At 43.4% G+C, this 509310-nt stretch overlaps 1 protein-coding gene, 1 long non-coding RNA gene and 2 pseudogenes across 3 annotated transcripts; 2 read left to right on the forward strand and 2 right to left on the reverse strand.

Moving 5' to 3' along the window:
* The first annotated feature begins 37843 nt into the window (after positions 1-37843).
* On the forward strand, positions 37844-40797 carry LOC148161654 (histo-blood group ABO system transferase 2-like; annotated as a pseudogene).
* A 122647-nt stretch (positions 40798-163444) lies between these two features.
* On the reverse strand, positions 163445-469440 carry LOC148161655 (uncharacterized). Of its 2 annotated transcripts, none has more exons than XR_015767432.1 (6): positions 469387-469440; positions 352405-352597; positions 201355-201487; positions 199628-199708; positions 183945-184020; positions 163445-163487 (listed from the first exon to the last, which is right to left on the reverse strand). It is a non-coding gene; the product is annotated as an uncharacterized LOC148161655 (long non-coding RNA). The 2 variants fall into 2 exon arrangements; XR_015767433.1 differs by lacking the exon at positions 163445-163487 and adding an exon at positions 178055-178117.
* On the reverse strand, positions 322248-325949 carry LOC148161656 (putative phospholipid-transporting ATPase IIB). The gene is made up of 2 exons (XM_088020670.1): positions 325841-325949; positions 322248-322677 (listed from the first exon to the last, which is right to left on the reverse strand). Exons 1-2 carry the CDS (start codon positions 325931-325933, stop codon positions 322351-322353), a joined length of 420 nt encoding a protein of 139 aa, XP_087876796.1. The 5' UTR covers positions 325934-325949; the 3' UTR covers positions 322248-322350.
* LOC148161657 (uncharacterized) lies at positions 429670-458255 on the forward strand (annotated as a pseudogene).
* Positions 469441-509310: the final 39870 nt, after the last annotated feature.

A 509310-nucleotide genomic window follows, 5' to 3' on the forward strand; every position in this document is an offset into this window, starting at 1 on the left:
TTATTAAATTGTCTAAGGGCCATATATGTACAATTCCAGAACTGGTACTAAAACCTAGGGTCACTTTTAACCACCCCAAAGTGGTTGTGATCTTCACACGTCAACACTGTGGAGTGTACTGGGGCCGCCCAAGGGGATGAGGTGGCCGAGGACAAGTGAGGCTGGAGCAGAGAAGAGGGCTACACGGCCTGCTGCGGGGGGAGGAAGCGGAGGGGACTGCTGAGCAGGTCGTGCCAGAAGGCAGGGGAGCAAGAGAAGTGTGGTTTTCTGGGAGCCAGAAGACAGAGTTTCTAGAAGAATGGAATGTAAAATACTGTGTTAAAGAGGGCTGGAAAGAACATCAAGAAGAAGTGAGAGCATAGGAGACACTTGAGAAAGCGATTTCTGTATAATTTTAGAGCCAAAGCTTTTGATGGATATTCATTCATTCAACAGAGTTTTACTAAGCACCTACTAGAAAGTAATTATTATGCTACTGTAGGACCTTGCTGGGGACAGAAATGAAGTCAGGGCTTCTGCCTCCCAGGGGTAGGCGGAAGGAGAAAGAAGAGTCTGCCAGGACGCAGTGTGATGGACTTTCACACCGCTGCGGTGGGGGGCACTGCGGAGTGAAGAGCTTGATTTGCCTAGGGAATTGGGGGAAGGCATGGGTTCTGACTGGGTTGCGGGAATGGCTGACCCTTAGCTACAGAACGGAGAATTGGTGAGAGATCAGGGTGCGTGGAATCTTGCTGAGGTCACATCCTGGAGGCCTTGAATCCTCTGCCAGTTAGTTTGGATTTTGTGCTCCATTATCTATGGATAATGGAGTTGGCAACAGAATTTTGAAAAAGATTTTTGCATCTACTGTTTTATTTGAGTATGGAGATAAATGCACATGTCAGAGTTTAAACATATGTCACTAAGGGAAGGAGTACATGTGGAGACACCACCATACTGAATGGGTCACGCACCTTGTCCTGCTAAACAGCGTTGCAGCATAGGTCCCCAACATTGTTGTGCTGATGTTTGCGTTAAATATGCAGATTGTTCTTTTGTCCTATCTCTGCCTTGTGTGTAATCTTGCCAAGTACAAAAACAATTGGTAAAGCTCAGTGTTAAGTGTAATTTCATATTTGGTAGTATACGCTTCTCTACCTAATTTATACTCTTTATAAAATTCTAGTTTTTAGTTAAATAGGTTATTTTAAAAAACAGTGTGTAATGTGGACAGACCTCTTGTCTCCAAATTGTCTTCCTCCCTTGTTGTGAACTAACCAACTAGAAGAGGGACTTGGCTACATTTACTGGAGTAGAATTACCATCTCTAGAATAAAAAAAAAACTGACAAAAACCCCAGTGACATGTCACTGTTCTCTTGTTCCCCCTTGTAGACTAAGGTCCAAGGGGAGAAGCAGCTTGAGGAAGGACACAAGAAGGTACTTGAAGATATTTCATACCTACCACTGTAGAGCATTCTTTCCTCTAAGTTTTTTACATCTAGTCTCTCTATACGCACTTAAAAGACTATTCTTTTCTAAGCACATCTTTGTTAGTCTCCTCAGAATCCCTCAACATCACCAGCCCCATTTCGTGATCTCAGAGGGGACTGATGTGCTGGATGACTGTAGGGTACAGTCGACATGACCAGTCCAGGTGATTCCCCAGCTCAGCGAAGGATCTAAAGGAGGGCAAGGAGACAGAGCTCAGGATGGTTGGTTACCATTTGTCCAACTTCCATCTCTGGACAATGATTGGGCGTTGTAGGAACCAAATGAAAGAACTTGGTCTTTAAAACTATTAGAGGAGGGAAGGGAAAATGGGGCTGTAGCCTGGAGGCAGAAGAGGCAGAATGATTCTGCTCTTTTTGCACTGAGGGGCCTGTGGCAGAGAGATGGAGGGTGAGGGTGCTAAGGTGAGGAAATCTGCCCTTTGAGTCTCACAGCCTGGGCCAGTTTTTCATCTGGACCTCACGTTCTCTTTCTGTAAAATGAGTATAGTAATGATTGTTACCTTACTGTATTATTTAAGGATTAAACGAGAGGAGATTATTCATGTAGAACACACAGCCCAGGGTATGGCAGCTATTAGTGCTGTCATTCTAGAGCTTAATGCATTTCACCAGTAAGTGTTCTATGGGGCCATCAGAAAGCAACGGAGTACAGTACAGTCAGTTCTTAATTATTCACATATTATCTTGGGCAATTTTAAGGTTACAAATTATTTTTCCCATTTTGAAATGACATGGACTGAAGCAAAATCAAACCTGCTTGAAGATAAAGTGCATTCTAGACCCTATTAGAATTGTTTGGAAAGCTTTAAAATTGAGGTAATTGTGACATATTATTTTAAATATTCATATTTTTCAGTTTTAAAATCAATTACGTGACAGTTGCAGGGGTTATTAGCATTGCATGGTTAAGTCTTAAATGTGTAAACTATGTTTGAGCCTTTCATTGTTAGGCCTTTCTCTAATACACGATCCTAGGAGTTGACTTGTGCAGGTTTTACATCGTGTTTGTTAAGATCTGTAGTTCTTTACACGGTGTGGTAGACTGTATCCCAGACTTGTACTGCTGCCTCACTGAAGCGAATGTATCACAGACATTGACTTTTAACACAGCTGGCTAGCAAGGATATTCCTTTGTGTATATCCTTTAAAGCTTTTTGCTCATTGGCATTAGACACATCTAGTCTGAAGGGATATTGAAGAGGGCTTAGAAAACACTTCTAATTGGTAGATTCCGCACAATGATTTGAGTAATGACAAACTTGAAATATGGTTAAGTTAAATTTCTTTTTTATTCCTTTGGCCACCCTCCTGGTGCTGTTTTACTATGTCTAAGTCTGGTGGAGTCCCTAAATGGCATATGGCTCCACCATACTCCCATTGATTCCCCTGGGCAATCGATTTTAAAACAGCCCCTTGCATATTGTGCCGAGACGCGGAAATTGGCCACTGGCCACGGGCGGATGCAGAGCTTGAATTGAAAATCAAATTAAGCAGAATTCTCTACTTAGTTTTTAATTAAACCACTATGTTAATTCAAACAGGACATTTTAGGCCTGGGGGGTTGACCATGCCCTTTTAAGGGCCGTAAATGAGCCTTTCTTCTCTCTCCTTACCATGGTGCATGTTTCTATTTTATTAGGACCATCTCCTCACTATTCCCATTCTTTATATTCTCAAGGGTAGGAGAATGTAAATGGTTTGGATAAAGCAAAACATTTTTTTAGTAAGAAGGTAACTTTTATCTTAGAACTCTAACTTATTATTAGCACTTAAATGTTTATCAAATTTATATTATTAGTCACCTTTATGTATTGTGTCAAGCATTGTATTTGTTCATGTGTGTTTGAACCTGATCCTATGCTTGCATCTTAATGTTTGTTTCAGTTCTGATAAAAACGGTTGCATCTGCTGGGTGTTGTGTGTTGTGGTGGAGATCCTTTCTCTGCAGTTTTTGTCTTGGTCACTCAGTCATATACCAGAGTACAAGGGTATTGGGGCCGACAGCACTGCTGTTCCTGTCACACCTCAGATCAGCTGTGTGGTTTTCTCTTCCCATTCTGCCTCGGGGAGGCCTCTGGATTCTGTGGGATGATGTCAGAAGATGTTTGCTGATTGCATCGTGAACTCTGAGGGTCTAACCTCTGGCCAGGGTTGAAATAAGGGTTAGGAATATATTTATTTCATATTATATTTTAACATCTTACTTTGAGTTCAGATGTTACGAAGTAAAAATTCAACAATTTAATGAAAGTGAAAAAAATATAATCAGTGACAGATTAATTCGCAAACCAAAGATGTTTCTGGGAGTAACTTTATATTGTGCCTCACCTTAGTGCCTATCTTTGATTTGAAGCCTTGGCATAAAATTTAACATAAGCGACAGCAACATCCTGACCAATTATCCAGCTATATCCAGACATCCCCAAATGTCCAGAACATAGCACACGGTCTGTAGGATTAAGAGGTTAACTCCTATAACTTCAAACGAAGTGCTTGATAATAAAAGCAAAAAGTACAGAATTTGAGGTAACTTCCTTTCTTAATTAATTAGACTGACCAGGTGGAAGCGAAGAGCCCGGTGCCGGTGCCGGGAAGGCCTATAAAGCTGAGCACTGTGACAGCACAATGGAGGAGGAACAGAGATTGTTTGAATGTGTTTCTATCCTGTGTCACAGTGTGAAATTGTCCTGGTTTATGTCCCTTTTGGCAAACTTACATAAAAGTGACCTTGTACTGTATTTTATGACCAGATGACTTTTTCCCCCAGTGGCTAATTTGTATCAGGCCTCCATGTGAAAGAGACACAGAAATGAGTAGGAAGTCCAGCTTGGTCTCAGGGAGCTTTCATGGCATTCTTTCATTATTTTTGCTCGTTTTTGCCACTGATCATCCATAAATTGTTGGACATGAGTGAATAAGGAAGTGCTGCTTAGTGTTAGCGGCACATGCGCGTATTTGGCCTGGTTTTTGTGGGTGAGAGGAAATCGCATACAAAAAGGAAAACTCCTGCTGGGGAACTTGCAAGGAAATTTACCTTGGGTGCGTTTTGATCTTGGTGTTTATTACAGAAAATGGAGTCATATCTCACTAACTATTGTTATGTGTTAATTTGATTTTCCCAACACCTTCAAGAAAAAAAAAATCATTCGGTAATTTATTAATAGAATTCCTCTGCCCTCCCCCACTTGGGAGCACTCCCTGTTTTCCATAGAAACAACATGGATAAAGATGATTATTTTTAAAACGTTTGATTCTGGTAGTGTTGTTATGCTCAGGGTTCTTTTCGGAATTGTTAATCTACTGTAAAAGGCGTGGTTATAATGATTTATTGAAGCTTGGCATATGGGATCTCAGAGAAAGATGTATAAAAGTACTACTTTGAGGAAAAGAATACATTTGTTTCATTTAAAATTATTTGAGTTTATAAAGATTTTGAACTAAAAATCATTTACTTCATGAAATGATCTTAATTTTGTCACTGTTCTTAGTATAACGGCATATTGGAGGGAACTAAATTATAATTTCAGTAACAGTAACTGTTACTGTTAAATAGCAGCTGTGTTTCTAAAATTTATCACTGGTATACCCATATACTTTGAGATGGTATGAGTGTTGAATTGGACCAATATATAGCACTTTCATCTTTCTGTCCTATCAGAAAATGAGAGATTTCTACTCTAAGGCCAAATTTTCTCTTTATTTGCATAATAGTATAGTGGACAAATTGTGAGCTTTGGCATTTAGACTGACTTAAATCCTGACTCTTCTCCTTACTGACGTGGGACTTCAGGCATGTTTCTTAGTGTCTGCATCTGTAAAATGGGCTGGCAGTACTTATCTCGGTATGGAGTTGCTGAGGGTCTTGTTTGTCTCACCTACCATATGAGATGCAGTAAGAGCAGCCACTCTTAGTAGGTGCTTAAATGTATTGGCTGTGTGGAAGTTGATATGAAACATCAGGAAGATTTGTGTAGGATTATTTTTTACATATGATAGCAAAGCTACATATAAGATACTATTGTGGTGTCAACATAGCTTTATTTATTTACTTTTTGAAATAGGAACTGCCTTATCTTGTAACAGTATAAGTTCTAAAAATATAGGTATTATGTTTAATAGGTAACTAGACTTCAAACTTTATTTTATATGATGATTAAAGTATTAACTAAAAGTCTCACAATTTTGGGCTCCTTGTTGAATGAAGAGTTTTAGTATGGAGGAAATAAAAAATAGGTTCAGATTTTAAAGTAATTATACTCGTAATTAAATTGGCCCTACTACTTCCAACATTCATGAAACAATATTATGGAAATAATCATTGTCGATTAGAGTCTCTTTTCCAAAACTTTTCTTGGGGGGGGACTTGAAAACTATCTACCCTTGGCTGGAATAAACTTTATTTGAAAGTAAAATTAATGTCTAATTTCATGCTGACTAGAGAGCTGCTTACCTGGTTATGGCACGTTATGGCACATGCCCACAGGTCCACAGGACGGCTGGAGTTTGGGCTGTTAAAATCTGTTTGGCATTTAAACATATTTATTTGTCTATAAAATAATTTATTCAGCATGGTACAGTGTTAATCTTCTGATCTCTATGAAATGTTTGCCAGTGTATAGTTGAAACTTGGTATATTACTTTACCAACCCATTTATTTGGCCCATTTGTATGGGAAATAAATGTTGCGTAAGCAGATAAATCAAAGGCGATTGGATTGTTTGATAGTTTTTTTTTTTAAAGATTTTATTTATTTGACAGAGAGAGAGAGACAGCGAGAGCAGGAACACAAGCAGGGGGAGTGGGAGAGGGAGAGGAAGAAGGAGGCTTCCCAGTGAGCAGGGAGCCCGATGCGGGGCTCGATCCCAGGACCCTGGGATCGTGATCTGAGCCGAAGGCAGACGCTTAACGACTGAGCCACCTAGGCGCCCCTGATAGTTTTGACATTAGGGAATATTTTAGGTTGTGATATACCTACTTTTTTTAAAAACTGAAGTTATTAGCAGTTTCATTACTTACAAAGTTACTGGTTTGCACATCTGGTAAGCAAAGGAAGTTCTTATCTAAAAAAGACAAGTTCTTACTGTTCTAGAATGATTGAATTTTAAAGCACTGAATTGTCAGAAGTATATGTATGAATGTATGTTCTTTTAGTTATTAAAAATAAGATTAGCAGGCAAAAACTGAAAAAATAAGGCTATATCAACAGAAGAAAAAGTTAGAATTAAGTACTGAAATGACCAGTTCTTAGAAAACATTTCCTGTTATCTTTTTTTTAGAACACAAAGAAGAAATTTGAAGTTGTTCAGAATGCTAGATTTAAATACTTGTATACTTTCATATTTTAGTTGGGATTACTTGATATTTAATGTTTCTCTTTACACATTAATTAATGAGTATTAATTTTTATTATAAGCGTGGGATTTTTTTTTTTTAAAACAGGCGTGGGAAGGGCTTAAAATTTTTTAAAGCTTTTTTGAGTTATCATAAAGATTTGTCTGATCTCATGATGACTTTTGTTTCCTTCTTAAATGCCCAGAATTAAATTATACTTCTGATTTATTCTTTTTAGAAGAGATGTAATAAAGTACCTTACCTTGTAATAAGAACTTAGTGCATTAGATAGCTTAAAAGTACTGGATTCACTACTATGAATAACTTCTGAATAAGTGTTCTGAATGTTCCTCTTTTCTTTTTGCTGTTACCTTAGTTCAGGCTTCATCATTTTTTGCTTGGATTTATTTAAACCACTGTCCTACTGTTTTTTCTGCTTCCAGTTTCCTTCCTATACAATGTACTCTCCACACTGCCTTCCAGCATTGTTTTCTTAATGATATTGTGTAACTTACCTCCATAAAATCTTTTGATAGTTTTTAACTGCCAACAAAATGAAGTCTAAAATCTGTAACGTTATATCTACAACTCTGGAAATTTGGCTTCCGTCTGTCATTTCGGCCACATTTTTCAGGAGGCTCCCCTATTCCCCAAGCTGTATCCCCCTGAGCTCCTCACCTTGCCCAGGACTTTCCAGGTGCTTTCATGGCCTCCTGTCTTCATGTGCTGTTCTGCCAGGAAGCCCTCTACTCACTTCCCAGTGGAATCTGTCTTTTAGTGCTACCTCCTGGTGCTCCTTAAGTCTTTCCGGTGGGCCTCCTTTGTGGTGACCTGCTTCCTCCCCCTGCAGTTAGGGATTGTAATTCTATTGTGATTGTTTGTAGGTGTGTCTTTTTCTCTTATTTACCATGGTATTCCCAAATATATATACTTAGCCTACTGCAGACAAAGCTTTTGTACAGGAAAAATAAAGCATAAAAGCTGAGTAGGTCTTAGGTTCCATTGGTTTGTCAGAGGAAGGATCTAAAAATGCATCAATGCTCCCCTTTCTGGAGGGGGCTGGTTATGGGTTCCTGCATGGTTATCTTTCAGGGTGTGTTATTTTTAGAATCATTTTAGAACCTCAACACAAATGAAGACATGAGAGTTTGCATTGTTTTAGTACAGCTTAGGCTTTTAGTCCAGAACCTCCAGGTTAAATTATAATGAGGCTCTTCACTAATGAAGTGAGTCTTTACAGGATCTTTACCATCCTTGGCTTGGTTTACAAAACCGTATCTCCCCCACCCCATCCTGGTTCTTTAGCTGGCTGTTAGGAATGAGCCCCACAGTCACCACCGTGTTTGCCTGTTGGGTGAGACTGGTAGTTCTAGCTCTCTTGTTGTGCTAGAGCTCAGCCTGACTGTAGCCTGCCTGGCAGGATGTTGACCACCTGCCAGGGTGTGAGGTCTTCCTTCTCCTGGCCATGCCCTTCAAGGGCCACGTGTTCAGCAGTGGAGCTTTCCTCTGTCCATAGTGCTCCATTCCCAGTTTCCTTCTCTGCCTGGCCTGTCAGTGGAGGACTAGCATGCCTCCTGGGTTGGAGTGCCTGAGAGGCAGGAAGACAGGTGCTAGTGTTTACTTGTGATAGAAATTGATGAAAAGTTAAACTTTGAAAATAGTGTTAATATTGTTAACCTAATGTCTTCTATGCCAAATCTGATTCTCACATAGAATAGGCACTAGCCTCTTTTTTCCCTGCAGCCAGGTATTATTGAAGTTTCATGCCTGCTTCGTATTTTATTGTTTTTAAACTGCTTTCATATATTTCATTTGATTTGTTAAATATCTGAGAAGTAACCAAGGCAAGTTATAGTGCACATTTCTTATAGATAATGTCTTGAAGCCCAGGTTTCTTGGGAAACTTCCAGGACATGGTCCATGGCAAAGCTCGTAATAGACTCCGAAGAGTGTGTTTTCCCTGTGTTAGTATTTACTAATCAAATAGTTCTCAAACCTTCTCAAGATTAGAGAAGGGTTCCTGCAGTGCAATTCTAAAAAGAGATCTCATACTATTTCTATTTTTAAAAAATCAATAAATGTATACTTTTTCCTTAAAAGAAAATATCTTGAGAGCTTGTGAATGTGTATTTGGTGAGATTGCCAGGTTTTAGTGGAGATTCAGGGAGCATGCTCATGGTTGCAGTACTCCACTGATTGATCACTCAGGTGAACCCCACAAGCCACAGTAGTGGTTTTGAGCATTGTGTGTTTTCTTTTTTAAAAATTCTTAGTCATTTAGTGCTACAATGAATGATTGTTTAAATACCATGAATCTAAGGGGCACTGAGGTTTAAGTGCAATGTGGATAGAGAACATGCAACTAATAATGAGGCAAATCATGATTCTGCAGACCCACCCAGTAAATCCTCACCGGGTTGTGGTGAAGGTATTTGCCTCATTAAAAATTCTGTACTGCACATTAAGATGGCCCTGGAGCTTCAAAATTAATGCTAACCAGAGAAAATTGAATAATAATTTTATCTAATTTGGCTTTTTATGTATTAAAAATAGACAACTTGGGCCTGGAGTGTTATTTATTGAGGAACATTTGCAAATAACTGCTTGAAATCTTCTCTTACTTCAATATGTAGAAATAAAATATGAAGGTTATAAGAAATAGTTTTAAAAGTTTGAGACGTTAGAGTTTAAAAAAATACTGTAAGATGTAATACATAGAGAAAATTTAGTCTATATATTTTATACATAAGGCTTTGTTTAGGTCTGCTTATATGATGTTTGATGCCAACTCATGAATTTTTTTTTAAAGATTTTACTTATTTGTTTGACAGAGAGACACAGTGAGAGAGGGAACACAAACAGGGGGAGTGGGAGAGGGAGAAGCCGGCTTTCCGCTGAGCAGGGAGCCCGATGCGGGGCTCGATCCCAGAACCCTGCGATCATGACCTGAGCCGAAGGCAGATGCTTAACGACTGAGCCACCCAGGCGCCCCAACTCATGAGTTTTCTTACATAGTTAGTTTAAAGGAAGTTAAATAGCATCTATCATTGTTAAATAGAACCAAGTCAAAAATTTAATTGTATAACCAAATCCCTGTATGATTAAATGCATAGATAAGTTCCAGGAAAGCAAGAAGATCTCCAAAGACAAAACTGAAAAGGCACCAAAAACATGAATAGTGAGTAGGTGATGCCCTGGCTGCGTTGGTCAGGACAGCGAGGTGGTTATATGGTGACAGAGGATCATAGGCGCATAGAGGCAAGGAGATGGAACTGAGGCCCCTCTGAAAACCTTCAGCAAAAGGGCCTCCTTGTTTAACACAGACACACAGACACATACACACACACTCACACCCTTTGCCCACTGATAGGGGAAGACTGTACTGTCAGCCTTAGTTCTGGGTAGAGAGTTACTGCACAGGCCTTTACCTCCTAGGAGTTGGGGTTCAGTATTTAACAACTGCTGGGAAATCCCAAGACAAGAAATTAGCATAAAAGTTGTTTCAAAGCATTATGCATCATTTTGTCATTTTAACCTCGTGTGTAATACTTTTAAGTAAATTTTAGTTAAAAATGGTTTATATAAATATATAATTAAAGTTGGTTTTAGAAAGTTCATTTACTATAATTCAAGATTCATAATCCATATATGTTTTTGACCTGGTCCTATTTAACTATGACATGTGTTGTTTAATTGCCTTTAAATTAATTGTGTGAGAAAACTCAGGCCTGACAATAAATGTTACATAAGCAGGCCTAAATAAAACCTGGTTTCATTTTATCCTAGCTTTTGTACACTTTAAACTTATACTCTTTCTTAGTAATTTGATATTGGTTTAGTTTGTTAAGTGTTATCATCCCTCAAAGTCAAGAATGAATAATGTAGTCTCTTTTATTTTAGCTACCCTTTTCTGTGAGTTTTTACAAAGATCTAGTATTTTAATCTATGTAGTTAATTTTGTGAGGTGATTAAAAAGAATGAATCTAAATTATTTTTCTCTGTATTATTCAATTCTAAGGCAATTTATATAAGAATATTACTCTTATCTATTATCTTAAATATTTTATTGTGTTCTGATCTTTTCTATATTTATCTATAATTTTTGGATTTTTTGACTAGAAGCTTATAGCTCTTAGAATCACTGCTCTTTTCTTATTTCCCCCTTTTTTTTAAGACTATAATTTCTCTATAGATTTGATCCCATCTACTTTCTATCATTTAGGGATTTCTTAACATTATTAGTCTACTGATGGCAGTCTTGTCTTCTAGCATAGTTCATTCAGTTAATTCCTGTTGGCCATTTATTGTATGCTTGGTATTATTACAGCTGCTAGGGATGGTGCGGATTAATTGATTGATTGATTATTATATATTTTTCCTGTCTTCTATGATAATCCATCATCTTGAACCAATCTCCCTGATTCCTCTTTTCTCTCTACCTGTTAACTTTACTGGCCCTTTATCTGGAATACAGTGTTAATTTGCTAATTGTTAATTTGGGGACATTCTTGGGTCTTTTTCCAGATTGGGAGATTTTGTGGTCTCTGTTTGAATTGTCTCTGATTTTGTCAGCAAATATGGGGGTCCAGTCTTTTCTTTTGGCCTCTCCTCTTTAGCTTTGTAAACTGTTTTGGCCTCTCATGGCCTTACTGTTCAAAGAAGATCTTTTTCAATCTAATGTTCAGAAATCCTCAAGATTCCAAGATGGTTTCTACAAATGTACAAATCCTTCCTGAATGCATCTGTATTGTAGGATCCTTAATGTTTACTTTTCCTATGTCATATTGGGCTTGCATGAAGCATACTTATGAGGCTGATGATTTTGTTTGATTGTCCTATGTATCTTGACTTCTGTTGCTTTTTCATTAATATTTTAATTTTAGACAATTTCATAGAAAGCCAATTAATCTGTCATTATACTTTATATCATTCCAGATTACCTGTCAGTATTTGTGTTTGGAGTATTGTGTAATTATAATTAGTGTGTACATATAGTTTATATCCTTTTTATTTTAATAATTTATTTTGCATACATAAATTTTCTGGTGCCAGGAAGAGTTGTCCAAGACTTGGAAATGGGCAGAGGAGATCCCGGGTGTTCTGTCAGTGGAGTCCTAGGCATTGTGTAGTAGACCGTGGTGGTCATCCGATTTTGTAGGGGTGTGTATCTTTGGCTGACTTTCTATTGACTTGACTATTTTACATCTCTTTAGGATTAGAGTTAACTTGTAGGAAAGTAAGAGCAATGAAAATGATTCTGTCTGATAGAATTGATTCCTTTTCTATACAAAAGATAACCCCAAACATTTTATTATGTTGTCCCATAGGATACTATCCAGTTTTGCATCTATTAGCAAATTGATTTTAGCATTTCCAGTTACCTAAGTATATCTGTGTTTTTCACATTTTTTTAAAAGATTTTATTTTATTATTTATTTGAGAGAGAGAGAATGAGAGATAGAGAGCACGAGAGGGAAGAGGGTCAGAGGGAGAAGCAGACTCCCCGCAGAGCAGGGAGCCTGATGTGGGACTCGATCCCGGGACTCCAGGATCATGACCTGAGCTGAAGGCAGTTGCTTAACCAACTGAGCCACCCAGGCGCCCTGTTTTTCACATTTTTGTTTGACCTGGTCTTAACAAAAATTAAAACCATCTGGCTCTGCTGGTAAAGGATGTGAGGAACAGAAAGGATCAGGGTACTCAGAGGGGAGCTGCAGTTAGCAAGCAGCAGTAATACTGTAGACGACATAGAAAATGGGGGTTCTGGTGGTAGAGCGTCTGGTAAATACTCAAAAGTGTCCACCAGGATACAAGCTACCAAGACACGTCACTCAGAATCAGATCCTGCCTATCTAGATCTATTTTCTAGATTCACTTACTAGTTCTACCGTCACCAGAGTCAGGAGGTGATAAAGAGAACTGGGAGGGACAAAAACTCTTAAATATAAGGATGAGTAGGGACTCAGAAGATGACCTGACATTGGGAAAAGCCAACACTGTGAGAGGTACCGAACTCAATGTATTGCTCAGAATAAATAGACAAAGAGAAGATTTCAGGGAGATTTAAAAATATTTGATCTAGCATTTTAGACATTTTTTGGCGGAGGGAATTGAGGATATCTTATTCTCAATATTGCCAGAAATGAAAGTTCTATAGTCATTAGATTTAAAAAAAATCAAGTCCAGACAGTTTGCAAGATATTTTTACCAGACTTCAAAGAATAGGTGACTTCAGTTTCTTTTTTTTTTTTTAAGATTTTTAAATTTATTTTTTGACAGAGAGAGAGACAGCGAGAGAGGGAACACAAGCAGGGGGAGTGGGAGAGGGAGAAGCAGGCTTCCCGCTGAGCAGGGAGCCCGATGTGGTGCTCGATCCCAGGACCCTGGGATCATGACCTGAGCTGAAGGCAGATGCTTAACGACTGAGCCACTCAGGCGCCCCTAGATGACTTCAGTTTCATACAAATTTGTTCAGAGATTTGAAGATGGAACGAACACTCACAGTTTTATGGGACTAATATAATCTCGATACTGAAAGTAGACAAGGACAGTATAAGAAAGGATCATTATAGGCCATTCTTATTTGCGAATACTTGTGAATCAGAAAATATTAAGCTGAATTCAGCCATGTATGCAAAAAATCATCATCAAGGAAAATTTTATTTCAGGTATGTAAGATTGGTTTCACATTAGAAAATCAATGGCTGTAATTCATATTAGGAAAGTAAATGAGGAAAAAAAAAGTCAAGCGAGCACCTCCAAAGAGACACAAAACACATTTAGCAAAATCAGTAACCATTCATGATTAAAAAGCAAACTAAGAACTTGAGTGAGCTTTCTTAACTTGATAATGGATATCTACTCTAAGTCTGTAACTGACATTGTACTTAATGGTAAAAATGTAAATAGTATTTACTTTAAAATTGGGATGCCGTCTTAAATCCTTTATTTCTAATAACACTGTAATGGAGTTACTAGTAGTACAATTTAGACAAGAAAAGGAACACTTGAAAGGAACAAATAAAATAGTCATTATTTTATTTGTTAGATGATATTGTCTATTGAAAAATCCCATAGAATCTAAAGATAAATTATTCAAGTAAAAAAAAATTTAGCAAGGAACCTGGATATAAGATAAACATAGAAAGGGTGCCTGGGTGGCTCAGTTGGTTGAGCGACTGCCTTCGGCTCAGGTCATGATCCTGGAGTCCCGGGATCGAGTCCCGCATCGGGCTCCCTGCTCAGCAGTGAGTCTGCTTCTCCCTCGGACCCTCCCCCCTCTCATGGTCTCTCTCTCTCTATCTCATTCTCTCTCTCAAATAAATAAATAAAATCTTTAAAAAAAAAGATTAACATAGAAAAAATTAATATAGATTAAAATAGAAAATTAATATAGAAAAATCAAATAACAACAAAGAAAATCTAATTAAAAATATTTTTATAGTAGCAAGATAGCCTTAAGGTATTTTGAAATAAATTAGACAAATGATATGCAGAATCTTTATGGAAATAATATATGGAAACAAAAAATCTCATTGAAGGATGTTACAGGAGACTTAAACAAATGGATAGGTTATTCTGTGTTTATGACTTTCTTTATATGGTAAAAATAACAGTTCTCAAATTATTTTTTAGAGTTTGTGCAATTCTAAAAAGAGTTCCAGCAAATTATCTTAAAGAATGTAATAAGCAGATAGTAAAATTCTTATGGAGGAACAGAGAGCCAAGAATAGCCAAAGCAATTTTGAAGAACATGGTGATGGTACCTGTTCTATCAAATAAAAAAGGAACAGAGGACTGGAATAGACATGTCTCCAAAGAAAACATACGTGTGACCAATAAGCACATGAAAGACCTCAGCAGCACTAGTCTTTGGGGAAACGTAAATCAAAACCGCAGTGAGGTACTTCTTCACACCCACTAGGATGGCTGCTAACAACTGCCAAAACCCCGAAAACAATAACAAGTCATGGTGAGGATGTAGAGAGAACGGGACTCTTGTACACTGTTGGTGGGCATGTAAGATTGTGTGGATGCTGCGGAAAACAGCATGGTGGTTGCTCAAAAAATTAACATAGAACTACTATATATGATCCAGCAATTCCACTTCTGGGTATATACACAAAAGAATTGAAAGCAAGAACTCCACAGATATTCCTTTATTTATTTATGAAAGTTTTTATTCAAATTCCAGTTAACATACAGAGTAATGTTAGTTTCAGGTGTACAACAGTGAAGCACTTGCATATACCTCCTGGTGCTCATCGCAAGTGCACTCCTTCACCCCCATCACCTATTTCCCCCGTCCTCTCGCCCACCTGCCCTCTGGTAACCAGTGAGCCTAGGGTCCTCCTTCTCCACCGCCGTCTTCCTCTCTTTCCTTCACAGACCTTTCTATGCTTATTTTCCTGGCAGCATTATTTATAATGGCCAAAAGGTGAAAACAACCTAAGTATCCACCAATGGATTAATAGATAAACAAAATGTAGTTTGCATCTACAATGGAATATTATTTCACCTTAAAAAGTAAAGAAATCTTCTGACACATGCTGCAACATGGGTGAGCCTTGAGAGCATTATGCTGAGTGAGGTAAGGCTGACACAACAAGGTAAATACTGTGATGCCACTTATATGAGGTCCCTAGAATGGTCAAATTCATTGAGACAGAAATAGGATGGTAAGTGCTAGGGGCTGGGGGTAGGAGCAGGAAGGAATGAGGAGTCATTGTTATAATGGGTGCAGAGTTTCAGTTGGAGAATGTGAAAAAGTTCTGGGGATGGATGGTGATGGTGATGGCAGAACAATGTGAATGAATGTATTTAATGCTCTAGAACTGTACATTTAAAAATGTTCAAAATGGTAAACTTTATGTTCTGTGTATGTTACCACAATCAAAAATAAAAGTAAATAAATGACAAAGATGGCAGTTCAAATTAGTGGTTACATTTGGCCACTTTGGTATGGAAGTTTGGTGCAGTTGGGAGGGCCACATGGGTGCCGCAGTGGTTGTGATGATGTTCCTTTAAGTTGGGTGGTAAATCCACAAGTATTTAATAGACATACAGAGCTAAACAGTATCCTGTCATTATTTAAAAATAGGAAGGAACGAAAGGGTATTTATTTCTTGGTGATGGGCTCACATTACCCAAATTGAAGCTGATAGGTAAAACTAAACTGCCAATTTATTGGTTTTCAGTGGAAAACTGTAAAATACACATGCGTGCACACCTATCCACCCAAAGCAGCTTTTATTGAGAGCTGGAGGGAATGTGGAAATCAGGGAGAGATGGGCCCAACTCAGATAATGGAGTGAGGGCAGATAGCCCTAAGGTTTATGTAGTATTTTGGAATTCCTAGTGCTTTTTGTGTGAATGTACTGTTTGCCATATAAGCGATGTGACGCTACATCTAAATCATGTGGCAGTATTTTCTATTATATTCTACACTTTAGTATTTTGTACATTTTGCTCTAGTAATGTGATAAAAACCCTAATCTCTGTTTTGTTGTGTCTTTATTGGAGTTTATGCTTGGGTGTTTTATGAAACCAATAGTAAGGTATTGACTTCTTTTGTATTAAGTGTCTTACGGGACTACTGAGGATTTGACCTCAGCATGAGTTTGCTCTTATGGGATTGAAAATTAATGTTCTAGTAAAAGAAGCTTTTATGTATTTTGCTTTATTTCTTTTACTAAATTAGAGGTTTGTCTTAAATATGTTTTAAGCATTCTCCCCCACCTCCCTATTTCCATGTCAGTTTGTCTTTGGTGTCTTATTTCTGTTGTGTGAGGAGGTGGAAAGCACAGGCTTTGAAAGCTGACAGACCTGTGTTTACTGTGAGTGCAGGCAAACCTTGAACAGGGTGACTGTAGGCAGATTATTTAACTTTTTGGGGTGTGAGCTTTCTCATTTATAATACAACTTACCTTCTAATTTATCATGAAGGTTCAGTGAGCACATATAAAACAACTGGTAGGAGCTTGGCAAATGTCATTTCCCATCTCTTTTCTGTGAAATTGATAACTAAAGATTATTGGAAAAGAAGTAGAAGGAAAGGTCTTTACTGGCTGTCCATTAAGTTATTTTGATATGATGTAGTATACCGAGAAATACTTTTTTTCCAAATTTAGAATTCCGTTTTAAAATTTTAATATAAATTCTTTGCAATCTTTTTATGGTTCAGTTCTTTTATTTACTTGTTTCATTTACTTGCTGTATTTATTTACTTGCAATCTTGAGGATTTTTGTTTGTCTAACATCATGGGAAGTTTCTTATAAATTTGAATACAGTGAACATCTTAGTTAAATAAACTGGCAATCATAGTGTTTTTATTTTATCTTATCCTAAAATATATTCTCTCTGTCAAATTTTAATAGCTTGAACATCTTATAGTTTTAATCTTTCCATCTTAAATAGATTAAATGCAGAAAATATTAATATTAAAAATATTTCACTGTAGCTTAACAAAGCTTTCTGTAAAGCTGTTTTCTTTGCCCTGGGACCAAAACTTTTTTTTGTCCAAATTCTTAATGATTACCTTGGGAGCAAAGGGGGGAAATGTGTGACACTCTACTGATGCTTGTTTGTAGCTATTTTCATGGTTTAAAATAATTAATACCTGCCTTTATTTTCTGTTCCTTATTAGTGTTTCTGTCAGTCTTCCCCAGATGACAGCATATATGTTTGGTGCAGTCTTTTTTTTTTTTAATTAATTTATTATTTTTTAAAGATTTTATTTATGTATTTGACAGAGAGAGAAACAGCGAGAGAGGGAACACAAGCAGGAGGAGTGGGAGAGGGAGAAGCAGGCTTCTTGACAAGCAGGGATCCCGATGTGGGGCTCAATCCCAGGACCCTGGGATCATGACCTGAGCCGAAGGCAGACACCTAACGACTGAGCCTGTTTGGTGCAGTCTTGATGGCATGCTGAGCAAACCGTATCTTAGTGTTACTAAGAGACTCTTTTTGTTAAATGAACAGTGGCTTGATACATATTTTAAATGTTCTATAATTGTAGAAATTTTTACCAGGCTTTCCTGATGGGTGGAGCCATAGTATATAATATGGTGTTTACATACCTTCTGAGAGGTCAAGATGTCCAGGCAAAATCTTGTTTAAATGTTCATCACCACAGAAACATGTCAGCTTATTGTTAGAGCTTTTGTGTATACGTTGTAATTGTCACTTCATTGATCTTCAGCACAAAGCAATTAAATGTGTAATTGACCAGCACGAAAAGTTCAAAAAGCAATAACTATTTTAATGTTTTAGACTTTTACCCATTCAGTGCTTATTTAAATGTAAAAAGAAATCTCTGTTTACATGTATTTCGTCTTTATTAGCCTACTTAATTTAACCTGTTACTATGTTGTGATGGTTGTAATTTTTCAAAATGATATTGATATGAAACTAGTGTAATTATGTAGCTTGCTTTTCTTAAAAACAAGGTAGTGTTTCAGAAAGTGTTAGCAGAAAGAAGTACTTAGTTTCGATGCTGTTTTTAACTAGTACATTGAGTGCTTATTGAACTATGATTTTAATAAAAGGGGTGGAGTTTCATTAAAGTAACTTAGGTTCATGGTTTTTGGGAGGGATTATCCCAGTATTTATACTGGGGATAAAAATATTATGGAGTTCTTGAAATCTTAGTAATATATGATAGAGGATAAGCATTCAAAAGTACTTGAAAGAAGTACAACTGTTTAAGTTCAAGTTCTTATAGTTTGTGATCTTATTATATTCAGGAGACTTTCCTTACTTTTTAAGATAAACATGGAAACCTTTTCCCCTCTGACAATGTTTTGCCACTTTGTTATTTGCAGGGTATTTCAGTCAGTTATTCTGACATCTGGCACATCTTTCAGCTCAGCATATGCGAGAATAGAGTTGATAGGAACCTTCCCCTTGGGGATCCTAGCTCCTCATTCTGACTCTTAATGGAAAAATGAGCAGTAGGCATATTTTTTGCTTATATGCTGTCCTGCTGGTGATTAGTGGTAGCGATAAAAGCTCTCTCAATGCTTTCATTACTTTTGCAGGCAGAATCACGTACAAAAGTTTAAAAATCTCACATATTCCATGCCACAAAGCCTGTACTTTTTAGGCTTTGTCATACTTTTATGGTCTCAAGAAAGGTAGTAACCATAGTTTATGTATTTTTGGCACTTGTAGGAGCCAGTCAATTCTGAATTAACAGATGAAGTCTCTGGTTATTTACAGCCCCATTACCCCTCTTCTCTCTGTCCTAAAGTTGTTGAGGATAAAAAAAAGCTGCCACGTTGCATTTAATGAAAAAATTTATATTTTTCTATTGGTGTTGCTAAAGCTCATAAATGTGACACTTCACTGATTTCAAGTTGGGCTGATTTTTGTCTCGTTTAATTAAAAAAAAAAAGAATACAATTAAAAGAAAAACATAACTGTCCTGGCCTCCTAGTGGACTGAGTCAGAATAACGGTTATTTCTTCCTACAGCAGTTATCAGTATTTCATAACAGGCATAATCCTATCCAACAGTTTTGATGACCTGCTCTGTGGCAGCCTTTTCTGTACATGTAATATTGCTAATTCACTCTTTTGTGCTTAGATTGATAACTGAAAATGAGCAGATTTCTTTTTGTGTTATTTACTATTTTTTTTAAAAGATTTTATTTATTTATTTGACAGAGAGAGACACAGCGAGAGAGGGAACACAAGCAGGGGGAGTGGGAGAGGGAGAAGCAGGCTTCCCACGCAGCAGGGGGCCCGATGCGGGACTCGATCCCAGCATCCCGGGATCATGACCTGAGCCGAAGGCAGACGCTTGACGACTGAGGCACCCAGGCGCCCTATTTAGTATTTTTCAAAAGAAATATTGATAGTAAATTTTGAACCATTTATATGATTTGACTACAGAGGTCTTTTTTTGCTAAATGATTTTTATATGACTGCTTAAGCATGTGAGTATACATTTTAGACATTTCTTCTTGATATTATTCATATATCTGTAATAGAAAAAAGCATCTTCTTGGAATTACATAGCTTGTTTCTTTTTAGAAAAACTGTTCACATATAATTTATTTTTTTTTAACACAAAGAGATTTATTTAAGGACTTGGTTTGTCAGTGTATGGGAATAAGTGTGTGGGTCCTGAACCTTAGTATCAGTGTTAGATGGGTCATATGTAGGCTGCACTTTAAAAACTTTTTCTTAATGAGAGAATGTAATTTTTCTTAATATAAACAGAAGGGGGCAGTTTTTGAATTACAAGTAGATTACCTCTTTTTGACATAAATGCTAATGAAAATACTAAGTAGAGCAATAGCATGTTAAATGAGGTTACTTTAACCAAGCTGTTTTTCAAATAATTTTATATCAAGGTTAAATTTAGAAAAATAACCAGAAGGTAGGGGTGCCTGGGTGGCTCAGTTGGTTAAGCAACTGCCTTCGGCTCAGGTCATGATCCTGGAGTCCCCGGGATCGAGTCCCACATCGGGCTCCCTGCTCAGCAGGGAGTCTGCTTCTCCCTCTGACCCTCTTCCCTCTTGTGCTGTCTCTTTCTCTCTCTCTCAAATAAATAAATAAAATCTTAAAAAAAAAACAGAATAACAAATGGATTAAAAAAAAATAACCAGAAAGTACTTGAGAGTACAGAGAGTACTTATATCAGATTTTATTAGCAACAGGCTGTTAATAATCTTCTCTGATCAATATGGTAACCATTAGCCATGTGTGGCTATATAAATTTAAAAGAACTAAAATTACATAAAATTAAAAATCAGCTCTTCATTCATAGTAACGACATTCTAAGTGCTTGATAAACACGTATGGCTAGTTGCTATCTTCTTATTGGATAACACAGAACATTTCCATCATCACAGAAGGGTCTTTTGGACAGCACTTTTGTATGCTATTAAATCATAAATAATTTGTTTCATCTATATTTGTTTTGTCTTTAATTATTTTGTCTACCATCTAAATAGCAGAAGACAGAGTAAGACCCAGCTTTAAGGATCTATGTGTATAGCACCTCATTTTCTTAGAAGTGATGCTAATGAGATTTGATGTTTATGTGTTGTTGCATTAATGCACCTGTTTCCCTGTTGCTGGCCTGTACTTCTGTTAGCAAGTTCTGACTAAGAGTGACACGATCAGAGTTGTGTTTTGCAAAGATTGCATTCCCACTGCAATGTAGGCAACAGGTCAGGCAGAAAGAGTTAAGAGTTGCATTTTGGACTACTAGCTAGCAAAGTAGGGAGTTGTCCAGGTGAGTTGGATGTAGTGGCAGAAAGAGAAGTGGATGGATTTAGTTGTAATGACACAGTAGAATCAGAAGGACTTGGTGTTTGAATAGATCAGAGTCCAAGGTGTGTGTGTGAGAGAGAGCGAGAGAGCGAGAGAGAGAGAGAGAGGGTGCAGCAGCAAGGGGGATGATAAGGATGTTTGCAGCATCTGGAAAAAACAGTGGGTAATGGTGCCATTAATTGGGGTATGTAACACTGAAGGAGCTTGTTTAGGGGATAAAGTGATGAGTTTGACTTTAGAATTGTTTATGTACTTGTGAGATACTTGAGGGGAGGTGGCCGTTTAGATGTATGGATCTTGGTCTCAGTGGTGAGATTTGGACTAAAGATGGAAACTTTAGAGCCGTTGGTTACGTGAGGAGCCGAGATCACCCAGGGGAAGAACAGAGCAGTCTATCTGGTGTCTTCATCACATGAACTGGCTTCGTCAGAATTGACTGAAGTGTCTTTGGGCTGGTTCTCAGGGATTGGCAAGCCCCTTGGTAATGCTGACATATGCTGAAGTTTGAGAAGCACTAATCCGGCATGTTGAAAGGATGAACATCTAAGCCTGAGCCATGGAAAAAAGGGATCTGAGGCATTTTCCTTTATATAAAGAATGAAAGAAAGAATGGAGACAGAGAAACCAGAGATAGGGGAAGGAAGCTGAGGGATGTGCAGTCTCCCCAGTTATGTCCTACTAAGGAAGAGGTAAGGGCAGCTGCAATTTGCTAGAAAGCAGGGGATGAGATTTAGGGTCAAGGAGAATGGAAAACATTTAAAAAATCATTGAGGGAATCGTTAGCCAGAGATCAGCATAAGTATTGCCAGGTAACAGCAAAGACCCACTTTGGAATGTAGTAGCACATGTTTCTCAAGATTTTGTAAATTTCTTTCACAGGACTGAGAATTCAAAGGAATGAGCCACCAGTGGAATTAAGGTAGTCTGGTGGAAATCAAAGGGATCAGGAATATTAGAATATTATTGGTACTGGATTATCATTAAAATACACAGTTCAACATAGGGTTTAAGCAAGTGAAAACAAGACTGATTGGAGGAGTTGGGTGGATTGAGGGAGTGGAGGTTATAATGATGAAGACACAGTGTAGGTTAGAGGACTGGAGGTATCAGAGAAATATGGAGCAGTCTCACAGTCTGAGATCTTAGGATGGGTCTGAGAGACGAGGGAGTCAGGCTAGTGGATGTGCTGTCTTACAGGTCTGTGAATGATAGGTGACAGATGGAAAGAAGTTGATAAGCTGGCATTAGGAGAAATAAATTTAATCCAGAAACACAAATGATAGGTGAACTACAAAGCCTTGGAAAATTTAAAAACAAAGGCAGTAATTTGAGCCGTTACAGTTAACCCTTATACTGTGCTTACTAAACACCTAGCCTAATGCTAAGCATGTTACTTATTTTAACTTATTTGATCCTTATAATGACCCCATAAGGTAGGGATAAACCTATTTTATGAAGAAATAAACTGATGCACAGAGAGGTTTAGAAATTTGCACAGTGTTACACAGTTGGTCAGTGATGGGACCAGGCTTTGGACCCAAGCAGTCTGTTGCTGGAGTTGGGGTCCTGAACTAGCTCGCTATACTGTCTCATAAACTGAAGTTGGATATTTTAAAAATTATTTTTCTGAGTGTCAATCTCTTGGAAGTTAGTTCTTTTAAGAAAAAAATTAAAAATTCAAAACAACATTAATTTGTTCTCCTATTACTTAAAGCCCTGCACATTCACTCTATGAAATTTGGAAAATACAGAAAAGGACAAAGTATACAAGAAAAACAGTTCCTTGTAATCATAGTCTTTTTAGTTGGCCTTGTAGGGCTTGGTGTTACACGAACATGATAACACCCCTACTCTCTGGGAGAAGGGGCTTATGACCAAGCTCCACCTGTAGCTCAGCCTCTGACAGGCATTAGCACGTCAGGTCCTTGGGGGACTCATACTTCTCCCACTTGCCTACTGCTTGGGTAAGAGCATTCCCTGCTAGATCTTGGGAGTTTTCTCATTGCCCCTAACCCAACCTTGTGGGCCCTTATTTGTTCTTCTCTAGAAAGCCATGTTAGCTGCCTACCCTTGTCACCCAAAGCTGCAAGAATTGTGGAGGGTCTGAGATTTTACTGTACTTGCAAGCTGACAGTCTGCTAGATTCCTGCATGGTAGTTGTAGACATGAGACTCCTGGATCAGAGACAAAGGACTTCGTTACTCAGAACAGGCAAGCCATGAGTTTCCTGTTCTCCAGGACAACACCCCCACCCACCAGCTTCATGGGGGCAGTGTGGCTCAGGTGGAGGCTGTTCCTCCAGTGGGCTCAAGTCATAGCTGAGGAATCTCAGGGGAACCCACAAATGGGCTTCAAGCAAACTTGTCTGTGCTTTGCTCTGTATGAAACAGACCTGCTTCAGAGAGACAGCGTCTCTATTTTCCAAGGCTGTTTGCTATCCAGACATCCTTAATAAGATAGTCCAGGGGCTCCTGGGTGGCTCAGTTGGTTAAGCATCCAATTTGATTTCGGCTCAGGTCATGATCTCAGGGTCATGGGATTGAGCCACTTGTTGGGCTCCACTTTCAGTGGTTTGTCAGCTTGGGATTCTCTTTCCCTCACCCTCTCCCCCTCCCCCCTGCATGCATGCATGCTCTCTCTCCAAAATAAATAAATCTTAAAAAAAAAAAAGTCCAGAACAAGGTCTATCCCTGCCTCTGAGATGCACAGAAATGAGAGAGGCCCATGGAGCATTAGCTCCCGAAGCAGAATAACATATTTGAAGAAAAATACATTTAATTGCCAACAGATATTTCTTACCAAAATAACAGAGGAAATGTGTAAATCTTATGGTAGATTGATTCCCCAACACTTAATATCATCGTAATGGTTATATACTTATTACGTTATTACAATTGTTTAATAATTATATTATTAAAACACTTTTTTGGGACAGTGGGTCTCAGATGGTTCCAAGGATCACTACTGTTTTGTATCAAACATGGTTGCAGTGTTTAGCTCATATGTCATAACACTTAAGACACATGTGTTAGGTGTTTTGGGAGCCCGTAGTATTCCTAAGTTCTGGTTGGAGGCAGGCAGGATTTGGGCTCCAGTCAGAGATAGGAGGAGACAAGCTGAAAGGGTGTTACACATTCTCATCAAAGCACCTGTTCTTTTTATCTGTTACAAGCTTTCCACGTAATATTTGATGTGTAATAAGAAGATTCTTGCTTACAAAAAAAGACTATTGCTCAGAAAGAGAGAAGGAAGGAAAAAGAAATTACCATGAAAAGGTGGCTGTCTGGGCCACCTGGCTGGCTCACTTGGTAGAGCCTGTGACTCTTCATCTCAGGGTTGTGAGTTCAAGCCCCACACTGGGCGTGGAGCCTACTTAAAAAAGAAAAAAGGGGGGTGGTGGTCATGTTTTGGTATCCTAAGTGGTTTGAAAGTTGTGAAGTGCGGGTTTGGAGAGTTCTTTCGGAAAGCTGGAGTGTGTTTTTTAGTAGTATGTTTGGGGACTGTTCATATTTCATCTTACTTGAGTCATAACTACTGTTAGATCTGATGCGTTAAATAAAATACAAGCGTCATTTACTCTGGTCCACCGACCTCCCTACTGGAAACACTTAAGGTGTGCTGACTCCACACCTGGGGACATCTTTTAAGCGGCCGAGGGCAGTCCTGTGTAAGACTGGGCTATAAGAGCAGGCCCCTCCAACTCTTTTATCGAGAGACATGGATTTACTTCTAATTTTGTTTGTTGTATTCCATGTACATTATAGTATAAAACAACAATGTGAATCTTTGAATTTAGGTATGGATTCAATCATTTGGTGACTTTTCAGGAACATAAGAAAGTTGTTTTTATTCGTTTGTTTGTTTGGCTTGTCCAATAGGTTTCAAGTTTAGAAGCCCGGCCTCTGGTTTGGCCCTGAGGTCAGAATTTGTTTTATATTTAAAACAAAATTGTGCAGAAAGATGGTTTATTATATTCCAGGCACATGAAGTAATGGCGGTTTTATCTAATGTGAAGAAAGAAGTGTAGTACATAATCGATAACCGTGCACTGCGCCTGGCCTTGGTTTCTGCTGCGGGCTTTGCTCAGGGAGTCCCTGGGCTGCTGGCGGGAGCAGGGGGGACACGGGCTTCGGGAGCCGGAGGTGGTCGCTGGCAGAAGTCGGGGAGGGGGCACTGGCCGCTGCAGGGCGGGGGGGAGAGCGGAGGGGGGCGCTGGCGGGAGCGGGGGAGGGGGCGCTGGCAGCTGCAGGGCCTGGGGGAAGGGGGTGGGTACACTGGCGGCTGCGGGAGCGGTGCAGGTGGCTGGCGCCCGGGGACTGGGGGCTGTGTGTGCTCGCGGGGTCTGTCGCTCCCATGGCTGCTTGGCCCCGGACCGTGGTCGTCCTCGAGGCCCTTGCTTAGAGCCACAGACAAAAATTCATCAATCTGTGTTTTAAAACACGTTTTTGTTTTTTCTTTTAAGATTTTATTTATCTGAGAGAGAGAGAGGCGGTGACAGAGATAGCAAGAGAGAGTACAAGCGGGAGGGAGAGGGAGAAGCAGGTCCCCACTGAGCAGGGAGCCCCGCGTGGGGCTGGATCCATGACCTGAGCGGCAGGCAGGCACTTGACGGGCTGAGCCTCCCAGGCGCCCCTTAAAACACTGCTCTGAAAAATGCTTTCATGAGGAATTTTTTTGGTTTTTTAAAGCTTGATGGTATTCTACATAATTTGGTAAAACAAAGGTAGTCTAAACATGACACTGTAAAGCTAGTGTTTTCTGTCTTCCTTATAAATAGAAATTTCTTCCCTTTCCAAAGAATTTTTGTGCTTTCATACAGATAGAAGCCTAATTAATCATGAGATGAAATGAAATACAGTTAGATCTCCATTATCTTTTTCAGGGAATCCGAGCCCGAATTTTAGAAACTCTGGTCATGCTTGTCCTGCTTGCGCTCCTCATCCTGGGGATGGTGTGGGTGGCCTCCGCGCTCGTTGACAAGGACGCCGCGAGCATGGAGTCTTTGTACGGTCAGTCGGCTTCTCTCCGGGACCTCGAACCCGCCTATGACTACACGTTCGCTGTCGTGAACGTTGTAGTGATTCTTTGTGTGGTCAGCCCTTGTTGTTAATTTACAGAGTTAACAAGTCTTTAGACAGGTTTAAGAACATAAATGAGTGTTCCTGTGTTTGCTGTATTCAGAACGAGCAAGCAGCTTTTTAAGATTTTTCTTTGTTTCTTAGTTGGTTTCTGTTCTTAAAATTCCATGGAGACTTTTTTTCTCCCTCCAAACAGGTTTTGCAAAAGGGGTATTTCCTTTTCTGTTTTAGATCTTTTTATTGTACAATTTAGAAATTATATGGTTTAGTAGACTCAAATAGACAATTATGATGTTTATCAAACATTATAGTCAACCTATATCTTAATGTACAATATTTTGGATTTACTAAAATATATTTGTGTTTCTTTACAGATCTCTGGGAGTTCTACCTACCCTATTTATATTCCTGTATATCTCGGACGGGATGTTTGTTACTTCTCTGTAAGTATTTTTCTGGCTTAATGTTGATGGGAAAATGGAGTTCTTTGTTCTAGAAAATTATACTAAGGTTTCCTGATGAAATTACTTAACAGCTTGGAGATGTTTTTAAAATTGGCCCTTAACTTTTTTTATGTTAAGATAAATTTTGATAAACTGAAGCCATGAAATAATACTCATGTGTTGTTCTTTAAGGAAAGCCTCTCTTGTGGAGAGACACACACACAGGCCCACACTCACTGAAGCATTAGATTCTACTTTTGAGTGGTAACATAGACCCTGTGTGGTGAATTTGTGGTTTAATTTAGTTAAAATGTACTCAGTTTTACCTGAGGCATTACAGCATAGGTCAGGGATATTATAAGCAGATAAATGTAGTTAAAAGCAGTTAAGATAATAGTTGTTTGGTTCTCAACTCCATCAGTACTTGAAATTTTAATCTGTTCTTTAGTTTTTTTTTTTAATTTTTTAAGTGAAAATACTATTATTCAACTGCTAGAGTCTTGCACGTGCTAAGCCTTCTTCAGTCTTTGGGTATCTTTCATCTTTCACCTGTCATCCTCTCTAGCTTCTTTATTGATGAAGACTCCTCTGATAAAACACTGAGAGAATCTAAATTTGAGGCAAGACTTTTCTTACAACGATCGTCTTGGAGTCTGTTCTGTATTTTGCACTAGCCATTTATCAGCCTCCTCTCTGTGACCTCTCCTGCAGTCTGTACCCCTGTTGGCCTTTCCCGCATGTTCACAGTGATGGGTCAGTTGCTGGTGAAGCCAACAGTAAGTGTGTCATCTTGTTTGTTAAATGTGTTTACATTTGAACATGTTTTAGGTTGTGAATTAGCAATCAGAAACATTAGTGTATTTCTGTGGCCTTGTGACCTCCTTGTTATTGTTGCTTTTATTTTAATCTTTTTCATCTTTGGAAACAAATTTGTTTTTGCTTTTAAAATACTAACTATAGACACTCAGGTAGAAATTCTAGCAAATTTTAAGACAAAATTTACAAATACTTACAGGTATTTTAGGTGTCTGTTGTATCAGTAGTAACTCTGTTATGTTTCAAAATTTACCACATATATTCCTTGATTTACAGAGCAGTTATGTCTCTGAGAAGTTGTCTGCATGTTACATTTTGATTATACTTTTCACTTGAATCTCAGAGTTGCCATATATTCATTTTTGATTTTCAGTTGGTAGTAATTCTTAGCTGCATTTAAGGAACTTGCCATTTACATTCTTTTCATGGGTCCTCACTGCCTACAGACTCAGGTCTGAATGACTCACAGCCTCTTCCCTCGTCCGCTGACCTCCAGCCTGTGCTCCTGCCCCCGCGGCTCGGACTGCACGGTCGCTGCTAATGGGCTGTGCTCCCAACGGGCCGCGTGCTTTCACTTAGCAGGCGTGTCCGGGGCTTTCTCCTATCAGTGCCCCCTGCCTGCTCCAGCCGCCTGACCGCCTCCTCAAGGCCGGGCTCTGATGTTGCTGCACCCACTGCCTACTCTTGAACCTTGCCTCACCTCTTCTTTAAGTTGAGATAATCAAGCTCCTTTCTCTGCACTTTTCATATTCCCCTTTTTTAGTACCTATTAAATTATTTTGGTTATATGTTTGTCTTTCCTATTGAGGTGATTAATCAGAAAAAATTTGAGGAAATATTGTAGTAGACATTCCTTTAGTAATGCTTGCTTAATTTTGAAAGATTTAAAAAAATAAGTGACAAATAATTTTTTCCTGTCTTTTAAAAAAATAAAATTGGATTATTTAACTTGCTACATAAATGTATACACACTCAAAACATGCTATCAAATCTTGAAATTCACTTCCCTCTTGAAGAGGTTTCATGACACTGCATTCTTAATTTTTTCCTGATTCTCTGGCAGAGCTTTTCTTTTTGTTTTTTGGTCTCCTTTTCCGTTTTTATTTCCTAGCCCCCTAAGATAGGCAGATGTTCCAAGTTCTGTCCTTGGTTTAAAGTTGCTCTGCTCTGTTCTCCTTACCACCTCTGCCACTTTCATGACACTTCTAAATGTGTAGCTCTAGGGAGCAAAAGGCACCGAAAACAAACTACACCACATTGTAAATGCTATACCCGAATACTCAACAGAGCTGAAAGCTCAGCTTATAGAAAACCAAACTACTTACTTAGTGCCCTTCCCAAAGCTGATTTTTGTCCTAAACTTGTCTCTTTATTAACATTATTCTCGAAACTTTAATTATCTTCACCTCTTTTCTTGTTCCTAACATCCAATATTAATGATACTCAATTCAGTGTAGGCTCTATGTTTGTGATAAGTACTATATTTTACACACATTTCATTTAATTGTGTTAACAAACCCATAAGTTAGGTGGTGGTCTTATTTTATGGCTGAATTAACTGTAGTTCAGGGAGATTAAGTCACTTGTACGAGATTACAGATCAGTCATGATGGGGTGGGATTTGAACCCAGAGACTGGTTACAGACCCTGGGCTCTGGACCACTGTTTTGTTCTGCCATAAGCTCCAGAATACTCGAACCGCTTTATTGCTGAGTGTACTTCATACCTCTTCATCTCTGTGTTTTGCTTACAGTGTTTTCTGATCCAAATGCCTTTGCCCTTTTTAGTAAGCTAAGCTATCAGCTAAGAGGCTACTATTATGAAAAACACTCGCCAAAACTTTTTTCTTCCCACCTAGAATTTGGGGGTCTTTCTTCCTCTGAACTTTTGTAACATTTTATTTTTGCTTCAGTTATGACAGTTATTTTCACCCTATAATTATTTTTTTGAGTTCATTCTGTTTTTCCTGGACACTAGAACGTAAGCTGTTTGAGGTCAGGGACTGTGTTTGACTCATATTTAGGTCCCCATCAGCTCAGAGTGTTTAAGAGTATAGGCTTTAAAAGGAAGATAACTTTTCTTTGCCAAACCCTTGTTTCTTGGCATAGTATAAGATGGGGGTGATAACAGTCTGTTTTACATTGGATTGTTGTAGAATCAAGGGGATGAGGCACACAAGCATTTAACACAAATATCGGTGTGCCATTCATTGTCACTCACTCACATGAAGACAGACCCATGGTGGTAAGTCACTGATGGATAGTTTGCATCGTAAGAGGAAATCTTTTTGTATGGGCTAGACCTTAAGAAAAGTAAAAACTGGATTGTGATCCAAATGGTAGAAATGGTGAGAATATTGATGGGAAAGAAGCTTGATATCATGACCCACAAAGATAGGGCCCCTGCCTACTGTAGGCTCAGAGCCTGTCTTGGATTAATTTAGCCCAGTCCGCTGCCTGTACCGGTGCTGTCCATCTGCCCAGTCTTTCCCATTTAGGACTCAAGGGTCATCTCCTGGGGGAGGCCCTCAGTGGTGGCCTGCTGAAGTGGGTCACCCCACCCTTTTCTCCTAGGTCGGTCAGCTTTTGTACTCATGTATTTGTGTGTTGGTATTTATTCTTATTTTACTATTTTATTTTGCTGTGCGTGTTAAACCTGTTGATAATAAGGGATTATCAATATTTGTTGAAATACTGGGAATTATTGGATTGCTCTAAATAAATTTTATAGAAATTAGGCAGATTTGATACCTGATAGGAGTTACATGCTTTGAGACTGCTTTTTATGAATGTACCTCATCAGGGAGCTGAAAGGATATACATATATAGGGTTTCTACCCTTTTGCTTTGTCCATCAACTTCTCACAATTGATTGTTTTGTTGGGAATAAGTAGTTTGGGTTTGAATGACATTAAATATATCAGCTCTGGGCTTCTTTCAGATTTTCCCCAGAGCTAGGAAGATATTTAGGATCATTTCAAGAAGGATACCTATGTTAACAAAGCTAGAATTAAACATATTTTAGCCTTTATCAGTTGTGAAGATAGTGCAGATCATATCCTTTGTAATTGGTGATTGATTAGTGGTTCTTGTTTTTTACTAGTGTTGTACGGTATGGTAGTGGGTGGGGTATATACAAGCATAATATTTCTCTCGGGTTCTGTCTACAGAATGATTTTGATAATACCAGTATTATCGGGTCGGAGCTGGACGGGCTCTAGTCTGTGGGGGCACTGGCTCAGGCTCTCGAGCTGCTTCCACGGCTGGCTCGAGTCAGCACTGGGGCAGGTTCTAGTGCGTCAGATGGTTCTAGATCTTAGCTGCCACCAGGGCGGGCCCAGCCCCATGCCTCCTGCAAGGTCTGGTGCTAGAGATGCTCTAGGTCTGTTATCGCCCCCTTGCGGACTGTAGGTGAGATGCTGACCTACTGGTTGGGCTGGGAGCTCCGAGGGCAGGGAGGGTGTCTGGGGGTCCCCTCTGAATTCCAGCAAACAGACACAGGTGGGGATGCCGCACGAGTGGATGAAAGAGTGAACACAAGTCTGTGGCCCAGATCTCTCTTCTGTAAGCAACATCCCCCACATCAAGGGGCTGCTGGGGGATCCCTGTGATTCACTACAATGTGAACTGATACCACTACCAGGCACTGTTCTGGGGTTGGGGACCCAGCGGTGAGGAAGCACGGTCCCTGCTCACGTGGGGCTGGCCGGAGCAGAGGTCAAACGAGGACTTCACGTCCCTGGCGAGAGTCTCTGATCAGGTGGGATCAGGTGCCGGGAGCAGCGGTTCAGGCCCTTCCCCCTTTCGGGCAGCTCAGGACCGACCTGTATGAGGCACGAGGTGAAGGTCATGCAGGATCCTTGGGCTGAATCCCCCTGTAGCCATGACCCCCAGGTAGCCGGTCCCGTCACCGCCCCGAGTTTTGTCATCCATGAAATGGGCAGGGGAGGAAAGCCGTTCGTGGGTTCAAGAGCCTTATCCAAGTGCGGAACCGGATCTAGATCATCTCTGGAGGGGGATTCAGCTCTAGTACCTGCCCCAGAGCTTGAGCCAGGTCCAACAGCGATGCGAGCCGCAGCTCCCGAGACTGGGGCAGCTGCAGCTTCAGCTCTTGCGCCAGCTCTGGGATCAGAGCCCGGTGTGCAGCCTGAGCAGCTCCGACACCAGCTACGGAACTCGCCAGCCAAGGGCCAGCACCTTCGTCATCACACCCTCGCCATCGTGCACGAGGTCAGGAGAGGGGCTGGGGACCGAGAGGGTCCCTCCTGGGCAGGTCACCCCGTGTGCTTTGGTCACTCCATTCAGAGCTCCCCGTCCCCACCCCTCCCACAGGTCACAGCCCCGGGCGTCCCCACCCCTGCTTCCCAAACAAGGCTCAAGGTGGACAAGCAGACCATGGATGTTGGAATTCGAGACTTGTACCTTAAACACTGTATACGTGTTGAACCACAAACTCCCCTTTATGGATTCTGTTGCAAATAGGGGATTATGGACACGGGTCTTCCCTCCACAAGCTGGGATTGAGCTGCTCACAGTAGGTGATGGGTGCACCTGCAGGCTGGGATGGGTGCTGCGCACTGTCCTCCCAGACAGGGGTGCCGTCACCCTTTCCTCCAGGGGACCTCCGCTTCCTCACGTTCTCCCCAGGGCTGCTGGTCCCCAGACCAGACACCTGCCGGTCTGAGGGTGACCAGCGCTGCCTCCATAGAGTTTTTTTTTTTTGCCAGAGTCCTTCCCTGGTAGCTCCGCTTCTCTGACTCCCCCCGTGCCTGTCCGCACTTGGACTTGCATGCGTGTGGTCTCTCCCTGTGGAACCCAGTGACTTGGAGCGTGGTTTGGACCAGAGTCCGCTGAAACCTTTCTCTGGCCTGGGGTTGTGAGCAATGCATTGCCCTTTGGGGTGTGTCTTCCAGCTTTCTGCATTTCCCTGGTTTCTGTGTGGGCCACAGGAGGAACCAGCCCTGTCCTGTCTGGGGTCAGGCTGAGGTGTCCCAGCAGGAACAGGGGTCTCGGCCCCAAGATTGTGCCCATAATTCCTAAAGTGGCCTCTCTGATTACGTCTGATCTGTAACCCCCAGGCATTTCAATATCGAATAAGGGAAATTCTGTGTCCAATAAATACAGAAGGAAACGAGTTCCCTTTGAAAATAGGGGGGCAGACGCAAAAGCCCCTATTGCGTGATTCCACGTACAGGAAACACCCAGGAAAGGAACAGAGAGAGAAAGCAGCTTAGGGGTCGCCAGGGCCTGGGCTCGGGGAGAAATGGGCAGGGAGGCCTTCTGGTTCAGGGTGTCCTTTGCGGAAGCAGATATTGTGCAGCAATGTTCTGGGGTGCGGTGGCACAGCATTGGGAATATAATTAATGCTCCAGACTTGTCCAACAGAAAACAATTAATTTTATTTAAAATAAATAATAAACAGCGTAGAGGATAAGGAAAGATAATATAACAGTTAATATGTACCAGAGAGAAAGAACACAGGGGGAGGGGATGAAACAATCTGGCGGGGCATCAGGGTCGGGTGATGGAAATAAGGGTAATTGTACAAGCGGCTCTCCCCACGAGGATGTGGGCTCTGGCTGTGGTTCTGGGAGCCCTGCAGGAACAGGAGGAGGGGCAGGGCCAGATGCAAGAGCAGAGCCAGATGCAAGAGCAGGGACAGGGGCCGGATGCACAGTAGGAGCTGGGTCATGGGCAAGTACAGGAGCACAGGCAGGGCCAAGGGAAGGGCCCGCGGCCCTGGAAAGCAGGGGAAGGGGCATCGGCTCTGGCAGGGGCAGGGGCAGGAGCAGGGACCCAGGCAGGGGAAAGGGCATTGGCTCTGGCAGGGGCACGGACAGGGACACAGGTAGAGGAACGGACAGGTGCAGGGGCAGGAGGCGGGTCATGGGCAGGAATGGGTGCACATGCAGGGGCAGGGAAACGGGTAGGGAAAGGGGAAGGAGCTGGGTCAGAGGCAAGCACCGGAGCACAGGGAGGGGCAGGGCAATGGACAGTTGCAGGGGCAGAAGCCGGGACAGGGGCAAGAACAGGAATACAGGCAGGGGCAGGGGAAGGGGCAGGATCCAGGGCAGGAGCTGGGTCAGGGGCAAGAACAGTTGCACACGTCGGGGAAGGGGCAGGTGCAGGGGCAGAACCCGGGTCAGGGGCAAGAATCGGAGCACAGGCAGGGGCAAGGGAAGGGGCAGGCTCCAGGCCAGGGGCTGGGTCAGGATCCGGAGCAGGGGCAAGAACAGGTGCACAGGCAGGTGCTGGGGAAGTGGCAGCTGCAGGGGCACGGGCAGGGGCAGGGACATGAGTGGGGGCAAGATTTGGGTCAGAGGCGAAAACAGGGACACAGGCATGGGCAGGGGAAGGGGCAGGACTTGGGTCAGGGGCCAGAACGGGAGCACAAGCAGGGGAAGGGGTAGGGGCAGGTGCAAGGGGAGGGACAGGGTCTGCAGCAATGGCACATACAGGAACCAAGGCAGTATCTGGGTCAGGGGCAGGGACAGGGGCACTGGCAGGGGTAGGGACGGGTCAGGATCCAGGGCAGGAGCGGGGTCTGGGCAAGGAGCAGGGCCACAGTTCGGGGCAGGCACAGGGGCCCTGGCTCCGGCAGGAACAGTGGCAGGAACAGGGGCAGGCTCTCCGGGCACAGGTTCTCGAGCAGGCCCTTCCTGGTCGGCGTCAGGCTCTCCGTGGGCAGGTGCCGGGTCAACTGCCGGCTCCTGGGCTCCTGCTGAAGTCTCTGCAGGCACCACCCCTCCCTGGAGAGCTGCTGATGGAGTTGGAGCCGGCTCTAGTTCCTTAGGTCGTGGAACATCTGTGAGAGGAGAATAGCTCACCCCCGTGCCTGCTCTCCGTGGGTATTTGCAAGACAGAGCCCAGCCCAGAGCCTCCCAGAGAAGCCGCAGCCAGGAAGGAGCCCTCCCCGGGACGTCTCCCCGACTGCAGTCCACCCGCTGGGTGCTCTGCACACAGTCTTTGCTCCTGGCCCCACACCAGCCTCTCGGGGCTCCTCCCTGTGGGGCCTGCCACGACCCGTCCCCACACACCCAAAGGCACCCCGCCCCAGGCTTCTCAGCCTCGAGCTCGGTCTCCGTGGGCTCCATTCCTGGAGCACAATCCAGTCAATGACCACCAGGGACAGTGGTCTGGGTGGTGTCGGAGGCCTTCCCCCGCAATCCCCAGCACCTGCTCCTGGGGACCCCTGTGGGGTCACGCCCCACGTCCCGGAAATATCACGGCTGTCTGCCAGCCTCCTCCCGATTTCATCCGTGGTCTGCAAAGACAGGGACGGGTAGCCGGCCCAGAGGCATCACAGCCCTGCCCAGCCAGCCTCCCTGTCCCCCTGCCCTGTCCCCCTCCTGCTCCCAGATCAGACACATCTCTGCGTGCCCAGCCCTGCACGCGGTACGGTGACCCCCGCTCCAGGGCAATTGGGATAAACCCAGGGCAGAAGCTCGCATCCGCGCACACCCCGTCCCACCCAGCCACCCTTGACATTGAACAAGACCTGCCCACTGGGTATCTGACCCCTCGTCAGCCTGCTCTTGAATGGGGTTGGCCCACCCTACATGACCCCTCTTCACACACACACACACACACACACACACACACACACACACACACACACACACACACGGGTGGGGACCTGGGGCTGCACAGGTGGATTAGACCCTGTGGGGCTGGGTGGCCGGCTCTGGGACTCCTGGTGTCACCTTGTGGTCTTTCCGACCAAACGGCCAGAGGCGGTGGGGAGCCCTGAAAGGACATCTTGAGACAGCATTTGCTGGGCGCGCTTTCTTCCGTCGGCAACCTCCGGATCTGGGAACACAGCACGTGAACATCTTGGTTTCACTATGTCCAATGTAATGAGCTGGGCCGGGGGCTGTCTCTGGAATGTGGGTTCCTGGTTACCTGGGTTCCAAATTCTGATGGGCTCTGTTGTCAGGGAAGTGAGGTCACCATGGCCGGGGTCCCCTCACCCAACTTCCTCCTCAGACAAGTGCCCCAGCCGTGAGGGCCCCTCCCCCAGCTGTTCAATGCTGACCCCCCCCATGCCCCATCTATACAGTGACACCCTCACACCCCACCCCACCCACAGCCCACGGAAGGCCTGGGTGCAGCCCTTGTGTGAGGACACAGAGCTGGGTTCAGCCTGGGCTCCTGCACGTGCCCAGGGCTGTGACCCTCGACAGACTCTGTGCAGGCCCTTCTGCACTTGGGGTTTGGCCCCTTGACATGCTTCACTTAGTCGCTGAGGCAGAAATGCAGTCCTGTGCTGAGCCCTTCCTCCCAGCCTGCTGTGGCCTCGCCTGCTGTGGCCTCGGCGTGGCCGTGAGACGAGCAGGACGTGGCCGCCCTCGGTGGGAGGGGGACAATGGCAGCAGAGCCGGCACGAACCAGTCACGGACAGTCACCCCCCAAGGCGGGCGCAAGCTGCGGAGACCCCCGCCGCCCAGCAGGGCCGGCCTGCACCACCTGACCCCATGCTGCCCAGACGGGAAAGCTAAGTACATTCATGTCGGTTCATAGCACAGAGATCCTGTGGGTGGTCCTTACGTGGTAGTAGCTGACTGATGCCATTCTACTGTGTTCTCCTCGGGTGGCCCTAACCGCACCAGCGAATTGCATCGCCAACTACGTACTGGTGACTCCACGTGTCCGGCTCCCACATCTCTCTGTCCTCTGAACTCCAGCCCCCCACGTGGCATCTCCGTTTGGGGGTCCTGGGCTCCAAGCTCAGCCCCCGAGCCTGCCCGGGGCTCCCTGTCCTCGGACTGAACCTCCCTCCACGGCCTGTGCTCTCCCCCCCCTCACCCTTCCCTCCGCTTCCACCACTCTGGGGTTTTTCACAAGTGGTCTCCTCTTCCGCGGAAGCCCACCCAACTTCCCTAACTACCTCTGTGCCTCAGCTCTCTTCCGAATGTCCCTTCCTCCGAGAAGCCCTCCCTGACCCCTCCTGCTCCACCCGGCGTGAGTCAGACCTGCCGTTGTTTTGCACTCTCTCCAGACACTTTTCCCCGAGTCTGCGGTCGTGTGAAGGGCGGCTGCGCTGGTGCGAGCCTGTCCTGGCATCAGATCTCTGAAACTGAATTTGCCAGTTTGCCTCTCTCCGGCAGCTAGCACGTGCCTGGCCTGTCACGGGTGCTTGGAAATGTTGGGCAAATAAGTGGAAGACTTCCTGAGGAAGTGTAGGACGTCAGGGCCCACGGGGACTGGTGGCAGACGCGCTGTGGGACGCATACAGAAGGACGACATTGGTCCAATAGCCGTGGTCTACTTCCCAGCAGAGAAGTGTGGCAGACTCTTTCCCCCACGTAATCTGGAGGGCGTGGGCAGAATGGGTCCGGTCGGGCATCCTCCTGCCTGGCCAACACCTGCCCTCCTACCGCCTTCCTATCCCCATCTCTCCAAGATCATAAAGGCGCAGCGACCTCCCTGCAAACTCACATCACGTTGTGTGATTTTTCAGGATGCTTTATCCCCAGCCAAGGTGCTAACACCCCCGGGAATACATTCACTGAAATTTCCCCCCCTCCCCTTCCCTCTCTTCCCCTCCCTTTCTCAAACTTAGGGAAATTTAAGGTAGGCAAGGAAGGGCGGGCTGATTGAAAACTCAGCGGGTGCACGATTGCCAGATTCTTTTCCTCTCCCTGTTTCAGAGATCTCGATTTGGAGCCCACAGATTATTCTCTGTCCCTTTCTCTCTCTGTGCCTTGCATTTCCTGCTTTCTATCCCTTGCCCACCAAAGAATGTGTGAGGGGGGCTTGTTCCCTCCCGGGGGAGGGCCCCCTGGCTTTGCTGGGAAATCCCTGCTCCCACTCTGAGGTCTGGCAGGGACCAGGTTTGCTTAGAGCTGGAAGGGATTTGCATAGGTTTGAGTCTGGGTTTCTTGCAAGTGTGAAGTCCTTCTGGAAGGAGGGTGCACCTGGTGGGCCCCTGAAGGCATGGGGCGGGGGATGGTGAGGTTCCAGGTGGGGGTGGTGAGCACCAGGGCCCTTGGTGCGCTCACCCTCCTCCCAGCTCGCACATCGCCATGCTGTTCTCTTGTGTTCCCGGAGGAACGATGTCCTTGCCCTCACCCCTTGCCTGGCCCCCATCTTCTGGGAAGGGACCTGCAACACTGACGTCCTGGACGAGCAGTTCTAGCTGCAGAACGTCACCATGGGACTGTCGGTGTGTTGAGCACAGAGTGGGAGGACCCCGTCCTGGGGATTAATGCGAAAGTGCATGCATTCAGCAGTCTTACTGGGCTCTCGTGGGCCCGGTGAGGGGACAGCACCTGGCTCCCTCTCAGGAGGCTGCCCGTCACAGTGGGTGACAGCCCCCGCCTGCTGCCACTCCCCTCAGACAGACACAGCCCTGACCCCAGGCCGCTATCCTGCTGAGTCAAGGGGCAGAGCACCGCAACAATGGGGCTTCCGGGGAGCCCACCACCAGAGAAGTGGAAGGGGGTCACGTGTGCCCTGTGCATTGGTAGCGAGGAGATGCTTGTCGGGCTGGCCCCTCCTGTGTGTCTCTTAGAGGATGAGGCTCAGGAGGGCACAGCCTCAGACAGCACTCGGGTCAGACAGCACTCGGTGCCAGAGCCCAGTCCCCTGAAAGGGAGCTGAGCAGTGAGGCCCTGGGACCCCAGCGGACCCAGGAGCGCGCTGGGCATGGCTGCCGGCAAGTGGCCTGGCCCCTGGGAGCCTCTGGAAGCCGGGGCTGGCCACAGCATCGGCAGTCAGAGCTTCCTTCCTCCACAGAGCTCGCCGAGGCCCGCAGGATGGCCTGAGGCCCGTGCAACCCTTTTCCCAGGCCATCGCAAGGGAGGCCTTCAGCCCCATGTGCGGGGGGCACTAGGAAGGGCCCAGGTCGCCTCAGAGTCGTCCTCCAGGTCCTGGAGAGCAGGGACTGAAATCACCAACCAGACCCTCACGGCCCAGGGTCCGCGGCCAGAGCCAGTGGCCCTGTCCCAACGCTGCCCGCACAGGCGGGCCTCATGCGTCCCCCTCTGGGCCGGGAGCGCAGCCCCGGGGCGAGGGCAGGTGCCGGGCTTGCATGAGGGAGCCCTTGCCGGCAGCGTCCTTGAGGGAAGGGGCCGTGAAACCACACTCACAACGACTGGGCCTGGCCTTTCCCCTGCTGACCTGATCCGGGCCTGTGGGTTGTGTGCCTGTCCCCTGTTTCAAGGCAGTGGCCGCCTTCCCCGTGTGAGCCCTTGACTAAGCTGCCAGGGGTGGGGCAGGCCCAGGGAAGTAGCCTCAGTGCCTGCTCCAAAAAACCAGACTCAGAGGGCTCACCACACTTGCCTGACGTTGGGGGAGCTGCTGTCCCCACGGTGCGGAGCAGGTAGACCCCTCACAGGGGGACCAGCCATGTGAGGGCTTTGGACTGAGGGAGGGGCATATGTCGACCTGGATCCAGAAGCTTACCCCCTTGGATTCAAGGCTGGGGTCTTAGCAACCCCCCTCAACTCCCAGGGTCCTCTTTCCCCTTCCCTGTCCCCGGGCTGCACCTGATTCCCGGTCTGGGGGAGTTCAGGGTGACCCCTCCTAGGAATACCAGTGGTAGATTGAGGACCTTGTCAGCAAGAGGCCCCGTAGCCTTCACGGGGGGACCCTCCAGGGAGTGCAGCCAGCTGTGGGGACCAGCGACAGCCCACCCAAAGCAAGAGGGGCAGGTGGCTGGCCCTGCTTCTTCTAGCCGGTCTGTTGGGCCAAGGAACGAGGGCTGTGCCCAAAGGAGCTCCAGTCCTGGCAGGTGGGGAGGGGACCCGCAGGGGGGCGGCCAGGGGAGGGCACCTGCAGGGTTTGCCCGGGAGCTCAGCACGGGGCAGTGTCCCTGGCTCCAGCATGCTGACTGTGTGGCTGCATGGGTTTCCAGCCTCCCAAGCCTCGGGCTCCCGTTTGTAAGATGGGGTGCTGAGGGCCCCCATCTCTGGGAGCAGAAGGGAGGGAGGGCCCGCCGGCGGACTCTCTCAGGACAGGCCAGGAGGGTGGCTGTGGCTTAACGCAGCCCGGGGCGTGTCCCAGTGACGAAGGTGAACACGTGCACGGCCCCGAGCTCTGGGGTCCTGCCACCAGCCTCTGGTAGTGACTCTCCTCCCACCCTATCCCCCGTCCCTGTAGCTACGTGGTCTTCCTGGAGCCGTTCCTGCAGCCGGCGGAGAAGCAGTTCACAGCGGGACACAGGGTCACCTACTATGTCTTCACCGACGGGCCGGCTGCTGGGCCCGAGTGCTGCTCCCGTAGGACCAGAGAGTGCTGGTTCCAGGTCCCCGGGGCTCCCTGCTGGCAGGATGTGCCCATGCACCGCATGGAGATCAGCAACTTCTCGCATTCGCTCTTCCTTCGCAAGGTGGACTACCTGGTGTCCGTTTAGTGGACATGAAGTTGAGCGACCACGTGGGCGTGGAGAGCCTGTTCCTCCTCTTAGGCACCCTGCACCCCGGTTTCTCCAGGGTGACCTTCTAGGACTTCAGCTACGAGCGCGGACAAGGTCCCAGGGGCACACCCCAGGGACCCGGGTGACTTTTACTACGCAGGAGGCTTTTCTGGGGGTTCGGTGCCGGAGGTTCCCCGACTGACCTCAGCCTGTCACCAGGCGATGGTGGTCGACTGGGCCAATGGGATCGAGGCCCTGTGGCATGACGAGAGCCACCTGAACAGGTATCTTCTCTACCACAAGCCCACCAAGGTCTGTCCCCAGAGTACCTGTGGGACCTGCAGCTGCTGGGCTGGCCCGGGGTCATGAAGAAGCTGAGGTTTGTGGCCGTGCGCAAGAGTCACCGGGACATCCGCAACTCGTATGGGGCTGACCCCGACTCTGTCAGGTGGTGCCACGCCGAGCGGAGCTATCAGAGCAGATTCCGACCTCTGTCCCCTCAAGGGAGTCTCTGGAGCCCGGCACTGCCCACATGGCCATGTTCAGAGCCCCTAGCGCCCCCGCTCTCAGGAGGTCTGCTTGGGGGCCCAAGTTCCTCTCTTTGTGGTCGGTGTGTTTGGATCACTTCTGGGTCATTTGTAGCTGTGAAGGGGTCCAACGTGTATGTCGGATGTTTTCGGTGTCAATGCTGCAAATAACTGGAACTGCACCACAGAAACCCACATTTCAATTTATATTTGAACACCTGCAGAGATGGAGACTCCCCTTCCTTGTACTTTTCTCATATTTATATTTCAGGGCTCCCTTCTGCTGTCTGTCCGTGTTGGCCCCATCCATCAACTTCGCTGACACCCTACTACTGATCGATGCAGCTCAGCACCAGAACGGCTCTGGTGGACGGCTGACTGCATGCGCGGTCATTTACCAGCGCTCACGCTATGACAGTTATCGGCCGACTACACCTCCTCTCCACTTCAGCAGCTCATTTCATCAATAACTTATCTCATGGCCTTTTCCCTTTTATCCAGAAGACAGCAAAACAGAAACATTAAATAAAACGTTTTCACAATATTTTAAACTACTTATTTATTAGTATTGATGGCGTAACTTTCAGTGTCCTGGGTGAAAGGGGTTTTAACTTTAAAGGAAGATACAGAAATCGTAAGGTGACTGGTAGAGGGAAAGAGGTGAACAGCCTTACAAAAAAGCCCATGACTGCTCACAGGCTGTAGTCACCCAGTAAAGAGAGGGCCTAAAACTTCCACTGTGGTGGCTTCTAAGTTGCTTAGATTCAGAAGACAGAAGCAGAAGATGCTGGCTGAGTTTTCTGATATCTAATAGAACCTGTTAAAAATCACTTATCCAGGGGGGCCCGGGTGGCTCAGTAAGTGAAGCGTCCAACTCTCGATTTCAGCCTGGGTCACGATCTCAGGGTCATGACACTGAGTCCACGCTTGGCGTCTGCTTAGGATTCTCTCTCCCTCTGCGTCCCGCCCACCTTTTCTCTTCCTCTCTCTCCCTCCAAAACAAAACAATCACTTGTCCAAAAAGCAGCTGAAATGATATGGTTATTTAACCGTGACATTGTTCAAGTAATTTCAAATGGTTAAAATAAACTATTAGATATTTATAATTAAAACAACAAAAATAAAACTGGATAGTGATGGGGAGGTTGTACATACTGACAAATGTTTGAAAGAGATTTACTGATAGCTTCAAAAATGGAAATACAGACTTGAAGATTTGGCAGCAAACCAGCAGACACGGCCAACTTGTACCCCAGCTCACGGGGCGCGGCCGCACCCTTCCTCACCACGGGCTCACACACAGCTTCTCTTCCGGGTGCACTCCAAATCCACACAACACCTACGACACTGAGAACATTCTTCCAGGGACCCCTGACCTCAGTAAGTGTTTCGTCTAATGATCAGAGAAGCAAATGAGCAAAATCCGAAGGAGTAAAACAAGTTCTGGGAGACACATGTGGGACAGGGCTGACAAGTAACCCAGACTCAAGATTCTAAAACAGAACCCACACTCGATCCCTTGGGGCACACCCAATGTCCTACTCTAGAAATGAGATGGAGCGGTTTCTGTGAAGGTGAGAGGGACGGGGATTCAGCTGGAAATGAAAAGCAGGTACCACCTGCAGTTCAGGGAAAGAAGACCCGTAGCATCCAGAAAAGTCTCCTTTACAAAGCAGTATACTAGCTCTGTGAGTGTAATTGTCTTCTCTGCCACGACGGGGATCCCTCTGAACCTCAAGGACCAAAGGACCACAATTACAGAGACCCCTGGGGGGTGGGCAGGAGGAGGGACAACGTGCCAGGGAGAGGAATTCGGGGACATGGGATTTAATACAAGTCTACTTCTCTGGGGCCTGGCTCCTTTAGAAAATACCTTCCAAAGATCGTTATGGGGAGAAACTAACAGAACACTCCAAACTAAGAGGAAATAAATAGGGTATCTACTTTCTTGATTAGAAACTGTTCCACACTCCTCACAAAATATACAGAGACATACATGCATAATAAAAAGTCATTTCTCTCTGAACAAGAAAGTTACTAATATATACTGAGCATCTACTAAGTGCCAGTCCTGGCCTATATATATTTGAGGTCCTGTTGGACCGTCGGTAGGGAACAGGCCCCTATTTCAAGCTTAGAGGTGCACTGCCCTGAGGTCTCACCGGGACAGGCAGGATGAACGGCACAATGCCATCAGGAGGCCCATCTGACTTCAAACCCCTCTGCTGTACAATCACATAAAATTCACCAGAGTTGATGAGTGAACACTCTGAACTGTTACACAAACATCAAACATGTTGAGTGCTGGTTGTTGTTCAGACATGTTTCTTTTTTGTGACTTGGCTGACCTAATTCTGTGAAGTCCAATTACCCTGTAGCATGCACCACCCCTCTCCTGTCCCTGACCAGATTTGTATTCCTGGCTTTCTACGGGCTGCTCCTGGCCCCACACCAACTTCCTCTTGGTCAAAAGTGGTGTCTGAACTCACTGAGTCAGATTTTCACCCTTTACCACTGGATACATGTGGCTTAGAGGCTATTCTCCCCAACTGGGAAGTTGGTTCTTGATTCTGCCCCTAGTTCAGTCAGGAATGGACCAGCACCTTGCAGGTGGTCTCTGTCCACGCTCCTGGGCCCACAGCCATGGTTCCGGCACACGTACAATCTTCTAGACCAACGGGGAGGCATGCGATTCTATTTCTAAGCTCAGCTTCACAGGAACTACCACTAGCCGCGCGCAGTACACCCAGAGACTGTGTTCAGGGCCCCTGAGACAAGCAAGGCTTTGGCTTTGCTGATGGATGTGTGTCCTGGAGGCCTTTTCAAGACCGTCTCGCTCTGACCACTCCTGAGCAGAGCAGACTAGCACATGCACGCAGTGTAGAGTGTGATTCTGTGGGACTCCTTTAGGCTGAATCTTTCCCTGGTTCTGGCAATAAAGTTTCTCACTGGGCTGCTCTGTCCTTTGTTGGTACGTATCATGGATCCTCCCTTTGAACGACGGACCACCAAGCTCTCCGCTGTTTTCACCACCTCCCGTAGGCATGAACTGGAGCAAGGTCTGCAAAGGTCTGGGCGAAGACACGGGGAATGGAAGAGGACAGCACCCAGCCTTATCTGGAGGGGCCCCTGCTTGCTTCTAAGTGGGCGCTGGGTTAGGGGAGGAGTTGTGGCAGCCCTTCCGGCCCTACAAGCTAGCCGGTGGGGCTGACAAGCTGGGGCTCCATTACTCCCAGACTGTCAAAACGGGGCAGAGCTCCTGCCTCTGAGTGGAAGCTGGTGAGCAGAAGGGAGGCCCAGTCCACCAGGCCTGGGGAAGTGGGCAGCTAATGGACACCCCTGCAGGGGGACGCCCTGGCCTTAGCCTGGCAGCAGCAGGGACATGGAGCCAGCCCCTGAATTCTTGGCTGCACTGGCAGGAGCAGAAGCTTCTTCCCCACGGAGGCAAATACCACAGAATCAGTTTGTTCTTACTGAGAGCATCTCTGAAGAATATTAATTAGTCTCAAAAGATACATAACTGAACACTTAGGGATTCTCTTCAATGAAAAGAAAAAAGTCCTCCAGTGCTTTTCAACTAGGGGTGATTTCCCCCCTGGGGGGGCACTTGGAAACTTGTGGAGACCCTGTTTGTTTTCAAACCCGCTGCTGGTATCTTGTGACCTGGGGCAGGAGTGCTGCTCAGCAGCCTACGGCAGGTAAGACCAACGGCCCCAGTGAAGAGCAACGTGGCCCAGAGTGTCAGCCGCGCTCTAGGAGAGGCTCCTGTTCCTGGGGCACAGCAGGAAGGGCCAGTCTTGGGCTGAACACCAGCTCTGCACCTCACTCACCGATGCTCCCTGCCAGTTACCTCGCCCCACTAAAGCTTCCATCTGCACGGGGGGAGAAAATCGCACTGACTTCAGACTTGCGTTGTAAAATTTAGAGGAAAATCTACTGAAGTATGCCAGTGAGAGCCGTACGCCTGGAACTCATTTAGCGACCTCTTTCTCAAGTCTGGGGGACTAGTGAAGGTAGAACGTATCTTCACCGAGCCCAGTCCAGGACACCTCTCACATAACGTCCTAACACTAAAATGGGTCTGTGCAAACCCACATCCGTGCTAGACGCATTTTCCCTTGAGCGCTCTGTTAGAAACTGTAGTCCTGCACATACCACGAGCGTTTTCTTGCTCTTCCTACTTTTCTCTGCCAGCCAATGCACCTTCAACTAATCACAGTTCAGGATCTGGAATGTGCCCCACGCAAACCCTTCACCAATGACACTTCCAACCCTTGGAGCGGCTCTCTGCCGTGGTGCTGCCAGCAGGATTCTAGGCGCCTCCACAGAAACCAAGTCACTTTCCCAAGGCTCCAAAAGACGGAGCGCTATGAAATGACTTCTGAATCATCTACTGTATCAAGAGAAGACTTACCCAGGAGACCTTTGTCTGATTACATGTACTTTGAAAGATATATCTAAATACATAAATAAATTTTGTTATGCATTACTTGCCAAAGGACCTACCACAAGGAGAATATTTTACAAACTGGTTTCAACTAAAAAGGAGAATAGGGAAATTTGTAGTGGATGTTATTTTACAGTTAAACAGTTTTTCAAACTTGATTTTTTTTCCTCTTAAAATATATGCATGTTTATACATGTGTGTGTATGCGCTTATGTGTGTTCTGATTCAAAAGTAACCGCATACGGATCGGATTCTAGATTCTCTCGGACACATACTTTGAGATGTCAGTGCCAACAGCTCTGCTCTAGGTTTGCTTTCTAACATAGAAAATAAGAAGGGAGAATCTCTAGAGACTCTTATATTTCAAACATTCTGTTTCTAAAAGTGAAAGTAATACCTAGGTTCTGTAAACTTATTAAACACTGGAAGCAATACAGTTGTCTTTCTTTAAAGAAAAAAGGACATCTTCATGTTAAATAATTATATGCTGCTTTAAAAATTTAGGGGCAGGGCGCCTGGGTGGCTCAGTTGGTTGGGCGACTGCCTTCGGCTCAGGTCATGATCCTGGAGTCCCGGGATCGAGTCCCACATCGGCCTCCCTGCTCGGCGGGGAGTCTGCTTCTCCTTCTGACCCTCTTCCCTCTCGTGCTCTCTGTCTCTCATTCTCTCTCTCTCAAATAAATAAATAAAATCTTAAAAAAAAAATTCTTTAAAAAATTTAGGGGCAATAGACATATTACTTATTTTCGAGTACAGTTCACATTACTAACTTCGCAGTAACTGACAGAATTTAAAAAGAGAGAATGAACTGTAGCAAAATCAGAAGTATGGCCAACTTGCCATGTCTTACACACACCATATCTAATCATGTTTAACAGCAAACACTAGCTACAACTGAGGCCAGTGAAGGCTCAGCAAAAATGAATTATTAAATTGGTCTGCTTATATCCCGTTACAGACTTCTTATGAATACTTGATTTTATTTTGTATAACTGACAAGAGCTGACAGGAAAGGACAGGTTTAATGACAATCAAATGAAGATCAACTAGACTAGGTGTCCCACAGGAGAGCTGCCTCAAGTGGTGATAAAGTAACTGATGGGACACGACGAGACTGAGCACCGTAGTCTGTCATATACGGTGGTAAGTTATCCTGTAATATTAGTAGATTGTCTGCAACAGCTCATGAATCCAGTAGCTCTGAAAGAGATGGGTACAGTATATGCCCAACAAAAGAAAAATAGACATTGACTTCGCATATTTAATACCAGATCGTTTGCCATTAAACTTAATTTCTAAATCATTTATATGACTCAATGACGGCATGAAATTTTTAAGCTGGTGGGAAGATGAATAGCACCAGAGAGAGAATGTGGATGAGTACAGTGTCATTTACCTACCCCTGCCCCACTAACAGGTGAGGCCGAGCTATTGTAGTAGGTCCCAAACACTTAAACTATAAGGTCATCACTGAGGAGACAAGTGAAAAAGATATTGGCATTTATAAGAGATTGGTGAAAATTAGTTCTAAAGCATTAATTTCTCTTAATAGACTAAAAGAACTGTGTGCATTCAGGAGATATTTGATCTGAATTAAGAAACTGATGAAGCAACTGATTAATTGGAATTTAAGCCATCAGTCCCCAGATCCATCAACAGCTTCATCTGCATTCTAAACAATTAGATGCCGGCCCCACAGAAAGCCCTGTGTTAATACACAGTCAATAGGACACCACAAAGAGACTCCCTGAGCTGCAACTGTCCAAGCTCCGACACACCACACAGATTTAAGACTTTTATACTGGCTAGGGTTTGAAGATTTTTATTTTAGTAGACAATGCACTATCAGAGTCTTCTGAACTGAAACTGAAAAGTAATAATAGCAAGAGTATTGATACACAAAAAATTCTGAGTATGTGTAGTTTTGAAAATGAGACAATTAAAAAACGTAATCACTTAAAGTCACAGAAACAGAATTTCCAAAGCTAAGAATTACTGACTTAAAGCAGTATCATGACACACATTTTATCCAGCTGTGAAGCTATTTGGTCCATTTCAGAAGAAAAACAGCATGAAATAGCAATCTCACATTTTAATACCTGTATATCTACAATCAGTGAATTTTAACCATTTAAATTTAATAGAAAAAAATAAAGAAACCGAGAACTGTAAGCTTAGGGGGTGCCTGGGTGGCTCAGTCAGTTAAGCGTCTGCCTTCGGCTCAGGTCATGATCCCACCATCCTGGGATCGAGTCCTGAGTCAGGCTCCCTGCTCGGCGGGGAAGCCTGCTTCTCCCTCTCTCTAAGATGCTCCCAACTGCTTGTGCTCTGTCAAGTAAATAAAAATCTTTCAAAAAAATTAAAAAAAAAAGATTCTCAAAGAGATCCAGGACCTACAAAATATTAAGTATCATTATACTACAACATGTCCCTATAACATGAAACCCAAGGGAAAACTAGAGGGAAAGAAAATGTTTTTAAAACGTCATCAGTTTAGGGCACCTGGGTGGCTCAGTTAGTTAAGCGTCTGCGTTCAGCTCAGGTCGTGATCCCGGGGTCCCGGGATCGAGCTCCACATCAGGCTCCCCCTGCACGGTGGGGAGCCTGCTTCTCCATCCCCCTCTGCCCGCCACTCCCCCTGCTTATGCTTGCTCTCTCTCTCTCTCTCCATCAAATAAATACATAAAATCTCTTAAAAAACAAGCCATCAGTTTAGATATGTTATTTATCCAAAGCTAACATAATATAGAGTATCTCATTTGCCTAATGCTCTAATATTCTATCTATGTTTTACTGGCTATAAGTCATTCAGAGGCTGAAGAACTAAAACTGCTGTTAGTCACACGATCTTCAACAAGGCATTCATATTGTTCAGCCCTCAGACTCCTCCTCTAGAAAATGGACAGTTCTCATCATCTTCCAGTTTTAAAGTGCTGGATTTCCTTCATCTTTTATCCCCTAATGAAACCTGTATTTCCTTTAATTTTAATTATCTAAAAAACATTTCCATATTTAGGATAATGTTCTTAATCTCAGATATATTTCTACCACAATCATTAGAAGGGCCATTAATATGAAAGAATTTCTTAAATGCAAAGGTTTTTCTATTCATGATATTGAATACATTTAGAAACAAAGACAAACATCATAAACAATAGGTGATGTAAACAGGGATGGCAATGTGAAAATCTCTGAAAATCCATTTCTCCAGAACTATAATGAAAACAACAGTAAAAATCATCCAAAGCAACTTTTTCAAACTCTGCAGAATAATCCAAGCCTTGCAACAACCCCAGGTGCATTGACTCGAGACACGTGGCTACATGGAGCTACAGAAGAGGTGAAGACCAGGCCTGGAAGCGGCCAGCTAGCCTCCTTTGGCCAGCCCTCAGAGCAAAGCCCCATCTCACTGGACAGGAAAGGGAGTCCAGCTGTATTTCTGAGAAGAAAGGGAATGGACTGGAAGAGAGGAGCTCTCTAGTCTGCTCCACAGGAAGAACAAAACCTCCCGTTGAGTAACACACAATAAAGTAAATGTATCAAGTGTACCTGATTATTAGGTGTAGCTGAACTCTTCTGTTAATGGCAGCCTTGTCTTACAATGCAAATAACCATAACTACAGTTGAAAAAACATTCCCCCCCCCCTCAGAATACCCCTTTAAAAAAATGCTGTTTACATATGGAGAAAAAACTAAATTAACAACTCTAGCGCCTGGCTGACTCAGCTGGAAGACCATGCAACTCTTGATTTCAGGGTCATGAGTTTGAGCCCCATATTGGGTGTAGAGAATATTTAAAAATTTTTTTAAAAAAATTAATTAATTAACAACTCTACAATTTAACTTTGTCCTTTCTAGAGTTTTCACCACACTACCAATAATACATATGCTGAGCTTCCAAAAAAATAAATAAATAATATGCTGAGCTTCCTATAAAAATACTGTCCATTCGGCAGGGATGTCCACTATCACCACTGCTATTCAACACAGTATTAGAAGTCCTAGCCACAGCAATCAGACAACAAAAAGAAATCAAAGGCATCCAAACTGGCAAAGAAGAAGTCAAACTCTCACTGTTTGCAGACGATAAGATACTTTATGTAGAAAACCCAAAAGACTCCACCCCAAAACTGCTAGAACTCATACAGGAATTCAGTAAAGTCGCAGGATATAAAATCAATGCACAGAGATCAGTGGCATTCCTATACACCAACAACAAGACAGAAGAGAGAGAAATTAAGGAGTCGATCCCATTTACATTGCCCCCAAAACCATAAGATGCCTAGGAATAAATCTAACCAAAGAGGCAAAGGATCTGTATTCAGAAAACTATAAAATACTCATGAAAGAAATTGAAGAAGACACAAAGAAATGGAAAAACGTTCCATGCTCATGGATTGGAAAAACAAATATTGTGAAGATGTCAATGCTACCTAGAGCAACCTACACATGCAATGCAATCCCCATCAAAATACCATCCACTTTTTTCAAAGAAATGGAACAAATAATCCTAAAATTTGTATGGAACCAGAAGAGACCCCGAATAGCCAGAGGAATGCTGAAAAAGAAAAGCAAAGCTGGCAGCATCACAATTCCGGACTTCCAGCTCTATTACAAAGCTGTCATCATCAAGACAGTAGGGTACTGGCACAAAAACAGACACATAGATCAATGGAACAGAATCGAGAGTCCAGAAATGGACCCTCAACTCTGTGGTCAGCTAATCTTTGACGAAGCAGGAAAGAATGTCCAATGGAAAAAAGACAGTCTCTTCAACAAATGGTGTTGGGAAAATTGGACAGCCACATGCAGAAGAATGAAACTGGACCATTTCCTTACACCACACACAAAAACAGACTCCAAATGGCTGAAAGACCTAAATGGGAGACAGGAGTCTATCAAAATCCTAAAGGAGAACACAGGCAGCAACCTCTTCGACCTCAGCCGCAGCAACTTCTTCCTAGAAACATCGCCAAAGGCAAGGGAAGCAAGGGCAAAAATGAACTATTGGGATTTCATCAAGATAAAAAGCTTTCGCACAGCAAAAGAAACAGTCCATAAAACCAAAAGACAACCGACAGAATGGGAGAAGATATTTGCAAATGACATATCAGATAAAGGGCTAGTATCCAAAATCTATAAAGAACAGATCAAACTCAATACCCAAAGAACAAATAATCCACTCAAGAAATGGGCAGAAGACATGAACAGACATTTTTCCAAAGAAGACATCCAAATGGCCAACAGACACATGAAAAAGTGCTCAACATCGCTTGGCATCAGGGAAATGCAAATCAAAACCTCAATGAGATACCACCTCACACCAGTCAGAATAGCTAAAATTAACAAGTCAGGAAATGACAGATGTTGGCGGGGATGCGGAGAAAGGGGAACCCTCCTACACCGTTGGTGGGAATGTAAGCTGGTGCAACCCCTCTGGAAAACAGTGTGGAGGTTCCTCAAACAGTTGAAAATAGAGCTACCATACGATCCAGCAATTGCACTACTGGGTATTTATCACAAAGATACAAATGTAGGTATCCGAAGGGGTATGTGCACCCCAACGTTTATAGCAGCAATGTCCACAATAGCCAAACTGTGGAAAGAGCCAAGATGTCCATCGACAGATGAATGGATAAAGAAGATGTGGTTCATATATACAATGGAATATTATGCAGCCATCAAAAGGAATGAGATCTTGCCATCTGCAATGACGTGGATGGAACTGGAGGGTGTTATGCTGAGCAAAATAAGTCAATCAGAGAAAGACAGGTATCATATGACCTCACTGATACGAGGAATTCTTTATCTCAGGAAACAAACTGAGGGTTGCTGGAGGGGGGTTGGGGTGGGAGGGATGGGGTGGCTGGGTGATGGACATTGGGGAGGGTATGTGCTATGGTGAGCGCTGTGAATTGTGCAAGACTGTTGAATCACAGAACTGTACTTCTGAAACAAATAATGCAATATATGTTAAGAAAAAAAAAAAAGAAGGAGATAGCAGGAGGGAAAGAATGAAGGGGGCGAACTGGAGGGGGAGACGAACCATGAGAGACGATGGACTCTGAAAAACAAACTGAGGGTTCTAGAGGGGAGGGCGGTGGGGGGATGGGTCAGCCTGGTGATGGGTATTAAAGAGGGCACATTCTGCGTGGAGCACTGGGTGTTATGCACAAACAATGAATCATGGAATACTACATCAAAAACTAATGATGTAATGTATGGTGATTAACAGAACAATAAAAAAATTTAAAGAGAAAAAAATACTATTTATTTAACAGTCAGAAATGCAAGGCAGAAGGAACTTGGGTATTACCTGTTAAACCTCTCATCATTTTAGACATTAAGAAAATGGGTGACCATGTGTCTAAGTCATATAATTAAAAATTGGCCAAAGCAGACTAGATTTTGGGTTTCCTGACTTCCAACACACAGTTCTTCTCCTTGACCACATGAGGCTTCCATCTCATTTCCCCTTTTCCACCTTCCCCTCACTGGTGAGAGCTCAGGTCATATAAATATCATGTATCCTGCGAAGCCCACTTCAACTCACCTACACAAACTGTCTGCTTCCTCTTCTGTTCCCTGACCCATCTTATCCCCCTTTGTATCCCAAGAGACAAGTAGTGCCTGGCACATAGTAGGTGGTAAATAAACGTTTGCTGAATTAATAAAACTGCAAATACAGAATAGCAATCAAATTTCAAGCAACATCATCTAATTACTTCACTATCAATATAGCTTTGAACAAAAGCACTCATTTGATATAAAGGTTGTGATAGGATTATATTTTTTAAAACAAACATATACACTAAAGATTTTCATTTTAAATATCAACAGTTAAATGTGATTTAGAATTAATGAATTCAATGTATTATCATTCGAAGAAAACTTTTTATAAGAATAAATTTAACTTTTACCTTTCAAAATGAAAATTAAACTGCTAAAATACTAAATGATCAGCCATTTAAATACAAATATAAATACCTGCTTTTTCTGAAGTCCTAAGAAATACCATGTCCGATGGAGTTCTTTGATTCTGCAGAGAGTAATATAAAACACTAATTATCTATATGCAAGTTTATAAAGTAATACCATTCTATTACAAAGTAGAAATAGCTAGTAAAAACAACTAAAAAAAAGTTATAATTAAAATTTATACTGAAGCAATTAACATTAATAATTTGTTTTAACAATTTGTATAATTTATATTTAAATTCATCTTGTAGTTGGACATTTTAACGATTCTTTCCCGTTAACAAACCATGAAAACAGCATTTATGATGACTTGAAAACGTCTCCATTTCTGAAAAATGTTAAATATTGCCTTTTCTGTGGCCTCTTTGTTAACTGAACTCATACATACAATATAGCAGTTTTTGCCCTATAATAAATTATGTCCTCCCTAGTAGACTAACCCTCGAGAGTGAGAATAGGATTCTTCCAAAGCCTAACACAAAACAAACCACATCATAAATAAAACACTTACTGAATGTTGAATAAATGAATAAATGAATAAATGTACAACTGAGCAGACAAAAAAGTCAACCCTATAAATTTGAGAGATATTCTTTTATAAAGCAGAAAAGGACAAAAACTCAAAGGGACTTACAGCATATAAACTTAGACAAGTATTTGCTATTCGTGCATTTATTTAATCATTACTAATAATTTTGTCAATTGGAAAAGCTGTATCAAACTAAAGGAAAAATATATAATAAGGACACAATTTCATGAAGTACTTATATTTTTTGAGACCTAGGTAAAGATTTACCCACACATGAAAAAGAAATGGATTACCTGTCAGTAAGCAAGCAATAAAAACAAATATAAGTCGTTAAAGGTGAAAACGATATGTTCTGGGATAAAGCTACCTTTTTCTAACATGAATAAAGAAAGGTCAATTATTAAGATCTAAAGAACTCTTAGGTCAAAAAAGAAATCACAACGGAAATTAGAAAATATTTTTAACTGAACCATTCTGCCAGAGCCAAAAGAAAATGTTAAGAGGAAAATATTCACAATTCAATGCATACAATATATAAAGGAAGCTAAAAATACAAGCTAAATATCCACTTGAAAGCAGGGGCAGGGGGAGCCAATGAACCCCAAAGAAAGTACAAGGATGTAAGCAAATATAAACACAGAAATTAATGACCTAGAAAACAAGTATATAAATAGAAGTAATGACAAGCAAGAAAGTATTTTTTAAATACGCCCATTTCAGCAATAAGAAAAACTAAGGTGAGACTATAACTAACAAAAGGCAAGTTCTCTAAACGAAAACTATCAAACATTATTGAAAGAAGTTAAATAAAACCTAAACACACAGAATACATCATTCTCCAAAATCAGAATCTAAAGATGTCATGTGCCCATCAACTGGTAATATGTATTTAACATAAACCCAATCAAAATCGTAACATGTTTTTTGAGAGGAATTGACAAGGTATTCCTAATATGTAGAGGGAAATGCCAAGGCCAAGAATGAACAAGACAAATGTGAGAAACGTGGAAGGTGGATTCCACAGTATAACAAAAGTAAAATATTAAAGTAGAGCAATGAAGACAAGATGGTATTCCTCTAGGATAGATAATTCTACCAATGGGAACATAGTGACTCCAGAAGGGAGGCCCACATAAGAATGGACACTAGATTAATGAGAAAGGCGCTCCTGCAGACCAACGAGGACACTGTGGTCTTCTCAATAAACAGTACTGAGAAACTAATTTATTAGATATCTATAGGAGATGACAGGAGCTAATAAATACTAAAGCTCTGTATCAATCAAAACATAAGAATATATTCCAAATGATTTCTGCTTCTAAATGTCAAAGTCAAAACTATAAAGCCCTAAAAGATATTACAGATATTTTCACAACTTTTTGGCAGACAGTAATTTCTTCCCCACCAACCCTAACAAGATTCCTCCTTCTCCACAAACAAAAATTTAAAAAACAAAACAAAAATCCCCAACTAACTCCAAATGAAAAGATTAATAAAGTGGACTTAATCCACTTTAATTTCCTAAAAATTAGGAACATCTCTTCAACAAAGCACACCAGGGAGGAAAAAATAATTGCAACATATAACTAATAAGAAACTCCCAGCCAGAATACACAATGGCCCATAAACAGTTAAGAAAAGAAGGGATAACTTAGAAGAAAAATGGCAAGGGATTTTAACAGGCTCTTCCCAAATAAGAAAGATTCCCCAAATCCTATGAAAAGGTGTCCAACTTATTTTTCAAGAAAATGCACGTTAAAACCACAACTACTACATAAATATTGGAAATGCTAAGTTAAAAAGGCTGACAATGCCAAGTGTCAGCAAACATGTGAAGCAACAGGAAGTCTTCCACACGCTCATTACAGTATAATTGGATACATTACCTTGCAAAATCATTTGCAGTATCTACTGAAGTGGAACATCGCACAATCCAAAACCCAACAATTCCACTCTTTAGGTATATAAACACGAGCAATGTGTGCCAACTGAGTCAAGTATGACATGGAATTATCATTTCTAATAGGCAAGACTGATAAGCTACCCAAATATCCAGCAACAGTAGAATGGATAAAAGACATACTACGTAACAACAAAATGAATGAATTACGGCTACCCACAACAAAATGGGAGAATCTCACCAACAGTACCGGGTCCAAAAAAAAAAAAAAAGAGCACTCACCTAAATATACCCCTCTACCCTATGGAGTTTTCTAGGCACCCATGTTGAAAAGCAATTAACCACAAATTTAAGGCTTTGTTTCTGAACTTTCAATTCTGAATTTTTGCGAGTTCTATGCTGTCTAAATTATTCTAACGTTGAATAAAGTTTTGAAATGGAAAAGTGTGAATACTAAAATTCTATTCATCTTTTTCAAAACCGTTTTTCACTATTCTGGGTCCCTTGTGTTTCCGTATAATTTTAAAATCAGCCTGTCAATTTCTGCAAAAAAGTCACCTGGGATGTTGAGAGGGATAGCACAGAATATGTAGATCAATTTGGGGAGTACTGCCATTTTAACAATATTAATACTTCTAATCCATGATATCTAGGATGTCTTTCCATTTACTTAGGTCTCCTTTAGTATATTTTGACACTGCTTTGGAGTTTTCAAAGTACAAGTGTTGCACTTTTGTTGCTCGTTCTTAACAATTATTTTATTTATAATTATTTTATTCTTTTTAATGTTATCATAATGGAATTTTTTTCTTAAAAAAATCACTTGAGCCTTTGGGAGTGTCTATTTCTGGGTTCTCCACACCATTCCACTGATCTTTATTTCTTCTTACACACTGTGTTGGTAAATAAAGCTAGGTAGTATGCCTTAACATCAGGAAGTGACCCTTCTCACTCTATTCTCCTTATGAAGGCCGTTTTTGCCATTTTAGCCTTGACAAATTAGTTTTAGAATAAGCTTATTGTGTCTAAAAAAGTAAAAACAAAAAACAAAACTTCGGGGCACCTGGGTGGCTCAGTTGTTAAGCATCTGCCTTCGGCTCAGGTCATGCTCTCAGGGTCCTGGGATCGAGCCCCGCGTCAGGCTCCCTGCTCCATGGGGAGCCTGCTTCTCCCTCTCCCACTCCCCCTGCTTGTGTTCCCTCTCTCGCTGTCTCTCTCTCTGTCAAATAAATAAATAAAATCTCTTAAAAAAAAAAAAACCTCGCTGAGATTTTAATGGGAACTGTATTAAACCTATATTCAATTTTAGGAAAACTGGAATTTTATAGTGTCTTTGATTACTTTCATGAACACAGTTATTTTCAGCATACCTAAGATTTTGTTTTCATTAGTACTGCCTATAAGAGTACTTCATTTTTAATTTCAGTTTCCACATGTTGGAAATGGGATTGGTATTTGAGTGGTGATCTTATAATTGGCCACTTTGCTGAACCTATTCATTATCATTAGTTCCAGGTTTTTCATCAGTTCCTTGGGATTGTCTATATACACAATCATGTCGTCTGCAAATGGGGACATTTTTGTTTCTTCCTTTCCAATCTGAATTCCTTTATTTTCCTTTACTTGCCTTATTCTATGTAGCTAGAAATGTCAGTTAAATAACAGTGGTTAAGAACAATCATCCTTGACTTACTCCCAGTCTGAAAGGAGAGGCATTCAGAATTTCACTGTTAAGTATGATGTTGGCTCTATGTTTTTACAGATGTCCTTTAAATATAATTAAGGTAATTACCATCTAATCCAAGCTGTGGAGAGTTTTTATCATGAATGGGTGTTGGATGTAGTCACATGTTGATATGATCATATAATTTTCTTTTAACCTGTTCATAGAGTGGATTACACTGGGTGATTTTAGAATGTCGGAATGGGCCTTAAGTACCTGGAATAACCTCCACATCATCATGATGTCGAATTTTCTATATATACTGCGGATATCAACAGGCAATTATTTTCTTAAAGAATTTTTTTTGTGTCTCTATTCACAAGGGATATTTGTTTTCTCTTGTTGTGCTGTCTTTCTCTTGTGCTGACAGGAGGATAGTAACTGGACTCCTAACACGAGCCTGAGCAGTGTTCCATCCTCAACTATATTCTGGAAACTACTCTGTAAAAATGACACTAGTCTTCTTTAAGAGTCTCAAGGAATTCTTCATTGAAAACATCTGGACCTAGATATTTCCTTCCTGGAGATTTTAAATTGCTAACTCCATTTCCTTACTGTTTGTAGAACCATTCATACGATCTGTTTAATTCTGACCGAGTTCGGATAGTCTGTGGTTTGGGAAGAATCGGTCCATCTCATCTAAGCTGGGGTACAGCTGTCGGTGGCGTATTCCGCAATGACCCTTTCAATGGCTTGGGACCAGCGGTAATGTCCCCTCTGTCATCCCTGAGATTGGTGAATACTTTTGCTTTCACTGATTTACTATCTTGTCTTCCTATTCTCTGTTTCACTGATCTGCTCTGATATTTATTTCCTTTCTTCTGCATGCATTGGTTTAATTCTGCTCTTCTTCTTCTAGTTTCCTGAGCGAGGAACTTGGATTATTAATTTGAGATCTTGAGTCGGCACTGACTGCTATGAAATTCCCTCTCAGCACTGCTTCTCCCTCTCCCTCTGCCCCTCCCCACCTCAGGCTCACTCTTTCGCTCTCAAATAAATGGATAAAATCTTTAAAAAAAAAAAAAAAAAAGAAAGATGCAACCACTGGGGGGAACTGGGTGAAGGATAAGCAGGACCCCTCTATACTAAGTTTGCAATTTCCTGTAAAGCTATAATTATTTCAAAAGACAAGGTTTTTTTTTTTAAGATTTTATTTACTGAGAGAGAAGGGGGAGTGAGAGAGCATGAGCAGGGGAGAGGGGCACGGGTAGAGAGAGAAGCAGGCTCCTGATGTGGGACTGGATCCCAGAACCCTGGGATCATGACATGAGCTGAAAGCAGATGCTTAACCAACCGAGCCACCCAGGCGCCCCCAGAAAAGTTTTTTTTTTAAATAAAACAAAGTAAAAGGATGAAAATTGTATACCATGCAAATACTAATCAAAGAAAGCTGGGAGAGAGAGAGAGAGCAAAAGAGAGAGACAAACCAAGAAACAAGTGTTAATAACAGAGGACAGACTGACGCTCACCAGAGGGAGGTGGGTGGGGGAGGGAAACAGGTGAAGGGGATGAAGGAGGGCACTTGTGTTAAGCACAGGGTGACGTATGGAAACCTGAAGCTGATATAACGCCGCATGTCAACTAACTGGAATTAAAATAAAGAAATAAAAATAAAGAAAGCTGGTATCATTTTATTGAAGATAGACATTATGAGCCCACAGAGAAGAAATATTATCAGATAAAGATCAATCCAACAGTAAGTTAGTAACCCTACACTCGCATCATCTAATAACATACTCTAAAATATATAAAGCAAAACTGACATAATTTAAAGCAGTAGACACATCCTCAAAGATGTTGAGACTCACACAAGTTTCTCAGTAACTGATAAGTAAACTTCGAATATGAATACAGAAGATTCAAACAAGACTATTAACAAATTAATCAAATAAATTGATTTGAATTTAATTAAAAGAGAACATGATTTCAGAATAAAGCTTATCCCTGCTAATTTTGAAAATTAATCTGATTTATTCCCACTTGGATTTCTAATGCTTCTGAAACAAATCTTTCAGAAAATGAATAGTGTATGGTTCCTTTTCAGTGACCTAACTACAGGAAATGATTGAGTGGCTTTCACAAATAATTCTTCATTTAATGCTACATGTTTATTTGCATGCTTTTTCTTATAAATATTATTCAAATAACAGGTTAAATCCCACTCCCAGGAGTAGGCCAGGAGCTAAGCAAGACAGACATCACTGTAAGAAGAACTGAGTGTGCAGCCTGAGAGGAACTGAGCCTCCTCACTTGTATTGATAAAGGCTGCTGACTCGGGAGCTTGGGCATTAGAACTGGTTATGAAGATAAATTGTAGCATCCCAGTTCCCTGGGATCTTCAAAACACACACGCGCGCACACACACACACACACACACACAGACATCCAGAGGCAGCAGGCTGGGTAAGTTTTGAGATCCCAGACTTTAACTTTTTTTTTTTCAATGTGATCAGTATAACTTTTCTTTCTTTCTTTCTTTTTTTTAATTAACATATAATGTATTATTTGTTTCAGAGGTATAGGTCTGTGATTCAACAGTCTTGCACAATTCACAGCGCTCACCATAGCACATACCTCCCTCCCCAATGTCCATCACCCAGCCACCCCATCCCTCCCACTCCCACCACTCCAGCAACAGCTCCGTTTGTTTCCTGAGGTTAAGAGTCTCTTACGGTTTGTCTCCCTCTCTGGTTTCGTCTTGTTTCATTTTTCCCTCCCTTCCCCTATGATTCTCTGCCAGACTTTAACTTTTAAAACAACCAAATGAACAAATCAATCCTCATATTCTTTTTAAAGATTGATTTATTTATTTGAGAGAGCGAGTAGGGGGAGGGGCAGAGGGAGAGAGAGAGGGAGAACCTCAAGCAGACTCCCCACTGAGCATGGAGCCCGACATGGGGCTCCATCCCACCACCCTGAGATCATGACCTGAGCCAAAATCAGGAGGAGTCAGACACTTAACCGACTGAGCCACCCAGGAGCCCCATCAAACCCCATATTGTAACGATACAGTGACAGGACAGAAAGTGAAGAGAGTACCAACTGCCTTGTGAATGTAGACAGTGTGGACGGTATGTATCATTTAGCCCAAACACTTACTCTGTCCTCAGTCCACACGAAATTGTTATTTTTTGCATTGCAACCGTGCCTCTATGGTCTCTGGATGATGTAAGACAATATACCATGGGCAGCGTAATGCAACACAACACTGCACAGCACATGAAGCAACATGAAGTCACACGACACTAAACAGGACAGTGTCTCCAGCCAGACCTCTGCTTCTGTGCTCCCCAAGCTCCCCCCGGACAGACAGCCCAGGCGCGGGTACAGCCGGACATTGCACATCGAGGCTTCCACCGATGCTGCTTTATGTTGGAAAAATCACAATAATGAAACAACCTTAGGCTGCATAATAGAGATGTACAATTTTGATAATGTGAGTAATAAACATTAGAGGCAGGCAAACAAATGAGTACAAAAATGTTTTTCCAGATCAGCAGTTTTCAGTGCCCACAATAAACATTTATCAAGACAGCCAATGAAAATGAAAACACCTACATCTCCTTAGAATACCAAAGCATATTCCAGGAGCATCTGAATTCATAAATTGTGGGATGAATGTTTTCAACAGGCTGGCCTAATATAATTCACAGAGATATTATTTCTTGCCCTAAGAGCACTCTCTTGCACTGTGCATTATAGGAATGTCAGGTTGGATTTATATGAAGGAGGATTTCTCTTGGAGGCATTATTGATGGCAAATGGAAGATTCACCAGACATTGGAAATCGGAAGTATTTCTGAAAAACCCCTTTTTCATTTGAAAGGGCTATAAATCTAAAAATAATTTTGAATTCACAAGCAATCCTTTTATGTAATAAGTTGATAGCAAATATATTACTGAAGAGACACATAATTACCTTAAAATCTACCATGGTTAGAAATGTATTGAAGCTCTTAAATTATAATTTAATTTTATAATAGTAAAACATAAAACAAATATTTTTACAGTTTTTTTTTGAGTTTCCCTTCTATCCTTGCATATATAAAGACAAAGTAGAATTATTTATAAACTACCCTCCCACGCTGTCCCAGGAAGCTCCAAAATTTTCCAACTACATAGAATGTTGATTTTGATGAACAAGAGAGAGGGAAATTTTATCATGCCTTTGAGTCTATGGAACCAGCATCCTGCACTCCCTGGCATGGCGTCCCTTCAGCAAGGAGTTCTGTGGACTGAAGGAAGCCAGGAGCTACAGTCTCTAGACCCAGGCTTTCTAGTTGCATCTCAGAATTTTAATTTGGGGGGCACCTGGGTGGCTCAGTCAGTTAAGCGTCTGCTTTTGGCTCAGGTCATGATCCCAGGGTCCCGGGATCGAGTCCTGCATCGGGCTCCCTGCTCAGCGGGGAGCTTGCTTCTCCCTCTCCCTCTGCCTCTCCCCCTGCTTGTGCTCTCTCTCTCTAGCTTTCTCTGTCAAATAAATAAAATTAAAAAAAAAAGAATTTTAATTTGGCCAGCTCCAAGGAGCACTTTGTATCTGTCTCTATCTTTGTCAATGTCTATCTATGACCATATATTTACCTCTGCATCCATAACCATCGGATCGACAGTCACAGTGTATCAATGATGGTAACTATGTTTATGGTCTCTAGATCCATAGCTACATCTGTCTCTGCTGCAGCCGCTTCTATATCCACAGGTCTATGCTCCCCTGTCCCATCCCCCGTTCGCTCCCTTTCTCCTGGACTGGCCGTGGGGCACTTCACAGAGAGCTCTGGGCTTGGGACAGAGGTCAGGAATTCAGAGCTGCCTCTGCTGCTCATTCTCTGTGCCAGCCTGGGTGCGCTAATCACCATATATTTCAGACTCCTCATCTGTTGAAAAGGGGTGATAACATAGTTTATCTTGGCGGGTTACTGTGAATTTAAATAATGAGTAAAGTACCACATACCAGCAGAATGTTCTTAGTGATAGGCTGTTCAGGCCCCGCTGGGGAGGCCATCCCACTTCAAGGCCTATTCCCCAGGGAAGCGTGCAGTTGGTTCGGCTGGGCTCCCAGGGGGAGAGCCTGCGGGCAGCAAGGAGGACGGAGGAGCGGGCCGCCCGGCCTGTGCTGGGACAAGACCACGCAGAGGACCATATGCTGAGCACGGACCCCTCCCAGCCTCAGCTTCCTTCTGTGTAACATCGTCCCTCGGTTCCGTTATAAGACGTCGCCCTAAGATCTGGGCTAAGTCCACGAGGAAGGAAAAATGAAGTGTAAAGATAAGCAGGATAAATAGTGTCATCTTTGGTCCAAAAGATGTCCGTACTCTGACTTGTGATGGGCTCCTGAGCTCAAAGCCTGGGAGCCCTGGGGACAGGGGACCGAGAGCCGACTCTGGAGGCCACAAGTCCCCAGCCGCCTGAGCGGCTCACGTAGCACGACTGCCCCCTAGCTCCGCCAGGGCTCCCAGGGACGCCGACGGCCTCCTTCAGGGCCCCTCTGCCAAGAGGATGGGGTGCAGGCTGGTGGGACCCGGCTGGTGGAGCCAGGGGGAGGTGGGGGAGCCGAGGCTGCAGCCCAGGTACCAGCCTTTGTCGGGGATGGATCCCAACCTCCCGTTAATGTTTCCAACACCGCAAGCCCAGGCGTGCAGCACCCCCATCACACAAACGGCAAGCTATGCCTCTCTACCGGCAGCATCTTCCGAACCAGGGCTTGTGTGTGTGGTTCTTGTGTTGAATTTCTAAGTGTCCAGCTCGGAGGGCATTTTGCCTCAGTTGAAGATTTCTTGATGAGGTGAGCAAGCAAGGCATTTCGAGGCGTCTGTGATGGTCTGTGACCTCCGAGTCGTTGTCTACGGCAAGCCTTTCCTGCGCAGCCCAGGGAGAACCGAAGCAACACCGGGAGAGAAATTACAGGGGCCGCGCCCTGCCCTTAGAGGGCTGATACTAACGGAGACAAGACGCGCTCGCAGATACATAAACAACGACAGGAGAACTTCGGCTGTGCCATACATCACATTAGAACAGAGCCGCGCAGGGTCTCGGGCTAATGTTTTGTTTGTGTGCTCGTCTTGATGTTTTATGGTCAAAGAAACCTTCCCAGAAGGCAAACGCACGAATGAGCAGGACCTGCGCCGATGGCGTAATGCTTCTGTGTCCTCTCAGATCGCAGTTTCTCATGAAACCTAACGTGTCCCCAGCGACAGCCGAGCGGTTCCTCTGTTCCGTTCCCCGGTGTGGATCCTCATGTCCCGCTGAGCTGCCGGTAACTTCCCGAAGGAGCACATTGTGAGAGCACATCAGGGTGTCCCAACAGCATTCTGTATCTTGCTGTCCAAGTTTATGTCGTGGAGATTACGGCGCTGACTTCCTGGATAGAGTGATTTTTATGACGCTCACTTGAAAATTGGGTTAGAAAGACGATAAAAGAGGAACATAAGCAGCAGGATGTTTAGGCATGCCACAGCTCAGGAGTGCAAAAGGTAACCAAGATATTTTTGTCAGTGTTACAAGCTATATGTTATAAGCCTTTCTAGTTCCTTAAGTAACAGTGGGCGAGATGCCTGCCTCATGCCCTTGAGGTTACAGCCGACAGCTGGAGGCTGGTCCTTGTTCAGTGACTGCTCGTTATGACAGTGAACCTGGACTGTGCCCCTCCTGCCACCGCCCCTCCTGCCACCATCCCTCCCTCCCGGGCCCAGTTCTCAAGCATGGAGCCTGGGCGCTCAGGGGCTAAATTAGTGTTTTCTTTTCTTTTCTTTTCTTTTTTTTAAGATTGTGTTTATTTATTTGACAGAGAGAGACACAGCGAGAGAGGGAACACAAGCAGGGGGAGTGGGAGAGGGAGAAGCAGGCTTCCCGCTGAGCAGGGAGCCTTATACTAGGCTCGATCCCCGAACCCTGGGATCATAACCTGAGCCGAAGGCAGACGCTTAATGACTGAGCCACCCAGGTGCCCCGAAATTAGTGTTTTCTAAAGCCGCTAGAATAGGCAAGAGAGAGTCCCGGCTGACCCCTCCCTTCTGGCATTGCTGACTTCATTTACCCACAGTGGGCCTGTCCCGGGGGCGGCAGCTCTGGGGGAGGCCTGGGTGAGGTCTGCGTGAGTTCCCCAAGGTCTCTGAGGGCAGTCTCCCTCCCCAGGCCCAGTGGCCAGGGAAGACTTCAAATGTGACCCAGTCCCTTCCCAGCCAGGTTTGGCTCGGTTCCCCCAGGCGCCCCGGGAGCCCTCTGCCGTGATGGACCTGGGCCCCGTGCAGCCTTTGCCAAAAGCACCTGGGCTGCCTTGGCTTCATCTGGAGCAAACCGGAGGAGATTCTCTCCAGTGGCCCACTCGCCCCCAAGACTCCTACAGGCGTGCAAAAATATATGTACAAAGGATATACAGTATAGCACTGTTCTGATAAGACTAGAAAATAAAAAACCGCACAATCTAAATGTCTATGCACATAAGACTAGATCAATAAATGTAAAAAGTCCTAGTCAATGGAGTACTGATGAAGCGGTGGGAAGCATGAAACAGAGTTGTACATAGTGATGTGGTACCGTAGCTGAGATACGTTGTCAAATAAAAGTATCAAGTGGCAAAATAGCTCTGGCCTGGGTGACAAATACTTCTTTGTGTGTAGGAATGGGCAGAGGCCCTCACCCCTGGCTTTTCCAGAGAGCAGGTCTGAGGGAGAGGGGAGAAGGGCTCACTTCTTCAATATATGTTCCTCAGCATTTCTTTCATTTTCCTTAGACAGAAGAGTTAACAAGCTATCATAAAAAGGGGAAGGAAGGTCAGCCTCCTTTGCCTGAGCACTTAACTCCTTCTAGAGCCGTCTCCGAGCTGGCTCTGCCAGCCAAGGATGTTTTCTCAGAGAGTTTCTGTACCTTGGCTTCAGGCCCCAGCAGGCTTTGCTGAGCCGCAGGGAGATATTCAGGCCGGCACGTCGTCATGACAAAACCATGGCTGTGGTGAGTCCAAGAACACGCCTTGTTCTCCTGATTCATCCCCGACCAGCCTCGGCGTGTCCCGTCTCCTCCTGGTCCTCCTGCTTTGTTGGCCCAGGCCGCCATCCCTACTGCTGTTCTGCTCCCTGCCACCGGACGTACACCTTGGTGAGAAAGTGCGCCTCCTCTAGTTGATCTGAGTCAGAGATCAGGCCATTTTGTGTGGATACTGCAAGGGGAAAACCTTTAAAGATGTCTACAGGTGTCTTCTCTTGGAATTTAGCGGGTCCCCCTTTCTTGTGGCATCTGATACATTATTGTGGAAAGGGTGATGCGCGCCACAGTGAGGTGATGGCACACTAGGTGAATAAGACCAAATTCTCCCCACACGTGAATTCCTCATGTCCCTCTCCTTTCCTCTGCAAGCGACCTTGATCATCTCTTTATTCCTGCTTCAGTGACAGTTAGCAGGGCAGGTGAAAACCACGTGACTCACCTAAGACAGAATCTTGTCCAAATCAGAAGCTGACACCAAAGTTGAAGGGCAAGTCGAGGAGGGGATGCCCTTTCTATCTGTGGACTTATATTTCCCATGATTCCCTGTAATCACACCCACCCCTGCCAACGCCAGGTCCACATCCCTTCATTTCCTTTGGTTGGTCCTTCTAAGTCCCAACTCTTGGATACCCACAGCCACGCAGTATCTTGGCAAATTGAAGCTCCGCTCTTCCACTGTAAGCATTGTCTTTCATCCCCTGTGTAGGAGTTACAAGTTTGCCATGAATTTCCTTGAAATTTGTGACTATTTCGTGGGTACATAACCCAATAGGTAAATGTCAGCCCAGTCCATGCTGAGGTCCTGGTTTTTCAGATGACGATGGTGATGACAGCTAAATTTCGGGTGCCTTTGCACTTCGTGGATATGGCATTTCACCACAATGACCAATGCCAGTGAAGCCTCTTCATTATTTCCAGCTGATTTACAGATGAGAAAACAGGGGCACAAAGCAGATCAGTGACTTGCCCCGAACCATCCAACCAAGAAGTGGTAAAGCTGGTATTCCAATCCAGTACTCGGATGTCTGACACTGTTCATAAACACCATCCCCTCTAGGTTTCAAAGTCGCAGTTCATCTATTAATGTTAACAAACGCTGGTCAGCACCGAGCACAGTAACTGGAGAGCAGGGCCCAGGGTGCTACTGGGCAGAGGGGGCAGTTAGATGCTGGGATCTGGTGCCAAGCTGGAGCTTAGTGCTGCCGGGAAATGATGTGCCTTTCCTCATCCATCCTGCTCGCCCCTGGGGGCTCTGTCCACCCCTGCCCACTCCCCTACTGTGTCTACTCCTGCCCACCCTCTAGTGACTCCGCCCACCCCTGTCTGTCCCTTGGTGACTCTGCCCACTACCTCCCACTCTCTGGTGACTCTGTCCACCCCTGCCCGCACCCTATGACTCTGTCTACTCCTGCCTGCCCTCTAGTGACCGTGTCCACCCCTGCCCGCCCCCTGGGGGCTCTGTCCACCCCCGCCCACCCCGACTGTGTCTGCCCCTGCTAGTATCCTATGACTGTGTCTACTCCTGCCTGCCCCTTGGTGACTATGTCATACCTCTTCTCTCCCAGGACCTCAACCACTACATTCTTCCCTCTGGAGGACGATCTTGCTGTTTATTTCCCTCAGAAAAGCAGACAGTCAGAAGAGAACTTAAACATGCTCCCTATTGGGCTGAATTGTATCCCTCTAAATTCACATGTGGACATCCTGATCCCAGGACCTCAGAATGCGGCTCTAATTGGGATGGGGTCTTCAAAGAGGTGATTCAGTTGGGGCACGTGGGTGGCTCAGTTGGTTTAGCTTCCGACTCTTGATTTTGGTTCAGGTTGTGATCTTAGGGTTGTAAGATCTAGCCTTGTCTTTGGCTCCACGTTGGGCATGGAGGCTGCTTGGGATTCGCTGCTCTCTCTCCCTCTCTTACCACCCCCTACCCGTGCTCTCTCTCTCTCTCTCTCTAAAAAAAAAAAACCCCATCAAAACAAAACAAAACGAAAAACACAAAGAGGTGATTAAGTTAAATGAGGTCATGTGGGAGGGCCCTAGTTCAATGTGTCTGGTGTCCCTGTAAGAAGAGATGAGACAGACACACAGACGGATGACACACAAAGACAGCCATCCACACGCCAAGGAGAGAGCCTCAGGACAGCTAGCCCCGCTGTTGCCTTCAAGTCAGGCTTCCAGCCTCCAGAGCTTGGAGAAATTAAGATTCTGTTAATCTGCTCGGTCTGGGGCACACTGTGGTGGCGTCTCCGGGGGACTGATACCCTCCCACGAGGTCTATCTCCTCTCTGCACCTGGACCTGCTTGCTGCTTCTCCCGTGACAGGGAACAGTGATTTCATCTTGGCCCTTTAGAAAACCAACAAATACACAAACCACTGGTGAGTTGTGATCAATGTGAAACCTAGTTGTACTCTCATGGGGTTAGAACTGTTTTCCTGAGAAAATCCTATTTTCCCTGTAGGAGCCCTCTACCTCTCCAGACACCTGGGACGATCAGCCACGAGTGTCTCATTCCCCTCAATTTCCCTCCAAGGACACCAACTTTGATCAGCTGGTTGTTTGACATTAGCTCCCAATATGGAAAATCTTCACTTAGGTGATTTCCAAAACTTTGGCAGCTTCCATGGTATGCTATAAATAAAAATTGCTCTACAAGGGGGAGGAAAAAGGGCCCTGATTTGTATCATTTGCTGATTTCCATGGCGTAGATGCTCCCACCATGGCTGATTCCAGCTGCCAAAGTGAGGTCACTGAAAGAAGAGTAACACATTGCTGTAGACTGAAGTAACTTTAGGAGCACAGCGGAGAGTGAAGTATAAGATAATTAAGACATGATGGCTTTTGAATATTTGCTACCTTTTAAAAATATAAATTTTAAAAAAGAGTTTATTTATCAGAGAGAGAGAGAGAGAGAGAGCGAGCACAAGCAAGGAGAGAAGCAAGCTCCGTGCTGAGCAAGGAGCCCAAGGCAGGACTCGATCCCAGCACTCTGGGATCATGACCTGAGCCGAAGGCAGACGATTAACCGACTGAGCCACCCAGGCGTCCCTTAAAAATATAATTTGAATGTAAGTTTATATAACTTAGCTTGAAATAATGGTTATGTTTAACAATTGGCTCACAAAATTCCTAAAAATTAACAACTGCTGTTTGAGAGCTGGTCTCCAGCACAGCGCTGGCTGGTTATCACTTAACAAAACCCTAAAGTCCATCTGTTTCTCTAGAGAGTCTAAATTTTATACTTTGGTTATGCTGGGGCACCAGAGAACTTTGTATTTGGACCAAATAATTCCTTTAGGCTGAATCATATCCGAAGCCCCTTTCCATGTTATGAGAATCCCATATCCTGTGAGGCAGGGACTCCATCCCAAAAAAGAAGCCAAAAATATCCCATACTCACTTCCTTTGCAACTCGGGTGTAGCCACGTGACCCAGGCTCCTCCAGTTAGAGAGACCCGGTGCAGTGACGTGAGGGGGATCCCCTGTGGGGGATCCATTACGCAAGTGGCAACAGCCCCATCCAGGGTCCAGATGCAAGTCTTAGCAATGAGCACAGTCACCTCTGCGGCCCCCTGAGCACCTCCCGCTGTTCTCGGCCCTGACCTTCCTTCCTGGAAGTTTATCCTTGCCCCTCTTTCTCTATAATTCTACTACATGTTTGTATCCCTCAGTAATACCTTGTTTTGTTTTGCACGGTTTGGGACTTCACACAGACGGAATCATACAGTAGGCATTGTTTGGCCTTTTGCTCAACACTGTTTCAGAGATTTGTCCATATTGTTGCTTGCAGCTGTAGCTCATTGATTTTTTTACCCCAGGGGATTATTCCATTGCATGAACACATCACAGTTTATTTACCCGTTCCACTGCAGAGGGATAGCTGGGCTGTTTCTGGACTTTTTCTTGTTCATCTCTCTTGCTGTATTTGGCTAAGGGAAAAAGACAGAGCTCCTCTCTGACAGAGCCTGGAAGGAATACAGGGTACATCTCAGTACTGCTTGGCTTGGTTTTGTATAGGGCATAAAGAGGTTAAAAAAAATGGTCTCTGTCACCTTATATCTCAAAACTTTGATTTCATCATGACCAAGAAAATCAAAGCAAGGCCTAGTGAAGCGAGGGGAATTACCTGGAATTGTAGCAGTTTCAAAGACATGACATGGCAGTGAAGCCAGAGGACACAGTGACAAGCATGGCCTTTCATCACGGATGTCCGTGAACGGTAAGTTTGGAAGCACCAGCAAGGCCCAGGCAATTATTTACATCCATATAGAAATTTGAAGACATACTGAAATGTGAAGAAGTCTGGGAAATTTCTCAGGGCAACCAGCCTACTGACCAAGAAATATTTGTTAGGTGTCTACTTTGTGCAAGGCATTCTATCAGGTATTGCAGGAAGTACACAGATGTTTACAAGATGCAAGAAAAGATATTCTAGACCTTAAAGAGCTTATATGTTGACTGTCACTAGACACAGATACAAGGGCATGTGTGCTAAGGGCCAAATGAATGGCTAGGAACATAACCTCTGTAAGCTTTCTGCTTTACCCTTGGATTGTGACCTCTGTGAGAGCAGGGACTGAAGCAGTTTTCTTTTCTTCTCTTCCTTCTTTCCTTTCTTTCTCCCTTTCTCTCTCTCTCTTTTTTTTAAGACTTTATTAACTTGAGAAAGAGAGAGAGAGAGGGAGCACAAGCAGGGGAGAGGGACGGAGGGAAAGGGAGAAGCAGACTCCCCATTGACAGGGGAGCCTGATGCGGGACTTGATCCCAGGACTCTGGGATCATGGCCTGAGCCGAAGTCAGATGCTTAACCCACTGAGCCACCCAGGAACCCCAGCAGTCTTTCCATCGTGTCCCCACAGTTTGGGATGAATGTGTGAATGAAGTGTCTGGAATCATCAGGAAAGACTTTGTGGAGAAGACAGGTCTTTTTAATTTATTTATTTAATTTAAATTAAATCAAATAACACATAATGTATTATTAGTTTCTGGGGTAGGGGTCATTGATTCGTCATTTGGATATAACACCCAGTGCTCATTTCATCACATGTCCTCCTTAATGCCTATCACCCGGTTACCCCATCCCCCAGCCACTGCTCCTCCAGCAACCCTCAGTTTGGTCCCTAGAGTTAAGAGTCTGATGGTTTGTCTCTTCTCTGATTTCATCTTATTTTATTTTTCCCCTGCCTTCTGCTATGATCATCTTTTTTTCCTTCTTAAATTCCACATGAGTGAAATCATATGATAGTTGTCTTTCTCTGATTGACTTATTTCGCTCAGCATAATACCCTCTAGTTCCATCCATGTTGTTGCAAATGGTAAGATTTCATTCTTTTTGATGCTGAGTAATATTCCATTGTATATATGAACCACATCTTCCTTATCCATTCATCTGTTGATGGACATCTGGGCTCTTTCCACAGTTTGGCTATTGTGGACATTGCTGCTATAGACATTGGGGTGCAGGTGCCCCTTTGGATCACTACGTTTGTATCCTTTGGGTAAATACCTAGTAGTGCAATTGCTGGGTCGTAGGGTAGATCTATTTTCAGTTTTTGAGGAAACTCCATACTGTTTTCCAGAGTGGCTATACCAGCTTGCATTCCCACCAGCAGCGTAAGAGGGTTCCCTTTTTGGAGAAGGAAGGTCTTGGTGGGAACGCTGAAGGGAAGCACTGACTCTGAATAGTAGGAAAGAGGATATGGAGTAAGTAAAGGGGCTGGCCCTTGGAATTGGGGATTGGAGAGGGAAGGAAGCCAGGCTGTAGCCAAGAGCTCTTCAGGGAATGAAGTGGGGGGATGTCTGGAAGGGTGGGGTGGGGCCCCAAAGTCCAGCTCCTGAATGCCAAGTTAAGGAGTTTAATTTAATTCTACAGTTAGTGAGAATAACTGCATTGCAGTACATTTAGCAGGGGAGAAAAACTGTTTTGGGAAGATTTATGTTTTAGAGGGATGCAAAAAAGAGTGTGTTAGATAGGTGCCAGAGAAAACTGGGATCCCTATCTCTAGCTTGGTTGGGGCTTACTTGCACAGTAGCGGTTGGAGGATGCCCAGGGGTGGTAAGAAGGGACCAGCCCTGATGCACAAGCACTTTTCAAAGTAGCTTCATAGCTTCTGCTGTCCTTCTGGCCAAAGCAAGTCACCTGTTCAGGCCCAGATTCAAGGGGGTGGAAAATAAACACCATTTCTCCTCTCCCTTCCCTTCTTCCCTTCCATTTCCTTCCCTTTCTTTCTTTCTTTCTTTTTTCTTTCTTTCTTTCCTTCCTTCCTTCCTCCCTCCCTCCCTTCCTTTTAAAAAGATTTTATTTATTTGACAGAGAGAGACAGCTAGAGAGGGAACACAAGCGGGGGGAATGGAAGAGGGAGAAGCAAGCTTTCTGCTGATGCAGGGCTCTATCTCAGGACCCTGGGATCATGACCTGAGCCGAACGCAGATGCTCAATGACTGAGCCACCCAGGCGCCCCAACACCACTTCTTGATGGAAGGAGGGGCAACACGGCAAGGCAAACAGGAGGCGTATAGGGAGGGGTGAGGTTCTGGCCATTTTTGAAGCCTCCTACCCTGGGCTAAGGGATGAAGAAAACATAAAGTTCTACATGCTTGGAGGTTGGGTTAGAAAGAGCAGAAATACATGCACCCACTTTGTGGAATGCGCCTAAATACCTTACATCTTAAAATCTGATCTGCTTACCCTCTGATCTGGAGAGATTAACCCAGAAGTTATGCAGAGCATTTTGGACAAGTATTTAACCCAGCTCTCACAATCCGGGTGTCTCGAAAAACAGACTCAGATACTTTGTCTTTCCCTGGTTCTTTTGGATTCTGAGACATTTTAAAAATAAAAGTGAACACTGCATTTAAGCAGTTGGAAGCATTCCTGGTTTCTAATCAGCCTATGGCTGCAGGGGCACTCCCTCAGAACAAACCTCATGTTCTGAGTCCTCCCACTACCAACAGTTTACAGCCTACTGCATCATAAGCACAGTATATGGGGTTGACAGGATTTTTGGAGACCTTAAAAACATTTTTTTTGAGTCATGAAAACATTTTTAATTCAAAATTGCAAAAGATACTGAAAAATCTAAATGCACATATATCATTAAAATAATTTGAAGGCAATTTCTAGGTATTTTTACTTCCTTAGAATTTTCGATTAGAGATGCCCCCCAAAATCACACAGCCAATAGCAATTTAAATGACTTCTTTATAGTCAAATAAATCCAAAAGTAAAATGATAAATATTCCTTCAAACTTTTTTCATGGCAAGAATCCAAAAAATCCAAAAAAGATACTGAACGTACCATGGGGATGAATGACTGTGTTCGGTAGGTCTGGAGGTCCCTAATATAAACATCTGCTGAGGGTCTCCGGGGGGTCGTAAAACACCCCGGGGGCAGGGAGGCGACTCTACCGAGTTGGCAAGGGCCTCACATTCAGGGCTATCTACGCTTCCCGAGCGGGCAAACCCGTTAGCAGAGCCACAGAAGCCAGGGTTCCAGGGGTCCGCCCAAAACGTGTCCGAAGCCAGTCCTTCCTGGCCTTTGACCTGCTTTGGCGGAGCCCAAGTTTTCGTGGGAGACCGGCTTGACCCTGCGCAGTGCTCTGCCGGCGGGGCCGGGCGCCGGGCCACGATGATTCCCTTCTGCCGGGAACAACTGCACCGAGACTGTGGCCGGCCGCCCACCTGCCACTGCGACAGAGGGAAGAACCCGTTCCAGCAAACCGACCCGCGCCCCGTCCCCACCGGGCCGGGTACTGCTCCTGACAGCCTGGCTCCGGCCTCCACTTCCTGGGGGCGTGGCCCCGCCTCCTCTCCCCAGTAGGCCACGCCCCTCGGCGGCTCCCGTTCGCAGACGTCACGGCGCGCTTCTCTGACGCCAAAGCGCCTTCCTCTGACGTCAGGTCCCGCCCCAGCCCCGCCCCGCGCCCGCCCTCCGCAGCTAGAGCGGCTTCGCCTGAGGCGGCGGCTGGGGCGGCAACTGAGGCGGCTGAGGCGGCTGAGGCGGTCGAGGGGGCCGAGGCGGCGGCGGCGGGGGTCGCGGTAGCCGACCCTGCGGACGGCGGCCCGCTGTCAGTCCGCTCCCGTCCCGGACCGGCGGGCGATGGTGCGGCGGAGCGCGCGGATGCGGGCGGCGCGGCGGCGGGCATGAGGGAGGATGGAGGAGCAGGACGAGGTGTCGGCGCGGGAACAGCACTTCCAGAGCCAAGTGCCGGAGACCACGGTGAGTCGGCCCGGGCCCGTCGCCCCTCCCGCCCCTCCCCCCGCCGCGCCCGGCGCCCCCCGCCCTCGGCCACGCCCCCCGCCCCTCCCGCCCCTCCCCCCGCCGCGCCCGGCGCCCCCGCCCTCGGTGCGGGGTGCCCCCTGCCCCTGAGCCCCCGCCTCCTCCACGGGCCCCCCGCGCCGGAGCTCCGGGGGGCGCAGCGCCGTGCCGTCGGGCGGGCGGACCTCCCGGCGGGGAGCACCTGCGTGGTGCCCTCGGCGCCCTTCTCGGAGCGCGCGTCGGGACCCGGGGGCGGCCCCGGCCCGGCCGCGGCGCGGGCTGTGCGGACTGCCGAGCGCCGTTGGCTCAGCCCTGCGGGTTTGCGTGGGGAGCCCGGCGGCGCGGGCGGCGGCGCGGGGGCTCCCTGTTCCGTCGCTGCGGCGCCGCCGGGACGTCCGCTGTGGTTGCCTTCCGCCGCGCGGCGCGGAGTGTGCTCGGCTCTGTGTCTCGTACCGGCCCGGGGCCCGTTGTACGTGTTCGCGTCCCCTCGCCCAGCGGCCGGCCCGCCCGTCAGCCCCGCGCTCGGCCGCGGCCCTCGCTGCGGCTGGGAAAGTTCTGCCGTGGCGTTGCCTCCTTCGGGCCCTTCTGGACCCTGCAGCCGGGGGACCGCCGCAGTCGTAGCTTGCGGTAGAGAGCGCTCTGAGCGAGTGGCCGTGTGGCTGTAGCCGCTCTCCGCCCTCGCGACGGGCGCTCCGGCAGTCCCCGGCCTGGGCTGCAGCGCGTCGTGTTTTCTGGTGCCCGGCCGTGTGCGCCTCTGGTCGGGGCTGTGCCTCGGAGAGGGACCCCTGCCTGCCGGTTCCCGGGTGCGCGGCCGCGGTGCCCTCCCGCAGCTCCGCGCCGGGCCCGCTGGCTGCTCTTTACCGACGCTCAGCACGTTCTTCTAATGTAAGCCATTGCAGTAAGCGTCTCGTATTTATTGCACAAAAACTGTGTTCGCACTTCCCTGACGATTAATGAATTTGAGTACCTTTTCATATACTTACGGTCATTTGCCACTCTTGTGAAGCATCTTCAAGTCTTGTCCCCATTTTTAAATTAGTCCTTTAATCTCTTAAATATTGATTTGCAACTTTTATGTTTTCCGAATAGGATAGTTTGGTCGAATATACGTATTGCAATTTTTTTTCCATTTTGTGGATGCTTTAACACTCAGTGATATATCTTCTGATGAGAAATTCTTAATTTTCATATAGTTCACTTTAACAGACATTGTTTTCTGGTGAGTTCTTTCTGTGTCTTGTTTAAGAAATCTTTGCCTATTCCAAAATTATGAAGGTATTCTCTGTGTTTTCTTTAAATGCTTTATTGATCCTCTCCACCCATTCAGATCTGCAGTTCATCTGGAATTTATTTTTTGTGTATGTTTTGAGGTAGGAGTCTTTTTTTCCGCCCCACCTGGATGTCCAGTCGCTTTAGCACCATTTAGGACCTTTGTCATGACTTAGGTAACTATAATCGTGGGGTTTAATTTTGTAATCCATGCTGTTCCATTGAGCTATTTGTTTTCGGCTTTACTTTTTAATTAATTAGATATTCTGTCATTTGGATTGAGAAAAAGACTCATGTTATAGTAGCCAGGAGCTTTATTACCTTTGCCACTCTGAAAACGACTTAGTTTTGGCACTGATTTTAAAGTTCCTTAGTTCTGCCCCTTGTCACCCCAGCTTCCTCTGAGCCAGCACCTCTGGGTGGTGAACGTACTCCACCCTCTACAGAAGCTGTGCAGAAGTGAGCACGTTCACTGGGTTTCCCGTCTTTGGCATTCTTTTCTCAAATTATTCATATTTAGAGTGAACATAGATACTTGAGTTTTTTCTAGGACATGCTGCCAATTCTTAGTTAACTCTTTTTTGGTTTTGCCATGTAATGCTGTAAGTTTTACCTTTCTGATACAGTATACATCGCATGTGGTTAACATTTTTAAGTGTACAATTCAGTGGCATTAAGTACAGTCACATCTTGTGCAACCGTCACCACTGCACATCTCTAGAACTTTGCTGTTATTCCAAGCTGAAACTGTCCCCATGAGTCATTAACTTACCATTCCTTTCTTCTTCCGGCTTTTGGTAACCACCATTCTACTTATGTCTCTATGAATCTGACTATTCCAGTTATCATATAAGTGGACTCGTACAGTATTTGTCCTCTCATGTCTGGCTTATTTCAATCAGCATAAGGTTTTCAGGTTTCATGCATCTCGTAGCATGTGTCCGAATTTTTTTCCTTTTTGACATTGGATGATATTCACTTGTATGGACATAACCCTATTTTGTTTACCCATTCATTCATCACTGGACATTTGGGTTGTTTCCTGGCCTTTGTAAATAGTGCTGCTATGAACACAGGTGTACAAATACAAATACCTCTTGGAAATCTTGCTTTCAGTTCTTTTAGGTATGTGTATACCGAGAAGTGGAATTGTGGCATCATATAAAAAAATTCTACGTTTAATTTTTTTGTGAAAAATTGCTGCAGTGGCTGTACCATTTCACAGTCCCACCAGCAGCGCTCCAGGATTCCAGTTTCTCCACTAACACGTGTTGTTTTAAAATATAATTGTTATCCTAACGGGTGTGCAGTGGTATCTCATTGTGGCTTTTATTTGCATTTCCCTGATGGTTAGTGATGTTGAGCACTGTTTTATGTTCTTCCTGGCCATTTGTATATCTTCTTTGGAGAAATATCTCTTTGAATCCTTTGCCCGTTTTGAATTGGGTTGTTTTGTTGTTGACTTTCAGGAGTTCTTTATATATTCTGGATATTAATCCCTTATTAAATATCAATTTGCAAATATTTTCTCCCATTCTGTGGGTTGCCTTTTACTCTATTGATGATGTTCTTTGATGCACCGCAGTTGTTAATTTTGATGAAGTTCATTTTATACATCTTTTTTTTCTTTTTTTGCCTGTGTTTTTGGTGTTATATTAAAGAAATCATCACCAAATCTAATGTCATAAAGATTTCTATCTATGTTTTCTTCTTAAGAGTTTTAACTCTTACATTTGGGGTCTTTGATCCATTTTGAGTTAATTTTTGTATATTGTGTAGTGTTTAACTTATAAATACTCATGTAATAATCCTTTTTTGTCTTTAGTATTATGAATATCTGAGTTCTCTTGTCAATTACTTCAATGATTACGTAGCTAAAATCTATTAACCAGGTGGCAATGATCTATTTTCTTTCTTCCTGTTGCTGGCTTTTTTTTTTCCTTTTTATTTTGAACTTCAGGTGCACAGAATTGGATTAATTATAATCCTTGGTTCATACACAAATTTTTCATTGGTTCATGTGTGACCTGCTTTTGATTAACCTATTTTTAAATAGTATGCACACATGAACTGTTACCCAGGATACTAAACCACTGACTCGAGCTTGTTAAGTATCCAGCAGGAGAACTGAAATATGGACAGTAATTTATATGTTCCTGTTCTTTATACCTGCCATAGTTGCACAGCATCACTTGTCTTTTGGTCCATCTCTTCTTTAAGTAGGCTCCACACCTAGCATGGAGCCCAGCAGGGGGCTTGAACTCACAACCCTGCGATCAAAACCTGAGCTGAGATCAAGAGCTGGTCGCTTAACTGACTGAGCCTCCCAGGCACCCCAGTACTCTATTCTTCAAGTGCATTTACTTAGATGGTACGTTCCAAATGGTTTTCTTATGTTGCCACTTTCACTGATATAGCTGTTACTTTAAAATGGTCACAGATTAATACATAACAGTACCAAAATAGCCTCATAATCCCTTTATTAAATTAATAATAAATAACATTTATTGAGTGCTTACTAGGTATCTCATTTGAGTTTCACAACAAGCATATGAAGTAGGTATTTCGCAGCATGTAGCCAAGGCGGCATAGTCAGTGTGTGATGGAACGAGAGTTTGAATCCAGGCAGGCTGATTTCATAGCCTGTACTATATTTACAGTCTTAGAAAGTTTAAATCTCCGCCATAACAGGGTTATGTCGGATCCAGCTAGATTGGTTACATAAAATGCTTGTTGTAAGGCTAATGAAAGGACCAAGGAGAACTGGTGAAACTAGCTGGCAGGGAATTTTGGGGTCTAGCTGCACAATTTAAATTCTTCCTTATTCTGGCTATGGTTTAAGCTCCCTAACTTGGTGTAGTATTTTTGGTGCAGTTCTGGGGTTCACTAGGACTTTTACAACAGGGGAGACTTTAGGACCCTCTAATTTTCTTGGCTTCCTTTTGGCCACATAGAGTGAGGATATACTGGAGATGCCAGGAATCATGCTCTCTCTACTGCTTCCCTAGGTCAGTTTACCTGCCTTTTTCTACCAGGGTCTTGCCTTCATCTCCATGGCTCACTCCATGTACTGCAGATAAAAACTTTAGCCCTTCCCTCTTGAGAATAGAGGTCGGGCAGAAGATGGGAGCCAATCATCAGTCTTGTATCTAAATTTGAAATGCAGGTGTCTGGAGGTCTGTAAGTTTTTTCTGAGCTTTGTCACTGCTCTCCAGCCAAAGACCACCAGGAATATACCGGTAGTTGGACAAGTTGGGTTGATTGCATGTTGCAGTAAGGGAAAATGCACACCATTGGGAATTGTGGGGTGTTTCAATAAGAGAGCATTTGAAAGGAACTTTTAAAAATAGGATTTGGGCTTGTGTGGGGTGATTTGGAAAGAGTTCAAAGAAATGGGGCTTTGATTTGTATTGGATGCTGTTAGGAAGCAGAGATAATTCTATGATTGAGTATCTTAATCTTATATAGAAGGAAAGAAGACTGGGTGGGTTGAACTTAAAACTTATTGTTAATAAGAAGCAAGTCCTTCATGTAAGCCATGGTGGGGAGATATTTAGTCATTTTTATGATTTGGATGGTATTCATGTTTTTGGCTTTGTTCAGGCATGATTACAGAGTGATGTTTATTCTTTGTCCATTATGGTCACAGAGTGCCCTTCTCTGATGTTGATGTTCTCTGAAGTTGTTTATTTTCAAGAGGAGAATCCTCAAGACCTAGCTGTGAGTGCCTCACTCTGAGCTGCTAGCCAGTTTGTAGCAACAAGGCCTAGCTGATAGTAGCAGGGCTTCCAGATGTCAGGGGCTGCTTTTCTCTTTCTCAGTGTGTTCCGTAAAGTCTTACAGTTGAACGGCATAGTAGATACAAATCCAATAGCTAACATATATTGACTTTATAACATAGGTGAGCAAAAAGGAACGGGATAGAGGTATAGAGGATTCTTTGTATTTGATTTTGCTAAACTGGATTAAATGAACTTCTGGGAGGTGGCACAGTAGCCCATGAAGATGTTCGTGTGGGAATCTCTGGAACCTGTATGTTATCATAAATGGCAGAAGGGCTTTGCAGCTGTGATTGTGTTAAGGGCGAGATGGTCCTAGGTTATCTGGGTGAATGCAGTGTAATCGCAAGGGTCCTTTAAGAGGGAGGTGGGAGAGTCAGAGTCAGAGAAGGAGATGTGACAACAAGCGGAGGGTGGAGTGAAGCACTCTGCAGGTAAGGAAATTGAATAGCCTCTAGAAGCTGGAAAAGTCAAGAAAATGGATTCTCCCTAGAGTCCACATCACGGAAGGAACTAGCCTTGCTGACATCTTGATTTTAGCCAGCGATACCCATGCTGGATTTGTGACCTTTAGAACTATGAGGTAATAAATTTATGTTAGGTGCTCAGTTGCCGTAGTTGGTTACAGCAGCCACTCAGAATCCTTTATCAGGAGGCTTTGACCTTCACCGCTCTCCTTGTGAGTATACTTCACTTCTCTCTAGTTTTTTACTTGGGGTTGAAGGAGACTGAGGCATTTCTGATTGCATGTAAGATTTTTTTTTTCTTTTTATTCTTTCCATCTTAAGTGATAGTTGGAAGTACATTTCCTGAGAGGTATAGGCATCCAAAGAATGCCGTATCATTTCAGGACGATTTCTAGTGTTAGTTTTCCTTTTGTTTCCAAGCTAATTTTATACAGTAGGATAGAATATACTCTGAGAGCTGTATGCTCTTGTTTTATTCTGCACTGTATTTGTAGAAGGTAATTGTAGATATTTACTCATGATGTGGTTTTGAAGATTATATACAAATATAGTAATATAGGTTAATTTTCTGAAAACCTTGGTGGTAAGATAATTCAAAGAACTTAAGACATCATAAGAAAAAACACACATGAGGTGATAAAGTTCAGAATTTATCTTTGAAAGCCCTTGTAAATGTTTTAACACTTAAGATGAAACAGTTCAAAAAGGGTACACAATAAAGACAATAAATTCTAATTTTACAGTTAATATCTGTTATCTGTTGTATGTTAGAATTTTCAGAATCCCCTTCCCTAGAATTTCAGTGGGATCCTTGTGATGCATTTTGGATTGTTTTGAATAATATGCATTATGAGAAGTATTTCCTTATGTCTGTTCTTTCATCCAGATGTCTTTCTGATTTTTGGCTCAGAGTTGTTGACTCCTGGGACCCAACTCCTCACTATCATTCCACTGGCACAGAAGAACTTGTGTGCTGGAGGTGGGGGATGCTTTGGGTGACTTTTCCCGATTGCTGCGTGGAGAACCCTAGCTCTGTGTCAGAGCACTTGTTATCTTTTATGTTCCTGTTTTTCTCCTGCCCCCACAGATGGTAGTGCGGTCCCTCTGCAGCTCGGATTTGCCTTCCCGAGGTGACATTGTAAAAACTACTTCTCTGTCATCCCACTTTACTTGTCTTTCCATTGCTGACCCATCGCCACCAGGAGTGACTTGAAATTTGGTGGTGCCAGAAATTTTTTTTTTTTAAAAAGCTTTGTATAATTAAATTTGCATGGACTTCAAATTGTGTGAGGGGAACTTGAAGTTGGAGAGGGAATAAAATATCATTTTCTTTTCTTTGTGGGTCTTTTTGTGGCAGTACTCATAATAAAACTTGTGTTTCAGTTGTGTAGGCCATAGATTCTCTAGATAGAATTGTTAAAGTATTCTGATACTTAATATCAGTTTTTCACATGTCTTCGGGGCTTAGGCTTCAGGAACATTCCACATATCCTTTAATAAATTAATTTTTTTTAGAGAGAGAAGGAGAGAGTGGGGGGGGAGGGGCAGAGGCAGAGGGAAAGAATCTTAAGCAGGCTCCCAGCACAGAGCCTGATACAGGGCTTGATCTCATGACCCTGATATCATGACCTTACCCGAAACCAAGAGTCAGATGCTTAACCGATTGAGCCACCTAGGTGCCACCTGCCCCACATAGTCTTTAAAGTACAGTTTTTGGCCTTTAGAAGTCATTCATCTAACAGTATTTTAATTTTTCTCAAATCTGTGTATTTTTCAAAGAGCACCATAACTAAATATGGAATTTGACAAAAAGCTGGCCATCCAGGACTGCAAGCAGGATTGTTTCACTAGCATGCTAATTCATGATTCTGTAGTGATTCTATGGGATTCATGGATGAGTTTATTGATGTTGTATATTTGAATATCAGATATATTATTGAGGCCTATACCATTGTTATTCATAGTGTAATACTTTCTTTCAAAACTCCAAATTTTAACTTATTGAGAGCCTGAGCTTCTCTTTATTGCACAACAGTGCTGAAAGCTGAACAAGGAGGTAGATTTGTTGGGTTTGGATTGGGGCAGTGTAGGTTCCAGTCATATATTTGCTATTTACTAGCTGTGTGCTACTGGGTGAGTTCCTTAATCTCTTGGAACCTTAATGTTTCTTTTCTTGTCTGTGAAAATAGGAATTATAACACCTACCTTAGGGATGCCTGGGTGGCTCAGTTGGTTAAGCATCTGCTGTTGGCTCAGATCATGATCCCAGGGTCCTGGGATCGAGTCCTGCATTGGGCTCCCTGCTCAGCGGGGAGCCTGCTGCTCCCCCTGCTTGTGTGCTCTCTCTCTTTCTGACAAATAAATAAAATCTTTTTTTTGATTTTTTAAAATTAATTCAGAGTGATAGAAACATTGCAAAAATAGCACGGTGAATCCTCATATACTCTTTTTTTTTATCATGTTAATCACCATACATCACATCATTAGCTTTTGATGTAGTGTTCCATGACTCATTGTTTGTGCATAACACCCAGTGCTCCACGCAGAACGTGCCCTCTTTAATACCCATCACCAGGCTAACCATCCCCCCACCCCCCTCCCCTCTAGAACCCTTAGTTTCTTTCTCAGAGTCCATAGTTTCTAGTGGTTTGTCTCCCCCTCCAATTCCCCCCCTTCATTTTTCCCTTCCTGCTATCTTCTTTTTTTTAACATATAATGTATTATATGTATAATATAATGTATTATTTGTTTCAGAGGTACAGGTCTGTGATTCAACAGTCTTAGACAATTCACAGCATTCACCATAGCACGTACCCTCCCCCACTGTCTTTCACCCAGCCACCCCATCCCTCCCACCCCCCACCACTCCAGCAACACTCAGTTTGTTTCCTGAGATTAAGAATTCCTCATATCAGTGAGGTCATATGATACATGTCTTTCTCTGATTGACTTATTTCGCTCAACATAATACTCTCCAGTTCCATCCACGTTGTTGCAAATGGCAAGATTTCATTCCTTTTGATGGCTGTATAATATTCCATTGTGTATATACACCATATCTTCTTTATCCATTCATCTGTCAGTGGACATCTTGGCTCTTTCCATAGTTTGGCTATTGTGGACATTGCTGCTATAAATATCGGGGTGCACATACACCTTCGGATCCCTCCATTTGTATCTTTGGGGTAAATACCCAGTAGTGCAATTGCTGGGTCGTAGGGTAGCTCTATTTTCAACTTTTTGAGGAACCTCTATACTGTTTTCCAGAGTGGTTGCACCAGCTTGCATTCCCACCAACAGTGTAGGAGGGTTCTCCTTTCTCCACATCCCGCCAACATCAGTTGTTTCCTGAATTCTTAATTTTAGCCATTCTATGAGGTGTGAGGTGGTATCTCATTGAGGTTTTGATTTGGATTTCCCTGATGCCGAGCGATGTTGAGCACTTTTTCTTGTGTCTGTTGGTCATTTGGATGTCTTCTTTGGAAAAATGTCTGTTCATGTCTTCTGCCCATTTCTTGATTGAATCATTGTTCTTTGTGTGTTGAGTTTGGTAAGTTCTTTATAGATTTTGGATACTAGCCCTTTATCTGATATGTCATTTGCAAATATCTTCTCCCATTCTGTCGGTTGTCTTTTGGTTTTGTTGACTCTTTCTTTTGCCGTGCAGAAGCTTTTTATCTTGATGAAGTCCCAATAGTTCATTTTTGCCCTTGCTTCCCTTGCCTTTGGCGATGTTTCTAGGAAGAAGTTGCTGCAGCTGAGGTCGAAGAGGTTGCTGCCTGTGTTCTCCTTTAGGATTTTGATGGAATCCTGTCTCACATTTGGGTCTTTCAGCCATTTGGAGTATTACTCATGTAATAATCCTTTTTTGTCTTTAGTATTATGAATATCTGAGCTGAAGGCAGTCGCCTAACCAACTGAGCCCCCCAGGCGCCCATTACTTAAATATTTTTTAAAAAGAACAGGAAGGGGCACCTGGGTGGCTCAGTTGGTTGAGCAACTGCCTTCGGCTCAGGTCATGATCCTGGAGTCCCGGGATCGAGTCCCACATCGGACTCCCAGCTCAGCGGGGAGTCTGCTTCTCCCTCTGACCCTCTTCCCTCTCGTGCTTTCTATCTCTCATTCTCTCTCTCTCAAATAAATAAAATCTTAAAAAAAAAAACAGGAAGGATTATACTAAATCTGGAATTTCATATTTTTACTTTCTTCCTTATACTTCTTTGAATACATTAGATTTTTTAAAAAAATTTTATTTTTAGGTAATCTCCATACCCACTGTGGGGCTTGAACTTACAACCCTGAGATGAAGAGTTGCGTGTTCTACCCACTGAGCCAGCCAAGTGCCCCTGAATTGATTGAATTTTTAATAAGGATTTTTATTTATGTAATTGGGAAAAAAATAACACTATTTTCAATATGAACAAAATAAAATGGATTCTAATAACCATGCTGGAAAGCAATATGATGGAGTATTTATACACTATGATTCAATAACCTTATTCCTGGGAATTTATATTGCATTTATGTAAAAATGTGACTTGTATGCATTAAAATTTTCTTTGTCTCATTATCTTAAACCATGAAAAACTAAAGAGAACCATTCATCTATTGTTAGATAATTAGTTTTTTTTTTTTTTTTACTACTTATGATGTTAATAATCACAATAATGTAATAGCAGCTACTAGAGAATTTAGGAGCAGGAAGACATCTGTCAGCTACACCTTTGGGAATAAACTGGTAAGACAAGAAGTAAAGATTTAAATCCTTAGCGGGTTACCCAAGAGAATAACAAAGAGTAATAATATAATAAATGCCAGAGGAGGAAGTGGAAGACAGGTAGTAGTGGTAATAGTCATTGATTGGCGTAAATCCTCAGTATCAGAAAGCTAATCGGTAAATTCTGAACTTCTGTATTGGGTAGTCAGTATATATTGTTAATGTCAGTAAACTGAAACATTTCCTAGTATTACGGAAATGGCTTAGGAAAACAACAGATTGCCTATGGAGGAGAGTTGGATGGAAGTTTTTTTTTTTTAATACTTTTTTTCCTGAGAGAGAGTTTGTGTGAGCAGGGGGAGGGGCAGAGGGAGAGTGAGAGAGAGGATCTCAAGTAGACTCCACGCTGAATGCGGAGCCTGATGTGGGGCTTGATCTCACAACCCCAAGATGATGACCTGAGCAGAAACGAAGAGTCGGCCACTTAACCAACCGAGGCACCGAGGCGCCCCTGGCAGTCTTTCCTTGAGGTCTGTATATCACATGCTTGTATATCTCTGACACAACAATTTATATATATATATATATATATATATATATATATATGTATATATGTATATATATATGTTATTGTTATGTTAATCACCATACATTACATCATTAGTTCTTGATGTAGGGTTCCATGATTCATTGTTTGTGCATAACACCCAGTGCTCCATGCAGAACGTGCCCTCCTTAATACCCATCACCAGGCTAACCCATCCCCCCACCCCCCTCCCCTCTAGAACCCTCGGTTTGTTTTTCAGAGTCCATCGTCTCTCATGGTACGTCTCCCCCTCCGACTTACTCCCCTTCATTCTTCCCCTCCTGCTATCTTCTTCTTTTTCTTTTTTCTTAACATATCTTGCATTATTTGTTTCAGAAGTACAGATCTGTGATTCAACAGTCTTGCACAATGACACAACAATTTTTAAGTCATTCCTTAGAGATTTAGCTTCCATTCCTTCACTTGAAAATTTACATTATTTGAAAAAATTAAAACCAAGTAATATAATTTTTACATTATTTCTTTTTTCCACATTTAGCATTCATTTCTTAGACCACTGGTTCTCAACTGGGTCCCCTCCCCACCCCCCCAGAAAACATGTAGTAGTGTAACAACTTGAGGGGTGGATTATGTGTTGGCATCTAGCGGGTAGAGGACCAAGATGATACTACACTCCTACATTGCAAGGACCCTCACAGCAACAAGGAATTATTTGGCCTAAAATGTTAAGAGTGCCAGGGTGGAGGAACTCTCTTTTAGACTAACTGCCAAAAAATACATAAGCACAGAAATAATTACATAATCAACACAATTTGAATAGCCTCTTACAAGTAATGCTTGTTTTCTATTATAAGTTGCCTTAGTAGGGAATGCTTATATTAATTTAATTGGAACATTGTAATAACTGAATTCCTTTCTCTTTAAAAAAAAATAGGCACATTAAGAGATTAAAGGATAGATCATTCCAAACTACTTAGTATTAAAATGGGGGAGAAAGCACTTTCCATTATGATCTTACACCTTGTGTTTTTTTAAAAAATGATTAAAATAATGTTTACTCTGTCAACCAGAAACTTATATTTAAAATTAAAAGTAAAACAGAATAAGTTAGAAAGAAGCCCTGGCATAACTCATCTGGATTAAGTCTATGCAGAGACTGCATATCAGAGGAAGATCCCAAGCAGCTGCCAAATGATGAATCCAAGAGAGTTCTCCAAGAGAATAAGTATTTTTAAAACAGTATTTTACATCATATACACCATACACAAAAAATAATTTCCAAGTAAATCAAAGAACTAAAGCTAAGAGCTAAAACAATAAAACATATAGGTGACTTCTGGTTTCCAGTCCAATTTGAAAAGAGCTTGGAGTCATCATTCCCAAACTCCCAATAGTGAGAAAAGCTGAAGAACTGGAAAATCAGCAGCTCTTCTTAGATTCGTCAGAGAATTGAGATCATAGGGCACATTGCTGCCTTGAAAACTGGAAAGAGAGGTGGGTACCTAGAATCATAGCTTACCCAAAACAAAAGCCTATATAGCAGAAGCCTGCTAAGTAGCTAGTACTGGTAGGAACACTTAAGCTGTAATTAATTAATTGATGGAGGTTTAGTGTGGACTAACCAGAGTTTGAACCTCCAGAGGTCTAGTCTTCATAGGGGGTGCTTCTACACTTTAATGAGTTTTACTTCTAAGAGCTCTGTTGGGTTCTCAGGTAAAAAAAAAAAAAAAAAGTCCCCTAGTGCTTCTGGCAGGGGGGAGGGAAAGTAACCATTCTGGAAAATAACCAGAACATTTTGTTCACCTTGACAAAAGGCCAGCTCTCGAGGGAAATTGTTTTTACCAGAACCACCCCTTTCTACCATATCAGTCAGGCTTCTGTATAATAACAGGGGATTACAGCTAAAAGAACTGCAAGGCTCAGACTCTCTTTAAGAGGAAGTCTATAGAAAACCAGAGGCAACAGGTGAGACAAAACCAAGCACCCTAGAGGACATTCTAGCCTCTGGCTCCTACAGCTTCATCAAACAGTAAACAGCCCAGCTCACAGCCAGATAAACATAAACCTCACTGAAGACCTATTTACCCTAGTTCCTCTTACCCTCTATATAATGTCTTTTTTTTCTTTAAATTTTGTTATGTTAATCACCATACATTACATCATTAGTTTTGTTATGTTAATCACCATACATTACATCATTAGTTTTTGATGTAGTGTTCCATGATTCATTGTTTGCATATAACACCCAGTGCTCCACACAGAATGTGCCCTCTTTAATACCCATCACCAGGCTAACCCATTCCCCCACCTCCCTCCCCTCTAGAACCCCCAATTTGTTTTTCAGAGTCCATCATCTCTCATGGTTCGTCTCCCCCGATTTACTCCCCTTCATTCTTCCCCTCCTGCTATCTTCTTTTTTTTTCTTAACATATATTGCATTATTTGTTTCAGAGGTACAGATCTGTGATTCAACAGTCTTGCACAATTCACAGCGCTCACCATAGAACGTACCCTCCCCAATGCCTATCACCCAGCCACCCCACCCCTCCCACCCCCCACCACTCCAGCAACCCTCAGTTTGTTTCCTGAGATTAAGAATTCCTCATATCAGTGAGGTCATATGATACATGTCTTTCTCTGATTGACTTATTTCACTCAGCATAACAACCTCCGGTTCCATCCACGTCGTTGCAAATGGCAAGATCTCATTCTTTTGATGGCTGCATAATATTCCATCGTGTATATATACCACATCTTCTTTATCCATTCATCTGTCGATGGACATCTTGGCTCTTTCCACAGTTTGGCTATTGTGGACATTGCTGCTATACACATCGAGGTGCACGTACCCCTTCGGATCCCTCCATTTGTAGCCTTGGGGTAAATACCCAGTAGTGCAATTGCTGGATCGTATGGTAGCTCCATTTTCAACATTTTTAGGAACCTCCACACTGTTTTCCAGGGTGGTTGCCCCAGCTTGCATTCCCACCAACAGTGTAGGAGTGTTCCCCTTTCTCCGCATCCCCTCCAACATCTGTCGTTTCCTGACTTGTTAATTTTAGCCATTCTGACTGGTGTGAGGTGGTATCTCATTGAGGTTTTGATTTGGATTTCCCTGATGCTGAGCGATGTTGAGCACTTTTTCATGTGTCTGTTGGCCATTTGGATGTCTTCTTTGGAAAAATGTCTGTTCATGTCTTCTGCCCATTTCTTGATTGGATTATTTGTTCTTTGGGTGTTGAGTTTGATGAGTTCTTTATAGATTTTGGATACTAGCCCTTTATCTGATATGTCATTTGCAAATATTTTCTCCCATTCTGTCGGTTGTCTTTTGGTTTTGTGGACTGTTTCTTTTGCTGTGCAAAAGCTTTTTATTTTGATGAAATGCCAATAGTTCATTTTTGCCCTTGCTTCCCTTGCCTTTGGCGATGTTGCTAGGAAGAAGCTGAGGTCGAAGAGGTTGCTACCTGTGTTCTCCTTTAGGATATTGATGGACTCCTGTCTCACATTTAGGTCTTTCAACCATTTGGAGTCTATTTTTGTGTGTGGTGTAAGGAAATGGTCCAGTTTCATTCTTCTGCATGCAGCTGTCCAATTTTCCCAACACCATTTGTTGAAGAGACTGTCTTTTTTCCATTGGACATTCTTTCCTGCTTTGTCCAAGATGAGTTGACCATAGAGTTGAGGGTCCATTTCTGGGCTCTCGATTCTGTTCCATTGATCTATGTGTCTGTTTTTGTGCCAGGACCATACTGTCTTGATGATGACAGCTTTGTAATAGAGCTGGAAGTCCGGAATGGTGATGCCGCCAGCTTTGCTTTTCTTTTTCAATATTCCTCTGGCTGTTCGGGGTCTCTTCTGGTTCCATACAAATTTTAGGATTATTTGTTCCATTTCTTTGAAAAAAGTGGATGGTATTTTGATGGGGATTGCATTGAATGTGTAGATTGCTCTAGGTAGCATTGACATCTTCACAACATTTGTTCTTCCAATCCATGAGCGTGGAACGTTTTTCCATTTCTTTGTGTCTTCTTCAATTTCTTTCATGAGTATTTTATAGTTTTCTGAGTACAGATCCTTTGCCTCTTTGGTTAAATTTATTCCTGGGTATCTTATGGTTTTGGGTGCAATTGTAAATGGGATCAACTCCTTGATTTGTCTCTCTTCTGTCTTGTTGGTGTATAGGAATGCCACTGATTTCTGTGCATTGATTTTATATCCTGCCACTTTACTGAATTCCTGTATGAGTTCTAGCAGTGTTGGGGTGGAGTCTTTTGGGTTTTCCACATACAGTATCATATCATCTGCAAAGAGTGAGAGTTTGACTTCCTCTTTGCTGTTTTGGATGCCTTTGATTTTGTTGTCTGATTGCCGTGTTTAGGACTTCTAGTAATATGTTGAAAAGCAGTGGTGATAGTGGACATCCCTGCCACGTTCCTGACCTTAGGGGGAAAGCTCTCAGTTTTTCCCCATTGAGAATGATATTCTCTGTAGGTTTTTCATAGATGGCTTTTATGATATTGAGGTATGTACCCTTTATCCCTATACTCTGAAGAGTTTTGATCGAGAAGGGATGCTGTACTTTGTGAAATACTTTCTCTGCATCTATTGAGAGGATCAAATGATTCTTGTTCTTTCTTTTGTTAATATGTTATATCACATTGATTGGTTTGTGGATGTTGAACCAGCCTTGCAGCCCAGGGATAAATCCCTCTTGGTCATGGTGAATAATCCTTTTAATGTACTGTTGGATCCTATTGGCTAGTATTTTGGTGAGAATTTTTGCATCTGTGTTCATCAAGGATATTGGTCTGTAATTCTCCTTTTTGATGGGGTCTTTGGTTTTGGGATCAAGGTAATGGTGGTCACATAAAATGGGTTTGGAAGTTTTCCTTCCATTTCTATTTTTTGGAACAGTTTCAGGAGAATAGGTATTAATTCTTCTTTAAATGTTTGGTAAATTCCCCTGGGAAGCCATCTGGCCCTGGGCTTTTGTTTCTTGGGAGATATTTGATGACTACTTCAATTTCTGTAGTGGTTATAGGTCTGTTCAGGTTTTCTATTTCTTCCTGGTTCAGTTTTGGTAGTTGATACATCTCTAGGAATGCATCCATTTCTTCCAGGTTATCTAATTTGCTGTCGTATAGTTGCTCATAATATGTTCTTATAATTGTTTGTATTTCTTTGGTGTTGGTTGTGATCTCTCCTCTTTCATTCATGATTTTGTTGATTTGGGTCATTTCTCTTTTCTTTTGGATAAGTCTGGCCTGGGGTTTATCAATCTTGTTAATTCTTTCAAAGAACCAGCTCCTAGTTTCGTTGATGTGTTCTACTGTTCTTTTGGTTTCTATTTCATTGATTTCTGCTCTGATCTTTATTATTTCTCTTCTCCTGCTGGGTTTAGGCTTTATTTGCTGTTTTTTCCCTAGCTCCTCTAGTATAATGTCTTTTTTAAAAAATAGTTTATTTATTTATTTGGCAGTTAGAGAAAGTACAAGCAGGGGGAGCACCAGAGGGAGAGGGAGAAGCAGGCTCCCCGCTGAGCTGGTAGCCCGATGTGGGGCTCGATCCCAGAACTCTGGGATCTTACCTGAGCCAAAGGCACATGCTTAACTGACTGAGTCACCCAGGTGCCCCTATAATGCCTTGACTTTTAATGAAAAAATTTAAGAACCAAAAGGCAAAATATACAGTTGAAAGATACAAAGCAAGCATCAGAAGCAGATTTAGATATGACAGAGACTTGGGGTTTATAAAGCCCGAATTTGAAATAACTAATTAATATGCCAAGGGTGGTAATGGAAATAGTGTACAATATGCAAGAACAGATGGATAATGTAAGCAAAGAGATGGAAACTTTAAGAACGAAGGAATGGTAGAAATCAAATAAAGTGTAATAGAATGAGAAACAGATAATCTGAGTAGGCCTGTATCTTTTAAAGAAATTGAATCAGCAATTGACCTTCCAAACAGTCCTAGATGGTTTCACCAGTGAATTCTACCAAATGGTTAAGGAAGATGTGATACCAATTCTCTGTAATCTCGAACAGAAAATAGAAGCAGAGCGAACACTTCTAGCTCATTCTAGGATGCCAGCATTACCTTAATACTAAAATTGGACAAAAACATTGCAATAAAGGAAAACTACAGACCAGTATCTGTTGTGAGCATAAATGCACAGTTCTGCAAGAAAATATTAGCAAACTAAATCCAGTAGCATATCGAAAGAATTATTATACACCACGACCAAGTGGGATGTATTCCAAGTATGCAAGGCTGGTTCTACATTCAGAAATCACTTGGTGTAATCCATCACATCAACAGACTCAAGAAGAAATAGCATATAATCCTATTAATATCCTATGGGAGAGAGCATTTGACAAAATCCAATACCCATTTATGATAAAAGCTCTCAATGAACCAAGAATAGAGGGGAACTTCCTCAACTTGATAAAGAACATCCACAAAATATCTACAGCTAATATCACAGTAATGAAGAAACCAAAAGCTTTCCAACTAAGATCCGAAACAAGGCAAGGATGTCCCCTTTTATCACTGCTTTTTTGTGGAAGTCCTAGCTAATGCAGTGAGAAAAGGAAAGGAACTGATAGGTTTACAAATTGGGGAGAGAAAAAGCAAACTGTCTTCATTCAGAGATGACATGATAGTCTAGGTAGACAATCCCAGAAAGTTAATAACAACAATAGAACTCCTGGGACTAATAGATTATAGCAAGACATTAAGATACAACGTTAATACACAAAAGTCCGTTGCTGTCCTGTATACCGGGATGAAAAATTGGAATTTGAAATTAAAAATACACCATTAACATTAGCATGAAGAAAAAAGTGCTTAGGTATAAAGCTAACAAAACATGTACCTGATCTATATGAGGAAAACTACTCTGATTTAAAAAAATCAAAGAAGATAATTAGTGGAGAGCTGTTCCTCTCCTGGAAGGAAGACTTAGTATCGGTTCGGAGGTCGTACTTAACTGGTTATTGTGTGGGTAAACTTGGTAGGAAATAGTTGTAAAGCAGTTTCATTTTCTCCCACTGCTGCTTGCAAGGATCCTTTGTTGGATCTCTGTTCCCTACCTTTGGTGACAACTTTGGCTCATCTAATAGTTTTATGGTCACTCTCACATATTGAAAAATCAAGTCCAGTCGATTTTAAACTTCTGTCTTTCATCCTATTCAAAGTGTCTCCCCTTTGCCGTGACTGGGCCTCATGGAGGTTAAGGAACCAGAAGTGGGAAGGATTGTAATTTACTCTGTTTATTTTAAAATTATTTATCTAGGCACTCAGGAAGATTCAAGAGATGTATAAGGTAGTTCCTGTTTGTATTAGTACCTTTAATGTGCCTAAACTATATATAATAAGAATTTTAGGAGACACATTTTATTTACATGAAACATTTAATGGAAATCAGTGGTTGTGCTGAAATACTGTGAACTAGGAGTATTGTGAGGGTTCAGAAGGGGGGGCTTTGTGGGTAGAATAGCTGTGCTTGGGATGTAGAACACGAAGGACAAAGTGAGTGACAGCTGGCTCTGGTGGCAGCTTCTCTCAGGTAAAGCTGTCTTTCGTTTACGTTTTGCTGGAGTCTGGGTCTCAGAAGCTTTTATCATAAATGGGTATTGGATTTTGTCAAATGCTCTGGGTCTCTAAAAGTTCTTTTAGAGAACTTTTGGCTGGTGACATACAATGTAAGATTAGACAGAATCTGAAAAATCTCAATAAGTAATAAGGTGTAATATTGTAGATGACATTACTGAATTTGACATTTACTGTGATAATCTTGAAAAACAGAATATTTACTCCTTGTTAAAGGTCTCTATTAGATGTTTATGAGGAAATACTGTTTTACCTTTACTGAAGCACAAGTTGATGGACACAGGGCAATTTATTATGATGGTGCCGATAACAGAAAAGTGGATATCCGCTTGTGTTTCAAAGTCATGTTAATTGTTTGGGAGATAGAATATTGCTAATTTTGTTTTCTTATCTCTTTAAAAGGTGGTTTGTTGCAGTTCTAAACAATGAACATATGCAAATGTATCTGAAAGGAATGCTTGCAGCTGCTAGCAACAAAATATTCACTGTGTTTTTAATTACATAGTGTTTTATTTTTCTTGTAAAAAGTCTGGAAGAACGATGTATTGGTACATGCTATAGCATGGATGAACCTTGAAAACATTATGCTAAGGGAAAGAAGACAGACACAAAAAGGCGCATATTATGTTTTCATTTATATGAAATATCCGGAATAGGCAAATCCATAGAAACAGAAAACAGTAGTTGTGAGGGGCTAGGATATTGGGGTGGCAGGACATGGATTTATAGGTATATACCATTGAGTATGATAAAGCCATTTATTTACTGGAGCAATATTATTACTTTAAAAAAATTCATTTTTATTATTATGTATTTGGTTTGCATTTGCTTTTTCTTTGATGGTGAGTTGAAGACTCCCAACTAAAGTAGTGGTTTACATTTTCCCTTTCATACTCAGTTTTGAAAAATTATCTTGGTGTTTTTGGTACATGAGGATTCTTTCTTCATTGTGGGCGATACTGTTGTTCATAAAGTACCCTATTTTGTCTTCACACCTTATTAAAAAAAAAAAAACGACAGCTTCTTTGTTAGCATCTGCCTGGTTTGTCTCTGTTTATCCTTTTGTTTTCAATCTTTTTGAGTCACTTTATTTTATTTCATTTTTTTAAAAGATTTTTTGAGAGGAAGAGTGAGAGCGAGAGCAAGGAAGAGAGGGAGAAGCAGGCTTCCCGCGGAGCAGGGAGCCCGGTGCGGGGCTCCACCCCAGAAGTCTGGGGTCAGGGACCTGAGCTGAAGGCAGGCGCTCAACCAGCTGAGCCACCCAAGTGCATGAGTCACTTTATTTTAGATATGTCTGTATCTGTGAGAGTTTTCTTTTAATCATTTGTCTCATTTACAATTTTGGTTTTAGTGTTTCATCTTTAATCTGTTGTATTATTATTTTCATAATGTTGGTGTCTTCCTGTCTTTTACTACATAGTCTGGATTTTTCTTTGTTTTATTGTTGTTTTCCTGGCTCTTAGGGTAACTTGAAGAATTTTAATTTTATTTTAGTGGTTAGCTTGTAATGTTAAAGGATACTTAACATCTCTATTTTTGATTTAGTGACCTTAAAATAAAGCAGTGTCTATTGGCTCTCAGCTGTGGTATGAGATTATTGGCTCAATTATAGTTTCCTCATTTCTCTGCCAAGATTTTGTCAGAAATGAGTTCACGGTAACAGTCCTTGAGCGTCTTTGCACCCATGACTCTTTTATGATACTCATTCCTTCTGGTTACCCTAAAATAGTTGAAGCCTATCGGCCTTGAATGAAAAGCTACTAGGTAGTACCATTTGATTATAATGTACCAGTTTGAATATAGGTTCAAATCTTATACCTGGAATTTAAGAATTTTAGCTTTTAACATTGTATTTTGAAAGCATTATTAGATTATTTGTGACCGGGTAATTCAGTTCCCAAATGCCTAGCCCTTTTTTTAATTAAAAAATTAAAATTTAAGTATAGTTAACATACAATGTTATATTAGTTTTAGGTGTACAACCTATTGATTCAACAATTTTGTACATTACCCAGTGCTCACGACAATAAATGTAGTCACCATTTGTCACCATATAACATTTTTACAATATTATTGACTATATTTCCTATGCTGTACTTTTCATCTCAGTGACTGACTTACTTTATAACTGGAAGTTTGTACCTCTTAATGCCCTTTATCTGTTTCACCCATCCTCCTACCCACCTTCCCTCTGGCAACCACCAGTTTATTTTCTGTATTTAAGAGTCCATTTTGTTTGGTTGTTTGCTTTTCATTTTTTTTAGATTCCACATGTAAGTGAAATCATACGGTATTTTGTCTTTCTTTGTCTGACTTATTTCACTCAGCATAATACCCTTAGGTCCATCCATGTTGTTGCAAATGGCAAGATATCATTCTCTTTTATGGCTGAGTAATACTCTATTTTATTTATATATATGTGCCACATATTCTTTACTCATTCATCTATTGGTAGACACTTGGGTTGTCTCTGTATCTTGGCTGTTGTAGAAAATGCTGCAATACACATGAGTATATACATCTTTTCAAATTAATGTTTTTGTTTTCTTTGGGTAAATACCCCGTAGTGCAAATATTGGATCATATGGTATTTCTTTTTTTAATTTTTTGAGGATCGTCTATACTGTTTCACAGAGTGGCTGCACTGATTTGCATTCCCACTAACAGTGCACAAGGGGTCCTCTTTCTCCACATCTTCACCAACACTTGTTATTTTTTGTCTTTTTGATACTAACCATTCTGACTGGTGTGAGGTCGTATTTGTTTGTTTGTTTGTTTTTGGTGTAAGGTGGTTCTGATTTGCATTTCCCTGATGTTGCGCATCTTTTCACATAGGCTTATCTGTATGTGTTTTTTGGAAAAATGTCCATTCAGGTCCTCTGCCCATTTTTAAATTGGAGTGTTTGTTTTTTTGGTATTGAGTTGTGTAAGTTCTTTATGTATTTTGGATATTTGCTCCAAATATCTTCTCCCAGTCATTAAGTTGACTGTTTGTTTTGTGGATGGTTTTCTTTGCTGTGCAAAAAGCTTTTTGTTTCGGTGTAGTCCCAATGGTTTATTTTTACTTTTGTATCTCTTGCTTCAGGAGACATATCCACAACTATGTTGCTAAGGTGATTTCCAAGAGGTTGCTAGCTCTGTTTGCTTCTGGAGTTTTATGATTTCAGGTCTCATATTTAGGTCTTTGATCTGTTTTGAATTTATTTTGGGGTATGTTGTAAGAAAATGGTCCAGTTTCATTCTTGTGCATGTAGCTGTCCAGTTTTCCCAGCACCATTTATTGAGAAGACTGTCTTTTCCCCATTGTATATGCTTGCCTCCTTTGTTGTAGATTAATTAACCATATAGATATGGGTTTGTTTCTGGTCTCTCTGTCCTGTTCTGTTGACCCGTGTTTCTTGTTTTTGTGCCAGTACTGTACTATTTTGATTACTTTAGCTTTGTAGTATATTTTTAAATCTGGGATTGTGATACCTCCAGTTTTGTTCTTCTTTTTCAAGATTGCTTTGGTTATTCAAGGTCTTTTGTGGTTCTCTACAAATTTTAGGATTATTTGTTCTAGTTCTGGGAAAAATGCTATTGGTATTTTGGTAGGGATTGCAGTGCATCTGTAGATAGCTTTAGTATGGACATTTTAATAATATTCTTCCAGTCCATGAGCATGGTGTATCTTTCTGTTTGTTTGTGTCATCTTTATTTCATGAATGTCTTATAGTTTTCAGAATATGGGTGCTTTACCTTTTTGATGAGTTTATTCCTAGGTATTTTATTATTTTTGGTACAATCGTAAATGGGATTGATACTTTCATTTCTCTTTCTGCTACTTTGTTACCAGTGTATAGAAATGCAAGTTTTCTGAATATTAATTTTGTGTCCTGCAACTTTACTGAATTCAGTATCAGTTCTAATAGTTTTTTGGTGGAGTCTCTAGTGTTTTCTGTATATTGTGTCATGTCATCTGCAAACAGTAGTAGTTTTACTTCTTCCTTAGCAATTTTTTTTTTTTTTAAATGTAGGCTCCATGCCTAGCATGGAGTCCAATGTGGGGCTTGAACTCACGACCCTGAGATCAAGACCTGATCTGAGATCAAGAGCTGGACACTTATCGAGTGAGCCACCCAGGCACCCCACTTCCTCAGCAATATATGTCTTTTATTTCTTTTTCTTGCCTGATTGCTGCAGCTAGGACTTCTAGTACTTTGTTGAATAAAAGTGGTGAGAGTGAACATCCTTGCCTTGTTCCTGATCATAGAGAAAAAGCTTTCAGTTTTACATCATTGAGTATGATGTTAACTGTAGATTTTTCATATATGACCTTTATTATGTTGAGGTATTACTCCCTCTAAACTCACTTTGTTGAGTGTTTTTATCATGAATGGATGTTGTCAGTTGCTTTTTCTGCATCTACGAAATGATCATATGGTTTTTATCCTGCCTCTTGTTAGTATGATGTATCACATTGATTGGTTTGTGACTATTGAACCATGTTTGAATCCCTGGAATAAATCCCACTTGATTGTGGTGAATGATTTTTTTCATGTATTGTTGGATTGGGTTTGCTAGTATTTTGTTGAAGAGTTTTTGCCTCTGTGTTCAGCAGAGATATCAGCTTGTTTTTTTTTCCCCTCAGGTTTTTGTCTGGTTTTGGTATCAGGGTAATGCTGGTCTTATAAGATGAATTTGGAAGTTTTTCTCCATCCTCTATCTTTTTGGAATAGTTTGAGAAGAATAGGTATTAACCATTCTTTAAATGTTTGGTAGATTCACCTGTGAAGCCATCAGGTCCTGGACTTTTGTTTGTTGGTGGTTTTTCGTTACCCATTCAGTTTTATTACTAGAAATCGGTCTGTTCAAATTTTCTATTTCTTCTTGTTTCAGTTTTGGAAGAGTGTATGTTTCTAGGATAGCCATCCTTGATCATCATCAGGACTAAAGCCATGTGGCCCCCGAGAGGGCTGAATTTTCTGCTGTCTAGTTTAGCTGGCATAGAAGACATGCAACTGGTATTGTTTCTGCTTGAGTTTCAGTAACCTTGCTCTTCCTCCCTGACCAGGAGGGAAGAGCTCAGTCTTCTTAGAGAACCATGAGAGCCTGTTCCTCTCCCTTTTTATCAGCTGTATCTTACTCACTGTTAATGGCGAGGAGCTGTAATGACTTTCTTCTTCTTTATTTTTTTTAAGATTTTATTTATTTATTAGAGAGAGAGAGAGCATAAGCAGGGGGAGTGGCAGAGGGAGAGGGAGAAGCTGACTCCCCACTGAGCAGGGAGCCCCATGCGGGGCTAGATCCCAGGACCCTGGGATCATGACCTGAGCCAAAGGCAGGTGCGGAACCAGCTAAGCCACCCAGGGTGCCCCGCCTTTCTCCTTTTTTTAGGAATTTCCTTTTGTTCCCACCAGATATAGGGACAATAAAAGGCATCACGACAGCTTGCTTTCATTTCACTCATCTCTGGGTTGCTTTCTGTTGAAGATGCACTCATTTAGGGGAGGCATTTGCTCCTAGTCTCACTTTTGGAACTAGAAAAATAGTCTAACCCATTCTGTGAGTTTTCTAATCCGTTATAGTTGTATTTTTATTTTCCTAATGCGTGGCTTTTATATTTAAATTAGTAATACTTATATTTGTTTTTATAATTGTTAGCCTTATTTCCGTTCTTAAATGAATCGCTTTCCATTAGTCTTTTCATTTTATGCCATGCATTTTGGTTTCTTAATTTCATTTTGTTCATTACCTCTCATGCCTTCTCATCTTCTGCTTCTGCATGAACTTTCTGGAATTCCTGACACTTTTGTTCTCTAAATTCAAATACTAAGTTTAAAAATCTATAAACATTCTTTAATCATAACCTTTTCTTCTTCCACGTTCCTTGGTCTCCTGCAGTTCTACTGGGAGCCTCAGTTGATAGACATCTTCACTTATCCATCACTCTGTACTTGGTTTCTTTTTTTCCTCCCCAATCTACTTAGGATTTATGGCCATTCATTTCACTCTTTTTTTTTTTTTAAAGATTTTATTTATGTTTTAGAGAGAGCGTGCGAGAGAGCGAGCACAAGCTGTGTGGGGGAGGGGCAGAGGGAGAGGGAGAAGCAGACTCCCTTATGAATAGGGAGCCTGATGCAGGGATCAATCCCAGCGTATTGCAGCCTGAGCCTAAGGGAAACACCCAACCGATTGAGCCACCCAGGTGCCCTTTACTTACTTTTGCTAATACCCTAATCCAGTGGTTTTCACACTGTTGTCCAGGGATTTCTGGGGTTGATGGTTAAAACCCTGGGAGCAGATTAGGTTACCTGTGAAGAGTTTGTGGATTGAGAACAGATTTCTGGCTCAGCCCTGAAATCATGGAGAAGAAAAATAGTGTGCTGTGTTTTGTTTTGTTTGTTTTAGAAGAATAATGTTTAAAGACTGGCAGGAAAAGGGAAGCTAATGATGGAAAATGGGTGAATAATCAGAGAAGGAGGATGATTGCTGAAATAGGAGGGGCTGCTCAGAGATCAGGTGAAATTGTGAGAGTGGAATTTGGATGCTGGGTCTTGACTGACCACTGCCAGAGCACTTGGAGTTGGTCAGCGGGCATGAAGTCAGATCTGTGACTGGAGGAGTGAGTGAGCGGTACCTAGCACAAGTCTGCCAGTGTAGGCTGTACAGGGGAGGAGAGAATAGGGTCGTTGTTAGAATCCTCAAAGCTCTGCTTGGTGTACCTGCAGCTTCCCCAGCACCTAAGAGCTAGGCCGTCGTGTTGTAGAGCAGCAGTAGGCCTCCTGCCTGGCTCGGAGGTTCAGCTTGGGCTTGCCTGGAGCTGTGAAGTCCATTTCATCTTGCCGTGGCTCTCAGGATTCCCTCATATTCTCTACTCCATTTACGGTGTCCTCCTCCTGTGTGCATTCTGTCTCCATGTGTAACTCTTATTTGAGGAACTTGGCTTCTATTTTACTAAGAAAATAGAAACCATCTAAAGGGAATGTTTTTGTGCTTTTACCCCGCATCTGTTGACCTAGCTGCAGTGGAACTCAAATGTTCTGTCCTCTGCTCCTCCTCCTTCTGACTAGGGATACATTTATTTCTAGCTCCTCACCTTGAATGCATTGCTTTAGCACTTCTCCTTTTTCTTTCTTGCATCAATAATTTTTCTCTCTACCTGATTATTATTGCAATGTGTAACTTTTCTCATCTTAAAAAAAAAAAAGCCCTCTTCATAGTTCCCATCCCATTTCTTTTGCTTCCCTTTACCTTAAAATTCCTGGAAAGAACTGTCTATGTACATTTTATTTTCAGTGCTTCTTCTGTCTTAATTTACTTCAGTCAGGGTTTTACGTTCACTGCTTCAGAAAAACAGCTCTGGTCAAGGTCACCGATGACCTCCATGTTGCTAAATCCAGTTGTCAATTCTCAGTGCTCGTCTAACTTGGCCTGTCAGCAGCATTTGACACAGCTGATAATTCCCTTTTCCTACATGAACTTTCTTCATTTGACTTTTGGGACATCACAGTCTGTTGTTTGCCTCCTACCTGCTGACTGCTGCTTCTCAGTTAGCTCTTCCTGGTTCCTTCTGTCAAGTTGACTTCTAAATATTTGAGAGCTCCGGGGCTTGGTTCTCCGACTTCTCTGGTTGTACTCACTCCCTGGGGTGGAAATCTCATCTGGTCTCAGGGCTTTAGCTATCTATCTGGTTATGTACCCCCTGCTCCTCAGCTTAAAAGAAAATTCTAGCCAGGCTCCTTTCCTTGGACTGTACAGATTTTTATATCCAACAGCTCATCCACCCTCTCCACCTGAGTGAATAATAAGTATTTCACACTCTCTCTTTCCAGTTTCTTCGGCCAAGCCTTAATGCCTGCAAGCCCTCTCAAGTCTGTTTTCAAAACATACCTAGAACTTAATAATTTTTGATATTTCTACTACACAGGTCCAAGTGACCTGTCTTCTGGATGATTGCAGGGCACTCCTAACTGGTCTCTCTGCTTCTGACCTGTCCCTTCTAAGTTACTTTCCACATTGTACCTAGAGTGAGCCTTTTGCCCTCTGTCAGATCCTGTCGCCCTTCTGCTCAGAGTCTCGTCGCACGGATTCCTGTCTCACTCAGGGTAAAAACCAACTCTTCACTGTTTGTGAGAACTGACGCTTAGTACGAACTCCTGTATGACCTCATCTCTTACTTCTCTCTTGCTGTTTGAACACACCAGAGCTTTTCCTGTCTCAGACCCTTGGTGTGACTGTTCTCTGTCCCTTGAGAACAGAATACCCTCCCTCCAGATTTCTGCATGTCTTGCTCTCTCTTCTCCCATAAGTCCTTCCTCAGATGTCACCTTATTAGTGAAGCGTGCCCCCTCACCTGAGCTCGCACTCCCTGTTCCCGTAATCCTGCACCAATTGTCATTTGCCCCGTTGCCTGTTTATTGATGGGCTGTTTTCTTAGTGGAGTGTAAGCTCAGTGAGGGTGGGAGTTTTGTTTTGTTCACTGCTGTGTTCTCAGTTCTGAAAAGAATGCCTGGTGTACAGTAAGCTCATGACAAGTAATTGTTGAATGAATTGAATTTCATTTAGCTTCTGTAATAAATATTAATTGCCTTGGTCATCCGATCCCTCTGACTTTAACCTTGTAAGTCACGGAGTTTCTGCCCAGTTACCCTGTTTCTAGTGCTCTTGCAGCCCTACTCAGACTTCACCATTCCATTATAAACAGTCTCCCCCGACACTCAACATCTTTTTTTTTTTTTTTAAAGATTTATTTATTTATTTTGAGAGAGTGAGAATGAGAGAGAGAGAGAGAGTACATGAAATGGGGGAGGGTTAGAGGGAGAAGCAGGCTCCTCGCTGAGCAGGGAGCCCAATGTGGGACTTGATCCCGGGACTCCAGGATCATGACCTGAGCCGAAGGCAGTCACTTAACCGACTGAGCCACCCAGGTGCCCTCAACATCTTCTTAGGAGACCCCCTCCGTTTACATTTCTTCACCAATAACTGGTTTCCTTTTTTGACCCATTTTCCCTACTCATAGGATTTTGGGAGGAAGTAGTGATGGTGCTAACATTCTCTTATCCATCTGGAGTTCTTAGTGGGCTCCCAGCAGTAGGCCAGTTTGATGCTTTTGACTCTTGGCTCCTTTTTGGTCACTGTCATTATGGTCCATTGTCACTTTCCCACTCCACTGGTATTGGAAGAACATGAGGCTCGTGGTCTTCCTGTCCACTCTTAGTTTGTCATTTCCTAGATGACATTTCACAGTGGCTGTTCACACCTAGATCTAAGGTCCTTTTTAGTCATGTGGCCAACAGTCCTTCAGAAATCTATGCATAGGGGTGCTCCCTAGACTATCGTCACTTTGAATTGTTTCATTTGAGAGTCTTCACATTATTTTTACCCTGGTTCATAGCTCTAGTGAGACTGTATTTCTGCACACTTGGTCTTTGACAGGGACGAGGTCTCCCGTTCTTTGACCCACCCTCTTTTACCTATCGTTCCCATGAAATTAAATGGAATTTAATTTGAATTTAATATTTAAGAAGTTTCTCATTCAACTGCTGTTTATTTTGATATGTGGTTTATTTATTGAATGATTATTCCCCCCACATTGATTTGTGATGCTTTCTATATGTAGAACCAAATTATATAAATTTTGTGTAGTAGATGTTTCATTTGTCTGTCAAGTTTTGGTGCCATCACACTCTTTAAATGTTACTGAAGCTTTATAGTGTGTTTGATATTTGGAAAGGATAGTAGCGTCTCATTGACTTTGGTTTTCAGAATTGTTGGTGTTGGTCTTGCTCTTTACACTTCCATATGATTTTGAAAACAATTCGGTTAAGTTATGAAAAGAAAGATCTTCCTTGGGCTTTTTCTTCTGCAATGATATTAAACACTGGGCTATTTGAGTTATTAGTTCATATAAGTTAGTATTTTATCAAAACTTTATATTAGCAAAATACCTAAAAATTTTTACTTTTTTAATAGATCAAATCCTTCTTGCATATAAATACCAAAGATGTATCTTCTATAATTTATTAAAAAAATATGCCACAAATGTAAATGAACTGTTAATTTTTTTTCCAGATATGTTTCCTTCTTTTTGCCATTCTCTACATTGTTTCCTACTTCATCATCACAAGATACAAGAGAAAATCAGGCAAGTAGAAACATTGTAGTTAAAACTTAGATCATCATGTCCGCTGGTCTGTGGTATTTGGGCTGTATACTGTGCCTGTCAGTGTGGGAGTATATATATTCAGTATGGCCATGATTGAAGGACACGATAGCCTGGTAGTAAGAGTAAACAGTAACCTTCAGGGAATCTGACTGCTTGCAGGGTCGTCATTCTCAGACCTGAGCCCTCGTTTACTACCGTTCTTATGTCCAACCAAGAACAGTGTGGGGCCGCTCAGTATCTGGGAAATTCTAGAGTTTATAAGGATATATGAGTTCTTGTGACTGGCTCTGAGTTTGAACATGCATACCCTATCCCATCTTTTCTCTGACTACTGGACTATCTTTTCTTTCTCTAAAGTAATACAGAATGTAGAGTCTCCATGATACCATTTAGTATCAATTTAGGATTCAATCGTATATTATTCTTTTTATTATTTCATATATATCGTGTCTACCAGAGGGACCACTAAATCTTTGTTCTTTTTTTATTTAAAAAATTATTTTTATTTTTTATTCATATTTTTTATTATTATGTTATGTTAATCACCATACATTACATCATCAGTTTTTGATGTAGTGTTCCGTGATTCATTGTGTGCGTTTAACACCCAGTGCTCCATGCAGAACGTGCCCTCTTTAGTACCCATCACCAGGCTGACCCATCCCCCCACCGCCCTCCCCTCTAGAACCTCAGTTTGTTTCTCAGAGTCCATCGTCTCTCATGGTTCGTCTCCCCCTCTGAATCCCCCCCTTCATTTTTCCCTTCCTATGATCTTTTTTTTTTTTTTTTAACATATATTGCATTATTTGTTTCAGAGGTACAGGTCTGTGATTCAACAGTCTTGCACAATTCACAGTGCTCACCGTAGCACATACCCTCCCCAATGTCCATCACCCAGCCACCCCATCCCTCCCACCCCCCACCACTCCAGCATTGTTATTATTATTTTTAAAGATTTTATATTTTTGAGAGAGAGAGGGAGCGAATGTGCATGTGCACGAGCAGGGGGAGGAGCAGAGGGACAGGGAGGGGGACAAGCAGACTTCCTGCTGAGCAGGGAGCCTGGTGTGGGGCTCGATCCCAGGACCCTGAGATCATGACCTGAGCTGAAGGCAGACACTTAACTGACTGAGCCACCCAGGCACCTGTTCTTTTTTTTTTTTTAAGATTTTATTTATTTGTAGAGAGAGGGAGAGAGAGTGAATCCCACTGAGCAGGGAGCCTGATGTGAGACTTGATCCCAGGACCCTGGGATTGTGATCTGAGCTGAAGGCACGTTCTTAACTGACTGAGCCACTCATGCATCCCATCCCCTATTCTTTTTTTAAAAATGAACTTTGTGCTAATTCATTCACAGATTTTTGTGCCAGGGTTTGTAAGGACCTAAACAGTTGCCTTACTGCCTTCTGTTAAATCTCAGCTATTTTCTATAAATCACAGGATTTTCTACCTGTGATGCTGGGCTAATAGTAGGTACCATATGAATACTTAAGGATTCCATATAATAGGGACTCTTTATGTCATAATATTAAACTTGTTAGACTTTTGAAAGCAGTCAGTAAATGCTTGCTCTCTAGTGTTTTAGTTTGGCTCTATGATTACACTAAAATACTTCCTAGAATCTATAATCTCTCAAAAATTTGAAGACCTGCAGATTCAACACAGCATGTTAGCTATTTTTAAACTTGTTTTGGCATCAGGTTTTAATGATTATGGACATAGAAGGTGGGGGGAGAATTAATGAATATAAATGCATCATTTTAGGGGAAATTAGGGGATGACGAGCAGGAAAATTAGAGATTTATTAGATGATTTAGATGATTTTTAAGTATTTATTTATTTTGAGAGAGAGTGAGCCGGGGTGGGGGGCAGAGACAGAGGAAGAGAGAGAGCCCCAAGCAGACTCCCCTGACCCCTTCAGTCAGCCCGGAGCCTGACGCAGGGCCTGATCCATGATCCCGAGACATGACCCCAGTGGAAATCAAGACCTGGATACTCAACTGACTGAGCCACCTGGGCACCCTTATCAGATGATTTTTAAAGTAATGGCAGGGAGAGGTGATGAATACCCTGGACTTTAGTAGAGTGTAGGGAGAAGAATTGAAATTTATATGAAGCTATTAAAACGTTCTTCAGTAGTGGATGGTTAATTGGGGGTGTGTACAACAGTATAAAAATTGTGACTGTTATTTTATGGTCCTTTTGGTTGTAAAGCTATTTTGGGCAGCCCATAATTAAGAATGGAGATTGGAGTAAGAGAATGGCTCAAATAAACCATTGACACGGAAGCAGGTGGACACTCATAATTACAGAGACTTAGAGAGAGAGCCTTTGAGGACAACCCCAGTTAGGTATTGAGGAGAAGGAGGGGCCAGGGGGTGCTGTGCAATATTCTTGTAATTGGATCAGACTTTCTTTAGCTGGTAAATTTATGTGGGAGGACAGAGAGAAGGCGAGCAGCCATGAGGGAGAGGTAGAGGAGGTGAGCGAGCATTGGGGCAGAGGGTATCTGCTACTTGTAAGAGATACAGAACTTGATACTTTCCACTCTATAACTTGCACAATAATTATGAAGTATTGAGGCAGTGGTATCTAAATGGTTTAGACTGGTCGAAGAGAATCTTCCTTAGTACCATTAATAATGACAAACTCAAATCATAGAAAACTACATGAGTTTTAAGATTCTGACTTCTAATTTTATAGTAAAGATTTTTGTTGGATACTATCAACGAAAACATTTCATTCATTAGCAATTATAATTTTACTTATATCGTATGACAGTAAACTTGATAGTGGTCCTAAGGTTCTACTGAGTTTTATTTTCTTGAGCAATAAATATTTGGAAAATTTCAATTTACATATGGTAGTTTTGTTAATCAGGATTTTGGTTAATCACAACACTCTTACCTAACTACATTCTATCTTACGTGATTTAATGAGATTTAAATTTGGATCCATGTTGAAATAAATACAGTGCATTTTGAAAATCAGTTCTTTTCAAAATAATTAAGTTTCTATTTTTGTTTAATTTCCTAATAAATTAATGAAACATTTTATTGAAGATAAAAAAATTAATACCTTAACCATTTTTACAGATGAACAAGAAGACGAAGATGCCATAGTCAACAGGATTTCGTATGTATTTTAAAATTCATTTGTTCTGTTTCAAATTTTGATGTCATAAATTCTTCAAATTTAATTCACACCTTTGGGCATAAATGTGGAAAAAATTCACCTGAAGTATTACAATGCTTTTATCGATATTAACCCTATCCTTAGAAACACATAGAAACAGATACCCAGTTGACTCTTGAACACCGTGGGGGTGAGGGACGCTGGCCCTGTGCAGTTGGAAATTGTGTATAATTTTTGACTTATCCAAAACTTAACTACTAATAGCTTACTATTGACTGGAAGTCTTACTGATGACATAAACAGCTGATTAACACATATTTTATATGTTATATGTATTATATACTGTATTCTCCCAATAAAGTAGCTAGAGAAAAGAAAACTATTAAGAAAATCATAAGGGAGAGAAAATACATTTATATTACTGTACTATATTTATTAAAAAAATTCACTTGTAAGTGGGCCTGTGCATTTCTAAGCCATATTGTTCAAGGATCAACTGTACATGGAAAAATGAGGATTGATTGTCTCCTGTTAAAATTTGCTTGTTTGAGGAGCTGACAATTTTACCTTCAGAGGTTTTAACCAGGAAGTGGGCTTATGGTTGGGGAAGTTGCTGGGCCATAAGAAAGAAAACTCTTGGCTGTTTAATGGTCCGCTGAGAAGGCTGTGACAGTCTTGGAATAGGGAACAGACATCTCTTCTAGTTAATCGAACATCTACCTGCTGTGAGCAGGGAGACGGACTCAGATGGTTCTTTAGGTTCCTGACAGCTCTTTTTCTGCTTATATATGCTGATATATGATTGATGTACCCTTTAATTTTTTTTTTGAGGTATCAAACCAGATGGGAAGCAGTGAGTTTCTTTCTATCATATTTTGCTTGACTAAAATTTGAAATCACACAGATGTAACTACATTGGAGAGATTATTATTCCAGGATTCTTTTGATTCTTGAAAAATTTTTGGCGTAGTCCTGAATTTAGACAAAAGTTAGAAATATAACAAAAAAGAGCCTTTTTGCCCCAGAACTGTTTGAGAAGTTGCTGACCTGGTTCTCCATTTCCTCAGGATACTTTTGTATATAATGCCTGTAAACAGTGCATTCTCCTGTGTAGCTACCATACAAACATCAAGATAATGAAACTGATGCTGTACCACTCCTGCCCCATTCAGATTTACCAGTTGTCCCGTTCATGTCCTTTGTTGCAAAAAGATCCCACTCAGAATCACACACTGCTTGTAGTTGTCATGCCCCTTTAGTTGCCTTCAGACTGAAACCCTTCAGGATTTTCTTGACTTCCCTTACCTTGATACTTCTGAAGATGACAGGCCAGTTATTTGGATTTGTTTCTTTGCGATTAGTATCAGATTATTCATCTTTTGCCTGGGGTGGGGAGGAGGTGAGGGAAAGGGAGAAAGGCTGCCCGCACTTACGCACACATTCACGGATACTCTCGTGTCCCCGGGGATATTATTCAGCCATAAAAAGGAATAAGGTACTGACACATACTACAGCATGTAGGAACCTTGAAAACATCATGCTAAGTGAAAGAAGCCAGACATGAAAGGCCATGTAGTGTAGGATTCCATTTATGAGAAATATCCAGAATAGGTAAACCCATCAGTGTCATATTGATGGTTACCAGGGACTGAGGGGAGGGCAAAATGGGGAGCAGCTGCTTAATGAATACAAGGTTTTATTTTGGGGTGATGGAATGTTCTGGAACTAGAAAGTGGTGGTGTTTGCACAACAGACCAGAACACATCACTTAGACTTTACCTTGCAGTGTATTCTGTGAAACGGTGGCTGTGCCTCGTTTCCTTGTGAAGAGGCTCAGGAGCCCTGACCTCCCCTTCTGCTTTCATCAGTTCTGCTGCCATCGCTGTTGTGGCGGGTCTGAGGGTTCTCCTGGCAGGTGGCTCCTGCATCACGTGCCTGGAGCTGGCATCCCTTTCCTGCAGGCCGACGGGTGTACTTACAATAAAGACAGGAGAGGGCGCGGGGCGGCGGGGGGAGGCACCTGAGAGAATCAGGGCTGCTCCGTTCCCCCCCCGTTGCCCAGTAATCCTTTTGGCTTTCACCGCCTGTTTTCCCCCTTGTGTGATAGAATGAGTGAGAATGGAAGAGGAAGGTAGATCTGGGTTCAAATTCCGAACTCAAGATTAACTTAAGATCAGAAGAGATTGAGAAAGATTTGTTTTCTCCGTGTGTGAAGGAGAGCTGCCACTTACTCTGTCATGCTGTTGTGTGGATTCAATCACATCTGCAAAACAATCCAGGGTTGGTGCTCGTGCACAGTATGTGGGAATTTGGGGTTGCCTCCCTTCTCTCCACCGTCTTTCCTTGCCTTGCCCCCTCCACCAAAAAGGAGGAAATGGAAGGAGAGTCCTGCTGAACAAAGAGAAAAAAGGGGAAGAGCTCCGATAAGTTTTTTTTTTTTTTAAGATTTTATTTATCCATTTGAGAGAGAGAGAGAATGAGAGAGAGCATGAGAGGGAAGCGGGTCAGAGGGAGAAGCAGACTCCCCGCCAAGCAGGGAGCCCGATGCGGGACTCGATCCCAGGACTCCAGGATCATGACCCGAGCCGAAGGCAGCTGCCCAACACACTGAGCCACCCAGGCGCCCTCAGACAAGTTTTTAAGTGTAATGATTGGCAGCACTACCTGGCCACTTGAAACAGGGATCTCTGTAGCTGGTTCAGCACCCATGTCAAAATGGAAAGCCTGTCCATTGGCCGTTCTCACCTCCCATTAGACCCACATTTGCTTTCTCCTTTGCTCCTTTGTTCTGTTCTCTGTTTGTATCTACTTGTGCCCCCAAATTAACTTTGCAACCAAAAACTACATTTTATGAGAGCTACTGTTAGCTAGTTAGTTGATTTGATTTGGATTTAAGTTATTGATATAAAAATGGAATGCCTAACTGGTGAAACTTTTGGGAGCCCTTGCAGGTGAGAGGAGAGTCTCCATTGCAGGAAGTAGGCCTGGCATGAGGTATCAGAGCCCGGGGGTGACCCGGTGTGGGCTCTCAGGGTCCAGGAGCAGGGAGGGAATTTTCCCTGCAGAGGGAAATCCTTGGTGGAGTGTCAGCTTGAGCGGTGACGAGGGGCACTCGCGTGTATTCAGGGGTGCTCTGTTACAGGGAGTCAGAGGTTGAGGAGGGCATCCAGGCAGGATGACAGAGCCCAAGCAGGCTGAGGAGGGTGTCCCCAGAGGGATGGCCTGGCCTAGGCATCAGAGGTCCGTGGGGAGGGAGGTGGGACGGTCCAGAATGGGGCGTCACCTGAGCAGGAGGGCGCCTCCGCAGGGGGCGGGGTGTCAGATCATTTCCAGGGGGTTGGTCCATTAAAGGTGAGGGGAACCATTCTATAGTTAAGGGAATGGGAGAAAAATGAAAATGAACAGGGTTGTTGCATTGCAGTTGGACTTGCAAGTGAACTATCAGTGTGGACTCACGGTTTTCAATACAGAGTTGTTGCACCAGATCTAGATGTGAAGGTGGGTGCATGTTAGTGTGTATATGTACATGTAGGCGTAGTGCATACTTGCATTCCTTGCCTGTCCATTGGGAGCATGACACCCCAGGAGCAGTGAATATACTTAGCACTAGATCTGTGCTTCTAAATACAACTTTCCACTGATAGGAACCAGGGCTCCTTGGGGAAGAAGCTGACTGCAGGGGTAGGAGAGGGGAAGTTCCAGGCTCATTTTGTATGTATGGTACTGCCAGAATGCAAGGAAGTGCTCCAAGAACGATGGGGTGCATGTCTAAAAGACCCAAGAGCCTTGAAGGGCTTTCACATCAATCAGGGACAATCTGAGTGTCCGGAGAACGATTGTAATGGATCCTGCACAGAATAAAATAGAACAATCTTGAGTCCATCCTGATAGGCATCAGTAAATGAATAAACTTTTTGGCAAGGAACAGGGTATTTTTCCTAGTTTCAAACTTAGCTTCCCACAAAATACTTACTAATTAAAAGTGGAAGAGTGATGTTAGAGTCAGAGAGCCCTGGCAGACACCGTCCTGCCCAGTGGTCAGTCAGAACGTAGCCAGCAATGGGGCAGACAGAAGTTCTAGGCCACCTGGTAGCCTGCGGAGAGATGTGAAGCGTGGCCTCCGTGATGCTCCTGCCTTGTGGACATGACAGACGAGGCCGGGCCAAAGCTGAGTCCCGTGTTTCCCCGCCGGCCCGCTCCAGCTGTGGCCTTCTCCGTCACGGGCGATACCAGCTCTACCCTTCCCGTTCTCAGGCTGAAGGCTCAGCGTCAGCCTTGAGCCCTGGCTGCCCCGACCCCAGGAAGTCCTGTGGGTGCTGTCCTCAGAATCTGCTCTGCTTCGGAAGGTGACTTTTGTGAAACGGCACTTTAATCTGAAGGGCACTTCAGGAGGTCTGCAAGCTATGACCACTACTGCTCTTTTTCGATCTGGCCTTCCCTTGGGGACCCCTTGCCAGCATTGACCTGACCTGCATCGGCCTTTTCTGAGTAGCTTTCATGCTAGGTGCTCACAGGCAGGGTGAGAGGGTGGCAGCGGCGCTCTGTATCCAGAGCCCAGGCACAGTACCTGAGATGCAGTAGATTCTGCAAGTGTTTGTTTATAGTTAGGCTTTTCTGGATCGTTTATGATTTCAAATACTTTACCTATTCGCCCTCATAAGCTTAGTTTTTTGTCAGATTACGGGTCCCGGTTTTTGATTTGGAAACTCTGGTTGGTCTTGCTGGTTATGTGGTCAGTGTCCTGTGAGCAGAGAGGAGAAGCATTGACTGTTGAGAGGAGTGTGGAGAGTGGTGCTGAGGCTGCTTCGCAGGGCAGATGACATAAAGCGACCCTAGGGGCAGAGCTGACTGTGCCCCAGAGCACAGAACCGTGAGACGCATTGAGGTTTGGTGTGTGAGCAGGTGGGTACATCACACTGTATGTGGGAGTCTGTCGTGGCAAGAGGAGCCTGGCACACATACTGGAATAGCTGTTCAGGACCTGGAATGGTGACCTTGTGGGTTTGATCCTATTTTTGGCATTGGAAGGAAGCAATGGGAGCGATTGGGATAACTTCCTCCCTTGACTTGCAAGGACAAAACCAGAGAAGCACACTTCAGGCCACTGGCTGGTAGTTGCCAGAGTTGGCAGTGGACCTGGCTGGACATTTTTCCTAGTGCGTTTCCCAGGAAACATGCCCACTCAGCAAAACAGCTTCTAAGCCTTCTTCTGTGTCTGATTTGAGCTGTAGTTTTGGTATGTATGATATGGTCTACATTTAAACATTATCGATGATTTACTGAACAGAGGTTTCGTGGTTGTTTTGGCTTTTAAGTAGGAAAACACTTCTGTTGGTTGCCACAAGATGGCATTGGTCTCAAAGTTACTCTAGTGGATGTGTAGTTCAAGCGTTTATTACGTGTTTTTTTTTCTTATGTGTTACATTTATTTTCACGTTCTTCCTATATTGACTTTAATGGGATGGATATTAAATTAAGATTCCATCTCTAATGTTGGTGAGGTTTTCTTTTCCTTTGCCTTTTAAGTCTTAAAAAAATCTTTTAAAAATTAGATAAAAAATTTTAAACATTTCAGACATATATATAACTGAGAAAGTGAAAGCCCTTTAGAATTCCACTCTCCTGTGGGATTGTTATATATTGTGCTAGGTTTTTGTGTGTGTGTGTGTGTGTGTGTGTGTGTGTGTGTACCTCTATTTTCCTGTGTGTATAAATGCATTTTTTTTGGGGGGGAGCATGTTTTCTATTTATTGTCCGTGCCTTTTCAGTTTTTTTAACTTAATTTATCTTAGACATTTCTCTGTATCAGTATTTATTAGCAATATCTTATTTTTAAAAATGACAAATACTGTTTTAAATACTGTTTAATAGTAGAATATTGTTTAATAGTTCTCTACGGTTTCTTAGTATAATTTATTTTGCCTTTACCCATTTTAAGAGGTAGCTGACCAATGGCTTTAAGTTTTTTTCTCTTGAAATAACCATTTTGAATTGATTTGTTTTTCATACTGTTTTCACAAGTTTTTGTTTTTTTTTCATCTGAAATCAGCTTTTGCATTGCTGTTAGGATGTATTTGCCAATGTAGTTAATTAAATGCAATTGTGAAATAAATATTTAAACTTAAAAGAGGAAAGAGACTATGGCTTATTCTTTGGAAAATGTGCAAAGTACTCTGTCTTCTATATGTGATTCTTCTAGGGCCTGCTCGTTCAACAAGTTAATGACCCTTTTCACAGAGTGAGTAGTTTTAGAGTATACCTAATTGAACTTCTAGTATCATATATATATCATTGGTCTCCCAACTACACATATTTAATGAAAATCTGATGTAACTTTTTGGATTAAAAGATTTAAGAGTTTTTATCCTTTTTAAATTCCTACCGTATTCCTTGCTTTTTTCAATTGCTGGTGACAATGATCTCTTCTCTTCCAGGTTGTTTTTGAGCACGTTCACTCTGGCAGTTTCAGCTGGGGCTGTTTTGCTTTTACCCTTTTCAATAATCAGCAATGAAATCCTGCTTTCTTTTCCTCAGAACTACTATATTCAATGGCTAAATGGCTCCCTGATTCATGGTTAGTATATATTGCTTAATATCACAATGAATGTTTTCATTTTTTACTGCACTGTATTTTTAGATTTGCCTTTTCTTAATTTCCTTCATAATTTGCATCTTCCTCCAATAAACCAGGAGTCCTTCATAAAATCAGAAAACCAGATTTTTACTTACTATTCCTATTCTTAGTTGTGAAAGGCTTTTCTGTTTTACTTAATCAAGAAGCAGTCTTTATACTTAATGATTTGGTAAGTTCTCATTTAAATATTTAGCAAGAGAATTTTGGTTTATCTGGATATGTCAAAAGAACGCAGCCTCCATTTAAGACCTAAGAATACTAGCCATAGTTTTCTACTTAATTTATTTTCTGTTACTTTTGTTATTTAAGAATGTATAATTGAAGGGGGAAAAACTCTTTTGTCAAGTACAAACTTTAAAATTAATGTGGTTAAAAAAGTGACTTACTTACTGTGGGCAACATGGTATATTGCTTGGAGGCCAATTAGACCTGCATTCCAATCTTGACTCTGCCATTTCCTGGAAATTTTTAGTGAGGTGTATGACATTTTAATTTTAATTTATAAAATATATTACAAGATCTAATACATAGATCTTTTTTATATGTTTCATTGTCCTTCCCCCTTTTATTCTTTTTGAATTGTGATATCTTTATATGGAAAGCACATCAGCTTTTTATTAGATTTTTGTAAATATGTTCTAGTTATTTTTCTTTTTAACTTTACTTGCTTTTTATTGACAGAATTTTTAACATTTGTATATTGTCCAGGGTCCAGTCTTTTTTCTTCCTTTGGTTTCTCTAATTGTTTTGTGTTTAGAAGATCCTTTCCCTTCCTGATGTGTGACAAATACTCTCTTTTTCCCCCTCATTTTCTAAAGGTGACTTTTTTTGTGCATAACTGTCTAATTCGTCTGGAATTTATACAGACAACTACCATTTCTCTCACTCCTTTGTGTTTAAAAAAAATGCTTCGTTTGCTGGAGAATATTTGGAAAACAATATATGGTGAAGAAAATTGTTACCCACAATCCTACAACCCACAGAGCTATTGTGAATACTGTGGTCTGTAATCTTCAGTAAGGTGTCTTCCTGTGAATACATAACCAGATGGCAACCTTCATGGACTCACTGATGATTTATGTTTTCCTAAATCAACATGTAAGTGGGAGGTTTCCATGCCATTAACTACTTTTCTGTGCAATTTATAGTAGTGCCTGGAGCTGTTATAAGCATGGATTGTTCCCAATTTTTTTTAACTAAAAGAGCTCCAGTGTACATCTTTACAAATATTTGTCCTTAGGATAAATTTCTGCAATTCACTTTCTAGGTAAGCACACTTTAAAAGTTTTGAGAAGATGTTTCCTGATTCCGAAAAGCTGTGTGAATTCCACTAGTGGTTTCACTTTCACTGAGGGGCTCCTCTTCCCAGAATGTATCTTCATCAACTGTGGGTGGTACTTAAAACCTGCCAATTCAAGGAGTGCTTGGGTGTCACAGTTGGTTAAGTGTCCAACTCATGGTTTCTGCTCAGGGTCATGAGATTGAGTCCTGCATCAGGTTCCATGCTCAGTGCAGTCTACTTGAATTCTCTCTCTCTGCCCACCCCCCACCCCCTGCAATAAATCTTGAAAAAAAAAAAGTTCCAGGTCAGAAATATGAAACGTTTCCCCTCTTAAATGTACATTTCTTTAATTACTAGTAAGGATAGACAATTACAAAACATACTCAGAGGTCATTCATAGTTATTTTTTAGTAAATTGCCTACCTATGTTTCCTTTGCCCATTTTTACAGTGTTTTCCCCTCCTTTTTTTTTTAATTAAAATTTTAATTCCTGTTAGTTAACATACAGTGTAATATTAGCTTCAGGTGTAAGTGCAGTCCTTCAGCACTCCATACACTGCCCCGTGCTCATCCCAAGTGCTCTCCTTAATCGCTATCACCTATTTCATTCATCCCCCCAACGACTCCCTCCCCTCTGGTAACCATCGGTTTGTTCTCTATAGTGAAGAGTCTGTTTCCTGGCTTGCCCCCCCCCCTTTGGTCCGTTTGCTCATTTGTTTTGTTTCTTAAATTCCCCATATGAGTGAAATCATAGGGTATTTGTCTTTCTCTGACTGACTTATTTCTCCTGCATTATACTCTCACTCTATCCATGTTGTTGCAAATGGCAAGATTTCATTCCTTTTTACACTTGGCAGTTTTTTTTTAAGTAATTAGTTGTCTCTCAGAGGTTAATTGCAAACATTTTCCTCCCATTTGTCCTTTAATACTGCTTAAACTGTTTTTTAACATGAAAAATTTTAACATTTTAGTTTAATCATATATTTGAATCTGGCCTTTGTGGTTTCTGTCATGCTTGAAAGTAGAAACAAATGGAGTCATGGTGCTCTGAAGACCAAATGAATTCAGTAAAATTAGGACTAATTATTAACTGAATAAAAATAAATTACTCCATTTTTTTGCTTAGCAATTGAAAAAAACTGAATAAGCAAACTGAAATTGATACAAAAAATAAATCCTCTACTGAAAAGTCAGCTATTATTATGAAAGGCAGGAGGCAACCTGGAAAGTAATGGCTGTGAATGTTTTGGTGAGTTTTTTTTAGATGACATGTTTTTTGTTATTAAAAATACTTGGATAATATATAATTTAGAAAATGGTTTTTATATGTATTGTCTAAAATGTTTGAGGAAGACTGTTTGGCATGGTTCCCCTTGGCCCTAGCTTTCTGTAAAGCTATAGGTACTATAGCACATACATTTTTCAGGATTGGGCTCCAGGTGTTCTTACCAGCAGTGCAGGTGGTCTCAAGCTGGGCTAACCAGTATGACAGGTGAACTGGCCTTTGTTTCCAGTTTTACTGAGTAGAAATTGCATGCTATACTTAGTGACCTTCACATACTCTAAATCAAGGCTATTTCTTTTATTCTGTTTATGGACTGTAAGTAAGAGCTACTAACACATGACATGCCATATATTTGGAGGCCTTAACTCTGGAAGTAAATGTATTTGTTTTATTGGTAGTCTTTCTCATTATAATGTAAGGTGTGTAAGCTCAAATATTTTGTTTATAAATTAGGGCTTAGAACAATGATTCCCACATAGTGATTGCCTAATAAACCTATTGAATGAATATGTGATAGACAATAATTTTGAACTCCAATAAACCACATCATCTGAAAGTTGGGGAACTAGAGGAAGAACCTTCTAAATGATGTCACTGCTTCTAAATGTACCCTTAGGAATAGGTTTCAGGAGGCCTGGGATGTAAGCCCTGGAAATTTTCCTTGAGGGTTTTATGACCCCTGGCTTTGTTTCTGCTAAATCTTTGGTAGGTCTGTATCCTTTGCTGCATGTAGTGAATTACGCAAATCTCTTAAATTCATCTTTCTCTTCTAAATTCATAGCTTTCTTTAACCTTGTCGATGACATTCAAGGGAGTGCTTATTATTAGTCCCTTAGATTGTCTTGGGGTTGAAGATTTGTCAACCTTAGACATACTTGCTTCTTGGCTTTTAAAAAATCATTAATGGGGCCAAATTATGGTAATACTAAGACATGCCCTGAGGCGTGTTCTGTGTTCTAGACACGCTCTTCCTCACTTCTATTGTGGAGGAGGCGTCCAGGTTCCCCCTGGGGGTCAGAACTCCCTTCCTTGCTGGTTGATTGAGAGGCATGAGGACCGCAAAGTGCTGGACAGTAGTCTGAACTTCCATTTCAGTGGAATCATTGTTGTGTCTCCTGGTGGAAACGTTCCTCCCTTTGGAGCTAGAACTCTAGTCTAGCAGCACTGGTTCCTAAGGTTACAGGAACAGGAGACAGAAAGTTTGCTAGTGGGTCATTACGGATAATGGTGAGTGCTACCACTCCCAATTCTACTCCTCGATTCTACCTGTGAACCCCGGCGATGGGAGAAGTACCACCATATATTGAATACAGATTCAGGGCGAATACAACCTCCTAGAGTACCTTTCTTCAGCCCTGCGAGGTATGGCCACCTAGCGGGCACCGTAACAGTCTTCAGAAGGACATTCCACCATTCTGTCGAACCAGCTGCTTCAGGATCGTGGGAAACATGCATGACCAGTGAATTCCGAGGGCATGGGCCCATTGTTGTTCTTCTGCTGTGAAGTATTTCCTAGATCAGAAGCACTGCTGTGATGATGGTGGGCAAGGCATTCTGAAAGTCCACAGATAGTAGTTTTGGCAGCAGCTTTGCGCGAAGTTCAAGGCATATCTGTACCCAGAGTAAGTGTCTGTTCCAATAAGGACAAATTGCTGCCCTCTCCATGATGGGAGTGGCCCATTTCAGGGAACCCACCACCAGGTAGCTGGCTAATCTCCCCTGGGTGTGGTGCCATATTGAGGTCTCAGTGTTGGTTTTTGCTGCTGGTGATTAGGCATGCAGTTGGTAGCCATAGCCAGGTGAGTGTGATGAGTAGACGTGCACACTGCTGAGCCCGTGCCTAATCTCTACCCTGCCATCGTGGCCACTTTGCTTCTGAGCCCATTGGATCATGACGGGTGGCGGGGAAAGAGGCTGACTGGTATCTGCAGAACAGGGAGTCCCATCCACTTGATTATTAAACTCCTCCTTTGCCAGGGTCCCCTTTTGATGAGCAGTCACATGGGACATGAATATCTTCATGTTTTTTTTCCCCATTCGGAGAGCACTGTCTGTACTACCTCTGCCCCAAATTTCAATTTCCTTGTTACCAGTTTTCTAGTCATGTTTCTTCCTGACCTTCTAGCCAGATCACTGGACACAACCCATGAATTTATAATTACGTGTCTGGTCATTTCTCCTCCCAAGCAAAGTGAACAACCAGGGGCATCGGGAGGATTTCCCTTCACTGCTGTCTCAGAGGGCTCTGGTGCTGCAGCTGTCCACTCTGGGTGGTGTCGTGCAGAACCATCTGTAAACCAGGCCTGAGTCTTTTCTTCCCTCTGTCAGCTGATTGTAGGGAACTCCCTATGAGGCCCTAGGCGCAAGTTGGGGAAGAGAAGTAGTAGAGCAGGAGTGGAGACCATGGGCATTTGGGCCACTTGTTCATGTAACTTACTTGTACCTTCAGGGCCTGCTTGGGCCTGATCTTATGTATACCGCTTCTGTTTGATGATGGAGTATTGCTGTTGCATGTCTGATGTTACAGGTCGGTGGGTCAGATAACAAACACCCTGTTCATCATGGGCAGCTCCAGTCACATGGTAACTTGGTGGCTCATGGTCAAGTGTTCAGTCTCTTCTAAGGCCCGGTAACAGGCCAAGATTTACTGTGTTAATTAAATTAAATTACAAGTGTTACTTAAACGAGAATGGTTATCTGTGCAGGGCTGTCCTTCAGGTATATCCCAGAGGGGCTGTAGTGCTGTAGGGCTTTGCTCTAAAGTCCTACGGGCCTGTGCTGTGATCCATCTATAGCGCCTGCCAAAGGCTCCACGCAGCATTCCTGCCTGCCGTGGACACTTCAGGCGTCGCTGGGTTTGCGGATCAGATGGCCTACATAAGAGAGCAACTTGTACAGCGGCCTATACTTGTTGCAGAACCTTCTCTTGTTCTGGACCCCACTGTAAACTGGCAGCTCTGGGCGTCACTTGGTAAGTGAGCTGCAGTAACACACCCAGAGGAGGAATAGGGGGCATATATTACCTTCAAAATCCCAAGAAGCCCATGGACTTTGTGCCTTTCTTGGTTGTAGGAAGAGCCAGATTCAACAACTCATCCTTCGCCTGAGAACAGAGATCCCCACGTCCACACACCACTAGACCCCTAGAAATTTCAATGACATAGAAGGCCCCTGAATTATTTTTGGATGTATTCTCCACCTTCTGACATGAAAATGTCTTACCAATAAGTCTAGAGTACTTGCTACTTCTCGCTCACTACATCCAGTCGGCACAGTGTCATCATTAGTATGGGCCACTGTGACATTTGGTGGAAGAGAAAGGCAATCAAAATTCCTGCAAATTAAATTGTAACAGGGCTGAGGAGTTGGGGTGTCCCTGAGGTAAGACAGTGAGGGTGCTTTGCTGGCCTTGCAGCTGAAAGTAAACTTCCTCTGGTCGGTCTTATGGACAGAGATGGAGACAGAGGCCTCTGTCACATCAGGAGTCATACACCAGGTACCACGGTATGTGTTAATTTACTTAAGCAGTGAAACCACATCTGGAACAGCAGCTACAGTGGGAGCCACCACCTAGTGAGGCTTACAGTAATCCACTGTCATTGTCCTAAGGTCTGTCTGTTTTGGGGATGTGGGAGTCACTACTTCTGCGTCTTTCAAACCCTTGATGGTGGCATTAATCTCTGCATTTCCTTTGGGGATGTGGCATGACTTGGTTTACTGTTTTCCTAGTTAGAGGCAATTCTGGGGGCTTCCACTTGGCGTTTCCCATTGTAATAGCCCTTACTACACAGGTCAGGGGACCAGAGTAGGGGTTCTGTTAGCTGTGAAGTATATCTATTCCTTATGCATTCTGGCACTGGGGATATGACCACAGACCTGGTTTGCAGACCCACTGTGACACATGTGAGACCTGAGCTAACACTCAGTTGACCAGCTGACCTCCATAAGCCTTTGCTCTGACTGGTGGGCTGCAGTGATGTGTTGGGTCTCCAAAAGCAGTCCCTGAAAAGTCTGATGATTTCCTTTACCCCACTGCAGTTATATCATCCATATTCATTTGTCAATCATTTACCATCTTGTAACACTTAACGAGATTTTCTTAAGTTGTTACTTGTCTTTTTGTGTTAAGCTTTTGTGAATTTATGCCAAATTCTTTGAGGTCTCAGAATATGTCTGAAATTCTCTTAATCTCCCACGGATCACTGCTCCAGTACTTCCACACTGAAATTGTCCAATAAAGATTCATCGTTGAGTGAATAAAAGTTATTTATTGTGTCATTAGGAATACCTTGGTAAAAAGGAACTTAATTTGAAAACAAATGTAATGGCTTATCCTGTAAAATTGTCAGTATGGATGGTTTTGATCACTTGTGCCTTTAGTGTGTAAATCATATGGATTAGGCCACTGTATGTGTTGATAATGCTTTAGTATGTATAAAAATATTTAGTTTGAATTAAATATAGTGTCTGGATTTGGGCCACTTGGGTTTGAGATGTTACATGTTAACCAGATTACGTCAGAATGCCACTTCACTTCTGTGGGCCAGAATTTAATAACATAAATAAATAAAATATTACCCTTAGTTTTAAATCTGTATCGTGTAGCAAGATGTATCTCTGTCTACAAGGGGAAAATGATTAAAATAGCTTGGAAAATGTGATATACAAAAATGATATTGGAGCTAGAATGGGGCAGAATGGTAATCTGGTCATTGGCAGTTTTAGCCAAGGTCTTTTTTGCTTGTCAGCTGGATGTTGTGAGGTGTGTCCCATCATTCACTTAGTGTGGGTATGACATGCCGGCAACTATAGTTATAGGATGGTACAAAGAGAGCAGAGATGACAAAATGGTAGCTAAAATTTGTATTGTCACTTTTATTGTTAAAATTGAAAAAGGGTAAAAAATGGACAGAAAAAGAAAGCATCTATTTGTATTCACTTTCTTTGTATCTTGTTAAAAACTTAGCAGAAAACTACGAAACTTTTCAGTTCCATAAATTGAAAAACTGATGCAAATGCTTAATGGGTTTTCCTTTCGGGGTGATAGACATGTTTTGGGGTGAGATGGTGGTAGTGGTAGCATGATTTGTGAATGCACTAAATGCATTGAATTACTTCCTTATTTAAATGGTAATTTTATGTAATGTGAGATTAAAGTTAAAAAATAAACAGGAATAAATCTTTGGAAGGTAGGAGAATGATGGAGTTAAGTTGTAGCCTTAAATAAAGTCAGGAAATAATTCTTCAGTTTTTTGAGGTATCCCCCACTGGGGGCCAATTTTTGCTAAGCCGTTCATACTTATTTATGAAAGAGACAGAGACACACGTTTATAACATGATTGCCTAGTTGACATTTAGGTCTGTTAAAAGATAACCACCATGAACCTGACTAGTCTTTTCAAGGTATGGGTGTTTTATTTTGATTTTTCAACAGGAATAGACAATATGCTATTGTGGATATCATGAAGGAACTATGCAAAATCCATCTTTAATTTAGCCATTTTCAAGTCCCACAGAAGATTAAAAAAATCAGACTTCTAGATTATAAGCAATTAAACTTAAAAATAAGTATTACATCTACTTATGTATAGATATTAAATCAAAGTCAGTCCTTCATAAAGTTTAATATACCATTATTAGTTAAATGTTACTAGTAGTTTCTAATTAATTGGTCTTAATAGTCATTTGTCATAGTATGCATCACCGTAGTTACTGGATAGTAATGGAGGTATTGTTTATAAAAATTTTAAAAATGAAACCATCTAAGTGTCAAAGTAAGAAATTTGCTTAATTGAATTTTGGTAAATCCTAACAGTGGAGTGCTTTCTTGGCCATTATAGATGATGATGTAGAAGAGTATTTGTTGATAGAGAAAGATGTTGAAAAACATGTTTTTCCCTGGGTGGTAGGATTAATTACAGGATATAGACATTTTTTTGGTGCTTGTATTGTATAATATTTCTGCAATGGACATGTATTGCTTTTTTGTTACAAGAAAAAGTTATATTAAGGTAAAAAGTTTCACAACTCATTGCTAACGTTGTTTTTTAATTTTTGTTTTTCTTCTAATAGACGGAAGCTGTTCTGATTCTGAGGTTCACACAATAGTTACTGTTCAAAAGCAAACTTGTCTTTCTCTAAGGCTTCTGCTTTCTTGGTAGAATTTTTTTATTATATAACTCACTTTTTGACAATAGCGTTAGATCCTCAATTCCACTGCAATACTGATTTTAACTTAGATTTGTCATTTTAGAAATTATTGAATATGGCTGAACTCTGATTAATTTTCTGTTTTAAATTCATGAAGTGTTTGGTCTATATGATAAATTGTAGATCATTTGTTTCATAGTATTTTATGTCAGATTTTGGAATATTTTGTGACTCCAGCAGATGGAGCTAGAAGTTAATGCATCCTACGGTGATCTGGCAATTCAGTTTGGTTTGGTTTGAAATGAAGTATTCTAGGATTAGTAAATAACCTTTGTTTAAGTTCAGATACATCTTTGGGAGATAGGCATAGGACATCTTTCAGAAAGGTTGTCACTGATACTGATTTAGACAAACTACAAGGTTTTTGAATTTTTGGGGTTATATTGAAGGATTTTAGCTATATGAAGTAATTTTAGCCTTTGGAAGTAGAGAAATTTGATTATTTTTATTTTATAAATTAATATGTAGTCATATAAATAAGTTATATTATAAATATTAGTCCTAATTTAAAATTAAGAAAGTTTCATCAAAATTACAGAATAATTCTTAAGGGATATTTACGTATATATGTCTGATGTATGTTTGTAAACTGTTGGAAACTAATTAAGTCTTAATTGTCAAGAATATAATTACTACTTAGGAATGTATGTTAGATATATTTCTCTATATTAGATGTTTTTCTCATAGTAACTTTAACTTATATGTTGTAGATTTAATAATTAAATTAGCATAAGCTAAGCCTGAAACTTTCACATTTACTTACTCTGGTAAATACACTTAATTCTTTGCATTTAATTATTTAGACTTTGAATAAAAACTGGTTATTTGTGTAGATGATTATTCTGTTAAGATAAGACCTCAGCTCTCAAATTCTTTGTGTTAAGTGAATATTTCTTGCAAAAATAAATACAGTGGAGGTTCTGTATCACATATCCCTTTCTACAATTGTGGTTGTCAAAACCATTAGTAGTAATGTTGAGTCTCCTGGAAAAGGGGCAATTGGGGGAAAATAAAAAAAAAATTTAAATGATATATGTATATATATACACACACTTAAGTATTATATATGCACACATATATAGCATATACATATGTACACACATATATTACTTAAATATAAAGTTCAGTATGTAAAAATGTAGGCATCTAATTTCCTGTCAAACTAAATGAGTTGGTATTCAGAATCTTTGTGATCATACTCATCATTTTCTCCACTTGTTCTGCAGACATTGCTGCTTGTTGATATCTGTTGATACAGATTTCTTTATTTAGCTTTTCTTAATTATCTTCATTTTAAGTGTGTAGGTTAGTCAGAGCAGATACTTTTTCTGATTTGTGAGCTTTTGCCCAAGGCAGAGTTTTATTTCTTTTTTCTTTTTGTCAAGATTTTATTTATTTATTTGACAGAGAGAGACACAGCGAGAGAGGGAACACAAGCAGGGGGAGTGGGAGAGGGAGAAGCAGGCTTCCCGCGGAGCAGGGAGCCCGATGCGGGGCTTGATCCCAGGACCCTGGGATCATGACCTGAGCCGAAGGCAGATACTCAACGACTGAGCCACCCAGGCGCCCCCAGCGTTTTATTTCTTAACTTTTGATTTTCAGAGAACAATTTGTAGTTTTCCCTGCATGAAAGGAGACATATATGATCAGAAGGATGAATTCTGGGAGTACGTGTATTTATAGTTCAATAACAATAAAAAAGTTCCTTTCTGTGCTACGAATGTTGTTTCAAATTACAAAAACTAATAAAGTTTTACCCCTTATTATAAAAGTATAGTGGATTTTAAGCATTCAGGGGTTTATATTCATGGTGGCAACTATTTGAGAGCAAGCTTTGAGCTTCCTCCTAAGTGGTAATCTGTGACTTGGCTGAAGCTTGGATTTGAACTGTGTTGTCAGTGAGGCTGGTAAATAGAGTGAATGGCATGGCTGACGGGAAGCCCAGCATTTTGTTGGGAGATTACCTAACAGGGATTTGGAGAATTGTGAGTTTCACAACAAGGTTTAAATATATTTCATTTTTTTAAGGGTCTTTATTTGCTCCTTATAGAAAACTAATAATATGTAGAAAAGTAGGACGCAAATATCCATAATTTTAGTACATTCACATTGTTAGTAATTTGGTGTATTTCTTTGCAGCTTATTTTCTGTTTCTGTTTTTGGTCGTTGTTTATATATATATATATATATATGTTTATATATATATATTTTTAAAGATTTTATTTATATATGTGATGAAGAGAGAGCGAAAGAGGGAAGACAAGCAGGGGGAGTGTGAGAGGGGAAGCAGACTCCCCGCTGAGCAGGGAGCCCGATGCGGGGCTCGATCCCGGGACCTTGGGATCATGACCTGAGCCGAAGGCAGACACTTAACGACTGAGCCACCCAGGCGCCCCTGTTTTTATATATTTTTAATGTGTGTATACAGGTTTTTGTTTTGTAAGCTTTTTGGGGTATAATTAATGAGAATCATGCTTTTTAAAAAAATTTTTAAAAGATTTTATTTGAGAGAGCAAGTGTGAGAGACCATGAGCTGGGGAATTGGCAGAGAGAGAGGGAGAAGCAGACTCCCTGCTGAGCAGGGAGCCCGAAGAGACTCGAAGAGACTCGGGGCTCCATCTCAGGACCCCAGGATCATGACCAGAGCTGAAGGCAGATGCTTAACTGACTGAGCCACCCAGGAAGCCCCTAATGAGAATAATTCCTTAGGGAAAGGTTGAGAGCTGATTTTAGCTGTAAATCACTGTCTTGTCTTTATCAGGTCAAAGCTGGTGTGCATTAGAATTTTTCAGTTGTTTGGAACATTTACATTATTTTGAGATGGCTGGCGGGAGGCACTGACATTGGTTTAGTATTTGGTATGTTATTTCTCTTCTTTATGAGAGCCCTATGAGTTAAGTTGTAGCCTATTTTATGAGGACACAGAGTTGAAGTTCCTTTTCCAGCTCATGTATAGCTGATAGATGCAATCTTAGGCTAGTCAGACATAAAGTGCCACTTACTCAGACATCTGGCCTCAGGACTTTTAGGCTTTTTAAATCATGAATAGTGTGAATGCCTTGTTTTGTTAGAGGACATTATAGCACACAGAGTACATATAGTACAGTCAGTGTTTTATCAGAGTTGGATTTGTTAAAACCTTTCTGTATTTGATGTTTTCAGAGGCTTGGGTGTACATGTGCTCACATATAATGTAGAAGTGCTACATGTAGAAGTGCTGAATTCTGTTTCAGTGTCTTTCAAACTAGTGCTGAATTCTGTTTCAGTGTCTTTCAAACTGATCAGAAGCTCCACTAATTTTGTTTTACACCGATGGATAGAATTAATAAGCTGTCATAGTCTCAGTTTAAACATTTCCTTTAGTAAAATCTTATTAAACTGATTGCTTTTTTCAGCAGATAATATTAACAAAATTCAAAATATTGTGCTTTTTTCATCCAGAATGGTAAGTGTGAGATCCATACAGTAGTGTAGAAAGAGCAAGAGATCTTGGATCTAATCCTTTGTCCATTATTTGTAAGTTTTGGAATTTGTGTGGCATTTATTTAACCACTTTTAAAAATTTTTAAAAAAGAATTTGGTTTCTGAGTGAATTAAACAAGGGATCTCAAAGTTCTTTTCTGCTCCAAAATTCTGTGTTTACTTGTTATTCTTGGTGCATTAAAAGTACACTTTTGCTTATTTTGAATAAATCTTAATTTCAGAATCTTACAAATGTATGTCTACCCTGCTTAAGTATTTTGTTAAAGAGATCTTTATTTAGACCAGTAGAAACAGGAAGAGAGAGAGGTCCTTTTAATTTAACACAATTCTTTGAGAAGATATAAAACTGGTACTTTTTTTCCTAAGTGATTTTTTTTTTTCCTTTCAGAGTGTAAATTGAAAGTAGCAGGTATTGAATAGTATAATAGGAGCTTAACAAAGTGAGGCTTTGCAATGATTTCATTATGTTTAATATGTTTTTAGGACACTATGTTTTTTTAAAAAAGATTTTATTTATTTATTGACAGCGAGAGAGAGAGAGAGAGAGAGAGAAAGAGAGAGACAAGCAGGGGGAGTGGCAGGCAGAGGGAGAAGCAGACTCCCTGCTGAGCAGAGAGCCCGATGCGATGCGGGACTCGATCCCAGGACCCTGGGATCATGACCTGAGCTGAAGGCAGATGCTTACTGACTGAGCCACCCAGGCGCCCCTAAGATACTATCCTATTTGATTAGAGTGCACTTTCTAAATGTATCAAAGAATATAATGGGCAGGGTATAGAAAAGGGAGAAAAAAGAATAAGCATGATGGTTTTGTGAACTATCCTAGAGGCCCACTATAGAATGTGTACTGGAGCAGTTATATTTTAGGAATTTAGGGCAAGAGAGTAAAGAGAATGGATATTTTACAATAGGGTAATAGGGAACAATTTTGTCTAAGACGTAGGAGTTGAGGCTTAGGCTTTATTGAGTTGTGTGTTGAAACAATTTAAAAAAGGGTCAAGGACCTCAGTAAGTATTTGGGAAGTCCACTTCAAACAGTGGGTAACTACCCGTTAAAAACAGCTTTTTAAAGATTAACAAATCCATGAGGACAGTGAGTAAAGAATGAGTGATCTGCTATGGTATTTTATGCCCAGAGCATTCCCTGTGTTTATTGTTTTATCAAAAACTAAGGCTGAGGTATGAAGTAAGAAAAATTAAAATGAGCATTCAAGTTTAAAAGCTACATATAGTCTGGCCAAGATGAAGTAAGAGAGACTGTATATACCCTGTCACCTAAAACAACTAAGTTTTCGAGAAAACCTAGGCACTGAAGAATAGCAATTCAGCATATAAATAAATACATTCAACTGCTGGAGGGTGCTGCCGAGAGAATGGGGGTGCAGGCTATAGTTGGGGGGCAGGTGGCTGGAGGTTCTGGGCAGAGTACTAGACAGGTGAGAGTTGCACAGAGAAACATCTTGTTTTACAGATGAATAGAATTAAGGGACTATCATAATCTCAGTTTAAACATTTCTCTTTGTAAGATCTTATGAAATGGATGTTCTTTTGTGGGGGGAAGCTGAAATGAAGGTTTTCGTGAGGTTGCATTCCTTATTGGAGGCTCTGGGGAAGAATTTGCTTCCGGGCTCATTCAGGTTATTGGCTGAATTTGGTTCTTTGTGGTTGTAAGACTGAAGTCCTCCATTTCCTTGCCAGGTGCTGGTCTTTGCCCTAGAGGCTGCCCACCTCTTATGTTTTTCATGTGACCCCCTCCAGAAAAAGTGGCTTGAGTTCCTCCCTGATTTACCCTTCTACTGCTTCTCTCTGACTTCAGCTGGAGAAAGTTCTCTGCTTTTAAAGGTTCATTGGGTAGGTTTCACCCACCTGGCTAATCTAAGATGATCTGTCTCCCTATATTAAGGTCTATAGCCTTAATAATTATATCTGCAGTCTTTTTGGCATGTATACTGGATTGAATAATGGTCCTCTTTCCTGCCCACCCTTCTTTCCCCCACCAGGTCCACCTCGAACCTCAGAATGTGGCCTTATTTGGAAATAATGTCTTTGAAGTTGTAATTAGTTAAGATAAGGTCACACTGGGTGAGGGTGGGCCCTAATTTAATTACTAGTATCCTTATAAGAAGATAAAACAGAGACACAGACACACCTGAAAAAGGCCATGTGAAGACAGGTAGATTTGGAGAGATACTTCTATAAGAACTAGGAATGCAGCTACCTTGTCTCTACCAGAGATAAGGAAGGATTCTTGTCTAGAGCCTTCAGAAGGGACATGGCCCTACTGATACCTTGATTTTGGACTTACAGCCTCCAGAACTGTGAAAGAACAAATTTCTGTTGTTGGAAGCCATCCAGTTTGTGGTACTGTGTTAGAGCAGCCCTAGAAAACTAATATACCATGTAATGTAACATATTCACAGATTCCAGGGATTAAGATATGGACATCTTTGGAGGTTCACTCTGCCTACCTTGAGTCTACAACTGAGTACAAAGCAGGAAAGGAAAACTCATAACAAAGAGAAAAATAAGTCAAAACTGACTTACAATTGACACAGATTCAGAATTGGTAGACAACGTTTTCATGAGGTTGCATTCCTTATTGAAGGCTCTTGGTAAGAATTTGCTTCCAGGCTCATTCAGGTTATTGGCTGAATTTTGTGGCAAAATATAAAAGTTTTTATTATATGTCTTTTAAAAAGACAATTGGGGGCACCTGGGTGGTTCAGTTGGTTAGCGTCTGAAAAACCCTACAGATAACATCATGCTTAATAAAGACTGAATATGCTCTTTTCCCTGCGAATAGAAATAAGGCAGGGATGTCCCCTCTCACCACTTCTATTCAACATTGTTCTGGTGATTTTTAGAAAATAAAGGACATTGAGGTTGGAAAGGAAAAAGTGAAACTGTTTCTATTAACAGATGATATGGTTGTCTATATAGAAATTGTGATGGAATCTGTTATTAAAAAGCTATTAGAACCAATAAATGAATTTGCAGGGTTGCAGGATACACGGTAAATATACAAAACTCAATTGCATTTCTATATTCTCGCAATGAATAATTGGATATTGATTAAAAAAAACAAGCCCACTTGTGTACAGTAGCATCAGAAACCTGATATACTTAGGGATGTGTGGGACCTGTATACCATAAACTATAAAACACTGCTGACAAAAATTAAAGAATGCCACAATAAATGGAGAGATATACCATGTTCATGGATAAGAAGACAATGTTAAGATGTCAGTTTTCCCCAGATGGGTCTCCCAATTAAATGCAACCTCATTCAAAATCCCAGCAGGCTTTTTTTTTTTTTTTGTAGAAATTTAAAAGCTGATCTGAAATTCAGATAGGACTTCAAAGGACTTAGAATAGTCAAAACAACTTTGAGAGAGAACAAAATTGGAGGACTTACTACCCAACTCGAAGACTATATTCAGGCCATAGTAATCATTGATGGTGTGGTATTGGCATAAAGATAAATAGATCGACTCGATGGAATAGAGGATCCAGGAATATATCTACACATATATTGTCAATTTACTTTCAAAGAAGGTGCAAAGGCAATTTGGTGGAAAAAGGGTATTCTTTTCTACAAATGGTGTTGGAGCAATTGGATAATCATAGGGAAAAAAATGAACTTCAGTCCATACCTGGCACCATATACAAAAGTGACTCAGAGGGATCATAGATCTAAATGTAAATCTTAAAACTGTAACCCTTGTAGAAGGAACCATAGGAGAAAGTCTCAGTGTTACTGGGCTAGACCATATAATTTCTTGGGTAAGATGGTCTGTAAAAGAAAAAATTGGTAAATTGGACTTTGTCAAAATGAAGAAATTTTGTTCTTTGAAAGATACTTGTTAAAAAAATGAAAAGACAATCTACAGATGGGGAGAAAATATCTGCAAATTATATACCTGATAAAGGACTTGTATTCAGCATATATAAAGAACTTGGCAGACTCAACAATAAGTAAACAATCTAATGAAACAATGGGCAACAGACTTGAAGAGACTTCACCAAAGAAGATATACATGGGTGGCAGATAAGTTAATGAAGATGTTCATGTTATTCTTTATTGATTAGGGAAATGTAAATTAAAACAGTAAGGAGATACCACTTTATACTTGTTAGAATGGCTAAAACTGAAAGGATTCCTCATACCATATTTTGGTGAAAACAAAGGTTTTGTGTTTTGTTTGTTCCTGTGTCTCCTGTGCTTGGAACGGTGCCTTCTAAATAAGGGTGTTGAAAGAACGTTGGTTTCCCATTTTCCAAAGCACTGAGTGATAAGTGCATGTGATAGATTGAATTTATGCTTAGCATAATTTTATCTTTAACTTTTGATTTTATAAGTATTATAGGCATTATTTTGGCACGCCTGGGTGGCTCAGTTGGTTAAGCGACTGCCTTCAGCTCAGGTCATGGTCCTGGAGTCCTGGGATTGAGTCCCACGTTGGGCTCCCTGCTCAGTGGGAAGTGTACTTCTCCCTCTGATCCTCCCCCCTCTCATGTTCTCTCTCTCTCTCTCTCTCTCATTCTCTCTCAAATAAATAAAAATCTAAAAAAAAGTAGGCATTATTTTGAAAATTGTTTTAAATTTGAGTGTTATACCTATAAAAGGTATAAGATGTTTGGCCAAACATAATCCCAAAGACAGACTTAGTCTTCTTTTTCTAAATCTATTTTTATTGTCATCTTAGTACTTTTTATTGTGGTTTGACAAGAGTACAGAATGTGTCAAAAAGGGAAAAGGTAATATGAATTTGCCTGCCTCTCTTACATTTTCCTTCCCACTTAGAATTGCTTACTTAAACTTCTATGATATAGTGGTTTTTAAAAATCCCAGGAGTTAGTTCTGCCACTGGCTCTGCAACCTTGGCTAAGTTATATAACCAGCCTGTTCCTCTGTCTTGTTGGGGGATTCCTATGAAGAGTATGTGAGTTTGTATAATATTGGTAAATCACTCAGAATAGTGCTTGGCACAGAAGGGCTCAATAGATGCTAATTATTACCTTTAGTGTTTTTACTAAGCTTAAGTTAAATGATATTATGCATGTACAATGTCTAGTAGAGTATCTGGCATTTATTAAGTGCTCAGTAAATGCTAGTGGATCTAATTTAAATATTCAGTTGCCAGTATGTCTAAAGAGACTGTGTCTTTGGATCTCTGCATTTGTCATATCTTTAGTGAATTTGTTTTAGGACATGAGGAAAAATATTTCTAGTTTCTATATTGGCTTTTCCTAATAGGTTACAAGTTACAAAGTTACAGAAATTTGGATGTGTAATTATTTTCTCATTTCTAAGTTTAGGTGATTCGTTAGTCCACTGTCCTCAAGTTTATGTTTATTTTTATTAGTAAAAAGTATAGATCTTCGACTAATACCATAATTTAGCATAGTAATTTTTTTTACAAGGCCTGTCTCTAATCTTTATTCTTTTTTTTGCTATCTCCTTATAGGCTTGTGGAATCTTGCTTCTCTCTTTTCCAACCTTTGTTTATTTGTGTTGATGCCCTTTGCCTTTTTCTTTCTGGAATCAGAAGGTTTTGCTGGCCTGAAAAAGGTAAGGAATCATATTTTGGAATTAAACTTGTCAAATTAAGAAGTATACGTCATTCATGTTGAACTAGTAAAAGCAGGCTTGAGCCACCATTTGAAATACAAAAGTTTAATTAGTAATAATAACATCTTATTAATATTAATCATGTTAATACTATTAACATATAGTGCATATTGAATGATTTTGTGTGCCCACAGGGAGGAAGTCATCTTTTGGCCTTTGAATGTTTACTTGGTGGAATGTTTGTAGAGAATAAAGCTGATAAAATAGCCATTCTTCCTTTCCTAGGCTCTCTCGCATTTAGTTTAAAGCATGACATGAAATTCTCAAAATAGTAAAACATATCTTGATGTAAAAGTTATTTTATATCTAGTATTTTCAGAAGAGTAGCATTTTATAAAATCAAACATGCCCTGGAGATAGTCAAATTCTCAAGATACTGTGAGTTACTGATCTTAGTGAATGTGGGAGGTTAGAAGTGAGCAAAACAGGAGACTTTGCAAGGGCATCTTAAACAATCAGTCCAGACTGTATCAGTGGTAATAACTTCATCTGTCTTTGAATATAACATTTTAAAGTAAAATGAACAATGTTTCTGTTTATAGCTTGTGGAGGTCTTTGCTATAAACATTTGGAATATAATGCAAAGATTTAAGTAGTTAATACTTTTTGGCAAAAATGAGTTCTAGGTTACAGTTTATTTATAGACACATTACACCTTTTTAGTTGTTAGTTCTATTCATATTGTGATACATGAAGTGAAAGTATGCCTATGTATGTTATTGTTGAATAATACTATAATGCCAGTTCCATAAATTTGGCAAGGGAAGCCATAAACTGTGAATTTATATGACTTTTTATTTCATATAACTTTTTGTAGGTACTTAGGAATGAAATTGTTTAGTTTCACATTTTGATAAGTCTTTTGATTTTAAACCTTAAGTGCAGCACTTTTTAGGTCTGTGTGTTGAAGGATGCTGAGAAAGAGTCACAGAGGTGATAAAGTATTGTTTTAGTGGATGCACCTTTTTGCTTTCTAGATATTATTCCATACTTGAATAGTTTGAAGCTGAAAAACTCAGCCTTGATTTCATATATAGTAAATGTACTGAGATCAGAATGGATGGTTGTATTTGGTAGTCAACCCTGACATTGAGAAAACTGGCTTTGGTATATTGGAATTGTTTTTTATCATGATGTATTTGAATTATTTAAGTCATCTGTATAATGTGAAAGAATTGTGTAGTTTCAGTTTAAAAAGCTCTTTGAGTGTTTATGACTTCTTGAAGAAATTATAGGAGTTTTGCTGAATGGGATTTAATACAAACCTTCCTTTTGTAAGGAGAAAACTGAGGTCCAAATATATTAAATATTATTAAATTGTCTAAGGGCCTTGTATGTACAATTCCAGAACTGGTACTAAAACCTAGGGTCACTTTTAACCACCCAAAGTGGTTGTGATCCAAAGCACTGAGTGATAAGTGATAAGTGCATGTGATAGATTGAATTTATGCTTAGCATAATTTTATCTTTAACTTTTGATTTTATAAGTATTATAGGCATTATTTTGGCACGCCTGGGTGGCTCAGTTGGTTAAGCGACTGCCTTCGGCTCAGGTCATGATCCTGGAGTCCCGCATCGGGCTCCGCTTCTCCCTCTGACCCTCTCCCCTCTCATGCTGTCTCTGTATCTCATTCTCTCTCTCAAATAAATAAATAAAATCTTTAAAAAAATAAATAAATAAATAAATAAATTGGCCCTACTACTTCCAACATTCATGAAACAATTTTATGGAAATAATCATTGTCGATTAGAGTCTCTTTTCCAAAACTTTTCTTGGGGGGGGGACTTGAAAACTATCTACCCTTGGCTGGAATAAACTTTATTTGAAAGTAAAATTAATGTCTAATTTCATGCTGACTAGAGAGCTACTTACCTGGTTATGGCACGTTATGGCACATGCCCACAGGTCCACAGGACGGCTGGAGTTTGGGCTGTTAAAATCTGTTTGGCATTTAAACATATTTATTTGTGTATAAAATAATTTATTCAGCATGGTACAGTGTTAATCTTCTGATCTCTATGAAATGTTTGCCAGTGTATAGTTGAAACTTGGTATATTACTTTACCAACCCATTTATTTGGCCCATTTGTATGGGAAATAAATGTTGCATGAGCAGATAAATCAAAGGCAATTGGATTGTTTGATAGGTTTTTTTTTTTTAAAGATTTTATTTATTTGACAGAGAGAGAGAGACAGCGAGAGCAGGAACACAAGCAGGGGGAGAGGGAGAGGAAGAAGCAGGCTTCCCAGTGAGCAGGGAGCCCGATGCGGGCTCGATCCCAGGACCCTGGGATCGTGATCTGAGCCGAAGACAGACGCTTCACGACTGAGCCACCTAGGCGCCCCTGATAGTTTTGACATTAGGGAATATTTTAGGTTGTGATATACCTACTTTTTTTAAAAACTGAAGTTATTAGCAGTTTCATTACTTACAAATTTACTGGTTTGCACATCTGGTAAGCAAAGGAAGTTCTTATCTAAAAAAGACAAGTTCTTACTGTTCTAGAATGATTGAATTTTAAAGCACTGAATTGTCAGAAGTATATATATGAATGTATGTTCTTTTAGTTATTAAAAATAAGATTAGCAGGCAAAAACTGAAAAAATAAGGCTATATCAACAGAAGAAAAAGTTAGAATTAAGTACTGAAATGACCAGTTCTTAGAAAACATTTCCTGTTATCTTTTTTTTAGAACACAAAGAAGAAATTTGAAGTTGTTCAGAATGCTAGATTTAAATACTTGTATACTTTCATATTTTAGTTGGGATTACTTGATATTTAATGTTTCTCTTTACACATTAATTAATGAGTATTAATTTTTATTATAAGCGTGGGATTTTTTTTTTTAAACAGGCGTGGGAAGGGCTTAAAATGTTTTAAAGCTTTTTTGAGTTATCATAAAGATTTGTCTGATCTCATGATGACTTTTGTTTCCTTCTTAAATGCCCAGAATTAAATTATACTTCTGATTTATTTTTTTTAGAAGAGATGTAATAAAGTACCTTACCTTGTAATAAGAACTTAGTGCATTAGATAGCTTAAAAGTACTGGATTCACTACTATGAATAACTTCTGAATAAGTGTTCTGAATGTTCCTCTTTTCTTTTTGCCGTTACCTTAGTTCAGGCTTCATCATTTTTTGCTTGGATTTATTTAAACCACTGTCCTACTGTTTTTTCTGCTTCCAGTTTCCTTCCTATACAATGTACTCTCCACACTGCTTTCCAGCATTGTTTTCTTAATGATATTGTGTAACTAACCTCCATAAAATCTTTTGATAGTTTTTAACTGCCAACAAAATGAAGTCTAAAATCTGTAACGTTATATCTACAACTCTGGAAATTTGGCTTCCGTCTGTCATTTCGGCCACATTTTTCAGGAGGCTCCCCTATTCCCCAAGCTGTATCCCCCTGAGCTCCTCACCTTGCCCAGGACTTTCCAGGTGCTTTCATGGCCTCCTGTCTTCATGTGCTGTTCTGCCAGGAAGCCCTCTACTCACTTCCCAGTGGAATCTGTCTTTTAGTGCTACCTCCTGGTGCTCCTTAAGTCTTTCCGGTGGGCCTCCTTTGTGGTGACCTGCTTCCTCCCCCTGCAGTTAGGGATTGTAATTCTATTGTGATTGTTTGTAGGTGTGTCTTTTTCTCTTATTTACCATGGTATTCCCAAATATATATACTTAGCCTACTGCAGACAAAGCTTTTGTACAGGAAAAATAAAGCATAAAAGCTGAGTAGGTCTTAGGTTCCATTGGTTTGTCAGAGGAAGGATCTAAAAATGCATCAATGCTCCCCTTTCTGGAGGGGGCTGGTTATGGGTTCCTGCATGGTTATCTTTCAGGGTGTGTTATTTTTAGAATCATTTTAGAACCTCAACACAAATGAAGACATGAGAGTTTGCATTGTTTTAGTACAGCTTAGGCTTTTAGTCCAGAACCTCCAGGTTAAATTATAATGAGGCTCTTCACTAATGAAGTGAGTCTTTACAGGATCTTTACCATCCTTGGCTTGGTTTACAAAACCGTATCTCCCCCACCCCATCCTGGTTCTTTAGCTGGCTGTTAGGAATGAGCCCCACAGTCACCACCGTGTTTGCCTGTTGGGTGAGACTGGTAGTTCTAGCTCTCTTGTTGTGCTAGAGCTCAGCCTGACTGTAGCCTGCCTGGCAGGATGTTGACCACCTGCCAGGGTGTGAGGTCTTCCTTCTCCTGGCCATGCCCTTCAAGGGCCACGTGTTCAGCAGTGGAGCTTTCCTCTGTCCATAGTGCTCCATTCCCAGTTTCCTTCTCTGCCTGGCCTGTCAGTGGAGGACTAGCATGCCTCCTGGGTTGGAGTGCCTGAGAGGCAGGAAGACAGGTGCTAGTGTTTACTTGTGATAGAAATTGATGAAAAGTTAAACTTTGAAAATAGCGTTAATATTGTTAACCTAATGTCTTCTATGCCAAATCTGATTCTCACATAGAATAGGCACTAGCCTCTTTTTTCCCTGCAGCCAGGTATTATTGAAGGTTCATGCCTGCTTTGTATTTTATTGTTTTTAAACTGCTTTCATATATTTCATTTGATTTGTTAAATATCTGAGAAGTAACCAAGGCAAGTTATATTGCACATTTCTTATAGATAATGTCTTGAAGCCCAGGTTTCTTGGGAAACTTCCAGGACATGGTCCATGGCAAAGCTCGTAATAGACTCCGAAGAGTGTGTTTTCCCTGTGTTAGTATTTACTAATCAAATAGTTCTCAAACCTTCTCAAGATTAGAGAAGGGTTACTGCAGTGCAATTCTAAAAAGAGATCTCATACTATTTCTATTTTTAAAAAATCAATAAATGTATATTTTTTCCTTAAAAGAAAATATCTTGAGAGCTTGTGAATGTGTATTTGGTGAGATTGCCAGGTTTTAGTGGAGATTCAGGGAGCATGCTCATGGTTGCAGTACTCCACTGATTGATCACTCAGGTGAACCCCACAAGCCACAGTAGTGGTTTTGAGCATTGTGTGTTTTCTTTTTTAAAAATTCTTAGTCATTTAGTGCTACAATGAATGATTGTTTAAATACCATGAATCTAAGGGGCACTGAGGTTTAAGTGCAATGTGGATAGAGAACATGCAACTAATAATGAGACAAATCATGATTCTGCAGACCCACCCAGTAACTCCTCACCGGGTTGTGGTGAAGGTATTTGCCTCATTAAAAATTCTGTACTGCACATTAAGATGGCCCTGGAGCTTCAAAATTAATGCTAACCAGAGAAAATTGAATAATAATTTTATCTAATTTGGCTTTTTATGTATTAAAAATAGACAACTTGGGCCTGGAGTGTTATTTATTGAGGAACATTTGCAAATAACTGCTTGAAATCTTCTCTTACTTCAATATGTAGAAATAAAATATGAAGGTTATAAGAAATAGTTTTTTAAAAGTTTGAGACGTTAGAGTTTAAAAAAATACTGTAAGATGTAATACATAGAGAAAATTTAGTCTATATATTTTATACATAAGGCTTTGTTTAGGTCTGCTTATATGATGTTTGATGCCAACTCATGAATTTTTTTTTAAAGATTTTACTTACTTGTTTGACAGAGAGACACAGTGAGAGAGGGAACACAAACAGGGGGAGTGGGAGAGGGAGAAGCAGGCTTTCCGCTGAGCAGGGAGCCCGATGCGGGGCTCAATCCCAGAACCCTGCGATCATGACCTGAGCCGAAGGCAGATGCTTAACGACTGAGCCACCCAGGCGCCCCCAACTCATGAGTTTTCTTACATAGTTAGTTTAAAGGAAGTTAAATAGCATCTATCATTGTTAAAGAGAACCAAGTCAAAAATTTAATTGTATAACCAAATCCCTGTATGATTAAATGCATAGATAAGTTCCAGGAAAGCAAGAAGATCTCCACAAAGACTAAACTGAAAAGGCACCAAAAACATGAATAGTGAGTAGGTGATGCCCTGGCTGCATTGGTCAGGACAGCGAGGTGGTTATATGGTGACAGAGGATCATAGGCGCATAGAGGCAAGGAGATGGAACTGAGGCCCCTCTGAAAACCTTCAGCAAAAGGGCCTCCTTGTTTAACACAGACACACAGACACATACACACACACTCACACCCTTTGCCCACTGATAGGGGAAGACTGTACTGTCAGCCTTAGTTCTGGGTAGAGAGTTACTGCACAGGCCTTTACCTCCTAGGAGTTGGGGTTCAGTATTTAACAACTGCTGGGAAATCCCAAGACAAGAAATTAGCATAAAAGTTGTTTCAAAGCATTATGCATCATTTTGTCATTTTAACCTAGTGTGTAATACTTTTAAGTAAAATTTAGTTAAAAATGGTTTATATAAATATATAATTAAAGTTGGTTTTAGAAAGTTCATTTACTATAATTCAAGATTCATAATCCATATATGTTTTTGACCTGGTCCTATTTAACTATGACATGTGTTGTTTAATTGCCTTTAAATTAATTGTGTGAGAAAACTCAGGCCTGACAATAAATGTTACATAAGCAGGCCTAAATAAAACCTGGTTTCATTTTATCCTAGATTTTGTACACTTTAAACTTATACTCTTTCTTAGTAATTTGATACTGGTTTAGTTTGTTAAGTGTTATCATCCCTCAAAGTCAAGAATGAATAACGTAGTCTCTTTTATTTTAGCTACCCTTTTCTGTGAGTTTTTACAAAGATCTAGTATTTTAATCTATGTAGTTAATTTTGTGAGGTGATTAAAAAGAATGAATCTAAATTATTTTTCTCTGTATTATTCAATTCTAAGGCAATTTATATAAGAATATTACTCTTATCTGTTATTTTAAATATTTTATTGTGTTCTGATCTTTTCTATATTTATCTATAATTTTTGGATTTTTTGACTAGAAGCTTATAGCTCTTAGAATCACTGCTCTTTTCTTATTTCCCCCTTTTTTTTAAGACTATAATTTCTCTATAGATTTGATCCCATCTACTTTCTATCATTTAGGGATTTCTTAACATTATTAGTCTACTGATGGCAGTCTTGTCTTCTAGCATAGTTCATTCAGTTAATTCCTGTTGGCCATTTATTGTATGCTTGGTATTATTACAGCTGCTAGGGATGGTGCGGATTAATTGATTGATTATTATATATTTTTCCTGTCTTCTATGATAATTCATCATCTTGAACCAATCTCCCTGATTGCTCTTTTCTCTCTACCTGTTAACTTTACTGGCCCTTTATCTGGAATACAGTGTTAATTTGCTAATTGTTAATTTGGGGACATTCTTGGGTCTTTTTCCAGATTGGGAGATTTTGTGGTCTCTGTTTGAATTGTCTCTGATTTTGTCAGCAAATATGGGGGTCCAGTCTTTCCTTTTGGCCTCTCCTCTTTAGCTTTGTAAACTGTTTTGGCCTCTCATGGCCTTACTGTTCAAAGAAGATCTTTTTCAATCTAATGTTCAGAAATCCTCAAGATTCCAAGATGGTTTCTACAAATGTACACATCCTTCCTGAATGCATCTGTATTGTAGGATCCTTAATGTTTACTTTTCCTATGTCATATTGGGCTTGCATGAAGCATACTTATGAGGCTGATGATTTTGTTTGATTGTCCTATGTATCTTGACTTCTGTTGCTTTTTCATTAATATTTTAATTTTAGACAATTTCATAGAAAGCCAATTAATCTGTCATTATACTTTATATCATTCAGATTACCTGTCAATATTTGTGTTTGGAGTATTGTGTAATTATAATTAGTGTGTACATATAGTTTATATCCTTTTTATTTTAATAATTTATTTTGCATACATAAATTTTCTGGTGCCAGGAAGAGTTGTCCAAGACTTGGAAATGGGCAGAGGAGATCCTGGGTGTTCTGTCAGTGGAGTCCTAGGCATTGTGTAGTAGACCGTGGTGGTCATCCGATTTTGTAGGGGTGTGTATCTTTGGCTGACTTTCTATTGACTTGACTATTTTACATCTCTTTAGGATTAGAGTTAACTTGTAGGAAAGTAAGAGCAATGAAAATGATTCTGTCTGATAGAATTGATTCCTTTTCTATACAAAAGATAACCCCAAACATTTTATTATGTTGTCCCATAGGATACTATCCAGTTTTGCATCTATTAGCAAATTGATTTTAGCATTTCCAGTTACCTAAGTATATCTGTGTTTTTCACATTTTTTTAAAAGATTTTATTTTATTATTTATTTGAGAGAGAGAGAATGAGAGATAGAGAGCACGAGAGGGAAGAGGGTCAGAGGGAGAAGCAGACTCCCCGCAGAGCAGGGAGCCTGATGTGGGACTCGATCCCGGGACTCCAGGATCATGACCTGAGCTGAAGGCAGTTGCTTAACCAACTGAGCCACCCAGGCGCCCTGTTTTTCACATTTTTGTTTGACCTGGTCTTAACAAAAATTAAAACCATCTGGCTCTGCTGGTAAAGGATGTGAGGAACAGAAAGGATCAGGGTACTCAGAGGGGAGCTGCAGTTAGCAAGCAGCAGTAATACTGTAGACGACATAGAAAATGGGGGTTCTGGTGGTAGAGCGTCTGGTAAATACTCAAAAGTGTCCACCAGGATACAAGCTACCAAGACACGTCACTCAGAATCAGATCCTGCCTATCTAGATCTATTTTCTAGATTCACTTACTAGTTCTACCGTCACCAGAGTCAGGAGGTGATAAAGAGAACTGGGAGGGACAAAAACTCTTAAATATAAGGATGAGTAGGGACTCAGAAGATGACCTGACATTGGGAAAAGCCAACACTGTGAGAGGTACCGAACTCAATGTATTGCTCAGAATAAATAGACAAAGAGAAGATTTCAGGGAGATTTAAAAATATTTGATCTAGCATTTTAGACATTTTTTGGCGGAGGGAATTAAGGATATCTTCTTCTCAATATTGCCAGAAATGAAAGTTCTATAGTCATTAGATTTTAAAAAAATCAAGTCCAGACAGTTTGCAAGATATTTTTACCAGACTTCAAAGAATAGGTGACTTCAGTTTCTTTCTTTTTTTTTTTTAAGATTTTTAAATTTATTTTTTGACAGAGAGAGAGACAGCGAGAGAGGGAACACAAGCAGGGGGAGTGGGAGAGGGAGAAGCAGGCTTCCCGCTGAGCAGGGAGCCCGATGTGGTGCTCGATCCCAGGACCCTGGGATCATGACCGGAGCTGAAGGCAGATGCTTAACGACTGAGCCACCCAGGCGCCCCTAGATGACTTCAGTTTCATACAGATTTGTTCAGAGATTTGAAGATGGAACGAACACTCAGAGTTTTATGGGACTAATATAATCTCGATACTGAAAGTAGACAAGGACAGTATAAGAAAGGATCATTATAGGCCATTCTTATTTGCGAATACTTGTGAATCAGAAAATATTAAGCTGAATTCAGCCATGTATGCAAAAAATCATCATCAAGGAAAATTTTATTTCAGGTATGTAAGATTGGTTTCACATTAGAAAATCAATGGCTGTAATTCATATTAGGAAAGTAAATGAGGAAAAAAAAAAGTCAAGCGAGCACCTCCAAAGAGACACAAAACACATTTAGCAAAATCAGTAACCATTCATGATTAAAAAGCAAACTAAGAACTTGAGTGAACTTTCTTACCTTGATAATGGATATCTACTCTAAGTCTGTAACTGACATTGTACTTAATGGTAAAAATGTAAATAGTATTTACTTTAAAATTGGGATGCCGTCTTAAATCCTTTATTTCTAATAATAACACTGTAATGGAGTTACTAGTAGTACAATTTAGACAAGAAAAGGAAAACTTGAAAGGAACAAATAAAATAGTCATTATTTTATTTGTTAGATGATATTGTCTATTGAAAAATCCCGTAGAATCTAAAGATAAATTATTCAAGTAAAAAAAAATTTAGCAAGGAACCTGGATATAAGATTAACATAGAAAGGGCGCCTGGGTGGCTCAGTTGGTTGAGCGACTGCCTTCAGCTCAGGTCATGATCCTGGAGTCCCGGGATCGAGTCCCGCATCGGGCTCCCTGCTCAGCAGTGAGTCTGCTTCTCCCTCGGACCCTCCCCCCTCTCATGGTCTCTCTCTCTCTATCTCATTCTCTCTCTCAAATAAATAAATAAAATCTTTAAAAAAAAAAAGATTAACATAGAAAAAATTAATATAGATTAAAATAGAAAATTAATATAGAAAAATCAAATAACAAAGAAAATCTAATTAAAAATATTTTTATAGTAGCAAGATAGCCTTAAGGTATTTTGAAATAAATTAGACAAATGATATGCAGAATCTTTATGGAAATAATATATGGAAACAAAAAATCTCATTGAAGGATGTTACAGGAGACTTAAACAAATGGATAGGTTATTCTGTGTTTATGACTTTCTTTATATGGTAAAAATAACAGTTCTCAAATTATTTTTTAGAGTTTATGCAATTCTAAAAAGAGTTCCAGCAAATTATCTTAAAGAATGTAATAAGCGGATAGTAAAATTCTTATGGAGGAACAGAGAGCCAAGAATAGCCAAAGCAATTTTGAAGAACATGGTGATGGTACCTGTTCTATCAAATAAAAAAGGAACAGAGGACTGGAATAGACATGTCTCCAAAGAAAACATACGTGTGACCAATAAGCACATGAAAGACCTCAGCAGCACTAGTCTTTGGGGAAACGTAAATCAAAACCGCAGTGAGGTACTTCTTCATACCCACTAGGATGGCTGCTAACAACTGCCAAAACCCCCAAAACAATAACAAGTCATGGTGAGGATGTAGAGAGAACGGGACTATTGTACACTGTTGGTGGGCATGTAAGATTGTGTGGATGCTGCGGAAAACAGCATGGTGGTTGCTCAAAAATTTAACATAGAACTATTATATATGATCCAGCAATTCCACTTCTGGGTATATACACAAAAGAATTGAAAGCAAGAACTCCACAGATATTCCTTTATTTATTTATGAAAGTTTTTATTCAAATTCCAGTTAACATACAGAGTAATGTTAGTTTCACGTGTACAACACAGTGAAGCACTTGCATATACCTCCTGGTGCTCATCGCAAGTGCACTCCTTCACCCCCATCACCTATTTCCCCCGTCCTCTCGCCCACCTGCCCTCTGGTCACCAGTGAGCCTAGGGTCCTCCTTCTCCACCGCCGTCTTCCTCTCTTTCCTTCACAGACCTTTCTATGCTTATTTTCCTGGCAGCATTATTTATAATGGCCAAAAGGTGAAAACAACCTAAGTATCCACCAATGGATTAATAGATAAACAAAATGTAGTTTGCATCTACAATGGAATATTATTTCACCTTAAAAAGTAAAGAAATCTTCTGACACATGCTGCAACATGGGTGAGCCTTGAGAGCATTATGCTGAGTGAGGTAAGGCTGACACAACAAGGTAAATACTGTGATGCCACTTATATGAGGTCCCTAGAATGGTCAAATTCATTGAGACAGAAATAGGATGGTAAGTGCTAGGGGCTGGGGGTAGGAGCAGGAAGGAATGAGGAGTCATTGTTATAATGGGTGCAGAGTTTCAGCTGGAGAATGTGAAAAAGTTCTGGGGATGGATGGTGATGGTGATGGCAGAACAATGTGAATGAACGTATTTAATGCTCTAGAACTGTACATTTAAAAATGTTCAAAATGGTAAACTTTATGTTCTGTGTATGTTACCACAATCAAAAATAAAAGTAAATAAATGACAAAGATGGCAGTTCAAATTAGTGGTTCCATTTGGCCACTTTGGTATGGAAGTTTGGTGCAGTTGGGAGGGCCACATGGGTGCCGCAGTGGTTGTGATGATGTTCCTTTAAGTTGGGTGGTAAATCCACAAGTATTTAATAGACATACAGAGCTAAACAGTATCCTGTCATTATTTAAAAATAGGAAGGAACAAAAGGCTGTTTATTTCTTGGTGATGGGCTCACATTACCCAAATTGAAGCTGATAGGTAAAACTAAAATGCCAATTTATTGGTTTTCAGTGGAAAACTGTAAAATACACATGCGTGCACACCTATCCACCCAAAGCAGCTTTTATTGAGAGCTGGAGGGAATGTGGAAATCAGGGAGAGATGGGCCCAACTCAGATAATGGAGTGAGGGCAGATAGCCCTAAGGTTTATGTAGTATTTTGGAATTCCTAGTGCTTTTTGTGTGAATGTACTGTTTGCCATATAAGCGATGTGACGCTACATCTAAATCATGGGGCAGTATTTTCTATTATATTCTACACTTTAGTATTTTGTACATTTTGCTCTAGTAATGTGATAAAAACCCTAATCTCTGTTTTGTTGTGTCTTTATTGGAGTTTATGCTTGGGTGTTTTATGAAACCAATAGTAAGGTATTGACTTCTTTTGTATTAAGTGTCTTACGGGACTGAGGATTTGACCTCAGCATGAGTTTGCTATTATGGGATTGAAAATTAATGTTCTAGTAAAAGAAGCTTTTATGTATTTTGCTTTATTTCTTTTACTAAATTAGAGGTCTGTCTTAAATATGTTTTAAGCATTCTCCCCCACGTCCCTATTTCCATGTCAGTTTGTCTTTGGTGTCTTATTTCTGTTGTGTGAGGAGGTGGAAAGCACAGGCTTTGAAAGCTGACAGACCTGTGTTTACTGTGAGTGCAGGCAAACCTTGAACAGGGTGACTGTAGGCAGATTATTTAACTTTTTGGGGTGTGAGCTTTCTCATTTATAATACAACTTACCTTCTAATTTATCATGAAGGTTCAGTGAGCACATATAAAACAACTGGTAGGAGCTTGGCAAATGTCATTTCCCATCTCTTTTCTGTGAAATTGATAACTAAAGATTATTGGAAAAGAAGTAGAAGGAAAGGTCTTTACTGGCTGTCCATTAAGTTATTTTGATATGATGTAGTATACCGAGAAATACTTTTTTTCCAAATTTAGAATTCCGTTTTAAAATTTTAATATAAATTCTTTGCAATCTTTTTATGGTTCAGTTCTTTTATTTACTTGTTTCATTTACTTGCCGTATTAATTTATTTACTTGCAATCTTGAGGATTTTTGTTTGTCTAACATCATGGGAAGTTTCTTATAAATTTGAATACAGTGAACATCTTAGTTAAATAAACTGGCAATCATAGTGTTTTTATTTTATCTTATCCTAAAATATATTCTCTCTGTCAAATTTTAATAGCTTGAACATCTTATAGTTTTAATCTTTCCATCTTAAATAGATTAAATGCAGAAAATATTAATATTAAAAATATTTCACTGTAGCTTAACAAAGCTTTCTGTAAAGCTGTTTTCTTTGCCCTGGGACCAAAACTTTTTTTTGTCTAAATTCTTAATGATTACCTTGGGAGCAAAGGGGGGAAATGTGTGACACTCTACTGATGCTTGTTTGTAGCTATTTTCATGGTTTAAAATAATTAATACCTGCCTTTATTTTCTGTTCCTTATTAGTGTTTCTGTCAATCTTCCCCAGATGACAGCATATATGTTTGGTGCAGTCTTTTTTTTTTTTTTAATTAATTTATTATTTTTTAAAGATTTTATTTATGTATTTGACAGAGAGAGAAACAGCGAGAGAGGGAACACAAGCAGGAGGAGTGGGAGAGGGAGAAGCAGGCTTCTTGACAAGCAGGGATCCCGATGTGGGGCTCGATCCCAGGACCCTGGGATCATGACCTGAGCCAAAGGCAGACACCTAACGACTGAGCCTGTTTGGTGCAGTCTTGATGGCATGCTGAGCAAACCGTATCTTAGTGTTACTAAGAGACTCTTTTTGTTAAATGAACAGTGGCTTGATACATATTTTAAATGTTCTATAATTGTAGAAATTTTTACCAGGCTTTCCTGATGGGTGGAGCCATAGTATATAATATGGTGTTTACATACCTTCTGAGAGGTCAAGATGTCCAGGCAAAATCTTGTTTAAATGTTCATCACCACAGAAACATGTCAGCTTATTGTTAGAGCTTTTGTGTATACGTTGTAATTGTCACTTCATTGATCTTTAGCACAAAGCAATTAAATGTGTAATTGACCAGCACGAAAAGTTCAAAAAGCAATAACTATTTTAATGTTTTAGACTTTTACCCATTCAGTGCTTATTTAAATGTAAAAAGAAATCTCTGTTTACATGTATTTCATCTTTATTAGCCTACTTAATTTAACCTGTTACTATGTTGTGATGGTTGTAATTTTTCAAAATAATATTGATATGAAACTAGTGTAATTATGTAGCTTGCTTTTCTTAAAAACAATGTAGTGTTTCAGAAAGTGTTACCAGAAAGAAGTACTTAGTTTCGATGCTGTTTTTAACTAGTACATTGAGTGCTTATTGAACTATGATTTTAATAAAAGGGGTGGAGTTTCATTAAAGTAACTTAGGTTCATGGTTTTGGGGAGGGATTATCCCAGTATTTATACTGGGGATAAAAATATTATGGAGTTCTTGAAATCTTAGTAATATATGATAGAGGATAAGCATTCAAAAGTACTTGAAAGAAGTACAACTGTTTAAGTTCAAGTTCTTATAGTTTGTGATCTTATTATATTCAGGAGACTTTCCTTACTTTTTAAGATAAACATGGAAACCTTTTCCCCTCGACAATGTTTTGCCACTTTGTTATTTGCAGGGTATTTCAGTCAGTTATTCTGACATCTGGCACATCTTTCAGCTCAGCATATGCGAGAATAGAGTTGATAGGAACCTTCCCCTTGGGGATCCTAGCTCCTCATTCTGACTCTTAATGGAAAAATGAGCAGTAGGCATATTTTTTGCTTATATGCTGTCCTGCTGGTGATTAGTGGTAGCGATAAAAGCTCTCTCAATGCTTTCATTACTTTTGCAGGCAGAATCACGTACAAAAGTTTAAAAATCTCACATATTCCATGCCACAAAGCCTGTACTTTTTAGGCTTTGTCATACTTTTATGGTCTCAAGAAAGGTAGTAACCATAGTTTATGTATTTTTGGCACTTGTAGGAGCCAGTCAATTCTGAATTAACAGATGAAGTCTCTGGTTATTTACAGCCCCATTACCCCTCTTCTCTCTGTCCTAAAGTTGTTGAGGATAAAAAAAAGCTGCCACGTTGCATTTAATGAAAAAATTTATATTTTTCTATTGGTGTTGCTAAAGCTCATAAATGTGACACTTCACTGATTTCAAGTTGGGCTGATTTTTGTCTCGTTTAATTAAAAAAAAAAAAAGAATACAATTAAAAGAAAAACATAACTGTCCTGGCCTCCTAGTGGACTGAGTCAGAATAACGGTTATTTCTTCCTACAGCAGTTATCAGTATTTCATAACACGCATAATCCTATCCAACAGTTTTGATGACCTGCTCTGTGGCAGCCTTTTCTGTACATGTAATATTGCTAATTCACTCTTTTGTGCTTAGATTGATAACTGAAAATGAGCAGATTTCTTTTTGTGTTATTTACTATTTTTTTTAAAAGATTTTATTTATTTATTTGACAGAGAGAGACACAGCGAGAGAGGGAACACAGGCAGGGGGAGTGGGAGAGGGAGAAGCAGGCTTCCCACGGAGCAGGGGGCCCGATGCGGGACTCGATCCCAGCATCCCGGGATCATGACCTGAGCCGAAGGCAGACGCTTGACGACTGAGCCACCCAGGCGCCCTATTTAGTACTTTTCAAAAGAAATATTGATAGTAAATTTTGAACCACTTATATGATTTGACTACAGAGGTCTTTTTTTGCTAAATGATTTTTATATGACTGCTTAAGCATGTGAGTATACATTTTAGACATTTCTTCTTGATATTATTCATATATCTGTAATAGAAAAAAGCATCTTCTTGGAATCACACAGCTTGTTTCTTTTTAGAAAAACTGTTCACATATAATTTATTTTTTTTTTAACACAAAGAGATTTATTTAAGGACTTGGTTTGTCAGTGTATGGGAATAAGTGTGTGGGTCTTGAACCTTAGTATCAGTGTTAGATGGGTCATATGTAGGCTGCGTTTTAAAAACTTTTTCTTAATGAGAGAATGTAATTTTTCTTAATATAAACAGAAGGGGGCAGTTTTTGAATTAAAAGTAGATAACCTCTTTTTGACATAAATGCTAATGAAAATACTAAGTAGAGCAATAGCATGTTAAATGAGGTTACTTTAACCAAGCTGTTTTTCAAATAATTTTATATCAAGGTTAAATTTAGAAAAATAACCAGAAGGTAGGGGCGCCTGGGTGGCTCAGTTGGTTAAGCAACTGCCTTCGGCTCAGGTCATGATCCTGGAGTCCCGGGATCGAGTCCCACATCGGGCTCCCTGCTCAGCAGGGAGTCTGCTTCTCCCTCTGACCCTCTTCCCTCTTGTGCTGTCTCTTTCTCTCTCTCTCAAATAAATAAATAAAATCTTAAAAAAAACCAGAATAACAAATGGATTAAAAAAAAATAACCAGAAAGTACTTGAGAGTACAGAGAGTACTTATATCAGATTTTATTAGCAACAGGCTGTTAATAATCTTCTCTGATCAATATGGTAACCATTAGCCATGTGTGGCTATATAAATTTAAAAGAACTAAAATTACATAAAATTAAAAATCAGCTCTTCGTTCATAGTAACGACATTCTAAGTGCTTGATAAACACGTATGGCTAGTTGCTATCTTATTGGATAACACAGAACATTTCCATCATCACAGAAGGGTCTTTTGGACAGCACTTTTGTATGCTATTAAATCATAAATAATTTGTTTCATCTATATTTGTTTTGTCTTTAATTATTTTGTCTACCATCTAAACAGCAGAAGACAGAGTAAGACCCAGCTTTAAGGATCTATGTGTATAGCACCTCATTTTCTTAGAAGTGATGCTAATGAGATTTGATGTTTATGTGTTGTTGCATTAATGCACCTGTTTCCCTGTTGCTGGCCTGTACTTCTGTTAGCAAGTTCTGACTAAGAGTGACACGATCAGAGTTGTGTTTTGCAAAGATTGCATTCCCACTGCAATGTAGGCAACAGGTCAGGCAGAAAGAGTTAAGAGTTGCATTTTGGACTACTAGCTAGCAAAGTAGGGAGTTGTCCAGGTGAGTTGGATGTAGTGGCAGAAAGAGAAGTGGATGGATTTAGTTGTAATGACACAGTAGAATCAGAAGGACTTGGTGTTTGAATAGATCAGAGTCCAAGGTGTGTGTGTGTGTGTGAGAGAGAGAGAGAGAGCGAGAGAGAGAGAGAGAGGGTGCAGCAGCAAGGGGGATGATAAGGATGTTTGCAGCATCTGGAAAAAACAGTGGGTAATGGTGCCATTAATTGGGGTATGTAACACTGAAGGAGCTTGTTTAGGGGATAAAGTGATGAGTTTGACTTTAGAATTGTTTATGTACTTGTGAGATACTTGAGGGGAGGTGGCAGTTTAGATGTATGGATCTTGGTCTCAGTGGTGAGATTTGGACTAAAGATAGAAACTTTAGAGCCGTTGGTTATGTGAGGAGCCGAGATCACCCAGGGGAAGAACAGAGCAGTCTATCTGGTGTCTTCATCACATGAACTGGCTTCGTCAGAATTGACTGAAGTGTCTTTGGGCTGGTTCTCAGGGATTGGCAAGCCCCTTGGTAATGCTGACATACGCTGAAGTTTGAGAAGCACTAATCTGGCATGTTGAAAGGATGAACATCTAAGCCTGAGCCATGGAAAAAAGGGATCTGAGGCATTTTCCTTTATATAAAGAATGAAAGAAAGAATGGAGACAGAGAAACCAGAGATAGGGGAAGGAAGCTGAGGGATGTGCAGTCTCCCCAGTTATGTCCTACTAAGGAAGAGGTAAGGGCAGCTGCAATTTGCTAGAAAGCAGGGGATGAGATTTAGGGTCAAGGAGAATGGAAAACATTTAAAAAATCATTGAGGGAATCCTTAGCCAGAGATCAGCATAAGTATTGCCAGGTAACAGCAAAGACCCACTTTGGAATGTAGTAGCACATGTTTCTCAAGATTTTGTAAATTTCTTTCACAGGACTGAGAATTCAAAGGAATGAGCCGCCAGTGGAATTAAGGTAGTCTGGTGGAAATCAAAGGGACCAGGAATATTAGAATATTATTGGTACTGGATTTTCATTAAAATACACAGTTCAACATAGGGTTTAAGCAAGTGAAAACAAGACTGATTGGAGGAGTTGGGTGGATTGAGGGAGTGGAGGTTATAATGATGAAGACACAGTGTAGGTTAGAGGACTGGACGTATCAGAGAAATATGGAGCAGTCTCACAGTCTGAGATCTTAGGATGGGTCTGAGAGACAAGGGAGTCAGGCTAGTGGATGTGCTGTCTTACAGGTCTGTGAATGATAGGTGACAGATGGAAAGAAGTTGATAAGCTGGCATTAGGAGAAATAAATTTAATCCAGAAACACAAATGATAGGTGAACTACAAAGCCTTGGAAAATTTAAAAACAAAGGCAGTAATTTGAGCCGTTACAGTTAACCCTTATATTGTGCTTACTAAACACCTAGCCTAATGCTAAGCATGTTACTTATTTTAACTTATTTGATCCTTATAATGACCCCATAAGGTAGGGATAAACCTATTTTATGAAGAAATAAACTGATGCACAGAGAGGTTTAGAAATTTGCACAGTGTTACACAGTTGGTCAGTGATGGGACCAGGCTTTGAACCCAAGCAGTCTGTTGCTGGAGTTGGGGTCCTGAACTAGCTCGCTATACTGTCTCATAAACTGAAGTTGGATATTTTAAAAATTATTTTTCTGAGTGTCAATCTCTTGGAAGTTAGTTCTTTTAAGAAAAAAATTAAAAATTAAAAACAACATTAATTTGTTCTCATATTACTTAAAGCCCTGCACATTCACTCTATGAAATTTGGAAAATACAGAAAAGGACAAAGTATACAAGAAAAATAGTTCCTTGTAATCATAGTCTTTTTAGTTGGCCTTGTAGGGCTTGGTGTTACACGAACATGATAACACCCCTACTCTCTGGGAGAAGGGGCTATGACCAAGCTCCACCTGTAGCTCAGCCTCTGACAGGCATTAGCACGTCAGGTCCTTGGGGGACTCATACTTCTCCCACTTGCCTACTGCTTGGGTAAGAGCATTCCCTGCTAGATCTTGGGAGTTTTCTCATTGCCCCTAACCCAACCTTGTGGGCCCTTATTTGTTCTTCTCTAGAAAGCCATGTTAGCTGCCTACCCTTGTCACCCAAAGCTGCAAGAATTGTGGAGGGTCTGAGATTTTACTGTACTTGCAAGCTGACAGTCTGCTAGATTCCTGCATGGTAGTTGTAGACATGAGACTCCTGGATCAGAGACAAAGGACTTCATTACTCAGAACAGGCAAGCCATGAGTTTCCTGTTCTCCAGGACAACACCCCCACCCACCAGCTTCATGGGGGCAGTGTGGCTCAGGTGGAGGCTGTTCCTCCAGTGGGCTCAAGTCATAGCTGAGGAATCTCAGGGGAACCCACAAATGGGCTTCAAGCAAACTTGTCTGTGCTTTGCTCTGTATGAAACAGACCTGCTTCAGAGAGACAGCGTCTCTATTTTCCAAGGCTGTTTGCTATCCAGACATCCTTAATAAGATAGTCCAGGGGCTCCTGGGTGGCTCAGTTGGTTAAGCATCCAATTTGATTTCGGCTCAGGTCATGATCTCAGGGTCATGGGATTGAGCCACTTGTTGGGCTCCACTTTCAGTGGTTTGTCAGCTTGGGATTCTCTTTCCCTCACCCTCTCCCCCTCCCCCCTGCATGCATGCATGCTCTCTCTCCAAAATAAATAAATCTTAAAAAAAAAAAGTCCAGAACAAGGTCTATCCCTGCCTCTGAGATGCACAGAAATGAGAGAGGCCCATGGAGCATTAGCTCCCGAAGCAGAATAACATATTTGAAGAAAAATACGTTTAATTGCCAACAGATATTTCTTACCAAAATAACAGAGGAAGTGTGTAAATCTTATGGTAGGTTGATTCCCCAACACTTAATATCATCGTAATGGTTATATACTTATTACGTTATTACAATTGTTTAATAATTATATTATTAAAACACTTTTTGGGGACAGTGGGTCTCAGATGGTTCCAAGGATCACTACTGTTTTGTATCAAACATGGTTGCAGTGTTTAGCTCATATGTCATAACACTTAAGACACATGTGTTAGGTGTTTTGGGAGCCCTTAGTATTCCTAAGTTCTGGTTGGAGGCAGGCAGGATTTGGGCTCCAGTCAGAGATAGGAGGAGACAAGCTGAAAGGGTGTTACACATTCTCATCAAAGCACCTGTTCTTTTTATCTGTTACAAGCTTTCCACGTAATATTTGATGTGTAATAAGAAGATTCTTGCTTACAAAAAAAGACTATTGCTCAGAAAGAGAGAAGGAAGGAAAAAGAAATTACCATTAAAAGGTGGCTGTCTGGGCCACCTGGCTGGCTCACTTGGTAGAGCCTGTGACTCTTCATCTCAGGGTTGTGAGTTCAAGCCCCACACTGGGCGTGGAGCCTACTTAAAAAAGAAAAAAGGGGGGTGGTGGTCATGTTTTGGTATCCTAAGTGGTTTGAAAGTTGTGAAGTGCGGGTTTGGAGAGTTCTTTCGGAAAGCTGGAGTGTGTTTTTTAGTAGTATGTTTGGGGACTGTTCATATTTCATCTTACTTGAGTCATAACTACTGTTAGATCTGATGCGTTAAATAAAATACAAGCGTCATTTACTCTGGTCCACCGACCTCCCTACTGGAAACACTTAAGGTGTGCTGACTCCACACCTGGGGACATCTTTTAACCGGCCGAGGGCAGTCCTGTGTAAGACTGGGCTATAAGAGCAGGCCCCTCCAACTCTTTTATCGAGAGACATGGATTTACTTCTAATTTTGTTTGTTGTATTCCATGTACATTATAGTATAAAACAACAATGTGAATCTTTGAATTTAGGTATGGATTCAATCATTTGGTGACTTTTCAGGAATATAAGAAAGTTGTTTTTATTCGTTTGTTTGTTTGGCTTGTCCAATAGGTTTCAAGTTTAGGAGCCTGGCCTCTGGTTTGGCCCTGAGGTCAGAATTTGTTTTATATTTAAAACAAAATTGTGCAGAAAGATGGTTTATTATATTCCAGGCACATGAAGTAATGGCGGTTTTATCTAATGTGAAGAAAGAAGTGTAGTACATAATCGATAACCGTGCACTGCGCCTGGCCTTGGTTTCTGCTGCGGGCTTTGCTCAGGGACTCCCTGGGCTGCTGGCGGGAGCAGGGGGGACACGGGCTTCGGGAGCCGGAGGTGGTAGCTGGCAGAAGTCGGGGAGGGGGCACTTGCCGCTGCAGGGCGGGGGGAGAGGGGAGGGGGGCGCTGGCGGGAGCGGGGGAGGGGGCGCTGGCCCTGTGGGCGTGGGGGAAGGGGGTGGGGACACTGGGGGCTGCACCCGCGGCTCTGGGAGCGGTGCAGGTGGCTGGCGCCTGGGAACTGGGGGCTGTGTGTGCTCGTGGGGTCCGTCGCTCCCATGGCTGCTTGGCCCCGGACCGTGGTCGTCCTTGAGGCCCTTGCTTAGAGCCACAGACAAAAATTCATCAATCTGTGTTTTAAAACCCGTTTTTGTTTTTTCTTTAAGATTTTATTTATCTGGGAGAGAGAGAGGCGGTGACAGAGATAGCAAGAGAGAGTACAAGCGGGAGGGAGAGGGAGAAGCAGGTCCCCACTGAGCAGGGAGCCCCGCGTGGGGCTGGATCCATGACCTGAGCGGCAGGCAGGCACTCGACGGGCTGAGCCTCCCAGGCGCCCCTTAAAACACTGCTCTGAAAAATGTTTTCGTGACGAATTTTTTTGGTTTTTTAAAGCTTGATGGTATTCTACATAATTTGGTAAAACCAAGGTAGTCTAAACATGACACTGTAAAGCTAGTGTTTTCTGTCTTCCTTATAAATAGAAATTTCTTCCCTTTCCAAAGAATTTTTGTGCTTTCTTACAGATAGAAGCCTAATTAATCATGAGATGAAATGAAATACAGTTAGATCTCCATTATCTTTTTCAGGGAATCCGAGCCCGAATTTTAGAAACTCTGGTCATGCTTGTCCTGCTTGCGCTCCTCATCTTGGGGATGGTGTGGGTGGCCTCTGCGCTCGTTGACAAGGACGCCGCGAGCATGGAGTCTGTACGGTCAGTCGGCTTCTCTCCGGGACCTTGAACCGGCCTATGACTACACGTTCGCTGTCGTGAACGTTGTAGTGATTCTTTGTGTGGTCAGCCCTTGTTGTTAATTTACAGAGTTAACAAGTCTTTAGACAGGTTTAAGAAAATAAATGAGTGTTCCTGTGTTTGCTGTATTCAGAACGAGCAAGCAGCTTTTAAGATTTTTCTTTGTTTCTTAGTTGGTTTCTGTTCTTAAAATTCCATGGAGACTTTTTTTCTCCCTCCAAACAGGTTTTGCAAAAGGGGTATTTCCTTTTCTGTTTTAGATCTTTTTATTGTACAATTTAGAAATTATATGGTTTAGTAGACTCAAATAGACAATTATGATGTTTATCAAACATTATAGTCAACCTATATCTTAATGTACAATATTTTGGATTTACTAAAATATATTTGTGTTTCTTTACAGATCTCTGGGAGTTCTACCTACCCTATTTATATTCCTGTATATCTCGGACGGGATGTTTGTTACTTCTCTGTAAGTATTTTTCTGGCTTATTGTTGATGGGAAAATGGAGTTCTTTGTTCTAGAAAATTATACTAAGGTTTCCTGATGAAATTACTTAACAGCTTGGAGATGTTTTTAAAATTGGCCCTTAACTTTTTTTATGTTAAGATAAATTTTGATAAACTGAAGCCATGAAATAATACTCATGTGTTGTTCTTTAAGGAAAGCCTCTCTTGTGGAGACACACACACACAGGCCCACACTCACTGAAGCATTAGATTCTACTTTTGAGTGGTAACATAGACCCTGTGTGGTGAATTTGTGGTTTAATTTAGTTAAAATGTACTCAGTTTTACCTGAGGCATTACAGCATATCTCAGGGATATTATAAGCAGATAAATGTAGTTAAAAGGAGTTAAGATAATAGTTGTTTGGTTCTCAACTCCATCAGTACTTGAAATTTTAATCTGTTCTTTAGTTTTTTTTTTTAATTTTTTAAGTGAAAATACTATTATTCAACTGCTAGAGTCTTGCACGTGCTAAGCCTTCTTCAGTCTTTGGGTATCTTTCATCTTTCACCTGTCATCCTCTCTAGCTTCTTTATTGATGAAGGCTCCTCTGATAAAACACTGAGAGAATCTAAATTTGAGGCAAGACTTTTCTTACAACGATCGTCTTGGAGTCTGTTCTGTATTTTGCACTAGCCATTTATCAGCCTCCTCTCTGTGACCTCTCCTGCAGTGTGTACCCCTGTTGGCCTTTCCCGCATGTTCACAGTGATGGGTCAGTTGCTGGTGAAGCCAACAGTAAGTGTGTCATCTTGTTTGTTAAATGTGTTTACATTTGAACATCTTTTAGGTTGTGAATTAGCAATCAGAAACATTAGTGTATTTCTGTGGGCTTGTGACCTCCTTGTTATTGTTGCTTTTATTTTAATCTTTTTCATCTTTGGAAACAAATTTGTTTTTGCTTTTAAAATACTAACTATAGACACTCAGGTAGAAATTCTTCTGGCAAATTTTAAGACAAAATTTACAAATACTTACAGGTATTTTAGGTGTCTGTTGTATCAGTAGTAACTCTGTTATGTTTCAAAATTTACCACATATATTCCTTGATTTACAGAGCAGTTATGTCTCTGAGAAGTTGTCTGCATGTTACATTTTGATTATACTTTTCACTTGAATCTCAGAGTTGCCATATATTCATTTTTGATTTTCAGTTGGTAGTAATTCTTAGCTGCATTTAAGGAACTTGGCATTTACATTCTTTTCATGGGTCCTCACTGCCTACGGACTCAGGTCTGAATGACTCACAGCCTCTTCCCTCGTCCGCTGACCTCCAGCCTGTGCTCCTGCCCCCGCGGCTCGGACTGCACGGTCGCTGCTAATGGGCTGTGCTCCCAACGGGCCGCGTGCTTTCACTTAGCAGGCGTGTCCGGGGCTTTCTCCTATCAGTGCCCCCTGCCTGCTCCAGCCGCCTGACTACCTCCTCAAGGCCTGGCTCTGATGTTGCTGCACCCACTGCCTACTCTTGAACCTTGCCTCACCTCTTCTTTAAGTTGAAATAATCAAGCTCCTTTCTCTGCACTTTTCATATTCCCCTTTGTTAGTACCTATTAAATTATTTTGGTTATATGTTTGTCTTTCCTATTGAGGTGATTAATCAGAAAAAATTTGAGGAAATATTGTAGTAGACATTCCTTTAGTAATGCTTGCTTAATTTTGAAAGATTTAAAAAAATAAGTGACAAATAATTTTTTCCTGTCTTTTAAAAAAATAAAATTGGATTATTTAACTTGCTACATAAATGTATACACACTCAAAACATGCTATCAAATCTTGAAATTCACTTCCCTCTTGAAGAGGTTTCATGACACTGCATTCTTAATTTTTTCCTGATTCTCTGGCAGAGCTTTTCTTTTTGTTTTTTGGTCTCCTTTTCCGTTTTTATTTCCTAGCCCCCTAAGATAGGCAAATGTTCCAAGTTCTGTCCTTGGTCTAAAGTTGCTCTGCTCTGTTCTCCTTACCACCTCTGCCACTTTCATGACACTTCTAAATGTGTAGCTAGCTCTAGGGAGCAAAAGGCACCGAAAACAAACTACACCACATTGTAAATGCTATACCCGAATACTCAACGGAGCTGAAAGCTCAGCTTATAGAAAACCAAACTACTTACTTAGTGCCCTTCCCAAAGCTGATTTTTGTCCTAAACTTGTCTCTTTGTTAACATTATTCTCAAAACTTTAATTATCTTCACCTCTTTTCTTGTTCCTAACATCCAATATTAATGATACTCAATTCAGTGTAGGCTCTATGTTTGTGATAAGTACTATATTTTACACACATTTCATTTAATTGTGTTAACAAACCCATAAGTTAGGTGGTGGTCTTATTTTATGGCTGAATTAACTGTAGTTCAGGGAGATTAAGTCACTTGTACGAGATTACAGATCAGTCATGATGGGGTGGGATTTGAACCCAGAGACTGGTTACAGACCCTGGGCTCTGGACCACTGTTTTGTTCTGCCATAAGCTCCAGAATACTCGAACCGCTTTATTGCTGAGTGTACTTCATACCTCTTCATCTCTGTGTTTTGCTTACAGTGTTTTCTGATCCAAATGCCTTTCCCCTTTTTAGTAAGCTAAGCTATCAGCTAAGAGGCTACTATTATGAAAAACACTCGCCAAAACTTTTTTCTTCCCACCTAGAATTTGGGGGTCTTTCTTCCTCTGAACTTTTGTAACATTTTATTTTTGCTTCAGTTATGACAGTTATTTTCACCCTATAATTATTTTTTTGAGTTCATTCTGTTTTTCCTGGACACTAGAACATAAGCTGTTTGAGGTCAGGGACTGTGTTTGACTCATATTTAGGTCCCCATCAGCTCAGAGTGTTTAAGAGTATAGGCTTTAAAAGGAAGATAACTTTTCTTTGCCAAACCCTTGTTTCTTGGCATAGTATAAGATGGGGGTGATAACAGTCTGTTTTACATTGGATTGTTGTAGAATCAAGGGGATGAGGCACACAAGCATTTAACACAAATATCGGTGTGCCATTCATTGTCACTCACTCACATGAAGACAGACCCATGGTGGTAAGTCACTGATGGATAGTTTGCATCGTAAGAGGAAATCTTTTTGTATGGGCTAGACCTTAGGAAAAGTAAAAACTGGATTGTGATCCAAATGGTAGAAATGGTGAGAATATTGGTGGGAAAGAAGCTTGATATCATGACCCACAAAGATAGGGCCCCTGCCTACCGTAGGCTCAGAGCCTGTCTTGGATTAATTTAGCCCAGTCCGCTGCCTGTACCGGTGCTGTCCATCTGCCCAGTCTTTCCCATTTAGGACTCAAGGGTCATCTCCTGGGGGAGGCCCTCAGTGGTGGCCTGCTGAAGTGGGTCACCCCACCCTTTTCTCCTAGGTCGGTCAGCTTTTGTACTTATTTATTTGTGTGTTGGTATTTATTCTTATTTTACTATTTTATTTTGCTGTGCGTGTTAAACCTGTTGATAATAAGGGATTATCAATATTTGTTGAAATACTGGGAATTATTGGATTGCTGTAAATAAATTTTATAGAAATTAGGCAGATTTGATACCTGATAGGAGTTACATGCTTTGAGACTGCTTTTTATGAATGTACCTCATCAGGGAGCTGAAAGGATATACATATATAGGGTTTCTACCCTTTTGCTTTGTCCATCAACTTCTCACAATTGATTGTTTTGTTGGGAATAAGTAGTTTGGGTTTGAATGACATTAAATATATCAGCTCTGGGCTTCTTTCAGATTTTCCCCAGAGCTAGGAAGATATTTAGGATCATTTCAAGAAGGATACCTATGTTAACAAAGCTAGAATTAAACATATTTTAGCCTTTATCAGTTGTGAAGATAGTGCAGATCATATCCTATGTAATTGGTGATTGATTAGTGGTTCTTGTTTTTTACTAGTGTTGTACGGTATGGTAGTGGGTGGGGTATATACAAGCATAATATTTCTCTCGGGTTCTGTCTACAGAATGATTTTGATAATACCAGTATTATCGGGTCGGAGCTGGACGGGCTCTAGTCTGTGGGGGCACTGGCTCAGGCTCTCGAGCTGCTTCCACGGCTGGCTCGAGTCAGCACTGGGGCAGGTTCTAGTGCGTCAGACGGTTCTAGATCTTAGCTGCCACCAGGGCGGGCCCAGCCCCATGCCTCCTGCAAGGTCTGGTGCTAGAGATGCTCTAGCTCTGTATCGCCCCCTTGCGGACTGTAGGTGAGATGCTGACCTACGGGTTGGGCTGGGAGCTCCGAGGGCAGGGAGGGTGTCTGGGGGTCCCCTCTGAATTCCAGCAAACAGACACAGGTGGGGATGCTGCACGAGTGGATGAAAGAGTGAACACAAGTCTGTGGCCCAGATCTCTCTTCTGTAAGCAACATCCCCCACATCAAGGGGCTGCTGGGGGATCCCTGTGATTCACTACAATGTGAACTGATACCACTACCAGGCACTGTTCTGGGGTTGGGGACCCAGCGGTGAGGAAGCACGGTCCCTGCTCACGTGGGGCTGGCCGGAGCAGAGGTCAAACGAGGACTTCACGTCCCTGGCGAGAGTCTCTGATCAGGTGGGATCAGGTGCCGGGAGCAGCGGTTCAGGCCCTTCCCCCTTTCGGGCAGCTCAGGACCGACCTGTATGAGGCACGAGGTGAAGGTCATGCAGGATCCTTGGGCTGAATCCCCCCGTAGCCATGACCCCCAGGTAGCCGGTCCCGTCACCGCCCCGAGTTTTGTCATCCATGAAATGGGCAGGGGAGGAAAGCCGTTCGTGGGTTCAAGAGCCTTATCCAAGTGCAGAACCGGATCTAGATCATCTCTGGAGGGGGATTCAGCTCTAGCAGCTGCCCCAGAGCTCGAGGCAGGTCCAACAGCGATGCGAGCCGCAGCTCCCGAGACTGGGGCAGCTGCAGCTTCAGCTCTCGCGCCAGCTCTGGGATCAGAGCCCGGTGTGCAGCCTGAGCAGCTCCGACACCAGCTACGGAACTCGCCAGCCAAGGGCCAGCACCTTCATCATCACATCCTCGCCATCGTGCGCGAGGTCAGGAGAGGGGCTGGGGACCGAGAGGGTCCCTCCTGGGCAGGTCACCCCGTGTGCTTTGGTCACTCCATTCAGAGCTCGCCCTCCCCACCCCTCCCACAGGTCACAGCCCCGGGCGTCCCCACCCCTGCTTCCCAAACAAGGCTCAAGGTGGACAAGCAGACCATGGATGTTGGAATTCGAGACTTGTACCTTAAACACTGTATACGTGTTGACCCACAAACTCCCCTTTATGGATTCTGTTGCAAATAGGGGATTATGGACACGGGTCTTCCCTCCACAAGCTGGGATTGAGCCGCCCACAGTAGGTGATGGGTGCACCTGCAGGCTGGGATGGGTGCTGCGCACTGTCCTCCCAGACAGGGGTGCCGTCACCCTTTCCTCCAGGGGACCTCCGCTTCCTCACGTTCTCCCCAGGGCTGCTGGTCTCCAGACCAGACACCTGCCGGTCTGAGGGTGACCAGCGCTGCCTCCATAGAGTTTTTTTTTTGGCCAGAGTCCTTACCTGGTAGCTCCGCTTCTCTGATTCCCCCCGTGCCTGTCCCCACTTGGACTTGCATGCGTGTGGTCTCTCCCTGTGGAACCCAGTGACTTGGAGCATGGTTTGGACCAGAGTCCGCTGAAACCTTTCTCTGGCCTGGGGTTGTGAGCAATGCATTGCCCTTTGGGGTGTGTCTTCCAGCTTTCTGCATTTCCCTGGTTTCTGTGTGGGCCACAGGAGGAACCAGCCCTGTCCTGTCTGGGGTCAGGCTGAGGTGTCCCAGCAGGAACAGGGGTCTCGGCCCCAAGATTGTGCCCATAATTCCTAAAGTGGCCTCTCTGATTACGTCTGATCTGTAACCCCCAGGCATTTCAATATCGAATAAGGGAAATTCTCTGTCCAATAAATACAGAAGGAAACGAGTTCCCTTTGAAAATAGGGGGGCAGACGCAAAAGCCCCTATTGCGTGATTCCACGTATAGGAAACACCCAGGAAAGGAACAGAGAGAGAAAGCAGCTTAGGGGTCGCCAGGGGCTGGGCTCAGGGAGAAATGGGCAGGGAGGCCTTCTGGTTCAGGGTGTCCTTTGCGGAAGCAGATATTGTGCAGCAATGTTCTGTGGTGCGGTGGCACAGCATTGGGAATATAATTAATGCTGCAGACTTGTCCAACAGAAAACAATTAATTTTATTTAAAATAAATAATAAACAGCGTAGAGGATAAGGAAAGATAATATAACAGTTAATATGTACCAGAGAGAAAGAACACAGGGGGAGGGGATGAAACAATCTGGCGGGGCATCAGGGTCGGGTGATGGAAACAAGGGTAATTGTACAAGCGGCTCTCCCCGCGAGGATGTGGGCTCTGGCTGTGGTTCTGGGAGCCCTGCAGGAACAGGAGGATGGGCAGGGTCAGATGCAAGAGCAGGGACAGGGGCCGGATGCACAGTAGGAGCTGGGTCATGGGCAAGTACAGGAGCACAGGCAGGGCCAAGGGAAGGGCCCGCGGCCCTGGAAAGCAGGGGAAGGGGCATCGGCTCTGGCAGGGGCAGGGGCAGGAACAGGGACCCAGGCAGGGGAAAGGGCATTGGCTCTGGCAGGGGCACGGACAGGGACACAGGTAGAGGAACGGACAGGTGCAGGGGCAGGAGGTGGGTCATGGGCAGGAATGGGTGCACATGCAGGGGCAGGGAAACGGGTAGGGAAAGGGGAAGGAGCTGGGTCAGAGGCAAGCACCGGAGCAGAGGGAGGGGCAGGGCAATGGACAGTTGCAGGGGCAGGAGCTGGGTCAGGGGCAAGAACAGTTGCACACGTCGGGGAAGGGGCAGGTGCAGGGGCAGAAGCCGGGACAGGGGCAAGAACAGGAATAGAGCCAGGGGCAGGGGAAGGGGCAGGATCCAGGCCAGGGGCTGGGTCAGGATCCGGAGCAGGGGCAAGAACAGGTGCACAGGCAGGTGCTGGGGAAGTGGCAGCTGCAGGGGCACGGGCAGGGGCAGGGACATGAGTGGGAGCAAGATTTGGGTCAGAGGTGAAAACAGGGACACAGGCATGGGCAGGGGAAGGGGCAGGACTTGGGTCAGGGGCCAGAACAGGAGCACAAGCAGGGGAAGGGGAAGGGGCAGGTGCAAGGAGAGGGACAGGGTCTGCAGCAATGGCACATAGAGGAACCAAGGCAGTATCTGGGTCAGGGGCAGGGACAGGGGCACTGGCAGGGGTAGGGACGGGTCAGGATCCAGGGCAGGAGCGGGGTCTGGGCAAGGAGCAGGGCCACAGTTCGGGGCAGGCACAGGGGCCCTGGCTCCGGCAGGAAGAGTGGCAGGAACAGGGGCAGGCTCTCCGGGCACAGGTTCTCGAGGAGGCCCTTCCTGGTCGGCGTCAGGCTCTCCGTGGGCAGGTGCCGGGTCAACTGCCGGCTCCTGGTCTCCTGCTGAAGTCTCTGCAGGCACCACCCCTCCCTGTAGAGCTGCTGATGGAGTTGGAGCCGGCTCTAGCTCCTTAGGTCGTGGAACATCTGTGAGAGGAGGAAAGCTCACCCCCGTGCCTGCTCTCCGTGGGTATTTGCAAGACAGAGCCCAGCCCAGAGCCTCCCAGAGAAGCCGCAGCCAGGAAGGAGCCCTCCCCGGGACGTCTCCCCGACTGCAGTCCACCCGCTGGGTGCTCTGCACACAGTCTTTGCTCCTGGCCCCACACCAGCCTCTCGGGGCTCCTCCCTGTGGGGCCTGCCCCGACCCGTCCCCACACACCCACAGGCACCCCGCCCCAGGCTTCTCAGCCTCGAGCTCGGTCTCCGTGGGCTCCATTCCTCGAGCACAATCCAGTCAATGACCACCAGGGACAGTGGTCTGGGTGGTGTCGGAGGCCTTCCCCCGCAATCCCCAGCACCTGCTCCTGGGGACCCCTGTGGGGTCACGCCCCAGGTCGCGGAAACGTCACGGCTGTCCGCCAGCCTCCTCCCGATTTCATCCGTGGTCTGCAAAGACAGGGACGGGTAGCCGGCCCAGAGGCATCACAGCCCTGCCCAGCCAGCCTCCCTGTCTCCCTGTCCTGTCCCCCTCCTGCTCCCAGATCAGACACACCTGTGCGTGCCCAGCCCTGCACGCGGTACAGTGACCCCCGCTCCAGGGCAATTGGGATAAACCCAGGGCAGAAGCTCGCATCCGCACACACCCCGTCCCACCCAGCCACCCTTGACTTTGAACAAGACCTGCCCACTGGGTATCTGACCCCTCATCAGCCTGCTCTTGAATGGGGTTGGCCCACCCTACATGACCCCTCTTCACACACAGACACACACACACACAGACACACACACACACACACACACACACACACACACACACACACACGGGTGGGGACCTGGGGCTGCACAGGTGGATTAGACCCTGTGGGGCTGGGTGGCCGGCTCTGGGGCTCCTGGTGTCACCTTGTGGTCTTTCCGACCAAACGGCCAGAGGCGGTGGGGAGCCCTGAACGGACATCTTGAGACAGCATTTGCTGGGCGCGCTTTCTTCCGTCGGCAACCTCCGGATCTGGGAACACAGCATGCGAACATGTTGGTTTGACTATCTCTAAAGTAATGAGCTGGGCCGGGGGCTGTCTCTGGAATGTGGGTTCCTGGTTACCTGGGTTCCAAATTCTGATGGGCTCTGTTGTCAGGGAAGTGAGGTCACCATGGCCGGGGTCCCCTCACCCAACTTCCTCCTCAGACAAGAGCCCCACCCGCGAGGGCCCCTCCCCCAGCTGTTCAATGCTGACCCCCCCCATGCCCCATCTATACAGTGACACCCTCCCACCCCACCCCACCCACACCCCACGCAAGGCCTGGGTGCAGCCCTTGTGTGAGGACACAGAGCTGTGTTCAGCCTGGGCTCCTGCGCGTGCCCAGGGCTGTGACCCTCGACAGACCCTGTGCAGGCCCTTCTGCACTTGGGGTTTGGCCCCTTGACATGCTTCACTTAGCCGCTGAGGCAGAAATGCAGTCCTGTGCTGAGCCCTTCCTCCCAGCCTGCTGTGGCCTCGCCTGCTGTGGCCTCGGCGTGGCCGTGAGACGAGCAGGACGTGGCCGCCCTCGGTGGGAGGGGGACAATGGCAGCAGAGCCGGCACGAACCAGTCACGGACAGCCACCCCCCAAGGCGGGCGCAAGCTGCGGAGACCCCCGCCGCCCAGCAGGGCCGGCCTGCGCCACCTGACCCCGTGCTGCCCAGACAGGAAAGCTAAGTACATTCATGTCGGTTCATAGCACAGAGATCCTGTGGGTGGTCCTTACGTGGCAGTAGCTGACTGATGCCATTCTACTGTGTTCTCCTCGGGTGGCCCTAACCGCACCAGCGAATTGCATCACCAACTACATACTGGTGACTCCACGTGTCCGGCTCCCACATCTCTCTGTCCTCTGAACTCCAGCCCCTCACGTGGCATTTCCGTTTGGGGGTCCTGGGCTCCAGGCTCAGGCCCCGAGCCTGCCCGGGGCTCTCTGTCCTCGGACTGAACCTCCCTCCACGGCCTGTGCTCTCCCCCCCTCACCCTTCCCTCTGCTTCCACCACTCTGGGGTTTTTCACAAGTGGTCTCCTCTTCCGCGGAAGCCCACCCAACTTCCCTAACTACCTCTGTGCTTCAGCTCTCTTCCGAATGTCCCTTCCTCCGAGAAGCCCTCCCTGACCCCTCCTGCTCCACCCGGCGTGAGTCAGACCTGCCGTCGTTTTGCACTCTCTCCAGACACTCTTCCCCGATCTTGTGTGTTGTGTTCTGGGATCTCTCACCTGCTCAGGAAGGGCCAGACGGGCACACAGGGAGGATGGCCTGCAGAGATGGGGGCAGTTTTGGGGGACGCACCAGCCCTCGAGGAGCACCCATGGCCACCAGCGAACCACCAGGTGCTGGGGCAGAGGAAGCGGCAGTCTCCATCCCAGCCTCAGAAGAACCAGCCCTGGCTCGTGAGCCTTCGGGTGGACGGGAGCGGCACTCCTGTGGCCTCCTCCGGCAGCCACTGGGCACCGCTGTTCAGCTCAGCACAATTCTGATGAAAACTCCATTGTTTATTCCTCGTGCAATGAGACTTTGGGGTCTTTGTTTCCAGGTCTGGGATCACTCTTGGGTGTCGTCCAGATATTTTAGCGTCTCGTCTAGGATCCCTCATTGTAGTGGACTCTTCTTAAATCCTCGTCGGAGACACGGGTGCGGAATGTCCTTTAATTCCCTCTGATGTGTCCACGCTGAGCGAGCTCTTCAGCAGTCTTCTCGAGCCTGGGCTGGTGTGTGCAAGGCGGCCATCCGTCTTGGAGCACAGTGTCCTCAGCTTCTGCTTGCCACCACACCCTCCAGATGACCAGCGAGCCTGTCCCACTGCGTCTGAGTCATGTTGGTGGTGTCCCAGCTTCCCCCGTGAGCCAGCGCTGGAGGGCTGCATTTGTATTTCCCCTTCTCACCTCGGAGCCTGGGAAGGTGGGGTGGGGCTGAGGACACAGCGCAGATCAGCTGAGGCTGTGTGCAGGTGTCTCTACAGAATCTGAGCGCTTTAGAGATGTGCCACCCTGAGGTCAGCGGGGCCAAAGCCAGGGGAAATGTCATCATCTGCCTGGAGACGGGAAGGGGTGAGGGGCTGATGGAGGACCCTAAGAGTGAGCAAGAGGAGCATCGAGCCGAGGATACTGGGCTTCTGGGGGACACTGCTCCCTGATGGAGCGGAGGGGAGGTGACATTCTGAGCGGAAAGAACCTGGGTGAACTGAGTGGGGGGGGGGGGGGAGTAAGGAATAGGAATTCCAGGACTGAGCGAGGCAGGAGGGCAGGTGAGTCCACCCTCAGGGGTGCTTCCCTCCCTGAGTCTCGGCTTCCTCACCCGTGGAAGGAGGAGCACCCTAGCACCTACGGCAGGTGCCCTGCTGACTAGAAAGAAACCTCTGCCACGTGGCCGGCCATGTACTAGCTGGAGAGGAGGGGGCGATCGCGGGCATCCCGCCGGCCCTCAGAATGTCCCTTCCAGCCCCCCTGGCGGGGACACAGTGTGGCGGCCCAGCCATCCTAGGGCAAAGCCCTGGTGGCACCAAGGAGCGCTCAGCCAGCTTCCAGCAGGGGGCGAAGGGGCCCCAGGGTCAAGGCGGTGAATGAGGTGCTCCACCTTGGGCGGGATGGCCAGGCTGCCAGGGCCTCCTGCTGCTCCGGGCGGGGCGCGCGGATCTGTCCGGGCCCGGGTTCCGTCCGGACGTTGGGCTGGCCAAGCAGGGGACCCGGCGTGGGGCGCGGGACTGGGGACCCAGGCTGGTGCTCACGGGCAGGTCCTGGAAACCCCGTCTCTCCACCCGGCGGGGTCCTCAGGCACCCAGAGATTTCCTCTCCGGACCCTGGTTCTCGCTCCCCTCGCTCAGTCGGGCGTTGGGGAGTCGGGTTCCCCGGAGCCGTCCCAGTCCGACCCCGGGAAGCTGGGGCGCAAGGTCGCAAGGTCGCAAGGTCGCGGAGGGGCTGGGGTGCAGGCAGCGCCAAGGGTACGGGAGGAGGTCTCCGCGGGACCTGGGGCCATGGCTGAACTGCCCCAGAGTCAGGCCGCTGACGGGAGGTCCCCGGGTCCCCTGGCAGGAGGGGCCGCGGCAGGGACGACGAACAGCGCGCCCGAGGGCCTGCAGGGGGCGCCCCCATCCGCAGGGTGCAACGGGAGGTCTGGAGCTTCCTGGGACCGGTGTGCTGGGAGCCAGGAGACCGGGAAGCCGCGGGCGCCCCTGGGGTCTGCGGTCCTGGTCCCGCGGAGTTCCCCGGTCCTGCCAACGCCCCCTGTGCACCCGCTTCGGGCTCTCTCTGCACTGGGGTGCTCGGGGCTGGGCGAAGGGCTGTGCGGCCTGGCCTGGGGTGGGGAGCCGGCGAGCGGGCGCAGTGGGGGCCGCCCCCAGGACTCAACCCTGGGCGCAGAACACGGGAGAACGCGGGCTCAGGTGGGGACAGCCCTCCTGTGGCCCAGGCGCAGGGGCCCCGGGGCTCGCGGTGCGCTAACTTCCAGACTGTGTGCACCTGCGTCCTAGGGCAGGCAAGTGTTTGGGGGGTTAAGGTAGAACAGAGGCGTCACCGAGGTTGGGGGAGGAGGCCGCGGCCTGGAGTCTCTGGAAAGAGCTGTTGTGGGATGTGTGCTCAGGCTCGCTGTCCCCCAAATCACTCCCGAGTCGTCCCTGCTTACTGTCAGCCCGGGCTCTGCTCCTGTCACTGACCTTCAGGAAAGCCGGGTGGTGAGTGTGCTTCTCGTTTCACTGGTGCAAAACTGGCTTAGGGAGATCAGGGTCGCCCTCCCGGGTCATAAGGCAGGAAGGGCCAGACCGGAGCCTGGGATCCAGGTCTCTTCAGCAGCAGCCCGTCCTTCCTGGTTCTGCTCTCAGCCTCCTTTATCATAGTTTGTTCCTTTTTTCCTTGAAAAATTCTTTCACAGCATTGATACAATAAACCACACACGAAGCGTGCAGCTTAGTAAGTTGTGACCCAAGTAGACACCTGCGGATCCGGCGCTCCTGTCAAGACAATGCACGTGTCCCCCCACGGGCTGTCCCTCAGGCCTCTGGTACTTGCTGTGGAACACAAAGGCAAAAGAAATAGAGAAAAGAAAAATCAAACTTCCTTACAGTTCACAGCCCATCGACAAGTCCTTGAGACAGGCAGCGTGACCTTCCCCTGGGAGTTTAACTGCCCCAATGTTCACACTTGCTGGAGGCAGAAGACAGCCTTAGTTTGACATTAGCCTGACCTCCAGGATCCTGTAAAAATCCCCTTGGAAACTTCCTTTATCTCTGCGCCCCCACAATATGTGTTAGCCATCATCCCCCAAGCATATGACCGTTGATACACCTCTGGAGGGTCTCACGACTAAGGTTTTACTGGGCGGGAGTAAGTGACGTTTTCCTAACCGCAGCTAGCCCCTCGGAGTCCTGGAAACCTTCCTTCCAACTTCCTTGGAGACTTAGCAGTATCCATTACACCCCCTAACTTGAAAGTATAGGATCAGTGTCTCCTCATGACCCCAGTGCAGCTCTTTCTACCCTCGGGTCCTACCCCCGTGCTTTAATAAAACTACCCTTTTTGAGCTAAACACATCTCAAGAATTCTTTCTTGATCGTTTTCTCCCGGACCCCATTTCCCACCGTACTGTGCTGTCTAGGTTGACCTCAGCCTACAGGGACCAGTGCTCTACCTGCTCTGGGACTCTTGGGGAGCAGGGGCTCTGTCGTTGGTCTCCATACACTGTGCTTCCAGCAACATCTAGCCCATGACTGACCCCATGCAGAACTGAACATAGAGTTCAGGGCTTTTGAGAAACCTGGCAAACAGTCCCCATTCTCAGATTCCCTACATCCCTTCATCTGTTTATTTATTCATTCCACCGATATTTTTAAAGATTTGATAAGTACCAGGAGGCCTGGTGCTGGGTGGACACCAGGTGAGGAGGTGACCTGAGAGATATGAATGGGGAGCTACATTAGTTTTTCTTTTATTGTTTGTGCTTTTGGTATCCTATGTAAGAAATCAGGTTCACTCAACAGGTTCTCACTCTGGATGAGGGCTGTTTATGGCTGAAGCCGGGAACAGCCATGGCCGAGTGGGTCTGCACTGAAAGCTCCTCGGCACCTCAGCTGCTCCCGGAGAACACACGGCACGGATCACAAAGAGGGTACGGGGTTGCGGCTCCTTGGCGATCTGAGAAGAGTCTCAGAATCTCAGAGGTCGTCGTCTATCAAGCCTTGGTGCTCAAAAATATGACACAGCACCCAGGCCAGATGTGAGGAGACAAGGGGCAGTATGATTTCCGAGAGGCCGTGCATTTTGACTGGGGGACGGACCCACCGTGAGCTAGTTCAATACTGGAGTCCGTCAGGCTACATTCTACATGAAAAAAGATGCAGGCAAAAGTGCTCCAGGCAAACAAAACATAAATGCATAAGTAACTGATTTACTTTAACAAGAGTAATTCCACACTAATAATTAACATAAAAGAGTTTTCATTTCTGGTCTGATTAATTTCAGACCTCTGATGACCTTAGCCATTTCCCACCCAACGGCCTTCCCCAAGGGCTGCTGCGTGATTCCCGTTGGTGGATCTTCCTAACTCCATCAGAGGTCAGCACTTGTGGCTGACCTCCCGGGAGCTTCGGTCTCCTCCTCCAGTCTGGCCTCCTGGGCCAGACACAGCCCAGCTGTGGATGCTCCCTGGGACTACTCATCCCCATAATCAGATCTCTGGTAGCACTTCCCTTTAACTACACATACTTCCACAAGGTCCATAAAATAAAGACTGGTCAAATTTTGCTTATCAAAATGTTTTTCTCCACTGTTTTTATCTAAATGTGCTAAAACTTACTGACATGGCACCAACTACTTTGGGGAAAGCAGAACAGACTAAATCAAACGACTGACCAAAACCAACAACCAAGAAAGTAAACAGTCAACAAAGGCAAGTCTTTTATCCAGCAAAGTCATCAAAGGACAAATAACCCCACGGTACCTGCCTGTTCTACCTCAAGCCTTCCTTCCCACACTCTTAAGTGGGTTCCACCGAGTTCCAAGCAGGGACGGGGCGGTGTGTGTGGAGCCCTGAGGTTCTGGGTCGGGCAGGAAGGTGTCCTCGAAGAGCCAGGGTGGGGGCACGTGGAAATGCAGTCCTGAAGGACTCCCAGAGATGCACTCTACACTCCTCTGTGTCCTTCAGCATCTCTCAGAGCCTTGATACTTGACGGATGATTAACTGTCCTTACAAAACAATGCTCTCAAGAAAACAGCAAGGTGAGACACATATTCCTCCCAAAGGATAATCCTATAACTTACATGAAGAGCATTTTAAACTATAGAAGAAGCTGCTGTGAATTGCCTGAAGTGAGTGTTGGTCATCAGATTTCTCTTAAACAATGATCCACCGCAGGTAAGCTAATTTTTCTTCAATTTCCTTTCAAAATAAGTATGGCATGATGGTAGGAAATGGCACCATAATGACTAGAATTTAAACGAATTAATTCTTCCCAGACTATTTTTAAGTACCTATAATCCACGGCGGCACAGCCCATCTTCCCACCTGCCTGTCACGACAACAGGCCTCAGGCAGGCTTTAGCTCACGTGTCTTCCCAGAGCTCAGGGGCTCACGCTTCATCCTGGGGCCCCACTCCACGAGAATGGTCCACGTGCACAGGGCTGCGTGCACAACGTCCGCGTGAAGTGCCACGATGTCATCTGGCCTGTGTGCAAATTCGCCATCTTTGTTTCCTCTCTAGATGCACAACTAGTGACGGACTGTGGGCAGGAGAGACACACGGAGTACTGGCGGGCACGCGGGCAGAGCCTCGCCTCTCAGCCAGGCCAACTCAGCACCGCCAGGCCGCTGGCCCCACGCACCGCCCAGTGTGGCCCTTGGAAGCTCTTTCAAGGCGAGATGCATCTGGGCCCGCTGGGGTCTCTGGCTGAAAGGCACCCTCTCCACGGTGAGCCCTCTGCATGAACGACTCAGGCTGCCGGCCTGGGATGCGGCCCTGGAACCTCTGCAGTCTGGCCCACAGCTGGAACAGGAGAACCGCTCACGGCAGCCAACCACCATCATTCTTGTTCTCATGTCATGATGAAGTATCTACTTCTCATTTGGTCTCATTTCTTTCAATCCAAGCAAAAACACTGTTACAGAATAGCTCACTTGGAGGCTGCAGATCTTTCCCCCTTTTGAAATCCAATCATTGGAATAGCTTTCTCCAACAGGAGGTCATGTCGGCTCCGGCCCCTCAGCCACTGGTCACACACATCACCATCTCAACAGCAGAGGAAGAAGACAGAAGTGAATTTCACAGCCTGTCCACACAGAGCTCGTGAGTGGGGTAGGGGCAGAAGAGTGACTCAGGACCGGTCAGGACGGTCAGGGGCAGGCTGCGCCCACAACTACTAAGGAGCTGGCTCTGGCCTGGCCGATTCCATGAGTGAAAAGTAAGATCTGGACTTTGGCAAGCATCTTCAAAGCGACACCCCATTGCTCCGAACACACATGGGAGTGTACGGAGTTGGAAAAAAATGGCGGGACCGACGTATTCAGGGTCATCCTGCACTATGGTCTTGCACATCAGCAGCCCAAACTGACAAGTCACTGTGCTTTCTCTTCCAGTGTTTCTGTGAGCCTCTGCACCTACACATCAGGGACCCACCATCTGCCTCCCTCACACAGACAGGAAATAGCTTCCCCAGGGCCCTGAGGCGGCCTCAGCACCTGACCAACAGCAGTGAAGTCTTGTGCTACAAGTCACCAAGTTTCTCATTTAAGAAACTATCAGCTGGCCAAACAGGGTAAATATTTTTTCTTAGAGGGGTGGGGCAGAGAGAGAGAATGTTAAACGGGACAACCTGAGATCATGACCTGAGCCAAAATCAAGAGGCGGTCGCTTGACTGACTGAGCCCCCCAGGCGCCCCAAGACAGGGTAAATTCTTGAGATGACAGTGCTCAACATCTGACTGGGATCTGTAATTAAAATGCAAAGTATGCATTTAATATTTTTAATGGGAAACCAATTTGGGAATAAAAGGCTTCACTGCAACTATATTTTTATATGGCAATAAATAGAAAATGAAATTTTAAGAGGTAACAAATGAAACAGCATCAACAAAATCTAACTACCTAAAAATAAACCATACAAAAGGTGTACAAAACTCTACAGAGAACTACTGGGTATTTATCACAAAGATACAAATGTAGGGATCCGAAGGGGTACGTGCACCCCAATGTTTATAGCAGCAATGTCCACAACAGCCAAACTGTGGAAAGAGCCAAGACGTCCATCGACAGATGAATGGATAAAGAAGATGTGGTATATATACACAATGGAATATTATGCAGCCATCAAAAGGAATGAGATCTTGCCATTTGCAATGACGTGGATGGAACTGGAGGATGTTATGCTGAGTGAACTAAGGCAATCAGAGAGGGTGCCTGGGTGGCTCAGTTGGTTAAGCGACTGCCTTCGGCTCAGGTCATGATCCTGGAGGCCTGGGATCAAGTCCTGCGTCGGGCTCCCTGCTCAGCAGGGAGTCTGCTTCTCCCTCTGACCCTCTTCCCTCTCGTGCTATCTCTCATTCTCTCTCTCTCAAATAAATAAATAAAATCTTTAAAAAAAAAAAAGAAAAGAAACTTATAAGTCAATCAGAGAAAGACGTGTATCATAGGACCTCACTGATATGAGGAATTCTTAATCTCAGGAAACAAACTGAGGGTCGCTGGAGTGGTGGGGGGTGGGAGGGATGGGGTGGCTGCGTGATGGACATTGGGGAGGGTATGTGCTATGGTGAGCACTGTGAATTGTGTAAGACTGATGAATCACAGACCTGTGTCCCTGAAACAAATAATACATTATATGCTAATAAAAAGAAAAAAGAAAAAGAAATAGGGACCCCAGGAATGGCTCTGGGCAGGAAACTAACCTCAACCAATCTGCACTTTGTGAGCATGTGTGATGCCAAGAGAACAGGACTGCAGCTGTCTGAGCTGTGCAGGTGAGGGAATGGCAGCACTGCCTGGATGGGGTGCCATCCCAGAAGTATGGGAAACCCTGATGGGCGGAGGGGCGCCCCAGACGGGAGTGGGTGCTGGTAACCATGGGGGGATGGGGGAGGCTAGCCGCATGGGAAGGGATGGGGAGGCTGGAGGGCGCAGGTGCAAGGGAAGACGACGATGAGAGCCTGGCGCTCCAGCCACCAGCCCACAGGTACGCCACCCTCTCACACAGCGCGCACATCTTCAATTCACCGGAGTTTTTACGACCCCGTCTCCTGCCAGAGGAGCCGCTGCGGAAACAGTGATTTGCAGCTTAGGCAGTAACTGTATTTTCAAAGTTAATACCCACACTGCTGTGCATCTGTATAAAATAGATCATTTTAAATCCCTAAATTATCAGCGTGAAAACTTGTACAAACTTTGCATTCCAAACAATTCTCCTCTCTTCTGAAAGTAATTTTTGTGAACTAGATGTGCTTCAAAAAATAAGATTCATAATCAGAATGTAATGTTATAGTTCTGTCTATAATAATGTCTTGGTTGTTTACAAATTTAGAAGTTTTAATGGAGTAAAAGAGCCAATTAACACAGGTGCCCAGGCTGACACGAAGCCCCCGGGCGGCACCGTCGGCACCTCGGGGTCACTGTGGGTCTGCCTGTCATTTGCCAGCGGCCCTCCTTCTTCAGGGTGAGAGTAACACAAGACAGTGCTCTTCTGAAGGGCCCTCTCAATCTCGGCCTCATTTCAGCACAAATTCAAATCAACCAACCAAACAGCTCACTCAGCCAGCCCACTGCACGAACTAACCCGGCCTCAGTTATTAACTAACCTGCATCAGGACCAAGCTCACATGATCACTAGGATGGGGGTTTTTACACTACGTGAAACACCCAGCGGGCCCCGCGCATCCCTGTCCTCTGTGACCTCAGGACCACCATCCTTCTGAGCCAACCCCCCCAGCCCCGCGCAGCGCTCCTCCCACCAGAATTTAAAAACATCAAACAGTAAGTATTTCACTGATCTTTGCTAAAGCTTTGCCACTGGAGGCTCTGTTCACTGGAGGAAGGAACTAATTAACCTTTAACCAGTATGTTTTGGGCTCGCTCAAAACTTTTCCTATTGCCTCTAGAAAATACTATGAAGAAATACCCTGGCATGTTGATTTCAATTTATACTGAAACCAAAAAAAAAAAAAGGACTGTCTGATGTGTAACTTATCCCACAGAAGTTTCTGTGTCCTCACTGTGTTCAAAAATGTCATTGTGACTCAAGGCCTCAAAAAAGTTTTGATTTTGATGGTATTACACAGTTTAAAAACAAGACTCAGAGATGCTTGCTGTGGATGACTGGCCCTCAGAAAGAAATCCCAGGCAATCAACAGTTCATCACAGTGGGAAAGCTCACACACACACAGACACACACACGATATATTTTAAAGTTTTACAAAAGGTAATTATTAGCTGACACCGCTAATTACATAGGAGAAGAGAAAGCTATTTAATTTCACGTTAAATTTATCATACACACGTTTTAGTTAATGCAGTTTTAAAAAAGAAACTTTGGTACAGTTGCTACTCTAACGACAACTCAAATTTTTTAAAAAACGGTAGCATTCAGAATATATTTTCAGAAGTATGAGAAGACAATTAAGTTGAAACCAGATGTTTTAAGATTTGTTTCTGAGGAATATTTTTAAAACAATTGTCGCTTAGAAAAAATTAACTATGGAGGGGAAAAAAGACAATCAGCTCCTTAGTAAAACTATCTAATCATTCAGCACACGTGCTGGGCGCTATGCCAGAGGTCTGACACGGTCATGGTGGCCAGCGTGGGGCCAGCTCTCCGGGGGACAGGCTTGGGGCCCGGGCAGCAAGCTGGAGGCGCCCTGCACAAGGAGCCAGCGGGCCTCCAAACCCACCGAGACCTCAGCCCCCAGGACAAGCACCCTGCACGGCCTGCCAAGTGCTGGCTAGTCCATGTCCCCACCGAGGACCAACTTCTCTCTCTAACGAGGAGGAGCCAACGCAGGGGCCGAACACGCTGCACAGTAGGCCTTCCCAGGACACAGTAAGGAGCCCATGTGGCCTTCCCTTCTAGCTGGCCTGGCTTGGAATTTACCCCCAGGAAAGTCTGCTTCTGAACCCACACCGTGCACACAACCTGTTCCTGATCCTGAGGAAGACCCCCCGTGTGCACAGTTGCACTGTGGGTCTGTACCACTCAGACCCACCACAGCCCTCTTGGGAAGAAGACATGACTCTGGGAATCTCAAAGCAACAGGAAAACCTCATTACCCCCCTTCCCAGTCTCCACTCATACCATCGTCACCCACACTCCACCTTCCTTCAGTTCCTGTCCCAAGTTTTAAAACTGGTCTTACTCCTTACTCTCGGTTCTACTAGATATTCCAGATCCCATTTCTCACCTGTCCAAAATGGCTTCCACCAAAAAAGGCTTCAGGATTATCTGATGATGGTAAGTACTCAGTTTTGTGAGCTCATAAAAGATGGAAACATTGTGATCGAAAGGCATCACAACTTCCACAAATTTCTAAGTTTTTATAGGCTCGGAGTAAGGAAACAAGGATTTCAAAAAACAAAGACAATTATGAAAACATTTGCTTCTTGAATAAACTATACTTCTTTCGTTTTTTAAGATTTATTTACTTATTTAGAGAGACAGAGGGAGCGGGCACTAGGTGGAGGAGCTGAGGGAGAAGGAGAGAGAGGATCCTAAGCAGACTCCCTGCTGAGCGTGGAGCCCTCCTCGGGGCTGGATCCCAGGACTCTGAGATCACCACCTGAGCCGAAATCAAGAGTCAGACGCTGAACCAACTGAGCCACCCAGGTGCCCCTGTACTTCTTTGTTAAGACTTTGGTTATAAAGAATTTAACTATACTGCTCAGAAATGATAAAATACCCTATCGAGTAGTTTTCGACAAATGATTAGTAAGCCCTCCTCATTCAGAACTTTATGTAAAACTAAGGCTTTTTAGTGATACAAAGTATTTAAATAACAAATACGCTCGTGTTCCTATTTAGAACACCTGCTTTATAATCAAATTCATACTTAAAAGGAACTTAGGGACTAAATCCCGGTTTTCTGGTGTAGATATTTGCTGCATACTCTGACAGAGCATTATGTCCCAGATGTTATCATTAGGATTGCTTTTTAACCCTTTAGCATTTTGCCTCTTTATTGCTTTCCTGAAATTGTAAGTTTATTTACATTCACAATGCTGATGAAGAAACACAACTTTTCATGGTGAGCAGCTGCAATATGAAAGTGTGCAGTCACACAAGTGCAGCAAAGGCAGGGTATGTGGGGCCATAACCCCTAGAGCCACCCTGGGTCCTGTCGGCATGCCGCTGAACCACGTTATTGTAGGCTTGTTTCTCTTGTTGATCTTTTCCTGATGAGGCTTTCAAACACTATGATTTGTTAATATTAGTAACAGTTATCCAAATACAGCATTCCTGAAGTCTCGTTATTTACAGTTGCCGTATTCTACAGCACACAGCACGTGCGCGAGGCACACGATCACGTTTCTAAACAGATATTTAAACCCAGGGATATTTTATTACTCAAGAAGACAACTATTAGAAAAATTAAGGGGTACTATGATTGCACACAAGAAACCACAAGAAAAAAGAGAAGGAAGTTATTCTATGGTAACATCTTAATACAAGTCAATACAACTTTTAAAATATTAATAAACTGTCCTTTTTAAAATAAGAAAGCTATTCTCCAACACAGCCTTGATATTTCAACCTACAAAGTACAGCATAAATGATTCTATTTTGTTCTATCTGAAAATGCCTTTACGATAATTCAGAGAACAAGAAGTAGCTCTAATTCACATAATGGCACATATCACCTGTCTGTCAGTGAGACATCTGAAAGCATCTTTTTATTAGAAACACAAATCAATATGCCCAAGGGATTACAATAACTGCCTGAAGCAATCTGTATTACCATTTCATCCCTGATGCTCTTGCTCTGAGCAACTTATTATTATGAATGGCATGAAAATGGCAGCCTGTCACAACTGATTTTTCTTCACCACCTGTAAGAATTTTCCCTCTTAAATGTAATCAAGTATCATCTTATTAAATATATCTCAAGCTAGGCTTTATACAACAGTCCATTACTCAAGTTGTATTCCTTATAATTTAAACTTTCACCAAATATTATTATAAAAGTAACTCCTTAGTAATAAAAACTTTTGGTTTGTTTGAAGTTTTAAGATAACAATTTCAGACTGGGTAGACCCCATGTCCCTGCCTTGCGCCTGTTGGGAGTCCTGGAGCCATGCATTTTTGTCCTGAAAAAGAGCCTCGAGAACTGGTCTATATCTCAGAACTCTCCTCCATCGAACAACATCATAGACTTTGGTATTAATCGACACAACTAGATAAAACGTGCTACATTTTAAAGAGTACTCCGATAAACCCTTGTAATAAGCTTAAAGCTGTATATTCTGATTCTATAAAAGGATCAACTTGGATTCCAAGGACCACTCTGAAAGGGTGAACTAACATGGCTCATCTGTCAGTGATGAATCTGACTGCAGCTTAGTTCACCTGCCTACGAATTCTCTTTCCATCTCAGATTGTCGTGGCCACTGAGGAGGCGGTGGCTCTCAGTTATCAGTATGGGTCCCAGCCCTCAGGGCTGGCTGCACCCCCAATTTCCAATTCAGGAGGTCTAGGAGAGACACCCCGGGGCAGTCTCCGCGCAGGCAGAGGTAACACTGATGTCACCAGCCCAGGGCCACTCAGCTGGGCCACGAGACAAGGCCGTGTGGATAGGGAGGTGCCGCAGAGTAAGACAAGTGGCTAAGGCAGCAGGTAGAGAAACTGCCTTCTCTGTTTCTTAAAATGCATGCCTGGGGTAGAGTGCAGGCATCTGTGGCCACAGCAGAAGATGAGGCAAGTGATCACATTTTTCTCCTCATTTTTCTGTTGGATGTTTTCTTTCTGACAAGCAGCTAGAGAAGAACGGAACAGACAAAATGAAGACAAAAGGAGAAAGGCCCAAATTAAGGCTTGGGAAATGGGATGGGCAGAAGGACAAGTTTAAAAACAGGTTTTATGAAGCAACGAGCAACACTGGTTCAATGGCGAACATCCCTCTCCTCAGCTCTGGGAGGGTATTCTGAAAGGGACAAATGCTGGTGCATGAGCACCTCCGGCCTCCACAGGGAAGTCACACGCACATCCCCTGACCCGTGGGGACGGCTGGCGCTTTTCCCAGGGGGAGACAGGGCTCTGTGCAACAGTCCTCACCAACGACTCCACCAAGGGGAACGGGGGCCCTACGAGCGGGCCATGATGTTGAGTACCGCCAACTGTGTGCACCTGCGACTGTGCAAGTTCCCCGACTCGCCTGCCCCACCACCTGTCACTCTGGACCGGCCATTTCTCTGCCCATGTCTCTGCTTCTGCTCTGGGGCTCTTGAACATCGGCCTGAGAAAGCCACACACTCCTTACTGGCTCCATTACAAACTTAAGAATCCCAGCAGCTGTTGGGTCCTTCCATCACTCAAGAACTGATGAGGCTGAATCGTTTGGCGAATCCTCTCCAACTCCGGCCGTGCTGTGCATCCCTCTCCCCACCTGAATGACTGTTATCACTGGCTTCTCCCCCACCTGTCAGCACTGCTCTCTTCCCGCAGTGCCTCCATCCCAGAAGCGCACAGACGTTTCACAAATGAGCAGGTCCCTCCTCCGCACGCTACGGGAAGGCAGGGAATAAAGGCACTACAGAGCGATAGCAAGGACACACCGGCTGACGGACTGAGGACCGTCCACATGTGTCCAGAGCCATGGAGCCACGCCCTACTGCACACAGCAGCTCTTCCCCCAGTGACCACAGAATCTTCTCTTCGGTGATCTGAAGTGACTGCGGGATGACCGTGGAACGCGTTCTTCCATAGACGGCAGCTTCTCCTTTATAAACTAGGGCCCTCTCTTCTTTTATGGAAAGCATGAATAATTTTACAATTTTCTCAACCAGAAACAAACAAAATCAATAAAGCCCTCTGCCCGCATCCCTGCTGCTGTCCTGGTGCTTCGGGCTCCCTCCCAACCCTCGGCCCCGCTGTCCTTCCCCTCATCCCCGACCTTCCTGCTGCCTTTGCATCTGATTCCCCCGGAACAAATCAAAGACAATGATTCTCCTGTTGCTAAATCTACTCGTCTCTTTTCATTTTTCTCCCCAACGACCTCCAGAGCGCCGGCACGCTGTGGACCTCCACCCACTGCTACGAGTGCCTTCCTCCTTCAGCCTCTTCCTCCCTGGCCGCTCTTCTGCCACTTCAACCCTTCACTGCCAGCACTAGGAGGTTTGACGAGGTTCCTGTCTCGTTCTGGCTCTTACTGTACATAAAAGGCCTGGGAGCGCTCCTCTAGGACCACGCTGGGGTAGCCAGTGGTCCTAAGTTATTAAGTAGTCCCCCTTTCTCTCCTTCTGCACTGGGGGTTGGCCTCTACCCCCGTGACCCACTCACCTTCTGTGAGGGCCATTCCTTGCTCTGGCCAAGGAAAGGTGACCTGAGCCACTTGGTATGTAACCCGCCCCGTCTGTGTCTTCGTCCCCAGTGGTCCTGGAAGCACGTGTCCAGGAGGGCTCCCCGAGGGACCACGATGAGCAGAGCACCTGCCAACGTGTCAGACCCATACTGAGGAGGAAAGCGGTCTTTGCTGTAGTAAGCCACTGTGGTTTTCAGGGCCATGTGTGTCACAGCATGACTCAGAGACAGGACTCTTTCATAAGTACGTATTTCCAGCCCCAATTACTCTGCTGTCGTGAGCACCACAGCGAAATCTCACCGGAGCACTGTGTCTGTCACTGCCCTGCGTGCACACAGAACGGAGTCTGAGGAACAGTGCGCTTCCCTAAAGAAGAGAAACTCGGAAATGGTCTGACTTCCGTCTGAGATGTTTCCTTTGTGTTTCGGGTGGCCTTCTCTGAAGGCCAAACGTTGGCTGGTTTAGTAAGCCACTGCAAGAACACTGAGAGGTCATCTTTACATGATGTCTTCCTTTCTCTCTTTAGGGATCTGAATAGATCACATCATCTTTTCATTCAACATGTATCAGTCCTTCCCCTAGATAAGTTACATCCGTTACTTTTTGCCCACTGTAGCATGCTCATGTTTCCTGAATTTTTTTCTTATAAATCTGGCATTTGACACTTAGAAATATTTAATAACATACGCAAATTTAGAGATTTTATTCTTCTCCTAGGAGCATTCCTTAATTTACAAAAGCGCTTCCTCTCAAGCTGACGCATTCTGACCCGCAGCGCTTTCAGGGAGAAGCACCACGGTGACTGCACCACAACGTCCCCGCTCCAAAACCAGCTGCCACCATTTCCTCCGAGGGTGGTCACGCAGATTCACGACGTTACGTACCGGGTGCTTCAAACAGCACCTGCCATGTGTTGGCGCTCTGCCTGGGCCTCAGCCATCACAGGTACAAAGACTTCCACCTGGAGCTGATGGAGCACCAGGAAGGTGCCGGCCATGGAAGAGCACGTTTGCTCCACCTGTGAGGCTGACACGTGGCAGAGCAGGGTTCTGAATCCAGTTCTGCAAAAAGTCAGAGATGCCCTTCCTATTAGAGGTGTGCTGTGTTAGCACCAAGGACATTTAGAGGTTTTGTTTGGTTTTAAAGCAGGGACGGAGGAAGAGGAGTGGAGCGGAAGGACGGCTGCCGACATGGGCAAGGAGCAGGTCTCCGGGCCCCCTGGCGGGACAGTGTGGGGTGGGGTGCCCGCACAGCTAGGGGCGCACTGAGTATTTCTGGGCACTCATTCCCAATGCACACTTCCCTGTCGAGGAAGACAGTCATGGTGGGTAATGTGTACTGAGCGGTAAGACACAGAATTAAGCCATCTGCCCAGGGTCACAGAGCTGGCTAGTGGCAATGCCCAGACGCTGACCGGGCAGCAAAGCCCCAGGCCGGAGTTCTTCACCTCCGGTATACACCTGGGAAAGGTCACCCGACGGCTTCTGTGTCCACGCCCAAGGGGAAGAGCATGGAGCCAAAACCAAAGGTGTGTGCAGAGCAGTGAGGTGAGGACAGACAACAGGAGGGAACAGAAAAGAAGCCACCCCAAAGAGTAAGCTGGGAGGAAACAGGAGTTGGATTCCATGACAGGATCACTTTTCAGATTTTAAAGCTTACTATTGAAAATAAAATTGACCCTCAAAGTCATCCTAAAAGTAAAACGATTAGAAATGATTAAGAAACAAAACATACCCTAGAACTTGTATATGCACAGGTAGAACATTCTAGTTTTGCTTACTAAAGAAAAAAAAATATTGCTATACTTCACAGAAAACATACACAAATATGCATGTAATCTGTCAATAATTTAATAATTTATTTTTAAATAGATTTAACTCTACTGAAAAAATAAGGACTTGAAGTATATTCAATTTCCTCAAATGAGCGCAAGTTTTGTAACAGACATCAACAGGGATAATTTTCCATGTTATCACAATCAGAATTTAAACTAATATGAATGTGTCACACACAGACATTTGGAGTCCTAATGAACACTACTTCATCGAGCTCCCTGGGATGACCCGTGTGGCCCGGCGGGGGCGAGGACACTTGCCAGCCAGCAAACGTGTCAGAACCACTCTGAAGCACTGCAAATAGGCACGGACATTCAAAGGGTAAGGAACGCTTTCCTAATGTTGGAAGGGTTATTTTTTAAAACAATATTTAGCTGAAAAAATGGAATACATCTTGTCCTTAAAAATATCTTTTCAAAGAATTATTTCATTTCTATTGCTTTGCAATAAAAATTCCTACAAAAGACAACCTTTTCTATTGATTACTCAGAAAGCAAGGTATGAATCCACGACAGCACTTTTTTTGTTCTACTCAGATACACCTCAGATTATATTTCAAATAAAAAGGAGTAAAATGCACAGTTAAAAAGAGCTTCTCATAAAGTGGACATCGGCAAATTCTGTGACTTGACCATACAAAATGTATTAACCAAATAATAGCAACTGAGATATCAAACTAACTTTTTTTTGGTTCCTATGTAACTTGCATACACATGCTGCCTACCTAAACAATTTCAGAAGTATAACAGAAAGATGATCAATTTAGGAATATAATCAAGCAGTCTTTAAAACTAAAACCTGTTTTCAACATGCTATGAAATGAAAATAACTTAAATGAGTTCAACAGTGTCGCACTATCAAATACTGTAACATACTAATGTAGATTCTATTTTAAAAATGAGCCATCGACATAAAAAAAAGAACGCAAACTGTAAAATAAACTGAAAAGAAGAGACCACAACTCACTATTTATGGGCAAATTGTATATCCAACAAAGAAAACTTAAGAGACACGGAAACTTTGATTAACCAAGAAAAGATACTTTTGGAAGTTCTTCAGTCTGAGCATGCTGTTACATAAATACAGAGAATTCACATCTGAAAACACCAACATTTTTGAAAGTCTGTTTTTAGGTTATTTATATTAACCTAAAATGAACAAGCTCTTCAGGACTGCATGTACTTTCTTACTGAAAGGGAAAATCAAGTCATTAAAGCAGCTGCTCCTTAATCTAGCCTACCTTATTTTTTGGATTGGATGTGTTCATTACACTTCGAGTCTCTTTTCCAGTATAAATGACAACACCTATTACAGTACCTGCAAAAACACGAAAGTGGTCCTTACAGAGAGATGCCTCAAAGGGGAAGCACAGAGAGAACACTTTCTAATCAATTGTCTTGATGGAAAATATTATTCACTGCTTAATTTTATATAAATTTATCTAACAGCACATTTGAGTTGGCTAGGTCAAGAGAGTCTAATCTCAACTTTCAAAATAAGCTTTGAGGAACTCAACTGATTTTTTAAGCTATACACATTTACCTATATACAACATCACTCGGTTCACGTGTGCAAACACCACAGGTAAGTGAAGAGAGGCTGTGTTCTCAAGTGGTCAGATGCATCATGGGACCTTCAAACCAAGACCGCACCAGCCGAACCACCTTCCCTGAGCGAGACTTGAGTACTACTAGGTATAAGAGCCTCCGCTGACATTTTAGCACCTATACAATTAAAACAGTAAGAGACAATTACATAAATAACATTTGATGTTGAATTTAGATGTTATTAGCCTTTTTTACTCATGTCTCCTGAAAGTTTGGTTTTCTAAGTGTGTATGCCTATCAAACTTAAGGTAAAAGAATACTAAAATACCCCTAGAACAACCATTGGATTACAAAGGCTCAGAGGCACTCACCTCTGTAATATTAAATTAAAAACCACAGAACAGGTCTGTTTCTAAACTGCAGCTATGCATAATCTATATTCCTAGTTTTCATAAATTCTGAGGATGAGAAATGATTAAAGAAAGAAAATCACGTCCATAAATACTCACTGAGACCAACACCACTGCAGAATTCACTATAATAATTGTACAAAAACTCTTTGATGTCACATTAATGTAACGTGTGAAATTTAGTGCGTTGTAAGTCAGGACCCAGGGAATAAATGTGATCCTAGTGATCTCTTGGATTTATATGAACACATAGCTGCAAATTAGACGCATTAGATAATGAACGGTTTCCTCCATGGAATGTTCAGGAAGACAGGGAGGTGCTAGAGGGCTGCTCAGTGGTCACATCTGCAGAGGTTACACGTTTCTTTCAAAATAAGCATTTCCTTTCTTCCCCCTGTTTTAATTGTGAGCCGCTTGCAGAGCTGTGTGGTTGAATTTCCTGAGCCCCTTGAAAGCAGAGCAGCCCCTCCAGCACAGAGGGCAGCCCAAACTGCACAGATGCGGCCTCTGTAGAGCAGTGCCCAGCAGAGCTGCAGATGGTGGGTCTGCACTTAGTGCTCAGGAAAGCACAGATTACGTAATGAGCCAGTGCCGTAGAGGACCCCACCCCAAACACACACAGCTCTTGTGTCAAACAGTACATTCAATCCGACTGCGTCAGTAGTTTCTTCCTATTTTGCCAATTAAACTTAAAATATAGGAGTGTCTCATGTGAAATGAGCTCACTAATGTTAAAAAAGTACAAAAACGGAAGACAAACTGCAAAATTATTTTTAATATTAGCAGAACAAAAAGTCTCAGAAAAGACTTAAAAATTAATTAGGCTAGAAAACACTGTCCTAAAATCCAGACAAACTATTAGTAATGTTGATTCTAGGCTGGTATTGCAGTTACAAGTATCCAAAATGCAATCTGAGAAATGACAAGACTAAGAAAACGTAATGCATTCAGATACACATAGATAGCATATTTAATCAGTACTGCAGGTTAAATACAACGTACATAAAGAGTATTTAACAGAATTCCTCCCATGGTTTTCCTTGTATAATCTACTGAAGTCTGGTAAAGGCTCTCCCATGCATTATCTCATCCCATTCTCACTGAAAAGGAATTAGAATAATGCATTTTTTTCCAAGTCGGTCATGCTTTTTAACTACTAAAATTAGTGAAGTCAGTATGGCGTATTTGCAGTACTCTCCATTCTTTTTGACAAAGGGCACCTACTTATGGACTAGTACAGGCTGAAAGGTTGACCAAACCCTGTTATGTACGGCAAATCTATCTATAGATACATATATATAGATACATATGGCAAAGTGGTCACCTGTTCATTTTGGAAACAAGACCAGAGAGGGAACACAACAGAGCACATTCATCAGAAAGTCTGACAGAGAGAACGTGTCAGAGACAGACAGACACATGGACAGACCTCGAGAATGCTCAACCATCCGAAGTAGTTCCTGACTGTCACTTAGGCACCTGCTGGCTCCCATGCAGAAGTGCTTTCCTCGTGCCAGTCTCAACAAAACCCCGAGCGTGGGCGGCCCACCCACTGCAGAGTTTTCGTGTGCCTGCAACAGATGGGGAGCACAAAGGCGGCCAGCAAAGACTACGGATTTGCCTCAGGAGAGCAACACGGCGAGACTGAGCCAGGGACACAGGCGGACACTGCGACCTGCACCAGGTCTGGGCCCCGCCCGGTGAGCGTGCCATGCGTCCGGGGACAGCAGGGCAGCCGCACCCACTTCCCAGCGGCCAGGACTGCCCAGTCCCGAGACCCGAGGTGCAAGCAGCAGCAGCGTGCGGCGCCGCTGTGTCCTCCATGACCCCCGCTGCCCTCCTGCACCACAGCTCGCGGGTTGTGTCCCTCAGGGGACTGCAGTGGGGCAGCTTTTCCTGCTTTCCCGAGGCCCATCAGGCAACCGCTCTGCCGCAGGAGCCTCACACACCATGCCCACTAAAGGGACAGTGTGATTTTAAGTTTCTAATCTGGCACGAGGACTAGTCTCATAAAATATCATGCCAAAAATTACCAAGAGAAATGAAACCACACAAAAACCAAAAAGAATATATATGTTCCAATTTTTTCAACCTAAATTATTTCATCAAACTGCTATAGAAGTATCCAAGTGTTTACTCTCATTTTCTGTATTTATCACAATCAGTACCAGCCCTGGACCCCTGTCTACGTACAGGCCCCCCTCTAGAGGGAGGGGTCACCCTAGACCCCCGTCGGCACAGCAGGCCCCACAGCAGCCCTGCTCTGGGGGGGTCACCGCCGTCGGCACACAGGCCCCCGCTCTAGAGGGGTCAGCCTAGACCCCTGTCGGCACACACGCCCAGCAGCCCTGCTCTGGGGGGGTCACCGCCGTCGGCACACAAGCCCCCGCTCTAGAGGGGTCACCCTGGACCCCCGTTGGCACACACGCCCAGCAGCCCTGCTCTAGGGCACATCCCTGCTTCCAGGCTCTTGGCAGTTTAATTTCAGAACACTCTCTTGTCCACTTATCACTTGCAACGTGGCAGCTCTCTGGGACACTGACTCTGCTCTGGGAATGGCGTTCACTAACAGACAAGGGGAAGAAGATGGAGGGCACCACAAGCAGTTGTGTTTGTCCCTTTTCAGGGACCCTTGGCCCTCGGATCCTCTGTGGTGTTAACGTGAGCCCTCATTCCCATGCACTCAGAACCCCAGGATGACGGAGGAAGGCCCAAGTTCACTTCACCTAGGAGGCAACCTGAATTCAGTGGACACGTATTTAAAAGTAAGATTTAAAACAATTCTTTCTCAACTTATAATCAAGTATAAAGAAGATATGAGCCCTTAAATTACTCCTGGAAACCCAAGGTCTTTCAAACATTGCTCAGGATACAGCAGTTTCATAATATACAGAGTCTAGTAATTGCTCACATTATTAAGGTTTTTAAATAAAGGTAAGTATGTGTTAAAATATTTAAAATTAATGAAAAGAGCTTGCATTTTTAAAATGTCCAAACACAAATGAATCTTAAGAGGCGTCTTAAGACTTAAGTTTTTTTGAACGGATGGTTTTTGAGCAGCATAAATACTTTCCTGGAAGATAAAAAGCCCGGGTGCACTGAATTCAACCCATGAGAGAATGAGAAACAGTCCTCAATGTGGCAAGCATATGTGACGCCTAGATTTGTGTCTGTTCTGCCCACGTGTGCAACCAAGAGCTTCCACGTGCCAAGGTCGCCTGGAGAGGAAACGTTTGTACGGGGGTTACCGGGCGCATCACATAGGCCTTCTGCTCGGGGGCTTCTGCCTCTGTGAGAAGAAAGGCCACAGATCGATAGCACTAGGGTCAGTAGCAACATTCTAATACACAGGGAACAAAAGAGCAAATAAAACGTATTTTTTTTTTTAAAAAAGCATCTTCAATATGATGGAAACAAAACAGAATACAGCTCTAGACATGGGGAAAATGTGAAATCAGTGACCAAGTATCAGCTCATATGTGCTATGTTTTAAATATTTTCCTATCAGCTATTAAACGCTAAAGGCTGAAGGGTGACAGCTGTCGAGGATGGATTCCAATCCCGACCCTGGGACAGCCTGGCTGTGTGACCGAGCGAACAATGGGGGCCGGCGCGATGAGGCTGTGCAGCACCACACCGAGCCAGGGCGCAGCTGTCAGCAAGGTCAGCAAAGATCGGCAGCGTGGAGGACGCGTGAGCTCAAGATTCGGGGACTCCTCCTGGCCGCAGTGCCCTCTCCAGTGACCCCCCGGGCACAGCCAGTCTCCCCATCCTGGGGTCTACACAGCCCGAGACCTGGCCTGCTCCCCACCCCTCCTTGGTGTGCTATCCTGACTTCTCTTTCTCTTTAGTTTGAGAAATTTAAAAGATCATCAGTACAAAAATCATGAAAGACCTCAATTTCTATTAAAATTGTCCTAGTTGCCCTCAGATTTTTATTAAACATAGGAAACATTAGTATACACCTAAGGCCCCTCTCCTCCTCTATTCCCTAGAAGGTGCACACGTGGACCCCTACAGGAGCCTGACTGACACACTGCTGTGCACACAGGCCCCCACGGCACACGCGCACAGAACTGCCCGGCCTTTCCCCGAGCCCCAGACACCAGGCCCCGGCACCATCCTCGTCAGCCTGCAGCTCAAGAGGCCCTCACGTAGCTGCTGGTGCGCTCACGAATCCTCCCCACACCTTTCCACCCCTTGACCTCACGCACCTGTTTGCTCTTCCTTCAAACTCTGATCAGGTAAGGATTTTGGCTTCTTTGTTTTGGGGGCACCCTATACTTCCCTGTGGTACTCAGCAGAGCGTAAAGCACCCGCCTCGCTTTATTAAAGTAGTCCTCGCCCATGCGCGCTCCCGAGGACAGTGCATTCAACAGCGCCTGGTCTCTGCAGAGGGATTCTTACAAAACCACCAGAAGAGCAACCAGGCTCTATGGGCGCTGGGCCACAGATTAAGAAGACAGACAGCCCTACTCTGAACATCCCCTACCCTTCCTACCCCCACCAGCAGCCTTCACGCTCCCTGCTGCTAAGATTCACTCCTGTTTACCATTAGCAAGTCAACTACTTTCTGAAAAGCTGACCAGCATTTAGATTTCAATACCTCCCAGAGAAATTTACTTCCCAAAATGTATATTTAGGTGACCTCCCTGTTCAGCCACTAGAAATACTCCAACATCCTCCAATTTCACTCAGAAGAAAATTAAGACGCTTTACTCTGGTCCCCAAAGGCTGAACAGGAAATATCTCCCCAGGCCCCCTATCTCATCTAATACTTTTCTCCCTGACAGACAAACCCACCACAGTGATCTCTTCCAAATTCTACTGGGTGACTGAGGAGTGGGAAAACCCCCAAATACCACCCCTTCCTTCCCCGGTTGCGCTAGGCCACCTCCCAGTAAGGGACATTGACAAGTCTGGCGAGAAGAGGGATCAGAACCCACGAAATGCCGCTGCCCTGCTCCACGGAGGCCTTGCTCCTTGCAGCGCACAGTCCACAGCCAGCGCTTGCTTAGCACTCAGCCCCTCAGGTCCTGCCCCACACCCGCCAACTACAGGGAATGATCCGTAAGGTCCCTGGGTGGTACAAGGTGGTTATTTTCAGAGATACTGCACAGAGTCACTCCAGCACAAAAGCACCACCAAATGTGAGAGCTGACACTAACAAGAGAACTTGTTTCATACCTGATGCAACAATGGTGCTCGCCCGCAGTGTATTTTCTAGGCTGAGACTCTCATGAATGGGTGGGTGGCAGTCTTCCTGTTCACAGAGAAGGGGAAAAATGGCAAGTTAGCAACTTTTTTTACTTCAGATATCTGCAGTGATAAAACAAACATACAAGCTGGATTCAGTGAATGAGCAGTGAAATGGCACTGCAGAATAAAGGTGAAAAATGGGAATTTAGACAGAGGCTCCTGGGAAGAGGGCAGAGCAGGGAGCACCAGGAATCTCTGCCCACCGGGCAATGACCACATGGCAGAATCTGTCTGATGGGACTATTTGGGGACTGTGGAGTCGGCTGAAGGCTTGCAGCTGTCCAGGGGAAGTAGTCAGTTTTGGTCTCTTCTAACTCCCAGCACAGAGCAGCTACCCAGCCGTGCGGCAGGCAGCTGTGCACGTGTTTCTGGGGCAGCCTGCAGACGCCAGGTGGGCAAGAAGCACCCCGTCCTCCAAAGAGCAGGAGTCTAAGCTCTGACCACTGCCGGCTGCTTCTGATCACACAGGTGCAGACACAGAGCCTGGCGGCCCTCGCTGGCGGCCCTCCAGCTCCAGTGACTCCAAGGGCATTGGAAGGGCGAGGGCCCCATTGTCCCCCTTCTGGGAGCCAGACATTAAACACTAGAACATTCTAAAACAACTGCATATATGGAAAAAAACACAAAGTGACTGTGGGTGCCCAAGAAAAAGCTCAGAAAAGACCTGAAAAGACATTAAATGTACACCTCAGACTGATAACCCGGCACAGAGACAGTCTATAATCATAAAAAATAAGTAAATCAACAAATAAATATAATGACTAAAACCCCAGCAAGCCCGGAAGAAGGGCGAGAATGGACTTCCAGAGGTACATCATTACACTAAAAACAAAGTGTTCAATAACAAGGCATTAAAAACAAAACAACAACAAAAAAAGTATGGCCCATTTATTTTTTTTTTTAAGATTTTATTTATTTGAGAGAGTGAGAAAGAGCATGAGAGAAGAGAGGGTCAGAGGGAGAAGCAGACTCCCCACTGAGCAGGGAGCCACATGTGGGACTCGATCCAGGGACTCTGGGATCATGACCTGAGCTGAAGGCAGTCGCTTAACCAACTGGGCCACCCAGGCGCCTAGTATGGCCCATTTAAAGGAACATTGTAAATCAACAGAAACAACCCCTGAAAAAGACCTGATGTCAGATATACGAGACAAAGACTTTAAAAGGAAAGTATTAAGGATGTTTAAAGAAATGAAGATGTGGAGAATGCCAAGAAAACAATGTGTGAACGAAACGTAAATATGAAGAGACAGAAAACCTCAACAGAAAGCAGAAGAAAGTCAAGAGCTGAAAAGTACGATGACTGAAATGAAAATTCCCCTAAAGAGATTTAAGGCAGATCTAACCACGCAGAAGAATCAGCAAACCTGAACACGGAACAACGGAAATGACCAAGTCTGGGAAACAGAATGAAAACAGGTGGAGGAAAATTAAAAAGGTCTGAGGGAGTGCAGGACACCAAGGTACAAACCAATATAGGTATTGTGGGAGTCCCAGAAGTGGAAGACAGAATGAAAAAGGCAGAGAGAATATGTGAAGAAGTAATGGATGAAAACACCCCAAATCTGATGAAAGACATGCATGTAAACAGTGAAGAAGCTCAAGCAAATCCAAGGAAGATGAACTCAAAGAGACCCACATAGAGACACATTATCATAAAAGTTTTAAAAGACAAAGACAAGGGCGCCCAGGTGGCTCAGTCATTAGGTGTCTGACTTTTGTTTCGGCTTAGGTCATGACCTCAGGGTTGTGAGACTGACCCCCACACTGGACTCCACGATCGGTGCAGAGTCTGCTTGAGACTCTCATTCTCCCTCCGTCCCTCCCCGCCACGTATTCTCTATCTCTTTCTCGAAAATAAATAAATAGGTCAGCACTATTTTTAATTTTTTGAGGCACCTCCACACTGTTTTCCAAACTGGCTGTACCAACTTGCATTCCCACCCACAGTGTAAGAGGGTTCCCTGTCTCCACAACCTCTCCAACATTTGTTGTTTCTTGCCTTGTCCATGTTTGCCATTCTAACTGGTGTAAGGTGGTATCTCAATGTGGTTTTGACTTGAATTTCCCTGATGGCTAATGATGATGACCATTTTTTCATGGGTCTGTTAGCCATTTGTATGTCTTCTTCAGAGAAGTGTCTGTTCATGTCTATTGCCCATTTTTTTGACTTATTTGTTTTTTGGGTGTCAAGTTTGAGAAGTTCTTTATAGATCTTGGAAATCAGCGCTTTGTCTGTAGTGTCATTTGCAAATATCTTCTCCCATTCTGTGGGTTGCCTCTTTGTTTTGTTGACTGTTTCCTTTGCTGTGCAGAAGCTTTTTATCTTGATGAAGTCCCAATAGTTCATTTTTGCTTCTGTTTCACTAGCCTTTGGAGATGTATCTTGAAAGAAGTTGCGTGGCCAATGGCAAAGAGGTTACTGCCTATGTTCTCCTCTAGGATTTTGATGGATTCCCATCTCACATTAGCTACCCTATGACCCAGCAATTGCACTTCTGGGTATTTACCCCAAAGACACAGATGTAGTGAAAAGAAGGGCCATATGCACCCCAATGTTCATAGCAGCAATGTCCACAATAGCCAAACTGTGGAAAGAGCTGAGATGCCCTTCAACAGATCAATGGATAAAGAAGATGTGGTCCTTATATACAATGGAATATTACTCAGCCATCAGAAAGGATGAATACCGAACTTTTACATCAACTTGGATGGGACTGGAGGAGATTATGCTATGTGAAATAAGTCAAGCAGAGAAAGTCAATTATCATATGGTCTCACTTATTTGTGAAACGTAAGGAATAGCAGGGAGGACGTTAGGAGAAGGAAGGGAAGAATGAAGGGGGGGAATCAGAGGGAGAGACGAACCATGAGAGACGATGGACTCTGAGAAACAAACTGAGGTTCTAGAGGGGAGGGGGGTGGGGGGATGGGTTAGCCCGGTGATGGGTATTAAGGAGGGCACGTACTGCATGGAGCACTGGGTGTTATACGAAAACAATGAATCGTGGATCACTACCTCAAAAACTAATGATGTACTGCATGGTGACTAACATAACATAATAAAATAAAATAAAATTTTAAAAAATTAAATAAATAAATCTTTAAAAAAAAAAAGACAAAAAGAGAATCTTGAAAGCAGTATGAAAGAAGCAAACCATCACATACAAGGAATTCCCAATAAGGTTCTATGCAGATTTTTCATTAGAAATAGTGGAGACCAGAAGGCAGTGTGGTGATACAAAGTGCTCAAACAAACACACACCCATGTCAGCCAAGAATCCCATATCCAGCAAACTGTCCTTCAAAAATATGGGTAAAATCAAGATATTCCCAGACAAACAAAAGCTTAGAGAGTATGTGTCCCACTAGACCTTTCCTGCAAGAACTGTTCAAGGGAGTCCTGCAGGTAAAAGAAGAGGGTACAATAACTCGAAACTACATGGGGAAATAAAGATCTCAAGAACGGTGAGAATACAGGCAATTATAAAGGCAAATATTATTGTAGCAATGGTTTGTAACTGCACTTTTTGTTCTCTACATGACTTAAAAGAATAATACATAAAACCTAGTATTGTTGTAATTTTGGTTTGTAACTCCAAATCTTGTTTTCTACATGAAGAGGCTGGGTGCATTTAAAAGAACTATTCGTTTACATTTTTAGTCACAGACCGTATAAAGATGTAATTGTGTGAAATCAGCAAACATAAGGGGTGGGCACAGAGCTATAAAGGAGCACAGCCTTTGTATGTTATTGAACTTAAGTTGGTATAAATTCAAATTAGAGTGTTATATCTTCAGAATGTTAAATGTAATTCCCATGGTAACCACAAAGAAAACAGCTATAGAATATGCACAAAAGGAAACGAGAAATTTAAACATTTCCCTACAAACACCAACTAAACACAATAGAAGACAGTAATGTAGGAAATGAGGGACAAAAAATATATATATATAAGGCACACAAAAAATTGAACAATGACAGAAGTTAAGTCCCTTCTTTTCAGTAATTACTTCAAGTATCAATGGATTAAACTCAACCATCAAAAGACAGATTGGCACAATGGATAAAAATACATGATCCAACTATATACTGTCTACATGCTGAGACTCACTTTAGATCCAAAGACACAAAGAAGTTGCAAGTGAAAAGAGCTATTCCATGAGAATAGTAAGCAAAAGTGAGCAGGTGTGGCTACACTAATATCAGCAAATTAAATGTGAAACCAAAAAAGGTTATAAGAGACATTATATATTAATTAAACGTTCAATAAGGCAGGAAGATACGATTATAAACAACTGTGCATCTAATGAAAACCTGTAAAAATATATGAAGCAAAAACTGATAGAACTTAAGGGAGAAATAGCTCAAGAGTAATAGAGACCTTAATATTCCACTCACAATTATGGCTAGAACAACCAGACAGAAGTAAGTAAAGAGAAAACTTGGCAAAATAAGCCAACTAGATCTAACAGACATGCAGAACATTCCACCCAAAAACAGCATACACATTCTTCTCAAGTGCACACGGGACATTTCCCAGGACAGACCTTATGTTACAAATGAAGCTCCAACAGATCATCATACAAAGTATCTACTCCAACCACAATGAGATAAAGAGAGAAATCAATAACAGAAAATTCACAGAACTGTGGAAATTCAACAACTTTTAAACAACCAATGGATTACAAAGAAATCACAAAGGAAATTAAAAGATACTTAGAGACAAATGATAAAAAACTTGGGAGGTGCAACATAAGTGGTGCTAAGGGGGAAATTTAAAGCTATAATATATGCTTATATTAAAAAAGAGGAAAGATCTCAAATCGATGACGTAACTTTACAACTATGGAACTAGAAAAAGAAGACTAAACTAAACCTAAAGCCAGCTGAAGGAAGGAAAAAATAAAGATTAGAGCAAAGATAAATGAAATAAAGAACAGAAAAACAATTTTAAAAGTGAATGAAAGCAAAAGTTCATTCTTTGAAAACATCAACAAAACTGGCAAACCTGTAGCTAGTTGGACTGAGAAAAAAACAAAAAAGAAGACTCAAACTACTAAATTCAGAAACCAAAGTGGGAAAATATTACACTTCAACGGAAATAAAAAGGATTAAAAGAGAATACATTAGTACCCATGTGGCAAGAAATTGGATGAATGGATGAATTTCTAGAAACACAAAACCTACTAAGAGTAATCATGAAGAAATAGAAAATCTGAATAGACCTATATATCTAGTTAAGAGACTGAATCAATAATAAAAAATCTGACAGAGAAAAGCCCTGGGTCCAGTGACTTCACTGGTGAAATCTACCAAAAATGCAAAGAAAGACTAACATCAATCCTTCTCAAACTTTCAAAAAATTAGAGAAGGGACATCTCCTAACTCACTCTATAAACCCAGCACAACCCTGATACCAAAGCCAGACACAGACATGACAAGAAAAATAAAGATCAACATTCTTGATGATCACTGATGCAAACAAAAATCTTGTAATACTAGTGAATAGAATTTAGCAAAACATTAAAAGGATTATACACGATGACCAAGCAAAATGCAAGGTTGGTTCAACATGTAAGCCAATCAATGTAATACATTATATTAACAGAATGAAGAAAAAAATCCACATGATCATCTCAACTGATGCAGAAAATGCAAATATTCAATACGCTTTTGTGATTGAGGGAAAAAAAGCAAAAGCATTCAATGAAACTAGGAAAAGAAGGGAACTACAGGGGGGTCTGGGTGGCTCAGTAGGTTAAGCGCCTGCCTTCAGCTCAGGTCATGATCCCAGGGTCCTGGGATCGAGTCCTACATTGGGCTCCCTGCTCAGCGGGGAGCCTGCTGCTCCCTCTCCCACTGCCCCTCCCCCTGCTTATGCTCGCTCTGTCAAATAATTCAAATAAAACCTTAAAAACAAAACTGGGGGGGGGGGGAACTACATCAACATAATACAAGCCATACATGAAAAGCCCACAGTGAGCACCATACCAGATGGTGAAAGACTGAAACCTTTTTTTTTGGTCAGGATGTCCACTTTCACTATGTCTATTCAGCTTAGAACATAGTACTGGAAGTTCTAGCTACAGCAATTATGAAAGAAAAAGAAATAAAAGCCACGTTATTGGGAAGGAATAAGTAATATTACTTGTTTGCAGATATGATCTTGTATATAAAAAACACTGAAGATTCCACAAGAAGATTGACCTAACAAATGAATTCAGCAAAGCAGCAGGCCACACAGTCAACATACAAATAGCTGCATTTCAGGGGCGCCTAGGCGGGGTAGTTAAGCATCAGTTAAGTGTCCAACTCTTGGTTTCAGCTCAGGTCATGATCTCAGGGTAGTGGGATCAAGCCCTGTGTCTGGCCCTGGGCTCAGGGTGGAGTCTGCTTGAGACTCTCTCGCCCCCTCCTTCTGCACCCCCCCCCCAAAATAAATGAATAAATCTTAAAAAAAAAAATCAGTTGCATTTCTACACACTACCAATGAACAATCTGAAAAGGAAATTATAAGAACAATTCCACCTACCTTCAAAAATAATAAAATATTTAGGAATTAACTTGAAAGACTTGTACAATAAAAACTGCAAAACTGATGAAAGTAAAGAAGACATAAATAAATGGAAACACATCCCATATTCATGGATTGGAAGACTTAATATTGTTACAATGTCAAGAATACCCAGAGTGACCTACAGATTCAATGCAATCCTTTATCAAAATCCCAATGACATTTTCTGCAGAAATAGAAAAACCCTCTTAAAATTCATATGGAATTGCAAGGGATCCCAACATCTAAAACAATCTTGGAGGAACAAAAGAACAAAACTGGAAGAATCATACTTGATTTTGGGCGCCTGGGTGGCTCAGTTGGTTGGGCGACTGCCTTCGACTCAGGGCATGATCCTGGAGTCCCGGGATCGAGTCCCGTATGGGGCTCCCCGCTCAGCGGGGAGTCTGCTTCTCCCTCTGACCCTCCCCCCTCTCCTGCTCTATCTCATTCTCTCTCTCAAATAAATAAAATCTTAAAAAAAAAAAAGAATCATACTTGATTTTAAAATTTACTACAAATCTACAGTAATCAGAATGGTGTGGTGCTGGCATAAAGACAAACATACAGACCAGTGGAATAAAATGAAGAGCCCAGAAACAAACACTTGCATAGATGGTTAAAATAATTTTTGATGAGGGTGCCAAGACCTTCCACCGGAGAAAAGAGTCTTTCAATAAATTCAATAAATAAATGATACCAGTGCAAAACTGGTATCCACATGCAAAACAATAAAGTTACCCTTCCCTAATACCACATATAAAAATAACTAAAAATGTACCAAAAACCTAAATGTAAGTCTTACGACAACAAAACCCTTAGAAGAAAACATCGGACAAAAGCTTCATGAAACTGAATTTGGTAGTGATTTCTTGGATGTGACACCAAAGGCAGAGGCAGCAAGAGAAAGAACAGACAAATCGAACTTCATGAAATTTTTAAATTGTGTGCATCAAAAGACACTATCCAGAGTAAAAAGACAACCCAAAGAATGGGAGAAAATATCTGCAAATCATAGATCTGACAAGGGATTAACATCCAGAATATAAAGAGAACCCCTGAAACTCATCACCACCACCAAAAAAACATTCAAAAATGGGAAAATGACTCAAATAGACATTTCTCCAAAGATATATAAATGGCCAAAAAGACATGAAAAGATGCTCAAGATCACTAATCATTGGGGAACAGCAAATCAAAAGCCCAATGAGGTCCCACTTCACACCACACACTCATGAGGATGGCAATGCTCAGAAAAGGAGGAAACAGAGGATGTGGAGAAATGGGACCCCTGTGCGCTACTGGTGGGAAGGTAAAATGGGGCAGCCGCTGTGGGAAACGGTACGGTGGGTCCCCCAAAAGTTGAAAACGGAATTACGATTTGATCCAGAAATTCCACTTGTGGGTATAGACCCCCCCAAAATGGAAAGGAGGGTCTCGAAGAGATATTTGTACCTCCAAGTTCGTAGCAGAATTATCCCCAATAGCGACCACGTGGAAGCAACCCAATGTCCGTGGATGGTTGGATGGATGGATGGATGGAGGCAGAATGTGGCCTATCCATCTAATGGAATATTACCGAGTCTACTGCACCTGCTACAACACAAATCATCCTCGAGGGCCTGGTGCCGAGTAAAACAAGCCAATCCCAGTAAGACAAAGACTGCATGATTCTAGTTACATGAGGTACTTAGCCAAAAAAATCTCAGAGACAGAAAGGAGAATGGTGCGTGCCAAGGGCTGCAGGGAGCAGGTAGGGGGAGTGAGTCTTTCATCGGGACAGAGTTTCAGTTTTATGATGTGAATGGTGGTGATTCCTGCACAACATAATGAACATATTTACGGCCACTGCACTATACACTTAAAAAGGTTTACGATGGTAAATTTTATGTTACGTGTATTTTGCCATAACAAAATGAAAAAAATTACAAAACATACGGGAATACTTAAAGAAATGAAATTATAAGTGGAAAGAATGCCTTTAATCAATTCATTTTTAAGATATTTAACTTTAATATAAATAATTTCAAATTTGCATTAAACCACTACATGTTCTATTTCTTTCAGGCAGCAAACTAAAATTTTATCTTCCAACATGTAACTTAATAACAACCACAGCCCTCCTGGAAAAGTATAAAATATTATCACAGATAAATTATAAATTAACCCATCAACCTCTACTTAGTGGCTATTGTAGAATATGGCGTCCTCGCCTTTTGCTAAGGAGAAGGGTTATGTTTTTCAAATACATATATTCACGGGAGAAAAAAGTCTATCTGTGAACATTTTAAAACGAATACATATCTGTATCTATCTCTATAAAGGCAACATTTGTATTTTATTTTTCTTTAAAATTATTATTATACTAGACATTTTTCATTTAAAAAAAGCTCAGAGGTAAGCTGTATGTTAGGAACTACTGTGTACAGATCTCAAGCACGGCCATAAGTCATTATCACAATAACAATAACGCACACTCCGGTTTTATCTTTACATTATAATGCGTATGTTTAAACACAAAAATATTTCAAATCTGGGAACTTTTCGCCCTGATCTGAAGACATGGTCTATACAGCATTCTTGCAATTTTGATTATGGAGTGTTTCTAGAATAGAGAATTACAAAAGCCCAGAGCCCTGCCCCTGGAAGTATCCCAGGAAAGATTTCAAGCGTGGTGGCATATTGCCTTTATGTGTCTGAGGTACCAAACCTTCACTGTCCCGAGTGGCATGAGTCTCTCTTCTATAATGCCCCCTCCATGGAGAATTGTATTTTAAGATCAGAGAAGTAAAAGTAACTTGGGAAGGAGGAAACAAACTGAAATTTTCAAACATGCGTGTAAGAAACAGAGGTTTGTGCTACTGGTGTTTTCTTTCCGTTCACTCATCAAACCATTTTTTTTTAAGCTTTTATTTATTTGAGAGAGAGAGAGAGAGAGAGACCACAAGCAGGGTAAAGGACAGAGGGAGAAGCAGGTTCCCCGCTGAGCAGGGAGCCTGATGTGGGACTCGATCCTGGGACTCTGGGACCATGACCTGAGCCGAAGGCCGACCCCCTTAACCGACTGAGCCACCCAGGCGACCCTCATCCAGTCGTTTTCAATGATATAAATTCTGGCCGTTTTGCTAATTACTTGGAAGGCACTTACTAGATATTTGGTTCTCTGATTTATTTGTGAGGTACAACATCTAAACCAATCCTGACAAGTTTCCAAAATATTTCCCCTAGTATTGCAAATATTGATCAGGTGAAACACTGTAATTTAAATTGAATTCAAGGGAAGGGCTTGGCACACAGCGGCCTCGTGGACATGGGACAGCAGGACCAGCCGCTGCTCAGCCTCTTGCATTCCAAGCACTGGACAGTCAGCAGTTAACTCCTCAGACCACAGCCATCTAGAGCCCTCGCGAGGCCGTCAGAGAGCCCTAAAAAGAAAGCTACCACTCGACAGATAAGACAGGCTTCGTCATTTGACTGCGATGCCATTCAGTGTTCAAAACACAGGTGGGTGGTGTCTCTTGAAAATCAACCCATTTTAAGAATAGAGAGGGGTATATAATGTCAATGTGCCTAGGGTACATCCTGTGGGAAGAGGAGAGTTCATTCTACTCTTTCCAGTATGCACTCGGTTCCTAGGCAGAGCCCACAGCCCGTGTTAGAGGCTGGGGCCAGGAGGAGAGCTGAGCGCGCCTTTCACCGCAGTTGTCCCTGGTCTAGTGCAAGAGCCAAAAAGGGACACACGCAGTGACACAGTGCGCCACCGGCGCACGCACGGACGGGCAGGAGCGCAACGGTAGCAAAGAACAGAACAGAAAAGGAAGTCTTCTGAGTATCAGTTCTTAAACTGGGTCTAAGATCCAGGAGCTCCGCAGACGGCCCTTGATGAAAGGGATCTGTGGACCACGGCCCCCGTGTATGGCCAAAGCTCTGCTTCTGGAGACACACTCACTTTCTTTCTCATCTTACAGTCACTGTGAAGTGACTTCTTCAAATATAGTTTGTCAAGTAAAATCTGTTCTACACTTTGCTGCATTTAGTAGGTGTAGCTGGAAAAACCTATTAATAATTACATAACGGCATCAATATACAAAATACTATGGAAAAGTATTTTTTAAGAAAAAAAAACATCAGGCTTCCACGATCCCACTAAAAATGTGTTTCTGAGAAACAACTTGGAAGAGTCAGAAGAGTCACACTAGTGTTTACGTCAGAAGGAGAAAGACTGTCACACTTCGGAGCACTTGTAACCACTTCAGTTTATACAGCTTCTCAGCAATGGTGACCACAGCCTTACAAATGTTCAAACACAGCCGGCCTCTGACGGAGCTCCCGCACAGCAGCCCGCGTACCGTCGTGAGCGTCTTTACCACACGGGACGGTATTCAAGTACTGTGCTTGTGCGCTCGATTCTTCCACAGGAAAATGCCAGGGAAGGGAGTTGCCACTTGGTCCCTCTGTTTAGAACCAAAGCAGCTGTTCAAAGCAGAGGTAACAATCACCTGAGAAATAAATCCTCCAAGAAAACGGAGTTCCCCTTTGACTTTTATGATTTTACAGAACAAAGCATCAACATTCAAAAGAGGAGTATGTGGCCTCTCTGCATCAACTGTTTTGTACTTGAATTTATTTATAGCTGAACTAAAATGTGTAACTTCTGATCCATTGAGAGATGGTCTTAGAATCCAACCCTGAAAGACACTGATGGATAGAGAACAACGCTCACTCCTATTTCCCAAATATGGTCCACATGGCTTATCTTTCAATTATATGTTAATCTAGGAGTTACAGCCACAACCTAGCAAATGGAGTATATAATTTGGATAAAACCTGCCAGTTGTTGACTCACACACTTATCATTTAAAGTATGAAACAGGGGCGCCTGGGTGGCTCAGTCGGTTAAGCGGCTGCCTTCGGCTCAGGTCATGATCCCAGGGTCCTGGGATCGAGCCCCACATCGGGCTCCCTGCTCAGCGGTGAGCCTGCTTCTCCCTCTCCCACTCCCCCTGCTTGTGTTCCTGCTCTCGCTCTCTCTCTGTAAATAAATAAATAAAATCTTTAAAAAAAATAAAAAAAAAGTATGAAACAAATAAAATGATTCTCTAATGTGAACTCTGAATTATCTTCATGTATCGTGGCAATTTCCATGCTTCTCTCCCCCCGACCCAGACTGTGAGCTATGTAACTATGGTGTTGACCTAGATCTTCTGAGCACCAAGCGCAGAGCAGGCACCCATATTTGCCCAGTAATTGAAGAAATCAAACAGTAGAAACACGTGGAGCCCCCCTCTACTCTCCAGCACCCCTTATCTTTGCACGCCGTGGGAAGCCAGCAGTCGGCTGTTATTCTAAGCTGTCCTAATCCGTGGCATGCCTTAGAAGCACTCCTTTGAGGCACAACCTGCCTGTAGCTGCCCATCATCAAGTGACCACCAAAGTACAAATGAGTACACTTTTATGAGTTTGAAACTCTTCCTAGGGGTCCTTACATATGGACATCTAAACATTACCTATGCACACAGATCCTTTAGTACAACATTTTCCCACTGTGTCAAACTCCAAGAAAATAAGGCATTAAAAAATAGACATGGGGCAGCTGGATGGTCCAGTCGATTAAGCATCCAACTCTTGATTTCAGCTCAGGTCATGATCTCAGGGCCGTGAGATCAAGCCCCGTGTCAGGCTCTGCACTCAGCAGGGAGTCTGCTTGAGATTCTTTCCCTCTCCTTCTGCTCTTCCCCCCACCACCCCACTTGTGCTCTCTCTCTCTCGCTCATTCTGTAAAATAAATAAAATCTTTTAAAATACGTAAATTTTGTCAGTCTTTCTATTATTATAAGGCTTTCTAAACTGCAAATAAAAGGTTCAATACAATTTCATTTTAGAAACTTAAGTTGGTTCTCCCATTACTTTTCTACAACTATTTAATCATGTGAATTCATTTTTTCTAGCACAATTATGTACTGAAGAACACACAATATCTATGCAGTTTCTTTTCAATTCTGTAATAACAATGATGGACTTTAAACATTAAACTTTTTCTAATACTAAGAAAATTATTGTAAAAGATAGCTCCTTACCAATCTCATAGAATACAGAATAAAGATTGGGAAGATGGGAAAGAAATTATCTCTGAGTCACTTTGTCTCTCGGTTTCCTTCTCCTTAATGTTACACGGTTTGCAAAGATGAAATTTGCTCTGGGGAGGGAGAAAGCAAAATGTCACCACGTGAAGCTGTTTTCACAATAGTGCACCCCTCTTAACAAACAACAGAGATCTGCTTTTTAGAAAGGATAGAGTATTTTGATTGGAAAAGACCTGAACAATGATGAGTGTGCTATGGTTTGCAGAAGAAATGACAGCAGAAAGTACATATAAAGAACATTAAATGGGAAGGCGATGTTAAAGGCCTAGGAACACTGATAATATTTCAAACTGGCTACAGTTTTAAACTCTAAACTTCAGGGAGAATTGCTAGGTCCTGAACAATAAGCAAATCAATTCTATCAATAATAACATGGATCATTTCTATCACTCGGGATGTCATGCAGTGAGCAGCTGGGGTTACCCTGACATTATAGGGTAAGCAGCGGACAGTATTCACAATGTGCATAATTAGATGCTGCTCAGGCAACAGAATACATAATACGTGAATTGCCACAGGACACCTGAATTAATTCGCTCTGATTCTTATTTAATTACTTAGGCTGATATACACTATGTTTTCTCTCCCTTGTAGTTCATACTCTAGAAAAGGAATATATGCAGATGTCACTTCTTTAAACGCTCACTTAATACTGGTGATTTCCACTTTCCAGTTAGAAAGCCAGTTATTTAGCATGGTTTTTCCTTTCTTCCTTTCTGAAAGATGTACACAAAAAATAAAGCTTTTTCTCCTAAAATAATCCGGAATTCACTATGAATGTATTTAAAAGGAGTGAAATAAAATCTTGTCAGAAACACTAAATGGAGGCCACGAAAGGCCAGGACTGTTCCCATCAAGAACATGCGGTAACTCACATGAGCTAAATAGAAGTTCAGAGAACTACAAAGCCGCCATCAGATCCAAATCCTGAGAGAAAATCCTTGTGCCCTCTCCTGGCTCTGGAGGTGACTGTGCCATGTGGGGTACTTTTCCTCACTACAGAAACTGGAGCTCACAGTGTTTTCTTTCTCCCCTGTGTGCTGCGTGCACGAGCTACAGGCAGCCCGAGCTACCTGCACCTGACCCGTACGGTTTGGGGACGCAGTGGGATGGGAGCAAATTCAGGTGACTGCCTTCATCCCAAGCAAACCGGAAGTCTAGAGGACTCTTTTACATACACCAATATTACAATCTCTCTTCTAAGCTGAAAATGCTTAAATGGCTTCTTCCTTCTTCTGACAAGACCTTCAGGAAGGAGCCTGGCTACCCTTCCCCCACATCTGCACGCTCACTCACATACAGTCTCACACGCTCGGCCATGCACACAGGTCACGCACCGTCCCATGCTCAGTCACGCACTGTGTGAACTGCGCTTTGCAGCCTGGCTGTGTTCAGCCAAACTCTTGCTCCCTCGCACTGATTTCAGGGGGATTCCACACATTGTCTAGCAGACATTTCCAACTCTTAGCAAGTGATAAGCAATATAAATCTGTGAAACAGAAAGGAAGTAAGCAAATATTATTCCAAAATATTAATAGTGGCTAAGTTAATAACTTTTTTTTTTAATTTTATCCATTTTTTTGACACAAGAAAGATTTGAAAGCGCACAAGCAGGGGGAGTGGCAGAGGCAGAAGGAGAAGCTGAGCAGGGAGCCTGATGTGAGGCTCAATCCCAGGACCCTGGGATCATGGCCTGAGCCAAAAGCAGACACTCAACTGACTGAGCCACCCAGGCGCCCCCTAAGTTAATAACTCTTATCGTACTAAGGAAGCCCTTTGGAAAGGCTTTTTCTCAAATAATGCTACATTGTCTTTAATTAGAAGATGCTTTCTTCATAAATATTTTTACAAAAACACATAAAGATCTCGGTATTCTCTCCAGACCTCATTATGCACTGCCTCGTCTCCCTCATCTGTTTCCATGAACACCTTGAACATACTGTTACTGAAGCACTCGTAAAAATAAAGTTACAAAGCAATGGCCAATGACTATCTCCTCCACAGGCATCCTCATTTTTACATCCCCATAATGTCCTCATTATCTGGCATTAGCAAGTGCTTTCTCAAATGATGACAACTGCTCACTAATCCTGGCACGTGAACAAGAGGGAAACGAAGCAGACTATACCAACAGAAATCTGCAGCAATTAAGAGTAAACTATAGACATATACTAAAACCCCTTAAGGATTATATATATATTTTTAAAAGATTTTATTTATTTATTTGACAGAGAGAGACACAGCGAGAGAGGGAACATAAGCAGGGGGAGTGGGAGAGGGAGAAGCAGGCCTCCTGCTGAGCGGGGAGCCCGATGTGGGGCTCGATCCCAGGACCCTGGGACCGTGACCTGAGCCGAAGGCAGACGCTTAACGACTGAGCCATCCAGGTGCCCCCACAAACCCCTTAAGTATTATGAAGCATTTATAATATCAGCTGTTAAAATCAAAAGTTACTGAGTCCTCCAAATCTGATTGGGGAGTCACTGGGGAGAAGGGACTTCAAGCTATAGCAAAACACCATGATCGTGCAAAGAATCCAATGAAGCACACACGTGTACATGAGCAGATGCACAGCCATCCAGTCAATACAAACCAGAAAACAATGTGGGTATCACAGTCTATTAAATCCTATCCAAACTCACACTGAACTAGTGAAAGTACTTCATCTTACTGGCTCGTAATATTTTCAGGGAGAAGGACTTTCTCCAGAGTAAATATGCTAAACAAAAACACTGGACTGAGTATATCCCACAGAGACTGGATGTGGGAAAATTTAAGAACTTGAAACATTCTCTAGGCTTTCCCTTTTCAGTTCAAAGCTTCTGTTCTCATTTATTCAAATTTAAGGTTTGCTGTTTTTAACTTATATACACAATGAATATATTTGTATTTAACACAAGATTTAACTTACCCTGGTAAATGTGCCTTCAAAACTATGAATATCCAGTTGTGGCTTCTGGGCATACACATAAGCACTGACTGAAAAAAGGTCCTGGAATACAGAATATCTGAATTCATTACATTATAATTAGACAAAATTACTTGGAAATTTTTCATTCACCAACTAATATTTTTCATATGTTATGTACCAAAAGTGATGGTCGGTTTTCCTATACTTTGTGTGCCAACACTAGGTTAGGATGGAGGATAACTAAGGGAAATAATTTTTAAGCTCAACAGAGGTGTGGCAATTTCTCTTGGTTCTAAAAGACTACTACTTAATGATAGGTGTATGTCGAGCACTTGGGAGTTGCTCAAAAGCTCCATGTCGCCTGGGGCTGTCCCAGATTCCAAGTTTAAAGGTGGAAATATACTTCGTGGAGTTCTGTCATACTGTGTATGAGTACTCAGGAGTTACATGGGTACCCAAGAATTTAGTGGGATTTAAATAATCCTCACAATTCTGCATAAGTTCTATAAAACAATTTAGCAAATTCCTAAATTTACTTGCATGTTTTTCTAACAGCTACTGCATTTGCCATAAACAGGTGACTTCCTTGAAGCTATGAACATACTGCATTTCTCCCATGTGCCTGAAGCACATCCCCACGATCTATATTTATAAAATTGTATGGGAAGGCTTTAACTATTCACACATCACAGCAACTTTCCCAGAACTAGCTCTGAAGTAGAAAAAAGTCGTTTAGATTACCCGACTCACAGGCAACAGGTAAATGCTTAAACAGTAAGTCTCTGGACATGACACTGAAGCACCTTATTTTAAGGCAATTTATAAAAGTACATCTGTTGATTTATAAATTTTAGTTTTTAAAACTCTATATAATTTTATTAAAATAATGTTATAATAGGTGAAAATGTATTGATAACAAATTTTACTTTTTTAATGGTGCATGATTATGTTTACCAGGAGATCACAAAGAATTTATAGTACCAAAAAGTTCCTTGCCTGTATGGACTTTAACCACCAACACCCACACAGGATTCTGACTGTACTGCCTACTAGACAGCCCAAGGGCGAGTGACTTCCCATTTCTTCTGTGTGGTGATCCCACACATCCTAACGTGACCGGCGTGTAACTGACATTAGGAGACAAAACTCCAAAGCACACAGGTAGGAAGCATACCTGAGTTCACAGAGGGAGGATGCAAATGATCATGTGGATGTAGAGTGACCTACTGAATTTGTTATAATCTAAATATGCTCCTGTATTTTTCAAACTGATTCATGTGGACACAAGTAATATTCTTAGTGGGTGAGTTACATCCACCAATGGAGATGATACTGGAGCCTTTCAGAGTAAACTATCAGAAGTCTTTGAGTTCTTGGGATTTCAGTTGTTTTAAAATATATATATCTATTCTTAATTGGCTATCAGAAAGCTGGACAAGTACAATGCTATACGGAAGTTTCAGAAATCTGTCCTTATTACAGGCCTGAAATTTAAACAAGACCCACATCAGCTAGGAGGGAAAGAACCCCAGCCCGCTGTGTCCCCATGCTCCTCGCCACGGCTGCTGCCTGCCCGCCCTCAGGACCCTGAAGCCACAGTGCCCTGGCCCATTCGCTGCCCGCATTTCCAGTCTCCCTGCTGCCCTCTGAAGGAAGACTAGGATTCCTTTTCCGTTTCGTTAATAATCTACGCGTTAACAACGGGCATCACGTACACCTGAAGATACCTGAAGGCATTTGGGGTCTGTTGAGTCCAGGGTTCCAGATGATGGGACTTCCAGGCCATGCTGTGAGAGCTGTGCTAAGACGCAGCATCAGCCCTGCTCCAAGGAGGGCTTCAAGATACCTGAAGGTACTCAACTGGAAAATGAAAAGAGACTTCTAAGTTTAAGGTAAATTCTGTAATACAAATGCAGGTTTGATACAACAATCTAGCGACTACTGAAAAAACTAATGGAAAAAGAGAAAACGAGCCACTCACACAAGAACTCGTCAGACTCAAGCTCACTGCACAGCAAGGTAAAAGCTGTGGATGGAGGGCCGAGCTGGTGTCTGAACAGGGTGGGCTTCCCAATGTGTCCTGAGAACGAGGCACCCCCCTCCCCCATCTCCACCGTCCCCTCAAGCCCTCCTTGGAGCAGGGCTGATGCTGCGTCTTAGCACAGCTCTCCCAGCATGGCCTGGAAGTCCCATCATCTGGAACCCTGGACTCAACAGACCCCAAATGCCTGCACTTGACTCTAAGCTGGACCCTACGTGGTCTGCCAGGGCCGTTTCAAGCATGGCACGATCAGCGCCAAGCTGAATCGAGGAACAGGCTCGCAATCAGAGCTGGGACCTGCAACAGGTGTAAGAATTCACAAGCCCTGAAGGGAAATTAACCATTAAAACAAGCCGGATGCTAGCTGGGCCATCTGGTTTCCCTGAGCTGCCCACGATCAAGGGCCCATGCTCTGATGGGCCATCTGAAATCAAGATGCTAGGGGCACCAACTTGTGACCCCTGCCCAAAGCTGCAAGAGGGAGGTCCATCCCATGCTGGTGACCCTCCACAGCCCCATCTGTCTCGGGAGTGTCTGGCTGCTGTTAACTTGTGCTTGGCATTCCAGATCAGCTGCAGTTTGCAACAGTGGACCACGAGCCTGAACCCACTTCCCTCACCTCCCCCTGTATGCACCTGAGAGTAAGGTAGTTTGATTAGTAAGTGCCGCTGCCCCAGAAAGTACATGATGTCTGTGGGCCATTCCCCAGATAAATGATGGGGACAAAAGCGGTGGTGGGGTATGTAAAGCCATTTTGAAATGGTCTGAAGATTCAGATTTCCTCTTGACCAATTCCTAAACATGATGTGTCTTCAGGATTAAGTTGTATGAAAGTATTTTCCTGTATGGGGAACCTGGGTGGCTCAGTCTCTTAAGAGTCTGACTCTTGATTTTGGCTCAGGTCATGATCTCAGGGTCATGAGCCTGCTTAAGATTCTCTCTCCTTCTCCCTCTGCCCCTCTGCCTCCACCCCCCCCACACTATCTCTCTTTCTCTAAAGAAAAAAATAATTTCATGTAAAAAATGCTTTGTGCTTCTTCTTCTTTTTGTTTTTTAAGATTTATTTGAGAGAGAGCAGGAGAAAGAGCGAGCGGGGGTGGGGGGAGAGGCAGAGAAAGAATCTCAAGTGGACTCACCGCCAAGCACGGAGCCTCAATCTCATGACCCTGAGGTCCCTCAATCCCTCAATCTCATGACGTGAGCCAAAACCAAGAGTCAGACACTCAACAAAATGAGCCACCCAGGCTCCCCAAATGTTTTGTGCTTCTTGCATAAAACCCTTTCAGCTGAAAGTCTGGGAAGACAACATGAAGACGCCTGGTGGCACAACACTGGGGAGGAGCAGAGGAAAGAGGGCACTTTTGCTTCTCACAACTGTCGGCAGGCTCTCCAGTCCAGCAGGAAACCCTCCTGCTGCCAGTGATTGGCATCTGAGATTCAAAGGGGCTGCCAGGCCTACAGCACGTCTGGCAGCTGGGATTTCTCACTTGCACATGGTGGTAAAAGGTGAACGGTACTGTTTTAACGGGCTCTGGCCAGGGCCTATACGAGGCTGACCTGGCAGCAGGCATGCAGACTGGTCTCACCCGGCTGCGTGAGGTCCCAGAACAATACTGCTAGCACTTCTCCTGTGAAGACACCTTGGCTGAGGCAGTAGGCTGTGCAGAAAAAGGAACGCAGACTTGAGAAAGGCCTGCTCACAAGCAAGGCTGGCCCTTGGGTGAGGTCTAGAGATGTGGATTTCAGGAGCATTCCCACCATTCCCAGATAAGAAAGACTCCCTGTGCCTGAATGATTTATTCAAGCAGCGTGGTTTATACCGAACATAGGCTTCCTTCTGGGAGTCTGGCACCTTGACAAGTGCCAGACAGAGGAATGCCTCCATGAGTCTCTCCTGTGTTTCCTTGGTAGGCACCATCTCACTTGTGTTCTCGTAACGAGCTGCCGGGGGTGTGCAGCGCGTCCTGTGAGGGTCCACTGGGAGGCGCTCCGGAACCGTGCACCATGCTTCCTCCAGATTCACCCCAGGGCCTTTCACTCGGCTGTCTGTGCCCTGGGTCCCGTTGCTAAAATCAATCATGGTCATGAGGAGGACTATGTGCTGAGTCCTGGGGGATTCTCCCAGGTAATCATTAAAACTGGGGGTGGTCTTGAAGGTCCCCCAAAACAGAGAGTTGACCATTTTTATAGTTCTCATTTTCATTTTTTGTTATTTGTTATATTTTGGGTTTGCCTCAGAATAAATGTTTTAGCGTGGCTTCCGCACTTAGAAAAATCACAGACTTGAAGGCATGAAGACTCAGAGGCCAAAGATGGGGGTAACCACAGCGGCTGAGGAGCGACGGGGGACGTGGAGACCTGAGGTGGGAGAGTGCCTCGGAGGGGCCCTAACTCTGGCATCCTCTCACCCCGACCCCACATGACCCACATGCGGGGCGGCTTTCCAGCAGTCCAGCTGAAAGAAGTGAACAAAGACCCCCAATTGCAGGGAAGCTAGAGCTCAGAGTTCGACTTCAGCCCAGTGAACTACCAAGTAGAACAAAACCAAATTCAAAAAACAGTACCCTTTAGAAGACCATAAGGCAATCCAGAGTGTCTATAATGTATCATTAGAAATGCTGAAGACACCATCCAAACAAACTTCTAGACGTATGAAGACATAAGAACACAAGATCCATATTCAGGAAAGAATTCCATCAATAAAGACGAATTCTGAGATGAGCAGATATCAGAATTAAGAGATGAGATTTTCAAAGCAATTTCAACATCTCAAAGAATTAAAGGAAAATCTTCTCCTAAAGCAATGGGAAACCACAGTACAGAAAAAAATATATATTTAAGGAAAAGAACCAAATGGAAATTCTAGCGTTAAAAAAATACAATATCTGAAGTAAACTTATTGGACGAACTTAACAGGAGATTGGAGATGAAAGAACGTTTGTATCCTTTGGGTAAATACCTAGTAGTGCAATTGCTGGATCGTAGGGTAGATCTATTTTCAGTTTTTGAGGAAACTCCATACAGTTTTCCAGAGTGGCTATACCAGCTTGCATTCCCACCAGCAGTGTAAGAGGGTTCCCTTTTTGGAGAAGGAAGGTCTTGGTGGGAACGCTGAAGGGAAGCACTGACTCTGAATAGTAGGAAAGAGGATATGGAGTAAGTAAAGGGGCTGGCCCTTGGAATTGGGGATTGGAGAGGGGAGGAAACCCAGGCTGTAGCCAAGAGCTCTTCAGGGAATGAAGTGGGGGGATGTCTGGAAGGGTGGGGTGGGGCCCCAAAGTCCAGCTCCTGAATGCCAAGTTAAGGAGTTTAATTTAATTCTACAGTTAGTGAGAATAACTGCATTGCAGTACATTTAGCAGGGGAGAAAAACTGTTTTGGGAAGATTTATGTTTTAGAGGGATGCAAAAAAGAGTGTGTTAGATAGGTGCCAGAGAAAACTGGGATCCCTATCTCTAGCTTGGTTGGGGCTTATTTGCACAGTAGTGGTTGGAGGATGCCCAGGGGTGGTAAGAAGGGACCAGCCCTGATGCACAAGCACTTTTCAAAGTAGCTTCATAGCTTCTGCTGTCCTTCTGCCCAAAGCAAGTCACCTGTTCAGGCCCAGATTCAAGGGGGTGGAAAATAAACACCATTTCTCCTCTCCCTTCCCTTCTTCCCTTCCATTTCCTTCCCTTTCTTTCTTTCTTTTTTCTTTCTTTCCTTCCTTCCTTCCTTCCTTCCTCCCTCCCTTCCTTTTAAAAAGATTTTATTTATTGGACAGAGAGAGACAGCTAGAGAGGGAACACAAGCGGGGGGAATGGAAGAGGGAGAAGCAGGCTTTCTGCTGATGCAGGGCTCTATCTCAGGACCCTGGGATCATGACCTGAGCCGAACGCAGATGCTCAATGACTGAGCCACCCAGGCACCCCAACACCACTTCTTGATGGAAGGAGGGGCAACACGGCAAGGCAAACAGGAGGCGTATAGGGAGGGGTGAGGTTCTGGCCATTTTTGAAGCCTCCTACCCTGGGCTAAGGGATGAAGAAAACATAAAGTTCTACATGCTTGGAGGTTGGGTTAGAAAGAGCAGAAATACATGCACCCACTTTGTGGAATGCGCCTAAATACCTTACATCTTAAAATCTGATCTGCTTACCCTCTGATCTGGAGAGATTAACCCAGAAGTTATGCAGAGCATTTTGGACAAGTATTTAACCCAGCTCTCAGAATCCGGGTGTCTCGAAAAACAGACTCAGATACTTTGTCTTTCCCTGGTTCTTTTGGATTCTGAGACATTTTAAAAATAAAAGTGAACACTGCATTTAAGCAGTTGGAAGCATTCCTGGTTTCTAATCAGCCTATGGCTGCAGGGGCACTCCCTCAGAACAAACCTCATGTTCTGAGTCCTCCCACTACCAACAGTTTACAGCCTACTGCATCATAAGCACAGTATATGGGGTTGACACGATTTTTGGAGACCTTAAAAACATTTTTTTTTGAGTCATGAAAACATTTTTAATTCAAAATTGCAAAAGATACTGAAAAATCTAAATGCACATATATCATTAAAATAATTTGAAGGCAATTTCTAGGTATTTTTACTTCCTTAGAATTTTCGATTAGAGATGGCCCCCAAAATCACACAGCCAATAGCAATTTAAATGACTTCTTTATAGTCAAATAAATCCAAAAGGAAAATGATAAATATTCCTTCAAACTTTTTTCATAGCAAGAATCCAAAAAATCCAAAAAAGATACTGAACGTACCATGGGGATGAATGACTGTGTTCGGTAGGTCTGGAGGTCCCTAATATCAACGTCTGCTGAGGGTCTCCGGGGGGTCGTAAAACACCCCGGGGGCAGGGAGGCGACTCTACCGAGTTGGCAAGGGCCTCACATTCAGGGCTATGTACGCTTCCCGAGCGGGCAAACCCGTTAGCAGAGCCACAGAAGCCAGGGTTCCAGGGGTCCGCCCAAAACGTGTCCGAAGCCAGTCCTTCCTGGCCTTTGACCTGCTTTGGCCGAGCCCAGGTTTTCGTGGGAGACCGGCTTGACCCTGCGCAGTGCTCTGCCGGCGGGGCCGGGCGCCGGGCCACGATGATTCCCTTCTGCCGGGAACAACTGCACCGAGACTGTGGCCGGCCGCCCACCTGCCACTGCGACAGAGGGAAGAACCCGTTCCAGCAAACCGACCCGCGCCCCGTCCCCACCGGGCCGGGTACTGGTCCTGACAGCCTGGCTCCGGCCTCCACTTCCTGGGGGCGTGGCCCCGCCTCCTCTCCCCAGTAGGCCACGCCCCTCGGCGGCTCCCGTTCGCAGACGTCACGGCGCGCTTCTCTGACGCAAAAGCGCCTTCCTCTGACGTCAGGTCCCGCCCCAGCCCCGCCCCGCGCCCGCCCTCCGCAGCTAGAGCTGCTTCGCCTGAGGCGGCGGCTGGGGCGGCGGCTGAGGCGGCTGAGGCGGTCGAGGGGGCCGAGGCGGCGGCGGCGGGGGTCGCGGTAGCCGACCCTGCGGACGGCGGCCCGCTGTCAGTCCGCTCCCGTCCCGGACCGGCGGGCGATGGTGCGGCGGAGCGCGCGGATGCGGGCGGCGCGGCGGCGGGCATGAGGGAGGATGGAGGGGCAGGACGAGGTGTCGGCGCGGGAACAGCACTTCCAGAGCCAAGTGCGGGAGACCACGGTGAGTCGGCCCGGGCCCCCCGCCCCCTCCCGCCCCTCCCCCCGCCGCGCCCGGCGCCCCCGCCCTCGGTGCGGGGTGCCCCCTGCCCCTGAGCCCCCGCCTCCTCCACGGGCCCCCCGCGCCGGAGCTCCGGGGGGCGCAGCGCCGTGCCGTCGGGCGGGCGGACCTCCCGGCGGGGAGCACCTGCGTGGTCCCCTCGGCGCCCTTCTCGGAGCGCGCGTCGGGACCCGGGGGCGGCCCCGGCCCGGCCGCGGCGCGGGCTGTGCGGACGGCCGAGCGCCGTTGGCTCAGCCCTGCGGGTTTGCGTGGGGAGCCCGGCGGCGCGGGCGGCGGCGCGGGGGCTCCCTGTTCCGTCGCTGCGGCGCCGCCGGGACGTCCGCTGTGGTTGCCTTCCGCCGCGCGGCGCGGAGTGTGCTCGGCTCTGTGTCTCGTACCGGCCCGGGGCCCGTTGTACGTGTTCGCGTCCCCTCGCCCAGCGGCCGGCCCGCCCGTCAGCCCCGCGCTCGGCCGTCAGCCCCGAGGGCCGCGGCTGGGAAAGTTCTGCCGTGGCGTTGCCTCCTTCGGGCCCTTCTGGACCCTGCAGCCGGGGGACCGCCGCAGTCGTAGCTTGCGGTAGAGAGCGCTCTGAGCGAGTGGCCGTGTGGCTGTAGCCGCTCTCCGCCCTCGCGACGGGCGCTCCGGCAGTCCCCGGCCTGGGCTGCAGCGCGTCGTGTTTTCTGGTGCCCGGCCGTGTGCGCCTCTGGTCGGGGCTGTGCCTCGGAGAGGGACCCCTGCCTGCCGGTTCCCGGGTGCGCGGCCGCGGTGCCCTCCCGCAGCTCCGCGCCGGGCCCGCTGGCTGCTCTTTACCGACGCTCAGCATGTTCTTCTAATGTAAGCCATTGCAGTAAGCGTCTCGCATTTACTGCACAAAAACTGTGTTCGCACTTCCCTGACGATTAACGAATTTGAGTACCTTTTCATATACTTACGGTCATTTGCCACTCTTGTGAAGCATCTTCAAGTCTTGTCCCCATTTTTAAATTAGTCCTTTAATCTCTTGATTATTGATTTGCAACTTTTATGTTTTCCGAATAGGATAGTTTGGTCGAATATATGTATTGCAATTTTTTTTCCATTTTGTGGATGCTTTAACACTCAGTGATATATCTTCTGAGGAGAAATTCTTAATTTTCATATAGTTCACTTTAACAGAAATTGTTTTATGGTCAGTTCTTTCTGTGTCTTGTTTAAGAAATCTTTGCCTATTCCAAAATTATGAAGGTATTCTCTGTGTTTTCTTTAAATGCTTTATTGATCTTCTCCACCCATTTAGATCTGCAGTTCATCTGGAATTTATTTTTTGTGTATGTTTTGAGGTAGGAGTCTTTTTTTCCCCCCCCACCTGGATGTCCAGTCGCTTTAGCACCATTTAGGACCTTTGTCATGACTTAGGTAACTATAATCGTGGGGTTTAATTTTGTAATCCATGCTGTTCCATTGAGCTATTTGTTTTTGGCTTTACTTTTTAATTAATTAGATATTCTGTCATTTGGATTGAGAAAAAGACTCATGTTATAGTAGCCAGGAGCTTTATTACCTTTGCCACTCTGAAAACGACTTAGTTTTGGCACTGATTTTAAAGTTCCTTAGTTCTGCCCCTTGTCACCCCAGCTTCCTCTGAGCCAGCACCTCTGGGTGGTGAACGTACTCCACCCTCTACAGAAGCTGTGCAGAAGTGAGCACGTTCACTGGGTTTCCCGTCTTTGGCATTCTTTTCTCAAATGATTCATATTTAGAGTGAACATAGATACTTGAGTTTTTTCTAGGACATGCTGCCAATTCTTAGTTAACTCTTTTTTGGTTTTGCCATGTAATGCTGTAAGTTTTACCTTTCTGATACAGTATACATCGCATGTGGTTAACATTTTTAAGTGTACAATTCAGTGGCATTAAGTACAGTCACATCTTGTGCAACCGTCACCACTGCACATCTCTAGAACTTTGCTGTTATTCCAAGCTGAAACTGTCCCCATGAGTCATTAACTTACCATTCCTTTCTTCTTCCGGCTTTTGGTAACCACCATTCTACTTATGTCTCTATGAATCTGACTATTCCAGTTATCATATAAGTGGACTCGTACAGTATTTGTCCTCTCATGTCTGGCTTATTTCAATCAGCATAAGGTTTTCAGGTTTCATGCATCTCGTAGCATGTGTCCGAATTTTTTTCCTTTTTGACATTGGATGATATTCACTTGTATGGACATAACCCTATTTTGTTTACCCATTCATTCATCACTGGACATTTGGGTTGTTTCCTGGCCTTTGTAAATAGTGCTGCTATGAACACAGGTGTACAAATACAAATACCTCTTGGAAATCTTGCTTTCAGTTCTTTTAGGTATGTGTATACCGAGAAGTGGAATTGTGGCATCATATAAAAAAATTCTACGTTTAATTTTTTTGGGAAAAATTGCTGCAGTGGCTGTACCATTTCACAGTCCCACCAGCAGCGCTCCAGGATTCCAGTTTCTCCACTAACACGTGCTGTTTTAAAATATAATTGTTATCCTAACGGGTGTGCAGTGGTATCTCATTGTGGCTTTTATTTGCATTTCCCTGATGGTTTGTGATGTTGAGCACTGTTTTATGTTCTTCCTGGCCATTTGTATATCTTCTTTGGAGAAATATCTATTTGAATCCTTTTCCCGTTTTGAATTGGGTTGTTTTGTTGTTGACTTTCAGGAGTTCTTTATATATTCTGGATATTAATCCCTTATTAAATATCAAATTTGCAAATATTTTCTCCCATTCTGTGGGTTGCCTTTTTACTCTATTGATGATGTTCTTTGATGCACAGCAGTTGTTAATTTTGATGAAGTTCATTTTATACATCTTTTTTTCTTTTTTTGCCTGTGTTTTTGGTGTTATATTAAAGAAATCATCACCAAATCTAATGTCATTAAGATTTCTATCTATGTTTTCTTCTTAAGAGTTTTAACTCTTACATTTGGGGTCTTTGATCCATTTTGAGTTAATTTTTGTATATTGTGTAGTGTTTAACTTATAAATACTCATGTAATAATCCTTTTTTGTCTTTAGTATTATGAATATCTGAGTTCTCTTGTCAATTACTTCAATGATTACATAGCTAAAACCTATTAACCAGGTGGCAATGATCTATTTTCTTTCTTCCTGTTGCTGGCTTTTTTTTTTCCTTTTTATTTTGAACTTCAGGTGCACAGAATTGGATTAATTATAATCCTTGGTTCATACACAAATTTTTCATTGGTTCATGTGTGACCTGCTTTTGATTAACCTATTTTTAAATAGTATGCACACATGAACTGTTACCCAGGATACTAAACCACTGACTCGAGCTTGTTAAGGATCCAGCAGGAGAACTGAAATATGGACAGTAATTTATATGTTCCTGTTCTTTATACCTGCCATAGTTGCACAGCATCACTTGTCTTTTGGTCCGTCTCTTCTTTAAGTAGGCTCCACACCTAGCATGGAGCCCAGCAGGGGGCTTGAACTCACAACCCTGCGATCAAAACCTGAGCTGAGATCAAGAGCTGGTCGCTTAACTGACTGAGCCTCCCAGGCACCCCAGTACTCTATTCTTCAAGTGCATTTACTTAGATGGTACGTTCCAAATGGTTTTCTTATGTTGCCACTTTCACTGATATAGCTGTTACTTTAAAATGGTCACAGAGTAATACATAACAGTACCAAAATAGCCTCATAATCCCTTCATTAAATTAATAATAAATAACATTTATTGAGTGCTTACTAGGTATCTCATTTGAGTTTCACAACAAGCATATGAAGTAGGTATTTCGCAGCATGTAGCCAAGGTGGCATAGTCAGTGTGTGATGGAACGAGAGTTTGAATCCAGGCAGGCTGATTTCATAGCCTGTACTATATTTACAGTCTTATAAAGTTTAAACCTCCCCCATAACAGGGTTATGTCGGATCCAGCGAGATTGGTTACATAAAATGCTTGTTGTAAGGCTAATGAAAGGACCAAGGAGAACTGGTGAAACTAGCTGGCAGGGAATTTTGGGGTCTAGCTGCACAATTTAAATTCTTCCTTATTCTGGCTATGGTTTAAGCTCCCTAATTTGGCTGTAGTATTTTTGGTGCAGTTCTGGGGTTCACTAGGACTTTTACAACAGGGGAGATTTTAGGACCCTCTAATTTTCTTGGCTTCCTTTTGGCCACATAGAGTGGGGATATAATGGAGATGCCAGGAATCATGCTCTCTCTACTGCTTCCCTAGGTCAGTTTACCTGCCTTTTTCTACCAGGGTCTTGCCTTCATCTCCATGGCTCACTCCATGTACTGCAGATAAAAACTTTAGCCCTTCCCTCTTGAGAATAGAGGTTGGGCAGAAGATGGGAGCCAATCATCAGTCTTGTATCTAAATTTGAAATGCAGGTGTCTGGAGGTCTGTAAGTTTTTTCTGAGCTTTGTCACTGCTCTCCAGCCAAAGACCACCAGGAATATGCCTGTAGTTGGACAAGTTGGGTTGATTGCATGTTGCAGTAAGGGAAAATGCACACCATTGGGAATTGTGGGGTGTTTCAATAAGAGAGCATTTGAAAGGAACTTTTAAAAATAGGATTTGGGCTTGTGTGGGGTGATTTGGAAAGAGTTCAAAGAAATGGGGCTTTGATTTGTATTGGATGCTGTTAGGAAGCAGAGATAATTCTATGATTGAGTATCTTAATCTTATATAGAAGGAAAGAAGACTGGGTGGGTTGAACTTAAAACTTATTGTTAATAAGAAGCAAGTCATTCATGTAAGCCATGGTGGGGAGATATTTAGTCATTTTTATGATTTGGATGGTATTCATGTTTTTGGCTTTGTTCAGGCATGATTACAGAGTGATGTTTATTCTTTGTCCATTATGGTCACAGAGTGCCCTTCTCTGATGTTGATGTTCTCTGAAGTTGTTTATTTTCAAGAGGAGAATCATCAAGACCTAGCTGTGAGTGCCTCACTCTGAGCTGCTAGCCAGTTTGTAGCAACAAGGCCTAGCTGATAGTAGCAGGGCTTCCAGATGTCAGGGGCTGCTTTTCTCTTTCTCAGTGTGTTCCGTAAAGTCTTACAGTTGAACGGCATAGTAGATACAAATCCAATAGCTGACATATATGGACTTTATAACATAGGTGAGCAAAAAGGAACGGGATAGAGGTATAGAGGATTCTTTGTATTTGATTTTGCTAAACTGGATTAAATGAACTTCTGGGAGGTGGCACAGTAGCCCATGAAGATGTTCGTGTGGGAATCTCTGGAACCTGTATGTTATCATAAATGGCAGAAGGGCTTTGCAGCTGTGATTGTGTTAAGGGAGAGATGGTCCTAGGTTATCTGGGTGAATGCAGTGTAATCGCAAGGGTCCTTTAAGAGGGAGGTGGGAGAGTCAGAGTCAGAGAAGGAGATGTGACAACAAGCGGAGGGTGGAGTGAAGCACTCTGAAGGTAAGGAGATTGAATAGCCTCTAGAAGCTGGAAAAGTCAAGAAAATGGATTCTCCCTAGTGTCCACATCACGGAAGGAACTAGCCTTGCTGACATCTTGATTTTAGCCAGTGATACCCATGCTGGATTTGTGACCTTTAGAACTATGAGGTAATAAATTTATGTTAGGTGCTCAGTTGCGGTAGTTGGTTACAGCAGCCACTCAGAATCCTTTATCAGGAGGCTTTGACCTTCACCGCTCTCCTTGTGAGTATACTTCACTTCTCTCTAGTTTTTTACTTGGGGTTGAAGGAGACTGAGGCATTTCTGATTGCATGTAAGATTTTTTTTTTCTTTTTATTCTTTCCATCTTAAGTGATAGTTGGAAGTACATTTCCTGAGAGGTATAGGCATCCAAAGAATGCCGTATCATTTCAGGACGATTTCTAGTGTTAGTTTTCCTTTTGTTTCCAAGCTAATTTTATACAGTAGGATAGAATATACTCTGAGAGCTGTATGCTTTTGTTTTATTCTGCACTGTATTTGTAGAAGGTAATTGTAGATATTTACTCATGATATGGTTTTGAAGATTATATACAAATATAGTAATATAGGTTAATTTTCTGAAAACCTTGGTGGTAAGATAATTCAAAGAACTTAAGACATCATAAGAAAAAACACACATGAGGTGATAAAGTTCAGAATTTATCTTTGAAAGCCCTTGTAAATGTTTTAACACTTAAGATGAAACAGTTCAAAAAGGGTACACAATAAAGACAATAAATTCTAATTTTACAGTTAATATCTGTTATCTGTTGTATGTTAGAATTTTCAGAATCCCCTTCCCTAGAATTTCAGTGGGATCCTTGTGATGCATTTTGGATTGTTTTGAATAATATGCATTATGAGAAGTATTTCCTTATGTCTGTTCTTTCATCCAGATGTCTTTCTGATTTTTGGCCCAGAGTTGTTGACTCCTGGGACCCAACTCCTCACTATCATTCCACTGGCACAGAAGAACTTGTGTGCTGGAGGTGGGGGATGCTTTGGGTGACTTTTCCCGATTGCTGCGTGGAGAACCCTAGCTCTGTGTCAGAGCACTTGTTATCTTTTATGTTCCTGTTTTTCTCCTGCCCCCACAGATGGTAGTGGGGTCCCTTCTGCAGCTTGGATTTGCCTTCCCGAGGTGACATTGTAAAAACTACTTCTCTGTCATCCCACTTTACTTGTCTTTCCATTGCTGACCCATCGCCACCAGGAGTGACTTGAAATTTGGTGGTGCCAGAAATTTTTTTTTTTTTAAAAGCTTTGTATAATTAAATTTGCATGGACTTCAAATTGTGTGAGGGGAACTTGAAGTTGGAGAGGGAATAAAATATCATTTTCTTTTCTTTGTGGGTCTTTTTGTGGCAGTACTCATAATAAAACTTGTGTTTCAGTTGCGTAGGCCATAGATTCTCTAGATAGAATTGTTAAAGTATTCTGATACTTAATATCAGTTTTTCACATGTCTTCGGGGCTTAGGCTTCAGGAACATTCCACATATCCTTTAATAAATTAATTTTTTTTAGAGAGAGAAGGAGAGAGTGGGGGGGGAGGGGCAGAGGCAGAGGGAAAGAATCTTAAGCAGGCTCCCAGCACAGAGCCTGATACAGGGCTTGATCTCATGACCCTGATATCATGACCTTACCCGAAACCAAGAGTCAGATGCTTAACCGATTGAGCCGCCTAGGTGCCACCTGCCCCACATAGTCTTTAAAGTACAGTTTTGGGCCTTTAGAAGTCATTCATCTAACAGTATTTTAATTTTTCTCAAATCTGTGTATTTTTCAAAGAGCACCATAACTAAATATGGAATTTGACAAAAAGCTGGCCATCCAGGACTGCAAGCAGGATTGTTTCACTAGCATGCTAATTCATGATTCTATAGTGATTCTATGGGATTCATGGATGAGTTTATTGATGTTGTATATTTGAATATCAGATGTATTATTGAGGGCTATACTGTTGTTATTCATAGTGTAATACTTTCTTTCAAAACTCCAAATTTTAACTATTTTATTGAGAGCCTGAGCTTCTCTTTATTGCACAACAGTGCAGAAAGCTGAACAAGGAGGTAGATTTGTTGGGTTTGGATTGGGGCAGTGTAGGTTCCAGTCATATATTTGCTATTTACTAGCTGTGTGCTACTGGGTGAGTTCCTTAATCTCTTGGAACCTTAATGTTTCTTTTCTTGTCTGTGAAAATAGGAATTATAACACCTACCTTAGGGATGCCTGGGTGGCTCAGTTGGTTAAGCATCTGCTGTTGGCTCAGATCATGATCCCAGGGTCCTGGGATCGAGTCCTGCATTGGGCTCCCTGCTCAGCGGGGAGCCTGCTGCTCCCCCTGCTTGTGTGCTCTCTCTCTTTCTGACAAATAAATAAAATCTTTTTTTTTGATTTTTTAAATTTAATTCAGAGTGATAGATACATTGCAAAAATAGCATGGTGAATCCTCATATACTCTTTTTTTTTTATCATGTTAATCACCATACATCACATCATTAGCTTTTGATGTAGTGTTCCATGACTCATTGTTTGTGCATAACACCCAGTGCTCCACGCAGAACGTGCCCTCTTTAGTACCCATCACCAGGCTAACCCATCCCCCCACCCCCCTCCCCTCTAGAACCCTCAGTTTCTTTCTCAGAGTCCATAGTTTCTCATGGTTTGTCTCCCCCTCCAATTCCCCCCCTTCATTTTTCCCTTCCTGCTATCTTCTTTTTTTTTAACGTATAATGTATTATATGTATAATATAATGTATTATTTGTTTCAGAGGTACAGGTCTGTGATTCAACAGTCTTAGACAATTCACAGCATTCACCATAGCACGTACCCTCCCCCACTGTCTTTCACCCAGCCACCCCATCCCTCCCACTCCCCACCACTCCAGCAACACTCAGTTTGTTTCCTGAGATTAAGAATTCCTCATATCAGTGAGGTCATATGATACATGTCTTTCTCTGATTGCCTTACTTCGCTCAGCATAATACCCTCCAGTTCCATCCACGTTGTTGCAAATGGCAAGATTTCATTCCTTTTTATGGCTGTATAATATTCCATTGTGTATATACACCATATCTTCTTTATCCATTCATCTGTCAGTGGACATCTTGGCTCTTTCCGTAGTTTGGCTATTGTGGACATTGCTGCTATAAATATCAGGGTGCACATACACCTTCGGATCTCTCCATTTGTATCTTTGGGGTAAATACCCAGTAGTGCAATTGCTGGGTCGTAGGGTAGCTCTATTTTCAACTTTTTGAGGAACCTCTATACTGTTTTCCAGAGTGGTTGCACCAGCTTGCATTCCCACCAACAGTGTAGGAGGGTTCTCCTTTCTCCACATCCCGCGAACATCAGTTGTTTCCTGAATTGTTAATTTTAGCCATTCTGTGAGGTGTGAGGTGGTATCTCATTGAGGTTTTGATTTGGATTTCCCTGATGCCGAGCGATGTTGAGCACTTTTTCTTGTGTCTGTTGGCCATTTGGATGTCTTCTTTGGAAAAATGTCTATTCATGTCTTCTGCCCATTTCTTGATTGAATCATTGTTCTTTGTGTGTTGAGTTTGGTAAGTTCTTTATAGATTTTGGATACTAGCCCTTTATCTGATATGTCATTTGCAAATATCTTCTCCCATTCTGTCGGTTGTCTTTTGGTTTTGTTGACTCTTTCTTTTGCCGTGCAGAAGCTTTTTATCTTGATGAAGTCCCAATAGTTCATTTTTGTCCTTGCTTCCCTTGCCTTTGGCGATGTTTCTGGGAAGAAGTTACTGCAGCTGAGGTCGAAGAGGTTGCTGCCTGTGTTCTCCTTTAGGATTTTGTTGGAATCCTCACATTTGGGTCTTTCAGCCATTTGGAGTCTATTTTTGTGTGTGATGTAAGGAAATGGTCCAGTTTCCTTCTTCTGCATATGGCTGTCCAGTTTTCCCAACACCATTTGTTGAAGAGACTGTCTTTTCTCCATTGGACAGTCTTTCCTGCTTTGTCAAAGATGAGTTGACCATAGAGTTTAGGGTCCATTTCTGGGCTCTCGATTCTGTTCCATTGATCTATGTGTCTGTTTTTGTGCCAGTACCATACTATCTTGATGATAACAGCTTCGTAATAGAGCTGGAAGTCCGGAATTGTGATGCCACCAGCTTTGCTTTTCTTTTTCAACATTCCTCTGGCTATTTAGGGTCTTTTCTGGTTCCATACAAATTTTAGGATTATTTGCTCCATTTCTTTGAAAAAAGTGGATGGTATTTTGATAGGGATTGCATTGAATGTGTAGATTGCTCTAGGTAGCATTGACATCTTCACAGTATTTGTTCTTCCAATCCATGAGCATGGAACGTTTTTCTATTTCTTTGTGTCTTCCTCAATTTCTTTTATGAGTATTTTATAGTTTTCTGAGTACAGATTCTTTGCCTCTTTGGTTAGATTTATTCCTAGGTATCTTATGGTTTTGGGTGCAATTGTAAATGAGATCGACTCCTTAATTTCTCTCTCTTCTGTCTTGTTGTTGGTGTATAGGAATGCCACTGATTTCTGTGCATTGATTTTATATCCTGCCACTTTCCTGAATTCCTGTATGAGTTCTAGCAGTGTTGGGGTGGAGTCTTTTGGGTTTTCCACATACCGTATCATATCATCTGCAAAGAGTGAGAGTTTGAGTTCTTCTTTGCTGGTTCGGATGCCTTTTATTTCTTTTTGTTGTGTGATTGCCGTGGCTAGGACTTCTAGTACTATGTTGAATAGCAGTGGTGATAGTGGACATCCCTGCCACGTTCCTGACCTTAGGGGGAAAGCTCCCAGTTTTTCCCCATTGAGAATGATACTCGCTGTAGGTTTTTCATAGATGGCTTTTATGATATTGAGGTATGTACCCTTTATCCCTATACTCTGAAGAGTTTTGATCAAGAAAGGATGCTGTACTTTGTCAAATGCTTTCTCTGCATCTATTGAGAGGATCATATGGTTCTTGTTCTTTCTTTTATCAATGTATTGCATCACATTGATTGATTCGCGGATGTTGAAGCAACCTTGCAGCCCAGGGATAAATCCCACTTGGTCGTGGTGAATAATCCTTTTAATGTACTGTTGGATCCTATTGGCTAGTATTCTGGTGGGAATTTTTGTATCCATGTTTATCAAGGATATTGGTCTGTAATTCTCCTTTTTGATGAGGTCTTTGTCTGGTTTTGGGATCAAGGTAATGGTGGCCTCATAAAACAAGTTTGGAAGTTTTCCTTCCATTTCTATTTTTTGGAACAGTTTCAGAAGAGTAGGTATTAATTCTTCTTTAAATGTTCGGTAGAATTTCCGTGGGAAGCCATCTGGCCCTGGGCTCTTGCTTATTGGGAGATTTTTGATGACTGCTTCAATTTCTGTAGTGGTTATAGGTCTGTTCAGGCTTTCTATTTCTTCCTGGTTCAGTTTTGGTAGTTGATACATCTCTAGGAATGCATCCATTTCTTCCAGATTATCTAATTTGCTGGCGTATAGTTGCTCATAATATGTTTTTTTTTTTTAAGATTTTATTTATTTATTTGAGAGAGAGAGAATGAGAGATAGAGAGCACGAGAGGGAAGAGGGTCAGAGGGAGAAGCAGACTCCCTGCTGAGCAGGGAGCCCGATGTGGGACTTGATCCTGGGACTCCGGGATCATGACCTGAGCCGAAGGCAGTCGCTTAACCAATTGAGCCAACTCAGGCGCCCCATAGTATGTTCTTATAATTGTTTGTATTTCTTTGGTGTTAGATGTGATCTCTCTTCTTTCATTCATGATTTTATTTATTTGGGTCATTTCTCTTTTCTTTTTGATAAGTCTGGCTAGGGGTTTATCAATCTTGTTAATTCTTTCAGAGAACCAGCTCCTAGTTTCCTTGATCTGTTCTACTGTTCTTTTGGTTTCTATTTCATTGCTTTCTGCCCTGATCTTTATTATTTCTCTTCTCCTGCTGGGTTTAGGCTTTATTTGCTGTTCTTTCTCCAGCTCCTTTAGTTGTAGGGTCAGGTTGTGTATTTGAGACCTTTCTTGTTTCTTGAGAAAGGCTTGTATTGCTATATACTTTCCTCTCAGGACTGCCTTTGCTGCATCCCAAAGATTTTGAACATGTGTTTTCATTTTCATTGGTTTCCATGAATTTTTTTATTTAAAAAAATTTGAAGTTTTGTTTTTTTAAAGATTTTATTTATTTATTTGACAGAGACAGAGATTGCAACAGCAGGAATACAAGCAGTGGGAGTGGGAGAGGGAGAAGCAGGCTTCCCCCCGAGGAGGGAGCCCGATGTGGGACTTGATCCCAAGACCCTGGGATCATGACCTGAGCTGAAGGCAGACGCTTAATGCCTGAGCCACCCAGGCGCCCTCTATGAATTTTTTTAATTCTTCTTTAATTTCCTGGTTGACCCATTCATTATTTAGTAGGATGCTTTTTAGCCTCCATGTATTTGAGTTCTTTCTGACTTTCCTCTTGTGATTGAGTTCTAGTTTCAAAGCATTGTGGTCTGAAAATATGCAGGGAATGATCCCAATCTTTTGGTACCGGTTGATCCCTGATTTGTGACCTAGGATGTGATCAATTCTGGAGAATGTTCCATGGGCACTAGAGAAGAATGTGTATTCTGTTGCTTTGGGATGGAATGTTCTGAATATGTCTGTAAAGTCCATTTGGTCCAGTGTGTCATTTAAAGTCTTTATTTCCTTGTTGATGTTTTGCTTAGAGGATCTGTCCATTTCAGTCAGGGGGGTGTTAAACCCCCCACTATTATTGTATTGTTGTTGATGTGTTTCTTTGCTTTTGTTATTAATTGGCTTATATAATTGGCTGCTCCCATGTTCGGGGCATAGATATTTACAATTGTTAGATCTTCTTGTTGGATAGTCCCTTTAAATATGATATAGTGTCCTTGCTCCTCTCTTATTATAGTCTTTGGTTTAAAATGTAATTTGTCTGATATAAGGATTGCCACCCCAGCTTTCTTTTGGTGTCCATTAGCGTGGCAAATGGTTTTTCACCACCTCACTTTCAATCTGGGAGTGTCTTTGGGTCCAAAATGAGTCTCTTGCAGACAGCATATCGATGGGTCTTGTTTTTTAATCCAATCTGATAGCCTGTGTCTTTTGATTGGGGCATTTAGCCCATTTACATTCAGGGTAACTATTGAAAGATAGGAATTTAGTGCCATTGTATTGCCAGTAAGGTGACTGTTACTGTATATTGTCTGTTCCTTTCTGGTCTATGTTACTTTGAGGCTCTCTCTTTGCTTAGGGGACCCCTTTCAATATTTCTTGTAGGGCTGGTTTCGTGTTTGCAAATTCCTTTAGTTTTTGTTTGTCCTGGAAGCTTTTTATCTCTCCTTCTATTTTCAATGACAGCCTAGCTGGATATAGGATTCTTGGCTGCATATTTTTCTCATTTAGTGCTCTGAATATATCTTGCCAGTCCTTTCTGGCCTGCCAGGTCTCTGTGGATAGGTCTGTTGCCAATCTAATGTTTCTACCATTGTAGGTTACATATCTCTTCTCCCGAGCTGCTTTCAGGATTTTCTCTTTGTCTCTGAGACTCATAAGTTTTCCTATTAGTTGTTGGGGTGTTGACCTATTTTTATTGATTTTGAGGGGGTTTTTCTGTGCCTCTTGGATTTTGATGCCTGTTTCCTTCCTGAAATTAGGGAAGTTCTCTGCTTTAATTTGCTCCAATATACCTTCTGCCCCTCTCTCTCTTTCTTTTTCTTCTGGGATCCCAATTATTCTAATATTGTTTCATCTTACGGTATCACTTATCTCTTGAATTCTGCCCCCGTGATCCAGTAGTTGTTTATCTCTCTTTTTTTCTCAGCTTCTTTATTTTCCATCATTTGGTCTTCTATATCGCTGATTCTTTCTGCCTCATTTATCCTAGCAGTTAGAGCCTCCATTTTTGATTGCACCTCATTAATAGCCTTTTTGATTTCGACTTGGTTAGATTTTAGTTATTTTATTTCTCTAGAAAGGGTTTCTCTAATATCTTCCATGCGTTTTTTAGGCCCAGCTAGTATCTTTAAAATCATCATTCTGAACTCTAGTTCCGACATCTTACTAATGTCCATATTGATTAGGTCCCTGACAGTTGGTACTGCCTCTTGTTCTTTTTTTTGAGGTGATTTGTTCCATCTTGTCATTTTGTCCAGAGGAGAATAGATGAATGAGAGAACAAAATGCTAACAGGGTAACAACAACCCCAGAAAAATATACACTAAACAAATCAGAAGAGACCTGAAACGGGGGGGCGGGGGGGGGGAAGAAAGGGAAAGAAAAAGATAAAAACAAACAAACCAAAGAACAGATTATGATCAAATATGATCAGGCTGGTGCATAGATCAGTGCCACACACTAGATTTTGGGCATATTTTGGTCTGTTAGAAGAAAGTGTCTCCCAAAATATTAAAGAAAAACTTACATATGTACAAAAATAAGGGTAAATACGATGAAGGGAGGGAATATGACTAGAGGTGAAAATTATAAAAGATTTTATAAAAGGAATTGATAAGAAGTTGGTTGAAAAAAGAAAGGAGAGGATTAAAAAAAAGGGAGAGAATGTGATCAGGCAGGAGACTAGAACAAAGCCATACACTAGTGATTTAGGGTATTTTTTGGTCTGTTAGAAGAAACTGTATCCCAAAATTTTAAAGAGAGAACAACTTATATATATATACCAAAAATAAGGTTAACTACTCTGAAAGGTTAGAATATGACTCTAAAAATGAAATATAAAAAAGATTTTTTAAAAAAAGGGATTGATAAGATGTTGAAAAAGGGAAAAAGAAAAATTCAAAAAAAGAAAAAAAGAGAAAGTTAAAAAAAATTAACTTTGAACGACTAAAGAATCATGGGAAAAAAGCCATGAATTCTATGTGCAGTATTCCCCTAGCGCTGGAGTTCTCCCGTTCTCCTTGATCGGTAAACTTGGTCTTGGCTGGCTGTTCGTGCTGATCTTCTGGGGGTGGGGCCTGTTGCCGTGGTTCCTAAATGTCTTTGCCGGAGGCCGAATTGCCCCACCCTTGCCAGGTCAGGCTAAGTAATCTGCTCGGGTTTGCTCTCGGGAGCTTTTGTTCCCTGCAAGCTTTCCGTGCAGCTTTGGAGGATGGAAGTGAAAATGGCAGCCTCCCAATCTCTGCCCCTGAGGAGCCGAGAACTCGGGGCCCCGCTCCTCAGTGCGCCCCCAGAGAAAAGCAGTCAGTCACTCCCGTCTCCCCGGTCTCCTGCCGCACTCTGTGCTCACCTGGCCTGTGACCAAGGGTTTCTATCTCTGGCTCAGGACCCCGTGTGGTGTCTCCAAACCCAGCAGATCCCTGCGGTGCGCTCCCGCGCCGCTCCTCCCGGGGGAGGAAGGGGAGTCTCCCCGGATCTGCCGCTTGTTGGGTCCCTGCTGGAGGAGCAGTGGCCCGACTGGGCCGCGGATCACAGTTTATGGCCACCCGGAGCTGAGAGCCCACTCCTTGGCTCTGTCTCTGCAGCCGGCTTCCCCACTCCGATACCTGGGAGCTCTGCCGCACTCAGGCACCCCCGGTGTTTCTGTGACCCCGAGGGTCCTGAGACCACACTGTCCCAGTGAGGGTTCCACCCCCCCCCACCGGCTTAGCCACTGGAGCGACGTCCCTCAGCAGAGCCGACTTCTAAAATTTCTGATTTTGTGCTCTGCTGCTCTATCACTTGCCAGTGACGATGGACGGAGGCCCCCTCCCCCGCCATCTATCTTCCCGAATGTTGCCTCGGGTTCACTTCTCGCATGTCCTGCCTTCCAGAAAGTGGTTGCTTTTCTGTTCAGAGAGTTGCTGCTATTCTTTTCTTCGATCTCCTGGTGAGTTCGTAGGTGTTCAGAATGGTTTGATCCCTATTCAGCTGAATTCATGGGACCAGACGAAATTTAGGTCTCCTCCTCCTCTGCTCTCTTGCTCCTCCCCCCCAATAAATAAAATCTTAAAAAAAAAATAACACCTACCTTAAAGGTGTGACAATTAAGTGAGATAATGCTAGGAGAGTGCTTGGTATGGTACTGGAAACATGACCATTACTTAGTACCTTGGGATTTATTATTTCTGTTGACTTTGCTGTATTCAATTAAGCTTCTTTAAGAATAGATGATTTTTGAATGTGTTTCAGAGTTCTAGTTATCAAGAGCACTTGATGTAACTTTGTTAACTTGAGGGACATCTAGATAATGAAAGCAAGGTGATGGGAAATTTTTCTTCATGTTCATGCTTTTGTACTTACTCTCTAGGAAGTTACATGCAGTAACTTTTAAATATGTTCCGGGGCTGGCTTCATAATTTTTTGGGTCCAGTTCAAAGTGAAAATATGGATGCTTTTTTCAAAAAGCAGGGAAAGAAGTGCTGTTAGAGGTACTAAAATATAAAGCTTTTCCTTTTATTATGTGGTTTTTTTTTTTCTAAATCGCCATGGTGTTTTTTTGTTTGATATCCAATGTTCTAAATAAAAATTTTTTACTTTTAATTCCAGTGTAGTTAACATACTGTGTTATTATATTAGTTTCGGGTATCCAATACAGTAATTCACCAGTTCCATGTATTACTCAGTACTCATCAAGTTAAGTGTACTCTTCTTAATCCCCTTCACCTATTTGGCCCATCTCCCCACCAACCTCCCCCCTAGTAACCATCCCTGCTTGTTCTCTGTAGTTGAGTCTGTTTCTTGGTTTGTTTCTTTTTTCCCCCTTCCTCTGTTTCTTTTGTTTCTTAAATTCCACACATGAGTGAACTCATGGTATTTGTTTTGTTTGACTTAATTTTGCTTTGCATTATAATCTCTAGATACATACATGTTGCCATGGCAAGATTTCATTCTTTTTTATGGCTGAGTAATATTCCGTTGTATATACATACCACATCTTCTTTCTCCATTCGTCAGTTCCTGGACACTTGGGCTGCTTCCATATTTTGGCTATTGTAAACAATGCTGTAATAAACATAGGGGTGCATATATCCTTTTGAATTAGCGTTTTTATTTTTATTTTTTAAGATTTTATTTATTTGACAGAGAGACAGCAAGAGAGGGAACACAAGCAGGGGGAGTGGGAGAGGGAGAAGCAGGCTTCCTGCTGAGCAGGGAGCCCGATGCGGGGCTCGATCCCAGGACCCTGGGATCATGACCCGAGCTGAAGGCAGACGCTTAATGACTGAGCCACCCAGGCACCCCTAGTGTTTTTATATTCTTTGGGTAAATATCTAGTAGTGTGATTACTGGATCATAGGGTAGTTCTATTTTTAATTATTTGAGGAACCTCAGTACAGTTTTCCACAATGGCTGCACCAGTTTGTGTTCCCACCAACAGTGCCCAAGGGTTTTTTTCCTCCACATCCTCTCCAACACTTGTTGTTTCTTGTGTTTTTGATTTTAGCCATTCTGACAGGTGTGAGGTGATATCTTACTGTGATTTTGATTTATATTTCCTTGTGATGAGTGATGTTGAGCATCTTTTCATATGTCTGTTGGCCATCTTGATGTCTTTTTTGGAGAAATGTTTGTTAATGTCTTCTACCCATTTTTTAATTGGGTTTTTGGTTTTTGGGTGTTGCATAAATTTTTTTAAAATATATTTTGGATACTCACCCTTTATTGGATATGCCATTTGCAAATATCTTCTCCCTATCATAGGTTTTCTTTTAGTTTTGTTGATTGTTTCCTTTGCTGTGCAGAAACTTTTTATTTTGGTGTAGCCCCAGTAGTTTATTCTGCTTCCCTTGCCTTAGGAGACATCTAGAAAAATGTTGTTATGGCTCGTGTCAGAGAAATTACTGCTTGTGATCTCTTCTAGGCTTTTAATGGTTTTGGGTCTCACATTTAGGTCCTTAATCCATTTTGAGTTTATTTTTATGTGTGGTGAAGAAAGTGGTGTGATTTCATTCTTGTACATGTAGCTGTCCAGTTTTACCAAGATCATTTGTTGAAGAGACTGTTTTTCCCATTGTATATTCCTGCGTCCTTTGTTGAACATTAGTTAACCATATAATTCGGTGTTTATTTCTGGGTTTTCTATTCAGTTCCCTGGGTCTGTATATCTGTTTTTGTGCCAGTACCATACTGTTCTGATTACTACAGCTTAATAGTGGAACCTGTACATGAATGTTCACTTGAAACCTGGAATTGTGATACCTCTAGTTTTGTTTTTCTTTTTCAGGATTACTTTGTTTATTCAGGGTTTTTTGTGGTTTCATACAAATTTTGGGATTGCTCATTTTAGTTCTGTGAAAAATGCTGTTGGTATTTTGATATGGATTACATTATATCTGTAGATTGCTTTAGTAGTATAGACATTTTAAGAATATTTGGTCTAATCGATGAGCATAGAACATCTTTCCATTTGTGTCATTTTCAGTTTCTTTCATCATTGATTTATAGTCTTCAGAGTACAGGTCTTTCGACTCCTTGGTTAAGCTTATTCCTAGGTATTTTATTATTTTTGGTGCAATTATAAATTGAATTGTTTTCTTAATTTCTTTTTGCTGCTTCATTATTAGTGTATAGAAATAATGCAGTATTAGTTTTAAATGCAAATGTAAGAGCATTGAACTCGTTCAAACACTGAAATTACGCAATTTATATTTAACAGTTAATATATGTGTATGTGTTTTCTTCTCACCAGAACAGTGGAAATGCTGCACAAAAACAAACTCAACTTTTTTTTTAAGTTTTATTGAGATGTGATTCACCTACCATATAATTCACCCAATTTAGTGGTTTTTAGTATATTCAAGAGTTGTGTAACCATCACCACCATTTAATCCTAGAATATCTTTATTTATCTGCTGGTTATGGGTCTGTTCAGGCTTTCAATTTCTCCCTGTTTCAGTTTTGGTAGTTTACATGTCTCTAGGAATGCATCCATTTCTTCCAGATTGCCTAGTTTGTTGGCATATAGTTGCTCATAATATGTTCTTATAATTGTTTATATTTCTTCGGTGTTGGTTGTGATCTCTCCTCTTTCATTCATGATTTTATTTATTTGTGTCCTTTCTCTTTTCTTTTTGATAAGTCTGGCCAGGAGTTTATCAGTCTTATTAATTTTTTAAAAGACCCAGCTTCTAGTTTCATTGATCTGTTCTATTCTTTTGGCTTCTCGTTCACTGATTGCTGCTCTAGTCTTTATTATTTCTCTTCTGCTTGGTTTAGGCTTCATTTGCTATTCTTTCTCCAGCTCTTTTAGGTGTGAGATTAGCTTGTGTATTTGAGACTTTTCTAAATTTTTTAAAAAGATTTTATTTATTTATTTGACAGAGAGAGACACAGTGAGAGAGGGAACACAAGCAAGGGGAGTGGGAGAGGGAGAAGAAGGCTTCCCGCCGAGCAGGGATCCCAATGCGGGGCTCAATCCCAGGACCCTGGGATCATGACCTGAGCCAAAGGCAGACACTTAATGACTGAGCCACCCGGGCACCCCAAGACTTTTCTAATTTTTTGAGAAAGGCTTGTATTGTTATGTACTTCCCTCTTACGACCGCCTTTGCTGTATCCGAAAGTTTTTGAATAGTTGTGTTTTCCTTTTCATTTGTTTCCATGAATTTAAAATTCTTTAATTTCCTGTTTGACCCATTCATTCTTTAGTAGGATGCGCTTTAACCTCCATGTATTTCAGTTCTTTCCAAATTTCCTCTTGTGATTGAGTTCAAGTTTCATAACATTGTGGTCTGAAAATATGCAGGGGATAATCCCAATCTTTTTGTACCGGTTGAGACCTGATTTGTGACCCAGTATGTGATCTGTTATGGAGAATGTTCCATGTGCACTTGAGAAGAATGTGTTCTGTTGCTTTAGGATGGAATGTTCTGTATATATCTGTGAAGTCCATCTGGTCTAGTGTGTCATTCAAAGCCCTTGTTTCCATGTTGATCCTCTGCTTAGATGATCTGTGCATTACTGTGAGTGGGGTTGAAGTCCCCTACTATTACTGTATTATTATCAAAGTGTTTCTTTAATTTGGTTATTTATTGGTTTATATAATTGGCTACTCCCAAATTAGGCAATAAATATTTATAATCATTAGATCTTCTTGTTGGATAGACCCTTTAAGTATGATAATAGGGTCCCTCTTCATCCCTTACTATGGTCTTTAGTTTAATTTGTCTAATGTGAAGATTGCTACCCTAGCTTTCTTTTGATATCCATTGGCATGATAAATGGTTCTCCACCCCCTCACCTTCAATGTGGAGGTGTCTTTAGGTCTAAAATGTGTCTCTTGTAGACAGCATATGCATGGGTCTTGCTTTTTTTAAATCCAATCTGACACCCTATGTCTTTTGATTGGAGCACTTAGCCCATTTACAGTCAGTAATTATTGAAAGATATGAATTTAGTGCCACTGTATTACCTGTAAAGTCTCTGTTTCTGTAGATTGTTTCTGTCTGGTCTGTGTTACTTTTGGGCTCTGTCTTTGCTTAGAGAATCCCCTTTAATATTTCTTGCAGGGCTGGTTTAGTGGTCACCAATTCTTTTATTTTCTGTTTGTCCTGGAAGCTCTTTATCTCTCCTTCCATTCTGAATGACAGCCTTGCTGGATGAAGAATTCTTGGCTGCATGTTTTTCTCATTTAGTACCCGGAATATATCATGCCAGCCCTTTCTGGCCTGCCGGCTCTCTGTGGATAGGTCTGCTGCCAGCCTGATGTTTCTACCCCTGTAGGTTAAGAACCTCTTGTCTTGAGCTGCTTTCTTTGTTTTTTTTCCTTTAAATTTTTTATTGTTATGTTAATTACCATACATTACATCATTAGTTTTTGATGTAGTGTTCCATGATTCGTTGTTTGTGCATGACACCCAGTGCTCCACGCAGAACGTGCCCTCTTTAATACCCATCACCAGGCTAACCCATCCCCCCCCCTCCCCTCTAGAACCCTCAGTTTGTTTTTCAGAGTCCATCGTTTGAGCTGCTTTCAAGATTTTCTCTGTATTTCTGAAATTTGCTAGCTTCACTTTTAGGTTGGGTTGTTGATCTTTTTTTTTTGATTTTGAGAGTGGTCCTCTCTACCTCTTGGACTTGAATGTCTGTGTCCTTCCCCAGATTAGGGAAGTTCTCAGGTATGATTTGCTCAAATATACCTTCTGTTCCTCTCTTTTTCTTCTTCTTCAGGGACCCCAGTAATTCTAATATTGTTTCACTTCATGGTATCGCTGATTTCTTGAAGCCTCCTCTCATGGTCCATTAGTGGTTTTTTTTCGTTTCTAGCTTCACTATTATGTTGGGTTGTTGATCTTTTTTTTTGATTTTGAGAGTGGTCCTCTCTACCTCTTGGACTTGAATGTCTGTGTCCTTCCCCAGATTAGGGAAGTTCTCAGGTATGATTTGGTCAAATATACCTTCTGTCCCTCTCTCTTTCTTCTTCTTCAGGGACCCCAGTAATTCTAATATTGTTTCACTTTATGGTATCGCTGATTTCTCGAAGCCTCCTCTCATGGTCCATTAGTGTTTTTTTTTCTCATTTCCTCAGCTTCCTTCCTTTCCATCAGCTTTCTTCTATGTTACTTATTCTGTCCTCTGCCTCATTTACCTTAGCTGTTAGGGCATCCAACTTAGACTGCATCTCAGTTAAAGCATTTTTAATTTCGGCCCGATTAGATTTTATTTCTGCACCAAGAGATTCTCTAGTGTCTTTTATGCCTTTTCAAGCCCAGCCAGTAACATTATAATCGTTATCCTGAATTCCAGCTCTAACATTTTACTTAAATCCATATCGATTAGATCTCTGGCAGAGAGTATTACCTCTGGTTCTTTCTTTGGTTGTGAATTCCTCCTCCTAGTAATTTTGCCCAGAGAAGAATAGATGAATGAGAGAACAAAAAAAATGGCTCAGTCGGTTAAGCATCTGTCTTTGGCTCAGGTCATGATCTCAGGGTCTTGGGATCGAGCCCTGTGTTGGGCTCCCTGCTGGATGGGGAGTCTGCTTCTCCTTCTGCCCCTCCCCCACTGGTGCTTGCTCTCGCTCTCAAATAAATAAAATCTTTAAAAAATATATTAACCACAACCCAAGTGAAATACACACTAGAGAAATCCGAAGAGGTTGGAAACCAAAAAAGAAAAGAAAAAAAAATGGGAAAAAGGGAGAATATAATCTCCCAGGTGGACAAAACAGGGTGATCCACTTGGTCCTGGGTGTATCTGGTTTGTTTGTTAGAAGGCACTAAATCCCCAAATTGTAAAGAAAGCAAAACTTATGTCTATAGAAAAATAAAGTTGAGTACAGTGAAAGGAAGCGAAAAATGAATGTATCTGTAAAATGTAAATGTAAAAATGAAAGTTAAAGACTTAACAGAGTTGATAAAATAAGAAACTAGTTGAAAAGGAAAAAAAGAAAAAAAAGGAAAATTTTAAACTGAAAGATAAAAGAATCATGAAAAAAAAACCCTTGAATTGTATATACTATTTTCCCCTAGTGCTGGAGTTTTGCAGTTCTGTGAGCTCAGTAAACTTGGTATTCACCTGATGTTCCAGCTGGTCTTCTGGGGGAGGGGCCTGCTGCACTGATTCTTAGGTGTCTTTGGGTGGAGTTGAACTGCCCCTTGCCAGGGGGCTGGGCTCAGTGTAAGCTGCTTGGGGTTGTTCTATGTGGCTTTTATTCCCTGGAGGCTTTGCGTGCTGCTTTAGAGGATGAAAATAAAAATGACTATGCCCTGATCTCCAGCCCCAGAGCTGAGAGACCATGGCCCCTCTCTTCAGTAAACCCTCAAGGAAGAGCAGTCTTCACTTTTGTGTGTGCTAAACTCTGCAGACTCCCGCAGTGCCCACCCGCGCCCCTCCTCCCCGGGGGAGGGGGGAGGGAGAAGTTTGCTGCATTTCTGCCCTTTGCAGGGCCCCTGCACAGAGAGTGGTCGCCAAATGGTACCGTGGTTTGCAGTTCATGGCAAACCGAGCTGAGAGCCTGGGCTCACTGACTGTAACTGGTTTCCCTGCTCCAGTGCTTGGGAACTCTGCTGGCTCAGGCAGCCCTGTTCTTTCTGTGACCTGGGGCAGCCTGAGACCACACTGTCCCACCTAGGATTCTGCCTTGCTTTGCCACCTGAGCACCTTTCAGGCAGGGACGTCTCTCACTGGAGCAGACTGCTAAAAGTTCAGATTTTGCAGTCCACTGCTATATCACTTTCCTGTAGTTGGCTCCCTCCCTCCTGCTGTTTATCTTCCGATGTATCCCCTCAGATTCACTTCTCTGTACCTCCTACCTTGCAAAATGTGGTCGCTTTTCTATTTGTAGAATTGCAGCAATTCTTTTCTTATATCTCAGGTTGAATTCATAGGTGTTCAGAATGATTTCATAGTTATTTAGCTAAATTCAAGGGACCAGATGAAACGAGGTCCCCTACTCTTCTGCCCATCTTGCCTCCCTCCTAGATTCATTTTCTTTAACCAAGGTAAAATCTAAAAACTTGAGTTAGTTATATATCATAGAAGACATTGGAGATGTGTTTAATACTCTGTATCACATAAAATATTGGGACCTGATGACTTCATAGCCGAATTCTGTATCACCCTTCAAGATAATAATGATTATTATTATTTGATGTAACTCACACAAAAAGGAGGAAAGCTCCCAATTTCATTTTATGAAGTTACCATAACCTCAAAATCTGAATAAAAAAGAATTATAAAAAAATTTAAATATAGTACAATATAATAATGTATGAAAGGATTAATACACAGTAAATAAAATGGATTTATTCCAGGGGAATGGGTCAGTATCAGGATGGCTTAGGACCATGAAACATACTAACATAATTTATCATCTCAAGAATTTATTTATTGATTTATTTTTCAAGAGAGGGAGGGGTTACGGGCAGAGAGAGAGGCAGAGAGAGAATCTTAAGCAGGCTCTACATGAGGCTTGATTTCACAATCCTGAGATCATGACCTGAGCTGAAATCAGGAGTTGGATGCTTAATCAACTGAGCCACTCAGGCGCCTCTATCATCTCAAGAATTTAAAAGAAAAATTGATTATTCCAGTAAATGTTGATAAAATTAAGCAACCATTCCTAACAAAAGTGCCAAATAAGATGGAAATTAATGACAATTACTTAAATATTTTTTTAAAGATTTTATTTATTTGAGGGAGAGAGAGAACGAGAGATAGAAAGCACGCGAGGGAAGAGGGTCAGAGGGAGAAGCAGACTCCCTGCTGAGCAGGAAGCCCGATGTGGGACTCGATCCCGGGACTCCAGGATCATGACCTGAGCCGAAGGCAGTCGCCTAACCAACTGAGCCACCCAGGCGCCCATTACTTAAATATTTTTTAAAAAGAACAGGAAGGGGCACCTGGGTGGCTCAGTTGGTTAGGCAACTGCCTTCGGCTCAGGTCATGATCCTGGAGTCCCGGGATCGAGTCCCACATCGGGCTCCCAGCTCAGCGGGGAGTCTGCTTCTCCCTCTGACCCTCTTCCCTCGCGTGCTTTCTATCTCTCATTCTCTCTCTCTCAAATAAATAAAATCTTAAAAAAAAAAGCAGGAAGGATTATACTAAATGTGGAATTTCATATTTTTACTTTCTTCCTTATACTTCTTTGAATACATTAGATTTTTAAAAAAAATTTTATTTTTAGGTAATCTCCATACCCACTGTGGGGCTTGAACTTACAACCCTGAGATGAAGAGTTGCGTGTTCTACCCACTGAGCCAGCCAAGTGCCCCGAATTGATTGAATTTTTAATAAGGATTTTTATTTATGTAATTGGGAAAAAAATAACACTATTTTCAATATGAACAAAATAAAATGGATTCTAATAACCATGCTGGAAAGCAATATGATGGAGTATTTATACACTATGTTTCAATAACCTTATTCCTGGGAATTTATATTGCATTTATGTAAAAATGTGGGTTGTATGCATTAAAATTTTCTTTGTCTCATTATCTTAAACCATGAAAAACTAAAGAGAACCATTCATGTATTGTTAGATAATTAGTTTTTTGGTTTTTTTTTTACTACTTAGGATGATGTTAATAATCACAATAATGTAATAGCAGCTACTAGAGAATTTAGGAGCAGGAAGACATCTGTCAGCTACACCTTTGGGAATAAACTGGTAAGACAAGAAGTAAAGATTTAAATCCTTAGCGGGTTACCCAAGAGAATAACAAAGAGTAATAATATAATAAATGCCAGAGGAGGAAGTGGAAGACAGGTAGTAGTGGTAATAGTCATTGATTGGCGTAAATCCTCAGTATCAGAAAGCTAATCGGTAAATTCTGAACTTCTGTATTGGGTAGTCAGTATATATTGTTAATGTCAGTAAACTGAAACATTTCCTAGTATTACGGAAATGGCTTAGGAAAACAACAGATTGCCTATGGAGGAGAGTTGGATGGAAGTCTTTTTTTTTTTTTTAATACTTTTTTTCCTGAGAGAGAGTTTGTGTGAGCAGGGGGAGGGGCAGAGGGAGAGTGAGAGAGAGGATCTCAAGTAGACTCCACGCTGAATGCGGAGCCTGATGTGGGGCTTGATCTCACAACCCCAAGATCATGACCTGAGCAGAAACGAAGAGTCGGCCACTTAACCAACCGAGGCACCGAGGCGCCCCTGGCAGTCTTTTCTTGAGGTCTGTATATCACATGCATGTATATCTCTGACACAACAATTTATATATATATATATATATATATATATATATATATATATTATTGTTATGTTAATCACCATACATTACATCATTAGTTCTTGATGTAGGGTTCCATGATTCACTGTTTGTGCCTAACACCCAGTGTTCCACGCAGAACATACCCTCTTTAATACCCATCACCAGGCTAACCCATCCCCCCACCCCCCTCCCCTCTAGAACCCTCGGTTTGTTTTTCAGAGTCCATCGTCTCTCATGGTTCGTCTCCCCCTCCGACTTACTCCCCTTCATTCTTCCCCTCCTGCTATCTTCTTCTTTTTCTTTTTTCTTAACATATCTTGCATTATTTGTTTCAGAAGTACAGATCTGTGATTCAACAGTCTTGCACAATGACACAATTTTTAAGTCATTCCTTAGAGATTTAGCTTCCATTCCTTCACTTGAAAATTTACATTATTTGAAAAAATTAAAACCAAGTAATATAATTTTTACATTATTTCTTTTTTCCACATTTAGCATTCATTTCTTAGACCACTGGTTCTCAACTGGGTCCCCTCCCCACCCCCCCAGAAAACATGTAGTAGTGTAACAACTTGAGGGGTGGATTATGTGTTGGCATCTAGTGGGTAGAGGACCAAGATGATACTAAACTCCTACATTGCAAGGACCCTCACAGCAACAAGGAATTATTTGGCCTAAAATGTTAAGAGTGCCAGGGTGGAGGAACTCTCTTTTAGACTAACTGCCAAAAAATACATAAGCACAGAAATAATTACATAACACAATTTGAATAGCCTCTTACAAGTAATGCTTGTTTTCTATTATAAGTTGCCTTAGTAGGGAATGCTTATATTAATTTAATTGGAACATTGTAATAACTGAATTCCTTTCTCTTTAAAAAAAAATAGGCACATTAAGAGATTAAAGGATAGATCATTCCAAACTACTTAGTATTAAAATGGGGGAGAAAGCACTTTCCATTATGATCTTACACCTTGTGTTTTTTTAAAAAATGATTAAAATAATGTTTACTCTGCCAACCAGAAACTTATATTTAAAATTAAAAGTAAAACAGAATAAGTTAGAAAGAAGCCCTGGCATAACTCATCTGGATTAAGTCTATGCAGAGACTGCATATCAGAGGAAGATCCCAAGCAGCTGCCAAATGATGAATCCAAGAGAGTTCTCCAAGAGAATAAGTATTTTTAAAACAGTATTTTACATCATATACACCATACACAAAAAATAATTTCCAAGTAAATCAAAGACCTAAAGCTAAGAGCTAAAACAATAAAACATATAGGTGACTTTTGGTTTCCAGTCCAATTTGAAAAGAGCTTGGAGTCATCATTCCCAAACTCCCAATAGTGAGAAAAGCTGAAGAACTGGAAAATCAGCAGCTCTTCTTAGATTCGTCAGAGAATTGAGATCATAGGGCACATTGCTGCCTTGAAAACTGGAAAGAGAGGTGGGTACCTAGAATCATAGCTTACCCAGAACAAAAGCCTATATAGCAGAAGCCTGCTAAGTAGCTAGTACTGGTAGGAACACTTAAGCTGTAATTAATTAATTGATGGAGGTTTAGTGTGGACTAACCAGAGTTTGAACCTCCAGAGGTCTAGTCTTCATAGGGGGTGCTTCTACACTTTAATGAGTTTTACTTCTAAGAGCTCTATTGGGTTCTCAGGTAAAAAAAAAAAAAAAAAAAAAAAAAGTCCCCTAGTGCTTCTGGCAGGGGGGAGGGAAAGTAACCATTCTGGAAAATAACCAGAACATTTTGTTCACCTTGACAAAAGGCCTGCTCTGGAGGGAAATTGTTTTTACCAGAACCACCCATTTCTACCATATCAGTCAGGCTTCTGTATAATAACAGGGGATTACAGCTAAAAGAACTGCAAGGCTCAGACTCTCTTTAAGAGGAAGTCTCTATAGAAAACCAGAGGCAACAGGGGAGACAAAACCAAGCACCCTAGAGGACATTCTAGCCTCTGGCTCCTACAGCTTCATCAAACAGTAAACAGCCCAGCTCACAGCCAGATAAACATAAACCTCACTGAAGACCTATTTACCCTAGTTCCTCTTACCCTCTATATAATGTCTTTTTTTTCTTTAAATTTTGTTATGTTAATCACCATACATTACATCATTAGTTTTGTTATGTTAATCACCATATATTACATCATTAGTTTTTGATGTAGTGTTCCATGATTCATTGTTTGCATATAACACCCAGTGCTCCACACAGAATGTGCCCTCTTTAATACCCATCACCAGGCTAACCCATTCCCCCACCTCCCTCCCCTCTAGAACCCCCAATTTGTTTTTCAGAGTCCATCATCTCTCATGGTTTGTCTCCCCCGATTTACTCCCCTTCATTCTTCCCCTCCTGCTATCTTCTTTTTTTTTTCTTAACATATATTGCATTATTTGTTTCAGAGGTACAGATCTGTGATTCAACAGTCTTGCACAATTCACAGCGCTCACCATAGAACGTACCCTCCCCAATGCCTATCACCCAGCCACCCCACCCCTCCCACCCCCCACCACTCCAGCAACCCTCAGTTTGTTTCCTAAGATTAAGAATTCCTCATATCAGGGCGCCTGGGTGGCTCAGGTGGGTAAGCGTCTGCCTTCGGCTCAGGTCATGATCCCAGGGTCCTGGGATCGAGTCCCGCATCAGGCTCCCTGCTCCTTGGGAGCCTGCTTCTCCCTCTGCCTCTCTCTCTCTCTCTCTGTCTCTCATGAATAAATAAATAAAAAGTTTTAATAAAAAAAAAAAGAATTCCTCATATCAGTGAGGTCATATGATACATGTCTTTCTCTGATTGACTTATTTCACTCAGCATAACAACCTCCGGTTCCATCCACGTCGTTGCAAATGGCAAGATCTCATTCCTTTTGATGGCTGCATAATATTCCATCGTGTATATATACCACATCTTCTTTATCCATTCATCTGTCGATGGACATCTTGGCTCTTTCCACAGTTTGGCTATTGTGGACATTGCTGCTATACACATCGGGGTGCACGTACCCCTTCGGATCCCTCCATTTGTAGCCTTGGGGTAAATACCCAGTAGTGCAATTGCTGGATCGTATGGTAGCTCCATTTTCAACTTTTTTAGGAACCTCCACACTGTTTTCCAGGGTGGTTGCACCAGCTTGCATTCCCACCAACAGTGTAGGAGGGTTCCCCTTTCTCCGCATCCCCTCCAACATCTGTCGTTTCCTGACTTGTTAATTTTAGCCATTCTGACTGGTGTGAGGTGGTATCTCATTGAGGTTTTGATTTGGATTTCCCTGATGCTGAGCGATGTTGAGCACTTTTTCATGTGTCTGTTGGCCATTTGGATGTCTTCTTTGGAAAAATGTCTGTTCATGTCTTCTGCTCATTTCTTGATTGGGTTATTTGTTCTTTGGGTGTTGAGTTTGATGAGTTCTTTATAGATTTTGGATACTAGCCCTTTATCTGATATGTCATTTGCAAATATTTTCTCCCATTCTGTCGGTTGTCTTTTGGTTTTGTGGACTGTTTCTTTTGCTGTGCAAAAGCTTTTTATCTTGATGAAATCCCAATAGTTCATTTTTGCCCTTGCTTCCCTTGCCTTTGGCGATGTTGCTAGGAAGAAGCTGAGGTCGAAGAGGTTGCTACCTGTGTTCTCCTTTAGGATATTGATGGACTCCTGTCTCACATTTAGGTCTTTCAACCATTTGGAGTCTATTTTTGTGTGTGGTGTAAGGAAATGGTCCAGTTTCATTCTTCTGCATGCAGCTGTCCAATTTTCCCAACACCATTTGTTGAAGAGACTGTCTTTTTTCCATTGGACAGTCTTTCCTGCTTTGTCCAAGATGAGTTGACCATACAGTTGAGGGTCCATTTCTGGGCTCTCGATTCTGTTCCATTGATCTATGTGTCTGTTTTTGTGCCAGGACCATACTGTCTTGATGATGGCAGCTTTGTAATAGAGCTGGAAGTCTGGAATTGTGATGCCGCCAGCTTTGCTTTTCTTTTTCAATATTCCTCTGGCTCTTCGGGGTCTCTTCTGGTTCCATACAAATTTTAGGATTATTTGTTCCATTTCTTTGAAAAAAGTGGATGGTATTTTGATGGGGATTGCATTGAATGTGTAGATTGCTCTAGGTAGCATTGACATCTTCACAACATTTGTTCTTCCAATCCATGAGCATGGAACATTTTTCCATTTCTTTGTGTCTTCTTCAATTTCTTTCATGAGTATTTTATAGTTTTCTGAGTACAGATCCTTTGCCTCTTTGGTTAAATTTATTCCTGGGCATCTTATGGTTTTGGGTGCAATTGTAAATGGGATCGACCCCTTGATTTGTCTCTCTTCTGTCTTGTTGGTGTATAGGAATGCCACTGATTTCTGTGCATTGATTTTATATCCTGCCACTTTCCTGAATTCCTGTATGAGTTCTAGCAGTGTTGGGGTGGAGTCTTTTGGGTTTTCCACATACAGTATCATATCATCTGCAAAGAGTGAGAGTTTGACTTCCTCTTTGCTGTTTTGGATGCCTTTGATTTTGTTGTCTGATTGCCGTGTTTAGGACTTCTAGTAATATGTTGAAAAGCAGTGGTGATAGTGGACATCCCTGCCACGTTCCTGACCTTAGGGGGAAAGCTCTCAGTTTTTCCCCATTGAGAATGATATTCGCTGTAGATTTTTCATAGATGGCTTTTATGATATTGAGGTATGTACCCTTTATCCCTATACTCTGAAGAGTTTTGATCGAGAAGGGATGCTGTACTTTGTGAAATACTTTCTCTGCATCTATTGAGAGGATCAAATGATTCTTGTTCTTTCTTTTGTTAATATGTTATATCACATTGATTGGTTTGTGGATGTTGAACCAACCTTGCAGCCCAGGGATAAATCCCTCTTGGTCATGGTGAATAATCCTTTTAATGTACTGTTGGATCCTATTGGCTAGTATTTTGGTGAGAATTTTTGCATCTGTGTTCATCAAGGATATTGGTCTGTAATTCTCCTTTTTGATGGGGTCTTTGGTTTTGGGATCAAGGTAATGGTGGTCACATAAAATGGGTTTGGAAGTTTTCCTTCCATTTCTATTTTTTGGAACAGTTTCAGGAGAATAGGTATTAATTCTTCTTTAAATGTTTGGTAAATTCCCCTGGGAAGCCATCTGGCCCTGGGCTTTTGTTTGTTGGGAGATATTTGATGACTACTTCAATTTCTGTAGTGGTTATAGGTCTGTTCAGGTTTTCTATTTCTTCCTGGTTCAGTTTTGGTAGTTGATACATCTCTAGGAATGCATCCATTTCTTCCAGGTTATCTAATTTGCTGTCGTATAGTTGCTCATAATATGTTCTTATAATTGTTTGTATTTCTTTGGTGTTGGTTGTGATCTCTTCTCTTTCATTCATGATTTTGTTGATTTGGGTCATTTCTCTTTTCTTTTGGATAAGTCTGGCCTGGGGTTTATCAATCTTGTTAATTCTTTCAAAGAACCAGCTCCTAGTTTCGTTGATGTGTTCTACTGTTCTTTTGGTTTTTATTTCATTGATTTCTGCTCTGATCTTTATTATTTCTCTTCTCCTGCTGGGTTTAGGCTTTATTTGCTGTTTTTTCCCTAGCTCCTCTAGTATAATGTCTTTTTTAAAAAAGAGTTTATTTATTTATTTGGCAGTTAGAGAAAGTACAAGCAGGGGGAGCACCAGAGGGAGAGGGAGAAGCAGGCTCCCCGCTGAGCTGGTAGCCCGATGTGGGGCTCGATCCCAGAACCCTGGGATCTTACCTGAGCCAAAGGCACATGCTTAACTGACTGAGTCACCCAGGTGCCCCTATAATGCCTTGACTTTTAATGAAAAAATTTAAAAACCAAAAGGCAAAATGTACAGTTGAAAGATACAAAGCAAGCATCAGAAGCAGATTTAGATATGACAGAGACTTGGGGTTTATAAAGCCCGAATTTGAAATAACTAATTAATATGCCAAGGGTGGTAATGGAAATAGTGCACAATATGCAAGAACAGATGGATAATGTAAGCAAAGAGATGGAAACTTTAAGAACGAAGGAATGGTAGAAATCAAATAAAGTGTAATAGAATGAGAAACAGATAATCTGAGTAGGCCTGTATCTTTTAAAGAAATTGAATCAGCAATTGACCTTCCAAACAGTCCTAGATGGTTTCACCGGTGAATTCTACCAAATGGTTAAGGAAGATGTATTACCAATTCTCTGTAATCTCGAACAGAAACTAGAAGCAGAGCGAACACTTCTAGCTCATTCTAGGACGCCAGCATTACCTTAATACTAAAATTGGACAAAAACATTGCAATAAAGGAAAACTACAGACCAGTATCTGTTGTGAGCATAAATGCACAGTTCTGCAAGAAAATATTAGCAAAGTAAATCCAGTAGCATATCAAAAGAATTATTATACACCATGACCAAGTGGGATGTATTCCAAGTATGCAAGGCTGGTTCTACATTCAGAAATCACTTGGTGTAATCCATCACATCAACAGACTCAAGAAGAAATAGCATATAATCCTATTAATATCCGATCGGAGAGAGCATTTGACAAAATCCAATACCCATTTATGATAAAAGCTCTCAATAAACCAAGAATAGAGAGGAACTTCCTCAGCTTGATAAAGAACATCCACAAAATATCTACAGCTAATATCACACTAATGAAGAAACCAAAAGCTTTCCAACTAAGATCCGAAACAAGGCAAGGATGTCCCCTTTTATCACTGCTTTTTTGTGGAAGTCCTAGCTAATGCAGTGAGAAAAGGAAAGGAACTGATAGGTTTACAAATTGGGGAGAGAAAAAGCAAATTGTCTTCATTCAGAGATGACATGATAGTCTAGGTAGACAATCCCAGAAAGTTAATAACAACAATAGAACTCCTGGGACTAATAGATTATAGCAAGACATTAAGATACAACGTTAATACACAAAAGTCCGTTGCTGTCCTGTATACCGGGATGAAAAATTGGAATTTGAAATTAAAAATACACCATTAACATTAGCATGAAGAAAAAAGTGCTTAGGTATAAAGCTAACAAAACATGTACCTGATCTATATGAGGAAAACTACTCTGATTTAAAGAAATCAAAGAAGATAATTAGTGGAGAGCTGTTCCTCTCCTGGAAGGAAGACTTAGTATCGTTCAGAGGTCATACTTAACTGGTTATTGTGTGGGTAAACTTGGTAGGAAATAGTTGTAAAGCAGTTTCATTTTTTCCCACTGCCGCTTGCAAGGATCCTTTGTTGGATCTCTGTTCCCTTCCTTTGGTGACAACTTTGGCTCATCTAATAGTTTTATGGTCACTCTCACATATTGAAAAATCAAGTCCAGTCGATTTTAAACTTCTGTCTTTCATCCTATTCAAAGTGTCTCCCCTTCGCCGTGACTGGGCCTCATGGAGGTTAAGGAACCAGAAGTGGGAAGGATTGTAATTTACTCTGTTTATTTTAAAATTATTTATCTAGGCACTCAGGAAGATTCAAGAGATGTATAAGGTAGTTCCTGTTTGTATTAGTACCTTTAATGTGCCTAAACGATATATAATAAGAATTTTAGGAGACACATTTTATTTACATGAAACATTTAATGGAAATCAGTGGTTGTGCTGAAATACTGTGAACTAGGAGTATTGTGAGGGTTCAGAAGGGGGGGGCTTTGTGGGTAGAATAGCTGTGCTTGGGATGTAGAACACGAAGGACAAAGTGAGTGACAGCTGGCTCTGGTGGCAGCTTCTCTCAGGTAAAGCTGTCTTTCGTTTACGTTTTGCTGGAGTCTGGGTCTCAGAAGCTTTTATCATAAATGGGTATTGGATTTTGTCAAATGCTCTGGGTCTCTAAAAGTTCTTTTAGAGAACTTTTGGCTGGTGACATACAATGTAAGATTAGACAGAATCTGAAAAATCTCAATAAGTAATAAAGTGTAATATTGTAGATGACATTACTGAATTTGACATTTACTGTGATAATCTTGAAAAACAGAATATTTACTCCTTGTTAAAGGTCTCTGTTAGATGTTTATGAGGAAATACTGTTTTACCTTTATTGAAGCACAAGTTGATGGACACAGGGCAATTTATTATGATGGTGCCGATAACAGAAAAGTGGATATCAGCTTGTGTTTCAAAGTCATGTTAATTGTTTGGGAGATAGAATATTGCTAATTTTGTTTTCTTATCTCTTTAAAAGGTGGTTTGTTGCAGTTATAAACAATGAACATATGCAAATGTATCTGAAAGGAATGCTTGCAGCTGCTAGCAACAAAATATTCACTGTGTTTTTAATTACATAGTGTTTTATTTTTCTTGTAAAAAGTCTGGAAGAACGATGTATTGGTACATGCTATAGCATGGATGAACCTTGAAAACATTATGCTAAGGAAAGAAGACAGACACAAAAAGGCGCATATTATGTTTTCATTTATATGAAATATCCGGAATAGGCAAATCCATAGAAACAGAAAGCAGTAGTTGTGAGGGGCTAGGACATTGGGGTGGCAGGACATGGATTTATAGGTATATACCATTGAGTATGATAAAGCCATGTATTTACTGGAGCAATATTATTACTGTAAAAAATTTCATATTTATTATTATGTATTTGGTTTGCATTTGCTTTTTCTTTGATGGTGAGTTGAAGACTCCCAACTAAAGTAGTGGTTTACATTTTCCCTTTCATACTCAGTTTTGAAAAATTATCTTGGTGTTTTTGGTACATGAGGATTCTTTCTTCATTGTGGGCGATACTGTTGTTCATAAAGTACCCTATTTTGTCTTCACACCTTATTAAAAAAAAAAAACGACAGCTTCTTTGTTAGCATCTGCCTGGTTTGTCTCTGTTTATCCTTTTGTTTTCAATCTTTTTGAGTCACTTTATTTTATTTCATTTTTTTAAAAGATTTTTTGAGAGGAAGAGTGAGAGCGAGAGCAAGGAAGAGAGGGAGAAGCAGGCTTCCCGCGGAGCAGGGAGCCCGGTGCGGGGCTCCACCCCAGAAGTCTGGGGTCAGGGACCTGAGCCGGAGGCAGGCGCTCAACCAGCTGAGCCACCCAAGCGCATGAGTCACTTTATTGTAGATATGTCTGTATCTGTGAGCGTTTTCTTTTAATCATTTGTCTCACTTACAATTTTGGTTTTAGTGTTTCATCTTTAATCTGTTGTATTATTATTTTCATAATGTTGGTGTCTTCCTGTCTTTTACTACATAGTCTGGATTTGTCTTTGTTTTATTGTTTTCCTGGCTCTTAGGGTAACTTGAAGAATTTTAATTTTATTTTAGTGGTTAGCTTGTAATGTTAAAGGATACTTAACATCTCTATTTTTTGATTTAGTGACCTTAAAATAAAGCAGTGTCTATTGGCTCTCAGCTGTGGTATGAGATTATTGGCTCAATTATAGTTTCCTCATTTCTCTGCCAAGATTTTGTCAGAAATGTGTTCACGGTAACAGTCCTTGAGCGTCTTTGCACCCATGACTCTTTTATGATACTCATTCCTTCTGGTTACCCTAAAATAGTTGAAGCCTATCGGCCTTGAATGAAAAGCTACTAGGTAGTACCATTTTATTATAATGTACCAGTTTGAATTTAGGTTCAAATCTTATACCTGGAATTTAAGAATTTTAGCTTTTAACATTGTATTTTGAAAGCATTATTAGATTATTTGTGACCGGGTAATTCAGTTCCCAAATGCCTAGCCCTTTTTTTAATTAAAAAATTATAATTTAAGTATAGTTAACATACAATGTTATATTAGTTTTAGGTGTACAACCTATTGATTCAACAATTTTGTACATTACCCAGTGCTCACGACAATAAATGTAGTCACCATTTGTCACCATATAACATTTTTACAATATTATTGACTATATTTCCTATGCTGTACTTTTCATCTCAGTGACTGACTTACTTTATAACTGGAAGTTTGTACCTCTTAATGCCCTTTATCTGTTTCACCCATCCTCCTACCCACCTTCCCTCTGGCAACCACCAGTTTATTTTCTGTATTTAAGAGTCCATTTTGTTTGGTTGTTTGCTTTTCATTTTTTTTAGATTCCACATGGAAGTGAAATCATACGATATTTTGTCTTTCTTTGTCTGACTTATTTCACTCAGCATAATACCCTTAGGTCCATCCATGTTGTTGCAAATGGCAAGATATCGTTCTCTTTTATGGCTAAGTAATACTCTATTTTATTTATATATATGTGCCACATATTCTTTACTCATTCATCTATTGGTAGACACTTGGGTTGTCTCTGTATCTTGGCTGTTGTAGAAAATGCTGCAATACACATGAGTATATACATCTTTTCAAATTAATGTTTTTGTTGTCTTTGGGTAAATACCCCGTAGTGCAAATATTGGATCATATGGTATTTCTTTTTTTAATGTTTTGAGGATCGTCTATACTGTTTCACAGAGTGGCTGCACTGATTTGCATTCCCACTAACAGTGCACAAGGGGTCCTCTTTCTCCACATCTTCACCAACACTTGTTATTTTTTGTCTTTTTGATACTAACCATTCTGACTGGTGTGAGGTCGTATTTATTTGTTTGTTTGTTTTTGGTGTAAGGTGGTTCTGATTTGCATTTCTCTGATGTTGCACATCTTTTCACATAGGCTTATCTGTATGTGTTTTTTGGAAAAATGTCTATTCAGGTCCTCTGCCCATTTTTAAATTGGAGTGTTTGTTTTTTTGGTATTGAGTTGTGTAAGTTCTTTATGTATTTTGGATATTTGCTCCAAATATCTTCTCCCAGTCATTAAGTTGACTGTTTGTTTTGTGGATGGTTTTCTTTGCTGTGCAAAAAGCTTTTTGTTTCGGTGTAGTCCCAATGGTTTATTTTTACTTTTGTATCTCTTGCTTCAGGAGACATATCCACAACTATGTTGCTAAGGTGATTTCCAAGAGGTTACTAGCTCTGTTTGCTTCTGGAGTTTTATGATTTCAGGTCTCATATTTAGGTCTTTGATCTGTTTTGAATTTATTTTGGGGTATGTTGTAAGAAAATGGTCCAGTTTCATTCTTGTGCATGTAGCTGTCCAGTTTTCTCAGCACCATTTATTGAGAAGACTGTCTTTTCCCCATTGTATATTCTTGCCTCCTTTGTTGTAGATTAATTAACCATATAGATATGGGTTTGTTTCTGGTCTCTCTGTCCTGTTCTGTTGACCCGTGTTTCTTGTTTTTGTGCCAGTACTGTACTATTTTGATTACTTTAGCTTTGTAGTATATTTTTAAATCTGGGATTGTGATACCTCCAGTTTTGTTCTTCTTTCTCAAGATTGCTTTGGTTATTCAAGGTCTTTTGTGGTTCTCTACAAATTTTAGGATTATTTGTTCTAGTTCTGGGAAAAATGCTATTGGTATTTTGGTAGGGATTGCAGTGCATCTGTAGATAGCTTTAGTATGGACATTTTAATAATATTCTTCCAGTCCATGAGCATGGTGTATCTTTCTGTTTGTTTGTGTCATCTTTATTTCATGAATGTCTTATAGTTTTCAGAATATGGGTGTTTTACCTTCTTGATGAGTTTATTCCTAGGTATTTTATTATTTTTGGTACAATCATAAATGGGATTGATACTTTCATTTCTCTTTCTGCTACTTTGTTATCAGTGTATAGAAATGCAAGTTTTCTGAATATTAATTTTGTGTCCTGCAACTTTACTGAATTCAGTATCAGTTCTAATAGTTTTTTGGTGGAGTCTCTAGTGTTTTCTGTATATTGTGTCATGTCATCTGCAAACAGTAGTAGTTTTACTTCTTCTTTAGCAATTTTTTTTTTTTTTAAATGTAGGCTCCATGCCTAGCATGGAGTCCAGTGTGGGGCTTGAACTCACGACCCTGAGATCAAGACCTGATCTGAGATCAAGAGCTGGACACTTATCGAGTGAGCCACCCAGGCACCCCACTTCCTCAGCAACATATGTCTTTTATTTCTTTTTCTTGCCTGATTGCTGCAGCTAGGACTTCTAGTACTTTGTTGAATAAAAGTGGTGAGAGTGAACATCCTTGCCTTGTTCCTGATCATAGAGAAAAAGCTTTCAGTTTTACATCATTGAGTATGATGTTAACTGTAGATTTTTCATATATGACCTTTATTATGTTGAGGTATTACTCCCTCTAAACTCACTTTGTTGAGTGTTTTTATCATGAATGGATGTTGTCAGTTGCTTTTTCTGCATCTACGAAATGATCATATGGTTTTTATCCTGCCTCTTGTTAGTATGATGTATCACATTGATTGGTTTGTGACTATTGAACCATGTTTGAATCCCTGGAATAAATCCCACTTGATTGTGGTGAATGATTTTTTTCATGTATTGTTGGATTGGGTTTGCTAGTATTTTGTTGAAGAGTTTTTGCCTCTGTGTTCAGCAGAGATATCAGCTTGTTTTTTTTCCCCTCAGGTTTTTGTCTGGTTTTGGTATCAGGGTAATGCTGGTCTTATAAGATGAATTTGGAAGCTTTTCTCCATCTTCTATCTTTTTGGAATAGTTTGAGAAGAATAGGTATTAACCATTCTTTAAATGTTTGGTAGATTCACCCGTGAAGCCATCAGGTCCTGGACTTTTGTTTGTTGGTGGTTTTTCATTACCCATTCAATTTTATTACTAGAAATCGGTCTGTTCAAATTTTCTATTTCTTCTTGTTTCAGTTTTGGAAGAGTGTATGTTTCTAGGATAGCCATCCTTGATCATCATCAGGACTAAAGCCATGTGGCCCCCGAGAGGGCTGAATTTTCTGCTGTCTAGTTTAGCTGGCATAGAAGACATGCAACTGGTATTGTTTCTGCTTGAGTTTCAGTAACCTTGCTCTTCCTCCCTGACCAGGAGGGAAGAGCTCAGTCTTCTTAGAGAACCATGAGAGCCTGTTCCTCTCCCTTTTTATCAGCTGTATCTTACTCACTGTTAATGGCGAGGAGCTGTAATGACTTTCTTCTTCTTTTTTTTTTTTTAAGATTTTATTTATTTATTAGAGAGAGAGAGAGCATAAGCAGGGGGAGTGGCAGAGGGAGAGGGAGAAGCAGACTCCCCACTGAGCAGGGAGCCCCATGCGGGGCTAGATCCCAGGACCCTGGGATCATGACCTGAGCCAAAGGCAGGTGCGGAACCAGCTAAGCCACCCAGGGTGCCCCCACCTTTCTCCTTTTTTGGTTAGGAATTTCCTTTTGTTCCCACCAGATATAGGGACAATAAAAGGCATACGACAGCTTGCTTTCATTTCACTCATCTCTGGGTTGCTTTCTGTTGAAGATGCACTCATTTAGGGGAGGCATTTGCTCCTAGTCTCACTTTTGGAACTAGAAAAATAGTCTAAACCATTCTGTGAGTTTTCTAATCCGTTATAGTTGTATTTTTATTTTCTTAATGTGTGCCTTTTATATTTAAATTAGTAATACTTATATTTGTTTTTATAATTGTTAGCCTTATTTCCGTTCTTAAATGAATCGCTTTCCATTAGTCTTTTCATTTTATGCCATGCATTTTGGTTTCTTAATTTCATTTTGTTCATTACCTCTCATGCCTTCTCATCTTCTGCTTCTGCATGAACTTTCTGGAATTCCTGACACTTTTGTTCTCTAAATTCAAATACTAAGTTTAAAAATCTATAAACATTCTTTAATCATAACCTTTTCTTCTTCCACGTTCCTTGGTCTCCTGCAGTTCTACTGGAAGCCTCAGTTGATAGACATCTCCACTTATCCATCACTCTGTACTTGGTTTCTTTTTCTCCTCCCCAATCTACTTAGGATTTATGGCCATTTATTTCACTCTTTTTTTTTTCAAAGATTTTATTTATGTTTTAGAGAGAGCGTGCGAGAGAGCGAGCACAAGCTGTGTGGGGGAGGGGCAGAGGGAGAGGGAGAAGCAGACTCCCTTATGAACAGGGAGCCTGACGCAGGGATCAATCCCAGCGTATTGCAACCTAAGCCTAAGGGAAACACCCAACCGACTGAGCCACCCAGGTGCCCTTTACTTACTTTTGCTAATACCCTAATCCAGTGGTTTTCACACTGTTGTCCAGGGATTTCTGGGGTTGATGGTTAAAACCCTGGGAGCAGATTAGGTTACCTGTGAAGAGTTTGTGGATTGAGAACAGATTTCTGGCTCAGCCCTGAAATCATGGAGAAGAAAAATAGTGTGCTGTGTTTTGTTTTGTTTGTTTTAGAAGAATAATGTTTAAAGACTGGCAGGAAAAGGGAAGCTAGTGATGGAAAATGGGTGAATAATCAGAGAAGGAGGATGATTGCTGAAATAGGAGGGGCTGCTCAGAGATCAGGTGAAATTGTGAGAGTGGAATTCGGATGCTGGGTCTTGACTGACCACTGCCAGAGCACTTGGAGTTGGTCAGTGGACATGAAGTCAGATCTGTGACTGGAGGAGTGAGTGAGCGGTACCTAGCACAAGTCTGCCAGTGTAGGCTGTACAGGGGAGGAGAGAATAGGGTCGTTGTTAGAATCCTCAAAGCTCTGCTTGGTGTACCTGCAGCTTCCCCAGCACCTAAGAGCTAGGCCGTCGTGTTGTAGAGCAGCAGTAGGCCTCCTGCCTGGCTCGGAGGTTCAGCTTGGGCTTGCCTGGAGCTGTGAAGTCCATTTCATCTTGCCGTGGCTCTCAGGATTCCCTCATATTCTCTACTCCATTTACGGTGTCCTCCTCCTGTGTGCATTCTGTCTCCATGTGTAACTCTTATTTGAGGAACTTGGCTTCTATTTTACTAAGAAAATAGAAACCATCTAAAGGGAATGTTTTTGTGCTTTTACCCCGCATCTGTTGACCTAGCTGCAGTGGAACTCAAATGTTCTGTCCTCTGCTCCTCCTCCTTCTGACTAGGGATACATTTATTTCTAGCTCCTCACCTTGAATGCATTGCTTTAGCACTTCTCCTTTTTCTTTCTTGCATCAATAATTTTTCTCTCTACCTGATTATTATTGCAATGTGTAACTTTTCTCATCTTAAAAAAAAAAAAGCCCTCTTCATAGTTCCCATCCCATTTCTTTTGCTTCCCTTTACCTTAAAATTCCTGGAAAGAACTGTCTATGTACATTTTATTTTCAGTGCTTCTTCTGTCTTAATTTACTTCAGTCAGGGTTTTACGTTCACTGCTTCAGAAAAACAGCTCTGGTCAAGGTCACCGATGACCTCCATGTTGCTAAATCCAGTTGTCAATTCTCAGTGCTCGTCTAACTTGGCCTGTCAGCAGCATTTGACACAGCTGATAATTCCCTTTTCCTACATGAACTGTCTTCATTTGACTTTTGGGACATCACAGTCTGTTGTTTGCCTCCTACCTGCTGACTGCTGCTTCTCAGTTAGCTCTTCCTGGTTCCTTCTGTCAAGTTGACTTCTAAATATTTGAGAGCTCCGGGGCTTGGTTCTCCGACTTCTCTGGTTGTACTCACTCCCTGGGGTGGAAATCTCATCTGGTCTCAGGGCTTTAGCTATCTATCTGCTTATGTCCCCCCTGCTCCTCAGCTTAGAAAAAAATTCTAGCCAGGCTCCTTTCCTTGGACTGTACAGATTTGTATATCCAACAGCTCATCCACCCTCTCCACCTGAGTGAATAATAAGTATTTCACATTCATCAGTGTAAACTGTACTTTTTATTTCCAGCACAAATTAACTTTACTCATAATCTTTCCTGACTCAGGAAATGGCCACTCTCTCTTTCCAGTTTCTTCGGCCAAGCCTTAATGCCTGCAAGCCCTCTCAAGTCTGTTTTCAAAACATACCTAGAACTTAATAATTTTTGATATTTCTACTACACAGGTCCAAGTGACCTGTCTTCTGGATGATTGCAGGGCACTCCTAACTGGTCTCTCTGCTTCTGACCTGTCCCTTCTAAGTTACTTTCCACATTGTACCTAGAGTGAGCCTTTTGCCCTCTGTCAGATCCTGTCACCCTTCTGCTCAGAGTCTCGTCGCACGGATTCCTGTCTCACTCAGGGTAAAAACCAACTCTTCACTGTTTGTGAGAACTGACGCTTAGTACGAACTCCTGTATGACCTCATCTCTTACTTCTCTCTTGCTGTTTGAACACACCAGAGCTTTTCCTGTCTCAGACCCTTGGTGTGACTGTTCTCTGTCCCTTGAGAACAGAATACCCTCCCTCCAGATTTCTGCATGTCTTGCTCTCTCTTCTCCCATAAGTCCTTCCTCAGATGTCACCTTATTAGTGAAGTGTGCCCCCTCACCTGAGCTCGCACTCCCTGTTCCCGTAATCCTGCACCAATTGTCATTTGCCCCGTTGCCTGTTTATTGATGGGCTGTTTTCTTAGTGGAGTGTAAGCTCAGTGAGGGTGGGAGTTTTGTTTTGTTCACTGCTGTGTTCTCAGTTCTGAAAAGAATGCCTGGTGTACAGTAAGCTCATGACAAGTAATTGTTGAATGAATTGAATTTCATTTAGCTTCTGTAATAAATATTAATTGCCTTGGTCATTCGATCCCTCTGACTTTAACCTTGTAAGTCACGGAGTTTCTGCCCAGTTACCCTGTTTCTAGTGCTCCTGCAGCCCTACTCAGACTTCACTATTCCATTATAAACAGTCTCCCCCGACGCTCAACATCTTCTTTTTTTTTTTTTAAAGATTTATTTATTTATTTTGAGAGAGTGAGAATGAGAGAGAGAGAGAGAGTACATGAAATGGGGGAGGGTTAGAGGGAGAAGCAGGCTCCTCGCTGAGCAGGGAGCCCAATGTGGGACTCGATCCCGGGACTCCAGGATCATGACCTGAGCCGAAGGCAGTCACTTAACCGACTGAGCCACCCAGGCGCCCTCAACATCTTCTTAGGAGACCCCCTCCGTTTACATTTCTTCACCAATAACTGGTTTCCTTTTTTGACCCATTTCCCCTACTCATAGGATTTTGGGAGGAAGTAGTGATGGTGCTAACATTCTCTTATCCATCTGGAGTTCTTAGTGGGCTCCCAGCAGTAGGCCAGTTTGATGCTTTTGACTCTTGGCTCCTTTTTGGTCACTGTCATTATGGTCCATTGTCACTTTCCCACTCCACTGGTATTGGAAGAACATGAGGCTCATGGTCTTCCTGTCCACTCTTAGTTTGTCATTTCCTAGATGACATTTCACAGTGGCTGTTCACACCTAGATCTAAGGTCCTTTTTAGTCATGTGGCCAACAGTCCTTCAGAAATCTATGCATAGGGGTGCTCCCTAGACTATCGTCACTTTGAATTGTTTCATTTGAGAGTCTTCAAATTATTTTTACCCTGGTTCATAGCTCTAGTGAGACTGTATTTCTGCACACTTGGTCTTTGACAGGGACGAGGTCTCCCGTTCTTTGACACACCCTCTTTTACCTATCGTTCCCATGAAATTAAATGGAATTTAATTTGAATTTAATATTTAAGAAGTTTCTCATGCAACTGCTGTTTATTTTGATATGTGGTTTATTTATTGAATGATTATTCCCCCCACATTGATTTGTGATGCTTTCTATATGTAGAACCAAATTATATAAATTTTGTGTAGTAGATGTTTCATTTGTCTGTCAAGTTTTGGTGCCATCACACTCTTTAAATGTTACTGAAGCTTTATAGTGTGTTTGATATTTGGAAGGGATAGTAGCGTCTCATTGACTTTGGTTTTCAGAATTGTTGGTGTTGGTCTTGCTCTTTACACTTCCATATGATTTTGAAAACAATTCGGTTAAGTTATGAAAAGAAAGATCTTCCTTGGGCTTTTTCTTCTGCAATGATATTAAACACTGGGCTATTTGAGTTATTAGTTCATATAAGTTAGTATTTTATCAAAACTTTATATTAGCAAAATATCTAAAACTTTTTACTTTTTTAATAGATCAAATCCTTCTTGCATATAAATACCAAAGATGTATCTTCTATAATTTATTAAAAAAATATGCCACAAATGTAAATGAACTGTTAATCTTTTTTTTCCCAGATATGTTTCCTTCTTTTTGCCATTCTCTACATTGTTTCCTACTTCATCATCACAAGATACAAGAGAAAATCAGGCAAGTAGAAACATTGTAGTTAAAACTGAGATCATCATGTCCGCTGGTCTGTGGTATTTGGGCTGTATACTGTGCCTGTCAGTGTGGTAGTATATATATTCAGTATGGCCATGATTGAAGGACACGATAGCCTGGTAGTAAGAGTAAACAGTAACCTTCAGAGAATCTGACTGCTTGCAGGGTCGTCATTCTCAGACCTGAGCCCTCGTTTACTACCGTTCTTATGTCCAACCAAGAACAGTGTGGGGCTGCTCAGTATCTGGGAAATTCTAGAGTTTATAAGGATATATGAGTTCTTGTGACTGGCTCTGAGTTTGAACATGCATACCCTATCCCATCTTTTCTCTGACTACTAGACTATCTTTTCTTTCTCTAAAGTAATACAGAATGTAGAGTCTCCATGATACCATTTAGTATCAATTTAGGATTCAATCGTATATTATTCTTTTTATTATTTCATATATATCGTGTCTACCAGAGGGACCACTAAATATTTGTTCTTTTTTTATTTAAAAAATTATTTTTATTTTTTATTCATATTTTTTATTATTATGTTATGTTAATCACCATCCATTACATCATCAGTTTTTGATCTAGTGTTCCGTGATTCATTGTGTGCGTTTAACACCCAGTGCTCCATGCAGAACGTGCCCTCTTTAATACCCATCTCCAGGCTCACCTGTCCCCCCACCCCCTCCCCTCTAGAACCCTCAGTTTGTTTCTCAGAGTTCATCGTCTCTCATGGTTCGTCTCCCCCTCTGAATCCCCCCCTTCATTTTTCCCTTCCTATGATCTTCTTTTTTTTTTTTAACATATATTGCATTATTTGTTTCAGAGGTACAGGTCTGTGATTCAACAGTCTTACACAATTCACAGCGCTCACCATAGAACGTACCCTCCCCAATGTCCATCACCCAGCCACCCCATACCTCCCACCCCCCACCACTCCAGCATTGTTATTATTATTTTTAAAGATTTTATATTTTTGAGAGAGAGAGGGAGCGAATGTGCATGTGCACGAGCAGGGGGAGGAGCAGAGGGACAGGGAGGGGGACAAGCAGACTTCCTGCTGAGCAGGGAGCCTGGTGTGGGGCTTGATCCCAGGACCCTGAGATCATGACCTGAGCTGAAGGCAGACGCTTAACTGACTGAGCCACCCAGGCACCTGTTCTTTTTTTTTTTTTAAGATTTTATTTATTTGTAGAGAGAGGGAGAGAGAGTGAGTCCAAGCAGGGGGAGCGGCAGGCAGAGGGAGAAGCAGGCTCCACACTGAGCAGGGAGCCTGATGTGAGACTTGATCCTAGGACCCTGGGATCGTGATCTGAGCTGAAGGCGCATTCTTAACTGACTGAGCCGCCCATGCATCCCATCCCCTATTCTTTTTTTAAAAATGAACTTTGTGCTAATTCATTCACAGATTTTTGTGCCAGGGTTTTGTAAGGACCTAAACAGTTGCCTTACTGCCTTCTGTTAAATCTCAGCTATTTTCTATAAATCACAGGATTTTCTACCTGTGATGCTGGGCTAATAGTAGGTACCATATGAATACTTAAGGATTCCATATAATAGGGACTCTTTATGTTATAATATTAAACTTGTTAGACTTTTGAAAGCAATCAGTAAATGCTTGCTCTCTAGTGTTTTAGTTTGGCTCTATGATTACACTAAAATACTTCCTAGAATCTATAATCTCAAAAATTTGAAGACCTGCAGATTCAACACAGTATCTTAGCTATTTTTAAAGTTGTTTTGGCATCAGGTTTTAATGATTATGGACATAGAAGGTGGGGGGAGAATTAACGAATATAAATGCATCATTTTAGGGGAAATTAGGGGATGATGAGCAGGAAAATTTGAGATTTATTAGATTATTTAGATGATTTTTAAGTATTTATTTATTTTGAGAGAGAGTGAGCAGGGGTGGGGGGCAGAGACAGAGGAGGAGAGAAAGCCCCAAGCAGACTCCCCTGACCCCTTCAGTCAGCCCGGAGCCTGACGCAGGGCCTGATCCATGATCCCGAGACATGACCCCAGTGGAAATCAAGACCTGGATACTCAACTGACTGAGCCACCTGGGCACCCTTATCAGATGATTTTTAAAGTAATGGCAGGGAGAGGTGATGAATACCCTGGACTTTAGTAGAGTGTAGGGAGAAGAATTGAAATTTATATGAAGCTATTAAAACGTTCTTCAGTAGTGGATGGTTAATTGGGGGTGTGTACAACAGTATAAAAATTGTGACTGTTATTTTATGGTCCTTTTGGTTGTAAAGCTATTTTGGGCAGCCCATAATTAAGAATGGAGATTGGAGTAAGAGAATGGCTCAAATAAACCATTGACACGGAAGCAGGTGGACACTCATAATTACAGAGACTTAGAGAGAGAGCCTTTGAGGACAACCCCAGTTAGGTATTGAGGAGAAGGAGGGGCCAGGGGGTGCTGTGCAGTATTCTTGTAATTGGATCAAACTTTCTTTAGCTGGTAAATTTATGTGGGAGGACAGAGAGAAGGCGAGCAGCCATGAGGGAGAGGTAGAGGAGGTGAGCGAGCATTGGGGCAGAGGGTATCTGCTACTTGTAAGAGATACAGAACTTGATACTTTCCACTCTATAACTTGCACAATAATTATGAAGTATTGAGGCAGTGGTATCTAAATGGTTTAGACTGGTCGAAGAGAATCTTCCTTATTACCATTAATAATGACAAACTCAAATCATAGAAAACTACATGAGTTTTAAGATTCTGACTTCTAATTTTATAGTAAAGATTTTTGTTGGATACTATCAACGAAAACATTTCATTCATTAGCAATTATAATTTTACTTATATCGTATGACAGTAAACTTGATAGTGGTCCTAAGGTTCTACTAACTTTTATTTTCTTGAGCAATAAATATTTGGAAAATTTCAATTTACATATGGTAGTTTTGTTAATCAGGATTTTGGTTAATCACAACACTCTTACCTAACTACATTCTATCTTACGTGATTTAATGAGATTTAAATTTGGATCCATGTTGAAATAAATACAGTGCATTTTGAAAATCAGTTCTTTTCAAAATAATTAAGTTTCTATTTTTGTTTAATTTCCTAATAAAGTAATGAAACATTTTATTGAAGATAAAAAAATTAATACCTTAACCATTTTTACAGATGAACAAGAAGACGAAGATGCCATAGTCAACAGGATTTCGTATGTATTTTAAAATTCATTTGTTCTGTTTCAAATTTTGATGTCATAAATTCTTCAAATTTAATTCACACCTTTGGGCATAAATGTGGAAAAAAATTCACCTGAAGTATTACAATGCTTTTATCGATATTAACCCTATCCTTAGAAACACATAGAAACAGATACCCAGTTGACTCTTGAACACCGTGGGGGTGAGGGACGCTGGCCCTGTGCAGTTGGAAATTGTGTATAATTTTTGACTTATCCAGAACTTAACTACTAATAGCTTACTATTGACTGGAAGTCTTACTGATGACATAAACAGCTGATTAACACATATTTTATATGTTATATGTATTATATACTGTATTCTCCCAATAAAGTAGCTAGAGAAAAGAAAACTATTAAGAAAATCATAAGGGAGAGAAAATACATTTATATTACTGTACTATATTTATTAAAAAAATTCACTTGTAAGTGGACCTGTGCATTTCTAAGCCATATTGTTCAAGGATCAACTGTACATGGAAAAATGAGGATTGATTGTCTCCTGTTAAAATTTGCTTGTTTGAGGAGCTGACAATTTTACCTTCAGAGGTTTTAACCAGGAAGTGGGCTTATGGTTGGGGAAGTTGCTGGGCCATAAGAAAGAAAACTCTTGGCTGTTTAATGGTCTGCTGAGAAGGCTGTGACAGGCTTGGAATAGGGAACAGACATCTCTTCTAGTTAATTGAACATCTACCTGCTGTGAGCAGGGAGACGGACGCAGATGGTTCTTTAGGTTCCCGATAGCTCTTTTTCTGCTTATATATGCTGATATATGATTGATGTACCCTTTAATTTTTTTTTTTGAGGTATCAAACCAGATGGGAAGCAGTGAGTTTCTTTCTATCATATTTTGCTTGACTAAAATTTGAAATCACACAGATGTAACTACATTGGAGAGATTATTATTCCAGGATTCTTTTGATTCTTGAAAAATTTTTGGCGTAGTCCTGAATTTAGACAAAAGTTAGAAATATAACAAAAAAGAGCCTTTTTGCCCCAGAACTGTTTGAGAAGTTGCTGACCTGGTTCTCCATTTCCTCAGGATACTTTTGTATATAATGCCTATAAACAGTGCATTCTCCTGTGTAGCTACCATACAAACATCAAGGTAATGAAACTGATGCTGTACCACTCCTGCCCCATTCAGATTTACCAGTTGTCCCGTTCATGTCCTTTGTTGCAAAAAGATCCCACTCAGAATCACACATTGCTTGTAGTTGTCATGCCCCTTTAGTTGCCTTCAGACTGAAACCCTTCAGTATTTTCTTGACTTCCCTTACCTTGATACTTCTGAAGATGACAGGCCAGTTACTTGGATTTGTTTCTTCGCGATTAGTATCAGATTATTCACCTTTTGCCTGGGGTGGGGAGGAGGTGAGGGAAAGGGAGAAAGGCTGCCCGCACTTACGCACACATTCACGGATACTCTCATGTCCCCGGGGATATTATTCAGCCATAAAAAGCAATAAGGTACTGACACATACTACAGCATGTAGGAACCTTGAAAACATCATGCTAAGTAAAAGAAGCCAGACATGAAAGGCCATGTAGTGTAGGATTCCATTTATGAGAAATACCCAGAATAGGTAAACCCATCAGTGTCATATTGATGGTTACCAGGGACTGAGGGGAGGGCAAAATGGGGAGCAACTGCTTAATGAACACAAGGTTTTATTTTGGGGTGATGGAATGTTCTGGAACTAGAAAGTGGTGGTGTTTGCACAACAGACCAGAACACATCACTTAGACTTTACCTTGCAGTGTATTCTGTGAAACGGTGGCTGTGCCTCGTTTCCTTGTGAGGAGGCTCAGGAGCCCTGACCTCCCCTTCTGCTTTCATCAGTTCTGCTGCCATCGCTGTTGTGGCGGGTCTGAGGGTTCTCCTGGCAGGTGGCTCCTGCATCACGTGCCTGGAGCTGGCATCCCTTTCCTGCAGGCCGACGGGTGTACTTACAATAAAGACAGGAGAGGGCGCGGGGCGGCGGGGGGGGGCACCTGAGAGAATCAGGGCTGCTCCATTCCCCCCCCCCTTGCCCAGTAATCCTTTTGGCTTTCACCGCCTGTTTTCCCCCTTGTGTGACAGAATGAGTGAGAATGGAAGAAGAAGGTAGATCTGGGTTCAAATTCCGAACTCAAGATTAACTTAAGATCAGAAGAGATTGAGAAAGATTTGTTTTCTCCGTGTGTGAAGGAGAGCTGCCACTTACTCTGTCATGCTGTTGTGTGGATTCAATCACATCTGCAAAACAATCCAGGGTTGGTGCTCGTGCACAGTCTGTGGGAATTTGGGGTTGCCTCCCTTCTCTCCACCGTCTTTCCTTGCCTTGCCCCCTCCACCAAAAAGGAGGACATGGAAGGAGAGTCCTGCTGAACAAAGAGAAAAAAGGGGAAGAGCTCTGACAAGTTTTTTTTTTTTTAAGATTTTATTTATCCATTTGAGAGAGAGAGAGAATGAGAGAGAGAGAGCACGAGAGGGAAGAGGGTCAGAGGGAGAAGCAGACTCCCCGCCGAGCAGGGAGCCCAATGCGGGACTCGATCCCAGGACTCCAGGATCATGACCCGAGCCGAAGGCAGCCGCCCAACACACTGAGCCACCCAGGTGCCCTCAGACAAGTTTTTAAGTGTAATGATTGGCAGCACTACCTGGCCACTTGAAACAGGGATCTCTGCAGCTGGTTCAGCACCCATGTCAAAATGGAAAGCCTGTCCCTTGGCCGTTCTCACCTCCCGTTAGACCCACGTTTGCTTTCTCCTTTGCTCCTTTGTTCTGTTCTCTGTTTGTATCTACTTGTGCCCCCAAATTAACTTTGCAACCAAAAACTGCATTTTATGAGAGCTACTGTTGGCTAGTTAGTTGATTTGATTTGGATTTAAGTTATTGATATAAAAATGGAATGCCTAACTGGTGAAACTTTTGGGAGCCCTTGCAGGTGAGAGGAGAGTCTCCATTGCAGGAAGTAGGCCTGGCATGAGGTATCAGAGCCCGGGGGTGACCTGGTGTGGGCTCTCAGGGTCCAGGAGCAAGGTGGGAATTTTCCCTGCAGAGGGAAATCCTTGGTGGAGTGTCAGCTTGAGCGGTGATGAGGGGCACTCGTGTGTGTTCAGGGGTGCTCTGTTACAGGGAGTCAGAGGTTGGGGAGGGCATCCAGGCAGGATGACAGAGCCCAAGCAGGCTGAGGAGGGTGTCCCCAGAGGGATGGCCTGGCCTAGGCATCAGAGGTCCGTGGGGAGGGAGGTGGGACGGTCCAGAATGGGGCGTCACCTGAGCAGGAGGGCGCCTCCGCAGGGGGCGGGGTGTCAGATCATTTCCAGGGGGTTGGTCCATTAAAGGTGAGGGGAACCATTCTGTAGTTAAGGGAAAGGGAGAAAAATGAAAATGAACAGGGTTGTTGCATTGCAGTTGGACTTGCAAGTGAACTATCAGTGTGGACTCACGGTTTTCAATACAGAGTTGTTGCACCAGATCTAGATGTGAAGGTGGGTGCATGTTAGTGTGTATATGTACATGTAGGCGTAGTGCATACTTGCATTCCTTGCCTGTCCATTGGGAGCATGACACCCCAGGAGCAGTGAATATACTTAGCCCTAGATCTGTGCTTCTAAATACAACTTTCCACTGATAGGAACCAGGGCTCCTTGGGGAAGAAGCTGACTGCAGGGGTAGGAGAGGGGAAGTTCCAGGCTCATTTTGTACGTATGGTACTGCCAGAATGCAAGGAAGTGCTCCAAGAACGATGGGGTGCATGTCTAAAAGATCCAAGAGCCTTGAAGGGCTTTCATATCAATCAGGGACAATCTGAGTGTCCGGAGAACGATTGTAATGGATCCTGCACAGAATAAAATAGAACAATCTTGAGTCCATCCTGATAGGCATCAGTAAATGAATAAACTTTTTGGCAAGGAACAGGGTATTTTTCCTATTTTCAAACTTAGCTTCCCACAAAATACTTACTAATTAAAAGTGGAAGAGTGATGTTAGAGTCAGAGAGCCCTGGCAGACACCGTCCTGCCCAGTGGTCAGTCAGAACGCAACCAGCAATGGGGCAGACAGAAGTTCTAGGCCACCTGGTAGCCTGCGGAGAGGTGTGAAGCGTGGCCTCCGTGATGCTCCTGCCTTGTGGACATGACAGACGAGGCCGGGCCAAAGCTGAGTCCCGTGTTTCCCCGCCGGCCCGCTCCAGCTGGGGCCTTCTCCGTCACGGGCGATACCAGCTCTACCCTTCCCGTTCTCAGGCTGAAGGCTCAGCGTCAGCCTTGAGCCCTGGCTGCCCCGACCCCAGGAAGTCCTGTGGGTGCTGTCCTCAGAATCTGCTCCGCTTCGGAAGGTGACTTCTGTGAAACGGCACTTTAATCTGAAGGGCACTTCAGGAGGTCTGCAAGCTATGACCACTACTGCTCTTTTTCGATCTGGCCTTCCCTTGGGGACCCCTTGCCAGCATTGACCTGACCTGCATCGGCCTTTTCTGAGTAGCTTTCATGCTAGGTGCTCACAGGCAGGGTGAGAGGGTGGCGGCGGCGCTCTGTATCCAGAGCCCAGGCACAGTACCTGAGATGCAGTAGATTCTGCAAGTGTTTGTTTATAGTTAGGCTTTTCTGGATCATTTATGATTTCAAATACTTTACCTATTCGCCCTCATAAGCTTAGTTTTTTTTCAGATTACTGGTCCCGGTTTTTGATTTGGAAACTCTGGTTGGTCTTGCTGGTTATGTGGTCAGTGTCGTGTGAGCTGAGAGGAGAAGCATTGACTGTTGAGAGGAGTGTGGAGAGTGGTGCTGAGGCTGCTTCGCAGGGCAGATGACATAAAGCGACCCTAGGGGCAGAGCTGACTGTGCCCCAGAGCACAGAACCGTGAGACACATTGAGGTTTGGTGTGTGAGCAGGTGGGTACATCACACTGTATGTGGGAGTCTGTCGTGGCAAGAGGAGCCTGGCACACATACTGGAATAGCTGTTCAGGACCTGGAATGGTGACCTTGTGGGTTTGATCCTATTTTTGGCATTGGAAGGAAGCAATGGGAGCGATTGGGATAACTTCCTCCCTTGACTTGCAAGGACAAAACCAGAGAAGCACGCTTCAGGCCACTGGCTGGTAGTTGCCCGAGTTGGCAGTGGACCTGGCTGGACATTTTTCCTAGTGCGTTTCCCAGGAAACATGCCCACTCAGCAAAACAGCTTCTAAGCCTTCTTCTGTGTCTGATTTGAGCTGCATTTTTGGTATGTATGATATGGTCTACATTTAAACATTATCGATGATTTACTGAACAGAGGTTTCGTGGTTGTTTTGGCTTTTAAGTAGGAAAACACTTCTGTTGGTTGCCACAAGATGGCATTGGTCTCAAAGTTACTCTAGTGGATGTGTATTTCAAGCGTTTATTACGTGTTTTTTTTTTTTCTTATGTGTTACATTTATTTTCACGTTCTTCCTATATTGACTTTAATGGGATGGATATTAAATTAAGATTCCATCTCTAATGTGGGTGAGGTTTTCTTTTCCTTTGCCTTTTAAGTCTTAAAAAAATCTTTTAAAAATTAGATAAAAAATTTTAAACATTTCAGACATATATATAACTGAGAAAGTGAAAGCCCTTTAGAATTCCACTCTCCTGTGGGATTGTTATATATTGTGCTAGGTTTTTGTGTGTGTGTGTGTGTGTGTGTGTGTGTGTACCTCTATTTTCCTGTGTGTATAAATGCATTTTTTGGGGGGGGGAGCATGTTTTCTATTTATTGTCCGTGCCTTTTCAGTTTTTTTAACTTAATTTATCTTAGACATTTCTCTGTATCAGTATTTATGAGCAATATCTTATTTTTAAAAATGACAAATAGTGTTTTAAATACTGTTTAATAGTAGAACATTGTTTAATAGTTCTCTACGGTTTCTTAGTATAATTTATTTTGCCTTTACCCATTTTAAGAGGTAGCTGACCAATGGCTTTGTTAAGTTTTTTTCTCTTGAAATAACCATTTTGAATTGATTTGTTTTTCATACTGTTTTCACAAGTTTTTGGTTTTTTTTCATCTGAAATCAGCTTTTGCATTGCTGTTAGGATGTATTTGCCAATGTAGTTAATTAAATGCAATTGTGAAATAAATATTTAAACTTAAAAGAGGAAAGAGACTTATTCTTTGTAAAATGGCTTATTCTTTGTAAAATGTGCAAAGTACTCTGTCTTCTGTATGTGATTCTTCTAGGGCCTGCTCGTTCAACAAGTTAATGACCCTTTTCACAGAGTGAGTAGTTTTAGAGTATACCTAATTGAACTTCTAGTATCATATATATATCATTTGTCTCCCAACTACACATATTTAATGAAAATCTTATGTAACTTTTTGGATTAAAAGATTTAAGAGTTTTTATCCTTTTTAAATTCCTACCGTATTCCTTGCTTTTTTCAATAGCTGGTGACAATGATCTCTTGTCTTCCAGGTTGTTTTTGAGCACGTTCACTCTGGCAGTTTCAGCTGGGGCTGTTTTGCTTTTACCCTTTTCAATAATCAGCAATGAAATCCTGCTTTCTTTTCCTCAGAACTACTATATTCAATGGCTAAATGGCTCCCTGATTCATGGTTAGTATATATTGCTTAATATCACAATGAATGTTTTCATTTTTTACTGCACTGTATTTTTAGATTTGCCTTTTCTTAATTTCCTTCATAATTTGCATCTTCCTCCAATAAACCAGGAGTCCTTCATAAAATCAGAAAACCAGATTTTTACTTACTATTCCTATTCTTAGTTGTGAAAGGCTTTTCTGTTTTACTTAATCAAGAAGCAGTCTTTATACTTAATGATTTGGTAAGTTCTCATTTAAATATTTAGCAAGAGAATTTTGGTTTATCTGGATATGTCAAAAGAACTCAGCCTCCATTTAAGACCTAAGAATAGTAGCCATAGTTTTCTACTTAATTTATTTTCTGTTACTTTTGTTATTTAAGAATGTATAATTGAAGGGGGAAAAACTCTTTTGTCTAGTACAAACTTTAAAATTAATGTGGTTAAAAAAGTGACTTACTTACTGTGGGCAACATGGTATATTGCTTGGAGGCCAATTAGACCTGCATTCCAATCTTGATTCTGCCATTTCCTGGAAATTTTTAGTGAGGTGTATGACATTTTAATTTTAATTTATAAAATATATTACAAGATCTAATACATAGATCTTTTTTATATGTTTCATTGTCCTTCCCCCTTTTATTCTTTTTGAATTGTGATATCTTTATATGGAAAGCACATCAGCTTTTTATTAGATTTTTGTAAATATGTTCTAGTTATTTTTCTTTTTAACTTTACTTGCTTTTTACTGACAGAATTTTTAACATTTGTATATTGTCCAGGGTCCAGTCTTTTTTCTTCCTTTGGTTTCTCTAATTGTTTTGTGTTTAGAAGATCCTTTCCCTTCCTGATATGTGACAAATACTCTCTTTTTCCCCCTCATTTTCTAAAGATGACCTTTTTTGTGCATAACTGTTTAATTCGTCTGGAATTTATACAGACAACTACCATTTCTCTCACTCCTTTGTGTTTAAAAAAAATGCTTCGTTTGCTGGAGAATATTTGGAAAACAATATATGGTGAAGAAAATTAATGTTACCCACAATCCTACAACCCACAGAGCTATTGTGAATACTGTGGTCTGTAATCTTCAGTAAGGTGTCTTCCTGTGAATACATAACCAGATGGCAACCTTCATGGACTCACTGATGATTTATGTTTTCCTAAATCAACATGTAAGTGGGAGGTTTCCATGCCATTAACTACTTTTCTGTGCAATTTATAGTAGTGCCTGGAGCTGTTATAAGCATAGATTGTTCCCAATTTTTTTTAACTAAAAGAGCTCCAGTGTACATCTTTACAAATATTTGTCCTTAGGATAAATTTCTGCAATTCACTTTCTAGGTAAGCACACTTTAAAAGTTTTGAGATGTTTCCTGATTCCGAAAAGCTGTGTGAATTCCACTAGTGGTTTCACTTTCACTGAGGAGCTCCTCTTCCCAGAATGTATCTTCATCAACTGTGGGTGGTACTTAAAACCTGCCAATTCAAGGAGTGCTTGGGTGTCACATTGGTTAAGTGTCCAACTCCTGGTTTCTGCTCAGGGTCATGAGATTGAGTCCTGCATCAGGTTCCATGCTCAGTGCAGTCTACTTGAATTCTCTCTCTCTGCCCACCCCCCGCCCCCTGCAATAAATCTTGAAAAAAAAAAAAGTTCCAGGTCAGAAATATGAAACATTTCCCCTCTTAAATGTACATTTCTTTAATTACTAGTAAGGATAGACATTTACAAAACATACTCAGAGGTCATTCATAGTTATTTTTTAGTAAATTGCCTACCTATGTTTCCTTTGCCCATTTTTACAGTGTTTTCCCCTCCTTTTTTTTTATTTAAAATTTTAATTCCTGTTAGTTAACATACAGTGTAATATCAGTTTCAGGTGTACAGTGCAGTCCTTCAGCACTCCATACACTGCCCCGTGCTCATCCCAAGTGCTCTCCTTAATCGCTATCACCTATTTCATTCATCCCCCCACGACTCCCTCCCCTCTGGTAACCATCGGTTTGTTCTTTATAGTGAAGAGTCTGTTTCCTGGCTTGCCCCCCCTCTCTCTTTTGTCCGTTTGCTCATTTGTTTTGTTTCTTTTTTTTTTTTTTTTTTTAAGATTTTATTTATTTATTTGAGAGAGAGAGAATGAGAGAGAGAGAGCACATTAGAGGGGATAGGGTCAGAGGGAGAAGCGGACTCCCCGCCGAGCAGGGAGCCCGATGCGGGACTCGATCCTGGGACTCCAGGATCATGACCTGAGCCGAAGGCAGTCGCTTAACCAACTGAGCCACCCAGGCGCCCTCATTTGTTTTGTTTCTTAAATTCCCCATATGAGTGAAATCATAGGGTATTTGTCTTTCTCTGACTGACTTATTTCTCCTGCATTATACTCTCACTCTATCCATGTTGTTGCAAATGGCAAGATTTCATTCCTTTTTACACTTGCAGTTTTTTTTAAGTAATTAGTTGTCTCTCAGAGGTTAATTGCAAACATTTTCCTCCCATTTGTCCTTTAATACTGCTTAAACTGTTTTTTAACATGAAAAATTTTAACATTTTAGTTTAATCATATATTTGAATCTGGCCTTTGTGGTTTCTGTCATGCTTGAAAGTAGAAACAAATGGAGTCATGATGCTCTGAAGACCAAATGAATTCAGTAAAATGAGGACTAATTATTAACTGAATAAAAAGAAATTACTCCATTTTTTTGCTTAGCAATTGAAAAAAACTGAATAAGCAAACTGAAATTGATACAAAACATAAATCCTCTACTGAAAAGTCAGCTATTATTATGAAAGGCAGGAGGCAACCTGGAAAGTAATGGCTATGAATGTTTTGGTGAGTTTTTTTTAGATGACATGTTTTTTGTTATTAAAAATACTTGGATAATATATAATTTAGAAAATGGTTTTTATATGTATTGTCTAAAATGTTTGAGGAAGACTGTTTGGCATGGTTCCCCTTGGCCCTAGCTTTCTGTAAAGCTATAGGTACTATAGCACATACATTTTTCAGGATTGGGCTCCAGGTGTTCTTACCAGCAGTGCAGGTGGTCTCAAGCTGGGCTAACCAGTATGACAGGTGAACTGGCCTTTGTTTCCAGTTTTACTGAGTAGAAATTGCATGCTATACTTAGTGACCTTCACATACTCTAAATCAAGGCTATTTCTTTTATTCTGTTTATGGACTGTAAGTAAGAGCTACTAACACATGACATGCCATATATTTGGAGGCCTTAACTCTGGAAGTAAATATATTTGTTTTATTGGTAGTCTTTCTCATTATAATGTAAGGTGTGTAAGCTCAAATATTTTGTTTATAAATTAGGGCTTAGAACAATGATTCCCACATACTGATTGCCTAATAAACCTATTGAATGAATATGTGATAGACAATAATTTTGAACTCCAATAAACCACATCATCTGAAAGTTGGGGAACTAGAGGAAGAACCTTCTAAATGATGTCACTGCTTCTAAGTGTACCCTTAGGAATAGGTTTCAGGAGGCCTGGGATGTAAGCCCTGGAAATTTTCCTTGAGGGTTTTATGACCCCTGGCTTTGTTTCTGCTAAATCTTTGGTAGGTCTGTATCCTTTGCTGCATGTAGTGAATTTCGTAAATCTTTTAAATTCATCTTTCTCTTCTAAATTCATAGCTTTCTTTAACCTTGTCGATGACATTCAAGGGAGTGCTTATTATTAGTCCCTTAGATTGTCTTGGGGTTGAAGATTTGTCAACCTTAGACATACTTGCTTCTTGGCTTTTAAAAAATCATTAATGGGGCCAAATTATGGTAATACTAAGACATGCCCTGAGGCGTGTTCTGTGTTCAAGACACGCTCTTCCTCACTTCTATTGTGGAGGAGGCGTCCAGGTTCCCCCTGGGGGTCAGAACTCCCTTCCTTGCTGGTTGATTGAGAGGCATGAGGACCGCAAAGTGCTGGACAGTAGTCTGAACTTCCATTTCAGTGGAATCATTGTTGTGTCTCCTGGTGGAAACGTTCCTCCCTTTGGAGCTAGAACTCTAGTCTAGCAGCACTGGTTCCTAAGGTTACAGGAACAGGAGACAGAAAGTTTGCTAGTGGGTCATTACGGATAATGGTGAGTGCTACCACTCCCGATTCTACTCCTCGATTCTACCTGTGAACCCCGGCGATGGGAGAAGTACCACCATATATTGAATACAGATTCAGGGCGAATACAACCTCCTAGAGTACCTTTCTTCAGCCCTGCGAGGTATGGCCACCTAGCAGGCACCGTAACAGTCTTCAGAAGGACATTCCACCATTCTGTCGAACCAGCTGCTTCAGGATCCTGGGAAACATGCATGACCAGTGAATTCCGAGGGCATGGGCCCATTGTTGTTCTTCTGCTGTGAAGTATTTCCTAGATCAGAAGCACTGCTGTGATGATGGTGGGCAAGGCATTCTGAAAGTCCACAGATAGTAGTTTTGGCAGCAGCTTTGCGCGAAGTTCAAGGCAAATCTGTACCCAGAGTAAGTGTCTGTTCCAATAAGGACAAATTGCTGCCCTCTCCATGATGGGAGTGGCCCATTTCAGTGAACCCACCACCAGGTAGCTGGCTAATCTCCCCTGGGTGTGGTGCCATATTGAGGTCTCAGTGTTGGTTTTTGCTGCTGGTGATTAGGCATGCAGTTGGTAGCCATAGCCAGGTGAGTGTGATGAGTAGACGTGCACACTGCTGAGCCCGTGCCTAATCTCTACCCTGCCATCGTGGCCACTTTGCTTCTGAGCCCATTGGATCATGACGCGTGGCGGGGAAAGAGGCTGACTGGTATCTGCAGAACAGGGAGTCCCATCCACTTGATTATTAAACTCCTCCTTTGCCAGGGTCCCCTTTTGATGAGCAGTCACATGGGACATGAATATCTTCATGTTTTTTTTCCCCATTCAGAGAGCACTGTCTGTACTACCTCTGCCCCAAATTTCAATTTCCTTGTTACCAGTTTTCTAGTCATGTTTCTTGCTGACCTTCTAGCCAGATCACTGGACACAACCCATGAATTTATAATTACGTGTCTGGTCATTTCTCCTCCCAAGCAAAGTGAACAACCAGGGGCATCGGGAGGATTTCCCTTCACTGCTGTCTCAGAGGGCTCTGGTGCTGCAGCTGTCCACTCTGGGTGGTGTCGTGCAGAACCATCTGTAAACCAGGCCTGAGTCTTTTCTTCCCTCTGTCAGCTGATTGTAGGGAACTCCCTATGAGGCCCTAGGCGCAAGTTGGGGAAGAGAAGTAGTAGAGCAGGAGTGGAGACCATGGCCATTTGGGCCACTTGTTCACGTAACTTACTTGTACCTTCAGGGCCTGCTTGGGCCTGATCTTATGTATACCACTTCTGTTTGATGATGGAGTATTGCTGTTGCATGTCTGATGTTACAGGTCGGTGGGTCAGATAACAAACACCCTGTTCATCATGGGCAGCTCCAGTCACATGGTAACTTGGTGGCTCATGGTCAAGTGTTCAGTCTCTTCTAAGGCCCGGTAACAGGCCAAGATTTACTGTGTTAATTAAATTAAATTACAAGTGTTACTTAAACGAGAATGGTTATCTGTGCAGGGCTGTCCTTCAGGTATATCCCAGAGGGGCTGTAGTGCTGTAGGGCTTTGCTCTAAAGTCCTACGGGCCTGTGCTGTGATCCATCTATAGCGCCTGCCAAAGGCTCCACGCAGCATTCCTGCCTGCCGTGGACACTTCAGGCATTGCTGGGTTTGCGGATCAGATGGCCTACATAACAGAGCAACTTGTACAGCGGCCTATACTTGTTGCAGAACCTTCTCTTATTCCGGACCCCACTGTAAACTGGCAGCTCTGGGCGTCACTCGGTAAGTGAGCTGTAGTAACACACCCAGAGGAGGAATAGGGGGCATATATTACCTTCAAAATCCCAAGAAGCCCATGGACTTTGTGCCTTTCTTGGTTGTAGGAAGAGCCAGATTCAACAACTCATCCTTCGCCTGAGAACAGAGATCCCCACGTCCACACACCACTAGACCCCTAGAAATTTCACTGACATAGAAGGCCCCTGAATTATTTTTGGATGTATTCTCCACCTTCTGACATGAAAATGTCTTACCAATAAGTCTAGAGTACTTGCTACTTCTCGCTCACTACATCCAGTCGGCACAGTGTCATCATTAGTATGGGCCACTGTGACATTTGGTGGAAGGGAAAGGCGATCAAAATTCCTGCAAATTAAATTGTAACAGGGCTGAGGAGTTGGGGTGTCCCTGAGGTAAGACAGTGAGGGTGCTTTGCTGGCCTTGCAGCTGAAAGTAAACTTCCCCTGGTGGGTCTTATGGACAGAGATGGAGACAGAGGCCTCTGTCACATCAGGAGTCATACACCAGGTACCACGGTATGTGTTAATTTACTTAAGCAGTGAAACCACATCTGGAACAGCAGCTACAGTGGGAGCCACCACCTAGTGAGGCTTACAGTAATCCACTGTCATTGTCCTAAGGTCTGTCTGTTTTGGGGATGTGGGAGTCACTACTTCTGCGTCTTTCAAACCCTTGATGGTGGCATTAATCTCTGCATTTCCTTTGGGGATGTGGCATGACTTTTGGTTTACTGTTTTCCTAGTTAGAGGCAATTCTGGGGGCTTCCACTTGGCGTTTCCCATTGTAATAGCCCTTACTACACAGGTCAGGGGACCAGAGTAGGGGTTCTGTTAGCTGTGAAGTATATCTATTCCTTATGCATTCTGGCACTGGGGATATGACCACAGACCTGGTTTGCAGACCCACTGTGACACATGTGAGACCTGAGCTAACACTCAGTTGACCAGCTGACCTCCATAAGCCTTTGCTCTGACTGGTGGGCCGCAGTGATGTGTTGGGTCTCCAAAAGCAGTCCCTGAAAAGTCTGATGATTTCGTTTACCCCAGTGCAGTTATATCATCCATATTCATTTGTCAATCATTTACCATCTTGTAACACTTAACGAGATTTTCTTAAGTTGTTACTTGTCTTTTTGTGTTAAGCTTTTGTGAATTTATGCCAAATTCTTTGAGGTCTCAGAATATGTCTGAAATTCTCTTAATCTCCCAGGGATCACTGCTCCAGTACTTCCACACTGAAATTGTCCAATAAAGATTCATCGTTGAGTGAATAAAAGTTATTTATTGTGTCATTAGGAATACCTTGGTAAAAAGGAACTTAATTTGAAAACAAATGTAATGGCTTATCCTGTAAAATTGTCAGTATGGATGGTTTTGATCACTTGTGCCTTTAGTGTGTAAATCATATGGATTAGGCCACTGTATGTGTTGATAATGCTTTAGTATGTATAAAAATATTTAGTTTGAATTAAATATAGTGTCTGGATTTGGGCCACTTGGGTTTGAGATGTTACATGTTAACCAGATTACGTTAGAATGCCACTTCACTTCTGTGGGCCAGAATTTAATAACAGAAATAAATAAAATATTACCCTTAGTTTTAAATCTGTATCGTGTAGCAAGATGTATCTCTGTCTACAAGGGGAAAATGAATAAAATAGCTTGGAAAATGTGATATACAAAAATGATATTGGAGCTAGAATGGGGCAGAATGGTAATCTGGTCATTGGCAGTTTTAGCCCAAGGTCTTTTTTGCTTGTCAGCTGGATGTTGTGAGGTGTGTCCCATCATTCACTTAGTGTGGGTATGACATGCCGGCAACTATAGTTATAGGATGGTACAAAGAGAGCAGAGATGACAAAATGGTAGCTAAAATTTGTATTGTCACTTTTATTGTTAAAATTGAAAAAGGGTAAAAAATGGACAGAAAAAGAAAGCATCTATTTGTATTCACTTTCTTTGTATCTTGTTAAAAACTTAGCAGAAAACTACGAAACTTTTCAGTTCCATAAATTGAAAAACTGATACAAATGCTTAATGGGTTTTCCTTTTGGGGTGATAGACATGTTTTGGGGTGAGATGGTGGTAGTGGTAGCATGATTTGTGAATGCACTAAATGCATTGAATTACTTCCTTATTTAAATGGTAATTTTATGTAATGTGAGATTAAAGTTAAAAAATAAACAGGAATAAATCTTTGGAAGGTAGGAGAATGATGGAGTTAAGTTGTAGCCTTAAATAAAGTCAGGAAATAATTCTTCAATTTTTTGAGGTATCCCCCGCTGGGGGCCAATTTTTGCTAAGCCGTTCATACTTATTTATGAAAGAGACAGAGACACACGTTTATAACATGATTGCCTAGTTGACATTTAGGTCTGTTAAAAGATAACCACCATGAACCTGACTAGTCTTTTCAAGGTATGGGTGTTTTATTTTGATTTTTCAACAGGAATAGACAATATGCTATTGTGGATATCATGAAGGAACTATGCAAAATCCATCTTTAATTTAGCCATTTTCAAGTCCCACAGAAGATTAAAAAAATCAGACTTCTAGATTATAAGCAATTAAACTTAAAAATAAGTATTACATCTACTTATGTATAGATATTAAATCAAAGTCAGTCCTTCATAAAGTTTAATATACCATTATTAGTTAAATGTTACTAGTAGTTTCTAATTAATTGGTCTTAATAGTCATTTGTCATAGTATGCATCACCGTAGTTACTGGATAGTAATGGAGGTATTGTTTATAAAAATTTTAAAAATGAAACAATCTAAGTGTCAAAGTAAGAAATTTGCTTAATTGAATTTTGGTAAATCCTAACAGTGGAGTGCTTTCTTGGCCATTATAGATGATGATGTAGAAGAGTATTTGTTGATAGAGAAAGATGTTGAAAAACATGTTTTTCCCTGGGTGGTAGGATTAATTACAGGATATAGACATTTTTTTGGTGCTTGTATTGTATAATATTTCTGCAATGGACATGTATTGCTTTTTTGTTACAAGAAAAAGTTATATTAAGGTAAAAAGTTTCACAACTCATTGCTAACGTTGTTTTTTAATTTTTGTTTTTCTTCTAATAGACGGAAGCTGTTCTGATTCTGAGGTTCACACAATACTTACTGTTCAAAAGCAAACTTGTCTTTCTCTAAGGCTTCTGCTTTCTTGGTAGAATTTTTTTATTATATAACTCACTTTTTGACAATAGCGTTAGATCCTCAATTCCACTGCAATACTGATTTTAACTTAGATTTGTCATTTTAGAAATTATTGAATATGGCTGAACTCTGATTAATTTTCTGTTTTAAATTCATGAAGTGTTTGGTCTATATGATACATTGTAGATCATTTGTTTCATAGTATTTTATGTCAGATTTTGGAATATTTTGTGACTCCAGCAGATGGAGCTAGAAGTTAATGCATCCTACGGTGATCTGGCAATTCAGTTTGGTTTGGTTTGAAATGAAGTATTCTAGGATTAGTAAATAACCTTTGTTTAAGTTCAGATACATCTTTGGGAGATAGGCATAGGACATCTTTCAGAAAGGTTGTCACTGATACTGATTTAGACAAACTACAAGGTTTTTGAATTTTTTGGGTTATATTGAAGGATTTTAGCTATATGAAGTAATTTTAGCCTTTGGAAGTAGAGAAATTTGATTATTTTTATTTTATAAATTAATATGTAGTCATATAAATAAGTTATATTATAAATATTAGTCCTAATTTAAAATTAGGAAAGTTTCATCAAAATTACAGAATAATTCTTAAGGGATATTTACGTATATATGTCTGATGTATGTTTGTAAACTGTTGGAAACTAATTAAGTCTTAATTGTCAAGAATATAATTACTACTTAGGAATGTATGTTAGATATATTTCTCTATATTAGATGTTTTTCTCATAGTAACTTTAACTTATATGTTGTAGATTTAATAATTAAATTAGCATAAGCTAAGCCTGAAACTTTCACATTTACTTACTCTGGTAAATACACTTAATTCTTTGCATTTAATTATTTAGACTTTGAATAAAAACTGGTTATTTGTGTAGATGATTATTCTGTTAAGATAAGACCTCACCTCTCAAATTCTTTGTGTTAAGTGAATATTTCTTGCAAAAATAAATACAGTGGAGGTTCTGTATCACATATCCCTTTCTACAATTGTGGTTGTCAAAACCATTAGTAGTAATGTTGAGTCTCCTGGAAAAGGGGCAATTGGGGGAAAATAAAAAAAAAATTTAAATGATAAATGTATATACACACACACTTATGTATTATATATGCACACATATATAGCATATACATATGTACACACATATATTACTTATATATAAAGTTCAGTATGTAAAAATGTAGGCATCTAATTTCCTGTCAAACTAAATGAGTTGGTATTCAGAATCTTTGTGATCATACTCATCATTTTCTCCACTTGTTCTGCAAACATTGCTGCTTGTTGATATCTGTTGATACAGGTTTCTTTATTTAGCTTTTCTTAATTATCTTCATTTTAAGTGTGTAGGTTAGTCAGAGCAGATACTTTTTCTGATTTGTGAGCTTTTGCCCAAGGCAGAGTTTTATTTCTTTTTTCTTTTTTTCAAGATTTTATTTATTTATTTGACAGAGAGAGACACAGCGAGAGAGGGAACACAAGCAGGGGGAGTGGGAGAGGGAGAAGCAAGCTTCCCGCGGAGCAGGGAGCCCGATGCGGGGCTTGATCCCAGGACCCTGGGATCATGACCTGAGCCGAAGGCAGATGCTCAACGACTGAGCCACCCAGGCGCCCCCAGCGTTTTATTTCTTAACTTTTGATTTTCAGAGAACAATTTGTAGTTTTCCCTGCATGAAAGGAGACATATATGATCAGAAGGATGAATTCTGGGAGTACGTGTATTTATAGTTCAATAACAATAAAAAAGTTCCTTTCTGTGCTACGAATGTTGTTTCAAATTACAAAAACTAATAAAGTTTTACCCCTTATTATAAAAGTATAGTGGATTTTAAGCATTCAGGGGTTTATATTCATGGTGGCAACTATTTGAGAGCAAGCTTTGAGCTCCCTCCTAAGTAGTAATCTGTGACTTGGCTGAAGCTTGGATTTGAACTGTGTTGTCAGTGAGGCTGGTAAATAGAGTGAATGGCATGGCTGACGGGAAGCCCAGCATTTTGTTGGGAGATTACCTAACAGGGATTTGGAGAATTGTGAGTTTCACAACAAGGTTTAAATATATTTCATTTTTTTTAAGGGTCTTTATTTGCTCCTTATAGAAAACTAATAATATGTAGAAAAGTAGGAAGCAAATCATCCATAATTTTAGTACATTCACATTGTTAGTAATTTGGTGTATTTCTTTGCAGCTTATTTTCTGTTTCTGTTTTTGGTCGTTGTTTATATATATATATATATATGTTTATATATATATATTTTTAAAGATTTTATTTATATATGTGATGAAGAGAGAGACAGCGAGAGAGGGAAGACAAGCAGGGGGAGTGTGAGAGGGGAAGCAGACTCCCCGCTGAGCAGGGAGCCCGATGCGGGGCTCGATCCCAGGACCTTGGGATCATGACCTGAGCCGAAGGCAGACACTTAACGACTGAGCCACCCAGGTGCCCCTGTTTTTATATATTTTTAATGTGTGTATACAGGTTTTTGTTTTGTAAGCTTTTTGGGGTATAATTAATGAGAATCATGCTTTTTAAAAAATTTTTTAAAAGATTTTATTTGAGAGAGCAAGTGTGAGAGACCATGAGCTGGGGAATTGGCAGAGAGAGAGGGAGAAGCAGACTCCCTGCTGAGCAGGGAGCCCGAAGAGACTCGAAGAGACTCGGGGCTCCATCCCAGGACCCCAGGATCATGACCAGAGCTGAAGGCAGATGCTTAACTGACTGAGCCACCCAGGAAGCCCCTAATGAGAATAATTCCTTAGGCAAAGGTTGAGAGCTGATTTTAGCTGTAAATCACTGTCTTGTCTTTATCAGGTCAAAGCTGGTGTGCATTAGAATTTTTCAGTTGTTTGGAACATTTACATTATTTTGAGATGGCTGGCGGGAGGCACTGACATTGGTTTAGTATTTGGTATGTTATTTCTCTTCTTTATGAGAGCCCTATGAGTTAAGTTGTAGCCTATTTTATGAGGACACAGAGTTGAAGTTCCTTTTCCAGCTCATGTATAGTTGATAGATGCAATCTTAGGCTAGTCAGACATAAAGTGCCACTTACTCAGACATCTGGCCTCAGGACTTTTAGGCTTTTTAAATCATGAATAGTGTGAATGCCTTGTTTTGTTAGAGGACATTATAGCACACAGAGTACATATAGTACAGTCAGTGTTTTATCAGAGTTGGATTTGTTAAAACCTTTCTGTGTTTGATGTTTTCAGAGGCTTGGGTGTACATGTGCTCACATATAATGTAGAAGTGCTACATGTAGAAGTGCTGAATTCTGTTTCAGTGTCTTTCAAACTAGTGCTGAATTCTGTTTCAGTGTCTTTCAAACTGATCAGAAGCTCCACTAATTTTGTTTTACACCGATGGATAGAATTAATAAGCTGTCATATTCTCAGTTTAAACATTTCCTTTAGTAAAATCTTATTAAACTGATTGCTTTTTTCAGCAGATAATATTAACAAAATTCAAAATATTGTGCTTTTTTCATCCAGAATGGTAAGTGTGAGATCCATACAGTAGTGTAGAAAGAGCAAGAGATCTTGGATCTAATCCTTTGTCCATTATTTGTAAGTTTTGGAATTTGTGTGGCATTTATTTAACCACTTTTAAAAATTTTAAAAAAAGAATTTGGTTTCTGAGTGAATTAAACAAGGGATCTCAAAGTTCTTTTCTGCTCCAAAATTCTGTGTTTACTTGTTATTCTTGGTGCATTAAAAGTACACTTTTGCTTATTTTGAATAAATCTTAATTTCAGAATCTTACAAATGTATGTCTACCCTGCTTAAGTATTTTGCTAAAGAGATCTTTATTTAGACCAGTAGAAACAGGAAGAGAGAGAGGTCCTTTTAATTTAACACAATTCTTTGAGAAGATATAAAACTGGTACTTTTTTTCCTAAGTGATTTTTTTTTTTCCTTTCAGAGTGTAAATTGAAAGTAGCAGGTATTGAGTAGTATAATAGGAGCTTAACAAAGTGAGGCTTTGCAATGATTTCATTATGTTTAATATGTTTTTAGGACACTATGTTTTTTTAAAAAAGATTTTATTTGTTGACAGCGAGAGAGAGAGAGAGAGAGAGAGAGAGAGACAAGCAGGGGGAGTGGCAGGCCGAGGGAGAAGCAGACTCCCTGCTGAGCAGAGAGCCCGATGCGATGCGGGACTCGATCCCAGGACCCTGGGATCATGACCTGAGCTGAAGGCAGATGCTTACTGACTGAGCCACCCAGGCGCCCCTAAGATACTATCCTATTTGATTAGAGTGCACTTTCTAAATGTATCAAAGAATATAATGGGCAGGGTATAGAAAAGGGAGAAAAAAGAATAAGCATGATGGTTTTGTGAACTATCCTAGAGGCCCACTATAGAATGTGTACTGGAGCAGTTATATTTTAGGAATTTAGGGCAAGAGAGTAAAGAGAATGGATATTTTACAATAGGGTAATAGGGAACAATTTTGTCTAAGACATAGGAGTTGAGGCTTAGGCTTTATTGAGTTGTGTGTTGAAACAGTTTAAAAAAGGGTCAAGGACCTCAGTAAGTATTTGGGAAGTCAACTTCAAACAGTGGGTAACTACTCGTTAAAAACAGCTTTTTAAAGATTAACAAATCCATGAGGACAGTGAGTAAAGAATGAGTGATCTGCTATGGTATTTTATGCCCAGAACATTCCCTGTGTTTATTGTTTTATCAAAAACTAAGGCTCAGGTATGAAGTAAGAAAAATTAAAATCAGCATTCAAGTTTAAAAGCTACATATAGTCTGGCCAAGATGAAGTAAGAGAGACTGTATATACCCTGTCACCTAAAACAACTAAGTTTTCAAGAAAACCTAGGCACTGAAGAATAGCAATTCAGCATATAAATAAATACATTCAACTGCTGGAGGGTGCTGCCGAGAGAATGGGGGTGCAGGCTATAGTTGGGGGGCAGGTGGCTGGAGGTTCTGGGCAGAGTACTAGACAGGTGAGAGTTGCACAGAGAAACATCTTGTTTTACAGATGAATAGAATTAATGGACTATCATAATCTCAGTTTAAACATTTCTCTTTGTAAGATCTTATGAAATGGATGTTCTTTTGTGGGGGGAAGCTGAAATGAAGGTTTTCGTGAGGTTGCATTCCTTATTGGAGGCTCTGGGGAAGAATTTGCTTCCGGGCTCATTCAGGTTATTGGCTGAATTTGGTTCTTTGTGGTTGTAAGACTGAAGTCCTCCATTTCCTTGCCAGGTGCTGGTCTTTGCCCTAGAGGCTGCCCACCTCTTATGTTTTTCATGTGACCCCCTCCAGAAAAAGTGGCTTGAGTTCCTCCCTGATTTACCCTTCTACTGCTTCTCTCTGACTTCAGCTGGAGAAAGTTCTCTGCTTTTAAAGGTTCATTGGGTAGGTTTCACCCACCTGGCTAATCTAAGATGATCTGTCTCCCTATATTAAGGTCTATAGCCTTAATAATTATACCTGCAGTCTTTTTGGCATGTATACTGGATTGAATAATGGTCCTCTTTCCTGCCCACCCTTCTTTCCCCCACCAGGTCCACCTAGAACCTCAGAATGTGGCCTTATTTGGAAATAATGTCTTTGAAGTTGTAATTAGTTAAGATAAGGTCACACTGGGTTAGGGTGGGCCCTAATTTAATTACTAGTATCCTTATAAGAAGATAAAACAGAGACACAGACACACCTGAAAAAGGCCATGTGAAGACAGGTAGATTTGGAGAGATACTTGTATAAGAACTAGGAATGCAGCTACCTTGTCTCTACCAGAGATAAGGAAGGATTCTTGTCTAGAGCCTTCAGAAGGGATATGGCCCTACTGATACCTTGATTTTGGACTTAAAGCCTCCAGAACTGTGAAAGAACAAATTTCTGTTGTTGGAAGCCATCCAGTTTGTGGTACTTTGTTAGAGCAGCCCTAGAAAACTAATATACCATGTAATGTAACATATTCACAGATTCCAGGGATTAAGATATGGACATCTTTGGAGGTTCACTCTGCCTACCTTGAGTCTACAACTGAGTACAAAGCAGGAAAGGAAAACTCATAACAAAGAGAAAAATAAGTCAAAACTGACTTACAATTGACACAGATTCAGAATTGGTAGACAAGGTTTTCATGAGGTTGCATTCCTTATTGAAGGCTCTTGGTAAGAATTTGCTTCCAGGCTCATTCAGGTTATTGGCTGAATTTTGTGGCAAAATATAAAAGTTTTTATTATATGTCTTTTAAAAAGATAATTGGGGGCACCTGGGTGGTTCAGTTGGTTAGCGTCTGACTTCGGCTCAGGTCACGATGCCAGGGTCCTGGGATTGAGCCCCTGCATCGGGCTCCCTGCTTAGTGGGGAGCCTGCCTCTCCCTCCCCCCTGGTTGTGCTCTCTCAAATAAATAAATAAAATCTTTAAAAAAATAAAAAGAGGGGCGCCTGGGTGGCTCAGTTGGTTGAGCGACTGCCTTCGGCTCATGTCATGATCCTGGAGTCCCGGGATCGAGTCCCACATCGGGCTCCCTGCTCAGCAGGGAGTCTGCCTCTCCCTCTGACCCTCTTCCCTTTCATGCTCTCTATCTCTCATTCTTTCTCTCGAATAAATAAAATCTTTAAAAAAAATAAAAAGATAATTGGCTGCTTAAAAAGTAGTAACAATGTATTGTGATTTTATAGTATATACAGGCAAAATTCATGACAACAATAGCACAGAGGCAGAAGGAAAGAAATGGAAATATACTATTGGAAGGTTATTATGCTGTACATGAAGTATTATATCACTTGAAAGCAGATTGTGATGAGTTAGGGTGTATGTGATAAACCTGCAGATAACCGTAAAATAGCTCAACAAGGAGATACAGTCAATAAGCAACTGTAAGAAATAAAATGGAATCATAAAAATTAATCCAAAGGAGCACAGAAAAAGAAGAAAAAGGGAAGATAAATGGGACAAATAGAAAACAAAGAGCAAATCAATAGACTTAAACCTGACCATATCAGTAAACATTAGTGGTCTAAACATTCCAATTAAAAGACAGAGATTGGGGACACCTGGTTGGGTCAGTCGGAAGAGCATGTAACTCTTGATCTTGGGGTTGTGAGTTCGAGCCCCACGTTGGGTGTAGACATTACTTAAAAATAAACAAATAAATAAACTTAAAAAAAAAGGCAGAGATTATCAGACTGAATAAAAAGGAAGGACTCAAATATATGCTGCCTACAGTAAACCCATTTTAAATATACAGACACAAATAGGTTTAGAGCAATAGAAGAAAAAGGTATACCATGCTAATTCTAATAAAAAGAAAGCTGGAGTAGGTATATTATTATTATTAGAAAAGGGTATAGATTTTACCAGGCATAAATAAGATCATTTCATAATGACGAAATTCATGAAAACATAATAAACATTTATCTACCTAATAAGTAGCTATTAAATACATAAAGCAAAAACTTAATAGAAATGAAAGGATTAATGGTCAAAATCACAGTTCTATTCAGATTTATCAATATCTTCTTTTTAATAATTGATAGAACAAATTAAGAAGACAACACAGAAGATTTGAATAACATTCTTAACTAATTTGGCCTAATTTGCATTTATAGACCACTCTGCCCAACAGTTGTAGAGTATACATTCTTTTAGTACAGTAGGCACATTTACCAAGAGAGACCATATTCTGTGCCATAAAATAAATCTCAGTACTTTTAGAAGAATTTAAGTCATACAAGATAGGTTCTGTAATGAAATTAAATGGGAAACCAGTAAAAGAAACATATTTAGAAAATCACTCAATTATTTGGTAACTAAATAATAGGTCAAAGAAGAAATTAGAAGGGAAGTTTGGAAGTTCTTTGAACTTAATGAAAACAAAAATAAAACATTTGAAAATTTATAGCACTAAAATGTCTATTTTAGAAAAGAAAAAAGGTCTCAAATCAGTGCCCACAATTTCCACCTTAAGAAAACAGGAAGAGGGGAACAAATGAATACCGAATTAAGAAAATTGGAGGGCGCCTGGGTGGCTCAGTTGGTTAAGTGGCTGCCTTCGGCTCAGGTCATGATCCTGGAGTCCCGGGATCGAGTCCCGCATCGGGCTCCCTGCTCAGTGAGGAGCCTGCTTCTCCCTCTAACCCTCCCCCTCTCATGTACTCTCTCTCTTTCTCATTCTCGCTCTCTCAAATAAATAAATAAGTCTTAAAAAAAAAGGAAAATTGGAAATAAAAAAAGGATAAGGGGAGAAATCAGTGAAATAGAAAACAGAAAATACAGAGAAAGTGAGATCGATAAAATTGATAAAGCTGCAGCAAGGTTGATTAGCAAAAAAAAGAGAAGACACCAATTACCAATATCAGGAATGAAATAGATGACATCACTATGGATTCTACAGGTATTTTTTTTTATTATTATGTTATGTTAATCACCATACATTACATCATTAGTTTTTGATGTAGTGTTCCATGATTCATTGTGTGCGTTTAACACCCAGTGCTCCATTCAGTACATGCCCTCTTTAATACCCATCACCAGGCTAACCCATCCCCCCACCCCTCTCCCCTCTAGAACCCTCAGTTTCTTTCTCAGAGTCCATAGTCTCTCATGGTTCGTCTCCCCCACCTATTTCCCCCCCTTCATTTCTCCCTTCCTACTATCTTCTTTTTTTTAAAACATAAAATGTATTATTTGTTTCAGGGATACAGGTCTGTGATTCAACAGTCTTATACAATTCACAGTGCTCACCATAGCACATACCCTCCCCAATGTCTATCACCCAGCCACCCCATCCCTCCCACCCCCCCCACTACTCCAGGAAGCCTCAGTTTGTTTCCTGAGATTAAGAATTCCTCATATCAGTGAGGTCATATGATACATGTGGATTCTACAGGTATTAAAAGGATAATTAGTGCACATTGTGAAAACCTTTATGCCAATACAACACCTTAGAGAAATGGAAAAATTTGGAAGGCAAAAACTACTAAAGTCTCTCAGACATTGTAAAATGTTACAAATGTTCTCACAAATAAAACTGTAGGCCAAGAAGACTTCACTGTCAATTCTATCAAATATTTAAGGAAGAAGCAATACCAGTTCTACACAGACTCTTTTAGAAAATTAGAAATGAAGGAACACTTCCTAATTCATGGTGCCTAGCATTACCCTGATTCCAGAACCAGACAGACATTACATGAAAAGAAAATTACAGACTAATATCCCTCATGAACATATATGCATAAATTCTAAACAAAATTTAGCAAATCAAATACAGCAATATATAAAAAGGATAATACAGTATGACTTTTGAAAAATCAATGAATGTAATTACTATATTCAAACCCTAAAAAGGAAAAGTCACCACAATACATGCAGAAAAAGCAGAAAAAAAATTCAACATTCATTCTTTTTTTTTTTTTTAAAGATTTTATTTATTTATTTGACAGAGACATAGCAAGAGCAGGAACACAAGCAGGGCGAGTGGGAGAGGGAGAAGCAGGTCTCCTGCAGAGCAGGGAGCCCGATGCAGGACTCTATCCCAGGATCCCGGGATCATGACCTAAGCCGAAGGCAGACGATTAACGACTGAGCCACCCAGGCCCCTCAACATCCATTCTTGATAAAATCAGCAAACTAGGCATGAAAAGGAATTTCTTCATCCTAATAAAGAGCATCTGTAAAAACCCTACAGATAACATCATGCTTAATAAAGACTGAATGCTCTTTTCCCTGCGAATAGAAATAAGGCAAGGATGTCCCCTCTCACCACTTCTATTCAACATTGTTCTGGTGATTTTTAGAAAGTAAAGGACATTGAGGTTGGAAAGGAAAAAGTGAAACTGTTTCTATTAACAGATGATAGGGTTGTCTATATAGAAATTGTGATGGAATCTGTTATTAAAAAGCTATTAGAACCAATAAATGAATTTGCAGGGTTGCAGGATACACAGTAAATATACAAAACTCAATTGCATTTCTATATTCTCGCAATGAATAATTGGATATTGATTAAAAAAAACAAGCCCACTTGTGTACAGTAGCATCATAAACCTGATATACTTAGGAATGTGTGGGACCTGTATACCATAAACTATAAAACACTGCTGACAAAAATTAAAGAATGCCACAATAAATGGAGAGATATACCATGTTCATGGATAAGAAGACAATGTTAAGATGTCAGTTTTCCCCAGATGGGTCTCCCAATTAAATGCAACCTCATTCAAAATCCCAGCAGGCTTTTTTTTTTTTTTGTAGAAATTTAAAATCTGATCTGAAATTCAGATAGGACTTCAAAGGACTTAGAATAGTCAAAACAACTTTGAGAGAGAACAAAATTGGAGGACTTACTACCCAACTCGAAGACTATATTCAGGCCATAGTAATCATTGATGGTGTGGTATTGGCATAAAGATAAATAGATCGACTCGATGGAATAGAGGATCCAGGAATATATCTACACATATATTGTCAATTTACTTTCAAAGAAGGTGCAAAGGCAATTTGGTGGAAAAAGGGTATTCTTTTCTACAAATGGTGTTGGAGCAATTGGATAATCATAGGGAAAAAAATGAACTTCAGTCCATACCTGGCACCATATACAAAAGTGACTCAGAGGGATCATAGATCTAAATGTAAATCTTAAAACTGTAACCCTTGTAGAAGGAACCATAGGAGAAAGTCTCAGTGTTACTGGGCTAGACCATATAATTTCTTGGGTAAGATGGTCTGTAAAAGAAAAAATTGGTAAATTGGACTTTGTCAAAATGAAGAAATTTTGTTCTTTGAAAGATACTTGTTAAAAAAATGAAAAGACAATCTACAGATGGGGAGAAAATATCTGCAAATTATATACCTGATAAAGGACTTGTATTCAGCATATATAAAGAACTTGACAGACTCAACAATAAGTAAACAATCTAATGAAACAATGGGCAACAGACTTGAAGAGACTCTTCACCAAAGAAGATATACATGGGTGGCAGATAAGTTAATGAAGATGTTCATGTTATTCTTTATTGATTAGGGAAATGTAAATTAAAACAGTAAGGAGATACCACTTTATACTTGTTAGAATGGCTAAAACTGAAAAGATTCCTCATACCATATTTTGGTGAAAACAAAGGTTTTGTGTTTTGTTTGTTCCTGTGTCTCCTGTGCTTGGAACGGTGCCTTCTAAATAAGGGTGTTGAAAGAACGTTGGTTTCCCATTTTCCAAAGCACTGAATGATAAGTGCATGTGATAGATTGAATTTATGCTTAGCATAATTTTATCTTTAACTTTTGATTTTATAAGTATTATAGGCATTATTTTGGCACGCCTGGGTGGCTCAGTTGGTTAAGCGACTGCCTTCAGCTCAGGTCATGGTCCTGGAGTCCTGGGATTGAGTCCCACGTTGGGCTCCCTGCTCAGTGGGAAGTGTACTTCTCCCTCTGATCCTCCCCCCTCTCATGTTCTCTCTCTCTCTCTCTCATTCTCTCTCAAATAAATAAAAATCTAAAAAAAAAGTAGGCATTATTTTGAAAATTGTTTTAAATTTGAGTGTTATACCTATAAAAGGTATAAGATGTTTGGCCAAACATAATCCCAAAGACAGACTTAGTCTTCTTTTTCTAAATCTATTTTTATTGTCATCTTAGTACCTTTTTATTGTGGTTTGACAAGAGTACAGAATGTGTCAAAAAGGGAAAAGGTAATATGAATTTGCCTGCCTCTCTTACATTTTCCTTCCCACTTAGAATTGCTTACTTAAATTTCTATGATATAGTGGTTTTTAAAAATCCCAGGAGTTAGTTCTGCCACTGGCTCTGCAACCTTGGCTAAGTTATATAACCAGCCTGTTCCTCTGTCTTGTTGGGGGATTCCTATGAAGAGTATGTGAGTTTGTATAATATTGGTAAATCACTCAGAATAGTGCTTGGCACAGAAGGGCTCAATAGATGCTAATTATTACCTTTAGTGTTTTTACTAGGCTTAAGTTAAATGATATTATGCATGTACAATGTCTAGTAGAGTATCTGGCATTTATTAAGTGCTCAGTAAATGCTAGTGGATCTAATTTAAATATTCAGTTGCCAGTATGTCTAAAGAGACTGTGTCTTTGGATCTCTGCATTTGTCATATCTTTAGTGAATTTGTTTTAGGATATGAGGAAAAATATTTCTAGTTTCTATATTGGCTTTTCCTAATAGGTTACAAGTTACAAAGTTACAGAAATTTGGATGTGTAATTATTTTCTCATTTCTAAGTTTAGGTGATTCGTTAGTCCACTGTCCTCAAGTTTATGTTTATTTTTATTAGTAAAAAGTATAGATCTTCGACTAATACCATAATTTAGCATAGTAATTTTTTTTACAAGGCTTGTCTCTAATCTTTATTCTTTTTTTTGCTATCTCCTTATAGGCTTGTGGAATCTTGCTTCTCTCTTTTCCAACCTTTGTTTATTTGTGTTGATGCCCTTTGCCTTTTTCTTTCTGGAATCAGAAGGTTTTGCTGGCCTGAAAAAGGTAAGGGAATCATATTTTGGAATTAAACTTGTCAAATTAAGAAGTATACGTCATTCATGTTGAACTAGTAAAAGCAGGCTTGAGCCACCATTTGAAATACAAAAGTTTAATTAGTAATAATAACATCTTATTAATATTAATCATGTTGACAATACTATTAATAATAGTGCATATTGAATGATTTTGTGTGCCCACAGGGAGGAAGTCATCTTTTGGCCTTTGAATGTTTACTTGGTGGAATGTTTGTAGAGAATAAAGCTGATAAAATAGCCATTCTTCCTTTCCTAGGCTCTCCCGCATTTAGTTTAAAGCATGACATGAAATTCTCAAAATAGTAAAACATATCTTGATGTAAAAGTTATTTTATATCTAGTATTTTCAGAAGAGTAGCATTTTATAAAATCAAACATGCCCTGGAGATAGTCAAATTCTCAAGATACTGTGAGTTACTGATCTTAGTGAATGTGGGAGGTTAGAAGTGAGCAAAACAGGAGACTTTGCAAGGGCATCTTAAACAATCAGTCCAGACTGTATCAGTGGTAATAACTTCATCTGTCTTTGAATATGACATTTTAAAGTGAAATGAACAATGTTTCTGTTTATAGCTTGTGGAGGTCTTTGCTATAAAGATTTGGAATATAATGCAAAGATTTAAGTAGTTAATACTTTTTGGCAAAAATGAGTTCTAGGTTACAGTTTATTTATAGACACATTACACCTTTTTAGTTGTTAGTTCTATTCATATTGTGATACATGAAGTGAAAGTATGCCTATGTATGTTATTGTTGAATAATACTATAATGCCAGTTCCATAAATTTGGCAAGGGAAGCCATAAACTGTGAATTTATATGACTTTTTATTTCATATAACTTTTTGTAGGTACTTAGGAATGAAATTGTTTAGTTTCACATTTTGATAAGTCTTCTGATTTTAAACCTTAAGTGCAGCACTTTTTAGGTCTGTGTGTTGAAGGATGCTGGGAAAGAGTCACAGAGGTGATAAAGTATTGTTTTAGTGGATGCACCTTTTTGCTTTCTAGATATTATTCCATACTTGAATAGTTTGAAGCTGAAAAACTCAGCGTTGATTTCATATATAGTAAATGTACTGAGATCAGAATGGATGGTTGTATTTGGTAGTCAACCCTGACATTGAGAAAACTGGCTTTGGTATATTGGAATTGTTTTTTATCATGATGTATTTGAATTATTTAAGTCATCTGTATAATGTGAAAGAATTGTGTAGTTTCAGTTTAAAAAGCTCTTTGAGTGTTTATGACTTCTTGAAGAAATTATAGGAGTTTTGCTGAATGGGATTTAATACAAACCTTCCTTTTGTAAGGAGAAAACTGAGGTCCAAATATATTAAATATTATTAAATTGTCTAAGGGCCATATATGTACAATTCCAGAACTGGTACTAAAACCTAGGGTCACTTTTAACCACCCCAAAGTGGTTGTGATCTTCACACGTCAACACTGTGGAGTGTACTGGGGCCGCCCAAGGGGATGAGGTGGCCGAGGACAAGTGAGGCTGGAGCAAAGCAGAGGGCTACACGGCCTGCTGCGGGGGGAGGAAGCGGAGGGGACTGCTGAGCAGGTCCTGCCAGAAGGCAGGGGAGCAAGAGACGTGTGGTTTTCTGGGAGCCAGAAGACAGAGTTTCTAGAAGAATGGAATGTAAAATACTGTGTTAAAGAGGGCTGGAAAGAACATCAAGAAGAAGTGAGAGCATAGGAGACACTTGAGAAAGCGATTTCTGTATAATTTTAGAGCCAAAGCTTTTGATGGATATTCATTCATTCAACAGAGTTTTACTAAGCACCTACTAGAAAGTAATTATTATGCTACTGTAGGACCTTGCTGGGGACAGAAATGAAGTCAGGGCTTCTGCCTCCCAGGGGTAGGCGGAAGGAGAAAGAAGAGGTGCAGTCTGCCAGGACGGAGTGTGATGGACTTTCATACCGCTGCGGTGGGGGGCACTGCGGAGCGAAGAGCTTGATTTGCCTAGGGAATTGGGGGAAGGCACGGGTTCTGACTGGATTGCGGGAATGGCTGACCCTTAGCTACAGAACGGAGAATTGGTGAGAGATCAGGGTGCGTGGAATCTTGTTGGGGTCACATCCTGGAGGCCTTGAATCCTCTGCCAGTTAGTTTGGATTTTGTGCTCCATTATCTATAGATAATGGAGTTGGCAACAGAATTTTGAAAAAGATTTTTGCATCTACTGTTTTATTTGAGTATGGAGATAAATGCACATGTCAGAGTTTAAACATATGTCACTAAGGGAAGGAGTACATGTGGAGACACCACCATACTGAATCGGTCACGCACCTTGTCCTGCTAAACAGCGTTGCAGCATAGGTCCCCAACATTGTTGTGCTGATGTTTGCGTTAAATATGCAGATTGTTCTTTTGTCCTATCTCTGCCTTGTGTGTAATCTTGCCAAGTACAAAAACAATTGGTAAAGCTCAGTGTTAAGTGTAATTTCATATTTGGTAGTATACGCTTCTCTACCTAATTTATACTCTTTATAAAATTCTAGTTTTTAGTTAAATAGGTTATTTTAAAAAACAGTGTGTAATGTGGACAGACCTCTTGTCTCCAAATTGTCTTCCTCCCTTGTTGTGAACTAACCAACTAGAAGAGGGACTTGGCTACATTTATTGGAGTAGAATTACCATCTCTAGAATAAAAAAAAAAACTGACAAAAACCCCAGTGACACGTCACTGTTCTCTTGTTCCCCCTTGTAGACTAAGGTCCAAGGGGAGAAGCAGCTTGAGGAAGGACACAAGAAGGTACTTGAAGATATTTCATACCTACCACTGTAGAGCATTCTTTCCTCTAAGTTTTTTACGTCTAGTCTCTCTATACGCACTTAAAAGACTATTCTTTTCTAAGCACATCTTTGTTAGTCTCCTCAGAATCCCTCAACATCACCAGCCCCATTTCGTGATCTCAGAGGGGACTGATGTGTTGGATGACTGTAGGGTACAGTCGACATGACCAGTCCAGGTGATTCCCCAACTCAGCGAAGGATCTAAAGGAGGGCAAGGAGACAGAGCTCAGGATGGGTGGTTACCATTTGTCCAACTTGCATCTCTGGACAATGATTGGGCGTTGTAGGAACCAAATGAAAGAACTTGGTCTTTAAAACTCTTAGAGGAGGGAAGGGAAAATGGGGCTGTAGCCTGGAGGCAGAAGAGGCAGAATGATTCTGCTCTTTTTGCACTGAGGGGCCTGTGGCAGAGAGATGGAGGGTGAGGGTGCTCAGGTGAGGAAATCTGCCCTTTGAGTCTCACAGCCTGGGCTGGTTTTTTCATCTGGACCTCACGTTCTCTTTCTGTAAAATGAGTATAGTAATGATTGTTACCTTACTGTATTATTTAAGGATTAAATGAGAGGAGATTATTCATGTAGAACACACAGCCCAGGGTATGGTAGCTATTAGTGCTGTCATTCTAGAGCTTAATGCATTTCACCAGTAAGTGTTCTATGGGGCCATCAGAAAGCAACGGAGTACAGTACAGTCAGTTCTTAATTATTCACATATTATCTTGGGCAATTTTAAGGTTACAAATTATTTTTCCCATTTTGAAATGACATGGACTGAAGCAAAATGAAACCTGCTTGAAGATAAGGTGCATTCTAGACCCTATTAGAATTGTTTGGAAAGCTTTAAAATTGAGGTAATTGTGACATATTATTTTAAATATTCATATTTTTCAGTTTTAAAATCAATTACGTGAAAGTTGCAGGGGTTATTAGCATTGCATGGTTAAGTCTTAAATGTGTAAACTATGTTTGAGCCTTTCATTGTTAGGCCTTTCTCTAATACACGATCCTAGGAGTTGACTTGTGCAGGTTTTACATCGTGTTTGTTGAGATCTGTAGTTCTTTACACGGTGTTGTAGACTGTATCCCAGACTTGTACTGCTGCCTCACTGAAGCGAATGTATCACAGACATTGACTTTTAACACAGCTGGCTAGCAAGGATATTCCTTTGTGTATATCCTTTAAAGCTTTTTGCTCATTGGCATTAGACACATCTAGTCTGAAGGGATATTGAAGAGGGCTTAGAAAACACTTCTAATTGGTAGATTCCGCACAATGATTTGAGTAATGACAAACTTGAAATATGGTTAAGTTAAATTTCTTTTTTATTCCTTTGGCCACCCTCCTGGTGCTGTTTTACTATGTCTAAGTCTGGTGGAGTCCCTAAATGGCATATGGCTCCACCATACTCCCATTGATTCCCCCGGGCAATCGATTTTAAAACAAATTATCTTAAAGAATGTAATAAGCAGATAGTAAAATTCTTATGGAGGAACAGAGAGCCAAGAATAGCCAAAGCAATTTTGAAGAACATGGTGATGGTACCTGTTCTATCAAATAAAAAAGGAACAGAGGACTGGAATAGACATGTCTCCAAAGAAAACATACGTGTGACCAATAAGCACATGAAAGACCTCAGCAGCACTAGTCTTTGGGGAAACGTAAATCAAAACCGCAGTGAGGTACTTCTTCACACCCACTAGGATGGCTGCTAACAACTGCCAAAACCCCCAAAACAATAACAAGTCATGGTGAGGATGTAGAGAGAACGGGACTCTTGTACACTGCTGGTGGGCATGTAAGATTGTGTGGATGCTGCAGAAAACAGCATGGTGGTTGCTCAAAAAATTAACATAGAACTACTATATATGATCCAGCAATTCCACTTCTGGGTATATACACAAAAGAATTGAAAGCAAGAACTCCACAGATATTTCTTTATTTATTTATAAAAGTTTTTATTCAAATTCCAGTTAACATACAGAGTAATGTTAGTTTCAGGTGTACAACACAGTGAAACACTTGCATATACTTCCTGGTGCTCATTGCAAGTGCACTCCTTCACCCCCATCACCTATTTCCCCCGTCCTCTCGCCCACCTGCCCTCTGGTAACCAGTGAGCCTAGGGTCCTCCTTCTCCACCGCCGTCTTCCTCTCTTTCCTTCACAGACCTTTCTATGCTTATTTTCCTGGCAGCATTATTTATAATGGCCAAAAGGTGAAAACAACCTAAGTATCCACCAATGGATTAATAGATAAACAAAATGTAGTTTGCATCTACAATGGAATATTATTTCACCTTAAAAAGTAAAGAAATCTTCTGACACATGCTGCAACACGGGTGAGCCTTGAGAGCATTATGCTGAGTGAGGTAAGGCTGACACAACAAGGTAAATACTGTGATGCCACTTATATGAGGTCCCTAGAATGGTCAAATTCACTGAGACAGAAATAGGATGGTAAGTGCTAGGGGCTGGGGGTAGGAGCAGGAAGGAATGAGGAGTCATTGTTATAATGGGTGCAGAGTTTCAGTTGGAGAATGTGAAAAAGTTCTGGGGATGGATGGTGATGGTGATGGCAGAACAGTGTGAATGAATGTATTTAATGCTCTAGAACTGTACATTTAAAAATGTTCAAAATGGTAAACTTTATGTTCTGTGTATGTTACCACAATCAAAAATAAAAGTAAATAAATGACAAAGATGGCAGTTCAAATTAGTGGTTCCATTTGGCCACTTTGGTATGGAAGTTTGGTGCAGTTGGGAGGGCCACATGGGTGCCGCAGTGGTTGTGATGATGTTCCTTTAAGTTGGGTGGTAAATCCACAAGTATTTAATAGACATACAGAGCTAAACAGTATACTGTCATTATTTAAAAATAGGAAGGAACAAAAGGCTCTTTATGTCTTGGTGATGGGCTCACATTACCCAAATTGAAGCTGATAGGTAAAACTAAAATGCCAATTTATTGGTTTTCAGTGGGAAACTGTAAAATACACATGCGTGCACACCTATCCACCCAAAGCAGCTTTTATTGAGAGCTGGAGGGAATGTGGAAATCAGGGAGAGATGGGCCCAACTCAGATAATGGAGTGAGGGCAGATAGCCCTAAGGTTTATGTAGTATTTTGGAATTCCTAGTGCTTTTTGTGTGAATGTACTGTTTGCCATATAAGCGATGTGACGCTACATCTAAATCATGTGGCAGTATTTTCTATTATATTCTACACTTTAGTATTTTGTACATTTTGCTCTAGTAATGTGATAAAAACCCTAATCTCTGTTTTGTTGTGTCTTTATTGGAGTTTATGCTTGGGTGTTTTATGAAACCAATAGTAAGGTATTGACTTCTTTTGTATTAAGTGTCTTACGGGACTGAGGATTTGACCTCAGCATGAGTTTGCTATTATGGGATTGAAAATTAATGTTCTAGTAAAAGAAGCTTTTATGTATTTTGCTTTATTTCTTTTACTAAATTAGAGGTTTGTCTTAAATATGTTTTAAGCATTCTCCCCCACGTCCCTATTTCCATGTCAGTTTGTCTTTGGTGTCTTATTTCTGTTGTGTGAGGAGGTGGAAAGCACAGGCTTTGAAAGCTGACAGACCTGTGTTTACTGTGAGTGCAGGCAAACCTTGAACAGGGTGACTGTAGGCAGATTATTTAACTTTTTGGGGTGTGAGCTTTCTCATTTATAATACAACTTACCTTCTAATTTATCATGAAGGTTCAGTGAGCACATATAAAACAACTGGTAGGAGCTTGGCAAATGTCATTTCCCATCTCTTTTCTGTGAAATTGATAACTAAAGATTATTGGAAAAGAAGTAGAAGGAAAGGTCTTTACTGGCTGTCCATTAAGTTATTTTGATATGATGTAGTATACCGAGAAATACTTTTTTTCCAAATTTAGAATTCCGTTTTAAAATTTTAACATAAATTCTTTGCAATCTTTTTATGGTTCAGTTCTTTTATTTACTTGTTTCATTTACTTGCCGTATTAATTTATTTACTTGCAATCTTGAGGATTTTTGTTTGTCTAACATCATGGGAAGTTTCTTATAAATTTGAATACAGTGAACATCTTAGTTAAATAAACTGGCAATCATAGTGTTTTTATTTTATCTTATCCTAAAATATATTCTCTCTGTCAAATTTTAATAGCTTGAACATCTTATAGTTTTAATCTTTCCATCTTAAATAGATTAAATGCAGAAAATATTAATATTAAAAATATTTCACTGTAGCTTAACAAAGCTTTCTGTAAAGCTGTTTTCTTTGCCCTGGGACCAAAACTTTTTTTTGTCCAAATTCTTAATGATTACCTTGGGAGCAAAGGGGGGAAATGTGTGACACTCTACTGATGCTTGTTTGTAGCTATTTTCATGGTTTAAAATAATTAAGACCTGCCTTTATTTTCTGTTCCTTATTAGTGTTTCTGTCAATCTTCCCCAGATGACAGCATATATGTTTGGTGCAGTCTTTTTTTTTTTTTAATTAATTTATTATTTTTTAAAGATTTTATTTATGTATTTGACAGAGAGAGAAACAGCGAGAGAGGGAACACAAGCAGGAGGAGTGGGAGAGGGAGAAGCAGGCTTCTTGACAAGCAGGGATCCCGATGTGGGGCTCGATCCCAGGACCCTGGGATCATGACCTGAGCCGAAGGCAGACACCTAACGACTGAGCCTGTTTGGTGCAGTCTTGATGGCATGCTGAGCAAACCGTATCTTAGTGTTACTAAGAGACTCTTTTTGTTAAATGAACAGTGGCTTGATACATATTTTAAATGTTCTATAATTGTAGAAATTTTTACCAGGCTTTCCTGATGGGTGGAGCCATAGTATATAATATGGTGTTTACATACCTTCTGAGAGGTCAAGATGTCCAGGCAAAATCTTGTTTAAATGTTCATCACCACAGAAACATGTCAGCTTATTGTTAGAGCTTTTGTGTATACGTTGTAATTGTCACTTCATTGATCTTCAGCACAAAGCAATTAAATGTGTAATTGACCAGCACAAAAAGTTCAAAAAGCAATAACTATTTTAATGTTTTAGACTTTTACCCATTCAGTGCTTATTTAAATGTAAAAAGAAATCTGTGTTTACATGTATTTCGTCTTTATTAGCCTACTTAATTTAACCTGTTACTATGTTGTGATGGTTGTAATTTTTCAAAATAATATTGATATGAAACTAGTGTAATTATGTAGCTTGCTTTTCTTAAAAACAATGTAGTGTTTCAGAAAGTGTTAGCAGAAAGAAGTACTTAGTTTCGATGCTGTTTTTAACTAGTACATTGAGTGCTTATTGAACTATGATTTGAATAAAAGGGGTGGAGTTTCATTAAAGTAACTTAGGTTCATGGTTTTTGGGAGGGATTATCCCAGTATTTATACTGGGGATAAAAATATTACGGAGTTCTTGAAATCTTAGTAATATATGATAGAGGATAAGCATTCAAACGTACTTGAAGTACAACTGTTTAAGTTCAAGTTCTTATAGTTTGTGATCTTATTATATTCAGGAGACCTTCCTTACTTTTTAAGATAAACATGGAAACCTTTTCCCCTCTGACAATGTTTTGCCACTTTGTTATTTGCAGGGTATTTCAGTAAGTTATTCTGACATCTGGCACATCTTTCAGCTCAGCATATGCGAGAATAGAGTTGATAGGAACCTTCCCCTTGGGGATCCTAGCTCCTCATTCTGACTCTTAATGGAAAAATGAGCAGTAGGCATATTTTTTGCTTATATGCTGTCCTGCTGGTGATTAGTGGTAGCGATAAAAGCTCTCTCAATGCTTTCATTACTTTTGCAGGCAGAATCACGTACAAAAGTTTAAAAATCTCACATATTCCATGCCACAAAGCCTGTACTTTTTAGGCTTTGTCATACTTTTATGGTCTCAAGAAAGGTAGTAACCATAGTTTATGTATTTTTGGCACTTGTAGGAGCCAGTCAATTCTGAATTTACAGATGAAGTCTCTGGTTATTTACAGCCCCATTACCCCTCTTCTCTCTGTCCTAAAGTTGTTGAGGATAAAAAAAAGCTGCCACGTTGCATTTAATGAAAAAATTTATATTTTTCTATTGGTGTTGCTAAAGCTCATAAATGTGACACTTCACTGATTTCAAGTTGGGCTGATTTTTGTCTCATTTAATTAAAAAAAAAAAGAATACAATTAAAAGAAAAACATAACTGTCCTGGCCTCCTAGTGGACTGAGTCAGAATAACGGTTATTTCTTCCTACAGCAGTTATCAGTATTTCATAACACGCATAATCCTATCCAACAGTTTTGATGACCTGCTCTGTGGCAGCCTTTTCTGTACATGTAATATTGCTAATTCACTCTTTTGTGCTTAGATTGATAACTGAAAATGAGCAGATTTCTTTTTGTGTTATTTACTATTTTTTTTAAAAGATTTTATTTATTTCTTTGACAGAGAGAGACACAGCGAGAGAGGGAACACAAGCAGGGGGAGTGGGAGAGGGAGAAGCAGGCTTCCCACGGAGCAGGGGGCCCGATGCGGGACTCGATCCCAGCATCCCGGGATCATGACCTGAGCCGAAGGCAGACGCTTGACGACTGAGCCACCCAGGCGCCCTATTTGGTACTTTTCAAAAGAAATATTGATAGTAAATTTTGAACCACTTATATGATTTGACTACAGAGGTCTTTTTTTGCTAAATGATTTTTATATGACTGCTTAAGCATGTGAGTATACATTTTAGACATTTCTTCTTGATATTATTCATATATCTGTAATAGAAAAAAGCATCTTCTTGGAATTACACAGCTTGTTTCTTTTTAGAAAAACTGTTCACATATAATTTATTTTTTTTTTAACACAAAGAGATTTATTGAAGGACTTGGTTTGTCAGTGTATGGGAATAAGTGTGTGGGTCTTGAACCTTAGTATCAGTGTTAGATGGATCATATGTAGGCTGCATTTTAAAAACTTTTTCTTAATGAGAGAATGTAATTTTTCTTAATATAAACAGAAGGGGGCAGTTTTTGAATTAAAAGTAGATTACCTCTTTTTGACATAAATGCTAATGAAAATACTAAGTAGAGCAATAGCATGTTAAATGAGGTTACTTTAACCAAGCTGTTTTTCAAATAATTTTATATCAAGGTTAAATTTAGAAAAATAACCAGAAGGTAGGGGCGCCTGGGTGGCTCAGTTGGTTAAGCAACTCCCTTCGGCTCAGGTCATGATCCTGGAGTCCCGGGATCGAGTCCCACATCGGGCTCCCTGCTCAGCAGGGAGTCTGCTTCTCCCTCTGACCCTCTTCCCTCTTGTGCTGTCTCTTTCTCTCTCTCTCAAATAAATAAATAAAATCTTAAAAAAAAACAGAATAACAAATGGATTAAAAAAAAATAACCAGAAAGTACTTGAGAGTACAGAGAGTACTTATATCAGATTTTATTAGCAACAGGCTGTTAATAATCTTCTCTGATCAATATGGTAACCATTAGCCATGTGTGGCTATATAAATTTAAAAGAACTAAAATTACATAAAATTAAAAATCAGCTCTTCGTTCATAGTAACGACATTCTAAGTGCTTGATAAACACGTATGGCTAGTTGCTATCTTCTTATTGGATAACACAGAACATTTCCATCATCACAGAAGGGTCTTTTGGACAGCACTTTTGTATGCTATTAAATCATAAATAATTTGTTTCATCTATATTTGTTTTGTCTTTAATTATTTTGTCTACCATCTAAACAGCAGAAGACAGAGTAAGACCCAGCTTTAAGGATCTATGTGTATAGCACCTCATTTTCTTAGAAGTGATGCTAATGAGATTTGATGTTTATGTGTTGTTGCATTAATGCACCTGTTTCCCTGTTGCTGGCCTGTACTTCTGTTAGCAAGTTCTGACTAAGAGTGACACGATCAGAGTTGTGTTTTGCAAAGATTGCATTCCCACTGCAATGTAGGCAACAGGTCAGGCAGAAAGAGTTAAGAGTTGCATTTTGGACTACTAGCTAGCAAAGTAGGGAGTTGTCCAGGTGAGTTGGATGTAGTGGCAGAAAGAGAAGCGGATGGATTTAGTTGTAATGACACAGTAGAATCAGAAGGACTTGGTGTTTGAATAGATCAGAGTCCAAGGTGTGTGTGTGTGTGAGAGAGAGAGAGAGCGAGAGAGCGAGAGAGAGGGTGCAGCAGCAAGGGGGATGATAAGGATGTTTGCAGCATCTGGAAAAAACAGTGGGTAATGGTGCCATTAATTGGGGTATGTAACACTGAAGGAGCTTGTTTAGGGGATAAAGTGATGAGTTTGACTTTAGAATTGTTTATGTACTTGTGAGATACTTGAGGGGAGGTGGCCGTTTAGATGTATGGATCTTGGTCTCAGTGGTGAGATTTGGACTAAAGATGGAAACTTTAGAGCCGTTGGTTACGTGAGGAGCCGAGATCACCCAGGGGAAGAACAGAGCAGTCTATCTGGTGTCTTCATCACATGAACTGGCTTCGTCAGAATTGACTGAAGTGTCTTTGGGCTGGTTCTCAGGGATTGGCAAGCCCCTTGGTAATGCTGACATACGCTGAAGTTTGAGAAGCACTAATCCGGCATGTTGAAAGGATGAACATCTAAGCCTGAGCCATGGAAAAAAGGGATCTGAGGCATTTTCCCTTATATAAAGAATGAAAGAAAGAATGGAGACAGAGAAACCAGAGATAGGGGAAGGAAGCTGAGGGATGTGCAGTCTCCCCAGTTATGTCCTACTAAGGAAGAGGTAAGGGCAGCTGCAATTTGCTAGAAAGCAGGGGATGAGATTTAGGGTCAAGGAGAATGGAAAACATTTAAAAAATCATTGAGGGAATCGTTAGCCAGAGATCAGCATAAGTATTGCCAGGTAACAGCAAAGACCCACTTTGGAATGTAGTAGCACATGTTTCTCAAGATTTTGTAAATTTCTTTCACAGGACTGAGAATTCAAAGGAATGAGCCACCAGTGGAATTAAGGTAGTCTGGTGGAAATCAAAGGGACCAGGAATATTAGAATATTATTGGTACTGGATTTTCATTAAAATACACAGTTCAACATAGGGTTTAAGCAAGTGAAAACAAGACTGATTGGAGGAGTTGGGTGGATTGAGGGAGTGGAGGTTATAATGATGAAGACACAGTGTAGGTTAGAGGACTGGAGGTATCAGAGAAATATGGAGCAGTCTCACAGTCTGAGATCTCAGGATGGGTCTGAGAGACGAGGGAGTCAGGCTAGTGGATGTGCTGTCTTACAGGTCTGTGAATGATAGGTGACAGATGGAAAGAAGTTGATAAGCTGGCATTAGGAGAAATAAATTTAATCCAGAAACACAAATGATAGGTGAACTACAAAGCCTTGGATAATTTAAAAACAAAGGCAGTAATTTGAGCCGTTACAGTTAACCCTTATATTGTGCTTACTAAACACCTAGCCTAATGCTAAGCATGTTACTTATTTTAACTTATTTGATCCTTATAATGACCCCATAAGGTAGGGATAAACCTATTTTATGAAGAAATAAACTGATGCACAGAGAGGTTTAGAAATTTGCACAGTGTTACACAGTTGGTCAGTGATGGGACCAGGCTTTGAACCCAAGCAGTCTGTTGCTGGAGTTGGGGTCCTGAACTAGCTCGCTATACTGTCTCATAAACTGAAGTTGGATATTTTAAAAATTATTTTTCTGAGTGTCAATCTCTTGGAAGTTAGTTCTTTTAAGAAAAAAATTAAAAATTAAAAACAACATTAATTTGTTCTCATATTACTTAAAGCCTTGCACATTCACTCTATGAAATTTGGAAAATACAGAAAAGGACAAAGTCTACAAGAAAAATAGTTCCTTGTAATCATAGTCTTTTTAGTTGGCCTTGTAGGGCTTGGTGTTACACGAACATGATAACACCCCTACTCTCTGGGAGAAGGGGCTATGACCAAGCTCCACCTGTAGCTCAGCCTCTGACAGGCATTAGCACGTCAGGTCCTTGGGGGACTCATACTTCTCCCACTTGCCTACTGCTTGGGTAAGAGCATTCCCTGCAAGATCTTGGGAGTTTTCTCATTGCCCCTAACCCAACCTTGTGGGCCCTTATTTGTTCTTCTCTAGAAAGCCATGTTAGCTGCCTACCCTTGTCACCCAAAGCTGCAAGAATTGTGGAGGGTCTGAGATTTTACTGTACTTGCAAGCTGACAGTCTGCTAGATTCCTGCATGGTAGTTGTAGACATGAGACTCCTGGATCAGAGACAAAGGACTTCATTACTCAGAACAGGCAAGCCATGAGTTTCCTGTTCTCCAGGACAACACCCCCACCCCCCAGCTTCATGGGGGCAGTGTGGCTCAGGTGGAGGCTGTTCCTACAGTGGGCTCAAGTCATAGCTGAGGAATCTCAGGGGAACCCACAAATGGGCTTCAAGCAAACTTGTCTGTGCTTTGCTCTGTATGAAACAGACCTGCTTCAGAGAGACAGCGTCTCTATTTTCCAAGGCTGTTTGCTATCCAGACATCCTTAATAAGATAGTCCAGGGGCTCCTGGGTGGCTCAGTTGGTTAAGCATCCAATTTGATTTCGGCTCAGGTCATGATCTCAGGGTCATGGGATTGAGCCACTTGTTGGGCTCCACTTTCAGTGGTTTGTCAGCTTGGGATTCTCTTTCCCTCACCCTCTCCCCCTCCCCCCTGCATGCATGCATGCTCTCTCTCCAAAATAAATAAATCTTAAAAAAAAAAAGTCCAGAACAAGGTCTATCCCTGCCTCTGAGATGCACAGAAATGAGAGAGGCCCATGGAGCATTAGCTCCTGAAGCAGAATAACATATTTGAAGAAATATACATTTAATTGCCAACAGATATTTCTTACCAAAATAACAGAGGAAGTGTATAAATCTTATGGTAGATTGATTCCCCAACACCTAATATCATCGTAATGGTTATATACTTATTACGTTATTACAATTGTTTAATAATTATATTATTAAAACACTTTTTGGGGACAGTGGGTCTCAGATGGTTCCAAGGATCACTACTGTTTTGTATCAAACATGGTTGCAGTGTTTAGCTCATATGTCATAACACTTAAGACACATGTGTTAGGTGTTTTGGGAGCCCTTAGTATTCCTAAGTTCTGGCTGGAGGCAGGCAGGATTTGGGCTCCAGTCAGAGATAGGAGGAGACAAGCTGAAAGGGTGTTACACATTCTCATCAAAGCACCTGTTCTTTTTATCTGTTACAAGCTTTCCACGTAATATTTGATGTGTAATAAGAAGATTCTTGCTTACAAAAAAAGACTATTGCTCAGAAAGAGAGAAGGAAGGAAAAAGAAATTACCATTAAAAGGTGGCTGTCTGGGCCACCTGGCTGGCTCACTTGGTAGAGCCTGTGACTCTTCATCTCAGGGTTGTGAGTTCAAGCCCCACACTGGGCGTGGAGCCTACTTAAAAAAGAAAAAAGGGGGGTGGTGTTCATGTTTTGGTATCCTAAGTGGTTTGAAAGTTGTGAAGTGCGGGTTTGGAGAGTTCTTTAGGAAAGCTGGAGTGTGTTTTTTAGTAGTATGTTTGGGGACTGTTCATATTTCATCTTACTTGAGTCATAACTACTGTTAGATCTGATGCGTTAAATAAAATACAAGCGTCATTTACTCTGGTCCACCGACCTCCCTACTGGAAACACTTAAGGTGTGCTGACTCCACACCTGGGGACATCTTTTAACCGGCCGAGGGCAGTCCTGTGTAAGACTGGGCTATAAGAGCAGGCCCCTCCAACTCTTTTATCGAGAGACATGGATTTACTTCTAATTGTGTTTGTTGTATTCCATGTACATTATAGTATAAAACAACAATGTGAATCTTTGAATTTAGGTGTGGATTCAATCATTTGGTGACTTTTCAGGAATATAAGAAAGTTGTTTTTATTCGTTTGTTTGTTTGGCTTGTCCAATAGGTTTCAAGTTTAGGAGCCTGGCCTCTGGTTTGGCCCTGAGGTCAGAATTTGTTTTATATTTAAAACAAAATTGTGCAGAAAGATGGTTTATTATATTCCAGGCACATGAAGTAATGGCGGTTTTATCTAATGTGAAGAAAGAAGTGTAGTACATAATCGATAACCGTGCACTGCACCTGGCCTTGGTTTCTGCTGCGGGCTTTGCTCAGGGAGTCCCTGGGCTGCTGGCGGGAGCAGGGGGGACACGGGCTTCGGGAGCCGGAGGTGATCGCTGGCAGAAGTCGGGCAGGGGGCACTGGCCGCTGCAGGGCGGGGGGAGAGGGGAGGGGGGCGCTGGCGGGAGCGGGGGAGGGGGCGCTGGCCGCTGCAGGCCGTGGGGGAAGGGGGTGGGGACACTGGCGGCTGCACCCGCGGCTGCGGGAGCGGTGCAGGTGGCTGGCGCCCGGGGACTGGGGGCTGTGTGTGCTCGCGGGGTCCGTCGCTCCCATGGCTGCTTGGCCCCGGACCGTGGTCGTCCTCGAGGCCCTTGCTTAGAGCCACAGACAAAAATTCATCAATCTGTGTTTTAAAACCCGTTTTTGTTTTTTCTTTTAAGATTTTATTTATCTGAGAGAGAGAGAGGCGGTGACAGAGATAGCAAGAGAGAGTACAAGCGGGAGGGAGAGGGAGAAGCAGGTCCCCACTGAGCAGGGAGCCCCGCGTGGGGCTGGATCCATGACCTGAGCGGCAGGCAGGCACTTGACGGGCTGAGCCTCCCAGGCGCCCCTTAAAACACTGCTCTGAAAAATGTTTTCGTGACGAATTTTTTTGGTTTTTTAAAGCTTGATGGTATTCTACATAATTTGGTAAAACAAAGGTAGTCTAAACATGACACTGTAAAGCTAGTGTTTTCTGTCTTCCTTATAAATAGAAATTTCTTCCCTTTCCAAAGAATTTTTGTGCTTTCTTACAGATAGAAGCCTAATTAATCATGAGATGAAATGAAATACAGTTAGATCTCCATTATCTTTTTCAGGGAATCCGAGCCCGAATTTTAGAAACTCTGGTCATGCTTGTCCTGCTTGCGCTCCTCATCCTGGGGATGGTGTGGGTGGCCTCCGCGCTCGTTGACAAGGACGCCGCGAGCATGGAGTCTTTGTACGGTCAGTCGGCTTCTCTCCGGGACCTTGAACCGGCCTATGACTACACGTTCGCTGTCGTGAACGTTGTAGTGATTCTTTGTGTGGTCAGCCCTTGTTGTTAATTTACAGAGTTAACAAGTCTTTAGACAGGTTTAAGAACATAAATGAGTGTTCCTGTGTTTGCTGTATTCAGAACGAGCAAGCAGCTTTTTAAGATTTTTCTTTGTTTCTTAGTTGGTTTCTGTTCTTAAAATTCCATGGAGACTTTTTTTCTCCCTCCAAACAGGTTTTGCAAAAGGGGTATTTCCTTTTCTGTTTTAGATCTTTTTATTGTACAATTTAGAAATTATATGGTTTAGTAGACTCAAATAGACAATTATGATGTTTATCAAACATTATAGTCAACCTATATATTAATGTACAATATTTTGGATTTACTAAAATATATTTGTGTTTCTTTACAGATCTCTGGGAGTTCTACCTACCCTATTTATATTCCTGTATATCTCGGACGGGATGTTTGTTACTTCTCTGTAAGTATTTTTCTGGCTTAATGTTGATGGGAAAATGGAGTTCTTTGTTCTAGAAAATTATACTAAGGTTTCCTGATGAAATTACTTAACAGCTTGGAGATGTTTTTAAAATTGGCCCTTAACTTTTTTTATGTTAAGATAAATTTTGATAAACTGAAGCCATGAAATAATACTCATGTGTTGTTCTTTAAGGAAAGCCTCTCTTGTGGAGACACACACACACAGGCCCACACTCACTGAAGCATTAGATTCTACTTTTGAGTGGTAACATAGACCCTGTGTGGTGAATTTGTGGTTTAATTTAGTTAAAATGTACTCAGTTTTACCTGAGGCATTACAGCATATCTCAGGGATATTATAAGCAGATAAATGTAGTTAAAAGGAGTTAAGATAATAGTTGTTTGGTTCTCAACTCCATCAGTACTTGAAATTTTAATCTGTTCTTTAGTTTTTTTTTTTAATTTTTTAAGTGAAAATACTATTATTCAACTGCTAGAGTCTTGCACGTGCTAAGCCTTCTTCAGTCTTTGGGTATCTTTCATCTTTCACCTGTCATCCTCTCTAGCTTCTTTATTGATGAAGGCTCCTCTGATAAAACACTGAGAGAATCTAAATTTGAGGCAAGACTTTTCTTACAACGATCGTCTTGGAGTCTGTTCTGTATTTTGCACTAGCCATTTATCAGCCTCCTCTCTGTGACCTCTCCTGCAGTGTGTACCCCTGTTGGCCTTTCCCGCATGTTCACAGTGATGGGTCAGTTGCTGGTGAAGCGAACAGTAAGTGTGTCATCTTGTTTGTTAAATGTGTTTACATTTGAACATCTTTTAGGTTGTGAATTAGCAATCAGAAACATTAGTGTATTTCTGTGGGCTTGTGACCTCCTTGTTATTGTTGCTTTTATTTTAATCTTTTTCATCTTTGGAAACAAATTTGTTTTTGCTTTTAAAATACTAACTATAGACACTCAGGTAGAAAGTCTTCTGGCAAATTTTAAGACAAAATTTACAAATACTTACAGGTATTTTAGGTGTCTGTTGTATCAGTAGTAACTCTGTTATGTTTCAAAATTTACCACATATATTCCTTGATTTACAGAGCAGTTATGTCTCTGAGAAGTTGTCTGCATGTTACATTTTGATTATACTTTTCACTTGAATCTCAGAGTTGCCATATATTCATTTTTGATTTTCAGTTGGTAGTAATTCTTAGCTGCATTTAAGGAACTTGCCATTTACATTCTTTTCATGGGTCCTCACTGCCTACAGACTCAGGTCTGAATGACTCACAGCCTCTTCCCTCGTCCGCTGACCTCCAGCCTGTGCTCCTGCCCCCGCGGCTCGGACTGCACGGTCGCTGCTAATGGGCTGTGCTCCCAACGGGCCGCGTGCTTTCACTTCGCAGGCGTGTCCGGGGCTTTCTCCTATCAGTGCCCCCTGCCTGCTGCAGCCGCCTGACCGCCTCCTCAAGGCCTGGCTCTGATGTTGCTGCACCCACTGCCTACTCTTGAACCTTGCCTCACCTCTTCTTTAAGTTGAGATAATCAAGCTCCTTTCTCTGCACTTTTCATATTCCCCTTTGTTAGTACCTATTAAATTATTTTGGTTATATGTTTGTCTTTCCTACTGAGGTGATTAATCAGAAAAAATTTGAGAAAATATTGTAGTAGGCATTCCTTTAGTAATGCTTGCTTAATTTTGAAAGATTTAAAAAAATAAGTGACAAATAATTTTTTCCTGTCTTTTAAAAAAATAAAATTGGATTATTTAACTTGCTACATAAATGTATACACACTCAAAATATGCTATCAAATCTTGAAATTCACTTCCCTCTTGAAGAGGTTTCATGACACTGCATTCTTAATTTTTTCCTGATTCTCTGGCAGAGCTTTTCTTTTTGTTTTTTGGTCTCCTTTTCCGTTTTTATTTCCTAGCCCCCTAAGATAGGCAAATGTTCCAAGTTCTGTCCTTGGTCTAAAGTTGCTCTGCTCTGTTCTCCTTACCACCTCTGCCACTTTCATGACACTTCTAAATGTGTAGCTCTAGGGAGCAAAAGGCACCGAAAACAAACTACACCACATTGTAAATGCTATACCCGAATACTCAACGGAGCTAAAAGCTCAGCTTATAGAAAACCAAACTACTTACTTAGTGCCCTTCCCAAAGCTGATTTTTGTCCTAAACTTGTCTCTTTATTAACATTATTCTCGAAACTTTAATTATCTTCACCTCTTTTCTTGTTCCTAACATCCAATATTAATGATACTCAATTCAGTGTAGGCTCTATGTTTGTGATAAGTACTATATTTTACACACATTTCATTTAATTGTGTTAACAAACCCATAAGTTAGGTGGTGGTCTTATTTTATGGCTGAATTAACTGTAGTTCAGGGAGATTAAGTCACTTGTACGAGATTACAGATCAGTCATGATGGGGTGGGATTTGAACCCAGAGACTGGTTACAGACCCTGGGCTCTGGACCACTGTTTTGTTCTGCCATAAGCTCCAGAATACTCGAACTGCTTTATTGCTGAGTGTACTTCATACCTCTTCATCTCTGTGTTTTGCTTACAGTGTTTTCTGATCCAAATGCCTTTCCCCTTTTTAGTAAGCTAAGCTATCAGCTAAGAGGCTACTATTATGAAAAACACTCGCCAAAACTTTTTTCTTCCCACCTAGAATTTGGGGGTCTTTCTTCCTCTGAACTTTTGTAACATTTTATTTTTGCTTCAGTTATGACAGTTATTTTCACCCTATAATTATTTTTTTGAGTTCATTCTGTTTTTCCTGGACACTAGAACGTAAGCTGTTTGAGGTCAGGGACTGTGTTTGACTCATATTTAGGTCCCCATCAGCTCAGAGTGTTTAAGAGTATAGGCTTTAAAAGGAAGATAACTTTTCTTTGCCAAACCCTTGTTTCTTGGCATATTATAAGATGGGGGTGATAACAGTCTGTTTTACATTGGATTGTTGTAGCATCAAGGGGATGAGGCACACAAGCATTTAACACAAATATCGGTGTGCCATTCATTGTCACTCACTCACATGAAGACAGACCCATGGTGGTAAGTCACTGATGGATAGTTTGCATCGTAAGAGGAAATCTTTTTGTATGGGCTAGACCTTAAGAAAAGTAAAAACTGGATTGTGATCCAAATGGTAGAAATGGTGAGAATATTGATGGGAAAGAAGCTTGATATCATGACCCACAAAGATAGGGCCCCTGCCTACTGTAGGCTCAGAGCCTGTCTTGGATTAATTTAGCCCAGTCCGCTGCCTGTACCGGTGCTGTCCATCTGCCCAGTCTTTCCCATTTAGGACTCAAGGGTCATCTCCTGGGGGAGGCCCTCAGTGGTGGCCTGCTGAAGTGGGTCACCCCACCCTTTTCTCCTAGGTCGGTCAGCTTTTGTACTTATTTATTTGTGTGTTGGTATTTATTCTTATTTTACTATTTTATTTTGCTGTGAGTGTTCAACCTGTTGATAATAAGGGATTATCAATATTTGTTGAAATACTGGGAATTATTGGATTGCTCTAAATAAATTTTATAGAAATTAGGCAGATTTGATACCTGATAGGAGTTACATGCTTTGAGACTGCTTTTTATGAATGTACCTCATCAGGGAGCTGAAAGGATATACATATATAGGGTTTCTACCCTTTTGCTTTGTCCATCAACTTCTCACAATTTATTGTTTTGTTGGGAATAAGTAGTTTGGGTTTGAATGACATTAAATATATCAGCTCTGGGCTTCTTTCAGATTTTCCCCAGAGCTAGGAAGATATTTAGGATCATTTCAAGAAGGATACCTATGTTAACAAAGCTAGAATTAAACATATTTTCCTTTATCAGTTGTGAAGATAGTGCAGATCATATCCTATGTAATTGGTGATTGATTAGTGGTTCTTGTTTTTTACTAGTGTTGTACGGTATGGTAGTGGGTGGGGTATATACAAGCATAATATTTCTCTCGGGTTCTGTCTACAGAATGATTTTGATAATACCAGTATTATCGGGTCGGAGCTGGACGGGCTCTAGTCTGTGGGGGCACTGGCTCAGGCTCTCGAGCTGCTTCCGTGGCTGGCTCGAGTCAGCACTGGGGCAGGTTCTAGTGCGTCAGATGGTTCTAGATCTTAGCTGCCACCAGGGCGGGCCCAGCCCCATGCCTCCTGCAAGGTCTGGTGCTAGAGATGCTCTAGGTCTGTATCGCCCCCTTGCGGACTGTAGGTGAGATGCTGACCTACGGGTTGGGCTGGGAGCTCCGAGGGCAGGGAGGGTGTCTGGGGGTCCCCTCTGAATTCCAGCAAACAGACACAGGTGGGGATGCTGCACGAGTGGATGAAAGAGTGAACACAAGTCTGTGGCCCAGATCTCTCTTCTGTAAGCAACATCCCCCACATCAAGGGGCTGCTGGGGGATCCCTGTGATTCACTACAATGTGAACTGATACCACTACCAGGCACTGTTCTGGGGTTGGGGACCCAGCGGTGAGGAAGCACGGTCCCTGCTCACGTGGGGCTGGCCGGAGCAGAGGTCAAACGAGGACTTCACGTCCCCGGCGAGAGTCTCTGATCAGGTGGGATCAGGTGCCGGGAGCAGCGGTTCAGGCCCTTCCCCCTTTCGGGCAGCTCAGGACCGACCTGTATGAGGCACGAGGTGAAGGTCATGCAGGATCCTTGGGCTGAATCCCCCCGTAGCCATTACCCCCAGGTAGCCGGTCCCGTCACCGCCCCGAGTTTTGTCATCCATGAAATGGGCAGGGGAGGAAAGCCGTTCGTGGGTTCAAGAGCCTTATCCAAGTGCGGAACCGGATCTAGATCATCTCTGGAGGGGGATTCAGCTCTAGCACCTGCCCCAGAGCTCGAGGCAGGTCCAACAGCGATGCGAGCCGCAGCTCCCGAGACTGGGGCAGCTGCAGCTTCAGCTCTCGCGCCAGCTCTGGGATCAGAGCCCGGTGTGCAGCCTGAGCAGCTCCGACACCAGCTACGGAACTCGGCAGCCAAGGGCCAGCACCTTCATCATCACACCCTCGCCATCGTGCACGAGGTCAGGAGAGGGGCTGGGGACCGAGAGGGTCCCTCCTGGGCAGGTCACCCCGTGTGCTTTGGTCACTCCATTCAGAGCTCCCCCTCCCCACCCCTCCCACAGGTCACAGCCCCGGGCGTCCCCACCCCTGCTTCCCAAACAAGGCTCAAGGTGGACAAGCAGACCATGGATGTTGGAATTCGAGACTTGTACCTTAAACACTGTATACGTGTTGACCCACAAACTCCCCTTTATGGATTCTGTTGCAAATAGGGGATTATGGACACGGGTCTTCCCTTCAACAAGCTGGGATTGAGCTGCTCACACTAGGTGATGGGTGCACCTGCAGGCTGGGATGGGTGCTGCGCACTGTCCTCCCAGACAGGGGTGCCGTCACCCTTTCCTCCAGGGGACCTCCGCTTCCTCACGTTCTCCCCAGGGCTGCTGGTCCCCAGACCAGACACCTGCCGGTCTGAGGGTGACCAGCGCTGCCTCCATAGAGTTTTTTTTTTTGCCAGAGTCCTTCCCTGGTAGCTCCGCTTCTCTGACTCCCCCCGTGCCTGTCCCCACTTGGACTTGCATGCGTGTGGTCTCTCCCTGTGGAACCCAGTGACTTGGAGCGTGGTTTGGACCAGAGTCCGCTGAAACCTTTCTCTGGCCTGGGGTTGTGAGCAATGCATTGCCCTTTGGGGTGTGTCTTCCAGCTTTCTGCATTTCCCTGGTTTCTGTGTGGGCCACAGGAGGAACCAGCCCTGTCCTGTCTGGGGTCAGGCTGAGGTGTCCCAGCAGGAACAGGGGTCTCGGCCCCAAGATTGTGCCCATAATTCCTAAAGTGGCTCTCTGATTACGTCTGATCTGTAACCCCCAGGCATTTCAATATCGAATAAGGGAAATTCTGTGTCCAATAAATACAGAAGGAAACGAGTTCCCTTTGAAAATAGGGGGGCAGACGCAAAAGCCCCTATTGCGTGATTCCACGTACAGGAAACACCCAGGAAAGGAACAGAGAGAGAAAGCAGCTTAGGGGTCGCCAGGGGCTGGGCTCGGGGAGAAATGGGCAGGGAGGCCTTCTGGTTCAGGGTGTCCTTTGCGGAAGCAGATATTGTGCAGCAATGTTCTGTGGTGCGGTGGCACAGCATTGGGAATAAAATTAATGCTCCAGACTTGTCCAACAGAAAACAATTAATTTTATTTAAAATAAATAATAAACAGCGTAGAGGATAAGGAAAGATAATATAACAGTTAATATGTACCAGAGAGAAAGAACACAGGGGGAGGGGATGAAACAATCTGGCGGGGCATCAGGGTCGGGTGATGGAAATAAGGGGAATTGTACAATGGGCTCTCCCCACGAGGATGTGGGCTCTGGCTGTGGTTGTGGGAGCCCTGCAGGAACAGGAGGATGGGCAGGGCCAGATGCAAGAGCAGGGACAGGGGCCGGATGCACAGTAGGAGCTGGGTCATGGGCAAGTACAGGAGCACAGGCAGGGCCAAGGGAAGGGCCCGCGGCCCTGGAAAGCAGGGGAAGGGGCATCGGCAGGAACAGGGACCCAGGCAGGGGAAAGGGCATTGGCTCTCGCAGGGGCACGGACAGGGACACAGGTAGAGGAACGGACAGGTGCAGGGGCAGGAGGTGGGTCATGGGCAGGAATGGGTGCACATGCAGGGGCAGGGAAACGGGTAGGGAAAGGGGAAGGAGCTGGGTCAGAGGCAAGCACCGGAGCACAGGGAGGGGCAGGGCAATGGACAGTTGCAGGGGCAGAAGCCGGGACAGGGGCAAGAACAGGAATACAGGCAGGGGCAGGGGCTGGGTCAGGATCCGGAGCAGGGGCAAGAACAGGTGCACAGGCAGGTGCTGGGGAAGTGGCAGCTGCAGGGGCACGGGCAGGGGCAGGGACATGAGTGGGAGCAAGATTTGGGTCAGAGGCGAAAACAGGGACACAGGCATGGGCAGGGGAAGGGGCAGGACTTGGGTCAGGGGCCAGAACAGGAGCACAAGCAGGGGAAGGGGAAGGGGCAGGTGCAAGGGGAGGGACAGGGTCTGCAGCAATGGCACATACAGGAACCAAGGCAGTATCTGGGTCAGGGGCAGGGACAGGGGCACTGGCAGGGGTAGGGATGGGTCAGGATCCAGGGCAGGAGCGGGGTCTGGGGAAGGAGCAGGGCCACAGTTCGGGGCAGGCACAGGGGCCCTGGCTCCGGCAGGAAGAGTGGCAGGAACAGGGGCAGGCTCTCCGGGCACAGGTTCTCGAGCAGGCCCTTCCGGGTCGGTGTCAGGCTCTCCGTGGGCAGGTGCCGGGTCAACTGCCGGCTCCTGGGCTCCTGCTGAGGTCTCTGCAGGCACCACCCCTCCCTGGAGAGCTGCTGATGGAGTTGGAGCCGGCTCTAGCTCCTTAGGTCGTGGAACATCTGTGAGAGGAGAAAAGCTCACCCCCGTGCCTGCTCTCCGTGGGTATGTGCAAGACAGAGCCCAGCCCAGAGCCTCCCAGAGAAGCCGCAGCCAGGAAGGAGCCCTCCCCGGGACGTCTCCCCGACTGCAGTCCACCCGCTGGGTGCTCTGCACACAGTCTTTGCTCCTGGCCCCACACCAGCCTCTCGGGGCTCCTCCCTGTGGGGCCGGCCCCGACCCGTCCCCACCCACCCACAGGCACCCCGCCCCAGGCTTCTCAGCCTCGAGCTCGGTCTCCGTGGGCTCCATTCCTGGAGCACAATCCACTCAATGACCACCAGGGACAGTGGTCTGGGTGGTGTCGGAGGCCTTCCCCCGCAATCCCCAGCACCTGCTCCTGGGGACCCCTGTGGGGTCACGCCCCAGGTCGCGGAAACGTCACGGCTGTCCGCCAGCCTCCTCCCGATTTCATCCGTGGTCTGCAAAGACAGGGACGGGTAGCCGGCCCAGAGGCATCACAGCCCTGCCCAGCCAGCCTCCCTGTCCCCCTGCCCTGTCCCCCTCCTGCTCCCAGATCAGACACACCTGTGCATGCCCAGCCCTGCACGCGGTACAGTGACCCCCGCTCCAGGGCAATTGGGATAAACCCAGGGCAGAAGCTCGCATCCGCACACACCCCGTCCCACCCAGCCACCCTTGACCTTGAACAAGACCTGCCCACTGGGTATCTGACCCCTCATCAGCCTGCTCTTGAATGGGGTTGGCCCACCCTACATGACCCCTCTTCACACACACACACACACACACACACGGGTGGGGACCTGGGGCTGCACAGGTGGATTAGACCCTGTGGGGCTGGGTGGCCGGCTCTGGGGCTCCTGGTGTCACCTTGTGGTCTTTCCGACCAAACGGCCAGAGGCGGTGGGGAGCCCTGAAAGGACATCTTGAGACAGCATTTGCTGGGCGCGCTTTCTTCCGTCGGCAACCTCCGGATCTGGGAACACAGCACGTGAACATCTTAGTTTCACTATCTGCAATGTAATGAGCTGGGCCGGGGGCTGTCTCTGGAATGTGGGTTCCTGGTTACCTGGGTTCCAAATTCTGATGGGCTCTGTTGTCAGGGAAGTGAGGTCACCATTGCCGGGGTCCCCTCACCCAACTTCCTCCTCAGACAAGAGCCCCACCCGCGAGGGCCCCTCCCCCAGCTGTTCAATGCTGACCCCCCCCATGCCCCATCTATACAGTGACACCCTCCCACCCCACCCCACCCACAGCCCACGCAAGGCCTGGGTGCAGCCCTTGTGTGAGGACACAGAGCTGGGTTCACCCTGGGCTCCTGCGCGTGCCCAGGGCTGTGACCCCCGACAGACCCTGGGCAGGCCCTTCTGCACTTGGGGTTTGGCCCCTCGACATGCTTCACTTAGCCGCTGAGGCAGAAATGCAGTCCTGTGCTGAGCCCTTCCTCCCAGCCTGCTGTGGCTTCGCCTGCTGTGGCCTCGGCGTGGCCGTGAGACGAGCAGGACGTGGCCGCCCTCGGTGGGAGGGGGGACAATGGCAGCAGAGCCGGTGCGAACCAGTCACGGACAGCCACCCCCCAAGGCGGGCGCAAGCTGCGGAGACCCCCGCCGCCCAGCAGGGCCAGCCTGCACCACCTGACCCCATGCTGCCCAGACGGGAAAGCTAAGTACATTCGTGTCGGTTCATAGCACAGAGATCCTGTGGGTGGTCCTTACGTGGCAGTAGCTGACTGATGCCGTTCTACTGTGTTCTCCTTGGGTGGCCCTAACCGCACCAGCGAATTGCATCGCCAGCTACATACTGGTGACTCCACGTGTCCGGCTCCCACATCTCTCTGTCCTCTGAACTCCAGCCCCTCACGTGGCATCTCCGTTTGGGGGTCCTGGACTCCAAGCTCAGCCCCCGAGCCTGCCCGGGGCTCCCTGTCCTCAGACTGAACCTCCCTCCACGGCCTGTGCTCTCCCCCCCCTCACCCTTCCCTCCGCTTCCACCACTCTGGGGTTTTTCACAAGTGGTCTCCTCTTCCGCGGAAGCCCACCCAACTTCCCTAACTACCTCTGTGCCTCAGCTCTCTTCCGAATGTCCCTTCCTCCGAGAAGCCCTCCCTGACCCCTTCTGCTCCACCCGGCGTGAGTCAGACCTGCCGTTGTTTTGCACTCTCTGCAGACACTCTTCCACGATCTTGTGTGTTGTGTTCTGGGATCTCTCACCTGCTCAGGAAGGGCCAGACGGGCACACAGGGAGGATGGCCTGCAGAGATGGGGGCAGTTTTGGGGGACGCACCAGCCCTCGAGGAGCACCCATGGCCACCAGCAAACCCCCAGGTGCTGGGGCAGAGGAAGCGGCAGTCTCCATCCCAGCCTCAGAAGAACCAGCCCTGGCTCGTGAGCCTTCGGATGGACGGGAGCGGCACTCCTGTGGCCTCCTCCGGCAGCCACTGGGCACCGCTCTTCAGCTCAGCACAATTCTGATGAAAACTCCTTTGTTTATTCCTCGTGCAATGAGACTTTGGGGTCTTTGTTTCCAGGTCTGGGATCACTCTTGGGTGTCGTCCAGATATTTTAGCGTCTCGTCTAGGAGCCCTCATTGTAGTGGACTCTTCTTAAATCCTCGTCTGAGACACGGGTGCGGAATGTCCTTTAATTCCCTCTGAGGTGTCCACGCTGAGCGAGCTCTTCAGCAGTCTTCTCGAGCCTGGGCTGGTGTGTGCAAGGCGGCCATCCGTCTTGGAGCACAGTGTCCTCAGCTTCTGCTTGCCACCACACCCTCCAGATGACCAGCGAGCCTGTCCCACTGCGTCTGAGTCATGTTGGTGTCCCAGCTTCCCCCGTGAGCCAGCGCTGGAGGGCTGCATTTGTATTTCCCCTTCTCACCTCGGAGCCTGGGAAGGTGGGGTGGGGCTGAGGACACAGCGCAGATCAGCTGAGGCTGTGTGCAGGTGTCTCTACAGAATCTGAGCGCTTTAGAAATGTGCCACCCTGAGGTCAGCGGGGCCAAAGCCAGGGGAAATGTCATCATCTGCCTGGAGACGGGAAGGGGTGAGGGGCTGATGGAGGACCCTAAGAGTGAGCAAGAGGAGCATCGAGCCGAGGATACTGGGCTTCTGGGGGACACTGCTCCCTGATGGAGCGGAGGGGAGGTGACATTCTGAGCGGAAAGAACCTGGGTGAACTGAGTGGGGGGGGGGGGGTAAGGAATAGGAATTCCAGGACTGAGCGAGGCAGGAGGGCAGGTGAGTCCACCCTCAGGGGTGCTTCCCTCCCTGAGTCTCAGCTTCCTCACCCGTGGAAGGAGGAGCACCCTAGCACCTACCGCAGGTGCCCTGACTAGAAAGAAACCTCTGCCACGTGGCCGGCCATGTACTAGCTGGAGAGGAGGGGGCTATCGCGGGCATCCCGCCGGCCCTCAGAATGTCCCTTCCAGCCGCCCTGGCGGGGACGCAGTGTGGCGGCCCAGCCATCCTAGGGCACAGCCCTGGTGGCACCAAGGAGCGCTCAGCCAGCTTCCAGCAGGGGGCGAAGGGACCCCGGGGCCAAGGCGGTGAATGAGGTGCTCCACCTTGGGCGGGATGGCCAGGCTGCCAGGGCCTCCTGCTGCTCCGGGCGGGGCGCGCGGATCTGTCCGGGCCCGGGTTCCGTCCGGACGTTGGGCTGGCCGAGCAGGGGACCCGGCTTGGGGCGCAGGACTGGGGACCCAGGCTGGTGCTCACAGGCAGGTCCTGGAAACCCCGTCTCTCCACCCGGCGGGGTCCTCAGGCACCCAGAGATTTCCTCTCTGGACCCTACATCATTCTGGGCCCTGCTGGCAAATACTATCACGGGACACCGGAAACGGTGTCTGGCCCGACTGCCCACGCCTGGCCCCCCGCCTGTTGCTGGGCACAAGTCTGCTTGGTGAGGTAGGAACAGCTATGTGCAGTGTGCCAATTTCTGCTCCCCAATTTTCCCTTTAAAGATACAAGTTTCATTTAAGTTAATAAAATCATACTATTAGCTGACCTATAAATTCAAGACAGCAAAATGTTACATATTAGATTGCCAACCTGTAAGATCTAATGGTGCAGAATTCTCATTTTGCTGTGAGCAACGCCATGTAATCAGCTCTGGCATCTAGGAGAGTGCCGTCCACACGCGCTGGGCCAGGTCCGCCCACGAGGGCATCTGCACAGACACCCCCAGTCAGGGGGTGTTCCCACGGTCTCACTGAAGGGAAAATTCTGATGTTGGGCCTTTTCTGCTGTGTCCACCCTGACCTTCTGTGTGCCTGGAGCAGCCTGGACACTACCAGGTGTCCTTAGATAGGAGGTACCTGCCTAGTACCCAAAACCACTGACCAGAGACAATGTGCTCAAAAGGCTGGAAGACTGAGTTTAAAGAGCTAAGGCAAAACTCGAAACAAGAATAAGCCCAAGGCCCTGAATCTGTACAATATTCGGGATGGTCAGACCATGTCTGACATGCTGGATTTCCTCTGCTGCATTTCGGGAGCCCGCTGTTCTAGGAACACCCAGCACCTTACCTTTATAAATGTGAAGCCCCACTCTCAATGTGTAATTGATGCCTCTCCCCTATTTCTGGGAAATAAAGGAAATGAGCAAACTTTTACTTATATCTATTTTAATTAACTGCTTCAGTAAGATCTCTGTTCTCCTTTTTCCATTAGATAAATTAGACAACTAGTAACAACTTGAATGTTTATGTTTGTCAAATACTGTGAGAAACTGCTGTCTAGAAATGTTTTGCCGGAAAACAGTGAAGGCCCAAAGCTGCCTCAGATGGGGTCACAGAGTCAGAAGAGCACGCTGTGACCCCTGACCTCTGCCGGGGAGCGAATGCAAGGTCAGAACGCTCCCCTGCGTAGGGGTGACTGCCTGACTCTATGGCCTGCTGGGCCTGTGTTTCTGGGGGTGACCTCCACGCCGCGGGAACGAGCCCTGGGAACGGGGGGCCAGCTACACGTGGTCGGCACCATCCTTGTGCTTTATGGAGGGGCGCCAGTCTCGTGGTGTCCCCTTGACCTGCAGGGGCTGGAAACGAAGGTCAGCCATGTGGGGGTCACCCGCACCTACACGAATGACCCCCAGTGAAAACCCTGGACGCCAAGGCTCAGGTGGGCTTCCTGGGTGGGCAGCGCTCCGTGCATGGTGTCACGCATCGTTGCTTTGATGAGTGAGCGCTGTCCACAGGACCCCCGGGGAGGGACCCCCGGCCTGGGCACCCCTTACACTGCTCCCACTCGTCCTCTTCTGGTCACCGCCAGGAAGTGAGTCTGACGGCTGCGCAGTCCTGCTGGGGAACCCAGGCCGGCAGAAGGTCTCGCGGACCCCAAACTGCAGCGCGTGTCTGACCACATGCAGAATACGTGTGTACCGAGCACCAGCGACGCGCCCCCCCCACCCCCCCGCCAGCTGAGCCTCCCCAGGACCACCCGACCGGGTCAGGAGAGGGAACTCCCAGGTTGGGCAGAGAACTGAAAAGCCGCATGGAGATGCCAGGATTTTTCACTGCTTTTTAAAATTAAGGAAAGCCATCCAGAAAGGCAACATCTCTGGTCCTAGAAAGGATCTGCGTGTCTGAATCGGGGTGACCAGGGCCACAAGTGGAGACTGTGCGTTAGATGTGGCAGAACTGAAGGCAGGCAGGTCTTCCCACGGCAGTGAGGACGTAGGGGCCTGAGTGTTCACATGTTCTCAGGTCCCCACTCAGCACCAGACGATGGGACAGCCCCGCAGGGGTGGACACGCCCCCCGCAGGCTGCTGAGCGAAGGGTGGTCTCCGTGGCTGACTGTACTGCCTGGGGTGGGGCATCCGTGGCGGCCTCCCAGGGTGCACACGCTCCGCAGGCTGGGTGAGCCCCTGACTCCAGACCCACGCACCAGGAGTGCTCTCAAGTGGCTCTTTTCTACTCCTCCCCACCGGCCACCCCCCAGGATCCATGCTGGGTGGTTGGTTTGCAGGAACAGTAACACGTGGGGGCTGTCTTGCTCCTGAGCTGAGCGGCTGGGTCAGATATGAGTCCAGCATCCCTAGTCCAGCCTGGGGGGCTCCTGTCCTGGCCCCCTCCCACTCTCCCCTTCATCCACCTGTTCCCTCCGCTGTGGCACTCACTACAACACACACACGTCGACGGGTCTGCTTGCGTGTCACCTTCCACACCCAAACCCGCGGTGGTTTGAGGACCTCCATGCCTGAGGCCCCCGAGCTCTACCGGGCTCACTCTCCCCCAGCTCACTGGTCGGGGCCAGCACAAACATTCCTTCAATAAGAGAGAACTAACAACCTCTTATCTGGAATGGAGGGCTGACGGGCGCCTATGACACACGCCTAAGCGTAAACGGGACAGTCCTGAGCACCTGCTCGTGAGCGGCATGCCCCCGGGTGCCCAGTGTCACTGGCCTGGGGTCTAAGCAATGTCTCTCTTCCCCTCAAGTTGCCAGTCTACCTTTCAGCCAATTCTTGCCCACAAAACGCCAGTCACTTGACAGATGCACGAAGCCTCACTATTCCTATGGTTTTATATGGTCAATATCTCTTTTTGGCGGTGCCGTTCGATCTCTTGCCAACGCTTGAATTGTGTGGGGGGAGTTCTCTCATTAGCGGGTTCTGAGAAGTCTTCATGTATCTTGGTTTCCACTCATTGATCAGGTATGTATTTCACAAACATATTCTGCAGATCTGTGGCTTGTCCTTGTCTTAATGGTGTCTCTGAACAATGTGATGTTTACCATCAAGTCCAATTCATCAACTTCTTTTACAAACTGTGCTGTTTGTGTCCCGTGAAATCACTGTCTGACTCAAGCCTATAGACTTTTTTTCGAGAAATTTTATACTTTTAGGTTTTTCATATGTCTGTGACCAATTTGAGTTAATTCTTTTAAAGATTTTATTTGAGAGAGAGCGACAGAGAGAGTGAGCACGAGCGGGAGGAGAGGGAGAAGCAGGCTCCCCTCTGAGCAGGGAGCCTGACTCGGGGCTCGATCCCAGGACCCCAGGATGATGACCTGAGCCGAAGGCAGACGCTCAACTGTCTGCGCCAGCCAGGTGCCCCTTGACTTAATTTTTGTACATGGGGAGAGATACTAGTTGAGGCTTTGCGTATGACAGTCCCGTTGTTCTGGGCACCACTTCTTCAAGCATCACCCCCTCTGCACTGCACCTCCTTGGCAGGAAATCAGTCGGCACCTCGGCAACAGGTCTTCCGGTCCGTGAGCACGATGCGCCCTCACACACAGGCCCTCTTCAACTCTCCACTGTCTCGGTGCTGACAGTACACAGATCTATGCATGTTTGGTTAGATCCATCCTTAAGTATTTCATGTGCTTTTGGTGCATTTTAAATGGTACATTAAAAAAATCTCAATTTGTAATTGCTCACTGCTAGTATATAAAAATACAAGTAATTTTTGTATATGGGCGTTATGATGTGCTATCTTGGTAAATTCACTTCTTAAACATTACTATTTTTTTTTTTTAGTAGAGCCTTTGGGATTTTCTATGAAGATACTCATATCCTCCACCAAAAAAGACAGTTTTATTTCTTCTTCTCCAGCTTGTATGCCTTTTATTTCTCTTTTCTTGTGTTAGTGCCCTGGCTAGTTCTGCGTGGAAAGAGAGGACACCTCCTCTGCCTGCTCCAAACATTAGAAGGAACTTACTCATTGTTTCCTATGAAGTATCATGTTAACAGCAGGATTTTTCAAAGATGTCCTTATTAGGCTGCACAAACTCTTTTACTCCTAGTTTACTGAGAGATTTTATCAGAAACAGACGCTGGATTTTTGCCAAGTGTTTTTCCCCATGAAGCTCCTGCAATGATCATAGGGATTTCCCCCTATAGTCTGCAGGAAATTACATCGATCGATTTACAACTGTCAAACCAACCTTCCATTCCTGGGGTAAGCTCCACTTAATCAGGATGTGTTATCTTTTTCACCTCCTGTTGGGCTTTACCTGCCCCCACTCTGTGGGATTTCTGCACCTATGCTCATAGTGATTTGGTTTGTAGCTCTCTCGTGATGCCTTTGTCTGATACTGGTGTCAGTTTAGCACAGACAAGTGTTTCTTCCCTACTGTATTTGGGAAGAGTTTCTATAGAATTGGTATTATTTCCCCTTAAATGTTTGGTTGAATTCACCTGAAGCCACTTGGGCCTGGATGTGGGAAGGTATGCAATTGCAATCACATTCAATTAGATATAAGGCCCGAGACTGCTTTGGGTATTCCAGTAACTGTGAGGGAGCTAGGGGGAGGGAGAGGTGGGGTATCACCGGTACAGGCATAAATAGACAGCCCTGCTCTCCTTTGATGGGTAACGGAGGCCTAACAGGGGTGAGGGGTTTCTAGGACTCAAGACTACAGACTCCCGGCACAGTGCTTTTCACAGGAGGTTCTTCCATGCTGGTAAAACGTAGATTTGCAGAACAGTCTAATATGAACATGTGTACCTACTTAACTAATTAAGCAACGTACACCGCAACCCTCACATTTACTGAAATTAACTGTTTTTAAAACACATCAATCAGGAATAATATAAGGAATTGGTGAAGAATGTTTCATTCTGCAGATTTAGTTTCAGTAGGTTTGGAAGAAATCTAGACATTGGAGGGTTTAAAACTCCTCAGGTGTTTCTGAACGGGAGCCAGGGCTGACAATTACCTGAACAATCAATGAGGACACCTCTTTCAGAATCTGTTAGAAGACTGATGTAGGTAAAGCATTAATAACAGTGCTTTGAAGCACAGCTTTAAAATTAGCTGGTTTTTTTTCCCCATAGGACGTATTTCTACTTAAGTTCATGATTAAATATTTTTATTGTTGTAGCTTTGTGAATGGGCCATCATCTTCAGTGCAGCAGGTGGTTGTTGATATATAAGAAACTATGAGTTTGTGTATTTTTATTGGGGTCTCCTGAATGATGATTCTTCGGTTGCCTAGATATACAGTCATGTCATGTCTAAGCAGTAATTTTATTTCCTTGTAATAACGATAATGATTTTTTTCTGACACACTGTCTGGATAGAACATCCGGGACAGTATGAAATGGTACTGCAGTTAGCAGACATCCTTGTTTTATTCTTCACTTGGGACGGTTGTAGAGTTTATCTGGTGTGATGGTGAGTATTGATTTAAGACTGGTATCATGAATCATGCTAGGAAAGGACCTCTCTATTTTGCATTGACTATTACTAGATGTGGAGAGGGGCCTAGTTTGTTTGTTTTGATCCAGGAATGGGTACTGAATTTTAACTTAAATGCCTTTTTTAAGGCACTCACTAATGGAAGTGAGATTATCAAGTGATTTCTGACTCCGACAGAGCCATGCTAATGTATGTCCTGTATCATTCTCATATTCCTAGGAAAAATGCTCCTGGGTCATGGTCTTTCAACATACTGTAGGTTTGTGGGTACTACAGGATTTCTGTCTCTATGGTCATAAGATTCATCTGTAAATCTCTTTCTTACTGTGTGTATATTTATGTTATCTTGATCAGATTTTAGAATTTAGAATTAAGTTGGCTTCATGAAATGATTTAGAAACCTTTGGAATAGCCTTCCTTGTTCCAGAAAAGTTTTGTGTTGGGTTAATTTTGCACTTAGTTTGCACTCACTGGTTTGTATTAGTTTTGTTTTGATTTTTGCCAACAATTTCTGAATTTATTGGCTTCTCAATCATGACTTTTTGTTCTCCTTACCTTTTCTTTCTCCTACTTTCCTCTGGTTTTGTTTTATCCTTCTGAATGTTTTAGTTGATGCGACTTCACTTACTGTTCTTCTTATTGGGGAGCATTCTCGTCTGGTCTGCAAGGTGCTCCCGGGTACGTCCTCCAAGGGGAACGCAGGTCCGTCTGCCGTGCCCCCCACCATGCTGCTGGCCGTGCCCTGGGAGCTGGAGCGCGAGCGGGAGTTGTTCAGTGTTTGCACGGACGTCGCTTTGGATCTCTGGCCTCTCCTGACCAGGGCTTCTCTTTGGTTGTCTTCTCTGTACTAACAGGACATACATACAAAGCTGCTGAGGGCTGGGTAGAAACGGTCAGGTCTTTGGCTCAGAATTATCTCAGGAGCAGGGAACACACAGCCACCTGCCTTCTCCATCAGTGAGGCCCTCTAACTCAGGCAGAGGGCAGAGGTGGGGTGCACGTCTTTTCTTGCTCCCGGGGGATGCTCTCTGTGATGGTGGGCCATCTAGCACCCCTCGCCCTGTATCCGTGGCCCACAGAACACAAAATTGTCCTGGTGCTCAGGTATGGGTTCTTTAGTAAGGAAGTTTCCAGTGCTACTGCTTGATTTGATCTGTTTTGGCAGTTTTGTCAGTACTGGAATAAAACGTGGGGAAAGTGGTTTATCAAATCCTCCTTGTGTGCTGCCATGTTCCTCCGGAAGCTGCTGCCTGACGTTCTAACAGCATGTAATGCTGAGAGATCATTCTCTGAAATGTAAAGATAACTCTAAACTTAAAGGCTTAATACATTTCAAAATGACTATTTCCATGACTACTGAGCTTTTAGAAATTTCTAACAATGTAACTACTGACAATAACACAGAGGTAAAATTAGTTAAAATGTGAATATGAAAAATATATGTAAGAGGGAGCCTGGGCTAAATCTCATCCACAGGCCACTTAGTAACACACAATCTTTGTCACAGGCAACTTATGTACACATCACACTTTTCCACGCTAAGTAACCAGTATAGGAAGGTGTTCCCAAGGGTCCTTCCGTAGGAGAGAAAATATGAGGCAAGATCTTAACGTTAGTCTTTCTCTACAATTCCATTATTCAGAAGCTTCTGTGCCATTACTGAAAAGCTTGGGAGAACTTTCTTTGATCATATTAGCAATGACATACACATACCTGCCAGGTATAAGCCAGGGATGCCTGTCTCACCAGGCATTTGATAGATCATAACCTGATCACAGACTTGTCTTCATTCTTGAGTGTGGTATTACCATCATTGTTATAACTTGGCAGATTATGAACATGAAATGCAGTCTGATCACCTGGAAAACCTTCCGATCAGCAGTCACGGTCGGCTGTGCACACACTGTCCGCTGCTCCTGGGAGGGGGCATCCGTCAGCCGGGGGCCCGCCCCCACATGCACTAATGCAACACCACAGTTAGCCCCACGCCAGTGAGTGTGCACAATACAGCGAGTATACAACGGGACACACCCCACGCACGACAGCTTGCTTTGGGAAACCCCAAAGCAAGGCCATTAAGGACGGTATAGACTTCCATACTTAAATAATCCACTTGCGGTTTGGCATAAATTTTAGCTGATTCTTGCAAATAAATGTCCAAGTGAGGAGCTGATATCTATACCTGAAAATAACATGTAAACACAGAATGTTCTTGCCACAGTGCGGAGAAGAATATTACCAGTAAACAGCTAGTTTTCAGAAGGAAGCGGTCATTAAAAATCATGGCCAATCAGTCTTTTTGGGCCCAAAGAGGCCAGAGGCCTTTAGGGTTTGTGTCACCGTGTGCCCTGATCCCTGGAGCTAGGGACTGTGAGCACCAAGGCTCTGCCCACGGAGCGCATATCCGCTCTGACGGCTCACAACATTCGGGGTCTCGCACGGGACACACCACAACTGAAGGAGGATGGGTCTTAATTCTGTCTAGGAATTTCCAGGGAACATCTAATGTTTACTAAGCTGCAGTTTGCTATGCTCAGGCTCTAGAGATAAAGCGACAGGCAAGTGAAACTTTCTACTCTCTCAGAGAAAATGAAATATTGATCACTTATCATAAGAAACAGGGACAGGGCATCAGTGGGCTCCACGTGGTGAATACAAGATGAGTTACTGACACTCGACTATTATCACCGCTTGCTACACCTTAAAGTATCACCGATGTTCCCCGATGACACGTCCCAGCAAGTATTTCATGACTGTACCTCACAGAGCCTTTAAGGATTTAACATTAACTCCCCCAGAATTTCATTATTTGTATAAAACATTCCTTTGTGCACATCTGTAGGTAAGGTAAGAGATCCTTTCTGTTTTCAGGAAAATGAAAATGAAGGCCACTTATGTTGTGAAGAATTGCAACTGTGATACCAGGGACTCAGAAACAAGAACATTCTACTTAAATTACATTCTTTCTAAAGACGAAGAGAACACAAGAGCCATAAACACGTAGGGATTGTAAGAGCAGAGTGTTGATGCAGAATGGACAAAACCAGTGACATCTCTGAAATGATAATGTTGCTTATTAACCATCCATGTTGTGATAGGTCAAAGCTGAGGTCAAACAGAAAACATCAACTGAGCCATTTCCCTGAATAAAGCTCCAGGGTGCAATATTCTAAGCACTTTATTCAATAAAAAATGCTTTTAAAACGGTGCTTTGGTGATTGGGAAGCATTGCCATCATCCGTCAACCTAACTGCAGCAAAGTTCAATAAGCTAAATAATGAACCATTTAGATTATTTTCCTTGGGCCTTAGGGATTTGCAAACGTTGCATCAATAGAGCTCTTTAAAAATTATGATGAACTCTATTTTCTTCATTTTCAGATTTAGACTATGTGTTAGGGATTTTTTTTAAGGTTATTTAAAAGGGCTGCTACTTTTAATCATTGTCCAATCTCCAAAGTAGAAAGAATTTTTAAACAAGGAACAAATTCAATTATAAGATTGGCAGTTTCTATTTGATTCCGGTAATCTTGGAATTGATGAGACCCCTCTCTATTGTGCATACCTAAGATTTAAAAAGTGTTATGAATTATATAAAAACCTAAAGATGAAAAATTCCATGTATTTTCAATAAAATTTATATTTACTTTTGGCAGGTAACAAGGTAAACATGGAATATAGTATTTTTACAACTTCTAATAAGATTTTTCTTGAGAAACATCTGTGGTCTCAGTTTCCTATGCTTTTAGACTGGGAAATAGTCCTTTTTCAATATATAATCACATGCAATTTTTGAGAATTTCTAGACTGTTATATAATACAGAAAAAAATGTGTTCAATCCTTTCTTTGTATGAAAAGGAACATGGCCCCTTTCCTTTAAAGGGCCGTGACCAGGGGCCCACATCTGTTTCAAAGCATATAATGGAATGCTAAGATGGCAATTTATACATCATCTGAATCTTAGCTCTTCCTCTTAGCAGTTTCTCCTAGATTTCCTATTACCAAATAAACATATGTGCTATATACACGATTCCCAAAGCCGCATGCAGTTTGGCCACAACAGATGTCTCCATATTTAGTGGTCAACACAATCTACAGAGTGTACCAGTGGTGCTAATGAAGTCCCATCCCCTGACCAGCAGACTCCAGACCAAGCACACCGAGGAGGAGAGCGGGAGAGATGGCGGAACTGGGCCTCCCCACGTGCCCCAAGCCCGCCTCCCCGTGATGAGCTGGCTACGCTGAGCAGTTCCTCAACCACCTGCCACACCGCGGCCAGTCCCCGTGTTCACAGGCCGTGCCGGTGATCCTGAGAAGAGCTGGGTGACGCTGGGACTCCACAGTGATGGGGGTTCGCCATCACAAGGTCATCAGGCAGCAGAACGGGGAAAGACCTTTTACTGCGAGACTTGAGACTCGGCCTGGCTATGGACTCCAGGGCTCGGGCTCCTGCTTGAACATCAAGGCCTGATACTCCCAGGAAACTGGTTTCTAGATAAATACCACGGACAGCTCCCTCCTTTCTACCCTAGGCAGTGCAATCCCAGCACCTCCCTGCAGCCTGGGCCTCAAGGGTCCCGCTGAGACCTGCACACACGCGCCGGGGGGTGGGGAGGTGGGGTGGCGGAGGGCGGTGGCTGAGACCCGGACACCCGTGTGGGGGGTGGTCCGGGTGAGACCAGCTCACCTGCGGGGAGGGGGGGCGGTGGCTGAGACCTGCACACCGTGTGGGGGGCGGTCCGGGTGAGACCCTCACAGGGCACAAAAGAAGACAAGAGTCTGAGGAGGTCGAGAAAGAGCACTACCCCTCCCCTCAAACACCTGTGGCACCACACCACACCCAAAACGTGCCAGGTCGACCCACACAAGCTGCTATGAAGGTGATGGTTCAGGATCAAACAGGCTTTGAGATCCTTCTTTGTCTTCAGCCTCTTTCATTCTTTTCAGTTTAATTTAAAAACTAATTATAGGAATAATAAAGTTACTGTAAAAATGTCTAATAGTAATACAACAGTGTTTAAGAGTGGAAGTTCCCTTTACCCCAGCCCTGACGAGCCCACCGTCAGCTGGTTGTGAACCAACAAGAGCATCCTGGGTGGGGTGCAGGCAGAGGCGTGGGGAGAAGTTGGGGTGCATGGGAATGATTTGAGCACAGCTCCCTGAACGCTTCATGTCTGGGAGGCACTCTGAGCCCCACGCAAGCTGTGTGACCCGCAGTGTGCCTGGGACACTGGGGGTGCATCAGCAGGTCTGCTCCAGCTAAATCACCCCTGAGCTGACCCTCCGCAGTGGAGGGGGCCCAGGGCCGCAGGGGTGTGGCAGGCAGCTGCGGGGGCTGGGGGGGGGGGGAGACAGGGAGGTGTCTCCATGTGAGCGAGCACTGAGGGGAGGCTGGAGCTAGTGAAACCGGTCTCAGCTTTCCACGTTTAAAGAAAAACTGAACTTTCATCTTTTTGGCTGTTTTTCCCCTGAGTAATGACATGTCATAATTTCTAAAGTAGCTTGTTTTGGTTACCGTGGGATAATTTCCTGACTAAATAAATAAGGCAGTGCCTATGTAACTACCTCTTCAAAAATAAATTTGGTTTTCAAATCATACAGCGGTGCATAAAGCTTAGTAAAACACCAAGCGTTTGCTGGTGCACTTCGGGTTTCTTGCTACTGTTCTTCGTCATTATGAAGTCAGAACAAGGTAAAGGGGTCCCAAGTGTCTGTCTCCACCGTGCGGCCTGTGGGGGGCACTGTGGAGGGACCACGCACACTGGCACTCCCCACCTGCTCCGCCGAGGTGCTTCCCGCACACCATAGGGAGCGCCCAGGAAGACTCACGAGACTCAGTGGTTCTCAGCTATGGGGGCCACTTAGTGCGTCCCTAGAATGGAGAAGCACTGGCTCCACACCAGGCCCAGCAATCAGCACTTCTGGAACCATGCACAGGTACAGAAAAAGGCAGATACACAAAAAAGACTGAAGAAAACAAAATTGTCAGTCCCCGTGCCACGCAGACAGGATGAAGGGTGCCGGTGTGTCCCCTGTGGCTCCCAGGAGACGGCAGACATGGACTGAGGGCGCCTCTGGGAACGAAACCCATCAGGATGGTCGCAAGCAGCTTTCGAGGAATAAACAGGCAGGACTGGCTGCTCCCAGCTGCAGGGAAGCAGGACACGAGCCCCTGCAAGCCGGCACCCACAACACACAACTACACAGTCCTCTCTGGCCCAGGTCCCAAGCCGGCTCTAGCTATGACTCACAGAACGCCTTTCCTAACACGGGAAACTCACAGATTTATCTTCTGACCTCTTAATTAATTTTATTCAGCACAACAGGGACGCTCTTGTCAGCGCTCCAGACTCTGCAGTACACGTTACACCCCAGCACCTTGGCGCTCTTGGTTTCATGCTGTGGTTCCCAGCGGCAGCCTAAGGCCCCAGCCCTTCAGCCTCCCCAACACAGATATCTCAGGGGAAAGCGGCGCGCAAGTTCCTTGCTGTGATGTCATTACAGAAGGACCTCGCTCTTCTGAAATACTCGTTTACGAGAATCACTGGGCTCCTCTCTTTAAAACATTAGATCAGGGGCGCCTGGGTGGCTCAGTTGGTTAAGTGACTGCCTTCGGCTCAGGTCATGATCCTGGAGTCCCGGGATCGAGTCCCGCATCGGGCTCCCTGCTCAGCAGGGAGTCTGCTTCTCCCTCTGACCCTCCCTCCTCTCATATGCTCTCTCTCTCTCTCATTCTCTCAAATAAATAAATAAAATCTTTAAAAAAAAAAAACATTAGATCAGATTTTTCTTTTTTAAACTGTGATTGATGGTACTTTTTGGGAGTTATTACATGATCCAATTTCATACAGTATTTAAAAAAAAAAAAAGAAGGTTGTTTGCTTATATTGCTTCCATGGTTGGTTTGATTACAGAATCATCTCAAGAACCTTGACTAAAAGGGAGGGCATAAGAAAACGTTATTTAAAATATACTGGCTGAACAGGAATTGGGCAAATTAATTTAACAATGACTTTTATCAATCTAAAAATAAAAAAAATGGGGGCGTCTGGGTGGCTCAGTCGGTTAAGTGTCTGACTTTGGCTCAGATCATGATCCCAGGGTCCTGGGATCGAGCTCTCCGCTCAGCAGGGAGTCTGCTTCTCCTCTCTGCTGCTCCCCCTGCTTGTGCTCTGTCTCTCTCTGACAAAAACAAATAAATAAAATCTTTAAAAAAAAAAGTAAAAAAATGATGTAAGGTCAGAAATGACTAATTTGCCACATTGAAGATTTTACTGTTTCTGTCTTCTGTAGATTTTTGAAATGATTTATAGCCCAATTCTCTTTTGAAATAGATATGCTATAGCTAAATTCTGGCAAAACAAACGAACAAACCTGGAAATTTAACACGTAAGCCTGACAATTCATGTGGAAGTAAGAAGATGGGATGATGAGGGAGGAACAGTCCAGGCGCCAGCAGCTTTATTAAGATCTGACTCGGTCACAAATCAGTTTGCAAATCAGTAAAACTCTGATTTTTCTCATGTGTTTTCCAGTAACTCAACTCTTATGCTTTCTGGGGTAAGTGGACACACCAGGACCAAATGCACGAATCCGAGAGAGCCATGTGGCCTTCAGGCCTGGAGCTAAGGCACCATTAGACACGATAATAAAGCTCCCCTTGCATTCATGCCCCTGGAAGAACGAATTCTTGTGCCTCTGATGCAGGTTTGTATCTGACATCCTCTAAGAGGCCCCGACTGACCTCGTCAGGGCTGGCGGCCTGGTAGGTGCGGTTCCTGTCGCTGAAGTCCTGGTCCGCCTCTGCGTACTCGGCCTCCGCGATCACGCCGGCTCGAGGCTCATACACGGGGGTCACGTTGTGGCACAGCGCAATGGCCTTCACAGCTTCGTGGACTCGACTGCTAACACTTTTTCTCACTTTGGGAGCTGAGGACTGGGCCTTTCTTGGTGGTGTTGAACTGGTAGCATTCCCGCTAGCTTGAGACTGCATCTGATAAAATACGAACGTCACAAAATTAAAGAGACAACGTAGTTGATACTGGAGTTACCAGCACGTGTGATTTTTATGAGTGCATCAGTGAGGGATGAGACAAGCAGCTCTTAGGGAACGGGCTCGCTCACGTGACGTGTCCGTGCTAGCGCTGTCAGCACTCGCGTCTCCTGGTCGGCACGGCTACCAAACTGTTGCAGTACTTAGAGTCGGAGGGTTTTCCTTTTCTACATTCACTTGATCCATGGCATTGGCTTGCTAAGTCCGTAATAAGTCATGTTTGTTCTCCTTGTAAAGATGGGGTGAGTTAAAGAGCAAACCAGAGCCATATACTCCTAACTGCTTTCATGTTTCATTAAAAAGTGCTGTACCTGAAGTGGACTAAAGCTAAAAGCAGGAAAAAATACTTACGAATCTTCCTTTAATACAATAAAGGAATCCAGCCTGTCACAGCCTCTGTATTAAGAGCTAGTTTTGTGCATGACAGTAACCCCGGCATCTGACGAAAACTGATCCCCACCTCCTATTTCAGACTCTTGCGCTCCGGACGTGACTCCCCGCTCCCTCCATTTGGCTCCCCCCGCACCAGGCTGCATTCGAGGGCGCTCGCCTCCGTCAGTGGAGTGGCCATTCCCCCCCGCTCCAGGGGGAGGTGGAGCAGGACCACAGAGGCTCCTCGGTTACCTTCATGGCCACTTGTGACGGCCCTCCTGAGAAAGCCAGGCTCTCGCTTTTGGACGGGGCATGCAGAGCCACCGAGCCGTGACTACTCTGCCCGTGAAGTCACAGTGCTGTCTAATGAAGGGTTTGCTGGTGCAGCTCAGCAGCTGGCACTGCCTCTCCCCTGCGCTCGCCTCCCACCCGCCTGCTGCTTGCACGGCAAAGGGAGAGCGGCACGCAACACGGCTGACTCCCCTTAGGACTCTGTTTATCGATGGCTGTAGAATTTCATTTCACACAAATGCCATTAAAGATTATGCCCTCCATCACCAAATGCTTCCGGAGGGGAAATATAATCAGATTATGAAAGATTCATGTTACATTGCAGTGGACCTGGTAGACTATTATCATCTTAATAAAAAGACAGAATCTGAGGAATAAAATCAATTTTACAAAAGAGTACTATCTAACCAGCCAACCAACAGACAGCTTCGAAAAAAGATTTTTAAAAGACCTCCTCCATGGAAATAAGTATTAAATATCTGCTATTTTTATACACTGACTCATCCTTTCTGTTTCTAAATTTTCTAGAAAACAGCTTATTTGGAGCTATTAAAATCATATTCATGCATAATATAAATTTATTTTTTAAAAACAGATTTTACCTGGTACTGTTTCGACCTAGACCTAGATTACCAGGAGAAGGGAAGACCTATTCCTTCTCCTTTTTAGATTTTCCTTCTGTTAATAAATGTTCTAGGTTACAAAATGCTCTGTATTGCACTGAGTGACATCCAACTGAAGAAAGGGCTTGGTTTTAAGTATATGTGTGCTTGTGTAAGTGATCATTACATCCAATAAACACATATGCATTAGATACTTTTCTTTTGACAGCGTCTTGAAAAGTAAAGTATACGCCGTTCTGGTAAACATTACAGAAGAAAGAGAAGGTTTTCACAAACTGAATGTAAGGCAGACAGGACACCTGAATTCGGTCAGAGCAGAAACTGCTCAGGGCGTGTGTGGCTCAGCCCCGTCTGTGGAAGTCAAGTCAGAAGTATGACCATCAATACACAGGGCCTACAGCCTCTGGGGGCGCCGCTGCCAGACGGCCCGTGGGAGCCTCGAGGCGGCAGTGGTCTGTGTACATGCGAGGCCCCGCTTCCCTGGGGGGCGGGTGATGGCACGTTTGCACCTGATATATGCTGGCCTGTTACAACGGGGGTGCCCGAACCTCACAATAGGCCAGCAGAGAGGCAGAAAAGCAGCCTAGGGAAGTGATGGCTGGCTCTGGGTTCAAACCACAGCCTTGTGTGTGCAGCATCTTAGACACCCTGGCCTTGCAAGGTTTGGTTACCCAGAATCAGTGAATTCAAATGAGTGCAACACGAACGCTACCTGAGAACAGGCTAGGGGACCTCTGCGGCCTAAAATGACCTTTGCAGAGTGGACTGTGTCTGCCTGCCCCACACCCTGTCATCTGTGGGAACACGTGGCCCTGTGGGCCCCATGTCAGGATCTGGCGTGTCAGGACCTTCCCGGGCCACAGACGCACTTGCAGAGCGCACGGCCTACCAAGTCTCTGGCAAACACTGTGGCTACTAGGCTGTGTATTTCCTGTTCCTGCAACTTCAGAGAGCTCCTAAAGCTCCAGGGAAAGGCCAAGACTTAGGATATACGCCCCCTGCCTCCACCCAAGGAGTCCTTATCTAATCCAGACACAGACGATGTATTTGCAGATGAAATAACATGACATTTGAGTTTCACTTCACAGTGATATGGTGAAGGAGGAGCAGGGCTACGCAGGGAACCAGGTCTGCGGTGCATGGACAGCTGCTGAGGCCGAATGACAGGGACACAGGGCTCACGATACCGTGTGTCTACTTCTGTTTACGGAAAAGGCAAAAAAATGAGAAAGTCTTACTAATTATGAAGAAACCCAGAGGAACTGGTAAGAAACACCTGTGATGCAGTATTCTACTTAATAGTCTTAAAAATACTACCTATCCTGAGTAATCTTTTGGAATATTTCACTAAGAAAATTATTTAATATGAATAAATGGTTTAAGGTCATTATATCCTTTCTATTATTTTACAATATAGAAATGCTTATTCAAAATTGGTTCAGTGGCTCAGTCGGTTAAGTGGCTGCCTTCGGCTCAGGTCATGATCCCAGGGTCCTGGGAGCGAGCCCTACATCGGGCTCCTTCCTCAGTGGGGAGCCTGCTTCTCCCTCCCCCTGCTTGTGCTCTCCCTCTATCTCTATCAAACAAACAAACAAACAAACAAATAAATAAATAAATAAAATCTTTACAAAGAATAAAAAAAATAAAATAAAATTGGTTCAAAAACTGCTTCTTGATTTATAAATTAAAACTGAGTGTTTTAGGACATTCAAAGATGTTCGCCGATTTCCAGATCAGCGGATACAGTGGGTTCAGGCTGGTTCGACAGAGCCAGGCACTTTTGCAGGCAGCTCCCGTGCGGATGCCAATGAGCTTACCTGTGAGTATGGATTCCTGAGGTGGCTCTGGATCTCCTCCATCGTGTCTGCTCCATAAGACACAGTCCCCAGGTGCAGCCTCTTAAACACCATCTCGTTCTGGGTGAGGGTTCCTGCAACAAAGACCAGGTCACAGAGGAAAGCTCATCAACGGGACCAGGACTCCCCATCCCGTACGTGGACCTCCACGGGCCGAGCTCTCATAGCGGGGCGCCCCTCGGCAGTGAGAATGCTCTGCTCTGTAATTCCAGCAGCTAGGAATGTCCTTCCCCACTGAGGACAAGTGTCCCTCCCAGCTCCCTCCGGAAGAGCGCGATAACGTGAAGGGCTCTAACTACCTGAAGAAAGTGTGGCCTCTGCCTTTCAGTTCAGATGCATTGTTTGGTACAAATATAACTTCTGCCTGTTCTGAAAGAGACAGGCGTGAAACTGGAAAACAGAGTCACTACCTTTGTAATTATACTCTAGAACACTGCCTGAGAAAGACATCAACTAGTCCCAAATTAGCGTGCCTACCAGTTTTTTAAAAAAAACACCCAATTTTGAAAAATTAAGTATTTTTCATTGAACAGAAACAGATGCATTTAACCCTTAGCACCACTTGCATCATGTGGAGCAACAGAAAGGTCAGTGAGCAGGGAGGCACGTTCTCTTTAGCTGGGCTTCTGCCCGGTGAGCTGCCTGGAGGTGCTCACGTCCCTCCAGATGGCCAGGGCTCACTCCTGGGGACAGCCAGTCCATGTAGGCCAGGCACTCATGTGTGCTTGAGCATGAGGAAGTGCTTCACCCCTGGTGTGTAAGGAAGTCAGTTAAGAGAGGAGCACGCACAGGTCAATTTTATGAGATGTCTTGGGTCTGCCAAATACAGTGAAGTAACATCATGAAAGGCAGCGAGACGTTAACATTATTTCAAAAACGGTGAATTTTCATTAAAAGTGACACATAAATTCACAATGTTACACATCTTCATGACTCTGAAAACCCTAAACATTGTGTATGTGTATCACTTAATATAAAAATGCACACACAATACGCACATATGATTTTTGCTTACTGGGTTTTCTAGAAGTAAAGCAACCTGGGGAAGTGTGAACACCTGTGAGCAGGGGCGTCAGGTACGGTAACGAAAAGTGCGGTCATGTAGGCCCCCGGGCTTTTCTGCACTTACCTCACAGCTCACAGAAGGATCACCCACTGACTGATGTAATTATCAATGTGGATATGAACAATCCTATCCCCACTCAGTTAGAAGCTGGGCTTTCCACACGGTTACAAGGCACCCATAAAATATTAACTAACTTCTGTTTTCTTTGGCACATGTGATGTGGAAGATATAATAAAAAGTGTTTTCACATCTATCCATGACTCCATACACATTGGTGTTCAAAACAAAATAGCTCAGAACTCCCACTACAGGACAGGAAGGCTACGTTAACATGAAGGAAAATCCGTATTTCATAACACTGTTTCAGAGACTGTTTTGAATAACCTTCTTACAAGAATGGATAGAATACATACATTAGGGTCTCATAAATTTCAAAGAGCAGCTCTTCTCAGGGATGCTGATCAGTTTTAGAAATTTTGCTTTTTCAAAATTCTATTTAGCCCGTTTAGTACCTCAATTAAATGGCACCTAAGTTTCCTGAAATCAAAATTATGTGAGAAGTACAGTTTAAAAGGGTTTCCTGGTTATGTCATCCTCATTAAGTAAAGCAGAATTAATTAAAATAGTTTAAAGAATGTAATTAAAAACAATTCAGCTTCCAAATGAAATAAGGAAGTTCTAGAAATTATTTACATCACAGATTTGAGATGAAGACAATAGTTACCTATCATCAAAAGCTAATGAAATTGTACATTAATTCCTATTAGAATAAGCACCAAGCTCACCTCTGTTACGTGTGCCCAAATGAGCAGTTCCCTGAAAATTTATTATTTAAAAAAAAATATTTTACTCATCAGATTGACATAATTAAAGAATTTCCTGTAGACACTTTTTCCTCTGACATACACTGAATGTGAGGCTTCGAATCTACGGTGGGCTGTGGTATGAGGCAGTTTATAAATACGATGACAATAAATAATACTTTTCAACCTTTTTATTACTAAGAATTTTACACGTATGGCAAAAATAAGAATACTACGCCTGCACAGTTCCTACCAAGAATAAACTACTATTTCTTTAGGTTTGTAAACCACTGAACGCAAGTGGCAAAAGACCCTAAGTGAAGGGTGCTCTGCCCTGCTCACTGGCTCACACCGCGGGATCCGCGGGGATGGAACGGGGATGCGCCCAGTTCACCCAGTGCGAAGACCCACCGTCTCACAGTGCTGTTGCTGGAACTGGGTGGATCACTTCCGTGTTTCTTTTTTGTGAAAACTGAAGGCTGACATACACTGTCTGTTTCAGGTGTACACGGCAGCGGTTCGCTATTTTTATACAAAATGCTCCCCGTCTGAGTGCGGTCGCCATCGGTCACCGCACAGCCCTAGTACAGTATCACCAGCCACACTCCCCATGCGGTACTGTACATCCCCGGGACTCATTTGATAACCGGAGGTTTGCGGCTCTCCACCCTCCTCCGCCCCCTCCCCTCTGGCAACCACCCATTTGTCTCCATGTCTTTGAGTCTGTTTCTCTTGTGTTTGGTTATTTGGATTCTGCAACTTTGGCTTTCTCGGACTCATTTCACTGAGCACCATACCCTCTAGGTCCATCCTTTTTGTCAAAAATGGCAAGATTTCATTTTTATGGCTGAGTAACATAGGTCTCTACCACCTCTCCCGTATCCATTCATCTACGGATGGATGCTTGGGATGTTTCCAGATCTCAGATATTGTAAATAATGCTGCTGCAAACATAGGGGTGGTGTGTATCTTTGTGAATTAGTGTTCATTTTGTTTGGATAAACACCCAGAAGTGCAATTGCTGGATCACATGGTGATTCCTTTTAATGTCTTGAGGAACCTCCACACCGTTTTCCAGAGGGGCTGCGCCCGCTTGCGTTCCCACCAGCCGTGCACGGCGGTTCCCCTTTCTCTGCATCCTTGCCGACACCTGTTGATTTTAGCCACTGTGACCTGTGTGAAGGAGATGTATCATCGTAGTTTTAATTTGTATTTCTCCCACGATTAGTGATGTTGTGCATCTTTTCATGTGTCTACAGGTATTCTTTGAAAAAATGTCCTTTCAGATCCTCTGCCTATTTTTAAACTGGGGCGTTTTAATTGTTTGATACTAAGTTGTCTAAGTTCTTCATATGTTTTTGGATATTAACCCCTTACAGGATGGATGACTTGAAAATATCTGCTCCCATTCAATAGGTTCCTTTTTCATTTTGTTGATGGGTTTCCTTGGCTCTGAAGAGGCTTTGTAGTCTGATGAAATCCCATTTGATGGAATCCTGTCTGTTTATTTTAGCTTTTGTTGCCCTTCCCTGGAGAGACAGTTCCAAATAAATGTTGATAAGGCCGATGTCAAAGAGATTACTGCCCGTGTTCTCCTCTGGAACCTCTATGGTTTCTGGTCTTCAGTCCTGCGTTCATCTTGTGTGGTGCGGGACAAAGGGCCGGTTTCCCTCTTCTGCACGCTGCTGTCTAGCTCTTGTGGCACCACGTGCGAGGACACTGTCCGCTCTTGCCCTCCTCGGCCTACCTTAGTTGCCCATTTACGGGTGCGGTTTTTTCTGTTCCCCTGGTCTGTGTGTGTGTCGTGCTGGGGCCACACTGTTAGGATTCTCTGGCTTTGCAGACATTCTAGGGTCTAAGGTGTCACCATTCCCAGATCTCATGGTGCCCAGCTCCACCCACTCTTCCTCTAGGATGGTTGTTCTACCCTGTGGACGCACAGCCTTGGCCTCCCCTTCCGCCACCTGGCCCGCACGCCCCCTGACCAGCAGCACCCGCCCCTGCCGGAGCGCCCCCTGAGCGCCTGACTGCGGGCACTGCCGCCCCCCTGCCGCCCACCCCCTCACCGTGAAACACCGGCTGAGGCTGGCGAGGGGGTCCACAGGCACGCAGGCGGAGGCGGGTGACGGAGCTGCCCCACACGCCGCCCTCATCATCCTCCGTCCTTTCTGCCAACCCTCAGACCTCCTCACACCAGCCGCACAGGTGTGGTGCGGGGGCTCTGCCGCGGCTACATGTACTCTGGGGCCCTCACCGCTCATCCCGACTTGCGAGACTCGGGAATGGCTTCTGACCTCCTGACTGGTGCCGCCTTCCTAGAATAAGGACCCTTCATTCTCCTCCCTCCCTCAAACACAACCAGCAGTGTCCACCGTCTACATGAAATGTCAGCTGGGCAGTGCACTTCACGGCTGCTGGGACCTGCCAGGCCCCTGAAATGCTAGACGATTACAGAATTAGAGCTCTCCAGTTTAGAAAATAGCAACTACCAGGAATCTCAATGAAATGATAGGAAAAAATAAGAAACATATGCATTTCATAAGAAACAACTCTAGTTTAAAGAAAAAACTGCTACCTCACAAGGAAATGTGTGATTCCTCCCCCTGGGTGGCATGCCTACCACAGGCCTTTCTCGTGTCCGCCAGCCTCCTGAGTAAGGGCTGCTGGCCTCTCTTCTGACTTCTCCTGCAGCAATTCTGGATTCCACAGCGGCACAGGGGGCTGCCCGCATCCCCCGCCTGGCACCCCACTGGCCGTCCCTGTGTTGAGTGGCGCAGGATCAGACCAGTGCCCGGCACCGCGCAGCATATCAGCTTCACGTCACCATCATGTGTGGATCTGCACGGCCAGCATGGCCATCAAGATGCAGAGGCGTCCCATCTGCACCAACATGGTCCTCACCTGCATCCGTGGCCACATCCACGCCCTCCCCCACCCCTAGTCTGGCACGACCCATCAGTTCTTCACCGCGCTGATTCTGTTTGTGACAATGGCCGTCCAGGCTGCCCGCCCAGCAGACACGAAAGTCCGACCCTTGGCCTTCTTGGACTCCATGCTGGCCTGGGAGCTGGGTCATCTGTGGACAGCCAGGAGAGGTTGGAAGTCTAGGGTCCCCACTTGGTCTTCGGAGACAGAGGGTGGGGCCTTTGCTGAGCACAAATGGACAGGGAACACTGTGCAAGCTGCTGCTGCACCATGCGCTGACTGGACACACTTACATGTGGCCATGGGATGGCCACCGCCGTGGTGACTCCTCCGTCCGTCACATCATCACGGGGCCACGTGTGCTGTGCTTTCTCCAACGGCTGGAATGGAAGCGTGAGTGTTCCCGTCTTGCCAGGCTGCTCCTTCGGTCACAGAGAGCAGCTCTTCTCAGCCTGTCTGTGCCCACTGGCATTTCTGCATCGCTGGCTTCTCCAGGCCCCAGTCTGGGCACGAAGCGGAACACCAAGGAACTGACTGCTGGTCCTCCTGATGGGGCGAGCCTGCCTTCCTCCCTCCCCGCTCACGGTCTTCTTGTGTGCGCTGGACGTAGCACGTCAGGTGCGTGGTGTGCTCAGCAGGACAGACAGGGAGAAGAACATCCACTCCATCGTTCTGGAATTGGAGGCCTTCATTTATATTAAAAGTTGTAAATACTTGTTGTACCCTCTCACACCCTGGGATCACCTAGTTTAGTTATATAACCTCTTCCAACTTTTCCACTGGTAGAGACAAGTATGCATTTATAAACTATTTTTGCACATGACTACACACAGGGGTATTCCACGTTATTTTTAGGGGGTATACCATAAACCCAGTATGGTACACAATGTTCTGCTGGATCTTCCTCCCAAACACGGATACTCAGATGGTTTAAAATTTTTTGTTATCACCAAAAAATGCAGCTACAAAACCATTATTTATGTGGGGTAGATTCTTAAAGATGAGATTTGGGAGAGTACAATTTGAATCTACATATAGGGCCATGCCAGTGACCCACAGGTTATACTGACCAGGATGCCTTCCGCCCACATCGGGTGCTCAGCAAGGCCGTCGACTGGCATCAGCTCAGAATCACAGAACTGTTCAGAGGCACTCGCCCTAAATTATGTTAGGATTTGACAGTTACACATTTACTTACCTAGTGATAAATTTACATTTATACTGGTCTCCTTATGTAAATTCTACTATCCATATATACCTTTTTTTAAAAAAAGATTTACTTATTTATTTTGAGAGAGTGAGAATGAGAGAGAGAGAGAGTACAGGAGAGCGGGGAGGGTCAGAGGGAGAAGCAGGCCCCTCGCCGAGCAGGGAGCCTGATGCGGGACTCGATCCCGGGACTCCACGATCATGACCCGAGCCGAAGGCAGTCGCTTAACCAACTGAGCCACCCAGGTGCCCCTATCCATATATACCTTGCAAATGCTCACGTTCTTAAGAAGTCTTGAGACTACACACTGTTATAATAAAACATTTTGGTTTTAAATGAATAGTTTTTCTTTGAAGATTGTATGTATTTTACATCAAGGCAGCAGAGTGGGTAGGACCTCCAAGGTGCCCATGAGATTAGGTCTCCTGCTCCACGGCCTCAGATCAACAGGGTGGGGATGCTGCGTTCAGGCTGGTCAGTGGCTCTGTGTCTGACTGTGCGCATCCCAGCAGACCCTGAGCACTGCTGCCCACTCACCACCTGGGAGATTTTAAATCCTGATACCCAAGTCACAGCCCCTTATCACCTGGCCCAGAGTGCCCGGGGAGAGAGCTGGTCTCGACACAAGGCAATGGTGGTTCCACGCAATGTCTGGAGTGTGGGAAAAGGAAGGATCAGCTTCAGAGAATTAAGAGGAACGTAAACCCCACACTCCTGTGCCTCGGTGTTAAGACACCACACTTCCAGCAATCGGTCCCCCTCACTTTGATTCTTTCCCTTCACCATCGAGTATGCTGTCAACTGGATCAGGGCCAAGACACCGAAGAGACAAAGCTCAGTGATGGCTGCTTGACCTCGCTCCCTTTCAAACGCACTTCCATGATCACCTCAACTGTACCGTGTGTATGAGAACTATGTTTATTTCACGCTTGGTATCAGCGTGTCCTCCTCCCACACTCTCCACTCATCATGGAAAAAGGAATTGAAACACACGATTGCTTCCATTGCCAAGGCGGTGACATGATACTGCTGTCCAACAAGCACGTCCCCATGACCCAGCGTGAGCGAGCCGTCCCAAGTCACAGCCAGCCTGTCTGGGAGAGGGTGTGGGCACGCCCAACTCACAAACCCAGACAGCATGTGAACCAAGGCGGGGGCGAACACACACTTACCACGAGTTCACAGTCCGCACGACGTAAGGAATACAAAAGTGCATCGAAGTAAAAAGTATGACAAAGAAACCCAGACCCCTTGGCTGCATCAGTACCGCACGCAGCAGACAACCAGCCACTGGAAGAAACCTGCTACGACACTTCACCGAAGACACAGGAATGAACAGGACGTGCGCAGAGGGCACAGGTCGGACTGCGTTCTCCTGCGTCTTCTCCAGGACCCGGGGTCACACTGGCCTCTCCAGCACCAAAGATTCTCCTAAAGCAGTACTGCAGGAGACCTCCTCCTCACGCCGGAGGAGACATTGATACGTGGAGCACGGCAGCACTCATGGCCTCTGGCGTCTGTAAGCTCGGGCACCTGACACTGGGGATGCCTCTGCTCTTCATGCACGTGCTGACTCTGTCAGGTCATCAACCTCTGCTTCCCAACGGCAAGATTAGGAAGTAATTCTAAGGTTCATGGAATTAAATATAGTACTAAGTATAATTACTGAATGACAGTTTAGTTTTATCAAGGCAAAATATGCCTAAGCACCTGATTTAGCTACATCTCGTCCTTCATTAAGCTAACTGTAATATCACATATTTTAACGTCCCAAATGTTGGCAAGGATGTGGAGAAAGGGGAACCCTCCTACACTGTTGGTGAGAATGCAAAGCTGGGGCAGTCACTCTGGAAAACAGTATGGAGGTTCAAGATGTTGAAAATAGAGCTACCTTACAACCCAGCAATTGGGTATTTACCCAATTACTAAATACCCCAAATACCTTGGGGTATTTACCCCAAAGATACAGATGTAGTGAAAAGAAGGGGCACCTGCCCCTCAATGTTTATAGCAGCAATGTCCACAATAGCCAAACTTAGACAGAGCCCAAAAGTCCATCGACAGACGAATGGATAAAGAAGACGTGGTCCATATATACAATGGAATATTACTCAGCCATCAGAAAGGATGAATACTTAACATTTACATCAATGTGGTTGGAACTAGAGGGCATTATACTGAGCGAAATAAGTCAATCAGAGAAAGACAGTTATCATATGATCTCACTGAAACGAGGAACTTAAGAAACAAGGCAGAGAATCATAGGGGAAGACAGGGAAAAAATCAAACAAGATGAAACCAGAGAGGGAGACAAACCATAAGACAAACCTCTTACCTCTAGGAAACAAGTTGAGGGTTGCTGGAGGGGAGACGGGTAAGTGGGGGATGGGGTAACTGGGTGATGGGCAGTAAGGAGGGCACGTGATGTAACGTGCACTGGGTGTGATATAAGACTGACAGGTCACTGACCTGTACTTCTGAAACTAATATGTTATATGCTAACTGATTTTAATTATAAATGAATAAATAAAGAGGAAGGGGAGGTTTGGCAGAAAGATACAGGATGCTGACACCAAAGGACAGAAACGGAAACAATTACATTACTGTTTCTCAACCAGATGAAAAAGTTTTCTAGCTAGAGCCCAAGGCTGGAAAGCACTGAACAAAAAAGCAGAAGACGCTTTGTTACGTAATACCCTCCTGTCCTGAAAACTGGATCTGTTGGAAAAACTGTTTTTTTTTCTTTTTTTAATTTCCTGACTTTGCAGACTATTGTTACTTGTGGTACTTAACACGGATTTAGGAATACGCGAATATTTTTAAAAGCAGATGACAATATGTTTAGAGAAAAACCACATGTCCCCCTGAACTGGTTTTTGGAGCCACACGTGGAGTTATTAACGGCTGGCGGTCAACGCCACGAGGCAGCCTCGGAGTGCGAGCAGGAAGCCGTGCTGCGGCGGGAAGCGCACCTGAGACACGACGGGGTTGTGTGTGGGAGGTGCGGCTGACGGTTCTTCAGACACGTACCTCATCCTGCCCTCAGGTGTGAGCCCCTCTGCGCCTCTGCCTCGGTGGACCGGAGAGAAGCAAGGGGAACCTGGGCGAGTTTGTGGAGAGGAGGGTCTACAGACTTCCATGCTCATGCGGCTTCCCTGGAGGGGCTGATGAGGAGCTGGTCCCGCCGGGCGGTCCCGAGGACAACCAGGCGCCGGCACACGTATGCTGCTCTAGTATGGGAGCTGACCTCAGGAGAACAACGCTGACTTAGAATGTCTTATGGCCAGACGCCCGACTGTGTGCAAACGCACCCGGGACACCCTCGGGGCGTGTGCTGGAGCATCGCTCTCACAGTGCTGTGTGTGCGTACGTGTGCATGTGCACATGCGTGTACACAGGTGTACCGACTGCGGGGATAAAGCAAAACATGCAAGAAATTTCAACTACAAATGTGAGAACAAGAAGTGCCAGGAACTGACTTCCGGCAATGTGTTTTCTGTCCCAACCCGTCTGCGTTTCTTAAGAGAAATGTCCAACGTACCCCAAAGCGGACAGAATGGCATCATGTAAAGTGGCGAATGGAGGCCTCACATCAGCAAGGACCACCTCAGGGCCACGCTCCTGGGACCTGCCACTTCCTGCCTGAGCGTGTCAGCTATTAACAACAGAAGGGACTGCTACAATAAATGTAACCCCCATGTTATCACAGCAACAAACAGCAGGAGCTCCTCAGCATCAAATACCAAGGCCAGGCCTGGTTCCCGTTGTGTTTCTATACTGTTTGCTTGAGTGTGGGTCCAGGTGAAGCCTCCTGAGCCCAAGGCCACAGTCTTCTCTGCTCTCTCGTTCTTCCTTGTAAATGAACTTGCTCCAGTGTGTTCCCTACGGTCTGGACTTGGGTGCTGATGGGCCTCTGGGCTCTGCAGACACTCTGTGCAGAGGCAGAGCCCCTCTGTCAGAGGCACATCCGCCCGCCTCTTCCTGTGCCAACGATCAGGTCCTATGCCCATCAACCCACCACAGCTTGAGGGTGGCATCTCTCTGAGTCACATGGTAGATGGTTTACTTAGAGCATCTTGCTCCCGAGACTACTGAAGACGAGCATTCTGGCATTCCCAAATGCAATACTCCATGTGGACAGCAAGTATTTTCCAAAACCAAAGGCACATCATGATTACTGCTCCGATCACAGACTCTTTCTAGACAGCAAATCTGGAGCTGTAGAGTGACTGCTATTTTATTTTATTTTTTATTTATTTATTTTTAAAGAATTATTTATTTGAGAGAGCAAGAATGAGAGAGAGAGAGTACATGAGAGGGGGGAGGGTTAGCGGGAGAAGCAGGCTCCTCGCTGAGCAGGGAGCCCGATGCGGGACTCGATCCCAGGACTCCAGGATCATGACCTGAGCCGAAGGCAGTCGCTTAACCAACTGAGCCACCCAGGTGCCCCGAGTGACTGCTACCTTAATACACTGCTTTAGCTCACTGTCCTCAGTCAGCCTGGTGATAGCATTTTAAGTTCTGAGATGAAAACTCCAACTACGCAGTTACGTTTGCTTCCTGCTGCCGTTTGGAGAACTCTCTAGAGTAATGCACAAAGACCCCTTGAAATTATGGGAGGCCACAGAGTTCCCATAGACACATACAAGCACATGCTAAAATAGTAAATATACTGTTGCATTTAAAAATTTAGTTTAAAATAATTAAAAGATAACATATCCAGATTTAAACTATTTCTTTCTTCTTTTGGGCTTTGTTTACATTTATTTTTTATTTTATTTTTTGGGTTATGTTTATAAAGCTTTTTATTTTATTGTTTTTATAAAGATTTTTATTTATTTATTTATTTATTGAGAGCGAATGGTAGAGAGAGAGCATGAGAGGAAGGAAGGTCAGAGGGAGAAGCAGACTCCCCGCTGAGCAGGGAGCCCGATGTGGGACTCGATCCCGGGACTCCAGGATCATGACCTGAGCTGAAGGCAGTCGCTTAACCAACTGAGCCACCCAGGTGCCCTATAAAGCTTTCTCTTAAGATAGATACCTAGAAGTTCTTTATTCTGGTGCTTCATGGAGCCAAAGAGAATGAAACAAAAGACAAGTTTAGAGTAGTTTCTGAAAACTCAGCAGTTTAAAAAAATGATCATTTTAGGTCTTCAATTTAGGTCTGTGATCCATCTGGAGCTAGTTTTTGTGTGTGGTGTGAGGTAGGGGTCCCCCTTCATTCTTCTGTATGTGGACATCCTGCTCTCCCTGCCTGTCAGTTGAAGGGGCTGGTCCTCCCCAGTGAGGATGGCGGCACCCGTGCTGGAATCCAGTCGACCGGCAGCATCAGGCTTTAGTTCCTCCCGGCACACCGTCCTGGCAGCCTTATTGGAAGTCGTCTGAGTGTCCAGCTAGGGACTGATGTCCGGACTGTGGATGCCACCCCCTCGATCTCAAGGTCTGTCCTCACACCAGCACCATCCTGTCTTGATCCCTGCAGCCTGGTGGCAGGCTCTGGGATGAGGAACTGTGGAGTCCTTCCATTTGCTCTTGTCCCAAGATTGTTTACACCACTCTGGGCGCCCACCCTCCCTGCATTTCCACAGGAATTCTAGGATCAGCTTGTCAATTTCTCCAAAGAAGGCAGCTGGGATGTTGAGAGGAATCGTGTAGAATCTGTAAATCAATTTGGGGAATCCTATTGCCATCTTAACACTATAAAATACTGATTTCATTTTTTTGATGCCATCATAAACAGAATTGTGTTCTTAATTCTATTTTTGGATAGTTCGTTGCTAGCGTATAGAAATACAATTCATTTTTGTATATTCATCTTGTATCTCAAACCTTACTAAATTCATTTATTGCTTCTAACAGATTTTAGGGGATTCCTTATGATTTTCTTTTTTTAAAGATTTTATTTATTTGACAGAGAGAGACACAGTGAGAGAGGTAACACAAGCAGGGGGAGCGGGAGAGGGAGAAGCAGGCTTCCTGGGGAGCAGGGGCTTGATCCCAGGACCCCGGAACCATGACCTGAGCCAAAGGCAGACACTTAACGACTGAGTCACCCAGGCACCCCTCCTTATGATTTTCTGTTTGAAGACCATGTCACACAAAACTAGCTTCACTCCCCTTTACAGCACGGATGCCTTTTTCTTCTTGCCTACCCGCCCTGGCTAGAACCTTGCTCATAGCAGCATTCTTCCAAACAGAAACAGGAAAACCTACACTAATGTCCTTCAACTGAGATGGAAATGAAATGTGGTCTATCCACACGACGGAGTATCCCCCGCAATAGAAAGCAGTCAGGTACTGAGACACGCGACAGTGCGGGTGAACCTGGAAAGTGTCTGCTGAGCAAACAAAGCCAGACACAGAAGGCCACACGGTGTGAGCTTCCACTCCTGGGAGAAGTCCAGCACAGGCAGACCGGCTGAGGCATACGGTCGACCAGGGGTCACCGAGGGCTGAGCGAGGGCAGGGAAGCAAGGGGGCTGCTGCTGTGCACCAGGTGGCCTTGTGAGGGAGCTCGGACCGCACTGACAGCACACGGTGGTTGTGCCCAACGCTGGCGCGACCTGCCCCAGTGGCCTGCCGTCCGAGTCAAACGCTGCATCTGGTACCATCGTCCTAGTTGCTGATAAATCACGCTTTATGGAGGTTATAACAGACATGTTCAAACAAATGACTATCATTTCATCAAATAAACGATGAAATTTTTGGCTCAGTTATTTTGCCATTTGGATGAATGCATCTGCATCTCGCTGGGTGAGAGACTGGGTTATGGATGCAGACGCTCCTTTATATAGGGGTGCATATCTTCTAACATACTAAGGTGAATCCTGGAAGGATCTTTTTAACTTTCAATGATGTTTCTATTTCACAGCGGACCCTGTAAAACGCTGAGCAGGAAAGTCAGGGCGAGTTTGAGAATTTCTACACCCTCTTGTACAGCAGGGGCGTCTAAGGTTAAACCAGTTACTAAAAGAGTCAGTAATGCAAAACCGCTTTTCAAATCTTAACAAGTTTCATGATTTCAATCAATTGATAGGTCATACAATTTTTGTCATCTGAATTCAACTGTTAGTATGTCCCAAGTCTGAAGCTTCATGATAGGGATGGGCAGACGCCACCAGAAGGCTTCCCCGCAACCTGGCCGTTAGGACAGCGCCAGGGACGGAAAATGTCTTTGGACAAAAGGCGTGTTTTGTGATTCCTGAAGAAGGAAAATGCTGTAGCTCCTTAATAAGGCAGAGTGCTCTGGAGGACGAGCAGCAAAGCAGGTAGAGGGGAACTCAATTTCTAAGGACAAAGTCCTGCAGGCACACGTCTCAGGGCAGTGACGGAGAAGATTCACAGGAGGCAGAGGACACGTTGCTGGAGACGCAGCTGCAAAGTGTTCTGACCCAGTGTTTGGCGGGTGGCGCGGCCATACTGCAGCTCGTGCGTGGGACAGCCAGGGCGTGGCAACCACACAGAAACAAAGGGAAGTTTGCCCGCGGCACACTGGGGACAGGCCACCCACCCAACCCCATGGACTTCCAGCGCAGGATCCAGGCCGTAAGCAATGATCACGTGAGATCAACACAAAGCTACTCAGACTTTACGACGAAGCAATGAGGGATGGAAACACAACTTCTAATACCCTGCAGACTGTGGCCATATTCTTTGTTAATCTGTATTTGCTGTAAATGAGGCTTTCTCAGAAGACCGCGGTTCCCAGTACAATAGGCCTCTGCTCAACCACTGCCTGCATCAAGTGCCTCACCTGGGGTGAACAGCCCAGCACACACACAAGTGCGCGCTCCGGTCATGCACAGTGCCAGACCCTGCAGGTGTGTTGGCGCCAGAGGCCCCAGCTGTCGTCTGCAGGCCAGAGAGCCTGTGCCTGGTCCCAGCTTACAGGGCCCCTGGCTTACAGGACATAACCCCCAGCTCCAGGTCTCCCCAGCGAGGCACGCACGCCATGGTCCGCTGCCCCTGCCACTGTGGACATAGCGCTTCCCGCTGCAGAGGATGCGGCCTTGGGAGCTGACACGAGCCGGGTGCAAACCGCACGGCCAAGCCAGGTAACGGGTGCTATCGACACGGTGCGCATCCTAAACGACCTGTCTCAGGGCGTGGTTTGGGAATGCTCTGTCATACAGGAGCATAAAGATTCCCAACAAAGGAATTCGTGGCTTGCTCTAACAGGCTGCAGCCGGAGCGAAGTTTTATGATTTCCGAGCCCTCTGCAGCACCGCTCTCAGGAGCAGCCGGCGCAGAGATGGGGGCTCCCCAGCGGACTCGGTGCAGACGACCTGCCCTAGCATGCCAGCGCCGTCTGCTCATTTATCACGGCACGTCCACCATTTCTGGGCAGTGTCAACATGCTCTGCACCCTGGCAGCTAACAGATGTCCGCTCTTATCGAATGAACTGCTTCATGTTTCACGCACTGCTGGCCACATGCGTCACTATGGCAACATCATTCATTTCAGATCTTACCGGAAACGTGCACCCCAATCAAACCTAATTACACCACACCGCTTTCTTGTCCACAAGAAGGAAACTGTAATGCAATTGCGGGACACTTCGTTCTCTGTTCTGCTGGGGCAAACGAGAGGCCGCGTGATGGACGCTTCTTGTCAGAAAGCGTATTGATGAGGCACAAGCCCGATCACGATCACGCCGAGGACCGCCTTATGGGCAGGTCAGCAGCGAAAGGCTCCTCACACAGCAGCTCATTCGATTAAGCAGATGATGTCTGCAAACGGTCTTACACCCCAAGTTCTCTACCCTCTGCCAAACCACCACCCCCGTCAGACCCTCTGCGATGGTGGAGCCCACCATAGTGACCACTGGGCCCTGGCCAACTGCAGAGGACCTGAATCAGTCACACGACGAGAATGCTACAACACAGAGCACAGTTACTTCAGTCCCTGCCGGACGACGCTTCCCAGTAACAACAGATACGCAGCTGCGCAGGACCCCCCGGCAGGGCAGGTGAGCGCAAGTTCGAGCCATGCAGCCCTCCCGGCAGACAACACATGGCTCTGCTTGGAGGCTTGGGGGTCCCCGGAGGCCGCACGCTGCCCAGAGGTGAGGGCCCAACCCCCGTGTGCCGGCGGCCTCCATCTGTGTGAGAAGCTGGTTTCTAGACTAGTCCTACTATGTGCTGGCAGTGTGGTGACAATTACACAACTCGTCCTCGATGTCCTTCTCCTGCGATTTGGTCCGTGTGGCCTTTAGAAGCAGCCAAGGCAACACTCCCTCCTGAGTGCCCTCAGGGAGGAGGACCCGTGAAGGGCAAGTGCCCGCGGCCCCATGGCTCCAGGGCGAGGACAGGCACAGGGCTGGCACAGCGTGTGGCTCGCCTGATGTGCCGTGGGTGGCGTTCACCTCCCGATTACGGAGAAAGGGTGTGAAAAACTCAAGACCAAAAATTTTTAAAAACACTAAAAATGTTTAAAACTCCATGTGGCTCCAACACTAGGAAGTGGTGACAGGGGGTCCCTTCAGTGACTTCTGGAACAAAAAGGCCTTTTGGAAAATGAAATGTGTAAGATTCTCTCACTCACATATTTTATATAATGTTCTGTAATTCTTTTTAAATCTCAGAAGCCCAGATTATTTATTTTTGCTTTGTCAAAGCAGCAGAGTGAGACATGAGGAAAATGGGGTTTTACTTTAGGACTCTGGGCAAAACCACTCATCCTTATCCTGGATGGAACTCAGAATTCAAAGACAAATGGAGGAGCTATGATGAAACAAAGGAGAATGATGACCCCATCACCATTTAAAATGCATACTAAAAAGTTAGCATTTTAAGAAGAAATGATGTCACAAAATCCTTCTTCCCTTGCTGATATCACACATCCAGAGACACGGGAAGAGGAGAGAGAACCAGTCACTCCTCAAGCATACTGTGTGCACACAATATCTATGCAGTTTCTTTTCAATTCTGTAATAACAATGATGGACTTTAAACATTAAACTTTTTCTAATATTAAGAAAATTATTGTAAAAGATAGCTCTTTACCAATCTCATAGAGTACAGAATAAAGATTGGGAAGATGGGAAAGAAATTATCTCTAAGTCACTTTGTCTCTCGGTTTCCTTCTCCTTAATGTTACACAGTTTGCAAAGATGAAATTTGCTCTGGGGAGGGAGAAAGCAAAATGTCACCACGTGAAGCTGTTTTCACAATAGTGCACCCCTCTTAACAAACAACAGAGATCTGCTTTTTAGAAAGGATAGAGTATTTTGATTGGAAAAGACCTGAACAATGATGAGTGTGCTATGGTTTGCAGAAGAAATGACAGCAGAAAGTACATATAAAGAACATTAAATGGGAAGGCGATGTTAAAGGCCTAGGAACACTGATAGTATTTCAAACTGGCTACAGTTTTAAACTCTAAACTTCAGGGAGAGTTGCTAGGTCCTGAACAATAAGCAAATCAATTCCATCAATAATAACATGGATCATTTCTATCACTCGGGATGTCATGCAGTGAGCAGCTGGGGTTACCCTGACATTATAGGGTAAGCAGCGGACAGTATTCACAATGTGCATAATTAGATGCTGCTCAGGCAACAGAATACATAATACGTGAATTGCCACAGGACACCTGAATTAATTTGCTCTGATTCTTATTTAATTACTTAGGCTGATATACACTATGTTTTCTCTCCCTTGTAGTTCATACTCTAGAAAAGGAATATATGCAGATGTCACTTCTTTAAACGCTCACTTAATACTGGTGATTTCCACTTTCCAGTTAGAAAACCAGTTATTTAGCATGGTTTTTCCTTTCCTCCTTTTTGAAAGATGTACACAAAAAATAAAGCTCTTTCTCCTAAAATAATCCGGAATTCACTATGAATGTATTTAAAAGGAGTGAAATAAAATCTTGTTAGAAACACTAAATGGAGGCCACGAAAGGCCAGGACTGTTCCCATCAAGAACATGCGGTAACTCACATGAGCTAAATAGAAGTTCAGAGAACTACAAAGCCGCCATCAGATCCAAATCCTGAGAGAAAATCCTTGTGCCCTCTCCTGGCTCTGGAGGTGACTGTGCCATGTGGGGTACTTTTCCTCACAACAGAAACTGGAGCTCACAGTGTTTTCTTTCTCCCCTGTGTGCTGCGTGCACAAGCTACAGGCAGCCCGAGCTACCTGCACCTGACCCGTACGGTTTGGGGACGCAGTGGGACGGGAGCAAATTCAGGTGACTGCCTTCATCCCAAGCAAACCGGAAGTCTAGAGGACTCTTTTACGTACACCAATATTACAATCTCTCTTCTAAGCTGAAAATCCTTAAATGGCTTCTTCCTTCTTCTGACAAGACCTTCAGGAAGGAGCCTGGCTACCCTTCCCCCACATCTGCACGCTCACTCACATACAGTCTCACACGCTCGGCCATGCACACAGGTCACGCACCATCCCATGCTCAGTCACGCACTGTGTGAACTGCGCTTTGCAGCCTGGCTGTGTTCAGCCAAACTCTTGCTCCCTCGCACTGATTTCAGGGCGATTCCACACATTGTCTAGCAGACATTTCCAACTCTTAGCAACTGATAAGCAATATAAATCTGTGAAACAGAAAGGAAGTAAGCAAATATTATTCCAAAATATTAATAGTGGCTAAGTTAATAACTTTTTTTTTTTAATTTTCCATTTTTTTGACAGAAGAAAGATTTGAGAGCGCACAAGCAGGGGGAGTGGCAGAGGCAGAAGGAGAAGCTGAGCAGGGAGCCTGATGTGAGGCTCAATCCCAGGACCCTGGGATCATGGCCTGAGCCAAAAGCAGACACTCAACTGACTGAGCCACCCAGGCGCCCCCTAAGTTAATAACTCTTATCGTACTAAGGAAGCCCTTTGGAAAGGCTTTTTCTCAAATAATGCTAAATTGTCTTTAATTAGAAGATGCTTTCTTCATAAATATTTTTACAAAAACACATAAAGATCTCGGTATTCTCTCCAGACCTCATTATGCACTGCCTCGTCTCCCTCATCTGTTTCCATGAACACCTTGAACATACTGTTACCGAAGCACTCGTAAAAATAAAGTTACAAAGCAATGGCCAATGACTATCTCCTCCACAGGCATCCTCATTTTTACATCCCCATAATTTCCTCATTATCTGGCATTAGCAAGTGCTTTCTCAAATGATGACAACTGCTCACTAATCCTGGTACGTGAACAAGAGGGAAACGAAGCAGACTATACCAACAGAAATCTGCAGCAATTAAAAGTAAACTATAGACATATACTAAAACCCCTGAAGGATTATATATATATTTTTAAAAGATTTTATTTATTTATTTGACAGAGAGAGACACAGCGAGAGAGGGAACATAAGCAGGGGGAGTGGGAGAGGGAGAAGCAGGCCTCCTGCTGAGCAGGGACTGCCTTTGCTGTATCCCAAAGATTATGGACAGTTGTGTTTTCATTTTTATTGGTTTCCATGAATCTTTTAAATTCTTCTTTAATTTCCTGGTTGACCCATTCATTCTTAGTAGGATGCTCTTTAGCCTCCATGTATTTGAGTTCTTTCCGACTTTCCTCTTGTGATTGAGTTCTAGTTTCAAAGCATTGTGGTCTGAAAATATGCAGGGAATGATCCCAATCTTTTGGTACCGGTTGAGACCTGATTTGTGACCTAGGATGGGATCAATTCTGGAGAATGTTCCATGGGCACTAGAGAAGAATGTGTATTCCGTTGCTTTGGGATGGAATGTTCTGAATATGTCTGTGAAGTCCATTTGGTCCAGTGTGTCATTTAAATTCTTTATTTCCTTGTTGATCTTTTGCTTAGAGGATCTGTCCATTTCAGTCAGGGAGGTGTTAAAGTCCCCCACTATTATTGTATTGTTGTCAATGTGTTTCTTTGCTTTTGTTATTAATTGCCTTATATAATTGGCTGCTCCCATGTTCGGGGAATAGATATTTACAATTGTTAGATCTTCTTGTTGGGTAGACCCTTTAAGTAGGATATAGTGTCCTTCCTCATCTCTTATTACAGTCTTTGTTTTAAAATCTAGTTTGTCTGATATAAGGATGGCCACCCCAGCTTTCTTTTGGTGTCCATTAGCATGGTAAATGGTTTTCCACCCCCTCACTTTCAACCTGGGGGTGTCTTTGGGTCTAAAATGAGTCTCTTGCATACAGCATATGGATGGGTCTTATTTTTTAATCCAATCTGATAGCCTGTGTCTTTTGATTGGGGCATTGAGCCCATTTACATTCAGGGTAACTATTGAAAGGTATGAATTTAGTGCCATTGCATTGCGTGTAAGGTGACTGTTACTGTATGTTGTCTGTGTTCCTTTCTGATCTTTGCTGCTTTTAGGCTCTCTCTTTGCTTAGAGGACCCCTTTCAATATTTCCTGGAGGGCTGGTTTCATGTTTGCAAATTCCTTTAGTTTTTGTTTGTCCTGGAAGCTTTTTATCTCTCCTTCTATTTTCAATGACAGCCTAGCTGGATATAGTATTCTTGGCTGCATATTTTTCTCGTTTAGTGCTCTGAAGATATCTTGCCAGTCCTTTCTGGCCTGCCAGGTCTCTGTGGATAGGTCTGTTGCCAATCTAATATTTTTACCATTGTAGGTTACAGATCTCTTCTCCCGAGCTGCTTTCAGGATTTTCTCTTTGTCTCTGAGACTCATAAGTTTTACTATTAGATGTCGGGGTGTTGACCTATTTTTATTGATTTTGAGAGGGGTTCTCCGTGCCTCCTGGATTTTGATGCCTGTTTCCTTCCTCACATTAGGGAAGTTCTCTGCTATTATTTGCTCCAATATACCTTCTGCTCTTCTCTCTCTTTCTTCTTCTTCTGGGATCCCAATTATTCTAATGTTGTTTCGTCTTATCGAATCACTTATCTCTCGAATTCTGCCCTCGTGATCCTGTAGTTGTTTCTCCCTCTTTTTCTCAGCCTCTTTACTTTCCATCATTTGGTCTTCTATATCACTGATTCTCTCTTCTGCCTCATTTATCCTAGAAGTTAGTGCCCCCATTTTTGATTGCACCTCATCAATAGCCTTTTTGATTTCGACTTGGTTAGATTTTAGTTCTTTTATTTCTCCAGAAAGGGTTTCTCTAATAACTTCCACGGTTTTTTCAAGCCCAGCTAGTATCTTTAAAGTCATGATTCTGAACTCTAGGTCCGACATCGTACTAATGTCCGTACTGAGTAGGTCCCTGGCTGACGGTACTACCTCTTGTTCTTTTTGCTGAGGTGATTTTTTTCGTCTTGTCATTTTGTCCAGAGGAGAATAGATGAATGAGAGAACAAAATGCTAACAGGTTTACAACGTCCCCAGCAAATATACTGTATACAAATCAGAAAAGACCTGAAACCAGGGGAAAAGGAAGGGAAAGAAAGAGAAAAGAAAAAAAAAAGAAAAAAAAAGATAAAAACAAAAAAAAACAATACAAAAAAAGCAGAATGTGATCAAATATGATCAGGCTAGTGCATAGATCAGTGCCACACACTAGATTTTGGGCGTATTTTGGTCTGTTAGAAAAAAGTGCCTCCTAAAATTTTAAAGGAAGAAAGACATATATGTACAAAATAAGGGTTGATACAATGAAGGGATAGAAGATGACTGTAAAGATGAAAATTATAAAAGATTTTATAAAAGGACTTGATAAGATAAGAGGTTGTTTGAAAAAAGAAAGAAGATTTAAAAAAAAAAAAAGAAAAAAAGGAGAGAATGTGATCAGGCAGGAGACTACCTAGAACAGAACCATACACTAGTGATTTAGGGTATATTTTTATCTGTTAGAAGAAACTGTATCTCAAAATTTTAAAGAGAGAACAACTTATATATATATATGCCAAAAATAAGGGTAACTACTATGAAGGGATAAAATATGACTCTTCCAGTAAGTGGTCGCTTCTCTGTTCACAGAGTTGTTGCTACTCTCCTCTTTGATCTCCTGTTGAGTTCGTAGGTGTTCAGAATGGTTTGATCCCTATTCAGCTGAATTCCTGAGACCAGACGAAATCTAGGTCTCCTACTCCTCTGCCATCTTGCTCCACCCCTGACAACTTTTTTTTTTTAAGATTTATTGATTTATTATTCGTGGGAGAGGGGCAGAGGGAGAGGAAGAGAGAATCTCAAGCAGACTCCACGATGAGCACAGAGCCCGACATGGGGCTCCATCTCACGACCCTGAGATCATGACCTGAGCTGAAATCAAGAGTCCGATGTTTAACTGACTGAGCCACCCAGCTGCTCCACATGTTTGACTGCTTTAAAGAAAAACGATATATATTCTATTGTGTGCCTTATAACATGTAGAAGTAAAACATACGACAAAATAACACCAAAGATGAGAAGAAGGATGTGGAAGTCTAGCTGTGCGAGTTTCTTAAATCATATACAAAATGGTGTAACACCCTTTGGAGAAAGAGAATACTGAGTTAGGAACACATATTAGAAACCACAGAACAACAACTGCAAAACACAACTAATGGTTACAGCCAGTAATAGTAGTTAAACGGAAATCTACAATAATATCTAAAGATGGAAAAAAGGAACGAAGAGATGAGGATAAGCAGAAAATAAACGGCAAGTAACCTCCTTTAACTCAGCCGTTACTGATACTTATGGTAAATGTACTCATGAAAATGCAACAGAGTAAGTGAGTCAGAGTAAGGAAGAAAGCGGTATCTACTTGTGTTACGCTAACAAGAAACCCACTTCATATATAGAAACAGACATAGTAAACATAGAAGCACGGAAAAAGATGCAAACACCAATCAAAAGAAAGCTGGAGTCACTATATGAACATCCAAGCAGATGTCACAATCAAGACTGCCACCACAAGGACTGAGCAGACTTCAGTTCACCAACAGGCTATGAGAATTCTGAATGTGCACGGACCCTCACGAGGTACACAGGACAACAACTGATAGAACCCAAAGGAGAAAGAGCGTATCTTAAAAGTCTTCTTTCATTAATTAAGAGAATAAATGGTAGAAAGCAAGTAAAAATACACATTTAAACAACAGTTGCCATCGACTTGACCTAATGAGCATCTACAGGCTACCCACAGAACAGCAGAACACACTCTGTAACAGGCTTGAGCACTGACCCACAGAAAGCATGTGCCGAGTCACAAGTCCCAACCTGTGACATAAGACATGACGTGGTCCACGAACAGAACAGAATTAAGTAACAGCGAAGTTACAGAGGGCATCAGGAAAATCCCCCGCCACATGGTAAGGAAGCAATGTTTCCAAGTAAAGGGAAGGTGAGAAGAAATCACAAAGGAATTAGAAAATATTTAACAAAAACATAATGAAAATACAGTGTATAAAATTTATGTGATACAGGTTAAGTCATGCTCAGGAGAGTTACAGCTCTAAGGGCTTATAACAGAAAAGAACAAGGTAAAAAAATCAAGAGTCTCACTTCTGCTTTAAGAAGTTAATAAAGAAAAGAAAAATAAAACACAAACTAACTTAGAATGAAGGAAAGGAAATAAAAGTCAGAGGACAGAAAATGAACAAACAATAAAGATTATCAAAGACACCAAAAACAGGGTCTTTGAAATGACTAAGTCAATTAACCGATGGTGAGACTGTCCAAGAAAAAAAAAAAAGAGAGAGATATAAATTACCACTATTGAAGACGCAAGAGGATATCCTACAAAAACTAAAAAACAAGAACATAACAAATTTTATACCATAAAATTTGGCAACTTACATGAAATAAACTCTTTGAAAAACACAAATTTCCAATGAACAAAAAATCCGATTAACTCTACTATCTACTTCAGAAATTCAATTCTCAATTAAACACCTTCCCACAAAGTTAACTTGTAACTCAGATAGTTTCAAGGGGAGTAAGTTCAATAGAAAAAAAAATTAATAAATAACACCAATCTTACACCAACTACTTCAACAAATACAGGAGGCAAAAAGACTTCCCAACTCATTTTATGAGGCCAGCACACCCCTAGGTAATAAACCAAATGCATTACAATGAAAACAAAACAGACAAATACAAACAAAAGCAAGAAAATCAATATTCCTCGTGGAAATAGGCATAAAAGTCCTTCCCAAAATATTAGCAAATCAAATACTGTAATATATGAAGGGAACGCTTTGCATGAACAAATGTGATTTGGTTTACCCCAGGAATATGAAGTTGATACAATCAGTCACTCCATACAGATCATCCTATTAACAGATGACAAAGAAAAATCATACAATCATGTCAATAAACAGAAAAACTTCTGAAAAATCCAATCCCCATTTATGATAAAGCCTCTCAGCAAACTAGGAATAGAAAGAATTTCCTCAATCTGATATGGGTAATGTAAAAAGAACCTACAGCTACCATCACACATGATGTTAAAAGGTTACGTGTTCCCCGAGATTGAAAGAAGACCAGGATGAATGGTTTCACCCCTTCTGTTCACCAGTGCATTAGAGATCACAGCCGGTGTGATATTGCAAGCAGAAGAAAGAGAAGGCTGTCTACTACGCACACTTGCATGAAAGAGCAATACTGTCTTCTTTGCACATGATATAGTCGTGTAGAGAGAGCATTCGAGGGAATTACACAAAAGCCACTAAAAAGACATGAATAGACATTTCACCAAGGAGGATACACAGATGGTAAACAAGCACAAGAAACAATGTTCAGGGGATGCCTGGGCAGCTCAGTCAGTGAAGCATGCGACTCTTGGTTTCGGCTCAGGTCATGATCTCGGGTTGTGGGACTGAGCCCCGTGTCGGGCTCTGCACTCAGCATGTAGTCTGCTTCGGATTCTCTCTCCCTCTCCCACCTGCTTGCTCTCTCTCAAATAAATAAAAATCTTAAAAAAAAAAACAAAACAGAACAAAAAAACTGTTCAGCCTTGCTAGCCATTACAGAAACACAAACTCAAATGAGGTATCACCATGCACTTACCGAGATAACTAAAATTAAAAAATGACACCACCAAATATTATCAAGGCTGTGGAGAAACTCGGGCACTCATGCATTGTTGGTGGGAGTGTTTCATGGTATAGCGACTCTGAAAAGCACTTTGGCAGTTTCTGCTTCTGCATGCACACTCTGCCACACATCCCTGACTTGGGACTTAATGACTTACTAGCTTCCCACTTGTTCCTGTCCACTGTGAAGTGGACAAAGGTCAGCTGCTTAGTGAGAAAGAGTCAATGTCAACCTCAACTATTACCTTCATCAGCTGGTCCAATAGAATCTGCTTTCCCTCATTCACAATCAATCAATAAGTTGTACTAACCCACATCATATAAATTATACATAATATCCTACAGAATTTAAACAAACCGTCCCAGAACACTGAGAAGTAAGACTGAAAACAAATCATCTGAGTGGTGGGCCACCTTGCATTGACTCAGAAATTGATCTAGAACGGCAGTTTGGACAATTTTCAAAACCAACTTCTGATCTGAGGAATGATGGGAGACCATAGATGTACAGGAGATACAAAATTATTTCTGTGTCTAAGAAAGGAACAATTAAAAACAGGACATACTTTGCATATATCTGGTGTATTTTTTTTAAAGATTTTATTTATTTATTCATAAGAGACAGAGAGAGAGAGAGAGAGGCAGAGGGAGAAGCAGGCTCCCAAGGAGCAGGGAGCCCGATGCGGGACTCGATCCCAGGACCCCGGGATCATGACCTGAGCTGAAGGCAGACGCCCAACCATCTGAGCCACCCAGGCGCCCGCCTATATCTGGTTTTATCAACTCAATACAATACACCACATGAGCATATATGTAATTTTTTAATTGGCAAACACCAATACAAAAGTGGGCAAAAGAGAAGGGTAAACCAACAAATAAATACAAATTTCTAATGAACATGTGGTGGAAAATTTCAACCATCCTGGAACAAAGAGGTACAAATGAAAACAATGAATGGTCTAAATTTTCTCTATCAGAGATTTTTTTCTTCAATAGTGATTTTAAGTGTTTTGAAGCACATTCACCAATAATCACATTCTGCTGGTTACAGGGGTTTGGGCACAACTCTTCTGAGATGACCTACCATGAGCTGAAATCACATGTGTTCCTTCACACACCCCCTGTTCTACTTTTCAGAATTTACATGAAAAAGGAAGACTTGCTATTTACATGCCTCCTCTTAATATTTATATATTTAAAAAAGCCAAAAACTAGGAGTTGCCTACTTGCTCCCACCCATGACAGAGGTGTCCAAGGTTAGCTGATGAGCCGAGAGGGGTCATTCTCCAGCTCAGGGGTTAGGAAACCAAGACCTGGGGTTCAAATCTGACAACCTGCACTCTCTTCTGCATCACCCTTGGGGTAAGAATTGTTGTTGTTGTTGTTGTTTTTTAATCTTTAAAGGGTCGGGGGAAAAAGGGAGCAGGAAAGGCAGGAGGTTAGGCTGTGACAGACATATTACATGACCCACATTGTTATGTGACGATGAATAAATGGACAAAAGAATCAGCCACCGCTCACTAGTGACCAGAAAATCTTTCAAGATATACACAAAACATATAAAGGAATAAATTTCAACCTAGCGACCACATAAAGCACAGACAACCAAAAACACCTAAAGAATCAAATATTTCCCAGTCTTATACATGTCAAACGTATATAATTTCCAAAAGGTCCAGTGTGCACAAGAATGAGGAAGGCCCCTGCTGTTCATGGTAAATTAAGTGTACACCATATGTAGTGCAAGTAGCTACTCCTATCCAAACCCAACCAATCCAAGGAAAGTGACCAAGTCTATAATACTACCCAAGTTCCCTTGCCTTTACCAACAAGTGCTCGAGGCAAAGGTCACTCGTAGACCATCTCAGGTTTTCTTTACTCTCCACTGCATATCAGCAGATCATGTAGGAAGAATGAAGCTCTTCTCATTCAAATACATACTAACGTCTAACACAAGCACCAAAAGGCCTCAACCGCGGCTTTCTTAAAAAAAAAGATGTGTGCCAGCTCAGCAGATTCTCAGCATTTGTGAGAGACTGTTGAAAATGCTGGAATCCATAAGTACTATTCTCTCTGATCCTATCTCTTGCCTATTGCCCAGGAACAAAGGGGCACTGGGCAAAGACCAGGCAAGGTGCCTGACGGTGTCCTCTCTCTTCTCTCTCGGTCACAAGACGCAGTAACATTCCCCTCCTCCTAACAGAAGAGGGTTCTCTACTGTCCCAACTAAAGCAGAGTGCACATGCCTGTCTCCAAAAGGAGGCTTAACTTCGTCTGAGTCCCACAGTCTGCCAAAGCTAATGGACACCAGCCTACCACAGAGTTAAGTCAGTCAGCAAAAAGGGACTCAATTATGGACTCATTTAACCCTGCCAAAAGTTCTCAATCTTAAAGATTACTCAACTGCGAGGTTTAAAAACAAAAACCAGAAGGGAAAGGAAAGCGAGAGAAAACAAAAGAGGACAAAAGTGTCAGGCCGACAGAACGCCACACACCCACACCTAGAGCAGGTCATGTGCCCAGACACCAGAGAAATGATTCTGGCGTAGTTTTCAAGGGCCCTCTGTTAGTAATAAGAGGATCGTTTCTAGGAACCTGTGCATTCAAGAAGTCAGCTGGTATGTGCAGACGTGGATTTGCTGCCTGGGAACGAGCACCAAGTGAGATGGCGCTGTAATTACAAGAACGCTCATCCCCAGGGCTGGCAGCCTCTGTGTGCAGCTCACCGCCACCTTCAGCTTCCAGTCAGTTTCACCATCAAGCCGGTCAGTTCGAATAAAACACGAACCTTGGAAGGAGACAAGAAGATCCCAGAGTTACAGGTGCGTGAAGACCACAAGTGTGCGGCACAGTGGGACACAGCAATGACACAAAAATCTTCAAAAGCCTTTATACATTTGATTCACAAACAAGTGTGCTGAGAAGATACAGGTCACTAACTAATCACTTACCTGCTATGTCGTGTCCTTGCCTATGGAGGCTTATTATTAATTAGGGCTTTATTTAAAAAAAATGGCTTGGATCATTTCTACCTTTAATTCATGTTTTAATAATAAAATAATAAGTAAATACACAAAAATATCCAAGAGTGTGCCATAAGTTCGCTAATAAACTATCTGACGTACCACCATAAAACATACGTTCAATAATAAAAGCACAGCTAAAATGCCAAAACCCAGGTAAGATCTATTGTCATACAACCCAATCAAATTTTAAACATGAAAAAATATTAAAGTAAACCTCCATTCACCCTCTGACCATACTATCATACCATTTCATAGAACAGAAAACACGAAGTGACATACATACAAAATGATCCTGTAACATTTATTTATTGTAACAAAAGGCTGGCAACAGATAATGTGAAAATCAATGAATAAAAGGGAGTACAAGCAGCCACATAAGAAAGATAGGCTCCAAGACTGGACTCAGACCGGAGACAGGGAGCAAGGCAGGAGGGGAGGGAGGGGGCGAGGGAGGGAACAAGGGAAAGGGAGGGAGAAAGACCTCAATGTTTACTGTTCACGATCTGCAGGGTGTACATCCCTCCGTGAGGAAAGCAGGGTGTAAATGCTGCTCACGGACTAGTACCTGCCACGGAAGAGCCAGGCGGGAGAGGGAGGGGATGTGCAGGTATGGACATGGGGACGACCTCTGCGGAGGGGGGACGGCAGGAAGGGGCTGTTTCATACTGCGCCCTCGGCAATCACACGTCTTACAGAACTAAAAAAGCAAATCACACCAAACTTTTAAAAAGCAATCCCTAAAAACAAGCATATGAAACAAAATCACATCACTTTCATCACCAAATGAATTCAAGTGACTTGATACAATAAACGAGGTACAAAAAGTCCAAGAGCATCCGCACATCCTAGTGACTTAGGACAAGTAACTTGTAAACAACCGCGAGACCCTGAGAAGATCCTGCGTGTGCCCTGTCCCCCCTCCTCCTAACACTATTGTCATTTGCACTTCCTGGCTCTGATCTGGAGTTTATCCCCCAAGTGTACATCCTCAGGACACTACAGTTGAGCCTTGTCCATTCTGGGTCTGTCTCCAACGTCCCTTTTTATCTACAGGCCCTCCCTGCCCTCCCTGGTTTGCATGTCACTGACTGAACACATAGGATGCAGGCAACCATCTCCCCTTCCCCTATGGGTCCTGTAACCCTGGTTCCTGCACCCAGAGCCCAGCTCACACTCCAAGGACCCTCAGCAATGCTGCCCAGCTGCCATCCAGAGGCACCACGTCCAGGCTCTGCTTTGATACCAACAGCCCTTTGTGCTCAGAGCCCACATCCACGACCACAGCACAGGCTGAAGAAAGTGGAAGGAAGTGTACCCTTCCTTTCCACCATTTAGCTACAATACAATGTCAAAGGAGAGGCATCTGCTCTTTGGATTCAGTCTGGTCACCTGGTGAAACAGTTCCTGTAAGAAAGCACTGATTCCTTGTAATTTATCCACATTTTAAGACAATGAGTTGGCCCCCTGCCATCCTCAAGAGAAGACCAATCAGGCGTGTATATGCACGTGTGCATACACGTGTGTGTGCTGCATGAGCTGCGGTAATTGAGAAGTTTCAGTGCAATGCCATTACTGTTATTACCGAGTCTCAAGTTGACCTACTGTTGGGGGGTGAGGATTTGAGTTCCAGAGTTACCACATTATAAAGGTTAAAATGTCCAGGGTTCAACAAAAATCAACAGGCGCACAAAGAAACAGGAGAGTATAGCCAATTTAAAGGGGAAAAAAAGGGGCGCCTGGGTGGTTCAGTCGGTTAAGCATCTGCTTTCACTAAGGTCATGATCCCAGGATCCTCAGATCAAGTCCCACATCGGGCTCCCTGCTCAGCGGGGAGTCTGCTTCTCCCTCTACCTCTCACCCTTGGTTATGATCTCTCTCAAGCTCTTTCTCTCTCTCAAATAAATAAAATCTTAAAAAAATAATAAAACAAAGGAACAAAAAAGATAAACAGATACTGTCCTTGAAGAAGACCTGATGTCAGATTCAATAGACAAAGACTAGTCTAAAAGATGCTCAAAGAACTGAAGAAAGATGTAAGTCAAGAAAACAAATTAGGAACAAAATGGAATCAGTAAAGAGAAAGAACACATAAAAAGAAAAAGAAATTCAAGAACTGACAAGTACAGTAATAGCAATGAAAACTTCCCGGGAGGGAGCAGAAGGCAGAAGGAAGAATCGGCAAACTTGGAAACAGGACAGAAATGGTCCAGGCTGAGGGACAGAGAGAAAAAGAACTAAAAAACCGTGAGCAGAGACAGAGGGGTCCGTGGGCTCCAGCCCCTGAATCAGCATACGTACTGTGGGAGTCCCAGCAGGAGTGCGGGTACGGGGGCAAGGGAATATCTGGGGAAATAATTACTGAAAACATCCCAGATGTGATGAGAGACACGCAGCCTAGCATCGAAGAAGCCCAAAGAGGGTCAAGTCAGAGGAAGTCAGAGAGACCCACTCGGAGACACATTATAATCAGACTTTCAAAAGACAAAGAACCCTGAAAACAGCAGGAGAGAAGAGACTCATCACATCCAAGGGATCCTCAGTAAGATTATCTGCAGATTTTTCATCAGAAACTTTGGATTTCAGAGAAAGTGCACCAATATGGTCAGAGCTGTAAGAGGAAAACCCAAGAATCCTATATCCAGCAAAACTGTGCTGCAAAGTGAGAGAGAAATCAAGTCATTGCCAGACAAACAAAAGCTGTGGCAGTTGGTGACCACCTGGACCTTTCCTGCAAAAGCCGCTCCCAGGAGGCCGACAGGCGCAAGGGAAGGACCGGAGACAGCAGCGGGAAGCCGTGCACGCAGTAAGGTCTCACGGAGGGCCTACACATGGCCAGTCCCACCAGCCAGCACCACTGCAGCAACAGTCTGTCCCTGCACTTTGTTTCCCTCATGATTTAAGAGACTAAGAAATTGAAAGAAAAAAGCAATCATTGCTCTAAAAGTTGGAATTACTGTAACTTTGGCTTTTAACTCCACACCTTGTTTTCTATGTAATTTAAAAGGCTAATACACTTAAATAATTATTAGTTTATGTTTTTTTGGATATCAGATCAGATAACATCTAAAAGTGTAATTCTGTGACATCTACAAGCAAAGGGGTGGGGATGGAGCTGTAAAGGAGCAGAGTTTTGTACGTTACTAAACTTCAGCTGGTACCAATTCCAATGAGAGAGAGCTACAACTTAGGCTGTTACATGGAAACGCCACGGTAACCACATGGAAATGAGAAAGGAATTTAAACATTTCACTACAAAATATTACCTGAAACAGAAAATAATGCAGAAAATGAGGATGAAAAAGAGCTCTGAGGCACATGGAAAACAAACTGCACAACGAGACAAGTCTTTTCTTATCATTACTTGACCCTGTAAATGCATTAAACTCTCCAATCGGAAACAGAGATTGCCAGAATAAGTGACAACACATAATCCAGCCATATATGCTGTCCAGAAGAGACTCACTTGACATCCAAAGACACAAAGAAGTTGAAAGTTGAATGATGGCAAGAGATACTCCATGGGAAACAGTATGGAAATTCATCAAAAAATTGAACACAGAATTACCAAATGAGGCAGGCCATTCCACCTCTGGGTATAAACCGCTAAGAGCTGAAAGCAGGGTCTCAAAAAGATATGTGTATTCATATGTTCACAGCAGCATTATTCACAAGAGCCAAAACATGACAAAAACCCAGTGCCCATTGATGGATAAATGGATTAAAGAAAAAAAAAAACCAACTGTGGTCTGTATGTAGAACATGATATTATGGAGCCTTAAAAAGGAAGGAACTGTGCAATATACCACAGCACGGATGAACCTTGAGGACATTATGCTAAGGGAAAGGAGCCAGTCACAAAAAGACAAATACTGTAGGATTCCACTTATGTGAGGTTCCTGGAGGAGTCACAGTCATAAAGACAGAAAGTAGATGGTGGGTGCCACTGGAGGAGAGGAGGGGAGAATGAGGAGATATTTTTAATGGTATAGAGTTTCTGCTCTACAAGATGAAAACAGTTATAGGGATAGATTAGAGGGGCAGCTGTACAACGATGTGAATGTATTTAATAACACACTACTAAACTACATATTTAAAAATGGTTAAGATGGGGCACCTGGGTGGCTCAGTTGGTTAAGCATCTGTCTTCAGCTCAGGTCATGATCTCAGGGTTCCGGAGTCAAGCCTCAAGTCAGGCTCCCTGCTCAGAGGGGACTCTGCTTCTCCCTCTGCCCTCCCCCTGCTCGTGCTTGCACTCATCTGCTCTCTCTCATGCACGCACACATTAATAAAAATCTTTTTAAAATACGGTTAAGATCGTGCACTACTGTGACTTATGAGAAATATGTATTTGGTCATTCAGATGATTCAGAGGACCAAATATGTATTTCTCATAAGTACGTGGTCTTCATCAACAGCGCCTGGCTCTCTGCTCCCCAAACCCTCAACATTTCCCAAGTGTTGAGAGTGATCAAGGTGTCTTTTATTAATGAAGCTGACTTTTGGAACCCACGCACTCAAGCTGCCAGGAGGTCCAACCATGGGATCAGAGGGCTGGAACTTTCGGCCCCACGCCTGACTTCTGGGGAGGGGAAAGGGCCCGGAGGTTCAGTCAGCCAACGGCCAATGATTCAATCAATTGTGGCTATGCAAAGAAGCCTTCATAAAAACCCAAAAGGGCTGGGTTCGGAAGCTTCTGGATTGGTGAACTCCTGGAGACTGGGAAGAGTGGCTGTCAGGAGAGGGCATGGAAGCTCCACACCCGTTCCCCAGACCGCTCCCTGTGCACCTCTTCATCTGGCTGTTGATTCTACCCTTTCTCATACCCTTTAACAAACAGGTCAACGTGTTTCCCTGAGTTCTGTGAGCCGCTGCTGCAAATTATGGAGGAGGTCACTGGAACCTCCAATCTGCAGCCAGTTGGTCAGAAGCACGAGTCACAGCCTGGGACTTCCGACTAGTGTCTGAGTTCGGCGGCAGGAGGCAGTCTTACAGGACTGAGCCCTTAACCTGTGGGATCGGATGCCATTTCCAAGGCAGACAGTGTCAGAATTGAGTTGAAGTCTCAGACACCTTGCTGCTATCCCAAGAATTGCTTAGGTTTGTATGTGTGGGAATCTCTCTACTCCACGATGGAACTAGCTCTGGGAACTCAAAAAGAGGTAATACGTTTTATATTATGTGTATTTTAACAAAGTAAGAAAAAAGATACATTTAAAAATTAAAACTGTTCGCCAGCCTTGGGAAAAAAAAAAAAAGACTTAACGGCAAAGCTACGGTCATCATGGCGGTGTGGTTCTGGTGAAGGAGCACACTCAGGTCAGTGGTGCAGAACAGAGCCCAGAAATAAGCCCCCGTGAGCACGGTCAGCTGCAACAAAGGCGCAAAACTTGTCTCCTGAGGAAATGGGTGCTGCGACGACAAAACGCCCCACAACAATGGCATCCAGACACAGACCTCACATCCTTCTCAAAATTTAACTCAAAATGGGCCACAGACCTGAATGTAAAATGCAAAACTAGAAGTCCTAGATGAGAACAGGGGAAAACCTAGGTGAGCCTAGTGTAGTGTGGTGACCACTTTTCGGATACGGCACCGAAGGCGCAATCCAAGAGAGAAATATGTGATGAGCTGGACTTCATTAAAACTCAAAACTTCTGTTCTGCAAAAGACAGTATCAAGAGAACGAGAAGATAAGCCACAGACTGGGAGGGAGAATGTCTGCAAAACACACACCTGACAAAAGACTGTTATTCAAAATATACAAAGAACTCCTACATCTCAAGAGTAAGAAAATAACCTGATTAAAAAACAAACCACAGACCTGAACAAAGAAGACACACGGATGTCAAATAAGCACATGAAAAGGGGCTCCACAACGTCCTGTGTCATCGGGGAGACAAGTTTCAACCACAAGGAGACACCACTGCACACGGATAAGAATGGTGACCAGTGCTGACGGGGATGGGAGAGCAGTGGGAACTCGCACTTGCTGCTGGTGGGGATGCAACGTGGCGCAGCCAGTGCGGAAGATGGGCAGAAGTCTCACTAAGCTAGACACAACCGTACTGTATAAACCAGCGACTGTGCGGCTTGGCACTTACCCAAAGAACATGCGAACTTAAGTCAACACAAAAACCTGCACACGGATCTTACAGCAGCTTTTCTCGTAACTGCCAAAACCGGGAAGCAACTAAGATGTCCTTCAATAGGCAGATGAATCAACTATGGTGCATCCAGACAATGAAGAATTATTCAGCGCTAAAAAGAAATGAGCTGTCAGACCACGAAAGAAAGCTCATAATGCACACCACTCAGTGAAAGAAGACAATGTGATACGGCATTCTGGAAAAGGCAAAACTATGGAGTAAATAAAACGATCAGTGTTTGCTGAGGGATGAATAGATGGAGCACAGAGAAGTTTTACAAATAGTATCATGAACGAAAACACTCCGTATGATGCCATAATGGCAGATACATGTCTACATTTGTCCGAGCACACAGAGGGCATCCCAGCAAGAGCGAAGCCTCATGTCAGCTGTGGACCCTGGCTGATAGCGATGTGCCGGTCTGGGTCTATCACTGGTAACAAATGCAACACTCCACTGGGGCCTACTGATGACGGGAGAAGCAATACGTGTGTGAGTACAGGGGTACGTGGAAAATCTCTGTACCTCTCTTTTTGAAAACCTGTGATTGCTCTAAAAAATTAATGTCTGAAAATATATTTTAAAAATGCATTCGGGGCACTTGGGTGGCTCAGTTGGTTAAGCGTCTGCCTTCAGCTCAGGTCATGATCCCAGGGTCCTGGGATCGAGCCCTACATCGGGCTCCCTGCTCAGTGGGCAGTCTGTTTCTCCCTCTCCCTCTCCGTCTGTGCACTCTCTCTCTTAAATAAATAAAATCTTTAAAAAATAAATAAATAAATAATAATAAAAAATAAAAATGCGTTCAGATTAATACAAAAATATATCAACAAAAATATTATAAAGTTGATCCTTTAATGGGCCCACTATAAATGTATTTTCTCTTCCTTATGATTTCAATAACATTTTCTTTTCTCCAGCCTACTTTGTTATAAGAATACAGCAGGTAATACAGAGAACATATAAAATATGTTAACAGACTTGATGTTATTGGTAAGGGCTCCAGCCAACAGCAGGCTATTAGTAGTTAAGTTCTGGGAGAGCCCAAAGTTATACGTGGATTTCCAACTGCATGGAGAGTGGGGGATGGGCGGGGTAGGGAGGGTAAGCAGCCCTAACCCCCGGGGTTGCTCAAGGGTTAACTGTACAAACATGGGATCTCTGCAGTAAAGAGAGAAATGCTGCAAATAACTGGAACTGCACCACAAAAACCCACATTTCAATTTATATTTGAACACCTGCAGAGATGGAGACTCCCCTTCCTTGTACTTTTCTCATATTTATATTTCAGGGCTCCCTTCTGCTGTCTATCTGTGTTGGCTGAGGCAGTAGGCTGTGCAGAAAAAGGAACGCAGACTTGAGAAAGGCCTGCTCACAAGCAAGGCTGGCCCTTGGGTGAGGTCTAGAGATGTGGATTTTAGTTATGGATCTAGAGGCCCTCTCTACTAACCATTGGCTACCACATGTCCCCACCTCCTTTTACCAGCCTCTGATTTTGGGTGTTCTATAGAAGTTTTGAAATCTGGAATTCTTGTAGTTTCCAGGTTTGGTATTATGCTGGGAGAAGTCATACCCATACTTTCTGTGGGGGTTCCTCGGCTGTTTCCCTTGGCTTTCCCAGTGATGACCCCTTAAGCCACCCAACAGCTGTCGGTGACTCACCCCACATCCGCTGCAAAGCACCCCCGTTTCCCACAGCCTCCTCTCACGTGGCTGACAACACGTCCCTAATTCTGAGGCAAAGTCAACCCGACCTCAGGGTGAGAAATCATGAAAAGCTAGCTTGATAACAACTGAGCAAATCCTACAAAAAGGACTTGTTCCATGAGTTCATTAGGCAGGGTTTAATACCAGCCAGGAATTTGCTCCCACATGAATCCCCTTTTCATGAGCGGGGCTCTGGAGTTTCTACTTTGTTCTGCTGAGCTGTTGGTCTCTTTCACCTGTAATACCAACCGCTTCGACTTCTTTAGCTTTACAGAAAGTTTTGATATCAAATAGGACAAGCACTGTTTTCTTTTCCAAAACTTGCTGGCTAGTCTTATACATTTTCTTTCCTTGTGACATTTAGAAGTGGTTAACCAATTTCCATAAAATATCCTGTTGCAATCACATTCATTTTTTGATCATCAAACACAGTAGGTAGATGGCATGACTGGGAGCTGCAGAGCAACGAAGGCTGGCTGCTCCATAAACATAATGAGGACAATGACCACGTTTTCATAATTAACTGTTTAAGGACTCTGGGAATTAAGCAAAGGCCTGCAGCAATCCAAGGATTATTCATTTATGCAAGAAAATTTGGATTTAGGTAAGAGCAGGAGCTTTGTGGTGCTTCGCCCAGGCCTCCTCCCTGCCCCTCCCTGAAGCCCAGTCCAGCAGCCGCAGCCCCACAAGGGGCAGGACTGGGCAGGAGCGCCATCAACACTTACATTCAAAAATGAAAGAAAGATCCCAACTCAGTAACCTCAACTTCCACCAAGAAACTAGAAAAACAAAAGAAAACTAAACCAAAGGTAAGCAGAAGGAAGTAACAAGCCCTAGAGCAAAAATGAGTGAGATCAAGAATGGAAAAACAAGCCAAAAATGGGTTCTTTGTTTTTGTGGTTGTTTTAAAGATTATTTATTTATTTATTTATTTATTTATTTATTTATTTATTTGAGAGCGAGAGAGAGAGAGAGGGAGGGAGGGAGGGAGGGAGGGAGAGAGCGCTAGAGAGGGAAGGGGCAGAGGGAGAGGGAGAAGCAGACTCCCTGTTGAGCAGAGAGCCCCATGCAGTGCTCAATCCCAGAACCCTGAAATCATGACCTGAGCCGAACGCAGATGCTTAACTGACTGAGCCACCCGGGGTGCCCCAAAAGTGGGTTCTTTGAAAAGATCAACAAAATTGACATGTCTTCATCTAGACTGACTCAGAAACACAGAAGACTTAATTACAATTAGGAATGAAAGAAACGTTACTGCCCAACTTATGAAATAAAAAGGAGTACAAGGAAACCCTAAGACAAATTTTATATCAACAAATTAGATTAACTAGATGAAGTGTTGAACAATTTCCTGGAAAGAAATACAAACTACTGAAACCGACTCAAGAAAAAACAGAAAATCCAAGTGTAGATACTGATACAGATGATACAGGATAGATGCTATAAATATTTCCATGGAAGAGAATTAAGAATCCACCAATAAACCCCTGCATTTAGTCAATGGTTTCTGACTGACAGTGTCAAGACAATCAACAGAGAAAGACGGTATGTCTCAAGAAATGCTGCTGGGATGGCTGGACATCCACGGGCAAAAGCACAAATTCGGACCCCTGCTTCACACTATACGCAAAAGTTAATTCAAAGTAGATCAAAGACCTACATGCAAGAGCTCAAACTATAAAGCTCTTAGGATAAAGATGAAATCATGACCCTTGGTTAGGCAAGAGTTTCTCACATGTCACATCAAAAATACAAATGACAAAACAAAAAAAAATAAATAAATGGGAATTCCTCAAATTTACAAAATTTTCTGCTTCAACAGACACTTTCAAAAAAATAAAAAGACAACCCACAGAATGGAAGAGAATTTCTGCAAATCTGGTAAGGGAACAGTATCCAGAATATATGAAAAATCCTTACAACTCAACAATAAAAAGACAAATAATTCTATTAAGCAATGGGCAAAGGATTTGAACACTCCTTTCCCCAGGGAATGTATATAAACAGCCAATAAACAATTGAAAACATTCTAAACATCATTAGTCATCAGGGAAATGCAAATCAGAATCACAATGAGACAGCATTTCACACCCACTAGAATGGCTATAATCAAAAAGACCGACAACAACAAGTATTAGTGAGGATGTGCAAATACTGGAACCCTCACATACTGCTGGTGGGAATATAAAATTGTACAGCCATTTTGGAAAACACTGGCGGTTTCTTAAAAAAGTGAAACATGTTATTGCCATGTGACCCGGCAATTCAACTCCTCTCTAACCGTGAGATTGGAAAAGGTACATCTACACAAAAACTAGCACACGAATGTTCATAACAGCATTATTCATAATAGCTAAAAAGTGGAAACAACCCAAATGTTCATCAGTGGATAAAGGGATAAACAATATGTTGTATATCCATACAATGGAATATTATTCAGCCATAAAAAGGAATAAAGTACTAATACATGCTAAAACATAGATGAAACTCGAAAACATTATGTAAAGTGAAAGAAGCCAGACACAAAATGCCACATACTGTATGATTCCATGTATCTGAAATGTCTGCAGTGGGTAAATCGGCAGAGACAAAAGATAGATTAATGTTATTCAGGGACTGGGGGAAGGGGAGAACAGGGGGTAATGCAAATGGTACAGGGTTTCTTTTTAGGTCATAGAAAATGTTCTTTTTAGGTCGTAGAAAATGTTCTGAAGGGGCACCTGGGTGGCTCAGTCATTAAGCATCTGCCTTCCACTCAGGTCATGATCCCAGGGTCCTGGGATCGAGCCCCATGTCGGGCTCCCTGCTCAGCGGGAAGCCTGCTTCTCCCTCTCCCACTCCCCCTGCTTGTGTTCCCTCTCTCGCTGTGTCTCTCTCTGTCAAATAAATAAATAAATAAATAAATAATCTTAAAAAAAAAGAAAATGTTCTGAAATTAGATAGTGGTGATGGATGCAAAGCTCTGTGAATATACCAAAAATATACCAAACTATTTGATTATACACTTTAATGGTGTGTTAATTATATCTCACATCAAAAAAATATATATAACAGGAATCTATGTACTTACCATGAAGAATAAAGAGTAGTCAACATTTTGCTTTATTTACTTCAGAACTCTGTCAAAAATGCACGCAGATAGCACTAAAGCCCTAGACCCAACTGATAACCTCTCCTTCCCTATAGATTGGTAATGACAAAATCTAAACCATCTTTACTTAATTCAGGTGTTTATACCTTTACTGGTTATGTAAATATCCAAACAAGATACCATAATGTACCCCTACTTGGTAACTGGGCTTTTTACAGTCAACCCTGTTACTGAGATTTATGCATCTCGATACATGTAAATCTAATTCATTCATTCTAATGCTGAATAATTTTTGACTGTATGAATAAAACAGATGCCTGGATCTCCTTACTGAGGCCAATAAGGTAGTTTCTACCATTTTACTATTACAAACACAGTAGGCCCAAATCCTTGGTACCTGCCAGCATCTTCTCTAGAGCAAATACCTGAAAATGGCATTGGTGGGTCATATTATGTGCACACTTTCCACTTAGTCATGTAACCAAATTCATCTCCAAAGCAGTGATACCAATCAGTACTTCCAAGAGCAAGGTGTAAGAGTTCCCACTTCCCCCACACCTCACCAATATGCATTAACTGACTCGCCAATTTGATGAATATGAAAAGATCCCTCATTGTGTTAATCCATTTATCATGGATTAACAGAAAAATCAGTGTTCACACAGGTTTATAAAAACCTTTCTGGTTTCCTCATTTTGAATTGTCTTTTTACAGCCTTTATTCATTGTAGGCTTATTCCTTCTAGATCTCTGATATTAATCCTTTTCATGTTTTGTGACTTTCAGATGTTTCCTCCTGTCTGTAGTCTCTTTTAATTCTATAAAACATCTACCATACAGATTATTTTTCTACATAATATAGTCAAACAAACTAGTCTTTTTCCTTACAGTTAGTGCTTTTTGTGCCTGGTTTAAGAAATTCATCTGCACCCAGATGTCACAGAAACTCTTCTGTCTTCTCATCTGTAAGTGTTAGTTTTGCTTTTCACGCTCAGGATTTTATTCCATCTAGAATTCAGTCTCATATAGGAAGCACTTGGTAGGGATCTAATTTTATCTTTACCATAGGGTAGAAGATTATCCCAGCAATATTGACTAAAAGGTCCATCCTTTCCCCATTGACTTATAACACAACCTCCAGTATTATGCATTCCTATGTGTGAGTATGGTTGTGTGGGGGGGGTGTGGGATGTGTGGGATGTGGGGGATTTGAGTGGGGGGTGTAGATAGGTGGTGCGTGGGTGTGGGGGGTGAGATGTGGGGAGTGGGGTGTGGAGGGTGTGAGTATGCTGGATATAGGTGGGTGGGCATGAGTACAGGGGGGTGGGGGGTGTTTGTGGGGTGTGGATATAGGAGATATGGGGTGTTTGGTGTAGGTAGGGGTGTTAGGGCATGTGAGAGGGTATGGCTATAGGGTGGAGGGGGCTGTGAGTGGGGGAAGCATGGGAGTGTAAATAGGTATGGGCAGGTGTGGGTACGTGTAGAGGGGTGTGATGGGGGGTGTGAGAGGGTGTGAGTATAGGGTGTGGGGGAGTGTGAGGGTGGGAGGGTGCAGAGGTGTTTGTGAGGGGGTGTGGGTTCCCTAATTCTGCTGCACAGACATATCTGTCTGTTCCTGGGCCAACAACAAAATTCCTAAATACTACACCTTTATAATAAGCTTTGGCATCTGAATGGGCAAGTCTCCCAGTATTTTTTTTTTTTTTTACTTACCATTTTGGTTCCTTACTCTTCTACCTGTATTTTAGGATCAACTCTTCAAAACCCATGGAAGCCCTGCCAGGATTTGATTTTGCACTTTACAAATGCCACCTTAATGCTGATCGCTCACATCATTAACAAGATAAAACTAACAGTGTTTATTCATGCCTTCTCTTTTTAGTTTTTGATCAATCTTACCAAAGGTTTTTTTTATTTTTATTTTATTTTATTATATTATGTCAGTCGCCATGCAATACATCATTAGTTTTTGATGTGGTGATCCACAATTCATTGTTTTCGTATAACGCCCAGTGCTCCATGCAGTACGTGCCCTCCTTAATACCCATCACCAGGCTAACACATCCCCACCCCCCTCCCCTCTAGAACCTCAGTTTGTTTCTCAGAGTCCATAGTCTCTCATGGTTCATCTCTCCCTCCAATTCCCCCCCCCATTTTTCCCTTCCTTCTCCTAATGTCCTCCATTCTATTCCTTACGTTCCACAAATAAGTGAAACCATATGATAATAGACTTTCTCTGCTTGACTTATTTCACTTAGCATCATCTCCTCCAGTCCCATCCATGTTGATATAAAAGTTGGGTATTCATCCTTTCTGATGGCTGAGTAATATTCCATTGTATATATGGACCACATCTTCCTTATCCATTCATCTGTTGAGGGGTATCTCGGCTCTTTCCACAGTTTGGCTATTGTGGACGTTGCTGCTATGAACATTGGGGTGCATGTGGCCCTTCTTTTCACTACATCTGTGTCTCTGGGGTAAATACCCAGGAGTGCAATTGCTGGGTCATAGGGTAGCTCTATTTTTAATTTTTTGAGGAACCGCCACACTGTTTTCCCAAGTGGCTGTACCAACTTGCATTCCCACCAACAGTGTAGAGGGTTCCCCTTTCTCCACAACCTCTCCAACATTGGTTGTTTCTTTCCCTGTCTATTTTTGCCATTCTAACTCGTGTAAGGTGGTATCTCAATGTGGTCTTGATTTGAATTTCCCTGATGGCTAATGATGATGAACATTTTTTCATGTGTCTTTTAGCCATTTGTATGTCTTCTTCAGAGAAGTGTGTCTGTTCATGTCTTCTGCTCATTTTTTGACTTGATTATTTGTTTTTTGGGTGTTGAGTTTGAGAAGTTCTTTATAGATCTTGGATACCAGCCCTTTATCTATAGTGTCATTTGCAAATCTTCTCCCATTCTGTGGGCTGCCTCCTTGTTTTGTTGATTGTTTCCTTTGCTGTGCAAAAGCTTTTTATCTTGATGAAGTCCCAAAAGTTCATTTTTGCTTTTGTTTCACTAGCTTTTGTAGATGTATCTTGAAAGAAGTTGCTGTGGCCGATGTCAAAGAGGTTATTGCCTATGTTCTCCTCTAGGATTTTGATGGATTCCTATCTCACATTGAGGTCTTTCATCCATTTTGAGTTTATCTTCGTGTATGGTGTTAGAGAATGGTGGAGTTTAATTCTTCTGCATGTGGCTGTCCAATTTTCCCAGCACTATTTATTGAAAAGGCTGTCTTTTTTCCATTGCATATTTTTTCCTGCTTTGTTGAAGATTATTTGACCATAGAGTTGAGGGTCCATATCTGGGCTCTCTATTCTGCTCCATCGGTCTATACATCTGTTTTTGTGCCAGTACCATGCTGTCTTGATGATCACTGCTTTGTAACATAGCTTGAAATAGGGCAACGTGATGCCCCCAGCTTTGTTTTTCTTTTTCAATATTTCCTTGGCCATTCAGGGTCTTTTCTGATTCCATACAAATTTTAGGATTGTTTGTTCCAGCACTTTGAAAAATGTCATTGGAATTTTGATCAGGATGGCACTGAAGGTATAGATTGCTCTGGGTAGCACAGACATTTTAACAATGTTTATTCTTCCGTTCCATGAGCATGGAATGTTTTTCCATCTTTTTGTGTCTTCTTCAATTTCTTTCATGACTGTTCTGTAGTTCCTAGAGTACAGATCCTTTACCTCTTTGGTTAGGTTTATTCTGAGGTATCTTATGGTTTTTGGTGCTATTATAAATGGAATCATTTCTCTAATTTCTCCTTCTACAGTTGCCAAAAGTTTGAAATTTTTTTTTTCTTTACAAAGAAGCAGCTTTTTATTACTTCTATTTTTCTTTGTTTCCCATTTCACAAATTTCTTCTCTTACCTTTATCATTTCCTTCCTTATACTTTCTTTTGCTCTCTTAACTTCATAACTTGGGCACTTATTTGATCAATTCTGAGCCTTTGTTTCAAATAGGTAACTCTAAGGATGTAACATTCCCCCCAAGCATGGCCACACTCTACAAACCTTAATTTACATTGTTATAATCAGTTAATTCTGGAGAATTCCACTGTGACTTCCTCTTTAACTGGAATGATTTTTAGTGTTTTTTAAATGCCAAATACATAAACTTTCCTTCTCCGTGTTTCTATGATTGATTTGTGGCTTAACTTCACTGGGTCAGAGGATAGGGTCTGAAAGAACTTGAGGTCTACTTTGTGACCAAATGCAAGGTCAGATTTGAAATGTTTCATGTGCCTCAAGAGAATATGTATTCTTCAATTGATTATTGTTTTTTTATATGACCAAGAACTAGAGCTTGTTCGAATCTTGTACACTTTTATGTATGTGTTTGTATCTGACCTATCGATTCCTGAGAAAGGAACATTAAAATAGCCCATATGACTGCAGAATTATCAACTTCTCCTTGTAAATCAGCCAATTTTTCTATATATTGTGAGGTTCAGTTATTGCATATACATATATATATGCATATTGCATATATATATATTCAGAGTGATTTTATCTTTACGATTATTTTCTTTTATCGTCATATAGAAACATTTTACATGACAGAGCTTTTGTCACCACATGCACCCATCTGATACTGATGGAGCTGCACCAGTGTTGCTGGCATTAACTGCCCAGTACATTTACTTCACACACACTGTCAAACTCTCCCCCAGATAATATCATCAGAAGTATTTGAGTGGATTTTGTGTTGTTTAAATCCAATCTTAAGATCTGATGTTCTCACCAACTCGCTGGGTGCCCGGAATCACAAGATTTCCCGGAGGACTGAATGTAGGGTTTGAGATAAGAAGTAGAAATCAGGGAGGCTCCAAGACTTCTGGCTTGGAACCCCAGTGGAAAGCTCAGGAGCTCAGTTTTGGGTGTGTAAGTCTGAAATGGTTGTTTGCCTTGTGAGTGGAGATGTCAAATAGGTGACAAGACACCTGAGTCCAGAGGTGATAGGACAGGTCCAGGCAGGGAGCCAACAGAACAGAGAAAGGGTAAGACCCCTGAAGCAGTGAGGGGCGTGGAGATGTAAGTGGCCACACTGAAGGGAGCAGAGACACAGCAGGGAAGGCAGAGCACCCGACAAGGTACAGACAGACAGCCCGTTCGGGGCAAGAAAGCAAAAGGGCAGAAACGTAAAAACCCATTACATTCCCCAACCCCTACACTGAGGCAACGTATGAACACGACCAGAGTGTGAGGAAGTGACTCTGTGCAAGTCCCACTTGCAGCTGCCCTGGCAAAAGGCCCCCTTCCAAGCCAAGCCAACAAGGAGAACACCCACTGTAGGCAAATGAAAACCAAAACAAAACAAAACAGCAATCAGGGGCAGGGCCATGAAAGGCGCGCAGGCTCCTCCTGTGGGAAGATTTTGAGAGGAGACACGGAAGCAGATAAAGAACCAGATCCAGAGGAAAGCAGTCTGCACATGACTAAATGGGCACACGTGCATTTGTGCACACAGGAGAACAGCTGCGCTGAGCTGGCGAGAAGTTTCTCTGCTGACCAGGTCGAGTCGGAGTCACACAGCTGCACACCTTCACCATCCTTCTCCTGGTCATCGTCGATGCTGAGCATCATCTCTAAGAGCCCACGAGCTAAGACAATGCAGACCCCCACCTCCAAAAGACCCCTCTTTGAGATGGCCGGATGGGTGGCATGCTGAGAGGGCCCCACCTGCACTGGGCTCCCGCACTCAGCACGCGGGCTGGGCCCTCCAGAGAAGGTGCAGCACAGGGAGTGAATGGGGTGCAGCACAGGGAATAAAGGGGGTGCACACGGCCTCGAGGGGCCCATGCTGTGTTAGGAACAGGAGATGTGGGGCCTAATAGCCACAACGCCAGGTGGGCCAGCAGTCTCCCTCCGTCTCACAAAGGTTAACTGTGAGCTACACTGTTCTGGAAGACACTTGTGTCCTCCTGGGTAGACAAGGGAAGCGCATGGACACACAGGCACGTGGGCAGGACTGGCTATGCAGAGTCTGAAGAGGGGTGGGCCCGACGGATGGAAGACAAGAACAAGGTCAGGGGCTCAGCCCAGGTGGGCTGGAACAGAAGCTAAAGGAAAGGGAGAAGCAGTAAGTTGAACTAGAGAGGCAGGCTGCAGGCCAATGCCAGAAAACCCAGAACACGCAGTTACGGGGCTTGCTTGCTCGGGTTTTATCAGAAAGATAGCAGAATGCCAAGGAAAACTTCAGAGCCATGCTGGCATATGGAAATCTGGAACTGTATTACTTTTGGAGTAATTTCCTGAAGTCTAGACAATACATTTACCCCCAAGCTCCTGTGTGCTGCTGGGAGCCGATGCACAGCTCTCACTGAGAAAGCAGCAACACTGTGGGGCCGGGTGTGCACAGGCCGCCCTGGCTCACAACAGAGCCTCATAATCAGTACACAGATGCGGATCTTGAAGACAGCTCAGGCTCATAAGAGGCTGCGCAAACTAAACTGATATGTGTACTGTCAATGGAAGACTTGGACACAGATCATTTGGAAAAGAGAAAGTTTCCTTGAAGAGACTCAGTCTTCAAAACTGACTCACCAAATGAAAACATAGCAAAACTGCAAATTTGGGGATTTAGGGAACTGCAAATTAAAACTAGATACAGGAGAGCCTGCTGGCTCCATCGGTTGAGCGTTTGACTCTTGATTTCAGCTCAGGTCATGATCTCAGGGTTGTGGGATCGCGCCCCACACTCGGCTCCATGCTCAGCGGGGGGTCTGCTTGGGATTCCCTCTCTCCCCCTCTCCCTCTGCCCATTCTCCCCTCTCTCCAAAGTAAATAAATCCTTTAAAAAAATAAAATAAAATAGGGCACCTGGGTGGCTCAGTTGGTTAAGCGACTGCCTTCGGCTCAGGTCATGATCCTGGAGTCCCGGGATCGAGTTCCGCATCGGGCTCCCTGCTCAGTGGGGAGTCCGCTTCTCCCTCTGACCCTCTTCCCTCTCGTGCTCTCTCTCATTCTCTCTCTCTCAAATAAATATTTAAAAAAAGAAGTTTAAAAAAATAAAATAAAATAAAAAATAAAAAAATAAGATATAACTACATGTCTATTAGATTTGTTAAAATGTTAAAACCTAACAATACTAAATGCTGACGAGGTTGCGCAACAACAGGAACTCACTCTCATTCATTTCTAGTGGGAACTGTCTTCGGAAGACAGTTGGGCAGTTTCTCACAAAACTATACACAGACTTACACATGATCCAGAAATTGTGCTTCCCAGTATTTACCCAAATGAACTGAAACCTTATGTCCAAAAAAACACCTGCACATGAATGTTTAGGCAGCTTTATTCATAACTGCCAAAAACTGGGAGCAACGAAGACATCTTTCAATAGGTGAATGGATCAACAAATCGTGGTACATTCATACAACAGAATGCTATTCAGCAGTAAAAAGAAATGCCCTATCAAGCCACACACACACACACACACACACACACACACACACACACACACACACACAGACAAAGCTTAAATACAAATTGCTAAGTGACAGAAGCCAGTCTGTAAAAGCTACACACTATATTATTCTAACTATATGACAATTCTGGACAAGGCAGAACTGCAGAGATATAAAACAGACCGGTGGTTATCCGGGGCTCGGGCAAGGCGCTGAATAGGCAGAGCCCAGGGCATTTTCAGGGCAGTGAAACCATTCTGTATCACACAGTGATGGGGACTACAAGACAGTAAGCATTTGTCAAAAGTCATAAAACTTTACAACACAAAAAGTAAACCTTAATGTATGCGATTTTTTAAAAAGCCATTTAGGATGTCAGGGGAATCCCAGGGTGGAATGTGGAATGCAATGGAAGACTCTTAACTGTATTACAAATGTAGGGAACAAGCTCCCTGAAGAGAGTGGGGAATAAGGTGCTGACCTAAGCCCCCGCAGTTGAGTGCAGTCTGTAAGGAGCAGGGGACTGAACTCAAGGACCGTACTCCAGTTGATAAGGGGGCTTCCCAGGGGGTGCCAGTTAATTCTACTGCTGCTGTCCATGTACCTGGGAGCTGAGCACCTGAGTGGATGGCAGAAGGTGGGAGCCAGGTGTCTCACTGTCAGAGGATGTTATACCTAAGCAAGAGGAGGAGGCTGCAATGACCCGTGTGGTGATGGATTCAGCAAGAACTCATGTTTAGCTTCAGTGTAGACACAGATGGTTACATATGGAAGTATTTATAGAAACGCTGAGTATACACAGGCTAACATATACACACGTATCTCCTCTGCTCTGTCAGCCAAGAGCACCTCAGTAATGACTTCTTATACCATTCTTCAATAAAAGGGACCAGGTCCTGATTCTAGGGCCGGGGGCAGGATATACACACAATGAGCCTGGAGTGTCTCATAGCACCAGAAAGAAAAGAGGTGCTTACAAAACAAAACAAAGCAAAGCAAAACAAACGTGAACAACACAATGAGGGGGCCTACTGGAGGGACGCAAGAGCCAATGGAAAGGACGGGACATCAGCCTGAGCTGGACCAATCTGAGCAACAGAGCAAATAAAGCAGCATAGGACCATAAACCAAAGTCTAGAATGAATATCCATGATCCATACTGATATGAACAAATGACTGAAAAAATAAACAAATGGGAGAGAGCAGATGAATCTCCTAAGCAGATAGTTCTAAATCATTTCTGAAGCTACTCCATGGTCAGGGAGGGGAGCATAGGCCCTCACGGCTCAAGCACGCCCCATGCATAGCAAGCAACTCTCCCGGAGAAGACAGTGTGGGCAGGGGGAAAGAGCAGGTGTGAACTGGAGACAGCTGACACACACACCACAGCCAGATGGCCACCGTCGTGTCAACAGCGACCAGCCAGGTGACAGCTATATGCTATCATATATACATGTACGTGTACATATATATACATAGATATACATACTCTTAATATGTGATGAAAATGCCTTCACCTCTGTGGTCTTCCTTCCAAACACCTACACCCCCAGGCTAATCCTGAGGAAAGTATCAGATAAATTTCAATAGAGGAACATTGGAACATTCTACAGAATCCCTCAAGTAGCCCTCAAAACTATCAAGGTCATCAAAAACAAGGGAAGTTGAAGAGACGTCCTAGCCAAGAAGAGCCTAAAGAGATACGATAACTGAATGTTATGTGTGGGGTGGGGTTCTAGGGTGGGGTTCTAGGGTGGGGTTCTAGGGTGGGGTTGTAGGACAGAACAATGACATTAGAGAAAAACTCAAGAAATCTGAAGTATGAACCTTTGTTAATAGTAATATGTCAATATTGGTCCATTAATTATGACAAACACACTGTACAATATTAAACTGGCTGTGGGGTACACAGAGATTCTCTGTATTATCTTTATAATAATTCTGCAGATCTAAAACTGTTCTAAAATAAGAGGCTTATTTTTTAAGAAAACCAGTAAGTAAGGAAAAAAGACCGAGGTCACCAAGACTTCGTTAGTCCGCTTGTGGCGGGAAAACAGCAACTTTCTCGCAGCATTGTCGGATTCCGAAATATTGTCTGGTCGCTTCCAACACTGATATGGCAGAGTCACAGAGAAGGTGTTTCTGCTAGAAGGTCCAAGTTTATAGGAAAGGCTCAAGATTTTATCATCTGGGCCACCATGCACCTTGCAGTGTATCTAAGCAAGGGATTTCTCTCTGATCGGCTTAGTTGTAACGGACGCAGAACAGTGCTAGCTTTGCCTCAACAGTAGTTCTAAATCTGACACTGAATATTCAGCATAGGACACTGAATATTCCAGAAGGCAGGCTTTCAGGTCTGGACACGCCGAAACTCTCTTCTGCCTTGCTGGTCATGGCCTCAGTAGCAGCCCCCTTTACTGAGCAGCGCCAACAGCTAGACGTTGTGTATACACTGCCGCTCTCCTCACACCACCTCAGCAAGACAGGGACTATTGTTCCCACTCTGCAGATGTGGACACTGAGGCCCAGAGGCTTCACAGCCAGCAAGCAGTGGAGGCCGTCCCACCCGCCAGGCACCAAAGTGGGGGCCAGCTTCTCCTTCCAGGCTGCGTTCTGCTCCAGGCCCCTTGGCCTCTCTGAGCACAGCCAGGCATACAACGCAGTGGCCTGCCAGCAAGGGCATCGCCGAGCTGCGAGCAGAGCTCACTGGTCAAGCAGACATTTTTGTGAGCAGTGCAAATGCTCCTGGGGAACAGAGGACTCTTCCTACATGGAGAAAGATCAGGAATCATTCTGAATCTGTGCCCTTGAAACAGAGCCAGAGTCTAAAAGCTTTTACAGAACCACATGCCTCACAATCATCAATATGCCATTAGATCCCAGACATTAATTCCCTAAAAGTATTTCTGAACCTTTGAAAGGATTAACCCTTTACTATATTAAATACCCACCCCCCCACACACACATAAGCTAGAGTTGCTGGCTTTTCTTTTTCCACTCAAATGAGACTGATTTTTTCTATTTTCATTAAGATTACTCAGATAAAACTACGTTTTGCAAGTGATCCTTTTCCCTTTATTTACCAAATATTAGGAAAATCCCGATTCAGTTTCTAAAAGTTCTACAGTTCTCAAACCTGGAGCAGGAAAACAGTGATAGTCCCCTCCCTGGCTTCTCGATCAACATGGGGTTTGGTATGCAGGGTTCCAAAAGTCTCCCAGGAGAACTGGAGGGGATTTTTAGAAGTCACCTAACCTACCTGCCTCGGGCATCCTCCTACTGCCACCTCCTCCTACAAGGTGGCCCCAGCCTCTGCGGGAACAGCTTCTGGTGGCGAGCCCCATCCCTCCCCTCACGGTAATGGAGCTGGGACCCTAAGTATGATCCTTCACACACAACCACCATGACTGTCACTCACTGGTGAAGCAGGGCCAGCCTCAGCAGTCAGAGAAGCCAGGGCTGAATCCTGACACATTCACCAGGGACAAGCCTCCCGACTTGTCTCTCTCCGTCTTCCTCACCGAGGGGCAGCCAGCTTCCCGGGGCTGCGTGAGCAGTCACAGGCAGCGCGTGCTCCTGTGCACACTGCAGCCTAGCGGACGGTTCAGGGTGTCACCCCTCTGACCACCTGTCTGCACACACCAGCGACAGTCCCACTCTCTGATCCCCCTCTAGGAGCCTAACAGGCAGGCAGCACAGGGTGAAGCAGGACTACCACCTCCATCATTTGGATTCCCTGCTCCTAAGAATACAACTGTAACTGCCAAGTGCCCTCCGGAATTGATCTAATTATGCCTCAGAGGAGGATCATGTGCAACGGCCCAGAGCCACTCAAAGTGGGGCCAGAAGAGCTCACTGGGAATGCAGATTCACAGGCCTCAAACCTACTGGATCACAAGCTGCATTTTTAAAAAAGATTTTATTATTTATTTGAGAGGGAGAGAGAGAGAGCAGAACAAGGGGGAGCGGCAGAGGGAGAAGCAGGCTCTCCGCTGAGCAGGGAGCCCTGATGAGGGGCTTGATCCCGACGCTCCGGGATCATGACCTGAGCCGAAGGCAGACACTTAAAAACCGAGCCACCCAGGCGCCCCACAATCTGCATTTCTAAAATCCCAGTGCTTCACGTGCACATTAAAGTTTGAGAAACACTGGCCTAGATCCCTAGAGATGAAAAAGGATTTCAATTTCAAGGTTTCTATGAGGGAATATTTCAGAACAGAAAGCATGCTTTCTTTCCCACCTCTGCTGTTACTAACACATAGGCACATTCAGTCGGCAGGAAGAGTAAACAGAGACTGGCTTCAGGGGCCTAGAAATAAAAGTTGTAAAAAAAGAAAAAAAGTAAGTGAGCTGACAAGTCTCACAACCATGAGCTTTTCTGTCCTCTTTTTACCAGCCTCCCTCTAAGCACCTTCTCCTCTGTTGGATCAAAGTTTGCAGAGATAAATATTGTGGGTTTTTTTTTTTTAATAAACAAACACCCAATTCCTAGTTGTAAGTCCCACTGGGAACTGGAACAGTAGCAGATTGAAGAAGAAAGAGAAGAGGAATTCGGTGGTGTTTTCTGACATCTTCTGAAAGCCAGTGAGCTCACCCCGGGTTCAGGGTGGCCAGCCCTGCCCCCCTCCTCTGGGCTACGACTTCATCTAAGCAGCTAAAAGGCCAGCCCATACCATTTGGGGTTTGTGCTAACTGAACCAGCACTTGCTGGTTAAGGCAAAACTACCTCATCCTAGAGCACTGACAGCATGGGGCAGGGGGCTGGGGGAACAAAGGGGGAACCGGGTGGAGGGGTGAGGGGACTGGCGACAGAAGGGAAAAGCCCACACGAGTGGCAACAGTGAGCTCTTCTCACACGCCAGCGTGTTGGACTCTGGCTACTAGGAAACCTGCCCCGTCGGGCACACAGGCAGCGCACAACAGAAGGAAGGAACCATCTCGTAGATGTGACGAGGCCTGACTGCATCACTGCACTGCAAAAGCCCCCCAGGGGACTCTCATGTGCAGTCAGGGTGAAGAAACACTGTTCCAGGAGAAAGGATCTGCTGAAATTCATTACCACTGTTTTTGCAGTAATGAGGCAGATTTTCTAAAACACAATGCTGCTAACAAGATGGTGCAGGTGATTGCTTGGAGAGCGGGCATCCAGAATAGTGGAAGAGTCTTTAAGCCAGGCAGACAACATGCACACAGACAAAAGCAATGGTCGGTCCCAACACCAGAACATTCTCTGCGCCTCTCCCACTCCTAAGTGGACCAAATTCGTGAAGCTAAGGCCAAGCCGGCATTTTATCTCTGCCTGCTTGGCTTATGCAGGGGTCAATAAACTACAGCCTGCCACCTGCTTTTGTACCGCGTATGAGATAAAATGGTTTTTGTGATTTTAAAAGGTTGAAGGGGGGGAGAAAAAGAACATAACAAAGACTACATGCAGCCCACATACCTACAATATTTACTACGGGGACCTTTACAGAAAACACCTCCAGACTCCTGGCTAGTGGCAACCATAGGTGCCCAGGTATCCCCAGCACAGGCCTGCACTGTCAGGCACTTTCTCTGCCAACCACACAGCCAAGAAAGCTCTGAAATGCCTTGAAAGCATGAAACCAGGTGGAAACATGTGCTCAGTCATCCTGAGAATCCAATAAAAAAACAGCCACTAACTGCCAAGCTCCCTAAGGTGCACTGAGAAATATTTCCTCCATGTGCACCGGGGGACCGTCCAGCTGAGGGAGCTCAGGATGGGTGACATGAGTGTCCCAGGCACCTTGGCTGGTGTGCTGCTATGGCCCCGGCTGGTCCCTCACCCACCTGCCCCCCAGTCTGACTCCCGCTGTGCCTGGTCTAACTGTGCCACTAAAGGAAAGCACCACAATGCCCACAGCCATTGCCCGGGTGAGCCTCCAGTCGAAGACACTCCTTGAATTAAGTGCCACCAGCAGCATCCCTGCTCGTCCCCATGGTTAACCATGGCACCTGGCTGATCATGGAAAGGACAGCAGGAAGCAAAGTCTAGAACCATGCCTCAGAGACAGCAACAACCAGTGCTAATAAGTGCAGGCAGAGGCCTTGCCGCAGGGCCAGAGCACCCCTCCAAACCCGCCCCAGGGGGCCCTGCTGACAGAGGATGCAGTCACCTCACCAAAGCCAGAAAAAGAGGCCCGCCTCCCCAAGACAGCTTCTGGGGAGGCTGAGGAAAGGGCGTTACCAGACTCCCAGGAACCGAAGGCAAGCAGTATCTGGTTATCTCTCCACACTCAATTGTCATAATGTATTCAGCAGATGGAGCGCAGCATCGTCTACCTGCACTGTATCACTTCCCTCTGTAGGTCATTTGGCTCACAAAATTGATTTAAGAGAGATTATTCAATTCCATTTTACATTTTCATGTTTGGGAACTCTGCCAGCAGCAACTTCTGTTCTTCCAGAGGTCAGGAAGCTATGGACAAGGCAATCTCCCGCTCTTGTAAATGGAACTCCATATCCCCTTTATGAATTTCCTGTCAATCTTCAAATTACTTCAAATATGATTGCCCTTCATTCAGACAGTGTTTTATGTCTCCATGTCTACCTTCTTCCCATATCTGATGACGGCCTTCGCTGTAGACAGCGCTCCCGGGAGCCGCTCTGGGCGCCTACGTCAGAGGAAGTGTGGGTGGACGGGGGCAGGAGGGCCCCTGCAGCCGCCAGTCGGGAGCAAGCTGGCTGACCACAGCAAACGTGAGCTAGCTCACACCAGCCACTGCCATGTGCCCTTATTCTTTCCACGGGAAAACATGCCCACCCTCCTCGCTGTCTCCGCTTGCTCCGGCCAGGCTTTGCCTGCCCTTCTCCCAGCCACCAGCCACTCCATGTTGCCCCGGTCCTGCTGCCAGTGTCCTCTCAAGTGTTCCCCACATCTGACCCGTGTCATCCTATCTGCCCAGGGCCCCTTCGGTTCTCTGCCACCCGACGAGCTGCTCTTCTCACTCTGATGGACGTGGGTCTTCTCCTTGACCTCTTGACGCCAGATGCCCCAGCGTCAGTCCCAGGTCCTTGCCCCTCTGTGCCCCCTTCGGTAACCCCGTCCACCCACCGAAATGCAGTTCTAACCCACATGAAATGGCCTGTTCCTACCTCCAATATGACAGGTCCAAACAGGAACCTTCAGCCTCCCACCCTTCCCAACCTGAAGCCCCTTATGGTTTCTCCATCCCGACCACAAAATGCCACCTTTCCAGGCATCCTTCTCATGTCACAAGTCTATGTTTGTGAGCAAGCCCTGTGAGCTCTACCGTCAACCATATCCAGCATCCGACCCTTCACACCCCACCACTCTGGTGCACACCACAATCACCCTTTCCCGTGTCAATGGGATGACCTCCTAATGGGCTCCTTCTTCTGTCCTTGTGCCCTGAAAGAGCAGCGGAGTCATCCTGTTAGAACCTAAATCCATTCATGTCCCCATCCTGCCCAAAACCTTACAATAGCTCCGTTTCCCACAGAGTAGAAGCCAAATTCTCCCCCTGACCTCCAAGGCCCATCAATTGCTTACCCTCCGTGCCCCTACTGCCCTCAGCTCTCAGCCACCATCTCCTCACCCTCCACTCTGCCCCGCCACCCACACTCTCTGGCTGTCCCTGGCATCTGCAACTACGTCCCTGCCTCTCAGGCATTCTTTCCCAAATATCCACTCATCTAAGTTCCTTGCCTGCCCCAAGTCTGTCCTCAGATGTCCCCGGCTCAACAAGGGCAGCCCTACCCTCCCATGGCCAGCACTCCTAATCTCCCCTACCCTGCTCTGTCCTCTATCACAACATGCTCCTTTATTACAGCCCCTGTATGCTGTGTCTATCTCCCCTTGACAGGATGTAAGGCTCCTCGGGGCAGGGTTTCTAACTGATCTGTTCACTGACAGTGCCCAAGCACCTAGAATCCTAGCACTTGAAAGGTACTCCATAAATCTGAATTTAAAAATTGTTTGTCTCAAAATGTAAGTTTCCTAGAAACCAAAGTAAAAGGGGGAGTAAAATGAGTTTCAGTTTTGACTATGCATTTGGTGTGTGGGGAACAGCAAGGATGCTGATGTGGTTAAACAAAGTCAGCTGGGGCAAGTGGCAGGAAGTAAACCCTAGAACCTGTAGAGACCAGGTCATGTGAAGCTCAGTGCCACTTTGCCTTATACCATGAGGGGCACAGGGAAGACTGTGGAGAGTTTTGGACACAGGGATGGTATGATCTAACCTATATTTTTTAATTAAACTTTTGAGATTTTGAGATAATTGTAGACTCACATGGAGTTGTAGAAATAATACAGAGGTAATCCAGGTACCCTTAACCCAGTTCCCCCAAGGGCGACATCTTACAAAGTTATAGAACATGATCCCAAACAAGATACTGACACTGACGCGGTCAAGATGTAGAACACTTCTACTCCCACAAGGGTCCCTCATGTTTCTTGTTTACAGTCACTACCTCCCACTCCCATCTCTTGCTGAAGCCCTGGCAACCACCAATCTGTCCTCCATTTCTTATAATTTTCTTATTTCAAGAATATTATATAAATGGAATAATACAGTATGCAACCTTTTAGGATTGGCTTTTCTCAGTCGCCCTAATTCTCTGGAGATTCATCCAGGTTGTCCCATGTGTACAGTTCAGTCCTCTTCGTTGCTGAGGAGCATTTCATGGAATGGATGTGCCACAGTTTGTTTAACTGTTCACCCGCTGAAGAACATATGAGTTGTTTCCAGATTTTGGCTATTTCAAATAAACCTACCGTGAACACTTGTGAATAGCTTTTGTGTGAACATAGTTTTCATTTCTCTGGGATAAATGCCCAGGAGCTTTTATTGCTAGATTGTGTGGTAGTTACAAGTTTAATTTTATAAGAAACTGCCAAACTGTTTCCCAGAGTGCCTGTACCATTTTACATCCCCACCAGCCGTGCATGAGATCCAGTTCCTCCACATCCTCACCATGATCTGCTATTATCACTATTCATTTTATCATAGCCATTCTGATGTGTGTATCATAATATCTCATTGTGGTTTTAATTTGTACTTCTTGAATGGCTCATGATATTGGGTATCTTTTCATGCGCTTATCTGCTATCTAGATCTCCTCTTTGGTGAAATTTCATCTTCATGTCTTTTGTGCAGTTTCTAGTTGAATTGTTTGGTTTTTTTACTGTTGAGTTTTGACAATTCTTTATATATTCCATTATCAGTCTTTTCTCGGTATTTCTCCCAGACTGTAGCTTGTCTTTTCATCCTCCTTTTTCTATTGCAGAGAAAAAGTTTTTATTTTTCATGAAATCCAATTTATTACTTCTTCTCTTAAAGTACTCTTTGCCCAACCTTTGCCCTAAAATGAAAGCATTTGTTCTATTTTTTTCTAACTTTTATATTTTTATATTTGAGTTTGCGATACATTTTAAGTTAATTTTTATATAGGCATGAGACTTAGATTAAGTTTCATTCTTTGCCTATGAATGTTTGATCGCTCCAGCACTATTTGTCAGAAAGGCTATCCTTTCTCCCTTGAATCACTTTTGCAATTCTCAAAATCATTTGAGAAGATAATTTCTCAAAAATCATTTGGGCATATTGGTGTGATTCTCTACACTATTTTCTACACTAGGTTCCCTGTACTGTTCAGTGCTCTCGCTGTCTATCTTTCTGTCAGTACCACAAAGTTTTGATTATGGTGGCTATAAAATCTGGAAATTAGGGAGACTGATCCCTCCCCCTTTAATTTTCCTTTTCCAAATTGTTTTAGCTATTCTAGCTCCTTTATTTTCCATATGTATTTTATAATCAGTTTGTGTATAGCTATAAAAAATTTTGCTATGATTTTTAATAGAATTTACCTTAAACCTGTGTAACAATTTGGGAAGAATCATCATCTTTACTGTGTTGATTTTTCCAATCCATGAACATAGTATATCTCTCCATTTATTTAGGTAGATCTACTTTTCTTTCTTTCATCAGGGTTTTGTAGTTTACAGTATAAAAGTTCTATAAATGTTTTGTTAGATTTATACCTACATGTTTATTTTTCAGGAACTATAATTTTGGTGTCCACATATTCATTAATAATAACACACAAAAATAAGGCTGATTTTTGTGCGTTTATTTTGTATTACGCAACACTGCTAAACTCACTTATTAATTCTCGTTTATTTTGTTTTTGTTTTGTAAATTCCTTGGGATTTCCTACATGACATCTGCAGACAAGGACAATTTTATTTCATCCTTTCTGATCTGTAAGCCTTTTATTTTCTTGTCTTGTCTTACTGCATAGTCTAGAACTCCCAGCACCATGTGGAATAAGAGCAGGTATACTTGTCCTGTTACTGATCTTAGGCAGAGATCATTCAGTCTTTCATTTTAAATATGATGTTAACTGTAGGTTTTGTATATGCTATTTATCAAGCTGAGTAACCTTTCTATTCCTTGTTTTCTGAGACTCTTTATACGATGTTGGATTTTGTCAAATGCTTCGTTAAATTGAGTGATATGATCATTTACTTTTTCTTCTTTAGCCTGTTAATATGGTGTATTACACGGACTTTCAAATATTGAGGCAGACTTGCATCCCTGAAATTATACAATTCTTTGTATATATTGCTGAATTGTTTGCTAATATTTTGCTATGGATTTTTGTATCTATATTCATAAAGGATGTTGGTCTTTTAATGTCTTTTTTTCTGGCTTTAATATCCAGGCAATAATACCTTTACAGAACTGGTAGGTATTCTCTTCTATCTTGTGAAAAATAAAATAATCATGTTATCAGAGTCCCAGAAGAATAAGAAAGAACTGGAGTAGAGTAGCTACTATCTAAAAGTTTTCTGTTTTGCTAGGTTGTCTCTTTCCTGGTCCTTTGCCTAAAGGAAGCACACTTCTGTTGCATTTTGTTTTTGTTTTTGTTTTCTGCACCTGTTGCTATTTATGGGTTACCATCTTCTCAAATTCGAGGCTAAGATGTTTAAAAGAAAAAGAACACTCAGAGAATTCACTATCATGTCATTCCTTATGTCCTGAAGCCCCTAGCTGGTCTTTCTTCTCCTCATCAGAGTCTGCATTTCTTTTATATATAATGTCTAAGATCTTTACTTTTACTTAGTGGGAGAAATGAAGAAAAGCACATCAACTCCATTTTCCCAGAAAGGGAAGTAAACTACATTTCTAGAAAGAGCATTCTGGCCACTGTGGGGATAATCACCTGTAACTAGGCAAAAACTGAAGAAAAAGGAGACCTGTTAAGAGGCTAATGAAATTATCCAGGGGAAAGATAAAGGTGGCTTGGGCCCAGCCTGATAGCAGTAGAGGTGGTAAGAAGTAGTTAAATCCTGAATATATTGTGAAGAAAGTGCAGACTAAATTTGCAGATATATTAGACATGGGGCACGAGAGAAAACAAGGAGTCAAAGACGATTCCCAGGGTTTTAGCCTGACAAGTGGAAGAATGGAGTTGCCACCAACAGATATAGAGAAAACTGAGGAAGGAGTAAGGTAGGGAGAATGACGACGTTTTTCAAATGTGAAGTAAGAAATGCCATGATACAGCCGAATGGCAGTGTTAGGTAGGTAGATGAATATGAGCCTGGAGTTTAGGGGATGCGGTTCAGGCTGGAATGATATACTTAAAATCTAGAGGTGGTATTTAAAGCCATGAAACCGGGTGGGATCACTAAGGGAATGAGGCGGAAAGAGAAGAGTAAGCTCTGGGCTCTCCAGTGAGGACTGGGATATGGGAAGGAGCCAGCAAAAACATATTGAGAAGAAGCAGTCAGAGAGCAAGGAGAACGGTTGGGATAGAAGTGTGTCCCAGAAGCCAAATAAAGAAAAGTGTTTTTTAAGGAGGAAGGGGCAAAAACCTGGATTCAGATGCTGCTGAAAAGTCAGGTAAGATGAAGATTGAGACTTGACCACTGGATTTGGCAAAGTCAAAGACGTCTTTGGTGATTCTGATAAAGCTGTTTTTGTGAAGTAACAGGGAAAAATCCAGACGCAGTGGGTTCAAGAAAGAACAGGAAGGAAGTAGAGACAATAAATGTAGACCTGAGACTTAGGTGAGTCACTGACTTAAACTTATAATTGAGGATAATGATGCCCTTTCTTCCCTAAATTAATCTCTACTTTGGATTTGATACAGCAAAATAAGGAGATCTAGGGAACAGGACTTGTAGGGAGAGACATAAACATAATAAGTACATTGGATTTTAACAGGAGATCATAGACAAATATATAGAATACCACAGTGGGATGGCAAATTCTATACTGGATGGGAAATCGGGACAAAATTCTCAAGATGATAGTAATTCTTAAAGAGGGCTATCATGAGAAATCAACAAAGCTCTTTCATTAAAGTTTTTTGAAAATAAGTTCCTGCAGAAGTATATGTAATTAAGAGATAAGGATTATTGAAACTTAGGCAGTTCTACTGGTGTCACTTGCAGGGAAAGATTTAAATTCAACTTATAAGAGAAAGTTCAGTGAACATACAATGTCCTTTAAGCCAAAAGAATATGAGTGGGCAGTCCTATAGTTTAATTCTTCATCCTAACATTTATAAAGAATCTTACATGAGATTAAGCACATGCCAAGCTATGAAATAAAAACAAAAGTCTATCCCCAACCAAAAAAATAAACAAATTTTAAAAAACACACCAACATATCTTCCTCCCACTCTGCCATTATCAGTTTTTGGCTTAAACGTTCTGAGTATTGCAAACCATCATCTTAACATTACAATTAAAGACCAAATGATATACTTGCCTTAAAAATAAAAGGAAGTGACATAAGCCAGTCACAAAAGGAAAAATCCTATCTGATTCCATTTATATGAAGTACCTAGAGTAGTCACATTCATAGAGACAGAGAGTAGGATGGTCATTTCCATGTGCTGGGAGTGAGGGGGAAATGGGCAGTTATTATTGAATGGGTACAGAGTTTCAGTTTTGCAAGATGAAAACAAGTCTAGAGATGGATGGTGGTCATGGTTGCACAACTCTGTAAATACACTTAATGTCACTCAACTGTACACTTGAAAATAGTTAAGATAGTAAATTCTGTTATGTGTATTTTATGATTTTAAAAATTTTAAAGGAAAGAGACCTTTGCTTCTGCCCATAATGAAGTAACCAAGGTAGGACTTACCCCCTGACTGTGAACAACCAGAAAACTGGAAAAAAAATACATATGAAACAACTGACGTCAGACAACAGTCTGCAAAAAACTGTCAAAAGCCTTATAATTGTCTTGAATTTCTTAGTTAAAGCCCTTTCCACACTGCATGGCAAGGGAGGGAACCCAAGCAGAACATCACAGCATACTGAGTTGCTGAAACATATCAGAGCTCAGAGAGGCTGAAGCAGTTGGAAATTAATACCCCAAGTGACATACAGAGAGAAAAAAGACTAGGAAAAAAGAGCCCCAGTTATGCAGAAAGGCTCTGAAGAGAAGAGCCACTCATAAAAAGAGCTCCAAAAATCTGCTTGGGGGTCTCCTTCATCTGTTGCCAAATTCTAAGCAACACATGAAAGTCAATGAAACGAGGGAAAATTGACCAAAGAATTATAAGCTAAATAATTTTCATGGCTCAACAAAACTTTGGGAGACATAGTTTTGACCAGCCTGAGTTGAGAGCCCTAGGTGAACTACCATGGCAATAAATAGAGACAGCAGAAGGGCTGCACCTAAATAATGGGGTTAAATTAGCCCTAAAGTAAAAGATACTCTACAGTCAACCCAAAAAACTTAAAATTAACCCTTAAAAAATCCCAAGCTGATCTACAAGTAACCTATCTGCCTGAAAGAACAAAGTCCAACACTCTTGTAAAAGATGTCAAAATCCAGATACTTACTGTAATATTTATGATGTCTACCATCCAATTAAAGTTACTAAACCTACAAGGAAACAAAAAAGCATATACGCAAAAATGGCAACCAAAAACAAGAGAAAAACAGTCAAGAGGAACAGACTGAAAGGCAGAGATAATGAACTGTCTAAACGAAGATTTAAGACAACTATTATACCTATGTACAAGTATTGAAAAGGCAACACGAACATAGTAGGAGATAAACAGAAGATTTAAAAAAGAACCAGATGGAACTTACAGAGGTGAAATAAATACATGTATGTCAGAAATGAAAATTTCAATAAATGAGATCAACAGCTGACTAAATATGCAGAAGAAAAGGTACTAGACAACACAGAAATAAAAAATACCCAAAGTGACATAGAGAGAAAAAAGACTAGAAAAAAGAGCTCCAGTTACCTGTGGGACAGGATCAAGTGGTGTAATATAACCAGAAGTTCCAGAACTGAAGAGGAAGGTACACAGAAAAAATATTTGAAATGTCATAAAATACCAGATAATATTCCAAGTTTGATAAAAACCAATAAACCTGCAGACTGAAAAAGCTTAACGAAATTTAAGAAAGAAAACCACAATGAAAACCATACTGAGACATCAAAGAGTAGGAGAACTTTAAGTAAAGAGGAGGAAATATAAGAATTAGCACAGATGTCTTATCAGAAATTATACAGCCAAACACAAAATCCTTTAAGTGCTGGAAAAAAAAGACTGTTAATCTAAAATTTTACTTCCAAAAAAATATTCTTCCAAATTAAGGAGAAATAAAGTCATTTCCTGATAAACAAAAGCTAAAGGAATTTGACACCAGCAAACGTAAGCAACAAGAGATGTTAGAGGAATTTCTTCAGAAGGAATTAAAATGGTACCAGGTAATTAACCATCAAAAAAATAACAAAACAACAAAAATTAAAACAGATAGGAATTGTCAGTGATGGAGATAAGAAGGAATATGAAAAAATACAGAACTAATAAAAAAGAAAGAGAAACAAAAAACAATTTTTTAATAGCAAGATAGATTTAAACCCAACCATATCAATAATTACAATAAATAAATGGTCAAAACATTCCAGTTAAAAGGCAAAGACAGGGTAAAAAAAAAACAAACACACCTTAACAATATGTCATCTACAATAATACCCACTTTAAAGATAAAGACATAAATTGGGGTGCCTGGGTGGCTCAGTTGGTTGAACATCCAACTTTTGATTTCGGCTCAGGTCATGATCTCAGGGTTATGGGACTGAGCTCCACATTGGGCTCTGCACACAGCGTAGAATCTGCTTATCCCTCTCCCTCTGCTCTCTCTCTCTCAAATAAACAAAATTTTAAAATCTTAAAGAAAGATAAAGATATAACATGGTAAAAGAAAAAGAATAGAAAAAGATATGCTACACAAACACTAACCAGAGATGAAGAACGACATCTTATAATGATAAAAATGTCAATCTATTAAGACACACCAATCCTGCATATGGATGCACACAATAATTAACAGAATTAAAAGTAGCAATAAGACAACACATCTCTCTGTACGATATAAAGCAAGTAGATATGAAATCAATAAGAATAGAAGACTTAATACCACCAATCAATTGTCCTAACTGAAACTTTTAGAACACCACAGCCAATAACTGAAGAATACAAACTAATTTCAAGTGAACAAGAAAAAATTTTAAGTAATACAAAGTATTTGACTACAAAAAAAATTAGATTAGAAATCAGCAAGAGGAGTATCTAGAAAAACCCTAAATATTTGTAAATAAAATGCCACATTTCTAAAAGACCCAGGAAACAAAGAAGATATTAAAAGGAATTTTAGAAAATACTTTAAACTGACTGAAAATGAAGATACAAGACAGTAAAAACGTGGGATAGTCATAAATTTCCAGCTGTGATGTAAAATGATACAGCCAATCTGGAAAACTGTTTGGCACTTCTAATTATACTTGCAACCATCACATGCAACCATCACATGATCCAAAAGTTGTACTCAGAGGCATTTGTCCCAGAAAATGAAATTTTATGTTCATACACACACACACACACACACACACGCACACACACACACACACACAAACACAAACCTGTACATGAGTGTTCATAGCAACTTTATTCTTAATAGCAATACTGGAAACAATCCAAATGCCCTTCAATGAGTAAGTGGTTGAACAAACTCTGGTATATCCATACAATGTAATACTACTTAGCAATACAAGGGAATAAACTTCTGATGCCTGCAACAATCTGGAAGTACTTCAAGAACATTATATTTGGAGGGGGGAGGGGGTTAATCTCCAAAGACTGCATATTATGTGATTCCATTTACATAACATTCTCAAAATGACAAAACGATACAGATGAAGAACAGATTAGTAGTTTCCAAAGGTTAGGGACAGGGGTGGGATGGAGAAAGAGCGTGAATACAAAGATGAAGTACAGGGAGTTCTTTGTAGTGAGGAAACAATTTTGTGTCTTGACTGTGGTAGTGACTACCCAAATCTATACAGGGAATAAAACTTCATAAAAGTGTACACACACATACACAGAAATATGCATGTTAAAAATACGATGAAAGCTGAATAATGCCTGTGGTCTAGTTAACAGTGCATCAATGTCAATATATCAATATATCAATATATAAGTGTCAATTCCCTGAATCTGATATTGTACCTCAGGTATATAAGATGTTGCCATTGGGGGAAAGTACACGAAGGATATTATTTTTGCAACTTCTTATGAGTCTATAATTATTTCAAGATAAAAGTTTAAAAATATGCAAGATACAGCTAAAGCAGTGCTTAGAGGGAAATTTATAGGTCTAAATGCCAATATCAGATGGGAAAAAAATCCAAAATCAATTATCTTAGCTTCTACCTTAGTAAGCTAGAAAAATAACACCAAAGTATATCCAAAGTAAGTAAAGGAAGAAAAATGTAAGTTAAGAATAAAAGTCAATAAAAGGAAAAACAGACAAGAAATAGAGAAAATCAATAAAAGCAAAATCTACATATTTGAAAAAGTCAATATAATTGATTAACTGCTACCTAGACTGATCGAGAAAAGAGAAAAAAACACATTACAAATTTCAGTAGTGAAAGAGGAGACATCATTACAGATCTTACAATAATGAAAAAAATAATAATGCAATATTAAAAAGAAATTTTGTCACTAAACTTAATAACTTAGAAAAAATCAATACCTTACAAAACATGAAATGCTAAAACTGACTCAGGACACAAAAATCTGAAAAGGTTTAAAAAGCTAAATTCATTTTTTTAATATTTCAAGTTTTCATTCAAATTCTAGTTATTCTTAATTAAAAATCTTCTCACTAAGAAAACTTGAAGCCTATATAAATTCTATCAAAAATTTAAGAAACAAATAACACAACCCAATATAAACTCTTTCAGAAAATAGAGGAACAAACACCATCCAATACATTTAATGAGATCAACTCTATCCCATCAGAAAACCAGGCAGAGATAACACAAGTAAAGAAAACTGAACAATTTCCTTCTTGATCACAGATGTAAAAGTCCTTTTAAAAGTATTAGCAAATCAAACTCAGGAAGACAGATGGATACATACATACATACATTCTAAAAAAACCATCAGGACCAAGTGGGGTTCAACCTAGGGATGAAAGTTTAACATCCAAAATTCACCAAATGCAATTTAAAATATTAACAGAACAAAGGAAAAATAACCTATGACTATTTCAATAAATATAGAAAGAGCATTTGACAAAATTCAACAAACATTCATGATAAAAATATTAAAAATTTAGGAAAGAAGAAAGAGAAGGGATCCTCAAGCTGATAAAGTGATCTATGAAAAACCTACAGTTAACATTATAATTAATGGTGAATGACTACTTTACCCCTAAGTTAAAGAACAAGGCAAGAAGATCTACTCTTGCCACTGCTATTCAATTTTAGACTGAAGGTCCTAGACAATAAGGTGGGCAAAAATAAATAAAAGGTATACATAGTAGAAATCCGTAAGTAAAACTATCTTTATTTGCAGATGACAAGATCATAGGGGAAAAGGTTATTAAAACTGATACGTTACTTTACCTAAGTTGAGGATAAAGTTCAATATACAAGCAAAAAACGAGAACAAAAACCAAAGAAAACTATACATTAGCTAACAATGAGAAATGAAAATCTCTTGGGCCGCCGGGGTAGTTCAGCTGGCTACATGACTGACTCTTGATTTCAGCTCAGGTCATGACCTCAGGGTCATGAGATCCAGCCCGGCACTGGCTCCACACTCAGTGGGGAGTCTGCCTGAGATTCTCTTTCTCCCTCTCCCACTGCCCCTCCCTCTGCTCATGTGCCCTCTCTCTCTCTCTCTCTCTCTCTAATAAAGTATAAAACAATCTTTAAAACAAAAAAAGAAATGAAAATCTCCTAAAACTACCATTTATAATAGCATCCAAAACCATGAAATATTTGAGGAGATAAATTTAAGAAAATATGTGCAAGATTTGTATACTGGAAGAAAACTTCAAGATATTGCCAAAAGACATTTAAAACTTATTAATAAAAGGAGAGATTATGCGGCACCTGGGTGGCACAGTCGGTTAAGCCTCCAACTCTTGGTTTCGGCTGAGGTCATGGTCTCCGGGTCATGAGATCAGCCTTGCCTCCGGCTCCATGCTCAGCACAGAGTCTGCTTGAGTTTCTCTCTCCCTCTCCCTCTGCCCCTCCCTCCACCCTCTCTCCCCCTTTCTCTCTCTAAAATAAATAAATAAATCTTTTTAAAAATTAAAAATAAAAAGAGAGATTATAATTGGAATTGGTTTGCACATTCACTATTGTTTCGGTGTCAATTCTCCTTGAATTGATATATATAGGTGCCAAGCAATCTCAATCAAAATCCTAGCAAAATTTTTAGAAGTTGAGAGCCTGATTCTAAAAAAAAAAAAAAAAAAAATTAATGCAAAAACCTAGGACGGTCACAACTATTTGGAAAAAGAACAAAGTTGGAGAACTTAATTTACCTGATTTCAAATATCCAGTGATCAGTACAGTGTGATATTATTAACATAATAGGCTTATAGATAGAACAGAATAGGGTCTAAAAACAGACCCAAGCATGTATGATCTAGTGATTTTGATAAAGTTGCCAAGGCATCTCAACAGGGAAAGGAAAGAATTTCCAGCAAACTACGTCAGAAGAACCAGGTACTCACATGAAGAAAAAGAAAATAAACCTGGATTCGTAACAACACCATACAAACAGTTAACTGAAATATAAAAGCCAAATCCATAACACTTCTAGACTAAAACAAAGGTGAAAATCTTTTTGACCTTGGGGTAGACTAGGATTTCTTTGCTACATAAAACAAGCAGCAACATACCAATCAAAGGAGGAAAATGGTCATTTATATTCCATCAAAACTTTAAAATTCTCCTATTTGAAAGACACTTGTTACAAAATGAAAAGGCAAGTAATAGAACAAAAAAAAATATTTAACACATGTCTGAAAAAAGACATATTCAGAATATACAAACAACTTTTGTACTCAGTAATAAGGAAACAACAGTCCAATTAAAAAAAATAGCAAAATATTTCAACAGACACATCACAGAAGACATATCAACCAGCTAAAGGAGCATATGAAAAAGAGGCTTGCCGTCATTAGTCCTCAGGAAAATAAAAACTAAAATCACAATGAAATACAATATACATCTAACAGAATGGCTAAAATAAAATGAAAATAACAACTGTAGATACAAATGGCAATAAACTGGAACTGTCATATATGGCTAGAGGGAGTGTAAAAATCATTCAAGAACTTTTGAAAAGTTTGGCAGATCCTTATAAAACCACTTACTATAGTACTGACCATACTACCTAGCCTAGCTATTTACCCAAGAGAAATGAATCCATATTCCTACACAAGAGACATGTACACAGTGTTCATAGCAGCTTTACTGATAATAGTCAAAGCTAGAAATAAACCAAATGTCTATCAATAGGCAAATAAACCAACATACCATACAACAGAATACCAGTTAACCATAAAAAGGAACAAAACACATCCACACCACACGGATTAAGCTCAAAAGCAGAGATGTTGAAAAAAAGAAGCTAAACACAAAAAAGAAGGCAGTATACACTGTACAATTCCATGGACTTTTGGGGATGATGTTCTATACCCTGACTGTGGTGGTAGTTACACTGCAGTATACATACATCAAAATTCATTAATCTGTACACTTAAAATAGATGCATTGGATTGTATCAAAGGGGGGAGGGGAATTCTGCCTTCAAGTAGAATGCTGTAGGTTAGAGCAGGGCAACACTACCGATGGAAAAAGCAGATTATTTTTTAAATGATAAACTGCATAAACTATTATTTCTAAAACCATCAAAACAATGAAGACTATATGAATTAAAATTCTACACAAGGAAGAGTCCTTCTAGATAAGCTAAAAATAAGCAACTAATTCTGAACATTGGCTAAGACTCAGGCTTGGTCTAAGCTAAAGGATTCTATGCGAGGAAAGAAAAACCAGCAGAACTTCTTTGCAGTCACAGGGGCTTCAACAGACTGGAAACTAAGGATACCAAAAGACAAGGCCTGTTCCCCCTCATCAAACAACTGCTGAGCTCTGAGACTGTGCAAAAGGTGAGGGGACTGGGCAGCAAGACGGACTGACATCTCTTCCCATGTCTCCAGGTGTTAGAGGACAGAGTCACATGAAAGGAAAAGGGCCTTCAACAGTCCCCAGTCCATCTACCCCTCAAGTCTTGCCAGATTTTACACCATTCAGTGTGTGGCAGAGCTCAAAATCTTTAGTTGGTTGAAACTTCAGGACTGAAGAGATAGGGATTTGTATCTAAATCAAGAATCCAGGAAGGCTGCTCTCGAGATCAGGGACAGACTACAGGTTTCTAAACAATGGCCTTCGATTCTTCCTCAAAGGAGCTTAAAACAAAAAGAGCAAAGTAAACCCAAAGTAAGTTGAAGAAAAAGAAATAATAAAGAGCAGAAATCAACAAAATTTAAAACAGACTTGGAGAAAATAAACCAGGCTGAAAGTTGGTTCTTTGAAAAGATCAATAAAATGTATAAATGTATAATAAACTCATGGCTAGAATGATCACGATAAAAAAATAAAGAGAACATAAACCATCAATATCAAAAATGGAAGAAGTATCTCTACAGGTCCTATAGACAATAAAAGAAAATCCTGAACAACTTTAGCCAACAAATTAAACAACTTGGAAAAATTGGTAAAATTCCCTGAAAGACAATGATGAAAAAGTTCATTCAAGAAGCAACAGATAGCCTACATAGGCTCAGATCTATTATATAAATTCAATTCCTAGTTAAAAACACTAAGCTCAGAGGGCACACAGGTGAATTCTACCAAACCTTTAAGAAAAAAATAATACTGATTCCACACAAACTCTTCCAGAAAATAGAAGAGAGAACACTGAACTCATTTTATGAGATACTATTATCTTGGTACCAAAACCAGATGAAGACATTACAAGAAAACAAACTTACAGGCCAATATCCCTCATGTAACTAGACACTAAAATCCTTAAAACATTCTCAAATCAAATCCAGAAATATTTCAAAAGGATAAAACATCACAATTAAATGAGGTTTATTCCAAGAACACAAGGTTGGTTTAACATTCAAGATCAATGAAATTTACCACATAAACACAGTAGTTCTCACTGGCCCCTGTATATGGATACTCAGAAGAGAAAGAGGCAAAGGATGAGGCAGACCACTCCAAATTGGTAGGCGGCAGGTATAACAAGCAAGGCAGCTTACTTACGAGGCCTGTCTTGGGCAGCCATAAGACAGGTAGGTCTCCACGCCCACCTGCCAGTTAAAAGTCTATATAGATGCCTTAACTGGATTCAGTCACATACTCGATCCAGATGGACTCAACAAGGCTATGTCCTTGGGACAGCTCCCACAGTGGGAACAAAGAGGCAGAGCACACATTCCAAGGACAGGGTTGGGAGTGAGGAGCCTCCAATTGATTGCCCAGGTCAAGCTCAAGGGTCAACACATGGTCATGGTCATGTCCTCTTGATTACCTCCTCCAACATAACAGAATAAAGAATAAAAACCAAATGATTATCTCCATAGATGCAGAAAGACATTTAACAAAATTCAGCAACCACTGATGATAAGAATTCTCAAACAGGAACAGACAAATTTTCTCAGCCTGATAAAGGGCACTTATAAAACACCAACAGCCAGCTTCATACTTAAAGGTGAAATATGGACTACTTTCCTCCTAAAACTAGCAGATAGGCAAGGCTGTCCACTCTTACCATGGCTATTCAACACTGTGCTAATACTACAACATGGATCAGTCTCAAAACTGTCACACTCAGTAAAAGAAGCCAGAGAGAAAAAAAGTACACAGTACTCTTTTTTTTTAATTTTTTTATTGTTATGTTAATCACCATATATTACATCATTAGTTTTTGGTGCAGTGTTCCATGATTCATTGTTTGTTCATAACACCCAGTGCTCCATGCAGAACGTGCCCTCCTCAATACCCATCACCAGGCTAACCCATCCCCCTACCCCCGTCCCCTCTAGAACCCTCAGTTTGTTTTTCAGAGTCCATCATCTCTCATGGTTCGTCTCCCCCTCTGACATACTCCCCTTTTCTTCCTCTCCTGTTATCTTCTTTTTCTTTTTTCTTAAAATATGTTGCGTTATTTGTTTCAGAAGTACAGATCTGTGATTCAACAGTCTTGCACAATTCACAGCGCTCACCGTAGCACATACCCTCCCCAATGTCTATCACCCAGCCACCCCATCCCTCCCACCCCCAACCACTCCAGTAACACTCAGTTTGTTTCCTGAGATTAAGAATTCCTCATATCAGTGAGGTCATGTGATACATGTCTTTCTCTGATTGACTTATTTCACTCAGCATAACACCCTCCAGTTCCATCCACGTCGTTGCAAATGGCAAGATCTCATTCCTTTTGATGGCTGCATAATATTCCATCGTGTATATATACCACTTCTTCTTTATCCATTCATCTGTCGATGGACATCTTGGCTCTTTCCACAGTTTGGCTATGGTGGACATTGCTGCTATAAACATTGGGGTACATGTACCCCTTCGGGTCCCTACATTTGTATCTTTGTGGTAAATATCCAGTAGTGCAATTGCTGGATCGAACGGTAGCTCTAATTTCAACTGTTTGAGGAACCTCCATACTGTTTTCCAGAGTGGTTGCACCAGCCTGCATTCCCACCAACAGTGTAGGAGGGTTCCCCTTTCTCCACATCCCCGCCAACATCTGTCGTTCCCTGACTTGTTAATTTTAGCCATTCTGACGGGTGTGAGGTGGTATCTCATTGAGGTTTTGATTTGGATTTCCCTGATGCCGAGTGATGTTGAGCACTTTTTCATGTGCCTGTTGGCCATTTGGATGTCTTCTTTGGAGAAATGTCTGTTCATGTCTTCTGCCCATTTCTTCATTGGATTATTTGTTCTTTGGGTGTTGAGTTTGATAAGTTCTTTATAGATTTTGGATACTAGCCCTTTATCTGATATGTCATTTGCAAATATTTTCTCCCATTCTGTCGGCTGTCTTTTGGTTTTGTGGACTGTTTCTTTTGCTGTGCAAAAGCTTTTTATCTTGATGAAATCCCAATAGTTTATTTTTGCCCTGGCTGCCCGTGCCTTTGGCGATGTTTCTAGGAAGAAGTTGCTGCGGCTAAGGTCGAAAAGGTTGCTACCTGTGTTCTCCTTTAGGATTTGGATGGACTCCTGTCTCACGTTTAGGTCTTTCAACCATTTGGAGTCTATTTTTGTGTGTGGTGTAAGGAAATGGTCCGGTTTCATTCTTCTGCATGTGGCTGTCCAATTTTCCCAACACCATTTGTTGAAGAGACTGTCTTATTGCCACTGGACATTCTTTCCTGCTTTGTCAAAAATAAGTTGACCATAGAGTTGAGGGTTCATTTCTGGGCTCTCGATTCTGTTCCATTGATCTATGTGTCTGTTTTTGTGCCAGTACCATACTGTCTTGATGATGACAGCTTTGTAATAGAGCTGGAAGTCCGGAATTGTGATGCCGCCAGCTTTGCTTTTCTTTTTCAGTATTCCTCTGGCTATTCTGGGTCTCTTCTGGTTCCATACAAATTTTAGGATTATTTGTTCCATTTCTTTGAAAAAAGTGGATGGTATTTTGATGGGGATTGCATTGAATGTGTAGATTGCTCTAGGTAGCATTGACATCTTCACAATGTTGATTCTCCCAATCCATGAGCATGGAACGTTTTTCCATTTCTTTGTGTCTTCTTCAATTTCTTTCATGAGTATTTTATAGTTTTCTGAGTACAGATCCTTTGCCTCTTTGGTTAGATTTATTCCTAGGTATCTAATGGTTTTGGGTGCAATTGTAAATGGGATAGACTCCTTGATTTGTCTCTCTTCTGTCTTGTTGTTGGTGTATAGGAATGCCACTGATTTCTGTGCATTGATTTTATATCCTGCTACTTTACTGAATTCCTGTATGAGTTCTAGCAGTTTTGGGGTGGAGTCTTTTGGGTTTTCCACATACACTATCATATCATCTGCAAAGAGTGAGAGTTTGACTTCCTCTTTGCCGATTTGGATGCCTTTCATTTCTTTTTGTTGTCTGATTGCTGTGGCTAGGACTTCTAATACTATGTTGAATAGCAGTGGTGAGAGTGGACATCCCTGCCGTGTTCCTGACCTTAGGGGGAAAGCTCTCAGCCTTTCCCCATTGAGAATGATATTCGCTGTAGGTTTTTCATAGATGGCTTTTATGATATTGAGGTATGTACCCTCTATCCCTATACTCTGAAGAGTTTTGATAAAGAAAGGATGTTGTACTTTGTCAAATGCTTTTTCTGCATCTATTGAGAGGATCCTATGATTCTTGCTCTTTCTTTTGTTAATGTATTGTATCACGTTGATTGATTTGTGGATGTTGAACCAGCCTTGCAGCCCAGGAATAAATCCCACTTGGTCATGGTGAATAATCCTTTTAATAGTACACAGTACTCTTAATGCAAAATATAAACTACTCTAAAATGACAAAAAGTATGATTACATAATGCAAAATATAAACTATTCTAAAATGACAAAAAGTGTTTTCCTGGGACCTAGAGGCAGAGCAAGGGATGGACTGTAAAGGAACACAAGGAATCTCTTGGGGGTGATGAAAATGCTGTCTCACGTTTGTTGTAGACAACTGTCATAACTCACCAATTATACACTTTAAATGGATATAGTTGATTTTATGTAAATCATTCTTCAATAAACTTGGTAAGAAAAAATGAGTAATATGTTTAAAAATAGGAAGTGGTGAACAAATGGATGAAAAGATGAAGAATTTCAAGTCTTAGAATCTACAGAAAAGTAGTAATAAAATGGACATTATAATTGAAGAACATAATCTCTGCAATTAAGAACTTACTTGATGTTTTTAAAGTAAAGCAGCAAGAACTGAAGACCCAGTTAGAGAAACTCAGACAGACCCAATAGAAAATATCCAAACTTTCAGAAATATGGATCTGAAACTGAGGTTTGGGCAGAAAAAAATATAAAAAGGAAAGAAAACAACTGTACAGAGCATAAAAAATACGTAGGACAAAGTCAAAAGTATCACAAATGTGTAATAAGGAAGACGGGGTAAAAAAAACAGGGCAATAGCAGCATTTGAATGAATAATGTCTGAGAATTTTCCAAGCCTGATTAAAGATTCTACACAATTCAAAAAGTTCCACGAATCCCACACAGGATAAATACAAAACACAAGCACAGGCACATATGCACACACAGGCACAGGCACAAAGACAGAAAATCTTAAAACTGGGCAAAGAAAAAAGCACATTACTTGTACAGGAAAAACAATCAAACAAAAGGCTAATTTCTCAACAAGCACTATAAAAGCCAGAAGACACAAAGAGCATAGTGAAAATGCTGACATATTTAGAATGTTGGAAAAAAAAAAAACTGTCAACCTAGAATCTATACCCAGTGAAGATATTTTTCAAAAATAATGTGTTCTCAGATGAAGGTCAAGAGAATTTGCTGTGAATAGATCTGCACTATAAGAATACTTCCATGAAGTTCTCCAGGCTAAAAGAAAATATTCCCAAATACAAGCACAGAACTACAGGAAAGAATGAAGAACACCATAAAGGATAAATATATGAACAAATACTTTAAAATATTGACTGCCTAAAACAGAAATGATACCATGTTGGATCTATAACATACATAGAAGAAAGAAATATGTGACCAGATCAGAAGTCTATAGTAAGTCATGATGCAATTGAGATCTCTTTACTAAAAAGATAACACAAGAATGAATAAATAAGAATTTGAGATTAAAACAACAGAGTAAGAACTACCTGATTAAGTCAAATAAAGGCAAGAAATGGGAAATAAAGGAACAAAGAATATGTGGGACAAAAAGACAACAAACAGCAAGACGGCAGAATTAAGTCCAACATTTCAAAATGGTTATAAATCAATTTTTTTTAAAAAAGACAACTAATCACAAATGGGCAAGAGACCTGAGCAGGTACTTCAGAGAAGACCTCCAAATGGACAATAACATAAAAGAAGTGCTCAACATTATCAACTGTGATACTGTGATTTATAATAAGATGTATCTATTTTGATAGATACCCTAGGTCTTCGTGGCATTCCCAGTGCAAAGATCCTAAAATTTTAAATTTTCTGAAATGATGAAGGGATCAAGGTACCTCTTGTTCTGTTAATGAGGGGACTTTTCAAAAACTCCTACATCACCTAAGGAAAGGGCTGGTCACTAGGGGAACCACTTATGTGATTAGACAGTGGGATGTTTCAATCCCACCCCCAAGTGTCCCAAGAGGAAAGAGGGGCAGGAGGCCAATGATTTAATCAACCGTGCCTAGGTAATAAAGCCTACATCAAAACCCAAAGAACAGATGTCAGAGAGCTTCCAGGTTAATGAACATCTGAAGATGTAGGGAGAGTGGTATGCCCAGAAAGCATGGAAGCTTTGAGCTTCTTCCCACATACCTTGTTCTCTGTTCGTCTAAATCCTTTATAACATCCTTTATAATACACTAGTACTTGTAAGTAAATGTTTCTCTGAGTTCTATGAGCCATTCTAGCAAACTAATTGAACCCAAGGCGGGTGAGGTGGGGGGTGGGATCCTCCAATTTATAGCCAGTCAGTCAGAAGCACAAGTTACAACCTGGACTTTTGATTGGCATCTAAGGTGATGGGGGGCCCTGGGCAGTCTGGAGGGCCTGAGCCCTTAATCTGTGGGATCTGATGGTATCCCCAGGGGGATGGTGTCAGGATTGAACTGAACTGTAAGACACCCAGCTGCTGTCAGAAAATTGCTTGGTGGTATGGGAAAAAAACCTATGTTATCAGTAATCAGGAAAATGCAGATAAAAACCACAATGAGATGCCACCACCCAACCTGCAGAAAAGTGTGAAAAAGAAACCAGCAAGTGCTGGCAAGGATGTACAGAAACTGAATTCTCATTCATCGTTGGTTAGATACAAACTGGTTCAACCACTCTGAAAAACTGTCTGGCATTTATCTACTAAAAATAAATATACCTGTGATGCAACAGGTATATTTCTGGGTAAATATGCAAGAGAAATGGGTGACATGTCAGCCAAAAGACTACAAGGATAGTCAGAGAAGCTTTAGTCTTTAAGTTTTCATTTTAATTCTAGTTAGTTACCATACAGTGTTATATTAGTTTCAGGTGCACAGAGAAGCATTATTCTTAATAGCCCCAAACCGGACACATCCGGAATGCCCAGCAGTGGTGGAGCAGCTGAACAAACCGGCACCTGTGGTATACGTGTGCACTGGAATATATAAAAAGTCCTCCACACATCTTTTTAAACTTCCGCTCTGGCACAAACTTATTGAGAATACTCTATTGATTTTTTAAAAGTTTTTCTTTTTGAAGACATTTTAAAAGTCACAATGGGATTGTTTCCTTACTTACAGTGTCTTATTAGTGAGACAGAGACAGAATACGTAGCCATAGCTCATTTTTTCATCAGATGTGGACTGTTAACTTCTGCAAACTACATACAGAGGGCGTGGTGTCCATTCTGTGGCCACAGAAGAGGCAGAGGCCGGACACCACCCAGGCTCAGACATCCTGGTCACTGTGCACTAGGCACCAGGCACCCGCCTTCCCCACACACTGCTCCCCAGGGATCTTAGCGTGTCATCTCGCCTGGGCCTCACAAGGTAATCCCTAGAGATGTGGAAGACAACTTTTTTCGATTGTACTCATCAGAAAGCAGAAGTCTCATAGGTGAAATGTAAGAAACAGCACAGAGGATCATAGGGGAAGGGAGGGAAAACTGAATGGGAAGTCATCAGAGAGGGAGACAAACCATGAGAGACTCTTACCTCTAGGAAACAAACTGAGGGTTGCTGGAGGGGAGGGGGGTGGGGAGATGGGGAAACTGGATGATGGGCATTAAGAAGGACACGTGAAGTAATGAGCACTGGGTGTTAAATGCAACTGATGAATTACTGAACTCTATGTCTAAAACTAATGATGTACTATATGTTAGCTAACTGAATTTAAATTAAAAAAAGAAAAGAAAATAGAAGTCTAGGCAACAAAAGGACAGTAGCTATCACTTACTGCACACCGATTGTGTGCCAGCTGGAGAGGGTGCTTTAGGGCAACAGGCTTAAACACTGGAACCGTGAGTAACGTAGAAAAGCCCACAGTGACTCCAATCCCCTGGCTAAATACAAACAGGCCCATCAGGTGACCCACCTCAAAATATCCATAGGCCCTAACCAACCAATGGGCCACTTACAACCAGGCAGTTACCAAGAAAGGGAAAATTCCCTATGTTCCCATACCTCCTCACTTTCCCCCTTTAAATACAGCCCCACCCACTGCCCCACAGCAGACAGTCTGCTTTGGTGTCCTGCCCACTGGGGCCTTGTGGGGTATTCAGTAAACTTCTTTTTTTGTTTTTTGTTTTGTTTTGTTTTATTAACATACAATGTATTGTTTATTTTGGGGGTACAGGTCTATGATTCATCAGTCTTACATAATTCACAGCACTCACTGTAGCACGTATCTCCTTTGTTCTGCCTCAGGTCAATTCTTTCAGTGCCCACGGGGATGGCTTCCACCCGATTGGGTTGCCCCACATTTGGGGGAACCCCATCCAATCAGGTCTCCAAGATCAGGCTGAAATTGCCATCCCCTGGAAGGCCTTCTTCCATCCCTCTCTTCCCAACACTCTGAAGCTCCACATCCTTCCTTTGCTCTCTTCTGATGAGGTGTAACTGACACTTCATGGTACTGAGGAGATATGTATTTGTATATTGTTCACCCCCACAATGGATTACATGCTCCTTGAGGGTGGGGGCCATTTTTCACCCATATTTATATCCTCAGCAGCCACCAGGATCCAGCTTTTCAATAAACGATTTGCTGGGGTGAATCCCTAGCATCACATCTCAGAACCTCACCTGGGAAAGCTTTCTGAAGGACAAAGCGTTCAGGGCTCACTTGATGAAAGCAAGGGCCAGCATGTGACACAGGAAAAGAAAACACAATCTTTATAAGGACTCCGGTCTGCTGCAGTGACAGTATTAATTCCAATGGAGCTCTTGGCCGGGAATGTGGGAGCCAAAAGGCTGATTAGCTCATTGCTGAAATGCTGGCAAGCATGCTGGTTCTTGGCCTGGCCCCAAAAGAATGCGATGTGAACATTACACGCCATTAAGCTGACTCAGAGAACAAATGACTAAGTTTCCGATAATGAAGGAGAAGATTTTGGCTTGGCCATTCTTCATTCTGATGCAACCTGAGTTTAATGCATCGTGAGGAATGATTCCGGCCCAACCCAAAGAAAGTATCTCTGGTGTGGTGTGTGTGTTCTCAGCCAGTCTGGCCTCACGGCAGGGGCGGGGTGAGGAGAATTTTATTGCCTTTCTAATGTTCTACCAGCCATTCAGAATCCTCAGTGAGCAATCTTCTTCAATATCAGGCTATAAAATAGGTGATTCTGTTTATAGGAACTGTGCTATTTAAAGACCAGCTAGTTCATTAACGTCACCTGCCACAGTCCTGAGCTTTATGGAGCAACTCAAATATGGCCCACAAACAGAGGAAAATCTTCATACACCAAGAAAATGAAAGACATTAGAGGGTAGAGATCACCTAACCACACTCTGAGGGCATCAGAAAATAAGTCCCCTGGCAGGAGAGATCAGGGTTCTCCCAAATGACCCAAAGACTAACAATTCCATGTCACTGTCCTCAAGTGCATTATTCTTTCACTCTGGAGACTGTGTGTGGTGGGATGGGAGGGTGGCTGATGATGGCATTGAGACAGGAAAGCCGAAATTCAATATGCCCTCCCTCCACTGTACCCCAGCAGAGATCTCAACCACACACCCCTCCTCCTCACCTCACCCAGTTTCCAGAAAGAGACACAGGCATTCAGAAAGTCCAAAGGCACGCACAGCTTGCCATAGTGGGGACAAGAAGCCAGGTCCCTGACTTCATTTCTACCCCCAAGGAGCGGGGGGACAAGATCCACTCCCGACAATGACAGTGTTGTCCTGCAGGCACTTTTGCTCTGAGACAGGACATCTAAACCAGATGACCTGGGAGGAGCAGTAACCACTAACATGCCAACATGCTATGGTCAACGACACCCCAAGGCCCTGCAAATTCCTGTCTTTAGAAAGATTCAATCATGTTTAACATATTCTAGGCCACAAATCAGAAACTGAAACGTATGGTTTAAATTTTTTTCTAATGATGGTCTAGAAACTAAAAGGATATGCAGTTAAGCAGAATTCCCTACTCCCTACTTCCTGTAAGAAGCAGCTTTACTGTTCTTTCCATGAAGAGCCCTGGAAGCAGCCTGAGTTCCCATGCGGGAGAGGTGCTGAGACAGAGCAGGGAAGAGCACAGGGCACCCTCCCCCCAACCCCAGACACATGAGCCCCATGTCCCCACACTTCCACAGGGACAATTCCTTTTACATATAGCTCGCCCCGCCACAACGACCTCCCCGGGGCCTAGAGGCAGGCTTCTCTACCTTCGTTTCTCCGCTGGCCCCCAGTCAATGTGAGCGAGCCAGCTAACAAAGTGCTGCTTCCCGACACCAGGCCATGAAGGTACATTTCTTTCCAGAGGATCTAACCTGCCCTCCTCCGTGGCCAGCCCCCCTTCCCTCTGGCACAGGGCCCTCTGCACAGCTGCCCTGTCCCCTCTGCCGTCCATCTTCTTAGGCAGATCTCAGTTAGGATCTTGTCCTACCAACCTTCTCTCCCTCATAAATTCCTGAAAACACAAACAAGCAAACAAACAGAAACCTTAGGATCTGAAAAACTATCTACACTACCTCTGACCTCCTTCTTAGCACCTAGCACAGAGGTCCAGACGCCCTAATAACATCAGTACTTAATAAATGTTGCTGACTCACAGAATGGTCCAGGTTAAATCTCTCATTACAGAGCAGAACCTCCTATAGGGTTTTTGTCTTGAAAATCCAATTCTGATGTCAATTTCTAAAATTATTTTACTACATTAAAGTTGAAATGAATCCTTCAGACAATTTCCTTCCAAAGTCAGTCTTTCTGTTGAGCCTACTTTCCTATTAACTTCTATCTAAAAACAAATAAACAACTTACAAACAAAAAAACCAAAAAAACAAAAACAAACTCAGTCTTCTCCCTTATTCAGTGTTTGGGGACAGCTAAATACCTAATCAGCATTCTGAGTTCTCACCAAACCTCCTGTATCTCTACTCAAGCACCACAATATCCTATGACACTAACCAGTCATTCTCAAACTTTTTGGACTCAGGACCCCTTTCCTTTCCTCAAATTATTTAAGTGGGTTCTGTCTGTTTTGACATTTACAGTACATGAAATTAACACAGAGAGATTTCAAAATTATTTATTCAGTAATTCATTTACAATGAATAATAAAGCCATTACATAATGATAAAAATAACATTTTTTAATAAAAATAACTGTATTTTCCAAAACAAAAATAAATCAGTGAGAAGAATTTCTGGAACCCTTTAATGTCAAGATTAAGAGAGGACAGCTGGATTTTCATATCTGTTTCTGCATTCAATCTGTTATGATGCATTGTTTTGGTTAAAGTATGTAAAGAATACCTATCTTCATACAGACATGTGGCTGGAAACAGGAGGAGCATTTTATAAGTTTATCAGATGACTGTGGACATTCTTCTTTGATAGAACATCAAAACTTGACAAGTGGTCATTTCGTAAAGGTTAGTTGCAATGAGAAATCTGAAACTCTATCAATAAACTTTTAAGACTGTATTACATTAAAACCCATTATCTATCAACCTTGTGCCTTGAACAGATAGTTTGCCCACACATAATTGTTTTAACACATGTTTTAGTCATTTGGAAAATACTGGTCCATTGGGTTATGCAGATCTCCCAAATGTTAACACATTTAAATATATAAAGCAAAAAAAATCACATTTGTTGATAGTGACCACTGAGTTCATCCAGAAATATCTTTAAGTATCAGAAAGCTGTCAAGGCCACCGTAGCAGATACAAATTTTCCAAAATTCTAATTTTTGACTGAAAACTCAAATTTTATCAGTTGCAACAAATACAAGCAGTTATCTCCTTTGAAAAGGGACAGGCTCACTTAGTTCAATTTTCAGACACTGTCTGCCAAAGGCACAAGTCTGAATAAGCACAGTTTGTAAGTTATTCCTTAATGTAAAAACAGTGCTCCATGAGAAGAGGAGCTAGTCCAGCTCCCGATCCAAAACCTGCACTGGCGCTTCTCCTCAGAACAATCGCTGCAATTCCATCTGTAGACGTGCCTCATGCAAGCTTCCAATTCTGTCTCTCAGAATATCAAAAAGACGTGCTCAAGGTTTCATAAAATAATTCTTACTGCTTCCTCAAGGACAGTGTTAAATGACGCTGGCTTTTTAGAGCTAGTGGCGGCAGTAAAGGACACTAGGACTATTGGCAGAGTTTGCAGCCCCGCCGCGATGGCGCTTAGGCGCCAGCAGTTGTACCCTCTATTGCTTTGTGTCATCAGCTCAAATGTCAACACAATGAGAAAGGAAATAATGGCTCAGTACCCTTATGAAAACAGTTTTGACCTCACCAACCCCCTCAAAGGGCTTCCAAGCATCTCGAAGGCCCACAGAACAGAGCTCTCAGGGGCAACCCGTAGTGCTCCAGAGCTACATGGATAACACATTCCTGAGCTGGAGTCCCAGGCAGGCCTTCAGGGGCAAAGCAATGCCTCTACCACACCTGGCCCTGAGCCTGACCATTCTGGGGCTTCATCACCGAGAGCCCCAGGCCTACTCATCAGAGAGTCCTGCCCTTTCAGGGCAAAATTCAATCCTCTGTTCAGCAGGGACTGTGACTCCCTCACAGCTGGACATTCCAACTGATGTTCTGTCTAGAGGGTGCTGCAGGAACAGTGCAGAGCAGGGGCCTGTCTGAGGGGGTATGCCCACCTGAATCCGATCTGACACTGGGCAGACAGGCCCCACCGAGCACCTCAGCCCCAGCATCAGAGAGGAGGTGGGGGGAATTCTGAGGCACCACAGTGCCTGCCCACTGACCGGACCCCACATCCCACTCCTCCCACACACTTACTTCTGAGCCTAAAGGAAGGGAGGCCTGAGAGCCAGGCTAGCCTCACAAAATCCAGTAAAGCATAGAGCCTCGCCTCAACCATGCTCTGTTGTCAACGTGGGAGAATCTCTTGGGACCCTGCACAGAGCACCAGGCAGTAGGGACACTCTACCAACTCTAGGGCATCACTGTTGGCCTAGGAGAAGCTGGCCCACAAATACATGTCCAGAGGAGGAGAAATAAATGATGGGTGCCATGTGGGACGTGTCTAAGAGCAAGAGGCCCCTGGGGATCCACCTGTGTCAGGGGAAAGGGGGAGTGCCATATGGGGGCTGGAGCCCAGGTTTGGGAGCTTCAGGAGGTAGGGAAGGGAGGTGGCCAAAACAAGCTCACAGATGCTCACATGGACACTCATTCCTAGGCCCTGAGATGAAAAGCAGCTTTACACACCTTCTCTCAATATCAGCCTCCATGCTAACCCACATGGATTAACACCCACATTTGAAAAGACCATTAAACCGAAACTTTCAGATTCCTAAGTGGACCTAGAGAAGTGTGGCTACCTCAAGATTAACAATTTTTTAATTAGCAAAACAATCTGCTTCAGTATTATCTGTGTAATTAATGAGGTAATAAAGTCTAGAAAATGCAGCAACAGTTTAATCAAAAGGAGTTATGAAAGACATTGGTAAGAAACATAGTTCTGTTATAAAATCTCCTATTTTTTTAATATCCTATGTTTAAAATTCCATGAAAACTCAAACAACTGTCTGGGACACTAAATACTATTGACCCTTTCCTTGAACATGGATTTGAATTGCGCAGGTCCACTTACACATAATTTTTCTCTATAAATACAATATAGTACTGTAAATGTATTTTCTCTTCCTTATGATCTTTTTCCTTATGATTTTCTTAATCTTATAATTTTTTTCCTCTACATTACCTTAATGTAAGAATGCAGTATATAATACATATAACACACAAAATATGTGTTAATCAACTGCTATGTTGGGAGTGCCTCGGTGGCTCAGTCAGTTAAGTATCTGCCTTTGGCTCAGGTCATGATCCCAGTGTCCTGGGATCGAGTCCCATATTGGGCTCCTTGTTCAGCAGGGAGCCTGCTTCTCCTTCTGCCTCTGCCCCTCTCCCTGCTTGTGTGCCCTCTCTCTGACAAATAAATAAATAAAATCTTTTTAAAAAAATCGACTGCAATGTTATTGGTCAGGCTTCCAGCCACCAGTGAGCTATTAGGAGTTAAGGTTTGGGGGAGTCAAAAGTTATACAGAGATTTTCAACTGCTAGGGAGGTCAGTCAGTGCCCCTAACTCCCATGCTGTTCAGAGTTAATTGTATTATGGATGATTATTACCTGTGTCATACTACAGATAACTATAAACTGCACTCTCTATGAAGTATGGCACCTTTGGACTGTTTCTTAATCACTTAAGGATAATTATGAAGAGCTCAGAACTCTCTGGAAAAACCCAACTCAGTAAAAATCACACAGCAACATGCTCACTGACCCTCTTCTCTCTGCAATGCTGTAAATTTTCAAGGTTGGCTTAGGTACGTTATATTAGGAGCACTTGGCCTCAAAGGATGAACTTAGTGTGCTACATAAATTATTAATCCCATCAAAGTACTTCAGAATGAAATAATAATGCCTTATCCACCCAGAGAGTTTTACTATTAAATGTGCCTGCATGTCAATCATCTCATTTCACTTCCACAGTGGCCCCAAGAAAAATAAATATAGGCCAGGTCCTCACATCCCCCTTCTTTCAAAGCAAAAACAGACTCAGAGCAAGAGGAGGGCCCCAGGGTGCCAGCTACCACATGGCAAAGAGCGGTGCCCTTGTGAGTCTTCCACATCATTGCAACTTGGATTCAAAATCATTCCTTCATCAATTTTATTTACCTTATTTATATACCACCTTATTCCCCCCAAAATTGAAATGTCTTATTTTTCCATCTTGTAAGAAATCAGAAAAGTCTTGATTTTCCAACGTGAATACAGTTAAACATGGGAAAGATGGACCACCACACTATGCCCTTGTGAGGATGTTGGCCTAGAAAGCTGCCAAAAGTGTACAGCTTTATTTCCAAGCGGTCAAGAAACAGAGAAATAGAAAAGGGGTCAAATAATTCCCAAACTAAGAGTTTAGATCAGAAATCTTCCTCTTTTAAATTCTCTATCATTAAATACATATTTCAACAGAAATGAATTAAGACCAAAATGGGTTCTCTTAAGAGGGGTGATACCATAATAAAAACCATTGTCAGGCAGCTGGTAACAAAGAAGCCCTGTTTCATGGATGGCAGAGCATTTCCTATGATCACCTGAAAGCAGATCGCAGCTCAGGGAGAAGAAAAAAGAGGGTGCCAGCAGTTGGAGTGACTGTTACCCACTTTACGGGTAACATAATGTCATAATGTCACATTGGAGAAAGAGATGACCATAGGCAAAAACTGGCCAACTTGAGAGAGACAGGAAAGCATCTAGAGACAGTCCAAAAACATGGGGTCACTTAGTGGGAAAAGCCACCCTTTCTGCACCCCAAGTGTAAGATAAAACGTGGAAAATGTCCTGAAAATCAAAGGCCCACAAAGACTCCTCAATTAAAAGAGGACTCAGCTGTATACACAGATCAGATTACAGGGCTTCTTTCCCACCCATAGCCATGCCTTCAAGACAACCCTAAGTAGAAAGAGACACAGGTACAAGAAAACAAACATATGAAATAGGCTGGAGGATCAAGACTTGAACAGAACTCTGGATCTAGTTATTAACACATGGAACTCTCAGAAGCACAGAAGAGAATTTGGGGGGAATTGTACTGCCAAAGAAAATTGAGCCTAAAATAAAGTCAATGACTGTCAAACCTCAGGTCTCCAAACTTCCACAAGCAGAAAGCAAGCTATGATTACTGTGCAGCCCCCAACCCCCAAGTTAGACATTCTCCCCAAGGCCCCAGCAGATGTGTCCATGGAGGACAAATACAAGGACACAACAGCCAGAAGTTCTTCCTGCCACACTCCCAGAGCAGAAGTGAGTGAATCTGACACAGAACATAGTGGGACCAAGATGGATCATGACAAGACCTTGCCATCATCACATTAGAACACAGACGAAGCATGAACGTTGTCCAAGCCGAAAAACACCAGGCATGGCCCTCTCTTGGCTAGTGTGAGTGACAGCTGCTTTCTTACCAATCACAATTATCCGCATTCTAGCCCAACCTCCCTAGATAAGAGTCATTGAGATACTCATAAAATGCTCCCACTTACTGACCTTTCTTGGCCCTTCCCTCAAATCACTCAACCAAAACCCAAAGTCCGTAACAGGTTCTTTCTAGCACTGTCTGACCTCAAAGCCCCATGGTTCCCCGTGGTGTGTGGTCCCAACCTGCCCCATCATAGCCTCAAGGTGAGTTCCTGGTGGCCTTTGATTACCAGTCACTGACAAGCACTTTCTTTCTTCCTTTCTTTCTTTCTTTCCTTTCTTCCTTTCTTCCTTTCTTTCTTTTTAAGATTTTATTTATTTGAGATAGCGAGAGAGAGAGAGAGAGAGAGAGAGAGAGCGAGCGAGCACAAGCTGCAGGGAGGAGCAGAGGGAGAGGGAGAAGCAGACTCCCGCTGAGCAGGGAGCCCGACGCAGGGCTCACTCCTAGGACCCTGAGATCACAACCTGAGCCAAAAGCAGATGCTTAACTGACTAAAGCCACCCAGGTGTCCCATGACAGACACTTTCATAATACTTGCTCACGGGGTGTCACTCTTGCTCTGGACTAAGGACTAATTTATCTTCTATTCCCTCCCTGTCAAAATGGAAGGTTGTTTTAATTGCACTTGTTCCAGCTCAGCTCCACTACTGTACAGGGTTAGCAGCAGGTAATATGTGTGTTAGTTCAGTCACCAAACCTCATGAGTCACATCTGGACTTGACTGTCTCCCTGGGAGAGTGTATCATGGTTACAAAAGTAGGATGTGCATGGGTATTTTCGTGGCCAAGGAGAAGACTGAGACAAAAATGACTGTCCACCAAACAGCTGCCAGCCATTGACTACACTTGCCAATTTCACACTTGCATTTAGGTGGGGCCATGTGACCAGATCTCACCAGTGGAATATACACAGTTATGATACATATCATGTCCAGGCTAACATGGGTAAGAACTGTGTGTCTCCTCCACGCTGTACTCCCCATCTGCCAGCTGGACAAAGGAAGTTCAGGCCCTAGAGGATGCTACCAACCTAGCGGATGGCAGAACCAGAACTATATGGAGCCAGAGCCAAATCATCATGCAGAGGAAAGCTGATCACTGATGAGGAACATCCACAATGGGCTGCTACTTTAAAGAGAAATAAATTTTCTGTGCAAAGTCCCAACATTTGGGAGATGCTGAAATTACCCTTAATAATCCAGAAATTGGGGGCTAGAGGCACAGAGTAAAAGCATGAATTGGACTCTCAGAAACCAGCCCTCAACTTGTGTTAGAACCACAAAGATCTAAACCCTAATGGTAAGATGTCCTGAAAAGCAAACCAGCCCTCCCAAGAACCACAGACTGATCTAAGGTTGGCCTTAGAATTAAGATGGCTCCTTTAAGACTGAAGAACCCTAGAGGTAACAAGTTAAAAGCTCCCCAAAAATGATACAATCATCCTAGGTCTCAAATTATCCCTCAAAATAACTCTGCAAATACAATGTCTAGCACACGCAAAGAAGTAAGACACCACAAGTAAGAAATAAAAGAAGTCACAGAAAAAAGAAAAAAAGAAAAAACAGATCCACAAAGACATGAGAAGTTAGAATTACCTAACATAGACTATTAAAAAAGCTACACCTGCAATAACACAAAAACAAACAACCCCTTTAAAAATGGGCAAAAGACGTTAATAGATGTTTCTCTCAAGAAAATATATCAATGGACAATAAGTACATACAGAGATGCTCAACATTACTAATCATAAAGGAAATGCTAATCCAAACGATAATGAATATCACTTCATACCCATTAGGATGGCTGGTATCAAAGAAACAGAAATTAGCAAGTGCTGACGAGGGTGTAGAGAAAGTTGGTTCCCTTGTGCACTGTTGATGGGTAAGTAAAATGGTGCCACTACCGTAGACAACACCATGGTGGTTCCTCAAAAAATTAAACATAGGATTACCATATCATCCAGCAATTCTGCTTCTGGTTATAACTCAAAAGATTTAAAAACAGGGTCTCAAAGAGATATTTGTACACCCATATTTATAACAGCATTATTTCAAAATGGCTAAAGCATGGAAGCAACCCAAGTGTCCACTGACAGATGAATGAATAAGAAAATTGTGGTATACACATAAATGGAATATTATTCAGAATTAAAAAGGGAAGAAATTCTAACACATGTTATGACATGTATGAACCTTGATGACATTATACTAAATGAAATAAGCCAGTCACAAAAAGACAAATATTATATGATTTCACTTATATGAAGTACTCAGTCAAAATCATAGGGACAGAAAGTAGAATGGTGGGTGCCAAGGGGGAGGAGAGAATGGGGAGTTAGTCTTTAATAGGAATAGAATTTGAGTTTTACAAGAAGAAAAGAGATAGATGGTGGTGATGGATGAACATTATGAATATATGTAATACCATTGCCACTAAACTGTACATTCAAAAATGGTTAAGATGTTAAATTTTGTTATGCATATTTTACTACAATTAAAAAATTGGAAAAAACAACAAATAAGCAAAAAAAATGACACTTACTATGGCCAAAAACATAAATGAGAGCTAAGAAGCTATAAAAAGTAACACAGTTTTAAATTTGTTAAGGAAAATCTAGAACTAAAAAGTAAAAAAATCCCGAATGGGTTTTTTAGCAGAGTAGGTGCTACTGAAGGGAGAACTGATGAACTGGAAACTAGGTCAGAAGAAAATACTCAAACTAAAGCATGGAGAGATCAAAATCTGGGAAACACAAAAGAGAGGGCATGAGAATACATCATGAAAAATCTAATAAACATTTCATTAGAGTCCTAGCAGGAAAGAATAGAGAAGATGAGCGGAAATAATTATCTGAAGAGAATGACAGTGAATTTTCTAGACTTATGAAAGACCTCATACCACAGATACAAGAAGCCAACATACCATAGGCAGGAATATATGGAACTCAGTGAAACTACAGAAACCTAAGGTCTGTAAGAAAATCCTAAAGAAGCAATAGGAAATGCACAGATTACCTCCAGAGGCACAGCAGTTATAATGACTACTGACATCTGAACAGAAAAAACAAAAGCTAGACACTCCAACAGGCTGAAAGAAAATAACGCCAACAGGAAATTCAATATACAGGAATTAGTCTTTCAAGAATAAAGGTGAGAGGGTGATGTCAGTGACAACAGCAAAGTAAGGACCTCCAAAAATCCCCTCTTCCATAAAAGCAATAAAAAAATAGCAAAAATTGTCAGATTCAACTTTGTCAGAAATCTGGGAATTTAACCAAAGGCTTACAGCAATCTGGGGAGCATTTGTTAAAGGAAAACGGTTGAATCTCCATAAGAACAGCACATTTATAGTGTTTTAACTTTCCCTATTCTCATTTTCCCCCAATGCCACCTCAGTTCTATAGCTGTCTTAAAACCCAACAGCTTGCAATGATAGTGAAAACCAGCAGTCTGGCAGTCACAGAAAGGGCCGGAACAGGATTAGAACTCTTTCAAAAGCCTTATTCCTGGAGAACTGTCATTACTTGACATGGCTATTAAGTTCCACTTGCAAGGACGTCTTTATTTGACCTGAATCAGAGTAAGACCAGTGTGAAAAGCATTTTCCTCAGAGGTGTATGTTAAAACAATTAGAATCAATTGTTTCATTTTATAACTACCTGAGACAGTAGACAACAGGTGCGGCAAATAATACCTAAACCCAGAGCATAATAGAAAAAGGTGGAAAATGAGATGTCTATAGGGAATTTGAAGAACTCCACCATATTCCTGGAAATCTAGAAGGTCACATGTATACGTAGAGCTGTGCACATACTCAAGGTTATATGAATGCCCAGGAAAGACCTGAGACAACTATAAGCACACACACTGGGCTGACCTTGAGGCTCTGTACAAGTGGGAAGTAAAAGACTCAGGCAGAGCTGTAAAGTGCCTGATTAAATGTTGAAGCATACCCCAATATACACACAGAGCTCCTTGGGAAAGTCCAGGAGACTTACTGATTCCTGGCATTTAAGGAAATCTCTGTCCAATCCTTAGCAGATCACAAATGAGTGGAAATACATGTCACAGAATACAGACTTTGCAGAGTTAGTTCAGGAAAGTCACTAAACAAAACAACAAAAACTACTACAACAAGCAGAGGCACCAAAAATCCCAGGGGAGAAAGGAGAATCAAATTTTCAGAGTTGCCACATGTATTATTTAAAATGTTTAGTTTTTGACAAGTCATTATGAGACACACAAGACAGAGACAGACAGACAGAGACAGAGAGACAGAGAAGGAGACAGGCAATATGGCCCATAAACAGGGAAAAAGCAATCAATAGAAACTGCCCCTAAGGAAGCACTGACATTGGACTTACAAGAGAAAGACTATATATAACCTATTTTAAATATGTTCAAAGAATTAAAGGAAACCACATCTAAAAGATTAAGTATGACAATGGTGTCTCATCAAGTAGAGACTACTAATAAAGAGACAGGATATAAAAAGGAGCTAAATAAAAATTCCAAACTAAAAAGTATAGTAACTGAAATGACAAATTCACTGGAAATATTAAACAGCATATTTGAGCAGTCAAGAACAAACTGGAGAACTTGAAGATAGGTCAACTGAAATTTTCCAGTCTAAGGAACAGAAAGTAAAAAGTAAGAAGAAAAATGAACAGAGCAGGTATTGAGCCCAATATCTCTCCCCTATAATACAGCCCATTGTATAAAGTGAATAAAGTCTTCCTTACAAAAAGGAGAAAAGAACAGAGCCTCAGAGACCTGTGGGACACCATCAAGCATACTAAATTTGTATAACAAAAGTTTCAGAAGGAGAAAAAAGAGAGAAAGGGGTATAAATTTCAGAAGGAGAAAAGAGAGAGAAGGAGATATATTTGAAGAGATAACAGCTAAAAAAAAACTTCCCAGATTTTGGGGGGAAAAAAATTACACATCCAAGAAACTCAATGAACTCTAAGAATAAACTCCAAGATGACCATACCTAGACACACCATAATCAAGCTATTCAAACACAGAGACAAAGAGAGAATCTTGACAGCAGCAAGAAAAGCAGCTCATCATTTGAAAGAAATCCTCAATAAAAGTAATAACTGATTTCTCATCAGAAACTGTGGTAACTAGAAGGTTGTGGGATGACATATTCAAAATTATAAAAGACAAAGACTGTCAAACAAGAATTCTACATCCAGCAAAATTACCCTTCAAGAGCAAAGGAGAAATTAAGACATCTTCAGACAACAAAAACTGACAGAATAAGCTTCTAGAAAATCTGCCCTACAGGAAATACTAAATGGACTCCAGGCTAACATGACAGGATCCTAGACAGTACCTCAAATCCAGGTGAAGAAATAAAGAACACCAGTAAAGGTAAATACAGAAGTAAGTAGAAAAGACAGCATAAATATAATATTTGTAAGTTTTCTCCTATCTTAAACAAAAGAAAACTACACAGGGCAATAATTATAAATCTGTGTTGATGTGCACAGAATGTATAAAGATATACTTTGTATGACAACACAAATATAGCACAAAGTGGGGGAGGAATGGAGATATACAGAAGCAAAGTTTTGATGTACCACTGATATTAAATCAGTATGAATCCAAACTAAACTGTTACAAGTTGCTAATACTAAGAAGCCCCATGTAACCCCAAAGAAAATAACTAACAAAAAATAGCAAAATAAATAACAAATTAAAATTGCACACTAAAAAATATCTATTTAATACAAAAAGTAGTAATGAAGGACAGAAAACAAAGAGACATGACATATAGAAAAAAATAGCAAAATGGCAGGAATAAATCCTATCAGAATTGCATTAAATGTAAATGGATTAAACATTCCAACTTAAAGGCAGAAATTGTGTTGATGGGTTTTTTTAAGTTTTTATTTGAATTCCAGTTAGTCAACATATAGTATAATATTAGTTTCAGATGTACAATGTAGTGATTCAACACTTCCTTACAATACCCGGAATTCATCACAAGTACCCTCCTTAATCCCCATCACCTATTTCTCCCATACCCCCACCCCTCTCCCCTCCGGTCACCATCAGTTTATTCTCTATAGTTAAGAGTCCATTTCTTGGTTTGCTCATTTGTTTTGTTTATTAAATTCCACATATGAGTGAAATCATAGAGTATCTGTCTTTCCTGACTGAGTTATTTCATTAGCATAATACTCTCTAGCTCCATCCATATTGTTGCAAATGCCAGATGTCATTCTTTTTTTTTTTAATTTGTTTCTTTTTTTTTTAGATTTTATTTATTTATTTGACAGAGAGAGAGCACAAGCAGGGGGAGTGGCAGAGGGAGAAGCAGGCTCCCCACTGAGCAGGGAGCCCAATGCGGGGCTCTATCCCAGGACCCTGAGACCATGACCTGAGCCAAAGGCAGAAGCTTAAACGACTGAGCCACCCAGGTGCCCCAATGTCATTCTTTTTTATGGCTGAGTAATATTCCATTGTATATATATATATATCACATCTTCTTTATCTATTCATCAGTCAATGGTCACTTGAGATGTTTCCCATACTTTGGCTATTATGCTGCTTAAAACAAAAACAAAAACATGATCCAGTTATACATAGGCAGTATACAAGAGACACTCTTAAATTCAAAGACACAAACAAGTTAAAAGTGAAGGGATGAAAACATGTATACCATCTAAACAATAACCAAAAGAGAGATGGGGTGACTATACTAACATCAGACAAAATGGTCTTTAAGACAAAAATTGTGACTAGAGACAAAGGACATTTTATAATGACAAAAGGGTTGATTTATCAAGAAGTATAACAATTATATATATATATGTATCTAAAAACTGAGCCCCAGAATGTATGCAACAAAAAATTAATAGAAACTGAAGGAGAATTATACAATTCACAATAATGGTTGGAGATTTCAATATCCCATGTTCAATACAGGATGGAACAACAAGACAAAAGATTAGCAAGGAAAGAGAAGATTTTAACAGCACTATAAAACAATTAGATCTAACAGATAGCTATAAGGCACTCCATTAAAAAACCAGAAGATACATTATTTTAAACTACACATGGAACATTATTTAGGACAGATCAGATGTTTAATCACATCAAAATTTAAAAGAATTGAAATCTATATAAGTATGTTGTCTGACAGCAAGGAAAAGAAATTAGAAGCCAATAGTAGAAACTTAAGAAATTCACGAATTTGTGGAAATTAAAGAACATACTTCTAAATAAGCAAGGAATCAAAGAAGAAATCACAAGGGAAATGGGAAATACATTGAGTTGACTGAAAATTAAAACACAACATATTCAAAACTTATGAGAGGCAGTAAAAGCAATGATTAGGAATGTATAGCCATGAACACCTATGTTAAAAAGGAAGATCTCAAATCAATAACTTAACCTTCCACCTTAAGGAATTAGAGCAAACTAAACCCAAAGCAAACAGAAGAAAGGAAAAAACAAAGATTAGAACAAAAAGAAATGAAATAGAAAATACAAAGCAATGGAGAAAAAATAAATGAAACCAAAAGATGATTCTTCAAAAAGATCAATGAAACTGACAAATCTTTATCTGAATTAAGGAAAAGAAAGAGAAGACTTAAATTAGTAAAAATCAGAAATGAAACTACCAACCTTACAGAAATAAAAATGGATTACAGAGAAATATTATGAATAATTATTTGCTATCAAATTAGATAACCCAGGTAAAGTGGACAAATTCCTGAAAAGACACAAACTATCAAAACTGACTCAACAAGAAACAGAAAATCTGAATAGACCTAAACAAGTAAAGACGTTGAGTTAGTAATTGGGAACTTCCCATAAAGAAAAGTGCAGGACCAGATGGTTCCAATAGTGAATTCTACCAAACATTTAAGAAGAATTAACACCAATCCCTCACAGACTCTTCCAAAAAATAGAAAAGAACATTTCTCAATGCATTCTATAAGGTCATTATTACCCTGATATCAAAACCACAGAAATCACAAGACAAAAAAAAAACAACAAAAAACATAGACCAATATGCCTTAAGAATACAAATGCCTTCTTTGGAAAAATGTCTATTCATGTCTTCTGCCCATTTTTTAATTAGATTATTTAATTTTGGGGTGTTGAGTTTTATAAGTTCTTCACATATTTTGGATACTAACCCTTTATCAGATATATCATTTGCAAATATCTTCTCCCATTCCACAGGTTGCTTTTCAGTTTTATTGATTGTTTCCTTCACTGTGCAGAAACTTTTTATTTTGTTGTAGTCCCCGTAGTTTATTTTTGCTTTTGTTTCCCTTGCCTTAAGAGACATACCTAGAAAGAAGTTGCTACAGCTGATGTAAGAGACATTACTGCTTGTGCTTTTTTTCCAGGATTTTTATGGTTTCAGGTCTCACATTTAGATCTTTAACCCATCTTGAATTTATTTTTGTGTTTAGTGCAAGAAAGTGGTCCAGTTTCATTCTTTTGCCTGTTGTTGTCCAGTTTTCCCAACACCACTTGTTTAAGAAACTTTTTCCCATTGGATATTCTTTCCTGCTTTGTCAAAGATTAATTGACCATATAATCGTGGGTTCGTTTCTGGGTTTTCTATTCTGTTCCACTGATCTATGTACATGTCTATTTTTGTGTCAGTCCCATACTGTTTTGATTAGTACAGCTTTGTAATATAAGTTGAAGTATGAAATTGTGATGCCTCCAGCTTTGCTTTGCTTTTTCAAGATTGCTTTGGCTATTCAAGGTCTTCTGTGGTTGGGGTTTTTGTTTTGTTTTGTTTTACATTTTATTTTATTTTTTTATTTGTTGATAAAAACTAATTTGGTATTTATCAGACTCATAATAAGAATAAATTTTCAAAAATTCACCTAGTAAAATTCCTTAACAAGCTTTCCCATAAAGAATTAAAATCATCTGTGGTGATGACTCACCATAGGCCTTTATTTTTTTTTCTTGATGTAGTGATCCATGACTCATTATTTGCATATAACACCCAGTGCTCACTGCAATACGTGCCCTCATTAATACCCATCACCGGGCTACCCTATCCCCCCACCCCCCTCCCCTCCGAAACCCTCAGTTTGTTCCTCAGAGTCCATAGTCTCTCATGGTTCGTCTCCCCCTCCGATTCCCCCCCTTCATTTTTCCCTTCCTTCTCCCAATGTCCTCCATGCTGTTCCTTACGTTCCACAAATAAGTGAAACCATATGATAATTGACTTTCTCTGCTTGACTTATTTCACTTGGCATAATCTCCTCCAGTCCCATCCATGTGGATGTACAAGTTGGGTATTCATCCTTTCTGATGGCTGAGTAATATTCCATTGTATATATGGACCACATCTTCCTTATCCATTCATCTGTTGAAGGGCATCTCGGCTCTTTCCACAGTTTGGCTATTGTGGACGTTGCTGCTATGAACATTGGGGTGCAGGTGTCCCTTCTTTTCACTACCTCTGTATCTTTGGGGTAAATACCCAGTAATACAATTGCTGGGTCATAGGGTAGCTCTATTTTTAACATTTTGAGGAACCTCCATACTGTTTTCCAAAGTGGCTGTACAAACTTGCATTCCCACCAACAGTGTAAGAGGGTTCCCCTTTCTCCACAACCTCTCCAACATTTGTTGTTTCCTGCCTTGTTAATTTTTGCCATTTTAACTGGTATAAGGTTCTATCTCAATGTGGTTTTGATTTGAATTTCCCTGACAGCTAATGATGTTGAACATTTTTTCATGTGTCTGTTAGCCATTCGTATGTCTTCTTTGGAGAAGTGTCTGTTCTTCTGTGGGTTCTATACAAATTTTAGGATTGTTTGTTCTAGCTCTGTAAAAATGCTGTTGGTATTTTTATAGGGATTGCATTAAATGTGTAAACTGCTTTGGGTAAAGAAGACATACAGACGGCCAACAGACACATCAAAAAATGATCAACATCACTCATCATAAGGGAAATGCAAATCAAAACTACAATGAGATATCACCTCACACCTGTCAGAATGCATAAAATCAACAACACAAGAAATAGGTGTTGGCAAGATGTGGCGAAAAGGGAGGCCTGTTACACTGTTGATGAGAATGAAAATGTGCAGCCACTGTGGAAAACACAGTATGATGGAAGTTCCTCAAAAAGTTAAAAATAGAACTACCTTATGATCCAGCAATAGCATTACTAGGTATTTACCCAAAGAATAAAAAAAATACTAATTCAAAGGGGTAGATGCACACCAATGTTTACAGCATTATCTACAATAGACAAATTATGGAAACTGCTCACGTGGCCACTGACTGATGATGCATAAAGAAGATGTGATATATATACAATGGAATATTACTCAGCCATAAAAAAGAATGAAATCTTGCCATTTGCAATGACACAGATGGAGCTAAAGAGTATAATACTAAGCAAAATAAGTCAGAGAAAAACAAATACCATATGACTTCACTCATGTGGAATTTAAGAAACAAAACAAGCAAAGGGACAAAAAAAGAGAGAGAGAGGCAAACCAAGAAACAGACTCTTAACTATAGAGAACAAACTGATAGTGACCAGAGGGGAGGTGGGTGGGTGATGGAGATTAGGAGTGCACTTGTGGTGGTGACTACCAGGTGAGGTATGGAAGTATTGAATTGCCACACAGTACACCTGAAACTGATATTATACTGTATGTAAGGTAACCAGAATTTAAATAAAAACCTCTTTAAAAATTGTAAATGTAAAAATCCTCAACAAAATACTAACAAACTGAATCCAGCAATATATAAAAAGGATTATCTAGCATGACCAACTGGAATTTATCCAGGAAATGCAAGGTTGGTTCAACATAAAAATACCAATTGGTATGATGCACAAAATTAAGAAAATGAAGGACAAAAAAAGTATGATCATCTTAGATGCAGAAAAAGCATCTGACAACAATACCACTCTTTTATGACAAAAACACTTAACAGAATAAAAATAGAAGGAAACCTCCCAAACTAACAAGGGACATCTCAAAAGCCCACAGCTGACAACATACTGAATGGTGAAATACTGAAAGCTCTCCCCCTAAGATCAGGAACAAGATTAAGATGTTCACCCTCCCCAGGACAATGCAACACTGTACTATAACCAAGGCAATTATAAAAGAAACAGAAATAAAAGGCATCCAGATTAGAAAGGAAGAGGTAAAATTATCTATACATGCATATTATATAATCTCATATATAGAAACTCCTCAGGAATCCACTAAGAAACTATTATAGCTAATAAATTCCATACTTATGGACTGGAAGACTTATATTGTTAAGATGGCAATACTCTCAAATTTTTCTACACATTCAATGCAATCCCTATAAAAATTCTAGCTGCCTTTCATGCAGAAATTGACAAGCTAATCCTAAAAATCATATGGAAATGCAAGGAACCAGGAATAGCTAAAACAACAGAAGAACAAAGTTGGAGGACTCACACTTCCCAATTTCAAAACTTACAATTCAACAATAAGACAAACAATCCAATAAAAAAATGGTCAAAAGATTTGAACAGACATTTCTCCAAAGAAGACATGCAAACAGCCAGTAAGCACACAAAAAGGTTACCAACAGCATCCGTTATTAAGGAAATGCTAATCAATACCACAATGAGATACCACTTCACGCCCACTAGGATGGCTATAATCAAAAAACTGGAAAATGACAAGTGTTAGTGAAGGTGTGAAGAAATTGGGACCCTCATACATTGCTGGTGAGAATATAAAAAGGTGCAACATCTTTGGAAAACAGCTTGGCAATTACTCAAAAAGTTAAACATACAATTACTATATGACCCAGCAATTCCACTCCTAAGTATATACACAAAGGAACTGAAAATATGTATGTATACAAAAACGTACACGTGACTTTTCATAGCACATTATTCCTAACAGCCAAAAAAGTAGAAACAACCCAAATGTCTACCTGTACGGTACTGATGAATGGAGAACTAAAATGGGATATATCCATACAATGTGATACCATTCAGCCATAAAAATGAAGTACTGATACACAATAGAACATGGATGAACCTTGAAAATAGTATACTAAGTAAAAGAAACCAGACATGAAAGGCCACATATTTATGATTCCATTTATATGACATGTTCCTAATAGGCAAATCCTTAGAGACAGAAAGTAGATTAATGGTTGCCAGGGACTGGGACAGGGAAGAATGGGGAGTTACTGTTAATAGGTATGAGGTTTCTTTTTAAGGTGATGAAAATGTTCTGGAATTATGTAGCACTAGTGGTTGCACAACCTTGTAAATATACCAAAATCCAATGAATCAGAAACTTTATATTTTTTTAAGATTTTATTTATTTATTTGACAGAGAGAGAAAGGGAGAGCACACAAGCAGGAGGAGCAGCAGAGGGAGAGGGAGAAGCAGGCTCCCCGCAGAGCAGGGGGAGCCAGATGTGGGACTTGATCCCAGGAACCCGGGATCATGACCCAAGCTGAAGGCAGTTGTTTAACCAACTGAGCCACCCAGGCACCCGAATCAGAAACTTTAAAAGGGTGAATTTTATAGCGTGCAAATTATATCCCCCCCCACAAAAAAATAAATTAAAAAAATTTTTTAAATAAAAGTGAAATCAAAATAGTTTTAGAAAGAAAAAAACAGGGAGCGTATCTACTACCAGCTGACCTGCAATAAAGAAATTTCTAAAGAAGGCTCACTCTTCAGGCAGAAGGGAAGCAACCCCAGAATGAAGGTCAGAAATGTCAGAGAACAATGAAAAGCAAAAAATGGACAAAGTTGTGAATAAATGTAAATGAACACTGATGGTACATTAAATAACAACACTGTTAATATTAGTATTTCATAGAGTTTAAAAAGAGCTTACAGAATTAAGACACACGATAATAAGCACATATAAATCTGGAGAGGGTGAATGGAGTTCAAGTGCTCTATGACACTATAATCTCTGCATGGTCCAGAAGGCAGGTATAACTGCATTATCTGGATAAGTTAATAACACATTATTTAATTTACATAGTAACCACGAAAAGAAAGAAAAATAAAATATAACCTCCAAAAAAGTGAAGAGAGTATAAGTTGAATGATTTTTAAAAATCATAATACTGTTTTAAAATAAGATAGAAAAATAAACACAGAACATGTGGGACAAGAGAAATAAATAATAAGAGTATAGACTTAAATAGATTACTAATTATATTCAACATAAATGAGTTGAATGTTCTAGTTAAAAGACAAAAATTATCAGACTGGATGAAAAACAATCTAACTGTTTGATTATTTTGCAAGATACACACTTAAAGCTTAAGAAAACAGTTTTGAAAGTAAAATGATAAAAAAACAAAGATATTATGCAAATATGAGCCTAAAGCAATCTGTTATGGCCATTTTCGTATTGGCATATGATACCATAGGCAAAGATTCATTACTAGAGATAAAGAAAACCACTGTTAATAATTAAAGTCTCAGTTCTTCAGGAAGACATAACAATTTTATATTTGCATGCCCCTAATAGCAGGGACTCAAAGTATATAGATAAAAATTGACAGAACTTCAAAGAGAAATAAGACAAATCCATAATCATAATGAAACTGGGTAATTATCTTAGTAATGGATATAACCACCAGACAAAAAAAACACTAAGAAAACAGAAGATGTGAATAGTATGTTATAAGTTAGCTGAATGGAATGTATAGAACATTGAACCTAATTCTTTTCAAGCACACAGGAATGTGTGAGAAAACTTATAGTCCATATTCTGGGCCATGAGGCACATCAGCAAATTTCAAAGAATTAAAATCATAAAGAGCAAGATTTGGGGGCAATGAAATTGTGCTGGAAAAGAATAAGAAAATATGCGTATGTTTGGAAAATTTTAAATATTCTTCTAAACGACCTATAAATTTAAAAAATCATACTGGAAATTAGAAAATATAACTGCCTTCATCTCCTTGGGCTGCTGTACCAAAACACCATAGACTGAGGGGCTTAAACGATGGACATTTATTTCTCACAGTTCTGGGGGCTGGGAAGTCTGAGATCAGACAGAATGCCAGCATGGGAGAGCTCTGGTCAGGGGCCTCTTCCTGGCTTGTGGATAGTTGTCTTCCTGCTGTACCCTCACATGGCAAGAAAGAGAAAACGAGCAAGTTCTCTGGTCTCTTCTAATAAAGTACTAATCCCATCACACTCATGACCTCAACTAAACTTAATTATCTCCCAAAAGCTCCATCTCCAATACCATCATATTGGAGGCCAGGGCTCAACATATGTATTTGAGAGGGGCACAATTTGGTGTATAGTATATACTAAACAATAAGGAAAATACCTCAAATCAAATTCCGTATGATACAACTGAATCATTATTTTATAAGGAAATGTATCACCTTAAATACACATATTAGTAGGGGGAAAAAGCTGCAAATTAATAAACCAAGTAGTCATCTCAAATTGGAGAGAAAACAGCTACGGAAAAGGAAAATTACGGGCCAATTTCACTCGGAGACATGAATGCATGAATCTCAGGCAAAACATTAGTCACTGAAATTTAATCAATATATTCTAAGAATAAGCTAATATGAACACGTTATGTTTATACAGTGGTCATCTGTGAGTGACAGAATGAAATACTTTTATTTTGCTTTTGATACTAATCTTTATTTTGCAAATTTTCTAAATAAATACTCATTTATGAATCAGGAAAAATATTTTCAATATTTTTAAATTAATAATTTTCTGCTGATCTCTCATACTTATGAAGCCAACTAGTTCATAAATGGCAAGAAGAAAAGAGCAAGAGGTAGCTCAGAAAAGCCCTTTAATTTGAGTAATCACAAGGCTACAAGACCTACTGCGTCTCAGTGTCTCTATTTGGTTGAGAACAAAGAAAGGATGGATAGGAGTAGAAACGGATGTACAAAGGTAGGGATGTGATAAGAGCAATTCGTAGGCTTTTTGCCCAGGCACTAAGGGAGCGATCTCATACACAAATGTGTCTATAAACAGAATCCATACTGCACTTTAAAGAATAATTTAAAAGCACTTTGCAAATAGGGTTAAGAAAACAGGAACCTAAAATGCTCAAAAATCAATAGTTCTGTCCTATCCCAACCTGGTGAGTTACACAAACAGATGTTTGAGCTTTATATCATTTTTTAGAAACACTGGAAGCTGGGGGGCACCTGGGTGGCTCAGTCAGTTAAGTGTCCGACTCTTGGTTTTGGCTCAGGTCGTGATCTCAGGGTTGTGAGACTGAGTCCTGCATTGGGCTCCGTGAGTCTGCTTGAGATTCTCTCCCTCTCCCCCTTCTCTCCGCCCCGCTTGCACTCTCTCTCTAAAACAGAGTAAATAAATAAAATCTTAAAAAAAAAAGAAACATTGGAAGCTGGATGGTTAAGTATCAAAAGGTTTAAAAACATCTACAAGCTCTGACCCAATAATTCTGCCTTTAGAAACTTGTCCTTCATAAATTATCAGTGATACAAACAATGATTTTGGTATAGGTTATTGATTATTGATCAAAGCATTATTTATGATGATAAATATTTTAAAGCAGCATAAATGTCCAACTATATTCAATCAATTGGGACATCCACTGGAATAGTATGCAGCCATTTAAAATCATGTTTTATAAGACTATGATATGACACAAGAAATTCTCACTATCTAGTACAAAGAAAGAAAGCTGTTCATAAAACACTATGGAATGAATCCCAACTTAGGATATTCATATCATACCACACATAAAGGTAGAAAGACACAATGGCTATGGTCGTGTAGTAAGATTATGAATGTTTGTTTTGTCCTTTATACTTCCTGCTTGCTTCAATTTTTCTACACAAAACATTTGTATCACTTTCAAAAATAGAAAAAAAGTTTCAAAAAATAATTTTTAAAAATTGCTTATCTCAACTAGATTCAAGTACCCTTCATCAATCCAAATCTACTTCTAGTAAGGGTAAAGGGGAGGTCAATAAAGAACTGATACATTAGTTTTCTACAGCTGTATAACAAACTGAGCAACTTAAAATTTACATTTATTATCTGGCAGTTTCTGTGAGTTAAGAGTCTGAGCAGGTTTACCTAGGTTCCCCGCCCAGGGTCTCACAAGGCTGCAATCATGGTGTTGACCAGGCTATGTTCTCATTAGAAGGCTCAAGTGGGGGGAAGAATTCCCTTCCAAGCTCACTTGGGTTATTGGTAGAGGTTGTTTCCTTTGCTGTAGGACTGAGCTCCCCTGCTTCTTACTGGCTATCCCTAAAGGCCACCCTCAACTTCTAGAGGCCACCTGAAGTTCTTGCCATGTGGGCTTCCCCAGCATAGCTGCTACCAAACAGAATCTCTAAATGAGTTTCTAGCAAAATGGAATTTTATGTAATGTAAAATAATCAAGGAAGTGACATTCCATTACTTTTCCATATTCTATTGGTTAGAAGCAAGTCCTACTTCAATAGGAAAAGATTATACAAAGGCATGAATCATGGGGATCATGGTGAGGCCATCGTCATACAGTCATACAGTCTGTCCACTATATCTAGTCTCCCAGGGCAGAGCCCAGGCAAAGGAGGGAAACATGTGCTTGCATCTGAAGGCTCTTCTCATCAACTGACTACCCATAAACAAAACTGAACCCTGCTCTCTCTCCACAGCTGGAGCAGAATGGTACTGTAAGAAGTGAAGGGAGAGTTCATCATGAGTCAGACTTAACACAGAGAATCTAAGCAGGGAGGTGGGAACTGTGCCAGCCCTGAAGGATAGTTAAGACTTAGATCCCTGGGAAGAATAAGAAAGGGAGGCTAGACTAAGGAGAGCTAGAGAGACAGAATTTCCAAGGCGGGCTTCTGGAGAGAGTAAGTAGGATGGTTTGTTCACAACAAATATAAACCAACATATTGGTAGTTTCACATTCTAGTCAGTCTCCTGATGACCAACATACCTGCAGACCTTGCACACTTGTAAAACTTCAAACAAGACCTAGAGAGGAACGCGGTTTGAGTTTTGGCTAACTGTGCAGTACTGACATCAATTAACCTCCAGAGTTTGGTAAATGTTACTAGTATTTGTCCTGAGCTTCTGGGACATGGAAGACTCAACCTCCCTGCTCCATTTGAAACTAAGTATGGCTGAAAAGACTCCTCCTGGCCAACAAAATGTGAGAAGAACGGTACTGCAACCCTTCTAAAGCGGTAACTGCTGGTGTAAGGCTCTCCATGTTCTAAAAGGATCCAGATCCAGAATATTTAAGAATCAATTTTGCCAAACTTCCAAGGAACAAAAATCCTTCCCTTTCAGAAACTATTACAGGGAAGATGAAGCATCACCATGATACCAAATCTGAATAAGGGCAACACAAGAAAAGATTAATATTGGTCAATACTTCTTACGAAAATATATGCCAAAACTGTAAATGAAATATTACTATATTGGATCCAATAATAATTTTTTAAAATAGTCTGTCATGACAAGGTAATGTTTATCCCAAGAAATCAATGATGGCTTAAAAGTAAAAGATTAAAATATTTCATCTCAGTCACAATTTATTTTTTTCTTTTTCTTTTATTTTATTTAAAGATTTTATTTATTTATTTGACAGAGACAGAGACAGAGAGAGAGAGAGAGAGAGCACCAGCAGGGGGAGCAGCAGGCAGAGGGAGAGGGAGAAGCAGGCTCCCCGCTGAGTAGGGAGCCCCATGCGGGGTGATCCCAGGACCCCGGGATCATGACCTAAGCCAAAGGCAGACGTTTAACTGACTGAGCCACCCAGACGCCCCATCAGTCACAATTTAAAAAAGAAAAAACATAAAATCATCTAAGTAGGTAAAGAAAATCATTTGTTAACATTCAAAATCTATTAATGGTGTTTTTAAAATCTTTTATCAAACTATTAGCAGAGGAGACCATCCTTAACCTAATAAAAGGAATCTACCAAAAAACAGGAGCAAACTTCATATTTAAGGCTCTAAAAGTATTGCCTTTAAAGTGTAAAACAGTATTAGCATAGCCCTATCATTCTACGCAACTTTGTCTAGTGTCCAAACAATGGAAATAAGACAAGAGATAAATAAAAGACTTAAAGGCTAGGAAGGAAGAAATGAAATTATCATTATTTACATGGAGAAATCAGAAACAGATCCACATGTTTGTAAAATTTTGTGTTTCAAAGGAAGCACTGCAGATCATTGGGGTAAGGATGCTATTCAATAAATAGTACTGATACAACTGGTTATGCATTTGGAAAAGTTCTAAAATTATATCTCTACCTCACACCTCACACAAAAATAAGTTCCAAGTAGAATATAAAAAGCAAACATTCAATTTTTTATAAAGATGAGAATACCCTATGACCTTGGGGTAGCAAAGAATTTCTTAAATAAGACTCAATAACCACAAACCATAAGGAAAAGATTAATAAATCTGACTACATTAAAATTAAACATCTGTTCATCAAAACAGCATTTTTAAAAAGATAAAAAAATAAGCATAAATAGAATCCAGAATATATAAAGGACTTCTAAAAAGCAGTAAAAAGGACAACCCAGGTAACAAATGGACAAACAATACACAAATACAATTTATAGAAGAGGAAACCTAAGTGGCCCCTAAATGGATAAAAAATCCTCACACTTACTAGTAATCAAGAAAATGTAAATTAAACAGTGAGATATTTCACACAAGTTGACTAACAACAATTAAAACATCTGAAGATGCAAGGGATTAGAGAGGCTGTGAAGAAATAAACCTTTGGAAAATACTTTGACGACACGCCTGAGACTGGAATTGGCCCACCCTATGACCCCTACAATCCCACTTGTACATGTAGACCTGAGTGCCCAGCACAGAGAAAAGGTGGGTCAGCAGGAAGCGGCAGTAAGCAAGGGTAGAGATTAGACAGACTGCTAGGAGAAAGACTTCAGATGGGAGTTAGGCCAGGAAAGAGTATTAAATGCCAGTCTGCCCAGGAGATGAAAGTAAGCATCAGAACCAAGCTCACCTGGGGCAACTTCTTCCCAACAGCAGCTACATCATTTTGTGTTCTACTGCCTATATCTGATCATGTAATTTCCTCTTTAAACTCCGCCAGCTAAAACTTTCTAGAACAGTTCCAACTTGTGTCAGGTTCCTATGGCTGCTCTAACAAACGTCCACAAACTCAGTGGCTTAACATAACAGAAATTAATTATCTTTCAGTTCTGGAGGTCAGAAGTCAGACACAAGGTCTTACTGGGCTAGAATCAAGGTGTAGGCAGGGCTGTGTTCCCTTCAAGAGGCTCTGGGTGAGTATCCATTTTCCCACGTTTTCCTGCTTCTACAGCTTGCCCACATTCCTTGTCTTGTAACCCCTTCCATCTTCTAAGCCAGCAATGACGGGTCCTCTTCCTCATTTCACATCACTCTGACACTAGCTCTTCTGCCTCCCTCTTCCATATTTAAGGACCCTCTGATTAGTTTGGGCCCACCCAGGGAAATCCCGAATAATCATCTCCTTGTTTTAAAATCAGCTGAGTAGCAACTTTCATTCCATCTATTACCTTAAATTCTCCTTGCCATGTAACATAACATATCCATAGGTTCTGGTGATTAGAATGTGGAGAGCTTTGGGAGACCATTATTCTGCCTGCCACACCACCTCCAGTCAACTCTCCCCCACACCTCTGAGTTCCAACACTTTCACAATGCCATCCAACCTTCACCACCACACATTCTGTTCTCCAGTTACATCAACCTTCTGGTCTTTTTGTAATCAATTTTAGACCCATCCATGCCCAATTACAATTCGCCCTTCAGGTCTCAGCCCAAGGCCACCTCCCTTCTGAAGCCTTCCCTGATTCCCAGCCTAAATGAATTACCCCACTTCAACACACCAACCCAACTTTCTGTGTATCCAAATTGCAGCACTCAGTGTGGCCCCCTGTAACCATCAATTTACATGTCCTTTTGTCAGTCCAAAGTAGAGCCCTTCCATGATAAATACTACGTCTCCTTCCCCTGTGGGTTTTCAAATCACAGCACAGGGCCAGGCAAAGAGTGGGCACTCAGAGAGTATTTCTGAAGTTTACAGGAGGCAGAAAGAAGCTGCCCTGGGTTTCCCTCAACAAAACAGGTTACTCTTTCACAGAGTAATGTGAGTTAAGTGCACAGCTGATGGGGCCAAAGAACTAGTTCAGATGCTCATAGCAAAAACACCTTAACAATTCACTGCATAGTTTGATGCACAATTTACAATCATGTGGAAGAATCTCTGTACCCATTATTTCTTATTGCTAAACTGTGGGGCAATTCTAAAGGAACTGACAAAAATTAACCTCAAGAGAATAAAGAATTTATCTAAAATGATTTACAAAGATTTCCTCAAAATTATAGAAAAGAGAGTAGATGTTGCTCCAACACAGCAGAAATGCCTGGCAACTGACAACTGCCCAACAGCCCTACCACATACGCAGAGGGTTCCAGTCCCTTTCTGCGAAGGCTGAAAAGCACCACATGAGTGTGAGGGGTGCTACAACTGACCTTGTTTAGGGAAAAACAAATTGCCTCTATGTACAAATATATGTATACATTACAATAAAGAGCACATTTTTAAGAGGGTGGTTGTTTAAGGAAACAGGATCCCATTTAATTTCAATGATTTGTTACTTGATGTCCATACTACAGCAAGAAAATTCCCACATGCTGAGACTAAGTGAAGGAAAGGAAATGTTGAGTCGACACAATTATCCACTTGAAAAAAAGAGACAACATGCTCAACTGTTCAACTTTTCTTTAAATGTGTAAATTTTGAGAATGATTTTATTTTTTTAATTTGAATGCGATTAGTCAACACATAGTACATCATTAGTTTCAGATACAGTGTTCAACAATTCATCAGTTGCGTATAACACCTAGTGCTCATCACCTCACGTGAACATACTCCAAAAAACCCTCTCACACTGGAAAGGAAATTTAAACAAAGAAACTGAAAAAGAGGACCTGTGTTCAGCACCATGGACAGCGGGCACACAACCTTGCGGCAGTCCCAGCTACCAGGGCTGAGAGCTCAGACATAGCCTGGCCGCCCCCAAATCTACAGTATTCATTGCAATGTTTAAGTTGGGACTGATTCGAATACATTAGAGGGTATTTTTCTTTGTTCTGGCCAACAAGGACCAGGCTTCACCAAAGGGATGTACAATTCCCATCTACCAAGATCTGCTTCAGTGATCTCTGTTACAGTAAAGCCCTGAGGTTTCTGTGAAAATAGGAATGACTTTGCCACTGACACATGGCAACCAGTCCAGGAGCTGGCTACACCTCCAGGAATGAAACTGTTCAAACTGAAACACAACATCCAGCCTTGAATGGCTACATTGTTTCAAGGACCTCACGACACAGCCTGCTCTCAGCCTCTCTGCAACAACAGGGAAAAAGATAACTTCCTTTTAAACGTCTGGCCAAATGAACCCATGTGTTGAAATTTTCACCTAATTACCTTAAAAATATAATCACAAAGTTGTATATCTTCTCCAATGCTGAGTATTAACAAAGGTATCTGGAAAAGTGATATTCTGAGGTCCAGTATCACCACTAATCAGCACTACCTACAGCAACACCAGTCACAAAGCCCTGAATTCTACACCGGATGCCCAATCTTTTCAGTGAGAGGGACACAACTTTCCTCCTTTTACCATCAAAGCTTTTTCAAAACCTTAAAATATTGAGTATCAGCTAAGAATATAATGAAGTCATGTAAGTTCCAAAACACCGGCAATGAACTTGCACTGTACAGACAACAGCATCTACGTACGAGTGAAGAGTAACAGTGCTCGCAACAGCAGTGCTCTGGAGCATCGGCGCGGCAGGGAGCGCACGCGCCTCTGAAGACCCCGGGACCGCGGGGGGATCTCCGAGTCTGAAAACGCCAGCCGCAACTTCTCCAGCTGCTGGGATGGGAGGCTGGGCGAGGTCTTCCCCCTTCCCGTCCGCCGCCCCTCCGGGGGGCCGCTGGGCTGCGCACAGTCTCTCCGCCCCGCAGCGGTGTCTCTGAGACGCCTGAAGACGAGGCGCAGTCCTGCGCACGGCGGGGCCGGGCATCGGTTCCCGTCGGGGGGACGCACACCTGCGGCCAACATCTAAGCCAAGGCCAAAGCGCGGACCAGGGGCCCCACTCCCCGCGGACGCAGCCGAGGTCCGGCGGGAGCGGCGAGGACCCCCGGACGCAGCCGAGGTCCGGCGGGAGCGGCGAGTCCCCGCGGACGCAGCCGAGGTCCGGAGTGAGCGGCGAAGGCCCGCGGACGCAGCCGAGGTCCGGCGGGAGCGGCGAGGACCCCCCGGACGCAGCCGAGGTCCGGCGGGAGCGGCGAGGGCCCGCGCCACGGGAGCGGCCGGCACTGCAGGGTGCGTGTGTCGCCGTCCAGGGTCCAGCCGCGCCGCCCGACGGCCCCTCCCGGAGCGCCGCACGCCGCCAACCCCGCCCGCGACCGGCCGCGCTGAGCTCACGGCGGAGCCGCGGAGGCTCCGAAGCCCGCGCTGCGCTCCAGAAAGGCAGGAGGAGGACGCGCAAACCCCGGCCGCCCGACAGCGCACTTTCGGCCGACTTTCCAATTCGGGAGGAGCCGGCACTACGCTCCCGACCCCGCAGCAGCAGCAGCGACACGCAGACTCCGCCGCGTGCCCCCGCCGCCCCCGCGGCCGCGCACCGCCGCCCGCGCGCGGGGAGCCCCGGGAGGTCCCGCCGCCCGCGCCCCTCGCCGCCGAGGCGCCGCGCCCAGCCTGACGGCCACCCCGCGCCGCCGCGCGGGAGACGCTGCCCGGAGTCCGGGCCAGGGGTCAGCCGCCCAGCACCAGCGCCCGGACCCCGCGGCCAGCAGCGCCGTCCCTGCCCCTGACTTCGGGAGCCGCGGGGCGGCCCGCGGGCGGAGCGCGGCCGAGGCCGTGGGCGCCCCCGGGGCGGCGGGGCGCACGCGCGGACCCCCGGCCCCGGCCCCGCGCGCCCGCCCCGCGGCCGCCCACCAACTTGGTGGGGCCCCGGCGGGGCCCTCGGGCCCTCCCGCCCGGCCGGCGCCAGACGGGCGCCGCGCAGCCCCCGGAGCCCCGCGGGCAAAGTTGGCGGGGCTCCCCCGGCCCCCGGCCGGCCCCTCGCTCAGGCCCCGGGCTGCGACCCCAGTCCCTGCGCGCGACCCCGGCTCGACCCCTGGACCCGGGCCAGGACCCCCGCCCCCGGCCCCGCCCGCGACCACTCACCTGTCCGCGGAGGAGGGCGTGCCCGCCGGCTGGCCCGGGCCGGAGCCCGGGGTGGGGCCGGGATGGGGGGGGAGCGGGTGACGACGGGGCGACCGAGGCGGCGACAGAGCCTGAGGCGACCGAGTCTGAGGCGACTGAGGCGGCGGGAGCTGCTCCTCGCGCTCCAGCCGAGGCGCTGCGCGCGGCCCGGGCCCACCCCCTCCGAGACGCTGACCAATCCCCCGCCGCCCGCCGCCGCTGGCCCCGCCCCCCGCCCAAGGACTGGGCCTCGCGAAAGCGGGCGCGGCGGGCCAATCGAAAGGAGGAACGGCGACGGATGAGGCCAATCGGAACCCGGGAAGCTCTACGGAAAGAAACCAATGAGCGTCGCGGGGGGTGGGAGGGAGGTGGTGAAGCAGGACCAATGGTGATGGGGGCGTGACGGAAATTAGGGCGGGGTCTTGGGCTTCCGAGTCACTGGTCGTGGGCGGGGCCGCGAGCCTGTCACTGGGCAGGGGCGGTGCCAGACTTGAGGCAGCGCCCAGGGTGGGGCGGGGCCATAAGTGAAAGGGGCGGGGTCTCGGGCGAAAGGGTCTCTGGCTGGGGCGGGGGCAGGGGCGGGAACCACAAGTGGGCGGGTCCTAGAACTGGGGCGAGGCCACAAATGGGGCAGGGTAAGAGGCGGGCTAGTAGCCGGGGACGTGGCCTGGGGGGGGGGCTCCGTCGTAGGTGGAGGCGAAGCAGGGCCACAGTGGGGCGGGGAGGGGACGGGGAGGGGACGGGGGAAGGGGGAGCGGGTCACTGACTGGGGGCGTGGCCTGGGGCGGTTCCTGGGAGTGGCGGAGGCAAGCCCTGGGAAGGGGAGGAGATATGGCGGGGGAAGGGCAGGTCCCTGGAGCGTCGGGGGCGTGGCCTGGGCTGGGACAGTGAAGACGGAGGCGGGGCCAAAGGTGGGGGTGGGAAGGGCGGGTCCCTGGAGGGAAAGGGGTGGGGCGTTGGCCGGGCGCTTCCCAGGGCTAGGCGAGGATGGGGAGGGCGGGGAGGGGAGAGGGAAGGTAAGGGGCGGTAACTTGCCGTGGGCGTGGCCTGTGGCGGGGACGGGTCACTAACCGGGGAGTGGCCTGGTTGCTCTCGGCCGTGGGACCGGCCCAGTGGACCTGGACCTGGGCCCTCCGCGGCCGGCGCCCTCCCCCTCCTCTCTCCGCAGGTCTCGGAGGCGCTGGGCAGGGGTCCTGTAGCAGTCTACATAGCGGGCAGTCTTCCGGCCTGCGGGGCCTGGTCCTGAGACCCCGCCCCTCTCGGGCCGCCGGCCTTGCCCAAGTCGCCCCGCCCCGGGCGAGGCTGCCCAGCACCTGTCCCCGCCCCTCAGCAGGTGCCCGGCCTTCCTGCCGGCCTTGGAATCCATGTGCCAGTCTGCGGGTCCCGACGCCCCGGACGCGGCTGCGCTTCTGCCTCGACGTTCGCAGGTGCGTGGCTCAACACACCTGCCCGCAGGTGACCCAGGAAGGTGACCAAGACCGTCTGAAGAGCTACTAGGCTCTCCTCAGGGGACACAATGCCTCTCCTGTTTTTACTTTATTATCCTTTCTTGCCTACCTCCTGGCCTTCGTTCTGCTTTATTTATATTACGGTCACTTCCGTGCAGCTGAACCCTTGTGTCTCATCTGTGCATTTGGGGCCTGTTTTTAGCAAAGATTATTTCTTCCAGTGCAGCATCGCACAGCACGAGCCAGGTCACAGGCACCGCGGCGACCTCCGACTGCGCAGGAGTGACCCGCGGGGCAGCCAGGCCTACAGGGGTCCCGGACTCCCTACCCCGCACCCCTCGGGGAGCCACGGGAAGGAACTCGCCCTCGCTCGGCCTCCTTAGGCCTCCTTGGGCCTCCTTAGCACCCGGAGGGGTCAGCTGGCTGCCAGGGCAGGGACTGGGGGATGGGCCTGGGGATGCAGCTGTGACGCTGGGCGCCCGTATTGGTACCGTTTGCCCCTAGCCTGGGGCAGGAGGCATTTCCCAGGCTTCTCCTTTGTGAACCCTACTCCTTCGTGGGCCACTGGAAGCCCACCCACTGAAAGATCACCATCATGACCACTTCTTTTTGTAGGATCCTCGCCCCGGTACACAAAGGCCCCTTTGGGCATTCAGAGACGGGCGAGGCTGGGCGACACTCAGACACGAGGCAGCAGTCCGTACAAGCATGGGGGGGTCGGGAAGAGCTGTGTCTCATTTGTCTTCACATGTCACTTGTGTATTCAAAGACAGCCTTTTAAAAAGAAAGGGCCCCAGACTTCAGGGTGAGAGGGTGTAGGTGGGACCCACCCAGAAGGGCGGGAGCTCTGGGGAGGCAAGAACACAAACAGCATCTGGGTCACGAGTCCTTCCAAAGAAAGGGGTCACAGAGGCAAGGGCCACCGCAGCAGTGTGGACAGCAGCTGTCACTTGGAGCAGAGGGACATGCTCAACCGTGTGCTCTGGGAGGACCGCTCTGGGGGTAGGAAGTCGGAGGAGGCAGAAGCCCTGACTGGATCTCACAGTCAGGGTGAGGGAGCACGGTGCTGGGAAGTGAGCAAGAAGGAACAGTGGCAGAGCATCCCGCAGGACGGGGACCCGGAGACCGGGGTTGCAAGGATTTATCACGTCCGGACTACACGGCTGTGGCTATCTCCCTCACCTTGACTCTGTGGGCAGAGAGGATGGAAGGACCCTGGGGTCTCCGCTACCAAGGCCAGAGTGGGGGGGTGGGGGTACAGGCAGAGCAGCTTCAGTCCACCCGAGATTGCAGGCTGCCAGCCTCGCACTTCCCCATCCTCTCCAGGGGCCCTCGTCCCCTCAGCTGCCTTCATTGCCTCCTGAAAGACACAGTCATTAGGGAATTAATGATAGTGTTTTTGGGACAGCATGTTGGACCCTAACAACTTTCAATTATTTCCAGTTCCTGCCAGCCCTGGGAGGAAAAAAGCAGCTCATCTCGTGCCTCCGCCCTTGACACACAAGACAATCCACGTCTGCTGGTGTATTATCATATGTTAGCAGATCTCTGAGAGCCAAACTGCAGACCACAGCAGCTGGGCCGGGGCCTGGAGCAGGCCTTGGCTCCTCCCCCTAAGCAGGACCAGCCTGCCTCGAATTCCCCACACACTGTGCTCCCTGCACTTCCCCTTCATTAGCACCGTGTGTGCGCTGTTCACCACCCTCTCAGTCGCTGTCACTGCAGTCCTTCCCGTGAGGAGTGCACCCAGGGGCCCGCATTTATAAATAACTCCATGGTGTCTTGTTGGGGGATACAGAGAGAGAAGAGGCTTGTAATTATCATCTGCTTGGAATGACGTCAGACCAAGCCCTGGGAAGCCTCAGAGTGCCCGGCCTTCCTGATCGTCACTCACACCCCACCACCAAAGAGTCGAGGGTGGCCTCATTATCTCCGGCCAGAGCATGGCAGGTGGGGGCAAGGAGCCTTCCCGGCTCCATATCAGGTGGCTAACAGGGTCAGGAAAAGAGTTGCAGAGAAAGCAGTCCCAGTGGCCAACTGTGTCTGAGTCTTCCGGAGGAGCGCAGGCTCCAAGGCGTGACCGCACGTGGCACCCAGCACCCGTGGCTACAGAGGTCCCCTCACCTGCTACGGAGAGAGGTCTGGTGTGGCATGCGGGTGTCTGCAGGCCTGTGGGAAGACTTTGCCTCCAGTCTGGGCCTGCTTTCTGCAGGGAAAGCTCGCATTGTCATCTCAGCCACCCCTTGCGCTCAGCCTAAAACACAAGGACACTACCTGGGGACAAGTCGGCAGCCTAGGGAACCAGCGTTGCTGCTAAAACCGCCTTCACAAAATGCTGAGGCAGGACCAGACCGCCGGGGGCTGGTCCGCACAGCTGCCTCTGTCTTGTCATAAAGCACGGCCTTGGGGCCGGCAGGGCTGGGTCAGCTGAGCTCAAAGGAGATTCTATGATGGCCAGAGTGGTGGAGTGAAAATCGGAAAGTGAGTAAACCAGTCCCCGCACCAGCTGCCCTGGTCAGGGAAATATACCCAATGCTGCAGATGTAGGTTCCTCCCTTGTGATGTGGGAATCGAAAGCTGTGCACCTGACCTTTCTTACCTGGTTGCTATTTTATTAGGCGAGGCAATCAAGGCGGCTCCTCTCGTAACCCCCTGGCTGAAGGAGCAGCTCCTAACCCGTCACGAGCCACGTCCCTGGCCCGTGACTGGGACGGGGGTGGGAGGAGGTGAGGCTGCACCTGCACAGAGGAAAAGCACTAGCCAGCTGGGCTTCTGAGGTGCCCCTGCCTGGCTGGAAATGTGCTCCAGAAGGAGAGGTGAGCATGCATGGAGCCTCCAAGACAGATGTGCGGGAAGAGGAGAGAGAGAGAAGCATGCCCATTAACAGCGCTGCCGCCCACCAGGACTCACAGATGCTTTCTCCTGTGGGGCTGGCAAACTGACCCACACTCTACAGCTGCCCTGCGTCCTGAGCCTGTCCTGGAACCGCATGCTGCCCCGCTCTGCATTCCCGTTTAGCCGGGCACACCCCCGACAACAGCCAGCAGACTGCTCTGTGGGTGTGAGGGGCTGGGGGACAGCAAAAGCTGTCCTTATGGTGGACACGGAAAGTTACCCCCATGCTGGGAAGTTGGGCTCAAACCACGCATGGCAGCCGTGGCTCTGACCCCAAAGGATAAACATGCTGGGGGTGAGCAGAAGTCCTGCTGTCACCTGCCGGGACACTGGCTTCCCTGGTGGGGCTCCCTGCTTTTAGTCTGTTACAGGCATGGTTGTACTCCAGGGTCTGCTTGTGGATGGGGGCCTGGGTTTCGTCCAGAGTGTTGTTATCATTCCCAGGGAACTGGAATCACTGACCTATGTCCTCTCGGCCCTTCACATGAAAAAGCAAGTGAGTCACAGCTGCCCTTGACTGCATCTCCCAGTTCAGACAGCAGGCTCTGGAGCCGATGCGCCACTGCCAACAGGGAGAGAGAGCGGAGCTCGAGACAGAGAGGGGGACGGAGCCAGAGCCAGAGAGGGGGACGGAGCCCGAGACAGAGGGGGGGATGGGGCCCGAGATGGAGAGGGTGACAGAGCCCAAGCTGGAGAGGGGGACAGAGCTCGAGACAGAGAGGGGGGACGGAGCCTGAGACAGAGGGGGGTGATGGGGCCCGAGACAGAGGGGGGGACGGGGCCCAAGACAGAGAGGGGGGGAAAGAAACAGAAAAGGAGGAACAGAGAAAGGGAATGAGACTGAGAGGGAGAGACAAAGAGGGGGAGAGAAACAGAGAGACAGGCTGCTCCTTGTGTGGGCTCCTGGCCGGATCTCTGGGACCACCCCCGCACACACTGCCAGCAGAGCATGGCACACATAAACCTTTATACGTGCAAGGTCTCTAGTGTTTGCTGTAAGGCAGAGAGGTGTGGCTTCTTCCTTCTCTCTCACAGGAGTGCGAGCCCTTCTACCTCAGGAAGACTCCTCCCAGTGAAAGTGGCAGCAGAAATCCCACCTCTTCCCACGGCGCCTCCACGGAGGCTCTAGAGTGAGAACTGCTGTCTGTGTTTCAGTGACTCCCCACCTCCCCACCCTGCACACCTGTTTGGCCAGCAGGAAGAGGCTGGGAGGGCAAAGCAGAGCTTCTAAATCCCTGACCTGAGGGAGGATCCGCTAGGCTACGCGGCTGGATGCAGGGGTGCTTATGGATGCCTGGCTTTGCCAAGTGGATCGAATGCTCCTCAGTGGACTCCTGCAGTGGCTGTGTTTCAATTAGGGTCATGGGCAAGTTTTCTGTTGACATAAATAACCTCAAATTAACATCAGTGGAGATGGATTTAAACACACAGAATATTCGTGCAATAGCAAGAGTGTGAGGGGGCAGGCACGGCTTAGCTCTTCCCACGGGAGGGTCCTATCTCCTTAGAACCCCAATTTTCTTAGGGTTTCATCCATGGCATCCTTCAGCAACTGCACAGCCTTTCAGCTTTATTGGTTTAGTCCCTTGCTGGCAAAGACCTCTGATGAGAACTTTAAGGTGGAATTCCAGAATGTAAGTGTTGAGAAGCCATTAAAATGTAAATTATGGGGCTCTGAGGGCTGTCTGTAGCCCTCTCCCAATTGCCCCCTTCACCACTGCCTCTGTCGGGTCCTTCACACATGCTATCCCAGGCCAGTGGGGAGCTGAGGAGCTTGCAGACCCATGAACAAAGGCAAGGCAACAAAGCAAATCATCGAAAGCTCTCGGGTGCACTGCACCTGCCACTCCCCCCACCAAGATGGGGAGCCAGGGGTCTAACACTAGGCAGTGTGAGCAAAATCAGAGCAGTAGCACCTAGTAGGTGTGTTGCAGATGCAGCTTCCTTCCCCCCAACCAACCCAACATCCAAAGCAGCCTGAGGTCAGTCCCTCTGCGCCATGCTTGGTGACCCACTCATAGACAGATGGTCCAAATCACAAAACCGCAGTGGAGAAGAAGCACGTCCCCACAGCCGCCTGCCCTGGGCTGCTGGACAGGCTGACTCTCACAGCAGTCAAACCTCCCAAAATGCAAATTAAAGGTGCTTGGTTGCACTAATAATACGACAAACTCAGGAGCTAGGCAAATTGCCACCGTGTCTAATGCTAGTGGGCCCACGGCTCCATGCTGCGAATTTCCACAGAGGGGCACGGAGGTGGCAGTCTGGATGAAGCTGGGGAAGTTTGAAGTGTGTTTGCAGAGCACTTTATATACGGTAGCACACGGCTGAACAGGGCTGTGGGCCTGATGGCAGCTGAGACGCCAGGCTGAGAGAATGCACCGCTCCCCCCACGAACCAACCACACAGGCACACACACACTCTGAAGACAGTGGCCAAAACTAAAAACTGATGCCTGTCCCTGCCAACCCCTGTCCATGTGGGGAAAGGATCAGGGTGGGCAGAAGTCCTAGAAGGCTCTGCCTTATCAGGACGACACTGTTCGGGAGAAGAGGTCCCCCACCTCTCTCCCCTCCACCCAATGGAGGAGACGCTCTAAGACACTCACTCACTGGGGCCAGGCGGACAAGAGGGACACTGACACTTCAGAAACCGCCAGTGCCCACCAGTGTCCACCAGTGTCCCCCCTGCGTGGGACAGGGTAAGAGACCGCAGGAGAGTGGGGTACTCATCCCCGCCACGTGACACGGACCAGGGCTGGCTCCTCAGCTCCAGACCCCTGAAGGCAGGAGGCGAGCGGGAGCATGCTGACCAGCGGGACCACACTTCCAGGGTGCAGCACGCCTGGAGGAAAGGACGCCCCTCCGGTTCACTGGGCACCCTCCTGGCTGCCTGGGAAAGAGCGTGGATGGAAGGCTGGCAGGAGAAGAGCTGTGGGGCAGACCAGTGACCTCAAACCCCTTCCACCTCCGAAGAAAAGTTATTCGTCCTTACAGAAGTTGATAGATCCTTCAGCATGGGCTTCCCTGCCTTGTCTCCCAGCACCCCAGTGCTTAGGGAGTTCCCAATCTATTGACGTACTGTCCGCGGAAGATAAAGATGGCTGCAAATTCTTTGAAAATGTGACATCCATGCTCCTTCTCCTTGAAACTAGGTGGGTTCTTTGACCAACAGAATAGAACAGAGGGGATGCCGTGCTAGTTTCTGGGGCTAGGCCTCAAGTGGCTTCCAGTTTTTCTCTCTTGGAATACTTGCTCTCGGGAAGCCAGCCAACATGTAGGAAGTCCCACCATCCCGGACGGCCGTGTTGTGAGGAACCGCAAGCTAGCCCCATGTCGGGGCCGAACACAGAGAAAGAGGCATCTGCAGCCCCAGTTCTCACAGCCTTCCGGCCCAGGGAAGAGGGCTCAGATGGTGCCAGCCTTAGCCACCGTATGACTGCAACCACATGAAGGCCACGCGGGGCCTGCCACCCCCCAAAGGGTGAAAGAAAATTATAAATCATGGTTTGAAGCAGCTACGTTTTTAAGCAGTGTATTGTGCTGTATGAGACCATCAAACAGGATTCCACACAACATTGTTTTCTACCAAGAGACCTATTTCAAAGTAAAGAAGGTATGAACGTCGGCACATGACCCTGGCTTCACAGCTGTTACCCTCACCCCATCACCCAGAAGCAGCGACCTAGTAAGGAGGGTGGGAAGGCGTGTTAATGGCTGAGCTAAGGTGCCCACCCTGGGCCAGAATCCCGCAGGATTCAGTCACTGTCCCCCAGGACGCACGGTTTGTGCTGAAGCGATGGTCCGTGAGTGGCCCTGGGTCCCCAGCACCTTGAATACAAGCTCCAGGAGCCGCAGAACAGAGCATGCTCGCCCTGTCGCCGCTGTTCCCGTGAGCCCCAGCACGATCGGTGCTTCCTCTCACTGCAGATACCGGCTCTGCGGGGTGGGGTATCCCGGTCCCTGCTTGGGGGGACGTTTCTGCCTACGTCTCCACCACACTGGAAGCCACGGTTACATTCGGCTACGTCAGGCTTCCCATGCCTGCGGTCGAGCACTCGGGGAGCCGACTTACTGTACTGCTAGGTAGTCAACCCCAACTCCATGAAGGGCGAGGCATGCTGATACTCACTAGGGACGGGACAGAAATGTCTGGAACTGGCAGGTTCACTGGGACACTTCCACATCCATGCCAAGTGGTAAACTCTAAGTGGACAACTGCAGCACCCATGGCCCATCAGAGGCAAGGCAACCGCGGGACAAACACATCAGACCAGCCAAGCTTCGAGCTGGGAGAGACCAGCCCGAAAGGGGGGTGGAGGAAGGAGTATGATTTCAGCCGTGGGGCCGGTAGCAGGGACCACTGCTTGGCTGGACAACCTGTGTTCTAACCTTTCAGTAGACGGCAGCTAGATAACATCATGAAGGATCATGCTGCACTGCCCTCTCAGGAAGTAAGTCAGGGCATCTGGCCCCGGGCCAAACGTGCATGGCATGCCCTGGGATGGACTCATTGTGGGTCTCGTCAGGTCGCCCGGCGGGAGCAGCTCTGCCAATGCGAGCGCCGGAGCCCGAGAGCTTCACAGAGCGTCGGAGCCTGATGACGACAGCTTGCGGCGAAGGGAGGGCACAAAAGGCGGCGGCGTTAAGAGGCTCTGTCCCGCGTCCGGCCCGATGGCGTCCCCGCGGCGCGCGGAGGGGGTGTGTCCCGGCGGCCCCGCCCCCGGGCTCTGGGCGCTGGGGGCTGGGCGCGTGCGCGTGCGCGAGGGCGCGCGCCGGAGGCCGGCCCGGGGCTGTGCCCCAGGTGCGCGTGTCCGGGGACGGCGGCGGCCGCGGCCCCCGGAGTCCTGCCTTTCCCGGTCGCCGGGGGCTTCCCGGTCCCTTAACTCGCCGCCTTGTCGGGCTTCCCCTGCGCGCAGGTGTGTGCGGCGTTGTCCCGCACCTACGGAATACGATTCCCGTAAGTGGCCTCCAAAGAGTGGGCCAACAGTGGAGCCAAGAGAGTGCTCAACTTCGCGCTCCTGTTGTTAAAGTTTGTTACTGATTCATAGCTTGGAAGTGTGGTCTGAACTCTTTCCCTGCTTTAAAATTGAGGTTTTTTTCTGATCAAAAATAAAGCCAGCTGTCCGCGATGTAATTGACCCAGGACCGACAGAGTTAGCTGTGCCTGCTCCCCTCAGTCATAATTGTTGACCGAAAAAACTTGACTTCCAATGCCTGCTGTTGGCCGGAAGCCTTACCGGTAAAGTAAACGGTGATGAACGCGTTTTGTATGTTGTGTGTATAACATACTGTGTTCTTACGATAAAAAGCTAAAGAAAAGAAAATGTTAGAGAGGAGCTCATGAGTTAGAGAAAATGCATTTACAGCACTGTTATGTATATTTATTGGGAAAAACCCCCGTAGAAACCCATATTATTCGGGGGCGCCTGGGTGGCTCAGTTGGTTAAGGGACTGCCTTGGGCTCAGGTCATGATCCCGGAGTCCCGGGATCGAGTCCCGCATCGAGTCCCGCATCGAGTCCCGCATCGAGTCCCGCATCGAGCCCCGCATCGAGCCCCACATCGAGCCCCACATCAGGCTCCCTGCTCGGCAGGGGATCGACCTCTCTCTCTGACCCTCCCCCCTCTCATGCTCTCTCTCATTCTCTCTCTCCCTCTCTCTCAAAAAAAAAAAGTTATTCAAGGGTCATGTGTCTTGGCAAATAGATTTTCTGGTCCAAGATGGAAATGCTACCGGAGTAGTGGTGTTCTTGGAGACCTCCTTCTAACCCACCCCAGTAGGTGGTCATTTCCTTAATGCTCCTTGAGAGTCGGTTTGGAGGCACCTTTATCATGGGGTCACTTCTCAAGAGGAGACTCACTCTAAAGAGTCCCAGCGGCCCCACTGGTTCCAAGGTGCAGCCCCCTGCAGAACACCTGTCTCTCCTAGCATCCCACAGTCCGTCTTCTTGGAAGTTGCCCAAACTGCTTCCTGGCCCCCTTCAGACAACCAAGGACGGTCAGAAGTACCTGCAGACAAACTGAAGTCTCTTCTACTCCAAAATCCCACCTTAATAGGATGCTTCCCAGTCCAAGACTTTTCCCCTTCTACCTGATAAAACTCAATTTCCTTTCTAAAACCCTTGAAAGTGACATCAGAAGGGCTCCCTTGCTGCAAGTTGATGGGTAAACAGCCTTTATTAATTTTGTCTTGAGGTCGTTTTGTTTGTGATAGTTTGAGGTATTTATTTCAATGACTTTTATTTTTTACTTTGAAGATTTTAATTGGTCCTTTTTCCTATCCATCTATTCTTATTTCATTTCTGTCTTTTGTTTCTTACTTTCAATTATCTAAGGAGAAGAAAATGTTTTGACTGTTGACTTGTTAACTTTCTTAGCATTGGGTTTCTTCACATGTCCTGGAATTTAGGTTTGCGGGCAGCGGGCAGGAGATAGCGGCTCTTCCCCCTTCCCCTCCTGCTCCTCACCCTTCCCTAGTCAGTGGCCTTGCCATCGCTTCCACCTTCAGCCCAGAACGGGGTCCCACGTGGCATGTCAAGGCTTTCAATAACAGGGAGAGCATGTCAGATGCAGGGTCTGCAGGCAGTGGTATTCATTCTTGGTCTTCAGTTTGGGTCTCTGTCTTTGTACTCCTAAGCCCCCACTGTGTTCAAAAGCCCTAGGCAGCTGTCAGCAACAGGGTTTTGTTGGTTGTTTGGTTTAGTTTCCTACACCACGTAGGACAGCCTCACCCAAGCCTGTGGGGTGAGCCCCTTGCCCACTCCGGTGGCCAACTTCCAGCCCCAGAAACCAGCCGACAGGAGCCACTCTCACCTCTGTTTCTGGTCCAAGAACTTTGGTGTTTTCGAGCCCTGCTGTGTCTTTTTGTTTTCTGTTTCCATAATTTATAAATCCATTATGACTATGTGTTTGAAGCAATGTGTTCAACATAAACTTCTAAATTCTAGTCTCATCTTGACTATTTTCATGTATTACCTTCTCCATTTGAAAACTTATTTTTAAAAAAGTTAATATTCTTGAGTAGTTGCTCCAACTTTCTGGTTCCAGTTTGCTATTTCACTGCTTTTTATGTGGCTTGAATACAGGCCACTTTGTGGACACCCCTCTCAAATGACGCCGTGGCCTCCTATGTGCAAAATGAACTTGTGCTCATTCTTTTCCTTACTCCGACTCACTGCGGCAGCTGACATTCACCTCTTTCAACAGCTGACATTTGTTACACCAAGTGCTCGACCACACTCCACAGAGGACACTGTTAACACAACAGCTCAACCACACTGAAGACTTAACATTGTAACACCAGGTCCTTACATGTTTCCCTTCTGTGATAACTTTGAGACAAATCCTCTGGCTCTCCTCGATTAACTCACTCTCTCCTGGATAGTTCTCTTTCACAACCTACCCACTTTAAATAAGAACCCCTCCAGTCTTTTTTCTACATGCTGACCTCTCCTGGCTCCATTTCTGCATTGCTAATTTAGGTCAGTTTAGCCAAGATTCTTCATTCCCATTTTGTGCCCAGGTGAGGGATGGGTGTGGTGGGGATGCAAATATAACTAAGACATGGCGTCTGCCCTGCAGGAGGCTCTTCCTGGGCAGGGAGGCCAATCTGCAAACTGCTGGCTGCAACTTGGGCCACAGTGGAAGGAATACGTGCATGCTGTAAGCCTAAAGTTCCGTTAGGGTCTTTGCAGGAGCTGGATGGCCTGCTGCAGCATTCAGTTGAAGAGTTTACTGGAGGAACTGTTTACAGATGTGTGGGTGGGAATAAAAAACCAAGGCAGTTGGAGGGACTTCTGGGGACAGGTAGATGGGAAACCGTTCTCACCTCCAGGCTCAAAGAGACCGGAAGAGGAAGAGTAGTACTGGAGCCAAGGGGAGCCCAGGAGCCAGATGCCCCCCCAACCCCTACCCAGAGATGCTGAGGCTATAAAGCCAGGGTCACAGCACACTGCTCACAGGTAAAGTCTACCTGTCATCTGTTTGGTAAAGATAGTTTGTTTAGACATAACCATGCTATTTTATCAACATATCATCTATGGCCGCTTTCAAGCTATAATGGTGGAGTTGAGGAGGCCCTACAAAGCCTATGTGGCCCTTTACAGGGAAAGCTTGCAACCCCTGTTACAGAGGCCCAGGGCCTTGCTAATATCTGGGAACGGCAGGGGGGCATGCCCTGACAGCGCAGGGATGGACTGTTTCTATGGGGACAGCACTTCCCTTGAGCAGTCCCTGAAGGAATAATGAGAGAAGGCATAATAACACGTTAATGGAGGGGACTGGAGTGACAGAGAATACTTGCATAATCTTGAGGAAGGCATGGAACGAGTTTTCAAAAAAAGAACAGATGGAGGAAAGAGCAAACCAATAAGATGGTAGAGTTACACCTGAATGTCACTTCATGTACATTAAATGTAAGCCGACTAAGTACACCAATAAAAAGTCAAATTGTCAGATTGGACTACAAACCAAATCCAGATATATGCCTGAGGTCTAAGAGGCCTCATATGGAGAAGCAGAAAGTGAAAGGATAGAAGACCATGTGATCACTGGCCATAATGACGCGTCGTGAGTGTCCCTCACCTCCGCAGAGGAGGACCCCGAGGCACACCATGGGTACGCGGCTGACCTGGGTCACAGCCAGAACTCGAACCCAGGCTCCAAAGGCCATGTTTAGCCTCTGAACCAGAGTTGCCAGCTGAGCGAGAATAAAGAGAATACTGACCGCCCGAGCTTGGACATAAGGCGAAAGGAGGCTGGCATGTCATTTCTTCTCACGTAAGGGTACAGGCCACCCGAAGACTGGGAAAATGGACTTTGTTCATGCTATTTGGTAGAGGTCCCCAACTTAGTGAAATTAGACATTTGCGTGAAGGTTTTTGCCGGTAGAGAAGCAAATAATTTCGGTCCGGGAAGAAAATAGAACATCAAAGGATATAGTTTATTGTCCTTTAGGATATAAACCACTTTTGTGTCTAACTAAGTGACCTGATCCTAACAGCTATGAATTCTAGGTCCTGAAAAACTCTCCCCGGCTGTCTTAAGGTCCTACTCACCCACAGTCAGCTAGCGGGCGATACAGAGCTAGAGCATCTCTAACATGAGACCTTGCAGGAGGCATGGGGCAGAGTCAGCCCTGGCGGCAGCTAAGATCTAGAACCATCTGATGCACTAGAACGTACCCCCGCGTTGACTCGAGCCAGCCATGGAAGCAGCTCGAGAGCCTGAGCCAGTGCCCCCACAGACTAGAGCCCCTCTGCTCCGACCCGTGGACCCCGTCCACAGGCAAAACCCGCTCCGGCATGAGGTCCGGAGCAAAGCCAACTGCACACCAGTTCTCTCATCCGATCCAGCATCATTGCCAGAGTGAGAGCCAGCCCGAGATCGAGAGCCACTTCTCAAGGCAGCTCAGTGCTGCTATGGGAGGCTGTGCGGGGTTTCCTGTGAAAGGCACAGGGACAGGCGGTGGGGATCAGCACAGGGTGATCACCCTGGCAGGGTGGTGATCTTCTCTCCTCCTGCTGCTTCGGCACCATCTGCAGATGGAGGACTGGCCACTGCAGCGGGGCTGGTCACCACTGCAGGGTTGACGGGGCTCAGAAGCAGCTACAGACCCAAAGCCCGCTCCAGAGCTCGAGGCATTTCCATCTTCTGCTGCGGTGCCTTTGTCGGGAGCTCGGGAGCTGGAGCCAAGTGCGCCCCAGTGTGGGTAAGCCCCCTGCCCCTGCAGCCAGCTCGTGCCCCCGCTGCACAAACACAGGGGTGCTTACCACCTGGCGAGCTAGAGCAGACGCTCAGACGTGCGCCACGCGAGCATTACCTCCACCCACAAAGCCAGAGCCACCGCACACAGCAGCCCCCGCACCGACTGCGGACGACGGCCCCCCCCGGCGGCAGCTCCGGGGCTAGAGGCCCCTCTACCTGCTCGCCTGGACCAGCTCCAGTGCAGCAGTCCTCTCTGCTGCCGGTTCCTCCACCAAATTTGGCAACAATGCCAGCCTGAGAGTTCACTGAGCCCTGGAGTCCATTCCAGAATCAGCTTGAGCCCCACCACCGGGGACGGAGCCAGCTCCAGCTGCAGCTCCAGCTCAGGTCCCGGGCTGGTTCCACGGCAGGAGCCGGGGGCATCCCTGGCATCGGCCGTAGCTCCGGCCCATGGCTCGAGCCACTCTGCCGAGGTCCACCTGTCACCGAACCTTTTTATTTTTTTCAAGAGAAACTTTTTTTTAGCATTTTATTTGTTAGAGAGAGGGAGAGAGCGCAGAAGCAGGGGGTGCAGCAGAGGGAGAGAGAGAAAGAGATCCCCCCGCTGAGCAGGGAGCCCGCACCAGGACTCGATCCCACGACCCTGAGGTCCTGACCTGAGCCGAAGGCAGACGCTTTAACCGACTGAGCCACCCAGGAGTCCCCCCCCTTCACCCTTTTCTGTTACAGGTTTTATGATTTTTACATTTAACAGTTAATATTTAGATTCAGTAAAAGTTAACCTTCCATCACTTTCAGCTGTACCATTCAAGGCTACTTCCTTAGGCTCCTGCATGAGCTCAGGCTTGGGTCAGATTGACCTGGGTTCAAAGCCACAGCGGAGCCATGTCACAGCCCCGTGACAGGCAAGCTCCTATGCGAACTCTTGGAATCATGCGCGCGGCCATGGCGTGGGGAGGGGTAACTTGCCGGGCTGAATGCCAGGGGTCCCCGTGATGCACAAAGTACTGCCACGGGAACCCACATTCCAGAAACAGTCCCCCGCCCAGCTCATTTCGTTGGAGATCCTCGAACCAAAAACATGTTTGCATGTTGCATCCCAAAGACCGGAGGCTACAGGCTGAGGAAAGCAAACTGTGCAAACACTCCCTCGCTGGGGATGTCGTGTCAGGGCTCCCCGACGTCTCTGTCCATTTGGCTGGAAAGACCGAAAGGAGACACCAGGAAGCCCAGGGCCAGCCACCCAGCCCCACAGGGTCTAATCGATGTATGCAGCCCCAGGTCCCCTCCCCGTGTGTGCGTGTGTGTGTGTGAACAGGGGTCATGTGGGGCGGGCCAAGCCGTTCAAGAGCAGGCTGATGAGGGGTCAGATACCCAGTGGACAGGTCATGTTCAAGGTCAAGGCTGGGTGGGTGGGATGGGGTGTGGGGGGCTGCGCGCTTCTGCCTCAGGGTTTATCCCGCTGGCCCTGCGGGGATGGGTCAGTGTCCTGCGTACAGGGCTGTGCACGCACAGGTGTGTGTGTCACATCTGGGAGCAACAGGGGGACGGGGCAGGGGGACAGGGAGGTTGGCGGGGCGGGGCTGTGATGCCTCTGGGCCGGCTACCCGTCCCTGTCTTTGCAGGCCACAGATGAAATGGGGACGAGGCTGGCGGACACCTCCTCCTACTCCATGAGCTGGGGCGTGACCCCACAGGGGTCCCCAGGAGCAGGGGCTGGGGATTGTGGGGGAAGGCCTCCGAAACCACCCAGACCACTGTCCCTGGTGGTCATTGACTGGATTGTGCTCCAGGAGCCGGAGCCCATGGAGGTCAAGCCCGAGGCTGGGAAGCTTGGAGCTGGGTGCCTGTGGGTGTGTGGGGACGGGTCGGGGCTGGCCCCACAGGGAGGAGCCCCAGAGGCTGGTGAGGGGCCAGGAGAAAAGACTGGGCTCAGAGGGCCCAGCGGGTGGATGGCAGGCGGGGAGATGCCCCAGAGAGGGCTCCTCCCTGGCTGCGGCTTCTCTGGGAGGCCCTGGGCTGGGCTCTGTCTTGCAAAGGCCCATGGAGAGGAGCCATGGGTTGAGCTTTTCTTCTCCTCTCTCAGCTGCTCCACCATCTCAGGAGCTAGAGCCAGGCTCCACCTCTGTCCCTAACTCGTGTGAGGAGCCAGGTGCAGGGGCAGAATCCAAGCCAGCTTCCATGGGGCTCTGGAAACACAGGAACTGTCACTCAGCTCGGAGGCATCACAGCCCTGCCCGATGTCCTCACTGTCCCCCTGCCCAGCCCCCCTGCTGCTCCCAGATCAGACACACACCTGTGCGTGCACAGCCCAGGGTCTCCCAGAGATGCCCCAGGAAGGAAGGAGACCTCCCTGGGACGTCTCCCGGACTGCAGTCCACCCACTGGACGCTCGGAGCCCAGTCTTTCCTCCAAGCCCCACACCAGCCTCCGGGGCTCCTCTCTGTGGGACCAGCCCTGACCCTTCCCCCCACACACTCAGGCACCCAGCCCCGGTGTTCTCACCCTCGGGCTCGGCCACTGTGGGTTCTGTGTGCTCCAGCTGGGTCAGCAGAAGGTGGGCATGGCGCTCCAGGTCGGAACAGGGCATGTTGAGCTGCACATGGGCCACCAGCTGCTTGAGGCAGGGAACGTCTTTGGCTGACAGAAGTCCTCCGAGTCTAGTCCAGCCATGTGCCCAGAACGGAGGAGATGGCCCTGGAGGTAGGTGGGCAAGAAACAAAGTCAGTGGCCGGGACTGCCCTTCCCCACACCCCCTGGGGCAGCCTTGGGGATGCTCCATCCACAGGTCAGGCCCCCCCAGCCCACCCACACTGGCCATCCAGGCAGGGGCAGGTGTGGCCAGCAGGTGCGGGGGGCCAGCAGTCTGCATGAGAGGGAGCCCTCCATCACGGGTGTGAGCACCCCTGCCTTCCTCAGGGGAGCGTGCCCCACGCCTCTATCTGTCTGTGGTCCCTCCTGTTGAACTGGAAACCCAAGGAGGGGGTGGTGTGGGTGCAGTGTCTGCTCTGTCCCAGCGCTGGGGAATCACAGAGGAACTGCAGAAGTCTGTGAGGGAAGACGGAACCCAGCGGGTCCTGGGTTGGGGCTTGCTGCGCGGAGCCCACTGGCTCTAGCTCTGCAGGGGGAGCGAGCGCCTGCTCCGTGTCCGGGGAACACCCGCAGCTGACTGTGGAGCTGGGCCAGCTCGGATTTTGCATTGGCTCTAGCTCTGGAGTTGGTGATGGAGCCGTAGTTCCAGCGGGCTTACTCACACTGGGGCGCACTTGGCTCCAGCTCCCGGGCTCCCAAGCTCCCAGCAGTGGCACCGCAACAGAAGATCAAATGCCTCGAGCTGCGGAGCGGGCTTTGGGCCTGTAGCTGCTCCTGCATCCACGTCGACGGTATAGTGGTGACCAACCCCGCTGCAGTGGCCAGTCCGCCATCTGGAGATGGTGCCCAAGCAGTGAGGACGCACGGTCCCTGCTCGCGTGGGGCTGGCCGGAGTAGAGGTCAAACGAGGACTTCACGACCCAGGGGAGTGTCTCTGATCAGGTGGGATCAGGTGCCGGGAGCAGCGGTTCAGGCCCTTGCCCCTGTCGGGCACCTCAGGACCGACCTGTATGGGGCACGAGGTGAAGGGCATGCAGGATCCTTGGGCTGAATCCCCCCGTAGCCATTACCCCCATGTAGCCGGTCCCGTCACCGCCCCGAGTTTTGTCATCCATGAAATGGGCAGGGGAGGAAAGCCGTTCGTGGGTTCAAGAGCCTTATCCAAGTGCAGAACCGGATCTAGATCATCACTGGAGGGGGATTCAGCTCTAGCACCTGCCCCAGAGCTCGAGGCAGGTCCAACAGCGATGCGAGCTGCAGCTCCCGAGACTGGGGCAGCTGCAGCTTCCCCTCTCGCGCCAGCTCTGGGATCAGAGCCCGGTGTGCAGCCTGAGCAGCTCCGACACCAGCTACGGAACTGGCCAGCCAAGGGCCAGCACCTTCATCATCACACCCTCGCCATCGTGCACGAGGTCAGGAGAGGGGCTGGGGACCGAGAGGGTCCCTCCTGGGCAGGTCACCCCGTGTGCTTTGGTCACTCCATTCAGAGCTTACCCTCCCCACCCCTCCCACAGGTCACAGCCCCGGGCGTCCCCACCCCTGCTTCCCAAACAAGGCTCAAGGTGGACAAGCAGACCATGGATGTTGGAATTCGAGACTTGTACCTTAAACACTGTATACGTGTTGACCCACAAACTCCCCTTTATGGATTCTGTTGCAAATAGGGGATTATGGACACGGGTCTTCCCTTCAACAAGCTGGGATTGAGCTGCCCACAGTAGGTGATGGGTGCACCTGCAGGCTGGGATGGGTGCTGCGCACTGTCCTCCCAGACAGGGGTGCCGTCACCCTTTCCTCCAGGGGACCTCCGCTTCCTCACGTTCTCCCCAGGGCTGCTGGTCCCCAGACCAGACACCTGCCCGTCTGAGGGTGACCAGCGCTGCCTCCATAGAGTTTTTTGTTTTTGCCAGAGTCCTTACCTGCTAGCTCCGCTTCTTTGACTCCCCCCGTGCCTGTCCGCACTTGGACTTGCATGCGTGTGGTCTCTCCCTGTGGAACCCAGTGACTTGGAGCATGGTTTGGACCAGAGTCCGCTGAAACCTTTCTCTGGCCTTGGGTTGTGAGCAATGCATTGCCTTTTGGGGTGTGTCTTCCAGCTTTCTGCATTTCCCTGGTTTCTGTGTGGGCCACAGGAGGAACCAGCCCTGTCCTGTCTGGGGTCAGGCTGAGGTGTCCCAGCAGGAACAGGGGTCTCGGCCCCAAGATTGTGCCCATAATTCCTAAAGTGGCCTCTCTGATTACGTCTGATCTGTAACCCCCAGGCATTTCAATATCGAATAAGGGAAATTCTGTGTCCAATAAACACAGAAGGAAACGAGTTCCCTTTGAAAATAGGGGGGCAGACACAAAGGCCCCTATTGCGTGATTCCACGTACAGGAAACACCCAGGAAAGGAACAGAGAGAGAAAGCAGCTTAGGGGTCGCCAGGGGCTGGGCTCGGGGAGAAATGGGCAGGGAGGCCTTCTGGTTCAGGGTGTCCTTTGCGGAAGCAGATATTGTGCAGCAATGTTCTGGGGTGCGGTGGCACAGCATTGGGAATATAATTAATGCTGCAGACTTGTCCAACAGAAAACAATTAATTTTATTTAAAATAAATAACAAACAGCGTAGAGGATAAGGAAAGATAATAGAACAGTTAATATGTACCAGAGAGAAAGAACACAGGGGGAGGGGATGAAACAATCTGGCGGGGCATCAGGGTCGGGTGATGGAAATAAGGGGAATTGTACAAGGGGCTCTCCCCACGAGGATGTGGGCTCTGGCTGTGGTTCTGGGAGCCCTGCAGGAACAGGAGGAGGGGCAGGGCCAGATGGAAGAGCAGAGCCAGATGCAAGAGCAGGGACAGGGTCCGGATGCACGGTAGGAGCTGGGTCATGGGCAAGTACAGGAGCACAGGCAGGGCCAAGGGAAGGGCCCGCGGTGCTGGAAAGCAGGGGAAAGGGCATCGGCTCTTGCAGGGGCAGGGGCAGGAACAGGGACCCAGGCAGGGGAATGGGCATTGGCTCTTGCAGGGGCAGGGGCAGGAATGGGGACCCAGGCAGGGGAAATGGCATCGGCTCTGGCAGGGGCAGGGACAGGGACACAGGTAGAGGAACGGACAGGTGCAGGGGCAGGAGGTGGGTCATGGGCAGGAATGGGTGCACCTGCAGGGGCAGGGAAACGGGTAGGGAAAGGGGAAGGAGCTGGGTCAGAGGCAAGCACCGGAGCAGAGGGAGGGGCAGGGGAATGGACAGTTGCAGGGGCAGAAGCCGGGACAGGGGCAAGAACAGGAATACAGGCAGGGGCAGGGGAAGGGGTAGGATCCAGGGCAGGAGCTGGGTCAGGGGCAAGAACAGTTGCACACGTCGGGGAAGGGGCAGGTGCAGGGGCAGAAGCCGGGACAGGGGCAAGAACAGGAATAGAGCCAGGGGCAGGGGAAGGGGCAGGATCCAGCGCAGGAGCTGGGTCAGGGGCAAGAACAGGTGCACAGGCAGGTGCTGGGGAAGTGGCAGCTGCAGGGGCACGAGTAGGGGCAAGGGAAGGGCCATCGGCTCTAGCAGGGGCACGGGCAGGGGCAGGGACATGAGTGGGGGCAAGATTTGGGTCAGAGGCGAAAACAGGGACACAGGCATGGGCAGGGGAAGGGGCAGGACTTGGGTCAGGGGCCAGAACAGGAGCACAAGCAGGGGAAGGGGAAGGGGCAGGTGCAAGGGGAGGGACGGGGTCTGCAGCAGTGGCACATACAGGAACCCAGGTAGTATCTGGGTCAGGGGCAGGGACAGGGGCACTGGCAGGGGTAGGGACGGGTCAGGATCCAGGGCAGGAGCGGGGTCTGGGCAAGGAGCAGGGCCACAGTTCGGGGCAGGCACAGGGGCCCTGGCTCCGGCAGGAACAGTGGCAAGAACAGGGGCAGGCTCTCTGGGCACAGGTTCTCGAGCAGGCCCTTCCTGGTCGGCGTCAGGCTCTCCGTGGGCAGGTGCCGGGTCAACTGCCGGCTCCTGGGCTCCTGCTGAAGTCTCTGCAGGCACCACCCCTCCCTGTAGAGCTGCTGAGGGAGTTGGAGCCGGCTCTAGCTCCTTAGGTCGTGGAACATCTGTGAGAGGAGAAAAGCTCACCCCCGTGCCTGCTCTCCGTGGGTATTTGCAAGACAGAGCCCAGCCCAGAGCCTCCCAGAGAAGCCGCAGCCAGGAAGGTGCCCTCCCCGGGACGTCTCCCCGACTGCAGTCCACCCGCTGGGTGCTCTGCACACAGTCTTTGCTCCTGGCCCCACACCAGCCTCTCGGGGCTCCTCCCTGTGGGGCCTGCCACGACCCGTCCCCACACACCCACAGGCACCCCACCCCAGGCTTCTCAGCCTCGAGCTCGGTCTCCGTGGGCTCCATTCCTGGAGCACAATCCAGTCAATGACCACCAGGGACAGTGGTCTGGGTGGTGTCGGAGGCCTTCCCCCGCAATCCCCAGCACCTGCTCCTGGGGACCCCTGTGGTGTCACGCCCCAGGTCCCAGAAATATCATGGCTGTCCGCCAGCCTCCTCCCGATTTCATCCGTGGTCTGCAAAGACAGGGATGGGTAGCCGGCCCAGAGGCATCACAGCCCTGCCCAGCCAGCCTCCCTGTCCCCCTGCCCTGTCCCCCTCCTGCTCCCAGATCAGACACATCTCTGCGTGCCCAGCCCTGCACGCGGTACAGTGACCCCCGCTCCAGGGCAATTGGGATAAACCCAGGGCAGAAGCTCGCATCCGCGCACACCCCGTCCCACCCAGCCACCCTTGACCTTGAACAAGACCTGCCCACTGGGTATCTGACCCCTCATCAGCCTGCTCTTGAATGGGGTTGGCCCACCCTACATGACCCCTCTTCACACACACACACACACACACACACACACACACACACACACACACACACACACGGGTGGGGACCTGGGGCTGCACAGGTGGATTAGACCCTGTGGGGCTGGGTGGCCGGCTCTGGGACTCCTGGTGTCACCTTGTGGTCTTTCCGACCAAACGGCCAGAGGCGGTGGGGAGCCCTGAAAGGACATCTTGAGACAGCATTTGCTGGGCGCGCTTTCTTCCGTCGGCAACCTCCGGATCTGGGAACGCAGCACGCGAACATCTTAGTTTCACTATCTGCAATGTAATGAGCTGGGCCGGGGGCTGTCTCTGGAATGTGGGTTCCTGGTTACCTGGGTTCCAAATTCTGATGGGCTCTGTTGTCAGGGAAGTGAGGTCACCATGGCCGGGGTCCCCTCACCCAACTTCCTCCTCAGACAAGAGCCCCAGCCGCGAGGGCCCCTCCCCCAGCTGTTCCATGCTGACCCCCCCCATGCCCCATCTATACAGTGACACCCTCACACCCCACCCCACCCACAGCCCACGCAAGGCCTGGGTGCAGCCCTTGTGTGAGGACACAGAGCTGGGTTCAGCCTGGGCTCCTGCGCGTGCCCAGGGCTGTGACCCTCGACAGACCCTGTGCAGGCCCTTCTGCACTTGGGGTTTGGCCCCTTGACATGCTTCACTTAGCCGCTGAGGCAGAAATGCAGTCCTGTGCTGAGCCCTTCCTCCCAGCCTGCTGTGGCCTCGCCTGCTGTGGCCTCGGCGTGGCCGTGAGACGAGCGGGACGTGGCCGCCCTCGGTGGGAGGGGGACAATGGCAGCAGAGCCGGCACGAACCAGTCACGGACAGTCACCCCCCAAGGCGGGCGCAAGCTACGGAGACCCCCGCCGCCCAGCAGGGCCGGCCTGCACCACCTGACTCCACGCTGCCCAGACGGGAAAGCTAAGTACATTCGTGTCGGTTCATAGCACAGAGATCCTGTGGGTGGTCCTTACGTGGTAGTAGCTGACTGATGCCATTCTACTGTGTTCTCCTCGGGTGGCCCTAACCGCACCAGCGAATTGCATCGCCAACTACATACTGGTGACTCCACGTGTCCGGCTCCCACATCTCTCTGTCCTCTGAACTCCAGCCCCCCACGTGGCATCTCCGTTTGGGGGTCCTGGGCTCCAAGCTCAGCCCCCGAGCCTGCCCGGGGCTCCCTGTCCTCGGACTGAACCTCCCTCCACGGCCTGTGCTCTCCCCCCCTCACCCTTCCCTCCGCTTCCACCACTCTGGGGTTTTTCACAAGTGGTCTCCTCTTCCGTGGAAGCCCACCCAACTTCCCTAACTACCTCTGTGCCTCAGCTCTCTTCCGAATGTCCCTTCCTCCGAGAAGCCCTCCCTGACCCCTCCTGCTCCACCCGGCATGAGTCAGACCTGCCGTTGTTTTGCACTCTCTCCAGACACTTTTCCCCGAGTCTGCGGTCCTGTGAAGGGCGGCTGCGCTGGTGCGAGCCTGTCCTGGCATCAGATCTCTGAAACTGAATTTGCCAGTTTGCCTCTCTCCGGCAGCTAGCACATGCCTGGCCTGTCACGGGTGCTTGGAAATGTTGGGCGAATAAGTGGAAGACTTCCTGAGGAAGTGTAGGACGTCAGGGCCCACGGGGACTGGTGGCAGACGCGCTGTGGGACGCATACAGAAGGACGACATTGGTCCAAGAGCCGTGGTCTACTTCCCAGCAGAGAAGTGTGGCAGACTCTTTCCCCCACGGAATCTGGAGGGCGTGGGCAGAATGGGTCCGGTCGGGCATCCTCCTGCCTGGCCAACACCTGCCCTCCTATCGCCTTCCTATCCCCATCTCTCCAAGATCATAAAGGCGCAGCCACCTCCCTGCAAACTCACATCACGTTGTGTGATTTTTCAGGATGCTTTATCCCCAGCCAAGGTGCTAACACCCCCGGGAATACATTCACTGAAATTTCCCCCCCTCCCCTTCCCTCTCTTCCCCTCCCTTTCTCAAACTTAGGGAAATTTAAGGTAGGCAAGGAAGGGCGGGCTGATTGAAAACTCAGCGGATGCACGATTGCCAGATTCTTTTCCTCTCCCTGTTTCAGAGATCTCGATTTGGAGCCCACAGATTATTCTCTGTCCCTTTCTCTCTCTGTGCCTTGCATTTCCTGCTTTCTATCCCTTGCCCACCAAAGAATGTGTGAGGGGGGCTTGTTCCCTCCCGGGGGAGGGCCCCCTGGCTTTGCTGGGAAATCCCTGCTCCCACTCTGAGGTCTGGCAGGGACCAGGTTTGCTTAGAGCTGGAAGGGATTTGCAGAGGTTTGAGTCTGGGTTTCTTGCAAGTGTGAAGTCCTTCTGGAAGGAGGGTGCACCTGGTGGGCCCCTGAAGGCATGGGGTGGGGGATGGTGAGGTTCCAGGTGGGGGTGGTGAGCACCAGGGCCCTTGGTGCGCTCACCCTCCTCCCAGCTCGCACATCGCCATGCTGGTCTCTTGTGTTCCCGGAGGAACGATGTCCTTGCCCTCACCCCTTGCCTGGCCCCCATCTTCTGGGAAGGGACCTGCAACACTGACGTCCTGAACGAGCAGTTCTAGCTGCAGAACGTCACCATGGGACTGTCGGTGTGTTGAGCACAGAGTGGGGGGACCCCGTCCTGGGGATTAATGCGAAAGTGCATGCATTCAGCAGTCTTACTGGGCTCTCGTGGGCCCGGTGAGGGGACAGCACCTGGCTCCCTCTCAGGAGGCTGCCCGTCACAGTGGGTGACAGCCCCCGCCTGCTGCCACTCCCCTCGGACAGACACAGCCCTGACCCCAGGCCGCTATCCTGCTGAGTCAAGGGGCAGAGCACCGCAACAATGGGGCTTCCGGGGAGCCCACCACCAGAGAAGTGGAAGGGGGTCACGTGTGCCCTGTGCATTGGTAGCGAGGAGATGCTTGTCGGGCTGGCCCCTCCTGTGTGTCTCTTAGAGGATGAGGCTCAGGAGGGCACAGCCTCAGACAGCACTCGGGTCAGACAGCACTCGGTGCCAGAGCCCAGGCCCCTGAGAGGGAGCTGAGCAGTGAGGCCCTGGGACCCCAGCGGACCCAGGAGCGCGCTGGGCATGGCTGCCGGCAAGTGGCCTGGCCCCTGGGAGCCTCTGGAAGCCGGGGCTGGCGACAGCATCGGCAGTCAGAGCTTCCTTCCTCCACAGAGCTCGCCGAGGCCCGCAGGATGGCCTGAGGCATGTGCAACCCTTTTCCCAGGCCATCGCAAGGGAGGCCTTCAGCCCCATGTGCGGGGGGCACTAGGAAGGGCCCAGGTCGCCTCAGAGTCGTCCTCCAGGTCCTGGAGAGCAGGGACTGAAATCACCAACCAGACCCTCACGGCCCAGGGTCCGCGGCCAGCGCCTGTGGCCCTGTCCCAACGCTGCCCGCACAGGCGGGCCTCATGCGTCCCCCTCTGGGCCGGGAGCGCAGCCCTGGGGCGAGGGCAGGTGCCGGGCTTGCATGAGGGAGCCCTTGCCGGCAGCGTCCTTGAGGGAAGGGGCCGTGAAACCACACTCACAACGACTGGGCCTGGCCTTTCCCCTGCTGACCTGATCCGGGCCTGTGGGTTGTGTGCCTGTCCCCTGTTTCAAGGCAGTGGCCGCCTTCCCCGTGTGAGCCCTTGACTAAGCTGCCAGGTGTGGGGCAGGCCCAGGGAAGTAGCCTCAGTGCCTGCTCCAAAAAACCAGACTCAGAGGGCTCACCACACTTGCCTGACGTTGGGGGAGCTGCTGTCCCCACGTTGCGGAGCAGGTAGACCCCTCACAGGGGGACCAGCCATGTGAGGGCTTTGGACTGAGGGAGGGGCATATGTCGACCTGGATCCAGAAGCTTACCCCCTTGGATTCAAGGCTGGGGTCTAAGCAACCCCCCTCAACTCCCAGGGTCCTCTTTCCCCTTCCCTGTCCCCGGGCTGCACCTGATTCCCGGTCTGGGGGAGTTCAGGGTGACCCCTCCTAGGAATACCAGTGGTAGATTGAGGACCTTGTCAGCAAGAGGCCCCGTAGCCTTCACGGGGGGACCCTCCAGGGAGTGCAGCGAGCTGTGGGGACCAGCGACAGCCCACCCAAAGCGAGAGGGGCAGGTGGCTGGCCCTGCTTCTTCTAGCCGGTCTGTTGGGCAAAGGAACGAGGGCTGTGCCCAAAGGAGCTCCAGTCCTGGCAGGTGGGGAGGGGACCCGCAGGGGGGCGGCCAGGGGAGGGCACCTGCAGGGTTTGCCCGGGAGCTCAGCACGGGGCAGTGTCCCTGGCTCCAGCATGCTGACTGTGTGGCTGCATGGGTTTCCAGCCTCCCTAGCCTCGGGCTCCCGTTTGTAAGATGGGGTGCTGAGGGCCCCCATCTCTGGGAGCAGAAGGGAGGGAGGGCCCGCCGGCCGACTCTCTCAGGACAGGCCAGGAGGGTGGCTGTGGCTTAACGCAGCCCGGGGCGTGTCCCAGTGACGAAGGTGAACACGTGCACGGCCCCGAGCTCTGGGGTCCTGCCACCAGCCTCTGGCAGTGACTCTCCTCCCACCCTATCCCCCGTCCCTGTAGCTACGTGGTCTTTCTGGAGCCGTTCCTGCAGCCGGCGGAGAAGCAGTTCACAGCGGGGCACAGGGTCACCTACTGTGTCTTCACCGACTGGCCGGCTGCTGGGCCCGAGTGCTGCTTCCGTAGGACCAGAGAGTGCTGGTTCCAGGTCCCCGGGGCTCCCTGCTGGCAGGATGTGCCCATGCACCGCATGGAGATCAGCAACTTCTCGCATTCGCTCTTCCTTCGCAAGGTGGACTACCTGGTGTCCGTTTAGTGGACATGAAGTTGAGCGACCACGTGGGCGTGGAGAGCCTGTCCCTCCTCTTAGGCACCCTGCACCCCGGTTTCTCCAGGGTGACCTTCTAGGACTTCAGCTACGAGCGCGGACAAGGTCCCAGGGGCACACCCCAGGGACCCGGGTGACTTTTACTACGCAGGAGGCTTTTCTGGGGGTTTGGTGCCGGAGGTTCCCCGACTGACCTCAGCCTGTCACCAGGCGATGGTGGTCGACTGGGCCAATGGGATCGAGGCCCTGTGGCATGACGAGAGCCACCTGAACAGGTATCTTCTCTACCATAAGCCCACCAAGGTCTGTCCCCAGAGTACCTGTGGGACCTGCAGCTGCTGGGCTGGCCCGGGGTCATGAAGAAGCTGAGGTTTGTGGCCGTGCGCAAGAGTCACCGGGACATCCGCAACTCGTATGGGGCTGACCCCGACTCTGTCAGGTGGTGCCACGCCGAGCGGAGCTATCAGAGCAGATTCCGACCTCTGTCCCCTCAAGGGAGTCTCTGGAGCCCGGCACTGCCCACATGGCCATGTTCAGAGCCCCTAGCGCCCCCGCTCTCAGGAGGTCTGCTTGGGGGCCCAAGTTCCTCTCTTTGTGGTCGGTGTGTTTGGATCACTTCTGGGTCATTTGTAGCTGTGAAGGGGTCCAACGTGTATGTCGGATGTTTTCGGTGTCAATGCTGCAAATAACTGGAACTGCACCACAGAAACCCACATTTCAATTTATATTTGAACACCTGCAGAGATGGAGACTCCCCTTCCTTGTACTTTTCTCATATTTATATTTCAGGGCTCCCTTCTGCTGTCTGTCCGTGTTGGCCCCATCCATCAACTTCGCTGACATCCTACTACTGATCGATGCAGCTCAGCACCAGAACGGCTCTGGTGGACGGCTGACTGCATGCGCGGTCATTTACCAGTGCTCACGCTATGACAGTTATCGGCCGACTACACCTCCTCTCCACTTCAGCAGCTCATTTCATCAATAACTTATCTCATGGCCTTTTCCCTTTTATCCAGAAGACAGCAAAACAGAAATATTAAATAAAACGTTTTCACAATATTTTAAACTACTTATTTATTAGTATTGATGGCGTAACTTTCAGTGTCCTGGGTGAAAGGGGTTTTAACTTTAAAGGAAGATACAGAAATCGTAAGGTGACTGGTAGAGGGAAAGAGGTGAACAGCCTTACAAAAAAGCCCATGACTGCTCACAGGCTGTAGTCACCCAGTAAAGAGAGGGCCTAAAACTTCCACTGTGGTGGCTTCTAAGTTGCTTAGATTCAGAAGACAGAAGCAGAAGATGCTGGCTGAGTTTTCTGATATCTAATAGAACCTGTTAAAAATCACTTATCCAGGGGGGCCCGGGTGGCTCAGTAAGTGAAGCGTCCAACTCTCGATTTCAGCCTTGGTCACGATCTCAGGGTCATGACACTGAGTCCACGCTTGGCGTCTGCTTAGGATTCTCTCTCCCTCTGCGTCCCGCCCACCTTTTCTCTTCCTCTCTCTCCCTCCAAAACAAAACAATCACTTGTCCAAAAAGCAGCTGAAATGATATGGTTATTTAACCGTGACATTGTTCAAGTAATTTCAAATGGTTAAAATAAACTATTAGATATTTATAATTAAAACAACAAAAATAAAACTGGATAGTGATGGGGAGGTTGTACATACTGACAAATGTTTGAAAGAGATTTACTGATAGCTTCAAAAATGGAAATACAGACTTGAAGATTTGGCAGCAAACCAGCAGACACGGCCAACTTGTACCCCCAGCTCACGGGGCGCGGCTGCACCCTTCCTCACCACGGGCTCACACACAGCTTCTCTTCCGGGTGCACTCCAAATCCACACAACACCTACGACACCTACGACACTGAGAACATTCTTCCAGGGACCCCTGACCTCAGTAAGTATTTCGTCTAATGATCAGAGAAGCAAATGAGCAAAATCCGAAGGAGTAAAACAAGTTCTGGGAGACACATGTAGGAGAGGGCTGACAAGTAACCCAGACTCAAGATTCTAAAACAGAACCCACACTCGATCCCTTGGGGCACACCCAATGTCCTACTCTAGAAATGAGATGGAGCGGTTTCTGTGAAGGTAAGAGGGACGGGGATTCAGCTGGAAATGAAAAGCAGGTACCACCTGCAGTTCAGGGAAAGAAGACCCGTAGCATCCAGAAAAGTCTCCTTTACAAAGCAGTATACTAGCTCTGTGAGTGTAATTGTCTTCTCTGCCACGACGGGGATCCCTCTGAACCTCAAGGACCAAAGGACCACAATTACAGAGACCCCTGGGGGGTGGGCAGGAGGAGGGACAACGTGCCAGGGAGAGGAATTCGGGGACATGGGATTTAATACAAGTCTACTTCTCTGGGGCCTGGCTCCTTTAGAAAATACCTTCCAAAGATCGTTATGGGGAGAAACTAACAGAACACTCCAAACTAAGAGGAAATAAATAGGGTATCTACTTTCTTGATTAGAAACTGTTCCACACTCCTCACAAAATATACAGAGACATACATGCATAATAAAAAGTCATTTCTCTCTGAACAAGAAAGTTACTAATATATACTGAGCATCTACTAAGTGCCAGTCCTGGCCTATATATATTTGAGGTCCTGTTGGACAGTCGGTAGGGAACAGGCCCCTATTTCAAGCTTAGAGGTGCACTGCCCTGAGGTCTCACCGGGACAGGCAGGATGAACGGCACAATGCCATCAGGAGGCCCATCTGACTTCAAACCCCTCTGCTGTACAATCACATAAAATTCACCAGAGTTGATGAGTGAACACTCTGAACTGTTACACAAACATCAAACATGTTGAGTGCTGGTTGTTGTTCAGACATGTTTCTTTTTTGGGACTTGGCTGACCTAATTCTGTGAAGTCCAATGACCCTGTAGCATGCACCACCCCTCTCCTGTCCCTGACCAGATTTGTATTCCTGGCTTTCTACGGGCTGCTCCTGGCCCCACACCAACTTCCTGTTGGTCAAAAGTGGTGTCTGAACTCACTGAGTCAGATTTTCACCCTTTACCACTGGATACATGTGGCTTAGAGGCTATTCTCCCCAACTGGGAAGTTGGTTCTTGATTCTGCCCCTAGTTCAGTCAGGAATGGACCAGCAGCTTGCAGGTGGTCTCTGTCCACGCTCCTGGGCCCACAGCCATGGTTCTGGCACACGTACAATCTTCTAGACCAACGGGGAGGCATGCGATTCTATTTCTAAGCTCAGCTTCACAGGAACTACCACTAGCCGTGCGCAGTACACCCAGAGACTGTGCTCAGGGCCCCTGAGACAAGCAAGGCTTTGGCTTTGCTGATGGATGTGTGTCCTGGAGGCCTTTTCAAGACCGTCTCACTCTGACCACTCCTGAGCAGAGCAGACTAGCACATGCACGCAGTGTAGAGTGTGATTCTGTGGGACTCCTTCAGGCTGAATCTTTCCCTGGTTCTGGCAATAAAGTTTCTCACTGGGCTGCTCTGTCCTTTGTTGGTACGTATCATGGATCCTCCCTTTGAACGACGGACCACCAAGCTCTCCGCTGTTTTCACCACCTCCCGTAGGCATGAACTGGAGCAAGGTCTGCAAAGGTCTGGGCCAAGACACGGGGAATGGAAGAGGACAGCACCCAGCCTTATCTGGAGGGGCCCCTGCTGGCTTCTAAGTGGGCGCTGGGTTAGGGGAGGAGTTGTGGCAGCCCTTCCGGCCCTACAAGCTAGCCGGTGGGGCTGACCAGCTGGGGCTCCATTACTCCCAGACTGTCAAAACGGGGCAGAGCTCCTGCCTCTGAGTGGAAGCTGGTGAGCAGAAGGGAGGCCCAGTCCACCAGGCCTGGGGAAGTGGGCAGCTAGTGGACACCCCTGCAGGGGGACGCCCTGGCCTTAGCCTGGCAGCAGCAGGGACATGGAGCCAGCCCCTGAATTCTTGGCTGCACTGGCAGGAGCAGAAGCTTCTTCCCCACGGAGGCAAATACCACAGAATCAGTTTGTTCTTACTGAGAGCATCTCTGAAGAATATTAATTAGTCTCAAAAGATACATAACTGAACACTTAGGGATTCTCTTCAATGAAAACAAAAAAGTCCTCCAGTGCTTTTCAACTAGGGGTGATTTCCCCCCTGGGGGGCACTTGGAAACTTGTGGAGACCCTGTTTGTTTTCAAACCCGCTGCTGGTATCTTGTGACCTGGGGCAGGAGTGCTGCTCAGCAGCCTACGGCAGGTAAGACCAACGGCCCCAGTGAAGAGCAACGTGGCCCAGAGTGTCAGCCGCGCTCTAGGAGAGGCTCCTGTTCCCGGGGCACAGCAGGAAGGGCCAGTCTTGGGCTGAACACCAGCTCTGCACCTCACTCACCGATGCTCCCTGCCAGTTACCTCGCCCCACTAAAGTTTCCATCTGCACGGGGGGAAAAAATCGGACTGACTTCAGACTTGCGTTGTAAAATTTAGAGGAAAATCTACTGAAGTATGCCAGTGAGAGCCGTATGTCTGGAACTCATTTAGCGACCTCTTTCTCAAGTCTGGGGGACTAGTGAAGGTAGAACGTATCTTCACCGAGCCCAGTCCAGGACACCTCTCACATAACGTCCTAACACTAAAATGGGTCTGTGCAAACCCACATCCGTGCTAGACGCATTTTCCCTTGAGCGCTCTGTTAGAAACTGTAGTCCTGCACATACCACGAGCGTTTTCTTGCTCTTACTATTTTTCTCCGCCAGCCAATGTACCTTCAACTAATCACAGTTCAGGATCTGGAATGTGCCCCACGCAAACCCTTCACCAATGACACTTCCAACCCTTGGAGCGGCTCTCTGCCGTGGTGCTGCCAGCAGGATTCTAGGCGCCTCCACAGAAACCAAGTCACTTTCCCAAGGCTCCAAAAGACGGAGCGCTATGAAATGACTTCTGAATCATCTACTGTATCAAGAGAAGACTTACCCAGGAGACCTTTGTCTGATTACATGTACTTTGAAAGATATATCTAAATACATAAATAAATTTTGTTATGCATTACTTGCCAAAGGACCTACCACAAGGAGAATATTTTACAAACTGGTTTCAACTAAAAAGGAGAATAGGGAAATTTGTAGTGGATGTTAATTTACAGTTAAACAGTTTTTCAAACTTGATTTTTTTTCCTCTTAAAATATATGCATGTTTATACATGTGTGTGTATGTGCTTATGTGTGTTCTGATTCAAAAGTAACCGCATACAGATCGGATTCTAGATTCTCTCGGACACATACTTTGAGATGTCAGTGCCAACAGCTCTGCTCTAGGTTTGCTTTCTAACATAGAAAATAAGAAGGGAGAATCTCTAGAGACTCTTATATTTCAAACATTCTGTTTCTAAAAGTGAAAGTAATACCTAGGTTCTGTAAACTTATTAAACACTGGAAGCAATACAGTTGTCTTTCTTTAAAGAAAAAAGGACATCTTCATGTTAAATAATTATATGCTGCTTTAAAAATTTAGGGGCAGGGCGCCTGGGTGGCTCAGTTGGTTGGGCGACTGCCTTCGGCTCAGGTCATGATCCTGGAGTCCCGGGATCGAGTCCCACATCGGCCTCCCTGCTCGGCGGGGAGTCTGCTTCTCCTTCTGACCCTCTTCCCTCTCGTGCTCTCTGTCTCTCATTCTCTCTCTCTCAAATAAATAAATAAAATCTTAAAAAAAAATTCTTTAAAAAATTTAGGGGCAATAGACATATTACTTAATTTCGAGTAAGTTCACATTACTAACTTCGCAGTAACTGACAGAATTTAAAAAGAGAGAATGAACTGTAGCAAAATCAGAAGTATGGCCAACTTGCCATGTCTTACACACACCATATCTAATCATGTTTAACAGCAAGCACTAGCTACAACTGAGGCCAGTGAAGGCTCAGCAAAAATGAATTATTAAATTGGTCTGCTTATATCCCGTTACAGACTTCTTATGAATACTTGATTTTATTTTGTATAACTGACAAGAGCTGACAGGAAAGGACAGGTTTAATGACAATCAAATGAAGATCAACTAGACTAGGTGTCCCACAGGAGAGCTGCCTCAAGTGGTGATAAAGTAACTGATGGGACATGACGAGACTGAGCACCGTAGTCTGTCATATACGGTGGTAAGTTATCCTGTAATATTAGTAGACTGTCTGCAACAGCTCATGAATCCAATAGCTCTGAAAGAGATGGGTACAGTATATGCCCAACAAAAGAAAAATAGACATTGACTTCGCATATTTAATACCAGATCGTTTGCCATTAAACTTAATTTCTAAATCATTTATATGACTCAATGACGGCATGAAATTTTTAAGCTGGTGGGCAGATGAATAGCAGCAGAGAGAGAGTGTGGATGAGTACAGTGTCATTTACCTACCCCTGCCCCACTAACAGGTGAGGCCGAGCTATTGTAGTAGGTCCCAAACACTTAACCTATAAGGTCATCACTGAGGAGACAAGTGAAAAAGATATTGGCATTTATAAGAGATTGGTGAAAATTAGTGCTAAAGCATTAATTTCTCTTAATAGACTAAAAGAACTGTGTGCATTCAGGAGATATTTGATCTGAATTAAGAAACTGATGAAGCAACTGATTAATTGGAATTTAAGCCATCAGTCCCCAGATCCATCAACAGCTTCATCTGCATTCTAAACAATTAGATGCCGGCCCCACAGAAAGCCCTGTGTTAATACACAGTCAATAGGACACCACAAAAAGACTCCCTGAGCTGCAACTGTCCAAGCTCCGACACACCACACAGATTTAAGACTTTTATACTGGCTAGGGTTTGAAGATTTTTATTTTAGTAGACAATGCACTATCAGATTCTTCTGAACTGAAACTGAAAAGTAATAATATCAAGAGTATTGATACACAAAAAATTCTGAGTATGTGTACTTTTGAAAATGAGACAATTAAAAAACGTAATCACTTAAAGTCACAGAAACAGAATTTCCAAAGCTAAGAATTACTGACTTAAAGCAGTATCATGACACACATTTTATCCAGCTGTGAAGCTATTTGGTCCATTTCAGAAGAAAAACAGCATGAAATAGCAATCTCACATTTTAATACCTGTATATCTACAATCAGTGAATTTTAACCATTTAAATTTAATAGAAAAAAATAAAGAAACCGAGAACTGTAAGCTTAGGGGGTGCCTGGGCGGCTCAGTCAGTTAAGCGTCTGCCTTCGGCTCAGGTCATGATCCCACCATCCTGGGATCGAGTCCTGAGTCAGGCTCCCTGCTCGGCGGAGAAGCCTGCTTCTCCCTCTCCCTAAGATGCTCCCAACTGCTTGTGCTCTGTCAAGTAAATAAAAATCTTTCAAAAAAATTAAAAAAAAAGATTCTCAAAGAGATCCAGGACCTACAAAATATTAAGTATCATTATACTACAACATGTCCCTATAACATGAAACCCAAGGGAAAACTAGAGGGAAAGAAAATGTTTTTAAAACGTCATCAGTTTAGGGCACCTGGGTGGCTCAGTTAGTTAAGCGTCTGCCTTCAGCTCAGGTCGTGATCCCGGGGTCCCGGGATCGAGCTCCACATCAGGCTCCCCCTGCACGGTGGGGAGCCTGCTTCTCCATCCCCCTCTGCCCACCACTCCCCCTGCTTATGCTTGCTCTCTCTCTCTCTCTCCATCAAATAAATACATAAAATCTCTTAAAAAACAAGCCATCAGTTTAGATATGTTATTTATCCAAAGCTAACATAATATAGAGTATCTCATTTGCCTAATGCTCTAATATTCTATCTATGTTTCGCTGGCTATAAGTCATTCAGAGGCTGAAGAACTGAAACTGCTGTTAGTCACACGATCTTCAACAAGGCATTCATATTGTTCAGCCCTCAGACTCCTCCTCTAGAAAATGGACAGTTCTCATCATCTTCCAGTTTTAAAGTGCTGGATTTCCTTCATCTTTTATCCCCTAGTGAAACCTGTATTTCCTTTAATTTTAATTATCTAAAAAACATTTCCATATTTAGGATAATGTTCTTAATCTCATATATATTTCTACCACAATCATTAGAAGGGCCATTAATATGAAAGCATTTCTCAAATGCAAAGGTTTTTCTATTCATGATATTGAATACATTTAGAAACAAAGACAAACATCATAAACAATAGGTGATGTAAACAGGGATGGCAATGTGAAAATCTCTGAAAATCCATTTCTCCAGAACTATAATGAAAACAACAGTAAAAATCATCCAAAGCAACTTTTTCAAACTCTGCAGAATAATCCAAGCCTTGCAACAACCCCAGGTGCATTGACTCGAGACACATGGCTACATGGAGCTACAGAAGAGGTGAAGACCAGGCCTGGAAGCGGCCAGCTAGCCTCCTTTGGCCAGCCCTCAGAGCAAAGCCCCATCTCACTGGACAGGAAAGGGAGTCCAGCTGTATTTCTGAGAAGAAAGGGAATGGACTGGAAGAGAGGAGCTCTCTAGTCTGCTCCACAGGAAGAACAAAACCTCCCGTTGAGTAACACACAATAAAGTAAATGTATCAAGTGTACCTGATGATTAGGTGTAGCTGAACTCTTCTGTTAATGGCAGCCTTGTCTTACAATGCAAATAACCATAACTACAGTTGAAAAAACATTCCCCCCCCCTCAGAATACCCCTTTAAAAAAATGCTGTTTACATATGGAGAAAAAACTAAATTAACAACTCTAGCGCCTGGCTGACTCAGCTGGAAGACCATGCGACTCTTGATTTCAGGGTCATGAGTTTGAGCCCCATATTGGGTGTAGAGAATATTTAAAAATTTTTTAAAAAAAATTAATTAACAACTCTACAATTTAACTTTGTCCTTTCTAGAGTTTTCACCACACTACCAATAATACATATGCTGAGCTTCCAAAAAAATAAATAAATAATATGCTGAGCTTCCTATAAAAATACTGTCCATTCGGCAGGGATGTCCACTATCACCACTGCTATTCAACACAGTATTAGAAGTCCTAGCCACAGCAATCAGACAACAAAAAGAAATCAAAGGCATCCAAACCGGCAAAGAAGAAGTCAAACTCTCACTGTTTGCAGACGATAAGATACTTTATGTAGAAAACCCAAAAGACTCCACCCCAAAACTGCTAGAACTCATACAGGAATTCAGTAAAGTGGCAGGATATAAAATCAATGCACAGAGATCAGTGGCATTCCTATACACCAACAACAAGACAGAAGAGAGAGAAATTAAGGAGTCGATCCCATTTACATTGCCCCCAAAACCGTAAGATGCCTAGGAATAAATCTAACCAAAGAGGCAAAGGATCTGTATTCAGAAAACTATAAAATACTCAAGAAAGAAATTGAGGAAGACACAAAGAAATGGAAAAACGTTCCATGCTCATGGATTGGAAAAACAAATATTGTGAAGATGTCAATGGTACCTAGAGCAATCTACACATGCAATGCAATCCCCATCAAAATACCATCCACTTTTTTCAAAGAAATGGAACAAATAATCCTAAAATTTGTATGGAACCAGAAGAGACCCCGAATAGCCAGAGGAATGCTGAAAAAGAAAAGCAAAGCTGGCAGCATCACAATTCCGGACTTCCAGCTCTATTACAAAGCTGTCATCATCAAGACAGTACGGTACTGGCACAACAACAGACACATAGATCAATGGAACAGAATCGAGAGTCCAGAAATGGACCCTCTACTCTATGGTCAGCTAATCTTTGACAAAGCAGGAAAGAATGTCCAATGGAAAAAAGACAGTCTCTTCAACAAATGGTGTTGGGAAAATTGGACAGCCACATGCAGAAGAATGAAACTGGACCATTTCCTTACACCACTCACAAAAACAGACTCCAAATGGCTGAAAGACCTAAATGGGAGACAGGAGTCTATCAAAATCCTAAAGGAGAACACAGGCAGCAACCTCTTCGACCTCAGCCGCAGCAACTTCTTCCTAGAAACATCGCCAAAGGCAAGGGAAGCAAGGGCAAAAATGAACTATTGGGATTTCATCAAGATAAAAAGCTTTCGCACAGCAAAAGAAACAGTCCATAAAACCAAAAGACAACCGACAGAATGGGAGAAGATATTTGCAAATGACATATCAGATAAAGGGCTAGTATCCAAAATCTATAAAGAACAGATCAAACTCAATACCCAAAGAACAAATAATCCAATCAAGAAATGGGCAGAAGACACGAACAGACATTTTTCCAAAGAAGACATCCAAATGGCCAACAGACACATGAAAAAGTGCTCAACATCGCTTGGCATCAGGGAAATCCAAATCAAAACCTCAGTGAGATACCACCTCACACCAGTCAGAATAGCTAAAATTAACAAGTCAGGAAATGACAGATGTTGGCGGGGATGCGGACAAAGGGGAACCCTCCTACACCGTTGGTGGGAATGTAAGCTGGTGCAACCCCTCTGGAAAACAGTGTGGAGGTTCCTCAAACAGTTGAAAATAGAGCTACCATACGATCCAGCAATTGCACTACTGGGTATTTATCACAAAGATACAAATGTAGGTATCCGAAGTGGTATGTGCACCCCAACGTTTATAGCAGCAATGTCCACAATAGCCAAACTGTGGAAAGAGCCAAGATGTCCATCGACAGATGAATGGATAAAGAAGATGTGGTTCATATATACAATGGAATATTATGCAGCCATCAAAAGGAATGAGATCTTGCCATCTGCAATGACGTGGATGGAACTGGAGGGTGTTATGCTGAGCGAAATAAGTCAATCAGAGAAAGACAGGTATCATATGACCTCACTGATACGAGGAATTCTTTATCTCAGGAAACAAACTGAGGGTTGCTGGAGGGGGGTTGGGGTGGGAGGGATGGGGTGGCTGGGTGATGGACATTGGGGAGGGTATGTGCTATGGTGAGCGCTGTGAATTGTGCAAGACTGTTGAATCACAGAACTGTACTTCTGAAACAAATAATGCAATATATGTTAAGAAAAAAAAAAAAAGAAGGAGATAGCAGGAGGGAAAGAATGAAGGGGGCGAACTGGAGGGGGAGACGAACCATGAGAGACGATGGACTCTGAAAAACAAACTGAGGGTTCTAGAGGGGAGGGCGGTGGGGGGATGGGTCAGCCTGGTGATGGGTATTAAAGAGGGCACATTCTGCGTGGAGCACTGGGTGTTATGCACAAACAATGAATCATGGAACACTACATCAAAAACTAATGATGTAATGTATGGTGATTAACAAAACAATAAAAAAATTTAAAGAGAAAAAAATACTATTTATTTCACAGTCAGAAATGCAAGGCAGAAGGAACTTGGGTATTACCTGATAAACTTCTCATCATTTTAGACATTAAGAAAATGGGTGACCATGTGTCTAGGTCATATAATTAAAAATTGGCCAAAGCAGACTAGATTTTGGGTTTCCTGACTTCCAACACACAGTTCTTCTCCTTGACCACATGAGGCTTCCGTCTCATTTCCCCTTTTCCACCTTCCCCTCACTGGTGAGAGCTCAGGTCATATAAATATCATTTATCCTGCGAAGCCCACTTCAACTCACCTACACAAACTGTCTGCTTCCTCTTCTGTTCCCCCACCCATCTTATCCCCCTTTGTATCCCAAGAGACAAGTAGTGCCTGGCACATAGTAGGTGGTAAATAAACGTTTGCTGAATTAATAAAACTGCAAATACAGAATAGCAATCAAATTTCAAGCAACATCATCTAAGTACTTCGCTATCAATATAGCTTTGAACAAAAGCACTCATTTGATATAAAGGTTGTGATAGGATTATATTTTTTAAAACAAACATATACACTAAAGATTTTCATTTTAAATATCAACAGTTAAATGTGATTTAGAATTAATGAATTCAATGTATTATCATTCGAAGAAAACTTTTTATAAGAATAAATTTAACTTTTACCTTTCAAAATGAAAATTAAACTGCTAAAATACTAAATGATCAGCAATTTAAATACAAATATAAATACCTGCTTTTTCTGAAGTCCTAAGAAATACCATGTCCGATGGAGTTCTTTGATTCTGCAGAGAGTAATATAAAACACTAATTATCTATATGCAAGTTTATAAAGTAATACCATTCTATTACAAAGTAGAAATAGCTAGTAAAAACAACTAAAAAAAGTTATAATTAAAATTTATACTGAAGCAATTAACATTAATAATTTGTTTTAACAATTTGTATAATTTATATTTAAATTCATCTTGTAGTTGGACATTTTAACGATTCTTTCCCGTTAACAAACCATGAAAACAGCATTTATGATGACTTGAAAACGTCTCCATTTCTGAAAAATGTTAAATATTGCCTTTTCTGTGGCCTCTTTGTTAACTGAACTCATACATACAATATAGCAGTTTTTGCCCTATAATAAATTATGTCCTCCCTAGTAGACTAACCCTGGAGAGTGAGAATAGGATTCTTCCAAAGCCTAACACAAAACAAACCACATCATAAATAAAACACTTACTGAATGTTGAATAAATGAATAAATGTACAACTGAGCAGACAAAAAAGTCAACCCTATAAATTTGAGAGATATTCTTTTATAAAGCAGAAAAGGACAAAAACTCAAAGGGACTTACAGCATATAAACTTAGACAAGTATTTGCTATTCGTGCATTTATTTAATCATTACTAATAATTTTGTCAATTGGAAAAGCTGTATCAAACTAAAGGAAAAATATATAATAAGAACACAATTTCATGAAGTACTTATATTTTTTGAGACTTAAGTAAAGATTTACCCACACATGAAAAAGAAATGGATTACCTGTCAGTAAGCAAGCAATAAAAACAAATATAAGTCGTTAAAGATGAAAACGATATGTTGTGGGATAAAGCTACCTTTTTCTAACATGAATAAAGAAAGGTCAATTATTAAGATCTAAAGAACTCTTAGGTCAAAAAAGAAATCACAACGGAAATTAGAAAATATTTTTAACTGAATGATAATAAAAACTCAACGCAGCAACGTGTGTGAAACCATTCTGCCAGAGCCAAAAGAAAATGTTAAGAGGAAAATATTCACAATTCAATGCATACAATATATAAAGGAAGCTAAAAATACGAGCTAAATATCCACTTGAAAGCAGGGGCAGGGGGAGCCAATGAACCCCAAAGAAAGTACAAGGATGTAAGCAAATATAAACACAGAAATTAATGACCTAGAAAACAAGTATATAAATAGAAGTAATGACAAGCAAGAAAGTATTTTTTAAATACGCCCATTTCAGCGATAAGAAAAACTAAGGTGAGACTATAACTAACAAAAGGCAAGTTCTCTAAACGAAAACTATCAAACATTATTGAAAGAAGTTAAAAAAAACCTAAACACACAGAATACATCATCCTCCAAAATCAGAATCTAAAGATGTCATGTGCCCATCAACTGGTAATATGTATTTAACACAAACCCAATCAAAATCGTAACATGTTTTTTGAGAGGAATTGACAAGGTATTCCTAATATTTAGAGGGAAATGCCAAGGCCAAGAATGAACAAGACAAATGTGAGAAACGTGGAAGGTGGATTCTACAATATAACAAAACTAAAGTATTAAAGTAGAGCAATTAAGACAAGATGGTATTCCTCTAAGATAGATAATTCTACCAATGGGAACACAGAGACTCCAGAAGGGAGGCCCACATAAGAATGGACACTAGATTAATGAGAAAGGTGCTCCTGCAGACCAACGAGGACACTGTGGTCTTCTCAATAAACAGTACTGAGAAACTAATTTATTAGGTATCTATAGGAGATGACAGGAGCTAATAAATACTAAAGCTCTATATCAATCAAAACATAAGAATATATTCCAAATGACTTCTGCTTCTAAATGTCAAAGTCAAAACTATAAAGCCCTAAAAGATATTACAGATATTTTCACAACTTTTTGACAGAGAGTAATTTCTTCCCCACCAACCCTAACAAGATTCCTCCTACTCCACAAACAAACATTTAAAAAACAAAACAAAAATCCCCAACTAACTCCAAATGAAAAGATTAATAAAGTGGACTTAATCAAAACTAGGAACATCTCTTCAACAAAGCACACCAGGGAGGAAAAAATAATTGCAACATATAACTAATAAGAAACTCCCAGCCAGAATACACAATGGCCCATAAACAGTTAAGAAAAGAAGGGATAACTTAGAAGAAAAATGGCAAGGGATTTTAACAGGCTCTTCCCAAATAAGAAAGATTCCCCAAATCCTATGAAAAGGTGTCCAACTTATTTTTCAAGAAAATGCATGTGAAAACCACAACTACTACATAAATATTGGAAATGCTAAATTAAAAAGGCTGACAATGCCAAGTGTCAGCAAACATGTGAAGCAACAGGAACTCTTCCACACGCTCATTACAGTATAATTGGATACATTACCTTGCAAAAGCATTTGCAGTATCTACTGAAGTGGAACATCGCACAATCCAAAACCCAACAATTCCACTCTTTAGGTATATAAACACGAGCAATGTGTGCCAACTGAGTCAAGTATGACATGGAATTATCATTTCTAATAGGCAAGACTAATAAGCTACCCAAATATCCAGCAACAGTAGAATGGATAAAAGACATACTACGTAACAACAAAATGAATGAATTACGGCTACCCACAACAAAATGGGAGAATCTCACCAACAGTACCGGGTCCAAAAAAAAAAAAAAAAGACCACTCACCTAAATATACCCCTCTACCCCATGGAGTTTTCTAGGCACCCATGTTGAAAAGCAATTAACCACAAATTTAAGGCTTTGTTTCTGAACTTTCAATTCTGAATTTTTGCGAGTTCTATGCTGTCTAGATTATTCTAACGTTGAATAAAGTTTTGAAATGGAAAAGTGTGAATACTAAAATTTTATTAATCTTTTTCAAAACTGTTTTTCACTATTCTGGGTCCCTTGTGTTTCCATATAATTTTAAAATCAGCTTGTCAATTTCTGCAAAAAAGTCAGCTGGGATGTTGAGAGGGATAGCACAGAATATGTAGATCAATTTGGGGAGTACTGCCATTTTAACAATATTAATACTTCTAATCCATGATATCTAGGATGTCTTTCCATTTACTTAGGTCTCCTTTAGTATATTTTGACACTGCTTTGTAGTTTTCAAAGTACAAGTGTTGCACTTTTGTTGCTCATTCTTAACAATTATTTTATTTATAAGTATTTTATTCTTTTTAACGTTATCATAATGGAATTTTTTTCTTAAAAAAATCACTTGAGCCTTTGGGTGTGTCTATTTCTGGGTTCTCCACACCATTCCACTGATCTTTATTTCTTACACACTGTGTTGGTAAATAAAGCTAGGTAGTATGCCTTAACATCAGGAAGTGACCCTTCTCACTCTATTCTCCTTATGAAGGCCGTTTTCGCCATTTTAGCCTTGACAAATTAGTTGTAGAATAAGCTTATTGTGTCTAAAAAAGTAAAAACAAAAAACAAAACTTCGGGGCACCTGGGTGGCTCAGTTGTTAAGCATCTGCCTTCGGCTCAGGTCATGCTCTCAGGGTCCTGGGATGGAGCCCCGCGTCAGGCTCCCTGCTCCATGGGGAGCCTGCTTCTCCCTCTCCCACTCCCCCTGCTTGTGTTCCCTCTCTCGCTGTCTCTCTCTCTCTCTGTCAAATAAATAAATAAAATCTCTTAAAAAAAAAAAACCTCGCTGAGATTTTAATGGGAACTGTATTAAACCTATATTCAATTTTAGGAAAACTGGAATTTTATAGTGTCTTTGATTACTTTCACGAACACAGTTATTTTCAGCATACCTAAGATTTTGTTTTCATTAGTACTGCCTATAAGAGTACTTCATTTTTAATTTCAGTTTCCACATGTTGGAAATGGGATTGGTATTTGAGTGGTGATCTTATAATTGGCCACTTCGCTGAACCTATTCATTATCATTAGTTCCAGGTTTTTCATCAGTTCCTTGGGATTGTCTATATACACAATCATGTCGTCTGCAAATGGGGACATTTTTAGTTCTTCCTTTCCAATCTGAATTCCTTTAATTTCCTTTACTTGCCTTATTCTATGTAGCTAGAAATGTCAGTTAAATAACAGTGCTTAAGAACAAACATCCTTGACTTACTCCCAGTCTGAAAGGAGAGGCATTCAGAATTTCACTGTGAAGTATGATGTTGGCTCTATGTTTTTACAGATGCCCTTTAAATATAATTAAGGTAATTACCATCTAATCCAAGCTGTGGATAGTTTTTATCATGAATGGGTGTTGGATGTAGTCACATGTTGATATGATCCTATAATTTTCTTTTAACCTGTTCATAGAGTGGATTACACTGAGTGATTTTAGAATGTCGGAATGGGCCTTAAGTACCTGGAATAACCTCCACATCATCATGATGTCGAATTTTCTATCTATATTGCGGATATCAACAGGCAATTATTTTCTTAAAGAATTTTTTTTGTGTCTCTATTCACAAGGGATATTTGTTTTCTCTTGTTGTGCTGTCTTTCTCTTGTGCTGACAGGAGGATAGTAACTGGACTCCTAACACGAGCCTGGGCAGTGTTCCATCCTCAACTATATTCTGGAAACTACTGTGTAAAAATGACACTAGTCTTCTTTAAGAGTCTCAAGGAATTCTTCATTGAAAACATCTGGACCTAGATATTTCCTTCCTGGAGATTTTAAATTGCTAACTCCATTTCCTTACTGTTTGTAGAAGCATTCATACGATCAGTTTAATTCTGACCGAGTTTGGATAGTCTGTGGTTTGGGAAGAATCGGTCCATCTCATCTAAGCTGGGGTACAGCTGTCGGTGGCGTATTCCGCAATGACCCTTTCAATGGCTCGGGACCAGCAGTAATGTTCCCTCTGTCATCCCTGAGATTGGTGAATGCTTTTGCTTTCACTGATTTACTATCTTGTCTTCCTATTCTCTGTTTCACTGATCTGCTCTGATATTTATTTCCTTTCTTCTGCATGCATTGGTTTAATTCTGCTCTTCTTCTTCTAGTTTCCTGAGTGAGGAACTTGGATTATTAATTTGAGATCTTGAGTCGGCACTGACTGCTATGAAATTCCCTCTCAGCACTGCTTCTCCCTCTCCCTCTGCCCCTCCCCACCTCAGGCTCACTCTTTCGCTCTCAAATAAATGGATAAAATCTTTAAAAAAAAAAAAAAGAAAGAAATATGCAACCACTGGGGGGAACTGGGTGAAGGATAAGCAGGACCCCTCTATACTAAGTTTGCAATTTCCTGTAAAGCTATAATTATTTCAAAAGAAAAGGTTTTTTTTTTTTTTAAGATTTTATTTACTGAGAGAGAGGGGGGAGTGAGAGAGCAGGAGCAGGGGAGAGGGGCACGGGGAGAGGGAGAAGCAGGCTCCTGATGTGGGACTTGATCCCAGAACCCTGGGATCATGACATGAGCTGAAAGGAGATGCTTAACCAACCGAGCCACCCAGGCGCCCCCAGAAAAGTTTTTTTTTTTAAATAAAACAAAGTAAAAGGATGAAAATTATATACCATGCAAATACTAATCAAAGACAGCTGGGAGAGAGAGAGAGAGCAAAAGAGAGAGACAAACCAAGAAACAAGTCTTAATAACAGAGGACAGACTGACGCTCACCAGAGGGAGGTGGGTGGGGGAGGGACACAGGTGAAGGGGATGAAGGAGGGCACTTGTGTTAAGCACAGGGTGACGTATGGAAACCTGAAGCTGATATAACGCCGCATGTCAACTAACTGGAATTAAAATAAAGAAATAAAAATAAAGAAAGCTGGTATCATTTTATTGAAGATAGAATTATGAGCCCACAGAGAAGAAATATTATCAGATAAAGATCAATCCAACAGTAAGTTAGTAACCCTACACTCGCATCATCTAATAACATACTCTAAAATATATAAAGCAAAACTGACATAATTTAAAGCAGTAGACACATCCTCAAAGATGTTGAGACTCACACAAGTTTCTCAGTAACTGATAAGTAAACTTCGAATATGAATACAGAAGATTCAAACAAGACTATTAACAAATTAATCAAATAAATGGATTTGAATTTAATTAAAAGAGAACATTCATGATTTCAGAATAAAGCTTATCCCTGCTAATTTTGAAAATTAATCTGATTTATTCCCACTTGGATTTCTAATGCTTCTGAAACAAATCTTTCAGAAAATGAATAGTGTATGGTTCCTTTTCAGTGACCTAACTACAGGAAATGATTGAGTGGCTTTCACAAATAATTCTTCATTTAATGCTACATGTTTATTTGCATGCTTTTTCTTATAAATATTATTCAACTAACAGGTTAAATCCCACTCCCAGGAGTAGGCCAGGAGCTAAGCAAGACAGACATCACTGTAAGAAGAACTGAGTGTGCAGCCTGAGAGGAACTGAGCCTCCTCACTTGTATTGATAAAGGCTGCTGACTCGGGAGCTTGGGCATTAGAACTGGTTATGAAGATAAATTGTAGCATCCCAGTTCCCTGGGATCTTCAAAACACACACGCGCGCGCGCACACACACACACACACACACACATCCAGAGGCAGCAGGCTGGGTAAGTTTTGAGATCCCAGACTTTAACTTTTTTTTTTTTCAATGTGATCAGTATAACTTTTCTTTCTTTCTTTCTTTTTTTTAATTAACATATAATGTATTATTTGTTTCAGAGGTATAGGTCTGTGATTCAACAGTCTTGCACAATTCACAGCGCTCACCATAGCACATACCTCCCTCCCCAATGTCCATCACCCAGCCACCCCATCCCTCCCACCCCCCACCACTCCAGCAACGCTCCGTTTGTTTCCTGAGGTTAAGAGTCTCTTACGGTTTGTCTCCCTCTCTGGTTTCGTCTTGTTTCATTTTTCCCTCCCTTCCCCTATGATTCTCTGCCAGACTTTAACTTTTAAAACAACCAAATGAACAAATCAATCCTCATATTCTTTTTAAAGATTGATTTATTTATTTGAGAGAGCGAGTAGGGGGAGGGGCAGAGGGAGAGAGAGAGAGGAACCTCAAGCAGACTCCCCACTGAGCATGGAGCCCGACATGGGGCTCCATCCCACCACCCTGAGATCATGACCTGAGCCAAAATCAGGAGGAGTCAGACGCTTAACCGACTGAGCCACCCAGGTGCCCCATCAAACCCCATATCGTAACGATACAGTGACAGGACAGAAAGTGAAGAGAGTACCAACTGCCCTGTGAATGTAGACAGTGTGGACGGTATGTATCATTTAGCCCAAACACTTACTCTGTCCTCAGTCCACACGAAATTGTTATTTTTTGCATTGCAACCGTGCCTCTATGGTCTCTGGATGATGTAAGACAATATACCATGGCCAGCGTAATGCAACACAACACTGCACAGCACGTGAAGCAACATGAAGTCACACGACACTAAACAGGACAGTGTCTCCAGCCAGACCTCTGCTTCTGTGCTCCCCAAGCTCCCCCCGGACAGACAGCCCAGGCGCGGGTACAGCCAGACATTGCACATCGAGGCTTCCACCGATGCTGCTTTATGTTGGAAAAATCACAATAACGAAACAACCTTAGGCTGCATAATAGAGATGTACAATTTTGATAATGGGAGTAATAAACATTAGAGGCAGGCAAACAAATGAGTACAAAAATGTTTTTCCAGATCAGCAGTTTTCAGTGCCCACAATAAACATTTATCAAGACAGTCAATGAAAATGAAAACACCTACATCTCCTTAGAATACCAAAGCATATTCCGGGAGCATCTGAATTCATAAATTGTGGGATGAATGTTTTCAACAGGCTGGCCTAATATAATTCACAGAGATATTATTTCTTGCCCGAAGAGCACTCTCTTGCACTGTGCATTATAGGAATGTCAGGTTGGATTTATATGAAGGAGGATTTCTCTTGGAGGCATTATTGATGGCAAATGGAAGATTCACCAGACATTGGAAATCGGAAGTATTTCTGAAAAACCCCTTTTTCACTTGAAAGGGCTATAAATCTAAAAATAATTTTGAATTCACAAGCAATCCTTTTATGCAATAAGTTGATAGCAAATATATTACTGAAGAGACACATAATTACCTTAAAATCTACCATGGTTAGAAATGTATTGAAGCTCTTAAATTATAATTTAATTTTATAATAGTAAAACATAAAACAAATATTTTTACTGTTTTTTTTGAGTTTCCCTTCTATCCTTGCATATATAAAGACAAAGTAGAATTATTTATAAACTACTCTCCCACGCTGTCCCAGGAAGCTCCAAAATTTTCCAACTACATAGAATGTTGATTTTGATGAACAAGAGAGAGGGAAATTTTATCATGCCTTTGAGTCTATGGAACCAGCGTCCTGCACTCCCTGGCATGGCGTCCCTTCAGCAAGGAGTTCTGTGGACTGAAGGAAGCCAGGAGCTACAGTCTCTAGACCCAGGCTTTCTAGTTGCATCTCAGAATTTTAATTTGGGGGGCACCTGGGTGGCTCAGTCAGTTAAGCGTCTGCTTTTGGCTCAGGTCATGATCCCAGGGTCCCGGGACCGAGTCCTGCATCGGGCTCCCTGCTCAGTGGGGAGCTTGCTTCTCCCTCTCCCTCTGCCTCTCCCCCTGCTTGTGCTCTCTCTCTCTAGCTTTCTCTGTCAAATAAATAAAATTAAAAAAAAAAAGAATTTTAATTTGGCCAGCTCAAAGGAGCACTTTGTATCTGTCTCTATCTTTGTCAATGTCTATCTATGACCATATATTTACCTCTGCATCCATAACCATCGGATCGACAGTCACAGTGTATCAATGACGGTAACTATGTTTATGGTCTCTAGATCCATAGCTACATCTGTCTCTGCTGCAGCCGCTTCTATATCCACAGGTCTATGCTCCCCTGTCCCATCCCCTGTTCGCTCCCTTTCTCCTGGACTGGCCGTGGGGCACTTCACAGAGGGCTCTGGGCTTGGGACAGAGGTCAGGAATTCAGAGCTGCCTCTGCTGCTCATTCTCTGTGCCAGCCTGGGTGCGCTAATCACCATATATTTCAGACTCCTCATCTGTTGAAAAGGGATGATAACCTAGTTTATCTTGGCGGGTTACTGTGAATTTAAATAATGAGTAAAGTACCACATACCAGCAGAATGTTCTTAGTGATGGGCTGTTCAGGCCCCGCTGGGGAGGCCATCCCACTTCAAGGCCTATTCCCCAGGGAAGCCTGCAGTTGGTTCGGCTGGGCTCCCAGGGGGAGAGCCTGCGGGCAGCAAGGAGGACGGAGGAGCGGGCCGCCCGGCCTGTGCTGGGACAAGACCACGCAGAGGACCATATGCTGAGCACGGACCCCTCCCGGCCTCAGCTTCCTTCTGTGTAACATCGTCTCTCGGTTCCGTTATAAGACGTCGCCCTAAGATCTGGGCTAAGTCCACGAGGAAGGAAAAATGAAGTGTAAAGATAAGCAGGATAAATAGTGTCATCTTTGGTCCAAAAGATGTCAGTACTCTGACTTGTGATGGGCTCCTGAGCTCAAAGCCTGGGAGCCCTGGGGACAGGGGACCAAGAGCCGGCTCTGGAGGCCACAAGTCCCCAGCCGCCTGAGCGGCTCACGTAGCACGACTGCCCCCTAGCTCCGCCAGGGCTCCCAGGGACGCCGACGGCCTCCTTCAGGGCCCCTCTGCCAAGAGGACAGGGTGCAGGCTGGTGGGACCCGGCTGGTGGAGCCAGGGGGAGGTGGGGGAGCCGAGGCTGCAGCCCAGGTACCAGCCTTTGTCGGGGATGGATCCCAACCTCCCGTTAATGTTTCCAACACCGCAAGCCCAGGCGTGCAGCACCCCCATCACACAAACGGCAAGCTATGCCTCTCTACCGGCAGCATCTTCCGAACCAGGGCTTGTGTGTGTGTGGTTCTTGTGTTGAATTTCTAAGTGTCCAGCTCGGAGGGCATTTTGCCTCAGTTGAAGATTTCTTGATGAGGTGAGCAAGCAAGGCATTTCGAGGCGTCTGTGATGGTCTGTGACCTCCGAGTCGTTGTCTACGGCAAGCCTTTCCTGCGCAGCCCAGGGAGAACCGAAGCAACACCGGGAGAGAAATTACAGGGGCCGCGCCCTGCCCTTAGAGGGCTGATACTAACGGAGACAAGACGCGCTCGCAGATACATAAACAACGACAGGGGAACTTCGGCTGTGCCATACATCACATTAGAACAGAGCCGCGCAGGGTCTCGGGCTAATGTTTTGTTTGTGTGCTCGTCTTGATGTTTTATGGTCAAAGAAACCTTCCCAGAAGGCAAACGCACGAATGAGCAGGACCTGCGCCGATGGCGTAATGCTTCTGTGTCCTCTCAGATCGCAGTTTCTCACGAAACCTAACGTGTCCCCAGCGACAGCCGAGCGGTTCCTCTGTTCCGTTCCCCGGTGTGGATCCTCATGTCCCGCTGAGCTGCCGGTAACTTCCCGAAGGAGCACATTGTGAGAGCACATCAGGGTGTCCCAACAGCATTCTGTATCTTGCTGTCCAAGTTTATGTCGTGGAGATTACGGCGCTGACTTCCTGGATAGAGTGATTTTTATGACGCTCACTTGAAAATTGGGTTAGAAAGACGATAAAAGAGGAACATAAGCAGCAGGATGTTTAGGCATGCCACAGCTCAGGAGTGCAAAAGGTAACCAAGATATTTTTGTCAGTGTTCCAAGCTATATGTTATAAGCCTTTCTAGTTCCTTAAGTAACAGTGGGCGAGATGCCTGCCTCATGCCCTTGAGGTTACAGCCGACAGCTGGAGGCTGGTGCTTGTTCAGTGACTGCTCGTTATGACAGTGAACCTGGACTGTGCCCCTCCCGCCACCGCCCCTCCTGCCACCATCCCTCCCTCCCGGGCCCAGTTCTCAAGCATGGAGCCTGGGCGCTCAGGGGCTAAATTAGTGTTTTCTTTTCTTTTTTTTTTTTTTTTTTTAAGATTGTGTTTATTTATTTGACAGAGAGAGACACAGCGAGAGAGGGAACACAAGCAGGGGGAGTGGGAGAGGGAGAAGCAGGCTTCCCGCTGAGCAGGGAGCCTTATACTAGGCTCGATCCCCGAACCCTGGGATCATAACCTGAGCCGAAGGCAGACGCTTAATGACTGAGCCACCCAGTTGCCCCGAAATTAGTGTTTTCTAAAGCCGCTGGAATAGGCAAGAGAGAGTCCCGGCTGACCCCTCCCTTCTGGCATTGCTGACTTCATTTACCCACAGTGGGCCTGTCCCAGGGGCGGCAGCTCTGGGGGAGGCCTGGGTGAGGTCTGCGTGAGTTCCCCAAGGTCTCTGAGGGTAGTCTCCCTCCCCAGGCCCAGTGGCCAGGGAAGACTTCAAATGTGACCCAGTCCCTTCCCAGCCAGCTTTGGCTCGGTTCCCCCAGGCGCCCCGGGAGCCCTCTGCCGTGATGGACCTGGGCCCCGTGCAGCCTTTGCCAAAAGCACCTGGGCTGCCTTGGCTTCATCTGGAGCAAACCGGAGGAGATTCTCTCCAGTGGCCCACTCGCCCCCAAGACTCCTACAGGCGTGCAAAAATATATGTACAAAGGATATACAGTATAGCACTGTTCTGATAAGACTAGAAAATAAAAAACCGCACAATCTAAATGTCTATCCACATAAGACTAGATCAATAAATGTAAAAAGTCCTAGTCAATGGAGTACTGATGAAGCGGTGGGAAGCATGAAACAGAGTTGTACATAGTGATGTGGTACCGTAGCCGAGATACGTTGTCAAATAAAAGTATCAAGTGGCAAAATAGCTCTGGCCTGGGTGACAAATACTTCTTTGTGTGTGGGAATGGGCAGAGGCCCTCACCCCTGGCTTTTCCAGAGAGCAGGTCTGAGGGAGAGGGGAGAAGGGCTCACTTCTTCAATATATGTTCCTCAGCATTTCTTTCATTTTCCTTAGACAGAAGAGTTAACAAGCTACCATAAAAAGGGGAAGGAAGGTCAGCCTCCTTTGCCTGAGCACTTAACTCCTTCTAGAGCCGTCTCCGAGCTGGCTCTGCCAGCCAAGGATGTTTTCTCAGAGAGTTTCTGTACCTTGGCTTCAGGCCCCAGCAGGCTTTGCTGAGCCGCAGGGAGATATTCAGGCCGGCGCGTCGTCATGACAAAACCATGGCTGTGGTGAGTCCAAGAACACGCCTTGTTCTCCTGATTCATCCCCGACCAGCCTCGGCGTGTCCCGTCTCCTCCTGGTTCTCCTGCTTTGTTGGCCCAGGCCGCCATCCCTACTGCTGTTCTGCTCCCTGCCACCAGACGTACACCTTGGTGAGAAAGTGCGCCTCCTCTAGTTGTTTCTGAGTCAGAGATCAGGCCATTTTCTGTGGATACTGCAAGGGGAAAACCTTTAAAGATGTCTACAGGTGTCTTCTCTTGGAATTTAGCGGGTCCCCCTTTCTTGTGGCATCTGATACATTATTGTGGAAAGGGTGATGCGCGCCACAGTAAGGTGATGGCACACTAGGTGAATAAGACCAAATTCTCCCCACACGTGAATTCCTCACGTCCCTCTCCTTTCCTCTGCAACCGACCTTGATCATCTTTTTATTCCTGCTTCAGTGACAGTTAGCAGGGCAGGTGAAAACCACGTGACTCACCTAAGACAGAATCTTGTCCAAATCAGAAGCTGACACCAAAGTTGAAGGGCAAGTCGAGGAGGGGATGCCCTTTCTATCTGTGGACTTATATTTCCCATGATTCCCTGTAATCACACCCACCCCTGCCAACGCCAGGTCCACATCCCTTCATTTCCTTTGGTTGGTCCTTCTAAGTCCCAACTCTTGGATACCCACAGCCACGCAGTATCTTGGCAAATTGAAGCTCCGCTCTTCCACTGTAAGCATTGTCTTTCATCCCCTGTGTAGGAGTTACAAGTTTGCCATGAATTTCCTTGAAATCTGTGACTATTTTGTGGGTACATAACCCAATAGGTAAATGTCAGCACAGTCCATGCTGAGGTCCTGGTTTTTCAGATGACGATGGTGATGACAGCTAAATTTCGGGTGCCTTTGCACTTCGTGGATATGGCATTTCACCACAATGACCAACGCCAGTGAAGCCTCTTCATTATTTCCAGCTGATTTACAGATGAGAAAACAGGGGCACAAAGCAGATCAGTGACTTGCCCCGAACCATCCAACCAAGAAGTGGTAAAGCTGGTATTCCAATCCAGTACTCGGATGTCTGACACTGTTCATAAACACCATCCCTTCTAGGTTTCAAAGTCGCAGTTCATCTATTGATGTTAACAAACGCTGGTCAGCACTGAGCACAGTAACTGGAGAGCAGGGCCCAGGGTGCTACTGGGCAGAGGGGGCAGTTAGATGCTGGGGTCTGGTGCCAAGCTGGAGCTTAGTGCTGCCGGGAAATGATGTGCCTTTCCTCATCCATCTTGCTCGCCCCTGGGGGCTCTGTCCACCCCTGCCCACTCCCCTACTGTGTCTACTCCTGCCCACCCTCTAGTGACTCCGCCCACCCCTGTCTGTCCCTTGGTGACTCTGCCCACTACCTCCCACTCTCTGGTGACTCTGTCCACCCCTGCCCGCACCCTATGACTCTGTCTACTCCTGCCTGCCCTCTAGTGACCGTGTCCACCCCTGCCCGCCCCCTGGGGGCTCTGTCCACCCCCGCCCACCCCGACTGTGTCTGCCCCTGCTAGTACCCTATGACTGTGTCCACTCCTGCCTGCCCCTTGGTGACGATGTCATACCTCTTCTCTCCCAGGACCTCAAACACTACATTCTTCCCTCTGGAGGGCGATCTTGCTGTTTCTTTCCCTCAGAAAAGCAGACAGTCAGAAGAGAACTTAAACATGCTCCCTATTGGGCTGAATTGTGTCCCTCTAAATTCACATGTGGACATCCTGATCCCAGGACCTCAGAATGCGGCTCTAATTGGGATGGGGTCTTCAAAGAGGTGATTCCGTTGGGGCACGTGGGTGGCTCAGTTGGTTTAGCGTCCGACTCTTGATTTTAGTTCAGGTTGTGATCTTAGGGTTGTAAGATCTAGCCTTGTCTTGGGCTCCACGTTGGGCATGGAGGCTGCTTGGGATTCGCTGCTCTCTCTCCCTGTCTTACCACCCCCTACCCCTGCTCTCTCTCTCTCTCTCTCTCTCTCTAAAAAAAAACCCCAACAAAACAAAACAAAACAAAAAACACAAAGAGGTGATTAAGTTAAATGAGGTCATATGGGAGGGCCCTAGTTCAATGTGTCTGGTGTCCTTGTAAGAAGAGATGAGACAGACACAGAGACGGATGACACACAAAGACAGCCATCCACACGCCAAGGAGAGAGCCTCAGGACAGCTAGCCCCGCTGTCGCCTTCAAGTCAGGCTTCCAGCCTCCAGAGCTTGGAGAAATTAAGATTCTGTTAATCTGCTCGGTCTGGGGCACACTGTGCTGGCGTCTCCAGGGGACTGATACACTCCCACAAGGTCTACCCCCTCTCTGCACCTGGACCTGCTTGCTGCTTCTCCCGTGACAGGGAACAGTGATTTTATCTTGGCCCTTTAGAAAACCAACAAATACACAAACCACTGGTGAGTTGTGATCAATGTGAAACCTCGTTGTACTCTCATGGGGTTAGAACTGTTTTCCTGAGAAAATCCTATTTTCCCTGTAGGAGCCCTCTACCTCTCCAGACACCTGGGACGATCAGCCACGAGTGTCTCATTCCCCTCAATTTCCCTCCAAGGACACCGACTTTGATCAGCTGGTTGTTTGACATTAGCTCCCAATATGGAAAATCTTCACTTAGGTGATTTCCAAAACTTTGGCAGCTTCCATGGTATGCTATAACTAAAAATTGCTCTACAAGGGGGAGGAAAAAGGGCCCTGATTTGTATCATTTGCTGATTTCCAAGGCGTAGATGCTCCCACCATGGCTGATTCCAGCTGCCAAAGTGAGGTCACTGAAGGAAGAGTAACACATTGCTGTAGACTGAAGTAACTTTAGGAGCACAGCGGAGAGTGAAGTATAAGATAATTAAGACATGATGGCTTTTGAATATTTGCTACCTTTTAAAAATATAAATTTTAAAAAAGAGTTTATTTATCAGAGAGAGAGAGAGAGAGAGAGCGAGCACAAGCAGGGAGAGAAGCAAGCTCCGTGCTGAGCAAGGAGCCCAAGGCAGGACTCGATCCCAGCACTCTGGGATCATGACCTGTGCCGAAGGCAGACGATTAACCGACTGAGCCACCCAGGCGTCCCTTAAAAATATAATTTGAATGTAAGTTTATATAACTTAGCTTGAAATAATGGTTATGTTTAACAATTGGCTCACAAAATTCCTAAAAATTAACAACTGCTGTTTGAGAGCTGGTCTCCAGCACAGCGCTGGCTGGTTATCACTTAACAAAACCCTAAAGTCCATCTGTTTCTCTAGAGAGTCTAAATTTTATACTTTGGTTATGCTGGGGCACCAGAGAACTTTATATTTGGACCAAATAATTCCTTTAGGCTGAATCATATCCGAAGCCCCTTTCCATGTTATGAGAATCCCATATCCTGTGAGGCAGGGACTCCATCCCAAAAAAGAAGCCAAAAATATCCCATATTCACTTCCTTTGCAACTCGGGTGTAGCCACGTGACCCAGGCTCCTCCAGTTAGAGAGACCCATTGCAGTGACGTGAGGGGGATCCCCTGTGGGGGATCCATTATGCAAGTGGCAACAGCCCCATCCAGGGTCCAGATGCAAGTCTTAGCAATGAGCACAGTCACCTCTGCGGCCCCCTGAGCACCTCCCGCTGTTCTCGGCCCTGACCTTCCTTCCTGGAAGTTTATCCTTGCCCCTCTTTCTCTATAATTCTACTACATGTTTGTATCCCTCAGTAATACCTTGTTTTGTTTTGCACGGTTTGGGACTTCACACAGACGGAATCATACAGTAGGCATTGTTTGGCCTTTTGCTCAACACTGTTTCAGAGATTTGTCCATATTGTTGCTTGCAGCTGTAGCTCATTGATTTTTTTTACCCCAGGGGATTATTCCATTGCATGAACACATCACAGTTTATTTCCCCATTCCACTGCAGAGGGATAGCTGGGCTGTTTCTCAACTTTTTCTTGTTCATCTCTCTTGCTGTATTTGGCTAAGGGAAAAAGACAAAGCTCCTCTCTGACAGAGCCTGGAAGGAATACAGGGTACATCTCAGTACTGCTTGGCTTGGTTTTGTATAGGGCATAAAGAGGTTAAAAAAAATGGTCTCTGTCACCTTATCTCTCAAAACTTTGATTTCATCATGACCAAGAAAATCAAAGCAAGGCCTAGTGAAGCGAGGGGAATTACCTGGAATTGGAGCAGTTTCAAAGACATGACATGGCAGTGAAGCCAGAGGACACAGTGACAAGCATGGCCTTTCATCACGGATGTCCGTGAACGGTAAGTTTGGAAGCACCAGCAAGGCCCAGGCAATTATTTACATCCATATAGAAATTTGAAGACATACTGAAATGTGAAGAAGTCTGGGAAATTTTTCAGGGCAACCAGCCTACTGACCAAGAAATATTTGTTAGGTGTCTACTTTGTGCAAGGCATTCTATCAGGTATTGCAGGAAGTACACAGATGTTTACAAGATGCAAGAAAAGATATTCTAGACCTTAAAGAGCTTATATGTTGACTGTCACTAGACACAGATACAAGGGCATGTGTGCTAAGGGCCAAATGAATGGCTAGGAACATAACCTCTGTAAGCTTTCTGCTTTACCCTTGGATTGTGACCTCTGTGAGAGCAGGGACTGAAGCAGTTTTCTTTTCTTTTCTTCCTTCTTTCCTTTCTTTCTCCCTTTCTCTCTCTCTCTTTTTTTAAGACTTTATTTACTTGAGAAAGAGAGAGAGAGAGGGAGCACAAGCAGGGGAGAGGGACGGAGGGAAAGGGAGAAGCAGACTCCCCATTGACAGGGGAGCCTGATGCGGGACTTGATCCCAGGACTCTGGGATCATGGCCTGAGCCGAAGTCAGATGCTTAACCCACTGAGCCACCCAGGAACCCCAGCCGTCTTTCCATCGTGTCCCCACAGTTTGGGATGAATGTGTGAATGAAGTGTCTGGAATCATCAGGAAAGACTTTGTGGAGAAGACAGGTCTTTTTAATTTATTTATTTAATTTAAATTAAATCAATTAACACATAATGTATTCTTAGTTTCTGGGGTAGAGGTCATTGATTCATCATTTGGATATAACACCCAGTGCTCATTTCATCACATGTCCTCCTTAATGCCTATCACCCGGTTACCCCATCCCCCAGCCACTGCTCCTCCAGGAACTCTCAGTTTGTTCCCTAGAGTTAAGAGTCTGATGGTTTGTCTCTTCTCTGATTTCATCTTATTTTATTTTTCCCCTGCCTTCTCCTATGATCATTTTTTCCTTCTTAAATTCCACACGAGTGAAATCATATGATAGTTGTCTTTCTCTGATTGACTTATTTCGCTCAGCATAATATCCTCTAGTTCCATCCATGTTGTTGCAAATGGTAAGATTTCATTCTTTTTGATGCTGAGTAATATTCCATTGTATATATGAACCACATCTTCCTTATCCATTCATCTGTTGATGGACATCTGGGCTCTTTCCATAGTTTGGCTATTGTGGACATTGCTGCTATAGACATTGGGGTGCAGGTGCCCCTTTGGATCACTACGTTTGTATCCTTTGGGTAAATAAGTAGTGCAATTGCTGGGTCGTAGGGTAGATCTATTTTCAGTTTTTGAGGAAACTCCATGCTGTTTTCCTGAGTGGCTATACCAGCTTGCATTCCCACCAGCAGTGTCAGAGGGTTCCCTTTTTGGAGAAGGAAGGTCTTGGTGGGAACGCTGAAGGGTAGCACTGACTCTGAATAGTAGGAAAGAGGATATGGAGTAAGTAAAGGGGCTGGCCCTTGGAATTGGGGATTGGAGAGGGAAGGAAGCCAGGCTGTAGCCAAGAGCTCTTCAGGGAATGAAGTGGGGGGATGTCTGGAAGGGTGGGGTGGGGCCCCAAAGTCAAGCTCCTGAATGCCAAGTTAAGGAGTTTAATTTAATTCTACAGTTAGTGAGAATAACTGCATTGCAGTACATTTAGCAGGGGAGAAAAACTGTTTTGGGAAGATTTATGTTTTAGAGGGATGCAAAAAAGAGTGTGTTAGATAGGTGCCAGAGAAAACTGGGATCCCTATCTCTAGCTTGGTTGGGGCTTACTTGCACAGTAGCGGTTGGAGGATGCCCAGGGGTGGTAAGAAGGGACCAGCCCTGATGCACAAGCACTTTTCAAAGTAGCTTCATAGCTTCTGCTGTCCTTCTGGCCAAAGCAAGTCACCTGTTCAGGCCCAGATTCAAGGGGGTGGAAAATAAACACCATTTCTCCTCTCCCTTCCCTTCTTCCCTTCCATTTCCTTCCCTTTCTTTCTTTCTTTCTTTTTTCTTTCTTTCTTTCCTTCCTTCCTTCCTCCCTCCCTTCCTTTTAAAAAGATTTTATTTATTTGACAGAGAGAGACAGCTAGAGAGGGAACACAAGCGGGGGAAATGGAAGAGGGAGAAGCAAGCTTTCTGCTGATGCAGGGCTCTATCTCAGGACCCTGGGATCATGACCTGAGCCGAACGCAGATGCTCAATGACTGAGCCACCCAGGCGCCCCAACACCACTTCTTGATGGAAGGAGGGGCAACACGGCAAGGCAAACAGGAGGCGTATAGGGAGGGGTGAGGTTCTGGCCATTTTTGAAGCCTCCTACCCTGGGCTAAGGGATGAAGAAAACATAAAGTTCTACATGCTTGGAGGTTGGGTTAGAAAGAGCAGAAATACATGCACCCACTTTGTGGAATGAGCCTAAATACCTTACATCTTAAAATCTGATCTGCTTACCCTCTGATCTGGAGAGATTAACCCAGAAGTTATGCAGGGCATTTTGGACAAGTATTTAACCCAGCTCTCAGAATCCGGGTGTCTCGAAAAACAGACTCAGATACTTTGTCTTTCCCTGGTTCTTTTGGATTCTGAGACATTTTAAAAATAAAAGTGAACACTGCATTTAAGCAGTTGGAAGCATTGCTGGTTTCTAATCAGCCTATGGCTGCAGGGGCACTCCCTCAGAACAAACCTCATGTTCTGAGTCCTCCCACTACCAACAGTTTACAGCCTACTGCATCATAAGCACAGTATATGGGGTTGACACGATTTTTGGAGACCTTAAAAACATTTTTTTTTGAGTCATGAAAACATTTTTAATTCAAAATTGCAAAAGATACTGAAAAATCTAAATGCACATATATCATTAAAATAATTTGAAAGCAATTTCTAGGTATTTTTACTTCCTTAGAATTTTCGATTAGAGATGCCCCCCAAAATCACACAGTCAATAGCAATTTAAATGACTTCTTTATAGTCAAATAAATCCAAAAGGAAAATGATAAATATTCCTTCAAACTTTTTTCATGGCAAGAATCCAAAAAATCCAAAAAAGATACTGAACGTACCATGGGGATGAATGACTGTGTTCGGTAGGTCTGGAGGTCCCTAATATAAACGTCTGCTGAGGGTCTCCGGGGGGTCGTAAAACACCCCGGGGGCAGGGAGGCGACTCTACCGAGTTGGCAAGGGCCTCACATTCAGGACTATGTACGCTTTCCGAGCGGGCAAACCCGTTAGCAGAGCCACAGAAGCCAGGGTTCCAGGGGTCCGCCCAAAACGTGTCCGAAGCCAGTCCTTCCTGGCCTTTGACCTGCTTTGGCCGAGCCCAAGTTTTCGTGGGAGACCGGCTTGACCCTGCGCAGTGCTCTGCCGGCGGGGCCGGGCGCCGGGCCACGATGATTCCCTTCTGCCGGGAACAACTGCACCGAGACTGTGGCCGGCCGCGCACCTGCCACTGCGACAGAGGGAAGAACCCGTTCCAGCAAACCGACCCGCGCCCCGTCCCCACCGGGCCGGGTACTGGTCCTGACAGCCTGGCTCCGGCCTCCACTTCCTGGGGGCGTGGCCCCGCCTCCTCTCCCCAGTAGGCCACGCCCCTCGGCGGCTCCCGTTCGCAGACGTCACGGCGCGCTTCTCTGACGCAAAAGCGCCTTCCTCTGACGTCAGGTCCCGCCCCAGCCCCGCCCCGCGCCCGCCCCCCGCAGCTAGAGCGGCTTCGCCTGAGGCGGCGGCTGAGGCGGCTGAGGCGGTCGAGGGGGCCGAGGCGGCGGCGGCGGGGGTCGCGGTAGCCGACCCTGCGAACGGCGGCCCGCTGTCAGTCCGCTCCCGTCCCGGACCGGCGGGCGATGGTGCGGCGGAGCGCGCGGATGCGGGCGGCGCGGCGGCGGGCATGAGGGAGGATGGAGGGGCAGGACGAGGTGTCGGCGCGGGAACAGCACTTCCAGAGCCAAGTGCGGGAGACCACGGTGAGTCGGCCCGCGCCCGTCGCCCCGCGCCCTCGGTGCGGGGTGCCTCCTGCCACTGAGCCCCCGCCTCCTCCACGGCCCCCCCGCGCCGGAGCTCCGGGGGGCGCAGCGCCGTGCCGTCGGGCGGGCGGACCTCCCGGCGGGGAGCACCTGCTTGGTCCCCTCGGCGCCCTTCTCGGAGCGCGCGTCGGGACCCGGGGGCGGGCCCGGCCCGGCCGCGGCGCGGGCTGTGCGGACTGCCGAGCGCCGTGGGCTCAGCCCTGCGGGTTTGCGTGGGGAGCCCGGCGGCGCGGGCGGCGGCGCGGGGGCTCCCTGTTCCGTCGCTGCGGCGCCGCCGGGACGTCCGCTGTGGTTGCCTTCCGCCGCGCGGCGCGGAGTGTGCTCGGCTCTGTGTCTCGTACCGGCCCGGGGCCCGTTGTACGTGTTCGCGTCCCCTCGCCCAGCGGCCGGCCCGCCCGTCAGCCCCGCGCTCGCCCGCGGCCCTCGCCGCGGCTGGGAAAGCTCTGCCGTGGCGTTGCCTCCTTCGGGCCCTTCTGGACCCTGCAGCCGGAGGACCGCCGCAGTCGTAGCTTGCGGTAGAGAGCGCTCTGAGCGAGTGGCCGTGTGGCTGTAGCCGCTCTCCGCCCTCGCGACGGGCGCTCCGGCAGTCCCCGGCCTGGGCTGCAGAGCGTCGTGTTTTCTGGTGCCCGGCCGTGTGCGCCTCTGGTCGGGGCTGTGCCTCGGAGAGGGACCCCTGCCTGCCGGTTCCCGGGTGCGCGGCCGCGGTGCCCTCCCGCAGCTCCGCGCCGGGCCCGCTGGCTGCTCTTTACCGACGCTCAGCATGTTCTTCTAATGTAAGCCATTGCAGTAAGCGTCTCATATTTACTGCACAAAAACTGTGTTCGCACTTCCCTGACGATTAATGAATTTGAGTACCTTTTCATATACTTACGGTCATTTGCCACTCTTGTGAAGCATCTTCAAGTCTTGTCCCCATTTTTAAATTAGTCCTTTAATCTCTTAAATATTGATTTGCAACTTTTATGTTTTCCGTATAGGATAGTTTGGTCGAATATAGGTATTGCAATTTTTTTTCCATTTTGTGGATGCTTTAACACTCAGTGATATATCTTCTGAGGAGAAATTCTTAATTTTCATATAGTTCACTTTAACAGAAATTGTTTTATGGTCAATTCTTTCTGTGTCTTGTTTAAGAAATCTTTGCCTATTCCAAAATTATGAAGGTATTCTCTGTGTTTTCTTTAAATGCTTTATTGATCCTCTCCACCCATTTAGATCTGCAGTTCATCTGGAATTTATTTTTTGTGTATGTTTTGAGGTAGGAGTCTTTTTGTTTCCCCCCACCTGGATGTCCAGTCGCTTTAGCACCATTTAGGACCTTTGTCATGACTTAGGTAACTATAATCGTGGGGTTTAATTTTGTAATCCATGCTGTTCCATTGAGCTATTTGTTTTTGGCTTTACTTTTTAATTAATTAGATATTTTGTCATTTGGATTGAGAAAAAGACTCATGTTATAGTAGCCAGGAGCTTTATTACCTTTGCCACTCTGAAAACGACTTAGTTTTGGCACTGATTTTAAAGTTCCTTAGTTCTGCCCCTTGTCACCCCAGCTTCCTCTGAGCCAGCACCTCTGGGTGGTGAACGTACTCCACCCTCTACAGAAGCTGTGCAGAAGTGAGCACGTTCACTGGGTTTCCCGTCTTTGGCATTCTTTTCTCAAATTATTCATATTTAGAGTGAACATAGATACTTGAGTTTTTTCTAGGACATGCTGCCAATTCTTAGTTAACTCTTTTTTGGTTTTGCCATGTAATGCTGTAAGTTTTACCTTTCTGATACAGTATACATCGCATGTGGTTAACATTTTTAAGTGTACAATTCAGTGGCATTAAGTACAGTCACATCTTGTGCAACCGTCACCACTGCACATCTCTAGAACTTTGCTGTTATTCCAAGCTGAAACTGTCCCCATGAGTCATTAACTTACCATTCCTTTCTTCTTCCGGCTTTTGGTAACCACCATTCTACTTATGTCTCTATGAATCTGACTATTCCAGTTATCATATAAGTGGACTCGTACAGTATTTGTCCTCTCATGTCTGGCTTATTTCAATCAGCATAAGGTTTTCAGGTTTCATGCATCTCGTAGCATGTGTCCGAATTTTTTTCCTTTTTGACATTGGATGATATTCACTTGTATGGACATAACCCTATTTTGTTTACCCATTCATTCAGCACTGGACATTGGGGTTGTTTCCTGGCCTTTGTAAATAGTGCTGCTATGAACACAGGTGTACAAATACAAATACCTCTTGGAAATCTTGCTTTCAGTTCTTTTAGGTATGTGTATACCGAGAAGTGGAATTGTGGCATCATATAAAAAAATTCTACGTTTAATTTTTTTGGGAAAAATTGCTGCAGTGGCTGTACCATTTCACAGTCCCACCAGCAGCGCTCCAGGATTCCAGTTTCTCCACTAACACGTGTTGTTTTAAAATATAATTGTTATCCTAACGGGTGTGCAGTGGTATCTCATTGTGGCTTTTATTTGCATTTCCCTGATGGTTAGTGATGTTGAGCACTGTTTTATGTTCTTCCTGGCCATTTGTATATCCTCTTTGGAGAAATATCTATTTGAATCCTTTGCCCGTTTTGAATTGGGTTGTTTTGTTGTTGACTTTCAGGAGTTCTTTATATATTCTGGATATTAATCCCTTATTAAATATCAATTTGCAAATATTTTCTCCCATTCTGTGGGTTGCCTTTTACTCTATTGATGATGTTCTTTGATGCACCGCAGTTGTTAATTTTGATGAAGTTCATTTTATACATCTTTTTTTTCTTTTTTTGCCTGTGTTTTTGGTGTTATATTAAAGAAATCATCACCAAATCTAATGTCATAAAGATTTCTATCTATGTTTTCTTCTTAAGAGTTTTAACTCTTACATTTGGGGTCTTTGATCCATTTTGAGTTAATTTTTGTATATTGTGTAGTGTTTAACTTATAAATACTCATGTAATAATCCTTTTTTGTCTTTAGTATTATGAATATCTGAGTTCTCTTGTCAATTACTTCAGTGATTACGTAGCTAAAATCTATTAACCAGGTGGCAATGATCTATTTTCTTTCTTCCTGTTGCTGGCTTTTTTTTTTCCTTTTTATTTTGAACTTCAGGTGCACAGAATTGGATTAATTATAATCCTTGGTTCATACACAAATTTTCATTGGTTCATGTGTGACCTGCTTTTGATTAACCTATTTTTAAATAGTATGCACACATGAACTGTTACCCAGGATACTAAACCACTGACTCGAGCTTGTTAAGTATCCAGCAGGAGAACTGAAATATGGACAGTAATTTATATGTTCCTGTTCTTTATACCTGCCATAGTTGCACAGCATCACTTGTCTTTTGGTCCATCTCTTCTTTAAGTAGGCTCCACACCTAGCATGGAGCCCAGCAGGGGGCTTGAACTCACAACCCTGCGATCAAAACCTGAGCTGAGATCAAGAGCTGGTCGCTTAACTGACTGAGCCTCCCAGGCACCCCAGTACTCTATTCTTCAAGTGCATTTACTTAGATGGTACGTTCCAAATGGTTTTCTTATGTTGCCACTTTCACTGATATAGCTGTTACTTTAAAATGGTCACAGAGTAATACATAACAGTACCAAAATAGCCTCATAATCCCTTCATTAAATTAATAATAAATAACATTTATTGAGTGCTTACTAGGTATCTCATTTGAGTTTCACAACAAGCATATGAAGTAGGTATTTCGCAGCATGTAGCCAAGGCGGCATAGTCAGTGTGTGATGGAACGAGAGTTTGAATCCAGGCAGGCTGATTTCATAGCCTGTACTATATTTACAGTCTTATAAAGTTTAAATCTCCACCATAACAGGGTTATGTCGGATCCAGCTAGATTGGTTACATAAAATGCTTGTTGTAAGGCTAATGAAAGGACCAAGGAGAACTGGTGAAACTAGCTGGCAGGGAATTTTGGGGTCTAGCTGCACAATTTAAATTCTTCCTTATTCTGGCTATGGTTTAAGCTCCCTAACTTGGTGTAGTATTTTTGGTGCAGTTCTGGGGTTCACTAGGACTTTTACAACAGGGGAGATTTTAGGACCCTCTAATTTTCTTGGCTTCCTTTTGGCCACATAGAGTGGGGATATACTGGAGATGCCAGGAATCATGCTCTCTCTACTGCTTCCCTAGGTCAGTTTACCTGCCTTTTTCTACCAGGGTCTTGCCTTCATCTCCATGGCTCACTCCATGTACTGCAGATAAAAACTTTAGCCCTTCCCTCTTGAGAATAGAGGTCGGGCAGAAGATGGGAGCCAATCATCAGTCTTGTATCTAAATTTGAAATGCAGGTGTCTGGAGGTCTGTAAGTTTTTTCTGAGCTTTGTCACTGCTCTCCAGCCAAAGACCACCAGGAATATACCGGTAGTTGGACAAGTTGGGTTGATTGCATGTTGCAGTAAGGGAAAATGCACACCATTGGGAATTGTGGGGTGTTTCAATAAGAGAGCATTTGAAAGGAACTTTTAAAAATAGGATTTGGGCTTGTGTGGGGTGATTTGGAAAGAGTTCAAAGAAATGGGGCTTTGATTTGTATTGGATGCTGTTAGGAAGCAGAGATAATTCTATGATTGAGTATCTTAATCTTATATAGAAGGAAAGAAGACTGGGTGGGTTGAACTTAAAACTTATTGTTAATAAGAAGCAAGTCATTCATGTAAGCCATGGTGGGGAGATATTTAGTCATTTTTATGATTTGGATGGTATTCATGTTTTTGGCTTTGTTCAGGCATGATTACAGAGTGATGTTTATTCTTTGTCCATTATGGTCACAGAGTGCCCTTCTCTGATGTTGATGTTCTCTGAAGTTGTTTATTTTCAAGAGGAGAATCATCAAGACCTAGCTGTGAGTGCCTCACTCTGAGCTGCTAGCCAGTTTGTAGCAACAAGGCCTAGCTGATAGTAGCAGGGCTTCCAGATGTCAGGGGCTGCTTTTCTCTTTCTCAGTGTGTTCCGTAAAGTCTTACAGTTGATCGGCATAGTAGATACAAATCCAATAGCTGACATATATTGACTTTATAACATAGGTGAGCAAAAAGGAACGGGATAGAGGTATAGAGGATTCTTTGTATTTGATTTTGCTAAACTGGATTAAATGAACTTCTGGGAGGTGGCACAGTAGCCCATGAAGATGTTCGTGTGGGAATCTCTGGAACCTGTATGTTATCATAAATGGCAGAAGGGCTTTGCAGCTGTGATTGTGTTAAGGGAGAGATGGTCCTAGGTTATCTGGGTGAATGCAGTGTAATCGCAAGGGTCCTTTAAGAGGGAGGTGGGAGAGTCAGAGTCAGAGAAGGAGATGTGACAACAAGCGGAGGGTGGAGTGAAGCACTCTGAAGGTAAGGAAATTGAATAGCCTCTAGAAGCTGGAAAAGTCAAGAAAATGGATTCTCCCTAGAGTCCACATCACGGAAGGAACTAGCCTTGCTGACATCTTGATTTTAGCCAGTGATACCCATGCTGGATTTGTGACCTTTAGAACTATGAGGTAATAAATTTATGTTAGGTGCTCAGTTGCGGTAGTTGGTTACAGCAGCCACTCAGAATCCTTTATCAGGAGGCTTTGACCTTCACCGCTCTCCTTGTGAGTATACTTCACTTCTCTCTAGTTTTTTACTTGGGGTTGAAGGAGACTGAGGCATTTCTGATTGCATGTAAGATTTTTTTTTTCTTTTTATTCTTTCCATCTTAAGTGATAGTTGGAAGTACATTTGCTGAGAGGTATAGGCATCCAAAGAATGCCGTATCATTTCAGGACGATTTCTAGTGTTAGTTTTCCTTTTGTTTCCAAGCTAATTTTATACAGTAGGATAGAATATACTCTGAGAGCTGTATGCTCTTGTTTTATTCTGCACTGTATTTGTAGAAGGTAATTGTAGATATTTACTCATGATATGGTTTTGAAGATTATATACAAATATAGTAATATAGGTTAATTTTCTGAAAACCTTGGTGGTAAGATAATTCAAAGAACTTAAGACATCATAAGAAAAAACACACATGAGGTGATAAAGTTCAGAATTTATCTTTGAAAGCCCTTGTAAATGTTTTAACACTTAAGATGAAACAGTTCAAAAAGGGTACACAATAAAGACAATAAATTCTAATTTTACAGTTAATATCTGTTATCTGTTGTATGTTAGAATTTTCAGAATCCCCTTCCCTAGAATTTCAGTGGGATCCTTGTGATGCATTTTGGATTGTTTTGAATAATATGCATTATGAGAAGTATTTCCTTATGTCTGTTCTTTCATCCAGATGTCTTTCTGATTTTTGGCTCAGAGTTGTTGACTCCTGGGACCCAACTCCTCACTATCATTCCACTGGCACAGAAGAACTTGTGTGCTGGAGGTGGGGGATGCTTTGGGTGACTTTTCCCGATTGCTGCGTGGAGAACCCTAGCTCTGTGTCAGAGCACTTGTTATCTTTTATGTTCCTGTTTTTCTCCTGCCCCCACAGATGGTAGTGCGGTCCCTCTGCAGCTCGGATTTGCCTTCCCGAGGTGACATTGTAAAAACTACTTCTCTGTCATCCCACTTTACTTGTCTTTCCATTGCTGACCCATCGCCACCAGGAGTGACTTGAAATTTGGTGGTGCCAGAAATTTTTTTTTTTTAAAAAGCTTTGTATAATTAAATTTGCATGGACTTCAAATTGTGTGAGGGGAACTTGAAGTTGGAGAGGGAATAAAATATCATTTTCTTTTCTTTGTGGGTCTTTTTGTGGCAGTACTCATAATAAAACTTGTGTTTCAGTTGCGTAGGCCATAGATTCTCTAGATAGAATTGTTAAAGTATTCTGATACTTAATATCAGTTTTTCACATGTCTTTGGGGCTTAGGCTTCAGGAACATTCCACATATCCTTTAATAAATTAATTTTTTTTAGAGAGAGAAGGAGAGAGTGGGGGGGGAGGGGCAGAGGCAGAGGGAAAGAATCTTAAGCAGGCTCCCAGCACAGAGCCTGATACAGGGCTTGATCTCATGACCCTGATATCATGACCTTACCCGAAACCAAGAGTCAGATGCTTAACCGATTGAGCCACCTAGGTGCCACCTGCCCCACATAGTCTTTAAAGTACAGTTTTTGGCCTTTAGAAGTCATTCATCTAACAGTATTTTAATTTTTCTCAAATCTGTGTATTTTTCAAAGAGCACCATAACTAAATATGGAATTTGACAAAAAGCTGGCCATCCAGGACTGCAAGCAGGATTGTTTCACTAGCATGCTAATTCATGATTCTATAGTGATTCTATGGGATTCATGGATGAGTTTATTGATGTTGTATATTTGAATATCAGATATATTATTGAGGCCTATACCGTTGTTATTCATAGTGTAATACTTTCTTTCAAAACTCCAAATTTTAACTTATTGAGAGCCTGAGCTTCTCTTTATTGCACAACAGTGCTGAAAGCTGAACAAGGAGGTAGATTTGTTGGGTTTGGATTGGGGCAGTGTAGGTTCCAGTCATATATTTGCTATTTACTAGCTGTGTGCTACTGGGTGAGTTCCTTAATCTCTTGGAACCTTAATGTTTCTTTTCTTGTCTGTGAAAATAGGAATTATAACACCTACCTTAGGGATGCCTGGGTGGCTCAGTTGGTTAAGCATCTGCTGTTGGCTCAGATCATGATCCCAGGGTCCTGGGATCGAGTCCTGCATTGGGCTCCCTGCTCAGCGGGGAGCCTGCTGCTCCCCCTGCTTGTGTGCTCTCTCTCTTTCTGACAAATAAATAAAATCTTTTTTTTGATTTTTTAAAATTAATTCAGAGTGATAGAAACATTGCAAAAATAGCACGGTGAATCCTCATATACTCTTTTTTTTTATCATGTTAATCACCATACATCACATCATTAGCTTTTGATGTAGTGTTCCATGACTCATTGTTTGTGCATAACACCCAGTGCTCCACGCAGAACGTGCCCTCTTTAATACCCATCACCAGGCTAACCATCCCCCCATCCCCCTCCCCTCTAGAACCCTCAGTTTCTTTCTCAGAGTCCATAGTTTCTCATGGTTTGTCTCCCCCTCCAATTCCCCCCCTTCATTTTTCCCTTCCTGCTATCTTCTTTTTTTTAACATATAATGTATTATATGTATAATATAATGTATTATTTGTTTCAGAGGTACAGGTCTGTGATTCAACAGTCTTAGACAATTCACAGCATTCACCATAGCACGTACCCTCCCCCACTGTCTTTCACCCAGCCACCCCATCCCTCCCACCCCCCACCACTCCAGCAACACTCAGTTTGTTTCCTGAGATTAAGAATTCCTCATATCAGTGAGGTCATATGATACATGTCTTTCTCTGATTGACTTATTTCGCTCAACATAATACTCTCCAGTTCCATCCACGTTGTTGCAAATGGCAAGATTCCATTCCTTTTGATGGCTGTATAATATTCCATTGTGTATATACACCATATCTTCTTTATCCATTCATCTGTCAGTGGACATCTTGGCTCTTTCCATAGTTTGGCTATTGTGGACATTGCTGCTATAAATATCGGGGTGCACATACACCTTCGGATCCCTCCATTTGTATCTTTGGGGTAAATACCCAGTAGTGCAATTGCTGGGTCGTAGGGTAGCTCTATTTTCAACTTTTTGAGGAACCTCTATACTGTTTTCCAGAGTGGTTGCACCAGCTTGCATTCCCACCAACAGTGTAGGAGGGTTCTCCTTTCTCCACATCCTGCCAACATCAGTTGTTTCCTGAATTGTTAATTTTAGCCATTCTATGAGGTGTGAGGTGGTATCTCATTGAGGTTTTGATTTGGATTTCCCTGATGCCGAGCGATGTTGAGCACTTTTTCTTGTGTCTGTTGGTCATTTGGATGTCTTCTTTGGAAAAATGTCTGTTCATGTCTTCTGCCCATTTCTTGATTGAATCATTGTTCTTTGTGTGTTGAGTTTGGTAAGTTCTTTATAGATTTTGGATACTAGCCCTTTATCTGATATGTCATTTGCAAATATCTTCTCCCATTCTGTCGGTTGTCTTTTGGTTTTGTTGACTCTTTCTTTTGCTGTGCAGAAGCTTTTTATCTTGATGAAGTCCCAATAGTTCGTTTTTGCCCTTGCTTCCCTTGCCTTTGGCGATGTTTCTAGGAAGAAGTTGCTGCAGCTGAGGTCGAAGAGGTTGCTGCCTGTGTTCTCCTTTAGGATTTTGATGGAATCCTGTCTCACATTTGGGTCTTTCAGCCATTTGGAGTATTACTCATGTAATAATCCTTTTTTGTCTTTAGTATTATGAATATCTGAGCCGAAGGCAGTCGCCTAACCAACTGAGCCACCCAGGCGCCCATTACTTAAATATTTTTTAAAAAGAACAGGAAGGGGCACCTGGGTGGCTCAGTTGGTTGAGCAACTGCCTTCGGCTCAGGTCATGATCCTGGAGTCCCGGGATCGAGTCCCACATCGGGCTCCCAGCTCAGCGGGGAGTCTGCTTCTCCCTCTGACCCTCTTCCCTCTCGTGCTTTCTATCTCTCGTTCTCTCTCTCTCAAATAAATAAAATCTTAAAAAAAAAAACAGGAAGGATTATACTAAATGTGGAATTTCATATTTTTACTTTCTTCCTTATACTTCTTTGAATACATTAGATTTTTTAAAAAATTTTTATTTTTAGGTAATCTCCATACCCACTGTGGGGCTTGAACTTACAACCCTGAGATGAAGAGTTGCGTGTTCTACCCACTGAGCCAGCCAAGTGCCCCTGAATTGATTGAATTTTTAATAAGGATTTTTATTTATGTAATTGGGAAAAAAATAACACTATTTTCAATATGAACAAAATAAAATGGATTCTAATAACCATGCTGGAAAGCAATATGATGGAGTATTTATACACTATGATTCAATAACCTTATTCCTGGGAATTTATATTGCATTTATGTAAAAATGTGACTTGTATGCATTAAAATTTTCTTTGTCTCATTATCTTAAACCATGAAAACCTAAAGAGAACCATTCATCTATTGTTAGATAATTAGGTTTTTTTTTTTTTACTACTTATGATGATGTTAATAATCACAATAATGTAATAGCAGCTACTAGAGAATTTAGGAGCAGGAAGACATCTGTCAGCTACACCTTTGGGAATAAACTGGTAAGACAAGAAGTAAAGATTTAAAGCCTTAGCGGGTTACCCAAGAGAATAACAAAGAGTAATAATATAATAAATGCCAGAGGAGGAAGTGGAAGACAGGTAGTAGTGGTAATAGTCATTGATTGGCGTAAATCCTCAGTATCAGAAAGCTAATCGGTAAATTCTGAACTTCTGTATTGGGTAGTCAGTATATATTGTTAATGTCAGTAAACTGAAACATTTCCTAGTATTACGGAAATGGCTTAGGAAAACAACAGATTGCCTATGGAGGAGAGTTGGATGGAAGTTTTTTTTTTTTAATACTTTTTTTCCTGAGAGAGAGTTTGTGTGAGCAGGGGGAGGGGCAGAGGGAGAGTGAGAGAGAGGATCTCAAGTAGACTCCACGCTGAATGCGGAGCCTGATGTGGGGCTTGATCTCACAACCCCAAGATGATGACCTGAGCAGAAACGAAGAGTCGGCCACTTAACCAACCGAGGCACCGAGGCGCCCCTGGCAGTCTTTCCTTGAGGTCTGTATATCACATGCATGTATATCTCTGACACAACAATTTATATGTATATATATATGTTATTGTTATGTTAATCACCATACATTACATCATTAGTTCTTGATGTAGGGTTCCATGATTCATTGTTTGTGCATAACACCCAGTGCTCCATGCAGAACGTGCCCTCCTTAATACCCATCACCAGGCTAACCCATCCCCCCACCCCCCTCCCCTCTAGAACCCTCGGTTTGTTTTTCAGAGTCCATCGTCTCTCATGGTTCGTCTCCCCCTCCGACTTAATCCCCTTCATTCTTCCCCTCCTGCTATCTTCTTCTTTTTCTTTTTTCTTAACATATCTTGCATTATTTGTTTCAGAAGTACAGATCTGTGATTCAACAGTCTTGCACAATGACACAACAATTTTTAAGTCATTCCTTAGAGATTTAGCTTCCATTCCTTCACTTGAAAATTTACATTATTTGAAAAAATTAAAACCAAGTAATATAATTTTTACATTATTTCTTTTTTCCACATTTAGCATTCATTTCTTAGACCACTGGTTCTCAACTGGGTCCCCTCCCCACCCCCCCAGAAAACATGTAGTAGTGTAACAACTTGAGGGGTGGATTATGTGTTGGCATCTAGTGGGTAGAGGACCAAGATGATACTAAACTCCTACATTGCAAGGACCCTCACAGCAACAAGGAATTATTTGGCCTAAAATGTTAAGAGTGCCAGGGTGGAGGAACTCTCTTTTAGACTAACTGCCAAAAAATACATAAGCACAGAAATAATTACATAATCAACACAATTTGAATAGCCTCTTACAAGTAATGCTTGTTTTCTATTATAAGTTGCCTTAGTAGCAAATGCTTATATTAATTTAATTGGAACATTGTAATAACTGAATTCCTTTCTCTTTAAAAAAAAATAGGCACATTAAGAGATTAAAGGATAGATCATTCCAAACTACTTAGTATTAAAATGGGGGAGAAAGCACTTTCCATTATGATCTTACACCTTGTGTTTTTTTAAAAAATGATTAAAATAATGTTTACTCTGCCAACCAGAAACTTATATTTAAAATTAAAAGTAAAACAGAATAAGTTAGAAAGAAGCCCTGGCATAACTCATCTGGATTAAGTCTATGCAGAGACTGCATATCAGAGGAAGATCCCAAGCAGCTGCCAAATGATGAATCCAAGAGAGTTCTCCAAGAGAATAAGTATTTTTAAAACAGTATTTTACATCATATACACCATACACAAAAAATAATTTCCAAGTAAATCAAAGACCTAAAGCTAAGAGCTAAAACAATAAAACATATAGGTGACTTCTGGTTTCCAGTCGAATTTGAAAAGAGCTTGGAGTCATCATTCCCAAACTCCCAATAGTGAGAAAAGCTGAAGAACTGGAAAATCAGCAGCTCTTCTTAGATTCGTCAGAGAATTGAGATCATAGGGCACATTGCTGCCTTGAAAACTGGAAAGAGAGGTGGGTACCTAGAATCATAGCTTACCCAGAACAAAAGCCTATATAGCAGAAGCCTGCTAAGTAGCTAGTACTGGTAGGAACACTTAAGCTGTAATTAATTAATTGATGGAGGTTTAGTGTGGACTAACCAGAGTTTGAACCTCCAGAGGTCTAGTCTTCATAGGGGGTGCTTCTACACTTTAATGAGTTTTACTTCTAAGAGCTCTATTGGGTTCTCAGGTAAAAAAAAAAAAAAAAGTCCCCTAGTGCTTCTGGCAGGGGGGAGGGAAAGTAACCATTCTGGAAAATAACCAGAACATTTTGTTCACCTTGACAAAAGGCCTGCTCTCGAGGGAAATTGTTTTTACCAGAACCACCCCTTTCTACCATATCAGTCAGGCTTCTGTATAATAACAGGGGATTACAGCTAAAAGAACTGCAAGGCTCAGACTCTCTTTAAGAGGAAGTCTATAGAAAACCAGAGGCAACAGGGGAGACAAAACCAAGCACCCTAGAGGACATTCTAGCCTCTGGCTCCTACAGCTTCATCAAACAGTAAACAGCCCAGCTCACAGCCAGATAAACATAAACCTCACTGAAGACCTATTTACCCTAGTTCCTCTTACCCTCTATATAATGTCTTTTTTTTCTTTAAATTTTTTTATGTTAATCACCATACATCATTAGTTTTGTTATGTTAATCACCATATATTACATCATTAGTTTTTGATGTAGTGTTCCATGATTCATTGTTTGCATATAACACCCAGTGCTCCACACAGAATGTGCCCTCTTTAATACCCATCACCAGGCTAACCCATTCCCCCACCTCCCTCCCCTCTAGAACCCCCAATTTGTTTTTCAGAGTCCATCATCTCTCATGGTTCGTCTCCCCCGATTTACTCCCCTTCATTCTTCCCCTCCTGCTGTCTTCTTTTTTTTTTCTTAACATATATTGCATTATTTGTTTCAGAGGTACAGATCTGTGATTCAACAGTCTTGCACAATTCACAGCGCTTACCATAGAACGTACCCTCCCCAATGCCTATCACCCAGCCACCCCACCCCTCCCACCCCCCACCACTCCAGCAACCCTCAGTTTGTTTCCTGAGATTAAGAATTCCTCATATCAGTGAGGTCATATGATACATGTCTTTCTCTGATTGACTTATTTCACTCAGCATAACAACCTCCGGTTCCATCCACGTCGTTGCAAATGGCAAGATCTCATTCCTTTTGATGGCTGCATAATATTCCATCGTGTATATATACCACATCTTCTTTATCCATTCATCTGTCGATGGACATCTTGGCTCTTTCCACAGTTTGGCTATTGTGGACATTGCTGCTATACACATCGGGGTGCACGTACCCCTTCGGATCCCTCCATTTGTAGCCTTGGGGTAAATACCCAGTAGTGCAATTGCTGGATCGTATGGTAGCTCCATTGTCAACATTTTTAGGAACCTCCACACTGTTTTCCAGGGTGGTTGCACCAGCTTGCATTCCCACCAACAGTGTAGGAGTGTTCCCCTTTCTCCGCATCCCCTCCAACATCTGTCGTTTCCTGACTTGTTAATTTTAGCCATTCTGACTGGTGTGAGGTGGTATCTCATGGAGGTTTTGATTTGGATTTCCCTGATGCTGAGCGATGTTGAGCACTTTTTCATGTGTCTGTTGGCCATTTGGATGTCTTCTTTGGAAAAATGTCTGTTCATGTCTTCTGCCCATTTCTTGATTGGATTATTTGTTCTTTGGGTGTTGAGTTTGATGAGTTCTTTATAGATTTTGGATACTAGCCCTTTATCTGATATGTCATTTGCAAATATTTTCTCCCATTCTGTCGGTTGTCTTTTGGTTTTGTGGACTGTTTCTTTTGCTGTGCAAAAGCTTTTTATCTTGATGAAATCCCAATAGTTCATTTTTGCCCTTACTTCCCTTGCCTTTGGCGATGTTGCTAGGAAGAAGCTGAGGTCGAAGAGGTTGCTACCTGTGTTCTCCTTTAGGATATTGATGGACTCCTGTCTCACATTTAGGTCTTTCAACCATTTGGAGTCTATTTTTGTGTGTGGTGTAAGGAAATGGTCCAGTTTCATTCTTCTGCATGCAGCTGTCCAATTTTCCCAACATCATTTGTTGAAGAGACTGTCTTTTTTCCATTGGACATTCTTTCCTGCTTTGTCCAAGATGAGTTGACCATAGAGTTGAGGGTCCATTTCTGGGCTCTCGATTCTGTTCCATTGATCTATGTGTCTGTTTTTGTGCCAGGACCATACTGTCTTGATGATGACAGCTTTGTAATAGAGCTGGAAGTCCGGAATTGTGATGCCGCCAGCTTTGCTTTTCTTTTTCAATATTCCTCTGGCTGTTCGGGGTCTCTTCTGGTTCCATACAAATTTTAGGATTATTTGTTCCATTTCTTTGAAAAAAGTGGATGGTATTTTGATGGGGATTGCATTGAATGTGTAGATTGCTCTAGGTAGCATTGACATCTTCACAACATTTGTTCTTCCAATCCATGAGCATGGAACGTTTTTCCATTTCTTTGTGTCTTCTTCAATTTCTTTCATGAGTATTTTATAGTTTTCTGAGTACAGATCCTTTGCCTCTTTGGTTAAATTTATTCCTGGGTATCTTATGGTTTTGGGTGCAATTGTAAATGGGATCAACTCCTTGATTTGTCTCTCTTCTGTCTTGTTGGTGTATAGGAATGCCACTGATTTCTGTGCATTGATTTTATATCCTGCCACTTTACTGAATTCCTGTATGAGTTCTAGCAGTGTTGGGGTGGAGTCTTTTGGGTTTTCCACATACAGTATCATATCATCTGCAAAGAGTGAGAGTTTGACTTCCTCTTTGCTGTTTTGGATGCCTTTGATTTTGTTGTCTGATTGCCGTGTTTAGGACTTCTAGTAATATGTTGAAAAGCAGTGGTGATAGTGGACATCCCTGCCACGTTCCTGACCTTAGGGGGAAAGCTCTCAGTTTTTCCCCATTGAGAATGATATTCTCTGTAGGTTTTTCATAGATGGCTTTTATGATATTGAGGTATGTACCCTTTATCCCTATACTCTGAAGAGTTTTGATCGAGAAGGGATGCTGTACTTTGTGAAATACTTTCTCTGCATCTATTGAGAGGATCAAATGATTCTTGTTCTTTCTTTTGTTAATATGTTATATCACATTGATTGGTTTGTGGATGTTGAACCAGCCTTGCAGCCCAGGGATAAATCCCTCTTGGTCATGGTGAATAATCCTTTTAATGTACTGTTGGATCCTATTGGCTAGTATTTTGGTGAGAATTTTTGCATCTGTGTTCATCAAGGATATTGGTCTGTAATTCTCCTTTTTGATGGGGTCTTTGGTTTTGGGATCAAGGTAATGGTGGTCACATAAAATGGGTTTGGAAGTTTTCCTTCCATTTCTATTTTTTGGAACAGTTTCAGGAGAATAGGTATTAATTCTTCTTTAAATGTTTGGTAAATTCCCCTGGGAAGCCATCTGGCCCTGGGCTTTTGTTTGTTGGGAGATATTTGATGACTACTTCAATTTCTGTAGTGGTTATAGGTCTGTTCAGGTTTTCTATTTCTTCCTGGTTCAGTTTTGGTAGTTGATACATCTCTAGGAATGCATCCATTTCTTCCAGGTTATCTAATTTGCTGTCGTATAGTTGCTCATAATATGTTCTTATGATTGTTTGTATTTCTTTGGTGTTGGTTGTGATCTCTCCTCTTTCATTCATGATTTTGTTGATTTGGGTCATTTCTCTTTTCTTTTGGATAAGTCTGGCCTGGGGTTTATCAATCTTGTTAATTCTTTCAAAGAACCAGCTCCTAGTTTCGTTGATGTGTTCTACTGTTCTTTTGGTTTCTATTTCATTGATTTCTACTCTGATCTTTATTATTTCTCTTCTCCTGCTGGGTTTGGCTTTATTTGCTGTTTTTTCCCTAGCTCCTCTAGTATAATGTCTTTTTTAAAAAAGAGTTTATTTATTTATTTGGCAGTTAGAGAAAGTACAAGCAGGGGGAGCACCAGAGGGAGAGGGAGAAGCAGGCTCCCCGCTGAGCTGGTAGCCCGATGTGGGGCTCGATCCCAGAACCCTGGGATCTTCCCTGAGCCAAAGGCACATGCTTAACTGACTGAGTCACCCAGGTGCCCCTATAATGCCTTGACTTTTAATGAAAAAATTTAAGAACCAAAAGGCAAAATATACAGTTGAAAGATACAAAGCAAGCATCAGAAGCAGATTTAGATATGACAGAGACTTGGGGTTTATAAAGCCCGAATTTGAAATAACTAATTAATATGCCAAGGGTGGTAATGGCAATAGTGTACAATATGCAAGAACAGATGGATAATGTAAGCAAAGAGATGGAAACTTTAAGAACGAAGGAATGGTAGAAATCAAATAAAGTGTAATAGAATGAGAAACAGATAATCTGAGTAGGCCTGTATCTTTTAAAGAAATTGAATCAGCAATTGACCTTCCAAACAGTCCTAGATGGTTTCACCAGTGAATTCTACCAAATGGTTAAGGAAGATGTGATACCAATTCTCTGTAATCTCGAACAGAAAATAGAAGCAGAGCGAACACTTCTAGCTCATTCTAGGATGCCAGCATTACCTTAATACTAAAATTGGACAAAAACATTGCAATAAAGGAAAACTACAGACCAGTATCTGTTGTGAGCATAAATGCACAGTTCTGCAAGAAAATTTTAGCAAACTAAATCCAGTAGCGTATCAAAAGAATTATTATACACCACGACCAAGTGGGATTTATTCCAAGTATGCAAGGCTGGTTCTACATTCAGAAATCACTTGGTGTAATCCATCACATCAACAGACTCAAGAAGAAATAGCATATAATCCTATTAATATCCTATCGGAGAGAGCATTTGACAAAATCCAATACCCATTTATGATAAAAGCTCTCAATAAACCAAGAATAGAGGGGAACTTCCTCAACTTGATAAAGAACATCCACAAAATATCTACAGCTAATATCACACTAATGAAGAAACCAAAAGCTTTCCAACTAAGATCAGAAACAAGGCAAGGATGTCCCCTTTTATCACTGCTTTTTTGTGGAAGTCCTAGCTAATGCAGTGAGAAAAGGAAAGGAACTGATAGGTTTACAAATTGGGGAGAGAAAAAGCAAACTGTCTTCATTCAGAGATGACATGATAGTCTAGGTAGACAATCCCAGGAAGTTAATAACAACAATAGAACTCCTGGGACTAATAGATTATAGCAAGACATTAAGATACAACGTTAATACACAAAAGTCTGTTGCTGTCCTGTATACCGGGATGAAAAATTGGAATTTGAAATTAAAAATACACCATTAACATTAGCATGAAGAAAAAAGTGCTTAGGTATAAAGCTAACAAAACATGTACCTGATCTATATGAGGAAAACTACTCTGATTTAAAAAAATCAAAGAAGATAATTAGTGGAGAGCTGTTCCTCTCCTGGAAGGAAGACTTAGTATCGTTCAGAGGTCGTACTTAACTGGTTATTGTGTGGGTAAACTTGGTAGGAAATAGTTGTAAAGCAGTTTCATTTTCTCCCACTGCTGCTTGCAAGGATCCTTTGTTGGATCTCTGTTCCCTTCCTTTGGTGACAACTTTGGCTCATCTAATAGTTTTATGGTCACTCTCACATACTGAAAAATCAAGTCCAGTCGATTTTAAACTTCTGTCTTTCATCCTATTCAAAGTGTCTCCCCTTTGCCGTGACTGGGCCTCATGGAGGTTAAGGAACCAGAAGTGGGAAGGATTGTAATTTACTCTGTTTCTTTTAAAATTATTTATCTAGGCACTCAGGAAGATTCAAGAGATGTATAAGGTAGTTCCTGTTTGTATTAGTACCTTTAATGTGCCTAAACTATATATAATAAGAATTTTAGGAGACACATTTTATTTACATGAAACATTTAATGGAAATCAGTGGTTGTGCTGAAATACTGTGAACTAGGAGTATTGTGAGGGTTCGGAAGGTGGGGGCTTTGTGGGTAGAATAGCTGTGCTTGGGATGTAGAACACGAAGGACAAAGTGAGTGACAGCTGGCTCTGGTGGCAGCTTCTCTCAGGTAAAGCTGTCTTTCGTTTACGTTTTGCTGGAGTCTGGGTCTCAGAAGCTTTTATCATAAATGGGTATTGGATTTTGTCAAATGCTCTGGGTCTCTAAAAGTTCTTTTAGAGAACTTTTGGCTGGTGACATACAATGTAAGATTAGACAGAATCTGAAAAATCTCAATAAGTAATAAAGTGTAATATTGTAGATGACATTACTGAATTTGACATTTACTGTGATAATCTTGAAAAACAGAATATTTACTCCTTGTTAAAGGTCTCTGTTAGATGTTTATGAGGAAATACTGTTTTACCTTTATTGAAGCACAAGTTGATGGACACAGGGCAATTTATTATGATGGTGCCGATAACAGAAAAGTGGATATCAGCTTGTGTTTCAAAGTCATGTTAATTGTTTGGGAGATAGAATATTGCTAATTTTGTTTTCTTATCTCTTTAAAAGGTGGTTTGTTGCAGTTATAAACAATGAACATATGCAAATGTATCTGAAAGGAATGCTTGCAGCTGCTAGCAACAAAATATTCACTGTGTTTTTAATTACATAGTGTTTTATTTTTCTTGTAAAAAGTCTGGAAGAACGATGTATTGGTACATGCTATAGCATGGATGAACCTTGAAAACATTATGCTAAGGGAAAGAAGACAGACACAAAAAGGCGCATATTATGTTTTCATTTATATGAAATATCCGGAATAGGCAAATCCATAGAAACAGAAAACAGTAGTTGTGAGGGGCTAGGACATTGGGGTGGCAGGACATGGATTTATAGGTATATAGCATTGAGTATGATAAAGCCATTTATTTACTGGAGCAATATTATTACTTTAAAAAAATTCATTTTTATTATTATGTATTTGGTTTGCATTTGCTTTTTCTTTGATGGTGAGTTGAAGACTCCCAACTAAAGTAGTGGTTTACATTTTCCCTTTCATACTCAGTTTTGAAAAATTATCTTGGTGTTTTTGGTACATGAGGATTCTTTCTTCATTGTGGGTGATACTGTTGTTCATAAAGTACCCTATTTTGTCTTCACACCTTATTAAAAAAAAAAACGACAGCTTCTTTGTTAGTATCTGCCTGGTTTGTCTCTGTTTATCCTTTTGTTTTCAATCTTTTTGAGTCACTTTATTTTATTTCATTTTTTAAAAAGATTTTTTGAGAGGAAGAGTGAGAGCGAGAGCAAGGAAGAGAGGGAGAAGCAGGCTTCCCGCGGAGCAGGGAGCCCGGTGCGGGGCTCCACCCCAGAAGTCTGGGGTCAGGGACCTGAGCTGAAGGCAGGCGCTCAACCAGCTGAGCCACCCAAGCGCATGAGTCACTTTATTTT

The sequence above is a fragment of the Eumetopias jubatus genome, unplaced genomic scaffold (assembly GCF_037043125.1).
Source record: "Eumetopias jubatus isolate StellerSeaLion01/CBP00866 unplaced genomic scaffold, mEumJub1_p1.0 scaffold_104, whole genome shotgun sequence".
Classification (NCBI taxonomy): Eukaryota; Metazoa; Chordata; class Mammalia; order Carnivora; family Otariidae; genus Eumetopias; species Eumetopias jubatus.

Coding starts and splice junctions, on each gene's coding strand:
- LOC148161656 (XM_088020670.1), bottom strand. CDS start 325,933: ATGGTGTTTAAGAGGCTGCACCTGGGGACTGTGTCTTATGGAGCAGAC. Junction 322,678..325,840: donor TCAGGAATCCATACTCACAG/GTAAGCTCATTG, acceptor GTATTTTATCAG/ATGCAGTCTCAAGCTAGCGG.